This window comes from Lemur catta, chromosome 9 (assembly GCF_020740605.2).
Source record: "Lemur catta isolate mLemCat1 chromosome 9, mLemCat1.pri, whole genome shotgun sequence".
Lineage (NCBI taxonomy): Eukaryota > Metazoa > Chordata > Mammalia > Primates > Lemuridae > Lemur > Lemur catta.
This window is the reverse complement of record NC_059136.1, coordinates 42,730,774-43,307,489: the sequence shown is the minus strand read 5'-3', so window position 1 is coordinate 43,307,489 and position 576,716 is coordinate 42,730,774. Positions and strand designations below refer to the sequence as shown.

The 576,716-nt window shown below is 39.3% G+C and overlaps 1 protein-coding gene and 4 long non-coding RNA genes across 6 annotated transcripts; 4 read left to right on the top strand and 1 right to left on the bottom strand.

The window, feature by feature from the left end:
* Positions 1–181,123: 181,123 nt before the first annotated feature.
* SAMD12 (sterile alpha motif domain containing 12) lies at positions 181,124–388,345 on the bottom strand. 2 transcript variants are annotated; one of them, XM_045560899.1, is made up of 5 exons: positions 388,218–388,345; positions 350,400–350,578; positions 238,541–238,640; positions 184,712–184,852; positions 181,124–181,302 (listed from the first exon to the last, which is right to left on the bottom strand). In XM_045560899.1, exons 1-5 carry the CDS (start codon positions 388,228–388,230, stop codon positions 181,289–181,291), a joined length of 447 nt encoding a protein of 148 aa, XP_045416855.1. In that variant the 5' UTR covers positions 388,231–388,345; the 3' UTR covers positions 181,124–181,288. The 2 variants fall into 2 exon arrangements, with proteins under 2 accessions (XP_045416855.1, XP_045416854.1); XM_045560898.1 differs by having other exon boundaries at positions 181,125–181,302; positions 238,511–238,640.
* Positions 387,922–530,891, top strand: LOC123644661. Its single transcript, XR_006737204.1, has 4 exons — positions 387,922–388,077; positions 507,664–507,847; positions 527,091–527,229; positions 530,354–530,891. It is a non-coding gene; the product is annotated as an uncharacterized LOC123644661 (long non-coding RNA).
* Positions 530,892–551,811: 20,920 nt separating this feature from the next.
* Positions 551,812–559,113, top strand: LOC123644807. The gene is made up of 3 exons (XR_006737286.1): positions 551,812–552,424; positions 558,040–558,071; positions 558,701–559,113. It is a non-coding gene; the product is annotated as an uncharacterized LOC123644807 (long non-coding RNA).
* Positions 559,114–559,922: 809 nt separating this feature from the next.
* LOC123644805 lies at positions 559,923–561,755 on the top strand. Its single transcript, XR_006737284.1, has 2 exons — positions 559,923–560,515; positions 560,822–561,755. It is a non-coding gene; the product is annotated as an uncharacterized LOC123644805 (long non-coding RNA).
* A 2,904-nt stretch (positions 561,756–564,659) lies between these two features.
* Positions 564,660–575,620, top strand: LOC123644806. The gene is made up of 3 exons (XR_006737285.1): positions 564,660–564,813; positions 573,419–573,492; positions 575,171–575,620. It is a non-coding gene; the product is annotated as an uncharacterized LOC123644806 (long non-coding RNA).
* The last annotated feature ends 1,096 nt before the right edge of the window (positions 575,621–576,716 follow it).

The window sequence follows — 576,716 nt, the reverse complement described above, 5'->3', positions numbered from 1 at the left end:
ACAGGTCTTGAATGTGTTAGACTTCATAGTTTTTTTCGGTACAGGTCTTTAAAATGTAAAATACATATTTAATCATTGCATCGGTCCAGCCTAACCCCATATTTTACAGCAGTCAAAGTCTGCATGCCTATTTGAGCATATTGGAGACCATTGTAAATTTGGATGGGAATGTAATTACCCGAGTTGAACCTTGGTCAAGAGGCATTCTACTCTAACTGGAAGGTAGTATTGGATTTTTAAAAACAGCTTTATTTAAGGTGTAATTGATATATCAAAAAAACCTGTGTATATTTAATGTACACAATTTGATGAGTCTGAACAAGGTATTAAACATATCCATCACCTCCAAAAGTCTCCTCCTGCTCCCGCCCCATTTTTTCCGGTAAGAACATTTAATTTGAGAACTACTTAAACTTTTCAGTGTATAATATAGTTCTGTTAACCACAGGCACCATGTTGTACATAGAACTTATTCATCTTGCATAACTGACACTTTATACCCACTGAACAACTCCTATTTCCCCCTCCCTCCAGCTCCTGGGAACCACCATTCTACTCTCTGCTTCCAGGAGTTTGACTGTTCTAGACACCTCATATAAGAAGGATCATACAGTATTTGTCCTTCTATGACTGGCTTATTTTACTTAACATAATGTGTCAGCTCTTAGGATCAGGCTTTCTGTCCCTTACATAACACAGGAAAGATACATTTCTTTTGTTCATTTTTTGAGGCAGATTCTTGCTCTGTCACCCCAGGTAGAGTGCAGTGGCCTCATCATAGTTCACTTCAACCTCAAACTCCTGGGCTCAAGTGATTCTCCTTCCTCAGCCTCCCCAGTAGATAGGACTACGTGTGTGCCCCACAACACTTGGCTAATTTTTCCATTTTTTTTTTTTTTTTTTGTAGAGATGGAGTCTCATTCTTGCTCAGGCTAGTTTCGAACTCCTGAGCTCAAGAAATCCTCGCCTCAGCCTCCCGGGGTGCTAGGATTACAGGCGTGAGCCACCATGCCTGGCCTGGAAAGCAAAGATGCTTTTCAACCAGTGCCCCTTTCCTGCTGGGCAAGTGGTACAGTATCAACTCACGGTTAAGAGTGCAACCTCCTGAGTGAACGACACTATTCCTTGTGGTGCTTGAATTTTCATTTCAGTTCTTTGCCTTCCATCCAAGTATTGATCGAGCCTGGGTTCTGTGTAGCTTACAAGGTGTTAGGTGTTGTCAGACTGTCACGTTAGAGATCCAAGTCCAGCCGCTCTAATGGGCTGACTGTGTGGAGGGGGAGAGCAGAAGGGTAAGCTGGTGGATTAAGGAACAGAAGCACTTGCCTTAAAGGACCCAGAGGCTTAGCGCCAAACCAGTGTCCCTGGAACCTCCATCTTATTGACAAAGTAAGCAGTTGTCATCGTACATTACAAGGCTCTGGCTTTTCGACAAGTAATCTGTTTTCTTTTATGTGATAGGCTATTTTGGACGTGCTCTTGACCACTATATATAGATAGATATCTGTAATTCATTTGGGAATTAAAAATGCTGCCTGTTAATAATCGTAAATAATATTTTTAGACAGTTTGATATACAGTGAAAAGGGCAAATTATTCTAAGTCAGAAAAGTAGGATTCAAATCTTTGCTCTGCCTGTGAAAACTACTAGACTTTGGGAAAGTCCTGTGAGCCCTTTCTGGGCTTTGGCCCCACCTCTGTCAGTAGGGTAATAGTTCCACCTGCCTTGTGGGATTGGTCTGAAGGGTCATTGTGGCATTATTTGCCAAAGTGCTTTTGTTAACATGAAAAGGGCTCTCACAGTCATCTTTGTTGTATGTGGACTTATCTAATGGCTCTGGTGAGACTGAAGGCTCCCTGTGTTTGTAGAGTCATAGGGCTGAGGTGGACCACCCAGATTAGATGTGCTGATGTGTTGGTTGCTTTAAGGGCCCTTTGGTTGTTGGAGGGCAGGAGATATTCAGATATTCAAGGCACCTTTCCCTGACTCATTCCTAAGGAGGCAGGAACATGGCAGGGGTCAGGGGCATCTGGGTGGGCTATTAACTCATTCACTCATTCAACAACTATTCATTGAATGCTACTCGGGTCTAGGTGCTTGGGATAATGTGGTTTACTAGACTGATAAGATTCTACTCCCAGGAGCTTTATGTTCCAGTGGAAGAAGATCCAAATAATCAATGAAATAAATATTAATACATAATTTCAGAGAATTTTAGGTGTGCTGCAGAAAATAAAGCAAGATAAAAGGATAGACAGTGGAGGTGAAAACTTTTTTTTTCCTTTATATTTTAAATAATTTCAAATCTAAAGAAAAGTTGAAATAATAGTACCTAATGAACACCCATTTCCTCATCACCTAAATTCACCAATTAACATAATTCCACATTTGCTTTCTTCTCTCTATGTGTACATGTCTTTATGTACACATTTATATACATGTGTGACTTTTTGTTATTGGGCCATTTAGAATAAGTTATAGACATCATGAAATTTAATCTCTAAGTAGTCCAGCAAATATTTCCCCAGAACAGAATTTTACCTGTGTAATCACAATGTCATTATCACTTTAAAAAAAACCTTATTTTTTGTGGAGAACAGGGGTCTTGCTATATTGTCCAGGCTGGTCTCAAACTCCTGGCCTCAAGCAACCCCTCCTGCCTCAGCTTCCCAAAGTGCTGGGATTACAGGCACTAGCTACTGTGCTTGGCCTCAAAAATTTAATAGTATGCAATAACATTATTTAATATGGAGTGAAATTCAAATTTTCCACACTTGTCCCTTTAAATGTCCTTCATAACTGTTCTCATCATTGTTTATATGGGAAAGTGGTTATTTGGGTGATGACAAAATTTCTCTACAGATGTGGCATTTGAGAAAAGACCAGAAAGTTGAGAAAAAAGTTATGTGGTGATGTGGTGTATGAGTCCTTTAGGCACAGCGAAAACCAAGGTCCCAAGGTGGGAATGAGTGGGTGTGTTTGAGAAGTCACAAAATTGGGTGTGAGCAAGAGGGAGAGCGTCGGTCAGAGGTGACGCTGGGGAGGCAGTTGGTGGCAGAGATGCAGGGCCTTCGGGAGCTGGTGGGGAGTTGAGCTTCATACTAGGTCTAAAGGGGAAGCCCTTGGAGAATTAAAAACTGGGACGCGACATGATCTAATTAATGTTTTAAAACGAGCATTCTCTGCCACGTGGAGAACTGAGCTGGACGACAGTGGGCATGGGAAGGCCCTTTCAGGAGCCCAGGTGGCAGGTGCTCACGCAGGTTTAACTGCCCCCAACAGGTGTGACCATGCTGCCGTGCACTCTGCTCAAAACCTCCCACCCACTGTGCCTATGCTGAACGGAAACTCTCACAAACCTGAACACCTGAAGCCATTACACAGCACCCCAACCCGTCACCCGGCAGTTCAGTTCTGGCCATCCAAGTGTGTCTGGGCAATTCTACAAAGACGGTATTTTCGTATGTCTTTTTAATCTAACTATCTTATAAAAACAAATGGAAAATAAAACAATAAATGTTCTGAGATGGGGGTTAAGAAGTGTAAGCCCCGTAAGTTGTTAATGTAGTTAAGATCCAAATTGAAGTTATTAATCGCTTGGAAGTAGTAAATCTTATTTTAAGCCAAGCAACTCCGTGTTCAGTTGAGAAAGATAAAAAGAAAACTAAAGACCATTTACACACTTATGGAAATACGTAGTAAGAGACCACCCGAAAAAAGTGAGGGGCTGTTAGGAATTATATCCTGTTCGAGCTCTTTTGGAACAAAGTAGCTTATAAAAAGCATAAAAGCCTGTTGCATGACTTTTTAAACACTAGGATTTTTCACACATCTCCCATGTTGCATTAGTCAGGGTAATTAATGCTAACTGGCACAGCAGACAAATCCTCAAATCTCTATGGCTTACACACAAAAATTCTATTTCTCACTCAAGTAAAGTCTAATGTGGTTGGGTCATCTTCTTGTAGCCTCACCATCTGGCATGTGTGGCCTTCAAAATGGCCTTGGATGCTCAGAAGGGAAGGGATGGTCACAGCAACTCGGAGGGAACTGGAGGCCATTATCCCCAAGTGAAGTATCTAGGGACTGGAAAAACAAACACCACATGTTCTCGCTTCCTCTACCAAGTGGAAGCTAAATGATGGGCACACACGGGCACAAAGAGGCATTAAGAGACGTCGGAAACCGAGAATGGGGCAGAGGAGGAAGGGGGGGTAAGGGATAAAAACTCACCTATCAGGTACAATGAACACCATGCTGGTGGCAGTGCACTGGGAGCCCTGACTTCAGTATTGTGTAGTGTATCCATGTAACAAAAACATTTGTACCCCCTTAACGTTTTTGAAATAAATAACAAAAAACCAAACCAAAAAAAAAAAAAATGGAAGGATGCACTCTGCTGCTCCTTGCTTCTACCCAGGGGACTGGGAGGGCACCATCACTTTTGCTCAGCCCAGAGACCCCAGCCAGTCCCATGGCCGGGCAGCGTAGGGGAGAGCTTGGAATTCTTGCTGAGTGTCCGTGATTTCTACACAGATACTAAAAGTAGGGGATTCTCAAGAACGAATTTTTCAGGATACCTAATGTCAACCAGTTACATCCAGTTTTGGTTTAGGCCAGAAGAGGCAAAAAAGGGTGTGTGTTTATGGTTCAGTCTGGTTCATGCAGAAACGGAGCTAGGTTTGGGATCAAAACTGCACGGAATTTTCTGGGTTGTTCCTCATACCTTCAAATATCTAGAACAGCAAAGGCCATCAGGCAGCGTTTGGGGAGTGCGGTGTCTCCTATCGCAACTCACTGTTGTCACTAAAGATGAGAATTCAAACCATGTGAAGAACTAAAAACACCCAGCTTCAAAGTACAATTGCTTTGGAGGGTCAGCGCAGTGTCTGGCAGCCTGAAGCAGGCTGCCCCTGGCTGGACCCGCTGCTCTAGAGACTGCACAGTGACAATCAGTCTCCGTGTCTGTTCCCTTCTGCAGCCCCTGAGGGGGGGAAGGCAAGGTGCCGAAATGACCCAGCTTTGTAAGCCTGCTGTGTTCTGAATCTATTTTCTTTCTCCTGGGATCACTTGAGGAACAGGGATGTCTGCCCCTGTCTCATTCATGGCTGCCAGGGGGAGAGGCCGACCAGAAATTGATTATTCACAATTGCTTCTGTGGCATTTGAAGAATATGTGACTGAGGTACAATAGGTAAGAGGCAAAGGTTTGGAATTACATAGATTTTAAATGCCAGAGACATGTAATAGTCACAAATATCCATGCACCCCTCCACCCCCCAGGTCACTTCCTAACCATCTTGCAGTTAGGTTACAGCCATGTGACTCGTTCTGTCTAGTGGGCTACGCTTGGGCCTGGGAGTGTTTCATGCCACTCCTTTCCTCTGCTTATGGGCCTGGAATCCAAGCCTTCCAGATGCTGGAACCTCCACTGTCAGCCTGGGTCCCTGAGTACTGTGGAGAGTAGGAGACCCCCACCCCCCAAAATGAGTTGAGTATGTAAGGTAAGCAAGAAGTAAAGTTTTGGTGAGCTAAGCTACTCAAAATTCAAGTTTTATTTCTGGTTACCATAGCATAACCTAACTGATTATGACTCATGAGGGATTTACGATCACATCTTGGGGCTGCCACTTGCTATTTTGGCCTCCATTTTCTTACCTGTAAAGTGGAGATAATAATACCTGCTGCCAAGGACTGTCTGATATTTTTGTCTGCCTTGTATTCATTCCTTCCGAGCATTGCTCCCCCCTCCAAATTCCATGAGATTCCTGTGCTGTCAGTCAAGGGAAAGTGGTTTCCCCACGGTAGGCCAGCCAATTAGAGGACCAACATCTTCTTAGATACCCTGACTAGGCTAAAGGCTGGGTACACCAAAATGCCCAGAGTCCACTTTCAGGACTGGCTTGGATGTTGTGAGAGAAGGTCTCATTCTGCGTCAGCCTGGGGCTGTGACATGTAATCTTCCCCACTCATGGAAGAAGCAACATCTGTGGATACTAAGAGACAGAGGCAAAGGCCCATCTAGTCCTAGGTTTTTTCTATTACACTCATCTAGTAAACTTTTTATCTCTGCTTAAGGTAGTTTGAGTTGGACCTTAGTCATTTGCAACTGAAAGAGTATTGACCGATGCCCCTACCTCAGAGTTATAATAAGATTAAATAAAACAATGAAAGTCTGGGCATGATGGCTCACACCTGTAATTCCAGCACTTTGGGGGGCCGAGGTGGGAGGATTGCTTGAGCCCAGGAACTCGAGGTTGCAGTGATGAGCTATGATCCTGCCACTGTACTTTAGCCTGGGTGACAGAGTGATATCTTGTCTCAGAAACAAACAAATAATAAACCAATGCATTCAAGTGCCTGTCAAATTATAAATACTCCAAACAGGGTTGCTATTATAGCTGAGGTTGGTTGCTAGGGGGCTCTAGTTATGAGCATCGTATCTTGCTTATTCTTCGTTCTCAATCCTTTAGGTAACCTTAAAATTTGATGAGCTCATAAACTGAGACCACATTATTTTGGCCACCACAGAATTTTTGCTACCTTAGTCCACATGGTTGCTTTGCTCTTTGCAGCCTTGGAGGGACATCATATTTGAAGACCTTTATTGCATATGCTACAGGGACATTGTTCACCGCTTCACTCAGGGTCCCGCCTCCAAAGACACATTAAGACACTTTCTTCTTAGAATTATGTGGAAAGGAAAACTTGACTTTCCCCCAAGCTGGTGCCTCTCCAACTTCTTCACCCTCTTCGTCAGAGAAGACTGAACTCGTACTCTCAGGGGGGTGGGGAGGTGTAGCCCTAAGCATAGTAGGCACAATTTCTTCTGTTTCATATTAAAAATTCACATGCCTTTTATATTCTTCACTACACATCCATGTTTATTTTTGTGGACATTGTAAATCCTGTATCATATTGCTTTGATGGCCTGCAAGTTTGGCATAAAATTTATGGCTCCTCTTAAATAATGATGGCCAAAATGTATAGGCTACAACCTACATCCTTGTCTTGATATTCTAATTGCTCTACATTTTCTCTGGTCCTGATTTTAGTTTATCTATAGCTTTCTATTTTATGGTATATTTTCTTATAAATTGCCTCAAATACTTTGTGGAAATAAATGGGTTATGAATAAATAAAAGCACTCATATAAACATAAAAAAAAAAGACTTGACAAGCTTGAAATTGTACCTTATGTGGGGACACAGGATATATACTTAGTTTCCTACTAATAGCCATCTTACTCGAACCTGAGCTGCATTGAATAACATATTGAACAAAAACGGTGTTTAAAATTTTAAGAAATGACACAAAAAGGCATAGCTGATATTCTCACTATACATAAGTCCTAATTTGAAGGGAATACATTAATACCAATTTTGGAGGACAGATGTTGGGATGGGCATTTGGAAGAACAGGTCTATTTGCTTTTTACCAAAGGCAATAGGAAAAATTTTTGTTAACAAAAGTGCTCATTATGTTCTCAACTTCACACATTGGACAGAAATTTCACAATAGCAATATCTTTATTATGAACATCCAATATGGGATTAGCTGGTCTTTTGGACACCCTTAGAAGTACCAAGAGCTCAAAAATGCAGAATGAGGGATAAAAATCTAATGCCCATTCACTTACCTAGACAACACTCTCCATGAGGACTGGACGCTGTCTGCAGTTTCCTGTTGTGTTCCCAGGCCCTCCCAGGGGGGGCCCCTCAATAATTACTTGTGGCACGAATCATGACTATCTCCTCCTGTGAGAGGAACTTTGCTGTGTACAGAAGGCCAAGTCATTGCCGGCTACATTTCTTCTATCATCTCTTCACTGGTTGGATTCTGTGCCATTACTTTAAGGCAGTAGTTCTTAAAATGGGGTGGGTTCATAAAGTCTTTGAACCTGCTGAAAATATACGTCAAGACTTGTGTGTTGGGTACATTTTTTTGAAGAGAGCATCCACATCTTTCAGCAGTGTTTCAAAAGTACTTTGTGGGCCGGGCGTGGTGGCTCACGCCTATAATCCTAGCACTCTGGGAGGCCAAGGCGATTGGATCACTCAAGGTTAGGAGTTCGAGACCAGCCTGAGCAACAGCGAGACCCCGTCTCTACTAAAAAATAGGAAGAAATTATCTGGCCAACTAAATATATATATAGAAAAAATTAGCCGGGCATAGTGGCGCATGCCTGTAGTCCCAGCTACTCGGGAGGCTGAGGCAGTGGGATTGCTTAAGCCCGAGAGTTTGAGGTTGCTGTGAGCTAGGCTGATGCCACGGCACTCACTCTAGCCCGGGCAATAGAGCAAGACTCTGTCTCAAAAAAAAAAAAAAAAAAAAAAATTCAAAAGTACTTCGTGATCTTGAAGAGGTCAAAGGGACTCCTGATGTAAGAGACTAATTGTAGGCATAGTGCCTGTGTATAGTAGGTGCTCAGTAAATGGGTCTATCATCTAATAGTTGAGATTTTTGTGTTTCCCAGTCAGAAATAACTGGGTTAGCTGTGTGATCTGGCCTTAGAATTGAATCCCTTTAAACCTTCATTTCTTTACCTGTGAAATGGGCATAATAATATCTAACAGAATATTATAAAGATTAAATGAAGTAATATAAAGAATGTTTGAGCCATAGTGAGCAGTCAGTTAATGGAGCTATTGTCTTTGTTAGAGTAAATTAAATTGTATTTCAGAGACCGATATCACATACATACAAGACTGAGTCTCGTCATTTATTTTGTTCTTCAAAATAAAACTTTTAACAAGGCTTCCATTTTCATGTAGTGGCATCATTCAATGGTTTTGGAATATAATGGAAACAATGCAAAGGGAAAACAAAGGCACAGATCTATCTCTCTTGTCAAGGATAAGAGAGGAAGTGAACTTGACCGAAGGAGAATTGTCTTTGTTTGAAACTCTCCCAGTCTCTCCCTCCTTCCCTCCCATCTCCACCTCCATCACTTTGTGCCCCACACATGCACAAACACCAACACTTTCTGAAGTATCATCTCCTGAGGGTTAGCCAGGGAATCTTTCTCAATCCTTTTTAAAAATATAGTTCTGAATTCACCCTCTCTCTAACTCCTGTAATTTTTGAATAGGATGTCATCAAAGGCAGAATACCCACAGTATCAAATTTGACAACATTTGGGTTTTTTCAGATTTCTTGAAAGACTTCTTTTTCCCTGGTTTCATTTTATCCAAGAATACTTTTAAAAAATCTTGGCTTACCTAGTAAAAGTCAACACCTGTTTGTGTTGACAAATTTATCAACTATGGGCCTATGTGCTTTACGATTGCTCACATTGTGGTCCCGGTTCTTGTTTTCCATGAAAAATTGCTTCTGCAACACCTGTGAGACAAAAATATGTTAAAATAACAAATATTCCTTAGTCTTAAGAAAAGCAAACTACAGTGTACTAGAAGCTTCTAGATTTTCTAAATGTATGCTTAATTTTTAAAAGCAAAGTTGGCGATAAGATTGTACAAAGTTAAAATTGGGCTGAAAAGTTGTGTTCTACAAAGGGCTATTGGAGTCCATCTATTCCAAGCCCCTACTATTCCGGAAGAGAAAACTAAAAGAGGGATGTGAGCCTTGGCCCAAGGTTACACAACTATTCCCCCAGCCAAGTCTGGTGCCAGAGCCCAGGGTATGATAGGCTCACAGGATTGAGCTATAGTAGCTACTCTTTAATTATTTTTATTAACAGGAATTGTGAAGTTTGTATTTAGCCCACTTCTTGGTCCCCAGGTCTCTGTCTCCTGGTCCAGTACCCATCTTTTACACTATTTCCCGAGGTGCATTACATGCCCCTGATTGAGATAACATTGCCATCAAGCTATGACGGGCTTAGAACAGTGTTTCTTAAAAACGTTTATTTTATGGGCTGATAATTGGTATTTTCTGGGGGAAAACAGTTGATGCTTGAATGAAGTTTGAAAATGCTGCACTGAACAAATGTATATGATGATTTCCTGCAAGACTCCTCAGAGCCTTTAATATGCTGAGGTGCGTCCCGGGTCTCTAGAAGGGTAAAGTGCTTGCGTCATGTTTTCAGAGCTTACTTGACTACGGAACATTCCTGCATCTCTCCCCAATCCCAGCATCTGAGAATGAATGGGGCTTAAGTGATTACCCTTCCAGAGATATTTGTATTTTAATAAGGTATACTTAAAGAAGAAATTATTTGTTCAGTTCCTTATTTCTGTTAGGATATAAGATCTTTTCGGTCAGGAAAAATGTCATTCATCTCTGAATCACTAACACCTAGCCTAATGCCATGCACAGTTGCTGGCACATAGGACACAAGGCACAAGATCCACTTGTGTTTGTTAATACATGAAAAGAATGAAAGTGCCATAAGGCTGACTTTCTAGAGGCAGAATTTGAGCCAGTGGCAACCACATTAACCTTCTCTTACTTTCCTTTTTTTTTTTTTTTTTTGTCGATTCTATGGTTCTGGGGCAAGAATTATTAAGAAAAATAGATACAATTATTAAGAAAAATACTATTATAGCCTTTTTTTCTCCCTTATTAAAGAAAATCCAGCCGGGCACAGTGGCTCACACTTGTAATCCTTGCACTCTGGGAGGCTGAAGCAGGAGGATCACTCGAGGTCAGGAGTTCAAGACCAGCCTGAGCAAGAGCCAAGACCCCGTCTCTACTAAAAATACAAAGAAACTAGCTGGACGACTAAAAATACATAGGAAAAAATTAGCCGGGCATGGTGGCGTATGCCTGTAGTCCCAGCTACTTGGGAGGCTGAGGCAGAAGGATTGCTTGAGCCTGGGAGTTTGAGGTTGCTGTGAGCTAGGCTGATGCCACAGCACTCTAGCCTGGGCAACAGAGTGAGACTCTGTCTCAAAGGGGAGAAAAAAAAAAAAAGGGAAAAAATCCATTGTTTCTAGTTTGGTTTACATGCTTTTGAGGCAGAATCGGGGCAATAGGTATAAAAGGCCGAGATGGCAAAGTGAAAATGGGAAAATTCCATGGAAAAGGGCTGAAACTTAGGAGAACTCCTCTTTTAAAGAGAAGGATGGAAAAGGAAGCAACTGCCTTTGGATGGAGCATAATAGTAGTATAGGTGGGAAGAAGGATTTTTAGACATTTTCTGTGTAATACATACCCACACTGACACCCACACATTCTGCTTTGGAAATTTCATGAAGGACAAAGTAAAATCTAGCAATGCGTTCATAGCATTTTTATCCCCTTTTTGGACTTTCCTACAAAGACTGGGCCATGGGGACCTAATAATATTTGGGTTATATACGAGCAAAAGGAGAGAGGTATGAGGAAAAAAAAACCTTGTAAAGTTTTCCATTTCTCAGAAGAAAGGCAACATCTTCACTTGTGAAATAACTATATGCAATTCTTCTTATCCACTCACAACTGAATTTCCCAAGTGCTATACAAAAACAGAAAAATGTGGTTATCTTTATTAAAGCTTATTTTTAGTTTTTCAATATTTGTACAACATTTATGAAAGGTAATGGAAAGCTATTTTGTAATACACCCACATCTATATACCTTAAAAATAGATATAGGAGAAAAAGCATTAAGAATTCTGTGTCATAATCATAGGAAACTGCCTCAGCTAGGGAGGGGACAGCTCTTGGCAAAATAAATCAACAGGAAACTGGAATGAATCTTAGGATTTCTCTAGCGCAAGATACCTAGCACTGCAGGGCACACCTACCAGGTTTCACAAAAAGATTTCCTAAGATTCCGAATAAACTTAGGTCAACAAATTATTTTGGTGGTCTCAGCTGAACTTCTCACAGAGCTCACTGTCCTTGATCCAAATACAGCTACGTGTTTGCCAAGGCAAGCATGAGTTCCCCAAACACTGAGATGGTGGGAAGGCCTTTCTTTCTATTGACAAAATGCCATGTAGGGGAATCTGCCTGCTTCTGGTTTGGAGAGAACCTGCTACCTAAAACCTTCACCTACCTCAGAAAACACATCTGGCGTTCGTCTTTGTTCCTATGAGTTATTTCTTAATGAAGTGTTAGTAGGGATTGCCAGGCTTAGTAGGCAGGGGGAAAGTAAGTTGGAAAAACTTGACACCAAGTTTAATTCAGTTCATTTGACATTTGTCGAGCAACCGTAATACACCAAGAGAGGGGGACACAAATACAGATGAGTTCAGTGATGTACCCTCAAAAGCAAGGAGAAGGGTAAGTGGGTTGGAAGACAGAGAAATTGAGATGGGAAAGAGAAGGAGATAAGACAAAGGGAGAGGAAGGTATGGCAAAGAATGGTTTCCAGATGAGCATACAGAAAGGGAGAAGTTAAAGACAGGACCAATAGAGGAAAGGGAAGAAAATGATATAAGAAAAAGATGAGAAGGAATGGTCAGAAATGATCCAAGAAAGGCCAAGACGAAAACACTGGGTTTTGAGGGCTCTAGTTTTCACATCTTTTAAAGAGGTTAACTGACAAAAAGGTTGCTCTGTTTTCCATGTTCGAGATCTTTATGTAGAGAAAGTGGGAGAAAATTGTGCTTTTAGAGTTACAAGGGTACACAGAAAGATTGAGAAGTTTTATACGTTGATTCAGTAAGCTAACCTAAAACCTTATCACAACTTTTGCTCTTGGAAACCTTTTTCAGAAAAAATAAACAAAAACACTAGATCTACAGTACGCATGTAACAAAAAAGGCAACGAGTGTCTCCCTTCTTTTCTCATGCGATTTCTAAGTGCTTTCTCCTCTCTGGGAAAGAAGTGTTTCCCCTGTACTGGTTGAGGCAATTCATCATATTCAGTAAAGCCAGAGTGTCTATAAGTACTCATCATGATGTCTCCTTGAGAAAAGGAAGGGTGAAAATGGTAGTTTAGAGCAGGAAAATAGTTTGTTGTTGATATTCAGTGCATCATATTATTCAGGGGCTTTTTCTTTAAGTTTGAGAAAAATTTTTGGCACTTTTTAAATATGTGGGTGAGAGTGGAGGGTGTGCAGATGTTTGCTGTGCTAGAGAGGTGGCTATGCCCAATCTGTCTGGGAGCGCTAGTTTCTAGCCCCGGATCTCTGGGGCAGGTGTTATCTGAAGGTCGGTATCTCTATTGATAATATACAGACAGCTTACACCTGGTCTCCACCTGCGAGCGATGGAGGCAGGAGGTGGTGGAAATGCCATCAATCATGCTATCATAGGCACTTAAGACTCTCTGGGGTGAGAGGAAATTGGTGAGCCAAGATGTGTTGTCCCATCTCTTCCTAGTGTGTTACCACGGCTGAGGAGGAAGAGAATTGTGTCTTTGGTCCAGCTGTGCTCAACACTAAAGCATTCAACAGTAACAGCAATTACGCTGGTGGGATTTGGTGCTGGGGGAATTCTGTGTGCTGGGAGCCGGAGGGAGTCCATCAATTCATTTCACATATATTATTTCTCAGGAAACACAGCATAATTGAGGACAATTTTCCACCATGAATTGCATCATTAGCTAACACAGGGAAAGTGAAATGCTGTTAACTTTTCTTTTTCTTCTGCAAAGCTGATGAGCTGAAGAAAATAGAAATGAAAAGTTTAATGTAATTTTTTTTTCCAAGGATATATGTTGAAAATCAGAATCAAAACACTTTTACACGGTAATAGAAATCCCACATTTTAATATATTGCCATGCACATAAGGAGTCAAGTAATGCTGAATACAAAATAGTCAAATATACAAAATGATAAAGCAGATTTTTCAAGCCTGTTAGAGATCATGCTCACAGATACAAGGGGGCGAAAATCTATACAGTTTTATTTTTATCAATTTTAAGAGTCATGCCCCCCTCTCCTCTTTTTTTTTTTTTTTTTTTTGAGGACAACACAAAACAGAAAGAAACATAAGAAAATACAAAGGAGACCCAGAGGGAATTGGCAAGTTGATAGCTGCTTAAGGAATGGAAATCGGTGGTTCAAAATTGTGGTACACAATAATGCTTATGTTTAGAGAAAAAGTTTCTAAACATCTTAGGCCCTGGGAACCCAGGAAACTAAACTGAACATCCAACAGAAAAGGCACTCTTGTTTTTACCACATAACTCGATTGTGTCCTCCGAGGTCTAGAGTTAGGAGTTTTTCTAGGGTGCATAGAGGAAAAAACCCACAGTTTGGGGAAATGAATAAGGGAAATTCTTATTTAATTAACCACTCTTGGGAGACTGACAGAATTCAGACTGCTGGTTTAATGCTCATTGAAGGAAGCTATAAAATGTCTACCATCTATGTCGGCTTCTGTTTTGAGATGTGGTGTTTAGCCATGTTTGTTAGTGTTTGCGAAAGCATGAATAAGGTTTTTCCCATCGGATTTTCTCCCTCACACTGTAGAGAGCGAGCATTGGTTTTATATTCAATTCACATTGTGTGATTTTTCTTCCTCTTTCTTTCCTAGAACAAACATAAATATGCAGTAGTTTATCAAGGAAGTTCAGTGTGGCTCTCTGCTTCCTGGGACCCTCAATTTGTCAACTTCATGCTGTTATTGGTCTTCTCCAACCCGGGACTGGCAGTGTTCACCTGCATTAATGCCAAGTCCAGGGTTCTCTCCCTCGGTAGATCACAGTGCTCTAAGCCTTTGGGAGGTGGAGAAATGGAGGTATATGGACACTTTGGTAGTGGACTCTGCAGGCTGGTCCCCACATATTGGAAAAGTGTGTGTGTGTGTGTGTGTGTGTGAAACACTGATAATTACTTCTTCATCATTCTTTCTCCTTTCCGAAACCCTACAATGGAGGCTCAGTAATAACAGCTTTGAGAAGAAAACCTCAAATATGGGAAAGGGACTGTTGAATAAAGCCCATAACCCAGCTCACCATGACAATGACACATACAGCACATTGGTGGTACAGGACAGCTTCTTCCCTTAGCTCGTTTTAGCCTCCAATAAACCCCATCTGCTAAGGAGGGACACATAGCATCCTAAGCAGACAAGTAGAGGCCCAGAGAGATTGGGCGATTTCTATTCCAGCATTCTTGAATTCAAAACATTTTCTTCCTTTTTATCAGAAAAGTGCCAATCTCTGTAAAGTCCTAAGAATAACTCAAGTATAGAAACCACGAAAGATCAATATTTTCTCTTCTCAGGTGCTTTTTATGGCTAATATGGAATTCTGTTATAATATTGAGCTTTTCTAAAATTTTGTGCAAAGCTATTTAACTTAGTGCTTAATGATATTAAATAATTAGATTTACTGAAACTACAGTAGTGTGATTTAGTGATATAAGAGTTCCAGTGGAATTGGTTTCAAAGCGTGCGTGCCGGCTCGGCTTTTCCCCAGACTAGTTACTTCTGGGCCAGTCGGGACTGACACGGCACAACATCAAGGGCCTGGTGTCACCCAGCTCCTTGCAGTGTGAGCCTCTCGCACCAGCCAAACCATGGTCTTCTCAAGCGTGGCCTTGTAAAGACAGCATTTTGCTATTGGTTGAGAAAAGGGTAGTGGTGGAGAAACCATTCAGAGTCCCCAGAGAAGTCTTAAAATCGCCCATGTGTGAGTTTAAGCAAGTGGCACCCCTCCTGCCCCACAAGGGGCTTGACGCCCAAGGAACAGGGTTCCCTTGCTGGTGATCTGAGGTGGGAGTTGAATAAAAATGAAAAAGATGAAGGTTCCAGCATCCTCCCCCACCCCACATTCTCTTTAAGGTTTCCACCTGTAACCAAAGGCCTTTTTGATGTGGAAAAGAACTAGGCCATGGACTTCAAAACCTCTGCGGCTGGTATGCGGGGAAGCACCCTTGGTCTTCTCTCAAATGCTCTGTGTGGGATCTAGGCAGAGGAATTGTCAAAAAACTGCCACAGAGCCAGCAGGCAGCTGGCAATGCAAACAGACTAAATGCACTTGATTGTGGTTGGAAAAAAAAAATACTGGAAATACATATAAAGACTTAGAATTGATTCAGGGATCATAGAACCAAGGACCACAGCCGTGCTCAAACTCCAAATCATAGTTTTGGAATTATGCCTGGATGGGGAGTCTAGAGAGAGCTTTAAAAAGTGTTTTCGTGGTGTGTGTGCTATTTTAGAGGCCAGGCTAAACCCTGAGGAGAGGGGAGAAGACCACCATCAGTCTGTGAATGGGACAAGCCCAACCCCCAGGTGCTTGAGGCATTTAATGGCAAGCAAATTTTTCTTCAAGGTTATCTTCAAAATCATTTCCCCTACCTCAAGCAAAATAATAAGAGTCTCCTGTTTTGAACTTTTCTAGCGTAAAGTACTCAAATATATTTTTACAGAATTTAGGGGGTGGTGGCGATTAAATGCAACCACACAAATCATATCTGTTTGTTCTCATATCAACCCAGGCTAGAATTCCACATTTGGTAGCTGTGTGTGTGCTAATGTGGTAAAACCATGTGAAAACAACTGCTTATTTCCTTTGATCCAAATGACTGGATTTTAAAAGGCTATAAACAATGTGGAAGGCAACCAGCAGAGTCTTCAGTGTTGTAATTGTTTTAGGTATTAGTATCTCCAGCTTTGGATTAATTTAATAGCCTCCTTGTGGTTCTCCTCCGTAGGGCTGTTTCTAATGCTGCACGCGAGGCAAAACGGCCTGGGTTTAAGAGCCTGTCTTAGGCTCCTGGTTAATATCTGAGGTGTGGAAAACAACAGCAACAAAACAAACCACTCACAAAACTCCCAAATCATCAGCTCCAAAATAGAAGAATTTTCTGTGATCAGAAATAATGTCTAAATATCTACAACACTTAATAATGTGTCAACCAGCCAAAGGCAATTTAACGCAAGTCATGTGGTTATTTTTACATACTATTAGGTGCATGCTGTTGGTGCCTTCTTGTGCTTGATTTAATGAGGGGAGGAAGGCTCTGAAGTGTAAGAATGTTTGGGGTGCTTTAGGGTTTTTAGATAGCCTTACATGGCAAATCAAACTTCAGTTTTACAAAGTCTTTCATAGCCATTTTCTGCTATTTCATAGAAGTCATTTCTGAGTCATTTTGCTGCTGGTCCCATGCCTGATGACACTTCCCCTTTACACTTGTCACTAGTAAGTTCCACCCTAAAAAATCTTAGCTTTTAGAAACAGTGCTTGCCCCCACCCAGAATTTTCCTTGCAGAGCCAAGGTGATGGTGATGGGCAGAGGCCACTGGTACTGACACCATACCTTTAGCCATCTTCCCAAATGAGAAGCATCTATTTTGTTTTTTATTAAGGTGTGGAGGAACCTTCTCGTGCACTTGGCCAGCTTTCCTTCAAACTTTCCATAGCTTTAAAAGACTGTTCCCTGTCTCCCCAAAAGTCACCAGAGCAAAATGAAGAAAACATGGCCCTCTCTTCCCTCGAAGCTATGCAGTGGTACCAGGAATCACATGCACTGATCAACCAGAATTCCTAAGAGAATTCTCTGGCTTCAGGATTAGATGCAGATCTTAAGTAGACTAAGGGGCAGAACCTGCCTATCTTTGAAATATAGTCCCCAGTGGTGCCCTGAGAAGAAAGATCTGCTGGCCTGTCCTCCTTCCTGATCAGAGCTTGGTTTTGATCAGCTGTGCTGACCAGTCATCGCCTGGGATGAAGATCCATGCCCCGCTGCTCTTTGGGCAAGAAGCTTTCACCAAGATCAAGCTTAAGAAGGAATTACTAGTCAGGACTAGGGCAAAAAAGGTGATGACTGTGTTTTTATGTTTGAGTTCTATAAAATACTTGAAATCTACCCACAGCCCTGTGTTAAAAGAAAGAAATGGGGGAGGGGGGGAAGAACCCACACAAAACAAAACAGAAAACAGTGGAGTGGGAGGGGGCTTGTGGGAGAGGTGTATAAAAAAAACAGCCTTTAAGTAATAAAGGAATTGATGTCATTTTCAAAGGTGTTAGGTTTTTTAAAGAGTCTATGGCGGTTGGAAAGACTAGTTGTCAAGTAACAAAATTAAAAGAATGTGGAGGAAAACATTGTAAAGAATGAAGTTGCTAGTGCACTGGGAAGAGGAGGTTTTGGTGAAACTAAAGTGCTAAGGGGATCTTGAAAACTTGACTTCCTTGAGACTTATTGTTCCTACCCCAAAATCAACTGTGTGACATTTTCAGATAAAACACTTGCGAGTAACAAGGGAGAAGCCATTAGAGGTTTTTATGTTTAGTTTAAATGTTCACATACAGTTGATACTCCTTTTCCCCTTGAATATTAAAAATGGCAGAATTTCCTCAGAACTAAGGACTTGTTGGTCTCTGAGCAACTCAGAGGTGACTCTGGAGAGAAATCTGGCACGTTCGCTTGGTTTCTGGAGGTAGAAGTCAAACCTGCGGGTATACACCTCACAGAGCCTGAGCAGGGATTTGAAGGAACGCCACTACCCACAAAGATGGTTGATGGGACCTCTGTCCCCTAGGTTTGTCTCAGACGACTGAAGTGATTTGCTTTTCAAGCTTGCAGAACCGCCAGTGCTCTGCATATTCAGTTCTGGAGCTGGAACAAGCTCTAATCCCCTTGGCACCGTAGAGTCTGATAATTATTCATTTCTGTTCATTCCCAAGAGTGCCTTTCCTGCACAAGTGTGGGTGTCAGCCTTTTAATAAAAGGTGTAGCACAGGTTTAATAAAAGGAAAAGTTAAGCATCAACAGTTGACAGTCCTCAGACATCAAAATATTTATCTTATCTCCCCATCTCTTGCTTCCTACTACACAAAACTCACCACTGCCATTTCTGAATTTCTGGGAGGTAAAATGTCATACACACATCTTGGGAGGAAGGTATATAGCACAGCCAGAAGTAACCATGGGAAATCAGAGGATCACTGTAGTAAAGAAGCCAAAAACTGTGAATAAAGTCATTTCTCCATTTTGCTGGTTTAGCTCCTCACTGCTCAGATTTTATGCCATCATGTTTCTATAAAACTATCCCCCCAAATGATTTCAAACAGAGGTTGACAGTTTGGAAAACAGTAGCAGTTCATATGCAAATATGTGGTATGTGCCAGGCATTAAGGCACTTTTAGAGATGCCATCTTCAACTGGGCTCTTTAATGGTCTTTGTTTTGCTATTTTGCTTTCTCTCATCTCCATCCTCACCCATCATCTTTCAATAATTTTCTCGTACTCCTTTGGCTCAAAGAAAAACCAAAAACCAAAACTAACCTAGGAGACTCTACTCATTTAATTCTTCAGAATATTTTGCAAAGGCCAAAGTAACAACGACCACCATCATTTAGTGAACATTTGCACCATAGAGCATGTCCAGTCTTCCAAGGGAGTTAGCAGTAGTCTCAGAATGTTCCTGGCTAAACCAGTTAATTCCAGTACAATATCTCAGTACCTGGCAGTAGTTCTTTAGGCTTTGTTAGGCTCAATTCTGTGTCCCCAGGAAATAGTTAATAGCATTAGAGCTTTAGAGAATTCAGCATAGTGATGAATGGTCATGCTTGTATAAAGGATGGGAATCTAGGGGCAAGGGTAGATATCAAGGAAGGCAACTGCGAGCTGCTTTGGGAAGCTCTAAGCAGCTCAGCCCTGGAAGGATGGGCCATGCATGAAAGGTATAAATCTGTGGCTTGATACCTCTTCTTCTGCTGCCCACTCCCCGAGGATTTTCCTGGATCACTCTGGCAGAGGGTGAACTCCCCATCTGAATTAAAAATTTCATTGTGGAAAAGGTGGGGTGATAATATTTGGGAAGAGGAGACAGTTTCACCAGGGCAGGGGAGAGTCTGCCGTGTGCACTGTTGTCACCCCAGCACAATGCTTGGCATATTACTGGCAGATGCCTAACACACATTTGCTAAATAAAGGAAGGAAGGAGGAGGAAGCCCTGCTGCTGGAGTTGGATCTCATGAGACAGGCAGTGGAAATTGGAATGTTACATCCAAGGGTGGTGCTGGCAGCCAGGGTTTGGCCTCCTAACTCTAGATATGTAGGAAATTACGGTCTACCGAGGGCCTGGGGTGTCCCAGTGTTGACCTGTTGAAAGGCAGGAGCTTGGTGGTAACTGAACCTCCTCTGAGTTCCCTCTGGGAAAGCCCCCTTCTCTGGCTCTACAGCCTGACAGGCTGTGGTGAGTCACCCTGCAATGACTCACCCGAATCACATTTGGATCTTTCCCCTTCCCTGCCAGGTTTCCAAATCTCAGGCAGAGGTGCTTTCCAACGGGCTGTGCATTTCCTGAGACCCCGAGAGCAGCCAGACAATGAGTATGTACCTGGAGACACCCTAAAAGGCCAAGCTGGCTTGTGCTGGAAATGTTCCAGAAGTTGTTGCGTATATTTTAAAGAAAAGCCTCCAACGCCTTTCAGTCCCAGGCTGGGACAGTGGGCGCACAGAACATACTTTGCTGAGTTTTTGATTCCGCCGACTGTATATTTTCAGGAAAAAAATGCTACAGTGTTATGTAGGGCCAGTCAATATGAACGTTTCCCTAATGCTCAAAGACAAGCAATAAATAATTGAGTTGACAGGTTTCCCAAGGACTGTGCTTTGTTGTAAGACCCAGTAAAAAAATTAGTCATGGGTATAATCTCAGAAAGGATTAAAAGGGAGGTTCTATACTGAGGGAGGAACCTAGTGTGGGACTTTGACAATTTTCCTTCTGTAGCCACACAGTGGGGTCACTCGATATTTTCTCTCTTCAGAGAATTGTGATTTAAACTTGACCTAGAAATTTTTCCCAAGTGTTCGAGTCAGACCACACAAGAAAACTGCATTCTGTTGTCCTTACCATTCACCCACTATGGTCTTTGATGAAAAGAAGGCCACTCCCGTTTTATTTCCTCTAGAAGAACTCTTTTATACAATGAGAGAAATATGTACATTAGCCAAATAGAAGCCTCCTATATTTGAGCATCTGTATGTGGTAAGTTGTATCTAGGTGTAAGGAGCCAAGAGCTAAGATAGTACAATCACCAGGCTTTCTTCTTCCCTTTGGTGCTACAATTAATCCAGTTGTTCAGTAAAGTGTCAAAAGGTCAAGTCTAACAGTATTGTGGCCATATTTACATCAACCTACCACAAACTACTAGGGATATGCTAGTAGTGAACTTTGTCTTGGACAGTCTTAGCCAGGAAAAAAAAAAAAGATATATAAAAAAGAGAAAATACTTATTTTCTCACATGTGCTGAACGTGCTAATGCGTCTTGGCATAGTGTTCTCATATAAAGTGCTTAAGAGTTGGACAGGATACCTTTAGACATAACTAACATAATCGAGACATGGTTACGTTCCTACCAGGGCATAATATTGTGAACACTTCCACTGAGATCGCAGAACTGCTGTAATTTTTTTTTTTCTAAAACATCATGCCATCTGCACACATAATAAAATAATCCAGTAGTTGCCATGCTAAAACAGGACTTCTAGTGAAGGGCACAGACAGCTCCCCAAAGGGAACTTGTGTTATGCACAGTGATGACAACTGGAAGCAATTTTCCAGCTAATGGTCTGCCAATGACCACTTGGAACAAGTTGGCACTGTATAATTATGCACCTCATTTTAAAATCCACAGCAAACTAAGATTTTTCCAAAGCCCATAATCTTGACTGAATTGGGTGTTTTTCCAGTTAATCCAGTTAATCTGTCAATGCTCCAAGGATGTCTTCTGGCAGTGCCATGAGTTAGTCTTTCTGTGAGGAACGGGCCATGTTCATATCAACTGGCAGGACAGCAGCTTGGAAGGCTAACCGTGTTTATGGAGAACCCTCGGCTGAGGCTGCAAGGAGAAAAAGGGGAAAATATGGTTAAGTTCTTTCTTTTATGTTTCCAGACACTGATATGTAGCAATTACCTTACTCAAACTGTAACACCGTTAGATCAAAACGAATGCTCCAGCCAGAATGATGGTTACTCAACTCCAGGACAGATTTATGGTGGCATGTATTCATGGAATAATTTTTCTACATTTGGTAGGGCATGGGAGGTACTCAACTCAAACAGGCAAAGCTGCCTTGAAGGGAGGGCAAAACCAGATCCTGGAACTGGCATCCGGCCCTGTGACCGGGCTGCAATCTGGGAAACCATTTCATGTATTGTGGGGGTTCATGCGTTTACTTGATCCTAATGCAAGATCAGACTGGGGATGGTATGAGGCATTTTTTTTTCTGGTCGGGGGAGGGGAGGGTTTCATTTATCAGGAAGGTTTCCTGGGATATAACCGAGCAGGAAATATTGGAAGCAGTATGGTTGGAGCTCCTGAGTTTACTCTTTGCAAAGTCAGATTGGCTGAGCAGGTTAGGAACTAGATAGTGAAAGTCATTAAAATCTGACCAGAGATTGAATTACTTGAATTGCAACCTAGCTTTTAGCCTTGGGGAATGCTAGTACAGATATAGTTTCCTGATTTTTCTAATTTAAATTCTCTAATTGTCCTGTCATTTTACCTGGGTACTCCCTACAGTTCCTTATATATGGGTCCTCAAGAATTAATTATGAGTGCAATTGAATGGTTTCCTCAGAAAAATATCAGTATTAGTTTTACTTAACACCAAAACTATTGGGCAATGGGAAAAGAAGCACAGCAGGAGTTTCTGATGTAAAAGAAGAAAAATCTATCTAGGTTTTCAAATCTAACTGGCTTCTTAAAACACAAACAAATGTGTAATTTGTAAGCAAATATTTGATTAAAACTTGCTACTTTTGAGAAAATGAAAAAACAAAAGTAAAATAACATCAATAATACACACTTTTGATGAGGTTGGAATGAAAGAATACTAATACATTGCTGGTGGCATTGTAAACTGGGAAGATGTCAATTTATTTAAAAACGATTAAAAATGCATTTTCCTTGACACAGTGATCCCATTCCTAGGAGTATATCCTAAGGAAATAATCTTAAAACATGAAAGATGCTATATGCACAAATACGTAACATGGAGGTTATTTATAATAGAGGAAAAATTGGAAACAACCAGTCTCCTCTTGTTGAAAATTTAGGTTAAGTAAATCATGGTACATTAGCAAGATGGATGATTACATGGCCATTAAAATAATACTAATTACGATTAGGTAGCAACATGGTAAACATGATATACTACAACATAAAACTTACACATACTCATAGAAAAGAACTGTAAGTGAAAATGAAAGTACTAAGATTTTTATTGTCATCATATTTTGCAAAACAACAAAAATTAGGCTCTCAAGGGTGCAGGTCTGACCCATGAGCACTGACTTAAAGCATCATGACTGTTTTCACTCACTAATGCTGCCTCGGAAACAAACACTATATAGTTTCATTAAGAGAAAAACACTACAGTATTATTAAATGGGGGATAAAAACCAATGTGGGTAACAATCTTCTGTCCAGGGCATCCTGCAAGGGAAGCAGTATAGCCAGCCTGGAAAGACAAACCAAAAAATACTGATTTCTAGGAATCTGACACAGTTACACCATCCTTGAGACTTTCACTAAAATCAGACCTTGGAAAAGAATTAAGAATTAACCTATAAAATAAAAAGGGAATAATCATGATAAAGAGTGAGCCTTAATTAATCACTATACTTTGGATCCTGAGTCATGACTTGATAACTAGGTTTATCACAGTTGCTGTTTCTTTAAATAACCATGTTTTCTACAGGGGCCTCTGGTAGCTCATAGAAAGCAGCCGTGTCTAATCTTAGCATGTAACAGCACTTGTAACCATGGATATAAGCTGAGCCCCTTACACTTTAAAGCTCTTTCATCTGTGATTGTCCAATACTATTATTAGGATAGGAAGAATCATTCCCATTTTATGCACGAGGAAATTGAGGCCCAGAGGTGATATGAGCCCAGGGGTCCCACAGCTAGTAGGGACCAAAGTTGAATTCAGACTTGGGTGTGTCCCACTCCAGTGACATACAGGAGTGACAGGGATGAATATAGAAAGTGTAAATATTCTGAGCCTTTCCCATCATATCTGAACAGGATTCTGTGTTTATCCTTAAGCTAAATCAGCACAATGAAGGACCCTGCTGGGTAGGGAAGAAAATCGGTCTACATTAACCTATATCAGAGCAGCGAGATACTCCTGTGAAACATGAATACAGATAGAAGTAAAGGCCACAGAGACAAATTGGGGGTTTAGTTAGTGACCTAGGAGGTTTGGGTTGGTGGTGGCCATAATGACTGGGCCACTGAGACAAGGAATGGCCAGAGCGAGTGTGCTGTGGCATAGTGTCCCCTTTGCCACCTTTCCATGGCATTCAGTGATTCTTCATTGCTCCTCCCTGTTTTTGGAGTTAGCATCGTGTTTCTTTTGAATGGGTCACCATGTTGAGATGGGTTTATGTGGGAACAAGAGGTCCCCATTGACTCAGGTTGTTATGTGCAAGGCAGGTGGCTGAAGTAAAACCTGAGCCTTAGTCTGTCTTCTGCACTTGTATAGTGACGGGCTCTGCTGGCATCACTTTGCTGAAGACTTGTTATCTGCAATAGAAATCATGTCTTCAGGTACATAAAAGCTACAAGAGGTTGAAATGCGAAATGACAGCTCCGGTCTGGAAAGGGGGAAACATGTGGTCTTTATATGGATCAGTTTTTAGGTTCTGTCCCCCATGCTTTAGCCATCCCAGCCTCCTTCCAGCTCTTCATATATGGGGTTGATCATGGTCTTGCTCATTTCCTTCTGCCTAGAATGCCTTCTTTGTATATCCTAGTTCACACTAGCGAGCACCAACCCCTCCACCTTTCAAGACCACCTCAATCAAATGTCATGTTCTTTATGAAGCCTTCTCTCCTCCTAGGTATAGCTAATGACTCCTTCCTGTGTGCTAGTGTGACATCTTAAACTTTTACCACCAAACCCACAATGAACACTTTATTTTAACATATCCATTGTTCCTCCTAAACTTTTTGAGGATGGTGCTGTGTCTTTCTAAATGAATGGGCAGTGTCGGGGGGGAAAAAAGAAAGTACTTAATAAATAGTTGTGAAATTAACAAAGAAATGATGTAGGAGAAGTGTTTTTGGGGGGAGGTGTTTAATGCAGTTACTAACTTTGCATGAGACTCAATCCCACTGCTCAGGTCTTCACATGGAGGGGGGGGGATTGTTCTGGTTTCTTTCTCTACAGCCAACAAGTGATCAAGGAAGATGTACACCCTGGAGCTTTCCATGTATGGATTTTGCAGCTAACAAGTAGAAAAGGGGGCTGTTTCTCAAATCTCTACTGAGCCAACATTACTAGTTTAGGCCTTCCTGGAATCGGTCATCATAATTAGGCCAGTGGTCTGAGTCTGGGATGCGATAGGGAAGCATTAGAGTCCAGTGGGCTAAGAGCATGGGCTCTGGAAGATATGGGTTCCCAGGCTCACCACTTACCATCTATGTGATATTGAAAATTCAAATTTTTCTCAACCTCAATTTCTTTGCCTTTAAAGTAGCAATCATAATCTCCACCTCACTGGGTTGCTGTGATATTAAAATCACAGGAAAAAGCACTTTGTGGTGTTTAATAAACAGTAAATAACTGATAAGTGATAGCTACCATTGTGGTGTTATTACTATCACAAATTCCCAAAATTCCTTTGAGAAAATATGAGATATAAACCTATCAATGTTCTAATGCTGCAACTAGGAGCCAGGAAAAGAAACAACATGCCCAGAGTTCAAGCCTTTGCACCCTCTTCCCACCTGCCAGGGCCACAGACAACACACTTTGGCTTCCACTCTCCCCCAGATTAGTGCAGACATTAACAGACAGTTCCATGATAAGGAGTGTTTGAAACACTTCAAAGGCAGGAAGCCCCTGGCCGGGGAGGCAGTGGCCAGCCTGGCAGAAGGTTCAAGAACAGATCTGGGACTAAGTGTGTCCAGCTCTGCCTTCCCTCACTCCAGCAGCTGGGGCTTGGTGCGTCTGGGGAAGAAGAAAAGACATTGTATCCAGGCAGTCCCACATCTCATGGGCTGAGGGGAGGAAACAGAACTTTACCCTTTAAAAGGGCTGTTTAGTGTTCACCACTAAGAGAGAAGGGGCCATATCGTCTATCTGAAAGTGTCTTTCATGTAACTCGAGTTTGAGGACTTTGGAGGTGAGCCTGATCTGCACTTAAGTGTGGGACAATTTATCAGATGTGAAATGAACACTCCAAAGGAGTGAAGTCCATGGTTGCTTTAGCATAATAGCTTAATAAGCAGAACTAACATTTATCGAGCAGCTACAATGTGCCCACCAAGGTTTTACAGGCAGTCAGTCATTGAATCCTGACTGCCATTTCTGAGGTAGGAATTGATTCCCACTGTAACACACCTGGAGAAAAACCAGGGCAGGTCATGAGCTGTCACAGCCAGACTGTTAGAATGCATAGAGCTGAGACTAGAACCCAAACCTATTCTTCCACAGTGCTTTCCTGACTCAATAAGAAATGAATGTTAGGGAAGCAAATTCTTTAACTTCACCAGGGATGCAGGAGAGAAATCAAGTAACTGTGTTTGTGTAAAAGAATTTCATCAAATATGAATCCTATACGTGGAGTGCCATGTTTGACCTAGAGAAAGTTAGTACACTTTTATTTTTAACAGTCTAAAATCTCTCCTGTTTGCAGCAGGGGTTCTCAACTGGGCACAGTTTTGACCTCTAGAGGAAACTGGCAATGTCTGGAGACACTGGTTGTCACAACGTTGGGGAGACTACTGGCATCTAATTCAGTATGAGGCCAGGGACACTACTAAACAGCTTAGAATGTGCAGGATGGGCCCCCATGACAAAGAATTACCCAGCTGAAAATGTCAATAGTGCTGAGGTTGGTTTGGAAGATACAGATCCTTGTTTCTATTTTCTATTCCTGGTTGTGAGCCAAATATATCACTCCCAGAATAGGCCAAGATATAAAAACCAACATAAGTGTGCCTCTTGTATGTACAGGAAATAAGGCTAATTTCAAACCTCACTCCCCTCTTCTACTCATCATTTGCTCACTTTATTTGATTTTATATTCAATGCAATCAAAATCTCTAATACTAAATCATTTCTAACTTTTAAAACCCTCATAGACATGCCATTATAAGAATCAAGATTGGATGATTTACACAGGTATGCTCAATTAATTAATATGTATGGGAGAAGGTAGAAGATAGAAGGACAAAGGATGATTTATGTGGCAATAAAACTAAACTCTGCTGCCAGCCCATGTGGCAGGAGAAGTCGTGTGCATTCGCAGTGGCGCTGGTCCCAGGTCTGCCACTCCGTGCCCTGCAAGAGTTTGGGGTAGTTGGTTGTTTGCTCACTGAGAGTTTGATGAAGGCATGAACTCTATCCTCTGCCGACATGAAGGTAGAGGTCAGAATCTCTGACAAGATGGGAATCAGGGTGGCAGAGAACTTGGGTTAAGGGTAATAAAACAGCTGATGCATACAAATTAGTCTGAAACTTCTCATAACCCTTAGCAAATTGGAAACCATAATGAGCCTCTGATAGTTAATTTTATGTGTCAACTTGATTGGGCCACGGAGTGTCCAGATACTTGGTTAAACATTATTCTGGGTGTGTCTGTGAAGGTACTTGTGGATGAGATTAATGCTTGAATTGGTATACTGAGTAAAGCAGATGGCCTCCCTTAATGTGAGTGGGAGGCACTGAATCCATGAAGGCCTGAATAGAACAATAGACTGGGTAAGGGATAATTGACTCCTTCTGCCTGAGACTGTCTTTGAGCTGGGACATTGGTCTTCTCCTGCCTTTGGACTCAGACTCAGACTTGAACTGTACCATTGGCTGTCCTGGATCTCCAGTTTGCAGATCTTGGTACATCTCAGCCTCTATAATCATGTAAGCTAATTTTTTTATGGTAAATCTTTCTCTCTCTCTCCATATATGTCCTATTGGGTCTGTTTTTATGAAGAATGCTGAGTAATACAGAGTCCATAGACAATAACCACAGTACTAGGGACTATCATTAACCAAGTACTTGACACATGCCTAGCATCATACTAAGAACCTGTGTTCACTTTGCAGGAACCAGAGTAGGTAGGTACCATGATCCTCAGCCCACAGATGAAGAAAGCCAGACTTGGAGAGAGAAATGACCTAAGACAGGCTGTGGCCTTCAGGCTAGGCTATGACTCTTGATCTGGTTATGGAATGTCAGGGGCCTATTGATTCCAGCCAGATATGTTAAGCAGGAAATATGAGGTCTTAAGTCCCCATGGAAATATTTTCAGACATTCATTTATCCTTAGATGGGGTAGGAAGGTGTTGGCTTCCATCTCCCACCTTCTCTCACCCCTTGGTTTTATTGTTTCCGTTAGAATGTGATTGTCTCTGATACTGTAAGAGTGTAAGAGGAGTGTTTCTGCTGACTGGCTTTGTAGGCCTTGTTGCTTGGGTGACCACCTCTGTCTGGGGAGTTTTGAAGGGCTCTGGTGACAAGAGAAGCTCCCCCCACCAAGAACATCGAGAGTGAGAGGTTAAGAGTGCATTTGTGTGCAAACTGTCTTTTTCCTCAGCCCTAGGGGAAAAAAGCCCAAAGACATTGTATTTGTTCACTTACTGCTCTACTCCAAGTAAAGCTGTCAGTCTACACTATGAGGCTCAAACACCTCTCAGAAATGGACCCTAATTATGGTGAGTTAAACTGATTCTCTGGATCCCCGGGTTTGAGAATGATGACATTGCAACTAGAAGTTCTCAAACTTGGCTGCATCAGACTCATCTGAGGGAGTTTCTTAACATTTTTATTTTGTCTCCCTATTTCTGCTGCTTCAAAATATCCAGGAGGACTGCAAAACTCTAACAAGCAGTTTGGTAATTCTCATGCTGCCAGCTTGGCAAAAGTCCACGGAAACACCTATGTCTTCCCTCCCAGTACTTAAATAGTAGTTATTTGTTCTTCAGACAGAGAAAAGTGGCATAGACTGTAGGAAAATTTGGTTTATAACCTTGTTCTTTTCATATAATAAAATACCAAGAATCCTGGATATAATATAGTGCAGTGATCCACATACTGCACTGCCTTGGGGGTTGCAGGGGTTCAGGGGTTTCAAATCTGCATCATTACACTGCATTAGAATCCGTGTCATTCCCTATTAGAATCCCCTGATGTTGTAACTGTTTCCAGATGAGGGCTTCTCAAATTTTACTGTGCTTAGAAATCCCATGGCGACCTTGCTTAGAACAGTTTTCTGGACCCCAAATGAAGAGAATCTGATTCAGTAGGTCTGGGGTGGGCCCTGTGAATTTGAATTTCTAATAATGTTGTAGGAGACACTGCTATTGCTGGTCTGAAGACTTCTCTTTAGGCACCACAGCGCTAAACCTCAACTTCCTTCAAGGCAAAGAGGGTGGGTCTTATTCTTTTTTTGTAGTATGTGGTAGAAAGTCTGAAATATCAAAGGTGCTCGTGAAATGTTTGTTGAATGAGTGAATGAATGAGTGTATGGAGAAAGCTTAGACGAATGAAGTTAGCAGTTCTTCAAGTATGAGCAGAATTTGTTGGGGGGGGCCATACTATTGTTCTATAATCAGAACTGGTTTAGGAATTTTAGTGTATGCAGGTATCTAAACTCTATAAATTCTGTGATCATTTAAGACATCTATTAACTTCAGTCTCCAGGGATGATTTCCCCAGCACAATGGCAAAACCTCACCCTGCTTACTGGCCATCCTGCACTGGAGGCTTGCTGACAGTAGTAGACGATCACCTTGTACATGAATAGAGATGATGCATTTCTGGGAGAAAGTATCATCAGGCCAGATGCTCTCAGCAGGGATACGTTTGTACAGCCAATTAGTCAGAGGTAACCTCAGTGATTCCGTTTTCTGCACTGGACAGAGGCAAGTTTCTCAAGGCATTACATTCTGACAGCCACTCCAAATGCCCATAGGACCTTCCAGAAGAAAACTCTGTCTACTGGCACAAGCAACAATGAATCTCATGAGAGAGCATAAATACCTTGAAGTTTAATCCAAAGTGCCATTGAAATTCCCCTCCATCTCCGCAATGTCAGACTGGGTGGCAGATTATATCCTGAGGGACTGTTTTCTAATTTCTCCCATTGCTTCTGTGCCCCATCTCACTTGGTCACAGAGCATGGTGCCCTGCATGTTGGTCAAGTGCATGAGTAAAGTTCCCATTCCTTTTCCTTTTTCTTTTTTTTTTTAAATTCATCTAGTCTCTTCTTTGTCTTTCACTCTATTTAATTTTATTTTAATTTCAAGGGCTTCTCTGTTGACTGATCCAACAGCTTCTTCATTGGAACAATGTTCTCTAAGATTCATTACTTTAGAAAAAATATATTCAGAAAAATTCCCCAGATCCTGCAGCTTTACCAAGAGAAAAGCATACTTCTAAAGGAATATACAAGGTCTATGTTTCTCCTTTTGCATGCCAAGCCTCTTTGAATGAGACTTCAAATGGATGCAAGCTAAAAATGTATTAACAAATAATGCTGATAACAATGATAAAATTTCATATAGGATCTCGGGGTGGAAAGGTAGCTTAGAACAGTGCTTCTCAAATTTTCTCATATGTAACACCTGGATATCTTGGTGTAAAACACAGATCACGTAGTTCTACAAGCTCTCAGGTGACAGCAATGCTGTTGGTCTGTGGCCCATCCTTTGATTAGCAAGGCCATAGAGTTCCTTAATCTGTAGCAGTGCTCACTGTCCAGGGAACTTCTTGCAATGATGGAAATGTTCTATTAATACATCTGTTATACTATGGCAGCCATTAGCCACACGTGGCTGTTGGGCACTTGAAAGGCAGCTAAGTTTATGGAGGGAATCACTTTCAAATTTTATTAAATCTTAATGCATTTACATTTAAATGATCTTGTATGACTAGTGGCTACTATATTTGACAGCACCACTCTGTAGAGGACAAAACTGAGACAGATTCAGTAAAGTTTCAGAGAGAAGAAACTTTAAACAGCAAGATGAAATTTCAAATCCTTTCACTCATACTGTAAATTCGTCCTTGTTCCCACTCCCCCCTTCCCTGCTTTTTATGTAGGGATGGCTCAAGACTTCCCCTCTGTTCCCCATCATGTTCCCAGAATCACTCTATATACAAAATAGTAATTAGCAAAGGCTCTATAAACATTCTGAAGGGCAGACGATTATTTCGTTTACATAAACCTCTTTGAGTTGGCAAAATCAAGCAAGAAATCTTATGAGAAATAGTTCCTTTGTTATGAGCCCTTTCCCCCCCGGGTTATGTCTGGAGGATTCTGAAGACAGGATCTGAAGTTCCTTTACTGTGGGTTCTGGCCCTTTTGCCCGGAACACAGGGGCAAATGCAAATAGTCCAGACATTCCAGAAAAGCTTAAAAGAAAAAAGCTCAGTTCAAGTTGAGTTCCCCCAAACGAAAAAAAATGCTGAGAGTGGGAAAAGGATAGGGCTTGGTTTTTGTCTAAACCGGAGCTGTCAGCTCTCAGCAGGTTACAATCTGTATTACAGTTAACGAGGTTTGGAGATCTTCCCTGGGCTGGTAAGTACTAATTTCCATTGAGGAAAAAGTTATGAGGCTTGGATGTCTTAATGATAACAGATAATTTCTCTGTGTGGGCAGAGCTACAAAGTCTGTTGCTATGAAACTGTGTGGATTGGGCTATTTCTTTTGTGTACAGTTTCCCCTTTAAAGAATCCACTTGGTGTGAGTCGCAAACCTGCTTGGGGACCCTTGTGATTAATTGCTTGAACTGGCTGGTGGCCATCAGCAAGATCTTGCAATTTACCAGGTTCTACACAGAATTATGAAGCTGAAGGTTTAATGAGATTTTAGGTAATAGAGCCCAGATGTCCAAGACTATGATGTTTGAAATTACACTGCTTGCAAGGCTGTGGGGCTTAAATCTTATTTCTTGCTTGGTAATTTTCCTGTTCCCATCTTTATGTAATCTTGGACCAGTCAAATGTTGAGACCCTCACCTTGACACACTGTATCTAGAGAATCCATTCACATACACACACCTGTGGCCAACAGCCCAGAGAGCCTGGAGAGACGAGAGCTCTCTACCTTCCAGCCCAGCCTCTTGGGACCACCTTTCAGCCAAGGAGATGGTAATTAACAGCCCTACCACCACCTTGCTGCTATGCAGCACTTAACTTCCAAATTGCTTTCACACATTTAATTGCATTTTATTCTGTCAGGGTCCAGGAGAAATGGGCTGGGACAGGTATTATTATCTCCATTTGGGTGAGGAAACTAAGGTACACAGAAGAGAAGGGATAATGATAGCTAACATTTGTGGAACTCTTACGTGCCAAGAAGTACTGTTCCCATAGGGTTTACGTGCATTGTTTAAGCCTCGTACCAGCTTTGACGTTGATATGATTATCAGTTCCACTTTGAAATGGGAAAAACTGGAGCACAGAGAGGTTGGGTGACACCACTAATAACTGATGGAACCAGGCTGGAACTTGCCCTGGCTTAAGTCATGTGCACTGCCACCTCCCTCAGGAAGGACTGTCAGTATCACAGACAAGACCTGGAGTCTGTTGTTAATGTAGCATTCTTTTTACATTATTTGCAAGGAGCAAGACAACTCCCATGTACATTTTTCTAATGAGAAGCCACCTCTACCCTTGTTCCAAAGCAGTGCAGCTTGGAGGGGGATTCTATTTAATGGTATTCCATTTGAAAAAAATACTTGGCCTAATATTCCACGCTGTTTATGATAGCACCACAACCTCTCCTTCCAGCCCTTTCCACGATGCATTCCAGACACAGCACTTCATGAAATTTGTCCCTTATGGCTCTACCTTTGTTTATATGGTTCCTACTCCCTTCCTCATCCTCCTGCCTAAATTCTTCTTTTTCTACAAGAGCCAGCTTACAGGCTACTTGTTGCAAGAAGGCATCACCTATCCTCTCAAAGCCTATTTCTCCCTGTTCTGAACTTCCTTCCGTATAATTTTGTTGAATGAATGGATGAACAAATGGAATAAACATCATTTCTTGAAGGTTAAACATTGGGGATATAAAGATCAATAAAAAAATTAAACCTTACCCTTGCTTTTGGGAAGCTCCCAGTCTAAGGAGAGACACACAGAAAAAACACTGTCATATGATGTCCTGCAAGCCGTTTTAGAAGGGCAAGATTCCAGCAGTGCAGAGAGGGCGGGAGGAGTTCCCATTGCTGTTTATAGATATGGCTGGGAACTCTGCCCAAGCCTTATCCCCCTTCTAGCTAGGGAAACTTCATGTGGGAAGGGATTATATTTTATGCATCTTTGCATAGCCCCAAGCACTCAGCATAGTCTCCTAAACTAAACAAACATAAGATAAATAACAAGGGACTGCATTAGAAGTGATGAGGTCTCCCTCATGATGGCAGGGGCAGTCTAGAATCCTCCCCTCCCGTCTTTGCAGTGGAAATGAAAAGGAGGGAAGCAGGCCCTTGCTGATGCCCACAGAGGCTCCACAATGGTGCTGGCCTAGGTAGGAAGACAGAAGCAGCTTTGGGAGTTTCCATGGCGTCAGTGAGCAGCAGCAACCTAAAACATGGCTCTTTAGCAAAGTGTCAAGGAATGTATACTGCACTATCTTAAAATGACAGTTTGGGCAAATCTTCCCTAAACCTACTCTTGTCAAGGGTTGGAAAATATTTCTTATTTTAAATTATTCCTATTTCAGAGTAGTGACTGATTCTGTAGAATTATGTGGTCCTTCTGAGAGACTCTGTGCAAGTAGCTACCCTTCTGAACAGTATTACAAGGGAGTCCTGGGCAGTGGCTCAGACCCATGAAAAGCTCTCCCACAAGGTTAGAGTTACAGTTTGGTTTGGGGGGCCTGCAACAGCATTTCATTCATATTTTTGAAGTTTGTTGGAGACAGAAGATGGAATGGCTACCACCACATAGCATTCATATCTTTCTAGAGCCACCAACTTGTATTACCAGACAATTTTAAGGAATCTGTATGGGGTCATGAAAATAACAAATTCTTCAACTTGCTGGTTTTGAGACTGGTCAAGTTATCTAACCACTATGAGCCACAGCTTTCTCATCTGTAAAAAAGGAGGGAATTCATGTGTCCTTTGCAGAAGTTTTTTGTGAGATCTACTGTATTTCATCAGATCCAAGATGCATTTTTTAATGTAGAGATAGGGTGTCTCACTACAATGCCCAGGTTGGAATGCAGTGGCTATTCACAGCATGATCATAGTGTACTATGGCCTTAAACTCCTGGGCTCAAGCCATCTTCCTGCCTCAGCCTCCTGAACAGCTGGGACTACAGGCATGTACCACCATGCCTGGTCCAAGATGCACTTTTTTTTTTTAAATGTGCCATTAAGAAAGAAACAAATGCTAATTAAACTATGATACAATGCTTTTGATAGTCCTGCACAAGGCACGATATTAGCCTTTTGTTGCTTTGAGATTTCTTTGAATCTGTTCTGAAGAACCTGGCAATTTCCCTACCTTTGGGTCCAAGCTTCATGTATGATAGGTAATCGTTTTGCATGTATCTCAATAATAAAACACATCACACTTTCATCTACTTGTGATACCTTTCTATCTTAGTGCAAAGCTCAGAATGCTGGTTTGCAAAAACATATGAAAGGGTGAGAGAATCAACATCCAAGTTTGTCTTACTAATAGTGCTGTTTCCATGACTTTGGGCATACAAAATATCTTCACTTCAATGACGAATCATAGTATAATATTTCTGAAGATATTGTTCAATAGTGATTAACTCAACAAGAGAACTTGAGTAATGAAAATATAACAAAGTCAAATTCATGCATACAAGACTGCCATATGACCTGCAGTGATTATAAAGACTTCCAAGGGCTGGGTGTGGTGGCTCAAGCCTGTAATCCCAGCACTCTGGGAGGCTGAGGTGGGAGGATTGCTTGAAGCCAGGAGTTTGGGACCAGCCTAAGCAAGGGCAAGACCCTTTCTCTACAAAAATAAAAAAAAATTAGCCAGGCATGGTGGCAGGCTTGGAGTCCCAGCTACTGGGGAGGCTAATGCAGGAGGAGGATCACTGGATCCCAGCAGTTCAAGGCTGCAGTGAGTTGTGATGAGGCCACTGCACTTCATCCTGGGTGGCAGAGTGAGACCCTGTGTCAAAAAAAAAAAGACATCCTAGATTGTAAAACGTACAATTCAGAAATGCTAAAATAGGAAAAAATTGGATCTCAGGCAACAAAACACAGGAAATGAAAGAGCATACATTATGGGCCTTACACCCAATAGATACCCCCAAAATCTCAAATCCCTTCCCTTTTAATAAAGAATGGGAATATGATGACACTTGGATGAGTTGGAAGGAGGCTGGACCTCATCTTCTGGCAAAGAGATAAAATAGTGGATTTAAATCTGAATCATGTTGGATAAAACTTACATTTCAGGAACTACAAAACTATGAGTGATCTTCCTATACTATGAGATGGCTGCAAATTCTTTGTCATGGCTTTTCTCCTTACCCCTCATTGAGAGGTGGGGTCTTTTTTTTTTTTTTTCCTACTCCTTTGACCCTGGGCCAGGCCTGGGACTACTTTAACCAATAGAATATTGTGTCATTTCTGGGATTAATCTTCAGGAGGACTGAAAACTTCTGTTTCTTCCTCCTTCTGAACCCAGTAGCCATGCCATGAATAAGCCAAGAAGCTACATAGAGATGCCCACATGGAGAATTGAGGTTCCCAGCCAAGCAAGCAGCCAGCTGCCTGGACTAACATGCAAGCCATCTCAGTGACCCATCTTGGATGTGGATCCTCAGCCCCAGATGATAGCAGGAGGGGAAAAAAATAAAACGTCCCTGCTAAGCCTTACCCAAATTGCAAAATCATGACCAAATAATAACTTGCTGTTTTGAGCCTCTAAAATATCTGGTGGTTTGTTATGAGGCAATAGATCATCAAAATTCACTACCTTGTTAATTTTCACAGATGCTCTGAGCAAGACTTGTTCTAGAATCCCAAAGAGCAGAAGCTGGAAGTGAGCCTAGATCTGCTGACTCTTGCATTGAGGGCCTTGCATAATTATTCGATACACTGGCGTCATTAGGGGCTAAGTATGGCTTACGGAGCTCCTTCAGCTTCACTCCTTAGCTCTTACCAGACCGTATGACGACAGGAGGCTAGGTCAATTCTGGTGGGTTCAGGAAAACAATAGAGAATTAAAAAAAATTCAAGAGGGAAAATATTTCAGCATAATCCCCTTCCCCCAAGATCTTGCCACCTTACTTGGAAATTGAAAGTAGAGTTCATGAATTAGATGCATACATACTTGTGATACCCCCAAGTTTTTTTTAGATTGCTGGTGGTAGCCCCTCAAAATAATATTGTAGTGGAAATAAGCAAGAATTGCTAGGAATTGATTCATCTCAACATAGATCATTCAGAATGGAATACCAAGGAGACACAGAATACCTTGTTGACAGAATAAAACACGGGAACCAGAATCAGTCCTGTCCTTCTGACAGCCAGTTTCCATGCAGAGACAGAAGTCTGGCTGACTACAGTGTCATTTAGGCAGCCACCAAGTATATTTCACATTATTGTCCACCTTCTCTGCCAGCACATCAAGATCTTTTGTTTTAACATGTAGCAGTCTGTGTGCCCAGGTTATGATTTCTACAGCATGTTAAAGTTGACGGTAGCAGTGTGTGCCCTTGGTAGTGTCACCTACTTCTAAAGACGCAACACTATCAAGCTTCTCGTCTTGCAGTGCCATGTTCAGCTAAAGAGGCCCAAGAAGACAAATCTTTGTCTCAGAGCAACTCCAGATATCACTGAAGAAGCAGGAAGCATTTTAATAGGCATGTATGCAAGGTGTGCTGTCTACTATGGGTATAGATGTTAGAAAGTTGGTGTTTAATTTCAAAATCAGGAGGAAGGGGAAAGTAATTTAAGTTAACTTAGTGTTGAATTCAATACAAGTGTTGTTTGTCTTTGCTTTAAAGCTACAGCACTCATGAAATTGTAATTCTTTCCCGTGACTTGCCAGTTGATGGCAAAGCTCTTGTTTCCGAAAGAAATCGGAAGTGTAGGAAACAGTGCCTTATAGCACATGGACATAACAAATTAGGGAGGAGTATAAAGTGCCCTGGAACGATGGCTGGAGGTGAAGATGAAGGTTAGATAAGACCAATTCTCAGATGAGAGGTTAAACAAAGGTGCCAGGCTGTTTCAGCAGTTGTTATATGTTAGGAGAATTTATTTGAAGCACTATTTAAAATTCTGAATAAGAATAATCAAGCTAGAGGAATAGATACATGAAAAAAAATCTTATTTCTCCTATTTCCTTTTTAAACCAAGTTAGTCAAAGCTCTCTATTTCAAAAATTAGGTGCTGGCAATTTTGATAATCTAAAACAGGTATTGGCAAACTATAGCACCTGTAGGACAAATCTGGCCCAACACCTGTTATTGTAAATAAAGTTCTATTGGAATACAGATGCACCCATTTGTTTATGTATTGTCTTATGGCCACTTTCAAATGACAATGGAAGAGTTGACTAGTTATCATGGAGTTCATAAAACTCAAACTCTATTTACTGTTCTGTTCTTTATAAAAAGTTTGCTGACCCCTGATGAAATAATATAATGCTGAAATCTAAATGTTAGTGAGAAGGCTTTGAGACATTTGTCTATTGCAAGGAAGACAGCTGTCACTGAGTGCTTTCTACTCCAGAGATTAAGCATGAGCTACCCTTATCTTCACTCAGAACAAGTTCTGTGAAGTGAGGCAGCAGGATAGAAGCAGCTGGGACCTATAGATAGTATCAATTACTAGTAGTTGGTAGAGAATTGAAGAAATAGAAAAGTACTACATTACAGCAGTCTGGGGCCATTTAGTGTAGACGCCTATGTACTATAGCATAACAAATAACTGATATGCATAATGATAGATTTAAAAAATCTGTTCAGATGCTTAAAAGGGTAAGTTTCAGCAATCTGGAAAACTCTTAGGTATTGGAGGCTATTCTTAACATTTCTTGATAAAGTATTAGCCATGTATGAATGGTGTGAGACTTCAGAAAACTGCTAATATGACTTTGTGTGCGTAACACGTTTATGTAAATGTTCATTCCCTAGACCTACCTTCTACATTAGTTTTTCCTTGCCAGTTTTTGTTCTCAGCATTCATCTCTTAGGCCTTTGCAGAAGTCTGCGTCTAGTCTCTACCCTCTACTTTCTGCTCTAACGTAGTCCAAATACTTTTAAACCAGATCAGTAGCCCTAAAAACTGATCTGTCTTATTCATCAGCACATACCAAATGAACATCACTATGGACAAGAGATTGTGTTAGATTCTGAGAAGTGCAGAACTGGGTAAGGGGTTTCTTGCCCACAAAGTGCTTAAAATATTTGGGTGGAAAGACTATATATTTATAGAAAGATAATTAATAGCATAAGGTTTTATAGTTGATGCAGGAAAGAAAAAAGGTTTATTGGATTTCTTACAAGGGAGTGATTGCTGTTGTACTGATTGGTCCTGGAGAGAATGAAATTTGAACCAGGCCTTGAAAGAAAAAAGAAAAAGGGAAAATGCATTTTCTGAAGTTAGTGATGCCCATCTGTATTCAAAAACCTCCTGTGGCTCCACATTCCTTATAGGGTAAATGCAAATGTATGAGGCTGTATCCGAGGCGCTCTATAACCCATCTGCACCTTCTACAACATCCTTCATAAATAAGCCCTCCACTGATTCTTCTCAGTGTTTCTCTGACTGATTGTTGGGCCTGCTAGTCCTAATACCTAGAAAAAGCTTTCTGTCCTTCTGTGCTGTGCTCAGGGCCACAGACCGATAACCAGTCTGTGATACTGGTCCACACTACCAGTCTGTGGCCCGTTAGGGAACTGGCAGCAGAGCTCTGCCTGCCCCCACCCCCTGCCACCCAAGCAGGAGGTGAGCAGCGGGGAGGAGAGCTCAAAGCTTCATCTGTACTTATAGCTGCTCCCCATAGCTGCATCACCACCTGAGCTCCACCTCCCCCCACCCTGTCCATGGAAAAATTGCCTTCCATGAAACTGGACCCTGGTGTCAAAAAGGTTGGGGACTGCTGCACTTGTGCTTATCCCAACAATATCCATTATTTGAGGTCCAGCTTCTCCCTGGGACCTCACCATGGGGCTCTATCCCCATGGTGCTTGGTCACATGTGATTGTCTTGTGCATGACTAGTACTCAGCTCACACCAAATGCAGCTCATAACCCAAGTTCTGCAACACCCAAGTTGGTCTATATCCAACAAGACAAGTACACCAATGGCAGTCTTGGACATTAAACTGCTATGAGAGCCTAAATGCTTATTCTTAAGTCATTTACTTATCCCACTGTGGATCAGTCCTAAACAGTTCACAGCATGGTACTGGTGGTCAGTCCAACATTTTATTATTCTCAATTTTTATTTTTAATTGATGAATTATATTTATGGGGTAGAATGTATGTTTTGTTGTGTGTATACAGTGTGGGATGATTAAATCAAGCTGATTAACATATCACTGACACACCTTTTTTGTAGTTAGGACATTTAAAATACTCCATTATCTATTTTGAAATCACAATAAATACACTGTTGTTAACTGTAGGCACCATGCTGTGCAACAGAGCTCAAAACTTACTCTGCCTGTCTAAGTTTTTATCCTTTGACATCTCCCACCCCTCATCCTCAGCCCCTGGTAACCACCATTCCAACTCTCTGCTTCAAGGAGTTCAACTTTTTAAAGTTAGACAATGGTATTTGTCTTTCTGTGTCTGGCTTATTTTACTTAGCATGATGTCCTTCAGGTCCATCCATGTTGTTGCAAACAATAGGATCTCTTTTTTATGGCTGCATAGTATTCCATTGTGTGTATATACACCACATTTTCTTTACCCATTCCTCTGTTGGTGGACACGTAGTTGGTTTCCACAGCTTGTTAGCCCACACTGTAAATAAATAGTGCTGCTCTAGTTTACCTTCATCTCCTCATGAATCCTAAAACAATTGTTCATTTTGGGGGCTGAAAACTGGTGGTCAGTAGGCCAAATCTGAATAATTACCAATGTTTCATCATTGGGAGATTTATAGTTCTCCGAAAAATTGGCAGTTGTGGCATCATTGTCTATGGTCCAATGTAATATTTGGAGCTGAGCAAAGCTTCCCCTTTTGATGTGGCAGGAGCTCCCCGGGTCTCCACGGGGCCCATCATCCTTCCTACTGTTTGCAGGGCAGCTCACCTCTTTCTTGTATTTTCCTATACCCTGTAGGCATTTGTGCTGGCCACACTAGTCTATGATGTGCATTTTGCCACTTTAATTATATTATTATGTGCTCTAATTGCTTTTGGGTGTTTGTTTTATGTTCACCTCTAGATGCAAATTCCTGGAGGGGAGAGACTGTCCTGTATTTCTTCTTGGTTTCTCTCAGTAGACAGTGCAATGCTATCACAATAACCATGTGCTTGCAAAATACCTCTTAAATAACTGAATGAACAAATGATTTATTCCATCTAGCTTATACATCTAAATTCCAAATCCTAAATCAAACATACAAGATAATTTTGTTACCAGCCCTGGGTGAATGAAAGGCAGCTATGAATTCTGTGACTCCTCCTCCAAGTGAACGGCGGGGGTCTGCTCTCCCTCCCCTTGGATACAGGGTGGCCTCTGACTGTTTCCACCAGGAGAGTGGTAGAAGGATGCCAGGCTGGTTCTCAGCCTGGCCTGTAAGCGGATTGGCAGCTTCCACTAAATCTGTTGAGAAGTCCAACTACCCTGCTGAAGAGACCACAGGGAAAGGCCCTGAGAATAGAGGGAGATGGGGAGAACCCAGCTGAGCAGTCTTCAACCCTCCCTGCCAAGGCAACAGGAATGTTGAGTAAAGCTGTCTTGGGCTGGCCCTGCCACCAGCATAGTATCACACGGGAACCACATGCAATGACACGTGAAGCTGAAGAGTTGCTCAGCTCAGCCTTCCCCAATTCCTAACCCTCAAAATTGTGAGATATAATAAAATGGTGGTTGTGTTAAGCCACTATGTTTTTGGGCTAGTTTGTTACCCAGTAATGGATAAAATGAGACAGAATTCATCCCCAAGTTCTCACTGTTTACCTGCATGGTATCCTTACTATCAACATTCAAGGACGTATTACACTTTCTAAAGCCATGGCACACGCTGAACAAGATAATACCTGCTGGCATCCTGGGTAAACGGTAGAGGCTGTGCATGCACAGAGGGACGAATGAGGGAGTTCTGTCTCTAAGACTGTGAGAGGGTCAGTTTTTCTTGGCATACACACCAGTGTGAGGGAGCACTTTGGCACGGCCAGTTCCACTCTCATGCCCTTCGTTATTTAGATCTGCATAAATAATCTGGCCATGATTCTGTACTCCAGGACTTCTGTGACTGCTAGGCTGTGAAACATGAAATAGGATAGTTTCTAAGAAATGTGTCATCTCAGTTGCTAAATCCTAGGAATCTATGGGCCCTTAAGATGTGTACATTTTTAATAACACCCTACCTTCTTCCTATGAGTTTGTGTTTAGTTAATCACTACATTTCTTCTACTGTTCTTATGTTATAAAAATCAGTTTCTCAAATAACTATTCTTGCTATACTTATGTGTTTCTTGATTTCTTGCTACAAACCCTGGGAGCCAATTGGTAATCATCATGATTCAAGCTACTTTAGCAGAGAAACAAGATCTAGACTTGGCCAAGGTTGAAAAGGCAACAGAAACAGAGTTGACAGTTGCTTCATTAATTCCTGATGCTTTATTCTCGTTAAAAACAAAAACAAAAATACAAAGAAACCCAGATCAAAGCCTTCCGAAAGAACAAATTTTCCATATTTTGATATGGCCACTCTGTTATCATTTAACCAGTGATTATGCAAATATGCAAAACCTGTCCTTGTGCCAACTGCCTCAGAGGTTTTAAAAGCAGGAGGGGTGGGGAACGTATTGTGCATAGAGAAGAGAGGACACGTGGTGGAATCTGAAGATATTAATACCTCTGGAATTATTTGCACATGATTTCTAAAAAAAAAAATAACTGGAGAGAAAACTTCTTGAAGTTAAATTAGGGTGAAAGGAGTACCTATGAGAAATTAGAAACTCATGGTGAAAAGAAATAAGGATCAAGATACTTTTATCTCCTCTATCATGTATTTATGGTCTGGCTCCATGCAATAAAATAAACATAAATTAAAATCTATATTAATACAATCTCTACTCAAGAGTAGTTCATAATCTAGGGGCTGGGGGTATGGTAGAAATGGAAAGTAACTATATTACAATAAGAGAAGTGCTATATTAGTGGTGTAGAAAATGAGTTGGAGGACACAAGGAATAATTATATCCAGGGAGTAGGAGGAGTAATTCAGCTGAGCCTGAAGCATGAGTAGGACCTTTCCTTGTATTGCTAGAGGAATTGCACTTTTGGAAGTGTTTTGCTAAAGCCAAGATGTGAAAGAATGAAGGAAGGAGCAGAGCTCTTTCTGGAATCGCAAGAAGTAAAAAAAAAAAAAAAAATACATCAGATATGGCTTAGTCATAGGATGAGTTAATTGAGTAAGGGGTGGGGGAGAGATGGCATTGCAGTGGCTTGCAACCTAATCTTAGAGCCAGATCGTGAAGAGACATGTCCACCAAGCTAATCGGTTTGGATTTTATCATGTAGGCAGCAGGCATTTAGAAATGTTTTAATGCCATGAACATATAATTGAGACATCACTCCACACTGGTACTGCACGTAGGGTGATCTTTGTAGCAGTTGTCACAGTGGCCCTTTGACATTTATTGTAGTGATTACTTGATTATTAAAGACCAGAGCACCGTGAAAACAAAGTCCATGTTTTGCTTTTGCTCAGAACAGTCTCCCAAGCACCAAGCACAGTGCTGGGAACAGAAGAGCTTCAATGATTTGGTGAATGAGTCAAACTGCTGAATATTAGTGTGGGCCAGGCATGAGATGATGAAGGCCTGAATCAGGGCAGTGCCAGTGACAACAGGCAAGAGGGAAGAGCTTTGGCTGACATTTCACAGATGAAAATCCTGAGTTGACTCTAGCAAGTGTGGCAGGAGAAAGGGCAGATATTCACGGTGGACCCTGCGGCTTCTAGAGTAGGTGATAGCTGCTAAATAAGTAGGGACAACAGGAGGAGGAGTGGTTTTCTTTGAGAAGGGAACCTAATAATTTGGTGTTGGACATGTATTTGAGATGACTGTAGGACATCCAGGTGGAGATACCACGTGGGCAGGGGGCAGAATGTCACAGAGGATCAGAGAAGCCAGAGGACCCTGGATTTTGGCTTTGTCATTTGCCAGTTATGTGACCTAGGTGGGTCATGAACTTCTCTTAAGTCAAGTTTCTAATTTATAAAATAAATAAGCATCTGTGCCGTAACTAACTCAGGATGATTTTCATAATAATCTAAAATCTAACAGTGCATGAGAAAATGCTTTTTACAGTGTACAGAGCTTTACGTGGACACATAGTTATTACCATAACTGCACTGAATGGCTGCAGTGTGTCCCTCAGCAGAACAGGGGACTGGTCAAGTCAAGGTCATAGGTTTAATGCATAGGAGCCCCCTGACCTGTTAAAACTACAGATAAGTCCCTACGTTTGGCCAGCATCCTTGAAAATGAGTGTGACAGCAGAGTAGTAGGCTTATCACAGAAGTAGAAAAACCTCTCTACCTCCGTCTTCTACTAAGAATGACATATTCCAGTTTAACCAGAGCAAAGAGATATTCATTTGAGGACTGGGAGGTGTGTTCTGCTACTGGTAATGAAAAAACAACTTATGCTCAAATAAATGTATTCTCTTGACAGCCTCTGGAGTCTGTCTTCTTTTCAGAAAGCCAAACGCAAATCAGTTCAGTTTCATGCACCCTTACTTCTAGAATTGTTACTCTTTTTTTCAGCCTCTATGCAAGACTTCACCCCTATCTATCAGGCCCGCAGATTTGATGCTTGACTCACAGTAGCGCTGAGACATCCCCATGCTATTTCCGGTAGCATCTGGGTCTTCCCTAGAAGATACTGACTCACTGAGTATCCAGGAGCCAAAAACATCTTAGCATTTTGCCTTTTGGTCACTGAGGTTCCGTAAGAGTCTGGTGGCTAGGAACAGAAAAAGGTCCTCAATTCAGATGGTTGATTTCAAGATTCCTAAAACCAAGCACTACAGCAACCCTCCCCTGAAGTGGAGGTGGACTTCGTTGGAGGCAATTTCTGTTAGAGACCGGCTCCTGGCCTCAGAACCAGCCTTAAGCAAGGATTCCTTGAGGGACAGAAAAGTGGAGTTTCTGAGAACAATCGATAGCACTATATCTTTTGTTCGTCTCAAGTTCTTCAATGTAATATAAAAGCAATAATGTGCCCAGGAATGAACTCATAAACAGTTACTCGTTTTATAGCATAATAAAAGTGCGGCAAGATAGAGTTGGGGTTTAGGCAAAGAATTGGGCTGGAGGTAAGGAGATCTGTTTTTCCTTGCCAACTTGCCCACTGTGTCATCTTCAGTAAATCACCAGGTGGCTCTTGACCTCTGTGTTTCCACCAGTGAAGCACAGATAGAATCGCATGATACGATAGGTAAACAACTGGAATATACGATGAAGGCTTACTAAGTGCCAGGCTCTGTTCACAAGCTTGGGATACATCAATGAACAGAACAGGAAAAGGAAGAGGAATTCCTGTGTTCATGGAACTCGGATTTGAGATGACAAACAATACACATGATAAACAAGGAGGTTATTTTGTATGTTGGAAGTGGATAGGTTCTATGTTAAAAGAAAACACACAGAACAGGTGAGGTGGATTTGGATCAGGAGAATGGGCGAGGACATGTTGGTTGCAGGCTCCAGAGGTCTGAGTTCTAACCCTGGCTGGTGACTCCTCTCACTCATTACAACAAAATAACGCCTTCAGGTCGTATGGGGGTTGTGATGATTCAATGACATAAGGAAAGAAAAGGCACTTGTCATGCACATGTCACTATCATCCTCACTTTCTAAACGCCAAATACCTTGATTCCAAAAAATCATGAATCTCAGACAGCAGGTGCTAGAACAACAAAGGACAATATTTTAAGTTACGAAGAACACCAAGGATATAGCTTTGGCCATGTGGGTTGTTTAAAGATGTGGCCAGTTATGGGAACAACAGGGATGATTGCTGAAACAGAAGTACTTCTAAGATTCATACACCACAGACATCTTCAGTCTACATTTGTAGTTCCAGGATTTAAAAAATGAAAAAAAAGGATTTATAAATTTTAAAACAAAGCTTTTAAATTTTACATGGTCTAACCAGCCTCCAGAGGCTGGCTCTTTGGAGAATGAGGCACCTGAACAATAATCAGAAAAAGCAAAATTGCCTCCTTCGGGTACTGACATTAACAGATGTGACTTTTTCTTTTTCATGCCAGGAACAGAGTGCTTCTGGCAGAGGTGTGAATTTCAGTGCATCATTTGCAGAACTGCTGACCTCTGTGGGAAATGCTTAAGTCCTTTGATGTAACTTATTGTTGAGCAAACAGTATTTCTGGCACTAAAAACATTTTGGGTTTATATCTGTTTCCATCAATCTTTATTCGATGACATTATCATTGCTCACCTATTACAGATATTTCTCAACTGAGAATTCATGAAAGGGCAGAGGGTTGGAGAGAGTGTTTATTGAAATGACCAGAAGATTTGGTTGCATCCTCCTCTGCCCTATGCTTATATAGGTCATAAAATCACTCATGGGATGAGACTTTTTTTTTTATTAGAAAATAGTAAAAGTAGTTCTCCCTAGTCTTCTTTTATTACTTAAATGCTACACACCTCGAGGCTGATACTACTAAAAAACTATGCCTCATTCATTCACCCATTCATTCACCATATGTGGAGTGTGTGTTATGTGCCAGGTGCTGTGCTAGGTAGACACAGGTGTAAAAAGCAGGATCTCACAACTCCAAGGAGAGCCTTCTACCTCTAAACATGAGCTAGGTTCTCATCTAAAGGAAGGTCACTCTATTAAGAGAGAACCTGGCCTAGCTTCCCAAACGCTGCTGGGAAGGTTTGCTGCCAGGGCTTTCAGAGCCTGGCTCCGGGAAAGATCCTGGAGCAACCTGGGAGGGGTGGGCTTTGCACCATGCTGGGGGCAGCAGGATCATTAAGTTCACTAACTGCTTGCAGGGGAATAGGGGTAATGGGCCAGAACCTTTCTGGAGCTCAGCGTTCAGGAGTTTGATGAAGTCCCCAAAAGAGCATGTTAAGCGATTTAGGGAAGTTTATTTCAACTCAGCAAAACTTTATCAAGGGCCTCCTGAGGAGCAAGTTAGGCCCAATGTGCAAAAGTGAGGATATAAGACAGTCCCCTCCTTCAAGGAGCTTACAGTCCAGTGCATGTGACGGGTCAGGCCAAGTGCAGCAAGCATACTCAGAGTGTGACCTCCAGTTCACTGAAACACAGAGCAGCTCTGCAAGGACAGATGATGAGGGTGAGGCTCAGAGATGGGGAGTAAGCTGTCTGAGGATGCAGTGAATTATAGTGGGTTTAGTTCCCTGAGCAGCTCCATTCACCTCTTCAGGCTTTGCAGGAGTCTCCAGATCCAGGGCTGACTCAGCCAAACCCTCCGGGTCACAGGGATTCATATGTATGCAGTAGGAAGACAAAAGAGCTCACACACATTGAGCACTTAGTCTGTGTCAGGCACTGCGCAAAGTGCTGGAGCGAATCACAAACCATTGGTACAGGAGGTACCAATGTTGTCCCCATTTAACACAAGGGCCACTTGAGAAATGAAGCTGAGTTACTGTTAATAGCAAGAATTCACACACTCAATAACTCAGTATTCAAATCCTCACTCTGGAGACTATGCTATTCTTATTATACTGCCACCTAGGACAAACTGTTTCCCTTTTGGGGGGGCTATTGCAGCTTCATATCAAGTAAATATTTCAGCAATGGAAACTGTAACAGAATATGGGTAGGTAGTTATGGTGGAAGATCTAAACCAAAAGCATTAGATGGGTTCTATCTTTATGAGAAAGTCAAGAAAACCCTCCTTTGACAGCAAGCTGGCTTCTTGGATATTTATTAAAATCTCAATCTTGAAAGAACGTCTATCCATCTGTCTGTCCATCCATCCATCCAACTATTCAACAAACACTTGGAGAATCCACTCTATACTCTGCATAGAGTAATAAGCTGGGAAAGCAAAGATAAGTATATACATAGCCCTGCCCTCAAGAAAGTCATTGGGGCGGGGGGAAGTATTGCAAAACAAGAATCTAGTAAGATCTGTGTTATAACTGGAGTAGGAGCAAAACTCCATGGGTCAAGAACTTCCGGAGGGGTGACGTGACAGCCGAGGATGAGAGCTGCTTAGAGGAACAGGGTAGCTTTGGATATATATGGGGGGGGGGAACCGAAGAAGAGTGAGAGAATGAATGAGTAGAACAGTCCACAAACCTTTGCTAGCACTAGGAGAAGAGGACACTGGACTAGCAATTAGACAACACGGAATTTTCCTCCTCGGCCTGGCACTACATGGGGCATGACGCTGGATAGTTCCCTTTGCTTTTTCAAGACTCTATTTCATCAGTCCTTAGACAAGAATATTGATCTTTCCATCACAGGGATGTGACTGAACATCTTATGGAGCACGAAGAATATTTTACCAACACAAAATAATGGTTATCAATGAATCTATCCTTATTCCCCAGCAGTCCCTTACCATATAAGGACAGGTTTCAACCTTAAGAGACAGAAAAGTGGCCCATGACTTAGAACAAAACCTATCTCCTGTGTGATGTCCAGATGTTTTTCTCCCTGATTTATTTATATGTTCCCTCAAGTCCCTATATACCTCATTATTAACTAGCACTCATCTCGCTTTTTACATTTGGCCTTTTCTCCTCCTCCCTTGTAAGTTCACAATGGACTTTTAGACCTGCTTTCCCCACTTCCCGAGGCACCATTTTCATTATTTTTGCTCCTATGGTGTTGACTATGATGACTAAAGGTTGAAAATCTACAACCCACCCCCAGGAACTTAATTGAGTTAATGTGGGCTGGGCTCTGGCTCTCCATTAAGTATGTCAGGATGAAAAGCATACAGAAACTCCCAGAGCCTCTCTGCGGTCGCTCCCTTCATTACAGACACTCGCACGTAGAGTTCCCCTACGAGGAGACTTCCCTGGAATGAGAGGCTGCACACAGCTGCCCTCTGAGGACCGGTAATGACTGTCATCCGAAGTCCAGGGCTGGAGCCCAATTACCTACATGTATTGCATGAGATGCTTCAACCCCTGTGAGTTCTGGGGTGCAGAAATACTACACCACCTCTTGGGATGTAATCTGTTGGTGAGAGGGGAAATAGGAATCTGCAATGTGGAAAAGGATTTTAAAAAGAAGAAAACTGAGGGTAACTGGCCTGGAAAAGTACTTTGTGATGGTTGCCTTGACATTCCTGAAGAGCTGCCCAGGGGATGGGGAGTAAAAGGAGCAGGGAGGTGACAATAACAATGGCAGCCCATGTTTAATGAGGGCCTACAGTGGGCCAGGCATCATGCTAAATGTTTCACTCAAAATGCTCCCCCAGTGCTCACAATAACCCTACAACACAGATACTATTCTTGTCACAGGTTTAGACATGAGGGTTAAAGGTGCTAAGTGACTTTCCCAGAGTACACAACTGACCAGTGATGAAAGCAGGATTCTAACCCACACAGAAGCATCAGACACGTGCTTGCCTAGATCCGCTGCACATCAGGATCATTTGGGGAGCTATTCGAACTACTGATTTCTGAACAACCTCGAGGATATACTGAATCAGAATGTCTAAGGATATTGGGATGGGACAATGTAGTTTTTTAAAAGCTTCCTTCATGGTTCTGATATACATAGACAGGTTTGAGCACCTTTGGAGGAAACATAATTTGTATGACCTATGGAGGCAGAATGACTGGTTGGAAATGCGGAACAACTGTAAATTCTACAATCAGAGAAGGTTTCACTGAGAAAAATGCATTTGTACTGACAACTGAATGGCAACAAGGAGTGAGTCAGCCAAAGAAAGAATTGGGGGCAGAGGGCTCCAGGCAGAGAAAATAGTATGTGCAAAGGTCCTGAGGTGAGAACAAACTTGTGTTCAAGAGAGGAAAGACAGAGCGTGCCCACAGCACAGTGAGCAAGTGGGAGAGTGGCTGAGATGAGGTCAGGGAGCAGGAAGCAGCGAAATCGAGTGAGCTTTGTAGGTCACAGTAAAGGATTTGGACTTTAGTCCAAGTACAATGGAAAGCCAAGCAGGGAAGTGATGAGTTTTGATTTACAATTTCAAAAGATAATCTTATCTTCAGACTTACCCTGAGAGGGCAAACATGAAAGCAAGGGTGTAGGACTAGGAAGTTAATAATGCAGGAACACAGGGTGGGATGAGTGTGGACTGAACCACATGCAGTTTACTTCCTTCTCTGAGTTGTTATGAAGAATAAATGAGATCATGTAAATGTACCAAGGATAACTCCTGGCACATAGTGGATGTTAAAATACTTGAATTCCCTTCTTTCAACTTTGTACCATAGCAGGCAGCCAGGTTTCAGCTCAATGGAAGGAAGGAGTTTCTAACCATCAAGCATGACCCAAGGTGGCGGGTGCTACTTGGGGAGCGAGTGCACCCCCTAGGAAGGGGGAACTGGAAGGTCACTTGGTAAGCACAATAGAAACATGGTGATGTTTAGGTCACTTCTAATCTCAGTAGTCTATGATTTCCAATAATTCGACCCATATTCACTGAGTATAAACTACATGCTGGGTACCGTACCAGGCACTGCCATTTGACTAGTGAACAAGAAAAACGGCTAAGGCAATCAGGATTTTTATCTGTCTCTCTGACCTGTGGTAGTTTGCAGTTTTCTTTATCTGAAGTAGCTGAGAAGAGAAAGAGGTTGCTTGAGTCCTCCTTGAGCTGAGTCACGTCAGAGGGCGCTGGCTGGCAGGGTGCTGCCGGCCTGCGTGGGGTGGAGGCCGCAGCACTGGGAGACTTGTGCGGTGGGATCACCAGCTTGGGCAGATTTAACAGAAATGAAGAGTACCAGCCCAATTCCAGTTTAAACAGACAATATTGAAACTCTGCCAGGAAGAATTTGAGCAAAATTTTGCAAACTTTAGTAATAGCTCTGAGAAACCGATCAGTGCATTCGGCTTTGCAGTGCATTATTGCCTAGCTGGACCCATGTAACAGCAGAGAGGAATGAATCTATTTTTTTTCCATTCCCAGAAAATATTTTTCTTCCCCCCAAACCGTGAGGAATTGGGTAAAGTTTAAATGTATTTGTCTTGTTTCTTATTTCAACTTCTCTATAAATTGCCCAAAGGGCTTTGGCACCCACTGTTAAGGCAGTCAGTTTCCTGCCTGAAATATCTTCTCTTATTGGAAATTATGTTCCTAGAAACTGTAACTTTCTTTGGTTGAGACCTTAACATGTTGCTTGGATGTCCCACATGCCAGGCACTGACCCAGGAGAATTAGGTAGGTTTTGGGATATGCTCAGCAGTGGAGAGTTCCATATATTATCTCTTTCGGGGACTAGAGAATTTGACAGCTTCCTACACCTCTGTGTAGTGCAAAGAAGACAGAGATGGTTTTGGAACCTGAAATGGGATCAAATCATTTCATAATCTACCACTTATGAACTGGGTGACTTTGAAGAAGTGGTTTAAGCACTCTGGGGCTCAGTTTTCTCTCACCTGTAAAATGAGGACATTCCTGAGCACCTAGGTAGATCCAATAAGGTAAAGGCTGCCATTGCCTGGGACAGTACCTGGCTTTTAGGAGAATCCCATCCAATGGCATTTCCCTACTTTCCCCTCCTCTCTCTAAAGGCTGAGAAGAAGGTGTTTTGACACCCTGGATAGTAGCATAAAGAATGATTTCCAGGTTAGTGTAGGAACTCCTAAGTCCCAGCCTGGTGAATGGGAAAGGTCCCAACACTTTCTCATCAGGGCAAAACAACCAGATTAGGGGGTCACATGGGTTTGTGAGATGGTAAGGCATTTCCCATGGGGACAGGGGTCTCTGCTGAGTCCAGAGGCTAAGGCAGCCCCACTCAGATGGGAGCCTTCAGAAACAGGCTGCCCGCTGTTATTAGTAGAACTGGTCAACACATCAGAGCTGCTCGAATTTGGCTCATGTGCAGGAGAAGTGCAATGCTTTGGCCTCGCTTCAGGAGTAATGTTAAAAAATGGACTGAGATCTTTCTCTTAGAGAAATGTTTTCCAAAGAAAACAGAACTAGGGAAACTGTAAGAGGGGAGGAGGGTAAGAGGAGGTAAGACAATTATTCTCCTTTAGGCAGGACTGGTGGTTTCCTGACTTTTTTTTTTTTTTTTGGTGAGAAGTTTGTACACGAAAGGAATTGGAACACTCTTCCCCATTCATTAGTCTTGGCTGGGATTCTACCTCCTTAAAAGGCCTTTCCTGACTATTCCGCTTTCCAAAGATGGCGTTGTCTACCTCCTAATTTTGTTTTGTGTTCGTAATAACATTTATTATCCAAAATTACACATATTGATTTGGTTTTGTGTTCAGAACTTGTCTCCCCAGTAGAAAGCACCTGTGAAGGCAGGTACGGCATCTCACTTGGGGCTGTCTCTCCAGAGCACAATGCCTGATACAGCATCAAGGAATATTTATTGAATGAAGCAATAAACAAAACAAGCTATATTGTATATAGTTGATTATTTTTGTTTTTCAGAGGTTAGGAGCACAAGTTAAGTCAAAACAAAATTATTGCTATAAAATGAAACATTAAAAATGGGTAATTTCTCAGCAGACAAGACCATTTTTTATTTCTAAATATTTTTAGAAGCAGAATTGATTTTTATCTACTTAAGTGTCCTCAAAAAGTTCATTGTTTGATGAATTCCAAGTTATGTTTAGAAAAATATGCTCACATTTTAGAATTTTTATCCCACTTCTTGGTGATCAGTAGGTGTAATCCAAATACTGTTAATTCTACCATGATTTATCTTGAAATCTGCTCGATTGTCTCAGATGTATAAACCTCAAATTTAGCGTCAGTAAGACGCCACTCTCAGTCTATTAACAAATAACATATACTCTTTAAATAAACTTGGTTAGCATAAATCTATTTTTTCTCAACATGTATACTGGTGTCAGCAGGGTTTAAACATTTTGATGAAACAAGAGTGATTTTTTTTTTTATCATGCAATCAAATGTGAGTCTTACTACAAAGTGAAAGCAATCTTAGCAGTGGGAATTGATATAGCTTCATAAGATACTTTGAACTTCAGAGTAAAATTCATTTTGTTCTTGGTTGTTGGGTCATATTTGAAGAGTGGATGGGGGACAAGAAATGAGGACAAACCTGACTGGCAATTAGTGTCATGACAGTCCACCTGGGAAACAGGCAAATACACATCCGGAATTCACAACTCACTTGAGATTTTCTTCATTCTTCATAAGAACATGTTGAGTCTTCTGTCTCTCTGTCTTTCCTTATGCTCTGCAAAAAGAACTGAAAATAGCTTGTGCTGGGAAGACAATGCAATAGTGGTTGCAAATGGGTGACTCTGGAGCAGGCATTCTCTGCTTTGGACTACGTGACTATAAACTAAGCTCTTTAAGCCACTCTAAATGGATGGTAATAGTACCTACCTCCTAGGGTTGTGGCAAGATTAAATAAGCTGACTGTGCAGTGCCAAGCACTTAGTAGTCCTCACCCAGTGGATGTTAGCGGCTGTGCATAGCTCTATCTGGTGACTACTTCATCCTCTTAAGCGATTCCTCCACAAGTGCCACACTGCAACGATATTTGTTTTCTTAGAATATTGAAGCAGAAAAGGCCCACTGAGCAGCAGCGTCTCATTTGTGAGCGTGTCCCAGCAAAGACGAGAGAAGTCAGCAGCCATGTGCCTTGGTAGCATTAAAGCAATTATGCCCTGCATTATTAAACTCCATGGTATCCAGTTCAACTTGCTAAATAATAAGAATTAAATACAGCCCAAAGAGTAGCACTTTCCCTCATCCGTGAAAGAGTGGCACTCGACAATGAAGCTCTCTAGCTAAATTACCAAGTGCAAGGCCTAAATTTAGGATGGGGCAATTCTGAAACAGTTGATTACTGGATCTAAGATTATGGGTGTTCTTGTGAACTGTTGAAACTGATGAAATAAATATAAAATGGTGGATTATTGCAGACACAATTATGAGAACAACCTTGGCTGGCTGGCTGGAATTTGTTCTTCATCGTTATAAGGAAAGATTACTGAAAAGCAATTGCAACTTGTCCCTGTGAAAGGCACCACAAATGATATCCATCTTCTATAAGAAATTTGATATAAGGACTGAACAGAACAATGTTATTACCAAATTTGGCCTTTAAGAGGAAATGTCATGCTTTAGGAGACTAGAACCCTCCCTTATGCTTCACTAGGATGAAAATAAAACAAAAGCAAAAATAAAAACTCACAGCACTGAACTGTTAAGGAGACCAGGCAAGGTGATGCTGAAAAACAGTCAGAAATATACCTTATTTTCTATTCAGGTGCTGAGACAACCAAAGGGCAGAAGAGGTAATTACTTGTGCTTTGGCACATTCTGACCTCATGGCTCTGCCACTTTTGAGCTGTGTATCTTCAGTCAGTTCCTTGGTTTCCCTAAGCCTTGCTTTTCCCATATGCAAATTGAGGATGGTGGTAGTAGTACTACCTTCGTAGGGTTGGAGTGAGGCTCTAGGTTAAATGATTATGTGTGAGTTATTCTAGTCAATCCTTGCACCAGCCGCATTATAAGTGCTCCATAAATGGTAGCCATTGTCCATGAGTATACTCTGCCTCTGTGTCTTAAAAACTTCACAACCTTGGACAAATCACTTGACCTTTAGGTGTGCCTGTGTCCTCATATGGGAAAAAAAAAGATGACTAATGATTGTACCTACCTTACCAAATTGTTGGAGGGAATGAATGAGTAATGTATAGTGCATTTTTCAGCCCTCTGTGTGTTAGCTGCTGTTATTGTTATTACTATGACCACTGCAGCTATTCTAAGACTGAATCAAGTCTATGAGAGGGGACTGGGAGAACAATCCTTCCGGGTTGTGGTCCTAGTAGCTGCGTCTTGTCAATCTGATGACATGATGTGCATCTTGGACTTGCTGTTCCTCTCTCCAGTTGTAGTGTCCTAGAAACCCTGTCTACGGGCATGCCAAGAGCCAGCTGAGGTCACATTGCAATGCCACCCAGGGCCCCTCACTGTGGAAGGAACTGGAGGGAGGGAAAGAGGAGGCAGAAGGCTGGACATGCTCTCAGGCCTCCCAAACTTGTTGGGCTTTGATCGAAACTTTTGATGTTATTGCCCAATCAGGTATTTTGTTATTATAACCACACAAATATAATAATTTAATGTGAACACTAAAAACACCCAGAAAAATATTGGTAACTGTGTCTTGGCATTTCTTTCTTCTCTCTCTTCTTCCATCCTCTCCTTCCTTCTCTGCCTCTATTTCAACATATTGGGAGCTTCAAAGAATGCAAGAAGACAAGGCCTTTCACAAACTTTAACATTCTCAGTACCATCTTCTCTACCAAAGCTCACATGACCAGGAGTTGAGCTGCCTGTATTTGTTATTTGGTGACTTGTTCAAAACAGCCATCAGAAAACAAGTAGCAAAGCTCAGGAGCTCAGCTCTCTAATGAGACACACATTGATTCAAACCCCAGCTCTGGAAATACTTCATGAAGCTTCCGTTTCCTCATCTTGTAAAATGGGGGTAGTAATAATAATACCTCACTCCTAGGACCACAGTAGAAAAGTATTATATGTGCTAGCTAATATTGTTGGTTTGAAATTTTTGCATTCCAATATTAGAAAGCTAGTATTCTAGCCAGCCAGACTTTCTTCTTTTTTTAAAATTGTGGTAAAATATATATAACATAAAGTTTACCATTTTAATCATTTTTAAGTGTACAGATTAGTGGCAGTAAGTGCATTCCCATTGTTGCTTAACCTCCATTTCCTCTTATTTTGTGGATAAAGACCCCTGAGACTCTAAATCATCTCATGATTTGTCCAAAGTCACACCGAGTCCTGGAACCTACATCTTACATCCCTTCACAGTTCCCTAACATTTGGAAGGATCTTTTCTCATGTTGACTCAGATGTTGGAATGAGTAGTGAAATTGGGGACATAAATTACATCATTGATTTAGTCAACACATTCATTCCATAAACAGTTACTGAACATCTAATATAGAAAAAACACATGCAAAAAATCTGGCAAAAAGAATCTCAGTTATTTCGTACAATAGCCTTATTAATATTTGGTTAGAGTTATTTTTGTCATTTTAGAAATGAGGCCACAGAGATCCAGAGATGTTTGATAACTTATCCAAGGCCACATGGTAGTAGTCAAGAATGGAGATGGGATTCAATACCAGGGGGGAGTGACTCCAAGTGATTTTAGGTGAACCTGATTACAGGGCTTATTAAGGTTTTTCAAGTATATGATTTTTTTCCCCTCAAGCCATAACAACATTATACCAATATGGTAGAGTAGATCTTTTTTTACCATGGGAAAAAGAAACAGATTCTTTTGTGAACTAAAGATGCCTGAAGTAGAAGAAAAAATGAAGTCTCATGGTCATAAACTTGAACACTGTTGAATTACCATACCAGTGTATTCTCATGCTGTGGGGATGGTGATGGTGATGGTGTTGATTATAATGCTGGTAACTATCAACCATGGAGCACCTACTATATACTAGACTCCATGCTATGTATATTCATTCATGTAATATTTGCTGGATATCTTTTCTTTGTTAGGTACTAGAAATATAAGATATCCAAATTCCTCTTCTTATGGAATTTACAGTCTTATGAGTAATAAGGATACTAAAAAAAAAAGTTGCAAATCTTCTCAAAACAGCCATACGAAGTTGGAATGATGACAATAATAACAAAACTACCATTATACTTCTATTTACTAAGCACCTAGTATGTGCCAGGCATGCTTCTAGAACAACAACCAAGTGTGGTGGTCTACAGACTACAGAACCTCAATGAGCACCAGTTTCCTCACAACAAATACAAACACAAAAAGATTCATCTTACACTAAAGACTTTCTGCCATATTCTGCTTTCTTAGGCTATGCCCTGACTTCATTTTCTACCCAGACCATTTGTTACTTCCATCCTGGATTTGGATCCCAACACGTGGGGCTAGAACACCGGAGTTTGGGTGCTCATTTTCTAATAGCCACCAGGTCTCTGTAAGCAAGGACAGCTTTTTCTATACAACATAAAGGCAAGCAGGAATTCCCAGGCAGACCACGAACTATGAACCGTTTAATGGGAGCTCTGTGCAGAAACCAGGTTTCCTCATCTTCTTTACCTTAAGGAGCCCTGGATAAGATATCACCTCCATTACAGTTAGGCTTCATCAGGACATGGAGTTAATTACTCATGATCTTGGTCATTCTCTTGCAGGAGTCAGGAATATCTATGTCTCTGAATATCCTAAGTAAGATGGTGATAAATTCAAATAATAACAATAATATCTAAAATTTGTGCAGCTTATTTCGGCTTACATAGCACTAGCTCGTAGGTTGTCTCAGGTGGTCCTCATAAAAGCCTTGAAGGACATCTTATAGATGAAACGCAGGCAGCCCTGTAGAGAGGCCCACATGATGAGGAGCTAAGGCCTCATGCCAACAGCCACATGAGTGATGTTGGAGCAGATTTCTGGCTCTGGTTGAGTCTTCAGATGACTGCAGCCCTGGTTGACACACTGACTGCAACTATAAGAAAGACTGAGCCAGAAACACCCAATTAAACCATTTCTAGACTTGTGACCCTCAAAAACTGTGAGCAACAACGTTTGTTGTTTTAAGTGGTTAAACTTTGGAGTAATTTGTTAAGCAGCAACAGATAACTCATACAAATCTTGAGAACAGAGGAATTTGTCCTTGGTCAGATAATTCTGGATTTGCATACTGGTTTTACCAGTGATTAGCTTTGTAACCTTGGGCAACTCATTTCACCTCTCTTAGCCTCAATTTCCTCATTTGCAAAATGGAGATAATAATGGTACTTATGCCCTAGAGTTTTTTTTCCTCCAGCGTAAATGAAATGGTGCTTGTTAAACACAATGCTTGGCACACAGTATGCGATCAGTAAATAGAAGCTATAATTATTATTGTTATAATCTTGAGCTCATTTGGCAAATATTTGAAATACTGATTCTTCTGAAAGTACCGACTACAAGACTTGCTCAATTGGATTATGCAAAAAGAATCTTTTTAAGAGGAAGACATGCTCAGTCAGAGAACACAGGTTTCATCTGTTATTGCCTGTGGTGCTGAAGGACATGCCAGGATTAAAGAGCCTTAGCCAACTGAGCTTTTTTCTCCTTGTCCACAAAATGCTGATGAAGAGCATTTTGTAATGTAATTAAGATTGCACTGAAGAGTGCGTCCTCCATCAACCCCATCACTCAATCACCTTTTCCTACCCCAGCAGGAGCGGAGAGTTCGGCTTTACCTTCCTCTACAAACAACCACCTGACCCCCAGCTCATTAGTCCCATCCCTGGCATAGTATTCATTGATTTTAGGGGCCAGAGTCCAATATTTCTCTTGCATCTGTCTCTTTATGGTTTGCACTGAGGTCAAAATTAACTGCATACTCATTTTCTGGGAGGACATTCTCTGATGTGAGAGTGATTAGAAACTACTTCTTACTTCCCATTCTTGATTCTCAAGTTTCTGTTCTTCTTGGCCTAATGGTTTATTCCATCTCTACAATTCGAGGCCAGGTTTAGAAGATAGATGGTTTACCTGGAAAATCATAAATTATTTTCACTGACCACTTTCAGAATAGGACTCATTAGGGAAACTTATTTCCCATAACTGTTCAAAGAGATGAGTGACCACTTTCCACACTAACACCTCTGCCTCTTTTGAGAAGATCGCTGGGCTCACTTCTTGGACCAAAATAGTAAATCAATCTAGACTTATTAAAATATGTTTGGATGTGACTATCTCATCAGGTGTTAAATAACTTTCTCATGGAGAAGTTTAAGATGATTGTAGCTTGCTGGAAATAATCCTGACTCTTGGTAATCTTGGTGAGGATATTGTTGGATAGGGAGTGAGAGACTGGACTGTTGATCCCGGCTTGGCCACTGATTAGCTGTGTGAACTTGGGCAGGTCACTAAATCTGAGTCAAAGTAATTTCCTCAGCCACAAAATGGGGATTATAATACCTACTTCATCTACTTTTCAGGGTTTTCATAAAGATCAGATGAGATTATACAAACAAAAGTACTCTGAAAATAATTTAAATACCTTCAATTTATATAAACATTCCAGTTATAAGAAATTCTGCAGCAAATTAAACAGGTTTAACTAGCACACCTTCCAACATACAAAATAAAACAGTGACATTTGAAAAATATATACCGTAAGTGTAAATAAAGGTGTATGGACAAAAGAAAACTTAAGAATTTATTTTTGGCAAAAGAAAGAAAGTTAACAAAGACAATAGATTGTCAAAATATAGGAAATGTAGAAAGCCTTAAAGTAGGTATTATCTCAAATCTGCAAGGAAGTCAGACAAATACCAGTAATCTACCCCTTATCTGAGGTTTTGTTTTTCATGGTTTCAGTTGCCTTCAGTACAGTACAATAAGATATGTTAAGAGAGGGAGAAATAAATCATATTTATATCACTTTTATTATAGCATATAGTTATAATCGTTCTATTAGTGTTTTTAACTTATAAATTATACTATAATATAGGTATATATGCATAGGAAAAAACATAGTATATATAGGGTTTGGAACTCTCTGTGGTTTCAGGTATCTACTGGGGGTCTCCAAACATATCCCTGAGGATAAATGGAGACGACAGTAAGCAGAAAAGAGAGCCATGAACCCCCTCCCCCAAATCTAAGGATTTGAATAGGCTAATCTTAAGAATGGGAAATTCTTCTTTGTAGGTCTGATAAAATTTGGCTGTGAATCCATCTGGTCTGGGGCTTTTTTTGTTGTTGGGAGATTTTTTTATTGCTGCTTCAATCTCATTGCTTATGTTACCCATATTGTAGAAATTATTCTCTAACATCAAAAAGGACGGAATCCTCCCCAACTCATTCTATGGAGCCAGTATCACCTTGATACCAAAGCCAGGAAAGGATACAACAACAACAAAAAAGAAAACTATAGACCAATATTCCTTATGAATATAGATGCAAAAATCCTAAACAAAATACTAGCAAACTGAATTCAACAGCACTTGAAAAAAATAATCTGCTATGACCAAGTGGGCTTCATCTCAGGGATGCAAGGATTGTTCAACATATGTAAATCAATAAGTGTGATTCACCACATAAACAAAAGCAAAAACATAATAGATGCAGAAAAAACATTCAACAAAATTCAGCACCCTTTCATGATAAAAACCCTCAACAAACTTGGCATAAAAGGAATATATCTAAAAATTATAAAAGCCATATATGACAAACCCATAGCCAACATCATAAGGGAGAAAAGTTGAAAGCATTTCCACTAAGAACTAGAATGACACAAGGATACCCATTGTCACCACTTGTATTCAACATGATGCTCAAAGTCCTAGCCAGAGCAATCAGGCAGGAGAAAGAAATTGAGGGTATACAAGTCAGGAAAGAGGAGATCAAACTATCACTTTTTGCTGACATAGTCTTTTTTTTTTTTTTTGGAGACAGTCTCGCTCTGTTACCTGGGCTAGAGTGAGTGTTGTGGCATCAGCCTAGCTCACAGCAACCTCAAACTCCCGGGCTTAAGCGATCCTCCTGCCCCAGCCTCCCAAGTAGCTGGGACTATAGGCATTCACCACCATGTCCTGGTAACTTTTTCTATATATATTTTTAGTTGGCCAGATAATTTCTTTCTATTTTTAGTAGAGACAGGGTCTCACTCTTGCTCAGGCCGGTCTCGAATTCCTGACTTGGAGCAATCCACCTGCCTCAGCCTCCCAGAGTGCTAGGATTATAGGCGTGAGCCACCACGCCTGGCCTGATATGATCTTATATCTAGAAAATCCCAAAGATTCCACCAAGAGACTCCTGGAATTGATAAATGAATTCAGCAAAGTCTCAGTTATAAAATCAATGTACACAAATCAGTAGCATTCTGTACACCAATAACAGTCAAGCTGAGAGTCATATCAAAGATTCAATACCATTCACAATTGATACAAAGAAAATACCTACGAATATACTTAACTAAGGAGGTGAAAAGTCTCTACAAAGAAAACAATGAAACACTGAGGAAAGAAATCACAGATGATACAAATAAGTAGAAAAACATCATGTTCATGGATTGGTAGAATTAGCATTTCTAAAATAGCCATACTACCCAAAATGATTTATAGATTCAATGCAATCCCCATGAAAATACCAATGTCATATTTCACAGATCTAGAAAAAAATAATTCTAAGCTTTGTGTAGAACCAGAAAAGAGCCTAAATAGCCAAAGCAAAAGGAGCAAATTGGGAGGTAACACATTTCTGGACTTCAAACTATGCTATAAGAATATAGTAACAGAGATAGCATGGTATTGGCACAAAAATAGAGAAAGACCAATGGAAGAGAATAGAAAGCCCAGATAAAATATTATTCACATATAACTAAATGGTCTTCAACAAAGCAGACAACAAAATACACTGGGGAAAAGAATCCCTATTCAGTAAATGGTGCTGGGAAAACTGGATGGCCACATGTAGAAGAATGAAAACAGGACCCGTATCTCTCACCACTTGCCAATATTAATTCAGATGGATAAAGGACTTAAATGTAGAATAAGAAACCATAAGAATTCTAGAATAAAATGTTGGGAAAAACTCTTCTAGATATCACCCTAGGCAAAGAATTTATGAAGAAGACCCCAGTGGCAATCACAGCAACAACAAAAATAAATAAATAAATGGGACTTGATTAAATTAATGCATTGCCAAGAAAATAACAGAGCAAACAGACAACCTACAGAGTGGGAGACAATATTCTCAAGCTATACATCCTATAAATGACTAATAATGAGAATCTACAAAGAACTCGAGCAAATCAAGAAAAAAAAATCGAACAACCCCATTAAAAAGTGGGCAAAAGACATGAACAGAAGCTTCTCAAAAGATCATCAAATGGGGGCCAATAAACATGAAAAAATGCTCAATTTCATTAAGTATCAGGGAAATGCAAATCAAAACCACAATGAGATATCACCTTACCCCAGTCAGAATGGCTTTTATTAAAATATCCAAAAACAATAGATGCTGACATAAATGCAGAGAGAAAGGAATGCTTATATGCTGTTGGTGGCACTGCAAACCAGTACAGCCTCTATGGAAAACAGCATGGACATTCCTCAAAGAACTAAAAGGTGACCTATCATTTGATTCAGCAATCCGACTACTGAGTATTTACCTAAAGGAAAAGAAGTCATTTTCTCAAAAAGACTCGAATGTTCATTGCAGCACAATTCACAATTGCAAAGATGTGAAATCAACCCATATGCCCATCAATTCATGAGTGGATTAACAAAACATGGTATATATATACCATGGAATACTACCATGTAAAAAACTGAGGTCTACAACACAACATCATTTGTGTGGATTACAAATACCTCTACACTCACAACAGTAGTATATACTGAAAACATACCAAATACTTTGGCATTTTCACATGACTAGGTGGGACGGATGTGAAATTTGAAAAAATAGAAAACCTGCATATAATACAATTCCATTTTTGTGGAAACTATATACTCGGGTGTACGTATACACTTAAAAGATCAAAAGCATTTGTAATGGAATATTAACACTTGTTATTTCTGGGTGCTGGCATGGGGTATGACTCTTATTTTCTTCTTTTGTTTATCTGTATATTCCAGACTTTCTACAGTAGATACGCATTCCTTTTATACAAAGGAAAACAACTTTGCTTAAAAATCCTAAAGATATGTGTTACGTTTTTTGTCTCAGTAGTCTGAACACATACCTGTGATGTGATACTTTGAAGAATTATGTTACTGAAAGATGACACAAGCCTTCTCATTGTTCTTCTCATGAAAATGGAGAGGTGTAAAACTTTAAAGAGCTGATCTTTTGGCAGCTGTATTTACCAAAAGAAAGGATTGTGCGTGAAGAGAGAGAAAATGGTACACTGGGACAATGATTTTCTTTCATTGGCTCCCCCAAGTAGCTCAAGAGTGTGTGGCTAAAAACTATTGTCTCTGAGAACTGCCAGGTCTTTTATCCCCTGCTAGAAATCCACTGGCAAGGAACACTTAACATATCTGCCCTTTTTCCACTTGGGTGTCAAATAATGCCATTGGCTTTTGTTTTTTAATCACTGGGATTTTGGAACATTCGTAGTCCTTTCTATGGTGTGGCCCTTTCTGTAAATCTTTGCAAGGAAAAAAATCCATTCACATTTATACATATGAAATGAATGTTATTTATAATTATCACAGCTGAAATTAGAATTCTTCTGAGGGAGGGAACTATCTTTGTTTGATAATTTCTGATGAGCTCCACAAGGTTAGGAGACTAGTAGTCAAAACCATGAAAACTGATGATAAAATGCGCTACATGAGATAGTAAAAGGAATTTTGTGTCCAAAGGGAAAATCAGAACAAAAACTAAGAAAGGGAAGGAAAGAGAATATGCAGAGAAGAACCAAAAAGAGGTATAAAGGTCTGAAAGAATAACCAGGTACTAGTCCTGATTAGAGTTTTAAAAGCAAGGATGTCCAGTGATAAACCTGAAGCTGTTTGAGGTCTACAGACAACTTCTCTTCCCAGATACACATCTTCAGTAAGGTTTATTTTTGGAAATAGGAGATGAGGCTGAATTTTGTATCACAGAGGTAGCGTGGGTGGAAGCCCAAAGTTAAGGGAACCCTGAGAATACTTTTAAGGCTCTTTGGAATCTACAGCAATCCTGACGTTTATACTTACCCGATCTAGGTCTTCATCTTGACCACAGCTGGCAAGCTGTTTATTTTCCACCTCACCAGGCAAACAAAGCCTAGGCATGCCAAGGTAGGCAGATAACTACCTTTTTTGGGACCTGGACAAGATATCACAGATTGTTAAGAAGCTTCAAGTTCCTGTGATTAGACACTGTGGGGCCAGACCAGCTTTCAAAAGTGCTTCTCTAGTAACAGTGATCTTCCTCAACGGTCTGGATCACCTGGAGATGGGAATTATGGAACCCAAAACATTAGGCACACCATTAGGACACCACAGGGAGGGAAGGGGAATGGTATCTATTGGCCATAAACTGTCCCAGCCATGTTACATACTTCATCTTATCTAATTCTTAATATAATCCTGTGAGGTGGATATTATTATCCCCATTTTAAACAGGGAGCTGAGCTCAGAGTTTAAATCACCTGACCAACATTTCAGAGTTAAGAAGTGGTGGTACCAGGATTTGACCTAGACCCGTTTCCAAAGTCTGATCTCTTTCTACTCTGTTACTCTTTCTTGTGCAGGAACAATCAAAAGATATATAACAACTGCCTTCAGGAAATATTTAATAAGAAGGAACTGACTGGAAAACAATTCTCTTTTGATATTCGCATCATTTCTAGTGATACGTTCTTGCATTTATCACAGAATCTTCCAGTTGTAAGACAAGCTTACAGCATCTCTAAACAGACAGATTTTTCTGGGATTGAGGGTGTGGGATGGGGTTTAAGGTGAATTTTGATTAAGAGAAATTTCCCAGTCTAAGGGAAATGGAAACTCATTTTAGGCATAAGGATTCATTTAGTGGAAGGGTGAGAAGTAACTGCAGGAGGCAGCCAGTGTGGGTGTGGAACCTCAGAACTAAAGTAGAGAAGTATGCACGGATATAGACATGTTTTTCAGTTCCAGGCAGGCTCAATTCCCTTCAGCTAAGCAACTGTGTCTTGATTATCTACTATGCAGGTATCAAGCACTGTGCTACAGGCTGGGAATGCGAAGATGACTAGTCGACGCCCCAGACCATTAGGAGCCTAGTCTAACTGGAGAATATGGTGGATATTGTTGGTGGCCTCCAAAGTATCCTTTATTCCTCCCCCATCTTAGGAAAATCTGAACTTTTCAGCTATGGAGTTGCAGCCAATCATCTCACTCTTTTGCATCAGTGATTAGGTTATGAATGGGCACCAGTCTTTATTGGTCCAATGAGAGCTTTTGTCTACTGGTAAGGGGAAGAGAAATCCTTTATTTTTATCAGGATATCAATGAGCAAACTTGTGCTAGGAGCTGTGGGAATCATTTTGATGCCATGAAAAGGATTCATCTGAGTTAGCCAGGAGGGACAGGGTCAAGAGAAACACTGAAAAATGAAGCCCCAATAATCTAGGGACCTTTGGAACAAACTATACTTGATGCCTACATATCTCTTTTCATTTATGTGCCCTCGTATATTCCAGTTTGAATTGGATTTTTCTGTGACAAGCAGAAAAAACATCATAACCATTTCAAGGAGATATAAAAATAGGTTATTCTAATATTATATGGTGAGTACTAAAATATAAACACGAACAAGCAATATGGGATTTTAGAGAAGAGGCATTGACTTCAACTCTGGGATACAAGGAAGTATTTCTAAGGAAGTGATGATTCAGCTGAGCTTTGAAGGATGAGCTAGAGGTAGGTGAGGAAAAAATTCAAGCTAGAGGGAACAGCATGAGTAGAGGCCCAAAGGCAGAAACTACATATTTGTGGGGAACCTAAAGAGTTTGGTGTTACTAAATAGTCAAGTGCAATGCTTGGCTGGCTGGCAACATGGCTGAAGAGAAGCTTGGATTTCTCTCAGGAGGTGAAAAAGAGACAAGGGTGTAGCAGGGGAGGATGTGTCTAGATTTGCATATGGCTGAATACAGAGGATAAGATTAAAGGAAGCAAGAGTGGAGGCAGGCTTTAAAAAGTAAGAAATTCTATTATTTGAGACAACATGGATGGACCTAGAGGACATTATGTTAAGTGACATAAGCCAGGCAGAGACAAATACTGAATGATCTCATTTATGTGTGGAATTTTAAAAAGTCAGACTCATAAAAATAGAGTAGAGTGGTGGTTACCAGAGGCTGGGGAGTGGGGTGGTGGACAGGGAAAGGAGAGATGTTGGTTGAAGGATATGAAGTTTCAGCTAGACAGGAGGAATAGGTTCTGGTGATCTATCACACAGCATGGTGACTACAGTTAATAATGTACTATATATTTCAAAATTGTTAAGGGGATTGTTAAAATCCATTCTTTTAAGAAGTGGGCAAAAGACATGAACAGAAGTTTTTCAAAAGAAGACAGACAAATGGCCAAAAAAAAAAAAAATGAAGAAATGTTCAACATTGCTAATCATCAGAGAAATGAAAATTAAAACCACAATGAGCTGCCACCTTACCCCTGTCAGAATGGCCATTATTAAAGTCAAAAGACAGTAGATGCAGAGAGAAAGGAACACTTACACACTGTTGGTGGAACTGCATATTAGTACAACCTCTATGGAAAACAGCATAGATATTCCTCAAAGAAATAAACGTAGACCTACCATTCGATCCAGCAATCCCATTACTTAGATATCTATGCAAAGGGAAGTAACTTTATCAAAAAGATGCCTGCACTTGAATGTTTATGGCAGCACAATTCACAATCTCAAAGATGTGGAATCAATCTAAGTGCCCATCAATTCTTGAGTAGATTAAGAAAATGTGATATATATGTACTATGGAGTACTATTCAGCCATAAAAAGGAATGAAATAATGTCTTTTGCAGCAATGTGGATGGAACAGGAGACCATTATCCTAAGTGAAGTATCTCAGGAATGGAAAAACACACACCACATGTACTCCCTAATAATTGGGAACTAATCAATGGGCACACACAGGCACAAAGATGTAAAGATCATCGGAAACCAAGGAAAGGGGTGAGGGGTAAAAACTTACCTATCCTTTACAATGACCACTATTCCAGTTATGGGCATACTAGAAACCCCAACTTAAGCATTACAAAAGATATCCATGTAACAAAAACATTTGTACCCTCTTAATATTTTGAAATAAAGAATGGATTTTAAATGTTCTCACTACAAAGAAATGATATGTATTAAATATTTGAGGTGATGGATATGCTAATTGGCCTGATCATTCTACAATGTATGCATGTATGAAAACATCACATTGCACCCCATAAGTATATACAACTATTTGTCAATTAAAAATGAAATCTTGAAGAAAAGATTGGTTTATTAATCTTATAAATTAAGACAAATTAAAATGAGAAAGAAAAAGCCTGGAGGGAGGGAACTCATTAGGAGGATTAATTCATTCACACCCACTGACTATGCCACCTGGGGCTAGGCACTCACATACAATGAGGAGGAAGGAAAACAGACACAGACCCTGCCTTCGAAGAGTCTGCTGTTGATAAAGATTATGTAGGAGTTCGGGAAGAGATGAAGAGGTGGAAAGGGACAGTGTCTCCTAGACATGGACCAGTAGTGACAGTTCACCAGTGGAAAACATGAGATTTATATACTGTAGGAAGTGCATTTTCCTTACCCAAATATAGCCTAATTGCAAATGGTTAATCATTTTCCTAGACTAAAAACGATTATTCCACTTCTCACAATAGAGGGCTCACATGGTGTGATTTTCAGAGAGTATTTCTGTCTTCATTATTCAACATCACACATGGAGTCCTGTCTTTACTCTTGGCTACTATCATACGAACATTGGATCTAACTATGGAGAGACAAAAGGATTGTTAGCCCAGGGGTCACGCTGGTGGCCAACACTGACGGACTGTCGGTGGCTGCATAGAGGATGGTATTGAGAAAAATGTTAACATTGCTCAGACTGATGTTCGATGTCTGCCACGGGCACAGGAAGGATCTGATGGTGATCACGACTGTATATTTGCTCACCCGGCCTTAGCCCACTGTTTGTATTGGCCACTATCTGATAAAACAATTAGTGAGTAGGTAACTTTATTTTTTATCCATCAGAAGACATACACCCTCTTCTGAAAACATAAGTGCAACAAATAGAAGCCCATTAAAATATGATCAGTGCTGACAAAAAGCCCCAGAAAGCATTCTTATTAAAACACTTTTAACTTGTTAACATACACTTTGCTTTGAAATACTCAACTCTCTAAAACAAATCCAGTTTAAGATAAATACAGCTATGAGCACCTCTTTATTCATGAGAATCTGTTCATATTCAAGGACCATCAGCTGAACAGAACTGCTGCTATTGCCAACTTACTACTTGAACTAACAATTATTTTTATTTTTTAAAGTAAATGGCATATACACGCGTAAAGTCATCCCTCCCCCATGAGTACGAAAATCCACAGATGCTCAAGTCCCTGATAGGAAATGGCGTAGAATTTGCATGTAACCTACACACATGCCCCTGTATACTTTAAATCATCTCTAGATTACTTAACACCTAATACAATGGCCACATGTCACTTCCTTCGTATAGATTCAACGTAGTACTTGGCAAAATTCAAGTTTTGCTTTTGGAAACTTTGTGGAATTTTCCCCCCGAATATTTTCAATTCACAGTTGTGGAATCCATGGATATTGGGGGGCTGACCATATATATGTACGTATGTACCTATCACACAATTTTCTTCAGCTGCAGTTTGTTCTCATAAGTCATTGTAGATACCTTATACAACAGTATCTTCTAAAATATTTTGTGTGTTTGAAAGTAAGAAACTTAATTCCAATGACAGGTAGCTTCTCACTCATAAAACGTATGCAGTAATTCCAGGGTTGCCATGTATTAACTGTGAGAAAAGAGGCCTCCTTTGCTTTTGCTCTAAGCAGCAGCCATAGGCTCTCAGAATGATCCTAGCTGCCATGCAAACTGTAAACAGGATTATTTTTCAACAATATCGTGAACTTACAATAGAATCGTGAGTGGATGTTCCTGGGGGTTAGGGATCATTAATAAGGTCCAGCATGCCATTGGCCTCGCCATTAATTGGGTGACCACGAGCAGGTAGCAGACTCTGAATGGGGGGGGAATCCACGCTCCGGGTGACAGTGTGGTGGCATGGACGGGAGGCCAGAGGACAAGCTGAGCAAATCTCCCCTGTGTCTCACCTTAGGCCGAGTTTCTGGCCTTTGGGATGGGAGGCTCAGCCATCAGGCTAACTAGGAATTTCCCTGAGCACGTGAGGAGAGTAGTCTGGGTGGGCAGAGCAAGGCAGGGCATGCCAACACATCGTCCCATTGTCACATCCATGGGATGTGCAGGAGCCCGATAAAATAGCGTGAAGTTAGGACACCCAGTGTTTGAATCCTGGCTGATCAAATACCAGCTTACCATCTTAGGCAAGTTATTTAAACTGAGTCTCACCTTCCTGGCATTTAGAATGGGAAAAATAAGAGGGCGATGTAAGAATGAAACAATATTTTATATAAAGTACCTGAAAGAGTACTTGGCATGCAGTGTGGGCACTCAATAAATGGGACCAATCTTAACTAGTTCAATGTGGTGAACACCCCCAAATACTTGAAGGCTTTAAAGTATAAAATGCCAGGCAGACAAAAAATTGAGATCAAAAGTCAGTCAATAAACTGTTTTGTTTTTGTGTTGTTCCCCCTCTAAGCTGTGAAAACACGCTAGGCACTGAGCTGAGTCCTAAGGAGTCAAGGACAGTCTGTCCTCCACGGGCCTATTTACCCGGGGTAAATAGGTACCTTGTGCCTGTGGTGTTCTAAGCACTTCTCAATCAATCCTTAACACTCTATTATTGCCATTTAAAATACACAAAAATGAAGACGCACAGAGCTAAAGGAACTTGCCCGAGGTTGCAGAGCTTAATGCCAAGGCAACGCTAGCTCTTAGGACAGCTGTAGTCACAGACACGTGCTCAGGGGCTGAGGAGCAAGACATAGGAGGTGTGGCCAAGTTGTCGTGGGTGAGGGGCAGAAATCAGAAAAGGCTTCATGAGGAAAGTGATCTATGATTATTCCTAAAACCCCTTGAGTTTGGTCTTCAAATTAAACTTCATTCAGGTGCATTTTGTAGCAGCGATTAAGGGCGCATTTGTAGCAGTTGGACAGCCAAGCTTCAGTCTGTACATAACACAGAAGCACCAGGAATCTCAGATGACAGCAGGGTCCCTGCTGCTGCAGCCAGGACATCAAAGCCAGCCATGCTTTGGTTATAAATAAGGCGATTATGTGGTTTAAAATGAGGTGGCAAAGGTAATCTTGCATCTGAAGCTTTCTTGTCTGTCCAGTGCTCACTAGATCTTTTTACGCACCCCCACCTCCGCTGTGTGCACCAAAACCCTTCTGCTTTTTGGTTACTTGTGCTTTAGAAGTTCTATCCCCAACTACTTCTCTCTTGGAATGAAAATTTAATCTTTGAAACTGTTCTGCACTGCTGGCCCTGGAATTAAAAGCAAGCACCTTCAATGGGGAAATTAAATTTATTTGATATACCTGTACACGTACAAAATTGGATCCAGCAACCATTTGGTTTGCAGACTTGCACAAAACGCTTGTAGCTATATTCTGTACATAACACCTAATTCGCAGCTGAAAGGGGGCCAAGCTCAAAGACCTTGTCTTGCACTGATCCCCAGCAAGGTGATCATTAGCCAGGAGCCGGCGTCACTTTCCGTGAGAGCTTCTCCCCACGTGCTCAGCGTAATCGACAGCTGAGGCGTCTTCCTTGGGGAGCTAAATATTCAGTGGACTGAATTTTCATTTAAAAAAGAAAGAAAGAAAGAGATACCCGGGGGAAAGACACTTCAATTATAAATATCTATATTTCATTTTACATTCTCCTCTCTGAAGCTTCCTAGGCAGGCTCTGCCCAGGTGCCGCAGAGGGCAGGCCCTAGGGTTTGTGTTTACAGGAATCTCCGCTTTCAGAAGAGGCTAAATGAAATAAGATTTGTCCTTCTAGCATCCTTTCCATGTTCTGCAGTCTTGCTCCCGTGGGAACTGTAGTTGCGTGTTCTTCTCTGTGTTCATTTAGGACACTTGGGTGCCTGGTAAGAAATGGAGACTGGGGACCGTGCAGAGGAACTGGGTCAGTGCTGACTGTGGGCAGCTTTGGCGGGTCCTGGAGGACCCGGATGGAGACAGGGGTGCTCACGTAGAGAGGGATCTGTCCCATGATCTGGCCTGATTCCCTTCTGTCACAAATGGGCCTCACTCCATAGTCTGGAAAGCCTGAGTGACCTGTCCAAGGCTCCACAGGCTGTCACTGGCAGAGCCAAGATTAGTACCTTGTCCTCTTTCTCCTGCCTGGGCAGTGCTCCCTTACCTTGACTCGCGGTCATCTCTTCTCCCCAGCCAGCTCAGCACCCCCTTCTAGCTGCCTTTGTTTCTTTTCCTTGCTCCCTTCTCTCTTGCTTTTCTCAATTCTTTGTTCCTCCTTCTCTCCATTCTCTCTTCCTTCTCTCTTTTCTCCATCTTCTTCCCTCTCCCATTCTTCCTCCCTTGCCCCACCCCACCCACCCACCGTTTCATTTTCTAAACATTGACTGCCTGCCTGTCACAGGCAGTTGAGTGTACAAGGCTCCGGGAACTCACTGGCAGCCCAAGCAGTCTGTCCTGCCTGCAAAGAGCGGGAATCTGAGCCAAACCTTCTGGGGGATAAGGCAAGTCCCACTGTTTTCTCCTCTGTGGGACTCTGGTTGTTCTGCCAGGCACCGCAACAGTCCCAGGCACGTGGACTTTTCTACCAAGTGTGGCAATGGGGTGAGCAGAATGTGGGGCACTGCTGAGGAGTGAAGAGGGATCCCATGTAGAGAGAATCTGAGCCGAGCATGGGTTCATCACAGACAGCATTCACAGGGAGACCCAGAGCCCATTAGGGAGGCAGGAGAATGTCCTGGCCAAATGGCTGCTTTGGTGAGAGATGGTGCACTGCCTCGATATCTTTGTGAACCAGCTAAAGATTGCACACATCCAAATGCACCCGATCTTTGGGTTTGGCACAACTAAGTAGTGTGGGTATGGTTGGTATTTCAACTAAAATAGAAACCCTGTAGACAGACAGTGTGCTATTTGCTCTGTCTCTGTACTGAGGTGAGATCTCGGGCAAGTCAATTTCTAAGTTCTGGGTTATAAAACTCGGTTTTCTCAATGCCAAAATGGGAATAGTGGAAGTGTATACTTTTCATCATTTCTGTGCACACGATTAAATAACTTACCTATAGTAAACTATCGTAAACTATAATGCCATATGCTATATATTACTATTGTTTTTAAATAAAATGCCCTACTTTTTTGTATTTATGAGGCTATACTATAAACTTTTGGTTTTTCAGGGCCTAGCAAGTTGCTTTGTAAACAGTAGGTCATCAATATGCCTTTGCTATCAATGCCAGCAATGGCGGGTATTTTAGGAAACTATGTTCCTGATGTTGTTGTTGCTGAGAAAACATAGTGGTACATTGTCTATGCCTGGCATAATTTCTGGGCATTTAGCACATGTTCAGTTAGTTGTATGAACAAATGAGTTAACCAACTAACATGTCCCCTAACCAAGGCAAGGACCAAGGAAAGGAAGACAATCTGATCAATAGATATAATATTAAAAGGCAACACAGAGGTGATCTCTGTGAAATCAAAACCCACTTATTCTAATTCCAAAGTATTTATTGAGTACCTGCTATATTGCCCAAGAAAAAACATGCCCAGAATGAGAAATACAACACTTGGGTTTGCAGTTTCTAACTATCCCTTCTGTTAAAAAGTTCTTACATTTCAATCTTATTGAAAGGTTCTATTGTATTCAAGAAAATTGTCTCAAACACTCTTTAGACATGTGTGAAGTTTAAATGACAATGGCAACTACCAGCATAACAATAATAATGCTTAAACTATAGGCTCCTGCACGTGGAGTAGATTTCATCCCTGGGAAAATTGGCCACATCTGTTGTAGACAAAAGATGAAAGATGCAGAGGGTGGTGGTGGGAATGGGGCCATTAACCACTTATTTTAGAATATAACTTAGGTTTTGAAAAATCCATTCTAGAGACAATTCCCTATATGTCAAGTATTAGGCTGTGGTGAATGTTACCACCCTGCGGTCTTTCAGGCTGGGGTTGACAGGAGGGTGAAGAACAGCTGCAAAAATGGCAGTGATGTAACACTCCATCTTCCCAATAGCCTTTATCAGTGCTGCAGCCTCCTTGCTTGAAACAAGAAAGTTCCAGAGATTATGATTCATGCTGCATGGAAAGACACAGTGAGAGCTATGTTGGAAGTGAACTTAAGTAATACCTCCTGTGTCATCATCCATCTTGTCACACCAGGCTCTTTGGAGACAACAATTAATAACATGTATCTAAATTGTTTCCATTCCCTGTCTTGGGGCCTTGCTCCTCCTCCCACATAAACCTCCCCCCTTCTCCACCCCCTTTCTACCCATGACAAATGAGTCATGAGAGTCCCTCTGCTTTGTACGTGATCTAACCGCATGACGGGCCATTCAAACACTCCTGTGCCCACTGCGTGACTTTCCACCACACAGCTTGGGACTTGTCCTTACTTGGTTTCCTTGGCTCATGTTTTTCCATCTTTCTCTGGCCCTTCTCATGCGCTGAGATTTGCCCTCTGTTGGGCACGTTGAATTCAGAAGCTGACAGGCACTTCTGTTAGTTTCACTCGCTTTTTGTTCACCCCCCTCCCCCAAATCAATGTCTCCTGCTTGAGAGTTCCACATATCAGATATTTCTATTCCTTATCTTTGGTTTCCCTTATTTCTTTCCCAGTGCCTTCCACCAATATTCCCTCAATCCTAATTACCATGATGTGGCTCAATTCTGTTGAGTCGATACCTTTGGAATGCTGACACCGCCACAGACTTTAAATTAATAAGCTCACAGAATCACCTTCTTCAAATCCACAGCTTAAGCTGCATCACTGGGATGAAACCAGTACAGATGGGGGAGCAGGCTAGAGAAGGGAAAATCAAATACACCTGAATCGAAAAGCCAGATGTGTGCCTTAACCTTTATTTCTTGTTTTTCTAAAAAAGCATAATTTGTACTCCATTCCCACTGTAGAAGAAAAATTTAGATAAACAAGAACAACAACAAAAATAATAAAGTTACCCTACATCCTATCTTCTGGAGATAGCTACTGTTAACATTTCAACATTCCTTCATAATTTTCTCTGGGTATAATGGATTCAGGGTAAATAAATAATCCATATATACATGTCCACGTATATTATTACATACAGAACTTATTCTTTATAACTAGCATAAACATACGTGGTTAGCCTACAGGTTACAAATGGGTTATGTTTTAACAACTCGTTTTCACATTTGCTATGAGAACACATTTCCTCATTGAAACAGGGCTATTCCTGGTATTCAGTTTCCCAGGCTACGCTTCAAAATTAATTTAACTTATGAAGTATAAGAAGAATTTCATCTATGATAAAATGAGCAAAAGAGAACCAGAAAACTCATTCTCCCATTTTCGTTCCACCATTCTCAAATAAAGCCCCGGTATAAGTCAAGTTTCAGTTCAAAGTGTGTAAGACTAATGGGGATGAAGCCCCCATTTTCCCATCTTTATTTTAAAGATAACTCATATCTTAAAGGCTTATAAATAGTTCTCTTAAATCACATATATGTATTAATAAATGACCACCCAGCACTACTCAACAAATAATTACAAAATGCCCAGCAGGACCTCCTTAAATCAATATATCTGCACAAGATATATTTACATATTCTTTTTAGCTACAGAACCCTTGGTTCAATGAGTCCTTTGGATTCAAGCAGGCTGCCAAGAATTCAATCCAGAATTTAGCAACAGTACCATTCCCACTTTTGTTTAGCCCCTCATCCCTTGTTTCCTGCCTGGTTTTACTAATCCTGAGCTCTACCTGAGCCCAATTCACCTCAGAACACTACTGCTTGTTCACACTCCAGAAACGCTGCCCTCAAGACATTGCCCCAGATCCTGTGTAATCATCCTATTAGAAAAGTCATTCAGAACCACTGCCGGCTGCTCTGTTGTGCATGTAGACAAAACAAAGCTAAATAAGCACCGTGTTCCAAAGCCACTCCTTGCAATTCTTGTTCTGTTTGGGGGAAGCTAAATGCCAGAGAAGTGATATCTCTCACCACCAGCAGCCCATGATTTAATCAGACACCTTCTGCTAGAAAGATGGTTAAAAGTCACCATAATAAAAAGAACCATTAACCCAGCCCAATTAACCAGTGACCTATCTAAAATGTTGAGACTGCAGAATCCAAGAGATACACAGTTCTTTTGTGACTAATGTTACCTTTTTGAAAATACAAATACATGGTTACTATAGTCTAAGAATTCTTTATATTTTGAGGTCTATTTCCTTTACACTGGTCAGGTCAGATTGCCTTGATTTCTTTAGCAGGACTCCTCTTTGAAATGACCATATGAAATCTACAGGTACAAGTCGCAGCATCCCTGGGTCCATTCAATTTGGGGGACACTCTCAGGTTAGCCTGGATTCTGGGCCTAGCCCTGAGTGTAATCTGCTAGCAGGAATGTCTCGGGTTTCATACTGCTGGGTGGGTGGAAACTGGTCAGTCTTGACCTCCTTTCTCAAGGGTCTGGCTGGTCCAAAATCACCATCTGGATCCCTGTCACCAATGGGGACTGTTAAGACCAGTCATGACCTTGAAAAAAACGTGGCAAGTCAAATGCTATTCTTCTCCTCGTGTTCAGAGTCATATTAGACATTGATCCCTTTTTTATTATGTACAGAGCCATTTTTAAATAAAATGCTTCCCCTTGACCTTGCTCGCCATTCAGGTAAGAGTTCCACTACAGGTTGCTTTATGCTGGCGGGAGGGATTATTCCTTGCTACCGCAGACAGAAATAGCCTAACAACCTGGTCAAGCGAGCTGTTAGAGATACCGGAGATCCTATTCACCGGTGTCAGGCTGATACTGAGTGTCTTAACCTTTCTATCTGTCCATTGAAAAACACAAGCATTTAGCATGGAGAAAATAAAAGGAGGTGGATTTGCGCTAGGAGCTGGAATGTACTGGGCCATCCCCAACCTGTGAACTTAAAAAAGAACTGCAACAGAACAGGAAACGGGTTGAAGTTCAGTCATTTCGTTTTCCCCCCTCTGGGACTATTACAGTTCTCTCTGTATCCGTAACATAAAAGATCAGCCTGTGCTTTCATTACCAACCACTTTCCTCATCTGGATTTTTGAAGTCCTTGTCTTTGGCTTGCCACACCTTACATAAGTTCTTTTTACATTGGCAATTGGGAAGTTAGATTATGTTTTTGTCGTTCATATATTTCCTTGCACGATTTGTTTTTTGAGTGCCTACTATGTGTCTGGCACCATGCCCCTATGCTAGGTGCTAATACATTGGGCTTATTTTACTTAAAATATCTAAGAATCTCTTATTGGCCTATATTATACCAGGCTCTGTGCAGGCTCATAGACTGTATAAATGATATATCACCCCTCTCATATAATTGCTAAATGGAAGTAGGAGTGAGGAGGGTGGTGAGAAAATAGAAGACTAATTACTCTCTGAAATGTTTGTACACAATGGGCAGGAATGTTTGAACTATTATTAGATACTCCATCCCTCTCTTATCTCCTTCTAAATCAAGGATATGGGGAAGTTGATGTGGGTAACATCATAAAGTGCTATCATCATCATCATGACACCTTCTTTACCTGGCAAATGCCCCTAAGAGGAAAAGAGTTGAGAACTGAAGAATAAGGAAGTCTCTGCACGGGTCACATAAAGCAATTTGATCTGTCAGGCTCCTGCACACCCAGGCACAAACTCGGGGCCTATGGATTCTCATTTTAGATGTGTTCTATGAAAGCTGGCTCACCAATTTTAAATCTTCAGCAGATTGGAAATAGCAAATTAGTACACTCCGATGCTTACAGAGAAATGACAGCTGTCAGCCACACAGGGAGAGTGGGAGGGGAAAAAAAAAAAAAAACATGAAACAGACACAAGGCCTACAAAAATATAGCAGACTAGGTATGCAGCCAAATAGTTCTAACATATCTTAAAGATTTTATGATTGTTACAGCCAGTATTCCAGCATAATAATCCAGGAGTCTGTGTCTAACAGGCCAGAGGGGCGAGCAACATATTTTAGAGAGATTTCCATAGATGGTTAAGATCGAAAAAGAATGTTTAATGCAGTGGTTCTCGACCAGGGAACAATTTTGCCCTCTAGGGACATCTGGTAATGTCTGGAGACATTTTTGGTCATCACAACAGGTAGAGCTAGTGGTGGGAGTGCCAATGGCATCCAGTGGGTGGGGGCTAGTGATGCTGCAAGATTCCTTCCGATGCATGAGAGAGGTCCCCACAACAAGGACGTATCTGGCCCCAAATGTGCATAGTGATGAGATTGAAACACCCTGGTTTAATGGAACACCATTTAATTATTTGGAAAACTCACTCATGTGGCCCATCTCAGTCCCTATTGATGCAGCAGAAGGAGGTGTCACTGCATCTTAACTGTCAAGTACTTTATACTGGTCAAGGCCCCTTTGATCTCATTTGATCTTCATGGCAGGCTTAGGAGATAGCTGAGGGGGGGAGAGCACAATTTTCACTTTAGAAAGAGAAGAGAGCTGAGCAACAGAAGGCTAAATGATGTTTCCAGTGATGAAGAGATGTCCTTCCTCCTCACTTTGTGCTTGCTTTACAAAACTACTGTATTTCAATCTATCTATTTCTAGAACAAAAAGGAAGAATAAACATAGTACCAGTAGCTAATATACATCAAGTTTAATCTTAATAAATTAAAATGAAGATGTAGGACTTTACGTTCAGGTCCAGGAGTTCTTCTGTTTGCTAGTTCATTTATTCTCCAAATAGCTGTTGAGCACCTAACGTGAGCCAAATGCTATTCTAGGTGCTGCGTGCAGGGTAGTGAACAAAACAGACATCTCTCAGGAAGCTGGCAGGACAGAAGTATCTTCTTCTTGGTTACTAAACACATTGTGGTGATTCTGGATAATATTTTCCAACAACCAAAACAAAGCCTCACAAAATCTCAAATCCATTGTCTGTTCCATATACCTTTCGCTCCAAACTTTGTATATTTGTGTGATTTATGTATTTGCCTTTTCCTCTGCCCCTTAAGATATTCCTCCTCCTCCTCCTGTCACCTAAAAAGCTTGTACTTTATTCTGGATCTTTTGAGATCTTTTGAGATCCAGAGTAAAGGCTCCTTAATACTAGAGCTAGCAGTTTTATTATCTGGGCTCCTATGTTGTTATATTTTATAAATATCAGTATAATGTTAATGACTGTGATTATTAAAATTTATCTGCTTGTGTGTCAGTCTTCTACCATTAGATTGAGTATGTTCTGCCTTCCAGGCTAGAGTGCTTTGGCATCATCATTGCTCACTGCAACCTCAAACTCCTGAGCTTGAGCAATCCTCCTGCCTCAGCCTCCCTAGTAGCTGGGACTATAGGTGCATATCACCACGTCCAACTAATTTTTCTTTTTGTTTTTTTGTAGAGACAGGGTCTTGTTCTTGCTCAGGCTTCTCTTGAACTCCTGGCCTCAAGTGATCCTCCCACCTTGGCCTCCCAAAGTGCTAGGGTTATAGGTGTGAACCACTGTGCCGGGCCCAGACTGAGTATCTTGAGGGAGTTCATAGTTGTGCTAGACTCTTCCCTTTGTTCTTTCCAGTTCCATTTTCCACCTTCTCCACCCTGCTCTGTGTGTTGGGAAGACGACCTCTGTGAACTGCACTAGTGGGTGCCCGCCCTGTCTTTCTCTCTGGCTCCCAGTCGAGGTGAGGGGGTGGTGATTGGCCAATAGGCAGTACCAGTGGGAGTTTCAGAAGACAGGAGAAGAGTGACATGGGGACATTGGAGTTGATCCTCTTTGTTTACCTCCCTGGAAGTCTATCCCTGAGTTGTTTGCAACTCCCAGAGGTGACCCTTTTCATACTGGTCTCCCTCCAGGTTACAGTACCCTATCCTTCCCCTGGCTCATTTAGGCCAAAGGGTGGTAACAGCCGCCTGCTGTCATAATCCTTAAGGTACAGCACCATCTCATGTGACTTTACCTAACCCCAGTCTGTACATTTGCAATTAGCCCCTTTCTGAGACCCTCTTCAAATTATAGACTCTAATTGAGCTCCCTGTTCCCTTTTACAATAGTCTCATTCATTTTAGTATTCCGGTGTCTAACAAAGTGGCTGGCCCAAAAAAGATGCTCAGTAAACGTTTATTTAAAGTATAAATGAATGAACACAGATGTTACAATAAAATTTTAGTCAGTCTTAGAATTTTTCATTTCTCCAAAAAGCTGCTTTCATCAAAGACTTCAATTTCCTCAGAAGTAGTGAATTATTTTTTTTGGAACTCAACTAGACACACTACCACTTATTAGCATTGCTGTTCTTTGTCATTTTCAATTTTAGAGAAAACAGAAGTAAGATGACATCTGTACTTTTCCCTAGAGCATCCAATAATTCTCCTGAATTCTTCATTACTAGCCTCAAACACAAAACAAAATCAAAGCATGCAACTTCTGTCCTAACCAAGCCCCAGTCAGAAAACTTCCACCTCTGAGGATACACATGATGACAGTTGAGTAGACAAGAAAGGGAAAGATTAAATTCAACAAGACTCTCATATTTCAGCAAAAGTTTTCACCAGTAAATAAGACACATTAAATGAGCATCAGCCTCAAAGACCTTCTTTTGGAGCCTCGTTGGTAGCTGTGTCTTCCAAGTTAGCAAATCCCTACTGCTAATGTGAAAATTGATTTCAACTTAATTTGGCAACCAAGAAAACACATTTATTTAGTTGGTTGCTTATTTTTGGCTATTACCGTCCACATGCTGTCAGTGACTGGAAGAGTTAATAGTCATGATAGCCACTGACTTTATAAAATTTTAGTGATAGGTGACAGGTCCTATACTGGAAACTTTTCCAAGTTTGTCTTCACAAAAAGAAAACAAGGTAGGTATTAGTCCTGCCGTTTTATGGAGGGCAAAGTTGAGCCTGGCAGAGTCTAGTTGCAGAGGTGGGATTTGTAGTTTCTTTCTTTCTTTTTTTAATTGATACTTTTTTTCACAATAGCCAAGATATGCAATCAACCTAAGTGTCCAACAATGAATGAATGGATAAAGAAAATGTGGTATATACACACAATAGCATACTATTCAATGAAATGCTGTCATTTGCAACAACATGAATGAATCTGGAGAAAGTTAAGTGAAATACGCCAGACACAGACAGAGGGAGAATTTGAATGCAAGTATGCTGACTCAGAAGTCTTAGGTTGGAACTGCCCTTCCTCTGATCAACAGCCACTCACCTCTAGTATCAAAGAGACCCAGGTGTATACGTAGGAACTTTTGAATTTTCTATCCACCAGATACCAGTTCTTTTGGTGTGGAAGTGTTTGACTTTCCAAAGTCTGTCCAGGCAGACCAAGTCACTTAGTTCTGAGAGTGGGTTTGGGATGATGCCAAGAAAGAAGGTGAAAAGGAAAAAAAAAAAAGCAATTTCACAAATGTTCAAAGGTAAAGCGATTTCTACATGGTAACAGAACATTGTTTACATTTCTGTTGATAGTCTAAGAAACCTCCTCATAAAGAGATAGAAAGCTTGAGGCCCATGCTAACTTCACTGTCTCTTTAAATGTTACCCTGCACCTAATATATTACAAAGAAACTACAATGCAGAACAGATGGAACAGCATAAAGCAGATGCAGATCTGAAGTCTAAATAGAGATGAACAATTCTTCAGCTAACAACAAGAAAACGAGGTGTCGGCACAGACAACATGGGAAGAAGCAGTTTACACGGGAGAAAAGTTACTGGAAAATGTACACATTATCACCACTGAGCAGTGCACAGAGATTATTTCATGGCATTTGAAATGACATCCCCTTTTGTCTTCCTGGGGTACAAAATAGGCTTTGGTGGAATACTCAGGAGGAAAGCTGAGAGAAATCTGAAGACTTTAAGGCCATGGTAGGTAGCGAGAGTTGAAAACATACAACCCAAGGTTTTGGTAGAAGTCCAGAATAGAGCTCAGCTATTATGAGTATTTTCTATGTGAGGAGGAGGCCCTCGAATAATTTTAACCAAAGATTAGATGTAGAAGAAATGGTTATTTCTCTGATAATTTTTTTTCATTAATTGTAGTTTTGTAATTTTAAAACGTTTTCTTTATGGACATTTTCCAACATATAGAGACAATAGTGCTATGAACCCATCACCCAGTTTCAGCCATCAACATTGGCTACCCTTGTTTTATCTCTTATCCTCTCTCCTACTTATTTTAATATTTTAAAGCAGGGTTGATAAAAAGCCCTTTCTTAGTTTTCCCATTTGTAAAATGTGCCTACTCCTACAGCTGATGGTTAGAAGGAAAGCTGTAAAGTTTTAAGCACAGTACTCTGCAAAAGGGAAGTATTCAATACATGTTCATTGTAATCTGATGTGTGGACACATAAGAATAGCAGAGGGTATGGAAAGATGAAATTTTCACCGTCAAATGTGGGGTGAAACAAAACTAGCACAGGAAAATCAGGTGCTTTTTAGGGATCTGGGATTGTTTTAAGTATTGGATATTGGGAAATGGGAAACTCTCCAGGCACACATTTTACTGAAGTTAAATAACAGCATTCTGTTCAAAGGCACAGACACATGTATCCCAGAAAAAAAAATCTATTAGTGAGTCAATTCCTATATTTACAGGCTGTCTTTTTAGTCACCGTATTGCCTTAAATGTTACCAAAAGATGGAGGGAAAAAAACACCAAAGACATTACTTCCAGCTTCCAGAAAGTTTAGATTTCCATGGTGAAGGCAGAGCAACTGTGGAACAAAGGTTCTGACAAACAGGAAAAGGAGCATGTGTGAAAATACAGCTGAAGAACTGTATATATAAGTGCTTAAAAGATGCTAAATAATCACTCCTGCTCAGATATAGGTAGTACCAGTGTTGTGGACAGGAGTGGGTCCCGCCTGTCAAGCTCTCAGTCAAGGCACTGACAATAAATGCATAAACAGTCCTTAAAAAGCTTCCACAAACTGCAGATGCATCAATCACTCCTTTCTTAAGCCACGAGAAGATGGTTTTCATCATGTAATTTGAGACTTCCTTTACTTTGTGAAAGCTATAGCCATATTCCGTTGCAAATGAAATAGAGCTACATTCTGTTGTTTCTAAACATAAGTTTCAGTTTTATTTTCAGTCTCTAGTCCAGCTTTCTTACTCTGTTTCTTAAGAGGACCTGCAGAAATCAACACAATCTCCTATCCATACGACAAATGGTTCCCAGGTAACCACTGCTGTAGCTTTTGTTCTATCAGCACTTTTACCACCCTTTGAAGTGCCTAGGTAGTACCAACACAGATAACATCCTTCCCTGCCTTCTGTCCTTCCCAAGTTCCACTAAGGGACAGTCTCAAATTCTGAATTTCTGGCTGTCTTTTACAAAATTTTTCACACTAAAGGCTATTCTTGTATTCCACTTTAATGACATAAATAATCATGTATTGGAGTAGTCTTTTTGTTTTTTAAAGTCAAAAAGGGAAGACGAAATGTTTTTATAGAAAACATTCTGCAAGGCCTGGTGACCCATCACAAGGTGTTTAGGATACTCAGAGGTAGATGTCCTCTAAAGTTGTTTACGACCACTAGGTGAAAAATAATATTGTTACCATATGCACTAGAGTGAAATGGGTGAAGATAGAAGGCCAGAGGAAGACAAAAAATGAAGTGAATGTACTAGCATGAGAATTGGGGTTCCTGGGATTATGATCTGGCACCTGCATTGTCTTCCCCGAGCTCCCAGAAGCCAGGCACACCAAAGTTTACATTTCTCTCAGCTGCTTCTATATGGTTAGAGAATTGATGGAGAAGGGAGTGACAATGAAATTTCATGGACGTGGCAGCATAGCAAGCTGAGGACTTAAAGTGAGACATTAACTGTCCTTTATAAAAAGGAAGGGACCACCAAGAGTAAGATTGATTTAGCAAGTACTTTTCTATGACCTCTGCTCTACTGCTCCTTGAGTGTAGCCACTGTGAAAGTTCTATTATCCTGCACAGGGCAGGGAATGTTGCTTAGTTACTTCCCATGGTGATTACCTGAGGGAGTGGAACTGCACCGAGATGAGGCATTTTCATAATGAGAACATCCTGAATTCAGTCATCCCAGCACTATCATCACTACTAAGCTTGCTAACTATTCCCAACTCTCCTTAGGACTTGTACTTCTTCAAAACATCCACAACTGGCTAATTGATTAGGACTTGGCCAGACAGCTCCAGGTGGCTAATTGGTAAAGCGATATCTCAAAGAGGATTCGTCTTTAATTATGGGCATTTGACATCTTTATGTAGGTTTTATGAGATATTAAATACATTTTCACTAGACATCCATTGAAGCCATATGGCAGCCTTGAATATGTGAGCCTAGAACAAATGAGGCATAATGAAGCATTATTTATTTATTTTAGAATGGCAAGACGTACTGTTGAGGGCATTTTTATTTTTTACAAGTTGAGGCTAAGAATTCAGGAGTTTGGGTAGTAGAGAAGACATTATGTACTGGTTCAGGATGGATGGAGGTGGATACAAGGACAGGCACCATCCAAAGTGCAAAAAGGAAAAAGATCCAGAAGTAAATCTCCCTATTGCAAGAGGAATATCAAAGACATAAAATAGTCCATGTTCATTGCAGCACTACTCACAATAGACAAGATATGGAATATATGTAAGTGTGACATTTGTGACATCATTTCTGACAACATGGATGAACCTGGAGGACATTGTCTTAAGTGAAAATGCTGCATGATTTCTCTTATTTGTGGAATCTAAAAAGGAGAAACTTATAAAAGTAGAGAGTAGAATGGTGGTTGCCAGAGGCTGTAAATGGAGGGGTTGAGGAGATATTAGCCAAAACATACAAAATTTCAGTTAAACAGGAGGAATAAGGCCAAGAGATCCATTGTGCAACATGGTGACTATAGTTAATAACAATATATTATATACTTGAAAATTGCTAAAAAAGTGGATTTTAAGCATTCTCACTACACAAATAAGTATGTGAGGTAATACATATGTTAGCTTGATTTAGCCATTCCACAACATATATCTGTATCAAAATATTCTATCACAAGTATGTACAATTTGTATTTGTCAGATAAAAAACAAGAAACCATAGAGCTCCTTATCCAAGACCATAAGACATCATACAATGTAAGATACTAGGGTACATGAGCAATTGAATCCTCCTTGCTTCACCCACACTTTATAAATAAAAGGCATTTACCCTATTAATTCTGAAGAAGGTAGGTAAGTAGACTCCATAAGCACTCGAGAATTTTTCAAATCTTTTTTGTGATGCCATGATTCTCAGAAACTAATTTTTACTACCTGCAAGATCAAAACGTACCCTAAAGAAATGTAACTAAAATAGAGGATAAACAAAAGCAGTTGAGAACGAGATGCTCCAAGAAGGCGGAGGGCATTTGGTTCCTGCATTCCCAAGTGGAGTACTTTGTCTAATCAGTTCGGGATGAGGGCATCACTTTGAGAGCATGTGGACAGAGTGGGTTGCTAGGAAAGACATGGAGACAGGAGGATGATGTTCTTGGCTCCTCCTCTCCTCTGGCTGTCTTGACAAACTCTCACTAATCTGGCTTTTTGGAACATAGTTCCATTTTTTATTAATCAGCTTGAAAATCTTTATTATATTTTATAATTTGCAAGCATTTACCACTGATTTTATACATATATATATTCAAAGACACACAGGTCTACAAAGAATCAAATTTCTCTACAAGTTTTACTATAAAAAACATCCTACAACACCCCTCCTCCTTCTCCCTAACCTAATTAACTGATTATTTTGGCATGTACCTCCACATCTCTAAATGATACGCTTAGATTGCTACTTTTTAAAAAAGTGATTTTCCAGTATAGAAGCGGAGGACTTAACTGTCTTTCCTTCCACCACTTCCATCACATTTCCCTTCCCATCCCCCCTCATCTCAATACATTAACTTTCATTACATCAATATTCAGTGTTTACTCTTCAGTGTTGACTATTTAAATGCCATCCAAGGCTGAGCATGAAGTAAACTACCCTCACAATTCCTTTCCTGCATAACTATTGTTTTCCTGGGAAGTAATGGTGATCTCGTTCTTTAATTTGTTTGGTTTTCTAAATACTTATCACTAACTCTGCTCCAAACTCTTCACCTGTTGTCTAAATTCCCTCTCAAGATATTCCATATTTCAGACATTCTAGCAATTTCATCTTCCGGGGCAAGTCTCCTTTGGAGCCTAGCTCCCAGCTGTGCCTGGTGTACCCTGTTCCTGGAGACTCTGTTACCCTCTTCAAGATAAAGCTTCAGCCACTGACCACAGTGGGGGTGTGACACTGTCTTGAATATGAGTGGATGATGGGATCTGAGGATCTGATTGTTTCTCAGACTTCTCAATAATCTTTATTTTAGCTCAGATATCATCATCTTGGGTCTGCTAATGTATTTACCATGGATCCATCTCCTTCCAGCTCCCCAAATTTCAATACTGTCTTCTTTTGTTTTCCATGTCTTGATGGATTTATGCCTTTTAACATTTTTCTTTGCTGTTGTTTCTGTTATTTATTTATTTAGTAGGGAACAAATGCAGAAGTGTGCATTCAACCTGCTTAGTGCTTTAGAAATCAATAATAGAGAAACCCAGGCAAATATTTTAAGCAGGCATTTTACCAACAGCTATTTATAAGACAATAACCAACATATGCTTATGTGTAACTTCAGAAAATGAGGAAGAAACGTGAAGAAAATGAGGCCCATTTTGCCTCAAGTAAGTCATTTGCTAGATTAATGTAGCTATTGAACACCTTAGGCCCAGCCCTCTCTCACTTAACCTTTCTAATTTTAGGCTTCCGTAGAGCATTGCCTTCTTGATAGTCTATGGCTGCTCTCAGGTCCCGAGTACCTGAGAATTGCCTCCGTCGATCAATACCTTCTGTCAAGCTCTATTACAGCTGATCAATATGGACAAGGATGCAATGAGGTGGAAGCAAGATGTTTTATTCAATCAAGTTTTTTGTCTCTTTTATTGACCCCAATACTTTGGTAGTGTTTATAAAACTTCTATATTCCTCTCATCTAATTTGCTTTATTCTGCTTAGCAAGAATTGCTTGCATAAAAACACCTGTGCATCCCTTCCTTCATAGCTCCACATGGAATCCATCCTCGAGTTCAGATCTGGATCCTGGACTCATCTCCACCCCACTTGTGCAATCCTGGGTAAAGCACCACCGTCACAGGCATCTCTCATCTGTGCAATGGGAGTTGTTAGGCTGACACACTGGTATTCTATGGGCCAACTGGGGTCAGCAGACATATTTAGTGTGGCTGTCACAATAAAGAATTTTTTTTTTTTGAATGTGATTGCTTTTAGTGGTGGTAGGGAAGAGGAAAGAACCCTGTAGTTTTCTGCAAAAATTGCTATTTCCTATTACAGAATCACAGCCAGGCTGCTTCACAAATTCCTATGAACTGCTTCACAAATTCCTATGAACTGTCTGCTCCCTAAATGTATTTGAATTTTCTTGCACAATGACTAAATGTTCTTTCATATCCCCTTTAGCACTAACCTCCTTTGAGTTTATGGACATTGCAAATTACATTAGCCAAAAGACCTTAGAATCTTGGGGGTGATAGAAGTAGACTAGCTGTGTAACCACCTAATATCAAAAGAAAAATATTATAAAATAAAGTGACCTTTATTTCCTTCTATATGCTTTCGTATGTTTTCTTTGATCAATGCCCAAGCACTAGCTGACTCCTCTTTCTATATATTTCCATTTCCTGAATAGACGTTAGTGCCAGCAATATCATTACCACTCCCTTTCTTTTGTCCTATCTCACTCTGTATGGTCGTCATATTTAAATTGTAAATTCCCAGAGTATGATGGTCTTGAGTTTTCAGGCTTCTCTTCTAAAATGTTTACATGGATTATAATTTTTGCACTGTATACACAGCACATTGAATGGAAACATTTCTCATTTTTATTTGAGCTTTTTGAGGGGAGTTAGGAAGTCACAGAATACACTGTGTGTGCTGACTGTTAGCACTTTTGTGGGCTTGGCAATTAAAGGGAAAATTAATGACACAGTTGTAAGATACTCTTTCCTAGCAATCTCTTCTGCATATCCTTGACCATTTTCCAGATCGTACATTTGATCTTATAATCCAAAAGACAACAACAGTGATGTGTATCCTGAACCACAGAGAGAAAGAATGCATAGCAAATGAACAGAGAATAAACAAGCATAAAGAAGAGATAAGATAAAATATTTATACCATAAGAAGGCCAACGGGTTATTGCATCATTTGAATATAATTATCATGTAAGTGAGGGTCACAGGAGTTTCAAGTTTAAACTCAATGGAGCAAGAGTAAATATTCACATCTCTTATTAGGCTGGGAAGCTGTGATTCATTGTTGGAATTCTGGGAACTGCTTAAATGCAAGAATGTGAGGATGAGAAGGGGTGGAATGAAAATAACTTTTAAAGATCTCTTATAAGCTATCTGTACAGTAGCAGTGTTTATATTAGTTTCCCCACTGAATTTTATTCAAGGGGAAGGACCTGCAATGACTGAGTGGACAAAGTAGTTGGTCAATGAAACAGCCTGTGAAATCAGGGAGGTACATACAGCTCAAAGTTAAGGAGAATTAGGAGCGTGGAACCCTCCATGATGGCCTCGTGATGAATTCTGATAGTAGGTAAGGATTATTGTGAAACACTGTCAACACGTGGCCTTAAGGGAACGGGAGGCGGGGGGGAGGGTAATCCAATCTGGTGAACATTCTGGGCGCCCCTCCCCAACAGTGAACCATATCAGTCAATGCAGATACACAGATGGGAAACCAGAAAACCTGCCTCAAGGAACGTGACCTACACAAATAGGGCCAAGCATCATGGAAATGGGTATAGTCCTAAGGTAGGGACAATTGTCTCCAGGAAGTCATAAGACAAGCAACACAAACAAGGCCTGGATCCATGATACTAAGCATGGCTGTGACGTCTACTTTGTGCCAAAGTTGTGCTGGCACTCCATGTAAGCTATTTCATTTCTTAACAGTCAATAATACTTAACATTTATTTGGTGCCCACTAAATTCCAGGCTGATATCATTTCGTTTAATTTTCACTCCCATAGTATGGAGCAGGTATTACATTTCCAGATGAGGAAGTAGGGAAGTTAAGGAATTTGCCAAGGATTGAGTTGAGCATACAGTGAAGAGTGCTAAATGACAGGGACCTATGGTTCCATTTAAGTAAAAACATGGATTTAGAAGATGTGAAGGGAAATAAAATAAGAGAATTTGGCCATAGACCAACTAAGTACAAAAGGACATTAATTAAATGATTACTTTGTGAAGTTTCTTGCATAAGACATTGGCAATTTTCTAGAAATAATGCCTTTGACAGGCAAACAGGACAGTATATCAAAGAAGAATGTGTATTTTATCCACATTCATTGTGACATTGTTTCGTTTTATAGATTATGAAATAATATATAGACAATATAAAATGTAGGGTCTAATAAGAATAAACACCTGTGTATCTATTACCAGGTTAAGATATGGAAAATTGTATATGGCATTTCCCTGAGCCTTTCTTCAGACGGAACCAAGATTTTGAATTTTATGTTAATGATTGACTCACTTTTTTAATAGTTTACATGTGTATATATACACATTAAAATTTTTCTGTTTGCAAACTTTATATAAACTTCATATAAACAGAATACTACATACGTATTGTGATTAGCAATTTTGTTCAACATTACTCATCCACGTGGACACATACATAAATATGTTCCATTTGCTTTCCTGCTACATAAGAGGCCATTATGAAAAGATATCACAACTGACTTATCTACTTTAAGTCAAAGGATAATTGGGTAACATTCAGTTTTCTGTTATTAAAATAAAAGCTGCAATGAATATTGCTGTGCATGTGTCCTGGTATATAAGACATTTGCTAGCCCGTGTTTCTCTAGGCTAGAACCTCCAAAATTATGTTGTTTTGCTCCTAATTTTAAAGGAGCTTTTAAAAATATTTCGCCATTGAGTGGCTTACCATATTTTTTTGTAGATATACTTTAACAGGTTAAGAAAGTTCCATTCTATTCTTAGTTTACTAAAAAATTTTTTATGAATGGTTATAGAATTTAATGATTTTTTGATCTTTTGAGATGACAGTTTTTCTTCTTTAATCAGTTTATATGATAAGTTATATTAAATAATTTTCTAATTAACTTTGCTTCTAGGGATAACCCCAAATATATGATCTATCATTTAAAAATCCATTGTTAAGTTGATTTGCTAATATTCTATTCACTTGCTAATGTTCTAGGTTTAAATGGTGTGTAATTCCATTTTCTTACACTGTCTGTGTCAATTTTGGGTTCCAAGGTAATTACTGCCCCTGTATTATAGAATAAGTTGGGGAATATTCCCTTTCTTCTATTGTCCAAAAGAATTTATGTATATTGGAATTGAATATTTGGTGGAACTCACATGCAAAATTTTCTGGTGTTTTCCAATAGGAAAAAATTAATTACTGATTTTAATTCTTTCATAGTTATAGGATCATTTAGATTTTCTATTTTTTCTCAAATTAGCTTTGATAATTTATGTTTTTAGATTATTCATTTTATCTAGATTCACACCTTTGCCAATTTTGTTTAGTTTATAACAGTGCTTTCTTATCTGATTAGCTTCTTGTTTATATATAATTATAGACCTTGTTAGTATTAGTTATATATTTTATGTTGTTTGTACAATTCCTTCCTTCCTTCTTTCCTTTCTTCATTCCAGATAGGGTCTCACTTTGTCACCCAGGCTGGAGTGCAGTGGTGTGATCATAGCTCACACCTCAGTTTCCTGAGTAGCTGGGATTACAGGTTCATGTCACCATGCTGGGCAAATTTTAAAATTTTTTTGTAGAGACAGGGTCTTGCTATATTGCCCAGGCTGGTCATGAACTCCTGGCCTCAAGCAATCCTCTCACCTCAGCCTCCCAAAGTGCTAGGATTATAGATGTGAGCCACCAGTTCCAGTCCTTTTTTTTTTTTTTTTTTTTTTGATCAGATCAATCTTGTTAATTTATTCTTCTTTTCATAATAGTTAAACATAAATGGTGAGAATATAAGCAAAATGCTTTTAAAGCAGACCTTTGTTTGGGTTCTAAAATCAACGTCTGGTGTTGTGATCCTCTCTCTATTTTTGCCTTCTGTTTTGTTAGTTTTTGCTGTCTTAATTTTTCTAGTTATTTGTGGATTTATTCTGCTCTTTTTCTAAATTTTTCAGTTGATAATTAACTCATTACACTTATTTTCTTTTATAAGCATTCAAGTCTATAAATTTCTCTTCAAGTACTACTTGAGCTTCATCTCACATGATTTATTCTTTGACTTATGTTATTTAAAAGTAGGCTTTTAAGTTTCCATATGTGTGCATTTATCTTTTTATAACTGATTAGTTTATATTCTGTATAAAATGGATTCTTTAAAATTTGTTCAGACTTGCTTTATGCTTTAGAATGTGATTTTATAAATTTTCTGTGTCTCCCTCAAAGAAATAACTACTCTAGTTGTGGGAACAGTGTTCTATATATGTCCTTGAGGCCAAGTTTATTCATTGCATTGTTCAAGATTTCTATATTCTACTGAAAGCTTTCTATAAGAAATTTCCTTTTAATGTGGAGTTGCAATTTTTCATTATAATTCTGCTAATTTGCCTTTAATATTTGAAGCTATACTATTCAGTACACACAAATTCAAAATTAAGTTTCCTCAAGAATTTTAACTTAAGAAAATGTAGTATACATCTTTATTTCTAATATATTACTTTTTGCCTTTAATTCTACTTTTCAGATATTAAGGAAGGTTTTCTTTATTTGCTGGAATACAAAATTTCTATCCTTTACTTTCAACAATTCTGTCTCTTCTAAACAATATATAGCTGGATTTTGTCTGATGTGTGTGTGTTAATCTAGTTTGACAATTTTTGTCTTCTAATGAGAGAGGATAATAACAGTTGTATTGATTGTGTTGACTTAAGTATCTGGATTTGTTTGTACTATTTTACTTTGTGGTTTTTGTTTCATTTTTCTATATTTCTTCTATTACCACCTTCCATTCTTCTTGAGGATTTTTTTGAAGTTTTTTTTCCCCTCTTTCCCATAAGTTCAGAAATTATAGACTACATGTACCCTCCACCACCTAGAGTCATGAAAAACAAGTATTCTGCGTTTTGTTTTATTTTCCTAATTCACCTATCGAAAATGTCACCCTTTGGACTCCTGTGTTTCTGGGCCCAGGCCAGACTCCTGTCTATCTCTCTGTCACACAGTGCATAGCTGGAAACCTAGACTGCAAAATGTCAGCTCCAGAGTTTGCTTATGTCTGTGAAATGCAGTTTTTCGGATGCTTCTTGCCTTTGTTCTATCATCTATCTATCCATCTACATCTATTAATCATCTATCTATTGTCTGTCTACGATCTAGCATATTCAAGTGCAAACTTAGGAGGGTTTTCTTTAAATATCTGATAGTTCATCTTGCTAGAAACAGAAGATCAGGCTTTGGTTTTGATGCAATCATTTCCTTATATAGTTTTGACAGGTTTATGCAGGCCTGGGGCAAAGGGGAAAAATGTAATATATTTGATTTGTATGTTTCCTGAGTTAAAAAAAAAAAAACAACAACGCAGAATTCCACTCTCAAGTGATATTCTTTAGGAATCAAGGGAAAAAAGTATTAACCCTAAAAAAATACTTTCTGTCCACTGTATATATATTGTTTTCATACATTCACTTTATTTAATCCTTATAACAACTCCATGAAATAATTATTACTCCCATTTTCTACATAAGGTACCTTAGACCATATTTTGAGGTTCTTAAATTGCTGACTTGGGACTCAAACTCTTTCCCCATCCTGATTCCATAGTTCATGATATTTCTCCTAAATCACGTTACCTTTCACCAGGGAGAGAACTCTGAGGGATTCTGTTCTGAAGTAGGAATAACAATCCTGGTTAGTCTTTCACTGGTAATTTCCATAGCAAACAATGCAGTTATTTACCCAGCATCGGTTAGAATTCTGCTAATTGCTAGCGCACATTCTGTTAGCAAACGTGGTATTTATCGATTCCAGGAAGAGTCCAGATTGTGGGAAAACATAAACAGTGATAACATAAACAAATGCTTTCAAAGCAAACCTTTGTTTGGGTTCTAGTGTCAAGCAATTTTTATTTCAAATTGTCAGTTTTACTTTTGACTAAATATCCTATATTTAACACTCTCTAAACCTCTGAGAGTAATTAAGCCTTCCATAAAACCCCCGATGTTGGCTCATACAGTAAAGCTCATGAAATACACGTATCTGTTTATGCAAGAGCCCACAGAGCCTGGCAGGCTAAGCCTAAACTGTTACTGAAAGCCACCACCTTGCTAATTCTCATGGATGACCCACGAGTGCCATAGATAAGCTAATCTTATTTTATCACTGTGCTTTATCATAACTGTGAAACTTATCACAGGCAAAGCATTGAGGAAAAGTTTTTCTATTTGTCTTTCCACACGTCCCCCTTTCCCAGGCTGAATGTGAATGCCTAAAGTGGATTAAGAGAGCTTCAACATCTGGGCAGCCTAGAAACAAACCACAAAGATGGTGCATGGGCTGGTTTTCACTGGTCATTGGCTATCTGCTGTTGTTAAGTCCTCATCGGTGGAACATAACCATTTCTGCTCAAAACCAGGTTGGAAACGGCACACCTAGAGTCAGCCCACTCTCAAGCTGTATGGGAAAGGGCTAGAATTTGGTGCACTATGATTTAAGGGTCAGTGAACACAAATGCAAAATCAAGTTAGGCAAGTTTTCTATTTTGAAGCTTTATACGTGATCAAAGAGACCGGTATGGCAGTATAAAGTGAGGTAAAGGAAAGTAAAGATGCCTTGTTTCCATTATATGTAGCCATGTGTATTTGCAAAGTGGCTCATAACATGTCGTCATACCCGAGGTTATAAAAAGCCCTAAATCCTTTATTGTGCAAAGTTTGCCCCCAAATACAACTTAGAGAAGAAAGTATTAGCATGCTTTACTTAGTGGTCGTCCGCAGCTCTACTGTTAAAAATAAAATGGGTGTGTTTACATAATCTGGGCATTCAGGAAAAAAAAATTACACAATTCAGTATAACTTTCCCAAAAGAGTTGAAGTTGAACAGAAACCAACTGCACATCTGGGTCTGGGGCTGCTTCAGCCTCCGATGCAAAAATGGAGATGAATTCCAAGTGGTCAAAAAGCAAATTGCTCACCCCTGACAATTTTTTCCCCTTGCTGGAATGGAAGGCATAAGGATTGTTTTTCTGAAATATAAATTACAATCAGCTGGTGTTAGCTAGCTATGTTGTTTTAAAAACTTTCTACTGATCAGGAAAATAGTCTTTATTGCTAATTGAGTGCACATGACAAGAAAAATACCCCAACACCTTCCCATGCTTTTAACTGGAATGGAAATCTAGATCAAACTTGGGTGTGCCAGGTGTCTTTTAATGAGGCAATGATCAGATGTTACCATCTTTGCATTAACATTTATGTTTAACATTAAGAAGACATGGTTACATGAGAAGTGATGCAAATGCTGTATCTTTTTAAACTTGATTTGAATCTCCCATTTCTGGTTCACATTTGAATTATGCTTTGAACTGTAGCCAAGACAACAGCTGTCAGACACAGAACTGAAATAGTTAATTTGTCCACCATTTCCTTGTTTTGACATTGTGGGGTGCATTGCCAGTGCTTTCTATGCATAAGAGGGAAGAAGTAAGAAGTTTGTTTTCATGTTGCAATTTGGACATACATATTTGACACATTGTTGCTGATTTCCATGCAACACAATCTTGTTCCCCATGTCTCTGGAATTTAAATGTTTCTTTCCCAGGCAAATCATGGGAGATGAACAGCCTGGCCTTGTGGGATTCACTTCACCAAAGAAGTAGTTGGTTAAACACAAATACATGGATACATGTGGCTTCCGCTGTCAAGTTTCTTGTCTGCACATGATTCCATTTTAAAGAATACTATTGAGATTCAGAGTTGACCATTGCACTTTCTCTCCACTTGCACATGGGACTGAAACATTCTGTCCTTTTGGTGGCGGTGATGGGTGGAGGTTTGGGGGCCAGGGCACAGTAAATGTTTGTATGCTTTATTCTGTTGCAATTGCTCAGATAAACAACATAATCAGTAGCCATAACACTTTCTTTACGAGGAATTCCAAAAGCAAACCCCTGTGTAAATGATGGCACAGTGTCCTTCTTAGTCAAAATTTACTTTTTAGTTCAGTTGTTATGGTGTTACAGTAAATGCAAAACATTCCCTTAGTGCCATTTTGTAGTCAAGCTATTTGGAGAGGAGCACAGTCAGAGTGCATTGAGCTTATCTCCAATCAGCTGCATTGCCCACTCTGTGCTACGTGGGCAGGGCTAAGTTTGAGTCTGAGATAGAATCAAGGGCAAAATTATCATTGCTGATACCTCCAGGGTGATTTTTGTATTGCAGCCTTCAACAGAAATATTGTGAAGGTGGCCTGGATGTTGCTGATAGTATTGAATGACCTGGAGGGAGCTATGACTCTGGACTATCAAACTTAAGAGAAATAAAAAACTGTAGGTCAGCTTCCAAAAGCAAGCTCCAAGCAACAACAAAAGGGGAAGAGAAAAGCATTCTTTAGAAATAAGAAACTGGTTTGAGCCTAGCTTCTAGGGAACACACATAAATGGTGCCAGCAGGTTATTTTCTCATGAGGCAACTGAGTCATATCTCAATTGTATTACTATATATGCACTGTGCCCCAAGCACTTTGGTGGGGGAGGTTCTCTAGATATAAGAGCTCTTAATAATTGCAGGTTATGTCAGCTACCTACACAGGGGCAGGAATCCCCATGCTTTCTGTTTAAGTGGCAGGAGTGTACATTCTGCGTCCCCAAGCAGAAATGGGAAGGTTGCCCTCGTTTGTCCCATGTTAATGATCACATCCTGATTATAGTCTTAGCAGCGCCTTAAGTTTATATGGACACTTTATATTGTTAAAATTCATTCACATGTTACCCGAATTCAGTTTCAGAAACAGCTAGTGGTGCCAGCAAGGTAAATAGTACTTCTCTTTAATAAATATGGAGACTGAGGCATAGATTTTCCTAAAGTCAAAAACTTGTTACCATAAAATTGAAAAGGTCTTTAGAGGACTTACTTTCACAGATTAGGAAATAGAAGGTGAGAACAATCACATGGTGAATTAGTTAAGAAAGAAAGAACTGAGATTCCATGAAGACTCGGAATCCAGCACTCGTTGAAATTGTAGCATCTCGGGTGTGTAGTGGAGAGGAGGTCCCCTTCCTTCAAGAGTTTTTCCATGTGTGGTGGCTGCGAGGGCCTAGAATTGCAGATGCTGTGAGGCAGGCACTGTTCCCACCTTGCTCGCCACTGACCTGTCGCTTCCTATCCAGAGCCTGCTCTGTAACAGGTACCCAATAAATAGTTGGCGCATGAATGGATGTCTTTTAATGGATACTAGGCATTTTTAGGAGTAGATCTGCTGACGTTTGGTATAAAGTGACAATTTCTAGACCAAAGAGAGGAGAGGATGTGTGGTCTACAGGCCGGTCTTCTCTGTAAATGACATGATACATCCAGAAGTAGCTTGAAAATCTGCTTTGGGGTGGGTGTGGGGATGGGCTCTGAACCAGGTCCTGAGACAAGCTGGTAGAGGCCGAGTGGCCTCAGTCACAGTAGCCTTAAATGCAGACCCCCCCACGGAGTATGATTCCAGGGATTATTAAAAGCCCTTTCCCCAACTTCTAAACCTGTATCTCCTCTACCTCCACCCCAAATTTGCTCGTCTATTTTTTTTTTTTTAAACTTTAAAAAGCTCTCGTTCTCACCAGTGGGTCATTTCAAACTATTTCTGTTCTCCCACCAGTTAGGTACAGAAAGCCACTGTTACAGACAGGAGTTGTATCCTGCAGGTGCTTTTGGCAGAAATGAGATCAGTAACCACTGAAAAGAAAGACACAATGCTTTCTGTTTTAAGGAAAATTATTTGGGGAAGAGGGTAAGCCACTGAAACTGAGTGACATTTGATAATAGTGGCTTAATTTGCATTGGTGACAGTTCATCAGGCACTTTCACATTCATTTTCCTATCTGACCACCATGACCTTATGATTTAAGTAAAAATAATTTTCTTTTTTTTTCAAAAGGGAAACCAAGGTTGGGAATGGCTATAACATGTGTTCAAGGTCAAACATCTGGAAGGAACTGGAACTCAGGTCTCCTAGCTCCAAGTCCCTTGTTCCTGCCATTTTCCTAAGGACATGGGGTCCAAGGCAGGTAGAGGCTCTCTCTTCCTCTCAGCTCTCCTCTACAGGCTAGTGGAGGTTGTTTGCTGAAAGCTGGGCTCCAGCAGCTGCCTATTCCCTCTATAGTCCAAAGAAAGAGAGAAGCTTCTGTTAAACCCTACCTGTTGGTCTCCTACAATTTATTTCTTTTGCTTTTCAAATACGCAATATTTTGCTCTAAGCTGCAAGAAATTGTTGAAGTTGAAATTCCAATTAACCTCAGTAGTAAATGCTATAACCATAGGGTTTTTTAAAAAATTCTTTATGAAATGAGAATGAACCTGAAATATTACTGGAATTTGCTGAAACTGGACAGTGATCAGGATGTAGAGATTCTTAAATTGACACCAACAAGTTGTTCACACTGGAAATACAGGGAAGAGGTAGAGATTTTAAAGCAACTATGACTATATTTATTATGCAGACTGTTTTCATTAGTTCTGGTTCCCTGCAATCTTTTCATTTTATTTTTATATCAGCCATATATTTTTATATCAGACATAATGTCTATATGTGTATATATGTGTATATATGTACATGTATACATATATATTTATATTTTATTTTCTCTCAGTCCTTTAAGCATATCATTTAAGCCTAAATTAGACATCAGGTAGAATGAGATGGATAACTGTTCTCATGGATGAAATACAGAAATTAAAAAGAAAATTTCAATGGGCCTAGACGCATCACAAATAAAACCTAGTTCTAAGTACGGCTGCATGTGGAATTTCACACTAACTGGATTTTTGACCAAGTCACATGTAGAAAAATACATAGTATTCCTCTGGTACTTTACTTTTACAGGAAATATCATCTCTAGGCAAAAACAAGATAGTGCTTTCCAGACTCATTTAGATCTTATTCCTGATGTATTAATGGCACCCTTTGGGATATCAATCAATGAATACGGTGTGAGCTCCTACTGTGGGGTCAGAACCATATTAGTCATGCATGGGATATAAAACCCAAAGCAAGAGATTCTTGTTCCCTAGGTACTATGGGCTAGTTTTGGAAGTGCAGATACATAGCCAAAATGTTCCATTCCTTGCTGGCATGCCCATGAGAGATACGGCTAATCCATCACAGCCCTCTTCCCGCAAACTCCGTAAGTGGCCTTGTAATTTCCTCTAATCAGCCATTCACAATCTGAATTGGCACGTAAGATGAAGCCCATGGACCACACTTGAACTTATTTGTGAGGTAAAGCTAAAGACAGGAGTAAGAACAAACAAACATTGAACTCCAGGGAAGGGAGAGCCAGCCTGGGCTCCGGTGATGGGCCGCTCTGTCTCATAGTGTGGTTAGAACTTGGGGAGATGGAGGGGAACAGAATGAGCAAAGACTCCAAAGAACAAACGTGGGAACAGAGGAGACTGAGCAGATGAATATGGAATAAACAGGGGTTGGAGAGAGTAAGGTTCTATTTTCTATTCTCATTATCTGGGAGTTTCATTCAGAAACTTCACCTACTAGGGTATGTTCCCATTCATAAATACTAAGGGTGGAGAAACAATGGTTTCTGGTCTACAGAACCCTGCTGGCAGCCTAAAGTAAGCTGTACCACATTCTAGAAGGTGTGTGAACTCATTTTCAAAGAAGAAAGATGACTGTGAGTCATAACTTTCAGACAATAAAATGGGCAAAATAAAGGTAACTTCCAAAAACTGCCAAAACTTCCTTCTGCCATGCTCGTTAAATGCAGCCCTGCTGCAGATACTTTTGGATTTATTATGAGAAACTCTGATGGCCACTTTCCACCTCCCCCCCCATCCCATGATAAAATGAAGAAAGCTCCAGGTTTCTTGCACTTTTCAAAGACAGATGAAACAATTAGCCAATCTCTTTGTCTTTTACAGTTTGGGTGTGCACCTGCCTTCAGGCAGAACTGGCTGGGATGACCTCATTACTTCCCTTCCAACAATATGATTCTGTAAATGTTCACACTGAGTTGAACAAGAATCAGCATATCCTGTTTTCAATGATTTGCACAATTAGATTGACAACTGAGTGATTCTGTGTGCCTGATATATCCCTGTCCCCTCCAATCTTTATCCATAAGGAATCTGAAATATCTCCTCTTTTTATTTAGACAAAAATGGAACATCAAGACTGACTGGAAATGATGTTTGAAATTCATTAAATTCTCTTGCAATTGCCAGAGGTGACACATATACACTTAGCCCCATTGTTTTCTAGAAAATGGTCTATAGGAAAGTGTTGGAGAAGCAGTGAATCAAAATTTATCTGTTCTTGGAAACTGCATGATCCCAGGATTACAAATGACCTGGCACAAGTTCTCTCTACCTCCTGAGTGGGTGCAGAAGTCTGTGTTATATGGTGCCCTGCCCTGTTACATCCAGGCAGGCTCTTCCTGGTTCCCCACTGTACTCTGTTCTTAACCACGCTTGTTTAGGAATGGTCACAAGAAAGAGCGTGGAATATGAGTTGCATGGTGGGGCTTCAAGGTTGGATCTCCCAACTCTGAGTGGTTTGTAAATCCATTTTACTCACATTGTGCAGTGGGCACTCATGAGTCTTAAATTAACTTTCCATGAGAGATTGAATAGTGCCCATGTTACAGTGAGCATATAAACTTTGGGGAAGATATAAGAATTTTTTTTTTTTTTTTAGAACTAGGTAAACAGAAAAAACTAAATGCATATAGCAGCTTGAAGTTTTGTTGTATTTAATGAAATATGAACGTCATCATTAAAAAATAAGGAACCAATGCTATTTTCTCAGGTCACAGTGGCATCAACAGGCTTCCCTAAAATGTCTTTCCCACCCCACTGCCATCACTCCAGTAAAGACCCACTAATATGGAATGGCATGCTTCAGATAATGTGGCATAGCAGAAATGGACACAGGCTTTGGAAATAACAGGGCTCAGTTTCAACACCAGATCTGCCCCTTTCTAACTGTGTGACTTGGTTTTCTTGTCTGTAAACTGGAAAAAATAATTTATATCTATCTCTTGGAGTTTTTTCAAAGACTGAAGGGGACGCTATATGTCCTGAACCTAGCCCAGTAGGTGGCATACAATAAGTGTACAATAATTGGTGGCTATCATCACTGTAAAAGCCTGACCCTGTGAGAACCCTTGTCTGATACTTGGAGAAAGATCTGAGATGGCTGGCTACCTACCTGCAGTGCTGAGCCTGGTCTGGGAGGAGGGGTGGGCATATGTCAGAAAGCTGTGTTTCGGACCTTTCTGTCTGAGATGAAGTTAGGAATGGCCATGTTCTTGTCTTTGTTGGGGCCTGTTCATCTCTAAGCATGGTTTGTTTCCTGTTTCTCTGCAATCCCTCTTCCTTCCTTCTGAAACCCATCCAATTTCTTTTTCTTTCCAGCATCTTAAAAAAGCTAATAAAGGCTAACACTACCACTCCCTAACCCTATTGAGATGAGAACGTTTTCTTCCGTTACCCCTGAGGCAATGTGTCATAAGCTGGCAGGGTTCTCCATGCTCCTTTTATCTGGGAAGCCAGGGTGGTGGGACTGGGAAGCCATGAGTACCAAGGGGATTGATCAAAGGAGGACGGGAGAAAGAAAGAAAACATGAAAGTTTGCTGGATCTGCATCTCTTGATCAACACCTTTGCCCCAGTAGAACTAGGCAGATTCCACTGAGGATGATAAGGAAGGTTTGGAGGAGTCAGGTTAAGGAAACACAGTTTAAGTGCCCCCCACAGAATCTACATTTAGAATCAAGATTTGGTATCTCCCGTAGGAATTCCATCTGAAAGCACAAATCTGTCCCCACCACGTTGAAGACAGCTAGGAAGGCAGCCTGCTCATGTGCCTGAAAGACCTCACTCGCTCCTGCCCTTGCTATAATTACTACCCCTGTGACTCTACAGATTTTTTTCCATTGTAAAATTGGGTTCTTTTAAGGATTAACTAAGATAACATACATAAAGCACTTTGTGCCTAGAATATGAGAAACAATCGGCAAACTCAGTACCTAGAACCAAGAAACAGACTAAGGAAGAATGTTCTTTAAACCAACAGCAAAATGAAAAAATGAGAAGTCAGAGCAAAGAGCTAAGGAGAGGATAAGGAAATAGTTTATTGATGAAAACAGTTGGGCCTGTGCTGGGAGTTGGAGGGAAACCCCGAAGTTGATAGTCATCATCTCTGCCTCCAGACAGAAACACCTGGTGCCCAGTTTTTCCTCCCCTGTGTGACTTATAATATCAGTGTGCAATAAAGAGCAAAGAATGAGAAGACTGGGAGGAAAGGGATATTTATGAGGCATGTCTCTAGGGGTTTTTCTTGTTGTTTGATGTTTTGGTTTTCTGTGATTGCCCTTTACCTCCTCTTTGTCTTCCCTGTTGTCCTAGGGCGATATTGGCGAAGCGTGTACCTCCATAAATTCATGAGTGGGTGGGCACTCAAGAACTTGCTCTTTCATGGGAAAGCCCCTAATAAATATGTGGCCTGAACAGTCACACTTTCTACCCATGCTGCACCTGATGTCAGCCCATAAGGATAGGAAAATGACATGGAAAACTTCTGCTTTTCTGGATTTTTCAAACTAAATCCAGTGTTTTTTGTAGATACAAACTTGCCATTGGAAAGAACGTTGACACAAGACACCATAGGCTTGTCTCTAAGACCAAGCTTGGGCCTGGAAGCAGTAGTAAATTTTTCTATCTTAAAAATAAAAATGGAAGTGGAAAGAAGTGATGATAATAATAATAGCTACTAACTATGATGATGGACTCTGTGCTAAAAATTTTATAGACACTATCTTTAATCCTCAAAACAATGCTGCAATGTAGGTAGTTATTATCCCCACTTTACAAATGCCAAAACTGAGGCTCAGACACTAATGTGCCAAAGGTCACAGTCTCTAGTATAGCTGGATTGAAATTCAGGTCCCTGTGACAATAAAGATTTTTTTATGCCATCACCCTGCACAGCTGTCTGTGATGGTCATTATAAAAAGTCAGATCTTTTCGAAATCATGAAAATTCTGATTTTGATTTACTTAGACACTCTTTCCTACCAATTTTTTTTCCAAATGGAATTGAAGTTTGCAACCATTGGAGACTAGGACTCTAAAGCAGTGATTTCAGATTTCTTGAAGACCATCATAAACTATAATTAGTTCACAATAATTAGCAAGAAACAAATACTTCTAAAAAAAGTATCCATTAGCTTAAAATGATTTTTAATTTTATAACGACTAGTATATAATTATAACAGAACAGAGCTATTTAGTTAGAAAAAATAACTTCAAAGATGAAAGCCCATTTAGTGTTTATTTGCTCCAGGGTTCTAATTACTTCAAAAACTACCAAAACTTCATATATGATGACTAACAGCACTCAATAGCAGCTTCAAGGGAAGCTGAACCAATCTTTTTTTTTTTAACTGCATTAACATGGGAGAAATATATACTAAATGATGAATACGAGGGGAACATATATACGATGTGATTATTATTCTCCCACTTCGTTGCCAATTCTGGTCTCCCATGCTAGAAAAATGAAAAATAAAATCAAACATGTTTTCCTGGTCATTTTTGAAATGAGACCAACATAACAAGACCAGTGAAGAACAATAAACACAGTATTGTTTTTTTGTAATATATTAGCAAATCCTGGTAGCTTCAATTTGGTTTCATTACATTTCCAATATGTGCATGCATCAATTCATCTTCTTTTCTTCCCATAGTTAAGATTTATGTACTTTATTAATCACCTCGAGACAGTCATCTCAGCAGTTTCATTTAGCAGAGTAAACCAGTCAAACCCTGTCAGACTTCTGGGGATGTCACACAGCAAACTTGGGATTCCTGGCAACTTGAATCACTCTTGCCAATATGAGATTTTTCAGAGTGATCCATCTTAGGGCCATCTAATATATCACATCTGCCTCTGCTCTTTTTCTAATTGAGAGGTTGAAAGAGAGACATCTGCAAATGTCCCCCTGAAGCAGCCTCGGTGTATAGGTTCCTTGGCAGCAGCAGCTCAAAATGGCAGGCAGTTAAATGTTCTGTTTTCCAAATGCAATTTGAATGGTATGAAGGGTCTATGTGGCATTCAGCAGTCCAGTCTCCAAAGGGCTTTGCGAAGCAACAGCAACCACCTATGTGATCACTGCATGCTCAGGTTGTCTAAAAATACGATGCTGCCAGCTGTAATGCACCAGTCATTCATGCTGGCTTCTCAGCCTCCAGTGGCGCTAGCCAGAATTGGGGCTCCTGACACTCTCCTTAAATTGTTATCACCTGCTTATTCTTGGTAACATTGTATTTTTTGTTGACAATTTTCTTATGTCAACTCCACTCTCCCTACAGGTCTGAAAGGAGATGGTCCTAAACTTACTGTGCTCTCAAATAACTTTCAAATACTCTTTTAAGTAAGGCCCCAACAGCACGTCTGAGTTACCTGCTAACTTCTTTTGAGATACAGAGAATTGAGTTGGGTTCCAAATGTAACTATAATCAGAAAGAAGCAAATTTACGAAATTATTCATTTGAGAGGTATTTTCTGAGCTAACATTTAAGGTCTTGCTTGTTTCTATGATCAAATGGAAGGGTTTAGGGGGACACTTTTCACATTAAAGGACTCAAATAAGGAAGATTCAGTGACTTGTGAACTTGCAAAGGATCAGCTAAGTAAAAATGATAGCCTTTATATAACAGCATGGCACATAAGACCAAAAATTAAAAATGACCAGTTTGATATTAAGGAAATTTAATGAGAAACCCAGAGAGGAAAATGGGTTACCACAGTGCTATTTCTACAGTCTTTCAAATGCAGCTAAACTTTCAAAATCTTGGAATTAATGGCATTCAAAACTCCTTAGCTGCATAAGTTTATAAAGCTGAAGTGGAGTTTAACGACAAGAATGCTAGACTAGAAATTGAGAGACCTGTATTCTATCCTTGACCTCTCTAGAGAGCCTTAGTCTGAGCCATTAAACCAGCCATACAATAAGTGGGCTGGAATGGACAAACGCTACCAACTGGTCACCCTCAAATGTGGCAGTGGGTCTCCTCGCAGTATTTTCACTTCTTAAAAAAAGCCTACCAGAAATCATACATTTACCCATAATATGATTACACAGATTAATCAGAACATTACATTTATTTGCTTTTGTTTAAATTATATTAACTGAAAGAAGTAACAGTTGTTATTTCATGCTAAGACAGTGCTCTCATCGGAGGACGTTTTTGTGAGAAATCAAGTTAGTTACCTCTTAATAAGTGCAAATTGTAAGGAGAATCTTTCAAAAAGTGAAACTCATGGGGACAAATAAGTTTTAAACTTAGTGACGGCCAGTTTAAAAATGGTTTTACAAAAATCCCTTCCAGTTTAGGATTTCTATGACTACAAATATATAAATATGAAAAAAAAATTCTTTAGTCTCTTTCCAGTATCTTTTGAGTTTCAGTTTAGAACTGTTTGTATTTACTGAACCCATGCCTTATAACTCCTTTTCCCATTCGTTCAATTCTGTATATACCTGCAGAGAGAGCACTTTAACCAAACTCACAATTTCCTCGGCTTACTCCCGCCTCACTTCACTGGCCTAATTATTTTAATAAGCAGCTTAACTGAAATGCTGGCTTACATTTATATTTTCAATTTAATTGTGCACACAGTTCCTAGTACAATGAAAACCTTAAAGGTCTTTTACTATTTGTGACAGTGTTTCACTATGTTTATTTGTTAGAGATACTAACAAAGTAACTTCACTTTATATATACATCTTTTCTTTTTCTTTCTTTCTTTCTTTTTTTTTTGATTAAGAGCACATAGAAAAAATCCTCAAGTTCTACCATTTGGCTGTTGAGATGAAGAGAAAAGAGAGTTCCCATCCAGGCCTGCATGCTAGAGAGATCTGGCAAGAGGAAAACCAGCAGCCTTCCCTGGGTCAGCCGTACAGCACAAGCTGCCTGGGTGCTCTCGTTGCATTTGTTCCCATCATTTAGTAAACAATTTTCTCCAAGGGGGAAAACAGGAAGTGGAAAAAAGAATGACATGGAAAGTCACTTACTAATCATAGTCCCTGGGGAATGGAAAACAGAATTCCCCTTATGGTCTAATTATTCTTCGGTATCTTTACTGAAACCAAATCAGGCGGGTTTCCAGCGTCTTGCTGATGTCTCAGAGGCCTGGTGTGTCCACAGCTCCGAAAGGAAATATTTACTAACTTCCTGAAGGTTCCCTATTATCATCTAGTATCATTTAGTTCTCAGAAAAATCTTCGTTATTTTTCTAACATGGAAGGAAAAAGCTAGAGGAACATAGAAGAGATGTGTAAACGGTCATGTGTTTTCTTGCTTGAAACCGCAATAGAGTGACTTTGGAAGTTGGCATCAGGTCAACACAGAGCAGCTGACTCTTTGCAGACACCTAAGGCACTCGGCAGTGGGTCCTAAGCATGCTCCGGTTCCACCTGGCGAAAGCCCATATACCTTTCTCTTCTCATCTGTGCTCCTGCACGTGGGTTTATAAGACAGGAAAAATTCTACAGGGTAATTATTTAGAAACTGAATTCTATTGTCTACTATAAACAGCAGCATCCTGGAATTAGCAGATCTTGGCAAATTTAATAAAATACATTTTGGAATCCTTGGATCACAAGCAATATTCACAGATTCACAGAAAAAAAACAATACAATAATAACTACTTCTATTCAGCACTAATACTCAGCCAGGCTAAACTTTAGCCTTTGTTTCATTAAACAACAATAACAGTGACAATAAAAACCTTGCAAATTGAGCATTTCATTTTACTTATGCAGCATTTGAAGCTCAGAAATGTTAAGCAGCGTCCCTAAGACCACACAGGTGCTAATGGCAGAACCCAGCTGAATGTGGTTCAGGTACCTAAAGGGTTATCTACACCTATTTCCCTCATTTTATACAGGAGAGGCTGAAATTTAGAGCAGCAAGATATTTAGACAAGACCGTGTAGTGAGAGTAAAGTGTTAAGGCTATGGATTTTTAATACAAACAACTTTGATGATTCATGCTGACTAAACGGGATGCTGCTTAGACAGTTAGCTTCTTGTGGGCCAGAAGAATGTCTGTTTTGTTCATATGCATGGTGGCACAGGTTAGGCATTCAATATTTGTGAATAAAAATACATAATGAAAGCACAAAATAGACAAATCTATTTACATGTAGTTTTAAAATACATGGTTTTCCTCTGTGATTTATTTTCTTAGGAAATTATATCTCCTTTAGAATTACAACAAGCCAGTTTGTCTATTTTTCTTTTTTAATTTTAACACTATGGTAAGCACTGGAGCCAGATGGATGCTGCTGGAAGCTAGTTGAAGATGCAAAATGCCAAATACCCTCAATGCATGGTCAGATCATAGGTCCCAACGTGATAGTCCTACTCTTGAGATTCAAAGCCCACTCCTTCGGGCAATTCCAACTCCCTTCACAACCACGCTACTGGAGAATTCGGGTTCTCATCCATGTGGTGGGGAGAGGTGAAGGGGATGGGATGTCTTTGGGACAAATGAGGTCCCCCTTACCAGGTCTTCAGACAGAAGTGGACCATCTCCACACTTGATTTCTTAGGCATTAAAGGCACATCATAAGGTTAATAACCCACACCAAAGTAAGAATTAGTGCAACCTACTCAGCTTATCAAAACTAGCCCCAAATTTGGGGTAAACTTGCTTCCCAGTCTGAGGGCAGCCTTCTTTCATGTCAGACACGTCTACCTGTCAGGTTAGGTGGGGAAAACACTTAGCAACGAGGCGTGAGCTGCCACTCTGGGACGTGAGCCGAGAGTCTGCTGTGAAACACTGGAGAGAAAAGCTCTTCCTTCCACACTGACGGCCAGGAATGCCATTTTCTCGTTCGATGAGTGCAGATCTTTTTATTTCTACCCAACAGCTCTGGAGCCCGGCTGTACATCCTGACTCCCCCCAGAGCTGAGCAGGCTGAAAAGACTGACAGGGGTTTCACAAACATGATCAATCTAGCGCGTGCCATCGTCAGCAAATGGAACATAAAGCTAATTGTTTCACCAGCGGAAGAACAGCTTCAGCGGCTTTCTTCACTAGTAGAGTTGAGTGTGCTTCATGCGCCCTGAAGCTCAGTGAAATAACCAGTAGTTACATGTTGGGTGGGTGGTGGCGTTTCTGAAAGGTTTTTTTCAATGTGACGTTAATAATTTATGAATAGGCCAGTGCACAAAACTATATTTGTATGAGGGACCAAGTGATGGGATAAACAGGAACTTAACTTCTTAATAAAAGCAGAAGGATGAAAAAAACAAAAAATTAAAAATAAAATAATTACAAAAAACCCTTGTGGGTAACATGCAGAGTGTTAAATATCATCTCCTACCTACTGGCAATAATCAGAAAACAAAAAAGAAACATGTAGAGTCATGCAATGAAAGGTGATACTTTATACCTTCGTGCTCCTGTTATCTGCTTTCTGGGCACATTAATCTGATTAAAGGGAGTTTCTACAACTGTTTAGGCTCATCTAGTTAAGGAAGACTGGGATGGGTTTCACTCTGTTGCGTGTATTGTCAACAGAATTGTCAGCAAAGTTCAGAGAGCAGGAACTTGATTATATAATTATGTGAGAAAGAAAAGGGAGGACCCAGCTTTAGTCCACAGAGTTGGCAGTTAAGAAGAAGAAAACAAACTTTTTTTTTTTCACTTGAAAATTGGGAAAACAGGACATACAAGCTATCTAGACACAAAAGGAATGGAACTCGTCAATTTTTGGCATACTGATTCACTTAGAATTCTCCATAAATTAGCTGCAACACAACATGAAATAAAGAGACAATTGGTTTCCTCTAATCAGCTGAATTATTAATACAAGGTCAGAGCTCTAAATTAGTGCTTTGTTTGGGCTGCAAATTATTGGTGAAAGGGACATTTTTATTTACATGCATTCATTCAATCTCTGTATTTATATTACTTTTCTCATGGCTATCAGAAAAATGCTGTGATGCAAATATATATTGCAATTCAATATATATAGATTCCATTTTTTTATTCTAAATCTTAGGGATGCTTTGAACCTCTGAACTAACCAATATTCTGCTTATTTAAAAATAAAATCATGTCCAAACTGTACATTCAAACCTGAAATATGAATGGATAATAAAGATGCATAATTCTACATATGAAAGAATCAAATGCTGGAAATTCAATTTAGTATTGTAAACCCACAGTAATATTTATGAAATAAAAATCTAGGTGAGAAAATAAATGTTATATCCCAACATACAGAAGACTTCTTAATAAGCATAATAGTAACCCCAGCTGTTATTGATTGAGACTTTTCTAAGCAGTTCACACTGGGATGGGAACTAAGGAGATCCATTGATATACAAAACCTAAATCTTGCTCTTTATGAACCCAAAATATAGGTAATGGAAGGAAGGAAAGAGTAAAAGGAAATGACCATAACTGAGCATGTCCCATGGGCGTGAGTTTAGCAAGGAAGTACACCTGTACATTTGACACAATAAACCTACCAGGTAGATATGATCACACCCATGTCGCTGGTAAGGATGCTGAGGACCAGTGGGGGCCATCACAAAGCAGAGAACCATGAGAACCTTCTCTCCAGTTTCATCTCACTGCTCTCCATCCCCTCCTCACACTCCTTTTTTCTCGGTTTCTCCAATGCACAGTGCTCTCATTTTTGTGTTTGAACTTGTGTTCAAAATGTTCCCTGTGCCTCCAGATGCAGCTCAAATATCCCCTCCTCAGACAATGAAGCTTTCCTTGAGCTCTCATACCAGGGTAGCCTCTCCTCTTATATGCCCAGCATGTAACAAAATCTGTAATTCTTTATTTGTATTTGTAAACAAAATTGTATTTACCGTCTGTATTTATTTGTATTTGCAATCACTAGATTGCAGATTTCCTAAGGGCATACTTGCATGTGTCATACTCTTCGGGTATCTCCAGCACTTAGCAAAGCATTTAGCACATAGCAGCTACTCAATAAACACAGGTGGAGAGAATCATAACAACTATTCCCTGACAGAGCCAAGGCTGGAACTGAATCTTGCCTGCCTTTCCTCCATCCCATTCTACCTTTATTGTATATTTGTCATTTGTATTATCCAAAAGCATTTGCCATCTTGTATTATACTACGAAATAAGGATGTTATAAGGATAATATAAGGATAAGAACAAAGCTCCAGTCTGGATGCCCAATTGTTAAATGTTGGTTCGTTCATTCACTCACTTGTTCACCATGTATTCAACAAATATTTCTTAACCACCTACTCTGTGCTAGGCACGTCCTAGGTGCATAGAATACAACAGTGCACAAAACAGACACAAATCCTTAGAATGAATGACATTCTAATCTAAAATATGCTCGTTTACAATCTTGATCCAATTTTTAAGTGTCTGATGTGTATGGCTGTGTGTATGAGGCTGAATGGCATATTGACATGCAGACTAATGGACAACTATTAATTAATATAGATGTATTAAATATGAGGTCCGTGCATGAAATAATGAGGCGGATGTAGAGAGAAGCCCTCCAAGATGGATGTATTCAAATGACTGTTTTTCTGGAGCCAGGCATTTATTGCACTGATGCTCTCACGGCTCACCATGTGACTGGAATGCCTTTTTGACAGTTGCTTTCATGGCTGGTTTATGTACCACAGAAGGAACCTGAGGTTATCACCATGCAGTTGCTTTGCATTTTTGTCCCCACCATGATGATGTAACTGATCCTAAGAATATCTAAAAGAATGTCACTAAAGCTCTGACAGTCACACACAAAGAAGAGTTACCCCAATGTTTAAGCAAGGTCATGTCACTGGTGTAAGGACACCACCTTCCAAAAGGATTGATTTCACAGGGATGGCTTACACAGGATGCACAAGCCCTGTTATGTTCCTTTAAGAAGCTCAAAGAAGAAATATAAATGGCCAGTAAATAAGATATGAAAACAATTCAACTTTATCAGTAAAATAAATGCAAATTAATGTTGTATTCCTAATTAGGAAAGATTAGAAATAAAAAAAGTTTTGCAGAACCTTTTACCCTCTCAGGGGGAGGGTAAGTTATTATATTAATAAATTTTCAGTAGAGCAGTTTTTTCATATGGGTACATAATGTGGATTCTTTACAATATGCATATACTTTTTTGAGTATGTAATTGTGCCTTGGGAAAAGATAATTTTAACAAATAATTTTTTGGGGAAAAATCAATTTTTTACAACTTAATAATTACCTTCAATTATAATAATACATAAAAAGTCCAAATGCAGTACTTATAACAGAAAACAGCATTTGTCTGCCCCATTTCTGCCCATCGTAGTGAACTGCTTCCCAGATATCGCCACTTTTAACTATTTTAGTTATTTCTTATAGTATTTACCTTAATTGTTCATACACTTTTATCAAGGAATTCACCTGCTAAGAATCTTACAAAGAACAAGTATGTACACAAAGATTTAAGCATAGAGATGTTCATCCTATTGTGATTTATAATAACAAATTCAGAGCAATACTTGTTTGGCTTGTTTGAACAAATGATGGCCTAAATGTACAATAGGATATTAAGCAGCCAGATATTAATATATTATGTACTCTCTGGGCTTTGGTTTCATGTAAGGTAGTGTAGGTAGTATGCAAGGAAAGGGTTAAAGGGCAAAATATACATTTTTACTCCCCCCAAAGGGTTAAAATATACTTTTTATAAGGTATATTTGGGAAAAACCACTGTCTTTTGTCTAATACTGTGTGTGGGAGCCAATGGGGCAATGATACAGCATTTGCATGACAGCAGGAAGATGGTTTGACTAGAGTCTACTTTAATCCGTAGGATACAATGTGTGGGGAGGTCTGGAGAGAACTGACAAATAAATGGGGTGCCAGAGCCTGGTAGACACCAAGGCGCAAGCTAGGCAATTGATCAGACTCAGGTTGGTATGGTAGGGAAGGGAACATGCACATCTAGGCAGGGTTCAGAGAGAGGTGGTGGCCAGAGAATCAGCAGAAGTGGCACTAGCTATAGGATTAAGGAACAGGGCAGACTCTCTGCTCTTCACAACATATGACAGATGAAAGATGTGTGTCAGTCACTCCAGCCCATTAGCCTTACTTTGAAGATTCCTAAGGGGGGAATTCTGCCCCAATAAGATAGGCTCAGGAATTCCGAGATGACCTTATTAGCAGAACAAGGTAGGAGAGGAACAGAGGGAAGCAAGGCAGAGCTATCAGGTAACGAATGGGCTTTGAAGGAGAGGAAAAGGGCCTTGGTCTCATCCAACTTGAGGCCAGAGACGTGTGAGTGAAACCAACTTGAGAATACAAGAATACAGGAGTCTAAGAAGCAGGCAGCTGGAAAAGTTCAGATAAAAGATCACCCAAAAATGTAGTAAGGTGGATTTAGGAGATTGTTCATAAAGGTTGGGCAAAATCACTTTATGACCAACAGACATATGACTTTAGTCTCTCTAAACCAATTTAAATAGGTTTTGTTTTGATTAGGGGGAATGCATGGGAGATTGATTTAATCTCCTCTCAAATTTACATGGTAAAAGCTTCCTTGGAGCTGGGCATGGTCATCTCACGAAGTCACCTGTATTAGGATTAATAAGGCAATGCTGTCCTCAAACTTTAGTGCCTTGTTATAACAAGGCTTATTCCTTTTTTACATGGCAGCTTTATGTGAACAAGGCAGCTTTCCTCTATGCATGGATTCACAGATCTAGCTGCCTTCCATCTTGACAGGCTGCCATCTTCAATATATGGCCAAGGAGTGGTGTGGAGGACAGTGCGTGGAATTTTAGGGCCAGGCTTGGAAATGGTGGACTCATGCCACTGGCCCAGACCCAGGTATTTGGTGAGGCTGGGAAATGTAGTCTTTCTATGTGCTCAGGAAGAGAAATTGGATGGCTGTGGTTTTCAATGTGTGGTCCCGGATCAACAGCATCAGAATCAACTGTTAAAAATGAAAATTCATAGACTCCACTGCAGACCTACTGAGTCAAGCGCTCAGCAATCAGTGTTTCAACAAGCCCTTCAAGTGATTCTGATGTACATTAGAGTTGGAGAACCACTGGGACAAGTGATTACCCATTCTGTTTTCAGATCTTTTTTTGACTGATAGCTAGTACATGTTCATAAAATTGTGCATGCTTCTGAGCATGTACGCACTTATTCTACTGGGAATTAAAATTATTATACAATTTCTTCATTGTGCAAACATAAACACATTTTACCTATCTTAAACGTAACACAGCGCATAAAGATGTTTATAAGAACTGCATGCATTTTTCAGCATTCACTTATGGAGTCAAATAATTTTATGAACTTGTAAGCATCTTTTTACTTAAAGGTTAAAAGGTTTAAAGATGTCTAACAATGGTTGAACCATTTGCAGAAACTCAAAACAAGCCAGAGTAGCAATGCTAATGACAAACTAGAAGCAGGGTCACATAAGAGTGACATGGAAATAAAATCCCAGAACAAAAATGACATAAACACCTTAAAGGGAAAGAAAAACTTTGGAAATGTCAAAAGTGCAATGTGATGGGGTCTCTGGATGTGAATAATTAGCAAGCTGTAGCCAACTCAGAAGACCCATAGCATGCTAAATGTGTTACAACCGTGAACACTATCAAGAGTAAAAATGTGAAGTAAAAATATGAAAAGCTGTCATGATGAAAGTGGTTCTCTTGACCCACAGACTGACTGAAATACTTTCTATCTTATTAAAATGTTCACTGAGCATGGGTCATTCAAAGCTAAAAACCACAGATACAAAAGCAGCCCTGCCATCAAAAGCCCGTAAGTGGATCCTAGGATGAATCACTGACCAGACTTAATCACAGACACCTATGAGTTGCTTTGAAAGCTGCAGGACTAGGCTCATTAAATAATGTCTCCTAAAACAATGAGCTTGTTCTTTTGTTTATGGTAAACACATGCATAGGCAAACTGCCTTAATATTTCATTGATTACTCTTAAGACCTGCTAGAATGGCATGTGTCATGATGGGTATAGATATTTTATTTTTTAACCAGTTTTTAAGTTATAAAAGTCATACAGACTCCTGGACACACATGATTCATAAAGATGGATACAGAAGGAAAAGCGAACATTCTCCTCTTCTGCATTTCTGCATTTCTCAGACGGGGCCACAGCTCCTATTTCCACATATTACTTTTAGAGAAATTTTCTACAGGTAGAGAGTACATGACCTGTATTTTAGGAACATCTCATTTAAAACATGTATGTTAATAAGCTGTCACAAAGAAGGCAAAGATAAATATACTGAGAAGATGTCAGTGGAAATTGAGAAAATTAAAAAAAAGCTCAGGCTAGGGCCAAGAATAAAATAAGTATATAAATATACAAATGCTGCAATCAGGTAAAATTCTTCACAATATTTTCTAGCACCATATGTTGGAGAGTTCTTTGCTGGTGTGGATTAAAAGGGTAAAGGACCAGAGGGAGAAAAATTAAACCTGTATCTTATTCACGGAAGCCAGGGGAATTTGGATGCCTTCCAGGGAAGAACAGGGAACCTCTTCAGTTGTTCACTCTTCTTTTAAATTTCTCAGGTCACATCTTGTAATGTGAATGGTAGCATCCTGAATCTGAAGCCACATTCATTTATTTCTCTGCTCATAAAGTCACTTATAATATACTTATTGAGTGTCTACTGTGTGACATTAGCTCTGATCTTCAGAGCTTACAACAGAGCTGGGAAAAACAAGACTAGCATACTTGAAACATTTGGAGAATAACAAGAGATGATATATAATAAAGGGCTAAACTGAATATAATTAAGTGTCAGCCTGCATGGTGCCATGAACAGCACTTAATTAAATCCAGGCCACAATCCATGTCCTGGTTCTAAGAAAAGAGCCTCCTACAATCTCTTACTTTCCACTGTAACTAATACCTGGAGTTCAATTCAGTAATATAATTTAGCAATGACAGTATTTCCATGCTCAAAGGGAAATCTGTTTTTCTTAAAATGTGTATGTGTGTTTAAAAATATCTATTTAGTTTTTGGGGGAGGGAAGGTGAATTTGATTGCATTTAATGATGGATTCTTCACATCTAATACTTGTAGGAAAAAGATAACCATAAGCTCATAAAAATCTAGAGAAAAGCTTGAGGATTCAGCAAGGCCAATCCTTTGCCTCTAGGTGGGATGAAACCTCTGACCTATTACCTAGGCAAAAAATGATAGTGAAATTCTCTTGTATCTTTTCTTCCTGCATATACTGGATCAAAGTACAACTGGGCATCTGGTATTTGAGCATTATAAAGCCATATGTGATGCTCACTAATACAAAATGCCTCGGAGGAAACTAAGTTAATACATATGGTTTTAAATTTACAAATGAAGACTCATCCATCATCAAAGACCCTGAATGCTCATTGCCTTGACATTAGAAAGAACTTATGAGGGATATCTGTTTTCATTTGCAAATCATCCCCTTCAACACAGGCAAGCAAGAGAAGGATATGTGTGCATTTCCTGGACTCGATCTGGGGTAGGCAACACATTCTACAAAAGGATTAAAGGGCCTGTGGTCTTTTAGACATGTTATGCTAATTTCATGTCAGAGACAACTAAAGTTGTGGAGTCTTCAAAAGAATGATTCTTATGCATCCTGCCAAAGTCAAAAACACTATTGGAAGTTCTTAAAAAAAAAAAAGAAAAACAACAACTAAACACAAGGGACAAATAGAAGACAGCTCTGCAATGGAATCGTATGGCTATACCCCAAATACTATGTGGTTTCTTTTTCCAGCAGAAAAAACATGCTGTCCATATTCTACCATCTCACATATTTGATGAGAGGAAACATTAACAGGAGGGTTTCTTTTAGAATTTCATGATTGACAAAAATGAAAGAAAAAACAAAATCCTCCCATGTCTTCACCATTGGCAGGACCCTCTCATGATCTCAAAAAGAAAGTTTCTTTCCCTTCCAATTTTGACCTTTTCTATTTGGCACATGTTGATTTTTTTTTTTTTTCCCTCCTGCCTGTGTTTCTAATGGAGCTTGAAATTAACATGGCTTTTTGTTTAGCTCCTAACTTGTGTGCCGCCATCAATGTTGTCAGCATAGTTCTGGGAATAGGGTTTGTTTACTGCTTCTGTTGAGCCAGCAAATGGGGAAATGTTCTGCTCATTCCATTCCAGTTTAGATTCCTCTTCCTTTCACAGAAATGGCCCTCGCTAAGCAGCCAATGACCTTCCACCCCGTTGGCTGTAAAAGCCAACAATCATATTCAAGTGCTTATCCTGGATGACATTTATGGGCTGCCTTTGACGCAGCTGACTATATCCTGACCCCCATCTACTCCCTGTTCACACGGTGCCCAGAAGCGGAGCCTTTTCCTAGTTATCCCCTTGTGGGCCCTCTGGGTTCTCCACTGTTCTCCTGTTCCTTTGTGAGGGTACCTATTTCCAAGTCTTCACATGCTCCCTGCAAAGAGATGACACTCAAAATTAACTGTATTTTTGATTTTGCATTTGCCTTTTCATTTCAAGTTAAACTTATGCCCATAATGGTCATATTGAGTTCAATTTGAGAAAGAGGGAGGTAATATTTCTTCCACCAGAAAGTGTACTGAAACTTCACAACAAATCTCGGAAACTGAAAGAGTTTTGCTTTGGTTTTAAGTCTTCATGGTCTTTTGATCTCACTTGTTTTGTCCATTAGTCAGCATCTATTGCTTCATTACCAACACTCACCTTCTCCATAAAGGGTTTTTCAATCAGTAAATACATTTGGGAAGCATAGGAACTTCTTTACTTTTATGCTTTAACTTTTGAAACTTTAAAAAAGTTACTGTTTTAATTTTTTTTAAATGTACAGTTCAGTGGCATTAAGTATATGCCCAGTGTTGTGCAACCATCACCACTATCCATTTCCAGGACGTTTTCATCATTCCAAATGGAAACTCTGTACCCGTTAAGTAATTACTCACCATTGTCTTTTCCCCCTGGCCCCAGATAAACTCTATTCTACTTTCTTTCTCTATGAATTTGCCTATTTTAGGTACCTCATATAAGTGGAATTATGTAATATTTGTCTTTTTGTGTCTAGCTTATTTCACATAGCATAATGTTTTCAAGATTTATCCATGTAATGCTGTGTATCAGAATTTCATTCCTTTTAATGACTGAATAATATTCCATTGTCTGTATATACCATATATTGTTTATCCATTTGCCTATTGATAGATGTTTGGGTTGTTTCTACCTTTTGGCTATTGTGAATAATGCTGCTGTGAACAGTAGTGTAGAAGTATTTCTTCTAGTTCCTGCTCTCCATAGAAAGACCCTCTTTTGGTTTGCAAATTTCCCAGATCCATCCAGAAATAACGTCTAGGGATGTCTCAATGGTTAGTAATCTATCCAGGTCCATAACTTGGGTTCGGGTGTTGCTCCAGTCACTCACCTGTTGGCTCTCAGATCCATCTTTACTCTTCTTTGCCTACTCTGCTTTTGCCACTCTGGCTTCCAGGTAGTTTCAGCCAATGTGAGACACTGGAAGGAGACTGAGGGGGGCAGAAGGGAAAGGGCCAGTATATTTCTACCTCTATCGCTTTGCTTCTGGCGGCATCTTTGGCAGTGGCTGCATCTCCTCCTGGTTCCAGCTCTCGCTGGAACAGTCCACTGGGTTCCAATTTCTGCCAGGCAGCCTGTACTGCTAGGGTCTGGCTTCACCTTTGTTCCTCCAGCTTCAGGGAAGGGGAAACTTCCTGCTGTTGCTAATGTCTGAGTTGCCTCACTTTTGAAGTTTGGATATTCAGCTTTTTTATCATTTGCGTTACTGATTCCCTGCGTCAAGTTCCCTCCTTTATATATCCTCTTTTTTATTTATGTATTCTTTTTTTCTTCAGATCATCCCATCCCCAAAGTTTCCCTCTTTTAGAAATACCTGGAGTGGTCTCTGTGTTCCTGACTGGAACCTCACTGATAACTGTTCTACTGGAAAAAGAAGGTTCCAACTTTCTTAGGCCTGTGGACTAAGAACTTATGGAAGTGACTTCTATTTGCCCTCAAGATATCATTCATCTAATAGAATATTTAGCTGTGATTTTGATTCTCACACTCTTGTATAGTTTAGCATGGCCATGTGAATAGTGCTGGCTAGAGTAGTATAATCAGATGTGTAGGATGGGAGACCTTCTTTAAAAGTTAGCTGTTCCATACTCTCTACACCTTCCTCCTCTGGGCTTCCTGTGGTTTGGAGCATACATGTGACAAGTGGGGTTCCATCCTGGAACACGAGAACATGGACCATATTCTAGGGAGGGCAGGACCAAGAACTAGGACTCTGAGTTCTTGAGCATTCTGTAGAGCAAAACCACCACCCCAGCCCTACTCTGCAATTTTACATGAGCAGCAAATAAAATTCTCTTTTGTCTAAACTGCTGCTATTTTGAGTCTGTGTTTATTGTGGCCAAATCCTGACCAATTTAGGACCCAAATCATGAGCTCTATGTCTGTACCAGGCTGCTGATGAATTTTCTTGTACCTGTCCTTACTTAATTAAAGCAAGGTCCTTGATCCTCCGATCTGCTCCTAAGTTTTGGCCTTCCTCTGTTTATCCTTGGAATTGATGTAGGCTCATTTACAGAGCTTTCAAAATTTTTATTCCCTTTAGTAACAGCTTCTGCTTTGCCTATTAAGTTTTCTCTGAAAGGGGGGTAAGATCCGGCCACTCACCAAGCAGATAGCCAACCTAGAAAATGATTAAAGCCTGAATGTTAGAGAATTTTTAATTAAAAGCCTGGGAACATTGTTCCTCAGGTATTAATAAAGTCAGTAAAATGGAGAATCAGCGTGACCTAACATCACAAGACAGGTCGTTAGTGTCCTGGTCTGATAGCCCCTCTTCAGGAAGCTGATGGGCTGTAACTGCACCTAATGACTGCCAAGCCCAGATAAATCTCACCTATACTTTACCCAAGTGGACGTCAATTAGAAACATGGACTCCTAAGATAGTGGTTCCCAAACTTTATTGTGTGTGAAAATCATTTGGGGAGACTTGTCTGAAATGAAGATTCACATCCTTCCGCTCATGATTTAGTTGGAGTGGGGTGGGGGGCCACGAACTGTCTGTTAAAAAGGACCCCAGGTGCCTGTAAAGCACATGGTGTATGGACCACATTAGGAGAAACACCACTTCTGGGGAACTTGGAAAGGCTGTAAAGCAGCCACAAGTAGACAGAGCTGTCATCAGCTGGGGGTGGGATTAGAGAATGTTAATTGATGTCTACTCTGTGCCAGGAGCTCTGCTAGGCGTTATCGAGACAACATCTTAGTTTACGCTTACAATAAACCTGCATAACTATTATTGTTACCCCTGTTTTACAGTGAGCAATCTGAGGCTCAGAGAAATTGAGCAGCTTGCCTAAGGTTACAACACAGCTTCAAAGCCTGGGGTATATGTGCTGCATACATTGTTTATCCTTCTAGTTTCACTCTGCACACGTCTTCGTCATGCTCTGTGCTCCTAGACACGGACTGTACGGAAAGCATCATGGGGCCTTTTCGTTGGGTTGGGTTCTGGAGGGAGGGAGGAGAGTGAGGTCAAGGGATTTATTCCCCTAGCCTCCCTTGCTGCAGGTGGGCAAGGCTGCCGCCCTTGACCAAAGGTCACAGCTCTTGTGGGTGGCTCTTTCCACATGACTGTCTCCCTCCAAGTTCCTGTAACTGTTTCCTTCTGTTAGAGAAAATATCAGGCCTGGGGCTGGTCATTAGTAATTTCTCTTTTCCTCTGTAACTAGGATGAGGTAGGTAGTATGCTAACCCTTTTCGTTCTCTACAGCTTGTCCTTGACTTTGTAAACACAGTAGTTTCTTTATTAAATTCTCCAGATCACTCCATTTGAGGGTTCCATCTGTTTCTTGCCAGGCAGCTGACTGATATAGGCTGTTTGGCCCTGAAATCTTTCTCTTTCTGCTGTTCTATACTCCCTCACTTTGCCCTAACCCTGTGACAAAGACAGTGGTGATGACAGTGGCAAGGTGATGACAACCATGACATTGGCCAAGCACTTACTACATGTAAGGTGTGCTGAGTGCTTTACATGAATACTCTCATTTAATTTCCACAACTGCCTTATATATTAGGCACTGCCCCATCTTCATTTTATAGAGGACGAAAATGAGGTTCAGAGAGGTTAAATAATTGACCCTATCGAGCTGGTAAAGGATGGTACAAAGATAAGAGCATCACTTATTCCTACCAGGCGTTGGAGCCATCACACAATATTTCTCAGCTAAATGTGTGGGTAAAACTCTTGAAAATAAAGACGTCCAAAAGTCTATGCCACTTATTTTTCAGATCGGTATTTGAAAAAAATGTATTTCACTTCAAAAAGGAATATGTTGCACACAATATTTTTCCTTCCTACTTCCTCCATCACAGCTCAGTTCAAACCCTTCCTCTGCATGGATGGTGAGTTGCTTAATGTGCTTCCAGTCTCTGCCCATTTTCCTCTGCATCCTGCTTATCTCACCACCTGCTTATCACACCACCACCTAAAATTCTTTGTGATGATGGTCACACTTCTGGAAATTATCCAATAATGCACATACTACTAGAATAAGCCCAAATTATAAGTGACAAAAAGGGTTCAAGGATAAGAACTTCCTTGATTCCCAGATTATTTTTTCCAGCCTTGGATGTGATTACTTTCCTATTTAATCAAAAGCCTAAAAAATCAAACCGTATTCATGTTTGAACCATAATCCATGAATATGTCTTGTGCTTCCAAACTCTAAATCTTTGCTTATGGAGTTCTCTTTGCTGAGAATTCCACTCCCTCTCTTAAGCATTCTGTGAAGGCTTCCCTATCGTCTTCACTGAGCTCCTGGGTCTCTGATGACATTAGTTCCATATTTCCTGTTTTGCCTTATCATAATTTATGCTCATGCTTAAGGACATTAATTCCTCTGTTTTCTACTGAGCCCCTTCTATGCTGTTCTTGGCATATTCCTGCATCTGCAACACAAAACAGACCTGCTCCCTGCACTTGTGAAACATACTCTCTGGTGGCAGGGAACACTTTAAGATAAGTACTAAGGGAAAGAAAATATTTAAAGCTTCTACTGTTTTTAAAGAAAATCAAATTCAGGCAGGGCATGATGGCTCATGCCTGCAACCCCAGCACTTTGGGAGGCTGAAGTGGGAGGAATGCTTAAGGCTAGGAGTTTGAGGCCAGCCTGGGGAACACAGCAAGACCTTGCCTCTTCAAAAAAATAAGAAAAATTGACCAGGCATGGTGGTGCACACCTCTAGTTCCATCTACTCTGGATGCTGAGGCAGGAAAATCACTTGAACCCAGGAGTTTGAAGCTGCAGTGAGCTATGATCATGCCACTGCACTCTGGCCTGGGCAATGGAGCAAGACCATGTCTCTAAAAACAAAAATGAAAGAAAAGTCAAATTTATGCTTATTGTGAGAACAGAAGAGACACTAACATTTTGCCTACATGTTTTCTTCTGCTCAGAATGTTTTTCTTTTATCTATGTGCCTCCTTAGTCTCTATTCATCCTTCAACTCCAGCTGTTGCCTCTCTAGTTAGAAAACAATCACTCTCTCTTTTGTGCTACCTGTTTCCTTTATACTGTCTCCTTTTCCACTTATACTTTAGTCTTAATATTGTCCTATTTGTCTGATTATTTCTCTACCTTGATAAGTTTGTGGTGTTCAATATCTATTCTACTTGGCATCTAGTGTGCTTCATTGTAAGCCAAAGAACTACATTTGCAAGACTCTCCTGCAGCTAGATTGTACGTTGAGCAAATTAGATACTCTTTCATGAGTTTTGGGTAGAGGAAGTGAGGTAGAGGCTGCACATCCACAGCTGTTGGAGAAACAGGGCTTTTCTGTGGCAGAGCTCCAAGGAATAACCAGGACTCCACGAGTGTCCAGAGGCAGTTGCAATGTTGGTGGTTTCCTGATCCCTGAATCACTGCTAAGGTGATATGCCCTTGACTTCAGTAAATTTCCCTGATATTCTCCTGAATCGCTACCTTCCTTATTGAGGCAGAGACAGTCACTGCCCTCACAAGACCAGATGGAGTCATTTCTAGAATGCCAGCTGAGAACTCGGAATTCCTCTAGCCCTTCCAACAATTTTGTAAGTGTTTAACACTTTCTGCTTAAAATAGCTAGAGTGGTTTCTATCTCCTACATTTGAGACTGATATCTCTATTAGATAGAAAGTTTGTTGAGGGATAGGGCCTATATTTTTTAATCTTTGTATCCTCTGTGTCTTGAATAGTGCCTGTTACACAGGAGGAAGATTTTAATGCATGTTGACATGAATAAGCATTTTAAGGGTCCCATCAATGTGCTAAATGTTCTATATTACCTCATTTAATTCTCACAATAGCCCTATGAAGTCAAGATGGTTAGTCTCATTTCACAAATACAAATGTGAGGCTCAGAAAGGTTTAGAAAATTGCTCAAAACTTCGGATACAGGACCTGGTAGCTATTATCAGATTCCAGCCCAAGTTTGCAGTCTTCAGAATCCTTGCTCTATTATTCTATTGCTTCCTTATGCCATCAAGGGACTTCAGAAGAAAAAAATAGAAAAGATATTATTGATTCTTATTGAGTCATTGGAAACATCATCAGAGTTGAAAAAGTTGATTCCTGAGGAGGAGTAGGGCTCGACTTCTTGAAAATAATCAGTTTGCTACAGTAAAATACTGCAGTAAGTGGTCTAGACTCTTCCTTGGAATGTTAACTCATCTTCATGCCTTTGTAATCATAGTCACAAAGCAGTCAACAGGATGTTTGTGGGCAAACTAAGAGGTTGCTGAAGCTCTCCTGACAGGAACTGCCTTAGTGAAAACTAAAGGAATTCAAGGCCTTTCAGGGTCTCCTGGTTCTTAGTGGAAGATACTTGACTTGTGACCAATAAAAATAATTTCTGGGGCATTGACCTGGAGGACCCAAAATGGCATTCTTATAATAATCCTTAGAAATGTTCACTATTTCCCATTTCCACTACAGTAATTGTTACCTAAGCAGATTGAATATATTTATCTATTCTCACTTAAGGTTTGCCACTAGACTAATGTATCAGTATTTTAATATCATATAGCTTTATATTTTGTAAATTAAAGCAGCATAGTATAGTGGCTGGGAATAGAATATTTTACATTTCAAATTACATCTTCATCAACTGTGCTTCAGCTAAGTTCTGAATTTCCTACTACTTCAAGACATCTTTCAGATATATGCCAAGTGCTTGCTTATTATAGGAAGAGACATATCAAGGTATAGTATTGCAAACACGGACAGTACGATCTGGAGAAACTGGATGTGGAGGCTGCTTTGGCACCCTGTGGATTATGGAGGAACCCAGAGGGGATACTGAGAATGTCAGAGGAAAAAAACACCACGTGGGGTGGGGTCACATACACTCTAGAGCAGGGGTCAGCAAACTATGGGTTGTGGACCAAATCAAGCCCACCACCAATTTTTATAAAGTTTTATTAGAACAGAATCAAACATATTAATTTACATATTGTCCATGGCTGCTTTGGTGCTACAATAGCAGGGTTGAGTATTGGCAACAGACATTATCTGGCCACAGAGCACAAAATATTTACTGTCCAGCTCTTTACAGAAAGTTTGCTGATCCTGTTTTAGAGCACTTCTGTAAGATGTCGTTACGCTAAACTCATCCCAAAGTTTCAGATTAATTCTAAAGCAGGTCCAGGTGATTGAAAACAAAACATAAATTCTGAGGTTCATATGCAGAGCCTATACAGATGCCTCAACCCTCATTAAGTCTCCCAGAAGATATACCTCTTTTTGGTTTTCTTATTTGGCTTATTTTGCTCCTTCTGTCTCTGCACTGTAACACTCTCTCTGTGAAACTCTGTTCTCCTCAGCTCTTTATAGTCTCTCTCTTTCAATTGATTTCAACAGTCGCCGCCTGTTCTTGACCCAAAGGCTTTTTCTCGAGTTAATTCGCCTGGACACCTACAGTCATAACCCCAACAGTGCACTAATCACTTTTGGTTTCATATTTTACTATTACCTCAAACTCAATAGGTCCAAAAGGTGAATTAATGATCTGTCTTCTCTTCAGTGTTCTGTCTTTACTAGCATCCCATCCATGATTCTTCTCATATTTGAGCTTGAAATCAGGTGGGCTCCTCTATCTTATTTTGTCTTAGAAATGTGCCTGTGTTTTGCTATTTCTTCTTCATTTCTAGAGTCACTACTCCTTTACAAATTTTCACCATCTCATATCTGGATTATTTTAATAACCATTTGTCTATATACCCTGAAGTACTCTCTTAATCTTCAACAATTGCTACTTTCATCATTTATAGCTACTCAGAATTTGTGGTGGTTTATTTGTTCCTGCATCAAACATAAACACACTTTATCAAAGTCATGGACACCGTGGCTCCACCACACCTCTTCTAATTTCTTCCTGCTCTACATGATGTCTCTCTCTAAGCACTTCAGAATTCCATAGACAAAATCTGGCAGGCCCAGCCTGTAGTGCCCGTTTTTACTTGAATGTCCTTCCTGATCCCTACATGTCTCCAATCCTTACATCCTCCAAGGCCCAGTTCACATCTCACTTCATGAATATTTGCATGACCACTTCATCCTCTCTTTTGTTCTGCTCTGTAAGCTCTTATAGCCTTTACAACATTTAATTAAGTATTGTCTTGGAACATTGTGTGATTCGAGTTAGTCTTTTCTCTTCCTTGTTACATATGTGTATTCCTTCTTTCCTCGATGGCTTCTACCATCTCCCCACCAAGACCGTTTCCAATTATGACTTCTATTAAACCACCTGTAGAGTGACTGTCTGTGTAGGACATGCTGTGTGTATTCCTTATGTATTATATCTAATACAACAACCTTTTTGGTAACAATTTTATCTAAAGTGAACAATTCAGGAAACTGAGGTCCAGAAAGGCTAAATAATGAGTTCAAGGAAGAAACAGTAAGAATCATCCATAAAGAACCAGAGCTAGGTTCAAATGCTGAATTAGCTTCAAAATTCCTGCTCTTTCCAGACTAAATTCACAGATGACACACAGACTGAGCAAGGGAAACTTTGCCTTCATTTAATATTAAATGAAATAACAATATTCCCATAGTTACTCACAAGGAATCTTGTCCTTTCTTAAGACGACTAAACCAAATCATTCAGGAGACAACCATAGAAAGAAAAATTGAGAATTTGCATTCACAAACAGTAAATGATATCAAACAGATCTCAAGGTTGGAGTTTTCCCTCCATCAAGAGCCATTGATACAAAGCCATCAACAAAGATACTTAAGAGAGTCACTCCCTGTCACGTGTCCGTTGTGGGATTTAAGGAAGACATTTTCTATTACAAACACTCACACACACAAACTAGAAATCCATGTAGAATCTAAACCAATTTGTGCCCCTGTTTTGACATGTTAGTTCAAAACACTGATGGCATGCAGGTGTGAGAGCACCAGGGAGGAAAATTAGCTAATCTGGTGACAATTTACTAATTTAAAAGCTGGGAGAAGATGTTCTGGCATTTCTTCACTCCTTTTTCTTCACTTGGCCAGGTAGCAAACAATAGTGGAGGCGGAGGTTTTGGAGTCCCTCTGGGATGTAAATGTGAGACCTGCTGATATTCCTGCCTCCCTCCCTTCCTGCAGGTACCTACCTGCAGCGATTCTATTGGCAACCTGAAAGTGCCAAGGCTTATCAAGAAGTACATGGAAATGAATGAAGAATTCTTCTCTTTTTCTATAGAAAGCATGTTATATTGGGACCGTTAGGTACAGCAGACAGGATGTATAATGAGTGACTTCAAAGAGGAATGTGGTTCTTCCAGGCAGAAGGTGGTGGCTGAAGGCAGAGGCGGAGCAGAGAGAGTTAGCCTACACACCTTTGAAAAGCACATCTCCTGTGACCTCATTTATTGAATTTTTTCCTAAGTCTGAAAACATTCACCCTGGTAAACCTGATTCAGTGGAAAGAACAAATGCTCAAATTTATAAAGGTTTTCACTCCTGATAAGTAATTTAGCAATTATCTAGCTTTTAATGTGGCTCATTGTTTTTTGATGTGTGTGTATGGAGAGGGAAGGAGGAAGGAGCAAGGGAATCCCATGCTGATGAATGTTTCTGAAATTTTACTTCAAAGAGATTAAAGATGAAGGTTTTTGAGGAGGTGATTTTTGCATTTAGTCTTGCTTAACTGTAAAAAAAAAGTATAATTTTAAACATCTTCAAATATCCCTAATTCTACCTCTCACTATCCACATTAATTTAAAATTAAGTGGCAGGAACAAATACAGGCTTGGCATTTTCCATATATTTTTTCTTATATCCTCTAAACTATTTTAATTCATAAAATCTATAGCATGAAATGAAATCTAAATACCATTATTAAATAGAATAATGTGACTTTATTGCCAATGGAAGCCTGAAGATATAAAATATAATAGCTTTCTCCTTTTTTAACTTTTTATTGTGAAATAATTATAGATTGACGGGAAGTTCAGAAAAATGTACAAGGAGATCCTGTGTATATCAAAACTAGGAAAATTGATGTTGGTGTAATCTGTTGATTTTACAAGTGCATGTGTGCATTTCTATGGAATTTTATCACAGTTGTGGCTTTGTGTAACCACTACCACAATCAAGATATAGAGCTGGTCCAACACCAATAGGACTCCCTTGTGCTATACTTTAATAATCACATCCATCACCCACTCCCCATCCCTAACCCTGGCAACCACTAAATCTTTCTCCATCTCTATAATTTTGTTATTTAAAGAATGTTATATAGTACATAATCTTTTGAAATTGGCTTTTTTTCCATCTAGCATAATCTCCTTGAGATCTGCCCAACTTTTTGCCATGTATCATTTGTTCTTGTTTATTGCTAAATAGTGTGCCATGGTATAGATGTACCACAATTTATTTAATCTTACACCCTCTGGGGGATATTTGCATTTGTTTCCAGTCTTTACTTATTACAAATTAAGTGGCTAAGAACATTAGTATACAGGTTTCTTTATGAATACGGGTTTTCATTTCTCTGGGATAAATGCTCCATAGCTTTCTTTTTAAAGAAAAGACACTTCTTAAAAACCGTGGTATGTTTTATTTCTGCTTTATGTACTTAGTAGAACAATAAAACTAGATCAATTTAATGCATATATTTACTCAATGTACCCCTACCTACACTTAACAGCATAAGTATGTTAGTCTTTCAGAAAGATTCTTTTCCTCTATTTTCTGACTAGAAGCTTTAGAAAATTGGCTTAGTGCCTCATTCTTATGGAGATAAGCTCACACAAAACCATTGCTATTTGCTCTTGGTGGATGCTGCTAATTTCCCAACTGTTTTTTGTAGCTCTTTTGAAACAACGTACCAACCAAAAATGTGCAAAGTCCTATTTCTGTCTTCAAGTCTTAAAACTCAGGCACCTAAAAAAAAGACAAACTTAACCACATAATCAAAATATCAGGTCAATATACATTTGCTTAGATACTCAGCCTTGAAATTATAGGCTATTCCTATAATTTACACAAATAGCTTCCCCTAGATCTCCTAAATCTCTGAGTTTGGATTTTCCCAAGAGAAAGTGAGATTTATCATCTTGCCCTTTAGTAAGGCATCTGTGAAGAAGTTTCTCTGAGCCAAGAGAGCTCCTTGGACTTCTGTGATGTGTGGGACACTGGTAGTGGAATTGTAGGAGGCGGGAGGGATATTACATAGACTTGTTGCTCATGTTGGGTCCTAGAGGGCTTTGGGAACGTGTTTTAAAATAGTTATTTTGGAATAAACTTCATGACATCTTAAATGCCATCAGAATGTCAGAAAAAACCTTTCAGGAGCCTCCCATTAGAGATGGCATTGGAAAAGCAAAACTGAACTTCAGGCCCAGCTCTGATGGGGCTGAGGAAGCAAAAACTGCACCTGGCCCAAAATGAGGGTGTGCCACTGTCAGGACTGTTGGAGACTTCAAGGAGGTGCTGGTGGGGGAAACATCTGCTGAGAGGATTTATTATCAGGCTTCACCCTGAGAGCTGTGGTCCCAGCATCAGAATGAAAAGCTCTAACTACTTAGAGATTTCCTGTCCTGGCTTCTTTTCTGTGTGAGTTATCCTTGAAAGGCTGCTGGAGGGCCAGTCAAATTTCAAATATAAAATGAATGGTACTATAATAATATTGCCAACTTATTTTTCTTTCTAATGACATGAGAAACAAGCAAGCATAAATTCTAGAACTATCTCACATGCTGTTAGAATGAAAATTTCCATGAGACTTGAAGGCAACAGATGCCACATAGCAAAATGCAGTAGAAGACGACCAGGCAAGGTTTGCAAGAGAGGTGTGAAAGCCCGTTCCTTTATCTTGAACCTTGGCCACAGCAAGAGCAGATGAAAGTTGGGAGTTCGTATTTACGGAAGATTTATTTAAAATGGAGACAATATCAAGTGTTTGGTGAGGCTGTAGAACGATCAGAGCTCTTGTACACTCCTGGAGGGAGTGTTCACTGGGACAACCACTTGGAGACACTGCAATAATCTACTAAAGCTGAACACACATGTTATGGGCTGAATTGTCTCCCACCCCCCCCAACCAAAATTCATATGTTGATATCCTAAGCTCCAATATCTCAGAACATGACTGTGTTTGGAAATAGGGTCTATATAGAGGTAATTAAATTAAAATTCGGTCATTAAGATGGGCACTAATCCAATATGACTAATATCCTAAGAAGAGAAAAATTAGACATAGATACATACACACGTGAAGACTCAGGGAGAGGATGGCCATCTAAAACCCAAGGAGAGAGGCCCCAGAAGAAACCAACCCTGCAGACACCTTGAACTCAAATTTCTAGCCTCCAGAAGTGTGAGAAAATAAATTTCTATTGTTTGAACCACCCCATATGTGGTACTTTGTTATGGAAGCCCAAGCAAACTAATACAACATATCTACCTTATGGCCCAGCAAATCCATTCCTAGTATGAACCAACAGAGATGCCTAAGTATGTTCATCCAGTTACATTCAGAGTGGCATTTTTCTTTTTACAGAGTAGCCCCAAACTGGAAATGACTATCCATGAACTGTGGAATGCATAAATAAATTGTGGTATGTTCACATGAGGAACAATTTAGAGTAATGAATAAATAACATAAATGACTCTCTCAAAGAAAATGTTGAATGAAAGAAGGCAGACACAAAGAGTACATCATGTATGACTCCATTTACATAAAGTATGAAAACAGAGGAAGCCATTCTTCACTATTAGAATTTAGCACTGTATTTACCCTTCAGGGTTAGCAGGAAGGGAGCACAAAGGGGGCACTGGGTGCTAATTACACAGGTGTATTCAACTTGTGAAAATTCAGTGAACTGTACAATTAATGTAGGTGCACTTTTCTGTGTTATACTTCAATGAAGAAGGTTTTAGAAAGACATTTTCTATCAAGAAATCTGGACACGAGTCTCTTGCACCCTAAACTTCTTTTATTTGCTTGAGGGAGACAGGAAGGGAATTCAGCTTCCTAACCCCAAGTCTGGTGGGGGGCTCCCATGTAACTTGAGAGTAACAAGGTGGCATGGGGTCTCTCAGAGCTTGAGGGACAAAGTGAGAGATCCGAAGGGTCAGAAACTATGGCTTGTTAATTGCTTTTGTGGCACAGGAAATGAGAGATACTGATGCTGGAGACAGTTTTCCCTCAAGTTTGTCAGGGCAAGGACTATGGTGGCATTTCCTGTGGGCCAGATCTGGGCCATCCTGCATGAGAAGGATTGAGTGGAGAAGAGAAGGTCTCCCCAGGGAGGCCCCATAAAAGGAGAAAACACACCTCAGCCAAAAAGCTGGATGCATTGCTGGAGTACTGTGAATTAAAGACAATACAAATGTTAGAAGGACACAGATATATTTGCCACAGGTGCACTTCACCAGTAACGGGGATGGTGGGGAGGTGGTGGTATCTGAAGAACCCATCAAAGAGTAAACAGGTGCCAACCCTCAGGAGCAAGGGCCAGCTTGTGACAGCACCACAAAGTGAGAACTTTCCTGACTCACCTGCCTCCCCTCACCCTGGCCCAATCACGAACAGGTGAGAAACCCCTACTCAGCAAGGGAAGGAGTTCTATGTGACATGGAGCATAGGAAGGTGGCTTGTGTTTGTTTCAACATGCTCCACTCTGGAAAAGAGAAGAAAACCACTAAAATTTAAATTTTAATTTATAACTCAGCCATCAGTCTCCTGGTAGAAGTTGTGCCTAAGGAAAGACAGTTAAAATTCCAGAGCAAATTTCAAGGGGCTATAAATGGATATTATACTCATAAACACTTAGACCTAAAGTGTGTACGTCTTTCCCAGTGCTACACATCATTCTTGGCCTGATCAACCCCACTTCATCAAAGATGTGGACCTGTAGGAGATGCTTGTTCAGGGGTAGGGACAGGGAGCAGTTGAGGGGTAACCCTGAGTGATCGACAATCATGAGTTGAACTTTGGTGTGCTGAGTTTGAGGTGCCTCTGGAGTATGAAAGCAAACATTTTCTTTGGATAGATTAGCATCCAGGAAAGAAGCTTAGAAGAACTAGCTGGGATTAGAATCATCAGTGTACTGGTGCAGTTGATATCTTGGGAGTAGGTGTGGTTTACTAAGAATAATGCTGGGACAATTCACAATCGCAAAGATGTGGAAACAACCCAAGTGCCCATCAATCCACGAATGGATTAGTAAACTGTGGTATATGTATACCATGGAGTACTACTCAGCTATAAGAAATAACGATGATACGACATCTCTTTGGTTCTCCTGGAGAGAGCTGGAACCCATTATATTACGTGAAGTATCCAAAGAATGGAAAAACAAGCATCACATGTACTCACCAGAAAACTGGTTTCCCTGATCATCACCTAAATGCACATCGGGGAAGGATACCAATTGGATATCAGACTGGGATGGGGGTGGGCGGAGGGGATGGGTGTATGCCTACATGATGAGTGCGTTGCACACCCTCTGCGGAATGGTCATGCTTGAAGGTGCAGACTCGGGGGAGGTGGGGGGGGGAGGGCATGGAGGTATGACTACATGATGAGTGCCAGGCGCACTGTCTGGAGAATGAGAATGGACGCGCTTGGGACTCTGACTCGGGGGGATGGGCAGGACATGGACAATGTATATGACCTGAACTTATGTACCCCCATGATGAGCTGAAATAAAAAAAAAAAAAGAATAACGCTGGGACATTAATTTTTAAGCAGTAATTAGTGGAGGGCCATGTAAAAAAAATTGCAAAGTAGGTAAGGAAAAGGGAAGAGTGAGTTTCTTCAAGCTGAAGCAAGAGAAAGTCCCTTGAAGAAAAAAAGTGATCGACTGTGGCAAAATGCTACAGATGTCACAGAATGGAAATACTGAGCAGTATTGATTTAATTTTGGAGGACTACAAGTGATATTAGAATCTCTGTCTTGTGAAAAGAAGTTGGGAGTGAAACTCTAAAAACATGGGCTGCGGAACAAATGGGGCATGAGAAAGGACAATCAATCCATATGGATGATCTAGAAACCCATATGGACGACTCTGGCATTGTGGAGGAGGGCAAAGCTTAAATATAAAAAGCGTTAGGAAAAAGGATCCTCATTTTTTTGGATTTTTTTTTGAAAGTCTGTTGAAGCCTATGGATCCCTTCTCAAGAATGTTTTTAAGTGCAAAAAGGAAAATATATAAGATTACCAAATAAACTAGTTATATTGGAAAACACCAAGATAGTTTTTAAAAGTATGTGATGGAATAATGAATGTGTGTCTTTATCAATACATTAACTAATTGGATTCATTGCCAGGAATGCTACCATAATTTGAAAGGAGTGATGAATGCAAATAATATTTCAAGATATCTTCAACTGTTACAGGATAAAATGACCTGTGATTGATTCTGGTGACAAAGTCATATGTACTGCTAGGAGTGTTCACGTTTTTGTACCTATATTCACAATAGAAAGAAATGTTAACCTTCAATAAAAAGTTGATTAAAATAAAAAAATATATATATATTTCTATACCTCCCACTCCATGCAAATTCACCAGCACTCCTGAATTCTATCCATGGTTTCTTAGCGAAGGAAGGGATCCAGGGATTTCAGATTAAGAATCACTTGCTAAAGGAAGAGAGTTCGTTTTTTTTTTTTTTTAAGGTGAGAAAAATTGTTTATGGATAGAGTGGAAGGTTTTGTATGTTCCTCTGGCAGTATGGCAATATTATGCAGTGGTTAGAGACTGACTTTGGAGCCAGACTCCTTGGATTTAAGTCCTGGCCCTCCTGTTTATTAGCTATGTAACATTAGGCAAGCTATTTAACCACTTAACTTCTTGATGCCTCAGTTCCCTTCTCTGTAAAATGAGGATGATAATAGTAATCCACCTCACAGGTGGTTGTGAGGGTTAAATATGAACACGTTAGCTATTATTATCCCGACCACTTTCCACTCATTCGATATCCCAAGCAACAGGGACACCTTCGGTTCCTTAATGTGCCACATTCTTCCTCCCGCAGAGCTGCTGCTCACACTGTGTTTTTCAATCTGGAAGATTCTCCGCACTGTTTTTCACATGACAAACTCATTCTCACCCTTTGGGCCTCAGCCTAAATACCCCTTCTCAGAAATGCCTTCCAGGGGCCATGCCTGAAATAGGTCTCCACCATTATTCTCTCTCTCGCAGCATCCTTTGTCACAATTTGTGATAGTTTTGTTTGTTGTGTCTGTGGTGAGCTCCATAGTGGCTGGGGTTGTGTCTGTCTTAATCTTCTCCATAACCTTGTGCCTACCCATAATAAGCTCTCTATAAATATTCATTAAATGAACCACTGAATTAGGGAGCAACTGAAGATCTAGGGGAGATCCCTGGCTACATTCATGCCCATGGGCAGGGCGTCAACTTTCCATCTGAGTGTGGGTTTTATTACTCTGTTTTCAGTCATCTTTTGAAGCTGGTGGAAAGCCAAACACATTGCGTACATTAACATGTTTATGAGATAGCATTTAACCTTTCTTCATGTACTCCCTCTATCCTAGGCTGAACCAAGTAAAGCAATACATGAATATAAAATTCTGGGCTGTGGTGTAACAGTTTATATTCATGTAGGCAGTGCACACGATATCCATGAGTAATGTTTCCACCAAGCCAGTATTTTGCTATCAAAGTTATGCAAGAGATATTGATCTAATATTCAAGAGCCAGACATCCAGTTCTGACCATGGTTAACTGGGCAATTTTATGCAAGTCAACCTCTTTGAGCCTTAGTTTTTTTTGTCTTACAAATGGCAATTTAAAAATATTTGCTGTGGTACAGACTGCTAGATATTCACCAAAATCTATTCTTCCCTTCCGAAGAGAAGGCCACAATTCGAAACTTTCCTTAAGGCAGGTGTTTATGTGATTCAGGTCTTGCCAACAGAATGCAAGCACAAGTGATGTTAGTAGCCCCTGTTTACTTGCTCAAGGCTCTCTACTGTCTGTCTGGAATGGTGAGGAGTGGAGAAATCTCAAAAATGGTGTGTTAAAGGTGGCAGCGGTGCCGTCAGACTGGATCCCTAAATGACTGTGTGGAACAGAGTCACCCACTGATCTGCAGCCTTTAGGTAGGACTGTTAAATAAGAGAGAACTAAGCCACTCACTTTTTGGAATATATTTGTTATAGTAGCTAGTGTTTCTCTGACTAATACATATGTCCTATTTACTTTATGGAATTGTGAGAGATAGTAGATCTAATGCATAGGAAACAGCCTTGGGAGGTAACCAGTGCTATAAGAATTTCTCGTTATTATTATTACTTTTAGAGACAGTGTCTCACTCTGTCCCCCAGGCTGGAGTGCAGAGTTCACTGCAACCTCAAATTCCTTGGTTCAAGCAGTCTTCTTGCCTCAGCCTTTCAAGTAGCTAAAATTATAGATTTTTGCCACCATGCCCAGCTAATTTTATTTTTTGTAGAGATGGGGTCTCACTATGTTGCCCAGGATGGTCTTGAACTCTTGGCTTCAAACGGTCCTTTTGCCTCAGCCTCCCCCAAACACTTGGGATTACAGGTGTGAGTCACTGTGCCAGGCCCGCATCATTATTAATACAGAGAACACAAGTGTCAAGTAGAATGTCTGACATGGAATAGATATTTAATATTTATTTGTTGAATGAATGCATGAAGATCTTCCTGAAAAAAAATCCAGAGATTTAAAAAAATTTATGAAACACACAACTGGCAGGATATTTGTTTGCACTGGGAAAATCTTTAATTGATTCACTTAGACTCATACAAGTAAAACAAAAACCTGCTGGATATGTGTTTCTTTCAAGAAGACTCTTGTTTTCTTCTTAATGCTTCTTCTTTGAAAAATAAATTACAAAATACTAAAAAACATTTGGATAAAAGGAAAGTGTACTCTTAACTCTTAATCCTACCACCCAAAGACAGCTCTTTTATTTTTGCCTATTGCCTTCTAATTTTTACCTACTTGTATGCCTATTTTTCAAAGTTATAAATCTGTTTCTTCTCCTTATTTTTTAAATACACTTTAATCTGTACCTCAGTAAGAAAAGTACAGGCTTGGTAATTCTCCAGAAGAGATTGTAACAAAGAACTACCTAATATTTCTAACAGTTCCAATTTAATCTTGCCAAGGGGATCCATTTTTATTAAAAAGCATACTAGGGAGGGAAGGAGATTTTCATAAAAAAGTATATGGGGGGGTGTTAATTCTGACTACAATTAGGGTGATCAAGATTACAAATGTCACAATTTTCCTACTTTCTATTTAAGAACTGTCATGTAGGCCTCATAAGGATTACATGGAGGGCAGAGTGCATATGGAAAGTATTCAGGGGTATAAATGAATTCAATGATTTATTCAACAATTTTTCTTTCTTTTTTAGAGATGAGGTTTCACTTTGTTGCCCACACTGGAGTGCAGTGGTGGGATCATAGCTCACTGCAGCCTTTAACTCCTGGGCTCAAGTGATCCTCCCACCTTGGCCTCCAGAGTAGTTGGGACAACAGGTGCAGGTCACCACATCCAGCTAATTTTTAAAATTTTTTGTAGAGACAGAGTCTCGTTATATTGCCTAGGCTGGTCTCGAACCCATGGCCTTAGGAGATCCTCCTACCTCGGCATCACAGAGTGCTGAGATTACAGGCATGAGCCACTGTGAACAGCCTCAACAAATTTTTTTTGAGTGCCTGCTACACCTCAAGCAGAATGTGGAGTATAATGACTAAGACATCATCTCTATCCTGGGAAAGGTTATAGCAGGGATGAAAAACAAGAAGACATTGCCGTGAGGTCAGAGTAGTGGTGAGGCCACGGGAGGACCCTGGAGGAAGTGAGACCTGATATTTGGCTTGACGTTGGGCAGGCAAAGGGGTAGCAGGGAGATTCCCCAGGCACGTGGGTCAGAGTAAACAGAAGTAAGAAAGATCATGGTGTTCTAGGGACTGTAAGTCATCCTACCTGCCTGGTCGTTAACAGTCCACTGGGGGTGAGCAGATGAGAATGGAGCAGAAAGCAGGGGTGAGATCATAAAGAGTGGATGAGCTTCATCAGAACAGTGATCGTGTTTGCTCAGTGCTGCCTAGGACAGCACCTGGCACCTAGGCATTCAACCTGTGTTTGTGGAATGAATTAACCTACACCATGTTATGCAGTTGACTCATGACTGGTTATAGTGATTGGCCTCTGGTTGCAAAGGAAGAGGACACACAGCTGGGAAGGACAGCTACTCCTCTAGCCACTGCATCGACCGTGGTGCTCATGGCTCTGCTGGGGATGCCACATGACCACTGCTTGCTTCTCAACACAGGGACGCTGCTTTATTCTTGTCCATCCAAGCTGCCTGCTGCTAAACAGCAGGGGTGAGGCACATTGAACCCTAATCTGAGAATTTTGCCTCCTTACCCCAATTTCATTTTCTTTTTTTTTTTTTTTTTGAGATAGAGTCTCGCTTTGTTGCCCGGGCTAGAGTGAGTGCCGTGGCATCAGCCTAGCTCACAGCAATCTCAAACTCCTGGGCTTAAGCAATCCTCCTGCCTCAGCCTCCCGAGTAGCTGGGACTACAGGTATGCGCCACCATGCCCGGCTAATTTTTTCTATGTATATATTTTAGTTGGCCAGATAATTTCTTTCTATTTTAGTAGAGACGGGGTCTTGCTCTTGCTCAGGCTGGTCTCGAACTCCTGAGCTCAAGCAATCCACCCGCCTCGGCCTCCCAGAGTGCTAGGTTTACAGGCGTGAGCCACCGCGCCCGGCCCTCATTTTTTAATAGCATCAAGAATGCTATACATGTAGCCTCTCGGGACATGCTTGCGAAGGAAATGACTAATATTAATGCCATTTCTAACTCCTAGTCCAAGAAGCAGAGTTAGGGTGGCTGTAGAAGAAACAAGGGGATGGAGTGAGAAGGAAGGCTGTGAACTTTTCCTAATTATTTTTTTCCCCAAGCTTTACTGTAATATAATTGACAAATAAAAGTTGTATATATATTTAAGGCATACAATATGGTGTTTTGACATATGTATATATTGTAAAATGTTTGCCACAATCAAACAAATTAGCATATCCATCACTACACATAGTTATCTTTTTTGTGTGTGGTGAGAACATTTAAGAGCTACTCTCTTAGCAAATTTCAAGTACACAGTACGGTATTATTCAGTACAGTCATGATGCTGTACATTTGGTCTCCAGATATTATCCATTTTATGACCGAAAGCTTCTACCTTCTGACCATCATCCCCCCATTTTCCCACCCTCAGACCCCTGGTAACCTAATTCTCTCTTTACCTTTGATTTTAGTCCTATTTTTGAAACTACTTTTAGCTGAAATTGAATATCAATAATGTAAAAGTACTAGAAATCTTACTCTCAAGGGAGATGAATGGATTAATAAACCGAGTCTAGCAATATTGAATAATTTGGAGGCAAAAACCAGATTTGACTCACAAGAGCCCAGCAGGGTGGCTTACTTTGGAAACATTTTGCCAGTGTTCTGCTGGGCACACTAAAAATTCATGGTGCCGGCTGACTCCATGTGGGGAGTGTGTGGATTCGGCTGCTGTAGAGTGATGTGAAATTAAAGAGAGAATGAAATGTGTGATCTTATTTAATCACACCTGGTGCTTCAATTTCTCCATAGCAGCATCCCGCTCCACTGTCAAATTGGATGGATATATGTATATATTTATGAATTATAGCTAGAGGATGGATTAACTTTCTAAAGCCTATCAATCCATTGCAGGGATCTAAAATGCAAATGACAACTGAATTTTCTCATAAAGAACTTGAGAGCAATCATTCCAGGACCTGGATATGCATAAATTTACCATGACTTAGGGGTAAGCAGCGAAACGTCTCTTCCTGAAAGAGGCCAAAACTCAGAATCCCAAGTTGGGGGGTGGCTTGGGGAAGGCTGTCTATTTTTAAACCCAAAGCATATCACAGGTGATACTGTACTTCTGCTCTGATGACTGAGCGAGGGACTTGCATTGCTTCAGATTTCTAGGAAAATGACAAATACCAAGAAGAGGGAAAGAGAACCATTTCAGTCTACTTAGAAAAGTATATTTGTGAGAAATTTAAAAGTTTATAAATCTGAATGTGAATTGATATTTAGTGGAGATCACCAACCCCCTCCCCACCTCACCCCACACCAGACCCTCCCAACTAAGGAGCTGTTGTTACTTTATGGTATCTGGGGATTTATTCTGAGTACCAAACACAGTTTAATCCTGCAGAACCCACGTATGTTTCCCTGGCTAGTCAGATTCTTTATGGCAATTGGGTACAAAAAGACCTAATAAATCACTCTCCATAAAGGACAGCAAGGTGCTTCCTCTAATGTAAAAATGATTATTGTGGTTAAATGTTCCATTTTTTTGAGGTGGGAGGATGCTTTCTGCATGATTCTACTTAGCAGCAGAAAATAAAAGTTTAGGTATAATTAGCTTAACATAGCCAGCTTTACAGCACATTCACAGTGAAGCAAACCAAAGATGAAAATAACGAGAAAATAGCTATTTTGTTCCCTTCTAAAAGTGACCGTGCAGTGGCCTGCAAATGTGCACAAGTGATCCCCCATAGATGCACTGCTAGTTCAGAGCTTTGTTTAAAAAGATTGACTTGGTGAAGGGAGTTATGTAGGGAATATAAGAATGGACTGCCCAGAATTCTAATTTGGTTGATTTTCCAAGAGCATGGGCTTTCAGTTTTTTGTTTTAGATGACCTCCTGAAAAAAATAATTCCCACTGACAGAGATTGAAGCAATTGGAAGTGTTCCTGGTTTCTTCCTTGCTTCTGAAAATCCAGAGTGTGTTCACCATTTCTGTAGCACATCATCACAGTGTTTTATAATCCTCTGATCTCCTCTTCTAAGGCTGGAGGGCCCGCTAAGGGCAGAAAGCCTGACTCCTTCGTCTTTGTCATCCATACCCAAAGCATACGACATAGCACTCCATGCCAGAGACACCCCATACACAGGTGTAAGTTAAACCATTATTTACTACAGGTGGGATTATTCCGGAGAATAATCAGCAGCCCCCTACTGTGTGGAAGAATAATGGACAAATGTCAGAGGAAAGGGGAAAAGATGGCAGGAATTCAAGTGAAGTTTTATCTGTCAATTCTCTGATACTAGAAAAGTACTACGAAGTGGGTCCTTTATGTTCATTGAATGGGGATCTATAATAATATTTTGATTTCAAATAAAGGCCCACACATTTTTCCATGTGATACATTTCTTTGGCTCCTGGAAGAACTTAAGTCATCTTTAGGGTTTGTAGCCCCTACCTTTTCATTGGCAAGAAGGCAAGTCTCACTGCCAAGGATGGGCTGAGGCAAGACTGATAGAGCTCGCACCAAGGTTCTGACATCTCCTATTCAGAAGACGAGTCTTCAACTTGAAAAGTCATGAATGCCAGGGATGTCTTTTAAGGTTTGCCAGATCTATTAATACTTTCAATCTTCAATATGTAGACTGAGCATGACATATTTCCATCCATTTAAAGAGTCTTATTATATATTTATAAGCAAACCTATAATAACGTAACAAATAATATATATTAATCACTCCTGATTATCTTTTGGCTCAGGAATAACACGGTCTGTTCTCTTCACCTTCTCTTAAGTACACAAAGCAATAGAAATGACCATACACTTCTCTTTTTAAACTCCATAGACACTTGCACTTACTTTTAGGATAAAACCAACGTCAGGGTCATGGCTTTACAAGGCCCTGCAAATTGTGCTGCTTCCCATCTTGGGCCTTTCTTTCTGTGCCCTTCTGCTAATTTCTTCCCAAGTTCTTCCCAGTCTCTGGCTCTTCCTACAGGCTGTGCCCTCTATTATATCACTGTTTTCCCTGCTTCTCTGCTTGCCTTGTTTTTCAATGGTGGTCCAGATTATTGAACACTTGGAAAATCCTTTCTGTGACCCTGTAGTCTCAGTTTCTCCCCTTATGTATGACTATACAACAACTTCTTCGCAACTGTCATTGAATAATGGTTTGTGCAATTCTTTCTTTAGTTCTATGTTCCATTTTATATCTAAATGCCACAATAGCAGTGAAAAGATATGTTTTGTTCATTGTTGAGTCCTTAGCACCTAGTCTAGCACATAGAAGGTGCTCAATAAATATTTGTTGAATGACTGAAAGATAGTATCTTTCAACTTTAGTTGACCATAGACTTCAAGCTTCAGGCAGTGTGATGAAGTGCACAGTGGGTGGATTTTGGACTGTGTTTGAATTTAGCTCTGCCCTCAACAGCAAGAGTGACAAATTACTCAGAAACACTGAGCCTTGCTGTTCTCATCTCTAAGCATGATAGCATGAACCCTACTTCTGGGGATAGTGCATACACATGGTGCCCCTTGGGATGATGCTCTTCTTTGTTCGTAGTTATGCTACTAGTAACGTCACCCTGTGTGAACTCTAGTCATCCGTTTTTGTGTTTCTGAGGGTGAGTCTCACGTCAAAGCAAGCTTCCAACCTTCCTCCTTTCAGAAATCCAAAGAGAACCAGGAAGAAGGAAAAGCTTCTCCTCAGTGCTAAACTAGGTTGCCTAACAATGCCATTTGCAATACTTTATTATAAAGCATCATGGATATAAAGGAGTTATTAAACATATTGTGATTAAAATCATTATAATAGAAATTAAGTTAAAACTTTAAGTGCACACTTATTAAAAATTTTTAAAATTAATATTCCTATTAAAAACAATAAAAGAAATACTTATGCCTCAGCATCAGAAGTAGAATATTAGCACTACCTTCTAAGGTCTGGAGTGCCTCTCCCCGTTCCCGTCCCCCACCCTCCACCTGTGCTAACCATCATGCTGCACTTGCGTTCATCACTCACTTGCTTTTAAAAACAAAACAAAACAAAAAAACACTTCTACCACATATGTATATCTCTCTAGTGTAAACAATCTACTTTTTAGCTTCATCTGTCTGTGAAACTTATGTGAAGGGATCATGACTGACTCCTTTCCATGATTTGACTCTTGCTTAACTTTGTTTTTAACGTTTGTCCTTATTGATGCATGTGGCTAATTAGGGTTTGTATCCCATTGTGCACATTTAGCACCATGTATTTAACTATCACTGCAGATGAATGACGGGTTTATTTATAGTTTCTGCTATTATTTGCCTTTTTTGTGCACTTACTCTGACATCTGTGGGAGAGGTTCTTAATGCTGAGGGCTGAGATCTGGGGGTGAGGGCAGTGCGTAGGAGGAAGAAGGATTCACTTCTGTGGAACATGCCCTGCAGGGAGAAAACACACATGGCTCAACCACACAGAATTCCTGTGAAAATGGGGATTTTTCTCTAACACAATTGTCACTAGTGTAGCCATTCCTAACGAGAGAGAGAAAAACATTCTGGGACTAGACAGGATAACTGTCCCAACTCCTGTAAGTTCTATTGAATTCACATGGATAGATGTTCTGTGTGAGCTACTAGATGTAACTACCTTGGGAACAAAGAGAAGTGGGCAGGGTGAAGTATTCACAAGGTACACAGAGCTGGGTCTTGATGCAAGAGTTCCCAGATGTGTAGAAAAACGCAAAAGCAAAGTTCTACTTCTCCTGAACTCAGCTTCTCTCCAAGATCCTCAGACTGCTGAATGACAAAACTTACTATGTAAATACACATCGGATAGCCCCCAACTTAATAGTGCCTGGAAATGCAGGGAGTCACCTAAAGTGCCACTGAAGAGTGAGTTATTAGGTCCCCAACGAGGAATAAAAAAAGTTTCTCAACACAAGAGAAGGAAATAAACATAACATACAAAAGATTGGAGAACCATATACTTTGGAAAAGATTTACCACAAGAGAAAGACAAAAGTTTAATGCATCCTCAAGGTAATTACTCAAAACACAAGCTTGCTGAAAGGCGGGTAATGAGGCAACAGATTGAGATAAAAAGGGATCTTATAAAAAGAATAAGCAAGCAAATAATTCCATTGCCGAATGTAAAACTGCAAGAAAAGCAGTAAAAGGGAGAATCGTCCCTGAATTAAACAGATTGGACCAGTACAGTAAGACAGTGGTTCCCTAATCGACATGATCGTTAAAAATAGGAAGGAGAGGAGAGATGCTTACAGTATACATTCCTAGGGTCAAATGTTGGAGATTTTGATTCAGTAGGTCTTGGGTGAAACTAAGAAATATGTATTTATAAAAATTCCCTGAGATGATTCTGAAAATCAGTCTTGTTTAGAAACTATTAAGGTGAGCACGAACTTGAGACAATCACCAGAGATCACAGGGAGAAAAAAGGCAAGTGAAAAGGATGAAAGACAAACCACAAACTGGGTACATGGGCACCAGCATGAGTGGAGAAAATGACAACATAGTCAGAATCGAGGCAGCAGAAACAATTTCAAAAATGTATGTGGGAGAAAATCTCCCTGAAATGAAAAAGTATCTCTAGTTTAAAAGGTTTTACTGTGGACTTAATGAAAATGGATAAACATTTAGATCCACTGAATATTAAGTCGACAGAAAGATAACTTCTCAAAATCTTGGAAAAAGAAACAGGTGTCCTACAAAATAAAAGATGCCAATGACATTTGTCTATGTGGTGTTTAGGGAGAATGGCTGTTCTATGATTCCGCAACTCTATTATCTGCCCAAGCTGTCAGTAATACGTGAAGGCAGCAAGACGACACTTTCAGCCCGGAAAGGACTCTAGAATATTTGTGTTCTTTACGGTAACCGAGATTAATGCAGAATGTGGAAATTGAGGAAAGCAAACATTTTTAAATAACACTTTCTAAGGAGAATGTATTAATAAATAATGTTCTTGAAACAAGAGGTCTGACTATATGAGAATCAACAATTCAACTATTACAGACTGTATAAATCTTGAAGCAGAGTAACAAAAACTGGGAGGTTGGTGTGGTGTGTGTGGGATGCTAGAGAAAGTATGGTCCATTCTTATTTGTACATAGGGTGACCAATGGATTGTTTCATTGATATTAATAATTTGAGAAGCATAGGTTTAGAACACAGATTTTAAACATGCATCATTATTTAAAAATTTGCTAGTAGCTATCAGAGAAACTTAAAACAGGTACTGTGCCTTCCAAATTCCTCAGGTGAGGAGAAAGGAATTGAAGAAAAACTCAGATCATATGGCAAAAAGAGCCCCCCCTTCAAAAAAAGAGGGAACAAAGGGGAAAAAAACCTAAAACGTCAAATGTAAACTAACAGACGAAATAAGAAAATAGCCAGTTTTTGTAAATATATGTATTTACGAAAGCCGAAAAGTATATATACCAAAATGTTGACAGTCATTTTTGTATGTTAGGTTTAGAGTAACTTTAGGTTTTTTTATTTTTGCAAAACTAAATTTTTTATTTTATGACAGTGATTACATATTACATGTATAACTGAAAATAAAACATAAACTTCAAATTCTTCTCCATTCATCTCAATGAACACTGATCACCAAGCCGCTCGTTAAAACTAGAAATGACCAGCGTAGCTGCAATGGCTGAGACTGGCATTGGTTGTGATTATTCAACTTGTTTCACTAATTTGACTCATTTCGCAAAACAGGATGTGCAGGTGTTGTTCGTTATTTAGTCACAACACTAATTACTCGGTGCAAGTTACAATTGTGCTTGTCCCTGCTTTGCTCAGCAGCAGCACTGCAGGGATGGGAAGGAGGCCTGGGATGATTCCTGGGAACGTGTGCGGAAGGTGCAGGCCCTGGGTTTCCAGCTGCAGGGGACCGGTTGCTCTGCCACGGAGACAGCCCCTGCAGGGCTAGGAAGGTTTACTGTTGACATTCCAATACAGTAGCAACACACACTTTTATCTCTCCGTCAGTCTCCGCTCTCATAATTGCTCCCATCACAAACCTCAGACTCCAACCATACCAAGCAAGTCACTTCTTGAATCTTGCTGTCATGCCTGGGATGCTTTCCCTTGTTCAGTCTCTGTTCCAGAGTCCCCTGCTTCCTGACCTCTGGACCTTCCCCCTTCCAAGAGAAGTTAGGGGCCCTTTATAGTGTCCTCATATTTACCTCACATGTTATTGTGACTGCTTAGTAATCTGTCTCCCTGAGGAAATGTCTGTCTCACGGAGGAAAACACAGGATTCTTGCTGGCAGGGAATGTGTGGTATTTGCCTTCCAGCATTAGCACAGTGTCTGAAAAATAGAAGGTACTGGACAGGTAGTTATTGCATGGAGGCTTCTCTGAGCTGATTCACTCCAGCTCTGAGCCCCTCCTTCCCTTGCTCATGTTTCTTTTTCTGGTGGGAGAGACCCTAGGATCTAAGAGACAGCATTTCCCAAAAGCTTGTTCTCTGAGCTTCTGATTTCCAACAGAGCCACCCTCTCCCTGTGCACACTTGAGATGTTTGTGTGACAAAATAAGTTGGCAAAGGTTCAATGACAAGTGTGCTGTGCTCTGGGACTCCAACCTTATTGAAGATCCTTCTCTTCCACCTCCTACATGGAGTCCCGCCACTCTCTGGGTAGAAGCTAACACTGAGCTTGTTCAGCTTCCTGTATCATGATCCCAAATGTGTCACTTCTGAAAGAGAAGGGATGTTCACAAATAGCTGATGTTGATGTAGACTATTCCCAAGGTGACGAATTTCCTGACCCATGCCTATCTTTTAGAATATAAGTAAGTAATGATTCTTTTGTTTTTCAAATTCACAAATGAGGGCCAAGATGGAATGTCCTATTTTCATGACAGGTCAAAAGAGTGTTAAATACAGTAGGAGTTGCTTTATTTGCTAAAGCATTCATCGCTGGGAGCTCCAGAGACATTTTGAAGAATGAAGGTGATATGGTTTGGATGGTTGGCTTCTCCAAATCCCATGTTGAAATGCGATCCCCAGTGTTGAATGTGGGGACTGGTGAGAAGTGTTTGGGTCATCAGCGGGCAGATCCCTCGTGAAAGGATTGGTGTCTTCCCCAAGATGATTTCTCACTTGATTAGTTCACACAAGAGCTGGTTGTTTAAAAGAGCCTGGCACCTCCTCCCTCTGTTGCTCCCTCTGTCACCATGTGACACACCTGTACCCTCTTCGTCTTCTGCCTTGATTGGAAGCTCCCTGAGGCTCTCACCAGAAAGAGATGCTGGCATGATGTTTCTTGTACAGTCTGCAGAACTGTGAACCCGATAAACCTCTTTTCTTTATAAATTACCCAGCCTCAGGTGTTTCCTTTACAGCAATAAAAAAGAGTAGCACAGGGTTTATGTACTTCATTCTCCTCTAGCCTCCTCACTGATCACTGGCCTTCTCAACCTCTACTGTATAACCTCCACTCCAATCACACTGTACCCAGTGTCAGACAGCCCGGGAACTATGCCTCTGGGTGTGAGTGTGTATCCCACCCTTCAATACCCATCCTGCCAATCAATAATCTTCTTTTAAGCTATAGCCCAAATGCCACGTCTTCTGCAAAGCACTCCCATAGTTAGAAATATAAACATAGTACTATAATGGAAGCTATTAGTACTTATGTCACTGTATTATAATCTATCTGTTTATACAACCCCATTTATGTACTTACTCGACAACTAGCTATTGAGCATCAGGCAGGAGTCAGTGAGTTCTTTGGGGACCTGGCCTGTGTCTGTCATCCCCATCCCCCTAGACCTCACCACTGCACCTGGCATAGGTTATGCACACAATATCTCTTTGGTGCATGAAAAAATGATGGAAAGATAAACCCAGCTCTTTGATATTCAGGAATGACTATGCTCATTTTATAGCAGAGAGATGCCTACCTTTGTATCCAAAATATGTAGGAAAGTCACCACACAGTTTCTTCTTCTCCTTGACCTCTCCCTTTTCCCTTCCCTCTTCTCCCCTGCCCTTCTTCTTTTTAATAAATTTTACTGTCAGGAAATTCTTTGCAAATCTATTAGGAATCATATCTCCCATAATTCAAACATCATCTGGAATCTCCCTTTGAGATTGCAAATGTTGGTCTTCATAATTCTTCATATATTTGGAAATTATTCTAACATTTTAGCCAGTCCCACTTTCAAAAACTGTGGTGTGAGAATCTCCATGAACTTTATTCTGCTCATGGAGACCAGTTTTCAAGTCCATCTCTTTTTAAAATATTTTCTCCTGTGTAATGTCTCCTGTCTTTGCATCATACTATAGTTGTGGGTCCAGAAACTTCCTAGCCCTAGTGAAGGCCCAGCCCCACCAGTAAAGGCAGAGGAGCTTCCCACATCTGTTGAGACTACACATCCACTGACTCACATGTCCCTAATTGTGCCACATTCCTGATGTGGCCCATCTGGGACCACTATTGTCTTGCCCGCCCACCCAGGCTTTCTCCTCTCTTCCATCTGGCTCAAGCCTCTCCACTATGACCATGTTTCCCCATCACCCTTACACTGCAAAGTGTTTGAGGTTGGTTTTCCAAGGAATTATCTTCCATCACTATTTAGGGGGCTGGCCACAAAGCTATTATACTTTGTCCTAAGTTCCAAGTACAGTGTCAGATAGTACCCGGTAAAGGATTTTCAGGAAATACTAATTCTCCCACAACCTAGTGTGACATACTAAATGCTCTCCCTTTATCTCACTATTCTGTGGGTGGCAAGCCAGCTTCCTTTTAAAGTTTGTGCCAAACCTTCCAGTTATACCATACTGTCTACCACCTTAGGGAATGATCAGACATTTGGCATTCTTCCTCCAGCACTAGGAATGCAATATGAGACTGTCAGGTTAGGTAAAAGAGGAACAGGGAAGTAACATGTATTAAGGGTCTTCAAAACAACCTCATGATGCAAAGAGACTGTTTATTCCCATGTTGCAAGTTAGTTAAGTTTGGGCAAGATCAGTAACCTGACAGTCCCATGGTCAGTGAATGATAGAACAGACATTTGAACTCAGCTCTGTGTAACCCTGAAACAATACCAGGATTTTCCCTATGCAGAAAGTAAAGAAACATCAGACTAGCTTAGGATCATTTTCCTGAAGACTTAAAAGCAGGCATATTGTTATCTTTTATGGATTGGTTACATATGGTTTTCACCTGAAGTCAGGAGCACGGACAATATAATCTTTTAAAGTTCCTTTTTGGTCTATGATTTTTTTGATGGTAGAATTTTGTTTATGAATTGAGGAAGAAAGAACCTTATGCTTCAGGAATTCTTTCCATGCCAGCCCCATTTGAAATTTTCAGAGGTCTAGACTAAGGGACAAGACTATGCAACCAGGTGGGTCCCTAGTAATTGCTGGCTTGGGACCAGTAAACCATGTCACACGCCAGCTTTGCTTTTGCTCATCAGTGTCTGTGTACATGCCCTGGGTTTCAAGGTATTGATCGATTCAGACCCTTTAGAAGCAGGGAGACCAAGCGTGCTGTCTTGACATGCTTTCCTTAACTTTATTTCACCTTCTAGTCATGTCCTACATAGTAGGCAATACAGTAGTTCCCCTTTACCATGATTTTGCTTTCTGCAATTTCAGTTACCCAGGGTCAACTTCAGGCTGAAGATATTAAACAGAAAATTCCAGAAATAATTCATAAGTTTTAAATTGCACGCCATTCTGAAGAATGTGATGAAATCTCACACCACCCCATTGCATCTTGCCCAGGAAGTGAATCCCTCCTTTGTCCAGGGTGTATTCACACTATAGACACTCCCTGCCCATTAGTCCCTTAGTAGCCTTCTTGGTTCTCAGATGGATTGTCCTGGTATCACAGTGCTTATGCTAACGTAACTCTTATTTTACTTAATAATGGCTCCAAAGTGCAAGAGTAGCAATGCTGGCCGTTAGAGAACCTGTAAAGTGATTCCTTTAGGTGAAAGTTCTCAATAAGGAAAGAAAAAAAAATTGTATGCTGAGGTTGCTAAAATCTACAGTAAGAACAAATTACCTAAAGACAGAAATCTTAGACCATGAGATTCTACATTTAAGTGTACTGAAATAACCAGGATAGCAGATCACACAGCTAAGAGCAATGCACAACCAACCTACAGATCAAAGAAAGGTTGTGAAACTTAAAAGAACAGAAACGAAAATTAGCAAGTTATGTTTTCACAAAGACATAAAGTTCTTCCTTTGTTTCAAAGTAGATCTCTTCAGCGACAATGAGATGAGGCATGTAGTCAGTGTCACGTTATGTGCAAGTTAGTAACTACTTACCATTGATAGTTTCTATATAGTTGCTATTTCATTTTAGTAATATTTTAAATGAATTTTTATCATTTTACCTAATTACCAAGACAGTTTGTTTACTTTGGATTCCAATGTTGAAATGGGATAAAATGCTATTTTTTAAAGAAGAACATAACCTTGATAAAGATGACATTTTCTCCTCAAAATGTTAAGATGCTGACAAACTTTTAGACAGTGAGGAAGAGAGGAATTTTGTTGCCATTGTTGTTTTACTTTTTCCTACGGGATTTCTACTTGAAGGAGCTCAGAGTGTTTTGAACAAAGGCAACAAATTAACCACTGGTTAAGTATTTCACCAGGTTCTACTTTGCAAACAGAAAGTCATTTCCCCCTGCAGCTTAGTCTCCCTGGGCTAGAGCACAGCCCTGCTGCTTTGGAAATTGGCAAGACAGAGAAGTCATCCCTCCTTAACAATTTCCTGAGCACCTCATGATCTCCTTATTTAACATAAACAAGAAGAAATCCTTCAAAACCCAGATGAATTTTAATCAATACTTTAGACGATGTTGATCACATCAATATATTGACACCGATATTCTATCTCACTGGGAGAACAAAGAACGGGAAGCCACTTATCTCTAAGATGAAACAAAGGTCTTTGCTTCCTCTCTGTCACACTTCACTATAAAGTCCTCATAAGGAAAGAAAGAGGAAAATGTGCACAAGCTGACACTTTGCCAAACTTACTTGAGAAGGAGAAAAGATAATTCCTGGGATCCCACAGGGGTGGGGTGTGGGGGGGAAGGCTGATTTACAATCGGGGACTTCCTCATGTCTCTTTTAAAAGACTAAACAAGACTCTGGTGTCTGCCCTGAATCTCGAGCCGCAGCTTTGAGGAGTGGTGTTGATGGAGTGGCTGGCTTCGCTGCGCTGCTGCAGTCTGTGCAAGCAGAGCCTGATGGAATGATGCGTCAGTGATTTTGTTCTTGCTTTTCTGATGGGTCCCTGAGGGTGACTCTGAGGAATTGTGCCTCGGCTCCCGCAGCTCTGATGGGGCGTTGCTTTCTTCCTCACTCCCATGCACTCACTTTAGGACAGGGAGGCTGCCTCTTCAGAGCAGGTGGTTTGCAGCCCCCTGCCCCATTCCCAGTTCCTTTGAGGCACATCGTCACACATCTTGTCCTTTCATCCGCGTATGGGTATGAACAGCAGCTAGGCACTGATGAAACAGTGTTTCTGAATAAAAGAATGTGCTTCCCAGGAGACACGACCAGTATTTAATTTGCTGCGTGTGTTCAATAGACTGTGAGCTCCTCAAGGGCAGGAACCGAGTCTCATTTGTCTTTGTACTCTCGGTGACTAACACACATTCATTTGTACATTCATTTGTTCATTCATTTTTTTCCCAACAAATATTTACTGAGAGCTGGAGGTACAAGATGAATAAGGCACATGCTTTAACAAAGAAGTAAGACATTTCGTTTGCCCCACAGGCTGGAAAGCCATGGAATAAATAAATTTCTAATACAAAACATACAAATATACACTCAAAATAAAAAATACAAAAGCTGAGCTATCTTACTCATAGATGCATCGATGTCAAAGATGAATGGGATGTGCTTTTGTATAGATATGGAAACAAATTCTCAGAGCTGACCAATCCTTGACTTTGCGTTCTTTTCACCTTGAGCAAGGTGGTTCATGGAGATAAAGTACTTCAAGTGGAAATTTCCATTGCTCTCAGTATTGTTCCTGCCCTCACAGCCTACAGTTTCATCATACATACATACACACATACATATATGTGTATATATTTATAAATTTCTATTTTTAATATTTTAATTTTCAAAAGTTTACATAATTAAAGGGTCTCTAGGCCATGGTTTAAATAAATCCAAATTCCTATAGGAGCCTGGATGTGAAACAATTTTTAAAAAGCCAGGGGAGAGAATAAGGCTCAGGGCAGAGCACAGTAGAAACACATTCTCTTGTTTCAGTTATCTATTCCAAACTTGTGGCTTAAAACAACCATTTTATTTGGTTTACACTCCTGTGGGTCAGGAATCCATGGAGAGGACTCAGCTGAGTGGTTCCTCGCTGATCCTTGTGACGTCCCCTCCAAGGACGGAGGATCCATTTCCAAGATGACTTCTTCATTCATGCGTCTGGTGCCCTGGTGATCCTTGGCTTTCCTTTCTTTCTCCAATGGTGTCTCTTCCTCCAGGGCCTCTTCATGTGGCGTGGCCTTCTCACAGCGTGGTAGTCTCAGGGTAGCTGCACTGGCAACAGAGGCTCATTTCCCTGAACACATGTTCCAACAGCTAGAAAGTGAGCACTGCTAGTTTCTCCGGGCCCAGGCCCAGAAACTTGCTTAGCATCACCTGTGCCATTTTTTACTGATCAGAGCACTAAGCCTTCCCAGGTTCAAGGGGAGGGCACCTAGACCCCACCGCTCAAATGGAGGAATGTCAGAGAACTTACAAACACCTTTAAAGCACCACAGTTTACTTAAGAGAGCAGCCTCTGTGCACAAGATGGTTGCACTGTGGCACTATGTCTTAGTCTGTCAGGGTTGCTATAACAAAGTACCATAGACTGGGTGGCATATAAACAACAAAATCTTATTTCTCACAATTCTAGAGGCTGGAAGCCTGAGATCAGGGTGCCAGCATGGTTCTGGGGAGGACTCTCTTCTGGGCTGCAGACTGCCCATTCCTCATTTTATGCTCACATGGTAGAAAAAGAGTGAAAGAGCTCTTTGGGGGTCCCTTTTCTAAGGGTCCTGATCTCATTCATGAGGGTTCTACCTTTAGAACCTAATTATCTCCCCCAAAACCCACCTCCAAATACCTTAGCAGTGGGATTAGTGTTTCCTCATATGCATTTGTGGTGGTGGCAGGGGAGGACACAAACAAACAATAGGCCCATTTTGACAATATTTTTAATTTTTAAGATAGAAGATGAAAATTTACATTTTAAAATGTTGAAATATTCTGGTTTTTAAATGTCAGCAACTAATTCAAATTTTCCAAAACCCTCTGTGTGCCAGACATGTACATCTGAAGAAACTGCCCATGCTCACCAGTACGTACCCTCTGCTTCAAGCACTAAACCAATCTCATAAAGGAGTTTTAAGAAAATACTGACATGTATTGGGAAATATTTTGCCTACAACTTAAAATGAAAATCTTGAGTGTTTCATCATCTTTGACAAGAGATTTTTATTGAAAATACACCAGTCGTAGATGAGAGCGCTTTCTATATTAACTCTACCATGACCCACAAGAGAAAACTGAATGTCGACTACTCTGAGAATTCCCTCCTCCATTTCTATGCTGGCCAAATCAAAGTTTGATGAAAAATAGAGTGATTTTCATTTCTTGTTGAATTTGACTGAGAACTAGAAATACAAGATAATGATAGAGGTATTGACTGATGCCCCAAAGGAAAGAAACACAAAGGGAAGCCTAGAAACTAAATAAGAAAGTCACTGATATAAATAGCCCCAAATCCAGAGGAGTAGTTCTCAAACTCTAGTGACAGAATCACCTTCTGATTCAGAAGAACAAGAAAATGTCCCAAGGATCTGCATTTTAAGTTAATACTGTAGATGATTCTGGTGTAAGTGGTCTACGAACTACCTTGCTGATATTCAATTACACGAACAGGCTTTTGAGAGAGAACCAAACTGGGCACAGCTATAGTATGGACAGGGCCACCTTTTATGAGTTGGTGGTAGGGGTGACAGAGAGTCAAGAGAAGAATATATGTGGTGGGCTCCATTTCTCTGACTCATCGTGGTAAATGTGCTAGGAGTAGGAAATAGGGTTTTTAGCCTGAATTTTGTATTAGCTAAGTGAGCTCAGGGAAGTCATTTCCCCTCCCACAGCCTCCATTTCCTCAACTGTAAAATGAGGAGAGCTGGCCTGGGCTCCAACAATGCAAGTGCAACTCCCCACAGCCCATGCTGGGGTGGCTCCTGCTCACCTGGTGCACTCATGTTTCCACTAAGCCCTGGCCTCACAATTCTCGTCTACTCAGCCACTTCCAGCAGACTGGAGTTAGCACATGGGTTGAAACCAGTTTTTTAGCATTAGTGGAAGATCTCTGTGGTCTCTTTCTCTTCTCACTTGTGTGACTTTATTATGGTTTTAGAAGAAAAATCAGGAGGGAAAAAATCATGAAAGGTAGTTTTGGAAAGGGGGAAATAGTTTTGGTGGCAGAAGTCATCCAGAAATGGCAACATGCCGGCTAGGAAACATAGGGGCACCAGTCTGCCAGCAAGTCTCAGCCCTGTCCTGGCCATCACGGGAATGGAGAAGCCCAGCCCCCACAGCCCAGGACAGTCAACGGGGGCAGGGCTGGGATGAGGGTGAACAAAACTGTGGGTCTCCATGTGCATGAACTTGAGAGTGGGCAACTCCTCACTTGCATCACCCTAGTCCCAGGCCTGAAGAGGGGTGTTAGGACAACGGGGTTGTAAGCTTGCTGTGAAGTCTCTGTCTCTACCATAGACCTCCTGGGCTGAGTGGCAGTGGGTTGTGGAGAGGGGGAAATGTAAACAGATCAGGCCAGACTAGGCTAGGACTTCCATGGATTTGATTTACTGAAGAGCATTTCATGTAAAGCGCAAAGGTTTTGGATATGCATTGGGTTAGCCATGCAACTTAGGTCAAGTTGCTTAACCTCTTTAAGTCTTGGTTTTCCTGTCTGTAAAGTGGGAATAAGAACACTTGTCTGGCAGGGATGTGGTAAAGACTGAGAACATATGTATGCATGGCACCTGGCAGATAGTATGTGGTCATTACAAGGAAATCCTTCCCTTCCCGTCTCCAATCTGCCTCTAGCGGCTGCCAGGAAATGAAGCAAGACAGGGACAGCGAACTTCAAGCCAAAAATGGATATGGAAATCCATGCCCTTGTGCAGAGGAAGCACTGCAGGTCTTTATATGCATTGTTGAAGTCTGACTCACAATTGCACTCTTCTAACTCCTCTTATCCTGTTCAATTTGAACCTAATGAGGGAAGGTTGATAGTATAACGCTGGGACCTTGCTCACCAGGAAAAATCTCCCAGTGCTGCTCTAAGGACAAAGTTCCAAGAAAAATACCACAAGCTCTTGTGTAATAGGCCGGTTTAGTAAGAATGACAGCTATCATTTACTTCTGTGATCAGTATGTGCTTGGCCCAGTGTTGGGCACTTTATAAACATTATCTAAGTAAGCCCTTGCAAGACTGTAAGAAGCAGATATGACTATTCCCAGTTTACAGATGAGGAGATGGAGGCTAACATGGCTAGTAAACTGCAGAAGTGGGATACAAACTGGGTCTGTTCCTGAATTCTTACCCATTATTTACCATTGATCATTCATCACTCTGGAAACACAAGAGGTGTAAGAAGAATAGCACTAGCACATGACAAAGCATAGTATAACACAGTGTGTCACAGCTCAATTAGACAGTAAACACCTTGAGGACAGGGACTTTGTTTCATTCTCTTTTGTATCCCCATTTGCTAGTGCAATGAATGGCTCTTAGTAGGAGCTCAATCACTGCATGTTGGATGTGCAGTCACATGCTGCATAATGATGTTTTGGTCAACTATGGACCACATATACCATGGTGGTCCCATTAGATAATAATGGAATTGAAAAATTTCTATCACCTTGTGACGTTGTAGCTGTCATTAACATTGTAACACAATTGTCTTTCTAAAATTAATTTAGCCTAAGTGCACAGTGTTTATAAAGTCCACAGTAGTGCTCAGTAATGTCCTAGGCCTTCACATTCACTCACCACCACTCCCTCACTGGCTCACCCAGAGCAGTTTCCAGTCCTGCAAGCTCCATTCATGGTAAGTGCCCTATACAGGTGTGATATTTTTAATCTTTTATAATATATTTTCACTGTACCTTTTCTATGTTTACATATGTGTACATACCCAAATACTTACCATTGTTCTCTTAATACACTCACCTATGGTATTCAGTACAGTAACATGCTGTAGAGGTTTGTAGCCTAGGAGCAACAGGCTATACCATATAGCTCAGGTGTGTAGTAGGCTGTACCATCTGGGTTTGTGTAAGTACACTCTATGATGTTTACACAATGACAAAATTGTCTAATGATGCATTTCTTAGAACGTATCCTTGTTGTTAAGTGACACGTGACTGTATAAGCAAATAAAATGGTGCTAAGGTGTACGCTACAGACTGAGAATTCAAAGGTCCAGGGAAGCCTGTTGGGTACAATGGAGAAGTCCAGCTTTGTGGACAGAGTGAAACCTGAGCTGAGACTTGGAGAGGTCAAAAAAGGGCAAAGAGGTTGAAGAAACACCTAAGTGGAGGCATGACGCAGCATAAGTGTGGGGTGTTGAGTCAGTGAAGATGAACTGCCTAGAGAATTATCCACCCAACTAGTCGGCATGGCAAGGAGCCAGTTAAACCAATTAGTAACCGGTGGGTTCTTGGAGTAAGACTGTCCGTCATCTGGAAACAGGTCAGCAAGGGCAGTGAGAGCAAGGTCAAAGGAAAACAGGGTAGGCTGGTCTAGACAGTGCAGGGGAGTAAACTGGAGCAGCCTGTATTGCAGGAGACACGGTTCCCACTCATGATAGAGGATGTGCAAATATAACTTTTGGCAGCTGTGAAGAACATAAAAGGAAGGCAAGCCAGCCATGCACACCGTGGAGGAGCAATAGTACCAAGAAAAGTGCTTAGAGGAACACACAGTGAGGCCAGTCGCCCTGTTTGCTTTTTCATGCACCACAGTGGCCCACTTGCTCTCAGGAAACCCTTGGTGCATCTCTTTATTCTGTAAAATGAACTCAGGGAAATCATATTTACTGACGGATAGCATGGGCTTGGCCATGAGGCTCAAAATGTGGTATAATCCTTTTAGTGGGGTTTCTGATTAGAGACAGTAAAAACATTTCATAAAAATATAATTTTAATATGTTTCATATAAATGCTAATATAAATTTATATAATTTTAATCTGGGCTAAAGAGCTAAGTCTAAGAGTGGAAGAACATCAATGATGGTTTATATCTTGAGAATATTAGTTCCATCCTTATCCTTCCCACCCAATTATTCCAAAAGGGTGAGGAAACTGTACCAGTCAGTGGTATTCTCTCAAGTGTCTATCTATCTGGTATCCCAGCCAGGAAGAAAGTGTTACTTGGTGTAATGACCCCCACATGAGCCTTAAGAACCCTAACATTTTCCACCTAAGCCCAGAATCGTGACGTGGGTGACCTCTGCCTCTAACTTGTGGGGTTGAACAGCCCATCATGGCCCACATTGGACCCTGCAGAACCCCCATGACCATGAGACGTTTAAAGGCACTGTGAGGGAAAGGGCTTTCTGGATGTGATGAGGGGGTCCCCAAGAGCACCCCTAGGTTCTGTGATGCACTAGGAGGACTGACAGGACTGGGCACACAGTTGTCCTCATGGCTAAGATGTCTTACAGCAAGGGGGGGATACAAAGCAAAATCAGCAAAGGGAAAAGGCACATGGGGCAGATTCCAGAGGAAACTAGGCACTGGCCTCCAGGAGTCCCCTCCCAGTGGAGTCACACAAGATGCACTGAATTCCTCCAACAAGGAGTGTGACCACATATGTGAAATGTCTGCCAGGAAAGCTCATTAGAGACCCAGTCTGCAGTGTTTTTATTGGGGATGCTCTGCCTAGTATGTACCAAAATTCCAGGCTCCCAGAAGGAAAGTGGGTATTCGGCTAGTTGTGGGCTGGTGGGAACTCCCCTGAACCCCAATTTCTAGACACCAGCAAGGATCAACCTTGCAATCAGGACCTTCTCAGGAAAGCAGTCTCAGGCCTGCTATGTTAACTTTTTTCTCCATGGTGTTCTAATAAGTAAAAAAGTGGGGGGAAAGTGGGAAAACCCTGTATACAATGGCTACCGATTGAAGATTTATAGTAATGCACACTAGCATATTTAAAGGCTTCGTGAAGTACTGTAGTATAAAAGACTGTGTTTTAAATATTTTCCGAACCTATTTGACCATGATCATTTTTTAAAAAATAGAACACTTTTAACATCCTGTTGATACCAGTATTCTACAGAATATAATTTAGGAAATTCTGGACTAAATGTATGAACTTCCGCCACTTCTCTGGCCTCAGCTTCCACCATCGTTAAACACCCTAATAGTAACAGCTAGCACTTACATAGCTCTTACTGCATGTTAAGAGCTTTTTATGCAATAATTCATTTAATAAAATAAGAGGTTGAACAAGGTAATCACTAAGCGTAGCAAAGCAGTGCAGTCTGGGTTAATAGTGCAGACCCTGGATCTGACTGCCTGAGTTAGTTTTCCAGCTTTGCCAGTGATCAGCTGTATGACAAGTATTTTAACCTCAGTGTGCCTCAGTTTTTTAATCTGTAAAATGAGAACAGTCCCTAGTATACACTAAGTGCTACAAATGTGCTTATTTTTTTTTTAAAGTTTCAATTCCCAGAGATGCAGGGATGGTTTAACTCAAGCAGTTTTGATTCTTGGCTTACACCACATATCACAGTAAACCACAGACAACACTCTGGTGGCCTCAGAGACTATGGGACGGGTTGATCAGATGAGGGTGGCCTGAGGGTACCAGAATAGCCCCAGGTGGAGCTGGCCTTAGGTTCAAGGAAGCCCTGACACCGAAGGCCAGTTAAAGCCAGGGGCCAGCTCCAGGGAGTAAACACAGACTGTCGCAGGCCAAGAGGCACCATTAGTTTCCTGGGAGTCTAGGACCGAAGCCAAGAATAGAAGTGATCTGCTTTTGACTGTAAATAGAGCAAGACTCTAAACAGCCTTCAATTAAACCTGGCACTTTTATCCATATGCTTGAAGAAAGGTATCTCACCAAAAAAAAAAAAAAAAAAAAATCCCCTCTGAATCAAGACTCATACAGATCTTCATGGCAGAAGAAAGAACAGGGAAAGATGCCACATTGAAAAAAGACAAACCACCACTAGGAATAAGCCAATTTTTAATATGACTTAACACTTTTTCTTTATTCCTTCTCAAGCTATCTACAGTTGAGGAATGTTCTAGATGACTGAATAATCCTTAATCAGGATATATGAAGAGTCAGCAGGGTCATTCTGGAAAACGATGGACAGTGACACATTTTGTAGTGTGCAGATACAGGTGGCTGTAAAAAGTGTGGGGGTGGGGACTCCTTAGTGCACAGGGCATGATAAAACAGTTGCTTGAATAAAGAATTTTGAAAGGGTTTGGTGAAGAAATTTGCTTGCTATATCTCCTTGATACAATGTTAGGTTTGTCATGCCCATAATTATTCTCACAGATATTTCCTTATGGCTGTTTGTCTATGATTCTTCTGTTGAAGGCAGAATCTAGAACATTCCATATACTTTAACAGTGCTGTACCTATCTACCCCTAACTAACATTGAGCTCAGTGCTTGGCACATAGTATACATTCAATAAATCTGCATTGAATAAACGAAGGGTCTTTGTTCATAGATCCTTCTGCATTAAATGTCCAATATTTGCCTTCTCACCTGCAACACCAGATGCGTCAAAGCCTGTTTCTTCCCTGAATCCTGCCTGATTCTTCCGGGCAGTACCAATTCTCACAGCACAGAGCACTTTGTGGATAATAATAAAAGCTACCATTGTGGGAGCCCTTCCTTCATTCCAAGCACTGCTCTGGGATCTTGCCACTTATCAGCTCTTTCCCTCCACACAATTACCCATAAGGCAGGTCCTTCACTCCTTTTATATTACACGTCAATGAGGCCCAGAGAAGAAAGGAACTTGCTGGAGGTCCCACAGCTAGGGAGTGGCAGTCTCCTCTCTAGCTGCCTCAGTCATGCATTTATCACATCATGCTGTGGCTTATCGTAGTTTAACCGTGCACTGGTGTATGTCCATGCTAACCTGATAGCGATGCTAACTAAATAAATAAAACCAATGGTTTTGTGGTCAGACAGATCTTCTGTCAAACTCCAGGCCCTCTCACCCCTGTGTGACCTTGACCATGTTATTTCAGTCTCTTGGCACTTTGGTTTCTTCTCTATAAAATGGGAATTACAGAAGAATCTACTTCATGGTACATGTTATGAGAATAATGAGTTAAAGAATGTGAAGTGCATACTCAAGTGCCTACCATGGAGCTTAATTAATACTAATGCTCACTTAAAGGTCTGTTTGATAACCATAGTGCCTAGGATTTGCCTGAGGTACAGTGGTCTTTGACAACTGCCTATTAAATGCATGAATACATACATGTCTTTATATGGGGGATCTGAAGCAGTAAGACCCACACAGAAAAGCTAACTGTATTTTGGCTGCTTCAAAACAGACCTTTCTTATTTCCAGGATGCAAGCTTCATAAAATATGTGCATCTAGACCACAGCATAGTGGATTCCTAATAAATGTGGTACCCAAATAGCCATATTAGCCATGGGAAACCACCACCTAGAGATACCACTCTTACAAGCTAGTCCTTCTCTGTTTTACTTTTCTCTCTGTCATTCCTAGTTCTGACATTTTACTTCAGTTCTTTTTATCACATCGCATCATCCTACTGAAATATCTCTGTGACAATCTCTTACGTCAAGAACATAAGAAAACTGTTCTTTCTGGCCAGGTGGGATACAAGTCTTCAAAATTTACTTTTTCCATGGCTCCATCTTTATGAGCTATATGCTTCTTTCTGTAAATGTTAATGCCAAAAAAAAAAGATGCTTAATTTGGTAAATTTATATCTCTGTAATTTGTTAAGTACAATGATGGCATCTACTACATAGTAACTCTGCTCAATACCTCTTAAGGAGTCTGAGCACCTCACAATGATCACAGGGTACAGAGGAAGTCTCCAGGCAGCGAGAGAGACAGACATCTCAGCCCTGCCTCTGGCTGTTGCTGATTAGATCAGAGCTGGGTCAATTGAGTTCTCGTCCCAGGAATTTAGAAGTGGGATGGGGAGGGGCAGAATATAATTGGGAACAGAAAGTTGAGAAACTGAAAGAGAACTTGAGGGAGTTTGGTGGGCTCCAGCTATAGCCTTGCAACTTTAATTGAGTGGGAAGTCATCTTTCAGCTTCTGTCGTTGTGGGAATTGACTTGCAGAGATACTGTGTCTAAAGAATGAAGAAAGAAGCAGATAGAGAGGAAAGCACTAACAAGAGAAAACTATTGTTTGGATTCTTGTTGGTTTTTTAGTTCACAGTTCTAATTCTTCTGGAGGTCTTGCTGCCTCTTTGTCCTGAAGCCTGGTCAAAGACTGCTTCTGTATGTGTATTAGGACTACCCCATCAAGGCTCATGGTTTTGCTGAACTCACTTTGAGTTGATTTTTGTTCCTCGCAACCACAAAAATCTTACAAATGGCAAATCTATGATTACAATTAGGGTTATCAACAATAATTTTTATATGCATTTAACACTGTGCACAGGTACAAACTGCTTAGTATTATTAATATCTACTACAAGCAAGGACTACAGTAATGCTGCAGAAGCAGTCATCCAAGAACTAATAATTGGGTAGCAGCTGGAGGTTAAAAAGCAAGCCAGGGAGAGGGAATGGATTTACTGAAATGATACGTAATATGAGAAGTCATCAAATCACTGGAGATAATTCCATTTACAAGAGGCCATCATGGTCAGATGATTGTAGATCAGAAAGACAGTAAGGAGAAATTCTTTCTATTAAGAAAGAATAAAACAATGAAACAGATGGATTGTTGTTGTTAAGATTAAAATAAGAGCATACAAAAGTGGCTATGCTTAGGTGGTTCAGGAAAAAAAAAAGGCTATCATCGCCATGGTTCCTAAGAAATATGTTCCATTCTTACAGAAGCCAATAAAGCATTATGCAACTGTCAATTTAGTAATGGAAGTGCCACCAAAGATTCATATTTAACAGAGACCAAATGTAATAGATGACAGGGAAAGGTGGGTGACGGGGATTTGAATTAACTAACCATGTTTGAGGAAATAATTGCGGCAATAAAAAGATCAATAGGAAATCGGGCCATTCTCCAGGACCTCAGGGTTTCTTAGTGGAATATTTTAAAAGAAGAGCATTTTATTGACTTGTCTAATTTTTAATGCACTAAGAAATGCAGCTCAGGTGCCTGGTCACTGCAGAAATGGGTACACAATGACCCTTAAGCTAACTGTAGAGCCAGTGAATGATAAAAAGGAACTTGGCTACATATCTCTCTACAGTCAATATAGCCCTGAAGATACATAAAAAACAACAGAAACATTGTTCCAGATCATAAAAATACAGTAATTATGCTGCTTTAGAAAATTTGGAAATCCCAGGAGAATGTAAAGAAAATAAAAATCACACTAAACCACCATCCAGAGATACCACTGTTCAAATGTTGCTGTATTTCATTCTAGTTTTTGTGTGTGTGCGTGTGTGAGAATAACACCATACACGTATATTTATTGCGTATATACTACTAAAATATTTTGATCTTCCTGAATATGCTGTTTTCATATTCTTTTCACTTACTACCTACTGAAAATTTCCTCTTGTCACTACATGTAATTTCAATTCTGCTTCCCATTCCAGTATATGATTTTGTCATAATTTAATCAACATATTAGATATTTAAATGGTTTCCATTTTACTATTTGCTATGGACTTAGTGTTTGTGTTTCTCCCAAAATTCCTATGTTGAAACCTTAATCCCCAATGTGTTAGCGTTTAGAGATGGGGCCTTTGGGAGGTAATGAAGTCATGAGGGCTCCACCCTCATGATGGGATTAGTGCCCTTGTGAGAATACATGGGAGAGAGAGTCCTTCCCCTTTGCCTCCTTGTCAGAATATAGCAAGAAAACCTGCAAACCAGGAAGACAGCCCTCACCAGGCACGGAATCTGCCAGCACCTTGATGTTGGACTTCCCAACCTCCAGAATTATAAGAAATAAATTTTTGTTGGTTAAGCCACCTAGTCAATAGTGTTTTCGTTATAGCAGCCCAAATTAAGATACTTTTTTAAACATTACCATAAAAAAAAGAGTACTGTTTATTTCCATATCCTTTCCCTGCCCCTCCCCCTTGACCCATTCTCACCTCCTCTGTCCAGCTCTGTGCCAGGGGAGGCGACCCCTGTGGGCTGTGCTGCAGGCCATCACCTGCCCTGTAGCTCTGGCTGCATTCAGACCATGAGAGAGGCATAGGTGGGGGGCAGGAGGTGAGAGGTTAGGCCAGCCTTCCCTCCTCCCACCCTGCCTGGTTCCTCCCTCTGGTCCTCTGAGCCTTTCTCCAGAGCTCTAGCTCTCCCCTGACTTCTTTAACACACTTTGTCCCCTTGGGCTTTTGCTGTTGCTAGTTCCTGTTGACTCAACAACCCTTGTGAGTTCCTTTAACTTCTGCTAAGTATTCACTTCTTTAGAGTCTCTTTAGATTCCCATCTGTGTGGTACTGAAAATTTCAATGAACAACTTGTACATTGCATGGGACTGTGGAAATCAATTACTTAAAAAAAGTATAAAAGTCAACATTATGTAACCCCTATTTCAGATAATGGAAGGCTTGATGCTGGTAAAATACTCATAACAAACTCATAAAATAGAGGAAGGGTCTAGATTCTAGAATCTTCTTTCCTAATATTTTTCAGAAAGTCTCTCTCATCTTATTTCCCTCAATTCCCTTCCCTCCATAATTTCCACAAACCACCTACTTTCCCCTTCCTCCCTGCTTTGGTGTGTGCTATTACGCTAGATGGAGTGTGCTCCAGTTTCCTTCTCATTTCTAAGTGCAGGCTGAAGCCCTTCTACCTTCCCTGATCCTAGGAGGCCACAACCATCTCCCCTCACAATTACTGTAGCTGCGCTGTTCAATATGGTCCCTGGTTGCCACATGTGGTTATCTAAATTTAAACTAATTGCAATCAAATTATAAAGTTAGTTCCACAGTTACACCACCCACAATCTAAGTACTCAATAGCCACAGGTGACTAGTGGTCACTGTACTGAACAGTGCAGATCTAGAACGCTTCTCTCTTTTCAGAAGTTCTATTGGCCAGAGGTATTCTAGAGCACCAATTACATATGACTCAAATGAGTACTAAATCATAAATATTCTTATATTGTTCTCCAGTTAAATGATATTTGCAGAGTCAAGAGACAACAAGAAGGAGTCTGCCTTCTTTTGAGTACAAACAGTGCTAGGCACACAGGAGATGCTTAGTAAAAATACTTGCTGACTTGGGTAATAACCATGAATATTTCTCAGTAGAACATTCAAAAACAAGGAACAATTCATAATTGAAGCAAAGGTATATAGCAAGGATATAGACCGGGCAGTTTGGAGGTAGTGGTGGTAGGGATTCTTCTAGTTCCACAAAAACACCGGAAAAACCTCTGCATCCTATGAGATGTCCTTCTTGTGTATTCAGAAAAAATGTTTCTAAAACATTAGAAGTAATTCCTTAATAACGTATATACTCAGATCAAATAAAATCATCAAAAAACTCAAATGCACAGCTTTATATAGAAGCTTCTATAGCATCCTCTAGACTTGTTTCCAAACAATGAAAAACTATCTTTAGATATTGGTGCACCTCTGACTATGACTCTGGTTGACAAAAAAACTGGCTTGTGTCTGAAGCAATTTAATGGAAGTGATAAAGTTATATCTCCTATACAGTGCTCTCTCTCACCTTGCTGGCTTGAGATGATTGCAGAATTTTACCAAAAATTCAGTGTCTGATTTATTGGAATAGCCTTATAAAATACATATTTCATCCTTACACTAATCTCTGGAAAGAATGTGTTCTTAGAAGTAGATCCATTTGCTATCTACCATTTATTGAGATCTGTGTTAATAATCACTTTGCAAAAATACCTCTTTTAATCTTCCTAGTAACTCCGTGAGCTCTAGGTATTTTTGTTCTCATTTTGCGGTAGAGAAAACTTAACTTTCAGAAAGGATATGTCATTTGCCTAAGGTTATCCAGGTAGTAAGGGCCAGAGCTGGGAGAACAATTTTGACTCCAAAGACCATGCTTTGAGCCACTGTGTGATAGTTTATTCCAACTTTGACAAAAGTGACTCTGGGGATGGGGAGCTGGCGCAGGGCACTGCACGGCCCCACGACGCTGGTTTGTGATTGCAGCTTCTTGTCCCTCTCAAGGCCTTTTTTGATATTCATTTGAACAAAACTTCATCAGAAGAGACTTGTGCACAAACGCTGACCTGCGGCTCTTGAAGGAAGCGCACATAGGATGCTTGGAGCCTGCACTTCCAGCTCTTATGCTACAAAAACAAAAGCTAATGTGGTAAAGGGCAGGGGTGCTTAGCGGTCAAGTGACTGCACCACCCCATGGCATACTTGATGCAGATATTCTAAGATTCCCAAGTTCACATTTTCAGTACAGACTCCTCAGACATTAAACTGCTTTCCAAGGGACTGCAGACTTCACATGTCCCAGGCCACCCTTGGTCTCGTGCCACTCCTTCTAGGCTCCTCCTCAGCACAGGTCCCTGCTCCCCTGCGGCAGCTCAGGCCAGGCCCCCGGACTCACTCTTGATTCCCTCCCTCCCTTTCCACACCCACTCCTGCTGGTCCTACCTGCAAACAGGTCCATCCTCGTTCAGCTCTGGCCACCACCTGAGTTCTAATCATTACCTGTGCTCACCTGGATTTCTGCAAAATTGGACTATCTTCCCCCCACCCCCAGTATCATTCCTGCCCTCCTCCAATCCATTCTCCACACAGCTGCCTGCACAATCTTTTAAAAACATCAATGAGATCTCTCCCCTGCTTAAAATTGACAGCGGAAATATTAGTCAAAGGGTACAAAGTTTCTGTTAGAAGGAATAAGTTGTAGAGATCTGTTGCACAGCATGATAACTATCGTTAATAACAATATATATTTCCAAATTGCTAAAAGAATAGATTTTAAATGTTCTTGTCGCAAACAATTAGCATGTGAGGTGATGGATATGTTAATTAGCCTGATTTAATCATTCCACAATGGATGCATGGATTATAACATCACATTGTACTCCATAAATATACATAATTATTTGTCACTTAAAAATAAAATAAAATGATAAATTAAAAAAAAATCCTGTAATGGCCTTTCATTGCACTCCTTGAGATTGTCTTCCAAATCCTTAACGTAGCCTCCAAGCCCGGCAGGATCTAGCTTTTGCCTGTGTCCATCCCAGCCCCATGACTCTCCTTTGAGCCTTGTGGTCCAACCTGTGGCCTTTGTTCAGTTCCTAGAAATGCTCTTGAGCCTGAGAGTTTGGCACATGCTTTTCTACCTGTGCATTTTCTCTTCCCTTATTCTTCATTTGGTCCAGGCTCATTTCTCCTTACTACCACTTACATGTTACTATTACTGCCCAGCCTCTCGTTGCATTTTATATTTTTCCTTCATTGCCCTTAACACAATGTAACTGTGTGCGCGTGTGTGTGTGTGTGTGTGTGTGTGTGTGTGTGTGTGTGCATATGTCATCTCCTGTGGGCAGGATCTCAAAAAGGGATGTGCTAACTGAACAATGTTAGGGAGCAGTGCAGTACAGCTCCAACAGAAAAACCTTCCTGGCATTCAACAACGATTAGCACTCCTTCAAATCCCATTAAGTCTCGCACACCTCTCATGACAAATTTTTCCAGCAACCAGTGGCCAATTTCAGACAGGAGTGTTATTCAGGTTGACTTTTATTAAGTCTAGATTATTCCTAATTTCCTACTTATCATTATCTTCTGCATCTTTGTTCATTACCTTAAAAGCAAATTTGAGTCTAAAACTTGAATTTTAACATCCCATTATTTTTTATATACACACATACATACACTCACACACATATACATATATATTTTGTGTCTTTGCTGAAGTTTCAGCATTATCCTTTGCATGCCTTTTCTTTCTGCCATTATGAGTCGAAACTGGTCACCAGATGACAGAGTAAATGGTAGGAAGAGAGGCCAAAGCAGAAAAAAATATAACCTGGGAGAACATTTTAGTTAGAATATTAAGAAAGGCTGCTGACTGGCTGAGCATGTTTATAGTAATATATGGATACTCACGGGTTGAAAGTATATTAGACCAACTCATTGCTTGAGAGAGTATGGGAGTCTTCAGAAAATGGAAAAAAAATATGTTAACATATCCTATGTTGGACAGTTATAGATATAAAGCAAATTTTTAAAGAAAACACTTAAGAAAAAAGTAGTTAACTGGCTAGGCATGGTGGCTCGTGCCTATAATCCTAGTACTTTGGGAGGCCAGGTGGGAGGATAGCTTGAGACAGGAGTTTCAGACCAGCCTGAGCAACACAGCAAGACCCCATCTCTCTTAAAAATAAATAGAAAAATTAACCAGGCATGGTAGCATGAGCCTGTAGTCCCAGCTACTCAGAAGGTTGAGGCAGGAGGATCGCTTGAACCCAGAAGTTTGAGGTTGCAGTGAGCTATGAAGATGCCACTGCACTCTAGCCCGGGCTACAGAGTGAGACCCTGCTTTGAAGAAAAAAAAAAAAAAGAAAGTAGTAGTTATAATCGATCAGTGATGTAGAAAGTAGGGTATAGCATTAAATTATATATGTGTGTGTTTGTATATATATATATATATATATATAATATATATATTTTTCTTTTTCTTCTTTAACATCTATCTTTGTTATGGGCTGAATTATTCCCTCCTCCTCAAATGTATATGTTGCAGTTTTAACTCTAGTACCTTAAAATGTATTCAGAAATAGGGTCTTTAAAGAGGTAATTAAGTTAAAATGAGTTCATCAGGGTGGACTCTAACCCAAAATGACTGGTGTCCTTAGAAGAAGAGATTAGGACACAGACAACACACAGAACGAAAACCGTGTGAAGACACAGGGAGAAGCCAGCCATCTACAAGCCAAGGAGGAGACCTCAGAAGAAACCAATCCTGCCGACATCTTGACCTTAGACTTCTAGCCTCCAGGACAGCGAAGAAATTAATTTCTGTTGTTTAAGTCACCCAGTCTGTGGTACTTTGTCACGGCAGCCCTAGCAAACTAATATAATCGCTCACCAGTTTCCAAAACCAGCTAGGACAGGGACCATTTACATTGTGTTCCCAGCTATAACTCTAGCACCTGGCACAAGGCAATGATGAAATATTATATTCCTAGTGTATCTAAAGTTATAACAATCGTAGCATGGCATCTATGAGCATCATGCTCCTGGAGAGAGCCTATATTTCAAATCCTTAGTTTATCACTTCTTAGACTGTGTGACCTGTTTCAAATCACTTACCTTCTCTGTGCTTCAATTTCTTGATCTACAGGATAGGAATAATAATAGCTCCTATTTCACAGAGTTGCTCTAAGGATAAAATGACAATGCAAATAGAGTGCTTAGAACTGTGCTGATATGTAATAAGCACATAATAAATGATAGTGATTATTGCTGATGTTGCTGTTCACCCTGGCCGCATGTGTAGCCAAGTATCCTGGGTCTATGGACCAATTCTGATTAAACTTAGGGAAGTTAAAGGTCTAAGTTTTTGGAATACTCATTGGGCTGAAAGATCCTTGGAGGTAGGGACTGTCTTGGGCCTAGTAAGTATATAGCATGTCAGTGCTCAATAAATGTTTATCCAGTTAAATACTCTGAGCTGCCCTTCTAGGGTCTGAGATAAAGCTCTGAGGTTGAAACCGTTTTCCTACCCTGCTCAGGAGACACCTGATCACCTTTTCCTCTCTACCTGGACACCAGGATTTCAGCCAGAGTGAAGACCCTCAACATCCATATCAATGAACAAAGAAGTCAATTCTTTCTCAACCTTTTCTTTCTAAGTCCAGAGCTTGAATAGGATGGACACCCTGGAGTCTAAGTAAGAATTATTTCATCTTAACTGTTACAGCACTGAGCATCTACCAGGAGCTATTTTAAGGATGAGGAAACAAAAGTACTGGCAGTGGCTGACCTCAATGCCTGGTTAACCCAAGGGACCAACTGACTCCCAGTATAACTGCCTCTCACAATAGAAACTGCCAAGCCACTATAACTTTAGCTCTCTTATTATACAGAGTAGAAAACAAAAGGAAGATGTAAAGATTAAGATTGTTCCTATTTTATGGAGCAACCCCTTAAGTTGCTGGAAACTCAACTTTCCAGGCCTTTAAACCCAGTTTTGTCTCCAGACTGGTTAAGGTAGGAAAAAAAAAAAAAAAGTGGAATCAAAAGTATGCTTGTTCTGCTTGTTCCACAGGAGGGAAAACGGCAATGTGTGTATGAGGGAGCTGCTCTCAGAGCTGCTCTGTGTTCCCATAGGGATTCTGCCACACAGGGTGGATGACTAAGGAGTTCATATCTGTGGTTGTGAGATGACCAGAAAGTCTAAATCAAAGTCTGTGCATGCCAGGTGGGCATCAGTGCCCATTTCTAAGCTCCAGACCCTGTGCATATGTTAGGTTATGTGGCGAGGGGGAAATCAAAGTTGCAGATGGAATTAAGGCGGCCAATCAGTTTATCTAGAGATGGGGAAACTAGCCTGGACTATTTAGGTGGCTCAATCTATTTTATGCACCGGGTTCATAAAAGCAGCAGGAGGAGACAGAAGAGGAAGAACCAGAGGGATGGCAGCCCGAGAAGGAGTTGGCTTGACTTTGCTGGCTTTGACAGGGGCCACTAGCCAAGGAATATGGGTGGCCTCTAGAATCTGGGGAGAACAACAAAACAGATTCTCCTCTAGAGCCCCCTGAAAGGAAGATAGCCCTGTTGACATCTTGGATTTAGCTCAAGGGAGATCCATGTCAGACTTTTAACCTCCAGAGCTGTAAGAGAATAAATTTGTGTTGTTTTAAGCCACCAAGTTGTTGGCGATTTGTTACAGTAGGCATAGAAAAATAACATGAGCTTCCTCTCCCCTAATATGTCATATATTCTCCACTGAGAAGTCAGAGTTATCATCTCAAAATGAAACCTGATCATGTCACTTCACTGCTTAAAACTGTTCAGTAAGTGTCTAAAGTTCTTAGGATTAACGTCAACATGTTTAATGTGGCCTAAATTGTTCTGGTGGTCTAGCTTTGGCATATTTCTCTAGTATCACCTGATAACAACCACTTGCCACCACTTCTGTCTGCTGTGGCAAAATAGCGTAGCACCAATGTTCCTTCTTTGGGAATGCATTCCCTGACCTCTGCTCTCCAACCCTTGACTTTGCTGGTCCCCACTATGCAAACTCATAAGCCCTATATTCTCTCCTGAGGACTTAGGGCAATTAATAACTTAATGATTATTAGTTTACTGTCTATCTCTCTTGCAATATTAATTCACTTATTTATTTGCTCTTTCAGCTTGCCAAGTACCTACTATGTGCTAGGTGCTATACATTCCATAAGAGCATAGACTCAGACTGCATGTTTATCACTGATTTGCAGTAGTTCACCTGACACATAGTAGGTACTCAATAAAAGTTGGTAAAAGAGTAAATAAGTATGTTTATTCCATTTTAATCTCTTAAATCATTTATTACAATGTTAGATACATAGATCATACTCAATAAGTAATCCTTTACAAATTTTGAAGGGAAAAATTGGATAGAATTTAAGCCTTGCACCAATTAGCATTTTGAAGAGGCAAATAAAAACACAGGTGGTTAAAATATTACCTTTGATACTTTCTTAAAGTCCTAAGGGACTGCAGTGATGGGTATTACTCACTTCTCTGCTTTAGCACACACAGGTGCACGTGGGTGCCCAAACATAATCAAATATGTATCCTTATATGCGCCAAGATAACATCTACAGTAGAAAACAACCATTCACACATTTGTTAATCACAGCTTTGTTTATGCAGCATTTCTACCAGGTGGAGTAATCATGTGTGAGTCTTTTAAACTGATGTAAGCGGTATTTTTCAGTTCATTCTGCGAGCAAATGAGAAGAGCCCAAGTCCCTACTAAGAAATTCAAGCCTGGAGAACTGGATAAATAAATATAAATGAATTCATTTGACTAAGTGACATTTTCATTTAATTAAGGCAGAAAATCAGCTCTAAAATATATGATTATTCCTGACAGAGAAGCAGAAACTAGTCTTTAATTAATAAATTTCTAATAGCTCTTCCCCGGGCTGAGGAAAGTCTTTAGTGAGGGAGTACATGGCACAGGGATGGGTGGGGGAGGCGGGTGAAGGGAGGGAGAGAGAAGTCAGAGAGAAAAGGAGAGAAAAAGGAAGAGGAAACACAAAAGGCAATGCATATTTAAACTTTTAAAAATAGAAAGAAAATTAGAGATCATTTATTTATGCTTTAAAACATGTCAAATCCTGCTAGACCAAAATTTATTATAATAGAACTTTTTATGGAACAAAACAAATATCCAAGTCTCAGGAGAGTATTAATTTTTTAAAAAAAATAACAGAATTTTAGGTCAGTAAAATTTGTTCTATTTCATCTCATCTTCCTGTCTGTGGCATTGTCTGAATTTTAGGGACACAAATGACAAAAGAAAAATCAAATTTCCTGATACATAAACATAAGGATGAATACTCACATAGGCAGTTTACAGTAAACATGAATAATTACAACCAACTGCATGATAGAAATGGGATGAACTGAAAGGCACAAGTACTTCTTATATATTTTGAGAATCTCCATATATGACCCTCAACAATGTTTAATAGTTTTTAGTGCTAAACGTCAGTTTTGTTTCTCTGATATAACGTGGACAGAGTAAGTCTTCAGATATATAAATCAAAGCCACATCACCTATTACAGAGCAGATACTTGAAACCCTTGAGGTCACTGTTAATAATTTTCTGTGCACTCATTTATGCCAAATCAATTTCAATTAAATCAATTAAAATGGCAACTAACAAAATTTCACATCATTGATCTAACAAGATTAAGATGACTCAGGATATTGGGGGCATCAGGAAATGCAAGGCTGACATCTCTGCTTCATTATGATGTCAAGTTGGAAAATAAACAGATTTGATTTCTTAATGCCCCAGCAGGTTAGGTATGCAGGAGGCATCTCAGCAAAACCACACATCACCCATTCCTAGCAGCCCGAAAATGGAAAATGGGGGTGATAACTATGTTTTGATAAGTAAGCTATTAAATCTTTTATTTGAATAGCCTCAACTGTTAATTTTTAAAAGTATATCACAACTAAGAGGTTTTTTGTAAAAGAAGAAAACATTACTTCACATCAGGTAGGTAGGTAGAGAGGAAAGATCATTGGTTTTGGAGGTAACTTGACATCTTACCCACTGTGACAGTTAATTTTATGTGTCAACTTGACTGGGCCACAGGGTGCCCAGATATGTGGTCAAACATTATTCTGGGTGTATCTGTGAGCATGTTTTTGGATGATATTAACATTTGAATTGGTAGCCAGATAAAGCAGATTGTCCCCCCAATGTGGGTGGGACTCATCCAATCGTTGAAGGTCTGAATAAAACAAAAAGGCTGACCCACCTGTGAGTAAGAGGGAATTCCTCCAGCCTGACTGTGTTGAGCTGGGACACTGTTTTTGTCCTGCCTTCAGACCTGAACTGAAATATCAGATCTTCTTGAGTTTTGAGCATGCCTGCTTTTGCAATGGAACTCGCACCATCTGTTCTCCCGGTTCTCAGGCCTTTGTGTTTGGACTGGAACTACACCATCAGCTTTCCTGGGTCTCCAGCTTCCTGACAGCAGATCTTGGGACTTCTCTACCTCCATAACTGTTTGAGCTGATTCTTTATAATAAATCTCTCTTGCTACACACACACACACACACACACACACACACACACACACACACACCCCTTATTGGTTCTGTTTCTCTGAGGAATCCTGACTAATACAACCACTTTTTATCTGTGTGATCTTGGGCAGGCATTGCAGCTCTCTGGGCCTCAGTTTCTTTATCTGTAGAAGGGGGTTCATGGTATCTATTTTGCAAAATGATTGTGGGGACTAAACATGGAATTTAAAATGCCAAATCTATAAATAGGTACACAATCGATATTAGCTCCAGACTTCCATTGCGTTAGGTAGATAGTAAGGGATTCTGGGTCTCCTAGGGACCAAAGTGGCTGCTGTTGCCTTGGTGCATTGCCCCACCTGGGAAGAAGGATGGGGGTGGGCCCCAGGCCCCTATCTTGGTCCTGCCCCACCCTAATCCTCTCCCGAGTGACTGCCATATCTGGGGAGGAGGGAACACCCTACAAACCCACCAATCAGAACCTAGCACACCAGCTGCAAAAGAATGCAGAGGACTCTCTAGCCCATGGGCCAAGAAGCTTAGGTACCACAGAGTCTGGAAATAGACCTAGAACATCCCACATACATCGTAATGCAACTCCCAACTGTCCATTCAAAGTGGTTCTGCGGTGACATCTGAGCCATGAGGGAGGTCCTAATCTGGGCACTATAAAACAAGATGCAGAACACAACTAGCCCCTTTTTGCACCCTTCCTTTTGCTCACCCTTTGCTGCGACAATGGGTCCAGTCGTCATCTGTGGCATATGTATCATGCTCTGTAACCCTGTATCTTGCTCTTGCTCTAAAATCCTATCTTTCTCTCCTCAATAGACCTCATTTTCATGCTTGCTTTACTTTGGTACATCTGGTCATTCTTCTGCCATGAATGCACAAAGAACCAATGTTTCAGACTAAAACCTGACAATTGGTGATAAACTGGATATTTGGTAACCTGTACTTTTGTACAGATTTAAAAACCAGTTTCTAATGTTAATATTATACATTAATGAGTTTGAAAACTGCTTCCTAACCATGTGAGACTTTGATGCTTTCAAATATGAATCCCCAAACTGTTCTTTGTAGAAGTGAAGGAACTTAATTCTTTCTCTTCTTCCCCTTTTCTACATTTATGGGTGCTACCATGACAACTTTGCCAAGCACAGGAAATGGTAGAGTCTCTGTGTAAAGTACCTTGTTTATTGCCCTTTGCGGCTGCCCAGAACTTGTTTCATATTGCCTGGGGAAATAGAAGGTGGGATTTCAGCAGCATTGTTTCCTGAGAACTACAGAGGGTTATCATGTATGGAGAGTGGGCCACTTTCATAGATCTTGAAGGCATCACCTGCAAGTGTAGGTGAGAGTGTTAGATAGGCTCCATCCTAGTTTGTGCTTTAACATAAATTTCATGCACCCCCAGAGCTGGAGCCTTCCTCTGAATTCACTTGGTTATGACAATCAAACTCATTAAGGCCAAAGGGAGTTTTACTCTGACACTATTGAAGGGCTGGGTCATGTGCCTGGTGACTCTATATACACTGAATTTGCACAGGGCGGGGCAGTGACCCTCACACTTTCATGTGCACAAGAGTCATCTATGGTGAAGCCATGAAAAACACCAATGCCTGGCCCTGAGAGTCTAATGCAGCAGGTCTAGGGCAAGGTCCAGGAATCTACATTTTAAAGAAGTATAACCAGAAAATTCTGCTGCAAGGAGGTCTTGGATTTGGGGGAGAAAAATGTGGTGAAGAGGAGTGAATGATGAAACTTGACAACCCTCTTCCTTACAGTTGCTTAATCTATCACCACAGGTTGCCCAGTATTCTGAGCTGAGCTTCCTCCATCTCTATTTGCCACCACTCTCATCCAGGCTGTGATAATCTCCTGCGTGGATTAATGCAACAGCCTCCTACCTGGATGTCTGGCCTCTTGTCTCTCCTTTTGCAGCACAATCTCTCATCTTTTGTTATATAAATATGATTAGGATAGTCTGTAATTCAAAACCCTTTAGTAGTTCCCACTGTCTTCAGAATAAATTCTAGATCCCTTAAGAAGAACAAACAAATAAGGCATTCACACTTCATCACCTGGTCCCTTCCTTACCTTTCCAGCCTCACTCCCTGCCATCTCCCCTCCCTTCTCACTAACTCCTGATCCTCTAGCTATGCTAGCCTTCCTCATATTCCTGGAGGGCATTAACTTCCTCTTCAACCTTGGCCAAATAGCTGATAGAATATTATTTCTAGGTGTGCCTGCCAGGATGTTTCCAGAACAGCTTAGCATTTGAATCAATATATTGGGTAAAGATCTGCCCTCACCTATGTAAGTGGACTTCATCCTATCTGTTGAGGGCAACAATAGAACAAAGAGATGGAGGAAGGACAAGTTCTCTTTCTCTTCTTGACCTGGGACATTCATCTCCTTTTATCCTTGAGCATTGGAGCTACTAGTTCTTGGGCCTCTGGATGTTGGACTTATACCAGCAGTTCCCGCTATTCTCAGGCCTTCAGATTTGGACTGCTTTATACCACCAGATTTCCTGGTTCTTTGGCTTATAGATGGCAGATCGTGAGACTTCTCAGGCTCCATAATCTGTGAGCCAATTCCCATAATAAATCTCCTCTTATATATCTATATATAAGCTTTGGGTTCTGTTTCTCTGAAGAACCCTAATACTGCCTCAGAGCAGTCTGTTCCTTCCACCTGGGACATTTTTCTTCCTATAGTTCCCAAGCGCCACCCATCCTTACTAACTCCTCCTCCTCTTTTGGATCTCAACCCTCTGAGGGAGATTTTCCTGATTCCTTGGAGCTGGAGAAGTCCCTCTGCTTCCTCTCTTCCCAAAGCATAATTAACGGACCCTTTCATATCACTTACGTTACTATGATTCCTTGTGGATGAGTGTCTTCCCCATTAAAATGTAAAAGCCATGTATATGAGAACCACATCTACCCTGTTATTATATTTCACCAAATCCAGTAAAGGCCTGACACATAGCAGGCACTCAGTAAATATATGGTTTAACAGTAAATATACTTTTATAACATGTTGTACCTCTCTAACGCTCTTATCACCTTGGCAATTATACATTTGTTTCATGACTAAAGAAGAAATAAACACACCTTGCTAACTATAATAGCTGGCTCAGTTCAGAGGTCTTTTTCTCTTAGAACTCTTCCTGACAGTTCTTCTGGATTGGATGCACTTACTACATGATTCTACAGAGATTTACACTGTCACTCCACACATCTTTCTGTGCTATAACATTTTACATATGTGTCTCCTTCACTTGACTTCAAGGGAAAGCTCTGTCCTATTCACCCCTATATCCCTAACACATAGCATAAAGAGGGTGGTTGGCATGGGACAGTTTCTTAATAAATTTTTTTTTAAAAATAACTTAATGAATGTGTAATTGATACTACAGCAATATAAACAAAATGAAAAGCAGACACTAAGAAAGGAGAAATTATTTCAGAAAAGGATAGAAGACTTTCTTTTTGGCTGTGGCCCAAGGCTGGACCAATGGCTATACAAATTTAGCGTCCACTCATAGTGTAGTCTATGCATGTGGTGCCCTCTGGAATTGGCATTGTAGAACTTTGACGCAGTGGGAGACCTGAACACCTATGCTATATGAAGCTTTAATCTAGACAGTGGGAATTGGTGGCCACAAAGAAAAAGGCCACAGAGAAATTAGTTGAAATATATTACCAGGGACAGCAATTCTAAAGGACATAGATGGTGTATTTCTCTTTCTCCCTAGAAAAGCCGGAGCAACTTGTTGCATCTCTGAAAATGGCTTTAATTTCTTCTCATCTAATCCATGTCATTGTCCTAACACAACTGTCTTTCTAAAGAGCCCATAGGACATTTGAATACCACAGAGACCGGATTGCAGGGTCTAGACTTACCCTAAGAAAGAAACCAATGTCAATTGTGTAAAACCCATAATTCATCTTTCTTCAATGTGACATCAGTCATTTAAGACCCTTCAAATCCATAGTTAAACCTCAAAGTTAAGGTAACATAACAATGCAACCCCATGACCATCTGAAACTGTCCAAACAAGAGACATCGAATATATTGTTTCCTCTAGGATACTTAAATGCAATGGTCAATGTATGTGAGGTTGGTGACCTCTGCAGAGGTAGACATGTAGCATTTGAAGTCTTTGGGTTTCCCTAAATGTTACTCATCACCATGCAAAGAATGACATAGAACATTGAGTTGTGCAGAAGTAATGACAAGGATAATTTCTGATAGAAAAAATCCAAATTACATGATGTGTGGACACTTCTCCCATATGCTAGTTAGAGAGACCATGAGGCAGATATTTTTCTACCACGAAGAAAATTACTTCAAACAAAACACCTTCTTGAGTTAACTGACCACGGTGGATTCTCAGAATGAAAATGAATTAGGCGTGCATGTTAACTAAGATATATGTAATAATTCTAACCCCTACTGAGAAACTGACATATGATTTTAATAATTCCCCAAGGAGGTCTGTGTTTAGGTCTTAAAATATACCTAAAGCTCATACCAAAGAGAATTTTTCTGATGGCTTAAAGACTTGATAAAATTAGAAATATTCCTGGCCACATTTCTGTAAAGGTGTGAAGATTTTGAAATATGTCGGGGGGAAAGCTTGAGGATGTAGCAGTTTGAGGAAATGCTCTCTTGGAGGAAATTAGGAAGAGACATGTGGTTGGCAGATCATAATCAAATAAAGAAGTAGTAATGAAAGACCCCATCACAGAAGAATAGTCTGCACAAGATCCTAGGAGATTACTAATCCAACATCCTTCTCCATGATAAGCTCTAAGCTCATGGATCGTAGCAGAAAATTCACTTTACAGTCACTTGAGAGTGTCACTCAGGAGAACACTTCAGGATTGAAAATACTAAACAAAACAACTCAAAGCAGGTGAATGGTTTATATATTTAGGATCCTATGACATTGTCATTATTGGTCAAGTCAATAAAAAAGGATCACAAGGGAATGTAGAGATTCTTTAAAAAAAGAGAAAAAATAAGAGATTCTGGGTGATGTTGCTCATGGAAAAAGATGATCCAAGATGGCTTTGTAGCTATGCTTATTTTCTTATGAATTCATAAAATAATTGATAATCTTCTCAAAGCAGTGAATGCAATAAGTGGAAGATGAAACAGAGTTAAGAAAATCACAACAATGAAATGAGAGAAAGCAACAATTATTTATATCAGCAAAAACATACAGAGAATCCACTTTCTGTGGAGCACTATTCTGGAAGTAGGAGTGTAAGGCAAAATTAGATCACTGAGGTGATCATCTTCTACAGGGGACACAGAGCATTGCCACAACTTTATAGGATCCTCCTCCTGTCTCATGCCAGCTTTTGTGCACCTGTCAAGCTGTTATCCTCCAAAACTATTAAAATAGTTCATGTATTATAACATTGGCAAGTCTTCCTTATCCCACCTATTCCCTGGTGAGGCTAAGTTCCAGCTCTGTGCCATTATGCTTCTGTGCATCTCCCTAATGGGATACAGCCGGTGGGTGCTCCTTTCTATCCCTCGTACCTAACACAGAGCCTGGAGCTCACTGGATGGAAGAACAAATGGATAATGTGTGATGAATACAACGTTATTCGTCTGAGCAAAGTACTTAGTAATGTGAAGGGGGAATGATTGGTTCTGCCTGAAAGATGAGGTCAGGCTTCTCAGAAGAGGTGATATCTCAGCAAGGCTAGGTCCTTTCATGAGTTTTGTTATGTCATATTCATAACAATTCTGTGAAGGTAGATCCTTTTCCCATTTTTACAATTAAGGAATCTTAATTTCTGACAAACAACTCGCCCAAAGTTAATACATCTATGGAAGGACTAGATTGGCTTTCTATGGGATGCTTAGGAGTTTGGAGTAATTAGGAGCCATGAAATGTTTTAAAGATGGAAATAATGTTATCAGAAATGTGTTTAACTCTGGCAATAGAAGTAGGAAATTAACTGAGAAAGAATTGAAGGAGTTGGGCAGAGACCCCAGGTCAGATGGTAGCTAGAGGTTATCCAAACGGCCTGGGAAGGAGCTGGAGAGGGATGGATTAGCACCATGGCCAGGGTGAGTACTGAGGCCAGGAAAGGCCAGAAACCCACGTTATAAGCAGGACTCAGAAGATTTGGTCAGGGATTACATGCAAGTGGCCAGGAAAATGGAGTGCTCACAAGTGACTCTGATCCTTCTATGTCAGGTGATGGAGAGTAATGGTGGTGTTAACCTTGAGAAGAAATACAGCAGGAAGACAGGCCAGGGGGATGGTGGGAATGACAATGAGGTTAAATCTGGATGTTCTAAATTTGAAGGCTGGGTGTGGTGGCTAACTCCCGTAATCCCATCACTTTGGGAGGATCACTTGAGTCCAGGAGTTTGAGACTAGCTTGGGCAACAGCACTATCTCATCTCTACAAAAAATAAAAATAAAAAATTATCCAGGCATGGTGGCACATGGCTCTAGTCACAGCGGTTCTGGAGGCTGAGCCTGGGAAGATCGCTTAAGCCCAGGAGTTCCAGGCTGCTGTAATTATGCCACTGCACTCCAGTTTGGGTGACAGGGTGAGACCTTGTTTCAGAAAGAAAGAAAAAAAAGAAAAAGAAAAAAATAAGAAAGATGTTAGTAGAATATGCAGGGGCTCACATCTTTTAGGGAGATTAAAATAGGGATCTGAAGCTTCAGAGACATCTAAAGAGTAAATCTGAGAGTCACCATGAAGGAGCTAAAGCAATAGAGTGCATAAGATTCTCCAAAGAGCATGAAAGATAGGAACTACTAAGAGGCCCCATTGCCAGGAGGCATCAACATTTGGAAAGTGGTAGAAGGTGGCTTTGCCACCAACCTGGAGGATCCATTAGAAAGAGGAGAGGAGAATCCAGAGAGCCATGATCATGTGCATAGAGACAGGTAAGCACCAGTGGGAGGTGAGGAAAAGCTCACATCTTCCCATATTAAGGCAGAAAAGAGCTGTGCATGAAGAGAACTGTTATGTAAATGCCAGATTTGTAACACCACAGCCACAACTAAATAAAAGACATGGAGGAGCCTGGATATTCAAATAGTGTAATTTGGGACACACTAGCCAAGCAGCCATCAGATGCACTTCACTTATGCATAAAAGGGAATTTGAATGGCTCATATTTTCTTTCTCAGGAGCAAGAACTATTAGATTTTCTTCCTCAGAACAGAGACAAAAGGAAGCATTTCTCAATGACACTGTACAAAGACATATACTATTGCCTGGCAAAGAGATGCTGAGAAAATTTTCACTGAATAAACGAGTTAACAGTAAATATAAGTTTGACCTGAACTTACTTTGAGACAGTTTACAAGAGACTCTCAGGAAATCGGGGTCCCCTTAAGATAGTGGTGGCTCCAGGAAGTGCTAGGTAGGACTTCTACAAAGATGTAGTGATTTTTCAGAAAACCTTTCAATATTTCTATATGTATTAAATAAAGCCAGTCTCCAATCCCGTTTGTCTGCTTTTATCCTCTTAAGAATACAGACCTGGCAGTTTCTTATGAGGTCAAACATATATTTAAGATACAAATCAGCAATTCCACTTCTCAATATTTTCTCAATGAAACAAAAACCAGAGTTTATACAAAAACCTGTACGTGAGTGCTTAGAGTAGCTTTATTAGCATTCAACAGAACTGCAAACAACACACATGTCCCTCACCTAAGGAACAAATAAACAAACTGTGGTTTACACATTTGATGGGAAACTCAGCAATGAGAGTGAGTGGATCAGTGATACACACTGCAGCTTTGTAAGTCTCAATGTGTTTCAGTAAGTGAAAGCAGCCAGACCCTATGATCCCGTTTATGTGGTATTTTGGAAAAGATACAACTGTAGGGACAGAAAACACCAGTGGTTGCAAGAGGCTGGTCATAATAAGAGGATCTGACAACCAAGAGGCACCAGGGGCATATTTTTTGGAGCAACGGAACCTTTTCTTTTATTCTTGATTGTGGTGGTAGTTACACAACTGTGTGCATTCATCAACACTTGCAGAACTAGGCAAGTGTTGATGAATTTTACTGTATGTAAATTATACCTTAATAAAAAAATGGGGAAAAAAGAATACTGGTGTGGAAATTAGGAAAACTGGGATCTGGTTTTGGTTATGCTGCTAACTAGCTGGGCAACCATGGACAATCCTCTAACCCTCTGTAGGTCCTGGTGCTGAAATCTGTAAAATGAGGCTGGACAATTTCTCAAAAAGTCTATTGCTCTGTTCTACAAAGACTTCTCCTTTAAGCAAGGTAGTGGACCAGATGGCCTATTTCGCTTCTGATGGCCTACTTGAGCTGCTCAAGTATCACTGCGGAGGTGACTGGACTAAAATAGCCAGTCTGCACACATAGTTCTGAAGAGTCTTGGATTAGAAAGCAGTGTTTCTAATTTTTGTCATTCCAAAAGCTAGAGCTTCAGGAAAGCCCATCTGGTCCATTGCAATTCCCAAATAAAATTTGACACATATATTTTGACAATATGGAAAAAGTTCTTCAGCAAATACTAATGTTTAATGAGCTATAACTGGACCTAGTAAACAGTCATACTCTTCTTTTTTCATCTTGTAAGCACTAGTTATAAAGGCATTTGAAGATGGTAGCATTTACTACCATCCTACTACCTTATCCTCCAGTTGGGACACTATTTTCTACTGCCTGAATTTACTCAGCCCTCATCGTTGCTGATCCATTTTTATACTGTCCATGTATTTGTAGCTAAGAAAGTCACTGAAAGGAACATCCTAGGAATGGTTCCAAACTAGCATCGCTGGGGCTGAGGGAAGGAAATTTTATAGCTCAAAATTGAAAATACTATGAGTAAAAATAATAATCTTGATGATGATGTCAAAAGCTTACACTTTTTACTTTGTAAAGGAGGGGTTCACAAACTATAGCCCAGAATTCTTTTTATTGTGGTAAAAAACACATAACATTACATTTACTATCTTAAGCTTTTTAAAGGGGATGGTTTAGTAGTAAGTATATTTAAGTTGTTGTGTGATAGAACTCTGTAAGGTTTCATCTCTCAAAATTGAAACTCTGTACCCATTAAACACTAATTCTTCCTCTCCCCAGCCCATGGCAGCCACCTCTCTACTTTGTTTCTATGATTTTGACTACTTTAGATACTCCATATAAATGGAATCATACATTCTTGGTCCTTTTATGACTGGTTTATTTCATGTAGCATAATGCCCTTGAGGTTTATCCATGTTGTAGCATGTGCCAGGATTTCTTTCTTTTTAAAGGCTGAATAATATTCCATTGCATTATATATACCATATTTTCTTTGCCCATTCATTTGTTGATGGACATTTGGGTTGGTTCTACCTCTTGGATATTGTGCATAATGCTGCAATAAACATGCTTGTACAAAGATTTCAAGGACCCTCTTTGAATTATTTTAGATGCAGACTTAGAAGTGGAATTGTTGGATAACATAATTCCATTTCTAATTTGTTAAGGAAACTTAATACTGTTTTCCATAATGGCTGCACAATTTTTCATTCCCACTAATAGGACACAAAGTTTCCAATTTCTCTACATTCTTACCAACTTTAGTTATTTTCTGTGATTTTGGCAGTGGCCATTCTAAAGAGCATGAGACGATATCTCCTTGTGGTTTTGATCTGCATTTCTCTAATGATTAGTGATGTTGAGCATGGTTTCATATGCCTGTTGGCCATTTGTATACCTTTTTTGAAAAAACTGTCTATATGAGTCCTTTGTGTACATTTTTAATTAGATTATTTGTGGGTTTTTGTTGTTGAGTTGTAGAAGTTCCTTATATATTCTGGATATTATCCCTTTATCAGATATATGATTTACACATATTTTCTCTCATTCTGTAGGTTGCCTTTTCACTGTGTTGACTATTTCCTTTGATGTGTACCAGCAATTGTTTTTGTGAATGAAATTTTATGGGAACACTGTTATGCCCAATTCATTCAAATATTATCTGTGGTTGTATTTGCATGATGGGGTAGTTGCAACAGACACCATTTGGCCCGCAAAGACTAAAATGCTAACTGGCTCCTTACAGAAAAAGTTTGTGAGCCCCTTTCATAAAATATGTCATGAACTATGCTATATGGCCTTTATATAAAATCTCTTTTAATACCACCATAAAATGGAAATTATCAGCCCATTTGACAGATCAGAGGCCTAATGAGTAAGAGCTTGCTGTGAAGTCAGACCTGTGCTATGCTTTTGACCAGTTGTCTGAACTTGGGTATGTTACTTGGCTATGTTACTTAAGCTCTTCATCTTCATTTTCCCCCACATGTAAATTGGGGCTAATGAACAGTACCGGCCATAGTAGTGTAAATGTCAGAGTTGATACAACAAATTAATGCATACCTTGTATACAATAAACATTCATTACTCGTTAGCTATATGAGAAACAGCATTCCTGGGGAGTTTTTCTTTCTAGAAATACTGTTCACTATTAAAAAACTGAGGATGCCTCTCATATCCTCGATTATGGATTGATTTGGAGGATCCCAAAATAATTGGTACTATTGCTGTGTATTACACAAGGCACCTTTCTCCCCATCTCTCATGAATCAAGCAGAAGGAAAGTCTAATAATGATATTTCCAGCTCCATACTGTCTTTCCCAAGAGACAATTGCACGTACCCTGACATGGCTAAGTTTCCAGCAGGAACATGCAAGCAAGCAAGACTACCAGATCGACATCTTGGCTGCTCCTACCAAGAACACCAAACGGCTACAGAGAGGAGAGAACCACTTTAAAGGCACCAAAGGGAAGACATGAGAGCAAGGTCAAACATTGATTATGTTACTTGCAAATGTCAGGTAGTTACAGAGCCATTGTGAATAAGAGCAGGAGAATCAGAGGCCAGGATTTCAGCTGAAGGACCATTATGGCTTTAGATGATGAGCTGTTTCAGGAATTTTTGTTATGATTCATTGCTAGTGTTTATAAACTGATATATGTACTATGCATTTGCCATACAAAATTTTTAAATGCTGTACAGTTTTTGTCTTTTGGTCAGCATCCACAGGGAGGAGAGCAAGAAAAAGGAGGGGAAAGAATTTCTTTTCCCTGTGTTGAGATAACCCCCAGTGGCTGAGTAGAGCTTATCTAGTCCGTTTGTGACCATCTTGGCCACTGTCATGGGGTTCCTGGCCACCTATGTAAAAACAACTAGTGTTGAATCAAAAGGTTCATTTTAAAACAGCAATTGAAAGATGGAAAAGTAGGTTTAATTATCTATTATTTGATCTTCTAGAAAGACTGCAGAGTGAGCTTTCAGATGGGTCTATATAATTTGGAAGTCTGATTACAGACTGATGTAACTAATTTGATATATGTGTGTGTGTGTATTTATTTTCTACATCCAAAAGGGTGTTAGTTCCTTGAGAGAAAATCTTTAGAGTGCATTCATTTGTTTCATTTTGGAATTGATTTTCAAGCTTGGGTCTGGTTCCTTTGAATGTCTTCAGTATGGGAAAGACTTCATCCTTTAAGAACTGAGTTCCTCTTTGGAAATGGGAGCCACATACTTAACTCCAGATCTTGTATATAAGGTGGGCAATCAAGCACGGTGAAACATTCTGGGTCAAAAATAAATCCTGGGTAAAAAGTCCAATTAAAAAAATATGCAAAGAATCTGAATAGACATTTTTCCAAAGAAGATATACATAGGCCCAATAAGCACAACAAAGGTGTGCAACATCATTAGCCATTAGGGAAATGCAAATCAAAACCACAAGATACCACTTCACACATACTAGCATAACTATAATCAAAAAGACAGACAATAACAAGTATTGGCGAGGATGTGGAGAAATTGGAATTATTATACACTGATGGTGGGAATGTAAAATGGTAAAGCCATTTTGGCTTTCATTACACGTGAAGTTATGATATGACCCAGAAATTCCACTCCTAGGTATATACCCAAGAGAGATGAAAACACATGTCCACACAAAAAATTGCACAAAATGTTCAAGGAAGCATTATAAATAACTAAAATTCAGAAACAATCCATCAACTGATAGATAAATAAAATGTGATATATTCATACAATGGAATATTATTCCACAATGACAATATTGACACATGCTTACGACATGGATGAACTTCAAAAACAGTATCCTAAGTGAAAGTAGCAAATCCTAAAAGACCACATATTACATGATTCTATTTGCAGGAAATTTCCAGAATAGGCAAACAGAAAGTAGATTGCAGTTACGCACCACAGAATGATGTTTCAGCCAATGACAAACTGCATATACGATGGTAGTCCCATGAGATTATTATACCATATTTTTACTGTACCTTTTCTATGCTTAGATATATTTCATTACACAAATACTTACCATTGTATTACAACTGGCTGCAGTATTCAGTACAGTAACATGCTTTACAGGTTCATAGCCTAAGAGCAAAAGGCTATACCATACTGCCTAGGTGTTTAGTAGACTATACCATCTAGGTTTGTGGAAGTGCACTCTATGATGTTTCACAATGACAAAATTGCATAACAATGCATTTCTGAGAACATTGTTGAGCAATGTGTGACTGTAGTACCAGGGGCTGGTGTTGGGGGTGTTGGAAGGAAATGGGAAGTTACTGTTAATGAATAAAGGGTTTCTTTTTGGGTTGATGAAAATGTTTTAAAATTGATTCTTGTGATGGTTGCACACTCTTTTTATATACTAAAAATCATTGCATTTTACACTTTAAGTGGATAAATTGTATGTTATATGAATTATATCTCCATAAATATATCAATATAAGTCTTGTTATAAATTTATGACATTGATTTAATTGTGTGGCTTCTGTTACTGATAGCTAACAATATTTTATATTTATTGTCATACTGCACTGAGTGATTTATATATTTTAGCTCCTTTAATTCTTGGAACATCCTTATTTGGTGAGCAAATTTATTTATTTATTTATTTATCTATCTATTTATTTTTATTTTTATTTTTTTTTTGAGACAGAGTCTCACTTTGTTGCCCGGGCTAGAGTGAGTGCCGTGGCGTCAGCCTAGCTCATAGCAACCTCAAACTCCTGGGCTCAAGCGATCCTACTGCCTCAGCCTCCTGAGTAGCTGGGACTATAGGCATGCGCCACCATGCCCGGCTAATTTTTTCTATATATATTTTTAGTTGGCTAGATAATTTCTTTCTATTTTTAGTAGATACGGGGTCTCGCTCAGGCTGGTCTCGAATTCCTGACCTCGAGCAATCCACCCGCCTCGGCCTCCCAGAGGGCTAGGATTACAGGCGTGAGCCACCGCGTCCAGCCCAGTGAGCAAATTTATTGATCCTCATTTCAGAGATTAGAAAATTGGTGCAAAGAGATTAAGTAATTTCCCACAAGTTGCACAGCTATACATGTTAGGGCCAGCCAGTATTTAAAATTCAGGCCTATCTGATGCTAAAATTCACTTTCTCCTTCTTGTTTCTGTTTAAACATTTTATTAATTTAAATAGTTAATACATTCATATATTTCAAAAAACAAAGTGACATAAGAGGCATACACCCTTTCTCCATCCACCATCTTCCCTGTCTCACAGGTGCAGCTTGTATTAGCTTCTTGTGCATCATTCAGCATTTCCTTAAAACAAAGCACATATGGATATACATTTTTATTTCTCCCTCTTTGGCAAACGTAGCATACTATACACATTGTTTTGCACCTTGCTTTTTCACTTCTCATGGCATCTGGATCCTTCCATATTAATATTCTTCATTCTCGTGTTTATAGCTTCAGAGTACTCCAGTGCCTGGATATACTATAATTTAATTAGCTTGTCCCCTAAAGATGGACATAAGTTCTTCTCAAGAACTTATATTTTTAAACTGTCTCCAAAGGAAAGGAGGAAACCCTTAAAAAATTCAATAATTTTTGAAATAAATCCCTTTCCTCAAAATTGGACTACTTTGAAGATGGTAATCCTCTTTTAAATGTGTTAGTTGATAAATATTTGTTAAACACCAATCCAATAGACTGAATTTGGGGGGGATAACATTCATTTATTGAAATTCTAACCACCAAGGTGATGATTTTAGAAGGCTATGTATGAGGAAGCGGGCCCTCACCAGACACTGAAGTGTTGGTGCCTTGATCTTGGACTTCCCAGCCTCCAGAACTGTGAGAAATAAATTTATTGTTTATTAGCTACTCAGTTTGTTATAGCACCCCAAAAGGACATGACAGCCACATGTGGGCTATGGAAGGATATTTCACCTCTGTAGATGAAGTATGATTCATACTCTTCAAAAGGGAAGCCTAGGAATTTCCAAAAACTAAGTAACATCCTGAAATCTATGCATATGTATATATATTTTTAGAGACACAGTCTCATTCTGTTATCCAAGTTGGAGTGCAGTGGCATGATTATTGCTCACTATAACCTTGAACTCCTAGGCTCAAGTGATATTTCTGCCTTGGCCTCCTGAGTAGCTGGGATTACAGGCACACACCACCTTGCCTGGCTAATATCTAATTTTTTTTTTTTTATAAAGATGGAGTCTATATTGCCCAAGCTGGTCTTGAACTCCTGGCCTCAAGTGATCCTCTCACGTTGGTCTCCCAAACTGCTAGGATTATAGGCATAAGCCACCATACTCAGCCAATATTCAATATTGAATTGCTATCGTCCCAATGGTAAATTTCCATATATGAAACTAATCAGTTCACTTGAGTGGAATGGAATTCCACTTCCTATTATAGAAAACCTAGACATAAAATATTTTAAGGCTCCCCAATTGTCTTTAGAATTTCTATTATCAGTCAAAACAAACTTGTGAATTTTCTAGTTTTCTTTTTTTTCTTTAAAGAAACTATCACTTCAATAAGGCTATGGATTTTCTAAAGGACGCCTAACATAAAATGAATTTGACCATTAACATGTAAATAATAAACAAGCAATAAAAAAGGTAACTTAAGTGCAGACAAAATATCCAAGAGCTAAAGAACAGTGATCTCTTCTAAAGGGAATGCAATGGAAGAATTCAGCTTTTCAAAGCTAAAGAAAGTGACAACAACTGAATTGAAAAGGCTGAACTGAGCATTACCTTCCCAGAACACAAACATATATTTAGCTTAATAGACTTGAGTACTACCTCAGGAAAAATCCTACATATTATGCATCTAGGGCAATGAAAGCTGTAGAAGATGATTTTGCAGAGCAAACACTGCAGGTTGACACTAGTGGAGGAAAAGCAGCAAAGGCACATGTGATAAGTTTAGGTGTCATTCTATATATCATCACAGGAGGAAACAAAAGCTCTGAGAAAACCTCAGACGCTAAATAGAACCTGGGCAGAACTATGGTAGTTGGTGAAGCTTAAAAAAAAATGTGTGTAGTTGTATTTTCTGATTATAACTTTAATATGAATTTGTAGAAAAAGATTTTGAAAATATAGGAAAAAAGAAAACAAAATCACTCACAATCCTGCCACCCAGAGAAAACCATTACTAAAATATCGGCATATCCATTTGCAGTCCTTTTTCTATGTGTATATATAAGAATATATGGTTTTTATAAAATTGGGCTCATATTATAAATTTTATACGTAGTTTTTTCCCTTACTTTGTATTACCTCTTGAGTACCTTCTCATGTTTTCATATATTCTTTGAAGATGTAATTTTGATAACTGCATTATATTATATCTTATGAATCTAGGCAGAATTATTGGACTCTTTCCAAATTGCCAGACCTCTAGGTTGTTTCTAAATTTTCCATTTTATAAATAGCCCTGTGATGGATTTTCATAATTTTCATATCCCTATTTACTTCTTAAAAGAAACTTAAAAGTATATCAGTGTGTCACATTCAAACTTAAATCACTCAGTGTACCAGTACCTATAAATTCACCACTGGAAGTCTCTGGGGACAAACTGCAAATAATGCATATAAAATTAACAATACTATTTTCGTTTCACTTGAGGGCTATATTTATCCTTCTAGAGCAGTCATCTTTCAGTCAGCACGTTACTTCCTCTAGGCAAATGGACTATTACTGGGTTAATCTAAATGCAATAACATAAAACTTGGCTGACCTAGATTTTCCCAATATCAGTATGCATGCAATTACAATATTTTGCAGATTGAAAAATACCTAAGGCTCTCAAAACATGTATTTTATCATCCTTTCATTTAAAATGATACACAATGGGCACTAAAATAAAATAAAGGTTATAGCCAACGGAGGTTGATAGCAACCAAATCTTATGTAGACATGTATGTTACATATAGTGTAATTTAAGGTTTTCTTTAACTTCTAGCTTTATTCTGTCACTTCCATAGCTATAGGGGATCTTAAGTGCTCTCATCATACTGAAGTTATTAATAATTCTTGTTAAGAATTATATGGTCATAATAGTCCAGTCTTCAATTCACTATAGTCTATTTTTTATTCTATTTTCAAGAAGATAACTGGGGTTCTTACAATTTCTAAAGTGTATGTGTACAAATACATTTACATATAGACATATACAGCTAAAATGTTTTTCTTCCACTAGCCAGTGAAAAACAAAGTAAAAACCCAACAAAAACTCTATTTATATCCCTGGTAATCGTAACTACTGAATCACTCAAATTCTAAGGTCCTCTCACAATTGGTGTCAGGTAAAGATAGCTGTGGTTGCACTGTACAATTGTACAGAATGCACACTGTACAACTCAAGTGAATGCAATGATACCCTGATCTGTATGATTGGTACTCCCTGGGGTTGTGTGGTGCACGATCTATGCAGCTATATGCAATGACTTTGAAGTTAGCACAGATAATTCTGTTTGCTCATCCATCACATATTTGTGCATCCTTCTCTCTAGTGAGCTATGAAAAAGAAACATTTTGGGAGGAAAGTGGTCTTTAAATCTACACACTTTTTAAATGAAGGACATCCTGCAAACAAACAATAACAGATACTCCCTGGCTCCCCTCTGTCATGATGGCGAGGTTTTCTTTCTTCCCATCTCCCCTTCCATCCTCCCACTAGAAAGCAACAGGATACCTTGTGTGAGCAACTGTAGATTTCTGACTTCTTCCCGCACCTTCAGCTGGAGCACCTGTTGTAAGATGTGCTGCCGGAGGTTCTCCTGGGCAATCCCCATTCTCTCAAGCTTTTTGTCAGTAAGTCTCAGCAGGGCTCGCCCTGCAGAGTTTTAAGAAATAAAAGGAAAAGCAAATGAACAATTTGCTGGAGAAGGATTTCTGTCTTGCTCTTGGCTAATCCTGCCATAACGGAAGATTTCATCTAAACACAGACATTTTGGAAGAGGTTTCTCCATTATCCTTGCTGACAGAAATGGATAATCTGTGTGAAGAAAATAAGCATATTTAAAAGAGAACCCTGATTTGTATTTAATATTGACAATCCTCAACTGACTCACACATGAAGTTAGATAAAATAGCAAAATTTTAACCTGGACATTTGGGTCACAGATTGCAGGTTTCCATAGAAACAATGGTCTTCATTGGGGGATGGGTTTTCAGGCTGGCCCACTGGAGCCCAAGTCACTGACAATCCAGCTGGAGAACTGGATGTTCTAACTATGGTTATACAGGGCAACGTTTAAGCCAGAGTATGATAACATGTCTGTGAAACATGAATTTCAAGTCCACTCTTCATCTGCAAGCATCCGACTGTCCCACTGCATCCCTGACAATGGGCTGGACTTCCATCACTAGCTGGTGGGAGCTATTCCTCAGTCCCAATCACTGGTCTAAGGTGAGGATTCCAGCAGGAATGAGGGCGAAGAGTGAGATAAGCACAGGCATCTAAAGAGTACAAAAACAATGTGCAGACACCCTGTGATGTGCAGACACCCTGGGCTCAGCCCCACATGGCCTCCTTCCAACCCATTTCTTTCCCTGTAGACTTCCCTTCCTACTGTGATTTCTATCAAATTCCCAAATTCTCCCTGACTCTGGCTTGCCCTAAGATAAGCATATTTCCATTTTGAAGGTTTACACAAGAAATAAAGAGAACGATCATTGTTAAATGCCCACAGCACTCCCTTTCCTCTCCCCGACATCTCTAGTCATCACACCTGTAGATCTTTCTCATTCCCACAGAGGAAGTAGAGACAGAGTCAACTATATGCGAAAAATGATAAGTCTGTGGGTATATTATCATATACATTTCAAAAACTAAATGCTCTACCTCCCTGAAAAAACAAATAACCAACAACCAGAAGGTTGGGCATTTGCATCAAAGAAATAGAAAAGCCTATGTGGCCTGTGAATAGAGACAGGTGAATGGAGGGAGCAGTTAGGAGCAGTCGGTGTTGTTTGTGTTTCTTGTTTCCTTCCCTTTAGCCCTTGCAAAGTGCATCTGTCAGGATAAGTTAGGTTATGTGCTGCTGTAACAAACTATGCCAAGATATCAGCAGTGGCAACAAAGTTTTCTTAGAGCTTATTCTGCATGTTGACTGCAAGTCTACCCATCTTGAACACTGCTGATCATTGTACCAGAGGGAGAAGAAAAGGTACTAGAAGATCTTCATACCATCAGTGAAATGTTCAGCTTAGGGCCATTTATAAATCATTGGCCAGAACTAATCACATGAACCTTTCCACCCACGAAAAGGCCATAAATTGTATTTCTGACTTGTGCCCAGAAGCAGGGTGGGGAACAGAAATATTTAATGGGCAGCAATGACAAGAACTATAATAATACAGATGTGGCCCAGGACCAGTGCCTGGCAGGGGAGTGAGTTCTGGAATGTACACGTGTTGTTGGTGGTGGGTGGTGGTCTCAAGCTTCAGTAGCTCGTACATCTGGAAAGGGGAATCCTAGGTAGCTGCAGCTCAGGCTTGGCCACACCTGGGCAGGTCTTGGCAGTTCCCCAAATCAGACTTGAGTATTTCCCACTGCCTCCCACAATAGGTGGAATAATGATCTCCTAAAGATGTCCATGTTCTCATCTCTGGAACCTGTGAATTTGTTACCTTACATGATAAAAGGGACTTTGCAAATGTGATTAAGGTAAGGATCTTGAGATGGGAGAGCGTCCTACATCCTTCAGGTAAGTCCAACCTAATTACAGAGATCCTCATATGATAAAGAGGGAGAAGGGAGAGCTAGAGAGAGAGAGAGAGATGTGACAATGGAAGCAGAAGGCAGAGTGAGGTGGCCAAGAGGCAAGAATTCAGGCAGCCTGCAAGAGGCAGAGAAGACAAGGAAATGAATTTCCTCCCACACACTCCAGAATGCAGCTCTACCAACACCTTGAATTCAGCCCCAGAAAACCCATTTGGGACTTCTGATCTCCAGAACTATAAAGATAATAAATTTGTGTTGTTTTAAGCCACTAAGTTTGTGATAATTTGTTGCAGCAGCAATTGGCCTTGTGACTAGAATTTACATATTTTTAAGAAGTCAAACAGATGGCTTTAGATGTCCTTTCCCAATTTCTGGGTATTGGCAAACTCAAGGGTAGAGAGCAGGCCGGGCATGGTGGCTCACACTTATAATCCTAGCACTCTGGGAGGCCCGAGGCGGGCAGATCGTTTGAGCTCAGGAGTTTGAGACCAGTCTCTACTAAAATAGAAAGAAATGAGCTGGACCACTAAAAATATATAGAAAAAATTAGCTGGGCACGGTGGTGCACGCCTGTAGTCCCAGCTACTCGGGAGGCTGAGGCAGGAGGATTGCTTGAGCCCAGGAGTCTGAGGTTTCTGTGAGCTAGGCTGATGCCACAACGCTCTAGTCCAGGCAACAGAGTGAGACTGTCTCAAAAAAAAAAAAAAAAAGAAAGAAAGGGTAGAGAGCAGAGGAGAGCTAAACAACGAGGGGCCCGAGTTCTAGGCTTCTGGAACAGCCCTGCCTTCCCATGTTCTGCTACTGCCAGACCTTGTCCTGAAGTTTTATTCAGAAAAAAAAAAAAGAATAAGAATGGGGCTTAAATATCACTTATGTGTATAATTGGTCTCCAAATAACAGACATCTAACTCTTTATACATGCCATAAACTCACAAATAACTGCATAAAACACTCCTTGATGTTCAGAATATCAAAATCTCTCCCAACATCAAAATGCGGATCACCCTCCCTCCTTTGTGTTCCCAATTATTTGGGCTGAGGTTTCACAAGCTGTGACATTTCATAACAAGAACTGCTGAGGCGTTGGTAAGACACATAGCTGCTTCACTCTTGAGCAGTTGTCTGGTCTGTCATTAGAACAAGTCAGAGGGAAGGTTTTATTACAGTGGGCGTAACTCAACTTTTGTCTGTTAGATGCTCCCTTGTAAACCTCTAGTCTCAGCCTTTCCCTAAATGCATCTGATTGGTCAAAGTAGGGATATAGAAGCCCAACTAGAATATTATTTTCTACTAATACTTTGGTGGGTTAATAGCATCAGTTTTGAATATATGAGTTACAAAATCCCATCAGTTGTAAAAAGTCTGTGCATTTTTTGACTGTGTGAGACAAACATTTCTATGAACATTTCACATATTAAACGCCCAGCTGTTCAAATTATTTTCTCCAACTCCTGAGACTATAGATGTTGTTGTTATTATCTCCATTTTGCAGAAAGGGAAATTGAGAAGTTAGTGAATATTTAAACCATGACAGCTTTTCCTAAATTCTTCCCCTATACCCTCAGTTGTGCTTTATCTTCCTTGGTAGGGAAATAAAAGTTTAGACTTAAAGAAATAGGTAAAGGGTAAAGTATGTAGAAGAACGTCCCTGATAAAACTATTTTTAATAAAGATCATGATCTGAATGCCAATAAAGACCATATGATACTCTCAATAGATGCAGTAAAAAGCATTCGACAAAATTCAGCACCATTTTATGATAAGAACACTTAACAAAATAGGCATAGATGGAGCTTACCTAAAAATGATAAAAGCCATATATGACAAACCCACAGCCAACATCACACTGAATGGGGAAAAACTGAAAGCATTCCCACTTAGAACTGGAACCAGACAAGGTTGCCCTCTATCACCACTTCTATTCAACATAGTGCTGGAAGTCCTAATCAGAGCAATCAGACAAGAGAAGGAAATCAAGGGCATCCAAATGGGGGCAGAAGAGGTCAGACTATCACTCTTTGTTGACAATATGATCTTATATCTAGAAAACCCCAAAGATTCTTCCATGAGACTACTGGAATTGATAAACAAATTCAGCAAAGTTTCAGGTTACAAAATCAATGTACAGAAATCAGTAGCATTTCATTTTGAACAAAATCTGATCACTATCTTCCTTCAATGGTTTCAACAGTGCCATCCAAGTTGGTGATTCTGGAAAATTTTTATAATAATTAAATCACTTTTAGGAGCAAAAGGCTCATCCATCTCCTATCCCACCATCTCCTCCTGACCAAAAATAAAAAAATGTCCAAATAAGTGTGCAGCTTTAGATGCAGGTATTATGGAAGTGATAAGTAATCAATCATTAATCTCATCTTTTTATGCAATTTATATTGTTAATTTTTATTGCTTATCATAAAAAATCAATTGTTACTTCAACACTCACTGAGCACTTACTATGTTCCTGTCACTTTGCTACTCCCTCTGGGTATAATGATGACCAGGGCAGACAGGGTCCCTCTTGAAGCTTTCAGGCTGACAAGGAAGGTGGGTCATGACAAATGTCTACAGGTGTGTGATGAATGCTAAGAAGGGGCAAACATGGGAACTCATAACGAGGGGACCTAGCCTAGTCTGGGCATCGGGAAGCTGTCATTGAGTAAAGCACATGTACCCTAGGACTCAGGGAGTAGGCAAGAGTTAGTCAGTCAAGAACTACTGATAAAGCAAATATTTTTTACAAAGTTCAGTAGACACAGGGAGGAAGAGGGAGGTTGCAATCATACACAGACAACAAAGGAGCATGGTCATGGCTCTGACGTGCCCTGCCTCTTCTCGGAGTACCTTGGGCACCTTGTTCTGCAGTCAGCTGCCCACACAGAGAGGGATCGAGGAGTCAAAAATCAACTTGATCTCAAATAAGAAGCACCAGCTGAGTTTCATGAGACCCTCAAACTGGTTATCAGTGGTGTTTAGGTGACCCAGGCTACTGGCCCCTTCACAGGCTCTTGGGGTTAGAAGAAGCTTAAAGACCTTCATTTTGATCTCTCTCCTCATCTTTTCTTCTTTCCTTTATCAAGTATTTCTTGAGCACCATCATATACCTGCCACTATCTGGGTTTGCTAGGGATGTGGAGGTGAGTAGTGTCTGTGGCTTGCACAGAGCTCACCATTTAGTGGGAGAGGAGGAGACACAAATAAACCAATATCTGATCTAGATCTAGAGATACTGATGTGGTGTCAGTAATGAGTGCTCAGAAGAAAAAGCAGAGTGGAGAGGCGGTGAAGACAGGGACTTTATAAAAAGATGGGGCTATCATGGTTAGGGCAGTTAGGAAAGGCCTCTCTGAAGAATGACACTGGAACCAGAAAGAAGAAGGAGGGAATAGAAGGGTCAAGGCAGAGAAGGCAAGATCATAGCGGGAAATGAGGTCTCAGAGAGGGCAGGGCCAGAATACAGAAGCCCTGCAGAGGACTTTGGGTTTTATTCCATGTGTGGAAAGTTTTGAGCAAGGATAACTTGGGCATGATATGAGGTATTAAAAGAATCTCTCTAGTCACCATGCGGAGAATGGATTTGGGGTTGGGGAGGTCAGTGTAGCAATAAGGAGGAGTCAACAAACTAGCAAGGCAGTCTCAACAGGAACTGATGGTGCCTTCAGACTGGGGTGGAGAGGAAGTAGTTATAGAATTCTGGATATATTTTTAATGACTTTACAATTCCCAGAAGTGGAGTTTGAAGGAAAGGCAGACATCAGAGATGACTCATGTTTTCAATCTGAGCCACCAACGACTGGTGGCACCATTTCTAGGCAAGCAATTAAGTCACTGCTCTAAGAGAGGATGTGTTGGAAGGAGGAAATCCTGGTAGCATTACTGTTTTTCCTTTTGAGAGTACTTGGAATTTGGAGAGGTAATAAAAAGGATAGAATTAAACCAAAAAGAACAATTAAAATATTTTCCTTTCTTCCTCTTAATGCTCTCATTCCTCAAGATTCTCCTCTAATCCCAAAGCTCAGATTTGACTGGATATAAGGTAAGCCTAGGCATATCCTGATGAAATTTAGAGAAATAAGAGGGACCTCTTAGAACCCAAGCTCTGTACTGATTAGCTCCATCAGCTGCCTTTAGTGTCAAAAATATTCCCCAGGACTCCTTGTAGAGGCTTAGGCCATGGAATATTCAGTGAGGATGTTCACCCAGCAGAAAGACGATGCTCTGGTAGCAAATTTGGAAAATCAAAGTTTTGCTGCAATCTGAAGGTTGAGCGTATACATAAAAGTATTGCTGTGTGTGGCCCCACTAGAATGCCAGCTCCTTAAAAGTAAGTATGATGGTTAATTTCTTATGGCAACTTGACTGGGTCATGAGGTGCCTAGATATTTAGCCAAACATATTCTGGGTGTATCTGTCAGGGTGTTTTGGGATGAAGATTAGTATTTTAATTAGGAGACTGGGTAAAGCAGATTGTTCTCCATCATGTGGGTGGGCCTCATGTAAGCAGCTAAAGGTCTGAATAGAACAAAAGGTTGACCCTCTGCTGAGTAAGAAAGAATTCTGCCTGACAGCCTTTGAACTGGGACATTGGCTTTTCTTAGTTTTGCAGCAGCCCAAACTAAGTCTCAAACTAAGACATTAGCTCTTCCTGGTTCTACAGCAGCTTCTGGCCTTTGAACTTGAACTGGGATATTGGCTCTGCAGATTTTGGACTTGCCAGCCTCTATAACTGCATGAGCCACTTTCTTATAATGAGTCAATCTCTATGCATATATGTGCACACATATACTGTACATATACCCTATTGGTTTTGGTTTTCTGGAGAACCCTAACATGATAGGGTCAAGTCTCCTATCACGTGCCTCTGTGGTGGCACATAGTACTGCTCATAAATATTTATTGAACACATACTTAGTGTTGCTAAATTAGTGTAAATGTTGTCTTCTTTACCCACATATTGATGATCTCAAGGTCATTATATTACTATCTTTTCTGATGTAAGAGAACTGATTGGAAACCGGCTGTCACGTAAAACAACACTGCAATGAGAAACTGAATTTAGTTGAGGGAGGAGTCTACATTTTGTTGGTGGTAACCACAAAAACACATGCCAAGTTGAAAAAAAATAGGGAACATGAGACTAAATGGGTATTTTGCCTTCCCCCACAGACTTCAAGACAGACAAGTGCCTTGTTCTGTCTTTGAATTCACACCAAGTGAGACAACAAGCCTTGCTAAGCTGTAGTGCAGCAAGAACAGGTGAGGGATAACCGAATCATAGAGCAGTTTATTAGTTTCCTATGGTTGCCATAACAAATTGCCACAAACATGGGGGCTTAAGACAGCAGAAATTTACTCTTCGTGGTTCTGGAAGCCAGTTCACAGCATCGGTTTCACTGGGCTGAAATCAAGGTGTCGGGAAGGACACACTCCCTGTGGAATCTGCAGGGGGAGAATCAATCTCGTGATACTTCTGGCTTCTGCTGGCTGCCAGCTTTCCTGCGCTTGTTCGGCCTCATCACTCTAATCTCTGCCTCCATTTTCACATCATCTTCTCCTCTTGTGTGTATATCATCCCACTCTGTGTCTCTCTTCCAAGGACACTTGCGACTGGATCCAGGGCCCGCCTGAATAATCGAGGGTACTCTCCCCATGTGAAGATCCCTAATATATCTGCAAAGACCTTTTTCTTTCCTTTTAAGGTAACATTTACAGCTTCTAGGGCTTAGGCCTTGATATCTTTGGGTGGTTATTCTTCAGTGTACTATAAGCCAAAAGGAACCTTTGCATCTTCTGAGTACAGCACAGGATTGAGTTCCACATGGAGAAGGGAGACTCTGAGAAAGTGACTTGCCTGAAACAGCACAGGGGATGAGGTGAAGACTTAGGTCTAGAGATGTGTCTCCAACCTTCAAGCCCAGCCTGCCTTCTGGTCTCTACGCCAGGAGCCTTCCATCTTCTGCTCAGACAATTGTAACAGATTGCCCAGCATAGCTGTCAAGATAAATGATCATATGCCGTATGGCACAACTGGAAATGACAGAGTGAGCTGGAGGTGGTTACAGAGCAGTTTCAGACCCTATCTTGGTGCCACTTTTCCCAGAAAATAGGTGAACTATAAGAACTCTTTTCTGCTTGAAATAGATATCACTAGACAGTTTCTCAAACAAATGAGCATCTGTGTACTGTGTTAGCTCCAAACCTGCGCTCGGGTAAAGGTTCACATCCACCCCAAGCAGATGCCCCTGGCTCTACCCCAGTCCTGGCTGGGCCAGAGCAACAGAGTGAGAGGTGCCGGGCATACAACCAGTGTCCCACAGTCTGAGCCTGTATTTCTTCAATCACATCATTTCCAAGATTGGAATCTCTAGAACAAAGAAATAATGAGGGGGCCAAAATCACAGAAGTGTGGGACCATAGGTAAAAGATGTAGACAAATGCCCAGGAAAGTACAATCTGAGTCTGGATGCAAATTAACTACTTCAAAAATGACTATGAGGATCAAATGAAAAAATACATACACATGCCTTTTGCAACTTGGAACCATGATAATGATGCAATTTAGATACTAATGTTTTTTGTGACCACCATGATTTCATAATCTTCCTCCTCCTCCTAACAATGTTGATAATAGCAAACATCTATTAAGTGGTTATTATGAGTTAAAGATCCCGTCTTAAGAGCTTTACATGGATTATATCATTTTCAGCAATTCTCTGAAGGTACTATTACAATCTATAATTGATTAAGAGCTATGAAAACATCTAAAAGCCGTACATCTAATAACCTGCAGATCTGGGATACAAACATAGGTAGAAGTCATGCTCTTAACCACCTCCCTAAATTGCCATCCAGGAATTCTTTGCATAGACTTACGTACTCCCCAAGGCCACTTTGGCCAATTCTCAAATAGGAAACACTACTCATGGGCAGGTGAGAGGCTGAGCATCAGGAAAGGTTACCATTTCTGTGGACTTAATTGGCAAAACATCGCTATGCACAAGGGTGTGATGGTCTTCAATGCAGGGTAGAATGGCAGGAGACTGAGAGGTCTTTGAAAGCAGCTATTAAACAGACCCACCCACTCCTTTATCACAGACTATCTGTGTGTGTACCATGGACTGAACCTATCATACTTTTAAGAACTAGGAAGATGAATAAAATAATATCCCTGAAGAGGGACAACATAGGACCTTTGAGAACACATAGGAGGAGCACCTAACTCATTTAGGGACCCTGAAAAAAAATCAAAAGTCAAGAAGGTTAGAAGAAGGAGGAAGGGCATTCAAGGCACAGGGAACAGCACAGGCAAAGACAAAGAATCAGAAGGTATGTTACGGGAACTCCAAGAAGTTCTACATGGCTGGGTATGAAGCATGTGGCAGGGAGTAGAAGGAGCAGGGACATATGTGCCATTTCATGACACTTGGTCTTCACCTTACAGGCAAGCTGGTATTGGTCTTTTCTTCTTTTTCTCCTCCCACCCCAAAGAAGCATATACGAGACACAAGTGATGATGTTCATAGTAGTAAAACACTACTAGAACACTGTAGAACTAATATTATGGACACCGCATTTTTGCCTATACTGAATCCCTGCTCATTTCCGGTAAAAAGAAAAGCTCTTTTGTCTTTTCGCAGTTGCTCTTTTCACCTGGTGGGGGTTTTAACAAAATTAAACTTTTAATAATATTTTACAATTTTTTAATTAAAAAAAAAATTCCCTGTGGTACTTTTTACTTCTAAGGTACTATATATTTTTCTTGCATATGATGTTTATTTTTTATTTTCTGCTTCCCTCTCAACAGCTCTCTTAATGTAAGCTCTATGAGAGGAGGGCTTCCTTGAGGTTTTCAAGCACCTAAGTAGAGTCTGATTCAATGTAGGCACTAAAAACATATTTTTAAAATTGATGAGAGGTGTGTGACCCAGACAAAGTTCTTTAGTGGAATTGCCATGGTTGCTAAGGGCAAAGTTCTCTTTTATCAGTGATGCCTCAAGGGACAATATAATGCTAGACTTGCTGTTAGTGGCTGTCTTTGCTACCGAATGGAGAGAATTTGCTAGAGAATAAAGCCAGCAGGAACAGAGCTGAAAATGAGAAAGAGAAAAGTAGGCTGAGAGGGGGAAGGCAGAGAAGGAAGGGAAAAGATAACATTATTTGATTTCCTGAATACAGCCTCACTGGAAGTCAGGTACCCCTGCATTCTCAGTTATGTAAGTCAAGCTACAGTGGGGAAGGGCGATGAGCTAGTTGAGCTCATTTGTACCACTTGCGCCAAGAGAATCTTGACTTACAGATCCTAGTGTATGTGGAATTCTCAGACAAGTCACTGTACAGCCACACCATTCCCATTTCAAGAAATCCCATCATGATATAAGTGAGTAAGAATGATAGGAACATACTGTAATTTGTTTTCTAAAGTTAATCATTGGCAAATATTGGTATTTTAGTTATTATTCCTTACAAATTATTCGGAATCCACCTTGAATCTGACTGCATACTTCTGTTCACTTTGATGCATTTGGGCAACCTCCTTATCCAATTACACCAGAGGTCACAAGCTCAAGTGCTGTGGTTAAGATAACATCACTGAGGCCGGGCACCGTGGCTCATGCCTGTAATCCTAGCACTCTGGGAGGCCGAGGCGGGCGGATTGTTTGAGCTCAGGGGTTCGAGACCAGCAAGACCGAGACCTCGTCTCTGCTAAAAATAGAAAGAAATTAGGCAAACAACTAAAATATAAACAAAAAAATTAGCCGGGCATGGAGGTGCATGCCTGTAGTCTCAGGTACTCAGGAGGCTGAGGCAGAAGGATCACCTGAGCCCAGGAGTTTAAGGTTGCTGTGAGCTAGGCTGACACCGCGGTACTCTAGTCTGGGGTACAGAGTGAGACTCTGTCTCAAAAAAAAAAAAAAAAAAAGATAACATCACTGTATGAAGAGAACTGCTCTGAGGGATTACTGGGAATAGGTGGATTGCAGTAGCCTGGACAGTTTGTTTTTTTACCCTAAAATGGGCAATTCCAACCCATCCTGGCTGTGCTAGAATACAGACTGTATTGCTACTTCTTCTATGTTTAAATTAAGGACAACTGAAAATCTAAAAGTCCTGTAAAATCTCCCAATTTAAAATTTGCTACCATATATGCACATCGGTGTTGACCAATTAGTTCCAATTTAATAGTGAGTACACGTGGTGTTTGTTTTTCCATTCTTGTCATACTTCACTTAGAAGAATGGTTTCTAGTTCCATCCAGATTGTTACAAAAGGTATTAGTTCACCATTTTTTTATGGATGTGGGTAGTAAAACTCAGCAGAAGCCAAGTAGGTGGGAGGGGGCAGGAGGGGAAGGGTGAATTTACACCTAACAGGTACAATGCATGCTACTGTAGTGATGGGCACACTTATAACTTTGACTCAAACTGCACAAAAGCAAAACATGTAATCAAACCATTTGTACTCCCATAATATTCTGAAACAAATAAACAAAGAGGCCACACAATGGTCAGCATCAAAAGTACACAAAATAAAAAATATATGTGTCTGTGTGTGTGTAGATCATCTACATGTGTGTGTATAGAGACAATTTATACATATCTCTGCATGTGTATACATATATGAAAAAGGATAATAAAATAAGAAATATTAAATATGAACCATTAAAAAAATTTGCTCATTTTTTTCCATACTATGAGAACCAAACAAATCATGTATATAGGTCATATTAGGCTCACAACTTGCCACTTTCAACATCTGACTTTTAACCCTCCTTCTCCCACGTCCCTCCTACATTCAATAGAAAGGAATTTAGGCAGCTTTGTCTTCAGAGTTTCAAGTGACTTTAGGAATGGACTCCAAGTTCTGTGAGTCCATTCTGTACAGCCTATTTTAAATCAACAGACAACAGAGACTAAGGGTAATTAACTAGTCTGAACTAGCCCTCCGCTTTTTATAACCTAAAGATGCATTGCAAATCCAACTTCCTTAGCAACCCCCAGCCCAATGCCTGATTTCCTGAAGGTGATTACGAATCACTCAAGACCAGAGCTAGCAAGAACTCAAAGGTCAGCCAATCCATTGCCTCATTTCCTGGAAAGAGTGCACACAAAACCTTCCAAGACCAATAAGTCTCCTGTCACCTCTACCTGAGAGCACAGCCCACTGCCAAAGCTGGTCACTTACTTGGTTAGATTTAGAATGATTAGCAGTTAATTGAAGGCCCTTTCTCTGGGCCAAGGGAAAGAAGGGTTAATGGAAATTTGCACTGTGGTTACTGTAAGTAATTCACCATACTGATGGGAACTACATAATTGATTTTTTTTTAAACCAGGTCTTGAGTAAAAAGACTATTTTACACAGTCTACTTTTTTGGCTGAATGTATTCAGGTGCTGATGATGTTAATAGGAGAAAATTGAAATAACATTAATTCCCACCTGAAATATAAATTCAGAAAGAAATCATATTGTGGTGCTTTTCAAACAGTGAAACTGTGGCCCTGCGTTATTTTTAGCCCTTCAAGAAGGAAGACGTAGCTCCCAAATAGTGAATTAAAGATTAAATATTTTTATGTTGTTGATAGTACATATAGTTACCAAATCCAGTTCACAAATTAATTTTTAAAAACCCTAAAAGATTTTGTTTGGGGATTTTGTAGACTCAGTAATAACTCCTCTTGTACCTCAGAGTAGATTTTTCAAGCAAAGAAGTCTAGTGCCAACGCAACAAAGCTATGGCTGAAGATTTATGATGTAATAAACAACCTTCAAGGTCTTTTCTGTTTTTGATAGGTAGACAGGACCTCGTGGTGCATTTGCTTTTATTTGTCAGCATTTGTATGCATCGTTTTGGGATTCTCTGTTAATCGAGTGTCACTAGGTGAGCAATCCACTGTACATTAATTTTAAAATTAATTACCAAGAAGCATGTAAGATGTCTATTGACAAACATCCTCCTACCCCTCAATATTCTACTTATGGCCATAACAGCCAAACTTATATATATAACATTAATATGCCAAAGAGAATGTGTGCCTGGAGTGCTGGCTCCTACATGTGAATTAATTTGAGCTAGTACCCATAGTCGAAGTAATGTTTTAAATGTACTTTGACATCCTTTTCTTAATACTGAGGGATTTGCTTTTCCTTAAATGTTTAACTTTATTAGTATCAGGGATTTCTCCGGTAGAAATACTAACAAGTGAGCATTGTCCCAGCTTCAGATACATTCACTAGAAGAGAAGGAAATAGTACTCTTGCCTTCATGCAGCTTATAAATTACCTGCAGACGTAAGACCAGCAGGAATCAAACAGCTAAAAAAATCAGTTATCTGATAAAACCCTATAGCTATGATCATGAAATCTATTAGGAAGGTTTTGGTAAAAAGAGGTCTTAGGTTTCGAGTTAAGAGCTCAGGGCTGGATCAACCAGTTATTAGTTACTTGGTTACTGTTGTGATAATTCACCTCTCTATGCTTCAGTTTCTTCACTTGCAAAATGGGGATGATATGATACCCTCTATCCCCCTGTTGTGCTGATTAAGTACTCACTGCTGTAAGCAGAATAAAAAGTATCATTGCCTCCTTTAGAAAACAGCCCTAAAGATAGTTAAGACCCTATGAGAAGATGTGTAGCTCACTCCAAAACTATCATGGGGACACTTTAAAGGACACTTTATCCTGATGGTGACCCTGCGGAAACCTTTCTCAGAAGGGAGAGGTAACAAAAAAAAGGAAATTCAATTTATTGCATGCCAAATTGCAAAAGTCATCAGCATGATATGCAAGTAGGCTTGAAAAGAAAGCAAAGCAATGCCCACTTGGGTTTTCTCTGACAACCACACTAAGGCCAGTGTTCTGGGACCAAAACGTCATGTACAACTGTGGTCCCCAACTACAGGAGGTGAGCGGTGGGCAAGCAAGGGAAGCCCCACCTGCACCCCCAGCCGCTCCTCATCACTCGCATCACTGCCCAGGCCTTGCCCCCATGTCAGATCAGTGGTGGCATCAGACCGTCATAGGAGCATGAACCCCACTGCAAACTGCACATGCAAGGGATCCAGGTTGCTGCTCCCCATGACAATCCAACGCCTGATGATCTGAGGTGGAGCCAAAGCAGTAACACCCCCCTTCACCCACCCCTGTCTGTGGAAAAACTGTCTTCCACAAAACTGGTCCCTGGTGTCAAAAAGGTTGGGGACCGTTGATATACAAGGGTCTCCTGCTTCAAAGAGTTTCAAACTATTGTTCTAAGTAACACTTTGTTCACTGTGGGTTCAAATAAATTCAAACTATGATCAATAATGAACTCTTTCTATAATTGATCATAAATGGTAATAAAAATGGACCCAAAGTAAGTTAGAGAAAAGGAGGAAGTTGAAGAAAACAAGAAAGACTCTTTGGTCTAATTTTCTCTTATGGGTTGGATTTCGCTATAAAATGTCTATTTCAATGTGAATTCATTAATTCTTCTCACAATAATGTAATTATTAATAACTTACATTTTAATTATGCTTTTTTTGGTAGAGACCTGAACTTGGACTATAAAGCCTGGGTTTGCAGCTTGGTGCCTCCACATGCTAGCTCTTTGAGTTTGAATAACTTATTTAGTGCCACTGAGTCACAGTTTCCTCATCTGTAAAATGGGAATGATTTTAATTACTTAGAGTTTTCTATATGAAAGTTAAATTAGGTAGTAAATTAAAAAGTGTCGAGCATAGTACCTGTCTTGATACATTTGTTTTAAATTAAACATTACATAAAGGTATACCTTGTATGGCTTCTGTTGTACTTACTATAATTGTGAATGTATTCACATGCCTGTTTTCCCTTCTAAACTCTCACTCTCTGTGAAGAGGGGTTGCATTTTACTCAGTCACTCTATTACTCAGCAGTTGATAGATGTTCATTAAAGTTTTGCTGAATGAATAAATGGTTCTGTTAGAAAGGGAGAAGAAATGGTATCATCTCCATTTTACAGACAAGAAATAGGCCCAGAAAAGTGAAGGGACTTGTCCAAAGTCATAAGACTAGTAATTGTCAGAGCAAAGATTAGAACTATGCTACCTCTATTTAGGAAGGCTGTGCCTGCTTTAGTTCAGCATTCATTTAATAAACAATGAATGTCCTACTATGTACCAGTTGAGAATCTAGCGCATGTGATATTTTGAAGCAAAGAAACTAGTTAGGAATCTCGAGTTTTTGTTGAGCCTACAGATGATAGCAGCTTCTACTAGAAAGGTGGTGACACAATTGCAAAGATGTGGAAACAACCCAAGTGCCCATCAATACATGAGTGGATTAATAAAATGTGGTTATATGTATACCATGGAGTACTATTCAGCTATAGGAAACAATGGTGATATAGCTAGCACCTCTTGTATTTTCCTGGATAGAGCTGGAACCCATTCTACTAAGTGAAGTATCCCAAGAATGGAAAAATAAGCACCACATGTACTCACCATCAAATTGGTTTCACTGATCATCACCTAAGAGCACATTTAGGAATAACACTAATCGGATGTTGGGGAGATGTGAGGAAGGGAGGGGATGGGTGTATATCTACATAATGAGTGCAATGTGCACTGTCTAGGGGATGAACACGCTTGAAGCTCTGATTCAGGGTGGGGAGGGGGAACAAGGGCAATATACGTAACCTAAACTTTCGCACCCCCATAATATGCTGAAATTAAAAAAAAAAGTGAAAGAGAAATACTTTCTCAGACAAAAAAAAAAAAAGAAAGAAAGGTGATGACAGATGCACAGAGGGGAGAAATCTCATAGAATCAAAAGGACTTGAGGAGATATTAGGTATTTGAGGCAAGATGGAAGAAGCTGTCAAGGGTGAGCCATATGTTTATGGTTTGGGCAATAAAATAAAAGGAAGTGCAATTGATGATATGGGGGATACTGAGGGAGCAAGTAGAAGGAAAAGAGCAACATTTCTGGTTTGAACATGTAATAAATCTGAACTGCCTGTGTCCATGAGTGAGTCAACAGAAATGCAAAGTGGGTATGTAGATGTACCAGCTGGAGCTCCAAGGAGAAGTCAGGTCTGGAGTTTTAGCTTGGGAGCCACCATGGTAGAGTTGACATTCAAACCCATGGGTAAGAAGAATGCAAGTGTGAGCACAAGTCTTAGGACTGACCGCTTGAGGAAGGGGTGGATAGATCTAGTACTGAGTGGATAGGTCAGTGAGATGGGCCAACAAGGACACTCCCAAGGATCGGCTGGGGACATGGGAAGGAATGTGTGACAATGAGGTGTCAGAAGGAGCATGGATCAAAAAAAAGCAAGCAGACATCTGTTAGATGTTGATAAAATTAGCAAGGTGGAGTCATTAGAACATACCTTGCAGCGTAAGGTCCTTGAAGCATAGAAACTCTGACTCTACAGATTGCGTGAAGAGTGAAGCATCTAACATGTCTAGATCACTCAATAACTCAACTTTTCCCTAGGTCAGATATTTTTTGTTTGACTCAACAGGCTCAAAGGTGAAGGAGTTACATGGAAATGAATCCATAAACCTTTGACATCAACATTATTATTATAATAAATATATCATCAACAGCAATTTATTGGGCAATTAGGATGGGCTGGGTATAACTGCGAACAATTTCTCATTCCTTAATGTAACCTTTGTGACAATTCTCTGGATAGGCTCAATTATTAATATTATCCTCACTTTATATTTTATTACAGCATATTACAGGGATATAAATGTTTAGGTTACATATATTGCTTTGCCCCACCTGAGTTAGAGCTTCAAGCATGTCCATCCCCCAGATGATGCGCATTGCACCCATTAGGTGTGAATATACCCATCTCCTCCTCTCCACTCCCATCTTCCTGACACCCAATGAATGTTATTGCTATAATTACTATATGTGCACATAGGTGTTGATCAGTTAATACCAATTTGATGGTGAGTACATGTGGTGCTTTTTTTCCCATTTTTGTGATACTTAGTAGAATGGGCCCCAGCTCTAACCAGGATAATATAAGAGATGCTAGATCACCATTGTTTTTTGTGGCTGAGTAGAATTCCATGGTATCCATATACCACATTTTATTAATCAACTCATGTATTGATGGGGACTTGGGTTGTTTCCACATCTTTGTAATTGTGAATTGTGCTGCCATAAACATTCTAGTGCAGATGTCTTTTTTATAGAATGTGTTTTTTTCCTTTGAGTACATGCCCAGTAATGAGATTGCTGCATCAAATGGTAGTTCCACTTATAGTTCTTTGACGTATCTCCGTATTGCTTTCCACAGAGGTTGTACTAGTTTGCAGTCCCACCAGCAATGTATGAGTGTTCCTATCTATCCACATCCATGCCAACATTTATTGTTTTGGGACTTTTTGATAAAAGCCATTCTCACAGGAGATAAGTAATATCTCATTGTGCTTTTGATTTGCATTCCCACAATGAGGCAAATGGGACTTGAGAATTTAAATACTATATGACTATGATCACATAGGTAGCAAGGGACAGAAGAATTCCGAATTACTATTTTTCCAAATACAAAGCTCATCTTCTTCACCCCTCCTGCTGCTTGGCCTTTCTCTCCATAGATGAAAAGAGCTTTTGAGAAGGAAGAGAATCTATCCTTGTCTTTTTATTTCTAGCCCTCATTAAAGCACTGTCAATTCCATTTATACACAATTCTAGAAAATCCAAAGTTAACTACTGACAAAGTAAATCAGTGGCACTGGGGGAGAAAAGTTTTGAAAAGAGGGATGGCTCAAAAAGGAAATGAGGACAGTTTTTGAAGTGACAAACATGTTCATTTACTGGCTTCTGGTGCTGGTTTCACAGGTGTATTCATAGGTCAGAACTCATGAAGTTGTACACTTTTAATATGTGCAGTTTATTATACTTTATTAGTTATACTTCAATAAAGCTGTGAATGAAATAAGAAAGAGAAATGGTTGATGGAAGGGTAGAACAGAAGGGTGAGAGGACAAAGACCAGAGAAAAGTAGAGTTCAGACAACTTAGTCTGAATCAAACCCCAATTCCCAAGAATATTAGTTCCAAAGATTGGTATGGACTTCATGCTGGGCCACTTAGATCCCCCTTAAGAAGTAGAGAACCCCCCGTTGCTTTCTGCTGACAGCTGTCAGCCCTTCTGGGAATTTCCCTGGGCTAAGAAGAGCCACCTTGCCCACGGTCCTGCCCCTCTTCCTGAGAGCAGCCTGTATCCAGTGACTGGTAGGGGCGGGGAAGGAGAAGGTATAAAGGTCCTGCCCTTCCAGGAACCCTACTCTCAACTTGGCACAACTTAAAAGGGCAATCCCAGCTCCAGAGATCCCTGTAGGGTAGAGGTCTTGCGGCTAAATCACAGGCTGGCTTCTCCCTCTGCCCTTTCCTGCTTTTGTTCACTTCCCTCACAGGCGCTGAACATGAGGACACCACCCAGCAACTCTTCCCACAGGCAGTTCTCCTTCTCTGAGCCTGCATCCTGGGGAACCCAGACAGGGTTTCGCTGGGGAAAGGGGTACCTGACTGAGTCTCTGACACAAACATTACATGTTGGCTGTGGTGATTTTAAACCAGCCCAAGTGGCTTCACTGTATCATCCAGCATGCTTCTAGGTCACCTATCTCTATAGTTAGTAGTTGTGTGTGCAGGGAATAAAAATGAATTTGAATAGTGGCCTCTGCAATACATAATTAGTAAGATAAATCTGCTGCTAAAAATTCTGTGTACGTCATCTATTGATTTTATAAGTGTGGCTCATTTTCCATAAAACGCTATGAGCACTATATAATCACAGTACCTGATGTACTTGAGTACTATGTAAATCGTAAATACACATACATGCATACTCATGCATATATTTTCACACACACATAAACATTTACATATACGCTATTTTACTGAGGACTTGTTCTATGTCAGGCACTGTGATAAGTGCTTGACACAAATTATCCCATCAGATACTCACATGCAGGAATAATTACTTTCCTCTCCTTTTTTCAGATGAGAAAACTGAAACCCAGAGAGGTCAAGGATCCTGACAGACTTCCCAGCTTGAAGAGGCAATGCCTCAGTGAAATCTAGGACCACCGGATTTCAAACCCTATACTTGGAATCACTATACCATATTGAACATTATTTTGAAGAAATTTCTGACAAAAATGGGTGAATTTGACAAGAGGGTAACAAGAAGTAATTTACTTATCCCTCACTTTGTAAATTTAGGTTTTGTATAATGAGTTTCAGGAGACACTTGGATATATAAGTGAAAATTATAGACAACAAAGCCACTGGGAAATGTAGCGTTGTCTTCTGGCCCTTGCAGGAGCTGCATCTTCTCGACAATGGAAGTGAGCCCATGAAATGTATTCTTTTGTATGCAGAGTAATGAAGCACAGCAGAATACATGCCTTCAACTACAAAAATCTGTAAATCAACACACCCTCCACCACGTTGTGCTTGTGAGAACACACACTCTCACAAGCTGGGAGACAGCCTTTGTCAAAGGAAGGGCTGACTCCAATGAATACTGATCAGCCACTAAAAACAGAACTGAGATTGAAAAAACATCTCATAACTGATAAATGTATTGCTATCATCGCATCAACAGCTTGAATTCAACGAAAACTATATTGGTTAAATTAAGTCTTCTACATAAAGATGTCAAATGTTACAACTTCACTATTATGGTGAAGAATAGCTTCAAAATGTGCCTAAACTGAAGAATTAGATGGCACCATCCTTGAAATGACTTTATAGAATTGTTAGATTTAAAATCATAAATCTCGAATTGAACATCAAATTTCTTTTAGTTTGGGCTGCATTTTCCAGTGGCACATCACCCCAATCCAAGGCATCATGATCATTTTTGTATCTTCTAAAACACACACACACACAAAGTGCTTTTAGCAGATATTCCTAGTGCTATGCAAACTAGACATGGCTGAAAATTTGCATTTATAACATTTCTTTCGGATTTTGATAGTAAAGCAATAGTCTTACTAGCTCCTTTTTTTGCCTCGGGTCTTGTACATTTCTGGATTGGATTATTACAGCTTTGGGCTTTATTTAAAATATCAAAACATGAAAAACTCATGAAGAGTTTTTAGATCTATGAGAATGCACCTTTTAAATGAGCTAAGTCATGGGATTCACTGCCGGGATCTCTCACTTTCTCTCTCTCTCTCTCTCTCTCATTCACACACACAACTTTTGAAGACATTGGGATTGCTCAAATATCTACTAAATGTGCTTCTAACATTTAACCTTGAGATTTAATTTTCAGAATGTCTTTTCTTCACTTGCAAAGTCTAGATGACTTTCAATCCAACTTTTAAGATGAAAGTGAGCCTTTTTTGAATGTGATTTACATTTCCTTTGTTTGTTCCTTATAAATTGTATTTTAAGCTTAACATTCTGATTTATAGAGCTCCACTTCTTTGTCTTTCCTAAGAAAAAAGGCACATGTTTCCAAGATTTGATTCTAAACAATCTACTGCACTTAATTATGAAAACCTACTGAACATAAGGAAGTTAGAGGAGAAGAAGAAAATCATATGCTACAAAGGAAATAATTCAGTATTACAAAATCATTGAAATTAGACATAGGAAAGGCCTATTAGCTCATCTGTCAAAGAAAGTACATGCATTTGACACCCATTTTAATATGCCAGAGATGGTGGGTCATCCAAGGCACCTCTAATCTTTAACTAAAATAGAGAAACTAAAGAAGAACATTTAAGGAGCAGAGCCCTTAATAAAAGGCAAGACCAAAGTATCAGAGAGAAATCTGTAAGAAGCAGAGGAAAGGCAAATGGAGAAATAACACTGAAACATCAAGAAGATAAAATTTATCTATTCTAAAGTTTTCTGGATAGAATGCAAGTCATATATGGTAACCACACTGACAAAGTCTCCAAGGATTGGGGTTTATGGGGGAACTGTTACAGCCAGAAAAGCCAGAGGGGTCAAAGGCTGAAGGATGTTATTATATGTGTAAAACCCCAACCTTTCATCTTAACCCTTAGAAATGTCCAGCTCGGTTTTCCTTAAAGAACAACAGGTAGCGGAAATATTCTTCTGAGCATGTGTTGGGGAGAAGGCGAGGGTGGAGGCATGGGAGGAGATGGCTCTGGTCTGACAGAGCAGAAAGCATACAGGAGCAGATGCTGGCATTTACTGAGATAATCCGAGCTGAATTACCCAAAAACATTAAGCATCTTCAGATCTCACCATATGACCTTTGATAATGCAAATCTTTGGTGAAGCATGGTCTTGTTGGTCTTTTCTTGTTTGTATTCATTAAAAAAAAAAAAAAAAAACTCTGACACTAGTAACTAGTTGCTACAAGTCAGTTAAAACAGAGAAGCCTGCCAGGATACATAGTGAAATGGGGTAAAAACTTGCTGGTAAGCAATCACTAAAGCTTATCCAAATCCCTGTCAAGAGTCCCCCCACACACTCTGCACTGTGAATTGGGTACTAAGCTGCTCTTGTGATTTATCACATCTCCACACAAACATTGAGGCTAGCATCTGCCCATGTAGGGAATGCTGCATCTTCATGACAGCCTGCTGGTTTCTTTAATGTAACTCTTAAGAATACAAGATTATTTGTTAAAATTCAACCAGGTCACTGTTGCAACTGGGCTAATGGAAACAAAGGGAAAGGGATAAAATGTGCCCTAACTTGTTGAGCAAATTGGGCTAATTCTCAGTGGAAATGGGGGATACAGTCTGCTATACTTTTATAAATGTTACATATAGGGTCTGTGTGTGTAATGTATTTTTTTTTTTTAAATGAGAGGCAGTATAGCAGAATGGGCAAGGGCAGGATTCTAGGGTAAGATGCCCTGGATTTAAATTCTAGCTGTTTCACTTACTAGTTTGGTAAATTTGAACAATGCTTTAATCTCCTTTATCCTTGGTTTCTACATCTGTTAAAAAAAAAAAACAAAAAACCAAAAAGGATAATACTAGTATTTATTTAATAAGATAGTCATTGAAGATGAGGATTAAATGAGATGATCATATATACTTTATTACCTGCCATACAGGAAGGCCCTAGTAATAGCTGCCATTATTAAACTAAAAACAAAAATGAGTTTCTTAAAATAAATTGTGATTATTTGGAAAAAATGACTTTAAAAGGTCAACTTTACAGAATGGGATTTGACAAGTCTATCATGATGTAATACAATGAAGTACACCAGAGAAAGAAATCAGAGGGAGGAGAAAGTCCGGGGAGGTGGAGAAACGACAGTGTCATCCTCTTACAAAGACTAACTGTTAACTTGAATTCAGAAGGCCAAAGGGTTCTTGAGGACAGAAAGATTTCCCCATCTTTGGAATAGAGACAATATATTGCCTCTGGACTTTAGCAATGTAAGACTAAACATCATGTGTTTTTTTTTGTTTGTTTGATTGATTTTTGATATTTATCCTGCTTGGTATTCTTTGAGTTTCCTGGATCTGTACTTTGGTTTCTGTACTAATTTTGCAAAATTCTTGGCCTCCTGAAGAAAATTCAAATATTTCCTCAGCCTCATTCTCTCTCTTTTCCAACTGGAATTCCAATTACCCATATGCTAGACCATTTGATATGAAGGGTAGCTGAGGTTTTTTTAAAATAGTACTGATATTGAAGTGTCTCTATTGTTTGTCTGAAAATACAGTCATCATAGATTTAACCCAAAATTTTCTTAGCTGAAATTTGGAATTTCTATTATCAAAAAATTTAAGTAGTGGTGTACATACAAACTTTTATGCCATAAGAGTTATCAAAGGTATTTACTATATATGCAGATTTCCTGGACAGGAATTCTGACTCAATAGGGTGAGACCTGGGAGAGTGTGTCCTCTACAGGCTCCATGGATGAGGCTGAGATGGGTCACCTGGGGATTACACTCAAAGAAATATCAACTCAACAAATCCATTACTTTTTTCTATTTATATTCTTATAAGCTTTCCCTGAGCCTACACTTTCTTTCATTTATCTTAAATTTGTCTTATTTTAGTCCATGAATGAACTGTTCTTACAACTCCACCAGAATGGCTAAAATTAAAAGCACTGACAATACACGGGGCTGACAAGGATGTGGAGAGATTGAGCTATCATGAACTGCTGGTCAAAGTGTAAATGAAAATAATCACCTTTGAAAACTCTAGGGTTTCTATTAAGCTAAATATATGTAAGACTCGGCAATTTCATTTCTAGGCATAAAAAGGAGTGTTTGTTTCCACCAAAAGACATGTACAAGAATGCTCATGGCAGCTTTATTGGAAATAACCCAATGTCCCTCAGCAATAGGATGGAATAATTAGGATATAGTGCCATGATGAAATATTGTTCAACAATGAAAAAACCACAAACTACACCTATACTCAACGTCAATGAATTTCACAGAGAAAATGTCGAGTGAAAAAAGACCGACAGAAAAAAAGTTAATAAATAAACAAAATTAATCTATGATAGCAGAGGTTAGAATAGTGGTTAACTCAGAAGACAATAACTGGGAGGAAGCACAGGGAAGATGGCGGGTCCTAGAAACAGTCTATGTCTTGATCTAAGTGAGGTTTACATTAAGTGTATGCCCATATGTAAAACATTTATTAAGCTGAATGCTTAAGATCTGTATACTTTACTGTATGTAAGTTATACCAGAAAAAGAAAAAAAGAAAGAAAATAGAAAGGGAGGAAGGGAGAAAGAAAGGAAAGAGGAAGAAAGGAAGGAAAGAGAAGCCATTTTGTCCTAGAATTTGACAGTTTTAAAAACAAATTTAAAACCCCTTTGGGCCTTTGCCACTAATGACTTCATAGACTTTATCATGCCCCTTCTCAGCCATCGTATTTCCAGACTATAAAGAAAGCCAAGGTGGAGATAACATTTTCTGTAAATAAATATTAACAGCAGATGGAAATAATATGCGCAAATAGATAACAAGAAAAAGCTTGACTTATTTTTGGTTTTCTCTCCATGGTCATAAAAAATATATTCCATAGAGCAATACAACAAGGTTCAATGACATCAGGAGGCTGGGGAATGTTGGCTTAACTAGGTTATATAAACTGGATTGAATCAAATCTAAGTATTTTCCTCTGACAACAAAAGAGAAGAGTATTACATAGGAAAAATACACAAGACCTTTCCTGACATGCTGGTCTCCAATATTTCTTATGGGGAAATGAGGTTAACACAAACACTGTGCGTTCTTTCTTTTAAATTGTGGTGAAAAATATAAAACATACACTTTATCATATCCACCATTTTTAAGTGTACAACTCATTAGTGTTAACTATATTTACATTGATGAAAATCCAGAATTTTTTCATCTTGCAAACCTGAAATTCTATACCCATAACAACTTTCCATTTTCTCTCTCCCCAACCCTGGCAACCACAAGGGTTTGTTTCCATAAGTTTAATTACACTCAATGCCTCATATAAGTGAAATCATACCATATTTATCTTTTTGTGACTGGCTAATTTGATTTAGCATAACATCCTCACGGTTCATCCATGTTGTAGCATGTAACAGAACTTCCTTCTTTTTAAAGCTAAATAATACTCCATTGTATGTGTGTGTACACACACACTCCCCACATTTTCTTTATTCAGTCATCTGCCGATGGACATTTGGGTTGCTTTTGTATCTTGGTTATTGTGAATAATGCTGTCATAAACATGGGTGTGCAAATTCTCTCTTCAAGATCCTGGTTTTACTTCTTTCAGATATGTACCCAGGAATGGGATTGCTAAATCATATGGTAATTCTTAATTTTTCTGAGGAACTTCCATAGTGTTCCATAGTCGCTGTACCATTTTACATTCTCATCAATAGTGCACAGGGGTTCCAATTTCTCCACATCCTTGCCAACATTTGTTATTTTCTTTTTCTTTTTTTTTTTTTTTGATAGCGGCCATCCTAATGGCTATGAGGTTATATCTCAATGTGGTTTTGATTTGCATTTCTCTAATGATTAGTGATATTGAGAATCTTTTCATATGCTTTTAACACTATGCATTCTTAAGGAAAACAAATCACAAAATAAACACAGAGTGGAAAATGTTGATGGTAGAAGAAAGAGACTAGTCCTACATTTATGCTTTCATTAAGTTAGGAAGAACAATGTATGGACAAATGCTTCAAGTTAAAACAGGAATCTCCTCCTCCTTGCCAAATGTCATTGGAAAGACAGACAATGAAGTGGGCCCAGAGTGATTTCTGGTGACAGCTTCATTGCTGCTTCCAGATTATTATAACTCCATTTTCAAAAAAGGCATCCTTTTCTTTCTTTCTTTTTCTTTTTTTTTTTTTTTTGAGACAGAGTCTCACTGTGTTGCCCAGGCTAGAGTGAGTGCCATGGCATCAGCCTAGCTCACAGCAACCTCAAACTCCTGGGCTTAAGCAATCCTACTGCCTCAGCCTTCCCAGTAGCTGGGACTACAGGCATGTGCCACCATGCCCAGCTAATTTTTTCTATATATATATTTTAGTTGGCCAGATAATTTCTGTGTATTTTTAGTAGAGATGGGGTCTCGCTCTTGCTGAGGCTGGTCTCGAACTCCTGACCTCGAGCAATCCACCCGCCTTGGCCTCCCAGAGTGCTAGGATTACAGGCGTGAGCCACCGCGCCCGGACCATCCTTTTCCTTTGGTGTTTATGCCATCCAATGGCATCTTTATCCCTTTTTTCATTGTCTACTTTTGCAGTCCAGTCACTCACATCCCTTGAGGAACATGTATGGATCACAGACTCAATTTTTACATCAAATCCTTCTATCATACAAATGACTCTATTATCTTACTATAACCCTACTTCAACCCTCCACCCTCATAGCCATATTCTCGACTTTGTTATCACTGTGAATTATTCAAGCTTACAGTTTGAACTTCATTACAGCCTCCGACGTACCCCAACTGTTCTCTCACTCCAGCTTATCTGGTCCTTTAAACTTATCCATGCTCAAGTTCCTTGTACCTCCTTCCCCCTCCAAATCTCTAAGTTCTCATCTGTGTTCACTTTCTCACCCCAATCTTACACTCACTTGCATACCAGACTCCCTTGATAGTATCCTCAAATCCAGTGTCCCTTGCAGTTATGCTACAAAAAACCAGCTAAAACTCAATCAAAAGTTACACCAATCATCTGTCTTCTCAATCTACACATCCTGGAGAGAAGTTGCACCAGTATGTGGACTATTGCCAGTACAAGTTAAGTCATGGTCTTCATCCTCACCTAGACCTCAGAACTGCCTAGCAATTCTTGCTGTGAATCTCTTCTCAACTCTACACCACTGTTTTTTTCAGATTTTCCAGGACCATCAACCTTTCTCTCCAACCATTACCTGCCATCACTATCAGAAAGAAGTGTTCTGTTCCAGAAATAGATGGACAGCATAGTCATTTTCACCTTCCTAAGGGGGATTCTGGAAGAACCAAGGTAGTTTGTTATCTTGGTTCTTCCAACTTAATAAGCTGTTTTGTAGCAACTCTATTCCATAAAATATCATTCTTATTAAATTTGCTAACTGCTTTTAGTTTTGAAAGCCCTATTATTTGCTGATGTAAAAGAAAGTTCACTCAGTTAATCATCAAGGATTCTTTTATTTCAAGCAAAGATCAAAAGCCATAATGGCTCAAAGGAACATAGGTAAAACCTCTGAGACAGAATTTTCAAATTTAATCCCAGCATGGTTATGGGTTTTCTATGTAGCCTTAAGCAAGAAATTTCAACTCACTTTTCCTTAGCTCTTCCATTAAAAAGAACAAAACAGATATTAATCCTGCTAACTCAACTGAGCTAATTGTTGAAGAAAATTAAATCACTTATGAGGCTGTTATGAAATGTAAAACCCAACATATTGAGAAGAAGTTACAAATGGGATGGGTGTGGAAGGGAAGAAAATTAACTTTCACTGATACAGAAAGTTAATTTTTCAAAGCAGCCTCCAGTGGGAATGCATTTTATAGGAAAATAAGTTCTAATCTTCCACAATGTTTTGACTAGATCATTGAGGAGATGAGTTGTGGAGAATGACTGAGATTTCTGCAATTTGCTTTTTGCTGCAGACAGAGCAATTTCATTGTTCACTTAACAAATATTGAGTACCTATTTTGTGTCATTGTTTTTTTTAATTAACTCAATATATTTATTGAATGTCCCCTATGTCAATTGCTTTCACAATAGCGTGTTTGCACCCAGAGGGAAGTGCCAGATGATTCATTAGGGTGTGACAAGAAAATGTTAGATTGTATATTCATATTTTTTATCTAAAAAAAATAAGAACCTATTAGTTGGAAGGCCATGATGTAACTAAAGTATTTCCAAGAGAATGGTGAGAATTCCACAGGCTTGAGAAGATAGTGTTCCCCACACTCACTGGCTCCTGGCCAGTGTACTGGAATATACTATTCACATGTGTCTGGTTAAATGGATTTGTAACTTATAATAACTAATTTCAACTAAGCTGCCTCACATAAAATAGATAAGAAAGCTAAGACGGTTATTGAAAACCAATAAAATAATGAAGCTGGCACTTTGTACTCCCAAGAAAAGTATTTAATTAGCTGAACTATGGGGTAAAAGCAACAATAATGTTCCATTCTGACAGGATAGCCCCGAATGTAAAATTATCAAGACTAATTCAGATATGTATTTATATTCACTATTGTTAATGGCAAATGTCATCTTAAAGTATATCTTTTTGAGACATTAGCTAGTGATAATATAATACAAAGCCATCACAATTAGCAGGATATTGAATATTTTATATCTTTATCAGATCCATTTTAGCTTGCTGTTTAGAAATGTTTTATAATGAACATAATCATGAGTTTATTTATAAAGCATATATCTAAGGGTATTTATGCATATTGGGGACACATATTCAAAAGTGTTTACTCATTGGGGTGTGTAACAAAAAACAAATTGAAAATACATAAGAGACTTTGAGAATGAAGGTTGAAAGGGAGAGAGTTGTACTATATCTCACCGAATACAAAGGAATATAAACAGTCTCATCTCAAGTCCAAATATTTCTGCAAGGCTTTGAAAAATTTCTCATAAAAAATAGTATCTGCATTAATGGTCCATATGGAGGTTTTAAAACATAGACTTAAATACTTTGACATGCCTTTTATTAAGAGTTGGAGACTATGTCTCCTCCTCCTTGGATCTGAGTGGGTTTGTGTCTGTTTTGACTATTAGACTTTGTTGTCAATAAAAGTCATTCATCATTTTATTGGTACTTTCAGGAGGTTTGCTATGCTATGGACAAAGCTACCTGTTATGTAAGAAGTTCAGTTACCCTAAGACAGCCATGCACAAGAAGCCATATGCAGGTGGATTGTTCCAGATGAGACAAATTTTCCTAGCCACATATGTTATGTGAGGCCACCTTGAGCCTTCTATGCTAGCCTGGTCAGGTGACTAACAGTGAATGACCTCAGTTGACATTACAAGGTGCAGAATTACCTAGAAGAACTTTGCTAAAGTCCCTTACCCATAAAATTCTGAGATATGATAATATGACTCTTTATATAGGCTACAACATTTTGGGATTCTTTGTCATGTAACTACTAATAACCTTCAACAGAATCTGTTACCAGAAGTGAGGTGCTAATATAACAAAAAACTAAACAGGTGGCATTGACTTTGAGACTAGGTGGTAGGCAAAAGATGGAGAGAACTTGAGAAGCTTTTCAGTGAGAAAAATAAGGAAAATGTTACCAGAACATAAGGAAAATATTATTGGAAGTGGGAGGAAAAGAGATTTGTACCATATATTGGTAGAAATTTTAGAAACACTCTTAAGTGTATTACTGTGGAAAACATAAAATGTACTAATATTTTGAAGAATCTAAGAGATTCTTTTAATAGAGTGAATCCCAATAAGATTCCTAGAATACCTACAAAGTTTTTAAGAGAATTGTATTGGCAGAATATACTGACAGCTTGGAGTAAAAGGGTCAGATACAGAATAAAATAAAAGACGGCTTTGAGCTCCCAAAATTCTGTGGGTTAGAAACATGCTGGGACAGGCTATAAACATAGGCTATTTCTTGTGGAAAAGGAAAAATGACCCAAATGGTAGAACCACAAGTCTATAACAGGGGTTGGTAAATATAGCTTATGGGCCAAATTTGGGCAGTGGCCTGGTTTTACATGTCCAGTGAGCTAAGAATGTTTCTACATTTTTTAAATGCTTAAAAGCAAAATAGAATTCAATAAAGACCATATGTGACAAATAAAGCCTAAATATTGACTCTGTGGCACTTCATAGAAAAAGTTTACTGACCTTCTCCTAGAGGGTAAAGCGAAGAAACAGAGAATCATTCCTAGGGAGCAGTAATGAGCCTGGCTAGATTTCAGAATTGATACAGATTTGTGTCTAATGTGGTTAACCTATGCCTATTCCATCATTTTATATTGAAGGGCAGACAACTAGCCTCTTTAGTTCACTGATAGTCAGATCAAGGGGAACTGTACCCAAGGAATGGCACCTTAGTAGGGATCTCATCTGAGCCTTCACGTGATTTATTGATAACAAGATCCTAGACCTTGTGCCTGAACCTGATATCATAATGGGATGGGTCTTTCAGTGGGTGGGTCTTATGAGGGGCTGAGTAATTCATACACAAAATTTAAATAATTTGTGGCTTGAGAAATGACCATGGTGATTTCAAAACATGTCTGAAAATTCTTTTATAGTCCTTCAGTAGAGAGGTGGTATCTGTGTCCCCTATACTGAGATCTAGGAGGATTTTTGTTCCAACCTACAAAGTACAGCAGAAGGTGCTACATAAGTTCTAAGACTAGGTCAGAAAACACTATGTGATTTCTGTCTGATTCTTTTAGGATGTTTGTTCTAGGGAAAAGTCTCTTCTATGTAAGGATTTTTATTGTCCTCATACCTCACCATGCTAGAGTGGAGTGCAACCACTCTTGACAATCCAGCTGGGGCCAGACTCCTATCCAAGACACCAAACCTATGAGTGAAGCTGTCTTGGACCACCCAGAACAATCCATTTACCAGCTGAGTACCACTGACATTCTGAGGATCAGAAAAATTGCCCAGCCAAGCCCTTCCTGAATTCTTGACCCACAGAATCTATGCAATATGATAAAATGGTTGTTGTTTTAAGCTACCAAGTTTTGGAGTATTTTGTTAGCAGGAGTAGGTAACTGGAACAGTTTACTATGCATATGCAGGATATACTCTATGTTGGGGTGGTGCTAGGGCACTGGCCACATGACTTGCTTTGGTCAATGGAACATCAGTAAATGTGACACAAGTAGAGGCTTGAAAAGCACCTGCAGGATTGGCTTTCTCTTCTCTTGCACCTCTACCATTGCTATGAGAAGATTTCCTGGGCCAGCATGCTGGGGGGAAGAGACACTGCAGCAAGGCAGAGGCCTTCGGTTGTTCCCGCCATACTAGCTGAGTCTGTCCTACATAAATAAACAGCCAACTGCCTCACAGACAAGTGAATGAACCCAGCCAAGACCAGAAGGACCACATTCACCAGAATGTGAACATGTGTGCTAACTTAATATTTATTGCTTTAAGCCACTCAGTTTGGAGGGTGTGTATGTGTTATGTACTATTTCAATAGCAATAGATAATCAATACAATGAAGATATTTATTGCAAGGCACTTCCCTGATAAAAATGACTTCTAATCATATAGTTATGTGCACTGTCCCTAATACACTTGGCGTATTTAATCTACTATTTTGTCTTAGGATGCTCTTTCTTTCCAGAATGACCTTTACCTTCATCTTGCCTCTCCTAATCCTACACATTCTTAATAGCCTATCTTAAAAATTATGTCACCTTCGTATCAACCTAGATCACTACAACCTCCAGATTACCTTTAGATTCCTGTAGAATTCATTTTATGTATCATCCTCTTGACAATTAAATGTAGATTTGAGATGCTACTTAATTACGTTTGGGTTTCATTTCTCCCTACCTATATTTTGAGATCTCTGAAGGCTGGTATCTTATGTCACACTACTTCTCAGCCCTTTTCCCAGGCCTTACAGAACTTAGCTCAATTGAAAGTACACAATAGGAGTTCGATAAATGTAGGAAGAAGGCAAAGAATGAGCTGTAGCTTTTGAAAGGGTCTTAGACAGGTAGAGACAACAGAATACACATTTTATAACATTGCTTACAGTCGTTTTCTATTACTTCAAATTTGAAAGAATAATAGAACTCTTTATGGAAGATAATTGAGCAATTTGGTGCAGGGTCAGGGGGTGGGAAGAAAATCTGCTGAAATTCAAATGTTTTCAGTGAATCAGAGTCTTTATGGGTAAAAAGGTATTAAACAATTGCTGTCAGGCTTGACTATCTGCCAAATGACTGATCATAATGGCATAGCTGTATTTCCCAACTTGGAGATTTTGCAAGTCATTAATAAACTGTTCAACATTTACCAGGTGTTTGGTTAAAGCATGCTTTCATAAAGAGTTTGCAAATATTTATAGTCCACAGAAATACTCCCACTGTATTTAGACATTTGCAAAAGAAAAATCATTTTCCTTTAAATGATTGTATTTCTTATGGAAAGGCATCGTGTTTCCAAGAACCATGAAGAGAAGTGTTACCCTGCATGTTTGTCTCATTCCCCCCTCCCAAGGAAATTATCTCTGAGGATAATGGGGAGACTGAATTAGAGCAAACAGTCACTTGCCAAGTTTAACGTTTTAGCGACAATGTACCATATCTACATTTTTTTTTTTACACTTGATCTTAGCCAAAAAGCTGAGAAACAACATGAAAATTTTTTTTAAAGGAGAAATAGCAAATAACTTTTTAGCATCTGCTGGGGAAAAATAAAGTTTTCTTCATACTCAATCTACTTCAACTTCATTTGCAAAGAGAAGTAAGCACATTTATTAATTCATCTTTCCTCTTACTTTTAAAAAAGGAGTCTTAGAGTAGGATATAATTAGTCTTTTCATCCAGAAATCTAAAATGAGACCGAATAGGTACTTATTCCATCATTGAAATACATTTGTGTTGAAGAGGCAGGGTTTGGTGGTAGGGCAGGGAATACTTTCTGAGGCTTATTAAAAAATGGTAGTAATGTCTTTCATATTAGCCACACAAAACTGGCATTGCTTGTGTGGCAGGATGAGATGGTAGGTTTGAATAACTCCATGCACAAAAAACGTTCTAACTAAAAGTAGATGTCTAAGGCCTGGCTACTGGTGCTTTCTTGACCGAGTGGAGACACTGACCAGAGAGACCTTTTCCATATCGTGGGACACTTAACACCACAGCTGATTAATTTACATCCACGTACAACCTGATAGGACTTTTTAAAAAAAGTTTGTGACAGAGGGCTACTCTGTCAGCTCCCTTCCCATCAAAATGGCAAAGCTTGTCTATCAAAGGGAGAATTCTCCCAGGACTAACTGGATGGATAAGAGGTACCCACTGAAAGCCCAAGTTGCACCTTCAAGGTGGGTATCCTCTATTTTGCTTGTGTGAAAGCTCCCCCTTGAGGCGCTCAAAACAACTGCAAGACACAACTGAAAAGTTCATCCTCAGCTTCTATTCTTCAGAAGAAAAGGCTAAACACTCCTTTAGGACAAAGAGAAGAAAAATCCCTCACCAACATTTCTGCCAAAAACGATTTTACAAAAGCATTTTTTTTGCCTCTATCTAACATCTTTTATTATTTAATTGGCACCTCTAACAAGAGCCATACCACCATGCTGGCCTTGTCACAGCCAAGTCTCACCTCCTTCAACCAACTTCAGGAAATACTACCCTAAAAAAATAAAAGATAACCCTGTTCTAAGTTATGTACGTGTGTGTGTGTGTGTGTGTGTGTGTGTGTGTGTGTGTGTATATGTGTGTAGTCTGCTATGAATAATTAGTTGCTTTATATTTTAAAAATGATATGGGGGGAAGATACTTCTTGACGAAAGGTTGTAATTAATCGAAAAAAAAAGTATTGGACTAAATGAGAATTTGGAGATTCTACTTGTTGAAGATGAGCATACCATAAAGCTGACTCTTATGGAGGCTTTGAAAGAATTAGGAGATTTCCGTCTAGTCTATGGTCTTAAGTAACCATTCTCCTCCAGGATACACAGGCTCCTTTTCCAAGTATGTTTCAAGAATGAGCTATCTAATCTGCCCACAGAAGTCAAATAAGCAAACCTCCGGGGCACATTCCACATGCAGAAGTGGCGTCTCACACGTTGGGATCTGCCTGTCATGTGCCTGACCAGAGAGGGCTTCAGCAGACTAACAGTGCCTGCGGCCTCAGATGACTCAAATGGATCTTCCATTAAAATTGTCTCAAAAAAAAAAAAAAGAGTCTCAATGTTCTCATTTATCTAGTGTGGCTTTCCTCTTTTTTTCTTTAAAAATTTGGAGACATTTCTCACAGCACATTGAAGAACACACGTCGATGACCAGTGTTATAAAAGCAGAAGAGGGTTTTCTATCAGATTAGGGAAGGTCAGTTTCTGTAGCAGTTTAATGGTTACTGCTGAAGTGGAACCAAGGAAGCAGTTCGCAGTACGTACTATCCATCTAAATCACAGTATGACGACATCCGATGCTGGATGTAGAGGAAAACAGAGATAAAATGTTATAGAAGTGATGTTATAACATCACTTATAGTTATTATAAGTGTTATATTATTAAAACACTTAGTTATATGTATACAAAACACATAGTTATATTATTATTAACTATGTTAACTATTGTTATTATTATTAACCATAATTATAGTAAGTTAATCAGACAAGGGAAAGAATTTAGGCCAAGAGGCATTATTAATTGTTGTTTTTTTTCAGGGCATATTACTCAAATTCTGGCAAAGGATAATCAATGGCACTACATTTTTCTTTAGTATGTTTCTAACATGTCTAGGGAGTTAGCTGGAATCAAAGAAATCCTTAAACTTGGCCAGAATCAAATAACAAGACTGGTTTCATTTCTAAAATAACATATAATTTGTTGAACTAAATGCTGCAGTTGACAAAATTCCAGATCAATGGAATAATCCTATGTGAAAATCAAACCCTCTAGTGGTGTATAATTTCATTTACTTGGGCTTAATTAGCCTGACCAGTACTACCCCTGATAACCAGCACAGTGGAATCACAGGATAATTCCTAACCCCCATCTAACCCCATTTAACACGTTCATGCTTGTTTTTCCCCAATATGTCTATCCAGCTCTCCTCTTCCACCTCTGGGCTACTTAGCATCTACATGTATTTGAAGAATAATTAATCTACTGTAGGTATGTCATTTGTGATTATGTAATATAAGAATCTAATTTTGATGATTCAGTTAATGTTTTGCATTTTCATTTTTCAAAGTGTTTCCAGATTTTCAAACGGTTCCCCAACCTCCCATTGGACTAAACATGGAAAAAACTGTAGCAGATAAACATTTTTAAATATCATCCTTTTCTGGACTTTTTTTTAAATGGAGCTAAGTGAAACTGGGTTAATGGAGTGATGTTGTGAACATATGTGTTTGCACTAAAGAATATTCAGTTTCCCAGAAGAACAGAGAGTTTCTTCTTGAAAGAAGGAGCCCAACCTCCTCCTCAGGCTCCTCCATGTCTCCATTCTACTCGAGCAGGCCATCTAGTAACAGCTCAGCAAATGTTTATTGAGTAAATTAATGAGCACTAATTTAAAGATAATTGAACAATTAGTAAGTAATGAATGATTTGTAAATTAGCAATTTATAATAAATTACAATTATTTAATCAGTAAATAATTAAACTTCAACAGAGATAATGATGAAATATTCAGTAAGTACACAAACGGCCAGAATAAAAAAAGAAAATCCTCCCCAAATTAAAGGCCCAAACCATGGAAAATTTGAATGGTAAGAAATATTATTTCCAAACACCAGAAGATATGAGTATTGAAACAAAATTAGATAAATTAGTGAGCAGTGCAATTCACCATGCTATCTCGCATAAAAACCTATTGTCAACAAAGATTTCTTTAATATTCAACCGCTAAATGTTCAATTTAGAATCTCACCATTAAGACATACTTGAGAGGTTTTCTATTTAAACTCTATTGTTTCTGCAGGAGGCATTTGAGGCACAGTTCAGATGTATGGCCTGCCCACATATTCTTGGCTGGTGCAGAGCTGGTTTTCCTTCTAGTTGGTTCATTCTTTCTTTTCTTCTATTCCTTCTGCCCACCACTAACTCAATCCCTATTTCCTCAGTGCCTACTAAGTGTCATTTCTATGCAGTAGGCTGATTTTTGTGAAATCTGAGTTAATGGGTTCCATATAAATGAGGGCATATGTGTAACACTTACCTTTTCAAACTGTGAAGTTTCAAAGTACTGTACTATCAATTACTTTCAAATCCTGGCCTGGTTTCACTCTTAGTGGTTTACGCTATAATCATTTCTACTGACACCACTTACAAGAAGCAGAGTAGACCTGTTTGCAGATTCAATTTATTTCCCAGCCTTTCTTTTCAGATGTACTAAAAAAATCCAACTCAAATGTGTGCAGCTAGAGGTGATAAAAAGGGAGGGATACAGATTGCAAAAGTTTCCAAAAAGAAAAGCCAGCCAGTTTCTTAAATAAAAAGCAGAAGAAATGACAAATATAATTTTTCCAACCAGGAAATGCTTTTGCCACGATAGCATCCAATACATGATCAAAGGGATACATCAGTACCACATATATTTTCCATTGTTTCCAGGCCATCTGTCCCAGACATTTTGCTAATTATCTCAAAAAAGGATCTTGGTATAATTTTCCTTTCCTTACGATTTCTAATTAAAGGTTACAATTTCTCTTGGTGATTAATATCTTCAGTATTAAATAATCTTGAATGACTACAGCTGGGATATATACATCATTCTAGAGTTCTGAATCTCCTAAGACTGTCGTCTTGGCATCAAAAATCTTCCCCTGTAGTTTGCATGTTAAAAGAATAGAAAGCTCTCTACTAGCCAAATATGACTGTTCTGAGTATTTAATTAACAAAAGCAAAATGGTGGAAGAAGTGAGGAATTTTCCTTGGATTGGAGGGGGAAAAAAAAAGCCTTAGGTATCAGAGGAGCTGAGTACTGCCATCTTCTGGCAATGTGGTCTGGGTCAATTTTTTTTTTTTTTTTTAAACATCTCTGAGCTCTGAGTTTTAGAGTCCTCATCTGAAAACAGTTTCACACTTATTTTATCAACAGGGTTCTGAAGTTAGATAATGTGTGTGAAATATCACTTTATAAATTTCAAGTGTGATACAAATATCAGTGAGAAATTTCGTATGAGTTAATAAAACCTATAAGATTCTAGGGACATACTCAGAATAGTTAACTGAACATGTTTGGGAAATTATTTAGGGAAACGAAGTGGCCTCCCTTTATATTCTACAGCAGCACTTTTTGTCGGTGCCTAGATATCACTTCATTCTTTACTCTGTAGCTGTCTTCACTTGTCAGGAGAGAGGCTAGTCTTTGACTTGGACTTAGTGGGAGCATATTTTGCAAAGGTAAGTATATCTTGGCCCCCTTCTATGTGCTCTGCTGATTATCACTGTGGATATATTACTAAGTAGAAGATTTGGAGTTAAGATCCTTCTGGAATGACTACAGCAGTCCCATTGTTTCCCCTCCCCCCAACCCCCAGATACACGCCTCATCACCCTCTGAAAGATTTATAAAGGAGGACACTGTGGCAACATGTGACCTTTTGAAACTGCTCCCCTGGAAGGAATTCTAATGTCCTCCTGTCTATGTTACCTGCTGTGTACCAACCACTGGGGAAAGATGCTGAAAATTTAATGAATTGAAGAAAAGCTGTGCAAGCTTCTCTTTTGGAGGAGGCTTGGGGAAGAGGGAAGCAGATAGAAAAAAAGCTTTCAAAGAAATTACACTGCCCCCAAGGGTGGCATCTACAGATGACAATGACAGGGACTTGGAGATGCATGATTCCTTCTGGTGCTCATTTACCTACAGGGCTGGTTTCACTACTGTGACTGGCTATAACTGTAGCAAAGGTGAAGAAATCTGATCAACATTAGAGGTACAAATGCTAGAGAAAGAAGACTGTGACTCTCACAATTAAGGGCAATTGACATGGTGGTTGAGAGTTTGGGATATTGTATTTTGCACATGCCTCTATGTGTTTCTGCGTATATGGCTATTTGTGTGTGTGTGTCTGTGTATACAAGGTAGAAGAATTCGGAATACAACCTAAGAATCTAGGACATGGGCATACCCAATTCACCTGGAAAGTAGACATATATACAACATCCATAGAATAACTACAGTCAAAGAAAATATTTTGCATTCAGAAAATATTTTGTTTCAACAACTGACATAGAAATGCATTCACAATATATTTCTAAGTGGAAAAGAGAAGTCTATGCCACCTATTAAGGTGTGATGCCATTCTTAGAAATAAATGTGTGCAGAGAAAATGATCTGATAGGATGAATACAAAGTGCTTGTATAAGAGATTATTTCTGAATGTTGGAATTTTACTTTTTTTTCCTTTTTTCTGTATGTATAGTTTCTAATTTTCTACATTTAGTATAGAAAAAGGAAAAATGTAGCATGTTTTAAAAAACTATGAATTCTAAATTTTCTTCACAAATATTACTGAGAAAACAGACTTGGGCACAAGAAGGAAAAGGTTAGAACACGGGTTCGCCAACTATAGCCTGTGTGCCAATCTGGCCAGCCAGCCACCTGGTTTTTGTAAATAAAGTTTTATGAGAACACAGACACCTCATCTGTTTACATAGTACAAACGCAGAGTTCAGTAGTTGTGACCAAGACCATATGACCTACAAAGCCACATAGCTTCCCTATATAGCCCTTTACAAAAAAGGTTTGCCAAAACCTGGTTTAGAAGAATCTTACCCCTAATATTAGGTTATTCGTGGCATCTTACTATCTGTGTGTGCTTGGGGAAGTCAACCCCCACATCTCAATTTTCTCATATGTGAAGAGAAGGATAATATGTATTAGAGTTCTTATAAAGATTAAACGAGTTAATGCATAAAAAGTTCTAAACAATGTGCTTGGCACATAGTAAATGCTTAATATATGCTACATTTTTATTATCTACTTCCTTTAAATAAGATGTATTACTTCACTATTATGTTAAAACTAATAAAATCGCCACTTTTGTTAGTCAAAATTGTTCAATATTGACAATTTTATATGGCTTAACATAACAATACTTTAGTCATTCACTGTTCTCAGTTTTCCTGTTTAAGTTCTAATCACTGAGATAGTATCAATCTATGCCATCAAGGTAGTTTGGAGTTAGCTATATTGCCATGAAGGGCTGCAAACCAAAACCTAGCATTAATAGTTGTACCCACATTTGGACATTTAGATGTCTGAAACAAAATACTATATTTATAATGCACTTTGTTAGTTGTGAAACACAGGTAAATTGGCACTTAATACACCTATGGTGTATATTCTGTGCCCCTACTGGCCTGCCCTAAACAGAAGCTTTTCAGATAAAGGACATTCATTTCCATCCTACAAAACAGCACTTGACTCAAATTTCAGCAGACCCGGTGAGCTTCCATGACACTGTGACAATCACTCTTGGCATTGAGTTCTAGACACAATCACCAGAACATGCTAGAAAGACTACCTGAAGGGAATATGGGACCCAGGATGCTACAGAATTTGGAGTCTGCCATTCCAGCACACTTCAGGATGGCATCTTGGGGCTTAGTACAGGTTCAAAAGAGAAGTTCTTTAAAGAAGTGAAACAGGGATTCTCCTAGAATGAAACAGGAAAATAGACTTGAACATCAATGGAGTGTAATTATGAGAAGCTGCAGATCAGAAAGTATAGGATGAGCATCATGAAAAGGAGGCAAATCAGGAAACCGAAGGACTAACCAAAGTATTCTTATCAACAGAAACGAAGAAAGGCTTTAAAGTTCAGTGCTAAGACTATCAAAGGAAGAACAAACTCAATTTAATCCAATCAACACTTAATAAATGCCTATTTTATGCCAGCACTGGGTCAACACAGCTAGAGATAGTAAGATAAATCGGACTCTTTTCTATCCTAGAGGAACTTCTGGGCTGTCGAGAGGGAGATAAACTGGTAACCAAATAATTTTAAAATCATGTAATGTCTTATAATATTAACAATAATAGCTGTCATTTATTTATTGCATAAAATGTAAAGAAAACACAGAATGGAAAAATTAATTCACTTTGGAGAGGCCCAGGGAAGGTAGGGTTGAGGGGAATAATTAGAGTTAAGTGCTGAAAATGACTAAAAATTCATTAGGTGAATATTGAGGCAAGAATGAGAGTGATCTGCTTGCAGTTTCAGGATAGGATGGAAAGGAAGAATTCTTATGAAGGGCCTCATAGGCCAGGCTTAAGAATTTGGACTTTATTCATTAGGTATTAAGTCTCTATTAGTAGGCAGTGATCTGGTTAACTCTGGCTTAAAAAAAAAAAGGATAGATACTCCCTTAGGGAGCCATAAGGCAGGATCATAGGAAGAAGAGAATGTGTTATTCAATCTGTGAAAACCTAGAACAGAAAAATGGCAGTAAGAATAGAGAGGAGAGGATGTACACAGGATGCAGCATATTTTCAAACTGAAATGCAAAAGTGGAGACAGATCGTCTGAAGATCCAGAAGAAAGAGAAAAACAGGTAAGCACAATTCTGGTGTGGGAGGAGGGGAGGACAGATGGAGGAAGAAGAATACAGGTTATGTTCCTGGCCTTGGGAGAGAGGACATGTTTCTTTAAACACAGAGGAAGCAGGTAAGGAAGGGTACGAATACAGATAATCTTGCGGGAAAGGATGTTAGGGAAATTCATTGCTAGTGGTCTCTAACTCTTAGAATAATGAATGAGGGGTGGGATGGAGGTTTTGTAGAAAGGTGGTTAGATATGAAACCACCTTGAAGACTGGGAAAGGGACCAAACTAGAGAAAGGTAAAATAATTGGCTGAGCACCTTGGCTCATGCCTATAATCATAGCACTTTGAGAGGCTGAGGTGGGAGGATTGCATGAGACCAGGAGTTGGAGACCAGCCTGAATAAGAACGAGACCCTATCTCTACAAAAATCTAGAAAAAATTAGCCAGGCATGGTGGTATGTGCCTATAGTCCCAGCTACTCAGGAGGCTGAGGCAGGAGGATTGCTTGAGCCCAGGAGTTTGAGGTTGCAGTGAGCTATTACGATGCTACTGCACTCTAGCCAGGGTGACAGAGTGACACCCTGCCTCAAAAAAAAAAAAAAAATTATCCAATAGCTTTGGGATCCACTTGGACCAACAACTTATACATTGGTGATATCTCTCATCAGCTCATTTATTTTATTTTTACCAATCAATAATGTGTTGAGCTTGTCACTTCACTTATCATTAGTCAAGTCATACCATTAATGGGTATTGAATAACAACCAAGAGAGGAAAATCTAATTTCCTCATCCTGCCCATCAAAGCCTTCTGTAACGTACTTTACAATCTATTCCTCTGCTCTGACTTCACCTCCTTCACTCTCCCTTCCCTAGGCTTCAGAAACCCAGATGCCTCTAACACTCAAGGGTGTGAAGAGGCAGGGTCCGGGGCCACTGGAAAGTGGTGAGTCCATGGCTCAAATGCTGTTATATTTTCTTTTTAAATTCTCTGAGAGCCAAACAAAATACATACACAAAACTTCACATTTTAGGGGCTTTACTTGTATCTAGAGAGGCTTTATCTTCTAAAATTTTATGCAGGATAAATGCAGCCTCCTCTAAGCAGACTCCCCAGTCAACCAGGCTCATAGATATGTTCTTTCTCACATCTCCTTCAATACTTACCCCCATGACTAATTTCTCTTACTTGCACTTATAAGATGATGCTGTCTTTCACAGTGTACTGGTCAAAACATAAGCTTTGCTTATATGAGGTACCTAGAGTAGTCAAAATTCCAGAGATAGAAGAATGGTGGCGGCCAGAGGCTGGGGGAAGGAGGAAGTTGGGGAGTTAGTGTTTAATTGGGGATGGAATTTCAGTTTTGCTAGATAAAGAGTTCTATAGATGGATGGTGGTGATGGTTGTACAACAATGAATGTGCTTAGTGCCACTTAAAAATGGTTAAGATGGCAAATTTTATGTGTACTTTGCCACAATTAAAAAATAAATTTAATAAAATAAAAAAAAAACACATAAGCTTGGAATTCAGATAGTCCTGAGTTAAAATCCTGACTTTGTCACCTCTGTGCTTACACGACATAAGGAAAGCTACCTAAGTTCTCTGAGCCTCATGTTCCTCATTTGTAAAAGGCAATAGTATTAATACCTACTTTGCAGGGTTATTGGAAAGATAAAATTAAATGTTATATGTAAAATATTTACTGGAGTGCCTGGCATGCAAGCACTCAATAAATATTTTTTAAGGTACATGGTTTTCTCCAACATGATAATTTAAGGAAGGGCAAGAATCACATCTTCTGAATTCTGAATATCCCAAGTTACTAGAAAAATATCTTGGGAGTATTTGATGCTGAGTATGTGTTGGGAGATGGGTTGATATTTACAACAATCATTATTACTAAAAAATGCACTGGGCAAGGTAAAATTTTGGTGGGCTGGAAAAAATTCAAGCTGACTGGTAGGTTTTAGGGCCTTCATTAGATAACTGAGATATTCTTAATGAAAAGAAAACTATATGCATATGCCTACATATGTGTTATTTATACACAGACATATGTTTATATAATTCTATACCACTTGCAAAGTGCTTTGCTTCTCATTAACTTTTGTATGGCATTCATACAACTGCAGGTCAATCATAGTACTAGTTAATCCCAACTCTGTAAGGTACCCATTATCATAAGTATATTTAGAGAAAGGAAAACTGAGGCTCAGAGAGGTTAAATGGGCTCGGCCAAGGTCAATCTTTCTCCAATCTTGCATAGCTATCAAAGACATGAAGCTTATCAAGGGTATTCTAAACACTAACAGTAAGATTGCCCTAAAGTTTGTGTGGGAATTGAAAAGTATCTCTAATGAGACTTTCAACAGGCAACACAGGAGTTCAAACACAATGTCCTAAAAATGCTGGCCAAGATCTTGTGAAGACAGTCATACTTCATCAAAACAGTGCCCCAGGATCTTAAATATTATCAATCCCACATGCGTGGGCTTCCGTTTCTTCTATCAATAACATATGGCATCAGGCTCCTCCCCGTAAATGATGCCATCTGAAGGAAGAGAGTCAGTGGTCCACTTAACTGATTGCCTCTAAAAGGCCTAATTTCTAATCTCCCAGGAAAGTGCAGTCACAGAGGTTCTGCCCATGCAACTCAGGGCTTTTTAAGGATGGGAACTCCGACTTGAGAGGAAGGGAGCATATGGTACATTAATTTTCAAATAGGAAATGGGAACAAAACCAGAGAGCAGGGGTCTCCAATTTTGTAATCTGATGCTAGTATTTTCCAAAAACAAAAGAAACTGACAGAATAATTTAAAAAGTCATCAATAAAACAGAAATAAAATGCAAACAGGAGATAGAAAGCAAATAGGGACTTAAAACAGATCATGCTTAATTGACTTAATTTTACTGATAGGTTAAAAAGCTCAGCATTCAAAATATAAGCAAAGGCTGTAGTCATATTTGACTTAGTATCATGTGACATTCCCATAGGGGACTAGAGAATAAAATAAAGACAGGAAAAGAAGAAAAAAAAAGAAAAAACTGGATTTGGTTGAAGGTGAGGAAGTAGATCAAGTCCATTGCTATAAAGCCTTCATTCTGCTCCTCGAATTTGAGTGGAAAAACACACTCAAGTAAAAGGGTGTCTTGTCCATTTCAGAACCCTACTCTGGTTACTTCGAAGTAAGACAACCTACTGGACTTTTCATAATGGGTCTCCTGTTCTCCCATAGCAATGTGACCTAGCTTTGAACATTTTCTGGTAATACAAAAGTTGTGTGCCCTTGTACAAATCACTTTAGCCTCTGGGCCTCTGTTTATTCATGGGAAAAATAGGAGACAGGAGGAGGTCCCTTCCAGTCTGACACCGCAGAACCAATGATGCCCTGCTTTTCTATCTCACTGCAACGGAATAATATAATGTGTCTCTATTACCAGTGTTTGGTGCATGTAGTGGTGCTCATCAAATGCTTATCAATTCACTAATTATAGACCAATAATGATGAGAGGTGATATTTATTGACATCCTATAATATGCCAGGCACTGTTCTAAGAATTTTCCAGGTTTCAGTTCCCTAATCCTCCCAATAAGCCAATGTGACAGGTCTTGGTGATGGTAAATGTTCAGCTTCTCTGATTACCTCGAGTCTCCCACTGCACTCTGAGTATCATGTTCCTCACCTAAAATAGCTTGCAAGATTATCGAAAGCTACTAATTCTTTAACATTGAACTGTCTCAGGCATTTCTAGGTACTTGATAGGCATACACTCATAACGTACACATAGTTCTCAGCTGAACATCTGGAATGTAAAAAGAAAAATCCCAAGAAACAGTAAACATTATTAAAGATGTCAGGGGTTTTCTGAAGCAGGACTGCTTCATAGTAAGAATATTCTTTCTGTTCTAGTTCTCTGATATATGAAACAAACAGTTTATCTGGTAACAACTTTCACTCTTATCCTGTCAAGTATTATCACTAGGATTAAATAAATTCTTCATTTATAATATTGATAAATGTGCCCTTGGAGCAGTGGCTGCCTTATGCTAGCCTACAAATTGGTGCTGTTCTCTGATGAAAATGGGAGAAATAAAAATAATGTATGCTTTTCTTAAAGCAAAATTTATTCCATTTTTTAAATCATGAGTTTTTTGGTGCTAAAATTCATTTGGTTCATAAAATGGTGGTGAGAGTAGATTTTAGTCAAAAAATATTAATGGGTTACTCTGGCCAGGACTTCCAGCACTATGCTGAATAGCAGTGGGGACAGTAGGCAACCTTGTCTGGTTCCAGTTCTAAGCAGGCATGTTTTCAATTTTTCCCCATTCAGTATGATGTTGGCTGTGGGTTTGTTATATATGGCTTGTATCATTTTTAGATAAGTCCCATCTATGGATATTTTGTTAAGCATTCTTATCATAAAAGGGTGCTGAATTTTGTGACATGCTTTTTCTGTGTCTATTGAGAGGATCATATGGTCTTTGTTTTTGCTTCTATTTATGTGGTGAATTACATTTGTAGGTTTGTGTATGTTGAACCATCTCTGCATCTCTGGGATGAAACCTACTTGGTCATGATGGATTATTTTTTTGATAAGCACCTGAATTCAGTTTGCTAGCATTTTGCTGAGAATTTTTGCATCTATATTCATAAGGGATATTGGTCTGTAGTTTTCTTTTTTTGTTGCGTCCTTTCCTGGTTTTGGTATCAGGGTGATGTTGGCTTCATAAAACGTGTTGAGGAGGACTCTTTCCTTCTCTATGTTGTGGAATATTTTCTGCAGGATAGGCACCAATTCTTCTTTGTAGGTCTGGTAAAATTCAGGTGTGAAACCATCTGGTCTGGGACTTCTTTTTAGGAAGGTTTTTTATTGCTGCTTCAATTTCAGTACTTGATATTGGTCTGTTCAGGAATTCTATTTCTTCCTTACTGAGCCTAGGGAGGCTGTATGTTTCTAAGAATTTGTCCATTTCCTCCACATTTTCAAGTTTATGTGCATAAAATATTTTATAGTATTCATAGAGGATATGTTGTATTTCCATGGTATCATTTGTAATTTCTTTTTCATTCCTGATGGAGCTTATTAGAGCCCTTTCTTTTCTGCTTCTCGTTAATCTAGCAAGAGGAGTGCCAATTTTATTTTTTCAAAGAACCAGCTTTTTGTTTTATTAATCTTCCATATAGTTTTTTTTTTATTACAGATTTCATTTAGTTCTGCTCTGATCTTTGTTGTTTCTTTTCTTCTGCTTGGTTTAGGGTTGGTTTGCTCATCCTTTTCCAGTTCTTTGAGATGATTCATTAGATTGTTGATTTGTGATGTTTCTGTTTTTTGGATGTAGGGATTTATGGATATAAATTTTCCTCTCAGGACTGCTTTAGCTGTGTCCCACAGATTTTTATAACTTGTGTCTCCTTTATCATTTAGTTCAAAGAATCTTTTGATTTACATCTTAATTTCTTCCTTAACCCAATAATTGTTCAGCATGAGGTTGTTTAGTTTCCATGACTTTGTGTAGAGATGAGAGTTTCTGTTGGAGTTGATTTCTAATTTTATTCCATTATGGTCTGAGAAGATGCATGGTATAATTTCTACTGTTTTAAATTTGTTGAGATGTGCTTTGTGGCCTAGGATATGGTCAATCTTAGAGAATGTCCCATGAGCTAATGAGAAAAGTGTATATTCAGTGGTTTTTGGGTAGCATGTCCTGTAAATGTCAGTCAGGCCCTTTTATCTTCTCATCTCAACATATCATTTACATTTCCTTTATAAAAAGCTTTTTAGTGGTTGCCCTAGAGTTAATAATATACATTTTAAATAATCTACGTCCACCTTCAAATATAATAACATTACTCTTCACATGTAGTACAGGTAGTTTATAATAGAGCATTTTCATTTCCTCCCTTCCAACTCTTGTGACACTGTTGTTATTCATTTTACTTATCTATATGCTATAAAACCCAGTATACTATTATTACTGCTTTAAACAGTTATCTTTTAGATAAATTAATAAGAAAAATAAAGAAATTTATTTTACCTTCTCTTATTTCTTTTCTGATGTTCTTCCTTTCTTTAGGTTAGTCCAAGTCTGACCCATATCATTTTCCTTCTGCCTGAAGAATTTCTTTTAATATTTCCTATAGGACAGTTTGCTGGCACTGAATTGCTTCAGTTTTTGTTTGAGCAAGTCTTTACTTCTCCTTTATTTTTGAAGAATAATTTTCCTGGATATAGAATTGGCCATTTTTTTTTCCTTTTAACCCTTTTAAGTTTCCACCTACTCTCTTCCTGCTTGAGAGGTTTCTGATGAAAAGACTCCTAGAATTCTTATCCTTTTTCCTTTATATGTAAGGTGTTTGTGTGTGTTTGCTTGTTTTTTAAATCTAGCTTCTTTCAAGATTTTACCTTTATTCTGTGTGTGTGTGTGTGTGTGTGTGTGTGTGTGTGTGTGTGTGTGATGGGGGTGTGTAGTTTAACTATAACGTACCTAGGTGTAGTTGTTTTGGTATTTATCCTGCTTTGTGTTCTCTGAACTTTTTGGATCTGTGGTCTGATGTCTGTCATTAATTTTGGAAAGTTCTCAGTCATTATAACTTGAACTATCTCTTCTGTCCTCTTCTCCTCCTAGTATTCCAATAACGCATGTTATATATTTTAATATCGCTCTGTAATTCTGAGATGTTCTGCTTTGTTATTTTCATTCTTTTTCCTCTTTGCGTATCAGTTTGGATATTTTCTATTTTTCTATGTTCCAGTTCACTGATTCTTTCCATGTCTGTGTTGAATCTACTGATGATCCCATTGAAGGCATTCTTTATCTCTGTTAAAGTGTTGCTTTTTTTAATTTCTAGCATTTACTTTTGATCCTTTATTAGAGTTTCCATTTCTCTGCTTACATTACTTACATCTAATATTACATTACCTTCTCAGTGTAGCAGAAATAAGGATGTCTACTGAGATGAAGAAGGAACCTGGGAGGAAGCATTTTGGGGTATCCATTTGACAGTCCACTGAAATGAAGGAGAGGACTGGGAGACAGCATCATGGTGTCACTGAGGCCTGGCATCAAGAATGTGTAATTGGGGGGCGGGTGTCATGCAGGACTTTCTTCAGCAAGGGTTTCTAACCTGGGAACCTGAACAGGACCTAGGGGTGTATTTCAGTTAAACCTCAGCACAAACTTTCTAATAATTCAACTTTTAAACTATTAACTAAATGTGACAAGTCTTACCATGCAGCCTTATCTTGGGAGCTACAGGATGGGATACTTAACTCAGGCGAGGAGAACTAAGGAAGGCTTTCTGTAGGAGGAAAATTGGAATTATCCAGGTGAATGGGTAGGTTTGAGGATGGTAGAGCATAGCATTTGAGAACTCTTCAAAGTGGTTCAGCAGGCCTGCAGCTTAGGATAGAAAGGAGTAAGCAAAAGCAAAAACTATAACCACCACCACCAGCAGCACAATCCAACATCTGGAACAGAAACAGGCTTTTTAAAATTACAAAATGCTGTCCCTGGAGGTGTTCAAGCAAAGGCTGGCTGGCCATCTAGCAGGGGTGTTGGGAAGGATATGGAGGGAGACATGTGGTTGGACTCTTGAGAGACTTCCCAGCTGAAGTACCTGGCCTCCCTCCTGCCTCCATGTACTGCTTGCTCAGCCCGGTTCCATGTTCTGTGCTCTCCTATGACCCACGTGCCTGATGTAGTCTGTTTTCTGCCACGTGCTAAAAGGGGCAGTGCCCAGTTGTGCAGTTACTGGGGTGCTTAATTCAGAGAGAAAAATTCTTAGCAAATCAATTTGTCTAAAGATCTAAATGACATTCTCCAAAAATCCTTATCAGGGATAAAGCTGATATTCTGATGTCTATTTACCTAACTCCTGTGTGTATTTCTCATTGAAAGGAGTATTTTTTGCTGACCCCATAAATCCTTGGATGACTTTTAAACTCCTTTCCAGCACTCAGAAGTCTATTACTCTGAATCATCAACAAAACCAAGTTAAGTAACCTTGATTTAAGAATGCTGAGGAATATTTTTCTTTAAAGTTGGTAAGTTAATAAGTTAGAAACTTGTAAGCTTCCCATAAAAGGGGGTTAACATAAAGAATAAATGCTATTATTGGAAAATTAACTTATGAGAAAAACTCATGCCCTAATGATGTCAGGAACTTTACTACATAGATTTAAAATTATGCTCAAGGTTCAATAAAAAGTATAGAGCAGTTCACACAAAAGAGAAATATAACAAAATACAAAGATATAGAAAAGTAGAACACAATATCCAGAGGGGAAAGCAATAGAGACAAGAAAATGTGCAGATGAGGCACTGGGTAGTTAAATATGTCCACATTTTATTTTGTTCTACTGGATTCTTCTAAGCCGTATTCTCATAGGTAAATCACATAAAGTAATTATTCCACTTCTTCTGACACTTGTTAACTACAGACCCATTGGTCTCTACAGGGAACTCTAACCATAATAAAAGATTCAGAAGACAATAGCAGAAGGATAAAGGGGTGGAACAGCTCAGAAAAATCAGCACCGAAGGGAACAATGTTAGCAAATGCACAGAGCCACATTCCGAAGGTCTGAAAAAGACAAAGTGGTCTCCTCTTTATTCAATAGCATAAGCAGAATTTCCAAATTTCAAGGTGCTACATCTCAGTGGGATATCTTTTTAAAGGGAAAAGAGGCACAAATGGGTAATAGTTGAAGCACAAAAAAGGACCAGAGGTACCATCTATTTTGTAGATCATTTAGACATAGGACAAATCAATATGGACCACTTGTAGGGGATACTCATATAGGAACTATTCCTGCAGACATCTAAAGTATACCCATGGTTGTTCCAGGAAGTAGACCCAAGGAAACCCTTTATACATTCAAAGTAGCTTTCAAAAATTTTTTCTGTTCCTGCAGAGCTCTGAGTGCTTCAACTCATGAAAATAAGTCTTTAAAAACTGGCAGGGGAAGAAGCCCTTTACAGATGGAGGATTTGAAGCCGAATGAGGTGAGGCAATGTTAGCAACCACCAGAGGAAGAATACCCGGCCGAGCCAGGGCCTGAGATCTCCTCAAACCTGAAAAGTTTCTTAACTGTGCATAAAACAGAATCTGAAAGTTGCCTGTGAACTTAGGCCTGGCCCCAGTAGGACCTCCTCATCAGTATTCCAAGCCAGGCTTCAGAAAGCTAGGGAAAGAATCTTGCAAAAACAGGAAAATAGACACATTTCTTTCTTTCAAGCCTAATCTGATGACTTAAATCTATATATCCTAGTGCCTCTCCCATGTTCTAACCATCTTATTCCTTTTTAAGAGTGCTTCTGTTGGGAGTTAACCCTAGTATAGTGGTCCCCCCCCACCCCCGGCCACAGTTTCGCTTCCTGAGGTTTTAGCTACCTGTCATCAACTGTGGTCTGAAAATAGGTGAGTAGAGCATAAGAAGATATTTTGAGAGAGACAGAGAGAGACACCACATTCACATAGCTCTTATTACAGTATATTGTTATAACTAGTTCTTTGATTAATTATTGTTATTAATCTCTTACTATGTTTAATTTATAAATTAAACTTTATAATAGGTATGTGTTTATAGGAAAAAACAGTACATATAGGGTTTGGTATTATGCACATTTTCGGGCATCCTCTGGGGGTCTTAGAAAATATCCCCTTCAGCATCTGTCACAAAGTAGCAGGTGTCTTCTAGGCACAATGAAATTATCACAAATTCGAATAGGAAGTTTGCAAAAGGTTTTGAGCACTGGTATATTAAAATATATCTAAAATTTTCTTAGACTTTGGAGCAACTTGGGGAAAATCTGTTTAGAATTTAATGTCCTTCAAACAAACACATAAGCAAAATGTTAATATAATAGAACTGTTTGTAAAAAAGTGAATATGGAAAATGTGAACAACTACCCAGGTTAAAAGGTAATTTTCAAGTCCTAGCGCCTCAGGAGGTGGAGGCAGGACGACAGCTTGAGCCCAGGAGTTGGAGGCTGTAGTGAGCTATTATGACGCCACCACATTCCAGCCTGGGTGACAAAGAGAGACCCTGTCTCTGAATAAATAAATAAAAATAAAAAAGGGTAATTTTCAAAAAAGGTTAAAATTGTGACTCATGACTCTCATACAAATACAAAAATGAACGTGTCTTTAAGATTAATGATGAAACTAGTCAGATGTTACGATCAGCTCAAAGGAGAATCCAAACAGCAGATACAATTAAAGATCATGAAGACTGAAATGAATGTGTATGTGGGAGGCGAAACTCACCTTTTCCCCAGTGGCTAGAGAAGCAACCTCCGTGGGACAGAATTTACATGTCAATAGACAAAAATTATGTTGTATTACTATCAGTTATCTACAACTCAGAGTTAGAAAATAGCTCCCAAGAATTGGATTTAGATAGCCCAAAATGTTGAGCCATAGAGGATGATGTATAGTTTTCCACGGAAGCACACATTTTTCCCCACATGGGTCACTGACTCTGTTATTTACTGCTATAGTCTCCAAACCTGGTACATGGTAGATGGTCCATAAATATTTGCTAAATGGATGAATGAATGTCTACTATGTGTCAGGCATTAAGCTAGACCTTTACATGGATCATCTCATTTAATCTTTCCAACAACCCTTTAAGATAAATATTCTCATTTTACTGACAAGAAACTAACTTGGGTGACATTATGTTGCTATTACACGTCAAAGGTTGAGGTGGAGGACAGCGGTGAAGGTTTGACTCAGACCTATGATCGGAAAACCTGTCTCTCTTTTCTTCTTCTTTCCATTTAATATATTTCCTTTTTATTTACAATCACTGGATCATCTGCCTCTAAATCAAGGGTCTATTTATATACATAACGTTGATACAACATGCTTCCTTAATGAGGATGATATTGGAGAGCCTTGCTTTAAGAAAAATAAAAGAACAGTAGCACTTGAGAGAATCCAAGCAAAAATAAGAGACACGTGAACAATTTATTTTTTTTTTTTTGCAGCCTTGCAGATTAGCACAGGATATTTACCAGTCCAGGCTGTTTGGTTTCCCTTTAGCTGCTCATTTCCCAGTTCTCAGAATAAAGCCAGAATTCAATATTGTTTACGTGTGTTGTTTTGTCATTTCAGAAATTAGGGCGGCACTTAGGAAAATGGCAGCAGTTCACATTCATCTTACCTTCACTGTGACCGTGAATGACCTTCACAGCAACACCATGAGGTAAGTACTATCATCATCTCCTTTTTACAGGTGAAGAAAGCTGAAGTTCACCTAGCAACCTCCACGAAATCACACAGCTGTTTTGCAGCTCTGGGCTTCAGCCTGCACTTCTAACCACCCCCCTTCCCTTTCCTAAGTCACTCTACTATCTGCGCAGCCTGTCGAGGTTTGCTCTGGCATCACGTCTTGGTGTTTTACAAACCTCTTTGCCTAATTTATCACAGGCTCCAAGGGTACTGGGATTCCCACAGCTTCCAGCATCACAGGGCTGGTAATCATAGGCTGGCTGAAGTCCTGAAAGCTATTTTCTGGCCACTTGGCACCTGCCATCATTTGAATGCTTTACATTCACCCTTAGAGAGGCAGGGGCCAGAGAACAGGGGAAGAGAGTGGTCTTCTGAGGCTTCAAATAGATGAATGTCAAAAAGATGTGGACCAAATGTTAATCTGAAATCATTCTCTCTGTTCCCTAAGTCCCCAAATAATTCCCTGCTTTCTTTTCTTGCCAGAAAATAGGCTGCCCTTAGAGTGAAGTAACAATATGGTTTTCGACACCTCCAGGTGAGTCTTGACATGAATAATGACACAATAATGGCATGCAGAAGGTGTTGATAAATGGTTAACTTCGTGGTTTTTCTACATTATTTCATTTAATCTTCACAATGCCTCTCTGAGACAGGTATTATTATCTTTATTCTGGAGAGGAGGAAGTGAGGTTAAACAATTTGCTCAAGTTAAGCAGCTCGCCCAAGATCCCAAGAAGGTTGTGACTTACCAATACCAGAGGTGTTTCGTGGAGACCAAGAGTGCCACCCAAAGCATATGACAACTGTTCAAAACACATATCTCACTCCCATGTCCCTGTCCTCATGTCACTTAGCAGAAAACCTTGCGAAGTGGTACCATTTACTCCATAAGCATTGGAGCATTGATCTTTATTTCTGAGGAGTGTAAGCCTCATCCTCTTCAAACCATTATAAATGCTTATCCTTCCCTCAAGGGTACCTCATAATTCTCACCCCTAATAAAAGATAACACCGCTTTCAAATAAGATCATGAAAAAGGCTTCACCATTACTATAACACAGACATTAAGAAACATTAAGCAGCCATTATCTGATGAAGGCTATCATAATCAGGGAAATGGTTACTAACTGATTGATTACTTTTGGGTGGGGGAGGAATAACTGACCTCATATGAGCTTTTCTTACATTCTTAAGGGAGGAACTAAAAAAATAAAATCTAGGTACTTGGAATCTAAGCTAAGTGTCCACACTGCCTTCAGAATTTCAGAAATTTCATCCAAAAGAACCATTACCTCTAGTTGGGGGGAGAAAGAAGTGCACAAAAGACCACTTCTATACTTAAGTTAGGAGGATTTCACTCTCTTATTGGTTAATTCTGCTTGAGCTATGATTGAGTATGTTTCTGATATATTTAGACGTTACCAACTTGGTGAGCAGGAATCTATGATCATATAGCTCAGCATTTTTTAAACATTTAGTGCCAGAACTCTTTTTAAAACCAAATCAAATTTTCTACATGATTTGACTATATAAAGCAGACAGGGAGCTGATTTGGTTGACACACTCACTTCTACCCAAAGCACACCCATGTCCCTTTGGCAGCCAAAGGCTCCATGGAACACACTCTGAAAACCACCAAATCCTGCTCTTGGAAGGTGAAGTAGATACACCCCACATCTTATAGCTACAGGGTAAGAACTGAACTGCAAAAAGAAATTGTTTCTGCTTACCGAGTCCCTTTTCAAAGTCATAGGCGTGAACAGAATGAGAGAGGTTAGGATTTCTTAAGATAGAAGTATGGGTTTGGAAAGAGATTTGGCATCTAGGATGTTGAGCTCTTCCATGGCAAGTCATCTTCCCACCAGTGTCAGTATCCCTCAGAAAAAAAGGAAGGATCTGGACTAGAATGAGAACTTCTTAACACTGTTTCCCCCTGAAGCCACACAGTGTTGGTGCAGAGTGGGTCCTCACTCCTACCTTTCACAGAGCTCTTTGGGACGGGGTGGGGGAGGAGTGTCACTTGCATACAGTCAGCACTTAGGGTGGGAGGGCAGGCTAGGTCTGCACAAGTCCTGCTTATTCTGATGTGCTGCAATGAAGAGCATATTTGCTCTGTCTTGCCCACCCCAACCCCCAATTGAGAGACTTGATCTGAAGAGCCTTTATGGTTCATTTTACTGTCCTGTTTTCTGCTTCCCAGTACTTCCTGACCTCCACCTGTAACAGTCAAATACCTTTGATCTCAATAGAGTCTTAATTGGCACCTTGAAGGTATTCATCTCAAGGGAAGTGGGTTAGTATCTTTGTATTTCATTTCAGAAGCTTGGACCATCTCTGGGAGCAGACACAAGCAAGTGATCATTGGATGGAATCCAGCCACCATGTTGGGAAGGACAGGGAAACTGACTTTCCACCAGGACTCTTTCGCATCATTGGATATATGTATATAGCTTACCAAGTCTGAAAAGTCAACAAACCTTATCTTAAACATGAAAAAGACAATTTCCCTATTTAGAAACCTTCCCTACTTAGAAGATCTACATACTGATCCTGTAATCACATTCATCTGAATAACATCCTTTTCTTTCCTTCTCTCCAGGATTGGTGTGATCCTATTTTCTCTAGGATACCTCAGCCCCTCTTCCTGATTCCCATACACTTTTACACTGTACACTCAAAATCCACAGTTTTCTATAATAACTGTGTATGCTTGTTGAGTAGCAAGGCTCACGTGGATCTGGAATTTATCACCCCTTTTAAAGTAAACTCACGTCAGAAAATTTCAGCAGGAAGATGCCCTTTCATTGCCAGGGTATGGGAAAGGCCATCTGGACAGGGTGGGGGAGTGGGAGTGAAATATCTTGGATACTGCATACTTTACCAGTTATGTCATGCTGTTTGAATGACTCACTGTAGATCTGATACTGATTCGGACAATGTTTCTTCAGCCACTTGCAGACATCCTGCTGGGTCCATAGAGCCACTGGTTTAGACAGCTTCACCGTAGCTGACTATAAATAAAGAAGGAAAAGAAGATCTGTGAATGCTGGCCCCATGCCTAGGAAGACACGGCTGCTGTTAACAGTCTTAGAGTGTGGTAAAGGCTACAAACTGGGTTCCCTGAAAATAAATATCTAGCTCTTGTCCTCCTCTTAACCTCTGCAGACCTTCTCGATACTGCTGAAAACCACAAAGAAAAGGTCTGGGTGAAGAAGCCATGAAAATTATCTCAAGTTATCATCTCTGCTGGGAAAAATCCCCAGAAATCCTTAGGAAGTAGTGTTTTCTAATGAATAACAACAAGAATATGGGGTTGCTAAGGAATTAATTAAATTTTAGGGGCAAAATAGCTACCCCCCTAAGTGCTTTTCTCTGTATTCTAAGAAGATGAGTGACATCTCTGGGGCCTAGTAAAATTGTGGCTCCAGCAAGTGCTAATAATTATTTTAGGAATGAATGTTATAGAATTTAGATACCTACAGAATAAGAAGGACAAGTCTGCCTGGGGGCTCTGGACTTAGGGTGGCCCTGTAAAGCCTAGGAACATTAGTTACACCACAGTGGGGAAGCAAAAAGTCATTTCCACCTGCATGTGGGCAATGGCAATAAGATAATAGAGGTAGTTAGGCTTTATATAGAAGATAACTAGTCAAAGCCTTTTATTGCTCACTGGACATTTCAGAGAAGTATTTATGAGGGGAAAAACCCAAAAACCAAAAACACACAGAGGTGCCAAGAGCCTAGCCTTTGACAAATGACAGATTACAAATACATTTATTAGTTAATAAGCATCAACTCTGTCCCAGATGCTGGTCTCCCTCATGAGTCTCAGGAACTTGGTTTAGACTAGATTAAAGCTTCACTATTAACAATTTTTATCACTCTGGATCAGTGTTTGCCAAAAAAGCAGGGCTACAATACTGACAGTTCTTTAGAGAATCTTGGGTAGGACATAGACCTGGCCTCAAATATCACTGCCCTTCTCACTAGGCATCATTTTCTTTCACTTCTCTATCAGTCTTTCAGATTAAGGTAAGGGAAGAGACTTAATTTGGTAGGAGTGTGATTTGACATCTTTCTAACACCCACTAACATGCTTTTTTGACACAGAGAGGGCCCACTTGAGTCCCAAAACCTTCAGCAGAATGCAGTGTATCTAGTATCTAACAACTCTTCTGTTTTACTTTTATTATATTTAAGGCTACCTTTAAGTTATGGGCAAAAATAAATTTTATTTCCTATAGTAATATCTAGTTTGCTTTTAACAAAAAAATTGAGTTTTTTTTTTTTTTTTTTTTTTAAAAAAAAAAAAACACTCAGGCCAATTTAGAGAAAACAATTAAGGAAACAATGGTACAGATGGTGAGCAGACAGTAGTAAAAATAGTGGACATAATATACAAGTGATTCAAGTTTGGAAAGCATAATACTCAGTTGTTATATTTTACTAGTATGTTTCCAGCCATGCATCCTTGGGCCATCAGTTATAAAATAACCACAAACAATGCTTATCTTGATTTATATATGTACATATATTCATACACACTCATACATACATACATATATATCTGCTTTTCATTCTATGTGACCAGGATTTCTTCCACCGATATTTGAGGTTGATGTTCCCTCCCCTGGAATTTTGGAAGTGTATGTGACCATCCTGAGTAATGGAGTAAGTGGAATTGATGCTATGTGACTGCTGAAGCTATGTCATAAAAAAGATACAGCTTCTGCCTGGCTCGTGCTCTTTAGCACTCACCTTTGGAATCTAGCCGCCATGCTGTGAGGAAGCCCAGGCCACATGAGGAGACCATGTTTTGGAGTTTTGGCCAATCCCCCAGCTAAAGTCTCAGCTAATAGCCACCACTAACCGCCAGACAAACACCTAAACAAGCTTCAGACAATTCCAGCCACCAGCCTTCAAATCTTCCAGCTGAGGCCCCCAGACACCGTGATAAAGAGATAAGCCATCCTTGTTGTGCCCTGAGTTCCTGACCCACATAACCTGTTAGCATCATAAATACTTATCTTATACCACTAAGTTCTGGGGTAATTTGTTCAGCAACCCTAGTAACTGGAGCACACGGTGAGAATGGGAGGATGAGAGCTGTTTTAACTGTGCTCCTTCGAGTGTGTTGTACACCCACAATGAATAAGTGAATGAACGAATGAATGAAATGAAACAATTTTCATGGAGTCAGTGTTCACGGACACACCTTACTAGTTAATCAGCGGTGACTTTCAAGCCCAGCCCTTGCTGCTCTATGCCATTGTGTGCTGTGCTTACTTGGCTCCTAACCAAATAAATGTATCTGCTCCTGCCTGCCACCCCTCCTCCCAGAGTCCTGGGCTGCCAGCCATGTTCCCTCTAACCTCTGTGTGAAACCAAATTGACTGTTCCCTAATTTTGATGAGAGAGGAGGACCTCAGGCATGGAAGGTGTAATTTTTTTGTTGTGGTGGTGGTAATGTTTGTTTTTTTTCTTTTAGCCCATCATGATTTCCTTTCCTTTGTATGATTAGGAAACCAGAATTTTAAATCTTCTAGCTAGAAACGCACTTACCACCATGTTTCACAAGTCAGCACCTCTGCATCTGGTTCTTTTCCTGCTCAAAAATTTTTCCTTCAGATTAGCTGAATGAGTTTGTAGCTGACAAATCATTACCCTGAAACTCTTGCAAGTTTTTTGCAAGTAAAGCTAATCACATCATTGGAACCCCCCACAGAAGGCTATAAATTAGGAAGGGCAAGGCAGAAGGATGAAGTTGCTTGTACATCAATACACTAAACTTCTTTCTTCCTGGAAGGTTATTCTTTAACATCCATTTCCTAGGAAACAGAGGACTCTCAGCATCAACTGGGCTTCAGGTATAGATTTTACTCAACATGCAGAGTCAACTCAGAATACATCCTCACTAGCCCAGCATGAATGCTTTCGTTATAATTTCATTTTATCATAATTTCAGGGAATCTGAGGCTAACATTCAAGGAGCTGCTTTGCTTTTCCTTCAGAAAGTATTCTAAGCAGTAATTTGGTACCACTCAAAGTTTTAGGCATGGATTATTTAAGATTATATGAACCTACAGAGATGCCTCCATGTAAACAAGTATTACAAATAAAACAAAATAACTAGGAGATAAAGGTTTCTACCATTAATAATCACTGTCTCTTCTTAATCAGGTAATAACAGAAGTATTGATCCCATTTATAAGCTGATTCTTAGCCTTGGCCTTTTAATGAAATTGTTATTAATATCAGCTTGCTACATATTAAGAGCCATAATGACTCCAGCTCCCCTAGTCTGCTGCTTTTTTCTAGATTCTTACAACTGACTTTCATTTGTTCTGCCTGAGTTTCTCTTTTTGTAGTGCCCTGGGTTAACACCTCCCAACAGCAACCAAGTTTTGGGAGTGAATGCCATAACGTGATTCCTTTGAAGAGCTTAAACTTCACTTCTGTGTGCAACTTGGAACAATCAGAAGCACATGTTAAACCCACATGAATCAAATTTTAACATATTGCCCCACTGAAGGCAGGAACAGGAGGGCCAGAGCTATCAAAGCCTCCAACTGCCCTCCTTTCCTCCTTATCCAACACACACTCTTGCCACATCCATTTCTAGATGGTAACTTTCTTTGATATGCTGCTGAGTGTTTTTCCCCCACAGTAGGAGCCTAAACCTAAATAATAATAGTTCATAAAGCAAATAAATAAAACATTTCATATTTACTAGGAACAGTCAACTAGTAAGGAAAAAAACATCCTGCCCAAAGGCAAACATTAAAAAAACATTTGCCCCAGTTCTCTTTCTGTGTTCATGTCTACCACTTCATTCTCTGGATTTACAACCCTGGAGACAATTTTGGTTTATTTTGTTGCCCTGAAAGAGGCCCGAGGCACTTTGTTATCTTAACCCCCATGCAATGTGACACCAAATAGAATTCCAGACATTTCCTTTCTGAATTGGTCCTAGCCTTTCTGGTGACAAACTGAAAATACATTTCAGATACTTTTACTTTCTGTTCCACAGGGAGACCACACTTTATGCAAAATACACATTCCTGAGGGAAACGTTGTTTGCAAATTATTTTTGCAAATGATTTCTATTTAATTTTTACACACTGATTTCAACTGTGTTTTGCAATAATTTCAGATTTGTGTTTAAATGGAAGGAATTCTTAAATATTAAGTTTTAAGTTCTCCAAGGTAAACCTGAAGCTGTTCTGCTAAGGACTAGAATAATTAAGTACTTTAAAGAAGTTTGATCACACCTTTACATTTTATTTTGTAATTTAATTATCCCTTAACTTGCGTGTTTTGCAATGTAAATTCTCTTTTAGTTTACTGGGTTTTTATAAGGGAACTCTGAAATTTAAGCTCTTAATAGCTGTACAAACACTTACCCAGGTGAGCTTATATGAAGTCCGGTTGGTTTATTATTAAAAAAATATAGAACGCATAGACTGCTTACATCCATTGGTGGGACAAACTGAGCTTTATGGCCAAATATCAGAAAGCAATAAACATAGTTTCAGTATCTCATTATAAGCAAGTGTTTGCAAACTCTAAGGACTGCCTCTTTCTTCCCTTACTATCTTGCAGTGTTATTTCTTTAGTTCCTAGTCCTCTATTTACTAACTTTTAGTTTGTTATCTTACTCAAGATTGCAGAAAGAAGAAGGAGGAGAGAGGAGGAGAGGAGAAGACACACACCCCAAACCATTAATGTCTACTTTAGCAGCTTTTAATGCTTACTCACCCAAAAAGGGGTTTCTAAATATCAGGAAGGATTGGTACGTTCAGAGAATACTTGACACTTGAATTAATTAATTTTATGTTTTTGATTTTGATTTTGGTTTATTGCAGACAATTATTGAGGTACAAATATTTTGGTTACACGAATTGCCTTTGAGTGGTCTTTATGCCTCCCAAAGAGATGGCATCTCACTGCCAGAAAGCTTCCAGGTAAAAGACAAATACATTTCCTCTTGGGTGAATGAAAGATAACTGTATGTAGTGTTGTTTCACATTCTTTCATCTTTAACCACTGCTTTAATGTCACCGGGGTCATTTCATGCTTCCTAAATTGTGATGCTTATCTCTTCAGAGTAGTGTAAGAGCCCCTGAGTGCATTAATGGGTAAGCAACTTTGGTAACTTTTCCAAATATATAGTGAGATACGATTAGTTTTTTCAACTGTTTTTCACAGGGCATCTGTTTTAGACCTTTCACCTCCTAGTTTTCTTCACTGGGAATTGTAGCTTGTTCATATTTTCTTCAAAAGGCAGTATCCTAAATGTGCTGACTACAAAAATGAAATATAGTATTGAAGCCTAAATCTTTATTATTAACAAGTCACATCATTGGCTCATACTTAGAGGAAACAGAAAACTTTGAGTCTTCCTTAAATGAACTGTTATCAAACTAGGACTCTCTTCTCTTGCAGGTAGATTTTACTGAGCCCCAACTTTATTTTGCATGTTTCATTTCATCATCTGAAACCCTATTCACCAGTGTATTGGTTATTTTCCCACATCTGCATCATCTACATAAACAAAAGATCTTTCAGGTCCTCAATAACTTTTAAGAGCCCAACAGAGTCCTGGGAGTTTGAGAACAACTGTTTTAAGACATCATTGTCATAGTGTTATTAGGAGAAAAAAAAAGGAGATAAGGTTGGCCTGAGACAACTTTTTTCCTTAATTTTCCTATATCAAATTTTATTTGATGGCCCTTTTAATTACTAAATGCTGAGAACCACAGACTCAAATTTCCAAGGAATCTCAGTAGTAAGTTGGTTCAAGTTTAAACTAAATACAAGGATCCAATCCATTTTAAGACATTTAAGTAGGTGGTTAGTAAAACCTGGACTATGATGAATATATTAAGAGTGTGTGTGTGTGTGTGTGTGTGTGTGTGTGTGTGTGTGTGTGTGTGTATGTGTGTGTATGTATGTGTATAGGCTTTATTTGGATAAAAACCAAACGTCCCTAATTGAAAATAATGATTTTTTCTTTACTTTTTTTTTTAACTACACAAAATTTGGGGAAACATTAATCTAAATTCAAGACTTTCTCTGAAAATTCATGACATCAGAAAATGTATCCTGTAAAATAGGCCATACTATTCCTAATAAGCACTAATGGTTTAAAATGTTCCTTTATATGGAAGTCAAAGTTGGACCTTCATCATCTTTTTCACTGATTCTTGAATCCTACCTTTGGAAAAATGTAAGACAAATCTCTGTACCACCCACTGCCCTAATTTCCATTTCACATATCACACAGGTGTTCTCCATTAGATTTCATGGCCTTTTTTTCCCTTACCATTATATAGGCTGATGAATCCCAAATTGTATTTCCTGTCCAATCTTCCTGAACTACAGAATCACATATGCAACTGATGACTTCAGTTTCATTTGCATATCTAGTAAACACCTGACACTCAATATGTCCAAAATGGACCTCCTGTTCTTCCCACCCCAAAAATGCCCTATCTGTAGCCTTATATATTTCATATGATAGAAATGCTGTACTTCCCATTGATGAGACCCCAAATCTTGGATTTAACATATATTCCTTCCATTCTTTTCCTTGTATTCCCTCTAATATATTGGAAAATTTGAAGGATTCTACTTTCAAATGTATCCAGACTCCAATCTCTTCATCACTGACATTGCTACAATCCCTGTTGGAAACACTATCATGCCACACCTAGATACTGCATCTAGGTACCTGATGCATCTAATAAGTCATCCTGTTCTTCCCTTGACCTTAATTTAAATCTTTTAAATGGCTTACAGTGCCTCATGCATTCTGGCCACCTGGGTTTTTGATGTCATCTTTACTATTCTTTCCCTAATACATTCTGCTTCTGTTATATCTGCCTATTTTTTACTGCTCAAAAATGCCAACTATGCCCACTTCTTACTTTGCTTGGAATGTTCTTTTCCCAGATACCTACATGACTAATTCCCTCACTTCCTTCAGGCCTTTGCTCAAACGCTACCTTCTCAATAAGTCCTATACCGACCTCCCTATTTAAAAATGCAACATTCCTTCTGCTGTTTCCAATACTCATGACCTTTGTCCACTGTTTCTTTCTTCATAGCGTGTATCATCTAACACACTACATAATACACTTGTTTTGTCTGTTGTCGATTATCTGTCTTACAACTGGCTTGCAACCTGCACAAGGGCAGGGGTCTTTCTTATTTTGTGAAGAATCCCAAACTTTAGAACAGTACCTGGCACAAAGCAGGGAGACACTCAATACTTATCTGTTGAACAAATGAAAGAACTGTCTGGTCCGTCATCATATATCATAGCTCCTATATCCTTTGAGTATCAGAAAACTGGTTCAAGCCCCAGCTGCACTCTTGACATTCCCAGGTTGGGACTCAAACAGCCTTTCCTCTGATTAGATTTCTCTTATATTGAGCCAAAAATGCAGAGGCAGTCTAGCACTATAATTCTTAGCAAGACAGCTGACATCTCTGATCCTCAATTTTTTTCTTTCTTGACTGACACAGAGAGTGATATGATGAAACAAGCTTGGCATTTGGAATCTTGCAGACCTAGATTGGAGACTCTGGTATTCACTAGCACTGTGGACGTTGGGCCAGTCACTGAGCCATCCTATCACATTTCTGCATACCCTGCAACTAATACCTATCTTGTAGTTTGTGGAAGGATTAGAAATGGTTTATCTAAAACACTTAAACACTGCCTGCCACATGTGTCCAGAAAGTCTATCTCAGTATTTCCTGAATGGCACTAGCATGCTCTTCAACTGGACTATCCATCCTGATCTGGGGAAGCAGCTGTGCAGCACAGTGGAACAGGCAGACTCTTCTGAGTCCAGTTGACTTGAGTTGTAGGCATTGTGAGATGGTGCTGGATGCAATCAGCTAAGATTGAAAGAAATACAGTTGATAAGAAAGGAAGAAGATGAAAACGCACCAGTGGAAAAGGCAGGCATAGGAATAAGAAAGTGAGACAATATAGAAAAGGGGAAGGAAAAAAAATGGAAAAATGAAGATGTCAAATTAAAAGAGGCAAAAGGATGCTCCTTATTCAGGCTGGGCCTTGCTGCCATGTGCCTTGTGTCTTCCAGTTATAAGTCCTGCCATTTGTTTCCCTCTGAGACTCAGAGTCAGCCCCCTTCTATCTCCAGGGACAGTCATGTACAAAGTGTCCTAATTCCGTGCCAAAGATACAGCCCAGATTCCCCAGGCACTTGAGGAGCTATTTATGAAGGCGCTCTCCAGATGTGTAGCTGCTACTGCTCATAAGCTGTGAAGTGGAGGCTCACATGCAATGCTGGTAAGATCTGCTGGCCCCCAAGCACACGCTGCTGGGCATCAGGGTTTCTAACGATAAACTCTCATGAGGAATAAACAGATGTGCGCAGGCAGTCAACGGGAAACGAGATGTCTCTGGCAGCCTGGATGGCTCTGGTTATCAAGGCCTGTTCTTCCTATCAGCCCAGATTGTGCAGCCTGTCAAAAGAAATACAGAGGGAGAGGATCACACTGTACTTTGTGTCTGCTCTGTCTTAGTACAGCAGGAAAAGCCATCATTCATCACACAGATGAGCACAGCCTAGGGAGGTGCCGTGAGTGCAAGGCACAAAGGCACACACACTCTCTGAGCACGTATCTCATGGGCAAACCCCTGTGTGAATGTTGGATGAATGAAAGCATGACAAAAGAAAAAATGAAAACAAATATGAACCATAAAAATGGTTATTGATCATCATTACCTCATTTCTACAACAATTCCTTTGGAATAACAACGTAGCAGATTGACAACAAAAATGCCCTCAAGTGCAAAAATGGCCCTGTGCAATATGACTGGAGGTCCTCTGCCACAGATGGCATCTGTTTCCCCACCTGTTGACTGCAGGGGTCAGGGGGAGCCATGTGGTTTGCTTTGACCAAAAGAACATGGCAGAGGCAATGATGCGCCAGGTCGGAGCTGAGTTCTTGAGGGGTTTTGCGTGCTTGTGCACAATTCCTTGCTTTTCCAATTCCTGTGAGAACACGTGTGGTCAAGCTTGAACAAATTGGGCTTGGGAATGTGGCCAAAGAATGTACTAATGCCATTTTAGGCATAATGTTATATATCATTTTGTAACACAGAATACAGGAAGAATTAAAAACTGTAGATAAATCATCTTGAATTTTCCCACCACCTACAAGGTAGGTATTAGTTTTAGTAGAGGAACAGGCTTAGAGAGTTGAAGGAACTAATCCAAGGTCACACTGCTAATGGATTTCAGAGCTGCCTGCAGTCCAGGTCTGCAATAATTTCAAACTTCATGCTTACTTCATGATATCACTCAAGTTTGATGGATATAGGAGGAAAAAATGAGGATAAGAGATGTGAGCTTCTTACTGAGGTTTCCAGTGCTAGATTGCTTCCTTAATTAATTTGATTAAGATAAATCCGATCAAAGACAACTCTGCCTTTGCCCTAATCTGGGTATGCCCAAGGCAGAGTTGAGTTCAGAATCAGTCATGTGACTCCTACACCAGGTCTCTTTCCACTATCCTTATTGTAGCAGGAGAAACATTTTCTGCACTATACAATAGGACAGTGCTAATCTCTCTGCCACTCAATTATGTCACCAGTAAAATGAAAATGAAAACACCTACTCTGCCCATTTTACAAAATTGTTGTGAAGATCAAACAAAATCATCAAAAGGCTGAGTGTTTAATTTGGATGATTTTATAGAAAAGAGAGGGGTAATGGGTCCTAGGGAAGCTGGGGCCACCATGCTGTTGGCACTCCAGGGAAAACAGAAGCCCTACAAAAGTGCTGTAACTGTATCTAGTAGAATAGGGCTGGGGGACTCTGGAGTTTGGAGAGCCTAAAATCTCTGGAATCCTTTTAGACAGGGGTTGGTCTGTGCAAAGATTCCAATGCAAGTGTTCTGGGGCTTTAAAAGCTAGCCAGCCCCCAGCTTCATGACTTCTTGGTGGCAAAACAATTTGTCCATCTGTTCAATTCAGCCAAATGATGAATGAATTCAATAGGGCTGGTATGGACTGAATGTATGTTTCTCCCCAAATTCATATGTTGGAGACTTAAATCCCAACTTATATTTTAAGATAGGGCCTTTAGGGAAGTAATTAAGGTTAAATGAGTTCCCAAGGGTAGGTCCCTGATGGATAGGATTAGTGTTCTTATAGGAAGCGTCATCAGAGAGCTCTCTCTCTCTCTCTCTCCCTCCCTCCCTCCCTTCCTCTCTCTCTCTCTCCCTCCCTCCCTCCCTTCCTCTCTCTCTCTCTCTCTCCCTCCCTCCCTCTCTCTCTCCTCCACATAGTGAGAGAGTGTCCACCTGCAAGCCCAGAAGAGAGCCCTCATCCAAACTCAACCATGATGGCACCCTGATCTCAGACTTCCAGCCTCTTGAACTGTGTGAGAAAATAATTTTTTATTGTTTAAGCCACTCAATCTGTGGTATTTTTTATTATGGCAGCCTGAGCGACTAATGCAGAGGCAAACTCCAGTTCAGACAGACTGATCAATTCAGACAAAATAGTCTGGCAATCTAAGATTGATAGAGCTTTGAAGATCTCACTACAAACACATATTAATAATTAGGAAGAAGATAAACTAGATGTGAGATGAATTATAAGATAATACCAAAAACAAATTTTTCTTATACATCTGCATTTACTTTTTAAATATTGAGTTTTATACAATCAAAAAAAATTTTTTACTGAGGATTTACGTCACTAACATAATTGCTTTTATTTTTAAAAATGGTTTTTCTAGAATCCATGTCCACATACATTACTTTTATGGCCACATTCCCCACTGATCAAATAATTAGGTATCCTTATTTGAGTAATAATTTAAGTAATTTTAATGCTTCTGTAATCATCCTATTTTTAATCTTCTTATTGTGATCAAAGAAAATAATGCATATAGTTTTTTTAAAAAATAAGTTATACAAAAGGACTTATTGTGAAAAAATACCAGTCCCTTATCAGATCTCTTCTCACTGGCAATTATTTTGTCTTCAAAGTAGAACCCAAACATGGTCCTAACTCAAAAACGTCCTTTCTCAGACTTCAGTTGCAATTTCTAGGTGCAACCTCTTAATGGTTTCTCTTTTCAGTCTGTAATTTGTGAGACGAAGAGAATTTATCCACTGATACCTTAATGAAAAATAACCAGGAATTGGTACACATATGCTAGCTTCCTCCTCTCATCTGTTCTTCTGAATGTTTTCACTTAGTATTATTAATTTTAGTTCTTTTATTCTTTTTATAATCTTAAATAATATATTTAAATCTACATGATTTTCTAAAGAAGGATTCCTTCTTTTCCTATAGTTGTCCCTTTCCTTCAAAGTTCCACCTCTGTCATTTGCAGTATTACTTTTATATTGTCAAGGTTAATAGCGTATATTTTCTGTCCCAGAACCTTTGGTCTGCAATGCTAAGCATGATTGTAGATTGATTCACAGTTAAAAAAAAAAATCAATAAGCAGCATTTACCTTATTATGACTGTATAAATACTGTTCCAATTCTGGGTCAATTAGTCTGGTTTAGATTATTTTTCTTCTATCACATTCTCAGCAGTCCAATGTCATAACCACAGAGAATCTCAAAAAAGTTTCCCAGCGTGAAAAGCAAATAGACTTTCTTATATGCAGCAGTTGCTTAAATTCATGCCACAGTTTGGTCTATGTCATCCCTGGAGCAAATATTCTTACACAGTTTTATGGTCTTCAGGGTATTTAATTTCCTTTATTTTTCTCCCATTTTGTTGGTATCAATTTTTTCAAAGACTTTTAATCATATTCTCTATTTACCAAATTCCCTGTTTTTCTCAAAGATCTACCTCATGGAGTCTTCCTTGGTCCAGATTAAACTGGCTGCTCCCAGATCTGCTACATAGGGGCCATTCAGGATTTGCCTCCATTGCTCTCCTGGATGGATGGATGGATGGATGGGAAAATTGTTTCCTGGATCCCCATCTTCCTCTTTCTGAGTTTATATCTTTTCTTTTTGCTGGAATATGCATAAGAAATTTCCTAAGAAAGGGCTTTGGGAGGTAAACATTCTCAGTTCTTGTATGTCAGAAAAAGTCTTTATTCTACCTTCATATTTGATTGATAACATGGCTAGATATAGAGTCCTAAGTTGAAAAAAATTTCCTCACAATTTTGAAGGCATTGCTCCACAGCTTTCTCATTCCTTTTTGGATATCTTATATTTTTCTCCACAGGATGCATTAAGGACCTTCGTTTCATTCTTGATATTCTGAAATTTCATGAGAATGTGCTTAGATATAGGTCTTCTTTCACTCTTTCTGACAGGCAGTCAGTGGTCCCTTTCAATTTAAAGATAAAGCCCTGGTGAATCTTGTATTATTATTTTAAAAGTATATCCTCCACTGTTTATTCTGTTCTTTTATCTAGAACTCCTTTTATTAAATATTGGACCTTCCAGATTGAATATCTACATTTTTTAAAGTTTTAAAAAATTATTTATTTTTAATTGTGGTAGGATACACATAAAAATGTACCCTGTTAATCATTTTTAAGTGTACAATTCAGCAGTACTAAGTGCATTCACATTGTTGTGCTGACATCACTACTGCTCATCCCCAGAAATCTCTTCATCTTGTAAAACTGAGACTCTGTAGCCATTAAACAATTACTCCCCTTCCCCCTCCTCCCAGCCCCTCTGTGGCAATTTCCATTCTACTTTCTGCTTCTGTGAGTTTGACTACTCCAGGGATCTCAGATAAATGGGATCCTACAGTATTTGCCTTTTTGTGACTGGCTTATTTTACTTACTGTAATATCCTCAAGGTTCATTCACATTATGGCAAGTGTCAGAATTTCCTTCCTTTTTGAGACTGAACAATATTGTCTGGTTTCCTCATAGAAAAACATCTTGAAAGGGTTGTCTGAGGTAATTGAATCTGCTCCAGCTCCTTGCACTGTCTTGCCACACTCTAGCTGGGCTTCCTTCTCCATCCTTCCACGGAACACGCTCTTGTCATGACCACTGAGGCACACAGGTTGCTAATTCCAGTGTTACTTCTTCCAGTACCACACTTTCTTTCATGGGGCCTCTTGGTAGCATCTTACACAATGGAATACACTTTCTTTCCTGGCTTCCATCTCTCTCTCTCTGATGGTTTTCTCTCCGCCACACTAGTTACACCTTCTCTCTTTGCCATGTCCCCCTCCTCTGACTTAAATGGTGTGCTCCGGGGTTTGGTCTTAGAACTCCTTCTGCTTTCTATCTACACTCTCTTCAGGAGTAATGTTAAACCTCACTGGCTTTAAATAATGTCAATAAGTCAATGACTCTCAAGTTTATACTTCCTTCTCAATACCACTCCACAACATCTTATTCATCTATATAAGCTGTCTACTTGGTATCTCACTTGGATGCCCAATAGAACTTCAAAAAAGCCCAGTAATCATCCTTTCATTCCTTAGCTTTCCCTTGCTCCATCCCTACCACACAAATGCACATACACAGGACTGTGGAGTCTACCTAGAAAACAGCTCCAGAATCCACACACTTACATACACCTCTACCCCTTCCACCCCCAGTATAAAAGAAAACTATTTTTCACCCAGACTCCTGCAATAACCTCTTATCTCCCAATTTCCACACTTGCCACCTACACTCTATTGTCCACAGCACAACCACAGTAAACTTTAAACTTTTAGATATGTAAATCTGATTGGGTCCTTCAGTGGTGTCCCCTTGCAGTCATAATAAAATCCAAACTCCATCCTCCAAGCTGCAAGGCTTTCTCTCCTAATGCATCGCCTTCTCTTCTTTGCCTTGGTCTTGATGTTCCAAGACTAAGATAGTCTTCTCTCTTTCTGTTCCTCCAACACATAAAGCACATCCTTACTTTAGAGTGAGTAATAAAAGTTGGCTCTTTTCTCAGATGTTTGCATAGCTGGCTTTGGCTTATTGTTCAGATTCTCAGTTTTAAATCATCTCTTCAAGGCTGTCTTCCTTGACCATGTGATCTTAAGTAATTCCCGAAATATTTTAACATGTCATATTTTTATCATAACCACTATCTGATAATTTACTATACCTATTTACAACATTCCCTGCACCTAGCACCTAGGCACTCAAATACTATTTAGACGAATGAACTATACAATAAATATGGAGCTCTCTCTATTGTCTATACTATTTCTTAATGATATATAAATTCTGAAAGTGAGAATGCAGAACTTTTCTCCTTGTGTCTTCTCCTGTCTCAATGTGACAGTAGAGCAAGGTTTTGATGTTAAGACAAGGGGAAGCAACCTCCAAAGTCCAGACGTGGCCTTGTGCATCTGCATTTGAAAATAACGATGGTTCTGCCCTGTCTCTTTCATTCATTCATTTATTTATTCAAATGCATTTACTGGCTACTTGTTCAATGACTAGAATTGTATTATTAGGTGTGGAGTATTAAGCACTGAATAACACAGCAGAGGTCTTTCCTTCATTATATACTTTATATTCACAAGTATGAGCCCAACAGACAGAGAAATCTAGTAATCAAGGCTCATGGAACTGTGAACAAGCACTCAGCCTGACTCTGCTCAAATGGAATCCCAAGGAACTGGGTTTGCATCTTGGTTTCTCCATTTATGAGCTGTGCAGTCACAAGCAGGTGGTTTAATTTCCCTAATCCTCTGTTTCACCATAAAGGTAAAGGGGATACATATATTTATCTCACAGGTTTGTTATAAGTATTCAGTTAGAAAACATAAAACATGCTATTTAGTCCCTGGTACTAATGAAAATTAATAAACAACATTCTCTGCCATTATTATTACTACTATTATTGCTAGGACAGCTGGCAGTCCCACTACTGCTACTACCATTCCTTTTGTTATTGAAGATATGAGACAAGTGGAAATCAGAATTAAAATATGTTTTTATTATACTTGTTGACAGCTACATAAGGAGTCAGATACATTATTTGCCAGTGTCATAATTTACCTAGACCCCATAGAAAGGCAAAAATGCAAAGGATTTGATGGTTCCCAATTACAGCTCTTTTCCAGAAAATAGCCAGAAAAGATAAGAAACATTGTACCATATCCTGGTCATTTCTTAGATCTAAACGTGAATTTGCTTTGATTATTAGAAGGAGAAATTTCAGCATTCTCACTGATGGGCCACAAATATCCAATTAAACATGAATCCCAGCTTCCTGTTGGTGTACACACACCGTGGCCAAGAGGAAGATTTTCGTTTGCCCAGACTTTCTTTTACAATATGACTTATCCTCTGGGTCTTTGAGGCTGACTGACCTTCTCCAGGCAGGATCATTTGGGGCCTTAAAAAGAAATCTGGAATCTCACTGAGCAATCTCCCTCCGCTCATGAATGGTATCTGTGGAAATGAAATCTTGGGTCCTACGGAAGAAGTGCTTAACAAATGCAAAAGAAGAAAAACTCTCCCACTTGACAAGCATCACCCAGAGTCCATGTGAATGAACAATGACACTAATAGATACACCACAAATGCAGTTTCCCTACTTAACTAAATCACATTCCTCCACAAAATGTCATCTAAAATCCTCTTTCATGTTTTCATCCTTTCTATCTCGCATTTTACCTTTGAATAAGCTTCTCTTTTCATTTTTAAATTCCATTTCCATTTTTCCCTTGATTATAGCCAGGTTGTTAAATTAAAAACCTTCATCCTCTGTCTTTGCATGCACATTATTTTCCATTTCTATTCTGGGGCCTAATTCTGATCCTTTAGCCATTTAGCATTCAGAGCAGGTGCAAAAGGAGGCTGGAAGTTCAAAGGTATCACCTGCATTTCTTGACCTCTTTGATTTGAAAGCACATTACCTTAATAATAAAAATACCTGGGTTACACATTTGATATACAGACCAGAGAAAATCAAGTGTGGGGACATTTTTCTGATGCTTTAAAGAAATGCCCAGAAAAGCATTCCAAACTAATTTTCCACTGATTCTCTGTTCCTCCATTACATTACTTTTCTGTATCTTTTATACATCAGCAAAGTCATTTGGGATTTCAGAGTCGTTTGGGATTATTGATTATGAAGCAGCAAAAATCTTTCACACTGCAAGCAGGGTGATGTCAACCTCTCTCTTAGATAGCTTTTCAATCATATTATTTCTACTCATCAAATGTATTTTAGGCCATAATTCTTTTTAGAGTCAAACTAGTTTTCAAGTTACTGTTACTTGCTCAAAAGTGACCATATAAAAAGTTTAAAATCTGTAGATTTAATGTGCTCGACACTTAATTTCATGCTCTGTCTGCCCCATTGTTCAAAGCAAATAGTAGTTAAGTCTTCAGCTATGTATGAGAGACAGAGTGTGTGTGTGTCAGTGGGTGTATTTAGTTCATGACTTCAATTTTTACAATGTTAATATATTGCTTTTGAAAAAATCTGCTACACAGGAAAGGTGTCAAACAATAATTTATAATCTATCACATTAACTTTACAGTTCCTATTTGCAAAGCGTTCTGATATCTAGGGTTAACATATTCAGTAGCACTTCCCCTTTTTTTCTTTCTTTTCTACTTTAAACAGGACTACATCCAAATGATGAAGGACTGGACAGAGGTCAGCACTAAAAGCAAGGAAAATGTCTCTGCATATTAGAATTCTAATTATTTAAAAGCCACTTAAAATAAGCAAATAATTATTAATAACTGTGGATGACTATTTTGGGTCAGGTGCATGCAAAGATTTTTAAATCTGCCAAATAAGTGGCCCCTACTAACTCCTAGAAGTTTAAAAGAAGAAAACTTGTATATGATGAATATTTAACATCCTGCAGGAGACGAATGGCTAGGTAGCTTTTTCTACAGAAGAACTGGAAGAGTCATTCACTCATAAAATATTTAATCAAGTATCCACTACATGCAAGGCACTTTGGGAGGCACTGGTGAGGAACAGTGGCAAGACACTTGTCCACACATGATTAATGTTCCAACACAAGAAACGGACACCACAGAGGCCAATAGCCCAGCGGTGGCGAGTGCCATGGAAGACAGTTAGGCTGGGTGAGGAGAGAGCCCAGGACCAAGACCAAGGCGCAGGGGCGCTGTGAGCAGGTGTCTATTTCAGATGGGGCGTTCAGGTTCATTTTCTATCACAACTACTCACTGAAATAAAAGCTGTGATACGAGTCAGAAGTATTTTGCATACAAGTAACATATATAAACCTCAGCATGAAAAAAATTATAATTAAAAATTGTTACAAAATTGATTTTATTGAAAAGTTTCTACTGTCAACAGAAATGTGTTTTTCAGTAACAATAACTTAGCCTCCCATCTACTGTGGATTCTGATATATTGCCCCTTTCAAATGCTCTACCTCATTATTCTTTTTTTTTTCCGTGAAATATAATTTATGTGGTCTTATAACCACATCATTTCAATGTCCTATCACCATACATGGCATTATGCCATTTGATGGGCTAGGTATAAAAACACAAACCAATGGTCAACAACCCACCATTAACTGAAGGGAAGATTCATTTATTCAATTTAATACATTTATTCAACATTTATCACTTACTATTTGCCAGAAAGTATGCTATTTGCTGGGGACACAAATATGAAAAATCAGGGCTTGAGGCCAAGGGTCTCAAAAGAGGCAGAAGGAAAGAGAGAAACATACTTAGGTAGAAGTGCAAAGACAGAGAAAAGCAGCAGATGCTTTGAGTACTCTTAGGAATGCACCCGTTCTGCTGCCCACACAAGTGAATGTTAAGTACAGACATGGAGTCAGGAAGGAGGTAGAACAAACAGAGGGTGTTCTCAGGACAGACATGCATGAGAGTATCTATGCAGTGAAAAGCAGCAGCCAGAAAATTGAGAGTTGGAAGATTCTGAGAAGGGAACTCTACTGGACGGAGAGGTGTAGAGGAGGATGGGAGAAGCACTGGGGAAAAGCAGGGGTGAAGAGGCCGTGAACAGCGAGATGGTCCGGCTCCCACATACAAAAGGGCTGTCTGCACACACATGCACGTGTTCTTACCCGTGCTAGGCTGGGCACTGGTGAGGCAGGGGTGAAAGAGACCCATCCCTATGGTCCCATCTGGCAACCCTGATGTGCCTGGTTCCTACCTAGCTTCCCAGGTTCCTGACCCATCCCTTCCCCTGAAGCCTCTCTCTAGCCACATAAATGCCTGCCTCTCTTCTGCATCTGTGCCTTTGCACACAATGTTTTCTCTGACTAGCATGTCACTTCCACCTTCTTTACCTGGAGAATTCCTGCACATCTTTCAAGCCCTAAATTGAATATAACCTCTATTATAGGATTTCCCCAGCTTCCCCTGCCTTGTTCTCATAGTTCTTGGTAATATTCTCCAATTAGAGTCCCTTTGCTGGTGAGGTTTAATTATCTGTCTAAATGTCTGCTCCCACACAGAACCATGAGCATTTCAAGGGTACTGACAGTTCTATCCATCATTTCTACCCTTCACAGCACCAACACATGGTCTGCCACATAGTAGTTGCTGATTATATAAATGTTTGCTTTATATAATTTGCTATTCCAGTAGTCATTTAACAAAGGCTCAAATACCCAAGACAGAGGACACTATACTATGGGTGTTTGAACTAACTGAAAAAAATTACGCATGGTAATTCTTGAATGTATTCTCACTGTAACAATCTCAACAACAAAGATGTATCAGGAATTTCAACACTCTTTTCACAGTATTCTCCTAATTCCTCAGAGGTAGCAACTATCACCCCTTTGAGGTACAGCTCTATGCACATTTTCTTTCCTTTGCATTTTATACATGTACGTATCTAAAATGGGAATGCATAGGCTTCTGAGTCTGACCCCCCCCCCTTCAAATGCAACAGTGCCACATTCACTGCTTTTCAACTTGCTTTTACCTAACAATAGGTTTTTGAGATATTTTCTACTCTGGAACATATAGATTCACCTCATTATTTTCAAGTGCCGCATAGTATTCACTAGTAAACAGAGACATGCAAAGGAAAACAACGAATGACTTTTCACCCAAGAAAAATGCAAGCATTGAGAAGACTGATAATACCCAGCGGGGAAATGTGCTCTCTCTTAAACTAGTCTTGCCTTTTTAAAGTGTGAGTTAGTGTTTTCTAAAGGTTCCCAATGTGCAGTTCCACTTCAAGGTCTCTATCCTGTAGAAACACAGGCATCTATGTTTATAAGGGCACACATGGGTGTGCATTGCTATGGAATTCACCACAGTGGAAACTTGGAAACATCTTAAATGTCCCTAAGGGTGTAATTAATTTTGGAATAGCTATATTTGATTTTTGTCAGTCTCGGGTATGTGCCGTTAAATGATCTAATTTCACTACAGTCCCATGTCTGACCCTTCCTACGGTTGCTTTATTTCAAGTCTCTCTCATTTCTAACACTTTCAAATACTGCAAAGCACGATTACATGTACATCTGATAGTGTGATTCCGTCAGAGACATCACATATTTCCAGAGATTTTTAATAACGATGTCTTGCTTATCTTCCTACACAAAGTGAAGAATATGGTTATTCTGGTAAACATGCACAAATCTCTCTTTTATTCTAACACCAAACTTGAATTTGACAAAACAATAGTTTTTGCCTTATTATTAAGAATAGGCACGTGCTGAATGCTAACTATATGTGGAGGGGACAGTGATAAAACACAAAGATACACCACTCAGCTTTACACAGACCGATACTCTAACTCTGGCAACCATGGATCATTAAAAAGGAAATAAACCGAATTATTTGGATGTTTGTTTGTTTATCCGCCCGTCCATACATTCATCGATCGGCTGGCTAGATCAATACAGCGAAAGAGGGATCAAACAGAATCCTCCACAATATCAAACTAGAAAAAAAAAAGCAGGCAGGCAGGCAAGCAACACTGACACACCATGGCTGAAAGTAAGAACAATGAGAAATGAGGACCACTTACAAAATCCAAAGCACAGAGGCCAAACACCACTTGGGAAGACAAAAGGCAATTGCTGGTTACCCCCCAGATGCCAGGATAAAAGGTTAAGTCCCCTAAGAAAGAAATGAAAAGGGGAGGAAAGTGCTGAGTCCACACAGAATCTTCAACTGGTGTGGGGAATGAGTAGCTCCTTTCCAGACCAAGAAACTGAACTTCACAGGTGGTGGGTTGAGGTTAGAACCTCGAAACCTAGACTGACTGGGCAGGGTAGGGCTGGCCCAGCTATAGACAACAGGGAGAAGTACAGGCAGGCAGGGGCAGCAGAGGTACGAGGTGTGCGGTGGGACAGGGTGGCACAGGCAGGCATTAACAGGTTGGGAGGTCTAGGATAAAGACAAGGATTCATCCGGGAATCCCAGGGAGCACAGCAATGGTACACGTGAAAGCCAGCATCATGTGGGAAGGCGAGCAGTGGTGAGTGGGCAGAAGAAGGCAGGGCTCCCACTACTTGGCAAAGGCATAGAGGAAGGACACAGGCCCTGGGAAGGTGGGCCAGGCACCTAAGGCAGGCAGTCCCAGTCTTGTAGGAACGGGAGGATGAATGGGAGAACCCAGATGAGGGGGAACAGAAATGCAATCTGGTTGCAAAATGGGGCTCTTCTACTCCCACCCAGGCCAAGCCCAAAGAGTCCTAGGTAGCAAGACCTGACTCTTGATGAGGGTCCCTTAAATTCTCTCTGATTAACAACCAACATTCCATACCCCTGGCCTGGGGTGGAACCTTTAACTGTGGTCAAATGGCTTCAGCTGTGGGGATCAGCGGGCTTCCAGGGCAGGGGGCCAGGCAGGTCATCATCCTCAATTACTGAGGTTGGCAGGAGGAGGAGGGAAAAGTGTGGTTTTGGCAACACTGCTGGAATTATAAGGCCTTAATTAGATTACTGGATCAACCTCTGACTAGCAATGAATGTCCTTGGGGAGGTCGTTTAATCTCTCTGTGAGACTATGTCTGAGTTTCCACTACTAAAAAATGAAAATAATATTTCAGAGGCAGCTCACAGGAGAAGCCCATAAGAGCAACAATACTGCTAAAAGGATTAGGATTTCCGCTGATGGTTCAATTATATACTGTCCTTCACCCTCTGGCCTTGTGGAAAACAAAGGAGAGCTGGGAGAAGTCCCCGCAAATAACCATTGCAAAGAAATGCACTTCCTTTATATCTATGATAGGTGACGGTGATGAAGCTAACTTTGCTGAACTTAAACTGGTTGTGTTGCGAAGTGGTGTGATATGACTGAGTCCTTCACCTGTAAGAATCTTGTAAACAAGAAAGAGGAGAGACAGAGTGACTCTGTATTTCCACTGGCCCATGAGAGCTGGGCCACCACAGGGAACACTTCAGTGAAAAGAGGGGTCCAGAAAAAGGGTCTTCAAGGTTGAACTGTAGTTCGAACTAAGGAAAGAATTAGATTAAGTAAGGAGAGCTATTTATACTTGGGAAAACGGTTATTAATTTGAATCTAATCAATAGAATACTGACTACTTAGCTAAAAAGAAAAGGCTTTTCCCAAAAAGTTGCCAAAGGCAAGTCAAGAAGGTACAAAGTCTTTTGAAAGTGGCATAAAGGGTGCAGAGAAACAATTCTATTTGCTGTTACTTGGTTTATTGCAAACAAATATAGTTCCTGACTGTTAAAACCTCGCAGTGGGCTGCTCTTCAAGCTTTGGGGGCAAGATCTAAAATTAGAGCTAATAGGAATCAATTATATGTGGAGGATATTAGCCACTCAAAGATTTATCCCAACCAGAAGAAATAGTTTGAAACTACTACTCCTCCCTCCCCCCACCAAGTTCTGTGGAGATGGTCTGGGTTATTCTCAGGAAATTGGAAACAGAAAGTAACAGATGCTGTACTTTTCCGTGCTTTCTTAACAGAATGGTTTTATGAAGTTAAAGCAGAGACAAAGTGCATGGTTTTCTGTGTGTCTGGTCCAGTGGAGAAGGTTTCACATGCCAGCAAGGCGAGTGATCCCTAACATCCTTAACTGCAACCCTGGCTGAAAATTAGGATAATCTGAAGGGTTTCTTAACAGAAATGCCTGAGATCTACCCCAAATCAAATTAAATCAGGTGCAGACCTGGGATCAGCGATTATCCTTCACAGCCAAGGTCGGGAACCTCTGCACTGGTATGTTCCTTCAGACGGGGGAGTCGAACTCATAAAACTTGATGGCTTTCTGATATGATTACTTAAACTTCCTTTGCTGTGGTCCCATGATTATCAAGCAACCTTTCTCATTTGATTTTCTACTCTTTTCATAAGGGCTGAAAGAAGGTGATGAGCTAATCCAAGACATTTGTCTGCTTGCCAGTACGGTTCTCATTTTAAATCAATAAAAGGGACTTCCCATTTGTCAATTGTTGTCTTGTTATTCTCTACAGTCCTATAGAACATCCAGATCTGTTTAACTACATATGGCTTCAGACATATACAAAGTAGAGGGTAAGACCTGGATTATTCATGACACTCTCAAATGCTGCCCCCCTTAGGAGAAGTTGTGGAACAGCCTCATCTCTCCTATAGAACTTTAAAGGCAGTCATTGTGTTTTAAAGGGAATTAGACTTTTTATTATGGAAAAATAATTCCATACAAACAAGATGTGTGGGGCATATTCTTGACAGCCTTGGTCTTCTATGCCTAGGGTGACCAACCAACCTGGTTTGCCTGGGACCAAGGAGGTTCCCAGAACTTGGGACTTTGAGTTTTAAAAGTAAGACAATCCTGGGGAAACCATACCTTATGGGATTTCTGGGACTCAAGATGTTCAATTCTAAATCCATCTTGGACGAGTTGGTCCTGGTCACCCTATACATACTCTAGTTTCTAAGATGGATCCGTGTTTTTAAAAGAGGCTTCACTGATCACCTAGTGGTAACTAAAGGAAAACAAGCATATTAGAGGAGGAGTTAAAAATGTTCTCCATCTCACATCTCAGTGCCTCAACACCAAGCATGAGAAGCCAGCACTCTATTGCACTCACACTTAACACCTAGCACGGCGTTTTTATGGATGAAATCTCAATACAGGATTGAAAACCGCCACAGTGCAGCCATGAGTGATGTAAAAGCATAAACAGCAGTCTCAAGGCAGATTGAGGAGCCTGCAGAGCAAGGGGAGACCTTGAACCAGGGCAGGCAGCTGATTCCAGTTCACAGGTTCCAGTGCCAAGATGATCTTGACGCCATGTGGCCAGAGCTAAAATCTGCTGAGTATTTAAATATGCACTAGACGGAGACATACAAATATTATATAATTTAACTGGAACTCTATGAAATAAATCTAATTATCATATTCATTTTATAATTATATGTAATTATTATATTCATCTGATTATTATACTCATTTTACATAGGAGAAAACCTGAAGCTGTAGTTATGGGTTTTATTCACCCTTGTTCACTTCCTCCACTCCAGCCCATAGTAGACACACAATAAATAACACAAAAACATTAACTACAAAAAAAAAATATCCAAATGTGGTAAGTATATTAAAAGACAACTTAATAAAAACCTTTTGCTTTTTCAGGTATTCTACAAAATGGATGACATCTATTTAAGCAGGTCCGTAACTGACCATTCTTTACAAATTACTTAGAGATAAAAAAGGAGAAGGACTCATATTAATATTAGTAACCTAACACTCAAGTAAAGTGAAAGTACAAATGATATGTTCTGCCTAGCAGTAATAGGGAGAGGGAGGAAGAAAAAAAGTGGGGTGGTGTGTGTTAAGAAGGAAAATTAAACTGAAAATTAGAATCCCTGCCCACAAATTTTGACAAAACTTAAAGGAAATTAATAAACCACTTTACACTTGCTTTGCTGATCACAGAAAGCCTCTGACTCCACTTGACATAAGCAAATAAAGATGGTAACACTTGACATGTAATTCTTGCCTCACTTAATTGGATTGCTTCACAAAACATTTTAGGTAATCAATGATTCCTAGCAGCAGTCACAAAAGAGGATACCAGGCGGTTGGGAACAGAAAATGACAGGACTGCATTCTGTTAAGTATCTATTCAGAGAAAGTGGTCCAACCATCACCTAATTCTGACCTTGCCTAAATGTCTTAGTTCATATGACAACTTCTGGGCCCCCTTGAACCCTCATGACCAATTATAGCTTGGGGATCCTAAAGCCAGGCTTAAAGCCCCACTTGATAGCTACATGACCCAAAGTAAATAATCTTAGTATGCATCTGTTTCCTTGTCTGTAAAACAGGAACAACTCATAGGGTTGAAGGAGTAAGTGGTATAATTCATGTACAGTGCTTAGAATGATGTCTACTATGTACAACAACTTATATGAATGTTTATTATTTTTATTATTGTTTTTGTTGTTTTATATATCAAAAGCTGTGCTACCTCTACTTTAAAGTTAAGATCTCTGATCCATGTTCAGTTAGAAACATGGTAGAGCCATCTTATGTGCTCCTCTGCAGAAGATGTGGCCACAATCTTTGCTGCAACATAGGCTCAGTGTAAAGTAGATAACAGCAAGATGTCTAGACTACAGTCCTTTACTTTACAGGCTTATTGGTTACTCACTCTAGGACAGCCTTAGGCTCCGCAGCTCCTAACCAGTTTTGAGCTTGGCACAGGCCAAACATGCTAGTTGGTAAGGATCTGTTTGAATCCTGCTCCATCAATTACGGTCTAAGACAAAAATGCAAAGCAGATGGTCCCCAATCTGTTTATGATGGGGCAATCTATTTATGACTCATGGTTGCTCCTTAGACTACACATTGAAATTGCCAAGACACTCTTCCAATTCAAGAGCCCCAAAGGCCTTAGCAAGGTCATGAGACTGAATCATGGCTTTCTGAGCCCCACCAGCGTGTAAAGATAGGGACCAAAGTGGCACCATGCCACAGATCAATTTATCCATCCAGTGGGAGACTGAGACCTGCTGCAAGCCACCATCTCTTTCTCCTTCAGTACTCTCATTCCTGTAAACCACAAATCTTACTTTTTAGCAAGGAACAAGATAGTCTGTCAACACTACAAATGTGGAAATGCATAAACAACAATATATAGCAGAGTATCCTAGCATAGGAAGTACACACACACACACACATCCCAGGCCTGCCTCCCAACAATATGAAATGGTTGTGGATGGTGGGCAAACAGCTGCAACAAGCAGACCAAAAAGTATATCATGATCTTTGGCAGATTCACCAGGCGGTAACATGAACTAGCAAGGAGGGATGGGTTTTTGCCAACTGCCCCTGGAAAACAACCAGTCTTCTCATGTTCACAAAAATCCCACTCCTCTTGGCAGCAGCATCCTGAAAGACATGCCAAAATGTCTTTCAATCACCCTACTATTATTTCCATTGGCTCAGAAGTGCCTTTAGAAAATAACTCACAGCAAAGGGAGAGCCAATGAGGCTCTTGGTACTTCACAGAGCTCTGTTGATATGAAACTGTAGCCTATTTTTAATATGGAAGTTTTTAGTGGGCTGGGAATTGGTCTTATAATCTTCTCATCCCCTTCGCTCTTTTCTCTCCTTGACTCAGAGGAGCCTGGAAGAATGCTGGGTACACAAAGGTTCAGGTTCAGATGAGTTCAACTGAAATGCGGCTTCATTATGGCAACAGACCAGATTTTCCCACTCCAGTTTCAACTCTGACACTGACCTTTTGATGAACGTTATGCCCTGCTAGAGGAATGCACAGGACTTTTGGTATTTTATCCATGGGTGTATAATTCTCGTTACTGTGCAGAGAAGGGAAGTATGAAAAGCAATGGCCGGCTGAGGAGACAAAGCACAGTGGCTTATTTTGCTGCATGACTAATGAGATGCAAAGTAAAGGTTTTAATGAAAAAGTTTTAAGTTACAATTAGAGGCTACAACTTTATCATATAGAATTCTGCTGGATTTCAATATTTTCCCATCACATACATCTCCTCTCTTTGCCTGGTCCATGCTATTCTCTCTGCCTGGAGTGCTGCAGCCCAGCACATTTCTTCCCATCCTCCAGGCAGGTCAGGGTTCAGTCTTCTGCACTTCCTCCACATAGCAGCAGCCCCAAGTCTTCTAGTTTTCCCCTGACCTTTTAAAATTACACGTGCCATTCAGATGCCCCTTAGCATTTAGCGCCTTGTTGTGTACTTTTTTGTGGCTCTGTCTTATCTGTGGAAGAGGATGAAAGCCTGCGGGGTGGCTATCATTACTCTGCAGGGTTTTCAGTAGAACTCTGTGTTATTTCCTCTATTTTATAAATGGAGTTCACAGAGATTCAGTTTGCCTATCTGACACACTATTGGTTCAGCTTCCTTTGTGGATAGTTAGGCAAAAGCAACAAAATTTAAGCACACCTGTCTTTTAACTTCTCCCATCGAGGGATCTAGCCTGCAAGTATACACATTTGCACAGATGGGCATGTACTATAATTTCTACATTGTTATTGCACCATTAATTGTAATTGAAATTACATTTAAAACAAGCCACATGTCCAGTGGCTAGGAAATGCTTTCATAAATTTCGATATATATCAAAATTATATACACGCACGTGTGTGTGTATGTGTATATATAGAGAGAGAAAGAGAGTGAGAGAGAGAGAGAGAATGGAATATTCTTCATCTGTTAGAGAGCAAAAGAGACAACTGCATATGAGGATTTCTCAGTGCTAAGAACAGTAAATATTTGTTGAACGAATGAATAAATCACCAAGATATAATGTGAGAAAAGCAAATCACAAAATACTATATATAGTATGACTCCACTTATGCTTAAAAGCTATTTACACACAAACACACTGTGTTTTTCACTACATATTTTACTTTTTTTAAAAAAACACTGGGCTTATGTTCATATATTTCCTAATCAATGAAGAAAAATTAACATGGGAAAAGTCAGATGATATGGCCTGGGTGATTTATATATTAGGTTGCAAAGTAGGAGTTGTACTAGACCTAGGTGCTCTGAAAGCCCCTTCTTTTTCACTTAGACTTTTCTCTCTTTTCATAGTGGAAAGAGTGGATTTTGAGTTGAAAGACCCTGGTTTTGGTTCTGACTGTCAATACTTTCCTGGGCAACTTTTGCTGAGTCACCCGACCTTCAGAAGGTTTGCCACTGATTCTTTAGCCAGACAGTAAGAATAATATCTATCTTCCAAGGTAACGCTGAGAATAAATAAAATGATGCATGTAATAGCCCCTGATAAACTATAAAGCACTATCCAAATGCTGCAGGAGATATTATTTATCATTGTGATTATTACTCCCATAAAGTACTAACACAGTGTCTCACATAGATAAGGCACATAATATAAATTAAAGAAATGAATGACTGGTTTAGAATATGTGAATTTAGTCTTCTGCATTCATTCAGCATTAGCTCCCTCCAAAGAGTTCTTTTAGTCTTTTAGGAATATCTCATTGGGAAAAAAAATAAAAAGAGCTGAATCCCTTTTTTCATCTGATATAAGATGCCACTGATTTTAAGACATACATTAATGTTATATACAACTAAGGCTGGAAAAGAAAGATGCTAAATAAACTATGTCACACAATGTTTTCTGATTCTGGAAAACAAGCTGTTATGGGAAACAAGCCTGGCATAAGTTTCTGACTCAGAACAGCAAGGTGATTTAAAAAATTCCACAAATTCCAATCTTATCCATAGCTATTGCCTTGGTGAAGAAGGTGAAAGAAAGTGTGAAAGTGTGAAAGAAAATGTACATTTAAGAATCTATGAAATATAGTATTTAAATGAAAGGCTTCAGGCAAATTAGCTGATCAATTATACATTGTGACTCTCAAATGAAATTACTAATTTAATAATAAAGCATGATTTTCTCATACCAGTGATGTTTTACAGTGCCTTTTCCCCTTTGAATGTGCTGGCCAAAGCATTTTTTTTTTCATGTTTTAAAAATTATAGAGAATAGATAATTACTAGTGAATGCTGACCTTTTCCTTATTATGAGTAATTACGCTATTAAAAGCATCATTTGGACTTAATTTGATATACAAATTATTCAATTACCTAGTCTGCAGTTGTAAGGACTTTCAGCACCCACCATTATTTGGTGAGAAGGGAAGGACAGCACTGAGCATGAAGCAATTTCATCTTGCACTCTGCTACAGAAATTTTGGTTATATCAAAATAGCATTAAAATAGTAACTAAACCAATAATTCCACTGAAATGCTTCATGCACCAAATTATAACCAATATGTCACCACTGAAAACAATTGCAAAAAGACTGGGTCAAAGAAACCCCATAAAAATCCCTTTGCAAAGCCCACATTGAAGCATGTCATCAAAAAATAAAACTACAGTTAAGCAAAAATAACTTATCATCATGATGCTTGGGGAGTGTCCATAAAACTTGCCTCTGTTCCTAGGTGTCTATTTATCGGTTTTGTTTTGGTGGTGGTGATGGTGATGACAGTGGAGATTCAGGTACCCAGTACCTGCCACAAAGCAGGGTGGTAGATCTACTTAAAGAATCTCTATTGCCTAATGGAAGTGCAGTATACACAAAAACCAAAACTACATTTGAATCCCAGTTTCATTACTTACTAGCCATGCATGGCATCATTGGAAAATCACTGTCTCAATTTCCTCACCTGTAAAAGGTAAATAAGAACACCAAGCACCTTTCAGATTGTTGTAAAGATGGGTGATTAGTCTCAAAAGCCAATCACACAGCTGAGTTTCAATAAACGGGAACAAGAGGAAGAGAAATTATTGTACTTATTATTCTGTGGTTTTCCATTACGATGCTCTAATAGAAGAAAGTGGCTGGTTATGGGAAACAAGCCTGGCATAAGTTTCTGACTCAGAACAGCAAGGTGATTTAAAAAATTCCACAAATTCCAATCTTATCCATAGCTATTGCCTTACTGTAGATTTTGATGGGGGTGGGGGGTGGTTTGAGGGGGAGGAAGACTTAAGATTGTCTCAAAATGATCTGTCCCTAAGAGGAGTGCTGGGCTTTTTCCCATTTGCTCCTCTGATGTATTTTTAGTCCCTCTCTGGAAATAAGAGGCTGACCTCTACACAGTGCTCTCCTGCTTCCCATGGGCCAACCAACAGGAATTGCTAGCAGAAGATAAGATGGTGGGGAAAAGAGAGAAGCCAGGGTGCCTTACCCCCTGCCCTCTTCAAAGCAGTCCTGGCAGTGGCTGGTCCCTCCAGCTTCTGTCCTCCATCAGGCGGCCCCTCCTCCACAGCTTCAGCTCTGAATCAGGCTCTGTCACTCTGTGCCCTCCTCCTACCACTTCATGCTCCTTCTATAGCTACCCCCTGGGTCTCTCACCATGCCCTGGTAGTTTTCTAACCCTTCCCCATACCTCTAAGTAGTCCCTTTCTTAACATTTAGTTTCAAAAACCCTAGTGAGTATGCCATCTGTTTCGTGCCTTATTAACAGAGAATTCAGAAAGAGAATATTCTGTCCACTCCTTCTGGACTTAAAAGCACTGCAGGTATTGTGACCCTACAGTCCCACAACCACATCTTTATAAATGAGGGAAAGCCAAGTGCTTGAGGAGTCACTGGTGTTTGCACCAATCTTCATTTCTCTGATTTGTAGCTGCCCTGGCTCTGTCATTGCCCCACTTCAGACCTTCCAGACAAAACCCAAATTGCCCATTAAGGCATATGAGACCCTTCGTGCTCCTTCTTCTCCAATTCAATCCCTTGCCCCTCCCTCACTTGCACTCTGCATGCCAACTAATTGTGACTCTCCAACTCATCATGGGCCTTTGCAGGCAGGTCTTTATACAGGCCGTTTTCTCAGCCTGGGCAGGCACTGAGCCCCCTGCTCTGTCTAGCTAACCTGCTTATTATGTGAGACATGGCTGGACATCACACCCTCCAGAACTCTTCCCACCACCCCACACCAAATCTTCTCTATCCTCTTATAAGTACTACTGCATACATCTATTCAGACACATCACAGATCTGTGATGAAATTTTTCACTGACTTGATTATATCCCTACCCAATTTTACTGGCCACTTGATAAAAAGCTATATTTTTATTCAAGGCCCAACAACAACATAATCATCTTTAACCTCTTAAGCAGTGCTTATTATGTGCCAAACATTGTTCTAAGTGCTTTTGCACATATTCACTTCCTATTTCCAACAACCCAATAAGCAGACACTAATATTACCCCCATTTTACAGATGTTGAAACTGAGGCATAGTATGCTTAAATAGATTGACTAGATCATAAAGCTAGTAAATTGCAAAGCCAGGATTGAAATCTAAGAGTCTAGCTCTAGAGTCTGTACTCCATAGTCTACTGCCTCTTAAAGGGACTTAAATAACATTTGTTGGATTATTTAATAAATGTTAGTGAGACTTACTACACACAAAATTGGATATTAGGGAAGCAAAAAACAGAAAAGTATGGCTAAATCCAGTTACAGAGGACTTTTGGGAAAATCTTTTGGACTTGAGATCCATTAACATCACCATGTAATTTTTTCCCCATTCTTATGAGAGGCAGGTGGAGTACCAGATTAACAAATTATTCCAAGTTCTCAAGCAAGGCACTGCTAGGATCTATATTTCCCTTCCCAGGGGACTGTACCTGCAAAGAGGTAGGTAGGCGTAATGTCATGTTTGTAAATTTCCTGGGAAACATTCTACCCCTTCCTAGAAACCATTCCTTTAAGTATAAAACATCTGCTACTTGGTATCCCAAATGGTATGCAAAGGCTGTGCTTGTGTGTCACTACTAAACCTGCTCCCAAAGCATCCAGAGTGTTGTGGCTTGTCGCCAGTAGGACACAGTTCCTGACCTGAGGAAAGTGAAAAGAGGAGTGAAAACATCTGCCCTCACTGGAGTGATCCCCTAGTGGGAAAGGCCTAGTCTTAGCTGTACATTAAAGGTGTGCCCTCTGCCATCCTCTCCAAAGCCTGGCAAAACGGAGCCAGTCCTCACATCCTGGACCATGCAAATAAGGGAAGATTCTCATCTTGAGACACAGGACAGGGGCACCATGGGCAGTTTCTGGGTTTAACTAGGCATCCCATTTTTTAGGGAAGGAAAGGATAGTGAATTCATTTTGTATAGTTTTTGTCCTTTGGAGCCTGAAATTTTCATCTTACAGTGATAAAGAATCAAAGTAGAGTCTAGCCCTGAAAGATGAGCCATCTTTAATTCTGCCAAACCCTGTAACAGTTCCAAAGCTCCCAGGTTCCAGTTCAGAAATATTACATGGCTGACGTTATCATAACAAGAATATACAAGAAACAATGGAAATCGTGTGGAGGGGTGTACAAGTGACAGAGAGGAAGACTAAAGATGGCTGGCACTGCTATCACCTCGATTCAACAGATCTGAACAGGTGGCTCTAGGAACAAGATAATATTAGGTATGTTCTTAAAATTACTAAAATTATTTCAAGCCCTCATTCACATTCTGGTAGCCCTGGATATCAAAGCTTTAGGCCAAGTAACCTTAGTGCTCAGAAAATGACATTTGTTCCTTTAGCTCTAGTGGCTCTCTGCCACCTCGTAAGCACTGTTCAATGCCTCTTCCCAATTGCCAGCAATAGTACAAATGCAAGTCCTCTAGAACCTGTCATCAACTGGTTCCAACCCAGACACATCACTTCCTGTCCCTGCACACCTCAGCAGGCCTCTCTAGTCTCCTGGATGAGTTATAGTCCCGAGATGGAGTGTGCTCTGCTTCTGTGGCCTGTTTGATGATCCGTTCAGGATGGCAGCTTCACAGATCCTCAAACAGCAACTCCTGCTTGTTCTCCGAGACACAGCTACCCAGAGTTAGCTGAAGATAAAAGATCCTTTGTTGTAACGCAGCCCAGAGATATTTAACTATTTAACTAAAGTAAAACATATGTACTTTTCCATTTTCCTATTTTGAGCTAATGACTCTCCCATTTTTCTAAGTTTTCACATTTATATGAATGGCTCAGATGCAGCTTCAGTTTGAATACCAGTTGAAGGTTCGTGAGTCCCAAAGGACACTTGAGAACAGGATATGCACAGGGACTCATTTCCAAGCCGATTCTACAATATTGGCCACAGGGACCTAAAATTCTGACAGGGAGGCACTAATGTCGCCCAGCAGATGGAACAGAGCAAGTCCTTTGACTTATAATGCCTGGCACTGACCTACGAAGGGAGGCAGGAGAGTACAGTGGAAAAATGGGGTCTTGGGAAGCAGACGTAGAAAGTTATGACTATTAGCCCCACCATCCTAGCTGGATGGCCTTGTAGCTTCAGTGTCCTCAAACTGTGAGTTGGAAGTGATACTATCTACCTCACTGAGTGAGGCTTAATTAAGATTTTTAAAAGGTACTTGGAATAGGAAAGTACTCAATAACTTGGTCAGAATACCTCTCTATAATTATCTGATTCTAGAATCAGATTTAAAAAAAAAAAGACACTATTCTAAGCATAGTGTCACATAGAAGCCCATTTATCAAAAACCAAAGAACCTATGATGAATTAATATATGTTCAATAATATTGCCTGCCTAACCCTGTACCTCTAGTTCTCAATATGCCTTCATTCTTATTCTAGTCACCATCCAATTACTTAACTATAAATCCCTTTATATCACATTAATTTAATAAACTATTTATAAAGAGGCAGTGAGTTCAACAACTACCAGAAAATTAATTCCTTTGAGCCTTAGATAATTAGCATGATGGCTTGGCCAAAATATTTTCTTCCAACAGGGCATTCCCATTAAGGGAAAGCTGCTGTTCACTTTTCGATCAAAACTGGAGGAGAGACGTGAATTGCCAGGCACAATGGCAGTGCCACTGACCATCCAAAGACAAACAGGAAAATAGAGGGAACAGGGAAGAGCCAACAGGGCTTTGTGGAGAGCCATCTCATTTCCTTAAGCCACAAAGTAATGAACCTGCTCCATTAACCCAAGGAAAGGGAGGGAGTATGTGTAGATTTTATTTAAAACATTTATGAAGCACTTTAGCCTCATGACAACTCTAAAAGGTACCATAATCATTCCCATTTCATGGTTGTGGCAAGTGGGGCACAAAGAAGTTAACTTAGCTAACATCACACAGCTTACAAATAGCAGACCTGGCCAGGTAGTCTGGCCCAAGAACCCCTGCTACTAACCACTACTCTGGGCTGCCTCTCCACTTCAGTTATGTCTAAGTCTCTTCCTAAAGACCAGCTGCTTGGGGCAGTTTCTGTCATTGCAGTTTCCACGGCATTGATCTACTTTTCATGATCCTGGCTGTCTCTCCCCAGCAGTAAGTGGGAGCTCCAGGAGCTCATTAGAGAAGAGCTGACACTCCATTATTTGACATTAAGCTACCCAACCAATGAAAATATGTCATAGTCACTCAAGGCCAGTGTCAGCAAATTCCTATTCCACACCTGCGACACCATTTTCAAGATAGACGGATTTGATAGGTTGTTTTCCCTGTCACCTGATACACCATTAGCAGTCTGTAATTCCTTTGTGCAAAACTCTGTATTGACTCCCCACTTCCCTCATAGTAAAAGTCAAGTTCTTACAGGGGACAGCAAGGTCTTTCCCAATATGTCCCTCTATTATTATCTCTATAATCACATCTACCAATCTCCCTTAGTTCACTTCCCTCTAGCCACACTGCCTTCTCTGCCCTTTCTTTAACTTGTCAGGCACACTGCCTCAGGACCTTTGCACTGGCTACTCTCCTCATCTGGACTACTCTTTCCCAATATCTTCACAGCTCATTCTTTTTCAAGTGTTTGCTAAAATGTTTCCTTCTCAATGAAGCCTTCTATGACCAGGACCTTACCCACCAGCAATCCCTTCCCTACCCTTTCCCCTCATAATACTCATTATTTCCTTATATAATTGCTTCTAGAAAGTAAACTGTGCAAAACAGGTATTTTTGCCAGTCATATTCACTGCTACATCTCTACATACTGTCACAGTGCCTCTTAGTCCACAATTGTGCAAATTATCTCCTGAAAATAGTATAAGAAGGAAGGAGGGTCATAGGAGAAAAGCATAAACCAAATACCAGAGTCATATTTGAATTCAATAGGCAAGGTCCTTGGAGAACCTGAAAACCACCAAAAAGAAAAGAAAAAAAAAAAAAACACCTTATAAAATGAAGACGAAATTTGGTATGTACTTTTGAAAATCTTCAGCATTAGGTAACGTAATGATTTTCCAGACAAGGAGAAGCAAATGGTTTTCTCTCCCATGCCAGCTTCAGTAGGAGGAACGTTGTACTTGATTACTGATGTCTGTGGAGTGAGGCAGCATGCATGCCACATGTCCCAAATAGGAGACAGCAGCAGGCGACCACAGCATGGTGAGCAAATTAGAAGGTTACAGAAAGAGAAGCAATCCTCCTGAACCGTGTGAAGGGCAGCCTTTAACTCAGGCATTCATCTCCCCAACACTTTCTAACATATGTCAAGCACTGTGTTAAGATCCAGTGATGCAAATGTAGAGTTAAGTAAATTAATCATTAAATAACTCAATGTGTTAAATAGGATAATATAGGATGAGCTGTTACAATAGCCTCCTAACTAACTGGTCCTCCTTTGTTGACCTGGGCCCCCTCCAAAGCACTGTCCACACAAATTACCGGAATAATTTAAAAATGCAAATCAGCCTCACTGGCTTCACATAACACTTCAAATCTGGCCCCCTGACCTAGTCTGCAAGGCTGGGCGTGACGACCACCACCTTTGGATTTGGCTCCAGGAAGACTGGGCTCTTCGGTTCTGTGAAGGCCCCTTTCATGCTTAAAGTCCATACAGTTGCCTCCATTAGGGCCTTCCTCAATCTTTTTCCCTCCCCATTAATCTTGGCACAGTACTTTCGTCTTACTTTTTCAAGTCTCAGTTTAAATATCACTTCCTCAGAGCAGTCTTCCTTAACTACGCATTTTAAGGAGGTTCCCATCGTTATTCATTAAGGACACTCTGTTCTTTCCCATCCTAGAGTCTACAGCAACTTACAATTAATTTTTAAACTATTTGTTTACAACATACGATAAGTTCCATGAAAACATGGGTGATCTTTATTTGCTTGATGGTTTATATACTTAACACCTAACAGTGTTTTCAACATATAGAAGGAGCTAAAAAAATCTTTGCTGAATAGGTGGTTGGCCATTGTACTGGTAGAAGGAAGGAAAGAAGGAAAAGAGGGAGGAGAGGAATTTATGGGATAAAGGAACACTAGGAAAGAACCAATTAAATTCTCCATAAGGATAAGAAAGTAAGACCCTAACAGGCTTTGCAGAGGATATTTCTGCATTTCATATATTTTTACCAAACATTTGAAGTCAAAGACTTAACCAGCCCTGTGCTAGATGGTATCAGGGCAGAGGAAGGAATTCAGAATGGTTGATCACAATTCCTGCCCTCAATGATCCTATAAATGTGTGAGCAAGACTGACTTACGTGAATGAAGGAAAAATAGCAGAGGCACAATAAAGAATTTCAGTAAATATAATAAAGCTCCAGACTACAGGGATTGGACAATAAATCACATGGGGGGGCGGAGACACAAGAAGGTTCCATAGAGGAAGCAGGACCTGCAGTTTGCCTTGGAAAACACATACAGAAGCACTTACTCTGAGCCTGGCAGAGTTCCAAGAGCCTTTCAAATATTAAAGCATTTATTTTCCCCAACAGCCCCCATGAAGTACATTCCAATTATTATCTCCATTTTACAAATTAGGCAAAAATCACATGGCTACTTAATGGAAGAGTAGGGATTCAAGTCCAGGCAGTCTTACCCCTCAAAGAAAGATGCCCAATGACACTTGTTAAATGAGCATTATTTTCATTCCCCAAAAATGTCATGAGTATCTCTTTAATTGAATAGGTGCAGAATCCCAAAATTTCAAATACATAAAATGAGCACTTCGTGCAGCAGGTCAGACCTTTGGTACAAGATGACACTTACCCTCCAAAAGCAGACATTATCAGTCATTTCAGTCTTTTCCCTGGCATAATGGAGACTTTTTGAGGGAAAGACCACTTTAACTCATCACAACTCACTTCACTTCATACACTTTTAACTCTTTTACAAAGAAAGGTGAGGAAAATGGGTACAGTCAGCTCTTTGTATCTGTGGGTTCCACACCCATGAGTTCAACCAACCTTAGATTGAAAATATTTGGAAAGAAATTTGTGTCTGTGCTGAACACGTACAAACTTTTATCATCTTTCTCTAAACAGTACAGTATAGCAACCATTTAGATAGCATTTACATTGTATTAGGTATCATAAATAATCTTTGCAGTGATTTAAAGTATACAGGAGGATTGTACGTAGGTTATATGCAAATATTATACCATTTTATATCAGGAACGTGAACATCTGCAGATTTTGGTCCTAGTACCAATCCTCTATGGATACAGAGGGACAATGGTCCATGTTTTATGGCTTGCTTTAAAGTTTGTCCAAGGATCAGTAATTCAGGGCACCCACAGAGGTCACTTCAGCCCATAATAAGGACATTCTGATGCTTTTGTGATGAAACTCCAAAAAGGACATACGTGGAAGGCTCCTCTGTACTGAAGGGGTTTTCATTGGCTTTTTGAGAATTATTCCCAAGGAAGCCACAAAGAAGAGAAAGTAAATATATTTTATATTCAGTAAAATTAGCAATTAAAGGGCAGTGCAGCAAAGTATTTTTAAAGTATCTGATCTTTGCCATCCATCTCAATATGAAAAAAATTTCAGGTGCAAATATAATCATGCTAGCTTTATGGAGAATATGATGAGCCTCATGAATAAATTATTAGAGAGACATGGAAGAGGTATAAGGGCATTAAACAAAATTATTTAATAAAGCAATAATCATATCAGAAAGCATATCTACTATTTGTAATAATCAAGACAATAACTGGGAGTGTTTGAGGTTAAAACACAAACCATCAGCAGCATCTTAGTAATTCACCGCACTTGACATTTTAAGGAGACACTATTTTCATTAACATGTACATTTTATGGAGAAACATACCACTTAGATTTGTAAATCGAAAAAGACTGACATTATAAGAACCTAGTCTGAAATCACTTTGTACATTTATTGCCCTGCTTGTGTCATCTAATGTGGTCATTTACAATTTTCTTTAACAAATAAGAACTTCTGTCAATCACTCAAGTCTTGCCATATTGAGACCAAGGTTGCCATCTAGTGAATTTCATTATAACATTTTATTCAATGGTCAGTGGCCAACGTTGATTTTCTATCTCAAAGAAGAAATTTAATTATTATCATTCATATCTAGTTCATTAATATTAACAGATTTCCTAAATACCTAATACCTTTATATAATCAAAAAATTCTTATACTCCTAAAGAATGTACACAATTAAAATAGAAAGCATTAAAGAAACTCACATGTGGTAGACCAACTAAGGGCCAGATGCTGTGCCACGATCTTTTGCATACTATTTCTAATTGAATTTTTAAAATAACGGCATGTTGTAATTCTTACCCCCATTTCATAGATGAGAAAACTGAGGCTCAGAGAGATTGGCTTGTAGGAAGTCACCCAGATAAATTCAAAGCCAGATTCAGTCATTCAGCAAATACATACTGAGCGCCAACTCTGCCTCAAGTATTGTTCTCAGTACTAGGGACACAACAGGAAACTAAACAGAAGGCCCGGCCATATGGAATTCATTCTAGTGGAGATAGATAATTAAAAACTATCATGTAATAGAATGTCATACAGTCATAAGTGCTACAAGGAAAAATGGAGTAGGGTAAGGTGAAATAGTGCCAGCGGCATGGAAGATCTTTTCTGAGAAGGGAACATGGGAGCAGAGACGTCAATGAAGTCAGTCACATGGATGAAGTACTCATGTGAATATCTGAAGAATGGGCTCAGGTGTGTTAGCCAGGTAGAATTTCTAACCAATTTATGATATCCTATTACAAGTAAGTTACATATGTGTTATCAATACAGCTTTGTGGTTCAAAATACCACTGTCCCCAAAGTTTCAGTTATACAAGATGAATGTCTTAAAGATCTACTATACAGCAAAATACCTATAATTAACAATACTATATTGTATCCTTTAAAATTTCCTAAGACGGTAGATCTTATGTTAAGTGTTCTTATAAAAATAATAATAAATAAAGAGGGCTGGGGGAAACTAGGAGATTATATTCTTACCTCCAAACCCATGAAGTTGTATATATTAAATACATACAGCTTTTTGTATGTCAATCATACCTCAATAAAATGAGTTTTTAAAATACCACTGTCTCCTTATAAAGTAGAGCAACACATTAGTTGAGATTCTCTCACAAAGCCAATAGCTAAAATCTCCTAGGGAGCCTCACCTCTTTCCACTGTCAACACACGTCTATCAACTCTTATGTGCTCCACTCTTAGAGGGGCAGAAGGCCAGAGAGAAAGTTTGTCTGTGTCTTTGGAGGGGTGATTACAAACTCTGAAATGTCACTTCTTTCTCTCCTTCCTTTCTTTAATTTCTTCATTTAACAAATATTTATGGAACATTCTAGGCATTGGGAATATGGAGGTCAAGGAACCCAGACACTGATCCCTGGTCTTTTATAGCTTTCATGGTAATGGATCAACCAGAAGATGCTTGTAGGAGGTCCCCTGCCACCCCTTTCTTGGAATCTGTTCCCTGATTGTCTACAATTGCACCATCATAGTCTGCAGACCCATGCCCTGGCTTCGCACTTAGACTGTTCCTCTTCCTTGTGGCTCCTTTACCAGTGTGATTTCTATATTATATTCGTATTAATTAACCTAGCACACAGGATCAATAAGGAGACAGATGGGGTGGTTCCCTATCTGATAGGATTGAAAACCCTCTGGGCCAAGGATATCTACTGCTATTCAGTCAGTAAACCAGATGGCATGGCTTGCCAAGACCCCACCCTCCACATCCCACCCCCAGGAGGTATTGCTTTCCTCTTTCACCACCTTGGTGCTCCTGGAAGTAACATATTAAAACAATTCATGCCAAAGCTGTAATGACCTTCAGATCTAAGGTTCTTCAATTTAAAAAATGCTTTAATGACTTATTAAATACACTTTTCTGCTGCATATGGCAGAGGTGGAGGAGAGGAGAAGACATCTAAGTAGGCTGATTTGATGGTGAGAGAAGGCAGAGAGGATAAAGGAACCAGAACAAAGTTTAACCTACATCATCCTATAGCCTCCCCAAATTGAAAGTTTTCAATATAAATTTTCTCTTTCCTCCTAATCCATTTCTTTTTTAAACTTCATTCTGGGTTATCATCTTTGTGTTATAGAAGTCAGTAGGTGATATGCACATGTAATATATGGTTGACGTATACATACCATGAACCAAATAATTTTGCCATGGGCTAGCAATATTTATGGAATTTTACAGGCAATTCTGGCAGCTGGAAGGCATACATAATTTTGGATTTTCTGCTTTGTTTAAAAAGACAACTATATTATTAAAATTGCTCAATACTGGTATGGTAAATCCCAACTCAGCTAACTGGTTTCTGTCCTCAATTTCCTTGCGGAAACAACATCTATTTTAAAGAGTCACTATGGGATAGAATTATGCAATGTTGTGTCAAACAGAGTCCTGGTAGAGGCAGATGGCACAAAGGGTAAATGAGAATTTAATGAAGGTAGCTGCGGTAGGCAGACTAATGGCCCCCAAATATGTCCACTTCCTTATCCCTGGAACCTATGACTGTTACCTTACATGGCAAAAGGAAATTTTCTGGTATGATTAAAGCTAAGGACCTTGAGAAGAAGAAATTCTCCTAAATTATCTAAGTGGGCCCAACCTTAAAAGTAGAAGAGGGTGGCAGAAGAGGAAGCCAGGGAGATGTGACATGAGGGCTTAACGTGCTTTTACTGGCTTTGAAGGTGGAGGGAGGGGCCCCAAGACAAGGATGGCAGGCAATCTTTAGAAGTCAGAAACGACAAGGAAACAAATTCTTCCCCAGAGCCTCTAGACAGGAAAAGAGCCATGCTGTCACCTCGATTTTAGCCTAGTGACACCCATATTGGATGTCTGGCATACAGAACCATAAGATGATAAATCTGTGTTGTTTTAAGGCACAAAATGTGTGGTAATTTGTTATGGCAACATAGAAAACTGACACAGTAAGTAGCATTGGCAAAGGTACAGGAAGGTTTAATGGAGGCAACATGGGGAGGTGAAGGACCCCTGTTCCACCATTGTGGGAGACAAACAGCCCCTCTCAGCCTGGAGAGTGAGGGGAGGTAGGTGTGGCCAGAGCAGAGATATCCCTGATAGAAGCCGTGGCCTCAGGTAGCAGAACACAGCCCTGTCAACCCCCAGCCCAGCAGAGATGACATTGGTGACACCACCTGCCCTTCGGTCTCCCACTGGTGTTTCCCTTTTGGAAGGCAGAGGTCAAGGGAGCTTGGGTGACAGGGCCCTCCCAGGGTCTGCACGATGGATTATGGGGGCAAACAGAATCCCCAGCAGGAGTGTACACAAGGACCTAGTACAGAGCTTGAAGCTGGGTGGCTTTCCCACTTCCTCTCTTGGCGACTCATCCCACCGCCTTAGGGAGTTAGTGGCTCTAGGCTTCTTTGCTGTTGTTTTCCAGCTACTTTATCCAATTGTGCTATGTACAGCACATAATATGAGACTTGAGCACCAATATCCTTTGGGAAATGTATTCAATTTAAAAGACTACAAGCTTTGTGAAAGGAGGTTAGGGGAAGGCACACTAAGTTTAATGAACAGGCAAAGACCAGCACCAAGAGGGGTTGGAAGATAATCCAGGCCACATTTAATGTGCATAAAGGATTCCTTTGCCTATTTCAAAGTTGCCCTAGTCACATGAGGTTTAAAGCAGTCCGAGCTTCTGCTTTCAGGATAGGAGTGGCCAACAATGTGGTGGTTTAGCAAAAGAAGACCTCTACATCTGGATGCCTCATGTGGCTTCTGAGAGGACTGAAAGGAAAGACTGCAGTTTTATTGTGCCTTTAACCTAACGAGGATTATGCTTTGTGCTAACCACTTTCACAAATATTCTTTTGTTCTCGTTTCCCAAATGGCCTTTTGAGTTAGGCATTATTGGTCCCCCTGTGGAGAAGAGGAAAATGAAACTCGGGGATGAAAAGTAACTTGCTCAGAGGCAGTGTGTGACAGAACTGCGATCTGACCCTGACCTGTCCTGCTTTAGGTCCCCTGCCTGTCCCCTACAGCGTGGTCCACCATGGCCCCAAATCATGGCTCCATCACTTGAAAGACAGACCTACCAAATGCACCATGGTTTTCTATTCCTGCAATTTGATTAATTTCAACAATGGGCTATGCTTAATATAATCCCTTGCTACCCCACAACACCAAGATATTCACTGTGGTGTTGAACAGAGCAGCTGATGAATGAAAACACAAGTACACTGACTCCATAAGTAGGAATGGTGAAAGTGGGTCTGTGGTATCAAAAGCATTCAGTCAGCATGGAAGTAAAAAATGTCAAGATTATCAAATGTGGGTTTATAACCACTATCAATAATGATGAGCCTTACCTCAAACACATTGTGTTCCTTGGGACACAGTTAAGGTATATGTTGTGTACATTCCATTCATTCATTTTACTGTTATTTTAAACGACCAGTTACATCATCTAAAGTGCTTGAAGACAGGAGTTTTACATCACGTGTCTAATGGAAATGCTGGACAACACTTTGAGGAGATTCAGAACCACAATATAGAATTATTATTTTTACTTTTTTATTGAGGTATACAAACAGTAAAGTGTACTAATCTTTAAAGGTACAATGCAATAAGATTTTGCCTATGTATACACCATGTAATCACAACCTTCAACAAGACCTTGGGAATCTCCATCACCCCAGACGATTTCCTCTCATGTTTCTTGCTCAACTCTAGCCTGATATTGGCAGTTGTTTCAAGTGTAGACATTCTGGTGAGAGGTTGTGGTAACTCATTTTATTATTAATTTGCATTTCTGTGATAAGTAATGACAAACATGTTTTCATGTGTTTATAGGCCATTTCAATACCCCTTTTGTGAAGTGCCTGTTTAAATCTTTTGACCATTCTTATTAATAATAAATAATTGGGGTGTTTTTTTTCTCACTGATTTATACAACTTTATATATGTCCCTTACTAAATTTATGTATTACAAATATCTTCACCTAGTTTAGAGCTTGCTTTTTCATTCTGCTATGTTCTTTGATGATCAGAAGTTCTTAATTTTAATGACATCTAGTTTATCATTTTTATTACGGTTAGTGCTTTTTGTGTCTTGTTTCAGAAATCTTTGCCTACCCTGAGGTCATGAAGATACTCCCTTTACATAGAACTTTTAAAGTACTCCAGGGGAAGAAATCTTCAAATGCCAGCAATTTCAGCCTCTCACCTCCTACCAAGTTTCCCCTAAACCAACTAAAATAGATGAGCTTCTTCCCCTTTAAAGATATCTACAGAAACCACCTTGACACATTTATTTCAGTAATCTGTTCCAGTGTTTTGAAACCCTATCCGGATGTTTTTCTTCATGTCGACTAGAAATTACAATCCTGTTTATGTGATGGATTTATAATGTTTCTGATTTTCACATTAAAAACTAATTTAAAACATTTTAAGCTCGTAATGTTCTTCTGTTCTAAGTACTGTTGTAATGGCTCCTGTTTTATTGCATTTCTTATGTTGGCATTTCCTTTTGTTTAAAACTCTGAAAGGAAGCAACATGATTTAATTGTTCAAAACAGCTACACAATTGTTGGTTATTATTAGGATATTGAGATCCTGGTGACACTGGGGTGAGGGGATGGGAAAAAAGGAGGCGACTCAGCTCTCCAGAAACATCCTAGAAAATTCAGATTAGTATAAGGGAAGGAACATTTCTTTTGCATACCACCTCTCTGCCTATACTTCCACTTTGTAAATAGAAAAAGTCTTTATTGAGTAAAATGTGTTAAGTCTTTACTATCAGGGTGTTTTAAAATAAGAAGTCTGATATTCTCAATGTAGCAACACATTATCACATGTTAACATTTTACAGTTACTCAGATAATGAGAGCAGTGTAACTTTCCTATTTAATATCCTAATCAATTTTTATTAAATATAAGCTAGAAGGGGGGAAGCCATTTATTCAGATTTGGTTCCTATATTCTTGGCAATTAGTTTATAATTGTGGATCATGGTTATCATTTTCCTATACCACTTAAACCATCCACTAGCAGAAATTGAAAGTAAAAACCATGAAACATTATTCTGTTGATGAAGGATTGCTTCATTTTCATCATCTTCATCCTTAAGGGACAAAGAAACAAAAGAGAAAGCAAAATATCATAGGAAAGTGAATAAAACTTTGTGTTCAGGGATCATAATTGAAACCAGGATAGTCTTTTAAAAATGAAAATATGACTCTGCTAGTTAGAATTAGGTTTAACTAACAAGAACAACACACACACAAAAAAAACCAAAAATACTTTCTATTCTCTCTTCCCTTTCTTCCTCTCCCAACTCGGGGATGCCATGTAAACTCTTCTCCATGAAGTCTCAAGGATCTGACCTTAAGGCATGGCCACAATCTTCAAAGTCCAAGGCCACATTTAAGTTTCTGGAGGCAGGAAGGAGCAGGAAATGAAGAGGGGCACACTCCAGCTCCCTCCCAGAGAAGGTCCCCCCAAACTGCCAAAAAACACTTCCTTTGGCATCCTCCTGGGCAGAGCTTAGTCACATGGTTACACAGAGCTGCAAGTCAGGCTAGCAAGTAAAGCCTTTACTTTGGTCAACCATGCCCAGAAAAAAACTCTGTGCACATTAAAGAAGGGAACACTGATAGAAGGCTGGGAGGCTCTGCTCCACCAATTATGTAATTCTAAAAAGGAAAACCAAGCACTGTCTTCCCATTGCCCTGGGATTTGGTGTCAACACGGTTTTCCCAGGCTGGCTCCTGTCCACTCGTCCAGTGCATCCTTGCTATCACTCTCCCCAGCCTTCTCTGTGTTCCAGTCACCCCAGACTTCTTCAGCTCCTTGACAAAATGAGTTCTTTCTCATTTGCCAAATTCTTAGGAAACTTTCTCCTTCTTTGCCTCTTCATCCGAGTCCTTCTGCCTTGTCCTTAAAGAGTCTGCTTAAATACCATTTTTCTCGGGTGCCTAACATCCCTCAGATGTTTCCCCTTGCTTTATGCTAGTATGGCACCAAATCATAAGGCTCATCCCAAAAGTCATTTCTTATTTAATGTCTATCTCACCCATTCAACTGCAAAATCCATGAAGGCAGGGACTTTATCTATTGTGTTCATCATTGCATTCCTGGTCATCTAGCACAATATTTTTATTTTTAGGTAAAATTTACTCGTAGTGAGATGAATAGATCTTAAGAATACAATTTGATGAGTTTTAAGAAGTGTCTTCACTTGTGTAACCAATACCTCAATCCAATATATAATAAAACATCCATCCCCCCCAAGAGGTTCCCTTACGTCCTCTTGCAATTAATTCCTGCACCTTATAGTAATGCCGATTTTATTTTCTATCACTACAGATTGTTTTGCCTGCTTTTGTACTCCATATTAAATGGATCACACAGTAAATACACTTCTGAGTCTGGCATCTTTCACTCAATACGATATCATTGGATTCAATCACGTTGCTGAGTGCATCTGTTCTCCTTTAACGCTGTAGAGAATCCACTTGTGTGTATATATATCACAATTTGTTGATCCATTCTCTTGTTGATAGGTGTTTGAGTTGTTTACATTTTGGGTATATTATGAAGAAAGCTGTTATGAATATTCATGTACATGTCCTTGTGTGGATATATGTTTTCCTTTCTCTTGGAAATACCTAGGGGCAGAATTGCTTAGTCACTGGGCAAGTATATATTTAACTTTATATTTACTGTATGTTTAAGTTTGAGGAATTGCCAACAGTTTCCAAAAGTGGTTATATCATTTTACATTACCACTCACAACATATGAAGTTCTAGTTCTTCCACATCCTTACTGATATTTGGTGTTGTAAATATTTTATTTTTTTAAGTTTTAAGCCATTCTTGTAAGTATCAAGTAGTATCTTGTTGTGGTTCTGATTTGTATTTCCCTAGGAAGTAATGATATTGAACACATTTTCATATACTTATTGGCCATTTCAATACTTGCTTTTGTGAAATGTCTGTTCAAGTCTTTACCAACTTAAAAAATTGGATTGTTTCTCCTCTTTTATTGATTTGTATCACTTCTTCATGTATTCTGAATACAAATCATTCATCAGATATATGCATTGCACATATTCATCTCAGTCTCTGCAAACACAGTATTTGGCAGTACAAATTTAATAAATATATTTTAAAATAAGTTGGGAGAAAGTTACTTGACTAGGTGGTGATGGGGGGATTCATTCACTTGAACAAGCCCATGCCTTGACTCACACCATCTCCATTCGCTGCCAAGTCTCTATTTTGACATCTGTTCATGGGTGACTAATGCTTTTTGTATATGTCTTCAGCTCTTTCACTTGCATTATTACAGTGTGCCCAATGCATCCGCATTCCTAAGTTACGGGAGAGGAGAAACATATACTACTTCCTCGCCTTACAAAATTATGTAACATGATACTTGACATAAAGAGGGAACTTAAAAATTTTGAATTAATCAGTTCTGATGAGTTCTTCAGACACTAGTATGTTCAAATTACGCTGTATAAACCACATATGAAAGCTAATATTCTACCTTTAGTAGATTATACAAGTTGATATATTCACCTAAAACAAATACTTATAAAAATTTCTTTTCTACATGTATCAAGAGCCAAAAGAAAGTGATGTGTCAAGCATTATCACACCTTAAAATCTATAATCAAAAATATAACACTAAAATGAAATTTAGTGGAGAAGACATCTCTGTCCTCCACGTGTACCCAGCATATTAAATAGCCTACAACAGAGGGGAAAAATACAGAAAGTGGAAGACATGAGTAATCAGCTGAATGGCCTAATATGAGCAATTGTTAGAAGTCAATACAACTAATGTACTGACCTGAATATTTATGCTGACACCAAAATAGTAAAAAACATATTTTAAGCCAAAAATTAAGAATATTTTTTTACCCAGTTGATCAAGTGAGAAACTTTGGGGTCATCCTTGAAATTCTCTCTCCTTCATCCACTTATCCCATTAATCACCAAGTGCCACACATACTAAATTTCTCTCAAGTGGATTATCCTTCTCCGCTCCCACTGACACTGCCTTATTTCGGACCTCATCAGCTCTCACCAGCAGAAACCTCTATACATTCTTGCTCTTTTCTGGCCTCTTTTTGCTTCTGCTTATTTCCCATGATTCCATTAAACAAAACCCAGGTCCTCGTAAGTCAAAGGAAGCTGTTCATAATCTGGCTCTACCCTGCTTTATAGGCAGAACAATAGGTTTCCAAAGATGTCCGCATTCTCTCTCTCAAAACCTGTCAATGCATTACCTTCCGCAGCAAAAAGGACTTTGCAAATGTGATTAAGGTGAAAGGAAGATTATCCCGGATTATCTGCATTTGCCCAGTGCCATCACAAGTGTCAGAGTAGGAGAGATTTGAAGATGCTATGCTGCCAGCTTTGAAGATGTAGAAGGAGCCACACGTCAAACAATGCGTCCTTTAAAAACTGGAAAACACAAAGAATGAATTCTTTCCTCTAGAAGGAATGCAGCCCTGTCAATACCTTGATTTTAGCCAGTAAGACCCACTTTGGCCTTCTGACATCCAGAACTGTAAGATAATAAGTTTGTGTTGTTTTAAGCCACTATGTGTGCATGGTAGTTTGTTACAGCAGCAACAGGAAAATAATACAATAGCTTCACTCCCCTTCACTTTATAAATACCAGCAGTGGCTGTGTGCTAAATGTGTCATAAACTTTCAAGGAACTGCATTCCATGATGTTGTATGTCTAGAGCATAAGGTCCATGAGGGGTTTCCCCAGTGTCATCACTGAAGTATGGACTCAAAAACATTTGCTGAATTAATCAATGAAGGGCTCTCACAGTCTTCAATGCCTTTCCCTTATTCACTTACTTAATTACTGCTGAATCATCAAACGTCTTGACTCCATTTCCAGTGTTTGCCAAGGAGTTGGTCAATCCTTCTGTTGTGTTTCCCTAGCACCCTTCATGTCTTTATCTTCCAATTCTTTGTGCACATGTCTGTCTATTCTACTAGTTTGTGAGGACAAAAACCATTTCCTTTCTCCTAGTGCTCGGCATAATGTCTCACACAAAACGTGGTGTAATAGACGTCTTACAAATGAAAGTCTTCTATTTACTCCAAATAACGCATGGTGAGAACAGGGGTTACCCAGTTCTGCATCTCTCACCTGTGTCATCATAAGCAGGTTACACACACTTCCCTAAGCTCAGCTTCCCTGTCTATAGGCTGAGGATATGATGGTCTGTACATTATGTAGTACTTATAACAATCATATGAAAAATGCCTGTAAAGCACATGGCACAAGTATATAACACACAGTAAGTTTGCAGTAAATGTTAGGTGTAGTCATTACTGTCACTAGTGGAAGATGTTAAAGAATACAATGTGAGCTTAGGCAATAAACGTATTAAATCGAAAGAGAATCAAGTTTGTCAACTGGGATCCTCAGATTGTCATGGGATGTATGCTCCCGTTAAAATAGGACTGATCTGAATCTTGGACATTAAGCAAGCCACAGTACATGAGTCTCAGAAGCCCAAATTCCAAAGCTTTGGGAAAGTGTGACATCATGACATTCGCTTTCTCTCCTAGTCTGAAAAGCAGTTCCAAGTATGTTGACTCTGTCAAATACTTTTCTTCCAAGTTCAGCTGGGTATGATTTTTTACATGGTCACTTCAGCTAATAAATAAATATGGATGTGATGACTAGTTGAAAACTAGTTAATAAATTTTGACACTGCAGGAAGATAATCTTCAAAGATGTGTGTTTCTGACCAGTTATTTAACTAATTCTTTTAATTTCTGTCTTTTTAATTTATGGTTAAGAAAATGGGGACCTGGAGCTAGCTGCTTGGGTAGACTTCACAGTTACTGATACTTCTCTGTGCCACAGTTTCATCTGTAAAATGAGCATAATAATAGTACCCATCTTCTTAGGGTTTTAGTAATGATTAAATGATATAATATATGCAAAGCAGTTAAGAAAGTGTGTGATACATTTAAGTGCTCATGTGAGGTTGGCTGTTACTAACATTAATCTTTTTGAAATTATGTTTTGAAATAATACAATTTATAATAATATCAAGGAGATCACACCAGCCATCTACTTTAGACTTAAAAGTATAGAAAATGTTTCTAAGAATCACAAGCATTTGGGGACATTTACAAAAAAATGCCTTTCTGAGGATATATATACTTAATCAAGAATTTAGAAGTTTTCAGACATGTAAAAATGGCTAAACTGAAGGTAACAAATCTGATAAGAAATGCTAATGAAATCTGAAATGTCAGAGGAGACATCAATTAAGCTTAAAAACCAAAATGAAATTTTCAAAGACAGAAACAGATGGAGATTATGAAAGAAAGGAGGAAAGTCAGGAAATGAAGAGACTGAAGCAACACGGGAGTGATTAAACAGAAGACTAGGAAGCAGATGAGTAATGGACTGAAACAAGGTGGAGAATGTGCTGTAACAGGGTACACTGCGGTGGGCACAGATGCCATTCTCAGGCCCAGCTCGCTTCTGATTATAGCCGAGACAAATTTACCTTCATTTTTAAAGAAGGCATTTCACAATCCATTTAATCTTTTCAATGATCACCTACTCACAGAAACAATCTCTGTTTAAGGACCCTGTTTACACAACTATATGCTGTTTCCTAGAAGACAGGCCCATTAGTATGCTATATAAGGGATAGAGAAGAAGAATGAGATTGTGTTTGCAATGAAATATAAAATAAAAAACTTAATATACACTAATATATTTTATTTAAGATCTGCTAGCTTGGCATGTTATGCCTGTAACATTTATTACCTTGACACTGCTAGAGGTACACGGATCGCTCTAGGCATATCACCAAATCAGGCTGGGGAATCCTTGCTCTGAATTTCTAATAACATCACTACTACATCCCTTTTTACTTCCTCTAAAACCTGTGATGCCAGCTGTTTAGTAGTGATGCAGAGATACCTTACCCAAACCAAACTCCTGCGAAAAGGTCAGTGTTCACACCTAGAATTCCCACAGCTTCTGGTGTGTGGCATAAAAATATGAAAATTAATATACATGGTATTGCCAAGATATGTCTTGATAGAAAGAACATATTCATAGAGTTCACTTTAAAATAGAAGTATATGTTTATTCATTCATTTAATAAATATAGACAAGGCACCTATTAAATGGGAGGTATATAGTAGAAATGGTAGATATGGCAGATATAACTAGAGGATAGACCAACTCTGCCTTCCCTCAGAGAGTGCAAAGTTTTGTACTATGAAGCATTTTAGACACGTGTTTTGTTACTCTACTAAGTTCATTTTATACCCCCCTCCTGTGAATATATGTTGACTTATCCAGATAGGATCTGATGGAGGCTGTTATCTGTCAGGACAGGCTAGGTTATGCTGCAGTAGCAAACAACCCCCACATCTGAGGGACCTAACAGAAGTTTATTTCCTGCCTACATACATGTCCACTACAGAGGCCCAACTTATCACAGTTACTCAGGGACTTACACTGGCAGAGGCTCATCCTAACATGGGCTTCCATGATGACCACAAACGTGAGAAGGGGGTTCTTGGTCTCAAACTGGTAACTGAATGCTCCAGTCTGAAAGTGATACACACCACTGCCACTCATATCGCATATGCCAGAACCACCCAACCAGTAGGAAACCAGAAAGTTCAGTATCCCACAGGCCTAGAAGGAGATGAGGACCAAATAGTGATACCTAGAGCTAATGATTACCACAATGGTTTTCAGTAAGGAATAAGATGAAGTGAGACCTTATGGAAAGATCAATTAACTCAACCTATTCCCAGCACCAAGATTTATTAGCCACATGCCCACAAAGTCACTTAACCTCCTGAAGCCAAAATTATATGGCAATAATACCTCTCTTGCCTACCTCAGATGATGGATCTGCAGCTTTAATGAAGCAATGATACACGAAACTGTTCTGAAAGCCTAACATGCTCTAGAAATATAAAATAATACTGAATATGAGTTGCATATGTTCAGGGAAGACATAGTTAGCCAGGGCTAGAGAAAAATTGTAAAAACTGGAGACTGCTAAAAGATCCACATGGCTAAAAGCACAAATAATGTAAATCTTGACCACGGAATTCAAGACTCCCAAGTTAAAGACCAAGGGCTTCAAGGATCTCTCTCTTTGAATAATAATAATAAAAAATAATAATAAAGATGCTGATTTCCTTGACCTCTGAGTTCTCAAGAGAATCAACAGGGCTGTCAGGGATATCCAGCACCTAGAGAAGACTGTCCGTACTATGGCTTCATGGTTCTCCATGCTGAGACAACAAACCCTTTCATGCCATCTTGCTCCACATCAGAGTAGATGCTGATCTGTCCCCAGGATACCTTCCATGCCCTCTGAGCTTTGTTTTTGTCCTTGAAACTCCTCCTCCATCTTTTCTTTCCATATCAATTGCTCTCAAATGTGATGACAATGACGATGGATGCCTAGATCACAGACATGTAAGTGCCTTTCTGTGAAGTCATCCCTGAATCTTAATTAAAAGCAATTGTTCCTTCCTATATGGTCAAAATACAATTATTTTACCTTGTTTCTTATTTATTGGATTAGAGTTGATACTCTTGTCTCTCCCAGGAAATTAGAGAGTGCTAGAGGGCAGAGAGAATGTCTAGTTTTTCTTGTCCAGCAATGCCTGGCATGGTGGTCTGTATAGAACAGACCACCCCATAGATGTGGGGAGGAGGAAATGCCTCTCTGGCCACTTTTTCTGCCATTTCCACTTCCTATTGTTCTTCTTAAATGGCTCCTCACAGATTAGGATTGGATAGAGCAGATCTATCATGAGCTCTTTTTCTCAGTGTGAACCTTCCCTTTACCCATTCTCTCTTCAACCAAACTTTAAAAAAACTTTCAGTTTTATATGCCATTCTCCCAATGCCTTGCTTTCTACAAAACTAGGTGTTCTTCACAATTGGCTGGGAAGCTGTCTTAATCTGTTTGTGTTGCAATAAAGGAATACCTAGACTGTGTAATTTATAAAGAAAAGAGGTTTATTTGGCTCATGGTTCCACTGGCTGGAAGACTGGGCATGTGGTGAAAGCCTCAGGCTGCTTCCACTCATGGCAGAAGGTGAAGGGGAACCAACATGTGCAGACATCACATGGCTAAAGAGAGAGCAAGAAAGAGAGGAGGTGCCAGGTTCTTTTAAACAACCAGCTCTTGTGGGAACTAAAGAAGTGAGAACTCACTCATTACCGTGAGGACAATACCAAGCCATCCATAAAGGATCCACCCCCAACCCAAACACCACCCATGTGGCGCCACCTCCAACACTGGGAATAAATTTCAACATGAAATTTGGAGGGGTCAAACAAACCACATCCAAACTATAGCAAAAGCTTAGATACATAGATTCAAGCAAATTTTAAGTGTTCTCACCACAGAAAATAAGTGTGTAATGTAACACATTAATTACCTTGATTAAAAAAATTACCTTGATTCAACTATACTACAATATATATGTGCTTCAAAAATCATATTGTACATCACAAACATACCCAATCTTCGTCAATTAATTAAAAAGTTTAAAAACATATATACAGATTTCCCATCTCCATGAGACCTAGTAAGTCATCATTTTGTGGATGAGGTCTAGGAATCTATCTAGCTTGGTCCTCTGAGCAGCATTTGGAAAGCTCTTTCATCATGTGTGATAATAGGTTACACATATAGACTACAAGTGCATCAGCAAAGACTTTTATTGTTCAGTTCGCTGTAGAGCTTCTCAAACTTTACCAGACACACAAATCACCTGGTGATCCTATTAAAATGCAGATTCTGATTCAGAAGGTCTGGAGCAGGGACCAAGCTTACGAGTTTCTATTAATAACAAGCTTCCAAACTGCTGGTATATGGACATCACTTTGAGCTGCATGACCACACTTTTAACTGTTCTGTTAGTTTGTTCATGAGGAGGCTATTTTAAAACTGTATTTTCCAGTGACTCTATTATAATAGAAAAAAGCAATCTTTTAGCTTGAATATATAAATAGAAATTTAAATATGTAACATCTCTTTATAATAAAATCAGTCAAAGTGAGACTTCTGATGAATACAAAATTTGAAATCATGGGTTACATTAGACAAATACATCTTATTAGCATTAGTACTTTATTTTTACATGTTGTTTCCCTAATGAATGTCCTGATTTCATAGAGACAAAAAAATAACCATTTGCAACTATTTGCCAGCTTGTCTTACAATCTTAGGTTGGGTGTTAATGAAATAGAAATGACAGAAAAAGCTTTTTTCTAATAACTGTGTAAAAGTCAGGACAAGTTAAAGCACTTATAGTCTCCAGTGTATTTAAATCTGGAATATATTTAAGGGCATATTTTCATTGTAGTCTTCAGTGAATAAAAATGTAAAATTAAATTCAAAATGAATATCTGTTGAACACCTCAGCCATCTCTACAATTTTGAGGAAAACACCTTAAAAGCTACACCTCAATCCTAGTAAGTAGATTTTTGTAGGTTTCAGCAGCATTGAGTTATGGCCTATGCAGAAGATAATTTTGAAAATGAGAGGAATAGCTAAGTGTAGCAAGGGTCTCAAATTATAAAATGAGAGTAATACCTTTTCCCAATTCTTTATGGCAAACCAAGTACATAGGTTTGGTTTCCAGGAAGTTTCAGGACAAGGATTTACTTCCCTCTCTTACTGAAGTTCATGCCAAAACAAAACATTTGCCAGAATAAGGCACTAATGTGACAAGCACAAGAATGCCCCTGTGTGTGCATGTCTGTGTGTGTGTGTGTGTGTGAGAGAGAGAGGCAGAGATATTAAAAGCATCAAGGTAACAATTTTTTATGTTCAGTGGTTGATTCTGCCTCAATATTAAAGAGCTTGGTGGCTTTTAATGATGAAAAAATTATGCAAACATTAAAAAACAATTTTATATAATTATTTGGAGTTTGCTTTCATTTTACAAACAGCAATTCAAAATAAATCCATTAATGCCGTCTGTGGGGATTTCTTGCAAGTAAAAGGAAATGTATCATGTACTGCAGTTGGGTTTAATACTTAGAAAATAATCTCTCCTACCAGTAGTGCATTATGAAAGGGAAATTAAGAAACTTAAGTGATTATTTCTGTGGCTGGGAATGGATCTTTAACGGGGCAGGTTCTTTAACAGAAAGGTATTAGAATCATCCATTCATTTAACAAACATTCACGAAGAATGGAACTGTGCTCAGGGCTCTCCCTTCTCACCAGCCAACAGCACTTCCAAGGCTCATCCTGCCAAGCACTTCTCCTGACCCTCTAGAAAACGTTGAATACAGCTGAAATTCATCCTCAGGAGATAAAGAATCCACAGGCAGTTGGCCTCTTCTTTCAAAATGTGTTGCCTTTCATCATTTCTGAGGCTAAACGTTAGTCAGAAACCAAGCGCCACCTCGAGGCAGGATGGGGAACCACAACACTGCCACAATGTCCCCTCTCCTGGCTCTTCTTCCACCTCTCATTCTCTATGTCAACTTCTTTTTTAACCACTACCAGGTGAAAATACCAATTAAAATATTTTACTAATTAAAATAAACACCTAAAACAGAAACTGAAAGAAAATCCTATCACAAAATGGTGGCCTGAGGTAATTTTGGAGAGTCTGAGAGGCACAGTAACACCAATTGTGCAAGTAGGCCATATTGGGTGGAAGTCATATCTCAAATATGCTTATATAATGATCTTTTTGGGATGTCTCAAAGGCCAATCTTGCTGTTTCTTAGATCGTCTCCACCCCCGCTACCATTTAAATCAGCCATTTCCTAGTCTCTCTTTCTCTACTCTTTCCCTGCCAGTGTATTATGAAGTTCACATTCACTAATGCCTATATCCTGAAGCCATAGTTGAATGGGAAGAAAAGTTCAACACCCACAAACCACTTCTGTACTAGCCTCTTCAGCCCATAGCAAAACAACATACTCCTCTTTGTGACCTCCTTCTCCTAGACAAGGCGTTATAGAGAAGCCCAGAGAAGAACAACATAGTAATAATGGATAGATCCTCTTTACTGAATATATAATGTGCCAGGTCTGTCTAGTGCTCAGAACAATCCTACAAAGTCCATCCACAAAGGGGACCCAGCTGTTAATCACTTTCTCACAGCTGGTGAGATGGCCTGGTGGATACGCCTTTGACTTGCTATTTCTAAAAGGCTTAGGGTGACCTGGCCAAAGTCAGTGCTTAGCAGAGGGCATAGGAGGGTATAGTGGATTGAATGGTAGCCTGGGAAGCTATTTCTGGTTCTAACTTTTGCCGATTCTGGCACTAACTGGAATAGAGTGGCACTCTGATGCAATCTGAGATTGGGGTTTGGTGAGCAGTGACAGAGGCTGAGCAAGTCTCAGGGCTCCACTTTGTTCTGATGTTACTCAGACTTAACTAACATTGGCAATTGGCGATACTGGCTTCTCTAATATTCATTCTCTCCTTTCTCATGAACAGAACTCATTTTTTTTCAAGGCAACATCGTGGAAAATACACATCCCAGGCTCCTCTGCAACTAGCCATGTGATTGAGTTCTCATCTGAGAGATAGAAATGGCAGTTTTTAGGTGGGCCCCCGGGAAAACCATTTTTAAAGGGGGCAGACTCTTCTGGCACTCACCCTTGGGTCTTACCCTCTCCCAACATGGCATGCAAATACGATGCATTGACCTGAAACTATGAAAAGGAAGAAGCCTCATGCTAAGGCAGGCAGGGGAGAAAGCAGCAGCCTGTGACACTGAAGACTGGGTTTCATATAATGTGAGCCATTTAAGGCACGGTTTAATGGGGTTTTCTGCAACTCACAACCAGATGTAATATGTCCTAATATGTCCACCAGCTTAGAAAAACAGAATATTCTTCGTGAACTCACTCAGTTACTAGAGCTCTCCAAGTCAGGATTTGCGGTGAAGCCACAGCCAAAAATGATACGTTATTTTGCCTCCCATTTTCCAGTTACCGGAATATCTTCTTCAGGCCTATGAACAGGATTTGGGTATCCCTTGATGCCCTGGGCATAATGTCTATTAGCACCCCAATCTTATTGCCAGCCCTAAAAAGAACCTTTTAGTAAATGTTAACTCTCTTGCTTACTGCTCTAGTCACTACCAGAACTCAGTACACAGACCTGTGGTCACATCTATTGTCTAGGTCAATTGATAAGAGGACACTGGTCCCTACACATGAGCAGGATGGATCAGAGGAGGCACCAACATGAGAGAGACCAAGCTTCAGCTTTGGAGGTTGGCACCTTGTTTTTCCTAGAGACTTCCAGAACTCCTAACTTTTTTTTTTAATCTACTCTTGATATATCTACCCACTAATCAATGGGTTTGCTTTATAACTTTAGCTTTTTAGTATCTTGATTATTCATGAAACCTAATAACTTACTCATTTTTCTATACTCGAGTATTTAAGAGCTTTGAGCTTCTACTTGGCTTTGGTCTTTAGTGAGTAAAACATCTCCTGAAGCCCAATTTGGGTAAAACTATGCACCATTTTGAAAACTATGCACCACTATGCCCATTCTCTCCTCTGTTTGCCTGATATTCCAGATCTTCCATGTATTAGCATTACTTCTCAATTTTCTATGGGGAAAAGGGATATTGGGATAGATTTACCTTGCCATATGTTAACAATGTTTATAAGAACTAGAAAAAGCTACACAATTTCTTAGTCTGGGTTTCCCAAACCATAAATGGACACAAAAAAGCACTTGCTAATGACTTGATACATGAAGAGTCATATGTATTTGATGTCGTCACCAAGCCTGGCTGACAGGCATTAGAGACACATTCCTCTGATAGTTTCCTAGGCCAACTCTATTTACAAAAAAATCAGCCACAGTCAATTTAGAAAATGTTAGCCTTTAACTTGGACAACGTAAAAAAAAAAAAAAAAAGGCTCCTAAGACTAGATGACTACATTGGTGCGGTGGAATGTGTGGCCAGATGCATAATACAGAAGTCCAGAGCTGATCAGGAATCTTCCACCACTGGATTGTTGGCACATATCATCTGCCAGCATGATGCTGTATAGGGGCAGGCTCTCAGGTGTGGGTGAGTATGGTGGTTATAAATAAACTGGCTATGCATCCCTCAATGATTAGAGTGAAAATCCATTTGCCATGGCTTAGAGACCAAACTTTGTAACCTAAGTCATTCCAGGTCTAATATAATCAGCGTAACTACAAAGCTACTTCATTTTCTTCCCCAGTGTCAGCTTAACTTGCTGCATTTCACAAATTCTACAATGCAGTTATGCTGAGCACCTCATTGGTGTCTTGTATTTTTCCACTCTTCCAGCTCTGAATATGTAATTCCTTCCCCTTAGAAAGGCTTCCCTGCTTGTACAAATATTACTGATTTTATTCAAAGCTCAGATCAAATGACACATCCTCATCAGAGTCTTCTGGGTAAGAGGTGATATCTCCCTCCACTGAACTGTACCTTGCATTAAATTATAACCACATGACTACATGTCCCATATTAACTACTAGATTGCAAACTGCTTCAAAGTGTATGTAAAACAGACATCTACCTCAAAGCCCATACTGAGGGTTAATTATGTACCAAGCCTGATGCCAAGCATGATATAATCATATCTTCCTATTATTCCTAATTTATAGATTAAAAAAAGAATAACTGAGACTTAGAAAGGCTAAGTAATTTGTCCAAGATCCCAGGGCTAATTGGGATTTGAATTTTGAGCCACAATACCAAAAATAGATTAGCTATTGTATAGAGTATAGACCTACATCTAGAAATAAATGGAAAACAACCTAAACTTCTCTCCAATTTATGAGAAGCACAGTTGATCCTCGAATAACATGGGCTTGAACTGCATGAATCTCCTTATATGAATATTTTTTCAACCAAACATAGATCAAAAAAATAGTATTCAAGGGATACAAACCTGCAGATACGGAGGGCTGACGCTGACTTTTCATGCACGCAGGTTCTGCAGGGCCAACTGAGGGACTTGAATATGCATGGGTTTTGTTGTGTCTGGGGGTTCTGGAGCCACTCCTCGTGTGTACTGTGTACATAGTCACGGCTAGTTCTTACTTGCTCTCAAAAGGAAGGTAATGACTGCTTGGTTGAACAAACTCCTAGATAGTTCAAGTTTCTTCCTTTTCTTAAGGGTGTTTTCGTTTTGTTTTGTTTTGGTCTTCTAGCAAGTCACCATTTTCACAATTAATGACAAACTTGTTAATGCCATTTTGATTTACCTGTGATTTCTGCTGTCTGAGAAGATACAGCAAAAAAGATATCTTCATGTCATCTTACAATCTCACCTCGTCACTTGCATAATTGTTGCTTATTTGTATTGGTTTTTCTTATTTTAGCAGGCAGGGCTTATTTCCATAATTGTCAAGTATGGGGGCAGTTTTGAGCACACAGCAAGTGCTCAGTAAATATGCACTTTTATTTTCAACCAAATTCTTGTGAGCAGTCAAAAAGGGAGGCAGATGATGACAGAGGTGGAGATATGCAAGGGATGAATGCATTTTCCCCAGACTCATTGTATTCTTCAACTTTGAACATAATTCCAGGCCAAGGCAACTTTAGAAGTGGAACTTTAATGTTACAACATGATTGAAAGTCTAGTACCCTACCAAAGTGATGGGTCAAATTTCTTACAAAATCTGCTCTATAATAACATTTCATATTCTTAGTAACACTCTGGTCTAAACATTGACAGTAAGTTGGCACTTGGGAGGCAAGAGGAGGATGAAAATATATACGGAGAATATTAGACCTTTGCCCCTTAAGGTTCAATAATTGTCTGGCAAAAGAAAAGTATCACTTTCTTGGGTGATTCCAAATTGATCTTTAGCAAAGAGGCAAAAAGATCACAAGTCTACTGAAATGTGTATCTGTGTGTTTGTTTCCCATAAGTGCCAAATAATTGCATTAAAACTTTAAAAGTTCTTGGGTGAATAGATTTGGCCAACTCTCCAAAGTTTAATACGACTTAACCCTCAAGGACTGACTCATAGCCCAAACAGTCACCATGTCTATCTTGACTAAACCCACAGGCCAGACCAGGTAAGGGTGGGCCCAATTGTCTGGCACCAGAACTGCAGCAAAATTGCCTGAGGGTTTCAGAAACCATTTCTCCAAGAAACACAAATTGCCTTGTGTCTTTGTGAAACAGGCTTTGACTCTGAGGACAGGAACGGACATATCTGCCCATGTTCTGTTTCTAAAATGGTACTATTTCTGAAATGTAGAAGTATCTGATTTGGTAAAATCCTACACACAACTTCCCCAAAACTCAAAATTGAGCATCACATATATAACACCCCTTCCCTCATTCCTTTTCTATGGTGAAGTCTAGATTATGGTTAGTTTATTATTTTAAATTAAAATTTAACATCACTAATAGCTTTAAGTTGTCTCCATATTTACACAAAATTTAAATACGTAATTCTATTTATTTTTGTCCTTAATGTGTGTCCTAAATAGCCAACATTGACTATTGCCTATCTTAGATTATAAATTTTGATGGACAGGTGATATCTGTGTAATAATGCATCATTGTACTATAAAGCATAACATTAATAATTTCAAAAGTGAATAATATTGCCATTGATATTTAAAGATGGTATAATAATACTGAAGGTGAAAGTTGTGTAAGCTACAGTAGTCACACACACACTCTCTCCTCTTCAAACTCCCTTCATTTTAGTGGAGAAGCCATCTTCTAACTGTGTGTTGGGCTAGTACTTTTTAATCATCAGTATTATTTTATTTTTAAAAATTTATTTTGATAGATTTAGATGGTACAAGTATTTTCTATTACATACATGAACTGTATAGTGAAGAAGTCAGGGTTTTTAGTATACCCATCACCCGAATAGTGTACCTTGTAGCCGATATCACTAGTCTTTTATAACAGTTGTTTTCACTTTCACTTTGCAAAAGAATCTCCTGAGAAACTTGGTAGTCACCATTCTCCTCACCAAAAAAAAAAAAAAAAAAACTCCGCCTAAGGAGGCTTAGGGTAGGGCCCAGAAACCTTCACTAACAAGCACTTCATGTGATTCTGATGCTGATCATACTCTCAGAAATGAGAAGCTATTTCACTGAGTTATTCAGTATGAAAAACAGGAAAGGGAACTGCACAGATTTTATGGAGCTTTCTTTTATAATATTCTATTACTGCCTATGAAGTAGAGTGATAATTTCATTTATATGACTTGATCTTGAACTCTGAGGACAAGGTTGGGAAACGTTATTTCAGGAGGGGCCACTCATATTGTAAATTAAGTAAATTCACTCCTCCCCCCACCCCCGGTTATGCAATGTACACTTTGCAAGGCCACTGCCAGGAGCATCATATGTTGGAGAGTGGCACCTACTGGTCAGGTTAAGATATTACAGCCTAGTTCTACTAGGCACCCAATGCCTAAAATCTCTCCAACTACCCCAAAAATGCTGGGACAGAGGAGCACTGTTTATTCATTTAATAATTCTTCACTGAGTTCCTATCAAGAGCTTGGGTCAACAGTTAAAAGTGCTAATGACTCACAATATTAAGTAGATAGAATGCATTTCCTCTAGGCAAAGAAATTGTGAATGGGGTCACTTTACTCCCTAGTTTAACGAGATTATAGCTTGAAGTTTCTTAAGAAATTCAAGTTAAAAGGTGTAACAACACTGTTGTCATTTAAAAGTAAACTAACTGTGACAGTTTGGGATATTATACTTTTTTTTACAAAGAGCCTCCTGGAATTCAAATATTACTTTGCTTATCATTGACAACTCATCTAGAACAGTAGAAGGAAATTGAACTGTTAACAAAAGGGATGTCTAAGTGTGATAGATTCACCAAGTTAGAAAAGAACAAATAAATAAATACAAAAACTCAAAGCTGCAGAGATTAATTTAATTTGGTTACTTCCCTGGAAAGCACTCAGAATGATGGGAATAGGAAGGGAAAAAAGATCGATTCTTATTTAGAGGAACTGACAGCAATTGAAATTGAAATGTTCATATGAAAGAGAAAGCCATTAAAAACTGTAGGTGATTTGACAATTCCACTTTTTCACAGTTTACAGTGTTATTTTAGGCAACATAATATGCAGCGTCTAGCAGGTCAATTGACAAATTTAGAAATCTCTCGATGTTTAAAAAAAAAGTACGTGAATAGACTTTTATGGATTGGAAAATCTGGGTAGATTTGATAATGCAAACTTTAGAGCAATGTTCGCTGAACCTGTGCTGTGTCAATTATCATGGCGGGGCCCCAGGAACTCTATAGTTCCCACTGAAGAGACACTTTCTTTCTTAAAGCCCTACATTCAAGCTTCTATAACAAGTTCTAAAGTAAAGAGAAAAAAAGACAATTTAAAACATTTCTCCACGCTATGCAACACAAAATCCACAATGGAATGAAGGTTTGCAATGGGCTTTACAATGGCATATAGATCATTTAATAGGAAATTAAAGAGACACAATTTGGTTGTAGTTAAATCATTTCCCATTGTGATGACTTTAAAGGCATCTCTTTATTTTGTAAAAGCACACAACAGGGACACATACAAATCTGTACTGAACAAAGAGCCAGCCTTTACCAAACACCTGTTCCTAATTTTAGAATGGACAAATCAAACTTGCCCTTTCTGTTTAAACAATGAAATCTGAGCCTCCAATCCTAAATAATAAGTAAATTAATCAGCAAATCAGTAGTTGGACCTTTCTTAGAGAGAACAGAGCACTATGGTGGCCGTTTTTTTACTTTCCCACTGTTTCCATTCTCCTTTATCTGGAAACAGGATCTATATTGACTTTGGAGCACCTATCTAGCACTCCTAGGTCCCCATAACAATTGGGAAAGTGAATACAATCAAAGTGGTTCCTTAACTCTGAAGACTTTGGCAGAAGTTCCAGGAAAGAGACCTTTCTGTACCAGTCTTGAGGCTGGGGATTGCCATATGCAGAGATCATGCCAGAGAGTAAAGCAAAGAAAGACAAAACAGACCTAGTAGATGGGATTTGTAACACTGTGTGAGCCCTGGATCCAGCCATTCCTGAGCTCTGATTGGCTTTTTCAGTTTTGTGAGCCAATAAATACCTACTCTATTGTTTAGTCGATTAATTGCACAAAATAGTCTGAGTCACTTTTATGTCACTTACAATTGAGCAAATTCTGGAGAATTTAAACAAATATCAGTTTGCACTGAAATAGAGTTATCCTAGATATCTACTCAATATTTTTATGAGACCACAACAAAGAAAAATAAAAGCACCAGACTATTGTTAGAAACACTGAGTTTTCCATTTTAGTGCTTAAATCCTTAGCATGGTATTGGAAGTTCTCCAAGATCTAGTCTCACTCAGTTATTTTTCCAATAGTATCACCCAAAACATTATTCCCTGCCTTCTAAGATCCATTCATACTGATCTACTGACTATACCCAAACATACCTTGCTCTTCGGTACCTCTGTGACATAACGCATATCATTCTTTTGGGTTGAAATGTGCCCTCTAACCTGTTCTCCACTCTTCAGCCTACAGACTATCTTTCAAAGCCAAGTTTAAATATCATTTTCTCCATGAAGCTTTTTCCAATCTTCCAGTCAGTTATAATTATTCCTCCTCTGCAAAGCTCTTGCTTGTATCAAGTAACACATGTGGAAAACATTTTGAGCAATATTGGGAGCTATACAAAGGTGAGTTATTTTTTAATATTAAGGCGCACTTATATCAGTTTTTCTTGTTATTAATATATGTGTGTATCTTCTTCACTAGACTGGGAACATTTTGAGGGCAGGAACCACCTTTTATTTTCCTACAGGCTAGTAAATTGTCTTGGCAAAATAAATACTGAATAGTTGATGCATTTCAGACAAGTACTAATCACTTGATTTTTCTCTTGCAAAACCAGAGACCATAAAAATTAGATAATCTGCCCATCCTAATTTAACTTGCCCAAGAAGAGAGATTTAAGATATTTCAGAAATAAAATATTAAAAAAACCCAGTAAAGATGAATAGACTTGAAAACTTTTTAAAAGTAAAAGGTGTTTGAACACACCAATCATGAAATATTAAAAATTAGAGGATGCAGGAAAGGCTGTACGAATTGCAAAGGGCAACATGGCTAACAGGGTGCATATTAAGCTGCAAAATTATAAGCATCCTGTTAGCAAGGATGTTTTCAAAACACTCCTCCCTCAACAAAAGACAACAATTGACAAACCATCATATATACAAACACACACACAAACACGCACACACACATTCCTATACATGTGTTAAAGTCAAACACAGAGGAGAGCCTTTATAGCAGAATTTTTCTGCTATAAAAAGGATAGGATTTGGTTACTCCATAGAGAAAAGAAAACGGTTCCTCTAAGGCAAACAATACAGGTACAAGCAGTTGCAGGTGAGGAGATATGGGGTGGGGTGGAGTAGCACTGACAGAGCTGGTTGGCAGAGGTCACAAACCAACTTTCTGTGGGGGCTAGACAGGTAACGTGAATGAGCAGAGAGGGCTGAAGGAGAGAAAACAAAGCTCTGATATCAACAGCAAATGACTTGCTCTCAGTTTTGGAGGGAAAATGGGCAGTAACGGGGATCATAGCTAACCAAAAAGGAACACCCCTTCTGCAGGGAGCCATCACTATTTTATTCCAGCCTATTATTTCTATGTGAGAATTCAGGTCCAAGTTTCCAGAAAATATGATTTTCTAAGCAACACTTAAAATTCATATTTTAAATGAATTTTTCCATCATTAAATGCTGGCAAATAATTTATATAAAACTTTTAAAGCATGGGGCAGGCCAAACTTCAAATTTGTAGCCTCTGCTATATAAAGTATCTGAAGCCAGCAACCCTCCCCCGTCACATGGCATTTAAAACTATTTTTTAGGTTCCCATGCTACTCTCTAATGGGCTGACCATCAAGTACCCCAAGCTGAGTGGAGGGACCACAGCAGAAATAGTAACATTTATATAGTGCCACAGGTTTACAAAGTGCTTTCTCATACATTCTCTCAGTTCATCCTCAGAGCAGTTTTGAAAGAAAGGTAGTATTATTCTCATTTTCAGATTAGCTTCACAGAAGGCTCTAGAGAAGGCAAAAGGGAGTCCCATGGGTCATTCATATCCCTACTGCCATTCATTCACAGTAAATATTTATTGAGCACTGTCTATGAGCCAGACATCCTCATTCCATTACTCTCTTCACTGCTATAGAATGGGGAAGGCTAACAAATTGTAAAAGATCATTCATTATCCCTTTATCTATAATGTATTTAAAATAGATCACAAATTGTTGAGGTTGTGTACCATCTGTGAATCATTATGCTCTTTGCACATGAAATACTGATTTAGTCAATATAAGACAATTAAATAGAGACAATTATGGGTTATATTAGATGCCTACCTTGAACTAGCTTGCAGTATGGACAAGTGGTGATTGATAACAAAGATTCAGACAAGTTTATGAGAAAAAAACCTTAACACTTGGAAATAGCATTATCAAATTAGTTTGTATTTCTGCACTGAGAAAAGGGTGCCCATATTTAGGGTCAGCTGCTTATACCGGCTCACAGAACAGCAAAATATTAATATTATGGATACAAAACTCAAAAGCCCCAGAGTCAGACATACTCAAGCTGCACTCAGCAGAGATCAGTGAATGGGTCTGGTGATGGGGCACTGTTTATTGGGCCCCCCTTCTGGACACCTTTCTCCTGGATGAGCCTCTTTTCCAACCCCACTTTTCCCATCTCCCACATTCTGGCGTATGAAACCTCCACCATTTTTCATTCATCCACAGGTGACTCTAGTCAGCCATCACCAACTAGCAAATCTTAAGTCCTGCCCACTGGAGGTTTTGTTTAACTGGCATGGTGCTTTGATTGCCTTCACACAAGATTTGGACTCTAGCAAATCACAGCCCCCAGCCCCCCTGCAGCGGACATTCCCATGATCTGCTAAGCCCTGAAGCTATTTAAATAGCGAATCCTGCTCTGGGTGTTGTCCTGAGAAAGGATTAGCAGTTTCAAAGTCTGGCTTTTGTAAAGGGTAAGCCATGGAGACATAGGAGAGAACTGTGGCTCCCAGTGGCCTCTCCCAGTTCCCCATTCACACTTGGACCAGTGAATTTTCTAGGAAAGCTCTCTAGGGCCCTGAAAAAAAGCTCAAATACAGAGCAACCCACACCTCCACAGCCATCTCCTCCTTGATCTTTAGTGTCCCACTGACTCCTCCAACCTTTCCTTGTCTCTATCGCATACTTTTGGCTCTTGCCCTCTATCCTGAGGGTATTACTTACATAACCTAAACACTGCTTTACAATAGTTTTCTAGTTGTTTCATTTATGATGCTGTTGGCTACTGGGATGACACCTCAAATGTATGTTTTAGTCAGATGTTTTATATTGTTTACAACATGCTGTTCACATTAAATGTGTGTAGTTGCTCAGTGTAGGGGACATAGAATGCTGTCCTTGGTACAGCAGGGCAGCTTGGTTCTTAAGAGGATTCAAAAGTTTCTCTTTATCTTTTCTTGGACTATAAATGTAGTTATCTTTTCCCGTTGACTCATTTTTCCTTAAATCTAACCTGTGGCTCTTTCCTAGTGTTGACATTTTTCTTTGTTTCAGACAAATCTATTGACATTTTAATAGGATTTGTGCAGAAGCTATATTTCTATAAGTTCCACATTCCAAGACAGCTCCAAGAAAATCTAGAACCTTCTTTTTTAGGTTGACTCTTATTTTCTTTACGTGGGTAAATACCCCTCCCTACAAATAATCAGTGGAGAAGAAATAATTTTAATTTCTGAATGGTTCCTAGCTCAAAGGAGGTACTGGACGTATTAGTTACCAGGGAGAACAATGTAGCTGAGAAGAAAAGGGTAAGATTCTTTGAAGGGATTCCAAATAAGGAAAAACCAATATCACTTTGTGTGCATGGACAGATGCCATTGCACAGTGGTTACAGAAGTGCTCTGGAGTCAGGTTCAAGGGTCAATCTCAGTTATAGCACTAACCTGCTCAACTGGGAAAATTTCTGTTCTATACCTCAATTTCCTCATTTGAAAAGTGAGGATAATAACAGTACCATCCTCCATGGAGTTAGAGAGCAGGTAAAGGTTATAATATTAATGGCTAACAATAGTTCTTGGTAGATGGTAAGTGACTGGGAAATGTTTAAAACAACAAATAGAAATATGTATATCACATCCATAAGGGCAATCTGTAGGAATTTTAGACTATGTATCATCCAAGAATTTACAGAACATGGGATTATTAACAAAACCACAAGGGCCCATGTAATAATCTGCTGGCACTGCCCACAGGGAGGATGTGAACTGTCATTCCAAAGATCAGAAGCAACCACACACATATGGGGTGGTTTCCAAAGGCAATATGGCCTGGAGACTTGTAGAGTGTTATAAAATCAACCAGCATTTACCAACAATGCCTTATATTTTGAATGGGTGAGTTTGTAAGAAATATTTTGGTTGCAATTCAACCAACTCTAAAGTAACTCATACGTACCAACCCCAGAATGGGTTAGGGAAAAAAGGTGTCGACTCATAACACATAACTAGAAACATTGTCTTTGTTCATGATTAAATCTGGGACCTTAAACAACATCATTCAGGTTGTTTCTCTCCTCCTCTTTAACAGGTGAGTAAGACGGCCAACAGCAGCCTCAAATTTCTTCTCTATCAACTTAGCAACACCAAGGAAAAAGGGGCAATTGCCTTTCAATAGTTTTGGCAAAAAGTCCTGAACAGATTTCTAATTGGCTCAGCCTGGATCTGGTGTCCACTTCGGAACTAATCACTGTGGCCAAAGGGATGGTGGTCTTTGAAGGATCAGGCATAAGTTATATGCCACACACTTGGCTCCACTAAGCACATGGAACAGGTCCCCTACAGGGTTGAAGGCTGTGTTACTAAAGGAATGGAGGAAGGGTGGCAGACAGATAAGCCAAGAGAGGTCCCTTTCCATGGGTAACACAGGCAAAAATCTGCAAAGCAAGAACTTTGATGGGAAGTAACAAAACAGATCCCTTCGTAGTTAAACATCTACACCCAGCTCTCCATGAGGCCAGTATTTGTATCTTGATACATGAGATAATAGCCTCTTTTATATGACTCCTTCTTCCAATATTCCCCCCATACCCTATGCCCAAAAGGTTATAAAATTATAAAGACTGTTATTTAGCTCTGTTTCAAGGATCGAGCACAGTGCCTGCCTAAGATTTTCAATGTTATCAATAAAATTTTATTGTGTTATATTGGGAGTAAAGGGTAATCCCCCAGCAATGCACCCTCCTCAGCCCTTACTACATAATACATTCCTTGGGATAAGTTTTCTCACAGCCTACCACACCACCAACATGCCGAGTACCTGTGACCTCCTGAAGAACGCATAAGGAAGTTTGTTTCAAGCATCATTAAGTACCACTAGGTCCTCCTAAGGCTTCCAAGCTGAGACACATGTTCCTGGAATGCACAGCTGTCTTTACCTCAGTACCCACAATGTCAGGCACAAAGGACTGGTACACAGCATGCATTTGAGAAATACTTGTGAAAAGAAAATTATGGGCTCTTAAAGATGATGCATAAACCAAGGGCCTGAGATGGCATTGTTGCACAACAGAGCAAGATTTACGAGGCAGGAAACACAGAAATGCAGATAACTATCACCAAAGTGGGGAAAAAAAGTCAACAGTTGTTAGGGACCAAGGATCAGCCTGATTTATACTAACAGACAGGCAAGCCTGTCATGTGGGAATGAAAGAAACACAACAGCAGGGTAGTACTGGCCTCTTTCTCCTCAATTACACCTCTGTGGATAAACACCCTCCTGGATTCGGGGAATATCTGTGTTTCTGCTACACACCCCTAAGTTGTATTTCTGCTCTCCACCTAGGAGGAACTCCGCCAGCAACACTCAACACATAATACGAGCTACCATTTACTGAGCACCTTTTATATCCCAGGCATGTTGCCAGGCACTGAGCATCTTAAATTACATTAATAGTTAATAAAGAAAACTCTAAAATGGCTACAGCTTAAGAATGAGTGAGCCTAAATTACACCAGAGTTTCAAAGCAGGTCTGGCTGACATTCTTGCATTCTTTCCCTTGCAAATGCAAAGTCCCCTGGGGCTACTTTTCTAATGAATGTAGTGAAATACATCTATGCCCATTCTAAAGTACGTGGAGCACAGTTTTACCCATTTTGATAATTCATGGAGGTGCAATGGCTGTACCTTTGCTTTTAAGTGACATACAATATTGGATAATTGTATCTCTGAGTTGAGGGACGCTGATGCACAATCATGTATGTGTCCCTGACAATAACACAGTTCACAGTTCTGTCTAAAGATGATCTGCTTTTATGGTATGGCCTTCAGAAACATGCTAATAATTATTAAAAAAAAAAAAAAAAGAGGTCCATAGATTTCCTAAAGTTGTATACTTTCAAAATTGGGACTTGCTTTTACTGGTCACAACTAAATAACATGATTTAACATCTAGTCAGTGTATTCTAGATAATTTGGCTAATAAAGCCACAACGTTGTTTGTAATCAAGCTATTAGAGTACATTTAAGTTCAGAGTATTGAAAAAAATGTAATAATTATGTTGGTGTTTCCATAAGTTATAATTGCCTCTTGCATGATTACTGATAATTTCAGGTAATTGTCATCAATACGAAAGAGCTCTTTGTGGTCCCACATGAGATAATACTCTAGGGAAGGCATTACAGAGCCAAGAGAGGAACTGATGAAGGGAAGAGTGAGTTCATTCCTACTGTAACTTGCCTGGTTTATTCTCTAAAATAAATGTTACTAAAATATAATTATTTAATTACCCCATGAAAACCCTATGCTGAAATACAACATCAACTTTTAAGTGAAGAAGAAAAAATTTATATAAAACTATCTTTCCATATTCAAATTCCTGACTTTTCAGAAAATGTAGTCAATTTAAATCATTTAGATTCCTACCTGAACAATCTAACACCTGGAATGTCTGAACTGGCAGGCATGGCAAATCATGCCGCATATGTGTGAGATACTTCAAAACATGGCCATTACTACTGTCAGGGAAAGAAAAAGCACTCTCACAGAAGTCTATTTTTCTCCACACTATTAGGATGAGGATAGAGGAGGGGAAACAAAAGATAATTTTAAAATATAAGTGCTTAGTGGAATCTAGATATTGATACATTTGGCCCAAGGAATGTACATGAATTAACTGTTTCTGAAAACATATAACCCATTTATCAAGATACAGGATCTCAATGGTAAAATGTTAAGAGAAAAAGGATTAAATACCCAGGAAAAGTAATCAGAAAACCATGTGACTTATGTTTCTTCTCTGGGAGACTCATCAATAAGCTAGATGTCTAAAGACAATCACTTACCTTTTTGCTTTATCCAAATATCAAAAGGTCAGAGTGGCTCAATTTACTGTTTCTTATACAAACTTTTTTTCATTGATTTAGAAAGGAGAAGAGCAAAAAGATAGTAAAACTCCAATCAGCCTGAGAGAAAGGTTAAAGCCATTCTTTTTTATATCCATTCTGGGTAGTGATCCATAAAAAATAATTAGGACAAGGGTAAACCTATTACATAGCACGGATTTGCCATCAGTCTTGTCAATCTGTATTTGCTCAGGCACTAAAGATTTGGACTGTGTAGATTTATAATTAAAACGTATGTTAAATGTATAAGTTTCTCTTCCTTCATGCCACCTAGCCTGTGCTTGTGAGAATACCCGTCTGACTCTTCTCCTTTAGTCTAAACTAGCATCCTTGTACATGCTGATGTAAAAATTGTAGTGCTCCCCCCATTCTATTTGTTGCATTGACCAATTTTTCACACATTTCTAAACATCCATCATGCAGCTGTTATCTCTACCCAGCACTCACTGTCTGTCACATTTCCCTTGATCCTCCCTTTAAGCTAAGCTCCTTTAACACCAGCTGCCATGTCTATTTCCTTCATCCCTGTGCTGAGCAGAGGTGGCTGAGCACGAGGTCTCTCGCTCACAGGTGCTGTGTTATATGCAGGATTTCGTATTAAAGACCTGTCAGAGCTGGCCTGAAGGAGGGTACATTTGAAATCATTTCTCTTATTGAGAGATAAGTGCTCACTGTCATTTATTCTTCCATTCTCGCTTTTACCTTTCACACTACTTCCATATTTATCCTCCAGCCGCCTGCATATTTGACAATGCCATTGCTGATAGCGTTATACTACCAGATATGCGCACGTACGGCGGAAGTGAATGATGCGTGACCTTCAGCGCTTTCCTATGCTTAATACACACATTCGGGCTTCATCTAAGACTGTTTGGGCTGTGCTGACAATCGCTATGCAGGTCCTTATTTTCCTTAATGGTAATAATAATGCTAACTGATAAGGCCAAGAATTTATTAAGCTTCTTTTTTCCCAGGTAATTAAATGTCATATCCCTGTAGCCACCTCATTTTGTGGGCATTCAGCCACACTCAGAAGCTATAGAGCAAATGCAAAAGCGAAGCTTCATTGTGTAGGGGTGTATTTTTTGCCTAGCTTTTCAAATTCACATTGGATTACTCACTAGGGAATCTTACAGTGAGTTAGTATACATATTTGTCAACCAAAAATATGATGTGCCAAGGAAGTAGTGGTTAACTAACAAGGTCTCTAGCTTATATTATGATCAACGTACCACAATTTAACCAGCTCTCCCCAAATCATGAGCTCTTAGGGATGAGAATCATCTCTCCATAGCTTTGCACTGCTTACGGTGTCCAGCGCAGTGGTGACTGCTTAGTAACCCATTACTGGTTGTCTGAGTCACACACACACGGGCACAGAGGGGTAGAAAGAAAGAAAGATAGAATGAGAGCAAGAAAGAGAATGAGCTAGAGAGAATCCAAGCACATCATCCAACTTGCAAAGTTCAGTACTAAATAATCATATGCTGTCAGCAAACCTGAGCTTTAATGAAGTTTCCATCAAAGAGAAACAGAAAAGAATCATCTCACAACAGACACTTTTTCACAAAGTTGCTGGGAACTTTTAATCTATTTGTGACAATTCCAGATTAAAGAATTTAATATCCAGTTTAATTATAAACCTTGTCAGCAGGTCTTTCCAGATTTGTTACATCAAGAAACAAACGTGTCATCTGATATGAAAAGCATCTGAACAAACCCAACACAGCTTAAGGGAACAAGCAGTTTTTAAAGGTTTCTTTATTTACACAAATTAAAAAAACAGAAAAGAAGACATCTTGTGTTGTTCCTCAGGACACAAACAAGTAGCCATGAGAAGGTCAGTCATCCCAAGAGAAAACTATAAGATAGATTATTCTGGTGTAAAGACATTTTATATGTACCCACACAATGGATTTTGTTTAGATCTCTCTACTTAATAAAATACACAATGTTCCAGGCTGTTTTGGTCCTTGGAGGTCATTCCAACAGTTGATATTTCTCTAGCTGAAAATGTAATTTTATCGGGCTTTACACAATGTACTTTCTAGATATATATCTAACTCATAAAATATATTTTGTACCTGAAAATAGCACAGCTAAACCAAACGGGTGGCACAACATGTGTGCCCAGTGATTCACAAAACGTTTGAAAATTAGCTCTGGGAGCCACAAACCTTTCAGAGACTGCTGACTAGGCACATGGTTTATTGAAGAGTACGGGGAGGAGGGAGCCAGAGGGTGCTCCCTCAACCTCCTGTGGAAACAGAAGTTATTATTTGCTTGTGGACAAAAAGATACAAGTCTATGGATAGGTCTAGACTTGGAATAGTAGTCCATGAAATTAAAAGCCGGCTCCAACGTCAGAGTGGCTAAAACAGACACAATTATGAATAAGTTCTTGTCATCTAGCCTAATACTGTTCCTCCTTTTCACTGTTATCCCATATATAATAAGAGGTGACTCCTGGTGCTTAGAGAATAAAGCTAAACCTCTTACATGGCATACTTTGCTTCTCTCATTTTGTTGACATTCTCACCTGGCAAAACTCCAACCTTCCATAAATTCAGCTCTCTCTCCTCAATGACTTCCAGCTGCCCAGCTGAAAGAGGCCAGAGAATAACATACAACCCTGGTCTCCCTTGAAATTTAGGGCAAGTCAAGAGGACCTTAGTGTTCCAGGTATTTCCACTATTTGTCCCTAATCCGATCACTCACCCTCTTCCCTCCAGCATCTGCTCTGAGTATTCTCACCGTTGAATGGAAACTCTAACTCTTATTTCTCTCTCAGAGACTAATTCTTATTTCTCTCTGCCACCCACTTCTCTTGTCTCCGGGCCTATTTATTTTGCCTCTTGTAACTATGGGCACTCTTTTAAGTCAAACTGTCCAGCATGTGTCCACTCTTTCCCCACATCCTCACTTTCTCCCTCTCTGAGATCATCCCTTGCTCTTGTTCTCCAAGCCCATCAGCACATTCTCTAGTAAGCCCATTCCCATCAGCCTTTTCACCCACAACAGCTCAGCTGAGACAGCTCTTCCTGATCACCAAGGACTCCACAATGCCAAATCCTGAGGATAATTCTCTATAACCACTCTTGACATATCAGGAACATTGGATTCTTCCATCTCCTGCTAGAAGCAATTTATTTTAGCATCCAGGACATAGCTCACCTCCTTCCCCTCCTACCTCACTGGTTGCCTCTTCTCTGGCTCCTCACTGTTTCCTTCTCATCTGCCCTGCAGCTCTGCTCTTCTGTCTCCCTAGAGAGCTCACCCAGGCTCTGCCAATTTATACTGGCAACCTGACTTCTCCCTTGAACGTCAGACGTACCTGCCTAGCCACCTGCTCAACATTTCTAACTAAAAGTGTCTAAAAGAGAATCCCTGATTTCTATTCTCACACAATAACCCTATTCCTCCTGCAGTTCTTTGATTTAGTTAATAATTGTGACCTTTCAATTGCTCAGCTCCAAAACTCTGGGTCAATCTTTACTTCTCCTCATCGCTTGTGTATATACCCTCCATGTGAGCCATCAAAATAGCAAATATCTGGCCACTCCTCCCTGCCACACGGGTCCACCATTCTCTTTCCCTCGGCTGATTACAATAGCCTCCTGAGTGGGATTCCTCACACCCCCCAGCAGTCTATTCTCAACATAGCAACCAGAGTGAACTTTTGTAAATGCTAAATCAGATTATATCAAAACCCAAAGATACTTTACTACCTCAGAGAAAAAGCAACGATGCTCACAATAGCCTCCCAGGCTTTCCATGCATTACATTCTCTTCTCATGTTCTTTCTCCTTGCTGTTTCCCCAGCACATCAAACATGCTCTTTGCATCGTTTTCCTCTGTTGGAATGATTTCCCCCAGATAGCCACTTGCTACCTCCTGCATTTCCTTCAGGTCTCTGATTAAATGTTAGCTTGTTAACTAGGTCTCCCTGAGCCCCCATCCTTCCACCCTGCCCCACACACCCTTTTCCCCTTACCCTGTTTTATAGTACTTTTGCATGGCAATCATCATCATTTCACATTATACATTTACTTGTTTGTTTATTGACTAAAGCTCCTACTAGAATGTAAGCACTATCAGGATAGACACTGACTATATTGCCCTCAGCTGTGTCCCCCTGCACCCAGAAAAGTGCCTGGCTCCATAGTAGAAGCTCAACAAAAATTAGTTGAAGGAAAAAATGGCCCAAAAGTTCATCAGGCACTTCTCACGTTGTGTTGTGTTGTGTTCTCATCAAACCAAACTACCCATTCCCAGTGACTGCATGTTTTCACATTCTGTGGACTCCATATGTTATTCCCTGTGACTGAATCACTTCCCCTGCCTCCTTTTCCAATGGGTGGACAAGCTTGAAATGTCTTTGACATTTCACAAATGGCTCTATAACCTGCCCTGATTCTCCCAACCTCTTCTGTGCTCCTAAAATAGTTGATAAGAAAGTATCTCTATCAAGTTAGGTTCATAAGTCCATTAGTTTATGTGTTCAAAGCAACATCGTACACATCGTACCGGTAACCCTACCCCACAGATGGAGGACAGAGCTTACACACATCTGTCACTCAACTTTGTTAACATCAATGGAAGTTCATAAATTTGAAGTCTACAAATATTGAAATATCTAATTGCATTTTACTGCAATTGTTTTACTTCTGTGTCCTTCACAAGACTGATTACTGGGACTAAGTCTTATTTGCCCTAAAACTGGTAAAATTTGAGTGTGTGAAGATTAAATGTGTACTATCACTAGATAAAAAATAACACCTACTAGAAGCTTATTAGCATCCTGCTGTTCTAAATGAGGATTACCTCATTTAAACCTCCGAATAACAGTATGAGGTAGAAATTATTAACTCTCTTTACATTTATGGAACCCAAGGTTTGAACAGGTAAATAATTATGCCAAAGGTCACACAATGGCAAATGACAGAGCTCCTGAACCTCAACCGTCTGGCCTAAATATTACAGAATTTTAGAAGGGTCACTAAGAAAACCAGGAAAGGATTCCTAACCTGGCTACAGATGAGAACCACCTGAGATGTGTGTTAAATTGCAGAGTCTTTGTTTTTACCCCTAGAAATTCTGCTTTGGTAGCTCTCAGATGGAGCCCAGAGATCTGTATTTTTAATAGGCTCCACAGGTGATTATGTTGCAGCCAATTCACTGGCCAGGTGTAGCAAGCAGGACACCACACATCAAATGGGGTGAGTAGGAGGAATTTAATGAAAAGACTATTTAGAAAGGTGCTGGCAGGGATAAGGTAAAGTAAAGCACCAGCAGAGAGCTGTTCACACCCTAGGTGGAAAAGGACAAGGCAAGGGAGCAGTTAAAGCAAGGTGCAGAGTAGCTATGGCTACAGGAAAAGACAGCCTGGCAGGATCTTGAATGTTCAGTCAAGGTCAAAGGCAATCAGAGTGGGCAAGGGAGCCTTGATATAGTCAATACAGGACAACCTTCTTAGGCACAGAGTGGGGGAAAAAAGAGGGGGGAGAGGTATAACAATCTGAAGGGCTAAATGAAAAACATCCCACACATCAGGCATTTGAGAATCAGTTTCCTATGGAAAGAAACACTGGGTCCAATCATATATAATCACCTGCTTGCTGAATACCTATGTGTCTTGCTTATGAGATAAGCCCAAACTAAACATATTTCCTGCACCCCTGCACACACGGAACCTGTGTGTCATCCTGCACCCCTGTTCAATGGACAGCAACCTTTTCACCTAGGGTCCTGGCCAGAGTGTGGGCACTCATCTGTAACTCTTTCCTCTCCCTCTTTTCCATAAGTTAATTGTGAATCCTCCTTTATTCTTGCTACTTGATATCTTGGATGCTTCCCCTCTCTCCATTTTCATTTCCACTGCTATGACTTGAGGCCACATCTTCTCTGCCTGGATCATTGCAAGAGCCTTGTAATTGGTCTCCATTTTTCCAGTATCAACCCTCCAAACTATTCTCCTTGGGGCTGCCAAGACTTTTCTTTTTCTCCCAAAGATGTAAACCTGATGATATTTCTCCCAGGGTTAGTACCCACGGGAGCTCCCCACAGAATACAGGTAAAGTGCAGACACCACCTGTGAATGCAACCTGATTCCTCATTTCCATTTCTATACCATTTTGCTAAGAGAGAAGAACTATTGCTTTTTATATATTTGCCATGGGCCAAGTGTTTGTTAATTCTAGTACTTAATAGCCTATCTTGAGTTTTCCAGCCATGCACTTTTATAATCAGCAAAGATGATAAAATTGTATTCTATTGTTTACTATTTATACCAACTACATTTCCTTTCCTTACTACATTATAATCTCCAAAACAATGCCGAATAACACTGGTGATAGTAGCTATCCATGCCTACCTCTTGATTTTAGCTGAAATGATTTGAGTGTTTTGCCATTTAAATATTAGTCATTTTTGTTTTGTTGTCTTGTTTTTGAGATAAGCAGCCTTTATTTATGAAATGCGCACTGTGGCAGCCCCAGCCAGGGACGAGAGAGGAGAAAACCAAGAACCTACCACACTGTACCAGTACTTCTTCAAGTTTTGACTTCCCTCCCAATTTATCTATTCTATTTACCTTTCAGAGGCCTCAGATGTTTTTTTAAATTCTTTCCAGAACTTTTAGTTGTAAGCAGTGGGAGATATCGCCTTGGTAGCCTTCTGTGTCTTGGCCAGCACCAGAAATGACTCATAATTTGGATCCTAAACATGTCCTCTGGGCTTTCAAATTTATCGTCACAAGGTTTTACGCTGCATTGTCTCAGAATTCTTTTAATTTGTTCTCTAAGAATTTTATCTCCTTTCTTGTTTCTAATTATACACATTTTTTGCTGTCTCTTTCTCATTTATAATCAAGAAGAGTTTATCAGTTTCATTGATCTTTTCAAAGAACCAAATTTCAGGCTCATTTAACTGTTCTACAAGTCATTGTTTTCAATTTCAACAATTTCAGTTCTTTAATCATTTTCTACATGTTTTATGTTCCTTTTCAAAATTCTTAAGATACATTTTATCTGATCATGCTGAACTTAACAAAGGAAAAAAAAGAAAAAAGAAAAGGTACATTTTAAATTCTTTTCTTTTACTTTTTAAATATTGATGTTTATAGGCAATACATTTTCCTGAGTTCAGCTTTTGATATATCCCATAGGTTTTGGTATGAAGTGTTCTTTTAATTGCTTTTAGATAATTTATCATTGAAGCTTTAATTTCTATTTTGATCCAAAAATAATTAAGAATTTTATTAACACATAATTAAGACTTTTGCGGTCATCACCATATCATTGGTTTCTTTTTCAAAATTGTTTTTAATTATTAGATTATAATTAGAAAACATGGCTTATGAAAATTTAGGGCTAAGAACATAATCAATTCTTGAAACTATTCCCAGAAATACAAAAATATACATACTTTTCCCTTCATAGAAGTCAAAGTTACATATATTCAATTTTGTATATTATAACACATATTTTGCTGGATCTGGGTGATTCTGAAGGACATATACCAAGATTCCACACTAAAGTTTTACTAATACCAAGCTCCTTTACATTTTAAATAGGTTTTGCTTTATATTTTCACTCGTTTGGTGCATTTATGCATATGACTAACATGTCTTTTACCCTGTGCCTATTATAATTAAGTAATGTCCCTATTTATCTTGTTCAGTGTTTTTAACTGTAAATTCCCATAAGTTTGATATTAGAACTCTATTTTTCTTGGTATCTCTTTGTACCTTCCTTAATTTAAACCATTTTTCATCTCTCTGATTTAAAAGTGCTTCATGTTACTGGACTTTGTTTACTGAATTTGTATAAAATAATAAGGAACTTGGCATGTTCATAATAATGAAGCAACTGATATACTTAAATTTATTCTATCTTCCATTGTTTTCTATTGATTTTACTTTGTTGTTTCCTTTTCTTTCTTTTTCCTGGATTGATCAAGTTACCTTTTACTGCCTTCCCTAGCTGTTGACTTCTAAGTTTTATTTTTCTTTTGTTTTTTTCATTCCACCAGTGATTATGTCTTCCCTTTCCTGATGATCATGGTATGTTTCTATTAAATGAAAATAGGGTAACAAATGTGATCTCCACAGCCCCTCCGTCAGTGTCCCCCCACCCTGCTGCTTCCTTCTCTCCCAATAGAAGACGAAATCTTCAAAATGCTTTTCTTGTCCTTCTCTGTAGCTTTGATTTTACTGATATTATTATTTTTAGTTGCCCCTATAATAAAGTAAACATATCTGGTATTATATTACAACATTCCTATCACTTTATTATCTGTTTAGACTTAGCTATATAAACTGATATACATATAAAAGCAGACTTTATGTGCCTCCTGATGTGATACAGGAGTACCCAGAATTACCTACGAAGAAATCATTCTGAAAATAAAATCTGACCATAATTAAGCCTCTGGCTTTGACTGTCAGTTTACAGGAAACACAGGGAGAGTGGAACACATTAAATGAAACTATGAGAATACAACAGGCCAAAATAATGAATATGCAAAATTCTACAAAATTCTATAAGATTAATAACTGTTTTGGTTTTTTCTCTAACACTTTTTTTAAGTGGAGAGGAATAGCTATTACAAATTTAAAAATAAACCACAGTGTAAAAGAACATTTTTGAGAATATTAGGGAAAATGTAACACAGACTTGGTATTAATATTAGATATCCTTAAGGTATTGTTATTAATCTTGTGAGATATGATAATAACTTTATGACTATGCACAAAAAAAAAACCCCAAAAAACAAATCCTCCTCCTCTGTTATAGATACATACTGGAATATTTTCAAATGAAATGTTAGGATGTTTTGTTTATAATACCCCAGAATGTGGATATTACACAGCTGGGGCAAGATATGAAATAGGTATTTGTTGAAACTGGGTGTTGGCTCCCTGCAGGTGCATCTTACCACTCTTTACTATTTCATGTGTGTTTGAAATTTTCATAATGAAAGTCAGGGGAAAATTATATTTTTTATTTACACAAAAGTTTTTCATGTTGTTACTTAACCTCCTAAATGTGAACATTTTCATTACTGATGGTCTCCCCCAGAACTCTCAGAGCACAGTTCAGGGGTCAGTAAACTTTTTCTGTAAAGAGCCAGATAGTAAGTATTTCAGGTTTGTGGACCAAGAGGCAAAATTAAGAATATTATATAGGTACATACGTAATAAAAGAAAAAACAAATTTTCATAAATTCTTTTTTGGCTAAATTAAAAAATAGTAAAAATTGAGTATTGTTTTTGTAATACAGGTCTAAGGTCTACTAATGAGAAGAATGGAATTGGATGGAGGAATTTTGCTTAATAGGGTCTCAAAGTTAGTGTTCCCCACAATCCTGGTAAAAATGTGGCTCATTTTCCCATAAGGCCTTTCCTTGGTTCTCTGAAACACAGTGATCATCACTTCTGGCAACTCTCCAGAATGTGTTGCCCTCTTTGGGGTCAGGAAGGCCTTTAAGTCTTCCAAGAGCCACTTTTGGGACTGGTGCCGTCTTTAGTCCCAGGGCCCACAGCACTCTGCGGATCAAGCTCTGTCCAGGAAGTGAGGTTCCCCAAGGTCTCTGCATCACTATGCCCCAGGCCTGAGCCTGGCTCCTCACTTGGCCCTCTGGTTCTGGATTCCAGTAGATTCGCAGGTCCTCCCTGCATAGCCCGTAACTGCCTCACTCAGGACACACAGAAGGCAACTGGCCTGCAATTAGGTAGGAGGAGGGCAAGAACCTGATTCTGTGCCACCATTTGCCCAGGCAAATTCCAGAGTCTTTCTAATTTGGCTCCTGCCTTCTCTAACATCATCTCTCCCAACTTTCCATTTATTTCATTCCGAGCTTTTGACATAGTTTGCCATGCATTTGCTTTGTCTTCCTGAGTCTAGCAATGCTGTTTTGCTTACTCTTTATACCTTATTCACCTCAGCCTCTCACTCAAATCTATCAGCAGCATTATTGGTTTCATGTCCTTCCTGAATACTCCCATACTACTGTGTGCTTTCAACATGTGGACGTTCATGCCATGCAGAAACCATTCATTTTGTAGCCTCTGGACCTAGCATGGTATCTAGACTATGAATAAACATACAGCATCACTGATCCCTCTGGAACTCCGATATCTGCCTATGAATATACAGGTAAATAAAATATGCTCTCACAGATAATTATGTAGAAAGTAGGAAAGGACATGCATAAAGGATGGGTTTGTTCTACTTGGGGAGGGAAGAAAAAAATGATTTGAAATGAAGCTAATTAAAGAAAATCAACAATTTAATTGTAACATGTCCAACAGAAAGCAATGTAGTAATGGGAGAAGTTTGTGGTGACTCATAGGCAATAAACATTTATTTATCATACACTTGTCTACTAAAAAAAGGAGTCAAGGAAGCTTAAAACAAAAGATACAGGTATAATAAAATTTTAAAATAGAGGTAAAAAGACAAGAGCCAATTCATAAAAGGGAGTGGGGAGATAAAAGAGACTAATTGTACCAGAAACCCTTAGGTAAGTTGTAAGAATACTGTAACAAAAGTGAGTTGGACTGTGAAGAATTTTAGTCTGCATCAAACCCTGATACAGAAGTGGGGAAAAAATTCTTGGTTCTAAGAAATGGTACAAGAGTTGAGGCAAACTCCACATGCCTGGAGTGGATAAACCAATCCAAATTGCTGTTGGAAATATCTCACAAGATGGCAGGTTCCTTTGGCCCCCATTCTGTCCTCATCAATAGTCATCTGGTTGGCTGCCAATTCTCTGGGCCAATCTATGACACTCACTCTTGTTCCAGTTGCATCTACCCTGGTAAATTAATGATTTTGCATTCGGGTTCATGATCATGAGCTTGATTAGTGTAAATCAACAACCCAGAACTTGTTCAAACCAAGAATATGTGGTTTTTCAAAATTTTGAAACTTTAAGAGTCCAGACTATACCTTTATTATCCTGACAACTACAGAAGCCACAAAGGAAGTGAACCTGGGAACAAAAGCAAACACACGTGGAAACAACAAGCACAAGCCATGCTGGTCTGGCAGGGTTCTTTGCTCTGAACATGCCCTTCCCAAGCCTTTGCTTCTCCCACTCCCACCATTAGGAATATCACACTGCTACATCTCTTCCCACTCAAGTTTTTCCTATTTCCAGTCATTGATTTAAATCACAACTTTCCCATGGGTTATTCTTTGAACAGAGCCCACACTGGTAATCTACAACCTCACCCGACAGCAGCTTGCATGTGGTTAAGCAAAGAAGCAGCACACACTTCCAGGAGGTGCCATTCACTTTGTTGCCTGCAGCTGTGCATTGCCCAACCCACACAGCCAGTCACAGCAGCCCTGCCAGTTGCCAAGTAATTTTTATTTGTAACTAGTCACTTAAATAAATAATCATTTTCTTTTTCAAATTCACATTTCAAGTGTATCTGTCATCTTCATAGGTAGATTGAAAGGTCCTTACAAACCGGTTCTCCCCAGGGCATACAGTAGGTACTAACTGAACATTTTCTAATTCATATAATTCTTATGCATTCTACCATAGGCTTTAAAGAAGAAAAACCACTTACATATATCAAGGACCTATTTGTCTTTCATTTTATACTTTACCCTCATATTAATCCCACTTAAAAAATAATTTATTAGTTTTTTTTTTAATTTATTAGTTTATGTTTCAGAAGTAACAAATTGACATAGCTTCACCTTAAATAATATAATAATATAGGAAACTGATTCTCATCCTTCTTCTACACATCTATTCATTCCACAAAGGCCAGTACTGTCAAATTGTGTATGTACCATTGCTGTCCTTTTCCTATATATTTAGATATATGTGCATAAATATGAGTGCCTTTTATATAAATTTAATCACACTATTTTTATTTTACAATTCAATGTTTTTCCAAAAAAAGGTCTTTGAAAGGTTTCCATAATATTTGTGTGTCTACTTTATTCTTCTAAATCTCTGCATAATATTCCACTGAACGGATATACCATGATTGATTTAGCTACCCCCTTACTGATGGGCATTGTTTCCAATTTTTCACCCTAATGGATATATCATAACTTAACTACTCTCCTATTGACATAAGTTGCTTTTCTTTCTTTCTCTACAACAAAATGTGCTGAAATAAGAATCTTTGTATGTACATCTGCACACAATTGAAGAACTCTTGATGGATTTTAGAAGTCGAATTGCTGGGCAAAAGGGTATACACATTTTACATCTCAAAATTAATGCCAAAATAATTTATACAGAAGCTTTAATAAAGAATACTCCCATTAATAGTGTATGAAAGTGCTCATTGTTTCACACTACTTGTCAGTACCATTTATTTTAATGCTTTTTAATTTTTGCTAATCTTATGCAAAAAAAATCTCAATTAAAAAATTAATTTCTTAGGTTAACAATGAGTTTGAATCTTTCTATAAGTTTATTGTCACATAAAAATTTCTTCTCTGGATTGCCTATTCATTCCTTTAGCCTATTTATATATTTGATAGTTTGTTTCACTGATTTGTTATGGGTATTTGTTTTACTTAACATGTTATGGATATTAATTCCATGTCTGCTAAAATATGTCACAAATATCTTCTTTCACACTGTCATCTATGTTTAACTGTATTCATTGTGATTTTATATTTAGAAATATTTAATTTTACAATGCTTGTCTTTCTTCTATGTTGCCTTCTGAAAGTTTTAAAGGTTTGTTTTATCTTTCTAGATCTTTAACCCAACTGCAATTTATTTTTGTGGATGGCATAAAGTAAGGTACCTCTTTCTATTCTTCCCCCCCCCAATAATAAAACTCAGAAAGGTTGAGAAATTTGCCTGCTATTTCAGAGGTAGCAAGTGACCTAACTAGGATATTAAATCTGTTGACCCTTTCTACCAAACTAAGACACCTCCCACAAGTAATGCATGATACATTCCACATTAAAACATTATTACATTTAGCACAAACAGCCTAAAAATGTCACTCACGTCTGCTGCACTGCTTTAGCAGCAAGAAGTGCCTTGGCAATGCTGATCATATATAGATACACCTGCCAAGATCTTCTTTGCATTTGCTCAGAGATGGAATCACAAAGTCCAGGAATAGAATTCCATTATTATTCATCACCAACTAGCTGCTATCATGAAAATGAGGATGCCTCAGATTGACACTTTCCCAAAAGACAATTCTATGTTCTCTTGGCTGGCATGGAAGCTGAGTGATAATAACCATAGAAAAAGAGCAAGACTGACATTTTTCCCAAGACCAGGAGGCTGAACTATTCTGAGTTCTGCCTCAACTACCAATCCCCAGCAAACACTGTCCTGCTCTAAGGTATGCGAAGAATTGGCTTTATTATTTTTTAGAATCTCTTCTATCTAGTGGGGCCCATAGTGAATACTACTGGGAGTGTCTTCCTAGTTTATAATGAATTTCTTTGCATCTGGGAATGCACCCCATCCCCCTAGCCCAGAGCCATGCCATAGGGTTCTGGGGAAGAACTGCCAGTCACCACGTTTGTGTCACAGGTGATTGCCCAAGTGTGGACCACTAACTCGCCTTCAGCCATCAGATTCTCTCTCCCTCCAGAATTTAGATTTGGGAATGAGGGAGTCAGGTCCACCTCATCACACAGCTAAAACTGGACAGTGTAAACTCAGGAGCTGTGGGTAGCCATGTGCTGTCATGTGGACTGGGAAGCAGAGAAATCAGCTGCAGGTAAGAAAACGGAAAAGGGATGTGTGCACAGAGAAGCAGAGAAAAGAGCTGGTGACAGAACATTGTCTGCGTTTATAATGACTTTCTACTTGGGATCATTCACTTATTCAACAAATATTTACTATGCACCTAGTATGTGCAAGTCATTATTTTAGATGATGGAGTACTGTAAGATACCACTCCATCCTTAAAATAAGTTTTTTTTTTTTTTTGATTAAGCTAACTGGCAGGGGTTTCTACTTCTTATAACCAGAGACCTATAACTAATATAGGCCTACAAATATAAGAATCTTCTATCTGAGGGATGTGTCACACTTTCAACTGTTCCCGATGCCAGCTTCATTTAGTACGCACTCAACCTTGTATTGTCACTCATTTTATAAGTCTCTCCATCATCCTAAGGTGACTCCAAGTTCTTCCAGGGTAGTGATTCTCAAATGCCATGACAGAGGTCCCCGGTGTATTATGATCAGTGATGAGGTATGTCATTATTAATTTTTTAATTATAATAAAGTGCTAAAGTTGGCTAGCGTTTTATTATTGTTTTTTCCTGAGCAGATTCAAGGTCATCCATAAAAATGTCAGTCTCGCTTGCATTCCCATATGCTTTCTCAATGGAAGAGAAATCTAATATACCAGCATGCAGAGAATTGTGCATAACCCTGGGTGTGTACATAGGGGCATGCTCGCTATGTGAAAATTATCCCTGCTGTTTGTCAAGGTTGATGGAAAGTTAAGAATCTCAGAGAGTGAGTGTGTTTTTCACAGAATTCTAAACATACCACAGGAACTCAATAAACTGCTGCAATTGCTACTGTTGATGCTGCAGAAAGGAACCTTTCTGCTCCTTAAGCCTGCAATTGGCCATATAAAAAGTGCTTACAACATGTTCTCTAGGCCTTAGCCCTTGAAGCATTTTATCTCAAGTTGAAACATATGTATGCAAAGATTGGGTAAAAGTCAAATGATGAGACCAAACAAAGGTAAGAACAGTACTATGTACATGTCACTTTTGGGCTGCATTCCTCTGTGATGGGAAATATCCCTCCATCAGGCTATAGGATCCTGGTAGGACAGTGACTGGTCCAGAGGTGGGCATGTGACCTGAGCAGGGCAAATCAGAATCCTTTTCCAGAACTTGAATTGATGCTGGGAGAGAGAACAAGATCTACTTAAATCTCCCCTGGCAGAACTGCATAAACTTGGAGCTACAAGGACCTGTCTTTCCCAGAGAATGAAGCAAACCTAGAGAAACTACCATGTAGTGGTATGTTTAGGTACTAAATATGTATTATTTTATTAAATCCTTATGACCCAGAATATAGATAGCTATGAAGTCCACTTTTCCAACAAGGACACTAGGGCTCTGAGTTTAAGTCACTGTCCAGGGTCATTTAATCAGCAAAAAGAAGAGCAGAGATTTCAACCTATGTCTTTCTGGCTCTAAGGCTTGCCCTCCTCCAGGTAGGCACAAAATGTTTTACGTGAATTTGTAGCTAACCTGAAACTGCCTATCTGCAAGACCTTGGGCAAGTATTTGGGCATCAGTTGACTTATCCTTCAGTGCTTTTAAGCTAAGGGTCAAGAGCAAACTTTGTCTATGAAAAGCCAAAATACTCAAGTCTGCTGTTGTAGCATGAAAATAATTATACATAGTATGTAAGTGAATGTGTGTGACTGTTCCAACAAAACTTTATTTATAAAATAGGCAACAGGAAGAGGCAGGATTTGGCCTTTCAGTAATAATTTGCTGTTCTAAGCTATTACTTGCTATGCAATTAGGTTGTAAACCCCTTAGACAAATTCCGTATGTTAAAACATTTTATATTATTTTATAATCTACCCATGAGCAAGCACACATTTATTTCATTAACTGACAAAATACAGAAAGGTACTAATTGATCAAAGTGGTAAATGTGTTAACTCATGGTGATTTTAAGTATTTTGATTCTTGAAGAGGACTGTACCAAATACCTTACTGAGGATAAGCCCAAGAAAGTTGAGATGAACAGGCAATCCTAGAGGTAGGTGTATGTTCTTTAAAAAGGGCAGTCCATTTCACTTCATGCAAGGATGAAAGAACTATTAAGCCAGTGAGAAACAGGCTACCCTGGCTGCGTGCAGAATAAGTGTCAGGGACTTCCAGACAGTAGCAGGATAAGGAAGCCAAATAGCAAGATAAGAGTACCAAAAAGATGGTTTCCTTCTTTGAGATCTGTAAAGACGATTAGATCATTTCATTCTCAGTGAGAAAATAGATACATCCATTTTGATTAATTTTCCAAATAGTAGTGATTTTTTAAAAAACAAAATCACTTAATGAATAATTAAATTTGCTTTAGGTATGAATTAAAATATCCATGAGATTACAGTATTTGCTACAAATGAGCATTTAAAATATTGCACTAAAGAAATAGTACAATCTTAGATATGTCTTTTAAAGTTTGGTTTATAAGGGAATCTTGTTCTAAGGGCATTTGAGGACGAAGAGAACATTCTGATTCAACTCCCAGCATCACGATATAGGAATATGAGGGAGTTGTCCCAGGTCTTCCAGAACTAAGAAATTAGAGAACAAGGAAAGGCAATTTTATGACAGTCACTTTTATGAGATTACTTATAAACTAGATCCAAGTGAAAGTTAATTTCCAAGCCTACACACATCAAGGTAATGATAAGCTGACTGTAAATACCATTTAACAAAATGCATTTTATTTCTATTATGAGGAATTATTTTCCCTTGAGGGACAAAGTAGCCTTGTATTTAATATAAAAAACAGAAGCATGAACTTCCCAAGGTTGTCTGGATTTTCCTTTCTACCTAAATTCCCTTCTAACATCCAAGGATGTCCCTAGCCTACAGCTAAATACTCAGGCATCTTAGCATTAGGGTAGGGAAAAGGAAGCCAAGACAAGATAGAAAAATAAAGGAATAGAAGGAGGAAGGAAGAGGACAAAGGAAAGAAGGAAAAATGATAAAAGAAAGAAAAAGGTAAGAAAAAAAAGAATTAAATCGTAGGAAGGAAGGAAAAAAGGGCTATCCTTGTAGGTCTAGTTCTCCCCTGCCCCCCTAAAAAATTGCTAAGAGGACAGGGACCCTTGAAAGGTCTATTCCTTGCCTAGGGCCCTGTGGACTTGCTGCTTTGCCTCTACCTATTCACTCTGGGCATTCCCCAGAATCCATGCACTTAGTCCTAAACTCACCTTTTCATGCTCATAATGCCTGTTATACCTCTTTGTATACAACTTCCAATTCTCTCATCTCTGCCACTGATCTATTTCCTGTTCTCTCATTCTGAGTCTCTAACTGTTGACAAGTATTTCCCTTGAGAAGAGCTACCTTCATTTCAAATTCTAATGTGATCAAACAAAAATTCACCTTCTTTTCAAGCCAGCCTCCCTCTCCCACATCCCTAGTTCAGTTCACAGTGGAAACCTCAGGGACCTTGACTCCACATCCTTCAGCAATAAATACTCTTCCTTCAGAACAGACTTCTGCATCCATCCCTCCCCCCTTTCTATCCCTTCTGACACCATTTAAAATATTAGGCATTCCTGAATTTCTAGAATAGGCTTTATATTCATCTTTCATCATTTTATCTCCAGCATCTCTCCATGCTCTTGGGTCTGGTGTCCTGGGTCTTTCACCATTTATTCCCGACCTGCCTTTCCCATCTCCCCCACATTGAAATCCTTGCTTAGGTGAGTCCACCAGTTCTTCTCCAAACGACAATACTCATTCTCACAGTTTCCTGGTCATGTATTCAACTAGATATCACAAAATTCAATACTTATATGCTACACATGTGGGAGCACAAAAATAGGTCCTATTTCATTTTCACAATATATAATAGTTTAAGTACAAAATATTATATTAGCGATATGGGATTTAGAAGTATATATAAAGAGGTATATTTGACCAAAGACTGGGTAGAAAGACCCATGAGAAGCCAGAAACAAAGAGGAATCAATTCCTCCCTCTGGGGCCTTGGTAGAGGAAAGCAGCCCTCCATGAAAATCTTCAGAAAGGTGCTCTGAAGGATGCCCAGTAAGGCCAAACAGAAGCAGCAGCTTGGGAGTTAGGAAGCGAACACAAGAGGTGTCTGTCTCCAGGGTCTGAGGGGTAGGAGTCACTTACCTATAACCAAGAACAGGAAAATCACAAGGACTTCCTACAGTTTGGGTTTTCTGAGCACATGATGTTTAGACTGGTGAGGACTGAGAGTGAAAGAGGGTAGAGAGTTGCTCCAGGGATTTCAGCCCAGGCTAGATGCCTTGAAAAAAAAATCAGATGGAAACTGAAGTACTTGATGCACATTATAGAGAACTGAGAGAACAAAAACTGCATGATACAGAGAAGGCCAACAATCACACAAGCAGAGGTTTTCCAGCTTTCTTCCTTCTCCCAACCTTCATTCCCTGCTAACTGTTTGGAGAAAGTTCAGTCAGTAGCTCTCATCTCACTACACCACGGCTTCCCAAGCACATCCTCCAACTCTGCCTCCCTACAACTGTCAAAATATTAAGGGGAAAGAATGAAGAAAGAAGGCAGATTTATTGAGAACATGCTATTTGCCAGGTATTATGCTAGGTGCTTCCACATATAAAGAAGGGAAGAAAGGAAGAAGCTAAGTAGAAAAAGGCAAAGTAGTGGCCAGAAGTAGATTAAATCCAACAGCAAATGCGTGAGGGCACTGGTTCTCAAATTGTTTCATGCTAGCTGTGACAGAACTCTCTAGAGCAACTGAAAAATGAGATGCCCAGACCTTACTCATATAACTATAAATCAGTAGACCTGAAATGAGGCCCAAAGTTGTTAATATATAAATACATATAAAATATATGTGTGCATGTATTTATGTATATATACATACACACAGACATAAGCATGCACATACACACATTTTTAAACAAGCAGCCCAGGTGATCCTAAATACCACATTCCTGAATTAGGTTATTTACCACTTCCTCTAGACCCCATACTCTTTGTCCAAAGGGGAGTCAAGGGTGAGAAATACTGTACTTCAGGGAATCTTGATGCATCCAAGATGCACCATTATTTTGTGTATACTAAGAAAGAAAAAAAGTACACTGCCAATTAAATCACGATATGCAAGCAATTCTAAGATCCCTCCCAATTTCACAAATGTTAAAAGGTTTTAAAATGTGCATCTCTGAATTGATGAAATACAGTTAACATATGTCAAGGTCCCACTCCAGTCAGGGTTCATCTGTGGTTTCATGCCTGGCAACCGAGATTAAATTCCCCAAGTTACACAGCTAGTAAGACACTGAGCTAACCAAGATTGTTCCCAACTCCAGAGCCCACTGCCTTCAGTCACCCCGCAGAGTTTACACGAGCAGCTGAGCTCCAAGACTGGGATGCTTAACCTCTGTTGTGCGCTTCTCCATGGAGCACACGTAAAACGTTTAGATTGGCGTTTGGCACAAAGTAAGCTCTCAACAAATGCCATCATGCCCACCTTCACACAGCTTGCAGTGCGGTGAGGGAGCCGAGTGTGATGAGAGGGAAAACACAAGGTACTTTCAGAAATAGAATAAAAGGACTAAACCAAGCCTTGTGTCAGAGAAGGCTCCTGGAACAATTAACGTTTAAGCTGAGACCTGAACAGTGTTGCATAGCATTTATTAATAGCATCAAATCAAGGGGTGGAATGGGAGAGGTTTCTGCAAACCCCAGCTCTGGGAAGAAGAGCTCTGCACTCTTCTGTTCTCCACCAGAGACAACGCTGAATCAAACAATTCTACCTGGCGCCCCCCCCCCCTCCCCTTGCCCCCACTTTGTCCATAGGATTCTCACCAGCTCCCAAGGTCCAGATGGGGCTCCCCGGGAGGGGAAGCAAACATGAATCCCACTAGCTGTCAAGGAAACAGATGAACAGATCTGCTTGCAGGGCAGACGGCAACGGAACAATAAATTAGCCCTATAAAATACTTCAAATTTAAATGTGTAATCTCTCTTAATTACAATGAGACATTTCTACAGAAGAAGAGATTTTGTTAAAGCAGGCCAAAAAAATTTACAATGTTGAACTCACTGGCAAGCCTCTCTGCACCTCCCCAAACTTCCATTTGTGCAGCTCTACTTGTAACACTTGGGAATAGCTTTATTATTCAAGGTGATGATGTCAGCCTCCGCAGATCTGCAATATGGGGTGGGACAGAAGGAATGCATTACACAGACTCAGTGGGAACCGAGCCCAGCAAGCTCTTGGCGCCTGGAACAGAACAGAAGGCCACATCAGTTTGCTTTACAGTAGGCTCCCAGCAAACACAAAACCAAACTCAGGCATTTAATTAAGGATACAAAGTTCTCCCTTATCCAAGATCATTGAAAACCATTTTTCTTCTTTCTCCTCTTTTTTTTTTTTTAAATGACAAAAGCCATATTGAAAAAGAATGTTTACACAATATGCAGACTTTTGTTTGAAACTCCTTCAGGAGCAAAGAAATAGAAGCCCCAAGCCAGGTTACAGATAAGCTCATAGATGGCAAATATTCCAGAATCTAATCTGTGAATATTGAAAGATCAGCTCAGGCTTCTCACCTGGGAGCAGGGAGAAAGCTTGAAAACATCATCTTCCCCAGGTACTGACATATAGTTCCTTTAAGAAAATATGTATCAGCAAACACCTGCGTCTGCTGAAGCCCTCTGGATATCCTATCCCCCATTCCTTGAACCTGAACGCCTATCCCTAATTTGTTAGCCAGGTCAAGAATGATTTCAACCAGGCTTTTTATGATGTCCCCAAAGTAGGGCTAGTCTCTCCCCTCTGTGTTATCCCCAGCCTGGTCCCTGGAACATACTTCTTACTGCAGATAGGATACTAGATAATTAACCATTTACACATTTACACGTCTAGTGATGCCCTACTGGACTGTAAGCAAGAGCCAAATCCACATCCTATTTACCCAAAGACTCTTGCACTTGGCACAGTATTCAGCATATGGATGTACACAGTACAGGTTGAGCCAACTATTGACCAAATAACAATCCACACTGTTTTCTGCTAAGAGATCTGTGATCTTCATGGGTTTCTCGACAAGCAGCATGAGAGCACACTGAGTTGGAGTCATAGATTAATACAGTGTATGTCCCAAGCTTTAGTCATTTCCAATATTTTCCCTATCAATCTATACATGTATTTTCTTCAAAATGATTCCCTTTATTAGTTTTCACCTTCTCCTAAGCAATAATAGCCAGAAAACCATGATATTAAGCGCTAATTATATTTTGTTCAAATATACAGTAAATATTATATTATTAAATCAAACATTGTTCCGCTGTATACCACCTCCAATTTTCTGGCACACAGTAATAGAGTGGCATATGTAACCCACTCAAAGAAATCCTGCAATAATAAAATATTTAAGCTGAAAAGGTCATTTGAGTTTACCAAGCCCAAACTGTTCATGAATAGATAAGAAAAGCATAGCTCAGGAAGATCCCATTTCTTTCTCAACTGAAGGAATTAGTGAGTGGTAGAGACTGGACAAACATCCAGCGCCTCGAGTTCCCATTGTAGTGTTTCTGCTCTGGCAACTGGGACAAATATGAGCAAGACGTAAATGCTTTCAAATATCTAAAGTATTAGTGCGAATATGTTCAAAATACTTTAAAATACATATACCCTTTTATTAAAAAGACTGGGAGAAAATAAAACAATCTCTGATGGGGTAATGGATATACTGATCTTTCTTCCTAATTTCCTAATAACTTGCAAGGTGGTCACAGTAACTTTATAATAAAAAAAAATACACTATATGTGATGGATAATTTAATGTGTTGACTTGGCTAGGTTATGGTGTCTAGTCTGGTCACACGCTTGTCTAGATGTTACGGTCAAGGTATTTGTTAACATGCACGATCAGTTGACTGTAAGTAAAGCAGATTACCCTCCACGGTAGGGGTGGGTCTCACCTAATCAGTTGAAGGCCTTAAAAGCAAAGACACGTTTCCCAAAGAAGGAGGAATTCTGCCTCGGGACTGGACTACAATACAGAAATCCTGCCTGAGTTTCCAGTCCACAGTCCTGCTTTATGAATTTCAGACGTGCCAGCCTCCATAATCACATGGGCCACTTCCTTAATCAGTCTCTCAATAGATGGATCTAGATTTAGATCTCTAATTGGTTCTGTTTCTCTGCAGAGCCCTGAGTAATATACCATATTTTTCCATGCTTGTGCATTTGGGGGAGGGCGGTTTGTAAAGATGACCAATTAGGGGTTTGGAAAGGAAATAAAGGAAAATAATAATTCAACAACTGCAAAAGAGCTAACATTCATCTGTTGTTTGTTAACACAGCAAATGTGAAAACTAAGCAAAGTAAGCCACACACAGAGTACCTCCTCAAATCCATGAATTACAAATTAGTTTTTGTCAAAACTTTTTCCAGGGCACATACTGAAGAATTTCTTTCCTGATGTTGTTTATCTTTACACTTGGTTTCCATTCTTTGTTTTGTTAAATCACTAATAAAAAACAACTAAAACACTCCTACCCAAGTTTCACAGTTTGCTTATGGTATTTTTCCCTCTTTTTGAATGGATGCCAGAAAAAAGATACTAAATTTATTTCTCTCAAACAAGAGTATTCCTCCTTTTCATTCCCCCCACCCCCAACAATGAAGCCAGTAGAATTTCTTCTAGCGTATGGCTTTGTAGCTCTGATACGTAACAACAAGCTTATCTTCCTCTACACTATTCCAGGGACACTACATAGAAAGCCTTTTGTTAATGAATCAAAGAAGTGAATGAATTTTATAGCCCACAGTGGCAACCAAATCAATATTTTAAAATATTATATTATAAAATTTAAATAAGAGGTCCCTTCTACTCTGCAAATCAGCACATCCTAAATTTCTGTTTCCATTAAATAACCTATAGTGCCAATGAAGTACAGACCAGCTCTGACTCTACTGTATGTTTATTATTATACTTTCTGAACAGAGAAACAAACCATAGGAAAGTATTTATTATGCAGTAGGTGGCCCAACCACAACCAACGAAACCCCTTTCTCACTGCAACATGAAATTGGGTAATGAGTGGGATTGGATCCTTGAGCAGCGTGTCAGTTTACACTTAGTAAAATGATTTTTAGCACAATTACCAATCCCTGGTATTTGATGCTTTCCAGTGAGCATCCTAAGTGATGTTCTACTAAACTGGCTTAGAAAAAAGAAGAGGAAGAAGTCACATCCTGAGAACTGGGAACTAGAAAATGTCAGGTCAAAATGCTCACAGACAGAGCACTAAGCAAACGCATGAAATTTAGATTTGGAGTCCTCACTCTTGGGCTCTACCTATATTCTCGTTGTTAAAATGTAGGCAACAAAAATCTATCTACCAGTCATCTTATGGAGGTGTTAAAGATTTAAATGGAAACAATCCCACTTAGGGTATGATCTTTGATATTCTCAAAGATCCAACATTCGTCATTTTACATTCTAGAACTGAAAATGCCACCCCTATACTCTCAGCACGGTCTTCTAGAATTGCTGATACAGGCATGGTGTATTGAAGGAAAAGCTTCAGAATTCTATGTGGCATTCTTCAGGACTCATGTAAGGGAACTGACCAATACCCCCTAGCAACTATCACTCATGAGTCACAACATTTTAGGTATCTCAATGACCTACTTTTGCCAACTGATGAATGACATGTATACATAAGTCCCTAGGGCTGTCACCAAATAATTTTTGGACTCCGAGATTCTCTAAACAGCACTTGTCCATATCATTTGTTAATGTCATTTTTAGAATTAAGTGTAAATATGGTGATAGCTAGAGATGACAAAGACACACAGAGTTTGTCCTCAAGAAACTCACATTCTAGTGACAGAAACAGACGTGGGCCCAGATACTTATGATGTGAGGGCCATACGAGAGGAATAAGCCAAGAGCAAGGGAACACTTCGGAAGCTTAATTTTGATTGGGGTTGAGGTAGATCAGAGCAGCTTTCATGGAGAAAGGGAACATCTGGAATGAGTCTTTAAGGATGATCATAACCACGGTAGGTAGGAAAGGGCAAGAAGGGTGCGATAGTCCAACGACACATCATGAGAAAAACTACTGAATATGTGAACACATGGCCTGAGTTCTGGGGGTATGCAGACTTACACATAGCTGGTATGTGTATATCCACCTTTGTGGTTTCACTTAATTTTGTCAAATCTTGAAATGACACCTAATTGAACTCAAGCTCTTTTAAAAACAGAAACAAAACATTCCAAACACAAAGGATCTTTGCAAAGCTTGTTCTTACTTGCTCCATTTAACCCCACCTCTAGAAATAATATTCTAATATTATTGTTTATAAACTCTAATATGTTCTTATGACTCTTATTAATATATATGTACCCATAAACAATATTTTTATATTTTTAAACTTAACATAAATACCATGCTGAATATATTATTCTACAACTTGATTATGTCACTCACCATCATGAGACCAACTCATTTTGAGTCACTCTAGTTCAATCATTTTAATATTTAGTATTCCTTGTATGAATTTAACGTGAGGTTCTTTCTCATTTTTGCCATTACAAACAATTCTACAACTAACATTTCTGTGAATGTCTTCTTCCTTATGTAAATGGGATCTCTAGGTTATAGCATGTGCATCTTTAATTTTGTCACCTGTATCTTATCGGCTTATAAGCACAAAAAGAATGTATATTTTTTAGTTGTTAGTCCAAGGTTCTAACTTTGCCCACTAGATCAAGAGTCTTTATTGTGCTGTTCATATTTTCTATATCTGTTCTAACTCTGGTCCACATAGGGTCACAAATACTAAAAAAAGAAATTTAAAACTTTCTTCTATGATTCTTAATTTGTCAATTTCTCCATTCAATTTATTCATATGTTTTGAGGCTATTTTATTAGGTGCATGCAACTTTAGAATTGTTACATCTTTCTATAGGATTTACATCTTGATAACATGTATCATTATTCATTGACGTTGATGACTGCTAGACCATGTGCAGTCTTTGGGGGATTGCTGGCAATGGCCTATCCCACGTGGGTGTCCTGCGACGGTGGTGCTGAGCTAAGATGCAACAAAGAAGCTGATCAGGTTTGAGGGTAAAGTGCTAGCAAGTTCAAACTGCACATTGTCCAAACAGATTTGTCAGAAACAGAAATTCTGATTCATATTTGCCTGACTCGATACTTCACACTTTAGTTGGGTCACAATTAAAGTGAGAAGAAAGGAGAGTTATTTACTGATTCCCCAATATCTCAAGAGGACTCCCTCCACAGTGGATTTTGGTTCTGACACCTGTGTGAAGGCTATCAGTAACACAAAAATAATTTTGGAATTATTTTTTTCAGCTTTTAGCTATTGGAATACATTGGAAGTATTTATAGATCCCAAACTCACAGGAATGAAGGTACATGAACACAAGTTTTTCTGGAAAAATATTTTCCCCCCACCTAGAACCCAGATTAAGACAAATAAGTTTCCTTTTCCTTCCCTGTCCTAGTGGGAAGACTCTCTAGATCACCCTTTCCCACAGAATACAGCCTTTGAAGGGTTCCCATTTTATGCACAGGTGGTAGTTCCAACTCTCCCATCTCTAAATGCAGTGTTAAAACCCAATGTCAGCCCTCTAGCAAGGGCACCACAGGGCCCTCCCACATACTTAGCTCTCTGGTTTGCAGTTCCTTTTTTGCATCTGGCATCTAGTGATTTGCTTTACTTCCTTACAAAGCCTGACATACATTTACTAGGATTTTTGTTTTATTTTATCTAGCATTTCGTGAGATTGTAGTGGGAGGGCTTTCTGCTTATCTACTGTGCAGTTCTGCCAGAAGGAGAGGTGGTGACATGAATGACATGCACTTGGAGCAGCACCTGGCCTGTGATAACTGCTACAAGTGTTTGCTGTAATTAAAAACATTCTCTCCTCTTCTCCTTTTTGTGTAGAAGTCAGGTAACACGCATGGAAAGTCTAGTGTGCTGCACTTAGCAAATGATGGCACAAAACTATGCATATTAAAATTAAAGTCCCTTTCTATGTAGAGCTCTAGTGGGTTTTATAAAAATTCAGGTTGAAATTAATTATATGATCTTTGTGGAGGGGAGTGGTTCCAATAAAGAATAGACTTAAAAATACAAATTTTAAAATCTCAAAAAGAGATAAGGTAAAACTACAAATGGATCATAAACTGATTCAGAAATCTAATGTTTTTAGGAAACATTATAAACATTTAGGCTACATAAGGGCGAATATACTGGGGGAGCTTAAGTTTTATCAGGGCCAGGAAAGGGCCTTAACAATGCATTTGCATGATCATATATTGTGGTAAAATTTGTGATATTTGCAAAAGTGAGATATTTCATCCATACTCAGTTAAGATAATTGCTTCTTAATTCTTCCTCCCCTCTGTCACACTTTCCTCTTCTCAGATAGTCCTAGAGTATCCACAGACGTTTTTGGGATCCAGCTAAGAGGGAGTTGAGGTAGAATAACATTTAGTTTGGGTTTAGTAAGATTACTAAGGATTTGTTCTATAAAATCTGGATTCACTCAAGGATCCAGAAGGCCCACATGTGGCCCGGAGGCTGCAGGCTCCCCACCCCTGGATATGGTTTATGTAGTCAACCAACTTCCATGTGCAGTTATCATGAGCGGCCTCAGTGTAGGCAGGACTTCCACAAATACTTCCACACCACCATCCCACCTATGTGGACTCACGCAGAGTAAGGAGGCAGTGGCATTAGGCTCTGGAAGCATATGTGTAGTGGAAGAAGCAAGCTTTGAAATGTAATGAAGCAGGAGCTGAGAGCCTTTGAGAAACGCTTCCAATATTTAGACATGGAAAATTGAAAGCAGAAAACCTAGTTTTCATAGATGTCAAGTCAAAAGAGAAGTATGGAAGAGACTTGACAATATAGTATGTAAAATTATAAACACACCTTATTGTTTTCCTTTTATAGGAATAGTAGGAAGTAGAATGTATAAATAATTCCTTTTTGAGGGCCCAAATCTATAGTATTAGTACAACCAGTGACTATGTGTGTGTGATGTCACATGATATAAAGCCAAATATCAATAATACCAAGAAATTTTGGTCAAACACACTAAGAGAATATTGAATTGTCTATTCTTGCTATAGGAAAATTACAAAATCACTGTTTTAGAAAAAGGCAATCAATGAACAAACAGACAAAATATGAAGGAAAAAAGTATTAGAGGTATGCCAATCAGTTAATAAAAATTTATTTTTCTGTATTTTGTGATATTTTTCAGCTCTTTAAAATTTATATTTTTGTTATTAATTATGCTAAAATGACACTCCTATACTAATTTTTATATTTCAAATTTTGTAGCAAAATTTTCAAAACTATATAAGCTTTAGATTCCACAAAACCTGGATCTCCTCAGAGTATAAAAACAAAAACAGAAGGAACCAGAGTAAAAATGAACACATTTAATGAATTAATAATGTTATTTTGACTATCACATTATAAAAATTTGAACTTTCCATAATGCATACCAAATAAATTTATTTGGTAAGAACAAATTTTTAAGAAAAGCACCTCTATGTAACTTCTGTTACACCTACATTGTTCTTCTGCAGGATTAATTTAAAATAGGAATTAAAACCATTTATAAATATCCAAAACTTTAAATTTTATTGTTGTCTTAAAACTGCTCTTCAATAAGAGAAATCAAATGTTAAATTACAACTCTCAACCTGACTAGAGGAAAAATAAATTAGTGTATTAAAGTTTATGGTTCACAGGACTATCTAATTAATACATGTTGTTCAGAAAGCTATAAGATACAAGAATAAATTTATATTCAGTCCAACAATATAGAAATCAATACCCAGTAATTAAGGATAAAAGAAAAAATTTAGAAAAGTAATGTTAATCAAATAATTTAGGTGTGCAGCATGTCTCAAAAGAAATATCTTCCTGGAAAATGACAAGATGAATGAGAAATGAGCTTGACTGCCATCTAATTTAATGCAAGTTAGATTTTCCTCCTTTATTTATTTATTTATTTGGGGGGGGTCAAAGGCTTAAGAGTTCCTAAAGAAGGGATGCAGGTTTTCCTCTGTTACGTTCCTTTGCTTTTGCCCTTTGGCATAACTGCAGTACACCCAAGTGGAAATGCCCACCAGGAGCTCAACGTGGGGGAGGAGGACTCAGGAGAGGTCAGGCTGGACGAGAAGGATCTGGTACCATCTGCATCAGGCTGCCAAGGAGGGGAATGTTAAGAAAGGCCAGAAAAGGGCTAATGGCAAGCTCAGAAATCACTATATGGGGAATAAAGAAAAACAAGAGGCCATTAAAAAAGAAGGGAAAGCCAGAGAAATAGGCAGAGAACACAATTACAGCAGCAGCTTGTAGAGCAAGTTGGGAGGAGTGCATTTCCAGAAACAAACAAAACAGGAATTGAACAATGATGACATAAAACTCTTCAGAAAAGCGACTAAGAATAAGCACCGAGGAGAGGGGCCCAATGGTGGGAAAATACAACTCACTGTGGACTTTATTAACTATAGTTTCAGCAATGTAGCCACAGATCAAATCTCAAGAGGAAGTGTGCATGATATAATAAATGCAGGGAGTGCATATAAGTGGGATTTATTTAGGATTAAAAATAATTAGGATGGTGGCCAAAGGAGAGAGACGATTTCTTTTGCTCCTTTTGATGTTGTCCTTTGATATAACTGCAGGACATTCAAGTGGAACTGTCCGCCAAGGACTCAGGAGAGAAGTCAGATCTGGAGATAAGGATTAGGGAAATAGTGACAAACACTAGAGAAGGGCTGAGGACAGTCTTAGAACTCACTATATTTGAGGAACGATGTTAAAAAAAAAATGGGGTTGTTGTAATTATGGCTGTTTTAAAGACAGAGGACATTTGTACATATGTTTAGGTAGTAACATTTTATAGAAGGATAAAATGCAACAATGAAAAGAATGTTAAGAGAGCCAGTCACCTCCAGAGAACACAAGAGAAGATGAATTGAAGAGTGAACAGACTAGTTCATAAGTTTGGTGATGGGTTCACCAATTTAATTTTACTATCAGTCATACAAACATTTTATATTGTATATGTATCAAATATCATATATTTTTAAAAGGAGTGAATGGAAATAAATGCATGACCCTGAGAATCACTTTCGACAGCAGTCAGAGATGGCAGTCCCTTTTCATTCCATTCTCAGCAGGAGCCGTCCCCATCCCTACCCAGAACATAAAGCTAAAACAACCTCTTCTGCCCTAACCTGGTGATGGCTCTAAGGAGAGCTCCAAGAGGAAGGGTGAGAAGCCCTTAGAACATTGAAAATAACTAATCCAAGCACAACTTGAATTTTCTCATACTTTTCTTCCCTGAAAGAAAACCTAAGAAAAGATCTAGGAACAAAGAAAATGTTTCCCCCATAAGTATCCTGGATAAAGCATTGAATAAAGTCCCAAGAAAGAAAAGACACAGTGCAGTGATAGACTGAGAAACAAAAACTCTAATGTGATTTACTTCTTGCAGGCTTCTCCAAGTCATTTCACTTCTTTGTCCATCAATATTCTCACAAGTAAAATAAGCAGGTCGGATTAGATATTTCTAATGTCCATTCCAAGCATAACCATTTCTTTTCCCTATATTATCTGTGATTTTTCATCAACACACACCAGGAAGCCCCTGCTTCCTGAGAAATGGCTGCAAATCCTGGGGCTCCACTGGGTGTCACCCTCAACAAAATGGCAGAGTTGGCTAGAAACGGCCATGACTCACAGAAGTGCACTAATAAGCACTGCTGTAAATAACTTCATTACGCTAGAGCCCAGATGTTGCCAATAAATATTAGCCAAGTAAGCCCGAGAGGAGGAGGGGTCATTCAAGGAGAAGCACTTGTGTCTCAGAAAGTTGATGTGTAAATGGTAAATGATCCATGCCAGATTTGTATGCAGTAGGTAAAAATAAGTCAGCTTCTGCAAAACAAAATAATTGCTTAAGCAGATTAAACCACGCACGCACACACACACACACACACACACACACACACTCATGACACACACACAAATGACATTATAAAAGCAACATTTATCTCTAACTCTCACACCCAGCAACTAAGACCAGCTACAGGTGCTGAACCCTCAGTGATACATGACAGAAAAAAGTACAAGCCACATGAAAGGAAAATCATAGCGTCAGAATGAAATGGAGCAGCAGCTAATTGCTGTCACTTACATACAAACACAAAATGGGGCACTAGGGAGATGCATGCCCCAGAATGTCCTGACATTGGTAACAATTGCTGGCACCCAGGAGGAAAGTTTAAAATCTTCAAATGGCAATTTAATTTCAGTTCAGTAGTTCAGGGTAAAAAGAGCACTGATATCTTCATCTCTTAAAAAGAAAGTCCTGATTAATACTGACTTTAGAGCAAGAGTTAAGCATATACATCTTTGTTGAAAGTTGCACTTGGCCTGAGGTTTAGCAAGATCCCTGCCTACAAAGAGCTGACAATCTAAAAGCATGCATATTGCATTGTTTGCAGATGCCACTTGGATTAATCTAATTAGGCTAGGCTGATGCTGCAGTAACAAACATTCTTTAAAATCTAGAGACGTGATGAAAGTTTATTTCTTGCTTATACAAAGGTTGCTATAAGTCAGCTCCTGGGCAGCTGTCCTCCATGCAGTGACTTGGTGATCAAAGTTCCTTTGCCTTCGGGCTCTGCTGTCTTAACATGCAGCCACCACACTCCCCAAAGGAAAGAGGGAGTTGGAGGCTACATTGGGATTTTTGCTGCCCTAGCCTGTTAGTGCAGCATGCCACTTTCTCTCTAGAACTAGTCATTCTGGGAGATTGGGAAATGCAGTCTCTCAAGAACCCAGGAGGAGGGAAGAAGTGGCTATTGGTGAACTCTAGTAACGTCTACCGTCACAGCACTGGTGAGACGCAGATACACCCTCCTATCCCTACAGTAAGTTAGGAAGCCCTAAAGCCAAAAACCTATGTCAGCTCATCCCCAACAACCCTAGCCTTCCTCTTTCCAACTGCCCATGAAACACATGGGTTTCCTTTCACTAGAGGCATAAAACAGTTAACAGTAGGTAAATACAGTTGGGGAGTGGGATCAAAAATTAGACTGAAAAGAGAAAGGCGAGGATGAGCTATTTCTATCCAAGCCCTTTCAAGCCATTACCTTTCATACTGAACAGCCAGAGCCCTTAGGCCCACCACAGTCCGAGGATGACAGAGCAAGGATAACAGTCATCAAACAGGCAGAAACAGGGACATGGAAGGAACACCACCTCCTAGAGGAAGGACAATGGAAGCCCCTTGGCTCCTACACACTTTATCACACACACACATATACACACACCCCCATGTGACAAATATGACCCCTAATCCATATCTTTAGCTGAGACCTCTCCTGGAATCCTGGATTCACAAGTTCAACAGCCTACTTGACATCTTCTCTTTGATATAACTCAGAAGCTGCAAAATGAACACAGTCAAAATGAAATTTCAATTCCCCCCACTCCAAAGCTTCCCCTTAGCCACACTCTGCCTTGCCAATTTTCCCTATCTCACTATATAATGGCAGCATCCAGTTAGCTTCTCACACGGAAAACTCATGAGTCATCCTTAACTCCTCCCTCTTCCTCACAGTTTACACCTAATCATGTCTTACCAATTCTGTCTTCAAAATAAATCTCTCCATTTCTGTTGACACCATCCTGGCCCAAGACACCATCATCTCTCAACTGTATGAACTACAATGATCCTCTACTCTCTCCATTTACACTCTGGCTAGATTTTAATCAGTTCTCTGAGGAGCAGCTTGGGTCTTCTAAGTCCCTTCCTATGAAAACCCTTTCACTGATTTTCCATCGCACTAAGATTCAGATGAAACCACATGTTCTCTCCAATATCACCCTGAGCCATTTGAAAACCTGCCACAGTGGCTTTCTTTCTATTCAGAGTAGGATATATTCTTTCCTACTGAGGGTCTCTACACAGGAGGATCTAGGCCCATGGAATGTTCTTGCTCCCCCCATCTTTCGGCATGGCTGCTCCTTTCAAAACATTTAGATTTCATCTCAGAAAACATCCTTCCCTTCTCTTCCTTCCCTCATTCCCCTGTCCTCTACTCCATCTTTATCTTCTATCTCAGCTTCTCAGACCTCAGTTGGTTTCCTTCTAAATACATATTAGAATTTGTATGGTAGTACTTGTTTGCAATACAGTTACCCAAATAGAATAGAAACTCCATGAATGTAGGGACCACTTCTGTCTTGCTCAATACAGTATCACCAGAGACGGAGCCTAACATGCACTTTCGAATGCAGAATGATGTGTGTATTTTTGAGGATATAAGAGCTGCTCTTACTATATAAAAGAGGGATAATGATACCTTTTATACTATGTCAGGATCCTAACACCAAGGGTCATAAATTAAACTTCCCATAGCAGCTTAGAAAGAAACATGAATGAAGAAAGCCAGATATGGACAGAACCAAACTAAAACCATCTAAAAGGGGCAGTTTCTAGACTACTCCAAATTTAGGCTTATCATTTCCAGATCTGTTAATTTTTTAAGAGAAGTGAGAAATCTGGAGCTTTTAAATGAAAAAATTTTGGGGTGTCTCCACTGTTGAAAAATAATTTAAACTTTAAGTTTGTGTGGGCAAACAAAACTTGCTGGTGTATTCAATATGGCTACAGGCAGTCAGTTTGGATCCTCTGCTAATTATATACACACATAATTCCCAATCCACTTGCCAAAATGTTTCATGAGGAAAATGATGATAATAGGAATAAGAATAGTAGTAAAACTTACATAGTGCTTATGATATGCCAGGTGCCATTCTAAGCACTTTATATACAAATACCAATGATCCTAACAACTACCACACAAGGTAGATGCTCTTATTATTCCTACTGGACAGATGATGAGGTCAAGAAATTGGCCTCAGGTGATGCAGCTAGTAAGTGGCAGGGCAGAAATCAGACTCCAGGCCCCAGACCCTGTGTTCTTTACTATCATTTGAAAATAAATTAAAAAATAGCAAAATCACATCTCCTCTACATGAACTTTCTGCTTGATAACAAATTCAGGCTTTGGTGTTTTTCTGTCTTCTGTTTGTTTTAGTTCTGGCCTGTTACTGACAAACGCTAAGAGGTTACTACCACCCAGGCATGTGTAGGGTTAACCCCTCTTTGTATATTTAGTACAAAAGGAGAAGAGGTTGGTATTATTCCCCTCAAAATAGGTTAGTGATACAGTACACGAGTTAGACGTGTGAATATTTAGGAACTAAACTGCTCAATTATATAAAGAAGTGTTGAAGTTCAGCTTTAATTGTGTCATTTGGCCAAAACATGCTGTTAGGATTTGGCTTCAGCCTTGGTTTTTGGCAGGCCAAGTAGCCAAATGCCATTTCAACTACATTTTTGGCAACCCCAAACTGTATGCAATGAATGATCATTTGATCATACAGGTTGACATATTTAACTCATTGTAACATTATCAATAACATAAATAAGGATGTCCTTTGTTCTTTGCTTGCTTGTTTGTTTAAAAAGAGAGGGAGTCTACTTATGTTGCCAGGCTGGCCTCAAATTCCTGGGCTCAAGTGAGCCTTTCGCCTCCCAAGTGGCTGGGACCACAGGTTCAAGCTACCATGCTCGGCAGTCCTTTGGTTTCATTGCTGCTTTATGAAAATTCCCTTTCTAATAAAAGTAGATATTCCAGATGTAACTTATAGAGTAAAATTCTTCTGGTTTTATGTATATAAGCCTACCAGCCAGGGGAAGACTAAATGCACACTAATCATTACAAGAATTTATTCAAACAACAAATAGCTGAGCCCCTTCCAGGTACCAGGCAGGGTTGTGAGTCTTAAGGATATGTCATTAAACAAAAGGGGTCCCTGCCTCACAGAGGTTACACTCAAGTAGATGGTGACATAAAATAAGCATAATAAATAAGAATATTACATATTGTTTCAAAAAGTGATAAGTGTCAATGGAGAAAAAAATTACAGCAAAGAGTCAGGGGAGCAGGGGCCTTGGGAAAGAGGTTGATATTGAAACAGAACTGCCTGTTGCAGCCTCACTGAGAGGATTATGCCAGAGCACAGATTTGAAGGAGATGAAGGAACATGGCTTGCGTTCCCTGAGTAAAGAGGATCGAGGCAGAGAGAACAGCTGGTACACAGGCACTGGGACGGGGAGGAGATGGGTTTGAACCAGGAGCAGCCTGAGCATGGAAGAACACAGCAGCACATGACACCAGGGACTCACCAGGGGACAGATCACACAGGGCCTGGCAAGGCACTGAAAGGACTTTGGCTCTAATTTGAGAAAAATGGGGCACGGTTAGAGGATTTTGAGAAGAATGACATGATCTGACTCACACATTAAGAAGATCATTCTGGTTGCTGGGTTGAGAGTGTTGTTTTACATGAATATTGTGAGAACATTGCTTAGGAATTAAAAAAACACAAGGCATAGCAGCAAAATTAAGTTTGATTTTGAGAATTTTAACAAATCACCTTCTTCATGTACAGCCCAAAGCTTTAATTTATGAGACTATTTCAATGAAACTGCAACACAGCCATCAACAAGATGGCAAGTCCAGGAGTGAAGTCTTTATCTTTAGTCAGTTATTGTTGGAGAGGAGGAATGAACTGGGGGGAATATCACCAATAGCACCATCACTGTCATGGCAGAGCTTGACAAAAGCATATTTTGCTCCTTCACTAACCTCCGTTGAAAAAGAGCATGTTTTCAAAATCACAAATGTGCAATATAAAAACCACAGGAGCTGACGGCTCTGAGAAATTATTACCGCTGCTCTCCTATGCCAATTTCTAAAAAATATGCTGGTATAATTTTAATTAAGTTGTAATAAATAGGTATTCTTATTAATATTTCAGATTTATTCTTGTATGCCAAACATTCATTTTATGATAGTGATACTCAACTTCAGCCAAATAGCGATTTAATACTCAGCCATTTGGCATTTGGCCAAAACACATATTTGATACAGGTTGAACATCCTTAGTCTGAAAATCTAAAATCTGAAATGTTCCCAAATCTGAAACTTTGAGCACAGACATGACACCACAAGTGGAGAAAATTCCACCTGACCTCATATGTCAGGTTGCAGTCAAGGCAGAGTCAAAACTGTTTCATGCACAAAAATATTAAAAATATTGTATAAAATTACCTTCAACCTATGTAAATATGGAATATATGAAACATAAAAGAATTTCATGCTTAGACTTGGATCCCATCTCCAAGATATCTCACTGTATATAAGCAAATATTCCCAAATCCAAAAAGAAAAAAGAAAATCCAAAATCCAAAACACTTCTGGTCCCAAGCATTTTGGATAAGGGATACTCAATGTGTAGATGTCATGAACTGAATGTGTGTGCTCCCTGAAATTCATAGGTTGAAGCCCTATCCCCTAGTGGGATGGTATTTGGAAGTGGGGCCTTTGAAAGGTAATTCGGTTTAGATGAGATCATGTGGATGGGGCCGTCATGATGGGATTAGCATCTATGTAAGAGGAAAAGAGACCTGAGCACTCTCTGCTATGTGAGGACACAGCGAGAAGGTGGCCGTCTGCAAGCCAGGAAGAGGACCCTCACTAGAACTGAATCAGCCTGGGAATTTCCAGCCTTCAGACCTGTGAGAGATAAATGTCTATTGCTTAAGCCACTTGGTCTATGGTACTTTGTTATAGCAGCTCAAGCTAAGATAGTATATATCTACGGCCAGGTGTGAAAGCAACATCTGAAAACTATTTCTATTTCATACAGCACTGGAAATAATGTGTCAGGTTTTACCTGGTGACTGATTTTTCCCTTTAAGTCAGGAGTTCCTAATAATTTAAAGAGAAGAAGCTGCTTTCCATTTCCTTCAAATTTTGACTAGATCAGGGAGATGGGGTAGAAATCAGGGGAGTGAGCTGATGCTTACACTAAGGCCTGTGAACAGAGCTACAGAGAGGGTGAAGGAGCCTTGCCATCTGGAGTCTTGGCCAACCCTAGAGGGTAGCAGAGATCACAGAGCCCTAACCTGGAGGGTGGACCTAAGTGAAATTTGGAATGACTGCCACAGACTGTAATTAGATATCTGCCTGGTCTTAGGGACAACCTAGACTTTTTGAGGATGAAGGGTGATAGAGTAGTTATGGAAGTATCCCTCATTCACCCTGTGGATGACATACCACTTGTACCCACCAGTGCAGAAAAGCATTCCCCTGATATGGTCAACCATTAGAGGACCCAGCAGGATTTATCCTTCTGCTTATAGAGAAGCTAAAGATAATGAAATAACGATGAGACAAAAAAGAAGAAAACCCATAGGCAATCACATGAACTGACTTATTCATTCATTTGTCAAAAATTTAATCTTTATTATGTGCTAGACACAGTAGCAGGCATTGATGTTAGAGCAATGAACATGATAGACAAGATCACTGCTCTCAACAAGTTGAAATTCCAGTGGAGACAGAAAACAAACAAGATGATTTCAGACCAGAATAAGTTCTATGGAGGACATCAAAACAACTGATGTCAGAAAGTGTGACTGGGTACTAATTTAGTTAGGGTGGTCAGAAAAGGACTCTTGAAGAGGCACATTTGAGTTGGGACCTAAATGACAAGGAACCAGCTGCACAATGATCAAGGGGAGGAACCTTATAGGCAGAAGGGATAGCAAGTACCAACAATCTCCAGAGAGAATTACCTTAAAGATTTACTAGTTGAAGTGGGCAAACTCAGATGAATCTGGTAGGCTCTGATCCACCTCCCCGAATCCCACCCTCCAATTTGCATCCTAAAATGGCATACGCAAAGGTCTCAGTCCACCAGAAAAGCACCATTAACGAAATGGCTCCAAGCTCTTGTGATTGCATATAGATTGGACAGCACAAAAGAGTGAAAAGGATGGATCACGTAACAGAAGAGCTATGTTTCAGGCTGGACTGTGACACTACTGGCCTCAAGATCTTGGAGAAGTCATTTAATTTTATCTGAGTCTCATCTCTCTTACCTGTAAAATAAATTAGATAGTCAGATGTTCCCTAGGTTTTCTTCTTTGCTGATTACACAAGGAATCTATGACTTAAATATACCCTGTTTTTCAGAGTTTAACATGTTAATAAGAAACGTTTACCTCTCCAAATATAAATTTACTGTAGCTTCTTCTGAGATCTATCCAAGTACCCAATGTCAATGTCCTGGGGCCCTGGAACTCACATAGCATGAAGTCACTCTTGCTGGACTCTCTCGTTCTGACCCTTATGAGAATTCTTAACAAAGTATGTGCTCATTATGTTTCTCATGCAGTATGTCCTTCCCTATCATTGGTGACATTATCCTGGGTTGGCAGCTTTATCTGGAGACACTTTTGCTCCTCGAGCCAAGAAACAGAGATAGCCAAGAATTAGATCATTCTATCCCCAAATTGCCACAGACCTTCTCAGAGGCAGCTGAGCAATGTAATTTGATCAAGGTTAAGTACAATCCACCCTTCATCTTTTAACCTAAGTCTAAGTCCTTTTAGCTTTCTGTTTTAATCCCAGATTAATGGTTCCTGCACATTGTTACAGACATCTACCAGTCACCCTGCAGTCAACTCTCATTTATCCGCCTGTGGCTTATCCAAATCTCCCAGCTTTCTCCTCCTCCTGCCTCCAGCACCAAGTTCCAAGCCAGCTCCTTTAACTCTGTGCCAAAGAAATACAAACTAAATCTAATATTAGCCTAATGAGAAAAGGCTATCTGCTGCCAAAGATTCACATAATGCATCCCAAAGCCAAGTGCAGGCAATTATTCACTGTTTCAGATGCTGGCATTGCTTCGCCATTATATAATGCAGCAATCAAGATTTGCTGTGTTTCTCCCTGAGGGGTAAAGAATACATGCAGCATTTTAACCTCTTCTTTTTTGCCTAGTTGGCCAGATTCTCAATGTGACAGACTATATTTTCTTCTCAAATAAATAGATCATTTATACATTTCATGTTAGGGGAATAAAAACCCTGAATTTAGAGCCATCAGATTAGAGTTACATCTCCTCCAGCTATTAACCGGAAACTAAGTTTTGGTGAGTCACTTAAATTCTCAGGTTTCTCAGCTATAAAACGGGAAAACAGATTTTTTAAAGGAGAGGTATGGGGCAGCCATGCAAATGTAAGAGACACCCAAAGATCTCTGACTCCAGGAATTAGCATGATGGCAGGGAAAAAGTAAGGACTATCAACCTTATGAAACCCTTATTTAACAGGCAAAAAACACAGGAAGGAGAAGTTTCCCTGTGAGCGCCTAGAAAAATCAAGTCTAGAAGTGTTTCTAATTTCCCAATGTTGTGTTTAGGCTCCTGTGAGGACACATCCCAGAATTCCAAGATAGGAATCAGCCAGGATATTGCAGATTGATGGCATGATATTATTCCATAGCCAGAGTTGCCATGGAAACCCAAATTTCAACCATCAGAGCATTTGGGAACATCACTTTCAAAACACATTCCCGGGACATTTCGATTTTTTTTTTTTTAAAATGACTGAAGCACATGTCCACCCAAGCCCACGGGCAAGGATCAGAGACAATGTCAACACAATTTCATTTTCCATCTTATTCCCGTACCAGAGAATGTCAATGGTTTCCCCCAGATTAGAGCTGTGCCATCCAATAGAACTTTCTGCCATGTCAGCCGCGTTCTATGTCCACGCTATCCAAAACAGTAGTCCCTAGACACATGTGGTGATTGAGTACTTGAAATGTGGCTGCTATGACCAAAGTAGTATTTTCATTTTGTTCAGTTTTAATAAATTTAAATTTAAATAGCCTTATGTGATATTGAACAATGTGGGTAGAAAGTAAATCCATGCTACTTATCCCAGCATTCAAACTCGATATAGCTTGGCCCTAACCTACTGTTCTGGCCTCAATTTCCACAACAGAAACCTCGACTCTAAGAGACTGATGTTGAACATGCCTGAACATCTCTGCTACTCTGGTTTGGCTCAAGTAGACTTCATTGCTAAGGGTACCCTCCATTCTTAGTGCTATATAATGGAATTTTCCCCATACTTCACAGCACAGGTCAAGTTCTACTCATGCTGGAGTTGCCTCTCTCGCCATCTTGTCCTGACTGCTCTGTGAGTAAAGGGTTCGTTAAGCTCAGGGCTGGGCCTGTCTGAGAAGAACCTCAGTCTCTCACAGGGCTGTTGCTTTGGAAGCTGCTATGTGAAACTACACCTGCCCTATAGGAGCTGTGACTTGGCCTTGGGCCTACTTGACTAGAGTGGTAGAGAAGATTGGTGAGAACAAGAGGCTGTACCTCCTCTGTGTCAAAGAGACCCATCCTCACCTCGACTCTTGTCTGTGGCAGCTGTACATGCCCCTGTGTGGGTGATGAGTACAAAGAAGCTGTGTGCTTGGATAACTTCTGGGCCTCCAGTGGGATGGAAGTGAGTGGTGCCTACTATATCTCTTGCCTTGTACTCCCCTGTAAAGCTAAGTAAACAGTTCTTGCATCTGAACTTGTAACTACAGCTGTGGCATGGCGTGTGTATTCTCTCCCTGGACTTCCGAGCACTCACAGGCATTTAGGACTCATGTTGGTAAAAATCTTTTGCAGACCCACGTTTCAAATGGATTCATTTTTTTTTTTTGAACTAGACTGAATGCTCCCCAATAATAAGACTTAAAAGAGCTAGAGGCAACTGGTGGCAGAGACAACCTCTTTCTGGAATTAGGGTTCTGAGTCTTTTGAGAAACTGGGGATAATGGTCCCAAAATATCACTTTCTAAGACAGGGAAGCAAGAAGAATTATTTTTCCTAGAATGGATATGGATATACACACACATTTTGTAATCCTGAAAGCACACAAATTTCAGGGTCAACATGGCAGATTAAGCACATGATACAGTCATGCCTCGGGCTCTCTTATTGCTTAAAGATACAAGAAAGTATTGAATGTTTTTAAATTTATATAAGACCAAACTTGAAATCAAGGAAAAGAAATCATGAGATGTCAGAAATCCACAGCAGCGAGGAGGCACAAAGCTGCCTCTGCCTGTTGGGGATCTGGAACAGGTGGTGTGCTGAGGGATTGGTTTCAAAGCCCAACATGGCCAGGCTGAAAGTGGCAAGGCCCAAAGGCACAACAAGGAGCTGGCACCAGGTTTCCTGTGTGAAGTCTGCACACAGGAAAGTGCAACTGGGGGGACTTGATTTGCATAATCAGTCAGAAGTAAACAGGCAGAATGTCGAATTGAAACATTAAAGTAACACCTGGTAGGAGCTATTGAATCCCAGAGTTCAGGTAGGGATAAATGCAAAAGCACCACATCAGATAGCTCCCACCACCCAAGGCACACTCTGGCAAAAAAGACCCCTGGATAATTCATTCCTTTGGCAAATAAACTCCACAGCAAGAATAAGAAGTCATGAAAGGAAATTCAGCACCTTAAAAGGCATCACACTAACCCAGTAAACAGGAAAAGTCGTGGTTAAGCTACTAAAGTTAATAGGGCAATCTAAAGCCCTAAAAGGGGCTTTAAAGTCAATATACTTAAAAAATGCAAATCTCTTTAAAAAGTCAAACAAAACAGAAGTTCAGAAAGTGAAAGTTTTCCCTGTAATCTCAACTCCAGATATAAACTGTTGCTCAAATTGTAGAGTAAACCCTCCTAGACTCAGTGATGCCTTTATATTGAGAACGAAATTTTTACATAAATGAGAACATACTATGCACACTGTGCCATAACCTGACCTCCTCCTCCCCTCACTACTTTAAAATATTATTACCTAGTTTTCCCACATACATACATATAGGTCTCATGCATCCTTACAAAGAAAGAATTCTATTCCATTGCATTAACACACCCTGTTTCTTTGGCCAGTGTGCTATGAATGGACATTTGGGCTATTTCCAATGTTTTTCTCTTGCAGCCATCTTTGTACATCTGGATGGATTATTTCCTTAAGACAAGTTTCTAGAGAGGGAATTATTGGCCCCCAAATTACACACACTTAAAATTTTGATAACTACTATCAAACAGTCCTCCCCCAAAGCTGTACCAATTTACATTACTGAATGGCTTTAAATGCATCCATTTCCAGCCAGAGAGGTTTTCTTTTTTAGGTAAGTTTAGAGTAGATGAAGTTACCCAAGGTTCAATTATATATCCAAGAGGCAGGGGAAAGGTGGCTCACAAGTCCACTAGCCCTCTAAATAAATGCAACAGAAGAGAAAATGTAAATGTAAATGTAAATGTGTTTGTACATGCAAAAAACAAGTTCATATTGTCTGTGGTACACAAATGTCAGGGTCTGTGATGCTTCTGGCATCCATAGTAATCACAATACAGTACTTTTAACCCTGTTCCCCATAGCAACCACCATTGTCACCTAGTCCTCTGTGGCAAAGTGGATGAATACTTTGTCTAAGCTTTACTAAAGCTTCTAGGTCCATTCACCCCTGAATATGATGGCAGTGTGAAAAACCCCAGAATCTCCCCTTTCAACCTCATTTGCTTGGGGTGGAGGGCTCACTGTAGATGATTTAGATAAACTCAAATGAATATGATTTCCAATATGCGATCTATTACTGAAGAAAGGCTCATTATTCTCAGTGAAGTATGTTTTCAGTAAAACAACTATAAAGTGATTCAAAGGCCAAGGCAAAGTACAACTGACATAAAACTTCAGGATTTACTACAATATCACATATTCAAAATAATTCAGAAGTAATGAAATCATATCAGATTTGAATCAAATTGTTGATATTACCAATCTATTTGAAAAGGGATATAATCTAGAGATATTTAATTAAAGTTGAATTAAAAATCAGAAATATGCCAATTTTTACTTTCTCTCTACTATAATTTTTAATATTTGAAGCACCCTTTTGAAAATAGCTTACTCTGAGAAACTATTTATCTTCCTAAAGAAGACCTTTAAGATGTTTTTCCTGGCTCATTCAAGATGCCTGTGTGGTAGCACAGATTGACCAGGTTTAGATATCTTAACAGGGTTCACTTGTTTCCCACTTTTCTCACAAACCAAACTTCGACAATCATCAAACAATTTCCTATGAAGAGCAATTTCTCTCAGGTAAAATATCTAGTGCAAAATACTTACAATATCCTCCTTGGCAATCATTCCCACTGCCTACCACACACACACACACACACACACACACACACACACTTAATGTCAACAATTTTTAGTTATTCACACTAAAGAAGAGAAGCAATCATGGTAATTATTCAAAACTGTAGATAAAGCAAAAAAAATTCACATTTGATTTTGGAAGACATTACTTGGAGGAGAAGAGAGGTTGTTATTGTACAACAGCAAAGTGACCTTTTCCCTTAAAATTTTTCTTAAGTGCTTACATTTGCTTTCCAAGGCATGCATATATTCATTCACTCATCAAACATTTGAAAAGAGATTCTCTTGCAGGGAATACACAAAGGAGGAGAAACCAAATGTCACGTGAAGTTTCATTTCCTTAATTTCCAAGGGGAAAATTAATATAAACATCTTCACCACTGTGCCCCCAACATGAACATCTTCACCGATTTCAGACAAAAATCTATATAATGCCAATTCCATTGTAGAAAGCCTTTATAAGAGGCTGTCCTCACTAATGAGTTACCTACCCCCCAAAACCCATGCTTCAGTGTATCTTTACCAGTGTTCTGTCAGTTTCATGGTATCTACATTTAGGCTAAAGACTAAAGAGAACTAAATATCCTACAGCAAAATAGAACAATTTTATCTTCCATTAATCAGGGTCCCACTTACTATTTTCTGCTTCATAGGATTGTTACAGGGACACAAAAAGCCAGAATATCAAGAGTCCTTCAAACAGGAACTGGAATATACATATTTCATAAAATATCAGCTATTCTTAATTAGCAGTGTCCATAAGCAAAAGCCTCTCACAGTCATGCAGTATTTGGGCTTTTATAAAATGCTTCCTTCCACATGCATGAAATCATTTGATTTGCTCAACAATGGAGAGGTTGTTTTTATGATTCCCATTCTGTAGATGAAAAATCTGAAACTCAGTTACATGACCTGCCCAACATCATAAAGTGGTAAATCTGAGCCTGGCAGATGACTCTTTTACCTTTAAGTCCAAGGCGTTCTCTATTACCCATAGCTCAAAGCCTCATGCCATAAGACTGGCCACAAATGTGTTTCAGTTCCGTGCCAAAGGGAATGCAGTTAATATTTTCATTTATTCTAACTTATCTTCAAGAGGCAGCATTCACTTAACCCAAGATACATGGTAATTAGTGAAAGCACTATTAGTTCTTCTCTGTGGCTGGACCACAGCGTATCAAAGCTGTAGCTTTAGAAATTCCTTAATTAACTGGAATATTACCCACCTTTGCCGTCTCAGCTTCTGCCTGCAGTCGCTTGGGGGTTCCTTTGGGGTCAGGCACCTTCTGGAAATTTTTGTTTTTAATGGATTGAGATTCCACACCTTCACCTTCAATCTGCAGTTTAATACCTTCGGCCCGGGCAGGGTGATCAATACCCCGTGGATTCAAACCGCAGTGGAGAGCTAGGAAAAGAGGAACAAACAGAACTCAGAAAACAAATCATAGAAAGAAAGTGTCCATGACAGAAAATATTTCATCAGGCCTAAGTGGGAAGAAACAAGGCATCTGCGAGTGGAGAGGTGGTGTGATAACCACAGGAAATAATACGGCGAGGAGGGACCATGGTATAGTGGGAAACCCTGCGCTCAGAAATCAGAAGGACTTCAGTGCAAATCCAGAAACCATCAATTCCGAGTTGCTTGACTCTGAGCAAGTTACGAATCCCCACATTACAGATGAGAATACCAAATCAGGCAACTCCGTTACTGCCTCCCACACACGCAATTATTTCAACCCCTGCAGTTTAGCCGGTATCTCTGCCTCCATCTGAAAAGCGCTCCCTTTTCCCTCCTCTGAATATTCTCCATTCTGTACGCTCTCACATTCATTCAACCAATATTTACTGAGCACTTACTACGTGCCATCCCTGGATCAGATTCTGGAAACATGTATTTACATATGTCAGATTTACCCTTCAAAAAATTCATAATCTAATAGAAGAGGAAGACACAAGAACTAATGATTTTAAAACCGAGTTCACTTCTACATGGAAAAGAAGGAAAAACCACAGTGGATAGCTCTCCCTTGTTCATGACACTCTGGCCACACATTTCCTTTTCTCTTCCTTGAACACACCAAGTTCCTTCCCACCTACTGAACTTTGTACATGTCTCTTTGCCTGCAATGTTCTTTCCCATTCTTCACCTAACACCTCACTTTCAGGTTTTGGTTTAAACACCAGTTCTTCAAATATGGTTTTCCTTTCCCTTTCTGATCCCCACCCTGTACCTATCTCCCATCAGATCTTGTGCCTGGAATAGTGAGCGTCCAAAAAATATTGAATGATCTATACACACTGATTGTACAAAGGCCCACACGCATGTGATCTTATTTCTGACATTTTATCTGGACATGGTACATTTCTAGTCTCTAAATTTCCTAAAACCAAGGACCAACCTATTTCATGGTTCACAGTAAGCACTCAACAGGTATTCATTAGCTCATGTCTCCTGCCTCAGGCTTTGTTCTGGATCTCAAATAATCTTCATGAAAAACTGAGGCATAATTATACTCATTTCACAGGTAAGGGAAATGAGGCTCAAAGAGGTTATAATTGCAAAACGCCATACAGGCGTCTGCAGAAGGTCACAAAAATCATGCATCACTCAGGATGTACCTGATTTCAGGTTACAGACAGATAAATCCACACTGGATTCAACAGTAAGGAAAATTATTCACTTTCACAACAGGAAATACTGTAATGGGACAAGTTCAGGTTTAGCTGATTTCACAGCTCAATAATGTCATTAAGTACGCTGATTTTTTAAATCTTTCCATTCTGCTATCTATAATATCACCTTTATCCTAAACCTGGGTCTCTTTGTAGCATCTAGAGCTACAGGCTTCTGGTTCTCATCTTGCAGCAGAAAGATGGGGGACTGGCATGGGATGGATTCATTAATGAGGAAAAGATAAACATGTACCTTTGATCTTTCTCTCCAGCATTACCCCTGCTGCTTTCTGACTTGGAATTCATGGCCTGGGAAGGCCACTGAACTGCTGGTAGCTGCCAAGACCTTGTACTCTCTTCCCCTGTCACCTCCCTACCAAATCAGACTCTCATTCTTCCTTTGCTTTTGCTCAGGCTGGTCCCTCAACCTAGAAAGAAGTTCTACTACACCCAGTCCTGCCCTCTGCTCTTTGGGAAGCTGACTTCTACTCACCCTGTGTCAGCCCAGACCTCTTCTGCAGAAAGCTTTCTAGGAATCTCTGGCTACCAGAGCAAGAACCCCTTGGCTATGCCCCCTCGTGCACCCAGTCCTCTGGTGCTTCGTCTTCCTCATGGTATTGAGGATGATGAGCTAATTGATCTGTCTGCCTCACCTAGCCCCACTGTAAGCTCCTGGAGGGCAGGTACCATCCCTTTTTCATCTCCATGACCTCCACTCCTGAGTCTAGACATTGGCACATAATAGACATTTCAGAAACACTTGTTCAGCTGCAGAATGAACCAGAAATCCCCTCTTTTTACCTGATCTTACCTTAAACCAGAAGGAAGCTAAAACCAGAAGGAAGCTTTATCTATGCTAGTAAATACTTGGCTTTCAAAATGTAGGATATCTATAAACAGCTGACATCGTCCAGGTTTTTGACTTTCTACACACGTAGCCTTATTCTTCACACAAATATTTTAATCCTCCATAGCTGTTCCCTCCTTCAACTGCAAAGCCAGTAGTTGATTTAGGTTTTTGTGCCTGGGCTTATTTATTTAAAACCATTTCTGACAGGCTTTGCTTTGTTTTCCCTGAAATTTCATGTCCCTAATATTTACAAATCAAGCCACTTTCCAGTGGCCTCTTACAAGGTGTGACCTCCATCTCTTTGCTCATCATGTAAAAGGTGGCCCTGTTTGTTGTCGCTTTTCTATCCTCATCACTACCCCTCCCTGTTTTCACTGACGTTATTTACTCAAGTTAATGGGCTCAGCAGCTCATGGGTCAGCTTCAAGACCCTCTTCTTGTTTCCCTGATCTTCCCAACCATTCCCGTGCCTGACAGATTTCTAGTTATTGAATTGACACTGCAAGCAGCTTGTGGTCTTTACTGAAGTGCCATGTTTATTTAATTTGAATGTCACCAATATTGAATTTTTTGAAACAAAGAGTTAAAAACCAAAATGGATTTCACAAACATTGCTCTTAAAAATGTAACAGAAATTGTTCTTTGCAAATGTACAATTTCAGCATTGTTTTGAGATGCCCTTTTGAAGGCATCATCTTTTTTTATGTGCAAAACCCCACCCTCCCAGAAATTGGAAAACAGGTGCATTGCTGATGGGAATGCAAAGTGATATACCCCCTGTGGAAAAGTACATGGTGGGTTCTTAAAAAATTAAACACAGAATTACCATTTGATCCAACAATTCAACTTCTAGGTATATATACACAAAAGAACTGAAAGCAGGGACTCAAGTAGATATTTGTATACTCATGTACATACCAGCATAATTTATAATAGTCAAAAAGTAGAAACAACCCAAATGCCCATGGATGGATGAATGGATAAACAAAATGAGATACATACAATATCTTTCAGCCTGTAAAAGGAATGAAATTCCGATACATGCTACAACATGGACAAGCCTTGAAAACATTATGCTAAGTGAAATAAGCCAGATAGAAAAGGACAAATATTGTATGATTCTACTTATACGAGGTAGTTAGAGCAATCAAATCCATAGAGACAGAAAATAGAACAGTGGTTATCCAGCGCTGGGAGAGAGAAAATGGGGAGTTATTGGTGAGTTCTGGGTGTAGTGTTTCAGTTTGGAATAATGAAAATGAACTAAGAGGGATCGTGGTGATGGTTACAGTGTGAATGTACTTAATGCCACTGAACTGAGCACTTAAAGATGGTTAAAATAATAAATTTTATATAGAGATTTTACCACAATCAAAAATAAAATTAAAAAAACAAAAACAAAAGCCTCCCACTCCCTCTCATTTCAACTCCCTACCGCCTCCATAAATAGAAAGAGTAGTTCAAAAGATATTTTTATTTAAAGATCTGAGAGTTTCTTCCTCTATTTTACTTGGCGGTTAAAAAAAAAAAGATAAAGGCTTGAGAGTTTCTCAATAATCTCATCATAATTTTCAGTTAGAATGTGTTTTCTTTTTTTTCTAAAGGGATAATAATGATAGCTCAACAGTATCAGCTTACTTCAGAATTTTCCTGGAAAGGAAATGTTCTCTAAAACAGGTCCCAGCCTGACCGGCAGAAGCAGGGTGCTGGGTGCTGGGTGCTGGAAGTGAGCCCTGCTCTCCTGGGCCTGGCCTCTGGGGGCCTGCCATTCTCATGTGAGTTAGGTTACCGTAACAGACTATCAGGAACAAAGTGTCACGCCTTATTTTGTCTCTTCACCATGATGCCAAAAGACCTGAGCAATGCACTGGCATCACCGCATTCATTCCAAAGAACAAGCGGGTCTTACTCACCAGGAAGTCATCCAACTTTCCAGTCCTGCCAATCCCCGCCCACACCACACTCTGTCGTGAAACAAGGGACGGAGGCTTGTTCAAGTTGAATGATCCTTTATTCTGAGCTTTGCCTTGAATAGAGATACAGTGCAAACACTTCCAATAGCCCCTTAGGATGAACTGGCTTCTGCAATGTGGCACCTCCACTGCCATCATGTAGAAATATCTAGCAGCTCCCTGAAGTGTTTTGTGCTTCATTGTTATGACAGAACGCATCTTTTTACATAATATACCTTTCCCTTCCCTTATTTGCATGGATAACCCCTTCAGGAATATTAATTCTCTCTTTTTTTCCCCACCATGAAGCTTTAACTAATCTTATGCCCAATATATCCTCCTAAGCACTGTTGACAATTCACCTCTTTTTCTTATTAGATCTGTATGCATGTGTATGTGTGTGTCTATACCACACATTGCAAATATTTATTAACACATCTTCCTAGTAGATGATTAGGAGCCCCAGGAAGTAAGTGACTACTTCTTATTGAGCTTTACAAAACTAGTGTGTAGCCAAGTAACTAACTCACAGTAGGTGCTCAATCACTGTTTATAGAATAAGTATAGATATGATGGAAAGACACTGAGATTCAGTCCTACTCACTGCCATTCCCTTCTTGTGAGTAACATATTTTCCTAAAGAGCAAATAAAAGTTGCTTCCAATCTAATATGTAATTCACCGAAAATATGTTAAATCACAGAACCATAGAGCTTTCCTGTAACTACTGATTTACTTGACTGCCATGTGCAGAGACTGTCCTATTCATCTGAATACCTGCAAAGCCTAAATAGTTGTACATATTCAACACCTAATAAATGTTGCTAAAAGAATTAATGACCTTAGAAACAAATATACTTCAATCCTCATTGTTAGTTATTAGAACTGAGACAGGTTGTTTAAAATTTCATGTATGTGTCTTGCTTCTAGCTAGAGACAAAGTTCCTGGAGGACATGCCTTTCTTTCAAACCTCCCTCACATAATATATGCATAGCAGATACTTTCCAAATATCTGCTTAATTAATGGAGGTACTCAATCATTATATTCTGGATTCAAATTCAGCAGAGACTACCCTCCAGAAGTCATCTAAGCATTACAAAAGCCCTGCAACTCTTTGTAGGAGACACTTCTGATTGGCTACACACTGCCAATACTCTCCTCCTTGCCACCTCCTGCAATATGGCTACAAAGCCAAATACTCGATTTTATAGCCTCCCTTGCAGCTACCAGTGGCCGTGGACAGATTCTTCCCTAGAGGACATAAACAGAAGTTTGATGGGAAAGAAATAGTTCTGGAACTGAAAAAGAGGAGGACAGATCTTGATACCACCTTTCTCTTTTCTCTCTGCCTTAAATGCAGAAGGGACATCTAGAGCTGCTACAGACATGTTGTCACTACAGAGCTGCAAACATGAGAGAAAGGCAAGAGGCTAACACTGGCTCTGACATCACTGGGCTACACAAACCATGTCCTTAATTGCTCACCTCTGGGTTTGATACTATGTGAGAAAAATAATTTCCTGTTTATTAAGCCACTGTTAGGTCTTCTATAACTTTCAGGTGAACCACTGCAAAATGACACGATTCCATTTTAACCAATAACATGATTGCTTAGCTCTTCTTAAGGGAGAAAAATAGCCTTGAAATCCTAGCAACATATTCTGCTCTAGGTTTCATAACGCCCATTATGACTTAGAAAGCTAAATAAGGAAAGCAATAGAGTAGCAAGGAAGATGTGCATTAGGAATACATGTTGTTACAAAAAAATACTTATCAAAGGTAGAATTAATCCAAATGACACTGTGAAGAACTGAGGAAAAAACTCCCTTTTTCAGCTGGGGACCCTACGTGCCCAGAAAAGTGCCTAGATCATTTACAAAAAGTTTCACATCAATGAATGGGAATGTGTTGATGAGTATTAGATCATTGATGACTCAACATGAAAATACTACAAATGTACTATAAATGTATGTCTCGGGAACACAGGCTCGGGTTTAGCTAATGCAAGGGAGCAAGATCTCCTTGGACAAAGGAGCCTGCCCAGCAGGCATCTGCTAAGACACGGGTCAGAAATCCAAATCCACCCTACTGCCTGTTTTCATATGGCTTATGACCAAAAAATAGTTTTTACATTTCAAAATGCTTGGAAGAAAACAGAATATTTTGTGACACATGAGAAATACATGAAATTCAAGTTTCAATGTCCATAAAAAAGTATTGTTGGAACACAGGCATGCTCATTTATTCACATATTGTCTGCACCTGCCTTTGTGCTACAACGGCAGAGGTGAGTAGTTGTGACAGAGACTGTGTGGTCTGAAGAGACTAAAATATTAATATTTAGTAGCTGGTCCTTTACAGGAAAGGTTTGCTGACCCTTGTTCTAGGGTAGAGTACAACCATGTTCTGAAGGACACTGGGATCAGAGAACCCCCACCCCCTGCCCCCAGCCACGTCTAGGAAGAACTCACAGGTCCTCTAACTTATTCTGTACTCCCCCACTCCCAGGCAATTTAAGTGAGCTAAATTGTGTTCAATTTTATCATTTTGGTCAGGTTTTTGAAGAGATAGAATATGATTTCCAAACATCTAAGTGAGCTAAATTTTGTTTTTCATATACATGCTGGAGCTTAAAATTTCTAAATACAGGTACAAGTCCTTTTCTCACTATCAAAAACAGGGGCAAAATACAAATTTCCAGTTGGGCAATTCAGCAGCATTAAAAGATGAGCATGTCTGTTCCCAGCAAGCCTAAGTGACCAGTAATAGAGACTCCCCTATTCCATGAAGGAAGAGACGGGGAGAAGGAAGTCACCACAACAAGAGAAGAGAGGGAACAGCATGGAAAGTAAAGGATTGGACCCACAAAACACTCTATTGTCCTCACAAATTTGCCCGATGATAGCCCTGACAACTATGGTGTGGTTGCCCAAGCTAGGCCCAGATGGCTGTGCATCCCAGCCAGATGTTCAGACCACGTGCAGCTGTGTCAGGACACAGGATCCTCCGAGCCACATGATGCACACTCGCTGTGCTTTACTTGTCTACAGAGACAGTTTCATCTTTGTAAAACAGTGTGCTATAAGGGAATATCATTTTCCAACTACTTAAGTTTAATCACCATATCAAATATCACATCAAATATTTACTCATCCTACCCTTGATATCTAGACAATTAAATATATTGGAAATTAAAATAGTGCTTAACTTACATATTTCAACATCAGTAGAGTGGGGCAAGGGTTTGGATGATCCCAAGGCATCAACATTAACCGTTTTCATTTCTGAAGAGAATACAAGGGCAGGTTCTATGAAGCTTTAGATGAGGGATTCAGGTATCAGGTTGAGAGATTGGTAAGTGGTCCACACTGGTGATTTTAAAATATTTTTAACCATGATACCATAAGAAACAGATTTCATATTGTAAACCAGTGCCCAAGCACATCAATGTGTATATGAACTGAAGCAAATTTTTATGAAACATTATTTTCCTTTACTACATGTGATCTACTCTGATATTTTTATTTATTTGTTGTAAATAAAGTAATGCCTCTTTGATCCTTCTGAGAAGAAACAGACATACTTAATTCATCCCACTAAGTAAAAATAAAAATTATGGACATTATATATAAGATAAAAATAAGAAGACTGAATGGTAGAGAGACAGCAGACCATCTAAGGACCTTGAAACTTGAGGAATGACATGGTGGTGAGCTCCTTAGGCTCCATTTTTGCTTCATATATCCCAAACTTAGAGCTGAAGAAGCCCACAGCCTGGAAACACCAAAGGGCACAGAAAAAAAAAAAAAAGACACAACAAAAGCCTGCTCTGTCTAGCCAAAGGACCAGGAAAGGGGTAGCCTAACAAGGTAGAAAATGTTTAGATAATAACTGCTTTACTCAAACATAACAGGAAAAATTATGAGCCAACCATCACACCAGTGAAAGCTGGGTGGAAAGTCTACACTTTCACCAGGCTGTACATAGGGACCCCAATGCCCTCAACAGGACAGTGTCATAGGAGGCCAAGTAGGGAGCTGAGACTTTCATCATCTCCTTACCGCCACAGTATCAGTTGAGATGATGTACCAAGGCTGGATTTTTACCTCCATCAGGTAATAAGAGGTGAGCACTCGTTCCTGGGGTGGTGTCAGAGGACATCTGGTGGGGAGTCAGAACTTTCTTCATTATCCAGCCATAGTAGAGGCCCTAGCTCTCAGGTATCAACCGAAGTTGAGTGGGGATCTTGAATTTCTAATTCCACCTAGCAGTAACTAAGTGATATCCTCTCATTTCCCTAGCCAGTGTGGCATTAGAAAAAGCCAGCTGAAGCAGAAAGTGTCAATAAAATCCAGAGTCTCCTAACATACAATGACAATATCCAAGTTTCAATAGAAAATCAGTCATAACCAAGAACCAGGAGGATCTCAAACTGAATGAAAAAAGCCAATCAATAGATGCGAATCCCAAGATAACAGAAATGTCAGAATTACCCCTCAAATATTTTAAAGCAGCTATGCTAAAAATGCTTGAAGGAGCAATTACACCTGACACAGATGGAAAATACAAAAAGCTTTAGCCAAAAATAGAAAGTCTCTGCAAAGAAGTAAAAGACATAAAGAACAACCAAATAAAAACATTAGAACTGAAAAATGTGATAACCAAAATAAAAAGCTCAGTGAATGGGCTCAATAGCAAAATGGAGAAAGCAAAGGAAGATTTCATTGGAAAGGGTAGAGAGCACTTTCTGGCTTTTGGTTACAGGATACTATGTAATTATGAAAACTCATTGAACTGAACATTTAAAATATGTGTTTTATTATAGATAAAATAATGTCAAAATATAATAAAAAGAATGCAGACACTAGATATACTTTATTTTCAAAAAAGTATACCGATTACTTTTTACTTATGCTTTCCTTCATATCCCTTTCCTTTACCCAGTACACACCAATTTAAGTCTAAGCTTTGCCACTTTATTGTGATAACAGATTCAAGCATGGGCAAGTTATATCACCTTTCTGTAATACGGAAATACTAATATTACCTTATTTTTTACCCTCATGCTATTATTGTGTTGTTAATGAGAGATGATACATAAAACATTTGACACCTACCATGTGTTCAATAAACATAAATCCTCTATTTTTACCCCACTTCCTCCCACCCCCATCACTGTGGAGGGACATTAGGCATTAACAATCTTAACTGCTAGATAAAATAGTAACCATGCACTTTTAAAAGATAAACATAGCATAGACTTGAAAAGGTCAATCCTAAGTGGAAAAGACAAACTAAAGTGAAATTCAGTAGAAAAGCAAGATATAAAAAAGAACAGCCTTTTAAACATATAAACAGCCTGGGTGGGAATTGGGGAATGAGGTTATAAATAAAGATAAAAGCAAGTATCTGCACATTGTAAGATAGTTTCTACTGACAAGTTGACTGTATTTTCTGTCAAACAAAACTAATGAAAAAAAGATGACCCTAATCGTTTAGGAAGACTTTACATATTACAGTCTGGTATCTTGGGAAGGGAGAGGGAAGAAGTACAGCACTAACATATACGAAGGTCTAAGCAACATGTTTAAAGTCACCATGAAAATGTCAAAGGGGAAATGAAAATCAGACTGTTTCATATCACATAGTTCCTACCACACTATGCTACTCTGGGGAACAAGATTTTCTTCTACTTTCTAATCATTGCTTAGTAGGTAAACTCATGGGCTTTGGAGTCAGACAAATCTGGCTCTACCAATGACTAATTGTGTGGCCTTGGGCAAATGACTTCCCTTTAGATTAGGGTTATCTCACCTATAAAATTGGAATAATCATAACTTCTTTATGATATTTTAGAAGAATTAAATGAAAACATATTTAGAGTGTTCAGTCAATGCCTGACACATGGTAAGTGCTCAACAAATTGTAACCACGGCTATAATTATTACTTCCTTTGTCTTGTTAATATCATCTTAATGGTAGTGACTTCCCCAAAATCAAATACCTGGATCTTTGGACACACATCTGCATGCACCTATATATACAACTCCACTAAAAAAGAAAGAGGCAACTGGTCAGTGTTGTTAGGGAAGTAGAGGAGTACAAAAGGTCAGGTAAAGGCTTCAGAGAAGAGAGAACAAAGTTTTCTTAACGGTTTTATCTTAGAAACAATAAAAAAAATATTCCTGGCAGAAACATAAATACCTATAAAACCATAAAAACATGAAAAAAGCATGAGAGGTTCTGGTTTGACTTAATGAATGTGAGCATTTCTCTCCCAGAGGGGGTTGAGCAAGATAATCTTAGCAGGAAATTTTGTTTGCTCATTCTATTCATAGTAACATTCAGACTAAAGGAACGTTCAAGTTTAACAAACTCCATCCCTTGTTTCACTTGGTCTTCACAAATGTGTATATATGCCTAGGTAATATGTAAAGATCATATTACCTAAAATAAGAGGCAAAACAATGAAGGAGGTGGACAGATCCTAGTTCATGCATTGAGAATCAGTACTTTAAAAACTTGGGGTGATCCAACTGCTAAAAGCAGCTCAAAGTTCAATGGTGCCTTTGATAGGTATACAACTTGTTCGAGCCTCCTCAGTTGAAAAAAAAAATGCTCCTTTTCACATATCTCAAATTAACTTAGAAAACTAATAAGATGCCATCAAAGTTGCCATTACAAATCATAGCACAATATTTTTCAATGTACCTTGGTCAATCTTTTAAAATCACACTGTCCAATACAAGAGCCAATAGTCACAGGTAGATATTTTAAATTATGTTTAAAAACAATTTAAAATTTAGTTCCTCAGATGGACTAGCCACATTTCAGTAGCCACACATGGGTGTGGCTATCATATTAGACAGTGCAGATTACTGAACATTTCCATTATCATAGCAAGTGCTATTAGATAATGCAAATTCAAAAAAAAAAAATCAGTGTCTTTCTTCCCAGTATTAAAGTCATTTTATTCTGTAAATGTTTAAAAAGAACTTAGAAAACAGGTCAGAAATTACTTTAGGAAACCATTTTATTTTCTATAGTTAATTGCTTTTGATGATCTAAGTAACCATATCTACACTTTAGGAATAAGGGAAAAAAATGAACAATGTCATAATTAGGGATTTTATAAAATTTTTAGCTCTTTGAGAATAAACAGCCTTTGTAACTTGTCCATTGCTCTTTCACACACATTCCAGTCATGATTTTGTAAAAGTAAGTGACTTCCTGCTTTTTTAGACAACTGTCAGATCTTTGAATAATCTATTCCCCAACCTGGTTGCTTCTGTGTCACAAATCACAGTTATTTTCTTGTTACAAGCTTTTAGAGACCCCAGATTATCTGGGAGGGAGATAGAGATAAATTGGGATTCAGAGATAAATCAGCTCTGGTAAAGCTCACAGTCTACTAAAATAGTGGCTCCCAAATGCCTTTCCAGAGAGAAGAGAAATATGTGAGGAAGCTCTCATTGGTCCTCAGCAAAATGGAAAAACAGATAGCCTCATGAGTTTTCCATTGCCCAAATGTTCTCAGTGTAAAAGCCTTTCCTTTATTCTAATACTATTTTCCCTGCAATTTTTCTTTTATTTTTTTTTTAACTGGCTCTTTTATGAAATTAGGTATGAGATGGTGAGTATATATGTATCTGTGCACATAAATTTTAATGTTAGCAAAATTTAAAAAACCACAAAAACTATGTAAGTGTCCCCCATTACAAAATTATCTATGAAAACTAAAAGTTTAAGTACTTCTACACTATTGACCAAAAATAAGCTAGCCAATAGTTATGTTGCAGATGATACAGGCATAAGGGATGGTGAGAATAAAAGCTGCAAAGAAAGTAATGATAAGAGGCTACAAAATTGAGAAAAGAAATTATTACTTCCAAGCCAAGAATATCAGGAAAGACTTTCTAGAAGCCTGGTGTTTTGGAAAAGAAGTCAAGTTTCCATCCCTAGGTCAGAAAAAGGTTTCTAAGTAGAAGGACCAATTTAAAAGAAGGCACAGATTGAAAGGCTGGAGCATGTACAAGGAAGAGCAAGTCACTTGAAGTCGAAAGCACAAGAAATAAAATAATCTGGATGTCATTACAATGAGTGCATAGGGCCTTGGGTATTAGGATGAGAAGTTTGGACTCTTTTCTTCTACTAAACAATCGGAAAGTCAATACATGTTTCAAGCAGGGAGAGACTTAGCCTATGTTGTTTCAGTAATATGGGTGAATAAACACAATGAACATATTTACGTGTTGGTACATGAGCATCCTTCAAGACGCAGTTTGTCTTATTAAAAACCTTCTCCTCTATTCCAATACATACCTTTATTTCTTAATATGAACTCTCAAAGCATTTATCTACACTAACTAGGGTAGTGCATCACCACTTCAATTCACTACCACAAAGTTAGGCATTCAATAAGTCACGTTGTTGTTGTTAATCAACATCCTTGTCTGTGTCCCTTTAACTATTGGGCCCATGATGAGGCTAAATAATGATTGCTGGTTCAAGCCAACACGCATTCCACAGCCCTTATGTTCCCACCCACGCATTCTACAGCTGAGCACTGTGGGCGTGCATCCCATGTACATCTTAATCACATACGTGCACACTACTCTGAGAGACAACTAAAGAAACAGAACCACAAGCAAATGGCAGCGTGCGTAACTATATATTTAAGATAGGATTTATATTCCTACTTAGCTTTTCAAATCAGACAATGCTTCTAAAATATTTTACCAGTTTCCTCATTGTTTTTTACATACCAGTCAATAAGATCTAGACCAAACAAAAAAAGTCTAAAGAATCCACTCTGAAAGATGAGCAATTCATTTTATGGTGGTGTAAATTAATTCTAAAGACGCTTCTAGTCAGTTCTCAATATGACAGCCATTAAAACATTGTAAACACCAACTGTTACAATCTAAGTCTCTCTTTAAGATTAGGGAGCAGGGGGGGAAATCAAGTGCATGAAGCTCAGATCAGAGAAAGTCTATCCATGCAACCATTTGCCTCCTTGGCTGCTGCTGCTATCAAAAGCCATAAGGAAAACAGCACCACTCTAAGTTCATGTTTTCAAACCTCGACTGAGTTCTCATGCTTTGCTCTTTTATCTTCAACCAGCCCACAGACTCCTTCTCATAAGTCTGTTAACATGCTGAAGTCTTGCCCTATATATAATAATCTTCCCTTGAATCTGCTGTCCATTTAAAACCTACTCCCTTCTTTCCCTCCTTCCCCACAGTATGATTGTTGAAAACACATTATTATTTATAGCACAGACAGACCTATATGGACACTATTTGCAACATTTTTTACATGCTAGGGTACATTGAATTACTGTTTGACAAATATTCACTCCCTTCCCCTTGGGGCAGAGTGTGTGTCCCCATACAAATAAATGACTTTGGCCTTGGCCATGTGAGTTAATTTTGCCAATGGATGTGAGTGCACAAGACATGAGCAGGAGAGTTAAACATGCTTATGCAGTTTGGTTTAGCCTCTTAGGCACTTGTGATAACCAAAGGAAAAGCATGCCCAGTGTGGTTCTTAAAAAACTTTCCTGTAAACCTGGACCTCAGAATGGAACACACGACGTAAAGCAGACCCCAACCAGCAGCCAAGCCCAGCCAACCAGAAGACGATGAATGAGAAAGTAAGTGTCCTCATTAGCTGGTCAGACTCAAGGTGATCTGTCACACAGCAGTAGCCAACACACATGCAAAGAACACTTAAATTCTAGGAACTAGATAAATTAGGATCCCATTTTACAGATGAACAGACTGAAGCAAGGAAGTTAAAGTAATTTCCAACTCACATGCTAATAAGTGGCAGAGGCAGCATCCGAAATAAGCAGTCCAACAACAAGCTTGTACTGGTGAGCACTCCATCCTTCCCTTCCCAAGAACACTAACCACCTCTTATATCCAATTCCCACCTCCCACCCAGGTCTCAATCCACTATCATCTGGCTTTTCCACCTGCGGCTGATTCCACTAATGACCCCATAATTGCTAACCCTAGAGGAAGCTTTCAGCCTTCAGCCTTCCCGGCAACTCCGCCACTTTAGGAATTGTTGTTCACAGGCAACCTCCACACTCTCCCTCCCTTGGCATCCAACACTTTACCTTTCTAGGTTGTCCTCCTCCTTCTCTATTTACCTCCCTGACTCTTTTTTTTTTTTTATTTCAGCTCATCATGGGGGTACATAAGTTCAGGTTATATACATTGTCCATGTCCTGCCCATCCCCCTGAGTCAGAGCCTCAAGCGTGTCCATTCTCCAGACAGTGTGCCTGGCACTCCCTGACTCTTATTTATTATGTCTGCCTGTAATTCTCAGCCTCTCCTTCTCTACTCTCCTTTCCTTTTCTCAGAGAACTTTCTGCTCTTTCCCTCCTTTCCTTACTATGCAACTTTTACCCATCAAGAACTTTGCTAGACACTAGAGAGTGATTAGCGAGTCAATCTGACGTGGTCCATTTCTGTGAACCCAGCAGAGAAGACAGACATCACACAAATAGAACATCAGAAATGGGTTCAGGTTCTATGGACTGTAAAAGTGCGCAGAGCACTGACAGGTTTGTGTGTCGAAGGTGGGGAGAGGTTAGTGGTTGAGAAGGGGAAAAACCTCACCTAGTCTAGGGGTCTAGAAAAGCTTTCCTAGAATGTGCAGAAATCCACTGGGCAAAGAGTAAGCTAGAAGGGTGGAATCACATGTGCAAAGCCCCTGAAGCTAGAGGGACAGTGGCACAGTCATGCTCTGAGCATGCATGGGGCACAGAGGGTGTGGGAGGTGATGCTAGATGAGGCTATAGAGGGTAGTAGGCTGTAGATATCCAGGAGCCTGCCCACCACGGAATGGTTTTGCTATTTATCGTAAGGCCAATCGGGGCTCCTTAGGACTCAGCTTCTAGAAGTCCTCCTGTCTTATCAGATGCTGTTTGGGGTCCTTCTAGATCCTTCAGAGCCCCAGAACACCCTTATAGAATATACTGCAGTGAAATTATTGTTTTTGCATTTGCCACAACATCAGTGCTGGACTCCTCCCATATGATTGCTCTAATTCTAAAGACAATAGTAACTAAACTCTGGTAATGTGAGAATTCAAAAAGACAGATGCTTGAATTGATGGGTCTTGCTCCTTTGAACACATGACCTAGACATTTCAAAGACAGGATAAAAGAAAAACATCCAAAGCTAGGGAAGCAATCCACAATAGCCACGCCTATCACAGCAAATCCTGAAGTCTCTTCTGCAAGACTGAATCTGGGAAGCAGCTAGTGGGAGAGGAGGTGGCTTTGCCAAGTGATACTAAAATAAACCAGAGAATACCAGGAATTTCGTCAGCCACAAGCACTATGACTCCATTTGCATGGCTGACTCCTTGTCAATCAAGCCTCCACCTCAGCATGGTCTCCTCAGTGAGGATATATTCCAGACCACACAATCTAAGTTGCTTCCCAGGCAAACAGCACCCCATCATGCTGTTTTGATTCTCTACATGGCAGTTGGTACTCTCTGCTACTGAATGGCATATGTGTTTGTTTGCCATCTATCTCCCCCAACAAAAATTGTCAGTCGTAAGAGCAGGGGCCTTGCCAGTTTGATAACCGCAACGCAGTGGCTGCCACATGGGCAGTACTCTGTCAATTGCAGAATGAAGGAATAAATTAGAATGGGATGCCCCTCCTCTTTTATACACATTCTCCTTATCCCTCTCTCTGATATCTGTTTCCCTCTGCAAGGCTGTTTCAGGTATTCCTGTTTAACCAGGTTCTTTAAAGCCATATAAATATATGCAAGGTTTTATAGTCACATGTGTGGCTGCATTTTTCTGATTAAAGGAAACTTAGCTTTCATCACAGTATCAAAGGACTCTCTGTTATCTGTTATGGACAGAATTCTGCATCCCCCCAATTCATATGCTGAAGCCCTAATCCCCAATGTGACCATAACTGGAGATAGGGCCTTTAAAGAGATAATTAAGGTTAAATGAAGTCATAAGGGTGGGGTCTTAATCCAATATGAGTGATGTCTTTACAACAAGAAGAGACATCAGGGATGTATTAATACAAGAAGAGAAAAAAGGCCAACTGTAAGCCAAGTAGAGAGGTTTCAGGAGAAAATGCTGACACCTTGATCTTGGACTCCAGAACTGTGAGAAAATAAATTTCTGTCGTTTAAGACAACCATTCTGTGGTATTTTGTTATGGCAGCTCTAGCAGACTAACACACTATCCCTATAAAGTTAAGAACCACTGATAAGAAACTACCATTTATTTGAGGACCTAGCTAGTCTATATACCTTACACACATCATTTCATCTATTCCTCTCAACAATCCTTCTGGGTGAGTACAACTGTTCCCATTTCACAGATGAGGAAATTGAAGCTCCAAAGCATTAAATTATTTACCCAAGTTCATTGAACCAGTAGATTAACTGCAAAATTCCCCTTACCTGGTCAATCACGAGAGATCCCAAGTTAATTGGGCCTCATATACCCCAGGCATCAGGTGATTCCAATGAGCAGCAAAAATTAAGAACCACTGAGTAAGGCACCCACAGTCCCAAAACTGTGACCTTCGTTGTGTCTGAAACTGCCACCCATCCTTCATTTAAGTCTCATTTCCTTGGGATAAAATGTCAGTGAAGAAAAGGAGATCATACTTGGTAATTTTACCTTTCTTTTAATTACCCTGGGCAAGACCCTACTGAGCACCCATGAAGAACAAGGTTCTAACTTCCAGACTGAGCTTCAAATTCCTGGCCAGTAGAAGCACCCACCTGATTCTATTTTGAATTGAAAATGGATGGCATGAACTAAGGAGTCTGGCATGATGTCCACACCTTGCAATGGAGATGCAACGCGTCTAGGTTCCCACTTCCAGAGGACAGGATTTACAGGGGTAGCCCCTTCCCTTCTGTGCACCACATGTTCTTTTATTGTAAAATGGAGGAGATAGATTCGATACCCTGTGAACTTCCTTTCCGTTCTACCAGTCTGAGTTTAAAGTTCTTTCACATGGGCAGAAGAACCAGGTGATGACCGTGTGCATATGAGAGAACCATCATCAAGACGGTGGTGGGCGGCAGCAAATACCCTGATTGCTGTCCTACTATTACTGCTTCTGACTGCCAAAGCATTCCCACTTTTGTATGCATGGTGAAGTGAATACTGGTAGTTTTTTCCCAATCCACTTCCATTCCTCCTGCTTCCACAGCAGCTCAATGCATAAAGTTCTTATGGTGCAGGTGGGATCTCCCCCCTAACTCCAGGGCTACAGCATGTGGACTGGCCCTAAGCCGATCAGCACATTCTGTTACCTGATCACATGACGTGCACAGTCCAATCAGAGAGACTCCTGAACTTATGTGGGAATTGGTGGGAAAAGATTTGTTCTCTCTCCTACTGTGTGTGAACCCAGAGGTATATGAGGCAGGAAGCTGCTATAGCAGTCTTGACCTCTCAAGATGAAAGCCTCCATGAAAATATTACCAAAAGAGCAGAAGAAGAGCCAAGAGAAAGAAAAAGAGTCCAGGCAACTCAACTAGAAACCTGGATCAAGACTTTCCCAAGGCTAGATCTACTCATAGATCTCTCAGGTAGGGGAGAGAACATATTGCCCCTTTGTACATAGGCCTGGTACGGTTTTCTGAAACTTGCAATTAATATAGCATATATCATGTGAAACAATACCTAATTTCTTATAATTGGGTCTTCAGAAATCAGTAAAATGTGGTGGTTTTCTAGCCTTGTGTGTTAGGTAAGGAACTTGGTCTTTATCATGAGTGCAGCAGGGTACCCTGAAGGGTTTTAAGTGAAGAAAATGGTGTTTCAAGATTTTTAAAAATGCTACTGTCTCTGTACAAAATATATTTGAGAGGCTAAAACTGGAGTTAGAAAAACTAAGTTTAGAGTCTCTTGGGTTCTCTAGGTGAGCAGAGATGAAGGCCTAAAGACACAGGTAGTGAGGATGAGAGGAGGAGATTGGGGTTTTGGATCATTTAGATCAAGGGTTGGCTGTTTCTGTAAAGGGTCAGATAACAAATATTTTAGACTTTGCAGACCATATTGTTTTGTTGCAAATATACAACTCTGCCATCATAGCACAAAGGTAGCCATAAACAATAAACTAATGAGCATAACTATGTTCCAATAAAACTTTATAAAAACAGGCAATCATTTGCCAACCGCTAACTTAGTAAAAATGGGTCAAACTTGATAATTGATGGGATGTGAGAGATGAGGGAAAAAAGAGTCAAGATAACTGCTAGGTTTTTGAATCTTTATGTTCTTAGCATTATGGTCCCAGAATCATAAATTCATCAAGTCAGTGAATGTCAAAGCAGGAATGAAACTCATTAAAACTATATAGTTCAACAGCCTCATTTTATTCGTGATGATATTGAGGGCAGCTGTCTCTGAGGTGGCAGGTAGTTAGTAGTGCAGACAGGACCAGAATTTCTAGCTCTGGCATCAGCAGTGCCTCTGGTTTCAGTAGCAACTCTATTGTACTATAGTCCTCTCTTTCATGCCTCTAGATGAAAAGATTTTTCTCCCTTAGCCTTGAGACCACCATGTTACATGTAATAATAATTATTGTACATTTAATAAATATTACTCGACATCAATAATGTGTCCTAGGACCAGTGAGAGAGACTATTTCCCATCTCAAGAACCTTAAAGTCTTATCTTTGTTACACACATTTCCCTCAAGCCATTTTGGTGGATTTTTTAGATCTGATATTTTTTAAAGTGGTTGTGAAACATACATCACACTTCTTTGCTCTAAGGATTATGTGCTTTTTAATCTGAACAATGTTTTATGTTAAAAGCATATAGAAAATTTATTCAAGCCAAGAACTAACGCATTGGTTATTCAGTCTCATGACAAGAAAAGAATAAATCACAGACATGCATTATCAGAACATAACCACAGTCAACTCCAATTGAAGACGAAAAAAAATCCCACTAAAAGGCAAGTAAAATGCCTTATGACTGCTATGCAAAACCAAAAACTATACAGAGAGAAAAAGGCTAGAAGAAAATATGCCAAATACTAACAGTGGCTGTCTTTTGAATGTGAACTCATGGATAATTTTTTTGTACTTTCCAAAGGATATATATAATAAGCATGTAATTATCATTATCTCAAAAGGTTAATTTAAAAGGTAGGGAAATGTTACTATGTTGCATATTTTTTAAAATTCTTAAATTTCTAATAGTGTCTTGCTCTAGGATACTACTAGAATATATTAAATTAGTTTTAAAGTACTTTAGATTTACAAACTATGGTTTCAGGTCTAAATATCTGGTATAGCTTAAAATGGGACAAATCATTTTTCTCTTCATGCCTAGTGAATGGCTCTTCTTCATTTAAATATTTCCAGATACCATACCCTCCTCACTATTGTTTTATTTTCTAGTACAACACCTTTTTCTCACCTATTGACAAACAAACCCAACTTGGCTGGTGGACTGAGTATTGTAAGTTCAAGTTTCTTTTGACAATTATCTTTAAATATGGTTGCTCATTCTCATCAGGAACAAAATCTTAGAAACATTGTGGTCTTGCTCTCTTCTTGCTTCTTTCAGAGAAGCTTTACCCTACTCATCCCTCACTGAGAATGGAAGCCCAATGTCAAAAGCAATATGACAGAGCAAATGGCCCTGCCAATAGTGAGCGCATTTGGTTTGACAGTCGGCTCTTTCAAAAAGGCCAGGTCAGCATTAACAAGCTCTTGCCCCCATTCCTTCTCCAATGATGAAGAACTGGTGAGTAGAAGAAGAGGGAAAGACGACAGAAAGCTAATGGGGAAGGAAAGAGACATCTGTGGAGCAGCCCTCAGGGACATCTCTCCGTTCTAAGTTTAAAAAGACCCATTCAGCAGAAAGGAACAGATGAGAAGGTCTCTGGGAAGCAGTCAGCAGATTGTATGTGTAAATCAAGATCCAAAATGTTGCAATCTGAATGCACAAGCACACCCAGAGTTCCTAAGTGCAGTAGTTCTGTATCCAATAGTCTTTTTCCACTAGGTGCCACATCAATAATACCTCCTAATCCCAAATATAAAGAAAAACACCATTGCCCCAAGAAGTTCCATAAACAAGAAACCTCTCTTTGGTGTTCATGACTGCCTTTATCAAGTCTGAGTGTTTACACATGCACTACAGCACTATTAATAGAATGGGAGTTAGGAAACGGGCTTTCTTCTACACCAGGGGTGGGGAACCTGTGGCCTTCTAGGTCCTTAAGTGTGTGGCCTTTTGACTGAATCCAAATTTTACAGAACAAATCCTTTTATTTTTATTAATACATTTTGTTCATCTTTTATATTTTTATATTTTTAAAATGAATGTATTTAAAATGCCAAAGAATAAGTTTCAATGAAATAATCCTCCCAGACTGACCAGCACAATTAGAACATTAGTAAGCCATAAAGGCTAAATTGACGGCTGCTATACTCATTATTTAGTTCTAACTTCCCCAGCCCGACTGGAGCCACTACTGCACAAGGCTGGTTGGCAAGAGTTTATGGAGGGTCAAGTACACCAGTCTGTTATCAACTTTTGACAATGGTGCACTGTGTTTCTGTTTGAAGTGGAATTTTTGAATAGTTGCACAACTTGATAGTATTTTTTAATTCTGTCTGCTTCATAGCCAATCATGTCAAAGAAGACCAAGAGAATGCTGAAAGAAGAAAACAGATTTTTTAATGAAGTTTGGGAATTGCAATAATATCTTATTTTAGCTAAAGATAAGATGATTTGCTTGCTTTGTGATACTACAATATCAACATTAAAAAAATTCAGTGCTCCATCAGTCTTATAACACTCATAAGGGCCACAAATATTTTAAATTATAGGGAGAGGCAAGAAAGGTTGTATTGCAGAAATACAAGGCCAGGCAGTGGCTCACACTTATAATCCTTGCACTCTCAGAGGCTGAGGTGGAAGGATCGCTTGAGCTCAGGAGTTTAAGACCAGCCTGTGCAAGAGCAAGACCAGTACAAACTGCCCCTTTCAAGGAGAACCATAACTGACTGGCAGCATGAATTAGCCTTCACCTTAACAGAACAACTTCATGCAATACTTCAAAGGGAAAATACATATTACTCAATTGCTTTGGATGAATCAACTGATACTACTGACTTGGCACAAGTTTTATACTTCATTCAGGTCATAACAGAAGATTTTCTTTACTTAGAAGAGTTATTTGCTTTGGGTACTCTTGTGAACAGAACACAAGGAATAGATATCTTCAATAACTTTCAAGATAAATGTCATGAAGTTGGACTGAATTTGGTAAATTTTGTGAGTATATGTACAGAGACAGTGTACCTTCCATGACAGGAAAACATGAAGAGTTTATTGCACAGATAAAAAAACATATTAGCAGATCCACATGCTCTCATTTCTTTTCATTGTATCTTGCATCAGTAAAATCTCTGTGCTAAAGCTACTATTTTAAGTGACACTTTGCAACAAGTATTAACTATATTCATGCAAATGCAACATGGCATCGTCAGTTTTGTAACAAGCTAACGTTGAACCATTAGATATTCAGAGTGGATTTGCTGTATCATTCCAAAGTGAGTTGGCTATCACAGGGACAGGTGCTAGTCAACATTTTATCTCTGCAAGAACAGATAATTAAATTTTATGAAGAACAGAATCAGCAATGTGGGTTATCGAAAGAAGATTTCTATGGGAGCACGACATTTCTGTGTGATATCATGTCAAATCAAAATGACTTGAATATTTCTTTGCAAGATAAAACTAAGTCTATATATGATATGTGGCAAAAAAAATCCAAGCATTTCAAAAAAAGCTATCTTTTTTCAAAATACTTCTTCTTCAAAAGCAAACTTTGAATGAACATTTTCTCCACTTAGCAAAAGTCACTGATGAGCAGGATGATATATGAGAATCATTTGAATATGCAGCTGTTATAGAACTATTAATTGGAGAATACACTGAAGGGTTCATTGACTTTGAGAATCATGACATCACACTTAAACTAGCATTTCAGCCTCATCTAGTTGATATCACCAAGGCACCTAAAGAACTACAGATGGAATTGATCGGGCTCTCAGCAGATGACATTTTAAAGTCATTGTTTGATGCTAAGAAAGATCCAACTGCAATACGGAAAAATGCAGTAGAATACCCGTGCCTTTGGCAACATCCCTGAAAAAATACTTTCTTGCTTTTCAACCACTTATTGCTTGAATCTACATTCTCTTACTTAACCAAAATCAAGACGTCTTTAAGGTCATAAATGACTGATACCCATCTAGGGGACCAACTGAAACTGTGGACCTCCATGCTGCAACCAAATATTCAAATGATTTTCAACAAAAAAGCAGACACAACAAAGTCATTAAAAGGTTAACTTTAAAATTAAATAGTTTTCATTTTTTGAAATTCTTAAGTACGTAGATTTTTGTCAAATAATGTACATTTTTAAACATATATAAGTTTCTTGAACATGGCCTTATTTTATTACAGCTAAATTAACGCGGCCTTCCAGCATGAAAAGGTTCCTCACCCCTGTTCTATACCCTATCACATATTATTCAGAAAGTCTGATGCTGTGTGCAAGATCTGAATTCATGCAACAATTATTTCTGAGCACCTCCTGTGTACTAGGTATTCTTCTAAGTGCTAAAATACAAGAGTGAAAAAAATACAGATTACAATTGTAGTGGAAGGAAATTTCTGATTAAAGAAATCATTTTCAGAGATGAGAATGCCTATGCAAATCTACATTTAGATTTTTGACTTTCTTAGAAATAACAATAAAATATACACAGATATTGAACCTTATCCGAAAGCTAATAAAATGGGTGGATAAAGACACAGACTCTGGGACCAGATATTGGAGTTCAAATACAGACTCTTCTCTAGGAAATTATCCAGCCCAATAAAAAAGATCTAAACATTTGAACGTAAGAAGACCCCCTCCCTTACTCTAAATATACTTAGCCAATGAAGACCGTGATCAACAATCCCTGTTCATACCTAGAGAGCTTTCAATTTCTTTTAAAGTGGGCCACTCAAATATGAGCAGAGAATCTAACATTATCAAACATTTGAAGAAAACATTTAACATGAAAGAAGACCAGAACGATTAAATAGAAAGTAAAAAAAAAAAAAACTAACAAAAAAATCTTGGAAGAAAGAAATATGGGGAGAGATGCCTGGCACCTCTAGAGAGCCACACAACCTTTGGCCCCACTCTGGCTCCCTTCATCCATAATTTCAGAAGAATTCTGGATCCCTTTTAGAATATCCATTTGCAAAACCCTTCAAAGTAGGCCCTGTGCCATCCCTTCCAATTATAGCAGTAATGATAGAAGTCACAATAAAAGGACCCAAGACATCAAGCTCTAAATCTAAGCTTTGCCACTAATGAATTATGTGACCTTGGATAAGGGAGTCTTCACATCTTTATTTGTGAAATGGGGATAAGAGCACCTGTTTCAGCTGCCGGTGGATCAGCTGTGGCTCAAAGGAGCAATGGTACTTTGGAAAGCACAGAGTGCTGTGAAAAGCCAGGGCGCTATGATTTCAAAGATGATGGCCTTGGAGTGAGTTCCAGCAAACACACGGGTGCCAAAGCTACCAGCTATTGAGGTTCAATTAAGAAACTGTGGCCAGGCAAAGCAGGTCAGAAAGAGGCAGGAGCGTCGTAAGGTTGTATAGTGGTACTTAGCAAGCAATAGACCCGAGCACCAGCCAGGGAAAATCACTCTCCCTTACCACTAGAATTGGGGACAATGGCCTGAACACCCTGGAAGTCCTTAAGAGCAGGAAGGAGGCAAGAGATAAAAGAAGAAAATGGTGATCATGTTTGTGTCTTGGCAAAATTGTGAAGTTGACCAAGTTCATTTTCAGCATCTTTTTCACCTTTCCTTTCTGATGCTACCCTTACTTTCTGTTGTTTCCCTAAAACCCCAACCCCAACCTATAGAATTAGAGCACCTAATGGTATCTCCTGGCTGGCCGGTACTCAACCCCTATTCCACACGCAAGCACCCACCAAGGCTTAACCTCTCCAGAAATGACTCATGCTCTGAAAATTATACCCTTCCCTAACATTTGAGAATTAGAATTTCTCCTATTTCATTTCTGTCCTACCTGTAGTTACTACAAAATAAACTAATTTGCAAGAAATTGTCAAAGACCTACATGTTCTTATAGATCATCCTTCAATAGTCTAATTTGTAAAGAAAATTCTGAAGAGGATAATGTCTTGATCCAGTACTCCCCAAAGTGTCATAACTAGGAAATCGGATGAACATCTTTTTAGGGAACATCTTTATCAAATTCCAGCTCTACTGCTTCTAACTGTGGGACCATGAGCAAGTTCCTTAACCTGTCTGTGTCCCTTTTGTTATTTGTAAATAGGGATGATAACGATACTTCATAGAACTGATGTGAAGATTAATGATTAGTACATGACAAGCATTTAGAAGCCTATCATGTAGCACAGGAATTAATATTTTTTTAGTAGTTCTGTATTTATTTTATAGTAATAACATTCCTTATGTGTCCCACCCACCACCTACACCTTCCAGAAAAAACAGTGCCTTCTCTAAGGGCTAACAGATCTAAACTCTTGATGGTTCTTGCTTTATTAGTTATCCCTTCTATCCTTTGTATCTTCAAAATCTCCCTTTCCACTAAGTCAATTCACATAGTATATGAACAGTCTTTGTCCTAGCTTTAAAAAAAAAAGCTTTCTTTGAACTTGTCTCCAGTCTAAGTATACAGACTTTGTCTTCCTTCTTCCAACTTCTCACCACGTTTACAAACCCTTGGACCTTTATCTCTTTTTGCTATTTCTCCCTCCTTTCCATTTCCATACATTTGCATCTCCCATTTAATCCTTAAACCATTATAATATGGATCTGCCCCTCTGTTTCATCAGAATGCCTCTTCCCACTTGCCAAGCCCAGTGGGTACTTCTCAGCACACACCTTGCTGGCTGTCTGTGCATCAGGCAATACTGACAGGCTCCACTTGGAAATGGTACACCTACTACCACTGGCTGCATTACCTTGAACACTGCATTACCTGTGAGTCGGGCTCTTCTAGCACCAGAGAATCTCCTGCTCTTGCCACCTTTTCTCTTGCCTTAGATGTGCACGTTTAAGAATGTGAGGAGCACTGTGTGTGAGCAGGTGTGAGGAAGGCACTTGAGGAGAAACACAAGGTAAATCCTCAACATCCTCCACAGGTTCTTGGAAACTGTGACTTTAAGTGAAACAACTATAATGAAACCAATTTTACCATAGACGGATATAAAACAAGAGTTACATTTCTACAGCACATTCCCAGTCACAAAAACATCACCAAAGTTCTAAATAAAGACCCCAAACACTAATTATTATTAAACTTTGAAATACATGTGAACTCTACATACATTTAAGAAAGATGAATAAAAACAAACAAGATAACAATTTAGCCAATTTTTGGTGAATCAGTGAGTGAGAGCAGTCACAGTGGCAGTGGGTGACATCAAGTAATAAATGTTTTCCATGTGAAAGTTATCAGACGCACCTCTTCGTACTACACAGTTCAAAAGCAAATAGGGCGGGCTTGCTGAGAGCTCTCATTCTGCATCGTTTTCATTTGTACTCATTCAGTTGTCCCTTTTCCAACCTGGTTATCCCAGTTAAAGGTCACAGGTGGCCAGAGCCTGTCCCAGCAGCTCAGGGCACAAGGCAGAACAACCTGGGCAGGATGCGACCCCATCTCAGGGTGCACTCACACCCACATGCACTCACAGTAGGATCACGTAGACAGGACAGTTCACCTAAGGGGCATATCTTTGGGATGTGGGAGGAAACTGGAGAAAACCCATGCAGACCCGGGGAGAACGTACAGACTCCACAGACAGTGGCCTCAGCCAGGAATCAATTTTCTATTCTGTTATAAAGAAACAATGTTGAATGAAAGGACATTATTCAGGTACATTGAGAGCCCAGGAAACAGCTGATAGCCAAGCTCAGTCGAATATCAAAGAAGATTCTTACAGGGAAGGAGTGGAGCACAAGCCCGGAGCAGGAAGGCCTGGCGATCCGGGAAGGGCCCCGAATGCGGTGGGGTTTGGACTTTATTCCATTGGCAGTGGAGAGCCCTGGAAGAGTTGGGAGCAATTATGTATCTGCCACTCCCTGTAAATAAACAATCCCAAATCCTATATTTGTTTCCCTATGAAACATTTCTAACATCTGCTCTTTGTTCCTTTCTTTTCCCTTATCACCCTATGATTACATTACTTCAGCTTCTCCCTTGTTTTCTCAGTCTTTCCAGACTATGACCAAACTTTCCATCGCAGTTAATTTGCTCTATTTAAAAACAAAACAAAACAAAACCCTATAATGACTTCTCAAGGGAAGTCCAGGGCAGCGTGAGGACTGTTGCTGTGGGTGTGGCAGCTCCCCGCTGATACAGAGAGAGCAGGGCCCCTGCACAGCCTTCCCTGCCCACCTGCCCTGCCCACGTCTGAACCCTTTTTGCTGTGAAACATTTATGATATGAGTCTTGAATCTTGGACTGGACCCTAAGTTCCTGGAACAGTAGGTTCAACAGCCTCAGAATCTTTCTGGACTCCCCAGGCCATCACAGTGCTGCTGAGCTTATAGCAAGTGTGCAATGAATACTTATTGTCCAAATAAAATAGCAGTTTACACTAATTGCACGCTGGGGACACAGGTGATTTTGGAAGGCAGCATGAGAAAGCCACCACCAAAACCCAAAGGCCTGGGGCTCCCTACAAAGAAAGCAAGCAAAAGTGTAGAAAGCTAATACCAAGATAAACACTTTACTGGAGATTTGGTCCAAAAACTTGAAGGAATTTTCCCCATTGCAGAGCCCAATTAAGAAATGTTTTGTTTTTGTTATAATGCTGTTTTTCTTAAGTTACCAAAGTTTCCAAAAGAAAACTAGTTAATCAGAACCAAACTGGGACAAACCAGAAAACAAGATAGTGTGTTAAAAACAACAACAAATAAAAACCAAGGACTCTGGACTATGGCAAACTTGGCTAAAAGGCCCAGTTCCACCACAAATCAGCTGTGTAGCCTTGGGAAATTTACTTATCTTCTACAGATCTAAATTCTCCCAACTATTAGAGGGGGGAAAAAACCCACCTATTTCACTATTTTATGAAAACTAATTTTTAGAAAGCAAGTATAAGGATCCTGGCCCAGAAGAGGCACAAAATAACATTAGTTCTTTTGTTTACTTAACAAATAGTTGAGTGTCTTCTATGAGCCAGCCATGGCTGTAGGCACTGGAGATACGTATCAGAGAATAAAAATGTCAAATGCACATTCTCATGGTCCTGAGATTACTCATCTTTAGCCCCTGTGAGAATAGGATGAAAGCTCCAGTTCCCCTCCCCATGAAAAACACACATAATGTCCACATACAAGTTGCACCTATAGTGGTAAGGGGGTCAAGTATCCCATGAAATCCTTCAGTCCCCTCTTGTGACCTTAGATTAAGAATCCTACCTCTAGATCAGAGTCTCCCAAACTGTTTAGTAAGAATGACTCATGGCGCATGTTAAATTCAGGGATCCATTTATGATTTACCAAAAAAGACAACCCAATACAGGGAAGTAGGACTCTGGATGTTATCAAGTGCCCCAAGAGAACATTATCAGACAACAAAACACTGCCTAAAATCTCACAGTCCTAAACACACCTGGTTTTCCTAAGCTTACCCACCATATTACATAAGCCAAGCTCTTCTAAATCCCAGCACATAATAGGTACTCAACAAATATTTGTGAAAAAGGAAAAATATTCTGCTTCTAAGTGACAGGAAATGAATTCTATACCCACATATACTTCCCGGATGACTAACACAAAATATCAATCCCAGTTTACAGTTTATTCAGGTAAAAATATCTACCAGATGAGCACAATGTTAAAAAGCTATGTTTTCTCAGAAAGTAGAAAAGAAACAGAAGGCAAGAGCTAAGGCATCACAAAACACTGAGGTGCACCCGGTGCTACTCTTACAGAGGCAAGCGGAAGTTAAAGTTGATGATGACGTGGCTGAGGCCAGGAGGTAGATGCCCATTTCCTCTTCTTGGTCACTGGTAGCTTCCTGTCCTCCACCAATAAACCACCAGCCATCAAGGGGCAAAAAAATCAAGACAAAATCAAGCACAAGGTACACCTCCTGAAGCCTGGTCAATAATATCGTATTTTTACCTCTGTGGAATGGCACAGGCACCCTCTCCAAAAACAAAAAACAAAACCCTCAACTGAAATGTTTACACTTCATGACCTAAAACAGCAGTATTAGACCATACGTTTAGGAATTCTGTAGCAACCCCAAGTTCAAATATTGCATCTCATGGTCCCAGAGATCAGTGCAAAGTCCTGGAAATCCCTATACGTTAGCATCTCCAAGACTATTTTTTGCACTTAGAAGCAGTGGCACAGTCAGGTTCCATACCCAATTTTTGGCTGAGTAAAATGTGGTCTCTGCAAGTGAATCAAGCATTGGTCACACTGTTTAAAGTGACATCTGATGAAAGACCCAATGCTAAATTAGAATCACACAGGGCTACAAAATGTGTACACCTGGACCCTGCCAGCTTCAAAATTTAACTATACTAGAAACAGTCAACGAACCTCTATCTTAGGCTTCACAGATGGAGTCCATAACCAATCTGGACAGGCAAAACCAATTCCCTTCAGGGACAGGTAAGTTTTTCACACTCTAGCTAAACTCATCTTTTATGTCCTCTCAAACCTCGTCTTCTCTTTCCTGCCTTTGTGTTCTTGCAAAATTTTCCCCAAAAGTAAGCCCTGTGTGGCCTGTTTTCCTTATCTGATTGTTTTTTCCACAACAATATAATCATTATATAGAACTTAATGACAAACTCTCATGCTACTTATTAATAAAATGAAATTTAGAAGCTTTCTTTTGTGTTCTCAAACCAGTGGCATTTCTAGGTTATGTCCATGCTTGCAGTCTAGACTGACCTGGAAATCAGGGTTGTATATTTGCAATAGCTATACTGCATAATCTTGTATAATGCAGCTCAAGGAACTCACCTCTAGAAGCTATTTCCCTCTAATCCCATCCAACTACCTGCATAGGTCCATTAATCTTCCCCCTAATCCCATCCAACTACCTGCATAAGTCCATTAATCTAAATTTCTTATTCTTGTGAGGTCCTCATTATCAGCAGATGATTAACACAGAGAAAATAAAGGAGAATACACATGAGGCACAGTCACTCTGGAAAACAGTTCAGCAGTTTCTTATAAAGATAAAACACACTTACTATATAACTTGAAAATCCCACTCTTAGCAATTTACACAAGAGAAATAAACTTAGGTTCACACAACAACTTGTAAGCAACTGTTTATGGTGATTTATTCGTAATCACTAATTACTGGAAATAATCCAAATATACTTCAATTGGTGAATGGATAAACTTTGGTATAGCCATTCAATGGAATATTACCCAGCAATTAAAAGGGCCGAACTATTGCTACATGCAACAACCTGGATGAATTTCAATGTGTTACATTAAGTGAAAGAAGCCAGATTCAAATGGCTACATAGCATGTGATACCGTTTATGTGACATTCTACAAAAGGCAAAGGATAGGGATAATTCAGAGCAGTTTTCAGGGGCAGTGGGTGGGGGGAGTGGATGGGGGGACGGGCTGACAACAAAAGTGGATGAGGGAACTTTTGAGGGTGTTGGAATTGTCCTACATCTTGACTGTGGTTACAAGACGGTATATGTTTGCCAAAACTCAAAAAGCTACAAAAGGTGATTTTATTATATGTAAACTATATCTAAATAACTCCAATTTTAAATTTTTTTAGATAATATAAAACCATGAAAGATAGAGTGAGAGAGGAAGAGAAAAGGAAAAACAGTACACTTGAAATGAGGACTGGAATTTCAAACTTAATATTGAAACAGTTTGAATGATACTTTATCTTGAAAAGCGAATCTGAGAAGTTTATCTTCTGTTTAACCAAATTTAGGTTGTCATTGAACATATATGTTAATTCTTCAAACATAAAAAGGAATCCACTTTTTATTTGTTATGTAACTTCTAAAACAGGATTTATGTCAGCAGAACAAAATAGCTTTCACTTCACACTTGACTTTCCATAGCCCAACTGTCAAGGAGACCATCTTTTCCCCTAAAATATTTAGGGCATCTCTTTTCACCAAAGACTTCTCTTAATCTTACTAAGGTCTGAATACTTCTCTTTGGTGTCTATCAAGTCAAAATCTTAACCAATTTTTCTCTTCTTTAATGTTTATCTGGCCTAACTCAGTCAGATGTTAATTGGGCCATGGCTGTATGATCCAGCAGTTTTCCAATGTCATTTTCATACAGTCCATGAACTTTTTCCTCTTTGCAAGATCTGAAATTTCTCTTGGTAATCCACTTACTTTGCATACATATTATATGGTTGAATGATTATCAGATAATCATAGAGACTAGCCTACAAAATTTTTGGTGTTTAAGTGGCAAGTTTTTGGTAGCAAAAAATTATGTAAGTAATGAGTGTTTAGTGAATATACTCTTGTGATGATAACTTTTATTTTCCTCTGTTGCCTTATAACTGCATGGAGTCAGATAATTAATACATCAAATAATGCATTTCAAGCTGAGGATGCCTTATATTTTATCAATTATATTTTGTTGATCTGCCAACTCCGAGAACCTACATTCCTTCATTGAGCACCAACTATTATGCCAGATTCTATCACAGAGCCATAAAATGTTATATAAATGGCTCAGATGCTTTTTTAATGTGGCAGAAAGGGAGAAACAGGATCATCACTATCATCCTGTTTGCATTTTACTGAGTGTTTACTGAGCACCTATCAGACCAGGTCTTAAGAGCTCCCTTGATACTAACGAATTTAACCTTCTTGACATGCCTATGAGGTCATTACCATGAACATTCCCATTCGATAGATGGGCAAAGCAGTCACAGACCTGCTCAGTGAAGGACCCAGGCACACCCAGCAGCTCCTGGACAGAGCTAGGGTTCACACCTAGTCTGGCTGCAGGACTTGCATATTTAAAGACAACACTGTGAGCACCATAAGCCTCAAGTGGGGAGCTCCACATCGTGGAGGAAACGATAAACCATAAGCAGGCCTGTGCCCATTCCATACCCCAGGTCTCGAGGGCAGCTGTATTCCTGAGGGCCACACCCCACAGCCAGTCCACAAATATCTGCCACAAAAATCACTTGAGACTTGGGGTTTGCTGAATACCAGAACCACCTTCTACAGCAGCAAGGGCAGTCAAGAAGCTGGGAGCAGCAAAGGAACTGAACTTGCCAAATGGTTCCTCCCTGCCTGGCACTCTGTGGGAAGGTGGCTGCTGAACACACTGAGGCGGCCACCCTGTCACCCGACAGCTGCCACCCGTCCTGCTCCTGCTTTTCATGCAGGGAGGCAAGCGGTACAAGCAGCTTCTTGCACCCACACTTCAGAAAAATCAGACTAAATATAGCCACGTTTGCTCTCAGGAGCCAGCTCGGAGTGGGTGGTGCTGCTACACTGCACTTCAGAAAATTGGGGAGGAATCAGCTTGATTTACAAGAGAGCAACTCGCCTCCCTTGCTCTTGGGGTTTCGAAAGGACCATCTGCAAGATCCAACTGGGCCGTGGGGAGTGTTGCAGGTTTGGCCAAGAGATAATAGAGCCCTTAGGAAATGAACTGTACCAGACATGACTTAGAAACCTCCTCCTTCACTTTCCTGCCCATAAAGGGCTAAACCACCACAACACCAGGATTTGGAGGAAATCCACTGGGAAGTGCACATTATCCATGCACTACTCTGTTTCATCCTTTTCCCCCACTCCCCACCCATCAAAATCCTACTCAAAAGCTCACTCACATCCTACCCCTTTCGTGAGGCTGTCCCCATCCGGCTAGAACTAAATGCTCCATTTGTTCTCAGACCTCCCACCTCCCACGTCATGTTGCTTGTACTTTTATTTAGCACTTATATCATTCAGCCTAATCTGCTTCTCTCTGTCTCCTCCACTGAAGTGGAAGCTGGGGGGGGGGGGGTGGTTTGGCAAGGGGGACAGAGTGGGCTAAGCTCCCTTCTTCATCGTACTCCCCACCAAATCTACTACAGTTCCTCGTACACGGGCAGCACTCTGTTGCTTATCAACAGAAAATGCAAAACCTGCTTGAGTGCCAGTGAATGAGCATTTGCAACATCCCCTCTTTCTCCTAATTAAATATACAACATCTGACACTCCCCGGAGTTCAAGCACAGGCTTTGGATCCCCAGGTGCCCCTCTTTTAACATGTCAGCACGGCATCTACTGTGACTCAGCATTAGAGAACACAGCTAACCCAGCAAGGTTTTCACACAATCTCCCCTTCTTAGCACCACCCTTGCTGCTTCTGGCATAAGAGAACAGGACAGATGAGAAAGAAAGGGTGGGATGAAAGGAATTAGGAAGGGCCGGGCTAGGCAATGCAGTAGGATTGGAGCGAAGCCCTGTCTGAACTGGCTAAGAGGGCTGTGGAAGAGGTGGGAGTGGCAGGAGCCACTGCCACAGCGAGTTTAAAGCCAGGATTTGAGGCCCCGATTCCTGTTCATGCACAGTCACTGGACAGGAATTTTCAGTGATGGGCTTCTAGTCACCATTCTCCTGTCCTAAAACAGTGACCAACAGAAGCTGCTAGTGCAGTAGAGCCAGATCTGATGGGCTAGAGAACAGAAAATATGAAAAAAAATCCCTTGAGGATAAGTGAAATGGAAGAGAATGGGGAGCAGTTAATTGAATAATAACACCGTGAAGCTGCTGTAGAGATAAGTACGTATTAGGGAAACCTGTCCCTAGTCCTGCTGCTCTCACATCTACTCTGCAGATGAACACAGGTGGGAGTTCTCAGTAAGTGCGTATGGTGGCTACTGAGGAAGTCAAAAGCACCCACAATCCTACCCATTAATTCATCTTCCATTCGTTCAAACTTCATGGGCCAGGCATAAGACATAGTCCTTGTCCTTCGAAGCGCCACCAAGTAGAAGAGGTGCATTCAAATGATGTTCTCAACAGAAAGGGTAGTTAGAAAAGCACTGGAGTGCAAGCCATCTTCCCTTTGCTTCACGTGTCCTGTGAGGGAAAATTCATCAGAATGGCCCTTGCGTGCTCTCTCTCTGGATCCTTCTCAGGAGAGAAGCCAGTTTGCAAGTTTGTGAAAAGGCAACGGAGCATAGGTGGCTTGGCCCTACCCTCCGTCCCTGTGGGCAGACCTACCTGCTGCAGGAGCCCATGCTCTCTGGGCTCTCAGGCGTGCAGAGGCAGGCTCTGCTAGGAGGAGTAAGCTCACTGCTGGGGTGATATCAGCAAGGCTGCTTTACCATCCAACCCCCAGAAGAAATAACCCATTGTGGGGTTATTAAACATGATGTTTGTGTCTCCCTTTGTGACTTCTTTGACTCTCTGTGACTCAGTTCTGAATTTGAGTTGGGTACAGTGTCATCATTTACTAGACCCCCAAAGCCAAGCGTTTACTGCAACTGCTTCTCTTTGCTACAAGTATTTGACTCTGTCTCATCTCCCCCCGTTTTCTCCAGCCAATGTTATTATCATTTAGCTTTACAATATTTTAGTGATGGGCAGTTTTTTCCCTCTTTTATAGGAGGAAAACTATAGAACCTGAGCATTCAATGACTTATCAGAAGTTATTTGATAAGCCAATTTGTTCAGTTAGGAAAGAAAATTGATACCCCTTAACAGAGATGTTATTCAGAGCACATAGTTTTCCATTTGAAATCTTTTTTCGGGGCAGGTGCTGAATATTAGAAATCATTTTTCTGCCATGTAAGAGGTGCTAGCCTATCAGACCTGGAATAGAAACACTATGTACAATGTTCATCTATCCGACTTTTCTTATAAAGTTCTGAGGATGAAGCAAGAAGGAGAGGAATTGGGGATAAGGAGTAGAAAACCATTCTCTAGCTCTGGGGAGCTGTGCGTTTATACTTCATTCATGAAACAATTACTGTGGGCCCAAGTGCCAGGCACCATCCAGGGAATACAGAGATGAATATAACAGTGTCCCTGATGAATCCACTTTTTTTTTCTCCCTCAATAGTACTGCAACAAATTTCTGTTGAAAAATATCACATCAATAGGCACAACCATTGACACAGTCTGTCCACAGAGAACAGATTACAGTTCCTGCTACCTCCTTTCTAACGGTTCTAGTTCTCCAGCTGTTTGAAGTAATTTATTACACTACAATGTTATTTAAAAAAGACAATGGATGCCAATATAATCCTAATGCAAATGCAGATCATAAGGTAGTGCCCTGTCCTATGACTGGAAAGCACACCTCTAAGCTTTCCAGGTGCCCGTAAATGCAAAACACCGGTCCCAACCAGGCTAGGAACATAAATAGGATGTTGTATTTAAATTAAGAGAAGAAAACGTAACCGAGGGTAACCAAAAAACAATAAACAAAGGGCACCTCTTTTTCATCTTAAATACAAGGTTGAAGGTTCAACAAAGTGAATGAGTGAAGAAGTACTTGCTATTAACACTTTTACAAGTTCAAGTTTACTTAAGAAAAATGTTACACATAGTAAAAACCTTCTAATTTGTTACTAATTAGAAAGACTGGTTGGCAGGAATAAATGAAAATTCAGGACAGAAAATACATGCCACATAGTATGGCTTCTTAAAAGGAAAGCAATGATTGGGAGTACAAGTAACATTTACCAAGGATACGGGTTCCAGGAATGCTTCTATAAGCCCTTCCTTTATTTATTTAGTCTTCACAATATTCCCAGGAAGTAAACATTAGTGAGCCCACTTTTTTCCAGATGTGTAAACTAAAGCTCAGATGTTAAGTAACACGAACTGTATTTCCTATTTCAATTTTTCTGGAAAATTTCCTTATTGTCCAAATCAGCGTTTCTCAAGGAGCTTGGGTAAACCGGTTATCACTTGGTGTTGGCTTGGAAACATTGTATGAGATGGCCGTGCACTGCCATACATTTAGCATCTCTGGATGTGGACACAAAATACCAGTAGCAGTTCCTACATATTCCAGATGTGCCCAAGGAAGACAATGTCACTCAGCAGTAGATGAAAACTACTGCTCTAAAAGATGCTTTGAGCATCAGGACAAAAGACTAGAGAGGGGTGCTTCGTTTAAAAGTCTCCCCCACCTTCAAATCTTTCAGAAGTCACTTATTTTATGGCATTAGTCACTTGAGAAAACGCCATGCATCCTTCTGAAAGCAGTTACAAAAGCTCCATGAATATATCTGCCATGCAATTCAAGAGCATTTACTCAGTGTCTATTAGGGAACAAGTACTGTGCTATGGGCTGGGAATACAAAATCAAAGAGTGCATGGTCCCAACCCCCAAGGAGCGAGAGGCAGATGAAGTATGCCTAGTGTTAGGATAGATATAAGCAGGGGTGCTAGGGAAGCTCAGTACAGGAGGCACCTCCCATAGACTGGGCAGAGCGCTGGGAGGGCAGAGGAAAAGGGAGAGTCGGGACAGGTTCCCAGAGGAAGTGAAGTTTTCCCTGAGACTTGAAAGACCCAGTGGGAGTAACCAGGGAGGGTCCCGGTCCAGCATGAGGCATTTGCAAGGACCGGAGAGAGGAATCATACTTGCAGCAAAAGTTTTAAATACTTCCTCCATTCTTCAAGTTGAGATCTCATTGTGAGTCATACTCGAGGTCTCCTGTTTACCAGACAGGTACTTTAAGTGAATAAGAAAATAAAATAAACTCTCCACAGTTCACATGTATTTCCTTCAAAAGCCTTTGTTTTTGTAAGCTCTGGCTTTGCAGGTATAATCACCCATCCGACAAGAAATATGGCAAATCCTGTATTTCTTGCAGGGAACAGGAAACTGTTTTCAAGAACATTGTAGACTGGCAACAAGTAGGAGTGTCCCTTACTTGGGGACACAGAAAAGTGGTAAAGAGAAGAGATCATAATCAAGGTCATATGATGGGTGAGATAGAAGGGACAGCGGTAGGTCAACTTGACTTGGTCTTAAGCTCAAGATAAACTTTATCTTGGGGTTTTTTGTTTGTTTTGTTTTGGTATTCAAAGTCTTGTCAGCTGTAAAAATACAAAAAGTCAGATTCTCAGCCTATCAGCATTTCCACAGAAAAGAAAACCTAAAAAAGTCTTTAATTATTTGTTTGGTTCGTTTGCCTTAAATGACAAAGAGAAAGAAGAGAAGAGGAGAGAAGAGTGGAATTCATTTTTGTTAATACAGTTGGGAAAACTGGAAGTGGCTGGGGATCTCTGAACCTGAGACAGCCCAAAAGCACTAGTTTATGAGTTTATGGGTGCTAAGTGTAGGAGCTAGGTTGTTAAGACAGTAATCATAAGGAGAGCAAGAGTTGGATTAGTTCAGTTTCTCACTCCTGGGGCAGGGAAGGGAGGGAGAAACAAGTAAGCCCTTGTGGTTCCTTCTTGTCTCCAGCCTACAAGGAACAGGCTCATTTCCCCTTGGCAAGGAGCCTGGTGCAGTGGGCAGGCATGCCCGCTTGCTCCTACCTCAGTTCCCCTCTGCCCTGAACCGCACTCGAACCATAATTCTGTAGGCGAATGGAGGCTCCCATTTAGTCCCCCGATCATTTTATTTTACCATCCAGGCACAGTTTGACCTCTTAATCTGACATCACAAACATTTCTGGTCCACATCCCCCCATCCCCCCACCCCCAGAAACTACCCTCAGCAAGAAAGCCTGTGTTACAAGGTAAGAGAAACTGAAATGAAAAACTCGGATCTCTCACAACCCTCTCGACCCGGCTTTCAACCAGGAAGTTCAAAGGAGGCAGGATTGCACAGTCCAAACTGGAATGCCAACACGCAGAATTGTAAGAGCAAAGAGGAAGGTGGTCTTCAAAGAAAAGGAGTAACTCCATAGAAGAGTCTGTTGAACTTTTTCCCCCTGGCTGATGCCATTTCATGCCTGTAAACTTGGCTGAGCCCGGGAGGGCTGCATAAGCAGAAACAGGTGTAGGGACACCTCCGCCCTTTGGGTACATCTGCTGCCGCCACTGCTGGGTGCACGCGACGCGGGGCCTCGACCCAATCGCCATCCAAGCTTCCCGATGACGCACCTAGACAGGGTCCTCTCCCACGTGTCTGGGGCGAACCGAGCATCCCCGCCCCGTGGCCACCCCGCATGACCTGCGGGAGGGGGGCGGGAGGGGGCAGAGAAAAGGGGCACGTCGGGGCTGAGACCTCATGCAGGATTCCCCAGCTTTCCCCACATTTGCAGGATATCGTTTCCCACTGGAGACACTTTCTTCACCTCCTACCCCAAAGTGCCGCGCACCTTGCACGTCTTTCCAAAGCAACTGAATAAAGCGGCTACCGGCCTTCCGCGGCTCAGGTGAGTGCCGAGAGGTGCAGGAGAAAGGGGCCCGCTCTCCGCCACCCTCTCCTCCCCACGATCGCCCAGCTCCATCAGGGATGTGTGGATTGGGGTGCGCGGGTTAAGACGGAGCTGAAAACGCCCCAAGCGTCCCTTACCTTCCACAGCCATTCTTTCAGCGCTTCCCTAATGCATGCATAATTTTCTCGGCCGAGGTACTCCTCCTGCCCCGCGCTCCCCCCCTCCTCTCGCTTTCGCCTAAATAGTCTGCGCTCATCTGCTCCAGGACCAACCTGCCGCGGTCACGCAAAGCGAGGCAGCCGGGGGGGCTGGGCGCGGGGCGGCCTGGGAAGCGTAGTTCCCTCGGCTCGCGGAGACGCGGGAGCGCACCGCAGCCCTGCCCCGGGCGCCGCTCCGCACCCACGCTCTCAGCAGCCCAGACCCAGCAATCTCCCCCGGGGGTCTCGTGAGGGGCCCCGGGGTCTCCGGGGGACGGAGTTACGGTTGTCCCGGAGGGGGCAGGGACTACATCTCCCAGGAAGCCGTGCGCGGGGTTTCTGCGGGCGCGAGGAGTGGGGACCCGTGATTGAGACTTTCCCTGTCAATTAGAAGGGGTTAGGCACCTAGCTCCGGCGGTGAGGGAGGCGGGAGGCTGCCGGGGTGGCGATGGGCTCTCGTGGGCTTGTCCGCTGGCTTCAGCCACCTGCACCGACCTCTGGCCTCCTGAGCCACCGGTCGCCTGTGGTTCACCTGGGCCAGAGACTCGCTGCACAGGTGAAACTTGTTCCTTTGCACCCCGGGATGTGTGGGGTTTGTTGGGAGTCCTGCCATTTGATACAGCTGTCTTCTGATCCTGCAGGGTGGGTCTGGTGGCTAACTACTCGGCATGGGATGGAGTGGTGGGGTGGTAAGGGTGGCTTAAAATTCCCCAACAGGCAACACCCCAACGGGTTATTAGGAGCAAATCCAGGAACCAGAATTCCACCGGAGGTTGTCAGATGTCTGTCTGTCCTCCAGGGTTGGAAGTTTTCAGCTTGCCTCGCCCGGAGCCTGCTGACGGCCTGTGATAGGGCCTGATAATTAACAGTGCCTAAGAATCAGTGTTCTTCAACTTCTGAACCTATGCCCTGACTCCGGGTGCTGGAGGTGCTGTAAGCAGGCAGATAAGGGGAATCAGGTGGACGATAGAATCCCAGAGCGGGTCAATACTGGTGAAAATTAAGGTTCCAAACATTTTTTTTCCTGCATGTGGAAATACGGATACAATTATGGCTGCTAGGGGTAAGGGAATGGCCTTGGGGACAAATCTGTCTCAGCATTGGATTAAGACTTTTTAAGGCCTTGAGCTTAGAAATGCATGTGGTGCCACATTCACCCAGCATCTCTCTGCCCCCATATATAATTTTTTTTAACTACTCTGTAAAATAACTCTAAAGAAGTACAAAAATCTGATGCTTCCCATGATAACTACTTAGTCATTTCTTTGTCTTGGCCGCTGGAATTTTTTTTTTTTTCCAGAACAACTTTGTTTCTGAGTGTATATGTGCTCACCTGTTTTTCTGGGCAATAAGTATGTGTTTAGTCTTCCTATTGAGTAATATGACTGTGTATAGGTACTTTTAAAAATGCCTGTGTGTAACCATTAAATGCTTTTGGTAATACCTTAGTTCTGAGTCCATGGAGCTGTGTGCAAATCAAACCTACCCCTCCCATCCCAGATACAGTAGAGAGAGACCTGTTTCTTATAATTTCTACGGGGAAAAAAAAAATTCCAACTTAATATGCAGCCAAGCATTCTAAGATCTGGAAAGAACTGAAATCCAGGTGCCTCCTTGTTCCCTCAGGTATAAAAATCATTAAAGCATTTTAGCCTTTTCTGAAATTTAATAAATGGAAAAGGAAGCCATAGGACAGACGTATCAATGTTGCTCAACCTTGGTTGTGCATCAGCCTTTAACAAACGCATATTCCTAAATCTTACCTTAGTCTTATAGAATTAGGATTTCTGGCCATTTGGGTAGGAATGGTTATGTTTGAAAAATCCACAGGTGATTCTAATCTTCAATGAACATGAAAACCATTGGTCCATTTTCAAGCTTTTAAAGATATGGATGATATTAAAATATCACTGAGAACCATTGTTAATTCAAAAACTTTATTTTAGCTCAAATATTTAATATCTTTCCCAAGTGATGTGTATTCTAGTTGAGTTTCATTTTTTCACATAAATATAAATAAGGTATATAAAGGAAATATTAGTTTCAACCACATGAAATAGCCAATGTTATTGGAACATTTTGTTAAACCTATAAATAGATCAGTATCATGTGGTTCAACTTAATTAAAAAACACAACAGTTGAGCAGAGGGTTTCAAGTCTGGCTGAATATGAGAATCACCTGGGAAGCTTTGAAGAAAAAACCACCACCAGTATGTATGGCCCAAAGAAAAAGACACAAAATACCAATTCTTAACAAAATTGTGAAGCAGTAAGAACTCATATATTGCTGGTGGTATGCAAATGAATACAACCACTTCGGAAAACCATTTGACATATTAAGCTGAATATATGCTTATCCTGTGACCTATCCCTAGGTGTATAACATACACATACACACATACATACACATACATACATGTTCTTCAAAAGACACATACAAGAATATTTGTGGCTGCCTTATTTTAATAGCCTCGGGTGGAAAGCAACCCAAATATTCATCAACAATAGATTGGCTAAATGGATTGTGGTATAACTAATCTTATATAGCAGGGATCAACAAACTACGGCAAATGGGCAAAATATGGTTCACCACTTATTTTTTTATGGCTTACCATCTAAGTATGATTTTTACATTTTTAAATAGTTGGGGAAAAAACAAAATAGAATACTTTGTGACACAAGGAAATTACACAGAAGTACTTACATAATCTTCTCAATTTTGCCTCTTGGTCTGAAAAACCTGAAATATTTCCTACCTAGCCCTATGCAGAAAAAAAGTTTGCCAAACCTTGCTATAAAATAATGAGAATGAATGAATTACAGCTGTATACAACAACATGGATGAAACACATGCATTAGTTATCTATTGTTGGTAACAGATTACCCCAAAATTTAGTGGCTTGAAACAATACCTATTTATTACTTCAGTTTCTGTGGGTCAGTAATTGGGGTACATCTTAGCTGGGACTCTTCAGCTTCAGTATCTTTCACAGACTGCAATCATATATTGTTTAAATGACTGTTACTTTTGGTATCTGTCATCAGCAGGCAAGAATAGTTCCTAATTGATACACCCTATTTTAATAAGGAACAAAGTCCAGCTTTCTTCCCATGGCTCTCATAAGCCAAATTCTGTATCCATTGTTATGCTATTGTTTGTTACTTGTGGTATGGAAGCACTTCAAGTGCTGGGACTGAGCCGTATGCCTCATATCTTCCACATTAAATATTTTATTACTTGTATTGCCATTATTGTTATTGTTATTATCAGTAGTGTTGATTGAGTGGTTACAAGCACCAAGCTTTGTACTGAGCACTTTCACATACATTATCTCCTTTAAATCACTGTAATATTGTCAGATATCACCCTTTTCTGGATGAGGAAATTGAGGCTCAGTGAGGTTAAGTAATTTGCTCAATGTCTGAAAAATATGAAGAGTAGCAAGGGGATTGAGGTTTAAGTGCAGAACTTTGTAATGTCACTCTATCTCGATTCCAATACTGATTACATGATTACAAATCTGATTTAATGAGCACTTGGCTAACTAGAAATTATCAATAATAATAAAATGAAGGGTTTTAAATATGTTAATGTCAGAAAACATAATATCTACAATGGTTCAATAATTTCTGAATACATCAGAAGGCACAGAAAGCATGAAAGCCCCTTACCTTATAGTGATTTAAATGAAAAAAAGAAATATTAAGACAAGACTACAGATTTCACCTGATCCTAAGATTTAAAATAGTATAAGTACTTTACTGTATTTAGCGTTCTAACTAGGTTGTTATATTCACAAATCTCCATATGAAACATTCATAAATCTCAAAAGTAAATATATCGGTCATATTTCTATTCTGTCCAAGGATATCTTATAAATCTAACCAGAAAGATTCAAACGTTCAAGACTAAAACTTTTGACATGATGGAACTTAGAGAAAAAAATAATTTTCTATTATTAAAATAGAAAATAATAACTCTTTCTAATCCTTGAGTCATGAACAGAAGAGCTAACCATTCAAGTTATATCAGGCTTCTGTTGGAGGAAGTAAGGGTATTTCAGGAAACATGGTTTAAGCAAAAGCATAGTTATTTTTGCTTAACTCACATTATGTGTGATTAAATCATATTGTGTGTTGTCTGTATAGGTTGGTGAGATTCTATAGCATCCTTGTTTTAAACTGTACTTTCAAAATCAAAGACTCAAATTATGTTTCCAAAATGTGAACACAATCTACTTGTTTGTTAACTGTGATTGCCTTAATATCTGGCGTAAGTGTTCAAGCTTCATAGATATACAGAAGAAGGTTGTAGTCCTGACTGATATTTACTGGCTGTTGGTGATTAGTAAAGTTCTTTGACATTTCTGTGCCTTGGTTTCCCCACACTGGAATCCTATTAAATGTATGATATATATGTCAACTAACTCATAGTTTGGTCCTGGCACATAATGGACACCTAGTAGGTGTTTGCCCTTACCATCATCATTCAAGGAAGCCTCAGAAACCATTCCCCAAGGACATAGATATACCTTAGTTAAGTGGTCACAAAGGCCTCCAAGCTAGTTGTGGGGGCTGAAGCAAGTCTGCCAGTCTGACGTGTAGCTAAGTCACAGAATGAACTTAAGCTGGTCAGTGCAAAGCCTTCCAGACGGTCAGGAAAACATGGCTATGTTGTGGGAAAGCAGTGTACTGGACACTGGCCCATTCTTTTGATAGATTCTGTTGATAGAAAAGAGTGTGGGATTATCGTGGGCTGTAATGGCTGATTACAGACAAACTTTTTGTGCTCTGCAGTTCCCAGCCTGAAGTAAATCTGCTGTGGCTCTTCTTAGCAGAGTTGTTTCCCAACCAGTGGAAATTGTAAACAGTCTTTAATAGCATCAGGGAAGCTATCTGGGATTACTTGTCATCTGTGCACATCAGCAAAAACACTAGAAAGGATGCAACTGACTTTCACAACTAAACTATTCTATGTTAGGGAGTGAATAATCAAGGTTTGATGGACTTTCTTTTGCCACTACCGAAGGGACCACAAATCTTTGCTAGACAGAGATGCTGAAGCTAACAAGTTACTGTTATTATTTTCTTAGTCCTCTCCCTTCCCTTCTGTTCCTTTGTTAATAATTATCTAATCTTTTACACTTTTAATCCTCACATAGGGTTGCATGTTATCCTTACATTGACTGTGAGTGAATATTATTTACTTCATTTTATAGGCATGAAACAGAGGTTGGGAAAGGATAGATGATTTGCCCAAATTTATACAACCAGAAAGAGCTGGAGTTCAACATTTGAGACTTCCAAATCCATCTCAATGCATTATCGCTTCAGGTATAAAAGTGCGCCTTACTCTACTGGTCTTTAAAAATATATAAAAATGCATTTTGAGATGAATAATCCCATCTGGTGTTGAATATTTCAATAAAACCCTACCTTAATTGTGCAAAATAATTCACTAAGAGTGAAACTTTCCTTGAATAAGCTTAAAGTACAGTGGTCTTAATAGAAGATTTCAGTTGTAAGGTGTTCGCCTTCAACATTCTTCAAGACTAAGTTATGATTTTCTCTCCCTGAGACTATTGCAATAGTTTACTAATTGCCCATCTGCCATACAATTCTTTCCCTATGCAGCCCCTTCTCTGCTAACAAACAGATATTACCCAAATCTAATCATCTCACTCCATTTTGCTGATTGCATCCTTTGCTCTTTGGTTAAGGTCTGGAAGCCCCACCAAAGCTTTCCTTGGCCTTCCATTCTAGGTTGGTTTTCTCTGTTCTTATGGAGCTATGAGTATTTCCTATATAGCACTCACATCAGCTCATAAGGAATATATTTATTGGTGTTTTCATTTAAAATATATTTATTGTTGTTATATTAAGGAATATATTTATTGTTGTATCAGTGCCTTCATTGGTTCCCTGGGAGCAATGATGGACTCTGATTTTGCTCACCTCTGACATTCCAGCCACTAACACTGTATTTGGCCCATAATAAATACTTAATACATGTACTATGTATTTATAAATAATGGCTGGCTGAAAAAGTACATGAGTAAACTACCTAATCATGAATAAGTCTTTATTTTTCCCAATGAAACTACAAGTTAATATTTGGTTTTATTTGTTTTAATGTTTCACACTCTTAGAAGTAGACTTTCTTTTAAACCTGGAATCAGTTCGGAAATGACTTAGAGACAAGTTGGTCTAAGCCCTCTCATTTCACAGTCAAGGCAGAAAACTGAAAAACTTTGCCCAGATCACACCATGGCAGAAAAGTATCTGAAATCCAGGTGTAGGCCAAGACTTTTTGTTGTTGGTTTTGTTTTTCCTTCAGGGATTGGGGTGGTGGGGGAGGTTTCCACTGGTGTAGGCTCAGCTTGGTTTGGTGGCTGAGCTTTAGGTCAAGGAGGCTGGAGCAGCTCTGCTCCTCACTGCTGGTTTGTAGGTTGGGTAACTCTGCTCCAGGCTGAAAGGGAAGTAGCTACCTGGGGGAGCCATTCTCATAGTAATGGCAGAGGAGCAAGAGGGCAAAAGGAAACATCCAAGCCTTTACGAGGCACGGCTCAGAACTGGGGCACTTTCACATCTTTCCCTACATCATTTGTTAAAGCAAGTTACATGCCAGTCCCAAAGTCAGGGCAGTAGAAATACACTCTGCCTGTGAGGAAGCCATGGCAAGAATGTGAATTCAGGGAATAATGAAGAATTGGGCTAATCATTCAAGCTCCACAGTGACTGTGTATGAATTTCTTGTGGCTGCTGTAACAAAGTACCATAAGCTGGATGGTTTAAAACAACAGAAATTTATTCTGCCACACTTCCAAAGGCCAGAACTCTGAAATCAAGGTGTGGCAGGTCTATACTTCTCATTAGGGCTCTAAGAAAGAATCCTCCCATGCCTGTACAGCTTTAGCGGTTCCTGGCAATCCTTGGTGTTCCTTGGCTTGCAGCTGTATCACCCCAATCCCTGCCTTCATCATCACATGGGCTCCCTTCCCGTGGGTGTGTCTCGTCTATGAATCTGTCTTCCTTATGAGAACAGGAGTCATTGGATTTAGGGCCCTTTCTAACCCAGCATGACCTTACCTCCATTTAATTACATCTGCAAAAACTCTGCTTCCAAATAAGGTTTCATTCACAGGTGCTGGAGGTTAGTAACACAACGTGTCTATTTGCAGGACACAATTCAATCCACAGCAGACCAGAATACTATACCATCTCTTATAAACTGGTGCAGTTGTTCTCAAAGTCTGGGTCCTAAGCTCATAGCATAAGCATGACCTGGGAGCTGGTTAGAAATTAAAATTCTTGGGTCCCACCCCAGACCTACCTAATCAGAAACTCTGGGAGCTAGAACCCAGTGATATGTGAAGTAACAAGCCTTCTAGGTGGTTTTAATTCATGCTAAGTTCAAGAACCACCAAAGAAGACAGAACTTAGCTTTTGCAAAGATGTAAATTTAGCCATTGTTCTTAAGAAGTGAGAAGTAGGATGTGTGTATATGTGTTTCTGGGCATTAAGGGAGGGATGTTGGAGTAAGAATTGGAGGCATCTAGTTTGGCAGCAAAAAAGCAGGGGAAGGGAATTACTCACAAGGGGGCAGGTGCTAGAAATAGAGTGGGTTTAACCAATTCATTGAGTAACAGGAATAAGCCAGGTCCTGCTTGCTTCATGGATCAGTGGAGTTGCTAAAGCACTGGTCTTACACCCAAAAGTCATCATGATGAGTTTTTATTTTCTATGGGGGTGAAGAAGACAGGAGGGGCCATCAAGGCTGGCTCTTGAGTCTGGCATGAGCTACACTGGGTAGAATCAATGAGAAAAAGCAGGTAAGGTGCTTTGCACAGTGTTCAGTACATTGGTGGAAATGATTATTACCACGGACTTATTGCTGACTCCACAGTTCTGTCTTCAACCAGTTTTGGAAAAGAATGACTCTGAGGCACCCCCTTCACCCCCTGCCTGGCTGTATGTGTAGAGCTAAGAGAGGAAAGTTGCCATAACTGAATACAACACTCCAGCCATGGGACACAGGAAGTGAATTTACTAGTAAAGTCACATCTAATGCACAACTAAGTTTAACAAAGGGGAGTCAGAGCTTAGATAAGGTTAGGTTCTCAAGTAAAAGTGTACAGTGAAAATCAGGAATGGCCAGATTTGCAATTGAAAATGCCTTATATTGAAATATGGGGCAGGATGTACATATACAATCCCGTAGACCCATGCCCTAGCACACCAGAATTAGAGAACATAAGAGGACAGATTACAAGAAAGGCTTTTTGCAAATGTATGCATATTAAAAGCATTCTGTCTTTAAAATAACCAAATTCCTAATTCTGAATCGGGGCAGATAGTTCCAAGTTTTTTCTTCTGGACTCAATAAGATGTTTGGTTTTATGAAGATTAAATAAGAACATTAAAGCTGCATCTTAGAGTTGAGGTAGGTTTTTAAGTAAATGGGAGTTGGTTCAATAAATTTAACCTACCTGTATGTATCAAATACATATGAAGTGGTTATGATTTGCCAGAAATTCTTCTAAGTGCTTTACAAATGTCTAGGCATTCTGACTCTGGAGGCCAAGTGTTTAACCACCATGCTATGCTGCCTTTCTTCACATACAGTTGACCTTGAACAATGCAGGGACTACGGGTGCCAACCCCCTGCACAGTTGAAAATCCATGTTTAACTTTTGACTCCCCCAAAACTTAACTACTAGTAGCCTACTGTTGACTGGAAACTTTACTGATAACATAAACTGTCAATTAACACATATTTTCTACGTTGTATGTATTATATACTTAATTTCTTCAATAACATAAGCTTGAGAAAATAAAATGTTATTAAGAATATCATAAGGACCAGCCTGAGCAAAAGTGAGACCCTGTCTCTACGAAAAATAGAAAGAAATTATATGGCCAACTAAAAATCTATATAGAAAAAATTAGCCGGGCATAGTGGCGCATGCCTGTAGTCCCAGCTACTCGGGAGGCTGAGGCAGTAGGATCACTTAAGCTGAGGAGTCTGAGGTTGCTGTGAGCTAGGCTAACGCCATGGCACTCATTCTAGCCTGGGCAACAAAGCGAGACTCTGTCTCAAAAAAAACAAAACAAAACAAAACAAAAAGAATATCATAATGAAGAGAAAATATATTTACTATTCATTAAGTGGAAGTGATCATCATAAAGGTCTTCATCCTTACCATCTTCACATTGAGTAGGCTGAAGAGTGGAAGAAGAGGAAGGGTTGGTCTTGCTGTCTCAGGGGTGGCAGAGGTGGAAGAAAATCCATTTATAAGTGGATGCTCACAGTTCAAACATGTTGTTCAAAGGTCAACCATATTGTGTTTCTACCATATGCAATTTTGGAAACTGGCAGAACAAATTCAAAACACGGAGCTGGACATGTTGATATCAGGTGTGGGCACAAAGATGTCCATCCTTATGCCTTTCTTCCTAAAGTGTGGGCAAGTAATACGGATAAAACTTCAGCAGCCTTTTCTTTTTTAGGAGGCCATATGCTTTCTTGTTCTCCCTGGGGCAGGAAAAAAAAAAAACCCTGCATACTGTGTTGTTGCAAAAGGGAAGAATGGAGTTGGGCTTTTGTGGTTAGAGATGAGAAAAGTCCATCAGCTGTCAGAAAGTAAGAGTCTGGAGGAATTCTTGCAGTCAGAGCCAGGCGAAAAGCTCCACAGGAGCTGATGACAGATTACTGTCCTCATAAACCTGAAGGCATGATCTAGGGCTCAATCCTAATGTCTGCAAACTCAAAGAAGTAAAAGAAAAATGGGACATAGGAGATGATTTAGATTGCACCTGGGAGAGAAAGAATGTAGTGCACCCAATATGTGCCTTGCGAGATAAGGCAAGCATTAGCATAGTGCAGCCTGTGTTTTGCCTTCTACTTGCCTTTTCTAGCCTGTGTAACTCTTGGCAAAAAAATGTAGCATTTGAAAGGTATTTCTGTGAGCTGTCTTTATTTAAGGATCCTAAAATCTGGAAATGTGAATCTTATGGGGGCGGGGGAAATTATTGGCTAATTTTTGCCCCACTGTTTTAAATGCTAATTGAGTAGCATGTTAGGTGTCTTAAGTGATGCAGTGGCATATTTGTTAAGGTTATCTCTGCCTTTCTCATACAACCCTTCTATGGATGCTTGAGAGTCCTTCATTCTTTACCCCTGGGCTGGTATCAAGGAAAAAAAAAACACAGATATCTTCCCCAGAGCCCTGGCTCCTCATGGGCGCTGCCTTCCATGTGCCGTATGCAGTGTTGACTCCACCTTCAGAGGCACTGTGATGGAGTAGAAACACCCTGGACCCTGGAAACCTATAGATTGGAGTTCAAAGTCTGCTTATCTCTCGCCATATACCAGCTGGGTGACAGCAAAATAATTAACATATCTGGCCTTGGTTTTCTCATCTATAAAATGGACAATAATCTATGCCTCACAGGATATTTTGGAGTATAAGCTGTGTATCTACCTAACAAATTAACCCAAAACTTAGTGGCTGTGACAATTGATTTTGAGTGTCAACTTGACTCGATTAGGAGATACCCAAATAGCTGGTAAAGCATTGTTTATTCTTAATGCTTCAGTAGACACTGAGCCCATCCCTCTTCCACTGAAAGGGAAACCCAAGTGGTTTGGCATTTGATGAGAATGATTAGGCTGCCCCAGCTGTGTCTGTGAAGGTGTTTCCAGAGGACATTGGCATGTGAGACTGTGGACTGAGGGGGAAGATCTGCTCCCACTGTGGATGGGTACTACCCAATCGGTCGGGGCCCAGATAGAACAAAAGGGTAGAGGAAGGGAAAATTTGCTCTCTCTCTTCCAGAGCTGGGATGCCTTTCTTTTTTTGCCCTTGGGTATTAGAACTCCAGGCTCTCCAGGTATTGGATGCCAGAACTCACACCAGTGGCCCTCTGCGCTCTGGGCCTTTGACCTCAAACTGAGAATGACACGATCAGCTTCCCTGGTTCTGAGGCCTTCGGACTTGGACTGAGCCACGCTATTGGCTTTCCTGGTTCTCCAGCTTGCAGATGGTCTATCATGGGACTTCTCAACTCCCATAATCCAGTGAGCCAATTCCCCTAATAAATGTATTTTCATAGATCTCCCTATATACCCTGTCACTTTTGTCTTTCTGGAGTACCCTGACTAAAACTGTAGTTTAAAATAATAAATATTTGTAAGTTCACAAAATTTCTGTCGTTCAAGGAATCTGAGAGCAGCTTAGCTGGGTAGTTCCAGCTCAGGGTCTTTCATAAGGTCACAGTCAAGATGTCAACCAGAGTTGCATTCATCTGAGGGCGTGGCTAGGGCTGGAGGATCCACTCCAAGTTGGCTCCCTCACACACGAGGCAGGTTAGTGCTGGCAGTTGGCAAGAGGGCCGAATGCCTTGCAGTGTGAACCTTCCTCGTGGGACTGATAACTTGTCCTCACAAAATGACAGCTGGCTTCCCCCAGAGAGAGTGATCCAAAAGACAGCAAGGAGGAAGCCACAATCCCTTTTGTGACCCGACCTTGGAAATCATATGTTGTTACTTCCAGCACTCTACTTGCTAGAAGCAAGCCAAGTCCTGCCCACAAATGGCTGGGGATTAGGCTCCAGTCTTCGAAGAGAGTGTCTAAGAATTTGTGGACATATTTTGAGCTACCAGAAGAGGTCACATAATTAGAATTCTTGTAATAAAATACATGTTTAGTAAATGAAAGCAATTATTACTTGAAAGCTTAAATAGTGTTTTGTTCTACCCCACCTCCCCAGTGTGTAGCACAAGGCTTGGTGTATAATATCCTTCTTAAATAATGAGCTAAATGTATTTCTTGCATTTTGTCAGGTGTTGTGCTAAGTATTTTAGATGGAGAAGCTCATTTCATCTTTACAATGACCCTGGGAAATGGATGCCAGTCTATTAGTACCCCAATTTTATAGCTGGGGCAACTGAAGTATGCTCAGAGAAGTTAAGCAATTTGTTGGTTATTAACGTATGGAAGGACTTGACAGAGCCAGGAGTTGCTCTCAAGCAGTCAACTCTAGCATGCAGCTTTTACAGGTGTTTTCTCCAATCAAGGCTTCCAAAATTATTCATGTGATGTGGTCCTGACCCTGAAACTTACTGGGTAATATTTTGGGGGTGAGAGAAATGATACCCAAATTGTGAAGTTATTATCTTGAGGCCCTTCTTTTCGATCTTGACTACCCTAAAAATTTTCAGACAAAATTTCACAATGTAAATAACAGGAATTTTTCCTTCATACTCTTCCATTTTCCCACTATTTGTTAAACTTCCCCACAGCCCTTCTTCTTTCTTCTGTTCTATACTTTATTTCTCCTTGAAACTTTGGTTTTTGAAAGTCCTATGGCTACATGAAAGTTTGAAAACTGCTGAATGAGATGATCTCAGAGGTCATTTCCTGCTTTAGAGTCTGATGAGTAGACCTGAGTCCCATCATTACAGAAGTTAGTGACCAAGTCCAGTCAATTCCATCCTCAACAATTGCTCTCTTGACTCTCCCTTTCTCGTTTCTCAGCCACTGTCCTCGTTCTACATCTGATAAGGACTGGAATTGAAACACTGTAGCTGTCCCTTAGCAGAGCCCACATCTCCAGTACTCTCACTTCCAAATCATCTTGTGTCCAACAGCCTCATAAATCCCCAAGAATGTCTTCCTTGGTTATGCCACTCTATGGTTAAAACAGAACCCTTCAACTGGCTATGCCCCATTCCACATATGGGGTCCCCCAGATGTTAGTACTTACCCATAGATAGTTTTTGGAGAATGCAGTCTAAAAGAAGTTACGTCCTTTTGTTTACTAGTAGAATGTCCTGAAGACTTTGATATGCTAATATGCAATGTGAATCTTCCCAAGGGAGAGATAATATGACCAAGAGATTTTCTCTCTTAGGCTTATTGGGGCAAGCACAGGTTTCAGGTCATGAAATTCTCTTGGGTTATCCGCTGCTCAGAAGCTGTTTTTTATCACTGTGCCTCATCGCTGACACTTCTCACTTGGTGATGAGCTCTCTACTCACCGTATTGCACCTTGGCATGTGAAAGTCCAGAAAGTCATTCCTCAATAGGCTGCTGTTCTGTCTCTGCTGTCCAACACTCAGCCTCCGCAGAACCACCACTTCAGAGTGTCAAGATCTGCTGTGTGTATATACATATACATAGCTTTCTTTGCTGAGGGATTGGGTAATTTTAAAAGGTTGTTTCCCTACAGGATGAAAAATTTTAAAACCACATACTAAATATGTAACTCCCGTGGGGTCCAAAAATTGTGTGTATGTGTGTGTGCGTGTGTGTGTGTGTGTGTGTGTGTGTGTGTTGACTAAGAAGTCAACCCTTCTGTAGCTGGGTCCTCTTTGAGCACATTCACAATTTCTGACCCCACTTCCCATTCACTGGTTTTGCCCCTCTATCCAAGAGAGCCTTACCTTCCAGACTTCCCCAATGAAACTCCATCCATCTTCTGGAAAACTCTAACACCTACATATTGGGTCACTCTGGGGCCCATAGTGATTTCCAGCATTAAGACATTCCTCTAAGTAATTGAGTCCTGGGTAGCACCCTGCAGTTTTTATTTAAACAATCAGTGATTTCTTTTGATAATCCAAGAGCTGCAGAATGGTACAGGAGCGGGGGTTTCGGTGTTCCAGGTCTTGCAGCATCATCCAGGTAGGCGTGTATCCCACAAGGCAGATTTTTTTGAAGATTTTCCTGAAGATATACCTAAAAAAAACCCCAAAACACTCAACTATTAGATCTGTTAGAACAGCACATAGCTTGCTGAAAACTTATTTTAATCCTCAGGGAGAGCACAGTCCCTCTAAATGCTAATGAAAAGCAAGGTATTTTCTAACTACTTTGTAATTTGCAACATTACTTTTTCTTCCTTTGAAGGCAGTAAATTTCATTATTATGCAGAATAATATTACATTCCTTCAATGCTTTCAGCTTGTGTCACTTTGGGACTGATGGAAAAAGAGAGGAGCCATATGCCTCCTAAAGATTGCTTCCTTAGTCATCTAAAGAGAACATTTGAAGGACCATTCAGGCAAGTGAGCAGCCAGGCACTATGCTGGGCACTGGAAATGGAAACATGAATAATGTAAATATCCTGCTCTGATAGCTGCCCTTAAAAGGCATTTATCCATTCATTTGTTCATATGTCACATATATTCTGAGCACCTACCATGTGCTATAGACTATGTTGGGTGGTGGTCTTAGATTGGGTTTCCTGGAAATAGACTCTGGTGGTCTTAGATTGGGTTCCCTGGAAATAGACTCTGAGATTAAGATTTATGACTTGTGTGCAGAAGTTTATTGGGGAATATTCTTGGGAGACACACTTGAAAGAGGAAGACAGGATTGGGCAGGAAGAGAACTGATACATAATGCATTTGCAACTGAGGCCTAGTCTAGTCCTATCAGGAGTTCTGGCACAAAATGTGCCAAGAGCATGCAAGAGGCATGAATGCCAGGCCTTTGTGTGCTCCTGCCATCCACTCATTAGTTGTCTGTATTCCTTGAAAAGAGCTATAACCTTGAGCAAGGCAGTTTTTTGCAGCCCAGGCAATGCTGAGTGAAGGACATGGCTTTGAGCCATTAGCAATCAAGATCTCTTAGCAGCTGAGAGAATGGGAGACATCTGTTTGAGCGAACAACCTCCCCTGCTATTGGGCTATAATAGGGAGGAGGATCCATGCATGCCCTTATGGAGCTGATGGTCTAGTTGAGCAGCCACAGCAGCACATAGGCAAATCCAAATGGGAATAGATAAGTGCAAGGGTGTGATAAGTGCTCTGAAGACACAGAGCAAGGGCACCTAGTCCAGTCTTAGGGGTCCTGAGAAGGATTCTCAGAGGAGGCAATGGCAAGGATGAGATGCAAGGAGGGATTGGGGAGGTGAAGGGAGTGGGTGGGTGTGTAAAATATTAAAGACAAAGAAAGAATCTTCCTGGAAAAGGGAACAGCATGTGCACAAGGCAGGCAGTGTGGGAGCACAGCACGGGGGCACCTGACAGAGTTAGAGATAGCTGGAGTGGAAAGTGCGATGGAAGAAGTGGTGCCAGGGGAGGTGAGGGAGCTGAGCAAGGGCCCACTCGAACCTGAAGGACAGCTATGAGGGAGCAGACTTGCAGGCCCGGCAGTGGGGGATTTTATCCAGGTTATCCTGACAGTCACAGTTTCCAGCAGGAAATTGCATGGTACAATTTGCACTTCAAGAAGATCATATTGGCTGCAGCCTGGAGAAACAATTGCAGGTAAAAGAACAACACACGGGGCTCCTATGGGTGACCATGTAGGAGGCTGGTTCATTAGTTTCAGTTGAGAAATGATAGTGATTTAGAATGGAGGCATATCAGGTGGGATGGAGAAAAATGGATGGATTTGAGCGATATGAAGGGGGCAGAATCCATAAGACTTGACTGATTGGATATGGGTCATTAGGGAAAAAGAGGAGTCAACCTCAGATTTGTCTTTGAGCCACAGCAGGCTGCAGCTGTGTGCAGCACGGAGCTCAGAGTGTCAGACTGAAATAAGGGACCCAATTAGAGCCATGACAAACTACATCTTTTTGTGCAGGGACCCATTCAGAAAAAAAAAAAAAAAAAAAGAGTTTATGGACCACACTCTTTTAATACAAGTGAAAATTACATTATAGAGTTCTATGAAAATTATGTACATATAATATGTATTCTTACAACTTAAATTACCTTTTTAAGAAGAATGTCAGTGAGAAAATTGGTCCTGCTTTTGGCCACTGACATTACTATCTGGTCCACATTTAGACATAGCAACAGAGAGGCAGCTTTCAGTGTTTTTGGTACCCCTTTGTGTAGTACTTAGATCTCCCAAAGACCCATTCTAGAGCATGTTCTTTTTATGCTTGATCCAACCCTGCAGGTAGGAATTATTACATCTTCAACTTACAGAAGCAGAAATGGAGGCACAGAGAAGTGAAATGCCTTAGCTACTTCTGGAGTCCCATGATAGTGTCTCTGAAGTGGCCTTAAAATTGAGCAAGGAACTGCATCATAAATACTGTTATATGGAGTCACAGAATGCCTCTAATTTTAATTGGAATAATAATAAAAACAGCTACCATTTATTGAACACTTACTATAAACCAAACTCTGTGCTAAGTGCTTTACACACTTGACTCAGTGTGCTGGGATTAAATTATATTACAATACAAAGGTTTTAAAACTTTTGTGGCAATAATTTAGTCATTGTCAAGCCTTTTCTTTTTTCACTGCCTTTATCTGGTCTCTGAATTACACACTCTATGCAGGACACAAAATGCTGATTTTGTACCATGACCTACACCCTCTGCGAAGTGGGGAATATGCCTCTTCTCACACTTTGGTGTGTTGCCTTCAGGTCCCTATCTCTTTTGTTTCTTTCCCATGCTGCTTCTGTTCTTGAAGATCTCTCTCCCTAAAATCTTTCCCAAGGACATGTCTCAGTCCAAGCAGTCTTCCAAAGGCAACAATTCTCAATGCTTTTGTCTCTCTGACACATTCCTATAGTTATGGGCACATTTTGACAAAAGCCCCAACTACGAATCTGTCTCATACGGCTGTCAAAGAGTGAAGCCAGGCTACAGATTATGCACAGTTCCCAGCATAGCCCTCATGATATCTCTCCTACTCTGCTCTATAGACATATGCAGCTCTGTAACAGGAATAATCTTAAGTACATTCTCATTTGTTTAATTTAAAATTAGGAGGTTGCTATGAATCTTATTCCACAAACACACAAGTACAAAAAATGTCACACCTATATGCAGAAAATCCTAAGGAATATGTGTAAGAAAAAAACTGCCGGAAATAATAGGTTAGTTCACAAGGTCACAGTATATAAGATCAATATACCATCAATTGTAATTTTATATACTAGCAATGAACAATCTGAAAATGAAATTTAGAGAACAATGCCATTTATTATAGCTCAAAAAATAATAAAATGCTGAGGTATAAATTTAACAAAAGAAGTGTAGGATTTGCTCACTGAAAATTATAAAACATTGGTGACAGAAATGAGAGATGATCTAAATAAATGGAGAGAGATTCCATATTCATGAATTGAAAAGTGTTAATTATCTTCATTTTTATTTATTTATTTATTTTTTTTGAGACAGAGTCTCACTCTGTTGCCCGGGCTAGAGTGAATGCCGTGGCGTCAGCCTAGCTCACAGCAACCTCAAACTCCTGGGCTTAAGCGATCCTACTGCCTCAGCCTCCCGAGTAGCTGGGACTACAGGCATGCGCCACCATGCCCGGCTAATTTTTCCTATATATATATTTTAGTTGGCCAGATAATTTGTTTCTATTTTTAGTAGAGATGAGGTCTCACTCTTGTTCAGACTGGTCTCGAACTCCTGACCTCGAGCGATCCACCCGCCTCAGCCTCCCAGAGTGCTAGGATTACAGGCCTGAGCCACCGCACCCGGCCAATTCTCTTCAAATTGATCTACAGATTCAACTCAAGTGCTATCAAAATAATAGCAGGTGTCCCCCTGAAACACTTTTCTGCCCTCATGAAAGGCCCCATTCTCCTCTGTCCTGGGCCATCATATTAGTCAGTAGCTGGACCAGAGTTGGTTTTTCCAGATGCAGATCTTTTTGCTTTGTAGTGGTTGAGAAGTTTCAGTTAAAATTGGTTTCCTGGTCATTTGTTATAACCAAATGAACTAAATATAGCTAAATGAGACCCTTACATATCCTGACTGAGTAGATATTGTAACTATCCATGGGTCAGAGAAGTTCAAAAGACATCATTAAGAAAAAAGAAAGGAGAAATAACCATTATTGCTATATATCCCATAAAGAACTTATATCTAGAATATATAAAGAACACTTGCACCTCAATAATAAGAAGACAAATAATCCAATTAATATATGGGGCAATATTTATTTATTTATTTCAGCATATCATGAGAGTAAAAATGTTTAGGTTACATATATTGCCTTTGCCCTGCCCGAGTCAAAGCTTGAAGCATGTCCATCCCCCAGATAGCACGCACGGCACCCATTAGGTGTGAATTTACCCATTCCCTCCTCCCCACTCCCACCTACCACAAACCTGATGAATGTTACTACTATATGTGCATATAAGTGTTGATCAGTTAATACCAATTTGATGGTGACTATATGAGATGCTCGTTTTTCCATTCTTATGATACTTCCCTTAGCAGAATGGGCTCCAGCTCTATCCAGAATAACACAAGAGGTGCTAGATCACCATTGTTTTTTTGTTTTTTTTTGTTTTTTTTTTTTGTGGCTGTGTAGAACTCCTTAGTATACATATACCACATTTTATTAATCCACTCATGTATTGATGAGCATTTAGGTTGTTTCCAAATCTTTGCAATTGTTAATTGTGGTGCTATAAACATTCAAGTGCAGATGTCTTTTTTATAAAATGTCTTTTTCCTTTGGGTAGATGCCCAGTAATGGTATTACTGGATCAGATGGTAGTTCTACTTGCAGGTCTTTCAGGTCTCTCCATATTACTTTTTACAGGGGTTGCATTAGTTTGCAGTCCCACCAGCAGTGTATGAGTGTTCCTGTCTCCCCGCAACCATGCCAACATTTATTATTTTTGGACTTTTTGATAAAAGCCATTCTCACTGGAGTTAAGTGATATCTCAAGTGGTTTTGATTTGCATTTCCCTGATGATTAGAGATGTTGAGCTTTTTTTTCATATGTTTTTTTGCCTTTCATTTATCTTCTTTTGAAAAGTTTCTGTTCATGTCCTTTGCCCACTTTTTGATGGGGTTGTTTGATTTTTTCTTGGTGATTTTCCTTAGTTCTGTATAGATTCTAGTTATCAGCCCTGTATTGGATATAGCATGCAAATATTTTCTCCCATTATGTAGGTTGTCTGTTTGCTCTCATGACAGTTTCCTTGGCTGTGCAGAAGCTTTTCAATTTGATCAGGCCTCATTTATTTATTTTTGAAGTTGCTGTGATTGCCTTTGGGGTCTGATTCATAAATTCTTTACCTAGGCCAATGTCTATAAAAGTTTTTCCAACATTTTCTTCTAGAATTCTTATAGTTTCCTGCCTTAGGTTTAAGTCTGTTATCCACCATGAGTTGATTTTTGTGAGAGGTGAAATGTGTGGATCCTGTTTCAGTCTTCTACATGTGGCTATCCAATTTTCCCAGCACCATTTATTGAATGAGGATTCTTTTCCCCAGTGTATGTTTTTGTCTGCTTTGTCAAAGATTAGATGGCTATATGAGGATGGTTTTATATATGGGTTCTCAGTTCTGTTCCATTGGTCTATGTCTCTGTTCTTGTGACAGTACCATACTGTGTTAGTTACTATAGCCTTGTAGCATAGCTTGAAGACTGGTAAATTGATGCCTCCCAGTTTGTTCTTTTTGCTTAAGATTGCTTTTGCTATATAAGGTCTTCTCTGGTTCCATATAAAGTGCAGAATTATTTTTTCTAGATCTGCAAAAAATGATGTTGGTATTTTGATGGGGATTGCATTGAATCTGTAGATCACTTTGGGTAGTATAGACATTTTAACAATGTTGATTCTGCTGACCCATGAGCATGGTATGGTTTTCCATCTGTTTATGTCCTCTGCTATTTCCTTCCTCAGTGTTTCACAGTTCTCCCTATATAGGTCTTTTACCTCCTTATTTAAATATATTCCTAGGTATTTTGTTTTCTTTGTTGCTATTGTGAAGGGTTTTGAGTCTTTGATTTGGTTCTCAGTTTGACTGTTGTTGGCGTATAGGAATGCTACTGATTTCTGTACATTGATTTGGTAACCTGAACCTTTGCTGAAATCGTTTATCAATTACAGTAGTCTCATGGCAGAATCTTTGGGGTTTTCTAGATATAAGATCATATCATCAGCGAAGAGTGATAGTTTGACCTCTTTTGCCCCCATTTGGATGCCCTTGATTTCCTTCTCTTGTCTGATTGCTCTGGCTACAACTTCTAGCACTATGTTGAATAGAAGTGGTGATAAAGGGCAACCTTGTCTGGTTTCAGTTCTAAGCAGGAATGCTTTCAATTTTTCGGCATTCAGTGTGATGTGGGCTGTGGGTTTGTCATATATGGCTTGTATCATTTTAGGTAAGTCCCATCTATGCCTATTTTGTTAAGTGCTCTTATCATAAAAGGGTACTGAATTTTGTCGAATGCTTTTTCTGCATCTATTGAGAGGATCATATGGTCTTTGTTTTTGTTTCTATTTATGTGCTGAATTACATTTACAGATTTGTGTACGTTGAACCATCCCTGCATCTCTGGGATGAAGCCCACTTGGTCATGATGGATTATTTTTTTGATAAGCACCTGAATTCTGTTTGCTAGCATTTTGCTGAGAAGTTTTGCATCTATGTTCATAAGGGATATTGGTCTGTAGTTTTCTTTTTTTATTGCATTCTTTCCTGATTTTGGTATCAGGGTGATGTTGGCTTAATAAAACATGTTGGGGAGGATTTCTTCTTTCTTGATGTTGTGGAATAATTTCTGAAGGATAGGCACCAGTTATTCTTTGTAAGTGTGGTAAAGTTTGGGTGTGAAACCATCTCGTCTGGGACTTTTCTTTTTAGAAAGGTTTTTTATTGCTGCTTCAATTTCGGTACTTGATATTGGTCTGCTCAGGAATTCTATTTATTCCTGATTGAGCCTAGGGAGGCTGTGTGTTTCTAAGAATTTATCCATTTCCTTCACATTTTAAAGTTTATGTGCATAGAGGTTTTTATAGTATGCATAGATGATATTTTGTATTTGTGTGGTATCAGTTGTAATTTCTCCTTTTTCATTCCTGATGGAGCTTATTAGAGAAATATTTAAATAGACTTTTCACCAGAGAAGACATATGAAAGGCTAATAAGCACAAGAAAAAATGCTCAACATCATTAGTCATTAGGGATATGCAAATTAAAAGTACACTGTGATACTACTTGGTATGCACTAGAATGGCTATAATAAAAAAGAGATGAAAGCAAGTGTCCAGAAGGATGTGAAGAAACTGGAACTCTCATGTTGCTGGTGGAAAGGTTTAATTGTGCAACCACTTTGATGAACAGATTTTCAGTTTCTTAAAAAGCTACCCATATGACCTGGCAATTCCACACCTAGGTATCTACCCAAGAAAAATAAAAACATGTACAAAAAAACCTTGTCAATGAATGTTCATAACATTATTATAATATAAAAGCTCCAAACTGGAAACAATCCATCTGTCTATCAACTGTAGACTGCATAAACAAAATGTAGTATATTCATATAATGAAATATTATTCAGCAATAAATATGCTACTTATATATGCTACAACATGGATAAACCTTGAGAACAGTATGCTAAGTGAAAAAATCCAGAAACAAAAGACTACATATTGTATAATTCTTTATATATGGAATATCCAGAAGAAACAAATCTTGTGGAGACATAAAGCAAATCAGTTATGTCTGGGATTGGGGATGGAAGAAGGAATTGACTGCAAATAGATGCAGGGAGACTTGGGGTGATGAAAATAAATATTTTAAAACTGAATTGTGCTGATATTTGCACATCTGTATAAATTTACTAAAAAATCATTGAATTGTACTCTTACAAAGGGTGAATTTTATAAATTTTATGCCTCAATAAAATTTATAATAAAATTTGCTAAATAAAAATAATTAACATAGAATGGAGAGTGGGAAGTATAGATGAAACAAATTTGATGATATATTGATAATTCTTGAGGATGGTTGATGGGGCATGAGGGTTCATTGTAATTTTCCTTTTTGCCCTTTGTGTATATTTAAAATTTTCATAATAAATATTTAAAAGAAATTTTAAAAAAGAAAATGTCAGAATGCTTTATTTTCTTTATAAGAAATTAAATCTGACTTGCCATCTTTGTATCTGAAGCTACAGTAAAATTTAATCTCAGTCATTATAATGCTGTCCTTGCTAGGGTCATTCAACAATCTAGGAAGCTTATGTGGCACCCCCAAAAATCTTCAGACCATCTGGATCAAGGTGATATGATCTATGTGGTATGAATGAGTCTTGGAAATAAGTTAGTAATTTATGCCAAGGCTGGACCCAGGAACCTTTAGTGAGGTCTGTGGTACTCAGGGTGGTTTAGGGCCACTCTCTGCAGGTCCCCTGATGCTCAGGTTCCTGGCCATTCCCCTCCAAGTTCTGGTCCATTTGTTCACAAGGATGGGTGTGACTTCCCGACACTGGTGTGAACCACAGACCTCTATTCTTTTCTCAGTCCTGGGAGTAACTTCTCCTGTCTCGTTCCAGAGTTCTTATCTTAACCTCTTCCCTGGATTTATGCTCTCACAATGTCCAGGAAAGAAGTTCAACTTGCAGCCACATTTTGAGGTTGTGCTAATGAACATGAGGTATGAATTACAAAAACCATTCTTTGATTTAAATGTATGTGTGTGCGTAAAATACTGAGAATAATACACAAGTAATTCCCCTCTTCAAATTTCTCTTAGCATGGAGATCTTAGTGCATTTTCTTATTTAATCATTCACTAAATAAATATTTATTGAGCCCCTCCAAGTAATGCCAAGCACTGTTTGAGGCACTGGAAATACAACACTAAACAAAACCCACAAAGGACTCTGCTTTTGTGAACTTAGACTCTAGGGCTTATGTTTCTAGACTTTAATGTGCACAAGAATCATGCAGAGATATTGTTAAAATTCAGATTCTTATTTCATAAGGTCTTGAGATTCTGCATTTCTAACAAGCTCCCATGGGGTCCCTATGCTGCTGGTACACAAAACATACTTTACAATGCAAGGTTCTAGGGGATAAAGTGGGGAAATTTTGGAAAACATAAAAGCTTATCATTTACAAGTTTCTATATTGAATTATTTGTAACTTGCTCCTCACTTGTGCTGAGTGATGGTCACTGACACACTCTGTCCTCTGTGGCCCCACACTTGTCACTTTTTCCACCAGTAAGTTGTTGCTTTCTCTTGTCATGGAGACCACCTAGGCCAGGCAGCATACACTAACCACACCCTTTACCATCTGCACTGACTGTTCATACCCGGTGGCTTCTCTGATTCATTCACAGGTCAGGACTTGAGTGTCAGCCTTCCCTTAGGCATATGATCTTGTTTTGCACTTCAAAGGCCCACCTGGCAGGTATCAAAGGTGTGTCTCCATCTTTGGAGCTGAATTTGAGCCTTTTCCGTTCTTCTATTTTAACTCTTTCCTGACTACCACTTCTAGGTTATGATGTTAAAAAGGAAAAAATTGGAAAGAAAAAAAAGGTGTTAAAATGCCGTTGTGTTTTTACCTATTTCTTTTAATATGTCTTATTTCCTCTGGAAAGCAATCTGTTTGTGTTTGTGTGAGCTTGCTGCACAAACTGGGTCAATTCTATGCATGCTTTGTGGCTGTGGTTCAAAATGGCAAACTCTTCTAAACCTCCTGGTTGCTCAGCACTTGCCCCCGTCACCACTGGGGATGTTGTAAGAGGGTGCAAAATTACAGGAATTCTGCTTCTAGGAATTCATTCTTATGAAATCATTGCAAGAGGCAGACAAAAGTATCTAAGACAAAGTTCATCACGACATCATCATCATAACAAACATTTAGGAGAAGTAAAAACCCTAGGGATCTGTGTTAGTTTCCTGTTGCTGCTGTAACAAATTAAAACTAGCAGCTTTAAATAACACAAATTTATCCTCTTACAGTTCTGTAAATCAGAACACTGATTCAGTTTCTCTGGGTTAAAGTCAAAGTGTCAGGGCTGGATCCTTCTAGGGGCTCTAAGGGGATAATTTTTTCCCTGCTATTTTTAGCTGTTTCGGCTGCCCATATTTCTTCGCTGTGACTCCTCGTGTCTTCAAGAGCATCACTTCAGTCTCTTCTGTCATCACATTGCCTTCTCTAATTCTGCCTCCTCCTGTGTATCTTTCATAAGGACTGTGATGATTACTTGGGGCCCATGTGGATAGTCCAGAATGAATAGTCCCCATTTTCTAGACTTAATCTTTTAAGACCCTTACCTTTTAAGACCCATAACTGCAAAATTCCTCTCACCATGTAAGATAGCATTTACAGGTTCTTGGGATTAGCATGTGGACATATCTGGGGCACCATTCTTAAAGCTGTATCACAATATTGAAGCAAAGGAAGTGGTTAATTATGCTCCATTTCTTCAATGGAATATTATACAGCTGTTAAATCTCTTCAGTGATAATTAATGAAAACATAAGATTATCATGATCTATTCAACATTTATACATCAACTTTAACACTAGGATCTAGGCCCTGGGGGATCTGGTCAGGGGTAAAGGCCTGGCTCTCTTGTATCTTATATCCTATTCGAGGAGCTAGATGGTAAACAAGTAAACAAATGAACAAACAGAATGAGTTCAACTAGTGATAAATCCTGTAAAACAAATGATGGGGGAGGAGAGGGAGTGACGTTGTGAATGAAGTAAGGCTCTACAGGGAAGTTACATTTCAACTAAGATCTAATGAGGAGAAGGAGCTGACCATGTGCAGACCACAGGGCAGAACTTTCCAGGCAGAAGGGGAAACAAAAGCAATGACTTTCTTGGAGCAGGCAGGACCTTGCTGTGTCCTAGGGACCAAGGCCAGCGTGGCTGGGCATAGTGTGCCAGGAGATGGGTTGGCCAGGTAGGCAGGAGGAAGGATGTTGTAGCCCACAGACACTGATGCTAGGTGCTCACCTTTATTCCCCATACCTTTTATTTCCTACAGAGGCAACCCCGGCTTAGTGTGCAGCCCTGAAATACTGGTTTTCGTGGTGTCTCTTGCAGCTGGGGCAGGGGAATTGTGACACCGTCCACATTGACAAGGATGTACTCTGAAATCAGTGTGTGGAGGGAGGCTTCAGGAAGACTCTTGCAAAGGGGACAGACTATGCCATATATCTCCTTTTTTGACTTTTGCCCTTCACCCTTCTCTTTTTCTCTGAAACTTGGATAAGATTCCAGAAATGGAGCAGTGTCTTGCAACCATGAGGTTGAAAACTTTAGGCTAAATATTTTATAGTAGGAAGATAGAAGGAGGCTGGGACCCTGAAGGTATCATGCAACTCTTGTACCCATTCTGGAACACCTGCCTTCAGGTTCCCGTTTGCTGGGGCTACTCTAACCAAGATTCTGTGATGTGAATTGGAATACAATCTCTAAATTATAAATATGGTAAAAAATTTATATTTTGTTCTGTGTGTCATTGGAAATCACTGGATGGCTTTATGCAACAGAGCAATATGGTCTGATTTGTTTGTGACAAATCACCCTATCTGTTCTATGGAGGCTAGACTGCAGGTCCTAGTGAGAACAATAAATAATCTTTAAACTATCTCTGTGATGTAGGCATTATTTTTATTTGCATTTTACAAATAAGAAACCTAAGGAGTAAAGAAGTTAAGTGATTTTCTACAATGTAATGGAGGACAACATCCTCTGCAACTGCTGGTGGGTTCTGTGTGTGGTGTGGGTGTGTAGACAGGGAGATAGAGAGAGAGACATCATAGAAAAAAATTACAAGGAAATATGTCAAAGATGTTAGAAATTTTATCTCTGAGCAATAGGATTACATGCAATTTTTTATCTTTACATTTTACTCACTTTCCAATATTTCTACTGTGAACACATGACACTTTTATATGCAGGGGAATACCTAAAAAATAAAAGAAAATTGTGTTTTAGCATTGTGGAGTTTAGCAGTAGACTTAATGTCATCTCAGCTGTGCTTTAGTAAAGAGAAAGGGTCATATACAGTTCTCATAGTCGAGACAGAGATCACATCAAGCTCAGCTGTGCAAATTAAGCCATGGAGTAGGCTAAGTTCCTAGACCTCTAGGGCACAATAATGGCTTTCTCATCCTAGCCTAGTCATTTTTCCACAAATCAATGTTGTGTTCTGGGAATATTCCTATTCCAATAACCAAACTTTTCAGTTTTTCCAAATGTTGGCATGGTAGAGAAACAGCTTTTCAGACACACAGTCTGTCTATTTGTTCAAATTTGCTGCCCCATGTCTGGACTCTGTGTGCCAAGTTGGCTTTCTTTGAAGAATTCCCCTTGTCTGATTTGCCATCATTTAGTTTATTTATGTTGGAGAACCCTCAGGGAAATACTACACCTGTGTTATATATTTGTAGGAGTGGGTGTGAAACCCAGAAGAACAAATCATTAGGAGGTGAATTTACTAACCAAATTCGTAGTCCTCAGAGCTGTTCTAACATCACCACATTAACTACCCCCATGTATACTTTGCTAGAGTCAGCAAATGAGGAGAAGGCAAGCGAATCCCCTTAGAGGGGTAGGGGGCCCTAAACAACCATTTAGACTCCAAATCCTGGAAATGCTAGGAACTAATTATTAAAATTTAGACTTTTAACCTCCCTGCAGTCAGTGCACATGATTTTATTTCTTAGAATAGCTCAATATCCCTTCTAGTTTCTTCACATCTTTACCATTTGCCCAGATCTTAGCATTAATCCTTGCCTATCTATACCATAAATATATCAAAAGGGGGGAAAAAAAGAATGTAACCTTTAATATATCAAAAATAATGAATAAGAGATGGTAAAGTGCTGGACTCAGAGAGTGAGCAAAATGCTACTATTGTGCATTGATACACATATATCTTTTTCTTAAAGATTTGAGAACATTAGATTATGCACTCCCCTATTTCTACATGGGAAATTTGAAGGATATGAAATTCACGATACATTAAAAAGCTTATATAAAAACTGAAGACAAAAGTCTAAATAAGCCATAACTTTATTCATTAAAAATAGCTCTCTGTTCCATTACATTTTCTGCCATCTCTAAGTTTTGACCAATTTGTAAGTGAAGGCAGCCATTAGATTATATAGTAAAATTAGACAGAATGTCAGTGGTGGAAGAGAAAATGATGATGAAGAAATAGTGTTCATTAACAACTGAGAGGCATGAGAAAGGTTAGAATAGAGAGGCTCTAGGGTAAGAATTGGCTAAGGATCAGAGAGATGTTGTTGTTTTACTTTAAAATAGACACGAAAGCTTAGTGTAAGCTTCATGACAATACCAGTGTTTGGGTAAAACAAAAAGAAAAGATTTCAGTTGAGCAAGGCACTACTTCCTAAATGAACTAATTCTGATAAATCACCAAGACATGTGGCTGCTAGATTCCACACAATGAATTTATACAAAAGGAAACAAAGCCCCACAGACATTTTTATTGTAGATGTTCTCACTATATCAGTACCAAGCTATAAAACAAGGAAAGAACTGAGCATAATTACAGCCTCTCTCAACAGAGCGAGGAGAATTGGTTTGAGAAAAGCCCCATTGTAACTCATTGCACTGGGGTGTTCTTTCAGCAAGACCATAAATCAGGTTCCAGCACAAGAACCACATCTATGCCGTGAGGAGCTTTCGATCTGATTCGTAGATGTTAAGTTGGGTTATCTCATGGGTATGCAATAGAAGAATGGTTCTAAGTTCTGAGACCAATGCTTTGGGAGTTTATGTTAGCTCTCACACAATGCTGGGTTGCCTTGGGAAAGCTAATCGCCTTCTCTGAGCTGGTTTTCTCATTCATAAAATATGGTGTTTTTTACACATAATTCACACAAGAGCCTTTCCAAATAGAACATTCTGATTATTTCTCTTTCCTCTAAAATGCTAACTTATATTCTTTTCTCCAACTGCAGAGAAGTATTGTAAAGTTTAGTTTTGACAAATGGAAAGGGAAAGTCCAAATATTCAGAATAGAGGTTTGCAGCCTGCTGGTTTTTGATGTGATGGATTATATTACTGTTTCTCAGAAATTCACTTTCCTTTCCTGAAGAATCCCTTCCTGTGTGAAGATCATGTGTCTCTGTCCTGTTGAACTCAGGAGTGGTCATGTGAACTTGCTTTAGTCAGTGGAATGTGGATGGAAGTAATATGTGCTACTTCAGAGACAGACATCTAGATTTGTCATGTCTCTTCTCTCTGTTATCATGGCCATTGATATGTCTGAGATAGAGGATATTCTATCAGCCTGAGTCCTAGAATGATAAATACTTAGAGCAGTTAATGGCCATGTATTATGGGAAAGAAATATACCTTTGTTTTAAGCCACTGCAATTTTGGGAATTATTTGTTACTGAAGCAAAAGCTAACCTGTCCTGCCTTCTAGAAATGGCCAGTTATGAAAAGTAGTTCTGATTTCTTGAGTATGATTCCAAAAAAAAATCAGAATTATAAACTTTTGTTTTAAGAAATGTCTCTCTTTAATCTTCATTTAAGCACTATCAAGCCATATATAAAAATTCTCTGCTAATGTTTTTTCTTTTATTTTTAATTGACATGTAATAATTGTATATATTTATGAGGTACAGAGTGATATTTCAATACACATATATAATATGTAATGATCAAATCAGGGTAAATTAGCACATCCAGCACCTCAAACATTTAACATGTTTTTATATTGGGAACATTCAACATCCTTTCTTCTAGCTTTTTGGAAATATACAATAAATTATTGTTAACTATATTTACCCTATAGTGCTATACAGTATTGAGAACTTATTCCTCCTATCTAACTGTAATTTTATAGCCATTAGCCAACCTCTCTCTATACTTCCCTCCTTGCTACCCTTCCCATCCTGTAATACCCACAATTCTACTCTATAATTCCATGAGTTCAACTGTTTCTAGCTCCCACATATGAGTAAAAGTGCTTGTATTAGGGCCCCAGTGCAGGTACTAGGCTCTGGAATACTTGAGCAATTTAGTTTCTGTTGAGTCTATGATGCATTTAATTTTCTTCCAGTGTGCACAGATAAGAGATTACCTCTATGTCTTTTGTCTAGGTACCCAATGAATATTTTTGGAGTACCTAGTAAGTAACATCAGCACTGGAGGTGGAAGAGTGAAAAGACAGGCTTAGTGGCTTTACCTCAGCTATGCTGAATCTCCCAGAAGCTTCAAGAAGACAGGTACAAGACAGTGTGATAAATACTATGCTAGGGAATGTATAGAATGTTATGGGGGCATTTGGGATGAGCATTTTAAATCAGAGCTTTGGCATTGAGGAAGGCTTTCTAGAGGAAGTGATGTCTAACCTAAGACCTGAAGAGTAAATAGTCAGTAGACAGGAGAATTATCAGTGTGTGTGTGTGTGTGTGTGTGTGTGCACGTGTGTGCATGTTGTGTGTGGCTATGGAATTAAGTGTGGCAGCAGTATATTGGTAAAAATATTCTAGGCAAAGGAAGTCACACATGTGAAGGGCAAGTGGAGACTCCAGATGGTGGGTATTAAGGTGGCATTGTCTTCAAAAGAGGGAGAAGCCAGATCATGTAGGAACTTCTAAGTGATACTCAGGACTCTGGATTCTGTCTTAAGAGAATAGGTAATCACATGGGTTTTAAGGACTGTGTTTCCTCTGACTCTAATGCCCTCCTCTCCCAAACCACTCCGTAAATACTCTCCCCTAATCCACTCAACAACCTCTTGCTCTTTTAAGAGTCAGATTGAACTCTATAGAATCTCCCCAGACCTTTCCAGGCAAATATAACTTTTTCTTCTCTAGCCTGTGTGTGTGTGTGTGTGTGTGTGTGTGTGTATCCCTGAACATATTTTTTCACTTTCATGCATTTCCCGCAGCTTAGCCCTAAAGCTCTCGAGGGCAGGGCCTTGTCTTTCCATCTGTGTGCTCTCGGTGACTCTCAGAGTTCCTGGCTCATAGCAGGCACTCTTGACGTGAGGCAGAAAGGGTGAGCAGAAGGAAAGACAGAGCCTTGATGTGATCTGCTATGCAAGGAAATTCAGCCACTGATGCAGGGCAACCAGATTCCTTCTGATAGACTAGGGACCTTGCAACTGGGAAACGTTCATTTTTGAGGAATTTCAGAATGATCCCATTCAGAGGTGACACTTGTCAGGAAAACTTAGGAACTAGAACTTACCACCACTCCTCCGCCTGAGTAATCTCAGCCAAGTGAGTCTTTATCCATCCCTTCTAATTAATTCTCTGGACCAGTAGCTACATTTGGAATCCCTGTCTGGGCTTCTGCTTTGACCCAGGCTGGCTGAGGTGTGCAGGCAGCACCATGTCTTTGGAGGTGAAGAGATCCGGAGTCCTGCTGTAGCTGTGCCATTCACGGGCTGTGCATGGGCGGCAGAATTCTAAAATGACCTCCGAGTCCCATGCTCCGTATAAGCTCCTCCCCTTGTGGGTGTGTGGAACCTGTCAATCTACCTGGATATCTGTCCTGTGATTAGGTGGCTAATCAGTTGGCTTTGAGTTAACCAAAGGGAAGATGATCCTGGGTGGGTCTGACTTAATCGGAGAAGCCTTTAAAAGGAAGTGAAACATCAGAAAGAGATGATCCCACTGGCTTGTGAGCAAATAGCCATGTTGTGAACTGTGCATGTGAATTACATGACAGGGAGTACCTGTGACCTCTACTAGCCAAGGAGGGTCCCTGGCTGAGAGCGTGCAAGAAACTTCAGTAACAAATGCAAGGAAATAAATTATGCCAATAACCAGTAAGCTTGGAAGAGGACTGCAAACTTCAGAAAAGAATTACAGCCAGCCCAGATAACACCATAACTCCAGCTAGGTGAGATCCTGAAGAGAGGACCCAGATAATTTTTACCTGGACTCCTGACCCTCAGAAACTGTGAGAAAATAAATTTCTGTTGTTTTAAAGTGCTGAGATTGTGCTACTGTGTTATGCAGCAAGAATACAGCACTAGAAATGCAATACACTGTGTGACTTCAGGGATGTTACCTACCTTCTCTGAACAGCATTTTCCTTCTCTGTGAAACAAGCAAGATAATCAGATCCCCTCATGGGCTACTGAAATCCACTGTGATAATCTATGTAGGGTACCTAGTAGTTCTTCAACATGTAATAAGCACCGCTTTCCATTCACCAGTCTGTCAGCACCATCTATGCAATAGCTTTTCTGGAATATTCTGCCCTGGTTGCTCCTTCAAGAGCTGGCACAGGAATTCAGGCTGCCTTAGGTGGGTGGCATTTGCCCAGCAGTCTGTCCTAGGGTCAGTGTTCTGATGAAAATTCCTATTGTAATGCATAACCATGAGGAGACCAGAGCGAAATTGCTTTGGGAGCCTTTGTGTGATTAACATTTCAGCTGTTTATGGAGTCTTTGCCCTATCATTTCCTGTTTTAAAAATTAATGCACTGGTTTCTTTATTATTAAAAACCGAGAAGGGGAAGTTTAGCTGCAACACAGGAAATAGGTCTGTGTGATCCAAATAGAAGTTTCTGAGTAGGGAAGACATTTGGAAGACCTCGTTTTACTCAGATGATCTGTGAATCCCCATGATTTTTTTCTTTTGAAAAAGTCCTATCACTCCTCCCTGGCTCCCAGCTCCCTGCCCTCTGCCCATCCCACTCCTAAATTTGAATGAGAGAAAGACATTTGAATAAAAAGCATTATGACTTTTAAACAATGTCAATGCTCTTGTATATGACAGAATTGTAAAAACCCACTTGATCAGTTTTAGAGTCAGAAGGGACTTTGTAGGGCATGTAACTTGACTGTCATTTTACAGATGAGAAACTGAGAGCTGGAAGTTTAATTGCCCAAGAAGACTCAGTTAATCAGTGACTAAGTTTTCTATGCAAGAACCAGATCTCCTGACACTTTTCTCCAATCGTCTAAATCTATTACTTTTATTTTATATGTGTAGATATTTAAAAACTCTTGAGATGTAAGGATGAAATGCTTTCCTTTTAGGGGTACACCTCAGTGTAAATGCCATCATAGATCCTGTTGACCTGTAATGCTGTCACCAACAGAGTTTCCACAGGGAATAGAAAGACCCAGTTCAATAAGAAGTAAAGAGAAAGATTTAGGTTAATATTTTTTTTTCTTGAGGTAAGGTCTTACTCTGTCACCCAGGCTGGAGTGTTGTAGTGCAGTGGTGTGATCACAGCTCACTGTAATGTTGAACTTCTGGGCTCAAGTGATCCTCTTGCCTCAGCCTCCCAAGTGGCTAGGACTACAGGTATGCACCATCACACTCAGCTAATTTAAAAGATTTTTTTATAGACATGGGGTCTCGCTATGTTGCCCAGGCTAGCCTCGAACTCCCGGCCTCAAGTGATCCTCTTGCCTTGGCCTGCCACTGCACCCAGCCCTAGGTTAGACTTCAGGGGCAAAAATATCTCAGTTGTAAGCAATAACTCATGTGGGATTGGAAAATAACATTCATTAAGGATCTTTGAGGAAACCATACATTTGTGCATCCATCACATAGATTTACTCATTAATTACTTGCTTTCACTCATTTTCCTCTATCTACTGTCCCAACATATTTTTGATGACTAGTATTTATATGTTAGGACAGTCTGGGTTCCCTTCCACCAAGAGTAAAAAAGAAATTCTGTCCTAGGTCCTAATCAACCCAAGATTATAGTGAAGCTTTTGGCTTGATAGAACATTTACTGCGTGTGCAGAAATGTTGTTAATAACACAGCAGGCCCGAAACTGCTATCCTTAGGAAGTCCTACCTGAAGGATTGGCGCCCGCCTGGCATCTGGGAACTTGAAGGGTAAATATTCCCTTGCAGTGAAATAAAGTTGCCCTAACCTGATAAGAATGGTGCACTGTGCCTAAACTATTTATACAACATTTTTCATGCTAAACAAATGCTTTCTTTCTGGGATTCTAGAATTTTGGTATATGCTAGGCAGACGAACCCCAATAAAAACCTTGGGCACTGAGTCTCTAATGAGGTTCCCTGGTAGACAGCATTTCCCACGTGTTGTAACAACTCCTTGCTGGAGGAATCAAGCACATCCTGTGTGATTCCACTGGCACAGACTCCTTCAAAGCTTGCGTCCGGTTTCCTCCAGACTTTGTCCCATGCACCTTTTTCCTTTTGTTGACTTTGCTTTATATCCTTTCACTGTAATATTAATAACTCTTAGCTATGAGTGCAACCATATCCTAAGTCATGTAAATCCTCCTAGCAAATCATCAGACCTGAGGCGGGTTTCGAGACTCTTTCTATTCCTTCCGGGGAATATACGTATTTTCTGAGGGGCCTCCCTGGTCCCACTGAAGCAGCAGGCTCTTGCTTTAGGGAGCACCAGTTCAAGAACCAATAGGAAGAAAGATAATCCCCTATAAAATATTCAAATAAAATGTCATACCTCTTTTATACCCATCATTTCTCTCTGTTTTGTCCGTCTGCCCCTCTTCAGATCCCATATGCTTTCTCTTTTAACTTTCTACTTAACTTCTTTCTTCTTATTCTCTATTTTCTGTAGTTCTATCTATCCTATCTTATCTCTTGGATTGTGAACTTTATGCCAGCGGAGACTATATACCTAGCAGGTTAACAGCAAAATAAAAGATTAGTATATGGAGACTCCATTTGTGTGCTCAGAAATTTTGTCTTCTAATTAAAGGGAAATCAGTAATATTTTTGTCCCTCAGTTTTCTAATCTAATAAATGGGGGCTAATATTATCTGCCCCCTTGCAGAGTTCTAGAGATTATCAAAGGAGATAATTTTTATGCAAGAATTTCAAAGATTTGAGCCACATAGAAATGTTGAGACTTACTATCCTCTTGGAGCTCTGCCTAAGTGGGTTGCAGGAAAAATATATGCTCTTGAGATGTGGACATCTCTCTCCTTATTCAGAAAATGACAGACAAGGGAATGAGAACGTACAGATTCTTGATGAAGAAGGGCCACAGAAATAGTGAGACCTGAGAAAAAGAAGATAAAAGAAAATTGTAATTATTGTCTTCAAAACCAGGAAGGACAGATATGAAAAAGAAGCAATGAAATAATTCTGTCTGACTCCACCAGATCATCAGGACTAATGGGAAAACACGAGGAGGAAGATGAGGAAAGACCTGGCTGAGAGGCACAGGGAGAAGGAAAGCACGAGAACCTGGTTGTCGGAGCTGTTTGAGATTAGGCTGAACCACTGCCTAACCCCACTGCCTGTCTTCCACATTGCACGCTGATCACACATTGGATTTATGAATGAACTTCTTTTGTGAACTGCCCCCACAATGTTTGCTGTGGTGCTCTCTGACTTTTATTTATTGAATCTTTTTCTTTAAATGATTCACTCATTTTTTATTAGATAAATTCATTTTGCAGGTTTGATGTTTCAGTTGTTTTTTTGTAATGCACATTAAAATAAAAACATAACTGTAAGAGAACTTACATTTGTTGATAAACCCGAAACTTAATGCCTTTGAAACCTGATATTCCATGGAAATTCTTAAGCCAAATGAAAGACAAAAAACAAAAACAAAACTGTGGCCCTGGTGCCCTGACTCCTAGTCCTGTGAACCCTTGGGCCCCTTGGCTTCACACAGTCTTTCTCGAAGAAAAGGATGATTCCCATTTGTGGAGCTGAGAGTGTCACCCTGTGTCTGCTTAGGGGAGGCCATGAGGCACTCCTCCATTCATGAATTTGCTCATCACTTCCCAACAACACACCAGGATAACGAGAAAACCAGGACTAAGGCAAGTGGGGCATGTGGTAGCCCTGCCTTTTATTCACCTTCGCTGCCCTGGTATCTGCACCTCCCAAATAAAGCATCCGTGCTTCATTCTTTCTTCCTGCTCCACTTTCTAGGGATCAGGCAAAGACATCTTTTTCTCTCATCTATACACTTGGCCTGCAGAAGTTATATTCCTGCCCCCATGAGACCACAGTTGATTGGAGCAGAGATGAGCACCTGACCCAAGACATAGCGGTTTTCTTCTTGCTGGAATTTGGAATTTCAACCAAGATATCATGTGCTAGTTTGAGGGGACTCCCTCAGCAAAGTACCGCAATCTGGGTGGCTTCTGGGGAAGAGCAGTGAATGATTTATTCCAGAGTCTGAGCAAAAAGTAGCTGCAACTAAATATTCAATGAAGAATAAGCAGTGGCTAAAGTAGAGGAAACCATCATGCAAACATCGCCAATAACACAGTCAGCAGAAGCAAATGCCTGAAGCAACTGACCTTTATTAATTCAGGTTGTAGATAGATGTAGAAATTTTATGTTACCTGTTGATATTAACATCTTAAGTGTACCTTAGGTATATTATATATGTTACTAAATGGAGAAATGAAAGCCGTGCTTAATAAAGCAATGTTTGAAAATAGATTAATCCAACAGAATTACCTCCTTAAACTCGGGACCAATTTAAGATCGTCGCAAGTCTTCAGCTCTATTACTTCTGGAGGCCCACATCCTATCAAGTACAATTTTAAAAAAATTATATTTTATTTGTATATTTTCATAGGGTATAAGTACAATTTTCCTACACTGATGTATTGCATTGTGGTCAGGGCCTTCAGTGCATCCATTGCTGGAGCAACATACATTGTACCTACCAAGCAACCTCCCATTACCCACCTCCTCCCGCTCCGAGTCTCCAGTGTCCATCATTCCACACTCTGCTTCCTTGTGTTCACATTGTCAGATACATTTTAATGAGAGAGGTGGAATATTTTAACTTAGATATAACTGTCTTAAGATTTAATTGTCATTAAATAGTTAACACGATGAGACCCTCTGTAGATATATTTGCATTTATTAATTTTTATTTTGTAATTTTTTTTATTTTAGAGCAAATACATTTTTGTTGCTTTTGTGTGTGTGTGTGTGTGTGTGTGTGTGTGTGTGTGTGAGTTCTGAAAATTTTGTAGGCCCTAGGCATTGTGATTTTTGGTGCCAAGTGGAAGAAATGGACTTGTTTGTGTCTTAATTTTAAAAAATGTTTAATCATTCTATAATTACATTTTTCTTAGAAGCTTCAAAACATAATTTATAAGTAGTAAAGCATTTAAATCACTGAAATATTTGCTCTTAAGAAAAGTGTCTAATAATCTCATGTTTCCACAAACATGAGAATTAATTCTGTATTTAAAATGCTGCTGTTAGTAGTCTCTGCAATAAAAAATAATCTCTCATTTCAAAGAACACTTTATTGTAAGGACAACTAAAAAAGCCACATTTCATAATTAGCTGACTTACATGAGCATCAGCGTATCTTATTCCAACTCAAAATGTGTTCCAAAACACAACATATAATCAGATACTATAATTCAGGTTACTTATATAGTTTCTACATTTTTGATATAAAATAAAATAAAACAATGATAGTGAAATAAAAAGAAAATGACTAGATACCATTGTAGATATTGCATTTCCCAGCTTAAAAATAAAAGACAATTAAAAATACTGCCTATTGCCATTTGCAAATATTTCTACTTTTCCTGAATTAGATTTCATCCAAAAGAGTGGCCTCACCATTGCGCAGAAGGATGTGCTCCACTAATTCAATACCATTACACAAGACTGATCTCACAGCATTTGTTGGGGAGCTTCTCTCCTCTCAGCTCTACTATAACATTTCTGTTTCACTTAGCTCATGACTGGATACCATTTGTATTATTTGCTAATTGTTTTCTGATGCCCCTTCAGAAATGGTAAGCATCTTGGGGGAGCATCTATCAGCTTGTGTCTGAGTTAGAAAATGAATCCCCCCCTCAGAAGCATGGCTGCTATTAGTTTTCCTGAATATACTAACAGATATTTGCCTTGCCTTGAATAGTTCAGGTGGACATACTGTTCTCTCAGGCCTGCTCTTCTATATTCAGATAGACTGAATCAGTACTTACTGATCTAACTTGAATTAATTGTTCTCTTTTCTTGATCCATTAATCAATCTAATCAACCAACTAACAATATTGGTTGAACACCAATGATATTCAAAGTACTATTTTCTCATAGAGCCAAAAACATCTCTATAATTCAGAATAAAGAGGCTGCATCTAATACATGCAAATTTAAAATCTACAATTTTGGGACAGACATTAAAAACAATAATGTTCTTAATTGGTGAATATAAGGTGATATAAGTAAAATAAGTACTTTCACATGTATGGTATATAATCTTAATAAAATTTGTCAATATTTATCAAAAGCCTTGCAACTTTCCCCAAGAGGCAGCTTGGAATACTGATTAGGAGTATTTAGTTGAATTCAAATCTCAATTCCATCACATCCTGACTGTGTGACATTGGAAAGTTACCCAATGTCACTGCCTTGGTTTTCTCATCTGTAAAATAACCTACAATAAGCTGTAGTTGTACCTATCCTTTATAAAGATAAATAAAGCCAATATTACTAAAATTAAGAACAGTATCTGCTGCACAGTATGTGCTACATAGGCTTCTCAAATACCTTTTGACACAATATTTGGGCTTGTGGAAACTTAAAGGAAATAATCACAGGTAAGAGCAAGGACCTGGGTATAAACAGGAAAAATTAAATACATCTTAAATGTAAAACATGATAGAAATGGTTAAATTTATTATGGTATATGCATATAAGAGAGTACCATTCCACCATTAAAAAATTAGATTTTCAAAGAACATAGGAATGAAGAAATTCTCAGATATGTTTAAAAATGATGTTACATTTTTAAAAGCAGTGTGTAAGGTTACCTATATATATCATAATGCTAATGCTGTTAGAAGTCACATAGAAAAGTGCTAGAAGGACATACTAAAATTTTAATAGTGATTATCTCAGGGTACTGAAATTATGAATGATTTTTAATTATATTTTTTATCCTTTTTTAGTTTTAAAATTTGCCACAAACATGTTCTCTATTCTTACGTTTAGAAAAAAGAAGGGAAATGTATATATCAAAGACCTAACACAGAGAAAGGAAAAGTGGTGATCAATGGATTATATTTCTGAGTTGCTGGGTAAACATGGAGAGTGGGAATCTTGAATATCTTCAAAGAGTAGTAACTTTTAAATCAAGAAAATGTTTTAAAGCCTAATTAATTAAAGAGTACCCTTTAATAAACAACATTAAGTGTGTGTATATGTGTGTGTATGTGTGTGTGTGTGTGTGTGTGTGTGTGTGTGTGTGTGTGTGTGTGTGTGTATTTTCCCTTTAAAAGAGGAAGTTAAATGAATTATGCCCTGGCAAGGAGGTGAGGAAGCAAACCCTGAAGAGTTTTGGATAAACTCAGCAATAACTCAAGTCAGTAGACCAGTAAGAAGCAAAGCCAAGTTTCAGGGGAAAAAAAAATACAGACATAATCTTGGGAGTTGGTAATTTACAAAGGCTAAATATGATTGCAAATCTGACAACTGGCAGTACTGAAACTCAGGACATCACCTGCCAGCTAGGTGATAGAAGCCCCTTGCAGCCTGAGGGGTCACTTATTCCACTCAACAAACCTTCTTTCCTGGAGGTATGAGTTATGAGCTCAAATCCCCAAGTTTCTTAATGAAAATGTACCTTCAAATGCTTTGAAAATTTTTCTCCTCTCATTTCCTAGCTTGAAGGAAAATGAAGTATGCCTTCACAGTGGGTGTCCAAGGAATATTTACTGCCTAGGCAAGTCCTTCCTGGATTTTCTTAAAATAATAGGAAAAAAAAAAGAAATGTGCTCTGAACACTTATAAGCCTGCCCACTGAATCAAAGAATAGGTCAAAGCAGCTTGGTAACTAACATAATAATTACCGATTGTAACAGCCGAGGTGTATTTCTTTCTCATTTTCATAGTAGCTTTGTGCCTGTAATCCAGGGACCCTAGAGAAAGTTACATAGTAAAATATTAAGGTTAAGGACCTCTCCTTTAAATAGGAGATAGGCACGGGCTACATACTCAGCCACTTTAAGAAAGAAAGTGATAATTGTAATTCATTTGAAAGGAAGCAGTCTTAATTTATAACCTTTAAAAGAAACTGTCTTTATTATACTGCAGAGTATTCTAAGTGTGTATCATAGCTAATATTTTATGCATACATTTTTTCAGTTTGAAGGCATTTGCCATAATTCAGCTTTAACAAACTCTGTTCTCAGCTGTATCTCAGAGCATGACATATATCTGTTGTCCGGCTATAAATCTGCAGTTGTTATTATACTTTTATGAATCTGATTCATGCAGAAAGCATTATTCCTGCAACTTTAATTAAGGAGTTAGGAATTTCCCCGTTTGAATTCCGGGCATTCTGTGCACTTTATTGCATCTTCCCCCATGAGCCTCAAATGAGATATTTGGATTACAGATCCTTAGAAGAATAAAATCCATAAGCTCTAAATCAGGAACAGTTAAGTGGATTTGATCCAGCTTTAGACCTGACTTTGATGGTCCAAATTGCACTGAGTCTCTTAGGATTGGATCAATCATTAATATCTAACTTTTTAAAGCTTTAATTTTAGGTATTTATTGGTATCAGGATATTAAGATGCAGACTTTTGTTGTTTGATTTTTTATTTCTGAAAAGCACTCCAGTCTCTTACTTGGGTTCTATTAAAGCCAAGATTCTGTTTGACTCAAGACCAATAAGACAAAATTGGGCAGAAGGCAGACAGAATGCTATGTATAAACTGTTACATTAGATTGTTACTTTTAATATAATGAGCTCATGAATATACATTTGTACATTTGCATAGGTGATTTTACACAAATCCATAGAAATTATACATTTCTATGTCATCATATCATTAGGTAGGCTGCATCTTTAGACATCTCTCAGTCCCACCTCATTCCTGATTTCCTGTTCTAATACTTGCTACAAATACAAACAACATAATAATAATATTCGCTCTTATATACCAATCCTGGCCTAAAGGCTTTATATAAGTTAACTTATTGAATGCTCATAACAAACCAGTGAGGTCATTACTATGATAATCTCCATTTTATAGACAAGAAAACTGAGACAATGGGAGGTTAAACAACTTTACTGAGATCATGGAGTCAGAAAATGGCAGAGCTATATATGTGTGCCCAGGAAGATCTGGCTCCAGATCATAGTATAGTGAGTGCTTAAGTCATGAACAAACTCTGACTTAAGCACTATGCTATGCTGCTTGAACTAATATAACTGTAAGCCCATATTTATTGAGCATCTTTGAACCAGCACTGCTCTGTCGTATCAGGGAAGAAAAAATGCTTAAGACCATGCCCTTGACCTCAAGGAGTTTGTAATCTACTCACAAGTGCACACAGGAAAAACTTGGGTAGGAGTACGTCATGTTAATAACATTTATTGAATGATTGCCTTGTGCCAACCACTATACTATTAACCAAATCTGAGCAACCATCTATAAGAAAGGGACTGTTTTTATCTCTGTTTCACAAGACGGGAAACTGGAGAACAGTAACTGAAGTCCCACTGCTAATTAGTAGCAGAGCTAGGACTTGAACTTAGGCAGTCTGAAGTAGGAGCCCTTGCTCTTAACCACTGTAGTATACCAGATGTGAATAAGTTTTCAAATGGATGAGGAAGATAGCAGAAAAGTGCTATAAGAGTAGGAAGGGCGGAAAATCCAGTTAATCAATTAATTAATGTAATATTTATTGGTTATCTTTATTGTCATTATCATCACTGAAGTGCTTTTGGTCCTCTGAACTTAGTATGCTCCTTTTTGTTTCCAGATCTCTGTACATTCCCTGCTAAAATTGTCCCTCATGCCCTGCCTCCCCTGGCAGCATCCCACCCACTAACTTTATCACCTCTACCTTCTCTACTACCTCTATCAGCAACTTTATATGGCTAATTCCCATTCACTCTTCAGGTCACAGCTTGAATCCCAAAGCCTCTAGGAAGCCTTTCTGCCCCTCTAAGAAGACAGTGGGTGCACTCACATGTAACCCCACCTCATCATAGTGCCTAATACACTGTATCATGATTGCAACATTCCTTGTCTAATCATGCACATCACACCCTGCTCTGTCTCACCTCTCCCCCAACCAGTACTCTCCAACCTACCCCAACAACAGTCTCTGAGCTTCTTGAGTGCTGGAACTTGGTCTTACTTCCTCTATTGAATTGCAAGCTCCTAACACAATGCCTGACACATAACAAATTCTTAACAAATATTTCTGGAATGAATGTCTGAGTTCTATGTGTCAGAAACTGGGCATATAAAACACTTAGTATGTGACAGGCATTGGCTACACATTAATTTCCATGATCTAATGATACTCTGATAATAATTCTCTGAGATAATGTTATTTTTATTTTATAGACAAGGGAACGGAGATTCAAGGACATTACATAATATCCTCAAGGTCATATAGTGAGTAAATGAGGAGTTGGAATTGGACATTATGTCTGTCTGACTCTAATCCTTTGCTACATATGAGCCAGTAGTTGCAACACAGGTTCTAAAAGGCATAATGTAGTTCTAATAAGGCACACAGATGATGCAAAGAAATCAGAAATGATCTTCTCATGGTTGGTGAGGGAAGACAGTAGGATCTTCACAGGCAGGTGATTCTGAAGGATAAGTCTGAATTGGTTTGGGTGAGAACAAAGAGGGATTAGCAGCATATATTAGGAGCGGTGAGATGTCCAGTCTCTTTCTTCAGGGAGTGGCGAGGAGTTTTCTATAACCGGAACACAGGGCGCAGAGGAGAAGCAGCCGAGAGTACTTGGAACGGAGTGTGAGGGGTAGTGTCAATCCAGTGCCAGGGAGGAACTGGCAGGATTGGAGGAATGACAACAGGACGGGCCACTTTAATTCTAAGAGATCATGTTTGAGTTCCCAGGGGGAACAATGGAGTTAACGAGCCCTGGGAGGGATGGTAAGTTTAGTGTGGAGTCAGGTGGGAAATCATTTGGTAAATAGAGGAAAATAATCCCCCCTCCTTACTGCATGAGAAAGAAGAATCCAAAGCCTGTTACTTTGTTAGCAACTCTTCAAATCACAGGCCACAGACAGCTGAGTAGAAACCTGAACAAGGGAAAGAGTAATCACCACGTACCTTAGACATTCCCTCTGTTTCTTCTCATTCTCTTTCTGAAACACGTGCTGTTTATCTATGGTTAATGTTATATTTGTTATTATTTACAAGCCAGATGCCACACTACATACATTTTAAATTTATTTTGCTTAATCCTTTTACTGTGGAGGGTATTATTGTCTCTACTTTCTAGATAAAGAGAATGGTAGATCAGAGAGGCTAAGGAACCGATCAAGTCCCACAGCTAACAAGTAACAACAGCCCAGATTTAACCCACATATGTGACGCCAAAGTCTATGATCTTAACCAACATCATAGAGATTAAAAAAAATAATAACTAGCAAATACTCAGTGCCTCCTCAGAGTCGAACATTTTATTTAGATAACACATAATAAATGGGACAAGTAGTTTGCTCTGCCTAAAATCTTTTAGTCCATTAATTCTTAAGACATAAAGATTTGTCTAAAATTTACTTGCTATATTCTCTGCAGCAGTTTCTTCCCTCTGTTTTTCCCTACCTCACTTTCTAATTCCACATTTAGAAGGCATCGGATATTTTGATTATTTGCCCAGATATTAGAAATTCTCTTTTAGAATCTTGTATTTCTCTTTGAAGTCCACAGCTAGAGTCTAAGAGAACAACTTCATGAAAGAGCTTTAAAAATAAATGCGTGGTGCCATTTGCACTCTCCGTCCCCTTTTAATGAGAAATGGACAGCTTATTGTGCTATTCTGTGGTGCACCCTATTTCTGGAAGCCATCTGCAGCTGTTCAGGATAATGTATCTCTACACTGCATCAGCCTCTTTGTTCCATAGATGCTATTTTTTTTCAGAGTTTTATGAACAGCAAATGGCTCCTTAGGAGAACATAGTAATCGCTCAATCTGGATTTTCCAGCAGTCTTGGTATAAGGGATGATAAAATGCCCATAGGGCAGTGCCAATTCAAAAAGGATGATTAACTCCAGATTTCACACTCTTGGGACATGGTGAATGCCTGGATCAAGGTCTGATGTGTTCCAGATGATATGCTAGGATGAACAAATACTCAGGCTTCCATTAGGAGGAAGACGAGGAACAAAACAGTACATTATTTATTCATTTGGTCCACCAACAAATATTCATAGAGAGTGACTACTCTGTATCAGGCACTGTTCAAGGTGCTGAGAATGCAAAGTCCTAACTCTCGAGGCACTTACATTCTCTGAAAGAAGACAGGCAATACACAAATACATATATTAAATTCTATCAGAAAAAAAACAAACTGGGATAAGGGAATAAGAGGTAAGGGGGCAAGACATGCTATTTTATAGAATGAGCAGGAGAGGCCTCTCTAATGTTACGTCTCAGCAGAAATCTCAAAAAAATGATGGAGGAGGACAAGCAGATGTCAGGGAAAGAGTGTTTCTGGCAATCATGGCAAAGCCCCTGAAATAGGAGTGTGTTTAAGGAACAGCATGAACGTCCCTGTGGCTAGAACAGAGCAAGTAGGGAGAGTAGTAGGAGATGCCAGCAGGAAGATGCAGGCAAGAGGCAGGGGAAATTTGGGGTAAAGACCATCAAGCCTCATATAAACCCAGGTAAAGAATTTAGATTTTATGCTGTGTGGATTGGGAAACCACTGCAGGGGGTCGAGCCGAGGAGTGATGTGATCTGACTTACCTTTTTCAAAGACCCCTCTCCCTGCTCTGTGTAGAATCAGTGCAGGAGCGGATGCGGAAGCTGGAAGCCACAAGTAGGAGGCTGTGTCAGTTCAGGCAAAAGATGCTGCTGCTTCGACCAGGGTTGTAGTGGTAGAGATGGCAAGTGGTGGTGAAATTCTGAATATTCAGAAGGAAGAGCTGACAAAATTTGCTAATAAGTTGGAAGTGAAAAAGAGGAATCAAGATGTTTTATCTGTACGCCGGGAAAAATGGAAGTGTTATTTAGTGAGACAGTAACAATTTCAGGAGGAACAGACTGAGAGTAGGGGGGCATTCTCTCAGTTTTGGACACATTCAGTGTGAGACGCCTGGTGGACACCCATGTGGAGTTGTAGAGGAGGCATTTAGTGAATCTGGAGGTTAGCAAAGAGGTCTGGGCTGAAGATTTAAATTTGAGATTCACGAGCCTGTAGTTAGTTCACGAGACTAGAAAAAAACATCTAGGCTACTGTTGGTAAGAAAATAAGTTCTTGACTGATCTCTTCAAGCGGTTCAGTTATACTATCCACTTGGTATGAAATCCCCCACGTTTTACTTTCATACCGTTCCTTCAGAGGGTGCAATGCTCCTATGCTTTTCCTAAAGCAATTTACGGTTAAGTGCCACTCAAGCCAACTACAAATCTTGCTTCTGGAATTCTAATAGCCTTAACAGAGAACAGCAAAGCAGATGGAATACTTTGTACAGTAACAGAACAATTCTGAGCAGCTTTTCTGCTTTACCTGTTATGAAATGAATCAGTGTTGCCCAACCACATGGTGGTGCATTCAGAATGCCCATTCCTCCCAAATACCTACCAGTATAATCAGTATTAAGAGTATGTTCCTGGGTTCTTCTCAGTGGTGATGGTAGCTACTGGTCAAGGCCCCAGAGCCATTTTGCCTTTATATGACTTCATCCTAAATGTACATTTAGTAAAGCATAGGCTTGAAAGAAGGAGAGCTGTGGGTACCCCATACTAGGAGAGGCAAGTCAGGGAATGCACAGTAAACCACACTTCTGAAATTGAATGGTGGCCACATGCATATTCCATTGTAAATTTTATGCACAAAGAAAAGATGTAACAGTGATTATGAAACGGAACATATGAACTATTTCTACACCAAGCTCCAAAAATAGAATCTATTGTGACATGGATGAGATTCAAAGTGTTAGATTCAGTAGGATAGGAAAAAAAGAGAAGATATATCTACTGGGCTGGAGTAGGTCCATGCAGTGCAAAGAGCTGCCAGAGGCTACAGAAGGTCTAGCCAGGCAGGAATATAAAAGACTTGTGGAAAAATAATAGTAGTTGGTCATGAGGTTGATGGATGGCATCAGGTTATAGAGGTAAACTGACTGTACCAAAGCCTGATAAAGGAGGCACCAGGAGCACAAAGCTTGACGAAGTCAAAACTGGGAGTTCTAGCAGTTCACAGCACAGAAGTAACTAGCCACAAACTAGGTCAGAGCCAGGACACTAGTTTTAGGATATGAGGTATGGAAATCCAGGGCCATCAGAAAGAATCAGAAGAGTAATTTGACCTTGAACTTACACTGAAATAGAAGTATGTTTAAGAACCTTAAGTTTAAAATGTTTACTTTATTTCCTGTATCAGTCAGAGTTGCAGTAGGAAATAGATGGCATTGTCAAATTGGATAATTTTTGGATAGCCTAAGGAAGGGACTATTACGAAAGTGTTGGCCACATGTGGAGAAAGCACAAGGAATAGTGCAGCACCCTGGATCTAGTAACAGGGGAGCTGTTACCATCCCTGGATCTGAAGGAGTACAGAGGGGAGCTATGAGAAAAACTTAGAGACAGAGACTATGTGGAGAAGACAACCTTATATGATTGTAGGTGTAGAGAGGCAGCAAGCCCATGGTGACCCAGCTAGGTTGGAGCTGGGGGTATATATTTCTGACCCCATCTCATCATCTCTCCAACCTCCTGCTCTCCACTGAAAAACTCAGCAGGAAGCCAAGGGCAGGGGAGCATGTTTAGTTGTTTGTACAAGCCAGCCTCAATACCAAACAGGATAGAAGGGTGAAGACAGATTTTCAGGGACTAAGGAACATCATCCAGCCCAAATCCTGATAAGGACACACACAGGTACAATGATTGGACTGCAGATTGGCGATATCATTTTATATCAGAGTACTATTCCTGCTACCTTTCTTGTAATGCATTTTGAATTGATTTTAGAAATTAATTCTATATATTTTTGTGACTATCATAGGTATGTTAGATTGAATTTTTTGTATGTTAAAAGCATCGGTTTGTTCAAAGTAAACATTTAAAGAATATCACAATTTAAAAGGCTCTTTTGGAATTTGGGTGTGTGTGCGTGTGTGTGTGTGTATTATTTTTTGAGTATCTGAAAGTCTCGACCTCTATCAAGCACAAGGACAAAGTTGAGTCCCAGCTGCAGAGAGATTGGTTTCCCAGCCATGCATCCAAGCAGATGATGAGGTGCAGGAAAAAAAGACAGGAATCATTTGTCAGAACAGAGATGAAAGATGGAGGTCATGATTGAAAGACCACACACCAGAACTGGGGCAAAAGACCAAAGACAGGCTAGAGTTAAGCTGACTCAGTGTTTATTATCAAGTCCTAAATGGGACTCTTTAAATGCTCTCTGACAAAGGATCAATTAGTCATAGAACCTGAAGAATATTGCTGAGTCTGCATGAGGGCACCAGGTGGCCCCAGGTACAGATGAGAGAAAGAATATGGCTCTAGAGCAACGATCCCCAATCTTTTTGGCATCAGGGACTGGTTTCATGGAAGACAATTTTTCCATGGACCTAGGGGAGGGGGTGTTGGAGGCAGAGCTCAGGTAGTGATGTGAGTGATGGGGAGTGGCTATAAATATAGATGAAGCTTCTCTGGCTCACCTGCTGCTTACCTCCTGCTGTGCGGCCTGGTGCCTAACAGGCTATGGATGGGTGCCAGTCTGCAGCCCTGAGGTTGGGGACCGCAGCTGTAGAGAACCAAGCAAGTGGTTGCAGAACCATTTGGCAATTACCACCATTTCCCCAAAGGTGACTGGTTCTAGCTGTTTGCCTACCTATGTGTACGGTGTTAGCCTGGAGGAAGGACAATCAGATTTTTCTTAATGGCATGCTATTTTATTTGGCCTGATGCCAAAATTGCACTTCCTAGAACAATGAATTGAATCACACACTAGGGGAGGCAGATAGAAACTAGAAATTTTATTTAAAAGTTGAGTTACCTCATACATTGATTTCTAGAAGTTTCAAATAATCTTGAACGTGTGGAATCCAAATCTCATTCTAATGCCTTCTGTGATGCCTTTAACCTTTGGTCATAGCATTTAAATGAAGGCAACTGTGATTTTAAAATGGTGCATGTAGGTGGTAGTTACACAGCAAATATGAATTTTTCTATTGCATGATACCAGCAGGCAGAAGCTGAATAAACCATGTATTTTCCCTGAATTTAGACCATGTGGGTTGTTGCCTTGATTTTGATTACAATGCTATAATTTGATAAAAAATGCTGAATATTGCCAGAATTAATTCTTGGTACTTTTTCTTCTCCCATAATTGATATAGTTATTGAGATTATAACACTAAATAATTATCAATGATAATTTAATTTTAAACTAAAATATTATAAAATTTAAAATATTCCTCAGAACACAATTATATTATGAGAAATACAATGCTCTCACTTTCAGTAAATTTTTTTTTTTTTTTTTTTTTTTTTTTTTAGAGATGGTGTCTTGCTATGTTGCCCAAGCTGGTCTCAAACTCCTGGCCTCAAGTGATCCTCCCACTTCAGACTCCCAAAGTGCTAGGATTACAAGCATGAGCCACCTCACCCAGCCAAGCTTTCAGTAAAATTTGTCCAGAATGCTATATTTTATGAATTTCTGTGAGCTTCTAGATAGTGGAATACATGGGCAGTTTTGCACTGAGAAATTAAAGGACAACTTGAGATAATTATTGTTTAGGTTCTTAAACATTTTTTTATCATAGCCAGACAATTGCGGTCAAAGAGAGGTTGATAAAGAGTTATTTAACGTTTTAACTTTCTTCTGTGAATGTACACATATGTCAAAATATATTTCCAATAGTTTACTAAAATTATCTCTCAATTAACCATGCCCCTTTTTAGAAAACAAACATAATAACACAAGCAAAAATGAAAAAAAAATCCATAACCACACAATCTAGAGATAACAACTATAAGCATGTAAATATATGACTCTACATTTTTCAATATGAAATATCAAAAAAGACCATACTTGAACAGATTTTCAAAAATTGTGAAAAGTAAGAAAAATATGACCATACTTGTACTTATTTTTAATAGAGAATATTTTGAATTATGACAATTTGTGTGTCTCCCAGTGGCTATGCCTTGGGTTAAAAGTTTTGTTTTAGACTGAGTCTGATTTTTGATATTTTAAATGGTTTATTTTAAACTAAATTTCTTGGTTTTTGATAAGCCCCAATTAACTGCAATGAATCTCAGAAAATTCTAGGATCTCAGGGTATAAACTGACTTTTAAAATAATCCAGTTGACTCCTAATTCTAATGCCAGATGTCTTCTTCCATATTCTTGCTTGTAGTTAAGTCCGGGGTTGATTGCCTTTGTTAATGAAAGGCTCATTTCCTTTTGGGGATTACCCATCTTGAAATAATTTTGACTACTCAAAAATATTTCCTCATGTTGTTTTACAGTCTATCTCCGTATGGTCTCTAGCTCTCAGAAACATCATGGAAAGTCTAATCCTTCTCTTACAAGACAGCAGCCCACCCCCAAAATTAAGCACAGCCATAAATTTCCCCTGTCCTCTTGGCTTCTTTCCCTGTGTTTTCTTTTCTTTAGCATAAATGCTAGCCATTCCCTTAGGCCCTCTTTATATTTCAAAGTTTCCAAATACCTGAAAATTTGTGTCATAAATAACAGACATCATTATTTCATTGTTACAGAAACTATCAGTTTTATGAAGGAGCATCATTTAAGTTAGATACAAACTTGTTATGAAAAATCATTGTAACATTTATTTTTCCTGGAGAAAGAAAATTCAATGAATTTTTATATTGAAATTGGGTGATGTAATTTGCAATATTTTTCTTTCAGTGATGTTTTATTGGGCTATTAAAACTCATACTTAATTCAATAAATTGAATTTTATAAGGTCTTCTTAGATTCCTTTGGTGTATAATCACTAGTTATTGGGGAAGTTCTTAGTTCCTTGACTAGCCCAGCACATTAACAATTTCACAAATTATCTAGTACCAAGATCTGGCTCTTTTAATACACTGCATTTAAAGGCAAAAAGCTCCAAATCTGCATATTTAATTATACAGTATTATCATTTCTATCCCTAATTCCTTAATCAAAACAGTCATTAGCAATGCAAATAATAAAGGAAATTGGATTACAAAGGAAGTAAAGATTAGTGACTCCAAAATCAGATAGCTGGTTTTAGAAAGTCAGGTTGAAATTGGGCTCTATTTTATAATTCAAATAAACAATGCAACTACCTTGTCATAAGCCTTTTCAATAATAAGGATAAAGCACTAAGTATTTTTGTTTGTTTTGATGAGAATTTTATATGAAATTCGTGGGTAGCAAAGAATTAAGTTATTACTTATTTTAACGGAGGACCTATGTCAAATCACCCCAAATCAGGAACACTGCATTTTGAGGTGTCACTCAAAAAATTAGTTTTTGGTTGATTCAATCAATGCTATTTCTTTTCTAGGCCCTGAGATTTTGAGACTCGTGGGGTCTCTGGAGTTCAAGTATTTTTATTTGAACTATTCAACTGAAAGCGGTGCTTTGCAATGGAACATGAGCTCCAAAAAATTCATTGAGAAGAAGCAAAGCAGTACTTGGGAGAAATATTAACAAAGTTAATTAAAGCTCCTACTGAAGCAAAGATTGGCAAAAGAGCCTGTGTCAGCTCCCACCTCCAAGATAGTCTTACTCTGTGCCTGGGAGGCTGGTTAGATGCACTGGGCTTATGTTTGCATAATGCAAAAAGTATCTCTACTATTTAGATTTCTAGATTGTACATATTAGGTATATAAATATTAATAAAAAATTTCTGCCCTTAAATATTACATGTCACAGTTAATATTCTGCACTCTCTGTTTAGATATCTGCTTTCCAATATTTGCTGCTAGAACTTTATTAATAAATTTGAAGCTTGTTTTTTCCCTATGTGTGAATTTTATCTGGAACGCTATGTTCAAACAACTAAGGGAAAAAAATATTGGCCATTTACTTATCGATGGAAGATAGGAATGTAGCATGTGCCCTACAGTTTTAACAATATAAGATATTACTGGGATAAATGGAATTTTAGATATAAAGTGCTTCATTTTGTGTTAAACATTGCAGAGAATGTTTTGCCATCTCATGGGGACACCACGGTTCTCCATTATTGAAGAGCTAGCACAACAAAGTATCAAGAATGCTGAAGAAGAGCTTCCAGCATTGGTAGGAGACTTGATGGCAGTGGTTCTCAAGGAGGCTGCCCATTGCATTCCCTTTAGGAGCTTTAAAAAGTACTTATGTCTGTGGTCTGTGTCCTAGCTCTATGCATTCTGATTTAATTGGTCTGAGGTGTGGCTCAGGCATTGGGATTTTAAAAGTTTCTCAGTTGATTCTATTGTACAGTCACGATTGAGAACAGCTGTTCTAAGATCTCCTCTGTGATTAGAAATCTCTTCTAATCTACGTTGATGATTTTTAAATCTATGCTCCTTAAAACAACAACAACAATAACAAAAAAAAAAAAAAACTAGACCTGAAAATTTTTTTCTGGGAAAAGAAAATTTATTGTCAAATAGACTCAAAAAGTATTAGATATCTTACCATGTGCTTGGAGAAATTTAATTCACCTTGACATGTTACAGACAATAGTAAAGAAACATCTCTAATTTAGGGTTTCCCAGAATTTTTAACCAGGATCCTCATTTTTTATAACAACTATTATGATCCCATAAAACTAGCATTCTGTGGTCACACACTGGTTATGCCACTTTAGGTTTTGGGGAGTGATTTCTGACCTCTGTGTTTAAAAAAAAAAATTCCCACTTTTGTTGCTATAGATTAAACACAAAAGTGGACCAAGCTCTTCTTTGTCATGTGGTGTTACATTGGTAGTTTTTATATCTGTGTAGCAGTTTAATAAAGTGCATATTGGTATGAACCCCACTGGAGATGAGATTCTGCTCTGGGCTACTCCGTTTGGACCTGGAGTTTATTAATGCAAAGGACTGGGCATTAAGGCCATCCATCTCTAGGGCCCAATTTGGCAAGAAGTAGAAGAGGGCTGCCAGTCTTGTTTGAAAGTTACCATCTTACCAGTTGCTTAAACCCATTTGAATTGACCCTGTCTGCAGCTTATGTTATAAATTCTCTGTCTTTAAATACTTTTCCCTCTCTTACAATCCTGAAAGCATCATGGGATGTGTTTCTTTGCCTGGAGAGAGAGCTGGGAGATGCAGGATGTGGAAAGAGAAGAGAATGGAGTGATGGAGGTTGTGAAGGTACAACCAAAGGGTCAGATTGAAGGGATGGTGAATTGGCCTTGGGGCTGGAGGAGGCAGTTGACATGTCATGTGTTACTTCTTTTTGGGTAGAGATGAAGATGTGACTAGAATATATACTCAAGAAAGCTACCTATGCAAAGCTACCCATGCTCTCTGTTGACTTCACATCTCAGGTGTAGTCTGATTCCATTTTTTGCCAGCGTGATATCTTGGCCTCCACCTACTCTCATTCCTGTCCCTTGGTTTCTGTAACCCTTTGTGCTTCACGTTTTTCTCTTATGGCTTTGACTACTCCTTCTGGTCCCCCTGGGTTGGGGAATGTACTCCCACTCTTCACTCCCGTGGTGACCTGTTCCCAGTTGCTTCCACTGTGGTAGTGGCTCCAGCTCCTCAAAAATTTCTTTAGTTTTATTTTCACTGTATTATCTCTATATTAAATATATAACACATATGATATCACTTTATATTAACTGCAATATCTTTAAAGTAGGATGTGTACTGTTTATTCGTGTTTCCCCAGACCAAAGCAGACACCTAATGGGGCATGAACAAATGTTTGTTAAACTAAATTAATTGATTGATCCCATAAACACTCATGAGATCCAATAGAGAAATGAAGGCCAGCAAGAAACATCACCAAAAGGAACTATGAGTTATGTGAGCTATGTTTTTAATGTGTGAATTCTTTTGTCACTTAAAAATATCACTTTTCTAATTGTAGCACTGATGAATATTTATCAAAGAAGACCTGAAAAAGAAAGAAAGAAACAAAGAACATAAAAACAATGCACAAAGAAACCATCCAAAGATAATCATGTAAATAATTCTGTGTATTTTCTTTCAGGCCTTTTTCTATTTATAAGTAGGAGTATGTGTGTGTATTTTTTTTAATAAGAGAATTTGGATCATACTGAAAAATGAATCTGTAGCCTTTTCTATTCAATATTATATTCTTTCATTTGACAAATATTTGTTGAGGGCTTAATATACTAGGCACCATTTTAGGTTGTATTATAATACTTTATAAACCCCAATTCCCTTTAGTGTATGAGAGAACCCACCCTGCCACCCTCACTGGTATTAACTTGTATTTTCATAGTTAAATATATTTGTCTGCCTATATATTGCCTCATATTAGAATGTATTTTATTCTAACAAGTATCCTAACATCTACATTCTTATGTAAATATCTAATTTTTCCCATTAATTTTTGTTAATTCTCACTGGATGTGCTCATTTAGGAAATATAGACATTAAAGGAAACCCCTAAAAATCCATATTTAAGGGTTTTTTTTTTTTTGAGGATTTAAGTTGGATTTTAGCCTGCTGTCAGAGGTCCTGGGGTTTTCAAAATGGCTTTTTGTTCATTGCTTTCCTAGGTTAACATATTCAGTTCAGGTGCTCATGTTTAGTAGGAGTACGTTAAGCAAGGCAGATGTTTGGTAAAAGTCCAGTGTCCTTCAAAGAATAATAACAGCATCCCAGGGGTTCCCATAGAGTGTGAAACCTTCCCTAAGACTCAGCATAATAATTTGTTGGGGAATCCTACCTACACATGAGTCTCTTCTTGAGTTTAACCCAGATCAACCTATCTGATGGTACTGTTCATTATGGAATGCTGTCTCTGTTTCTGGACGTACTAATAAAAAAAGGTCCAGGTGTCATTACAAAGAACAGCTTAAATCCCAATCACTAATTAATAAAATGCTCCCATTTCTGAAGGCAAATTATCAACTTAAAGAAAGGAAGACACTTGTCAGGACAAGATATGCCATTTGTAAAGGATTTCTAAGTGTTACCACAAAGTAATCTAAATGATTCCATTTAGATTTATTTAATTAAAGGAAAATAAAAAAATAGCTGCATATTCTCTATCTATTAGTGTCACCATATTGAGGATGCAATAAAAAATTAAAGGGAGTTCAGCTGGTCTCCAGAGTGAGGCATCTTTGCTCTTGGTACAAGAGGTGATGCTAGTGGATGCCTCCATGTTTAGAGTGATTCTAAGTCTAGCTTTACGGCTTCCTTTGCTCTTTTCTTTCCATAGTTTGCTTCTTTGCTTCCTATAAACACACTGCTAAGAATTTATTTAACATTTTTTGGTTGCTCCTATCATGTAGCCCAGAAACCAAAGAGCAGATCTGTGTAGAGTAAATCAAACTTTCTCAACATTGGCACAATGAGTGGGTGTGCATCGTAGGAGGTTTCGCAGCATCTGTGGCCTCTGCCCACTAGATGCCAGTAGCACTCCTCTCCCCTAGCTGTGACAACACCAAATGGTTCCAAGTATTGCCAAACGTCCTTTGGGAGGCAAAATCGCCCCTGATTGAGAATCACTGCAGTAAATGTGTCTCAGTCTTCCTGAAGGATCCTCTGCTTCACCTCTTGGCAGTCCATTCCATTGTCTATCCAGCAGCCAGAGTGGTCTCTCCTAAAAATAAGATCTTGTCACTTCCCTGCTTATAACAGTCCAATGGCTTCTTGTAAAATCTGAACTCCCTGTGGCCTCCCACGTAGCTCTCCATGATATCACCGCATCCTGTCCTCTGCCTCATTGGCCACTCTTCTTCTCTCCTTCGCTCTTCTAAATTGATGCTGATGGAAGGTACCCCCAAGATGTCTTTCCTGCCCACCTATTAATGCAGTCTTTCCCTTTTTCCACTGCTCTATTATAGCATATGGCTTACTTTCTTTATAAGTACTTATTACTACCAGATATCACCTAGTACCTTTATTTGTTTGCTAGTGCATTGTCTTTTCCCGAGCACAGCCGAATGTAAGTTCCATGGGTGCAAAGGACATTTCTGTTTTGTACACTGATCGTTGTCCACTGTCTAGCATAAAGCCTAGCACTTCACAGGCGTTCAAAAAATTATACAGTGAATAAATAAATAAATGAGACAAATAGGCAGAGGCAGTGACTCAGTATATATGTGTGTGTGTGTGTGTGTGTGTGTGTGTGTATTCACTTTTTCCATATTCACACTTAAATATTCAGCGATATTTCAGCTAGTCAGAAAGGTACAGAGAACAAAGTAATGCATCCTTATGTGGCTACTATCCAGATAATGAGATCTTGAGTTGCAAAGGATGAAGTGTGCCGTTATGTATTTGTCAGAATCAGAGTGCTTCTGTGCACAATAGTTTACAAACAGATCATCAAGACTTTTTCATTCATATAAATCAACATTTATGTGTTAAGTATTCATTTAGAATGAACGGCTGAAAATAGCAAGATTTGTTTCCTTCCATCAAGGGCCTCATCTTCTGGTGGGTGGGCGGGCAGGCCCGGAAAAGGAGACCATTAGAGATAGTCTGATGAGTGTGTCAATGTGAAATGAAGCACTAGGAGCTGGGAGAGCACATGAGAAACTCTGGAACAGACCGGAGCTGGAGTGTATGTGTTGAAACTCAGGGGGAGCCTGGCTAGAGTGCAAACTCTAAAGGAGTCCTCTGATGTATTTTTGTGGAGCAACGCTCCACCTGGGTGGTAAGAGGAGTGTGCCTACATATCCCTGCCTCACCGAGTGAGGAGGAGCTGCTGGCAAGGGCTGAGCTCCACGCCCCAGGAGCCTCCAGATTTGGAAGGCCTTCGGTTTCCTCACTTCTTTTGCTTTCTATTTTTGCCTTGAAATATGTGCACTCCTAGAGTTCCCTACTTCCAAAAAGCCTTCTGAGCCAGTAGGGGAAAAAAAAATTTTTGCTTTGGGGAATTTCCAAACATTTGTGGATTGCCATTGATTACTTTTTCACTGCAGCAGTGAGGCAAACCTATACCATTAAGTGGTAATATAATATTGATATTCTACCCTCAGTGATGGGTCCAGTTTGAATGTCATGCTCAAGCATTCCTTTTCATTTTTGAGTATGGCACTATCAAAGTAGGGATAGTGGATTTTCAGATATTTTCCATAATTCCAAAAATGTGAGTAGGGTATTGAGGTGTGTGGTTAAATAATGGGAATCCCATAACAGTGTTTTTTCAAAAAACATTGTAGGAAGAGTTTATGACCTAGTGAGTCCAGCACATTAGTTCTTCAGTTGAGTGGCTCAGTGGTTTAATCAGTTGGGTTCTTCATGGAACATCAACCAGCAGGACAGTGAAGATTCCTGTATTTATTGTGTTGCAGTACGACACAAGAACTCAAAGGGCAAATATCTCTCAGATTAATTTAATATCTGAGAGACAATTCCATGTTCTTCTTGATTTGGGGGTGGGCAAGAAGCAATGAACTCTTTTCCCAGTTACATTTTCCATGTGATTTCAAATACATCAGAGTCATGCAGATATTGTTCATTTGGGGGGACAGACACAGAGAGGAGCTCAAACAGAAGGTACTTGGGAGTTTTCTCTTCCTCATTCGAAGATGACTGAGTAATCATTCTGAGAATAGACTCTTTCCTTTCCCCTTGCTCTGCTTAGAATTTTAACTATCCAAAGTGGAGTGTGAGAGCAATTTGGTTCATTACTTCCTGGTGGAGAGGAAACCCCTTTCCCCACTTTTTTGGGCAACATATGTGTTTCTAAATGGTGTACTGAGATGGGTTTTTTTGCTTTCGTTGTTAGTTGAATTTATATGGGATTTTCTTAAACTGCTTTCATGATACCATGCCTCCCCTACAGGCAAAACGGTCACACACCCTCAGCAAGGCTGGAGCCAGAACTCGCCAATAAGCAACTTCTCTTCTCCTCCAAGGATTAAAGATATCCACTTTCTCATCCGTTCCTGTCCCCATAGACACAAATATCAAAATCAGTATTGCTGGTGGCATTTGAAATGGTATACGCACAGTTCAGGAAGCATGACTGTTTACTCATTAATCACTCTGGGAGGTGGGAAGATGGCGGAGGGGAGGTGACCTCCTGGAATTGTGCTCCCAGAGAGGAAGGCGTGGATCTCCACCTGCCACAACGCTAGAGGATTGCTTCTCCACAGGAACGGCGGTGTGAACCCACGGAGAATCACCGTGGGACACGGGGAACAGGAAAAAACAGAGGCGAGTGAGAAATCAGACCGAGATAATTTGGAGAGTGCGGGACGGAAAACAGACAGCGGAGTGCGGGACGGCCGTGCCTGCCTCACCGGCGAGTGGGGCGGGTTCGGCCCCACAGCAGAGCGGCTTGATCTCCCCACTGACCCCCACATCCACTCGGTCAGGGATCTGGCTGAAATTGGTGCAGAATCACCGCGGGAGACGTGGAGCTCCGAGGACAGGTGACATAGGCGGGAGAGAGCTTGGACTCGGGCGGGTCTCCGTGGTGCCCTATCTCTGACAGGGACAGACGCGGACCTGCACCGAGGCGAGGGGCCGCGAGCGTGAAATATTAAAGCGGGACATTTTTGCTTTTTTTTTTTTTTTTTTTTTTTTTTTTTTCTTTCCCGTACGGCAGCTCTCCGGCTGGGGAGCCGCTGCGGGCCCTGGCGCCTGCCGAGCTCTGAACGCTCTCGCGTGGTCGCCATCTTGGTTCCCACAGCTAAGCGGAAAGGACCTTGGACTCTGGCAGGCCTCTGCGGTGCCAGTACCCTATCTCTTAAAGGGACAGACACGGACCGGCACCGAGGCGAGGGGCCGCGAGCGTGAAATATTAAAGCGGGACATTTTTGCTTTCCTCTTCCCGTACGGCAGCTCTCCGGCTGGGGAGCCGCTGTGGGCCCTGGCGCCTGCCGAGCTCTGAACGCTTTCCCCTGGCGCCTGCGACCGACAGACGCGCGGTGGCCATCTCGGTTCCCACAGCTAAGCGGAAAGGACCTTGAACTCTGGCAGGCCTCCGCGGTGCCGGAGCCCTATCTCTTAAAGGGACAGACGCGGACCTGCACCGAGGCGAGGGGCCCCGAGCCTGAAATATTAAAGTGGGATTTTTTTTTTTTTTCTTTTTTTTCTTTTTATCTCTCTCTTTCTTTCTTTCTTTCTTTCTCTTTTCTTTCTTGTTTTCTCTTTCTTCTTCTTGTTATTCATATTGTTTCTCTCCTTTTTTTTTTTTTTCTTTTCTTTTTTCCTTTCTTTTTCTTTTCTTCTTTCCGGTGTCCCTCCAGCCCAGGAGCTACTGTAAACTCCTGAGTGCTCCAGACCCCCAGCTGTGATTCCTATCGGACCCTGAAAATTACCCCCCAGTGCCAGTGATCTGCGGGTGGGCAGGAACAATTGTGCGGGCCAAGGTCTAATTGCTGCAGAGCCATAGGGTGCCAGGCGACTCCTCAGGAGGCTCCATCCCCTGATCCATAGACCCTCTCCAGGTCCCCTTCCCAGGTGTGAACACTGAGTGCTTCCCTAAACGCAAGAGCGTGGAGCCCGGACCTTGGGAACACTGGGACAGTGTAGACCTTTGCCCGTGGGAGCTGCAGCAGCTGGGGCACTGAGGGAGTGAGGGCACTGCCTCCTCCGCCGAGCCAGTGTCTTTCCTGCTGAAGGAGACAGAAACCACACATCCAGAGGAAGAACCAAAAAGCCAGGGGGAGGGAAAAAAAAAAAAAAAAAAAAGAGAGAGGGAGAAGAGGCTTTCTGCTTGCAAATCGTGTGAATCCTGCCTACTAACTGAAAGTCCGCAACACAATGATTTAACTTGCCAAACTGGTCTTAGGTCAAGCCAACCCTCTGGGGGTGGACCCATCAGAAGCAGTCCCCCAACTGAGATAGAAAAAAGAAACTCTAAACAGCACACAACAGTCTCCCCCTATAGATAAAGGAAGCAACATTCCTAGACTGTTCCATAGCCTAAGAACAGAGTACAAGACGTGCTGTTAACTAGACTAAAGCTGTGAGAAAAGATCTAACGATAGAGCCAGATGGGAAGGGCTCAGCGGAAAAATATGGGGAGCACAAAAAACCAAACGGAAACCTCGCCCCCAAAGAGAAATACCAACTCTCCTCCAATTGGCACAAGCCAGTTTCAGAATACCAATATGTTACCAGAAGAATTTCAGTCTTGGGTTATGAATAAGCTGAATGATATACAAGAAAAAATTGATATCCACCGCAAAGAAACCGCAAAAAAATTCCAGGATTTGGAAGAAAAATTCACTAAAGAAATAGACGTATTGAAAAAAAACCAAACTGAACTCCTAGAAATGAGGGATTTATTCAGGGAGCTACAAAACACAGTGGAAAGTCTCAAGAACAGGGTAGATCAAATAGAAGACAGAATCTCAGAAATCGAAGATAACTCTTTCCAATTAAATAAGACAGTCACAGAGATAGAGCAAAGAAATAAGAAAAAAGACCAGAGTCTTCAAGAAATGTGGGATTATGTGAAGAAACCTAACGTGAGAGTTATAGGCATCCCTGAAGGTGAAGAAGATAATAAGCAAGGGCTGGATAAACTATTTGAAGACATAATAGAAGAAAATTTCCCAGGCCTTGCTAAAACTTTAGATATACAGGTTCAAGAAGCTCAAAGAACCCCTGGTAGATTCATAGCAAATAGGAAAACACCACGCCACGTAGTCGTCAGACTGACCAAAATATCCACTAAAGAGACCCTTCTTCGAGCTGTAAGGAGAAAGAAACAAGTAACATACAAAGGGAGGCCCATTAGAATTACGCCAGATTTCTCAACTGAAACTTTACAAGCAAGAAGAAGTTGGGGCCCCATTCTCACTCTTCTGAAACAGAATAATGCCCAGCCTAGAATCTTGTACCCAGCTAAGCTAAGCTTTCTATATGAAGGAGAAATTAAGACATTCTCAGATAAACAAGGACTGAGGGAATTCACCAAGACAAGGCCACCCCTCCAAGAAGTACTCAAAAGAGAGTTACACATGGATCATCACAACAAAGACCCACGAATGTAAAACCACCCAAGAGCTAAAGATCAAATTCTAGCCACCACAATGGCTCAAGAGAGAAAACATAGCAATGAAGTTCTACCCAATAAGATAAACAGAAATCTATCCCAATTATCAGTTCTCTCACTAAATGTCAATGGCCTGAATTCCCCACTCAAGAGACATAGACTGGGCCAATGGATAAAAAAACACAAACCAAGTGTCTGCTGCCTTCAGGAAACTCACTTAACCGGCAAAGATGCATTTAGACTGAAAATAAAAGGATGGAACCTGATATTTCAAGCAAATGGTAGCCAAAAGAAAGCTGGTGTGGCAGTTTTAATTTCCAATAACTTAGTCTTCAAACCAACAAAAGTAATAAAAGACAAAGACGGTTACTACATACTGGTGAAAGGCACAATTCAACAAGAAGACATAACCATACTTAATATATATGCACCCAATCTAGGTGCACCCAGATTCATAAAGCAAATCCTACTCGATCTAAATCAAATCATAGGCAACAACACTTTAATAGTTGGAGATTTTAATACCCCACTGACAGCACAGGACAGATCCTCCAAGCAGAAAATAAGTAAAGACATAGTAGACTTAAACAGAATGCTAGAACAAATGGGCCTGACTGACATCTACAGGACATTCTACCCGAAAACCACTGAATATACATTCTTCTCATCAGCTCACGGGACATTCTCTAAGATTGACCATATCCTAGGTCATAAAGCAAGTCTTAAAAAAATTAAAAAAATAGAAATCATACCCTGCATCTTCTCAGATCACAATGGAATAAAAATAATAATGAACCTTAACAGGAACTCTCATTCCTACGCAAAGTCATGGAAGCTAAACAACCTTCTCCTGAATAACAATTTTGTAAAGGAAGAAATTAAGTCAGAAATCAAAACATTCTTTGAATTAAATGACAAAGGTGACACAACTTATCAAAATCTATGGGATGCAGCTAAAGCAGTCCTGAGAGGAAAATTCATTTCCATAAATGCCTATTTCAAAAAGACAGACAATTTACAACTAGACAACTTAATGAATAGACTCAAAGAGCTGGAGAAAGAAGAACAGACTGACCCCAAACCCAGCAGAAGGCGAGAAATTATTAAGATCAAATCAGAATTAAATGAAAAAGACAACAAAAATACTATAAGGGAAATTAATAAAACAAAAAGTTGGTTCTTTGAAAAGATAAATAAAATAGACACACCACTGGCTAGACTAACCAAGAGCAGAAAAGAAAAATCTTTAATAACTTCCATCAGGAACATGAAAGGAGAAATCACAACCGAAGCCACAGAGATACGTGACATTATCTATGAATATTACAAAAATCTTTATGCACACAAATTGGAGAATGAGGAGGAAATGGACAAATTTTTAGAATCACACAGCCTTCCCAAGCTCAATCAGGAAGAAATAGAATTCCTGAATAGACCAATATCAACAACTGAAATTGAAACAGCAATAAAAAACCTTCCCAAAAAGAAAAGCCCTGGTCCAGATGGGTTCACACCTGAATTTTACCATACATACAAAGATGAACTGGTGCCCATCCTACATAAACTATTCTTCAATATTGAGAAGGATGGAATTCTCCCCAACACATTCTACCACGCCAATATTACATTAATACCAAAACCAGGAAAGGATGCAACAAAAAAAGAAAACTACAGACCAATTTCTCTCATGAACGTAGACGCAAAAATCCTCAATAAAATCCTAGCAAATCGTATCCAAGTGCTGATTAAAAAAATAATTCATCATGACCAAGTAGGCTTCATCCCAGAGATGCAGGGGTGGTTTAACATACGAAAATCTATAAATGTAATTAACCACGTAAATAGAAGCAAAAATAAAGACCATATGATCCTCTCAATAGATGCAGAAAAAGCATTTGACAAAATTCAACACCCTTTTATGATAAAAACACTTAACAACATAGGCATAAATGGGACCTACCTAAAAATAATACAAGCCATATATGACAAACCCACAGCCAACATCATACTGAATGGGGAAAAACTGAAAGCATTCCCACTCAGAACTGGAACCAGACAAGGCTGCCCACTGTCCCCATTACTTTTCAACATAGTATTGGAAGTCCTTGCGAGAGCTATCAGACAAGAGAGCAGAATCAAAGGTGTCCAAATAGGGACAGAAGAGATCAAACTCTCACTCTTTGCTGATGACATGATGTTGTATCTGGAAAACCCCAAGGACTCAACCAAGAGACTCCTGGAATTAATTAACGAATTCAGTAATGTCTCAGGTTACAAAGTCAATACACACAAATCAGAGGCATTCATATATGCCAATACCATTCAATCGGAGAACCAAATTAAGGACTCAATACCTTTCAAAATAGCAACAAAGAAAATAAAATATCTAGGAATATATTTAACTAAAGAGGTAAAGGACCTCTATAAAGAGAACTATGAAACGCTAAGGAAGGAAATTGCAGAGCACGTAAATAAGTGGAAATCCATACCATGCTCATGGATTGGAAGAATTAACATCGTTAAAATGTCTATACTACCCAAAGTAATCTATAGATTCAATGCAATTCCTATTAAAATACCAACATCATTTTTCACAGATTTAGAAAAAATAATTATACACTTTGTATGGAATCAGAGAAGACCCCGTATAGCAAAAGCAATCTTAAGCAATAAAAACAAAATGGGAGGTATTGATTTGCCAGACTTCAAACTATACTACAAAGCTGTGGTTCTTAAAACTGCTTGGTATTGGCACAAGGGCAGGGACACAGACCAGTGGAACAGAACAGAAAACCCAAATATAAAATCATCCTCATATAACTATCTAATCTTTGACAAAATAGACAAAAACATACTCTGGGGACAAGAGTCCCTATTCAATAAATGGTGCTGGGAAAACTGGATAGCCACATGTAGAAGACTGAAACAGGACCCACAGATTTCACCTCTCACAAAAATTAAATCACGGTGGATAACAGATTTAAACCTTAAATGGGAAACAATTAGAATTCTAGAAGAAAATGTAGGAAAGACTCTTACAGACATTGGTCTAGGCAAAGAATTTATGAAGAAAACCCCTAAGGCAATCGCAGCAACAACAAAAATAAACGACTGGGACCTGATTAAATTAAAAAGCTTCTGCACAGCCAAAGAAATAGTCATGAAAATAAACAGACAGCCTACAGAATGGGAAAAAATTTTCGCATACTACACATCAGATAAAAGACTGATAACAAGAATCTATTTAGAACTCAGGAAAATCAGCAGGAAAAAATCAAACAATCCTATCAAAAAATGGGCAAAGGACATGAATAGAAATTTTTCAAAAGAAGACATAAGAATGGCCAAAAAACATATCAAAAAATGCTCAACATCCCTAATCATCAGGGAAATGCAAATCAAAACCACAATGAGATACCACTTAACTCCGGTGAGAATGGCCTTTATCAAAAAATCCCAAAACAACACATGTTGGCGTGGATGCGGAGAGACAGGAACACTCATACACTGCTGGTGGGAATGCAAACTAGTGCAACCCCTATGGAAAGCAATATGGAGATACCTTAAACAGATTCAAGTAGACCTACCATTTGATCCAGCAATCCCATTATTGGGCATATACCCAGAAGAACAAAAGTCATTCTTTAACAAAAACACCTGTACCCGAATGTTTATAGCAGCACAATTTACAATCGCAAGGATGTGGAAACAACCCAAGTGCCCATCAATCCACGAATGGATTAGTAAACTGTGGTATATGTATACCATGGAGTACTACTCAGCTATAAGAAATAACAATGATACGACATCTCTTTGGTTCTCCTGGAGAGAGCTGGAACCCATTATACTAAGTGAAGTATCCAAAGAATGGAAAAACAAGCATCACATGTACTCACCAGAAAACTGGTTTCCCTGATCATCACCTAAATGTACATCAGGGAAGGATACCAATTGGATATCAGACTGGGATGGGGGGTGGGGGGAGGGGATGGGTGTATGCCTACATGATGAGTGCGTTGCACACCCTCTGGGGAATGGTCATGCTTGAAGGTGCAGACCCGGGGAGGTGGGGGGGGGAGGGGATGGAGGTATGACTACATGATGAGTGCCAGGTGCACTGTCGGGAGAATGAGAACGGACGCGCTTGGGACTCTGACTCGGGGGGATGGGTGGGACATGGAAAATGTATATAACCTAAACTTATGTACCCCCATGATGAGCTGAAATAAAAAAAATATATAAAAAAATAAAAATAAAAAAAAAAAAAAAAAAAAAAAAAAAAAAATAATCACTCTGGGCCACCAGTCAAAATATTTTCTCTGCAAAAATGCCTTTCCTATTTTGTACCAATTAATATTGGATGGAACTCAAGAGTCACAGTTAATCTGTGGCAAAGCTTTTATTTGCTGTCAGGCATGCAGACATGAAAAATGCTCAATGTAATATTTTAATTAATAAAAATATGCTGAGAAGTGTATTTTTCTGAAGTAGATTTTTATTGCACTTCATTACATTTCCAAATTTAATGGACACATATATTATGTCCTGTCACCATGGGAACCACATCAAGACAGGCTTTTTATAGGCTGTTGGATATAGTTATAAAACTCTCACAAAGACAAAATTGTTTCTTATAGGTTTAAAAGAAGCTGTGCTCATTTACAGTATGTATAATTTACTGCAGAGCTCAAGGCAATAGAGAGGGTCTTTTCGTGATTTAGAGACTAACACTTCTTTTTATGAAGCTCTTAAGTGTTAATTATTTCAGGTCTGTGTTCATGAAGATATACCTTGGCTTATTGTGAAAGCAAATTAAAAAACATGCAAACTTTGTATAACAGATGAAAACGATGAAATTCTTTTTTGTAACTATTTAGAAAACAAAGCACTTTTAAAAGTAAAAATTTCCAAGCATACATAAAAGTAGGAACTTAAATGAACCCCAATAGCCAGCTTCCATAACCATCAAAGTTTTACTGTAACTAATCTATCCCCTGGAAAACACCACTTTTTATGGTCGAAGTATTTTAAAGTAAACCCTAGACATTATATCATTTTACTATCAAACACTTTAGTATGCATTGTATAAAATGGAGAGGACAAGAAAAGGACCACATGGTGAACAACTTTCTATATTCAATAAAAGATACCATAAAACATTATGACAGTACAGAGACCAAACATAGATCGTATCAACAAATGTAAACAGGCTTACTTCACATATTACAAAGAAAAAAGGGATTTTCAGATTGCCCCCCAAAAGCAAATTCTTGCTCTACAATGTTTAAAAGGGACATACCTAAAATTAAATGATTTTTGAAGGTTAAACATAAAAGAATAGGCATTGCAAATTAAAAAAAAAACAGGGGTCTTAATATATGTAAGATAGGATTATAGCCAAAACACATTAAAACAGATAAAGAAGGATATTTTATATTCCTAAAGGCAGAAAATCACAAAGACAATGCATACGTTATCTTTCCATCCAATAACGCAACAAGTTTCAAAACACAGAAACTACTAGAGATGAGAAATAGATAAAGACAAACTAATAAGAGGCATTTTTAACACATTTCTCTCAAGTCTAGAGAAGTCAGAGGAAAAACCACTAGCAAGGCTAGAGAAGGCTCAAATAACATAACCAACAAGGTAAAGCTAATATCGCTGAAATTTGAACCTGATAATAGAGGTTGTGCCTTCCTTTTATGTAAGAGTCTTTGAAAGTGAAATTAGTGAAAGCTGATAGAGGGAAAAAAAAATCACAGAGTTTTGAACCCTGGCTTAACATTCTGCAGCACTTTGCAAGTTAGTAAATGTGTTCACATTTTCTATTCAAAATTATTTATGCATTTTCCATGTTCCATTCACACGGCTTGCCCCATCCCAACCAGAGATCTATTCTGGCTATTTATGACTTTCCATATTAAAAGTGAGCATTGGTGCTGACTTTTAGATCAGACAGAGCTTGGAATATTTTTCCCCAAAAGTTTCCAACTTTAACTTCCAAGGAACTATTGAGTTTAGCCTCATGTGAGCTTTCTGCCTTTTTTAAATGCCAGCAGAGAAATGTGAGATTTCACAAACAGGGAGATTGCTTTTCCATCCATCACAGCCCATGACTGACATGTGCAAGGAGCTTCTTAAACAGACAGGTAACTTGCAGGCCTTTTTTTTTTTTTTTTTTTTTAAACAAGATGAAGGATTACCCTGTTTCTTAGGGGGACTAATTCCTTTTTTGTTCAAAGACTCTCCCTCCCCTAAAAGAATTGACATTTACAATGGAGCTTTTGGAGCCTAATTTTCCTAGGAACGCAACATTTGTTTAAATGTACTATCTTTAGGATTTTTTGGGTCCCTGAGGTGTAACGTTCTTTTTTCCTCCAAGTTTTCATAAGATGAATATGAGTGAGTGATCAGGAGCATAGATTACATCACAGCAGCCAATGCTGGTTGTAATGGGATTACATTTGGGGACTAGCAATCTATGAAATGGCACAAAACCGCCGTGGGAAATGCACAGGAACTCAAAGTCACTTTACTTAAGTGACTGGCTGCTCTGCTACCTTAGCATTTATTTATTTGTTTACTCTTGTGTTTTTTCTAATTTGTTTTTTGTTTTGTTTTAATACCTTAGGGCTGTGAACTGCTGCAAGTGAAATTTGCAAATATAACAAAGTAGGTGTGAATGTGGAGTTTTGGAGTCAGATTGTTTTGAGAATTAGAACCACTTTCTAGCAATGTGACCACAGCAATTTACTTCAGTTCCCTGAGCTTCATAGTTACCTCCTATAACATGGAAAACATGGTAATATAATGGAGTTGGAGTGAAGATTCAATTGAAGAGTTTTTGTGAAATACTTAGCATAGTGCCTACATACATTAAGCATTCTATTGCTACTAGAAGCTACACTAATAATAATCTTATAATAATTAATATTTAATTAAAGGTAATTGAGGAAACTGAGAAGCTGCTATGTGGTTGAAAGTGAAAATGAGGCTTTTAAAAATAAATTTTTGATTTTTAATTTTGGTCAAAAAAAATAACTTAAAATTTAGCATCTCTATGTCTCTTCAGGTTCCTCATGACTGTGACAGTTTCTTAGACTCCTTGTTTTTGGTGAATTTGACAGTTTTGAGAAGTACTGGCCAGGTATTTTGTAGAATGTTCCTCATTTGGGATTTACTTGATGTTTTCTCCTGATTAGATTTAGGATTGCATGAGCACATGCTATCATGACATCATTGCTGATGCTGACTTTGATTACTCTCAGCAAAGGTAGTGTTTGTCAGGTTTCTCCACTGTAAAGTTACAAATGTTTTGCAATTTCCTAACAAAATGATGTTGAGAATCTTTTCATATGCTTACTTGCCTTCTATATATCTTCATTGGTGAGGTGTTGGTTCAGATCTTTTGCCCATTTTTAAAAATTGAGTTGTTTGTTTCCTTATTGTTTTTAAGAATTCCTTGTATAGTTTGGATGCAAATCCTGCATCAGATATGTTTTACAAACATTTCCTCCCAATCTGTAGCTTGTCCATTCATTCATTCAACAATGTCTTCCAGAGATCAGAATCTTTTAATTTTAATAAAGTATTAATACAGTTAATCCATTTTTTTCTTTAATGGATTATGCTTTTAGTGTTGTATCTAAAAACTCACCATCAAACACAACTTCATAAAGATTTTCTGCTTTGCTCTGTTCTAGGAGTTTTATGGTTTTGTACTTTACATGTAGCATGTAGGTCTACAATCTGTTTTTAGTTAATTTTTGTAAAGGTGTAAGCTTGGTATCTAGGTGTTTCAGCTTTTTTTTTGGTTTTGGTTTTGGTTTTCTAGGGACATCCAATTTCTCCAGTACCATTTGTTGAAGCGACTGCCTTTTTCTCCATTGTATTTCCATTGCTCCATTTTCAAAGATTAGTTGATGATATTTGTGTGAACCTATTTCTGAGCTATTTTGTTTCAGTGATTTATGAGTCAATTCTTTAGTCTAAATACCATATTGCTTTGATTATTATAGCTTTATAGCAAGACTTGAAATCAGATAAGTGTAAGTCCTTCAGCTTTGTTCTTCAATACTGTGTTGGCTATTCTCAGTCTTTTGCATTTCCATATAAATGTTAGAATCAGTTTGTTAATATCCCACAAAATAGTGAATTTTAATAGGGATTTCATTAAATCTATAGATTGTTTTGTGAGATACTGCCATATTAACAATATTAAGCTTTCCAATCCATAAACATGGAAAATTCCATTTATTTAGATTTTTTTTCTCTTTCTTTCATCAGAATTTTTAAATTCTGTGTAACTCTATTTGCAAGTGTAATTATAACACTTGTAAACAAGTGTTGGTAAGGATGTGAAGAAAAGGAAACTTGTATGCTATTAGGGGAAATGTAAATTAGTACAGCCATTATGGGAAGCACTATGGAGTTTCCCCACAAAATTAAAAATGGAACTACATGGTCTATTTTTTTTTTTTTTGGTTAGGATATTTTTTAATTTTTATTTTTAAATTTTTTATTGATACATAATAATTGTACATATTCATGGAGTACATGTTATATTTTGATTCAAGCATATAACATATAATGATCAAATCAGGGTAATTGGGACCTGATCCACCTGAAACATTTATCATTGCTTTATGTTGGGAAAATTTGAAAACTTTTACCTATTCTGAAATATAATAAATTATTATTAACTATAGTTGCCCTATTGCACTATAGAACATTAGAACTTTTTCCTTCTATTTAACAGAATTACCCCTTCACCAACCCCTCTTCATTACCCCTTCCCACCACCCTTACCAATCTCTAGTAGCCACCATTCTATTCACTACCTCCTTGAGGTCATTTTTTTTAGGTCCCATATATGAGTGTGAAAATGCTGTATTTGTCTTTCTGTGCCTGGTTTATTTCACTTAAATTAATGTCCTCCAGATCCATCCATGTTTCTGCAAATGACAAAATTTCCTTCTTTTTCATGGCTAAACAATATTCCATTGTGTGCATACACCACATCTTTTTTATCCATTCATCCTTTGATAAACACTTAAGCTGATTCCACATTTTAGCCATTGTGAATAATGCTGCAACAAACACTGGAGTGCAAATATCTTCTGGTTACATTTTAGGTCTTTGCCTCACCCAAGCGAGGTTTAGAGGCATGCACTTCCCCTCTACAATGCTCACTATGTCTGTGACCATTAGTTGTGAGTTTATCCCCCCCAATCCCCTAATCCCTGGAGAACATTACTACCGTGTGAGCACCATAGTGTTGATCAGTTAGTACCAATTTGATGGCAAGTACATGTGGAGGCTATTCCTCCGATCATGTGATACCTCACTGTGGATAATGGATCCCTGCCATTATTTGCAGATAACATGTTCATATACACCAAAATACAAACAAATCTATAAATAAAATATGAAATTAAAAAACTATATAGAAAGTATACTGTATATATGAACATTGTACAAAAATAATATTTCTATATTTTGACAATAAACAATTAGAAAATACACATAATGATCAAGTGTGGTGGCTTACACCTGTAATTTCATTATTTTGAGAGGTCAAGGCTGGAGGATTGCTTGAGGCCAGAAGTTCAAGACCAGCCTGAGCAACACAGTGAGACCCCATCTCCACAATAAGAAATTAAATTAGCCAGGTGTGGTGGCATGCACCAGCTACTCTGGAGGCTGATGTATAAGGATCACTTGAGACCTGGAGTTTGAGATTGCAGTGAGCTATAATCACACCACTGCATTCCAGCCTTGGAAATAGAGTGAGACCTTGTCTGAAAAAAAAAAAAAGCACTTAAAATCTTACATTATCATTAAAAAGTCATCTATCTAGGGAAATTCTAATAAAATATGTGAGGCATTTGAAAATAGGAATTGCAGGACCATTCTGTAAATATGTCACATCTTTACTTTGTTGTATATGTTCAGTTTCATCTTAATCTAAAAATTATTATTAAGGAAAATTTAATGATAGGTGAAATTAAGATTACTAAAGGGGATTTTTTTTTCAACCAAATGCAGATCAGTACTCATGGGAATTAGAAACCTGGGTATGTGGAGGGCTGACTGTATACTTGGGTTCTGCACGCCCCAAGCAGGACTTGAGTATATGCAGATTTGGGTATTTGGATTTCTGCTGAGGTTCCTGGAACCAATCTTCTGCATACACCGAGGACGAATGTATTTCATTTTCTTGGTGCTATTGTAAATGGTATTTTTAAAATTTAAGTTCCAATCGTTCACTGCTGATATATAGGAAAGCAATGAACTTTTATATATTAACCTTGTATCCTGTGATCTTGCTAAACTTGAGTATTAGTTTGAGGAGTCTTTCTGTGGATTCTTTGGAATTAACTACATAGACAATCATGTTTTCTGAGAATAAAGGCAGTTTTATTTCTTCCTTTAAAACTTGTATACTGTCTATCTCCTTTTCTTGTATTATTGCACTAACTAGTACTTCCAGTAGGATGTAAAATAGGACTGATGAGAGAGGATGGCATTGCTTTGTCTTCTTTTTAGGGTGAAAAGCATCTATGTTCTCACCATTAAGTATAATGTTAACTATAGGGTTTTTGTAGATTTTCTTTATCAAGATGAGAAAATTCCTGTTATTCCTGAGGAATCTTATCATGAATGGGTGTTGAACTTTGCCAAATTCTTTGTTTGCACATAATGATACGATTACATGATTGTTCTACTTTTTCTTATTGTGGTGAATTACATTGATATTTGAATGTTGAACCAGCCTTGCATATTTACACTTGGTCATGGTATAATTATTTTTATACATCATTAGATTTTATTTGCCAATATTTTGTTGAGGATTTTTGTACCTATTCATGAGCGATGTTGGTTTTTAGTTTTCTTTTCTTGTAATGTTCCTTTCTTTATCTGGTTTTGGTATTGGAGTTAATGCCAGCCTCACAGAATTAGTTGGAAAATGTTCTATCCACTTCTATTTTCTGAAAGATATTGTGCAGAAATGGTATCATATCTTCATTTAATGTTTGGTAGGATTCAAAAGCAAAATCATCTGGGTCTGGTGCTTTCTTTTTTTGGAAAGTTATTAATTATTGATTTAATTTATTTAATGGATAGAGTAAAAGGTGGCCTTACTAATAACCTATCTAACAGAGGAAAATAATCTATCTAACAGAAAGTAAAGGAAATAAACTCACAGCACAACTACCCTTTGTTTAATTAAAACACCTGTGGCCTAACTTGTTACCTCTAAGAGTTCTTTCTCAGCCTTGAAGAGCCCTAAGCAGGCAGTAGGAGTATGAACTCCCTGCTCTAGCTTTCTGCCTCAGTTCCTGCCAAGAAAAAAAAAAAGATTCCAAGGACTCAGATAAGCTGGTCTCACAGAGAAAAGAGAAAAATAAAGAATTCCGTGACATCTCACAGCTGCTTCTGTTATCAGTCTGCTGATGCAGAGAAGAAAAAAGCCATTTTTAACATGGAAAAGCACTAAGCAACTTTCCCTCAGCTGCTCAGCATTTTCACTCCTTCCTCTGTGTGCTGTGTCCTCTCTCTCTCTCTCTTTCTTTCTTTCTCAGGAACATAAATAAACTTTATTTCTATATATCCTAATCATTATGTGAGAAATCTTTCTTCAACCGTGCCATGAGCTCCTGGTGAGGTCCCCACCCTAACATAGAGGCCTATTCAGATTACCTATTTCTTCTTGAGTTTTGATAGTTTACATTTTTCATCTGTTCTCAAATTTGTGAACACAAAGTTGGTCATAATATTCTTTTAATATCCATAGTATCAATAGTGATGCCCTTCTTTCATTTCTGCTATGGGTAAATTTGTACCTTCCCTCTTTTTTTTCCTGGTTAACTTGGCTAGAGGCTTATTAATTTTATTGATCTCAGAGAACCAGCTTTTGATTTTATTGGTGTTCTGTATTGTTTTTCTGTTTTCAATTTCATTGGTTCCTGATTTTTATTATTTCTTTTCTTCTGCTTGCTTTGGGCTTCCTTTATTCTTTCCCTAGTCTTCTAAAGTGTAAGCTCAGATTATTAATTTTAGATCTTTTTTCCATTCTAATATATGCATTTAATGCTATTTATTTCCCTCCAGGCACTGCCTTCACTGCATTGATGTTTATGTTTGATGAGTTGGGTTGTCATTTTCTTTTAGTTCCAAATATTTTTTTAAATTTCTCTTATTTTTTATCCATGTGTCATTTAGAAGTGTGTTGCCTAATTCCCAAAAATTTGGGCAATTTTTACCTTTCTGCTATTGACTTTAAAACATACAAAAACAAGTGTAAAATTATGTAATGTAACAATGTATGACATTGATTGGACTTGATGTGTTGTAAAGAGGAAATGATTCACCTTTTCTTTTTTGCCTTTAAACACATTTTGATGAATTACCTTTCTTATCCAAAGAAGGTATCTTTGGCTTATCCCATATGTCTTTAATTGAAATTTTTATTGAGAATATTTTAGATTTACATATAGTTTTAAGAAATAATACAGAGAGAGCCTGTATACACTTTATCCATTTCCCCCCAGGGGTAACATTTTACAAAACTACAGTACAATATCACAACCAGGATACTGATATTGATAAAATCCACTGATCTTATTCATATTTTACAAATTTTACTTATTTCATTTGTGGGAGCATGTATGTATATGTGTGTGCTTATGTCTTTAGTTCTATATAATTTTATCACATGTATAGTTTCATGTATCCACCGCTGTAGTTAAGATACTTAAACAGTTTTATCACCATGACATTCTTTGAGTCACCCTTTTATAACAATATCTACCTCCCTGTCTGTTTCCCCCCTCCATACTATCCCTTGAAACCACTAATCTGTTCTCCATTTCTAAAAATTTTGTCATTTCAAAAATGTCATAAAAGTATAATCATATATGTAACATTTTGATATTGGCTTTTTCATTCAGTATCACTTTATGAAAATTTATCCAAGTTCTTCTTTACCAATAGTTTGTTCCTTTTTATTGCTGAGTAGTACTACACAGTTTGGATATACCACAGACTGTTTAATCATTTTTAACCATTCACCTGCCGAAGACATGTCACCTGTTTTCAGTTTTTGTCCCTTACAAATGGAAGTGGAATAAACAATTGTGTACTGGTTTTGGGGTGAACATAGTTTTCATTTCTCTGAGATAACTACCCAAGAGTACAGTTGCTGAGTTGTTTGGTAAATACATGTTGAGATTTTTAAGAAGCTGCTCTACAGTTTCTAAAGTGGCTGTACCATTTTACATTCCTACCAGCAAAGTATGAGTGATTTTGTTTCTCCTCATCCTTGTTAGCATTTAGTGCTATCACTATTTTTTATTTTGGCCATTTAGCCACCACACATTTTAGGTGTGTAATGATATCTCATGTGGTCTTAATTTCCATTTTTCTGATGCCTAATGATGTTGAGCATCTTTCATATGCTTAGTTTCTGTCTATATAGCCTCTTCCTAGATACTTCTGCTCGTGTCTTTTGCCAATTTGTGAATTGAATTGTTTAGTTTTTTTAATGTTAAGTTTTAAGAGTTTATATGTTCTAGATACTAGTTTTTTGTTGGATGAGTGGTTTGCAAATATTTTCTCCCAGTCTGTATCTTTTCTTTTCATCCTCTTCATATAGGCTTTCTTGGAGAAAATTTTCAAAATTTTGATGAAGTCCAATTTATCAATTTTTCTTTTTATGGATTGTACTTTTGTTGTCAACCACACTATCTGGATTACTATAGTGATATAGTCAGCCTTAGTATTCTGAATATTAGGTAGAATGATTCCTCTGACTTTAGTCTTTTTTTAAATCAAGATTGTTTTAGCTGTTCTATGGCATGTGCCTTGACATATAATTTTAGATTAAGATTGTCTACGCCTACAAAAAAACTTGCTGGGGTTTTGATAGGAATTACACTAAACCTATTTGGGGAGAATTGACATCTTTACTATGTTGTGAGTCTTTCAATCCATGAACACAGTATGTCTCTCCATTTATTTAGGTCATTGATTTCTTTAATCAGAATTTTATAATTTTTAGCTTATAGATTCTACATGTTTTGTTAAGTATATGTCTAAGAATTTAATTTTCATTAGCACATTTGTAAATGCTATTGTTTTTAATTTCAGTTTCTACATTTTCCTTGTTAGTATATTGAAATACAAATGATTTCTGTGTAATGTTGTTTCTTGCAATTTGCTTAACTTGTGTATTAATTCTAACAGATTTTCTTAGATGTCCTGGAATTTTCTATGGAAACAATCATGTCATATACAAATAGGGGTGGCTTGGTTTTTCCTTTCTAATCTATTTGACTTTGCTTCATTTTCTTGTCTTACTGCTCATAACATTTTGTATAATATCTAGACATTTAAAAAATTCTGTTTTCAGGTATGAAGAAGTCCATACCAATCTCCATAAAAGTTTTAACCTTTTACTCAGTTAAAAGTTTTTTTTCTCTTTACCCAGCTTGAACCAGACCTATGACTCTCCAGACCAGCAGTGGGGAAGGGAGATGCTCTTTCATTCTCCTTGCTCCCTTTTCTCCTCTCCTCTATCTTGTAATTGGCAGCATTTACCTTATAATTCTTTCCCTCTCTAGTAGACTGCTGTCTAGCATCTGGTCTCTAGTAGACTTCCTGTTGGGTTCCCATGGCTCAGTAGGTAGCCCTGTGGAGCAAGTTCTTTTAAAAGCATTCTAGCCTAGTTACTTCAACCACATTCATTTGACCCTTGGGAAAATAATGCACATCCTTGCCCTTCCAAATTCTAGACATGCAGGCATCTTCTGTTGCTGCCTTATCATTTTGTTCCCAGGGAAAGCTCCAGCCAACTTCTCATCTCCAGACTTTTCCAGAAGAATCAGGCTCAGGTCTTTATGCCCCCTTCTTTGACTTCAGGGAACATATGTAAGATTTTCTCAAGAATTCATAAGCTTCATTTAAGTGGCAGCATGGAGCAAGGTCTACTTTCTACTGCCAAGCAAGCAACTAACCAGGGAGCTGGCTGGTAGTGTCATCTATTTAAACAATCCCCAATCTCTATGAAAGGTCCTCAGGGACCTTTAACCTGGCCAGAGACAGAGAGGAAGGACAAGAATAGGATAGGCACAACGTCCCACATTCTCTACATCTGTAATTCCTGTCAAATAAATGTTTGTCCTCTTCTAGATGACTACCATGGCTTCATTTAAATAGGCAGGCATTGGATGGACTAAGTTTCATCATTCTTAGCATGTCCTTAGGTTATGTGTCTAGCACTTTGCTTTACAACGTGTAGGTCAGTCATCATTTATTGTTAAGAATCAGGGCCTCATCTGCATTTTGCAGACATGAGGAAAATTCTATTCAGCATCCTATTGCATTGTGATTGATACTATAATCTAAAGCCACACTATGGTGGAGAGGCGGGTTTTATGCTTGTGGGGGGAAGCCTCTGGAAGTCTTTTCTGAGGAAATGATGCTTGAGTTGAGAACTTAAGAATAAGTAAGTATTAACTTGGCAAGGAGGGCAGAGGAATACTCTAGAGGGAAGGGACATGTGGCCAGGAACATGATACTTCCAAAAAATGGAAACAAAGCCAGTGTGACTAGAGTTCAGAAAGTGAAGGTGTTTCATGTGAAGGATATGAGATTTTATTCTATTTGCACACAAACAGTGACCTGTCACCATTTCAAGGAGGCTGGCAGAAGACACGAGACTCCAAGGTCAAAGACAAAGTACTCTATTACTCATGACACAGCAAGTAGCAGGAGCTGCATGTTTGCATCAGTTCCCCCTCACCCCCACCCCAAGTCCCACAGAGGTGATGAGGAAGGGTGCAGGTGGAGCTGCACACACAGTGACTTTGCATCACCACTGAGGAATCCTGAGCTTTGGGAATCTAGATCTTTTAAAATGGGAGGTAGGCCTGCCTGACCTTTGATCTGGAGGGAAATGTCTTTATTACACTGCACATAAAGCAAACTTGCCCTCTGCTCCAGAGAGAGACTCTAACTTCCAGGACAGTTCCCTATACTCCTGAAAAGGTAACCTAGGATAAAAGGGCAGTTGTTTTCTCTTCTCATAAGAAGTGCAGAAATGTGAGAGACACATGGAGAACTGGCTCAGATAGGATGCAGCAAGGTGAAACTGGAGAGTTAGATATGGGCCAGACCAGGTCTTGTAGGCCATAACAGGATATTCTCCCATTATCCTAAGCATGACAGAGGACTGATAAAGGCTTTGCGCTGTGGTAGCATGGTGAGCATTGGGTGTGTTGTCATTCTAACACCAAATTGCCAGCAGCTGCTCTGAATCTCAGTGTGCACATTGTTCCTGTGCCTTGGCATGTAAAGTTTCCTCTTCCTGGGACATCCTTTCCACTTCTTGTCTTTTCTAAATCCCAATGGCCTTCTGCTTATTCTTGAAGACAGTGCAAGCCTCCCTCTCTGCCATTTTGCTTATCCATTTCCCCGGTCTCTTCTACCTGCTGGATCGGTTTAGGTGACCCAGCCTTTAGCCATCTTACCAAATCCTCCTATCTGTTCATTGCTTTTGTGGACCAGTGAGCAAAATTTCCTCCAGTTTAGATTCTAAGATATTTCCAGAGAAAATGTGTTCCTCATCCAGCAGATGAAAGAGAATCATCAACTCCTAGGCTCTAATTTTCATCTGGTTTGTGTGAGCAGAGCTTTACCTTAATTGTCATACAAAGTGCCTCTTTGAGAAGCTTCCTGACAATTTTTTCCCAACTTTTGCAGGTGGAAAAGGTAGCTGATAAATAAAAGAGAAGAAATCATTCGAGGGTTAAATTCTCAGACTACAGCTTTTATAAATCCAGATTTTGTACAGATAATAACTCAACCAAAGTTAAGCAAAACCCCAAACAAAACCATGTTTCCATTTGTTTACATAGACATTATCAGAAACAGCCAACATTTTGTACTTTATGCCTATATCAGACATATTTCATTTATTCTGTTCCTTCATTTCCTTCTACATCTGCATTCTTCAAATGGATGCCCTGCCGTTTAGGTGGCTAAAGATAAATATAGAATTGAATATCTGCATATGGGTAGTGCCTAGATTTGCAACTCTATCCTCATTTTCATCAAGACTTTGAAAGGAAGAAGTAAAACCTGGGAGCATGAAAATGCATAAATACTCATCCTTGTCGAGCCTTCTGAGCATATTCCTTCAACAAGGCAAACAATTTTTGGTCCAGGTGACTATATTCATCTCTAAGCCAATTCAAACCAATTTAGCAAATAAAATTTTATGAGATTTTGTCACAAGCTTCACCAAAGGCCAATTATGAAACATCTACTTCATTTCCTTCAGCCATTGATTTTCTAATTTGTTGGCAAAAATCTATGGCTTCAGTCTAAAGTGATATTTTCTTTATAAGGCCATCTTTTCTTTTGCTTACGATCCCATTGTGTTCTAACTGTTTAAAGATTTTTCATTTTATTATATTTGTTTCATTATTTTACTAAGGTGGAATTCTGAATTATAACAGCTAGCTCAGCCAATCTTACCTGCTCTGTGGAATGAGACCACATCTGTTTTCCTCTAATCATATGGTGTGCCTTGAGTATTTTGTTTAAAGACAATTATAAGCAATTCAATAGATGTTTGCTAATTTTCTTATTATGTTAGGCTGCATATCATCCAGACCAAATGTTTATGTTCACATTTACTTGGAGTTCTCCCCACCTGAATTTTGCCAATGCTTATTTTGCATTGTCACCATTTTTCTTATTGCGCAAGTTTATTTTTCTAATTTGACTTGGTAAACAGGAGTTGAAAAATGGCTATAATCACTTAGCTAAGTTTAGAGTCATAATAATTTGGTACTCTATCTTTTTATTATCAGACCTGTCTTCTGTAGAGTTTATATTTCTCCCCTGGTATGTTTGTTTAATGTTTTTTTTTTCCTTCTATTTCCTTTTCTTTGCCTCCTAGTAGCATTGATTTTATTCTGGATTTTCACTCACATGCTCAATTCTGGCCACACTCTCTAACATAGCAGGTATTTTTCCTCTTTCCTTGGCTGTCCCTCTCTGTGGGACCATAAAGTAAATTATAGACATTAATTTTTATGAGTTGGAGTCTAAAGTTAAAGAAAACTGTCAACAAGAATTACGCAAATGACTATAATCATTTGCCTTGATAAGAACTTAAGCTTTTAAATGTTGGCACTTTTAAATCCTATCTGCAAGTATAAAAACAATCTTCACTTGGCACAAATTGGGCATTATAGAAAATTGCAGTGGTATTTAATATGTTACATAAGGCAAGTGAGAGAAAATGGAAGGGAGGAAATCAATCCACATGTAGATATCATGACTGACACAGTTACACCTTGTGATCTAAAAGTTAGAAAGTACACTGTGTAATGCAGGCCTTGAGGACTGGTTCATAATAAAAATAGTAATTAAGACAGACTCAGTGAATAGACTCTTTCTTTGAAAAATATCGTACCAGTTGCACACATGATCCCATGATTTTTAAAATGAGGTTGATAAGGCGGATAATTACTCAAGATGACCACAAATACCACCATACAAACAAGGAAACCAAAGCTAGCTGGGCAAGATTGGCCAGGGTCTTTCATCTGGGTGGGGACAAAACTGAGACTGTGACCTGGGCCTTATTCCCAGACCACTGCATGTTGCACATGTGGATATGGCTGTCCGGTCAGAGACATTCCAGCAGTCCAGTTTGGCTGCAGTGCAGGGTACAAATGTAGGCTCAGGGACCTGAAACACCGAGACCAAGAGCTCATACTTAGTTGGGGGTCCATTGACGACCCTTCAAAATATTGAATGGGGATAGCATATGGTCAGACATGTGTTGCCAAACCTTTCTTGACCCATATGCCCATCTCCTAAACAAGAAGGGTTTTGAGTTCCTGTATCAGTCTGAGTTTAATCTGGAAAGCAGAATCACTAGTTTGTGTACACACACACATACACACACACACGCAGGGATTTGGCTCCATGCAAGTATGGGAGCTGGTTAAGTAGTTTCTGAAAGGTTGTCATCTTTGCACCTGTTACTGGAGCTCAAAGTCTACAGGGCAGGCAGTCCTGAAGGGAAGACAGGCATAAGGTGGGGGAGAGCGAGATCAAGCTATAACCCACAAGCAAAAGCTGAAGCCCATCAGGACAAACTGAAACCTGTGTCAGTTCTCACTGCCTCTGATGTGGGTGGTGTGAGTGCTCTACAAAAGCCAAGGCACTTTGTCTTACAGCTAAACATACACACCTGGTGCAGGAGTCAAAGATGCTTGTAATAAAGTGATTGACTCCGTTTTCGTAGTTTGCGAAAGTGTTCAAGCACCACCACTCCTCCTTCTTCTTCTGTCCCACATCTGGGCAGGCTGATAAGAAAGCCTGGACGCCCCTCCTCTAGCAGGAAGTTCAAACCATGTCAGCCCTAGCCCCACACTCGGACCACTCAAGCCAGTCTCTTTTTCCTGTTCTCTCTTAAGCCATTTTCTAACCTGCTTGAGGGCCTGCCTAGCTTTCCCCAGAAAACTTCATTATGTGAGTAATAGACCTGTTCATACCCTCTTAGTGCATGTTTTGTGTCATCCATCTCAACATCTGAATCAAATTTTAGGTTTGTGTGGGTGCATCCCACCTCTGTGGGGTAACTACTGCAGAGCTGGGGGATGCAGCGGAAGTGGAGCAGTTGTCCGCCCAGCCAGCGTCTCATGCCAGCCAGATGAGTCACAGGTTGGCAACAAGGTACATGAGCTACCAGAGGACTGATGCTGTGCTACTGTCCCCCAAATCTCTCCTAAGACTCTCCCTTGGTACCTAGTCTAACCTGAAACATACAAGAAAGGGAATTTGGGGAAATGCCAAACCAAGTGAACGCATTGCAAAGCCACTATAGTTCATCTTTGATTTCTTCCTTTTATGTGATATCCATAACCATTTAGTAACTGACATAACCCAATACATGACTTATAGTTTTCAGCATCTCCTCTTTTTTCCTGTTAAAAGAGATATTATTAAAGCACTTAGCACTGTGCCTTGCACATACTTAAAAGTTACCAATTTTTCTCTTATCACAGAATATGATATGGTTTCATTACCACTTTGCAGACAGACCTTTCCTGTTGATCACTAAAGATTCTTTTGATTTCTCTTCATCCTTTGAGAGTGGAGTGAGGAAGTGTGGAGAGAATTTGCACCCATAACAAATCTGGTGTTCTCATATGGTGCTGCCATAGAGGAAAAAGGATTCTGATTCCTAAAGGAAGTGAATTTCCAATGCAAGAAGTCCATGCGGCCAGGCCTCTACCTTCCATTTTCACTGTGTTTTGCACTGGATATGTAAACATGTTTCTTACACTGTTGTTCATCCCTTTTAAACTTGGACCTGGAGTCTCCTTTTTGCCCTCTGCTCTGGTTTTCTGATATAAGGCTTAGTGTGTCTGGCGTTTTATTTTAAAGGGTCCAGATTTATTACTTTTCTCAAGTACATTTCAAGAGCAAAACTAAAACCTTGGAAAAGGGAAACTAATGTGTAGAGAGTTTAATGAAATACTGGCAGGAAAATAATCCCTTTGTTTTGTTGTTTTACAATAGGCGGCATTTTGAACAACACAGAGAAATTTGTTAGGAGCTCTCGGCAATATAGGTTGGGTTCCAGGAAAGCACACTCTGAGACAAAGATCAGCATGGAGGGATTTTATTGGGAGTACTCTGGCCATCCGCCTGCATGTGAAAAGGAAGAGAAAGGAGCAGGATTGGGCAAGAAAGGTCAGGCTGAGACACAGTCTCAAGGAAAGCCTCAGCCATCTCTCTGGGGAGTTCTGAAGATGGCATGATCCTCAGGGTCAGAGGGCTGTTCTTTAGGCCCTTGTTAATCAGTCATTGGTGTGGGTTGTTTGAGGTTTGGGAGCAGGTGCGTGACCTTGAGTGAGTGGCTCTCTTCAAGCTGAGGCAATCCCTGGAGAAAGAAGCCAGCTGAGAACTGTTTGCAAACTGTACTCGCCACACCTGGGACTAATACCTTCATTCCTGATGAGGAATCTGGATGTTGCATCGCTGTGTCCTACATATCCTGAACAGAGTGCTTACGGTTGGATGATTTTCTAGAAGTGCTGTTTTGCTATCCTATTACAGAATGTTCTCTGCTAACGCAATATCCAATATCTACATTATTAGGGGCTAAGGGAATAAAACCATAATAAAATGCATCCTTAATACTTTTTTATGACTCTCATGGTCAGCTTCACATTTTTCCTATAATGCCTTTATATTATAGTGTTATAGCCATGTCAGTATGTTGTTACCTTGAAAATTGTTGGAAAAAACCATGACTTTTGTAGACTGCTCAGGGGGAGTGACCATTTTCTGCTCTCCTAGCCATACTTCTGATCCCTGTCAGGTTCAGATGAGCTAAGTGGATCTCCAGAGGCTGAAATAGAGGAGATAAAAATAGCTAACATCATCTTCCGTCTGCCCATCCACCTTGAACTGGTACTACTCTCTGCTCTGTGTCCTACAGAGCTGATCCTTGAGGATTCCATTTCCTCACCTTTGTTTCTGGCTGGTTTCTCATTGGATTCAACCGACGGGAAACAAGAAGAAAGAAATGAACACATGGAAGGAGAAAAAGGTTGGGGATTTCTTCCCTGCTGTCTCTGTGTGTCAGCGCCACTTTTTTGGCCATAGCAGTGTCCTTATGCAATCGTAACCCCGGCCAAGCAGTGCCTCTTCCAGGTTCCCAGCTCTCGCTGGGCTCCAGTTACACTAGTTCAACTCTTCTTGTGCAGACCTAAGGTGGGAATCATTGGAACCTGTGCCAGGATAGTACATGGCCAGAGTGGAAATTTGTTTCCTCCATTTTTTTTTTTAAACCATCAATAGCTTTGTTACCATACACAGTTTCCAGGAGATCTGCCCCTAGAAATTCAATTAGATTTGGATGTCACTCAGGATCAAAACAACACCTGTGAGTTTCTGTATTATACCACATACTCATCTTCCCTTAATGGCTGTCTATTGTTCAAATGTGATAGCAATAAACCCATGTGCAGTGCAAAAGGATGGCTCTGAGGCAACCGTTTATCATCATTAGCAGAGTTGGTAAGGCAGGTACCAAGAAAACTTGGAAGGCCTCCTGCAAAATTAGCAAGGATGCCTGCCAAGCTCAGGAACTCTGACTTCCGCACACTTTTCTCTAGGCTGCGTGTGGCCAATTCTTCCCTGGTTTGTGTGGGTCATATGCTCTTTCCCCCCAGGCAGTTTTCTTCACCACTGTTTGTCTCATTACAACAGTTTTCACAACAGCTGTTATTATTTAGTGACAGGGTGAATTGTTAGGAAGAACATATTTTATAAGTGATGTTCATGATTCCTTTCTCTCTTCCTAACCTGTAACAGCCAGCACTTTATTTCTAAATTTCTGAATTCTCTTGACCTGGAAGAGTCAGGAGCTCTTAAGAGTTGGGTCCATTCAAGAGGATTAACCTGAATGAGTTTCTCAGTAGAGAAGGAGGAGGAGGTCAGTGTTTGGATGGGCAGCATTAGAAGTGGAATTAGGGTGAACGCTGAGAGTGAGAACAAGGTCAAGGCGGCAGAGACCAGGCCATGCTGTGCCCAAGGGGAGGGAAGTTGTCCAGTGTCTGGGGGCATAAATCCTGTGAGATGCATCCCAGGGCTTGTCCAGGGCAGCTGTGCTTGGGAGAATGGACTGAAATATCAAATAAGCCAAAAATGTTTAGCAGGGATCACAGTATGGGATGATTTTAGGCAAACATACATTTATTTATTTTAATGTATATAGGAAATACATACACTTGACATATTAAAACCGTGGCTGAATGGCTATTCCTTTTTTTCCTACTAATTAAATTGATTTGAAGAACATATCAAGAAAATGATAACACGGTATAGATAGTCCCTAGATGTATAAATGCCTAAAGTAGGGAAATATCAAGTAGCCCAAGGGGCAAAGTTATAGGTGGCAACAACCACCAAGACCTGGCCCTTCTCCTGGTATTTCTGCCACAGATTTCTGGGACTCTTCTATTATCCCAGGGAGGAGATGAATGGGAGCCAGACATTTAATGAAGTTGAATTTCTGTCCAACCAGGTAGAGGGAGACTTAGAGAAAATACAGTTTGATTTAGAAAAATAAAGGCAAGTGTGTTGGGATTGCTACATGTCCTTCTATGCATTTATTCTCCACTTTCTCAGACCTGCTCTGTGCCTTGCAAAACATCTGTAGGCTACCTTGCCCTCTGGCTTTAATTGGGTTTCCCCAGGGCCAGGATTAGGGTGAAGGAAATGAGGTCCCAGGGCACTGCGAGGGCCTCTGTAGATTGTGTGCCTCGCCCTGGCCCTGTATTCATCAACAGGAGACAGGACAGAAGAGAGGGAGGTTGGGGAATAATTCCCTAACCTCCCTACTGGGTTGCGGAGGGTCGGTGGCATTCTTCCACTGAGGCAATGGCTTCTCTCAGCAGACCACTCCATACAGTTATTCCCTAACCTTGGCCGTATTACTCCTTTGTGTGTATGTGTTGGGAGTCGAGGGTTGGAGAAAATGGGAAAAGGAGGGGAGGAACATGGTGGTTATAGCTGGCTCTGTGCTGTTATTAAACCTAGGGTACTGTACCATTTCTTGTTATTGCCCTTAGGGACTTTACTATTCCTTGTTACTACCCTGAGTACTATATTGTTACTTTTAGGAGACTAAAGCCTGCCCACACCTATATAATAGTCCCTTTATTAAAGCCTCCCATTCAGCCATTTGAGTGTCATCTGCTTCTTGCTGGGACCCAGAGTGCTACAGCATATAACATGCCTTGATCCCTAGAGCTGTGATCTAAAATTCAACTCTTTTAGATTTAATAAATGAAGTAATTTTCTTAATACTTTCTACTAGTCTGCTGACTCCATAGCAGACAGGGCCACTATCTGTTGTCACCAGTGTGTCTGCAGGACCTACATGCTTAGCATATAATAGATGCTTAATAAGTGCTTGTTGACTGATTTACTATCAAGAAAATCTAGGTCACAATTTCCCTATATAAGAAAAAAAAACAAGGATTATTAGATACTTGTCTGTTAGAGTAAAAATCTTGCAACAGTGGAATAGGCTGAGAAAAAAAGAGGTAAATTTGTCTTCTGTCCCTGCCTCTATAATATATCATGGATTTCCCTAAGTCCTTTAATTTCTTCTCTGTCACTTTTTGGCTCTAAACACCACTATGTGGTGGATATGGAAAAACAGGTTTCAGTAAGCAAACTTCAGGGGGGAAAAGACACAATAAGTACAGCACATGCTCGTTCTTCTTAATTGTTTGATCTTCCATCTGTTGGTCTGTGATAATATTGATAAAGGAATTAAAAACACCACGCCATGCCCTGACTCAAATGAGAACAGTCACTCTCAAGTTACAGAGTATGACATTTATATGTATTGCAACATGAAGAGGAAAGAGCATTTACTTTATTTTAGTGTGGTTAATTTGAAGCTAGATTAGATCATCTAGTTAACCCAAAGGTTCTTGACTTTCAAGGCCAAACGTTTTAAAGTGTCTCATTTTCACAGTGGCAGTTGCTGCAGTTAATAGTCGCTTACATCTAATCAGCTAGGAAGTTAACCTTGAATACCAAACACAAAATCTATAAACTAAACGCTAGAACTAACATGATTTTGAGAATAGAGCCACTCTTGAATAAGAGGCAGCTTTGTGTTGCTTCAAAATAAACATAGCTTTGATGCTTGAATATTTTGATTTATTTTAATATATGGATAAGGGTTGTTATGTTAAAACCTTGTTACTTTCTCATAGTAAAGAGCAGATAGAATGTAAAAAAATTCACAAGTAAATAAAAGCAACACTGGGAGTCAGCAGTATCTGAGATCATTTCTACAGAAGCTGGGACAATGGAACAGGGTCTCAGGATGAGACAGGGAGACACTTTCAGTTGAGTGTAGATCAGTTCTTGGGTGGAAGGTCTTAGCCTCTCCAGGAAGGGGATTCTTGGAAACACTAACCCAGATTTGCGGTTGGTAATAAGCAGTAATAAGCAATTGCAGTTTGCCACCATAATTCAGACTACATGATCAGGAATGAAATTGGGCAAATAAAATGTATCAGTGGCTTATAATTTTGAGAATCCTGAAGACTTTGGTATTGCAAGCCCAGGGTAGTGAGGTGAATTTCAATTTTATTTTTACATGACTATAGAAACTCAAACAAAAAAAAATACACAGCCACTGAGTAGACATTAGACTTGAAATTTACACACAACCACAATTCTGTATACCAAACTCAGGTTGGGTTTCAACTCAAATATTGGCAGATAGTCTTCAGAAGGTCACCATGTCCCGCATAGGTCTGGGCTCTGCGTACTCTCCCAGTTAATTTTCACCTCCTTTCATCTTGCCCCTCATCAGAGCTATCAATGTCACTCTGGCATTATCTGTTTTCCCCCGACTAAAATTGCAAAGGGTATCATTTAAAGGGTATCAATTAGCCCAGACATTTTAGTTCAACCTTTCTATCCTTTAGGTCAGGGGTCCCCATCCTATGGTGAGTTGTATAATTATTTCATCATATAGTACAATGTAATAATAATAGAAATAAAGTGTACAATAAATGTGATGCACTTGAATCATCCCAAAACCATCCCCCCTCTCCCTGGTCTGCAGAAAAAATTGTCTTCCATGAAAATGCTCCCTGGGGCCAGAAAGGTTGGGGACCACCGTTCTAGGTATCTTAGGAAGATTGTTCTTAATTATTTGTGCTTCCTGCAGGTTAGTTTTATGTACCTTTTGAGGATATTTTGATTATTGCCTATTATTATATACTTATAAAATGCACTGAAATATGTCTTTATTTAGCTCATCTCTAGTTCTTTATAGATTTTTTTTTTTAAACTACGTTCTTTAACAACTTCTTCAGTTTCAAGTCTAATCATCTGAAAGATCCACCTTTCGAAGACTGGAAAAATGGAATTTTAAACTTGTGTCTGTAGCCCACCCATACTAGGACAAAACACAGTTAACGGGTTTAAGTGTGGAAGGCCTTTTCAGCTGAGTAGCTCAAGTCTGAATGTGAACATCAGTATTTGTGCTTTAAATATATCAGGTTGTGCTGCTTTACGTGGCTTTGGGAGCAGGGGGACAGTTTTGAAAAGATGAACCAGATAAGATCATATAGGAAGACTTTTATTCTGTAGAGAAAGTATCTGTGTATTATATTTCGCCCAGAAGCTCTTTTTTCTTGCTAAAAACTGTGGAATCAAAATCAACAACAATTCCCACTGTGTTCACAGAAGAAACCAGAATTTCAGTGACATCTTAGGATCAAGACAGGCTGATGCCATCCCTGGGTCCCAAAAGTCACAAGATATTGATAAAACGGTAGATTCTGTTATGTTGGAATGGTGTGCGTGTAAGTGAGTGTGGCTCCTCGTCTCATAGAAGATCCCCAACACGTATGAGTAAACCCACAGGGAAGAGATACCAGTGAGCTTCCTGGCTGGTGGTTATGTAGTCAGCGGTATAGTTCCCTGGAGAATCATGAAGCCTAAAACCTTCCTCGAGGAAAAATGGTGAAAGAGAAAGCCCAGACTTAAAAATTAGAAGGGAATTAATTGACACAAAAGGATACACGGTGAAAGTACAATGAAAGAAACTTAGCCTAGTGGAAACCAATGAATTTCCAAGAATATTAAATTAAAAAGGTCTGCAGAGGTTTGCCTTACAAAGAGAAAAAGTAGCCTTTACTTGGCAAAAACACACAACAGATATTAGGAAGGAAAAAGCAACAGGCCTAGGTTTGGGGGATGGGAATTGTGTTTGTCTTAACAAGAGTCAAGAGAACCAGGAGAAAACAGACAAACAGCAACCAACCTGGTGTTGGTGACAGCTCTCCCAGTAAGAGAGAGAACAGGAGCAGTGAGGACAGGGACAGGGTGTACAGGCAAGCGGAAGGGCATTACTCATTTCTGGCAGGGAGAGAGTCAACAAAAAAATCAAATGGTGGGAGGTGGGGGTGGGAATGGCGTAGGGACCCCTAAAACGGAGATTGTCAGCGGGCAGCCTGTGGTCTATATCGGGACCCCAGGTAGCTTCTATTTGTCCTGCTCTGTATTTAAAAATGTATTCATTAGTCAGTGACACATTAAAACCAAAAGATTTCATACAGGCCAAGATTTCTAGCCCCTGAAAAGCCAGAGGATCTGGCAAATCTGTATGCAAGTTCCTGCATGGCAAGAATTATGTGGAGCTGAGTAGCAGCTGCCCTCTTTAGATAAAGCACACCCCTCAGGAATTCGCCAGATAAATGCCCCGTCCCAGGCTTACTTCGCTCACTTACCATAGCTGCTTGGCTTCTGAGCCATTAGAACTGGTGAAGAAGACCATGGTTTAGGGTGAATATGTCAAAGGCTGTATGTCCTTTGTCTAGAATGATTTGTGTGTGTGTGCATGCATTCGTGTTTGTATATCTTGCAAGCATTTAGCAAGCACCTGTTATGAGCTAAACACAATAAGAAACTCAAAGACAGCAGACCTTGGTTTTGCTTTCAAGGAACTTAGGCTCTGGTAGGAACTATACATGAGCAAGCTGTAGTGCAATGTAAACTCAGGCACATATAGATAGAGGGCCATGAGAACTCAGAGCTAAGCAAGATCACTTCAATCTGAGTGAACACCAAAGAAAAGATATTTTTATAAATTAGTGACTTTATTTTGAAATTCCCTGGGGTTTTCAGAACTTCATGCAGGTGATGGTTAATATAGAAACAGCTGATCCTGGGTAAACTCCAGGGACATAATTATGACACTTAGGCAAGACCATTCTTGATTGAGTCGGTCAGAATTCTAGTCACAAAGTGGCTCAATTCACCCCGACTTCAGCAAACACATCCTCACACACTAAGTAAATGTATCCAGGGTTACTGAGTGTCTCTTGCTCTATTGCATGCTTTTAATGAACTGCTTTTTAAAATTTTGTTTAGGGCTCATTTGCAACCTAGTGAGACAATCTCACTTTGAGCATGGCAACTTGGTTCCTTTCCTGATTGCTAGCTCATGTTCTTTCACGATGATGATAGTAGCCAATAAAAGGCTCCACACTAGGTTTAATTCAAAGCTATACCAACATCACTTTCTCTAGTCACATTTAGGCTCATCTCTAACTCAGTATTTTCTTTTGCTCTTCTCCTTTTTTAATAATCAGGTATGGGTTTGAGAAATATGCCTGATATGGTAGGAGAAATGATGTCTATAATCCAAAATCTCAGATAATCCTACATCCTTTCACTATATTTTAAAATCATGTGGTGGTAACAGAGCTGTTTTCCTGCTTTTATTTGCATTGGGACAATTTTAAAGTGAGTATGCACTTCTGAAAATACCTGGGTTTAGGAAGGGCAAATAACTACTCCACCCTTTCCTCCCATGTCTGTGGCAGAGTTTTCATGTTGAACCTAGACTCGTTCTCAGATCCTTCAGAACACAGCACTTCAGCTATGAACAGAGTGGACACTCAGGTGTAGGTAAAGCTGTTTGTCTTTCCTGCCCAGGTGACACAGAGAAATGTAGCCAGAGGAGGAGTGGTTACTCTGAGTAGGGTCATTTATAAAATACACCATGTGCCAGGTCCTTGTGGGCTTTCCACCCAAACTCTCCGTTTAATCCCTATGCACCCCATCATTCTCACTTTAGAGATCACGAGCTGGTTGCTAAGCCAGGCTAAGTTACTGGAGTCTGGATTCCAGTCTAAGTCTGTCTGCCTTCAGCGTTGAGAACATTTTATTTGAAAAGGCAGTATCACATATGTACAAGGCTGTTTCCCCATGGATTATGAACAGCTAGGGGGCAGGGAAAAGCATTTATCTCATTCCTAGCTAGCAGGCATTAACAAAAAATCATTGAATTGATGAGAACACCAAAGCCCCTCCTCCCCCTTTAACCTTCTCAGTGCTGGTGGGGAGCTTCCTGCCCCACTGGTTCCGTTCTGTCATTTATTGCGAGCTGACTCTGAGTCAGCCCTTAGATGGCGGCAAAGGAGATGAGACGTGCTTACATGCAGTAAGTGCTGCCCTGTCTCCCCAGTGCCCACCACAGTGCCTGACACATGGCAGGTCCTCAGTGGTTGTCTGGTGCAAAACGGAATGAAGGACAGCGTCTCCCTCTCCCATCACACGGTGAAGGGACGCTTGCCAGCAATTGCCCTCTCCCTTTCTTTAGTGCAGAAGGGGCTCCTTCATTTCTTTAAAAAATGTGTATAATTTTTTCTGACCCTAAAAGTAATACATGCTCATTATAGAATTATTGAACATTTGGGAAAAAACAAAATTATGGAAGACTAAAGAAATTTAAAAAATAGTCAAATAAGTGGATTTAGTTTGGTGTTAAAAATAATCAAGACTAGGCCAGGTGCACTGGCTCATGCCTGTAATCCCAGTACTTGGGGGGGCTGAGCTGGGAGGATTGCTTGAGGCCAGGAGTTCGAGACCAGCCTGGACAACAGAGCAAGGCTCCGTCTCTACAAAATAAAAACATAAACAAGGATACCCACCTGTATGCATGTACATGGGAGATATCTATAACATATTTTTAAATGATAAGAATAAAGCATACCAAATACGTTCTGAATGTGACTCTGATGTGAATTCATTTTCCTGAAATAAATAAATGCGAATCTGCCTTGAAAAACATCTAAAAGGACATATACAAATTCAGTCATAGGTTCGAGAGTCAGCGATGAAGAGTAGAACGTGTGCAGGGCTTTGGTTGTTGCTTTATATGCTCCTAGGTTGCTTTAATTTTAACTATCATGTTCTACTTTTATAATTACAAAATAATTTTTTAACTATAATTTTATAATTAAATAAAGTGACATTAATCTCTTGAATCAGAGATTACCAATGTTAATATTTTATCTTCTGGCCTTTCTTATTTTTAAATCTGGATCAAAGCATAGAAAGAGTTTTGTTTCAACTTTTTTCACTTCCTATATCTTGAGTACTTTCAAAAATCATTACACATTTCTTAAAAGTATTATTTTTGATTATTTGGTGTTTCATCATTTGAGTTTTCCATAATTTAGCTATACCTCAGGTATAGAACATTTAGGTTATTTTCAGATTTTCTTAACAATAAAAAATGCTTCCATAAATATTCTTGGACAGACTCCTTTGTTTGCATCTCTATTTCATTAGATCATATTTCTAGTGAAATGACTGAGTCAAAGAATATGAAGACTTGCATGCACTGCTGTGGACCTTCGTGGCTGGGCCTCCCAAGCTTGGTAACCCCAGATTTGGTGTCACAGTAGACACATGGGATGGAGTGCCTACAGCATGGCCATCATGATAAACTTCCCACAGGACTGGGTGCTTGTAAAGGCCAACCCTTACTACACCATCTGGCCTTAGGCAGCAATGCTACACTGCAGGTAGAGGAATAGGTCCCATCAAGAACCCGGAAGTATGTCCTTCCCAGCAGTGTGTTAATGATGTTGGCATTCCAGACTAGCTCTGTTGAGTGCACAAAGAGAAAGTCTCTGCTTTGGACTTCCCATGACCTGGCAGGACCCATTTTTTCCCATCCATAACTAGTCTTCTGTTAGACTATAAATTGTCCAATTTATTCAAAAACGATTCCTTACCATTTACATTTTTCATTACAAGTTTTTCAAAAGCTTCATCAGCATGGATTTTGTCATTTAAAAACAACTTTTCCATTTGGTGAGAATATTATTTATTATTTCAATACTTGGACTCTTTATGAGATGAAGTTTTTGTTCATATGCTTATTGATAATTTGTATTTTTAAGAGTTGAGTATTTATGGCCTCTGTCCATTTTTTCCACTGGAGGTTTTTCTTATTGATTTATAAGAACTAATTATACTCATAGATATTTATCTTTTGTCTATCTTATACATTGCAAATATTTTCTCTGTTAGTTATTTGCCTATCAATTTTATTTACAATGTTTCAGGATATATAGACATTTAGATTTTTATATAACAATTTCTATTATAATTTTCCTTTGTGTTTTCTGCTTTTATACTTACAAAATCTTTCCATAACAATATCCATTAAATAGTCTATAATCTTTTATTTTTTTATATTTCACTCTTTAATCTACTTGGATTTCATTCTGATGTGTGTGTGAAACTAGTATCTAACTTGATATATTTTTCCCAAAATAATCCAGCTTCTCACTTACACCCCCTACCCTCTATTGCCCAGGGAGTTGGATCACAAGTGGAGATAATTCATTGAAAAGGAAGAAGCAATCAAGGAAGACCACCTCTCTTAGTGCCCACCATGCTAGAGAAGGGGTATCCACTCTGCTTTTGTCATTCAGAGAGGGACTGAAAACACCAGTGAGTTTTCTAAAAGGAAAGCTTTTCAGGCTGCCTGGAGTCCTCATTAATTCTAGACCATAAATAGTGGTACTTATCTCCTTTATGCCACTGACTATTATTTTTCCCGGTATAGGATGGGAATTTTTTTTTTCTTTTGTTTTAATTCCCATGGTCACCCATGATACTCTTTTCAAAAGAGGTGGGTGAAATTGACTTCCAGCTTCCCCTCTGCCCTGGAATAGAAGCCATCCTTTCATGATAAATTGCACAGGAAAAAAGGCAGCAGGAGTTGCTCGTACCAAAATGAGAGTGGCTTTTGGCTCTGCTTCAGTGACTTTATTCTACATTTCTTTCTGAACTCTCAGAGAAAAGTGATAATGAGAGTTTAATCTCTAGACTTGTGCCATCAGCTTTTTATTTTCCTTGGAATGTTTTAAATCCTACAGGGCCTCAATTTCAGCCACTAGACACGGCACTTTCATGGTAGTTCTTCCCTGGGGTGGAAATAATCAGAGGGTAAAAATCCGAGGTTTGCCATATTTTCCAGCTGCGATCGGTTGTATTTTCATTATTTTGAAAAGACTTGGGGTGCAAAAAAAGGCTTAGTGGGGAGTGACATGAAGGATGGAAAGAAGCTATTCTACTATTTACTGGAACTCAGCTACCCTTGTGGTGCAATAATATTCAACATCCTTAGGGATGCTGCTCCTCTGATCTTTCCATTTCTCTGGATTTTCCTCTCTTCTTCACTGTAGAGACTTGGCATGTGCATCATGGAACATGCCCTTAGACTTTAGCAGAGTTGTGAGTGTGTTGCCCTAAGATGTGGAATCACAAGAATTAAGGATTCCTTCAGTGGAATCCTTCCCAGAGTAGGTAAAGTATAGTGTGTCTCGAGGGAGCGGTGAGTTCTGACAATAGTGCTTTTCTAACATTTTTTAAAGCAGTAAAACAAATTTTTTAAAAAAGTCTTATGAAAATAACACTTTCATTTATTTATGAAAGTAACATGACACTTGGGATACAGATAATGTCATATGTATTATATTTGTTTGAACCCAATTAAATCCAGCTCCAGGCCTTTCCTTGCCAATATTAATGGAAGTGCACCTGCTCCCCTACTTCCACGGGCTCTCTTGTACCTGGGCAGGCTCTGTTAATCAGTCTACAATGGGCACGTGGAACTCCTGGCTTCACGATCCATCAGGGGAAGACGGTTTCTGGCTGCTCAGCCACAAAGCATCTTTGCTGGGGTTACCGAGGCCCTGTGCTTGACACCAAGTCCTGGTAAGTACCCATGTTGCCAGCCCCCGATGAGAGGGCTTGCCCTGGAGGGATTGTGTTTTATGAAGGGCATCTAGTGTCATCATTTTATTTAAGTTCAGGGGATTTAATCACTCGGAAACCTGGGAGCTTCCTTTGCCAGTCTTCAGGACCCAAAGTCTCCATATTTTTCCTCTGTAGGTGATTCAACTTCGTTTCGGCCTGCGCCTAAGAGCTTTGAACCGCCAGTGTCTCTTTAGGAGTTATCATTAGGGTGTTCTGCTCCTGGCTCTCAGGGAGGTGGAAGGAGAACGGGACAGCAAAAGGCCTTTTTGTCCTGAACCCTGGAGGACAGGGGAGTGTAGACCCAGGGATTAGGGCCTGGCTGCTCTCTCAAGGTATGGGACTAAGACATTTTTGGTTCTCTTATATGAGATTAGCTAGGAGGAAAAAACAGTAGCACTATTTAATCTCATTTAGTAAGTAATATTATTACATTTTCAACAAAGCACTGTGGTATATGTAGACTATCGCGATATGCAGAGTAGACAGAACTGCAGGTGCCGTCGTGGAAGTGGGGTGGGGGCAAGAAGCTCCGCCCCTTGTACATTTTCCTAAATTCTCAATTTTGAAACCTCTGGGCATTTCGGATGACCTCTCTTCATATCCACACACATTTATTATGGCATTTTGACCTTAGAATGTAAGAATGGCTGAAGAGGGACTGATCCAATACCCATCTAGCCGCCTTGGGTGCCCTTTGTAACATGGTACTGTGGGATATTGGAGAGAGGAGGATTCATTTGAGGCATCCACTTTCTAAATGACGCCCTCAAAGAATAAGGATGTCCTCTTAAGCATTTTAGTTTTGCTTAACAGAGGCATATAACTTCTGTAATGTACTTACTATGCATCAGGCTGAGTCTATGCTCAAGAAATGAAATTTAAAGAGTACATATTATATATTGGGCACTTTTTCAAGCACATCACATATAGCATTTATTTATTTTTATTCACAAGTACTTAAATGTACCAGAAATTGTTCTAAGAATTCAGTGAACAATTAACTCATTTACTCTTTGTAAGAACCTTCAAATAAGTGCCATTCTTATCACCCCCACTTTCCAGGCAGAGGATATTGAGGCAGAGAAAGTTAAAGAGAATTGTCCAGAGTCGCACAGCTAGCCAGTGTCAGGCCTGAAGTTTGAACAGTGACAGTCTGGTTCCAGAGCTAAGGTTCCTAACTTCGACGTTATGTTATCCCAGGACACAATGCAGCTTATTTAGCCGTCCCTAGGAGAGAGGAAATATAATTCCATTTTATAGATGATGAGAGTGAGAGCTGCACTCAGGGTCTGCACCTGTGAGGTCAGGGGCCTTCAGTGAGGATCCTGTACTAAGTGTCTCCACCTGTGAGGACAGAGCCTTCGCTGTACAGCTTCTACTGAAGTTTTGCAACTGTGAGGCAGGACCCTTCAGTGTGGGGCCTGTACTGAGTGTCTGCACCAGTGAGGACATGGCCCTTCCATTTGGGGCCTATAATAAATGTCTCCATCTGTTAGGGCAGAAGCCATCAAGGTGGGCCTGTACTGAGTGTCTGCACTTGTGAGGGCAGGGACCATCAGTGAGGGTCCTGTACTCAGTGTCAGCACCTGTGAGGTCAGTGGGGTTCACTGAGGGTCCTGTGCTCAGTGTCTGCAGGTGTGAGATCAGGGCCCTTCAGTGAGGGGTACCTTATGCAAATAGAGAGTAGATTGGTGATTACCAGAGGCTGGGAAGAGGAAGAGTGGAATGAAGGGCAGAAAAAGGATATAAACGTATATACTACCACTGAACTGTACACTTAAAAATGATAAAGATGGTAAATTTTATATGTATATATAATTTTTGCCTCAATAAAAATAAATCTAAAAAACCCAACACCATAATGACAACAACAACAAAAATAGTTATACCACACCAGCCTTTCTCTAAAAGAGAAAACAGTTCCTATGTGGCACAGAGGAGGGTTACCGGGGGTATGTCATGCAATAGTAGTCTAGCTAGCACTAAGTTCACCATATAGGGAGTCATTCATTTCTTCAATGCTTAAAGTATATCCCAATGATTGGGCAGAAGTACTTTGGCTTTCCAGGGTTGATGGTGTCACTGTATCTTCCATGGGCACGTTCACATCATTGTCCCACTGTCTTGCTCATGGACAAGAGCAGCGACAACATAAGACAACCACAGCTGACATCCATCAACTGTCTGCCACACGCCAGATGATTTGCACCCATTTCTTCTAATCCTTACAAACCCTCTGAGATATGGCTTTCTGCATTTAAGCAAGTGAGAAAACAGCCTGGGAGAGATAAAGTAACCTTCCCAAAGTCACAGTTAGAAAGTAGCATTGCTAATACTTTAATCCCAGTCTGACTCTAAGGCTGGACTTCTCACCATCGTGTTAGGGTTTCCTGCCTGTGGACATGGACTCAATACTGGTCACTGTAGATGCTGGTGCAGCACAAATATTCATACCATTAGTTCCTGACAACTACAAGTTTGTATTAAATGGCAACTTTTTTGTGGTATATACCCACACATGCGTATTTCATGTTTCATAATTATTTCTTAAAGTTCTACTCAAAATTACAATTTGAGGAGTCAGACTGGAAAAAGGTAATGTATATTTCAATTTACAGACCAAAATTGTCCTATTTTTTTCTCCTGATTGCAAATAAGAAGGTGAAGTCTTGCTGACTAGGTGTAGGTTTCAGAGAATGAATGTATTAATATTTTGGCCATATACACCATGGTTTAATAAAACAAGCCTAGAAAATTGTTTGGATTTTTACCGTTGCTGAAACTCTGCTGAAATCAGATAAAGGACTGAAGCCATTTATAATTAGATCCCCAATCCTCTCACTGGATCTTGGCAAAGTTAGGTGAGGCAGTGAAAAATAATCTTTCATTTTTGATGTAACCACCTTTGCGGAAATGGGAAGAGGATCCTGATTAAACGAAAGCTGGGAGCATTGCAAAGGGGGTCAGCAGCGAGGAGTTGGGGCTGTGGTAGTATACACCTTTCTACTTGGCAATATATATTTGTTTCATTCCACACACAAAGCAACAAATATTGTCGCACTGTCTTGCTCATGGACAAGAACAGCAACAACATGAGACAACCGCAGCTGACATCCATTAACTCTCTGCCACACACTGGATAATTTGCACCCATTTCTTCTAATTGAAGCTCGGCCTGCTGCCTGAGTCATGTTTTCAGAGACCATGACCACTGTTTTAGTGACCAGCCATCCTCATCCTGAAAATCAAGGCACAGGTTATGTGAATATCATACCTGAGAAAGACCAGAACAGGGGCTTCTTCCATCATCTCTTCTTTGTCCTCACAACCCAAATTAATCCACCTCTTTCCTTATTTTTACTGACTGGTTTAAATGTTCTTAATTTCATGGAAACATTTGAATGAGTTACAGAGAATAAAAATATATATTAATGATGACTATTGACCTAGACATTCCATAATATTTTCCCATAAAACTGTAATAAACCTTATTCCAAAATTTTAGCCTGGAGCTATGAAGTGGAGAGGTGGTAGGAATAAGATTAAGTTCTACCTGATTCCTGACGTTTTGCTTTCTTTTTCTTACTGGGGTGGCCTTGAATGTGAGCTGCTTTTTGTTACTGTAAGTACTTCTTGCCACTTAGGTACAAGGCATTTCAAACCAATGAGACCAAAACAAACTGAGCTATTTGCGTTCCAACACTAATAATGATGGACATTAGGTTATTGTAGCTATGACTTTTTATTCAGTTCCTTGAGATCTTGGAAATCAACTTACTCTTCAGAAAGTGCGGCTTTAGGAAACGGGAACATTCAACTCTTTCCAGAAGCACAAGTGAAAGACAGACCAGAGCTAACCAATACAACTTTCTGCCTTGGTGGGAATGTGTAATGTCTGTGCTGTTCCAATACAGTAGCCACTAGCTACATGTGCCTATTGAGCACTCATGATGTGGACAGTGTGACTGAGGAACTCAACTTTTAATTTAATTTAACTTTTTATTTATGTTTAAGTTAAAATAGCCACATTTGTGGCTAGTGGCTACTGTTAGTCCAGACTTAAACTGTTACCATTCCCATGAGCACGTATGTTCCAAGACACAGTATATGTTAGGAATCTTACATGTAAATTAAGAGAAATGGTCAAATTAATTTTTTTGCTAATTAAGAAGCATCATCATGGAGGCAGTTTGTTGACAACCTCTTTGCAGGACTCTTGGAAAGGTCTATTTCTCCACGTTGTCTTTATTTTGTTCTTGACTGGGGTGAGGGATGGGGAGAGCGTGAGTATGTAATAGTCCATGTGAGTGTGATTTCTAGGATACTGTGGCAATTTGCTGTTAAAAACTCTCCTAGATGAAATTTACTTGCATCTGAGGTTTTTAATCAATATGCTACACACTTATCTGATTTTGGAATCCTTTCATGTCATGATTATATTCTGTGACTTAGCACTACAAGTTTTTCACAGAAAATAAGTCAATAACCTTCTCAAGGTTATAGTTCTTTTTTTTTAAAGATGCTGTTTGGAATCCTAGAAATTCTATGTGTTAGTCATTAGGGCACTTAGGTATTTCTGGTTTATTCTCTTCTGGTTAAGTTGTACTTTTAAGCCCTGTTGTAGGTGGATGGTAACATGTGACCATTCTAGCCAATGATGTATGAGAAAAGGCTATTTCAGCTACTTCATGCCATTTGCAGGTCAAGCATTTAAGAGCTGGTGCAGGACACTGTGGAGCTCCCTTTTTCTTCTAGCACAGCAACTGGCGATGTTGGAGATGGTGCCTGCTCTGTCTACCTGGGACCCTGGATGACTAAGATGAACAGAGACCTCTTGACCACTTGCAATGGACATAGACATGAAAAAGAAATAAATCTATGGTATTTCAAGCCAGTATACTGATATACTATCTAACTAAAATAGATAGAAGACAGGAGGAGTAGGTCACAATAGCAATGGAACTTGGAGAGAGATAAATTATCTGATGTTGAATTTAACTGACCTTAGATTTGTCAGCAACCTGCATTGCACTGGATGAGGACATCAGGAAAGCTTGGAACCTTTGTGAATCAGGCAATTTGTAGAGCCTTGGATGAAATGCTTTCTAAATAAATATCAGTGCAGCTTCTATTTGTATAGTGAAAAAGGTGCTGAGTGTCTATGATGGGGCCCAACGCCTTCAGAATAAATTGTTCCCATGTTAAAGGGCCATGCAGAGAGTGCCCTGGTCTGTGGCCAAGAGCATTTGAAGAGAGGCTACTGGATCAGCAGAGTTATGTTTTGATGAGCATTTCCTAATTTTGAAAAGAAAACTGAACAATTGAGAGAAGAAAAATGGCTAGAGGTAGGAAGTTGGCAAAGATATACACTTCATTTCATACAATTCCTATTCCTCATCCTGAGCCTAGGCTTGACATTTGTGTAAAAATTCTCATACTGAGAGATCTAATAGACCCTGAGGCATATGATGATAAAATCAGGTTCTTTTTATATTAAACCCTATTTTTATTAATATGACCTCTTAAAGGAATCACATACATTTTTCTTTTCAATAAGAAAACTCATTAATATACTTTGGCATTACATTCAGTGCTTTAGGTCCAATATAATCATAGTGATTAATTAGTATCAATAATCCTAATTAATAATAATTAATTAACACTAATTACTATAACACTATTACCAGCGGTGCCAATTATAATAACAACAATAATAATGGTAATTATTAATGCCTCCCATGTTTTTGCTCTTTCCATTCCCGTGGCACTGTCATAAATGTTACATATGAATTATCTTATTTAATCCTAAAAGCAGTCTGATTTCTATTTTAAAGAAAAGGAAATAATCTCTGAAAGTTTGGGGAACTTGCTGCAGGCCCAATAACTAGCAAGTAGTAGAGCTCATATTTGAAATTGGGGCATTATGAATCCATTGACTTTGTTCTTAATGTTATGCAATACAACACTTTTTTAGAGCTAAGGTTTAGAATATCAACTTTAATATAACCTATACCTTAATTGTATTTAGTTAAACTTTCTACATAAGGGCATCACAAATTAAAATAATTGAGAAACTAATCTTAAAGAAAAATTTTAATTTTTGTGCCTTATTGTCAGATGAATTCTCTAATGACCCATTATCATGAAAATGTACAATGTTGAAGGAAAATGCTAAGGCCAAAATAAAAATTATGAACACAGGTTATGAAATATTTTTTTAAATGAGAGGGAATGCCAAGGCCACAAGTTCATTACGTGTTCATATATACAGCTTCAAGGAAGCTGGAATGCATCTGATCAGGGATAGGCTTACCTGGGAATTTCTACTTTTTCACATGTCTTTCTGGATTTACAGATGATGTATTAGCTGACAGGTAAACTGCATTCTTGTATTGTGTCTGGGCAATTGTGAGACCTGGGGCAAGTTCCTATACCTTCCTGGATCTCAGTTCAACTCATTTATAAAATGCGGGGTGGGCTGACTCTAAGGTCATTCCACTGTTAATATTCTCTTGTGTCTCTCCCTTACATCCTGATGTCACAAAACTGCTGTTCAACTGATAGCTGGATTTGTGGATGGGCCAATGAAAAATTTCCTGGCATACCAATTTATAGAGAAATGTGATGGATTTATATTGTGTCAATTGAGCTAATCTGGAACTGCTATCCCTAGAATTCCCTTCTATGTATTGCTCCAGGCTGGGGTGAGCCATAAAAGATGTTTTGCACAAGATTAGGAAGGTAGAATTGAAGCAGCAGCAGTATTCCTTTTATGTCCAGAAGGTCAATGCCAGATGTGAAGTGCACTTGCAGCTCATGCATGTGGTCTTTCTTTTCTTTGCTGGCTCACCTTGTGGGCAGGTGGCCTCTCCAGCCAGACTCCCCTGCTTCAGGTTTTCTGACTCCTGGGTCAGGTGTATATTTAGCAGGACCCATTCCTCCTTCATTACACTTCCACCATCAAAGTTGAGGGCTCAGAAGCAGGGAGAGTCTGATGCAGATTCTCATGCATTCCCATGGGATCCATTCCATCCCTGCAGGGTTCCTTTTGAGCTGGCTGTTCCCATTTCACATCCTTCCATTTCCACCTGCTAGACCCAGCTGACTTCCCCAGCTGCAGAAGCCTTAGCTCAATAGATGCTTTTAGCTCACAATTGCCTAAGATCAAATACCTATAATAAATCCCTTATTATATAAATCTCCTAGTGATTCTGCTTCTCTGATCTAACCCTGACTAATACAGGTTGCTAAAACAGCTCGAAGAAGAGAATCAGATGGAGAAAATAGAATCTTGCAGAATTCTTGTCAGGGAAATTAATGTGTGAGATTGGAAAGAATTTTTGTGAATCCATTTAGGGGGAATGGGAAAACTGGGGTAACAAGTTAGTTGTATTTAACTAAGTTACCTTTTAAGAAGGGGAGTCTTGTTCAGTTCAGGGATTTTATTTTTCTTCTGAATGGGGAGGCAGGTTAGGGGGTCAGAACTAAATTGATTGGGGTGTTCCCATGACCTCCTTTCCTCATGCAGAGCTCAGAATCTTCTCCAGACACATAGTTAAACCTATTTTAGGACTATTGCCTTGAAGGGCTTCCAAATTATTAGGCTGCCTGAGGTAACATCATGTCTTGATGTGGCTCTGAAAGCTACACGTTATTTCTACTCAACCAGTGCCATAAACTCTGGGATGGCTTTTCAAAAATGGCACCCTTTGCAACCATTAACAAAGAGAATTTTCCTCTGCTTTTGGAGTGTTAGAATGAGCAGTCGGCCCTACACTCCAGTAAACCACCCTAAAGCACATTCTATCATTTCAGACAAATAATAAAAGTTTCTTTACTAGTTCATTAAGGTACACTTGGGACTTCCTGTACAAGCAATAGTTCGCTTCTTGGTTTGAGGAAGTCTTCAAAAGTTTCAAATTCCCAGAAAATAATGTAGGAATTGTGAGGCTCAGGCAACCCTAATTGCATGGTGCTGTCTAATTCAATTAGTTCTTTTGTTCTGCCACAGATGGAGTATAAAAGAAGTTTCGAAAGATTGTGGAGGAGGAAAATTCACAAATTTAACCTTAATAGCGTACATTAAAAATAAACATAATGATGGTGAATCATGATAGAAATTTGGGCACTCGTTTTTTGTGTTTGACTTAAGGAGCTGTTCACCTTCAGGGATGCATGGCAATCAAAGACATGGAGGGTAATCTTGCAACACTGTGCAAATGTTATTCAGGGGCATGAATTGTCTTTTGCCTTAAAAGTTGCAGTGACCTCTCTTTTCTCTGTCTCATGTTTCTTCGAGTCCTCCTTGTTAATAGGCTAAGGGGACCTTCATAAGCAGCTCCGTCAGCTCACCCATCAAAGGTGGACAAAAACATAGAAGGGATTGAAAAACAAGGCATACTGTGCTGGCATTATTAAGCATGTTGTTTAATAATAATAACACATTTTTTTTTTGTCCAGTATTTGGTACTTTTTTTTTTACATCACTTTTGCATCTGTTGTCTCATGTGATAGTTAATTTTTATGTGTCAAATTGGCCAGGCTATGGTGCCTGGTTGTTTGGTCAAACAGCAGTCTAGATGTTGCTGTGAAGGTATTGTTTAGATGTGATTAACATTTAAATCAGTAGACTTTGAGCAAAGCAGATTACCCTCATAATGTGAGTGGGCCTCAGTGAATCAGTTGAAGACCTTAAGCTCAAAGACTGATGTCCCTCAAAGAAAAGGGAATTCTGTGTCCAGATTGCCTTTGGCCTCAAGGCTGCAACATCAGCTTTTGCTAGAATTTCCAGCCTACCATCCTGCCCTGCAGATTTTGGATTTATCAGCCCTCACAATTTTCGAGCCAGTTCCTTAAAATAAATCTACCCATATCTGTATCTATATCACCTATACCTATCCCTCCATCTGCATCTCTACCTCTATCTATGCCTCCATCTCTATCTCTAATTTTGTTTGTATCTGCCATCTATCTCCCATTGGTTCTGTTTCTCTGGAGAGCCCTGACTCATACAGCTCACTTAAAACCACTTTGTCCAAGAGATGGCAAAAGCATGACCTTTGGAGTCGAAAGGTTAGGTTCTACAAGTTGAATTCTAGCTTCGCAATTTATTAACTTTCTGACCTCTGAGATTTATAAATACTTCTCTAATCCTTATTTTTTAATAGCCATAATATAGGAATAATAATAACATCCATTGGCCTTGTACTGCATGCTGGACACTGTGTTAAAAGCCTCACATTGATTATTTAATATTCACAACAATCCTATTAGGCAAAGAGGGAAGCTGTGGAGATAAAGATATTTGCATCTTATCAAGTCACTCTGTCTTCCCTGCAGAACTGATGGGGGAGGAGAAACACTGCCGCATGTGCGCAGGTGCGAACAGCAGGCTGGGGCTTTGCAGTGGGCGAATCAGCCTCTTGCCTTTCGGTGTGCGCACCTCTGCAGCAGCTTGGGGTTGGGTGGCTTCTCCTGACCTATCCTAGATCCAAATTCTAGCATTTACTCAAAGATTTACCTGAGCTTATTAAACAATCTCACCAGTCACCGATGCACAAACAGCAAATAAACCTCTCTCCCTTCTCTCTGAAGCCAGTTTCAGACTGCAGAATTCTCCTAAATTATCCAATAGACGGGTTCTGATCACCTCTGGGATTGAAGATGCTCCAGCTGATTTTCTTTCTAAAATCAAAGTTATTTTTTGACAACGCACGCTGACAAATCCAAAACGATGCCCATAACTGTTTATAGTTTCTCTGAATTCAAACATAAATATTTTAGAGACTGCATCCATTTCCTATCATTGTGGCAGAACCCATTTCTCTTGTCAAGGGAGTGAAAATGATTAGACCCCTTATATCCTACATGTCCAGGAAGCTGAGCTTCTTTTTTTTCTGACGATATTCCCACACCCTAAGTGGCCTCAATAGAAATTTTGCAGATATACTTGTAAGAGTGAGCATCATGTCATCATATTGATGTAATGTGGCTTGTTTTGTTTTCTTGCATCTACTATCCACTTTTTCTCCCTACATTCTCCACTTCTAGTTTCAATTTTTCATACACAGGGCTGGTTGCTATACCAAAGGTGGTGTTCGGTTTATATTCTTAAGTAAGAACTTAACTTCTTAGGTGTTCTTTCTAGCCTTCAAATTGCTTTAAAAATCAGATCATAAATAATAGCTATTTGTCAACTTGTCTTATATGCATTATCTCATTTGATACACAAAATTTCCCTGGGATAAAATTACTCATAAATTCATGCTTAGAAATGTTATTCCACAAACCCCAGGTCAGACTGCTATGGAGTGGTGGAGCTGGGTGCTGCTAGAGTAGCATTGCCCACAAGGAGGGCCTGGGAGTTTGTGGCCCCCACCCTGGTGGCCCTTAGCCAATGCCTGCCAGGACTGGATGATGAAATCCCAGCTCTGTTGGCTCAGACTGGGATGGTTTTGAGGGGCAACTTCCACTCCAGAGCTCCCCTTTGGGACTGGACTCCATCTTTTCTCTTCAGGCCTTTTGCATGAAGTCACACCCTTGCTTGCCTTCTTCTCCTCCATGTCCTCTGTTTCTTTTTGGAACACTCATGAGATTTTTGGGGGGTGACTTCATTCTTAATTAATGAGTTTCACATGAATCCTTTCTCAGGGTTTGATACTAGGTATCCTGGCCTAAGATACCAACCAACAGTTGTTAATATCAGAGCTCAAGCTCATATGTACTAAGCAATTTGCGATTCATTCCGAAAAGGTGCCAGTTATTCTTCTTTATAAGAGAAAACTCTGATTATAGGATAATGTAGTTATATGCATAGTGTGTACACACATTCATTCATTCATCATATATTTATTAAGCACACTTGATATGTACCAGTTCTGATTTAGGTACTGGTGATACAATGTCAAATGAGATAGCAAGGTCCCCGTTCTCATGGATCTGCATTTTAATACCAGACTAGAGATAATAAATAAAAAAGAAAAAAAAGGAACAAGATAATTGCTGATATGGTAGGTAGTATGAAGCAAGTAAAAACGGGTTGTGATGTAGCAGAAGGGAAGGGTGGTTGGAAAGGTACCCTGAGGTGAGGCAGTGATCCTTGCTGTGACTAGGGATTGAAAAGAAGGAGCTGGGTGTGCAAAATCTGGTGCCCTGCAAAGGAATGAACAAATCCATACTCCTAAGTGGGAGAAACCTGGGAGAGTTGGAAGAACAGAGAGAAGGCCAGGGTGTCCACAGTCTAATGAGTGAGGGCAAGAAAGGATGATGAGAGTGAAGAATAGGTGGAGGCCAGATCATGGGAAGGGCTTGCAAACCACACGATGGAGTTTGAGTTTTATTCTCTGGCTCACCCCTAGAGGTTTGTATTTCAGAAATATCACTCCAACTGTGCTGCTGAAAATTGAAGATGAAGGGGCCAAAGTGGATGCAAGGACCTTTTAGCAGGTTATTGCTGTAGTTTACAAGGAAAAATAATAGTGGACTGGACTACACTGGTCCCTGTGGCTACAGAGAGACGTAGGCAGCTGTGGATTTTGAGGAAGGGCTGCTAAGACACGGAGATGAATGAGATGTGGTGAGTATGGGCGCAGAGCTTGCAAGGATGGTTTTGTGCATTTGGGGTTCGAGCAACTGAGCAGATGTGCAGCCATTTACTAAGCTGGGGAAGGCTGGGGGAGAAATGGGCTTTGGGGATGGGACAAATCATATTAGTATAGGAATAAAATATACTATTTGTTATATACCCTTGGTTTTATAAAATTTAAAATTTGTTTCAGTTCCCACAGCCTTTAATGAAGAAATTTGTGTTAACAGCGGACAGTGGCTTCAGTGTTGAATTTGTTGCTTCAACAATGAATAAAATCCTTTCAAGAAGTTTAGTTTTGTTCTACCATCTGTGGTGTTCTCTCTATGGGAAATTTTTCCCTGTTGTTGTCTATTCACAGTTATACAAGGTCCCATTCTTTGACATGGAAATAAGCGGCAACACCCACTGAGGTCAGCAATAGGAACTTGGCTTTCATTGCCATGAATTGTGCCTTCCATGAATCCTGAAGATAAGAGTTGGAAAGAATGTCAAGACTGAGCAAAAGTGCCTGGCTCTTATTTCAAGGGCAAGCTTGTGCAAACATTTCTTACGCACAATTCTTATTCTTAAACCTTGAGGTAAACCTTTTATAATGAGGAAAAAAAAAGTACCTCAGCCCCCAAATGCCAATGCTTATGTTTTGGTCATTTGGGTTAAAACAAAACAAAACAAAAAACAAACAAACAAAAAAAGAAAACAATCTTTTCTTCTAAAGAGAAAGAGATTACAGTCATTGTCAGTGTCTTAAGGAAAGTCCCTCAACCTGCCACTGGTTTTCATGTCTGCACACAGCAGGCTTCACAAGGTAAGAACTCCTTGTTGGAGTCAATGAGGTTTGACTTCCCAGCTTAGGATAATGGGTTCTGCTGTGGAAATGAGGTTAGTAGCTGATAACCCCATTTCCTCACTGTATTTAGCAGTTGGAAGTCTGCCATAAACGAATTTTCTACTTTTTTTAGCTTTTCCAGAGTAAATTTTTTTTTTGGTGTTGAAGATGGACAAAGTTTATAAAGAAACTTGTTCTTCATTTCTCCAGAGAAAGCTTTTATTTTCCAAACTAGTGCTTCGTGATTGTTTTGCCACGGAGTGCACGGTGGTCCATCCTGTAATGTCAGCCCCACGCCAGCAGATGGCAGTCACACCACACTGCGCTGGGGTAGCAGGCTAAGCTTTAGAAATCCAGGAATTTGTCCTCTTCACTGAGGAAGGGTCAGATGTGTTCTGGGCTATGGCAGGAGGGGTAACTAGCATGGAGACCAATTCCAGGCAACTCACTATGTAAACCTAAGAATTTGGCCTTGAAGTTAAAGATATTCTTAGTTGGAAAAGGAAACAAAACTGAGTTAAAAGAAAAAAAAAAACCACCCGAATAAATCTGTCAAAATGAGCTATGAGGTGAACATCTCAAGGTCTTGGGCTTATTCTGAGCTTTGTTTCACGGATACATGGATCAATATAATCATAGTCGGGGAGCTGGCATGAAAACATAATGGTTGAGAGGATAAGGCTGAAAACAACTAACAAAAGTATTTTATTTTCAGGAGGATTAACTGAGCTTGGGGTGGCTAGGTGGGTAGCAGTCTTAGAAGAGTTTTTATTTCTTCCATAAAGATGACACAGTATTTCTAAAGGAATTCTTTAAAATAAGAATAAGGATTTTCGCCAGATAGAAAGTAGACATCGTATGTACTGCAGTCGTTCCAGCTTCTACTTCATCAAGCTTTCCTGAATTTCATCCACCATGACCCAGCTGGTTTTGGTTACTCTGCCCCTCCCACTAGTTAAGTGATCGCTTTGCTTTTTTGGTGAAGGTGTGCTGGCTTTGGGATAAGGGTAGGGGTTAAATGGCATCAAGACGATGTTCCTATTTCTTGACTTAAAAGATGGGTTCTGTCGGAGCAAAAGGCATATTTTCTCTCTGTCTGTGTTTGAGTTGGTCTTTTAAGACCAGCAAAGGTGTGGGAATAGGGGTCTGTTTAAGGAAGATGGCCACAATCCATGCTTAGAAAGATGCCTTAAATATCATGGAAATGGACCACACAGGTCAGGGATTTCTGGAACTGTTTCTTTTCCCAGGGAAATATTGGAACCAGGACTATTGTGGAATTACACACTTACAGAACTATCTGCAAAATTGTGATGAAAAAGCCTAAAGAAATCAATAAAGGCATTAGCAGTGTCCTGTTCTTATGCCCCTTTCTATGTCTGTTGAGGGCTGAAGGTTTGCTTATTGTCCATTGCAGCAACGGGATAGTTACATGAGCCTCCATCCATTCTACTTGAGCAGGGGTTGGATATACTTGTCCTCAGTGTCTCAGTCAAGGACTGGGCAGTAGAAACAGTCTGCCTGGGGTGCAGTCAGTCAAGGGGTGCATTACCCACAGAGAATTTAAAAACATAATGAACCCGGCTAAAATTTGATCTGCTTTTAAATTGTCACCATGCCCAGAAATTCTTAAGTACTGTTAGTGGAAAAATCTTTCTCTGGTCTAATTTCCAAACAATTTCTTCTATTGCAGTTGAGTTTTGATAATATATATATATATATATTAGCACATTATATCACTTATTTAATAATATTGAATTTTCTGTGTAATTTAATTGAGAAAACTCCCAGCTATGCAGTTGGCCTTCAACACCTGTGGACTCAACGACCATGTTCATTTTGAGAGAAAGTTCTTTGTGGTTCAGAATTCTTCAAGCTTGATTTCAGTACAGTTCTTATTTCCAACTCCCACTGTAGTATATATGCATTTAAACAATGAACTTGAAATGAACAAAGATGGCTGTATGTAATTTTAGTTTTCTGAGTTGTATTTTTTCTGGTGTAAAGTTGTAGGCAATGTTAACCAAACACAAAAATCTTTGTAAACAGCCAGAATTGGTTTAATTATGGACTAGAAACAAACTTCTAACTTGTTTGAAGACTGGTACATAGAAATAGTGGAAAATGCTATCAACTGTTAAGAATGTAAGAAATTGGACATTACATAGAAAAAGGAATCAAATTAGAAAAAAAATTCCCAGAGAAATAAAAAAATGATGCTGGTTTTACATTGTAAAAAGAAATAAGAAGGTAATATTTCAATATCCTGATCATTTTCACCAAGATCTGGACACTATTTCTGAAGCAGAAGAAAAACCTTAGAAATTTTTACTAAATGTAATTGAAATTTATGATGAATTTCTGGTGAAAGTATTTTAGTGGAACTTTGTTGACTGTGAAAACATTTGAGAGTGACTGTAATTAATACCAAAGAAACAAAAATATTGACAGTGTGTGATTTCTGGAATTTATTATGAAATGGACATTTGATGAAACTTTGCCAGGCTTAGATTTATGTTTAATAATTTTCTTAGCTGTTTGTATATCTATTGCTTTATGTGAAAGAAATTTTATGACATTAAAATTAATAAAACATGTTCCTCCATCAACTATCAAAGAACAGATTGACAAAAAAGCCTATATTGCCTATTGAACATGAATATGTGAAGAAAATTAATTTTGAAAAAATCAAATTTTGCATAAAGTTAAGGCTAGAAAGCAGGAACTGCAATTTTATTGTTTACCATCACAATAGGCCAATATGTAGGTATGTTTTTTTCCCTTTAAAAAATACAGCAGTGCAATAAACACAATATTAATCCATTACTTTTTTCTTATATTGTCATATTTATTTTAGTTTTATTTAAACACAAATTAAGGCATTATATATGAAAAGTTGTATAAAAGGAAAAAATCACCATGTTTCTATTTTCTGACCATTTTTTTTTTCTTGTTAGAAGCGTTACTTAACATAATTTTTTCCTACTGTGGAAGGGGATGTTCAAATGATCCTCCAGATGTCAGTTATGCTGGGTGGAATATGCTGGTCCTTCACTGTATTTATTGATCATAGTGGGTTAGGCTATGTTAACCCAATTAAAATTTGTGACTTGCTAGTAAGAAGTCAAATATGGAAGTTCCTGATTGGATGGCAGTCCTGAGTGGTTTTCTGCAAGTGGAGACTCGGGGACTCACCCTCTTGAGCCTCCACCATGTTGTCACCTCAAAGTGACAACTAGCAGGTAGGGAAGGAGAAATGGGGGATGAGAAATATTGAAGAATAGACAAAATATTTTATGGACAGGCCTGCAAATAGCATACCTCACTCCTAACTATGTTCAGTCGGTGAACTCCAGCCACATGGTACTAACGAAACTGCAAAGAAAGCTGGGAAATGTAGTATTTCTGTGTGTTGAGGAGGAGGGAACAGGATTGGGGGCATCTAGCCCACTCCTCATCTGTCACTTCATCTGTGTTCAAGCTACTGGCCTCACATTTTTCTACCGTTGACATAGGTTGTTAAATGGTGTCTGCAGTCTCTCCCTGTTACTAACCACACAATAGAATGCTACTAAACAGTCAATAGTCTTCAAATCAAGCAAGTGAACTGCTTTTGTTCAAATGAGATATTCTATGCAAATAAGTGCATTAAAAATTGATAAATATTTGCTGTTGTGGGTGGAATAGGAGTGAGCAGTCAGAAATATACACAGTCTTTTCATTAGTTCATGCTCACTTCCCCTCCCTTCCCATTCCAACCATTCCTGAAAACTTAAATTACCTTTCTGCAAGTCCTGGGCTCTGATTTACATATGTTGAAAACCATTGCAATAGGTAATGCTGGGCCATGGAAGCTTTTTGAACAGGGAGTGTTGTTTAAAGAGATTAAAGTTTAAACTCTGGCATTTAAGGCTGCCACACCCAGTGCAATACTTTCCGGCTTCATCTTATTCAACTTTACTTAATTTCCCTTAAAAGTCTCCTACTCATTTCAATCTTTATGTTCATATATTTAACATAAAGATCGAAAGCCTTTTTAACATTGTTCCTAATATTGAACTTGTATTTATTCATTCCACTTTGAGTGCCAGACATCAGAACACTATGATTGAGACTCTAACCTCAAAGGAAATAATATCATATAATAATATTAAATTAAATCATAATATCAAATGAAATTTTAAAATTTAAATTCAAAGTCTAATGTACAATGTGATATTGATAATGTAGAAAGAACCACTTTCTCTATATCTAAAAATGTATGTTGAGTCTTTTGTTTATTTATCCTAAACCCTTAGGTGGGCTCAAGTCCTACCAAGAGCAATCAACCCAAGATGCTGTCTTAATTGCAAGGAACCCAAACCAATCTGCAAAAGCCCCCATACCAGGGAAAGGAACTTTCCACAAGTTTTGAGATTTCCTTCCATGCAAGAAAGGCCACTGGGAATAGCAAGCATGACAGCATGGGTATTAGCAGGTTTAGTTTATTTGGACCAAGGAAGTCCTCTATACTGAGCATGAAAGCTGGAAATCTGTCTTATTTATAACTCCAGACTAAAGCCCTGTGAGATTACACTTGTAGTCTCCCATTACTGCTCTCAAACCTATGAACTAAGAAGAACCAGCTAAAGCACAGTCTGTTCACCCAATTTACTATTTACTTCATTTGCATGGGGCTTTTTTCTTTATAATAGTATTGACATGAGTCAGAGGTTTATAACCATGATGCTGGTTTTCAGAGCAAGCACATTGTCTTTTTAGAGAATTTTTCCCTGTTTTGCTCAGACCAAACCATTCCTATCTTAACACATTCTTGTGATTCCAGAAATGTAAACATAATTCCCCAAAGGATTTAGACACATCACAGCTAAACTATTTCCAAATTTGCATGTTTATTTACTTGAAATTATTTTTACATGGAAGGAATCTAAAATTGCAAATTCAATTATTACATATATTTCTGATCACTTAACACACACTGTTGTCAGAACAAGGTATGGGCAAAACATCCTTGTGTAAACATGAATTTGGTCACATACTTTTTTCCTACATATAATAAAATCATATAATATTTTCCTTTATTGTGTTAATGTGGTGAATAATATTGACTGATTTCAAAATGTTCAACTAACCTTTCATTCCTAGAATAAACCCAATTTTGTTGTGTTGTTGAATTTTTATGGATCATGTATCTTTTGTACTACTTTAATAAGTGAAATTGAGCAGATTTATTTCTTCTCTTGTAATGTTCTGTCTGGCTTGTTATCAAGCTTATGCTGGTGGCATAAAATGAATTGGGAAGCAATTGCTTGCTTTCCTGTTCTCTATAAGATTTTCATGTAAAAATGGTATAATTTCTGTCTTAAATGTTTGATATAATAATTCTCAATGATTCCATCTAGACCTGGAGCATTTTTAGTTTGGTGTAGAAAGATTTTTAATTATGGTTTTAATTTCTATATAAAATATAAAATTATTCTGATCTATACCCGATAAATAATATTTGGGACATATTTATCCTAAAAATTATTTGTTGTTTATCTACAATTAAATTTAACTGCACATTGTGCCTTTTATCTGGCATCCATATAATGTCCTTATAATATTTTGAATGTCTGAAGCAGTAATGATTGCTCCCTTTCCTCCGTATTGTAGTTTTTTGTGCCATTTCTCTCTTTTTTCACTAGAGGTTTATCAATTCAATTAACCTTTCCAAAGAATTAGCCTTTGGGTTGTTCATTGTCTTCACTGTATGCTTTCATTGTTATTAATTTCTATCTCATTTATTTTCTTTGTCTTTATCATCTGTTTGGCATTTAGTCTATACTTCTAACTTCTTGAAATGGATCTTTGATTTTTAGCTTTTCTTGTTTTTTAAAATATATAAATATAAATTTCCCTCTAAGCATGGTTTTAACCAGTTCATAGAGACTGGATTTAGACTCTGTCCAGGGACTTGGATTTTGTCTTGTGGGTGATAAGGAGCCATTAATTTTATACTGAGGAGTGACACCTTTATAAATGTATATTTTCATATATGCTATTTGTTGTGTTGTGAGAAAGGTAATTTAGGGAGTGCTGTGGTCTGAATGTTTGTATCCCTCCAAAATTCACATGTTGAAATCTTAACCTCCAAAGCGACGGTAGTAGAAAGTGGGGCTTTTGGGAGGTAATTAGGTCTTGAGAGTGGTGAGAGTGGAGCCCTTAAGAATGGGATTAGTATCCTAGTGAAAGAGGCCCCAGAGAGCTGCCTCGTCCCTTTTGCCATCTGAGGACACAGTGACAAGGCACCACATTTGCAGAGCAGGCCCTCTCCAGACCCTGAATCTGCTGGCGCCTTGATCTTGGACTTCCCAGCCTCCAGAACTGTGAGAAATAAAATTCTGTTGCTTGTAAGCCACCCAGGCTATGGTATTTTGTTATAACAGCCTGAACAGACTAAGACAGGGAGACAGGAAGACTAGAAGTAGAAGCGCACTTGGTTGATGACAGAATTTTGAGGGGCAGGCTTCAGGAAATGGGCAGTCAAAAATGCAGTCATCATTACTGGAGAGAAGGGATTCCCAGAGAAGAACAAAATCTCTGGTTCCCTCTGATTCACAGAGTTGAGGCCTCAGGGGCTAGGTGACAGAAGCTTCTTCAAGTTGCACATTTTGCAGTTGTGTTTCTGTTTAGGATATTTCACATATTATAACATATATAACATACATAGCATATTAGAACAGATAGCAAGCCTCTAAAACAAAGACTATGTTAAAAACTGTTTTTTTTCATGGCTACACAGCATGCCAGCACTTTGGCCTCCCAGGCATAGCTAAGCTCCACCAGTGACCTTCAGGCCAAAGATTACATTGACCCAGATTGTCAAGGGTAGAGCTCAGCCCCCAAGCATTGGCCATCCTGAATCTTCCTAGATTGACACATCGGGATAAGACATAGATTTGAAACTGCTCCACTCCCTGGCCAATCCCTTTGCCTATTTTGTTTATCTGATTTAGTGAGGTAGATGCTATCCAAATATTTTTTTAGTAACTTGGTAAAAGATAGCTTAAAAGTAAAAGTCAGTTTTCATTTCAGTTGTAGATAATAAAGGATAAAGTATCTTACCTATTTTAAGGGAGAAATGTTGTATTTAACTCATAATATGTCAAAATCTGTAATGATTTTTTTTTCATTGAAAGAGAAAAAGATTGCCCAGGAATAAATTTTAGTGGTTTGTTCATGGATAAGGGACTCCATCTTTATCTGTGGTAGAGTAAATTTTTTTTCACACAAAGTGAGTAAGACTGGATGTATTCTTTTTGAATTGCCATCTTTAGAAACCAGCAAAGTTTCAGATATTAAGAGGAATAGAACCTAGTATTTCTTTAAGAATAGATTGAGATTTATAAATGGACTATTGTCCTGACAAATTCTAGTGTTCTAAACATCTCCCCACTGTCTCTTTCCTGGCATGTTGGGAAGGAGACCGGTGTTTGTTTCCTTTTTCTCATTGGTTCTCTAGGCTTACCATGTCTAGCAAGCACTGCTCAGCTGATGTCTGTGGGAAGATAAAAATGTCTTCTGCAAAGCAATCAAGTTTTGTGGCTACAAATTTTGGTGTTTGGGTAGGTATTGGCCAATCCTTCTGAAAGTTGAAAACATTTTTGAAGTCCCCACCATCATGCTAATTCATAGGAACTTGACATCTTTGAAAACTCTGTGGTCAAACAAAATCACTTTTAAAACCACATAGCGCTGTACATGATATGTCCACGCCATATGATATGTCATGGTTTATGTTTTAATGACAGGGGATAGCTTCATGACATTTAATGCTAGATGTGATTATAGGATAAAGAACTAGATTTTTTCCTTGTCCATACTCAATTGCAACTCGTTATCATGTTTAAAATCAACACAGACAAATAATAAACTTGTGTTCCATTTGACTACACCTTGTCAATTACTTGGTAGAGAAAATCAAATGAGAAGACTGTGGTGGTATCAATGTGCTGATTTGCTTTTCCATTTTTTCATCCATCTGTCTCTCTGTCCACAGGTGGCTGAGATGAAACCTTAGAGATTTGTTTATCAGTAAGCCATCCTGATGACTGGGGGAGATATACAACTATCTATCCATTTATCTAAAATGTACTGATGTTCAGATGGAAATAGAGATGAATAAGATGAAATACTTTCCCTTATGAAGCTGCTCACAAGTAAGCTGTTAGGGAATAATGTCTTCTGTGCTAATAAAGGAGCCAGGTACAGAGTGCAGTGGGCTCAGTGGGAATAGAGAAGAAGGAGGCAAATAGTGCAGGGAGAAATAATGAGGGTTTGGACCAGGGTGGTAGCAGTGGTAATGAAGAGGGAGAGGCAGACTCAAGTGCTTTGAGGGGAGGGAAAATCACAAAAGTCAAAGTTTGGTTTTGAGTGCTACCACTTTCCAGCTTAACTGGTTGGGTCATTCATGCAAGGCAAGTTGTAAAATTCTCTGAATCTTTGTTTCCTCATTTGTAAAAGTGGATAATAGTACCTACTTCATAGGGTTGCTGGGTGGATTAAATAGAATCATTTGTGAAAAGTTCTTAGTATCTGATGGTTTGATACACGTTGGCTATTATAATTGCTATCAGTACAGGGACTTGAGTGAGAAGCCGCTTGGTGGTGCAGGTGAAAAAGCACAGGTTTTTAAGTCAGATAGTCTTCCGTTATATTACCTTACTGCTTTGTACTATCTGGATGACTTTGGGCAAGTAGCTTAGTATCCCTTAGCCTCAGTTCTATCATCTGTGAAATGGAGATCAGAGCTGCTATTTTGTGAGACTCTTTTTAATGAAATGGATAGAAGTATGAAAATAATGTGGCTCCACATCAAAATGCAATAAATGACTGCTACCATTACCGGACAGGGAGAGAGAAGGAGATATTTAGGATGATGTTCTCAGACTTGTGATATGAGTGCCAGCTGGATAGTCATGATATGCAGAGAACATGGAGGAAGAGCAGGCTTGTTTAAGGGGCAAAAAAAGGTGAGTTTTGTTCTAATCATAGTTGAGTACCTCTGGTGCCTCTGCTCAGTAGTTGAAGATAAAGATTTGGTGCTCAGAAGAGATTCAGGCCTGGAGTTTTAGTTTTGTATATTGGAAGCCTATAAATTGTAATTGGTTTCATGGATATGGATTGGATTTTCCAGCGAGGGATGAAATATTTAAATTTAGAATCTTGGGAAACATCAGCCTTTAAGGGGAATGACGGGAAAACAGAAAGGAGGAATGGAGGGGTACCAAGAAAGAGGGTTAACATGGTTAATATTCATGCTAAGAGAGGTGGAAGTTTTGTTCACAAAGGTTATTGGTGGCCAAATGTAAAAGGAAAGAAAACAGAAGACAGTGCTTATTGGATTTGGCCACCTGGTGAATTTTTCCTTAGCAGTTTCTGTGGAGCAATGTGGTTGGGAAACAGATTATAGGGGATCGAGAAGAGAATGGGGGCAGCAAGGTAGAGATGTAGGCAGAATGGGCCAAACTCAAACATAATTCCCAACAGTCCATACCATCAGGGCATTTATGTGGCTTGGACCAAGTCGACATCCTGAGAAGACGCAGTTTGTGGGTGTTGGTGATATAGTGGACAGTGGTATCAAGGGACTTGAACTTGAAACTTAGAAGAGCACCTGACTCATTGCAAGCACTCAGTCAACGTTAGCTACTGCTACTGTTTCCATCACTGTTATTAACCACACACTCTATTGCCCCTTACGTGTACTCTGAGCTACTGCAGGGAACAAGTGGCTGCACAGATTGACAGTAAAGAAAAATAAAGAAACTGGCCAAATTATTCATCTACATACATCAAATCAGAGCAATTTTCTTGAGGGTTTCTTGGCAAGAACACTATCGTCCCTCTTTCCACACCCCTCCTAAAAGCTACATTCATGTTTTCTAAAATGTCCCACCTCTACCTTCACACTCCAAGAAGGGTCATAGAAGCTATTTATAACCAGCTTTAGCCTGTACAAAAAAGTTAGGATACATCTTTACACGTGGCTCCGAACCCACTGTTTCTGTTCCTGCCACCTCAAGTGCCCTCATTTTAAAGGTCTCACTGTATAAGACACAAGCCCATAGACACACATTGTATGTACGTACACACAATAAGATTTTTATGAATTTTTAAAATCATATTGTAAGTCTGCTAAGCATATAGACACTCTCAGATGTTGTTAATGAGAGTGTGAATTGCTCTAAGCACCCATTTTCAAGAAAATAATGCACATATTCTTTGACCTGGGTAATCCCAATTTGAGAAATACTTCTTACAGTTTGAAAAGCCACTAAAATGCAAAGCTATATTCAGTGATATTTCCTGTATTTTTATTTATAGTGGCAATAGAACTGGAAATAGCCTGAATATCTCTCAATAGAGGAAAAGTAGACTAAATTATTGTACTCTATAACATAGAATATAATGACCAGAGGGTTGTCCATGATATGTTATTAAGAACAAATAAATGCAAGCAAAAGATCTATATGCATAAAATGATCCTGTGTTTGGAACACAATAGTATACTTTATTTATACATGTGTATATCTTTGTGTGAAAATATGTATTTATTTTGAATATAACTTTTTGGATCATAGAGAATGGGTTGGAAGAATACATACTAAACTATAACATTGGTTATTCAGAATTAATGGGGTAGAAATGGGATGGAGTAAGATTGTTAATTTTTTCTTTGATTTGATTGGTAAAACTAGCTTGCATTGCTTTTTAAATTAAGAATAAATCCTATCAATAAAGGATAAATAAAGTATTCACTGTCATCTAATGAAATTACAAACCATATATTTAGGAACAAGTAATGTAATGATCACAATGAGGAATAAAGCAGTAATTAACAAGACTTGGATGAATAAACTTAACTTTGAAGGTCAAGGATGCCAACAGTGATTGGTTTGCATTAAGGGAGTTGAAGACCCTGTATTGCTACCTGTCTTTAAATGTACTCTCTCCTAGAGAGCGTCTTCTGTACACATGTGCTTTTGAGTTTGATTACTGCTCCATTCCTCTGTAGGGGCTGGGTTGAAAGGTATTGAAAGGTCATGGGTGCTCTCAGCATATAGAAAGGGGTAGTGGAAAAGAAGGAAAAGAACAATAGAAATCCCAAGACCTCGAGTGAGATCATCTAGCTTAGGAAATGAGAATTCAGGGGAAGGAAGAAGAGACTGAGTGATGAAGTAGAAAAGGAGGTTGGTAAAATTTATGCTTGGGCAGCCAAATTAGTGACAAACTATGGACAGGTGGTAGATAAGCAGGGAAGAAGATGAATGCCGGGAGACAAGGAAAGGACAAAGGAGCATGGGAGGTCATTCCAAAAAAAAAAAAACAGGCACAATTTGAAGTTTGGGTAGTATGGCCTTGCTGGTATTTAGTATCATCCACAAGCTGAGTGAATTCCTATGGGTAACTTATAGTGAGAAAGTATGAATCAACATCCTGCATTTACACAATCATCTTTCATAACCAAGATGCTTCAAGCATCTGAAAGGTTTAGTTTATCCAGTGTGAGTATAATAGCTTCAAATAATATATGGTGTAGAATATGTATAATATACAAAATATGTGTTAATCAATTGGCTACCAGTCAATAGTAGGTCATTAGTAGTTAAGTTTTTGGGGAGTCAAATGTTATACATGTATTTTCACCTCTGTTGGGAATTGGTATCCCTAACACCTGTGTGGTTCAAGGGTCAGGTAAATTTGGATCTCTCCTCTGAGATGTTTCCTTTGCCAAAATAGAGCTGCTTCTCTGAAGGAAAGAAATACTGCTCATCAAAAAATCATAGTAAAACTATAAGGGGCATAGAGTAACGGGTAAAAGAACAGCAGGAGGACAAGAAAAACCTAGTTTTGATTTGAGATGGCATAAAGTGTCTTTGACATCTTATATAAGTCATTTAACTTCCTTCGGCTTTAGTTATGTCATCGGTGAGATAAGAAGTCCTGTGATTCCTGTGATCTTGTGTGACACACAATTCTATTAGACAAGAATTCTTTTGAAATTGATGAACATGGTCAGAATTGGAGAGAGCAAAGGGAAATGAAAATACAGACCTCAGTTATAGAAGATTAGTAGCAAAGAGTAAAAGTTTGGAATCTCACTGACCTAGGTTCAAATTCTGGCTTTACCATGTATTGGCAGATGACTTTGGGAAAGTTTCTCTGTGTTTCCTCATAAATAAAACTGAAGATAAAAACAGGTACCTACGCTGTCAATGTGAGGAGTATTAAATGCAATGATATGTGTTAAGTGCTTAACGAAGCCTGGTAAGCTGGAAGGGCTCAAAATGTGGTAGAAAATAGAATGGAATATGTCTGTTCATATAAGAGCCATGCTTTTCTTTTTACTTTTTTAAAGTTATGGTTCCCCCAACCCCCCAGATAGGGGGGAAGGGTTTTGAGCATGTTAGCAGTAAAAAACACAAGAAATATGACAGTGATTTAGCAATACACAGTAAATATACCATTTAACATCAGGAAGAAAGGAAGGAAGAATCAAAATTGAGCATGCAAAAGAGGAATATTACTCAGACAGAAAACTGGTCAGCCCAATGACTAAAAATACTGTGGGACTGTCAAAAAATTAGGCTGGTCCTGGGCCAGGAACTCTGCAATCTATAAAAGACAGTACATGTCCCTTCCATATCTGTCCTGTGTGACTCTATGGTCTCTACACTTCCAGGACTACTCCGATTTTCTAGTTCCACTGGGGCTACTGCTTGAGCTTTGCAGACATTTTCCTGCAAGCATCCTGAGTGAGAAATGACCTAGATCACATCACCACTGCTGCCCTAAATTCAAAATCATGTTCAGCATTAACACCTGCACATTTGTAGCTGTCTCATGGGTTGACACCAAGACGATAATAAAAATCCATCTTCAGGGTTTAACTTAATGTGAGAAAATGAAGGCTTCAAAAAGGGGCAGTGTTATACTTGAGTACAAAACTCTGGACATGGTAATATGTGATCAACTAACATTTTGACGAAATTAGACAAGCAACCAAATGTATGCATTGTCTTCTATGTGCTGAAATACAGTATGCACACCCTGGGTATATTGAGTTTATAGCCTAGCAGTGAGGTACAGGAAGTAGTATTTAGAAGAAAGGAGTCACCTGAGGGTGAAAAATTGAGATAATTGAGACAAATACCTATCTTCCAGAAGTTCACAAGATGATGAGAGAGACAGAAGTAGAAGAGGAATGATTCTATGTTGTGATGGTTCTAAGTACTGGTACAACTGGGTAGACTGGAGGAGCTGAGTGTGTGGAAGAAACCTACTGGAAAGTTACATTGTGTATCCATGGAAAGCAGGTAGAGAATGTCTGGATAAGTTTGGAAACCTTATTGGAACATTAGGAGAAAAGATTGGGTGCCATGATGGAGTCAAATCTTTTTCTCTCATTTCAATAACTAATTTTTTTTTATTTGCAATTGATAGGATAGGCCATGTGCTTTTCCCAATTCTGTCTAATTCTCCTGGTAAAGTTTTGATTAAATTAGTTAGCATGAGTGAAATCGTAATGGAATGGTACAAAAACATGCAAAATATTGTCTTGGCTCAAAGGATATACAGAAAAATTATGTTCAAAGTGGTGTTTTTCATGGTTGTATTATTCTATCATCATTTACTGTCTAGTAGGTCTGATGTTCCACCTTGACCTCATGTCCTCTCATTCCATACATAAGGTAATAAGCACAGACTGGAGGTGGCCCCATGTCAGGCCCCAGGAGTGTCCCTGTATGAGCCACCACATGTGGGTATACATAGCGGAGCAGGGAGGAGAGAAAAGTTCTGCCTTTTCGGTAAAAGGCACATTTGATCTTTTCCAACCACAGCAGAGGACAAGGCAGGTTTCCTGGAAGAAGCCCACGGGAGGGAAAAGGAAAATTAGAAGGCTTCATCTGAAAAGTTGGGGCTAAGCTTGAATTCCTAATTGCCAGAGGTCTTTTCCAAGAAGCGTGTCTGTCTGTGGTGTACCAGCTTTCAGCTGGGTGGCTCCTGGATCATGTCTCCTTCGTCAGCCAGGCTGATGGCACCAGCACCGGCAGCTTCCTTCCAGGAATGCAGTGCCCATCCTCTCTGGTTTTCTGTTGAGTTGGTCTGGCCCTACTTAAGAGAAAAATAATTGGTATTCTTTACTCCTGTGTTGGGCAGTAATTTCCTTTTGAGCCACCCTTTACATCAGGGCCAGCCCTCTGAAAAATTATGCAGTAGACTGTTTTTAAGCATTTCTTTTTTTGTTCCTTGTGCCCATCAGTCACATTAGCCTTCTCATCTTGGCCCAAATTTGGGGGGCCATTATGCTTTCTTGGGACTGTTGGGATATCTTCATAGATATCACTGTGGTACCTGTACCTAGCCAGCAAACACCACTTCCATTTGAAATTGTCAACTTGCTTTATAAGTTACCAGTCTTTTGCCTCATTCTACCATGTGCCAGATACTATGTCAGGTATCATGGCTACAACAATAAATAAGACATGGTCCCTACATTTATGGAACACACAAGTTTTATGAAACACATAGGCAAGAATAGTATCACAACAAAGCTACAAAAGCTTGCAACAGCTTGAAACATTGGAAGAAATGGTACTGAGCATGTAAAGCCCCTAAAGACATGAGAGGATTTGTTCTGGAAAGGCCACTAAGGAAGAGTACTGTACAAATGGGGATAGCTGTGAGCTTTAGCCTGAGGGCCATGGGAGGCCACAAAAAAAGGTACACAAGAAAGTAACATGATCAGATTTGCAATTTAGAAAAGTCTCTCTTTTAAGTAGAGTCAGAAAATAAGATCACTTGGTTTACATCAGAAATAAGGGACTGAATGGCCTGGATAGAAGCAGTGGTAGTGTGGAAAGAGAGAAGGGGACAGATCTGAGAGATACTTAGCAAATAGACATTGCCTATTTTGGTGATTGCTTATGACAAAGTTTGGAGAGATAGTGAGAGAGATGAAGGAATCTAGAATGAATGTAAGGATTATGACAAAAGCTAAAGTATAGTGGTGTCTTCCCAGAGATGTGGAATTTACAACATGGAATTGATTGAAGACTCTAAATTTGATGGTGGTGGGTGTAGATCAGGCTTAACCCAAGCTCAAAAATTTATGAATCGGCTCATATATTACTTTCTTAGGCAATACGGCATCAAATTGGTTTCATTAAGTTAAAATACATATCTCTTTTAATACACTTTTAAAGAATGTTGATAATGCTGGCAGTTTTAGAGACCATGAGAAACAGTTGAAGAAATGTCCTTTCATTGACTGGGTTTGGAGGTGGAGCAGAGTGTGGAGCTGCCTGGAATCAATTTGCATAATCTGGGCCCCTGACCATTTTGTTTACATGTAACACCAACCTCCCTGCATACTTAATTTTTCTGTCAAGTTTTTTCTCTAATTTCTTTCCCTTCCAGCCTTTAATTTATTCTTTTATTCCTTTCCATTCCAGTCTTGCCAAACCCTCCTCTCTGTACAAAGTTCACTGGCTACAGCACGAGAGACCTTCCAGCTCTGTGCATTTGTAACCTAAAAGGAAAGGAATGAGCACTCCTTTTTTATGGACTCAAGATTCACAGAGAATCTCTACTGCTACCACAGAAGACATTTTGTAGAAGAGGTGACTGCTGAACCAAGTAAGAATTCCCAAATCCTTGCTATTTCCAAGGCAGGTAACCCAATGATGCCCATAGAGATTTGGGAAACAAGATACTTAGGAAATGAAAAAGCTTTTTTAATGTTAAAATAACTCTATGCCCCCTGGTCCCTTTGTTTCTATCAATGCAACCCTTAAATACTCATTTTGTTTCTCCTTTATTTCTTGATCCGTGAGTGTTATGTAAAAGTCTTAGATTCCCAATTCTTCTACTCCCAGAAGAGTTATATTTTGTTAGGATGTGAGGGAAGAGAGATAGCAACAGACTCTTCCCAGGAATTAAAGGAGGAATAGCAATGAATGGGAACAGAAAAATGTTCAATAAACAGCATGGAACCTGAAATCTTTGTAGCTTAAACATAATAGCCAGACAAATACTTTCACATTCATCTGATGAGGCATCCAGCTACGTAGTGCCCTTCATGATGTGGTGAGAAAGAACATATCCACTTGTTATGCAATGGACCTAGGAAGTGGTTTTGGATTGGTTTTGGCATCTTTGAGATGGTTTTGGATAAGATTCTGTTATGAAAGCTAAATACAAGTTATGATTGCATGCTATAAGAATGTCTCGTATTCATTGGCTATTCAATCTCCTAAACCCACACTGAAATCCTGCAGGGCAATTGATGTCAGAGACAATTTAGAAAGAAAAGGATAACAGTTAGCTACTGAAAAATACGAAAATGGCTTTGGGTCTTGATTCTGCAGATGAGCAACACAATTGCTATGATAACGGGCAATGCTCAGTTCAGCTTGGCCGAGGCACAGACCTTGAATGACTTTATCCAAATGGCATGCCAGGACCCCAACTAATTAAATGACATAATAGGAGGAAAGTATAGAAGGGAGAGGTCACAAGACACTTATTCTAATGGAGTTAAAAGTAGGAGAGAGATGTCATATTTGCTTACTCCATTTTTCCAGCCGAGATTAAAAAACCAGTGAATCTATCAGCTGTTATATAAAAAATAAAATCCAATAACCAATAATAGCTGGCAATTGAGTGAAAGAGGAGAGCATAGTCATGTAAAGGAAAATTTCATAGAAATCCTTTGTTTTTCTTAAATTCTATCAAAATTATGACTATAATAAAATAATAAAACTGTGATTTTCTTGAGAGCAATGACTAGTACTTTCAACTTTGTATCCTCAGCACTCAGGACAGTGTATGGTATAGAGTAGGTGCTCAATAAATATCTGTGAGGTGAATGAATATGTGATCAAATGACTTCACATATACAAAGACATCAACATATCACATTCATAATATTTACATGATGATAACTATAGTAATATAAACTTTGTCTACCCATTATTCTCCTACTCCACAAGAGTTACAGTTTGTTAGGATGTGAGGGAAGAGAGATAGCAATAGACTCTTGTTATGTAATTGACCTTGGAAGCGGTTTTGGATTGAGTCAAAAAAGCTTGCAAAGATTTTCTGTAAAAATCCAAACAGCAAATATTTTAACCTTCTAAGGCTAAATGGTAAAACTGAGAATATTATGTATGTGATTATGTAACAAGGGAAGAAATAATTTCCAAAGATTTTTTATTGATTAAATTCAAAACATAAGAATAATAACCAAGTACACATTTTTATAATGGAATGAGAAGAATGGAATTCTTTCTGGGGAATAACATTTTATTTAATTGAGGTTTAAAGTGTTCTAAGTTATTTCATTTAGAATTTGAATTTTATATAATTTTTGCATGCCATGTAATATTATTAGTCTTTTCAATTTTTCTATCATTTAAAAATATGAAAGCCATCCTTGGCTCTTGGGCCACACAAATGTAGGTGGCAGCCTGAACCTAGTTGGTTATCTGCACTTTTTTGATCCCTCTTTTATGTCTACTTGGTTTTGGAAAGCATTCTGTCTGTCTGTCTATCTATCTATCTTTGAACCTGCCATGGAAAGAAATAGAATTAGAAACATTGCATTTTAGTTATACTATTTGTAATATCTCACATGCAGAAAAGTCCCTAAATTTGAGAGTTTTCTTTGGGGTGGTGGGATGGGGTAATGAAGAGATGTTAGTGAAGGGGTAATTCTGTTTAATAGAAAGAAGTTCTGATGTTCAGTGGTACAATGGGGCAACTATAGTTGATGATAGTATGCTGTATTTAGAATACCCAGAAGTTTTCAAATGCTCCCAACATAAAGCAATGATGAATGTTTCAGGCAAATCTTGTCCCAGTTACCCTGATTTGATCACTGTATGTTGTGTGCTTGTTTCAAGATGTAACATGGAATCCATGAATATGTACAATTATGTATCAATAAAAATAAAATAAAATAAAATAAAAGCCTACAGAAAAGGTTCCTCAATTTGAAAGCAAAAAAATAAAAAAATAAATAAAATAAAATAATAGTTGCATGTGGAAATTGGTCTGAGGGTCACCAAAAATAAAACATCATCTTGGTATCCCATTGGTTAACTTGATAGCTTCACCCCTAAACTGAGTATGATTCTTAGCAAGACTGGGCTAAAGGACAGGGCTTCACAAGAACTTCCGCTCCCTGGGATAAAAATACAATGACAAGGACAGAATTCTAAGGAACTGCCAAGTTTACTAGATGCCCAAATTTGAAGTTATTTTTTCATGTTGTCCTTTGGTCGGAAATGCTTGAAATGCTTCTGTGTGTTGTAAACCTTGTTCCCCACTGTCACTTCCAGGCTGTCTCTCCTCCTTCCTCCCTCAAAACCCCAGATTCTTTGACATACAAGTCATGGACTTCATTATCCGTTACCCTTCCTTGTTGCTCTCATATCTCTACTACCAATGTCTTCTCATTCCTCGTGTCTTCTCCTCACTCACTGTGAGGAGAATGAATGTCTTCTCATTCATTGCATCCTCGCCACCTGACCTCACCTCTTCCCTGTCAATCACTGCATAGGATGCTGGTTAAGGGCAGAGAATACGGAACCAGGCTGGCTTGGTTCAAAGCCTGTCTCTGTCATTTACTGGATGTACTCTGTCTTGTAAACTGTGAAATGAGTATAACAATAGTACCTACCTCATAAGGACATTTTTAAATGAGATCAACAAAAAAAAGATAAGTGTTTAGAACAGTGCCTATCATAGAATGAGCACTCAATATATTCAGAACCTTCACCATCATTTGATAAAAAAGAAATACATAATACAAATGCAAATAGTACTAACTGCTAACACTTGCTGAATGCTTGCTATGTGCTAGGCACAGTTGAAAACGCTTTACTTATGTGAACTTATTCGGGTTTCCCAGCAGCTCTATGAAGTGGCTTATATTATTATCCTCCTTTTTTAGGTGAAGTACTCAGGAATACTGACATAAGTGCCTGGTCAGATGTAACCAGCAAATAAGTGGAGGAGACAGGGACTGCAGGGTCCATCCCACTCCCTGGTATCCTAGTTCCTGGACCGTGTTAGTTCCAACTGTGTTTTTCTCCTCCCTAGTTGAGCTATCTTGCCATCATCACAGCTTATAGCACCCTGAAAATTTTACTTCCAAACCTCCTCTTCTCTGACCATCTTCTTCTCACCTTTAACCTTTTAGTTTACTTCCTTTGTATTCTCACAGCAAACATTCTCTGACCTTATTCAAACTTTAAACCCACGGACCTGACTGATTCCTTTCCACCATCTACCACCTCTATTCAGTTCTTACTTCCCCTTCTACTCAGCCTATATGTTTCACAAGCTAGTGCTAGAACACTCCTTTAAGAATACTCTTAATCCCTTTTCTCCACTCTCCCTCCACAATACTAGTTATCTGGCAAAATCCCAAACCCAGGCAAACCCAATTATCCACTTATTCTGTGTAATTCTATAACAGCAAAAATCTGAAAATCTGAACTTTGCTAGGCAAAGTTCTTGAGAAAATGCATTTCTTTGCTCTCAGAGACCTTCAAACATTCTCTCTTCTCATATTTCAAATATCCTCTCTCCATCTGTGTATTCTCTGTTCATAAAATTGAAGCTTACTTTAGAAAGAGAATAAATATGATTGAATGTGAATTATCTTATCTTTCTGCTAACAATTCAACCAACTTCAGCATTTGTACTCAATTACTGAATTACCCATCGTATGAAAAGTTTAGACTTATTTCTGTTGCTAAGACCAAGCCCTCTACCAGTGTCTTTAAACCTTTCTATCTCCTTTTCTCTAGGAGTTGGATCCCACAATTGTCTCATTTCTTACATCAATTTCTTTCCCTTTTTAGGATTATTCTTATTGGCATACAAAAATGCCGCAACATCACCTATCTTCAAAACAAAACTAAAACCAACCCAAACTTCTTTGATCCAATAGCCTTTTCTAGAAACTATTGCAAGTGAGATCATACAGTATTTATCTTTCTATGCCTGGCTTATTTTATTTAATGTAATGTCTTCTAGGCTCATCCATGTTGCCATGAATGATAGGATTTCATTCTTTTTTTATGGCCATATAGTAATTCTACTGTGCATATATAACATATTTTCTGTATCCATTCATCTGTTGACCAACACTTAGGTTGATTCCATATCTTTGTTATTGTGAATAGTGCTGTAGTAAACATGGAGATGCAGGTATTCCTTTGGTATACTGATTTCCTATCCTTTGGATAACTATCCAGTAGTGGGGTTGCTGGACCATATGGTAGTTCTGTTTTTAGTTTTTTGAGAAATCTCCATACCGTTTTCCATAATGTCTATGCTAATTGTAATAATTTATTTTGATGCATGTACACTGATATACCTTGGCATTAAGAGCATCTCAAGGTCATGTGTAAACATCATTGCTCCACCATCTAGCTGCGATTCTATAGACAACAATTGTCTGTGGGCCAACCCATGCAAGTCAGACCATCCCTCAGCTATATCACTATGTTCTTCATTCAATGTCGTTACCAAAATTAGAGTAGGTAGAAATATTCTCATGATGAAATGCAATACAGCCTTAAATGATGTCAAATAAGACTAAGTTCTAGCACTTGTCTTTTTAATCTTTATCAACATCGTACAAATATGAAATGAATTTACTTCATCTCATCGTGATACAACAAAGGGAAATACAAGTGTATTCCTTTATGCTGATAACCTTGTCATATTGTCTTGGAGTGAACTTTAGAAGCAGTATGGGTATATTAGCATCTTACTTCCATAAGGAACAACTCAGCATAAAATTCTGCAAACCAAAAAAATCATTGTATTTGGTAGACATTCAATCTTAAATATCCTCAGGCAACAAGTCAATTTATTATGTCTTTTGCAGGGATTCAGTTACTCTCAGCCCACAAGTGGATTTATTCTGTTATTCAGGCATGCATGCATTTTGCTCTTAATTCATTCTGATGGCTTCTCAGGATCCAGTTTTTAAAACGAGATGTTTGCTAGTTTATGTAGTGATGTTCTTTTATAGATGACACCAACAACTGGCCACGCACACACACACACACACACACACACACACGACTATATGATAAAACTTATGTGAGACTAAATCCTTTTATTTCGTGTTGCCTTGTGCTGAACTGTGGGGTTTCAAACAAATATGCTTGAAAAGATCCAAGCTCTGTTCTGAGAAAAAAAATCCTAACTTTCCCTCTAGGCCTTCCTGCTGCTCTGTCTGCACTAACGACCATAATTAATTTCTAATGCGTGGCATGTTTCCATTTTTGCCTCAGCTGCCAGGAAACCAAATACCATTCATCGCCTGTGATAGAAATTGGTTATTTTACTTGACCCTCACATCTGGACAGCCACAGTTGCCTCTATGCCCTTTGGATAATTTTGTTTTTTATTGCTTTTTATCCTATTTAGCAGTGTGTTTAGTTTTCAAGCAATTTAAGTGATTTTTGATGAAGCTCAAAAATATTTCCATAACTTATTTCAAAAAAAATGTATTGAGTATTGTGAAAATTATTAAATATTGTCTCTTAGCTGCGAACGCACCCTTCTAAACTCAGCTTTGTGGGGCTGGGGCTACGACTGTGCAAACCACATTTTGGTTTGGCCAGTGGGCTCCATGGTATGGGGCAAGAGAGGGGGACTGAAAGTCTGGAAAATGAAGAAAAGACATTCTCCTTCCTCCCAGGTGCTCATGGGATTCTGTTTTGCTTTCTGTTCCCGGTAGTATCTCCCAAGCAATCCTGCTTTACCCGGCAGCAGTAGTTCCTTCCTGCAGCTATAGCTGGCTCCAGTGTGCCATGCTTAATACCAACAGAGCCAGTTTCATCACTGGCCATCTTGAAAGCCCCAGCCTGCTGGCAGTCCCTCTTCAAAGACCTGGGTCCCAATCCCACCAGGCCACTTCTCTGAGTTCAGAGATGCCAGCTGTGGAGAGCCCCTTCCTCAAATTCTGAGTTTCAACCCCTCTAGCTTTCTAAGACTTAATGATTCCAATGTTTTCCTTGTTCCTCCAGCACAAGAGGTAGAAGTTGCTTCCCACAGTTGCTACTTCTGGGATACTTGAAGAGTTCTCTTTGTATTCTTTCAGGTAGTGAGTTAACAACTTTAGGAGCAGTTAACACATCCTTATATTAAATTATCTCTCTTGAAATAACTGATGTGGTTTCTGGTGCCCAGCTGGCTCCTCAGTGATACAGGTATTTAGCACATATCAGGCATAACAGACATAATTCTAAATGCCAGGGAATAGTCATGGCCCAAACAAAACTCCTCTCTTCATAGAGTTGATCTTCTTGTAGGGTTAGACAGGTAACACACATAAATGTGCAACACAATTAGCAGTACTTTTCCGTATTTTTTTCTGAACTATGAAAACAAAACAAAAACAAAGCCAAGAAAGGAGGAAAATAGTAATTAGAGTGTCAGAAAAGGGATGCTATTATATGAGGATGGTAGAGAAAGGCCTCTCTGGGCAGGAGACATTTGAGTAGATTTGAAGGAAGTATAGAACCAAATGGTGTGGAGCAAGAGTGCTTCAGGCAGAAGGAACAGGAAGTACAAAGGCCCTGTGGGTGGAGTGAGCTTGCTATGTCCAAGGAATGGATAGACCAGTGTGTCTCTAGTAGAGGGAGCAAGAGGAAAAGCAGCGGAAAATGAGGGCAGAGAGGTTGCTGGAAGATGCTACAAGGCCCTGGGAGCCATACTAAGGATTCTGAAATTTCATCCAAGTGAGATGTAAGCCATGGGAGGGTTTTGAATAGAGGAAGAACAAGCAAATCCTCAATGACCAAAACTTCACTGAGCGTCTACGCTGTGCCAGACACTCTTCTAAAAGCAAATAATATAGCAGTGAAGAAAACCAGTTCATTCTTGCCCTTCTGTTGGAGAAGACAGATGAAAAACTTCTGAGTCAATATAGAATATGTCAGATGGTAAGTGCTATGGGAAACAATAGAGTAGAACCAAGGTGTAGGGAGGACCAGGAGAAGAGCCTGAGAGGAACTAAGGAAGGTAGGAAAGCCAGTTAGGAGGCTATTGCAATATTCCAGGCAGAAGCTGATAGTCGCTTTGACCATGATGGGGGTAAAGGTATTTAAAAAACATGGTCAGAATCTGGATATGTCTCATATATAGCATTTTCTGAAGATTTAGATGGCTCTCCATTGCTCTTAGAATAAAGGTTCAGATCCCGATCATGGCCTACAAGATTTTGCATGATCTTGTCCATGTTGCCATTTCTAACCTCCTCTCCCTGCACTTCACCACTATGCACTCTGTTCTTTCACTCTTCTAGGCACTTACCAGTTCCCCAAAAGAGCCATACTCCCACAGGTTGCTGGTCATTTGCATCTGCCAGTGTCACTCAAGACCTTATGTACTTGAATAGCTCTTTCTCCTTTTCTTTTATGTCAGGCTCACATGTCCTCTGTTCAAAAAAGCCTCTCTTGTTTTCTGGAGATGAAGTTAGGTGTCTGTCCTATGAGCCTAATCCCAGGGCTGACTTCTACAACTAATCACCCAGAAAGCTGTTCACATTCCTCTTAAACTCAAATCTCTCTGTTTAGGCATGTCATTAACTCTGTTTTGAATTCAGAGCACTTGGTTGGGGAAAGGTTTCAGAAGGGTCCCTTAAAACCACAAACCCAAAGGCACAGCACCCAAAGCAATAGGCACCATAGCATCCAAATGAATACTTGCTATGTAAACTCCCCAGTGTGTTCATATTTAGAGACAACTTTATACTAATGAACAATGGGGTGAATCATTGAATTTTTTGTTTTAGAACTGAATGTTTTGACATCATGGCCTTAAAATACTTCATTTTTTCTCAAGATTTGAATTTACTAATATAGTCATTTATTTTTAATCCTTTGTTTTTACTTTGTTGTGAACATACGACAGTTTTTAATCAGCTGCTCAGAGTGCCTTGTAGAAAGATCTATTGCTTCTTCTATTAAAACAACATGTAAAAAATGTCATATGTTCATTTCCCAAAATATGGAGTGAATTTCCTCAAACCTTGGAAACACTCCATTTACATGAAATAAAGACTGGTAAATTCCCTGAGATGATCATAGCAGACATGTTAAGTTGAACTGAGAAGGGGTTTCTATTTTGAGAGAACACTGCTTTTGGCAGCCAGTAGCGCCTTCTGCAGACATCTTTTCGAGAATACGGTAATTCATCTGAATTCATCATAGCCAGAAATAAAGATTCTCAGTGCCTGATGTAGGTACATTACCGGAAGGATGGTAAGTCTGGCTTAGTATTGCTTGCAAAAATTATTTATGGTTGGCAGTCCTAATGTTTTTGAAAAGGCTCTTTTCACGTTTGGTTAAATGTTTCTGTCTTGCTTTTCATAATTTATTTGAAGTCCACCTTTAAAATGCTCAAAATAAGGTTGTTGTTGGACAGGCCTCTATCTGAAATCCAGGAAATAGTTTTCATTTTGGCCCCCATTAGAACCCACATCATGTATATTAATGCAATTTTCTTGTTCTAAACTACTTTTTGTTTCTCAGTTGTGGCCAGGCTTTTATTAACATGCTTAAAGCAACAAGTCATCATTTTTATTAGAGTGAGCTGATTGTATCTTATAATGAAGAGCTCTAAACTTAATTTGTCAAATTTATGTTTGTACACAGGCCACTCTACTGAAAGTAGACCAGCTTAAAAAGGAATACCTTTTCAAAGAGCTATGTTGAATGAGCTCTTTAAAAATCTTTCCTCACTCATGACATTTTAAACAACTTACTTTCGTAAATGTTATTTTTGCTGGAGGTATGCAAGATCTTCCTATTAATGTTTACAAAATCTATTTCATCATATGTCATTTTCTATTGGTTAGAATGTTCATCTTACTGACAACACTCTCTCTTAGGTGAAAAAATTATAGTCATCCACTTGTTTTATTTCGTCCCCTTAGAATGATCTCTCTGTCCTCTTTGCCTAGCTAAATCTTCTGCTTCCTTTCAATCCAGCTTAAATCTCACCATTTTCCACCCTTACCTAATCATTTTGACAGAACATTGTATAAATCACGGAGGTTCCACTAGTGCATGTAATGTGTGCTCTACTGGAGTCAATACTGGCAAATATCTCCTGGATGTCAAGGATTTGTCCAGCAATAAGAATTACTTTTATTTGTGATTTATCTTAATGAAAATTATAAGCACTGGGATAAGTTTTGTTTGTTTGTTTGTTTGTTTGTTTCCAGCAACCTTGGGATATGTGTTATTGTAGGGGGCATTAATTGCTTTTGCCTTTCCTGAAGCCATTTACCTTTATCCAGGCAATAGCATGTAATTCCTTCTAGTGCTGCCTCCAGGTATGAGCATAGCACTGATCAGAGTAAATGAGGTTCAATTCCCAAATGGAACTTTTGGTAAAGAGAAGTCTTTATTCTATTAGACTAGGGGCTGTGAGGATATTATCCTTGAGTTCTGGGAGCCACTATCATGGGAAAACATGCTTCAAATTTAAGCCCTTTCAGAAGATAGCAGACTTATGGAAAATATCACATCTTGACAATATTGAGTACCTAAATCCAGGTATGCTAGAAGCTAGAAGAGCCTAGTTTTTTCAGGTACATAGTTAATATATTTCTTTCACGTTTATTTAAGTATTTGTTTTGCTTGAGCAAGTTTGGGTTAAGTTTTGGATATTTGCAATCGAAAAATCTCTAAATATGTGTAATTATTAGTCCTAAGCCTATAGATAAGGAAATGAAGCTGAGAGAAGTTTAGAAAACTACAAAACTAATAACAAATGAAACTAGAATTAGCAATCAAATATATCTATTTCCAAGGTCCATTCTCTCTGTTCTACCATACTGCATTATAATTTTTTGGTATGTTTTGGTTGGTATGTTTTGGCTTCTATGCTGACATGTTTTGGCTCCTCCAAAGTTATTTATTTATTTATTTATGGGGGATAAAGCCCATGACTTATAGTTTTTTCTTTTCTATTAGTATTTTAGAGGAAGAGAATAAGAGAATATGAGAGACACAGAAGCATTTGTGTGCTGAGGACTTATAGAAGAAGCTCCGTTAATTTTTCTTGCACTTTCCAGTGATTAACATTCATCTTCTGTGGTCTTTCTCTAGGTTGAGACTTGGTTGAAGTCAAAGTCAGTCTTATCATAGAGACCTATTAGTCTTTGAGTCTGTGTTACTTGTGTCCCATATTTGCAATGCCAATCACCATCAATTTGGGTTATTTTCAGAAACAGAAAGAAAGGTTGAGTTAGACCATCACAAGTACACTTATATTGAGAATACTGGGAAAATTATGACTTCCTCTAGGCTGAGTCAGAGACATGGCTGCAAGAAATGTCTGAATTTTATCCCTGGAATTGTCATTGCATTTCAGGGTGGCCTTGGACAAAATTTCTTTTCTAGATTTTGCCAAAGGGAAGGTAAATAGGGGTATGAGAGGAATAACTAAACAGCTCCAAATGAATAAATTTACTCTTTGCAGTGTTAAATATTGTATTCCCATTTTCCTGAAATGACTGCAAACTCACAAGCTAGATCTCAGAGCCTTTTGAAATTTTCAAAACAACTTCTTTAACTTATAGCTAGAAAAACAAAAATAAAACTAAACAAATAAAAAAACAGGTGTGGTGCACACACAAAGGCAGATGGACCATTCTAGTCAGTCAGTGTCACTTACTAAGACGACCTAATTAGCTAGGCTGCCTTGGTGGCATTTTAAGAAAGGAAACTGGAATCCTTTGCCTGTAAATGTCTCCATTAGCTCAGCGTGTGTGTTTTCATTGGCCTTTGGCGAAGGCTCTAGGTCTATTATGGTTTTGTTGATGGCTAACAGTGTTCTTGGCGCTGAGCGAGATATAGAAGAAGGCACAGGATCCGCCCAAGGCGCTTGCAACCTAAGTTAGTAAAACAAATAACTCGCTATTAGTCTTGACCTTGCTGGAAATTGAGCTTAAGTATCAGTGGTGCTAAATTCCAGAATATTTCTATTTCTGCCCCTTTGGGATGGGCAGGAAAGACATTGGTGGAGCAAGTGCATTGCCTGGTATGCTTCCTTTCTTCCATTTTTAGCGTGTCCGACTTTCTTCCATATTCCAGGGTTTTTTTCCATGGCTGAGTTAAACCAAATACATCATTTCTCAGCATTCACTTGTTTTGATGTAATATTAGCCCTCACTTTAGTTCACTATAGTCAAATTTCTTTTATCTCCATCTACATCGGGTGGTAGAAAAAAGCATCAGTCCAGATAAACCCTAAATGTTTTTTTTTTTTAATGTGGGAACAAATGTTTGTTCTGATATCCAATTGTGTGAATATTCATGGAACTTCAAATAAAATAATGAACCTTCAGTGAGAGGACCCACCTAAGCTGGAGCTGAAAAATTGTCTAACATTCTCTGCCCATATTGTTATTTTTCCATATTGATAAGGGAAGAAAAGTATTACTCTTCAAACTCTCTGATGTTAGTACTTTCGGGAAGGTTGAGGAAGTAACAGCGGTGGTGGAGGAAGTGAGGGAGGTATCGGATGACGGTCGGGCAGAGCTCGCTAAACAGAGGCAAGAAATACATAATTTGAAAGTCCATTTTCATGGCTGGGCTAGGGCTACTGCCGAGTAGAAGACTGTTTAAGGAAGAATAAATAGTGCTGTTTAAAAGTGAAGCAAATTGCTGATCTTGCCTCTAATACATACATAGCTTCTGCTTTTAATCACTCAGAAGCGTGCTAGGTTTGAGATATAAAGCTAATTGAAATAGGCTGATGAGAACTAATCTCCATCAATGAAAACAAATGAACTTTTGCTACATGCAGCAGCATGAATGAATCTTACCATCATATGTTGAACAGAAGAAGCCCAACACATGAGATTAGAGACTAATTAATTTCATTTAAGTAAAGTTCAAAAACAGGCTAGCCAGGCTATGATGTTAGAACCATAGATAGCGCTAACCTGGGAGGGGCTGCAGCTGGAAGAGAGGGTGAAGAAGGTGCTCTGGGATGTTAGGAACATTCTATTTCTTGGTCAGGGTGATGGTTATATGGGTGTTATCCCTTTGTAGAAATCCATCAAGCTGTATGCCTGTCATTTTTGTATTTTTCTGTATATGTTTTATATTTCATTTTAAAAGATTATTTAAAAATTCCTAATGTTAATTAAAAAAATGTTTGCATGTGTATATGTTGTCATGCAGCCATTAAATACTTCTGCTAAATAACTGAATCTGCTTTTTTTTTTTAATTTCAAATTAGTAGCTGAGTGATATTTGATTTCTAGGAGATATTTATTAAGTAAATAATTTCTGGTTATACAAAAAAGAGCTAGTATGTTTTAGCCAGTAGCCTGATGGATATGTTGGTGTTATGGGTTTGTGTTACCCTCATCACAATCAAAGGCAGTTAAACTAAGAACTGAGTCATCTTAGGGAACTGCACGTGAGTTGGAAAAGAGATTGATTGGAGAAGAGATCCTTGCAATTTCATGGTAGCTACAAAAATATGACCAGTACTCCATTGTTCCTCAGATCGTGAGATGTGTGGCAGCTCCTATCACCAGAGGTTGTCACCTTTCTTCACTCCAGGGGCCACTTCTAACCAGCATATCCAGGAGGAGAACCTGCACCCCCTTTTCCAGCAGGGGCATTGTTCTCTCTCCCCACTTCCCTCTCCCTCCTATAGGAGAGGAGTAGGGATTTGAAAGACTATGGTAAACCTGGTAAAAAAGAAGTCAGAGAGAGAGAGTGAAAAAATAGGAGGGAGGAATGAGAAGAGAAGAGGGGTGGGAAAGAGAAGGGAAGAGTGGAATAAGGCAAGAAAGACATGTTGAGGTAGTTTGTAGGTTATCAACTTCAAAGAAAATCCAGCTAATAATGACAAAATGGTGGGGTTGTCACACTGCCCCATTAAAAAAATTTCACATATACTTACTATAAGCTAGGAACTTTCTACATGCCATATACCGTATATAATTCTATGTAATTTTTATTTTATACACGATAAGATTGAGGGATCAGGAGGACTTTGAATACAGTACCTCAGTCTGTAGTCTCAACTCTTTTATTCAGAGCCCACTGATAAGAATAACTCAGTGGGTTGAGTGCCTACGCCATCCCAAGCACCTTATATTGTCTTAAAGAAATTGTTTTTGTTCCTGCTGATCAATAAATGCAGATGGCTGAGGCTTGTCACCTGTGCCCATTTGTATATGCTTCTTATTATTGTCCATGACTTTATTGTTTGAGGTTCCAGCCAAGGGATGGCCTGGAGCTGGGCTGACCTCATGGAGCCACTCCAGGCCACATGGACCCTCTGGCCACTCTGGTCTGGACTTGTTCCTCCCCAACATCCACCCTCCCCACCAGGGCATATCTGGAACTGAACCAGCCCCAAAGGTTAAAGATAGGTCACTGGGCAGATAACCATGGCCTCTAACTGCTGACCTTGATTTGTGTGTACTGGCTTTGAGGGAGGATTCTTGTGGCTTCCTTTTACCCTGAATTCATATTCAAGGGAAGATTAGATTTGCTACGCTCCTCTCACTCACTAACACATGAAAGGTTGGGCACGCATCATTGGATAGTATCATAGTATCCCGCAAACCAATGGGTGATAGAAGCCAATGGTGCCCATGTATAAATGACCAACTTGGGCATTCACTTAATGCTTTTGTCCCCACAGAAAAATGACAAAAAAGCTTTGTGTAAACCAGTTACTGAATAATTACCAGTATTTTTGTATCCATAGCATGCAGGTATTATGCCATGTAATTTTGGGTATACAGAAGTGTGATATTAATGACTATAATGAGGAAAACACTGAGATCAGGCCATCAACAGTGTGCTAAAAATCAAGCCTGTGCTGAAGGAAGGTAATTAGGAAAAGGGGCTGCTAATGGGCACATGCTAGGGTGAATGAGATGGTTACTGCACAGTACAGGTAAAATGATCTTTCCATAGGTCTGTGGGAGTGGTCATTTCTACACCTCTACAAACCAGATACAGGATAATTGGTAGTTTGTGTACAGTGTGTGTATGTTTATTCATTGGTCCAATAAGTTATAAAATGTCAGTTTAAGAAAATGTATACAGGTATCTTTGTAGTAGGACTTCCCTAGCATTTTTTAATGCTAATTTTGAAGCTTTAAGAAAGACACTAATTTTCTAGGTTCTCATGTTTTTGGCAACTTCAAAGCATTTTTTATATGCAACTTCTTCTGGAATAGTCTCTAGAAAGGCTGGGAATAATAGTTTAATGTTTTCTAAGTAATCTGCCTTTTATTTTAATGTTCTCCTTCTTTTTAGGTCTCAAGGAGAAAATCTAGGTGGCATAATATAGTAGAAAAGTGACCAGAAAGTGACCCAACACCTGGACTCATCATTCAAGGCAGTGCTGGTTTTACCTTCTATGAAAATAAATTGCCCCCACTGTCCTCAACAAAGTGAGACAACTTGAGACTCATTGATCCAGAGACTGCATTGGCCAAAATAATTCAGGTCTCCTAAAAGCCAGAGAACAAATCTGGCCTTAAGCCCTTCAAATGCATTCCCATTATCAATTTCCCTTCTCTTTTCTCAGACTAGTCAGCTCTGAGCCCTTATCTTGTGGTTCAGTTTTGTGTTGGCCTAGAGTAACCCAAAGAAATGGAGTATACTAGCACTAGAGAGATGCTAAAGGGACGTGTCAATTCACCTCTTCCGACTTTCCCTTCTGTTTGAGTACTAGTTAGCGTGAGGAACAATAAGGGAATTAAGGTCACCTGATTCAGAGTCTATGCCACTGCTCATGGTGACATACAGAGACCCTAGGGGCACTCTGACGTTTGAGTCCCTGGAATCCAGTCTAACCTTTGGGGGGAAACCCAGGGGAAATCCCCCAGTTTCACCCAGATCCTCTTATGTTCCCAAGCATATTAATAGTAATACTCAAATATAGCTCCCATCATCTCTTGGGGAGAAATAGTCACACAGCAATTAGGGTGCAAAAACTCCACTGGTCTGTTAGGGATTTACCTCTGTCCCAGAACTAAAAGCAAAACAAAACAGAATAAAAAAAGAAACCCTATTAACGGATCATAGATGCTATTATATCAAGGGTCCCAGGAAATGATTGAGTTTAACACTTGAGGGTTTCAGAATAAGACCTAGGGAAAATGCATGGTGTCTCTAACCTCAGGCAATTTACTGTGGCCGCCGAGGCCTCCACAGAGAGCGTTTTTCATTGGTATATTTATGCTTTCTTTACTTAGTATTGATTCTAAATAAGGATAAAACCCATCCTTGATGGGAAGCCTATGAGTAAGAACAGATGAATTAAAGTTTGTTTTATCTTCCCACTTTCCTTTTGCTGTAGCCAAAAAAAGCCTTCCTTTTAGAGGCAAACGGGATGTATTCTAGAGGCAGCAGCCACTGCTTTTAGAACAATTAAATGATGAAGTGGTTGGAGAGTGTAGGGCAACAAGAGCTTTGGGTTCAGTACAGGTTTAGGGCTTCCTAAACCTTTCATATGCAAACCTGGGGAAAATGGCCCATCTTTAAGGTCTGCAGGTCTATGAACTTCCCTGCTCCACGCTGGGTATTGATGCCCAGGCTTGCCATTTTCTAAACTCTATCTTTCTCTTAAAACACCTGCTTTTGAGCCACTAATATAGCTCCCCCTCCCCTTCCCTCTCCCTCTCCCACCCCTCTCCCTCTGACTTCACCATAAACATTTGCTGATTGGCTATTTGTAGGATTAAGAATGATTTCGGGGTAATTTGCCTTATAGGAGAAACTGGGTGAAGATATGTCATTGTCTATACATCAGCTACTCATTGTCATGTGTGTGTGTGTGCGTGTGTGTGTGTGCGCGCGCTATGGACAAACATCATTAAGTCTGACCTGCTCAGATAGAAATTTTGATTTTTTTTCAACATCAAGGTAGGGCTTAAGCTTATCTTTGCTTCAGGTATTCAAGAAGGTTTGCAAAGATATAGGGAAATTGTGCCCATACTTTAAAGAGCGATTTTATTCAACACTCTGGAAATTCTACCCCTACCTGAACTTTTGTCCCTACATGCAGCCTATTTTCTCTGTCTCAGCGCACAGCTGCTTTCCTCTGCAAGGTGACACTGTCTTCAATACTATGTTTTCCTTCCTGAAGTCCCCTTCTTCCTCCTGCTCTTTCCCCTCTGTAATTCCACTTATCATACACAGTTCAGTTTAAATGCCCTGAACAAAGCCTTTCCAAATCCTTCACCATCCACATTCACTGTTCTCCCCCCGAGTTCTGCAATAATTTATTTGTACCTCCAATAGAGAGCTTATTTCATTCTACCTGACATTACAGTGAGTTGTTGAAAGAGGCATAGTAAGACTGTGGAAAGAATAGAGGCTTTGCAAATAGAGAGGGGGTTTCAGCTCTTGAAAATTCTAGCTGGAAAACGTTAGGCAAGCTACTGAGTTTTTTTCAGTCTCAGTTTTCTTCTCTTTAAAATGGACATAACAATTACCTTGCTGTTTTTTGTCACAGTGAAATGAGATAGTACATATAAAGAGCCTAATAAAATGCCTATTGTGTGGTGAGTAATAAATGTAAGTTGTTATTTTTAATAAAAATTATCCAGGGATTTTATCTTTGTATAATTTTCTTGGTGTTTTCATAGTGCTTTGAAAACTGTATCTGCTTCAGAAGTGTTTGTTGAACAAAGAAATAATTCCCCTGACATACTTTAAGTTTCTGTTATCCCTATATAGCTGCCACAAATATTTCATAAAATGCTACTAAATGAATAAAAATAGAATTGTTTGATAAGGTAACCAGGGGTAGGATGATATGACTATAACAATTGTTCCAGGGCATTTAATTTATACATCAAAGTAGCTGTTCCATGGGACAACACTTGGGAGTTATTTATTAAATTTTGTCTATCTTGAGAATGTTCTATGCACTGGGCACTGTACTTGGAGGGCAGCAATGATCAGCAGTAGCAGTTGATAATTATTGAATGCTAATATGTGCCTTGTCCTGTGTGGAGAGTTTTAGATGGGCGATTTAATATAAGCAATAACAACAATAATCTTACAGGGTAGATGGTATCCTCATCTTCATTTTGCAAAAATGGAAATGAAATCCACATAGATGGAATAACCAACCCAAGATCATAGAGGTATAAGTGGCAGAAGCCATACTCAAACTTAGGTAGTCTGATCTACCAAATCCACTGTTGCTGTTATGCCATGTGAGATTTTCTTCCTAGGGGTTTATGCTCTGATCCAATAAAGGCAATCAATGCAGTGTAACACATGCTCCAATCCAGGGAACTCTTGGGCAATTTTGGGCACATAGTAGGTGCTACCTGAAAAGCAATTGATTTGCTAGGCTTTCTGCTTCATTTTTTTCCAATTACTTCCTCAGTTATACTTGAAAATTTCTTAACTAGTCATTCGTGGGTTTTCCCCTCGCTTTCACATAGAGCTATTATGATTCATTTAGCAGAAAGTTTCAACTGAGAGGGAGAGTACCAGCCTTTGATTATGTTTACTCATTGGCTATCTATAGGGGTTACATGTGGTCATCCAAAGAAATCAAACATCTGATTGTATTTGGAACAAGGGCTGCTGCTAGCCTCTGAAGAGGAACTAGATAACTTTCTGCTATCTCTAGTTTCTCTGAAACCATTCTGCAAACAATGCAGTGGCTGTTCTCACAATGCCTCCTGGATGGACTTTGATTCTTTCAAGAGTGGCTCTGGAAGAATCAAAGAGAGAAGATAGAATTAGTATAGCAGTAACCCACTGACCAGACTTATTACAATCTTATGTGTACAACAGCATTTCTCTGAAGTCACTTAAAGGGACCATCAGGATTCCAGGGAGAAAGAATGATCATATAGATGTCTTTCTCTCACCTGCCTGATATAGATCTTGACATTGCCCCATTATAGTGACCTACATTAGATTCTTTGCAGACAAGAGTTTTCCCTGGATTAAGGTTGTTAGCTTTCTGTTATATTGATTTATTAGCACCTTGTCTTAAGGGCTACTAACCTGATTAATTAATGTATTCACACTTGATTGCCACTTGGCAGAAAGAGAAAGTAGGATTCTGATACGGAGACATGGGGAAAAGGAGTCCAAAGCATGGGATGGAGAAAAGCTGAGGTACACTAGAGAGCATTGCTAACAGGGGGAAGAACATAGTGTACAGGTGGGAACCAAGGCTCCCATAAAGAGTTGGGAAATAGCAAGGCAAATGCCCTTTCACTTTAGATTGGTCCAATTGACTTGCTTACAAATATTGCTACCATTCATTCTTTCATTCTTTATTTAGCATTAATTCTTTTCCAGATGTATTGCAAGGCAAATCACTAAATAAATACAAAGAAGAAGGAAACTTGCTCCCTCCTTTAAGTTTGCAATCTAGCAAAGGAGACGTGCATACAATTAGAAGTACAGAGGACTTGGTTTTAGATGGGAGGTATATAAAAAGTGGCATGGACACATGGAACTTGTGTCCTTTTCATCTGGATCCTAAGAGAGTGAAATGGATGATAGAGGGGTAGGCAGAGCTGGGACTCAGGGTAGAACTTCCCTCATTCACCTGCTTGTTGAGAGGGTTTTCTTCGATGTGGCATGCTTGCCTGGGGAACCCTGCAAGTAGTATGCTGGCCTGCCAGGAATTTGTGTAAACTGTTTTGCTGAGTACATCTGGTCAACACACGGGTGTGCATGTGCAGATAGATAAAGAGAAATGCTAGCAGTTAGAGCTAACATTTTTTTTGTACTTTCTATGTGCCAGACCACATACTAGCCCGTTTAGTGATCACAGTGACCCTATAGTAAGCACTGTCATTATTCTTGTTTTACAGAAAAGGAAGGAGGTCAAGTAACACGCTGAAGGACACACAAGTGGCAGAGCTGGCATTTCCTCCAGTAGTCCAATTTAGTTTAACATCCTAAACCTTAATAATCATTATGCTCCTGGATACTTGGTATGTCATAAAAGAGGTAAGTGCACGTAGTTTGGAGAGCATACCAGGCTAGGAACCAAGGCAGGTCTACAGGAATGCTATTAGAATCATGTGTCATCCTGAGACAGACATGGTCATTTGGTTTTGGGGGAAAGGAGAAACCAAACAAGACAGACCTCAGTGATGCTAAGTGGTCGTTGGGAGCAGGTGTGTGATTAGAAGGACTGGGAATGTTGTCTTCTCAGTGATCCAAGAACTGAGTTTTGTATCCTTCTGAGGGGACATAGTATCCTTTGAAGAGGGACATAGTGATGTTCTCTGAGTCTAAGATTCTCTTACTCTCTGTTCACCTGGACAGCTATCACTCTCATCATTTTAATGTTCAAATCCAACACTGATATCAATTGAATTAAAAATTGCAGTCATTTTTGTTCAATGCATAAGTTTAAACAAATATTTTTGGTTTTGTTTCAAGGGAAACTATAGTAAAATGACACTAGCCTTCCAAATGCAGGTTTCACTATATAATTGGGTGAATAAACATGGCCATAGAAGTTAGAACTTCATGAATCTTTGAGAAACAGTAGAGAAATGAATATTATAGTCATGTATGAGTGGGAATATAATATTAACCATGGTGAATTTCCTTGTTTCCTTGACAATAGCTTTACCCTCATGCTTTAGTAAATATGGGACTTTGTATACTACCCTACAAGAGTGTGTTTTCAGTGGATGATAGTATTCGTTTTGATTTTGACATCAGTACTAAAAGGCACTGATGTGAAACCTTTTATTAAGTTTTCTAAAGTATCACTCTGATTTTAGGCGGAAAAGAAACACACATTAGGGTACAAGATAGAAGAGTGACTCTGCATGTTCTCTGCACATAGGGTTTGGGTATTTCTTCCAAATGATGCAGTGTCTAAAAAATATGGTCCCTTTCCATGCTGTATGTCCTCCAGCCTTTTCCATGAAGTGAGTAAACGAGAGTCCACTCAAGCCAGGTTTCTCCAAGATATTTTTTCCCTCCTTTGAACCCTCTAGTCATATTGTCAATCATTTTATGTGTTTTCAATAGTTGGCCTATGTTACAAGGCAACTGCCTTTTATAGGCAGGAAGGTCTTTAAGTGTGTGGGAGCAAATCTGGAAAATTATAAAAGTTAGTAATGCATTTCCTGGATGTAAGATGAATGTAAAACATCAGATTATAGAAGATATACAGTCATAAATATTATTTTTAACTGCTTGGTCCTTAAATATCCTACCAAATAGAGATCTAATGTACTTTACTGTTAAAAATATTTCCTTACAAACTTGACACCTGCTGATTATAACAAATGAGCAGTACAGAATTATATGAGGTAAAAATGAAAGTTATCCTCATCCCTCAATCCCTAATCCCACTCCTTTTCTGAGAGTACAATGTGTATTATTTTAGACTATTTTCTTGCATTAACAGACACATACCTAGATTATTTTTAAAGTAAAATGTAACAACACTAAACATACTGTTTTGTTAGTTAATAGTTTTGAGGCTTATCTTTTTCATTTTTTAGAAAAAAAACACAGCTGCATGGTATTTATATTTGTTAGTTATCAGAAACTTAGTAGCTTAAAACAACACACATTTATAATCTCACAGTTATGGGTCAGGAGTCCGGGAGGCTTGGATGTGTTCTTTGCTTAGCACCTCACAAGGCCAAAGTGGAGCTATTTACCATACTGGGCTCTCATCTGCAGGATCTCAGGAAGACTATGCTTCTCATTCAGGTTGTCAGCAGAGCCCAGCTCGTTAGTTCCCAAATGACTGTCAGCCAGGGGCTGTTGTCAGCTTCTAGAGGCCACCTGCACTCCTGTCACACGGCCTTCTTCATTTTCAAGCTAATAGTAAAGCTTTGAACCCTTCTTAGGTTTGAGTCTCTCTGGCTTCTCCTTCAGTTGAAGAAAGCTCCCTACTTTTGAGATTTCATGTGTTTAATGTGTTGCTTAGAAAGACTTTTCCTGCCAAATACATGTATCTTATGGTTTCTACCAGTGCTTTATGTTCACACTTTAAGTCATAATTTATTAATAATCTTATTAGCATCTGGTTTCTAATAATTTTTAAAGCCTTTTGATATATTTGATTTTTTAAATTTATGGTTAGAATGAAATATATAGCTTATTTTTTCCAAACAGATATCTAATTTTTCTAGGTACATTTTGAATGGTACATTATTTTACATCCAAATTAAAGTGTCACCTTTATAACATTATATTTTGATTTGATACATTATTCTTTTGATGCAGATCTTCTTGGCTATTGTTGGGCAGATACTCTTTTGATTAACTTTATGACTGGCAAATAAATATCCATTTGAAAAATCTCATTGAAGTTTTAATTGAAAACATATAGTATATGTATGTATACCCACTACAGAAAAGAGAATCGTCTTTGCAACCAAGGATATCTGCTCAAATAATGTCTGCCAGCATATAATATTATCAAGAACTAGTACCTCTAAAATGTTTGGGTGGTTCAACCTACTCCCAAAGTTAATACTGAACCCTAATGAAAGTCAAGTCCAAGGCCTGCCCCATTGCATCTACAAAATGGACCTATGATACTGAGATGTCTTCCTGGTTCAATCCCAGACATACCATTTGAGAAGCCTTGCTATCTCACGGAAAGACTTGCTATGACCCAAGGAAAAGTGAAGTAGGAAAAAGTTGTATTTAAGCTCTTAAATTAATTTCCCCTTTCTGCCTGCCTTTGACCTTTACTTACGCTATCCCAAATGCTTTTTCAGATACCATATAGAGAGGGAAAGCTAAGATAAAATCACTGGACAATAAAGAGAAGGTTTGCCAGAATGAGTTTCATCATATATTTTTAAATAAAACCTCCCACTTATGTACATTCAACTGGAAATCAGCTGCATTGGAGAACCCATGGCCAATTTATACAAATATCCTTTAAAAGCAAGAGGAGTTTATAAAATCGAAAGAAAACTCATTAGACAATAGTCTTCCACTGATTACAAAGAAATTCAGCATGCTAACCTCCTAGTTTCTGTCCTTTGAAAAATGGCTTATTGTTTTTAATGTTTGCATAGCATAGACCTGGTTTGGGACCTTAATATCTCTATAAGACTTTATGAAATTTCATCTATCTTCCCAGGAACTGTGCCAATTTAAATCAACTTCCAGTAGAATCTGAGAGCCTGAAGACTGAGAATATCTTCTGGGTTTCCAACATGATGCCTGGCCTTACTAAGATCCCCCTCCAGGCACGCGGCTTGAAGGCTCTATTCAGGTTGAAGCTATTTATCACATTATCAAAGTGGAACTCTCGCCCAGAGATACTCGTGCCAGTGGGAAAAACCCAGGACAGCTGCAACACCTTAAGCAATACTAAAGATTGGCTAACTTCAGAAACATTTTAAAGGAAAGAAACAACCAGATGACCAGCTGTTTCTTCTTGTATTCAGAGATGGAGCCTCTTTTTTTCTAACCCAGATACTGAAGTATCAACTGGATTAATTACTTTTAAAAGGCAAAGGGCTCTTACAAAATGGATGTGGGGGTAAACTGAGGGATTCTGAAAGAAACTTGTCTCTTCTTCTCTCCTTGTATATGTACTGAGACACCTGAGCCCAATGAAGTCTCCACAAAATAGTAGAAATAGTTAATTAAAATGTATAATGAGGAGAAAAAGAACTTGGAGAGAAAAGGAGATAAAATATCTTATGAAGAATATATGTGAAGTTTCCTATTAATTCTAAGATAGTTTGATTCATGAAAGCTAGAGATGTTTATGAGATATTTCATTAGAATCACAGCTGACATTTAACTTGGAGATTTAGAAAATAATACCTTTTGGTTGAAAGAAGCCAGCTCTGTGGATTGATACTGTTGGCTCTTTAAAATAATACTCATACTCTACCCAAATATGTGAAAAAAATTGGCTTTGATATCTCAAATTAAAATTACAAATACATTTCCAGGTAGCTTTATGACAAGATAATTGACAAAATTATGTTGGCTTTATTATTATGTCAGTGTAGTCTTTGTGTTTAACCCATCTGTTACCTGCAGAATTATATCCATTAGAAAGGTAGGTTTGATCAGGAGGAGCTAGTTTAGAAGGTCTGAATTCAAACCTTGATTCTGTTATTAACTTGTGTGATCTTAGATAAAGCATTTAAATTTTGGATCCTTTAATTCTTCATTGGTAAAACGGAGTAATAACCTATCAATCTTATAGAATTTCTTTCTCAATCAGGTGAGAAAATAATATTTTAAAAGAACCCTTCCACATATTTTTAAAAACCTACCTATAGATACAAGGTAGTGTTAACGTAGTGGGGTTTTCTTGGATGTCAATATATCAGTGATATGAAGTTGCTCAATTCAACCAATATTAATTTATCATTTATGATATCTTGGTCACTGGATCAGTTCTAGGCTAGTATAAAGGTTTAAACAGATTATTCTGTCCTTTATGGACTAGGTAGGGGTATCATCATTGAAATGCCTTACCTTGAAATGTAGAAGGGGTATCTCTATTTACTAATGAGTTTCAGGTTTCAACGTATTCCAGCCCCACGGCTGAAGAAACTCCATGTCATTCACTGCTTCACTTACTCTACAAATATTTATCATCTGTTTTATGCCAGTTATCATGCTAGGCACTGGAAACATGAATATGAATTTACCTAACAACAGGTCAGAAGAGGACTTAGTAAAATAATTTAATCCAATACAAACAGGTATTTTTAAAAACTCCTCACTTTCCAATTCTTTCTTTGGATCCATGCACAAAAAATGTGTTGGTCTTTCCAAAGTCACCAAAGCCTTTTGCTGTCCCTCCCACTCCTTTTAATGACTTCTAGATATTTAGGCAGGGGCAATGTCTACCCAAAAATAATAATGTGATAAGTCATTCCATTTAGCCATTTGATTTACACTCACCCAGCATCACTTTGAATAACTAGACAAGTTTTGGGCTATGTAAAGATATAGAATCATATGTGACTTTTAATTCTTCCACATATTTTGGCTCAAAAGAAAATCAAACATAATAATAAGAGAGGGGAAGGAGACCTTTTTAGTTCCCTGTAACACAAAACATGTATTCCTTTTAGATCTACTGTCTCATTTCCATTGAAAAAAAAAAGTAATATTATCGTTTAGTTCTTGAAGAGTCTGAACTCATTGGCCATAATTTGCTGTGGCTATTGATTTAGTCATTCATATTTCCAAAGACATTTGCCTCAATGGGGACAAACTCTATTAAATAATGCCTCAGAGAAAAGCCTCGTCTTCCCTCTACAGTCTGATGAACCTCAGCATGTTAGACACATTTCTCATGTTGCAATTTCAGTCCTTTTTCATTCCCCTTTACTATGAAAAGTGCTTGGTCTTTGAAATGTGATGTGTCCTAATCCTAGCACTGACACTCCGGTGATAACTCTGACGTGCAACTGGTACCTCTTTGAGCCTTGGCATCATCTCCAGTTTACAAATGAAAAACTGATCAACTTTGAAGAGTTAGTGTAAGTATTATGTGTTAATTTACATAAACACCTGCCAGAGTTCCTGATTCATGATAGATATCTATTTAGTATAATTTAAAAATTATTTTAAATACTCTTGAATATGTGTTCTGGGTCCCTTCTGTGATAACTATTAACTTCTTAGTCCACTCATCATCATGAGAAGTTCCTTTTTTCTTTATCATGATTCAGAGTTGACTTTTAAAAAATTAAAAAAGAAAATTTCAAAAGGGTAAGATTTCTATTACCATCATAACCTTGCCAAATTATGGAACATTTAGAAAAAGTATAATAACCTTGTGAAACTGGCTATTACATTATGCTTTATTCATCTTCAAATTCCAACTACTTACCTACCATGAACTTGAGCATCAATAACTTTTTTGAAAGAGTTCTATTCATCATGAGAAGAAACTTCGAACACTTTCTCAACTCACTTCTTTCCAACCTACCCCCCTTTTATGAAGTGACTTGCACAAGGTCTCTTGCTTTCATAGTTGTAGAGCTGAAGCTAGAAGCAAGCTCTAGTGGACCATCCTTTCATCTTCATTCAAGCAATCAAAACCTAGCATTGTTGGAACAACATTTTATTTAATGCCCAAAAGTGCTTTAGGATCATGGATATCCGAGATGACAAACCAGATCTTAAGTTTGGAAGTTCATGAGAATAAAAATTCAAGTATGGCACTATATTTTAGTAGTTGAGAGCTTAGAATTTAGTATTTTTGTATTGACTTCCTTATATTAACTGGATTTCCATGACTCTGTCCCCTTGGATTGCAGTTGTAATTATGTTGCAGTTAACATCTTCTCTGGGCCCAGCATATCCCATAATTAGCTGTGTTCTCTCCACAGCATATGACTCAACCCCATGTGGTTCTTCTATATCAAAGGCAGGGTGGCCAGATTTTTTTAACCACAATACTTGAGCATGTAGTGGCAGATGGCTGCACAACCCAAGTGCATCGGGTCCTTTTGAAGAGCAACCTCACCAAAAACAAGCAAACAAACAAACAAAACCAGACATTGAGGTTTATTTCTGAAAAAAGGAAAGAGACTTTTTGGAGATGTTTCCAAACACTGCATCATTTTAAAAGAAAAGCATGTCCTTTTTTTTACTTGGAAAAACTAAAATAGAAATAAATGAGTTAGAACTTTGAGGTCAGCCTTGATCAGGAAGGACGGTGCTTCTTGGTCTCTAATCAGAGGTCTGCAGAGGTTTATTTGGTTGAGCTAGGACACTGGATATAATGTAGTGTGTGGTGAAAAAAATAAAAAAAAAAAACCAGGACTAGGGCTTAGGAGTCCCAATTTCTTGTCTTTGCTGAGCTGATAATCAGGTATCTACAGCTTTCTAAGCTTTGCCGAATCCAACTCCTATCTGAGGTCATTTATGCAGAACTCCTATTATAAATACAAAATCTTGTATTAGTAGACCAGTTCAAGAGTAGAGAAATTCAAGCTCCTTTCTCCACATAAGCATAAATCAATATCTACTTTTGAAGAACCCCTAGAGAAAGAAAAGATTCAGTAGCTGCCCTGGTAAACTTATTGCAGGCTTAGTGAAACTCGCCATCAGGGAGTTCTTTATTATATCAGCATTAACTTGCAAGAATAGAGAATGTTTTATTCACCAGAATTCCATCGAGTAAAACAACTGATTTTGGGGTCGAATGGGGAAGTGCTTAGAATGGAAGGCTGGGCCCAGTGTGCATAAATATGAGCTTTACTGCTCTGCACTTTGTAAGGGAACAGATTTTCTTCTTGCTCCTCAGAGGAGGGTAGAGGGAAAGGAAGAGGCGATGGAGCCAGCATGATGGTGAGGTTGGTACATAATCTGCAAGATGATCTTCCCCCCTAAACCTCAAAAATCAAATTGTCCATAACATGCATAAATGCTGGTGTGTGGTGTGTATACGTGGGAAGTAGCAGTTAGGGGACCCTGCTTTACACTCACATTAATTCCGAATGGTAGCAAGCTTGGATACAGAAATGAGGAGGGAGAAAGAGACAAGGGAAAACCAATATTGGCAACTGGCAGGAATATTAAGTGAGTTCTGGATTCGCAGTCTACAGAATTGGACTTCAGATCAAAATCAACAGACCTTAAAAAATTATCTATAACATTGACACACCTACTAACACCTCTGATTTGTGTACTTTCCACATTCCAGTTACTATGCCAAATGCTTGATGTGTGTTTCATATATATACACATACCTGTGGCAAAGAGGATTCTTATTAATCCTTACACTAGTCCCATGAAGTGGGCATTATTATCTTAATTTCACACATGGATATAAAAAAGACCCAGAGAGGTGACAGAAATTGTCCAAGGGCACACAGTTGTGAAGTGTAATCCAGATTACAAACATGCTCTAATGTTAAATTATTAATTATTCATTAATATAAAAATGTATTAAGCATTTTACTAGACATCCAAGGGTATACAAAGATGATTCTGAGGCAAATCTTGCCATAGGTATTTATTTTCTCATCCAACAGGAGCCATAGGGTGAGGATAGAGCCATGTTATCAAGATACTATAAGGCATGAGCCATTTGAGAGGTTTAAATGCTGGCAATTTCAGAGGAATCAAAGACCTAACTCCCCTGACCCTCTTCCCCTCAAGTAGTCTGAGTTGTTTTCTCTTGTGGTACTGAAGGATAGCTAATTTATATTCTGAATATGACCTAAAGTCAGATGTTCTCTTGCCCAGTCACATCAACCATGACAAAGATTCCTCCTCTTGGTTTGCATCAATACTTCTGACAGTCTTTATTGAAAATCCTTGAGGTCACTGGCTGTGGTCACCTCAGACAGCATGCTGCATTTCACCTCGGCCATTCTCCATATTCCATATCTCCTCTCCTAGAGCTCCCTTCCTAGGTTCTCCTTTTTCTCTATCTTATTACATTTTTCTTCCTTATCTCTTGGGTAGCATCTTTTCCTCCTCTGGCTACCACCTCTATACTTTCCTTTCTAATCCTGCTGTTGAGCAATCTTAAGGAACTATTTACCCATGAAGCCTGTCTCCTTAAGGGAGGGGATTTCTTTTTATGTTGCTAAGAAAATAAATTTGTCTTGATGAGGAAACCTCGTTCATGAATGTTTAGACCCATATGAACCTTCCATTCCTCAATAATCCCTATTTTCTGAAACTTCTCCAAGATCTCCTCTATTCAGCCCCCTTCCTTGATCTCGATCATCTTGATACTCCACTGCTCAGCAGCTCAGCATTTTCCCTAAGTATTATTTTGAGGTGTAAGGAAAGTATGGGAAACTCAAATCAACCAAATATTTTTCACGTGCAGCTTTCATAAAAGATTTGGAGGGAGAGCTGGAGTGGCAATTAAAGGTAGCCTAGAGGTTGTCATTTATTTGTTTTTTTTTTTCTAGTTCATTAATTCTAAATTGAAGTTTTCTTTCCAAAGGAAAAGGGGGCACTTTCTTAATACATTGGCATGATATTATAAAAACCGTTTCATATGTTGAAACTTGTCCTGGATCTAAAAGTCAGAGACACTATATAAACCCCAGCTCTGCTACTTCACAGTTCACTGACTTGAGCAAGACTTTATGTGACCACTCTGAATTTCAATTTCTTTATCTTTAAATTGGGAAGATAACAGTGTGTTTATTTGATAAAGTTATTGTAAGGCTCAAATAAGATAAATACGTATCCAGAATACAGTAGGTGATCGATAAATGGAGGTAATTGGTTATACTGGGAATCCAAAGCATGTCCATCAAGGAAAACAACTCTTGCAAAAACATAAAAATTCTCTAATTTCCACATTCTCTTTGACTTCTTCACACCAACATAGAAGTTATGCATGGGTTGGCTAACTTTGTTTATCCAGTTGCAATCCTGTAGTTATATAACAGGAATGTTTATAATTGAATTACAAACTCTGCCAACTTAGAGAAACCTAGGGTTGGCATTCATAGATGAAAAAAATCCCACCCCTTAAATCTGAATTGAATGCCTACAATTAATTTCCTGAAAAGCCTTCCAGCTATGTGATTTTCCATAGCTTCAGGACCCTGTTGGGCTTATCACCAGTTCCGGCAGCTCCCGGCACAGATGACTGTACGTAGTTAGGGAGGGGACAGAATGGGGGTGGGCTTTCCAACACCATGGGAGAAGATTCTTAGTAGCACCAAAGTGGCTTTATAGCTTATCTGGGATATAAGATCTCTGTGAGGAGGTAAGTAGGGCTCCATAAATGGAATGTGCTGAAAAAACTAAAGAGTAATAATCGAAGTTAATAAAGCTTCAATATACAGTAAAGCTTCACATTTATCTTTATGTTTTCCATGGGAGGCTGCAAGGTAAAAACCCTCTGAATCAATTATTCTAACTTTTCCTGGCTTTACATACCTGATATGTTACTTAAAAGCGGTAGGGGAAAATGATTAAGGAATGATGAGTAACTGCCATCATATATTGAGCAATTATTATGTTCTCTTTAAAATTATATATATTAGGTATGCTTAACTTTATTTTACAAATGAGGACAGTGAGGTTTAGTGATATTAAATGATTTGCCCAAAGTTCAAGAATTAAGAAGTTACTTCCAAGAATCCATCAGTTCAATAATTTCCTTGTGTCCAAACAATATATACTATGATATGTTTAGTAATATCATTTGCCCTTTTTTCCTACTAGTTTCAAAGACATTTACCAGTCACTTATATTTAGGACTGCATAAATATAGAAGAATACAGTTTGGAAGGCATGAAGATTACTTAACCTCTTTCATACAACAGAGCAGCTGTTCAAGACAGATTTTAAAATCAATGTCTGTGGAAAAAATTCTTTGATTCTACAAAACCGAATGCTTCTTAAAAGAAAAAGGACAATACTAATGAAAGATATTCAGTCCCAGAATTCTAGGAAGTCTTAATTAAGACTTAATTAAACAGATTCAAGACGAGGATCACACTATCCAAACAAGATGTGATCTGCTCCTTTCTAGAATTTAACTTCCTTCAGGGCGTAAAAACTTGTCTTTGAAGACTTCAAAGTGCCCATTATAGTTTTAGCAAAGGATGTGCCTTAAATTAAATTTTATTGAATGAATAGCATAGAAGTATTTCAGACATCTCAGAAAGTCTTGTTTCCATGTTTCTTTATGATAGTGTCACAAAATTAAAAAAAAATAAACAAAAAACAAAACAAGGATAATTTCCTCCAAATGTATAAAATTGGCCAGTTAATTAGAGAAAGTGAGATTATGGTTAATTGAAATTTTACTGTATTAAAAGATGGGAACTCACTTTATTGACTGGTTACCACGCAGCAAGATATTCTATAGATTAACTCCTTTTCCACGAGTTAATAATAATTCCAATATTATTGCCAAAGAAATGGAGGCTGAGTGATATGTAATAGATACCCTAAAGGTATATATCAGGTTGAATGAATGGGCAATCTACTTAACCAACTAGATCAACTCTGAAGTCTGTTTCTTTCACTATATTTTACTCTCTCTCAGTACTGAAAATCAGTCCTTAAGTTTGGGAAAACTTCATCTTAACAGAGATTGTTCATAGACTTAAAAAATATAGTCCCCTAGAGGTCTCTGGAACAGCAGCATCGGCTGCATACAGGAGATGTTTAGAAATTCAGAATCCCAGAACTTACTCCCTGCCAACTGCACAGAGTCTACTTTTAACATGATCTGCTGATTTGTACGCATGTTAGTATTTTGGAAGTGCTGCCCTGGGTGTTACGCCCCTACAACACCACACAAGGTTTGTTTTAGTGGGTAAAATAGGATTGTGCCATTTCTAATAGGCCTCTTTGCTTTCTTGATAGTAAAAAATATTTGACTGTTATGATTTCTGTCAGGAATATGGCAGATGATCAAAAATTTGTGCTTTGGAATCATACACTAATTTACTCTGCCAGATCGCTTTTACGTTATCAGTACTGAGGAAATTAAGCCTCAACAGGACAGTTTCTCACTGGAGGCTCTGACATTCACCATCTTTCCTGTAGGAGGGGAAGCAGATGGGCCTGGACATAGATGTTACGCATTCAGATAGCAAAGCGGCAATCTTTCATGAGCTGCCCTGGGGCAAAGTGGGAAGAGTTCTGTGTTAATTTTTTAATGTCTTTTTAATTAAAAGTGTCAAGCTGTAGTCCCTGAGTTCCACTGAGAGGGCTGAATTCTTCTCTGTTATCATCTTTGAAGTGAGAGCCAATTTAAGCAGCCTTTTATTTTTCTTAGTCTTTGTTTCTGGTTTCCTGGTTTCTAGTTTTCCTATTTTTGGTACATTTCAGTGTGAAATCCAGTTGTTATTATTATTGGTTAACTGTTATGTTTGCATTTGAAGTCAACTTGGAACAAAGAATGAACACCCATCTGTATTACCCAAACACGGCCACAGTAATGCTACAAAATAGTGTAAAATGTCCAGGGCATTCAACAATAAGATTTATTTTTCACACCACATCTGTGAATTGGTAGGGGCTTGGCTCACCTAGAAGGAGCTTAGTCAGGACAGCTCCTTGTTGCGAATCTGATCCGTGGGTCTCTTATCCTTCTCCTGGTACCTGTAGGCTGGGCATGCCCTTGGTATAGAGATGGCAGAGGTCAAGAGAACAAGCAGAACCATACAAAGCCTCTTGTCACTTAGGCTCAGAATTGACACACTGTTACTACTGCTTATTCTACTGAAGTGGCAAAACCCAAAGTCAGATAGCAAGAAAATGTATTCTCCTTCTTTCATGATAAGAGGAACTACAAGGTCACATTGCAAAGGGTAGATGGGGGGAGAGGTTAATAAATGGGGACGTTAATACAATTTATGTAGCCTATGATGCTGCCTGTTTGTTTTCTTGGATTTTCTGTAATTCAAAGATTTCTAGCCTCCTATTTCTCATAACAACAGGCATTCTGACATAAATAGGGTGATGGCTACTGCCTGGTTTGTTTCAGATATGGTGAAAAGAGATCTGCTTAATTAACACCTTGAGCTCAGATTTATTCCCAATCTTTTTTCATGCTCACAGTTAATGTCACATTATAGAAAACCATGTCATGCTAGTTATAAAATCACTTAGGTTGCCCAATATTATAGATTTTTCCCTTTCATGATAATATAGCCTTTCAGAGGAGGTCAGATAATGTTGAGGAAAATTGCTGAATATAAGTAGTGGTGAATAATTCAAACACTAGTCATGAATCTATTGAGAGGTAAGTTCAGAATAGAGAATCCAAGAAACTCTTCCGTGGATTAGTAGTGTTAAAATCCTGCTTTTCAATAACTCTTTCAGATTAGAAAACAACCTTCTTTAATTTTCTGCTTGAAGTACCATATGAAGAAAATATTTTTCAGAGTTTTGGGAAATGACATGAAGATTTTTCCCTAAAGGCAAAGCAGGCTGAATATCTTAGGAACTATGATTTGAAGGTCCCTTGTTTCATTATCTCCCTCCTTACTCCCAGCGTCTCAATTTTTACCTTTAGAGAGTCATTCTTTGAGCTAAAGTTTTATTGATTTTTAAGACCTTTCCCATGTATCAGTTTATTCTGCCCTGCCCCCTGCCCAGTTCTCCCATGGGAGATGAAAAAATCAATTATCAAAGCATTGACTTCTAAGAAGGCCAAAAGTTTGCATTCATTCTTCACTTTACCTCTATTTTATCTTCCTCATCCCAGACTGGGCTATTGTCTTGCCTTTTAAAAGCAAAAGTCTAATTAATAATTATGGTCAAACAAAAGGGCAATTTTTCCTCAGGATGAATTCTGTTTCTTTCTAGAACCATAACTCATGGGATTCCTGTGAGGATCAAATGAATTAACACATGCAAACAAACCACTTAGAAGAGGGCCAGCCACTCTATGTATTGTTTACTTTCCCCCTAATATCTGTACCACTTTATTGCATTTATTTTTGAGGTTGTCTGTCTTTTCTTGTTAGATAGATAACTTTTTGAGATATCTAGAAAAATCCATGGCGGATATGTCTTGAGTAAAGATTTATCAATGGAATGAATTTTTTGAGCACTCATGATGTGCCCAAACCAGCACAAGGCATTGAGTATGCAAAAATAATGATTACCTAATACCTACCTGGTAGGAGGGCCTAGCCTGTGAAAAGAAACATATTTCAGGTCATAAAACGTGATATGCAATGGGTAGAATGGAGGAAGATAAAGAGGAGGTTGGGGCCTAGAAGCAAGAAAGACACTCAAATGATCTCGTAGCTTGGGTTGGACATCAGGAATGTTGTCTGGGCAAATTAAGGAAATGAGTTAGAGCATTAGTTCCCAAATTTAGCATGAATCAGAATCACTTGGAAGGACAGTTAAAACACAGATTGCTGAGCCCCATACCTAGAGTTTCTAATTCAGTTGATTTGGAACGGGCCTGAGGATATGCATTTCTGACGAGTGCCCAGCTGATGCAGGTGCTGCTGGTCTAGGAAACACACTTCGAGAACCACAAGAGAATGGGGAGGTAACACTATAAACAGAGGCAGTTCTCTAAAGTCTGTCACCTTGCAGGGAATAGAGACCTGCAGGTATTGAAAGAGGTGGGAAAGGCCCCTATTACATAAGGTGATTCACACTTATTTCCATGTATTCCTCCAATGATGTTATGGCATAGGTTTATTAGGCAGGGCAGTTTAGGCTACAAATTAACCATAAAATCTCAGGGTTTAGCACAAATACACACATATGCATGCAGTTAATTCTTACTTATGTGTCTGTGCAGGTAGATGGGGGCTCTGCTCCACATAGTCACTCAGGGACTCTAATGGATGCTGTAGTACGTTATTCACAGGGCTGAGATACTCAATCCCCTCAGCTGCTGGGACTTGTTCCCAGCTGACAAGTGCTGCCATGCCCAAGGGCACGTTCATTTCCTAGGGCCAGCCTACATCCAACGACCTGGCAGTGTGGTAGATAAAGGCCTGGCCCACTTACCAAAGACAACTTTGAAGAGCTATTTTAGCTCTAGAACTTGATTGGATTAAACTTATTTCAACCTGGATCCCTGCGGGTCCCTGTCTTAGACCAGAAATAGACTTTGTTAATTTTTGTTCAGGGAATTTACTGGTGAATACTGTCAGTATCAGTATTTGGGAGGAGTGAAGAAAGTAGGACTGAGAAGAAGGTGTGAGACTGGAGCAGAGATGAGACCCAGCAGGGCTGCTTAGCTCAGAAGCAGTGGTGTGGTCTCAGCAGTGCAGGCTCATCACCATCACGCGAGGAAGACGGCACCAGTGGGTGAGAATGCTGGGTTCTGCTTTGGTTGGTTGAATCTTTGGAGAGCCACACTGGCAGTCTCCACGGATTCTCACTGTCCTCTTCACTGATCAGACACCTTGCAGCGGTTCCCACATTAATCAGAGTACCAGCATCATCCAGAGGAAGATTTTTAAAGTATATGATCCAGGCTCTGCCAAATCATTCAATCTCTCTGTCTTAGTATCACCAGACTTGAGTATATTATGTTTGAATTTAGGCAACACAGGACTCAGATGACCACTGAGAAACAGAATCCCACATAGAATAGGCTGACAGGGACAGTGAAGGGGTCTATAAAATGCTACAGATAGAGGCAGTTAAGATACATAGCCTAGAAAGGAGACAGAACTTGAGGGAACCTGATCATCATCTCAACTGCTGAGGCTGTCCTGTGAAAGAGGGTATCAACTCACTCTGGCTCACTTCACGAATAGCCCTGAGCTAGACGTATAATCTCTAAGAGGTTAGGGATACGAACTATATGTCACTGTATCCCCAGGGCCTAGCATAGTACCTACCACAAAGTAGTTGCTCACTAAATATTTGATTAAATAAAAGAAATGAGTAAATGTAACAAGGGTTCATATTTTAACTCAATGGAAAAAGGTCTGCACACTTAGGACTGTCTAACAATAGTCTGCTTTACAGGCTAGCATAAGATCTCATCACTGAGAGGGCCCAGACATCAAAGGGATGATGTTTTCTGAGCAAGGGATATTGCAAAGTCAAATTTCTCCTCTGGATAGAAAGCTGGATTTCTAACGCTTCTTTCAACTTTAAGATTCTTTTGCAAGATAGAAAGTAATTATTCCTTGTAAAAACAATTACCAGAAGGCATGGTGGCTGCTGTACACAGGAAGTTTTGAATTTTCTACTTTTACTAAATTCCCACAGAGATTCCAAAACCACCTTGAAGGAAGACATATTTACTCTGTGTCATTCAACTTAAAACATCAATTATTAAATTCTAATTGTTTCTCTGCACAAGAGATGGCTGCTTGGTGAAAACTATGGGATCTCAGAATCTCTGGACATGGTAGTGATAGAGGTTTGTAGATCCAAGCTTGCCTTCCGTCCTTACACACCCAGGACCCCAAGCTAGCATTAAGGGGTGACATCCTTTGCATTGTAATACAGGAAGATGAGATAGGAGCAGAAATTATGGTGCAAGGTCTATGGGGTAGGGGAGTGTGATTTTTAAATTCAGGAATCATAGTTACCTTGGAGGATTCAAAGAACTATTGCATCAGGTATATGAAGAAAAATGCATACATGTATAAAATTTTGCAAAGACGTGCCTTTTAAAACCCACTGATGAATTAATAGCCCATGGGATAAAAGTAGAAATTTTTAGAGGCTTCTATACCTTCTGGGTATTCCCCTTTGATCACAGAAAGCTACTCTCATCCCTAATATAAGGAAATAATGTTTTGAGATGTGACTCATTGTATTTATGAAGTCCAAAGAGACATGAGTGACCTGACTCGAGGTCAAAGAAGATGGGTAGGGAGCTGATTTATATTACTGTATCTATTAAGGTAAGCCAGGCTTCAGCTTGTGATTACAGTACTTTACTGTAAATGGTATTGATTAGCACTTTGGTCTCAGGAATGCTCATCTGCTTGAATTACACTTCAAAGTCCTCCTAGGTGTGATACTCCACAGAGGTGGACTGAATGTCATGCCCACTCGGTGTGATTAATGAGCAATAATGGACCTGTCCATTGGAAGATGTGTCACACCAAAATGGATGTATGTCTGAAATTACCACCAAGGTGGTGAGCTGTAAATGAATTTCTTGATGTCTTGCATCAAGAAATTTACTAGAGGGAAGGCAAAATGTGACCTGGAAAGCTGTGTGGTAAAATGCAAAGGTCATGATTTTGGGAACAGAAAGATCTGGTTTGAATTCAGGTTCACTACTTGTGAACTCTATGATGTTCGGCCAACTGCTTAGTTATACTGAGCCTCAGATAGTTCATCTGTAAAATAGGGCTGAGAGTACCTGTTTCACAGTTTTTCACAGTTTTTTTGTGATAGTTCATGTAAAGCACTTAGCTTAAGGTTTGGTATGAAGAAGATCTCCCGTTTAGTTCACTCTCCGTTTTCACACAGAACACATTCTGAGTATTATCCATTAATGGATTAGTATATTTGATTGCAATAGCATCGAGAAGATACATATTAGACAACTTCTGCAAGAGGAATGAGCCTGCAGGGAATACTAAGAGTGTGAGATGCCAGGCAAAGAAAGTAGCAGGACTAAAAGAATTGCGGTCAGTGGGAGGAAGCAGGGAGACAAACTTTTCCTTCCTAATGATTTTTTTTTCCCTAGAGCCAGTCCTGAGTTCTCCCTACATCCATTCAAGATCTATTTCTAGCTTTCCCATCTGGATTCTTCATATTGGCTCAGAAGCAATGAAGCTGAAATGACTGTTTGCCCCCACCTCCCACACTGTCCACCTTATCTGCAGCAGTCCCTGCCACAACCCGGAAAAAAGCACAAAAGAAGCTGGAGGTGGAGAGTGGGTATGCAGAGTTAGTTACACTCAGAGGAGAGGTCTGTAAGTGTCTCTTCGGGGGAGTTTCGGAGAACTGGGGAGATGATGGTAAGAAGGAATTTTACATCTAGGCTGGGATTTCTCAGGCTCAGCAGTATTGACAATTTGAGCTGGGTAATTCTTTGAGGCTGACCTGTGAATCCTATGGGAGGATGTCAAGCCTCATCTCTGTCCACATCCACTGCTCTTAACCACTTCTCTTTACTGCATATGTCAAGATACAGAGCATCTTGGAAGCCAATATAGAATCAACATGGGGGTCAAAGGCCCAGGATGTCCAGGGTCAATACCAACAAACAGGTGTCATGGAAATACTCACTGGGGGATTGGTGGAAAGTCATTTCTGAGGAAACCAAAGGCAAGTGGTGTTTTCATGCTGCTCTATGAAATAATGTGGGAACTCTGTATTTCTCAAGAGTGGTGGAATGGACAAAGGCATTTTCTGTTTTCTATAGAAACATGTCTAGGGGCTTGATATTGTAAAATTTAGCAAATCTGGTTTGTGTAGAATAATATTTAATACCAGGTTCAAATACACCTGTGATAGAAATGCTTGGTGGCTGTTTCCTCCATGTCTAAATATACCTATTTTTCCTCACATCTTATATCTGGAGCTGTGAGAATGGTTAGTAGAATCATGTTGGTAAGAAATCCTTTGATTTGCTTTGGGAAAATTATGCAAATACATAATATAATAATCTGATTTATGCTACCTACAGAGAGTTAACCGAAGAGGAAAATTAAATGATTATGAGCCTAAGTAGATGATTTATGAGTAAGGTCTACAAAAAGGAAAAGCTCTAATGGCAACAACAAAATCCCTATACAGAGTGAGATGGGAGAAAAATTATGTGGGTTGCCAAAAAGGCTTCTAGGTAAGATTAACAGACTGAAATTGAAAAGAAAACAATCTTGTCCCTTATGACAAGTATTAAAACATTCAGATTAAGGATATACTGAGTATTTTTATAGAGAACTTTATACCCTCCAATCCTAGAGGGTCTGAAAACAAAATATGGCAACATACAACATATTTGGAGGTGAGGAGGGTGGAAGGTGGTAAAACACAATGATTAATAATGCTTTGGGGACCTTCAGAGATGAGGTCCTTGACTTCTAAGGTTAATGGCAAATGCAATTTCTGTGATTCTATTGCTCAGACTTACAATATAGTAAACTATACATTAAGAGTTATAATGCCTCTGTCAGACCACCTATGATTTATAGATTCACATGTTAATACATAATCTTAGACAAATGAGTAAAATATTTCCATAATACAAACTGTACTGAGTGTTGGGAAATTCTATACCAGTATTCAGAGAAGGTATAAACTCTCTTCAGGGAAACATAAACCAACACTAGACAGAAACTCTTGGGCAGGGTCATGTTCTAGCAAGTAAGTCTGATGTAAACCCACCCAGTGCCCAGTGTGTTGAACAGTATTTCTGCTCTACCTGTGATTTGATAGAAAACTTGCAGGGAATTATGACTTTAGAAAAAAAGTGAGTGTTGAATACAGAAGCAGTAGGTTATCATCACGCCAAGGTGAAAGGGACGGTCATAAAATAAATAAAATCAAGTAACGGTTCTTTATGGTCAAGACCTGAGATGATGCATTTCAATGCAACAAGTACCAATTGAGAAGCAATGCCATGCAGAGCACTGTTCTAGGCACTGGAAAGTGAGCAAGATGAATATCGCCTGGATACTCACAGTCTAGTGAAAAAGATACAAATTGACATAAAAAATGATTTTTGAGTAAAAGACAAAGGGGAGGTATAAATAGGATAAAGGGATGAGAAGAAATTCATATGAAATGAGATAATTTAGTAGCCTTTAAATTCCTCAGGTTGTGAGGTGTAGCAAGCAAAAAAGGGATTTATGATGAAAATTTGTCCCAAATTACTTTGCAAGATAAGTAGAGCTGCTTTAGTTTAGCAATTATCATGAGAGAAATACTCTTTCTATAACTTACTTTTGGTTGTGCTCAGCACAGGTGTAAGACACAAATGCACAAATTTATATAGATATATGCAATATTTTTCATGCTAGCATAGTAGGTGGTTTTAAGCATGCTATTATATATATTATGCACATGTATATATGGATTTGGGGGTTAACAAGACCTGATTTTGAGCTCCAGATCTGCTGCTTTCTAGCTGTGTAATTTTGGTCATTTAATGTCTCTAAATCTCAATTTTTAATTCTGTGAAATAGAGAGAGTCACGAAGTATGTGAAATACTTGGGCACAATGCTAGATAAGGCATTGTGTAAAAGGAATAATTGGGTAAGATTCCATGTGATGAAACCAGGACTGGGGTGTTAACAGTGGTATGTTGGTAAAGGTTTGACAATTAGCTCTTTGGGGAGAAAAGCCCTGGTCTGTAATTTTTGTTAAATCTTGTGTTGTAAATATCTACCATGGTTCATTTCAAACTAACAATATCGTGTCACCAAACATAGAGTTGGAAATTGCTGTGCATAATTGACTCTCATTCACTGGTGTACACCAGGTTCAGCAAACTGTTGGGGGTCAGTGTTCCGATGTAATGGCATTTAACCTAAAATAAGGCTGATAGAAAAGAAACTGTCGACTGTTGAGATTGTCTTGTTTAGATCACTGTGCCAGAATATACCCAGAAGGAACTATTAGCCCTGGGAAGAGATTAATCCAGTAAAAGGAAATAAGTTAGGGCAGGTACCCCGGGAAAGAAGAACTTCCTCTCTGGAGTTTGTTAGCAGGTAGACTTAGGATCTAATCTGAGAAGTTGCATGGAACATTCTAGATGGTATAGTAAGCTGGTCCTTGCACTATGGAGGCAGGCTGGCACGAGGCAGGGGATTATGCCAGTTGATCATGTGTCTCTGAGACTGGTTTGTACCCATGAGCTTTTAATAGTAGAGAGTTTCCAGAATCAGCTTTAAGTTACTCTGTTACATTTATGGTTTTTGCCCTGGTAAATTATAGTGTGAAGTTATAATTGGGTGACAGTTGTGAAATGAGGAGTTAGGAAGACTCAGGTCTCCTTTCTAAAGACAGAGTAGCACTTGCTGCTGAACACTTCCACAGCAAATGTAATTCTTGATTACAGAATCCATTTTATCCTATGTTCAAGATATAACGGTCTCCTCTTCCTCCCCTCCCCAAATATCAGAATCTCTGAACCTGGGTCCATGGCTTTCATTTGCTTCTCAAAGGAAGTCCCAAAAGACTAAGAACCACTTATGTTTATACTATATTCCTGGGTTTATTTTTACTTTATTAATTTTTAAAGATAATTTGACTGCTTATTTTTACTTTATTAATTTTTAAGATAATTTTATTTTACTTTTTTTATCATGAACCATCTCAAATTCTCTTTGGCGAGAAGGCTATAAATGATGCATAAAAATGAACAATTAGTGCTGAATGAGGATTATTTAATTGACTTAATATTACATGCTAGTTCCTCAAAAGTTAAACATAGAACTACTGGATGACCCCATAATTCCACTTTTAGGTACATACTCAAGAGAATTGAAAACATGTTCAAACAAAAATCCGCATGAAAATATTCACAGCTGTATTATCCATATTATCCTGAAAGTGGGAACAACTTGATGCCCATTAGGGGCTGACTGAACAAACAAAATGTGGCATATACACAATGGAATATTATTCAGCCATAAAAAGGAATGAAGCATTGAAACACGCTACAAATTGGATGAAGCTAGAAATCGTTATGCCATGTGAAGGAAGCCTTTCATATAAAAGGCTTCCACTTATATGAAATGTCCAGAATAAGCAAATCCATAGACAGAAAGTAGATTAGTGGTTGCCAGGGGAAGGGGGGAATTGGCCTAGGTTAATAGGTATGGAATTTCTTTCTGGGGTGATAGAAATATTCTGGAATTAGAGACGGGTGCATAATATAATAAATATACTAAGAACCACTGAAGTGTACATTTTTAAATTATAAATTTTTTGTTAGTTATATCTCAATAAAAAATTACATGCTGACTTAAAAAAAAGCCCTCACACATATGGGCACATGTCAGAGAAACACAGGAACCAACTGAAAGAGTTTTGGCTGGCCAAAGCAGGAACAAATTGAGGGGGAAATAATTTATTTGGATTAAATTAGACTCTTATTTTGGTTTATAACCCAAAGAATACAATAAATATCCATAAGACTATAATGATATAAATAAATGATTGAATTATAAATAAATGGGGAGTATGAACAAATCTACAGTGTGGAAGGATTCTAAATAATTTATTCAGATACTCAACCCTTAGGGAGGGGAGAATAACTTTTCACTCAGATCTGAGCTGTGCATAATGATTTCCTTCCAAAGAGTACAGGATGGAAAGGGGAGAGGAGAGTAACTTTGCAGTGGAGAAATATGACAAACACCACTCAGCCAAGTGCTCGAGGTCAGGGTCAGCAGCGAGGTCACACCGATAGTATGTAGCATCGATATTATGTGATGAAAATGGCACTTTACTTCTGTGATCGTCCTCCCCAAAGCCCATAATCTCTGACAATGAGATAAACATCAAGCTAATTCCAATACAGGGACATCATCCGAAGTACCTGACCAATACTCCTGAGAGCTGTCAGGGTCATCAAAAACAAGGAAAGTGTGAGAAATTGTCACATGGCTAAGGAGACATGACAAGTAATGTAATGTGGTGTCCTGGATGGGATGTTGCAACAGAAAAAGGTTAAAAACTAAATAAACTGAAGATTTAAAAACTAGGTAACCATGATCAGATTTTAGTTTGGGCTTTAGTCTATAATAATGTATCAATATTGGTTCATTAACTGTAACAAATATACCATACTAAACAGGGTTTGTGGTATATGGGAACTCTCTGTACTACCTTCTCAATTTTTCTGTAAATTTAAAACTGTTCTAAAAAATAAACTGTTCTATTTTTTAAATTGCATGTTAACACTTAGAAAACCAATTAGTTATATTTAAGTATATGAATGTATAATTATAGAAAAAATCAATATAAGGTTATATGGGCTGAGCTCTAAGCAGTGATTTATTTTTTTCAGTGTGTTTTTTATATGTAAAAGAAAAAAAACAACATTCATTTCTGAATTTCTTTCAGCTTGATCCCCCAGGCATTTAACCCACCTATTAAGACCATAAGAGTTGGATACACAAATCTTCTCATGCTGTCAATATCATCTGGAGATTTATCCTCAGGACGATCCATGCAGACCTGAGCAATGAACATCAATAAATTAAAAATGTCTCAACATGCTTACATTGGGATGCAGCCACAAACCAACCCAACCACACTCCTGGACCAGGCTCTCAGCTCTAGTAATATAGAACTATGTGTGTTCCGTGTGTGGCTCAACCATGTATCCTGGCCACATACGAGATGCTCAATGTCATCAGTCAAATGAATGCATCAGCCTAATAAAGGAAAAGAAGGGGGCTCTATAATTCACAATTCCCTGTAGCTTTTAAAAGTTACAAAGCCAACCTAATTGTCACCTTGGTCTCCATCATGGGAAAATAGGAAAAACAAAGTAGGATTGAAGGAAATAAATATAGATTTGACTTCCTTCTAACACTGAATAGTATTTCTCTTGTATTCCTAATAGAATAAAATTCTTCTTTGAGGAAGGCCAAGTTAATTTAACTTTAATTTGATCAATGAGGACCTTGCCAAACAAAGACTTAGACGTTTGGTTTCTTAACCAACTGTTGAGGAGCTAGTGAGAAACTTGTTGATCATTCTTATTTCAGACAGGTATTTGCTATTTTTTAGAGGACATATCAGTAAGAGATAGAGATAATATTTAAAAAATCAATAAAATATTTATTTTGCTGAGTGAAGTATGGTCTTTAAATATTGAAACCGAAGGGTTTTTTTCTATTTCTAGAATGCTCTTCTTGAAAGTTATATTTTGTTAAACTCCCACTTAGTTCGATATTTCTGAGAAAAGTTATTGTTTATTTTCCACTTTCAGCACGTATGTCTTCTTAATTTATTTATCTGTTTAAAATTTGTATTTTTTACTCCTAAATTGAGTGTTTATTTTTAAGGTCTAATTTAAATTTTCCTAAATAATATGCTTATAATACTATTTCTTGACATCAAATTTAGACATTGATTCCCTAGCATGAAAGATAAGGATGTAAATTTATATAGTATTTGGGTTCAAATTATAGGTAAGTACAGCATTTTAAAAAATATAGCTGAATATAAAATCTTTCTTATAACTATATTGCTATTTTTTTTTCTGATTACAGAAGCCATGCATACTATAATGAACCTTCTTGGTTTCCACCCAGATTTCTTTTATTCAGTCATTGCATCTGCCCTCCAGCTGCTGTGAGTGCTGGTTGCTAATGGCTCCTGCCCTGTTCAGAGATTATCTTCATCCTCACATCCTGGGCGGCTTCCATACAATGAATGACATTGCCTAGACCAAGGGACCAACTGTGTAGCAAAGTAAGTGTAGCATGGATATATAACCCCCAGATCACTAGTGCTACCACGTTAACACATGATCCAGTTGCTGCTAGCCTGATAAAGTGGTGGAACAGACAATTGAAGCTTGGAGGTAACTCCTGTATATCTTAAAACAATGGCTATCACATGATTTTGATAGGTAGTATAACATGGCGGCAGAACTAAGAGGTAGAAATAGAAGTGATCACATTCACTATTACTCTCAATGTTCACTAGGGCAGTCTGGGCTTCTGTCCTGGCTACTTAAGGCTCTGTGGGTCTCAGAAAGCAGACACTTCTGCCAGGAGCACAGCAGAGTCCCACTACACTTAAAACTGTGGATGCTATTGGTTACTTTAGGATTTTTATGCCAGCAGGCTAGCAGTCAAAGAAAAAAGTCACCATAAAAGTAAAGCTATCAACTCTGATCATTCTGGGGAAGTTGGGCTGCTGCTACATAAAGAAGGATAGGAAGGAATATGTTTGGCAGCCAGATGAACAAGTAAGACATCTCCTGGTGGTTTTAACTGTCGCGCCCGCCTCGCCAGCAAGGAAGGTGCGGCAACAGGAGTTCTTCTACAGTGCTTTATTGGGGATCCCTCTAAGCTTCAAGATGCGGAAGACCCTGAGCACAAGCTTTCACACAGTAATATACCCTCAGGGAAAGAGGAAGTAACAGAGATAGGTCAAAGTCAATCACAAGCGGTCACCAATAGGCCGAGTCAGAAAACCTCATATGCATACTTATGTAACAGACCTACAGATGTACTACGCATGCGCCACACTTGTTTACCTCAGCCAAGCCACCGGAAATCGGCGCCATCTTGTAATGGCGTCCGCGCTCCCCACATCTAACTATGAGAAAGAGAATAACTTTGGCCCTGATAAAGGTATACAAACCAGGGTATCAGACTCTTTGGGAGTAGGTAAGACCCCAAGTAATACACCTGCACCACCAGAAGTTGAGCAGAGGAAGAGGAAAATCAAATACAGATGATACATGAGGGAGATGTTTAATATCAGTTATGGTCTTGAGGTCAACTGCAGCAGGGGTGTGTGCAGTCCTCATGAATGAGTTCTTATGACCAATCAGAATTCCAGAGGAGCTGTATTAGATGGAGTGGATTTAACATGAGAAGCGAGTAGTTCTGAGTAGCGCAAAGTATAGACTGTAGAAGATAGTGCTGGTTTCCCACCCAGATCTCCTTTTCAGGCTCGTACACGTACACCCCAGCTCTCATAAGTGTTGGGTCCTAATGTCTCACAGTTGCTCTCTTCTCCAGGGAAATGTCCTCAGCCCATAGGAGCCACCTTGCATGGGAATATACACTTTTGGGGGTGGCTTATAGCCAAGGACTTAACTCTCTGAGTGTACAAAGGTCATCCCCTCACATCGAGGTAGGTCTTTGCTCTGTGTGGCAATGCATGTTCTGAAGCTCCCTACAGAATGAAGTGGAGGCTAGACATTCATACTTAGCTGCTTCCTCTTTCCTAAGAGCTTTCCCTCAATTAAAAGTATTTGCACAAGAATGCCTGTGTTAGACTCTGCTTCTAGGAAGTTCAAAACAAGACACACACTGCAAAACATTCAGTGATGCAGAAAAATATTTTTAAATCATTCACAGTCCTACTTTATAATGTTTACCATCAATGATAATACATAGGCTTCCAGATGTTTCTTTACTTATTGAAACATTTATACAAAATGAAATTATGTGGGTTTATCATTTGCATTAAATGAGATATATAGGTTTCTGTGTATATGTACACTTATATGTGTACATATGTGCATGTATAGACACATACTATGTGGTAGATATATATTGAAATCAATAAATAGAATTATATCATTTTATAGATATCTTATGTTTAAATGTACAATTATTTAACCAATTCCCTATTAGTCCTAATAGTCATATTAAGTGCTGTGATAAAAGTATTTATATAGTCAGCTGTCCATATCCATGGGTCTGTATCCATGGATTCAACAAACCACAGATCAAAAATATTAGAAAAAAATAACAATACACCAATAAAACTATAAACAAAAATACAGCATAACAACTACAAACATAGCATTTACTTTGTATGAGGTATTATAAGTAACATAGAGATGATTTAAAGTATATGGGAGGGTGTGAGTAGGTGATATGAAAATACTATGCCATTTCACAAAAGGCTTGAGCATCTGCCAATTTTGGTATTCACAGGGGTCCTGGAACCAATGCCCCTCAGATACCAATGATGACTCTACATACGTCTTTGCATAATTAGCCAATTATTTTTCTGAGATAAAGTTTTAGAAGTGTAACTTCTAGGTTAAGGTGCACATAATTTAAAGATTTTATTTCCTTCTGGCAAATTGCCTTTAAATGCAATCTGTATGAGACTGCCAGTTTCCCCACATCTTTGCCAACTCCTGGTTTGGTGCTCTGTTAACCTAAATACTAGAACTGACAATTTAGAGCATAAGTTTTAGAATGGCCAATTGAATTGAATAATAAAATTATTGACTTAATTTAATATTTTGAACAAACGCTTAAAATACAAGGAAAAACATCAAAAAAAAAAAAAAACTATTAAGTGCCTACATGCCCAGTGCTTAAGATAATGTCACTGAATTTTTATCATTTTAAGGGGTAAGTTTCATCCTTACCCATTATAACAATGAAGAAACTCTCAGTGAGACAGGCTAACTTGCATATATTTACAGAGCTAGTTTGATATTTAACACAACTTGATGTGCATGACTCCTAAGCCCTGACTTTTCTTCATAACCCACTGTTTCCCACAGGCTGGAGCTCAGGTCAATGACTGCCTGCACTGCCACAGCTAAATGGTCACAGCCAAACCAGATAGATCATATACCTGGATTTGAAAGAGGGGGAAAAAAAAGATATAAAAGTTCTCAGAACAATAAAACAAAAGTTCACTTTAGATGAAGCCTCTGGGGATTATTCATAAAAGGCTTTAGAAATCCAGAGGATTTTTAGACACAAACGGAGGCTTAAAGGGCATCTGGACTGTCCTCTTTCCATTTTCTTCGACTGACGTCTCCATTTATAAATGGAAAATTGTAAAGAGGCAGATGTCAGTGAGATTGTCAGGCAATAACCAGTTTATTCACCATTTCAAGGCTCCAAAGGGAATTGCTAAAACTTGAGCCATCTTTTCATTCAGGTAGAAAATTTTAAGAATAAAATGGAAGATCAAAACTCTATTTGAAGAAATTAGCTTTGAGGATTGAAAGTAAAAATGGACTAGCTATTTCGTAGAGCCGAAAGAATGGCTTATGGTTAGTATGCTGTGACTGTGGCCTGGGCACCAGGGAGAACTTGGTCTGATATCCACGGCCCCATGGGCAGGGGACTGGCTGTCACCCCAGCTACTTTTATACATACTGACCTCATCAGTTCTGAACTGAGAGAAAGCCCGGGCAGGATGAAGGAAGCAGGATGAACTTTAGGCCTTTACTGTGTGTCATCCTCCCTACTTTGGTTGAACATGGCTCCATCTCTTTGGTCCTGTATCTTGACACATTTAGAATCACGGAGATGACTTTTAAAAATCCTAATGTTGCACTCTAGACCTATAAATCTCTAGCTCTGGGAAACAGACATCAGGCTGGGTAACTCCAAGGTGACACCACAATTGAAACCAAATATAATTCCAACTCATCCCTTCTTTCTCCAATATCATCATCGATCATCCCAGGCCAGAATGCCTGCTAACTTTTCAAATGAAAGTTTTGGTAGGTATCAATATTGTGATTTTTAAAATAATAAGAGAAAAAAGATAGATAAAAAGATACAGTGTATCATTGGGGGGTTGGAGAGGGTAGGTGGGAATTCTGTATTTTCTGCTAAATTTTGCTGTGAAACTAAAACTGCTCTAAAAAATAAAGTCCATTAAATACGCTTATTAAAAAAAGCTTGAAAACCAAAAAAAGAAAGAAATAGTAGTAGATGGGCTTACTAATATTAATCTTGCCAGGGAGTGCGTTGGCTGTGCAGCTCGAGGGAAACTAAGTATATGTCCACTAACAGCTCAGTTGCATCTCTCTGTCCTTATCACTTTACTTTTATTTTATTTACTAGCTGGCTCAGATTAGAGAACTATTGATGAGACTCAGTTCCCCCAGAACCCAAATGATATAGCCTGTATGTGCCTTTTAAAACCTAGTAACAGAGTTCTTCTTTTTTTTCCACACTTGAAAGCCTGTCCTGGGCCACTTCTTAAGTCCCTCCCTCTTGTCTGAATCAGTTCCCAAGCCATAGGCTCTTTTGCTGAGCTGTGATGACTTGTCTACTCTAAGGCCAAAGGGCTGATCACATCACCTGGACCAGGTGACTAGCTCTACCCACTGCCAGGTACTTAGGTGCTCCAAAAGACTATTTCTGTCACCACCCACAACAGGTATGAGATGGGCTAGTGAAATAAGAAATTCTGCCCATGTTTGGGACATCAAGAGGAGCTATTTATGGGATTTGATTTATGGGATATACTTTGCATATTCAACTGTGTGGCAACCAGCATCTGAATGTCAGAGTATATCAGTAGGAAAACTTGGCTTTGGATTTTTGTTTTGTTTTGTTTTGCTTTTCCTTTGATGCATTAGAAAGATGGGAAAAGCATTTCTCTTCACCTTCAGAGAAAGGTTAAACTTTAAGCAGTTCCTGCCCTCAAGGAAAGAAGGAACCCAGATTTTTCAGTTGCTAATGATTCTGGCTTTGGGTTTAATGGGCCTTAAAGGTTTAATGAGGAAAACAACAATCACAACAAACTAAGGAGAATGGATGGGGCAAGAAGGGCAGAGAGGAAGTGCCTCTTGAGAAACTTGAAAAGAGAAAGGACTTTTCCCCAGATTGAAATATTTTGAAGGACTAAGGACAAGTAGAGAAGGGGATAGGGTCAGGCTATCTGAAGGGCCTCTGTCTGAAGATTTGTGACACTCAGGAGCCCCTAAATGAAAAAGGCCCTGTACCCTGGGGGCAACTGGTGGGGTTGGTGAATACAGGCACTCCTTGGTAACCTCAGGGGATTGGGTCCAAGGACCCCTCTGGGTACCAAAATTAAAGGATGCTCAAGTCCCTGATACAAAATAGCATGTATTTGCATATAACCTACCTCTCCTATGCTTTAAATCACTCCTAGATGATACATAATACCTAACACAATGTACAGTTGATCCTTGAAGAATGAGGAGGTTAGGGACTCCAACTCCTGCTCCAACAGTCAAAAATCAATATATAACTTTTGACTCCCCTAAAATGTGACTACTAATAACCTACTGCTGACCAGAAGCCTTACTCATAACATAAACAGAGGATTAGCACATATTTGGTATGTTACATGTATTATGTACTGTATTCTTACAAAAGTAACCTAGAAAAAAGAAAATGTTATTAAGAAAATCACAAGGAAGAGAAAACGTATTTACTATTCATTAAGTGGATAGTAAGTTAATCATCATAAAAATCTTCTTCCTGGTGATCTTCACATTGAGTAGGCTAAGGGGAAGGAGGAGGAGGAAGGGTTAGTTTTGTTGTCTTAGAGGTGAAAGGAAATCTGTGTGTAAGTGGACCTGTGGAGTTCAAAAGTTGAAACCCACGTGTTCAAGGGTCAACTGTAAATGTCATGTAAAAAGTTATTATACTGCATTTTTAAATTGGTATCATTCTTTATTGCTGTATTGTTATTTTTTATTGTTAGTGGTTTTTTTTTGTTTTTTAGTATTTTCAATATGTGGTTGGTTGAATCCATGCATTTGTTGATACAAAGTATCAACTGTAAATCCTACATTTATACTTTGCCAAGTGGAAGCACAACTGAAGAAAGCCCTGAGTTAGGCCAGTGGTTTATGACACAGAATCTGGCAGTTCACATTTGTCAGTCATTTTGGTAAACAGTAGCGTTTGGTGACTGGAAGTAGATAGAGGCCTAGATCTTCTCTGACCCCCAGCCCCTTGTTTGGCACCAAGTGTTGTAATGAAAACAAGACTTAGCAACAAGGCACACAAACTGTCACTGTGCATCAGCGATTTAATCCAAGATTGACAAACGTGATCCTGATGGCTCACCTTCCTGTCAGGTTAGGCACAGAGTCCTTTGTTAAGTAAGGGGACAAATGGGGTCCCATATCTTATTTCCGGAGGAGGGATTCTCGATAGGGAACTTAATACTTTTTAAATTGTTACACACAGGCAGAGGTTACCTTATAAGCAGGTACATCACTTTTTATCATGAAGTGCTTGTAAATAACTTCCCCGGCAACATAACATCATATATTAATTCTCATGCAGTCCCGCTATGTCAAGCTAACCTTCCTGGTAATAGGGTTACATCAATACTAATACAAGAATCTTGATAACTCCAAACCACTAGCTATTAAATAAAGACAAATGCTATCAGTAACCCCTTCTCACCGTCTCCCCTTGTGCATTACTAGCCTGTTCTAGCATCATTATCTTGCCTGGGCTACTGCAGGCCTCTTCAACTGAATTACTTGTTATTTTTTAGCCTTTCATAGCCACAGTGAGATTTTAATAATCTGATCATCTCATTTCCATTTTTTAAACACTGGAATGGCTTCTAATTATTATTGAAAGGAGATAAAATCTCATAGTTGTGGTTCTATATGATCTGGCCCCTGCTTCCCTAATCCTTGTCTTCTTTTTGCTTTCCATCCACACTGTTCCTGTTTTATTTCCTTAAACACGACAAAAGTGGTTGCTGATTTTTTTCCTTTTCCCAGGACATTTACTCTGGTATTTTCTCTGCTTGGAATGCTGTTTCTTCAGATTTCCACATGGCAATCTCCCTTTTATGATTTTAAATTTCAACTCAAAAGTCACTTCCATAAACACAATAGCAAAACTAGCCTTCATCCCATGCTCATTTCTCTGTTATTTTCTTTGTAGTACATAGCTCTGTCTAAAATTAATTTTTTTGCTTAGCTGATTTTATGTCTTCCTCAAGTAGAATGTCAACTTTCTTTTTCATTCACCCTTAAGTCCCTAGGACCTACAACAGCACTTGGCATACAGTAAGTGTTCAGTTAACATCTACAAAATTTTACAAATGGAAGATGTGCATTGGTACTACCGCCTGCAATTTCTTCCCAGCCAATTATATTTTTGAAAAGTAAGAAGGAAAATATTCCCCCCCTCTTTGTGACAGACTCAACTGTTGGAAGGGTAGGAGAGCTGGAAAAATCTCAACAGCAGGCTTGCCTGGACCCCAGCCTGATGGAGTTCAGTATGGCTGCTCTTTTGCTCTTTGAGCTGCTGCAATCCTGCTGCAGCCTCATCCGTTGGTTGCCAAATTGCCTGAAAGAGTCACAACCACCATACAAGATTCTCTTCCCTATTGTACTAATAGTCTTCAATGAAATGCTCTGAGAGCATGACCATCTTATTAGAAGACAAAAAAAAAAAAAAAAAAACACCTTTTCTCTCTTTGTGTTAAACTCACTTGGAACAGAGCTCCCATGACTAGACTGTTTAGGTTATTGTTATGGGCTAAATTGTGTACCCCCAAAATTCACATATTGAAGTCAATCCCCTAGTATCTCAGAATATGACTATATTTGGAGATAGGGTTTTTAAACAGATAACTAAGGTTAAATTAGGTCATTAGGGGTGGGTCCTAATCCAGTATGACTTGTCTTTATAGGAAGAAATTAGGACACAGGCACACACAGTGAAAAGACCATGGGTAGGCACAGAGAGAAGACGGTTCTTATGCACAGAATTGTACTCCTCCAAAATTCGTAATGCTATAGCCCTACTCCCAGTACTCAGAATGTGACAGTATTTGGAGATACAGCAATTAAAAGGATAATTAAGTTGAAGTGAGACCATTAGCATGGGTCCTAATCCAATCTGACTGATGTTCCTACGAGAAGAGGAGGGTAGGACATACAGAGAAGCACTGGGGCGTGTACACCCTGGGGAAAGGCCATGTGAGGATGAAACAAGAAGGCAGCCATCTGCAAGTCACAGAGAGATGCCTCAGGACCAACCCACCCTGAAGTCACCTTGATCTTGGACTTCTAGCCTCCAGAACTGTAAGGAAATAAATTTCTGTTATTTAAGCCACTCAGTCAATAGTATTTTGTTATGGCAGCCCTGGCAAACTAATACAATTATGAAATTCTACAGGCAGCTTTTTCAACTCACAGTGAGTTCCTTTTCTTGACTCGCATATATCCAAGTGTGGGTCTTACAGCAAGTACAACATTACTCAGAACTACCACTCCTCCTAAAGTTTGATGGATACAACTTGCTGGGCCAGAATTCTTTTTCTTTTTGTTATCAGGGACCCTTGATGATGAAATATTTCTTTTCTACCCATTCCTTTACATTTTCCCCTCAAAATTCCTGGCTTAATAGGGTCCCTGCCCCCTTTATCTTACTCTATGTTAAGTACTTTAATTTGACATTTTTTCCCCTCCTTTTTTATATTGGTAGCTCACTTACAAGTACAACTCCTTATTAATTTGGGACCTTACTGTACTTTGCTAGTGCACTAATGGTTCCCTTCCCTTTCCAGGCAATTATAATAAAGCCCATTATTTCTCTACTTATATGAATTTTATTTGCAAAAATCCTTACCCAGAGCTTTATTCATCTACTACTTCTTTCTGTAGCCCATGCACCTCTTAGAATGAGATCTTTCAATTGCTCACATTTTTCATTCTTCTTATCTGCAACCACCTCTCAAACACCCCACTCTTATCTCGGTTCTGATTTATTTGTTAATTGTGGCTCATTCTCCATAGTTTTTCTCCTATAAAGTACTTGGATGATGTATACTTTGAATTATTGCATATCTGTACATATTTTTCTGTCTTTATGTTAGTGGAATGGCACGTTGGCTGCTTACAGGGTTCATGGGTTCTACTTCTTTTCTCTAAAGAGTCCATGGACGTTATCCTACGGTTGGTTAGTTCCTGGTTCTGCAGATGAGAAATTCAATGCTAACCTGAATCCAAGAGTTAACTTTTGAAATAACTTGTTGTTTCTACCTGGAAAGCTATAAAATTTTTCCTCTATTTTTGGAGTTTAGGAATTCTATCAGGACTTGCCTCAGTGTACCTCTTTGTCTACTCCAGTCTTCAGTTTAGAAAACTTTTCTTCTAAAAAGTCCAGAGAAACTTGGCAAAACAGCTTATAAATCCAGCATTTCAAAGAACAGAACAAAAGGGAGGCAGGGAACGTGGGAGGGCTTATGTCTGTGTTTCTGGGGGTGAGTGACCAGGGGGTGGGTGTTCATGTAGGATAAGTATATGGCGGAGGTGAAAGGAAATTGACTTGGCTCAGGGAAATCTAATTGGCTTGGAGGTGAGAATCGTGGGTGACTCAAAAACTGCAGTGGCCTCCAACTAGTAATTTGTATTTCATTCTACCTTTATTGCTTGTCCAAAAGGCCTTGAAGAATGGGAGTAGGAGGGAGAAGAAAGGACAGCTGGTGGGAGGTTAAGCCAAGGTTGGTTTCCTTCCTGACTTCACCCACATTCTCCCACTCTTCCTGTCTGTGCTCAGCTGCTGCCCAGGCAGAGGCTTCTAATGAGAGCTGGGTTTCAAGGAGGCTTTGTAGGAAAACGGAGCCTTAAGGTGAAGCATGAGCTCCAAGGTGACTCTCAGAGACCCAGGGCCTGGGATTTCCTGGGAAGCAGTTTTGCAATCCTATTGAATTATAGGGGCAGCAACAAGAGCCTCCTCTGTAGTGGGTATCCCTTAAAGTGAATGAATGAGTAACAGTATGACCATAATCTTTTCTTTTGTTTTGCAGGATATGGATGTTTGTGACTGCAATTCTCCGATTTTCCAAACACTGAGTGGGTGTCCATCAATTCAGTTCCATGCTGATACTAATTCCCCAGAGTTAGCATCAGACTCTACAGATGTAAATGCTCAGTCCCACAAGACTACCCTCCCTTCCTATACCATCCCAAGTACTGTGTCTCCGGATTACCTGCACTTCTGTTTGACTTGGCTACAAATTTGAGGGTGCCCACAACCCCTTGCTCAGGTTCAATAGTTCACTAGAATAACTCACAAAACTCAGGAATGTGCTTTTATTTTTATTTTTTTTACTGTTAGCAGTTAATTATAAAGGTTACAGGTTAGGAACAGTCACGCGGAAGAGATGCACAGGTAGAGGAGCCCCCGATCTCTTGTGCCCACTCTGGGTGCACCAACCTCCCAGCACCTCAATATGGTCACCAACCAGGAAGCTCTCTGAACCCTGTTGTTTAGTTATTTTTTATGGAGGTTTCATTACACAGAAGTGATTGATTAAACCATTGGCCTTTGGTGAATGAACTCAGTTTCCAGCCCTACATGGACACACCAGTCTGCCTTGTTATACCCTATACTGTATATACCCCTTTTATATTCTCTACCCCTTTCATTCAACCTGCACACTTTGAGACTGAATCTTCCCACACCACACCCCTGTTATTCACAGACATTGATTCGGCCCTGGTGGTTTTCATCAGTCCCACATTTTCAGGATATATTGGAACAGAGGAATCCTCACATTCTGACATTTTCCAATCTGTAACACAGACTTCTGTTCTATTTCTCCATTCTGTTTAGGAACAATGGTCTATTTCTAGTCAATGCTCAAGCCACATTTCAGGCTCATCAAATTAGAATTTCTGAGGGTGGGACCTGACTTTTTAAGCTCCTCAGTTCATTCTACAACATGCCAGAGTTAAGAATCACTGATCTAGAAAAGTAGCAAGAAGAATGGCAAGATGGGAGATGGCTTTGGCACTCTGAGGACAAGATGCATATACATTTCCCAGAAGCAAACATTGTCTCAGAGATGGTATAAATGAAATACATACCATGACAAAGAAATATTTTCCCAATTGCAAAATAATTTAAACAGTTGTGTCTGCCCGCAGTAAATGTAACAGCTTATCGCTTACAAAGAGAAGTTCTGGTTTGTTTGTTAATTGGATTTCAGATTTCTGACTGTACCTTGGTAGCTTTGGTACATAAAAAACAAGGAAATAAACAATTAAAAAAAAAAACAGGTTCAAAATGAGAATTCATCTCCCCTTACCTGCATAAAAAGTTTGTTGAAGTTTTAAAATAAAAATATTTTTATTACTTTTTAATCAAATTATATATTCACATTATTTAAAGGGTTAAATTGTTTTAGAATTATTTATTAGGAGCACAGCTTCTTCCTACCCCTCACCTTATTTCCTTTTCTCACGGTGAAACCTTTTCATAGTTTCTGCTTCATTTACTGAATGCTGCTACAAATATTTCAGCTCCTTTTGTCATCTTGCCTTCTCCTAACTAAGCCCTGGGCTCTCTACATTTGTTCATGTTTGTGAGGTGATGGATTCTCTAAGTTGAGTAACTTGGTGCTAAATTTTGATCATAGTTTTTATTTGTTGTTGTGAGGCTTTGTTTCCTTGTAGGTGTTCTTATGTGCATTTTTGTTTTTCCTTTTATCTTCCTATTTTTCTCCTAGTTTCTTTGCTTAGGTCTTGCACCGCTTCTTTTTAAAAATTATTGAGGTAAAGTTGACAGAACATAAAATAAACCACTTTGGAGTTTACAATTCAATGGCATTTAGTACATTTACGATGTCATGGAACTAGAACCTTTATCTTGTTCCAAAACATCTTCATCATCATAAAGGGATCCCCTTACCCAGTAAGCAGTCTCTTTACCCTTGGTAAGACCAAACACTTACTGTGTTAGTTATCTATTGCTGTGTAGCAAATGACTGAAATATAGCAGCTTCCACCAGCAATCATTTACTGTCTTATAATTTCTGAGGGTCAGCAATCTGGGCGTGGCTTAGACTTCAAATGAGGGTTTTTCACGAGGCTGTGTTCAAGGTGTCAGGTCAAGGCTTAACCAGGGAAGGGTCCGTTTCTAAGCCCACTCATGTGGTTTCATTGCCTTGCAGGCTGTTGGACTGAGGGCCTCAGTTGCTTGCTGGTTTTTGGCCAGATATGGTCCTCAATTTTTTCCCACATGTACCTTTCCAAAGGGAAGCTCACTTCAGGACATCTGGTTCCATCAGAGTATGCACATGACAGAACAAGAGAGAGGGAGAGAGACAGAAACAGAGAAAACCAGAAAGATAGAAGTCAGTCTTTTTGTAACCAATCCTGGAAGTGACATTCCATCACTTTTGCCATATTCTGTTTGTTAGAAGCAATCACTAGGTCCAGCCCACACTCAGACGGAAAGGATTTTATGCAAGGTGTGAGTCACCAGGATGCCAAGAACTGGAGACCGCTATGGGCCATCTCAGAGGCTGCCTACAAGGCTTGACTTGGCATTCTCCAGATATTTTCTGTTTGGAAATGGGTGGCAATTTGAGAACCTATTATCCAGTTTTGAATAATTGTGGGTAATTAAAGGGTGGTTCTGTTTTTTCCATTACACGTCTCAAAGAATTTACATTAATTTAGGGGATAAAAAATTTACACAGGCAAAACTCATAACAATTAAGACAAAACAAAATAAAGCTTTGAATATATGTGCCTTGCACATTAAAAAGGCAGTCAGATAGAATTGAAGAATTATCGTAATCCTATGCCCAAATGTTTGTCTCTAGAGCTGTTGTCAGAAAGATGTTTGGAGAAAATTGAGGCCTGGGCCATCTCTCATGTCTTGATACTCGATTAGTCCATATTTGATGGCAAAGTGTTGGAGAGCCAGTGTTGGTAATGGTGAAAGGATAAAGGCAAAAATGAAGCCTATCTTCCTGCTAATAGTAAGAAAAATAACTTAAGAAAAGAGATACTGGCCTGAATTTATTTAGATTTTTATCCTGGTAGATGGCACTAAGACATACTAAACAAAAATTTATTGAGCATCTATGTGCAAGGCATTGCATATATATTATCATTTAATCCTTATAAAATACTGTGGGGTATCAATTATTATCATAATAGTAATTGACTACAATAACAGGAAAATCCATGTATTATGAGATAGCTACTATTATTAATATTATCCCCATCTTACAAATAGGAAAATGAGGCTTAGAAGTATTAACGAATGTGTCTAAAGTCAAGTAAGTGAGTAACAGGTTCTGACTCAAGCCTTGGCCTGCCTACTCCGAAGCCCATGCTCTTACCCACCACGGTGTTCAACACACAGTACCTTCTCTTTGAGGCAATTATGAGCAATGTGAATATCGCTGGTCCAAAACCTCCCCTCCCTCCTCCTAATAATAATAGAAAATCCAGTTGTCTCATTTTACATTTTACAAACAGAAATTTTACATGTTTTTTCCCACTTGGAACTATTATTGGAAGGAGTAGGGTACCTTACACATTATGTTCTCTGAGTGCACATAACAAGGGAATTTTTTAATGTTTATTTGTGTTATCTAGCACTATGTACCTAGGGAAATGGATTGGTATGAAATCCAACATTTTCCCCTGCTTTACTTGGCCAAAGAGCAATGGTTTTCAGGTCTCCAGGCAAGTATAATGAATATTTTAAAAAGAAAATATTATCCTGGAGCTACCTGAATCTATTATGAGTGGTAAGATTCCATGTTCCCTCCCATCTGTTCTTCTACTTCTCCAAGAATTTGAGTCTTCTGCATTTTTTAATTTTTTGTTACTCAGAAGAAAATATCTGTCTGTCTTTATTTTACTCACCTTAAAAATCATCAAGGTGTAAAGAAGTTGGGTACCGCCGTGTGTGCTAGGGACGATTGTTGATTCTTCTAAAAAGATGACTACTCCAGGACCATCATGTGTACAACAGTGAAAATGACCCCAGCACAAGGTGTGTATATAGCAATGACTTTTCCTTTTTTTATTTTCCGTAACCACAAAATGTGGATTTGGCTAAAGAATAGAAAAATTCGTGGTTAGGGGTGAAGTTCATGCAGTGAGATTGAGATGAAGGTGATTTTTTTTCCCAAGGGTTGGTGGTGGAAGTGGACAGAGTGGAAGGCTGATGCTTCTCTAGTAGTGGATGCAACCCTACATATTCCCCATGGGTTTGGAATAAACTGGATCTAAGCAGTCAAGGAGGGTTGTATTTGATCCCAAATCTACTAGGTAAACTCATTGAAAGAGACTATAAAGATGTTGAGTTGTTCCAAAGGTGGCCCTGAGAAGAGGCTATCCTTTAGTTTCAGTTAGGACTGGGTTTATGGGTTCTTGTCTTGGATTGAGGATGGGGAAGGCCTTAAATGATAGAGCAAGCAAGACTATAGAAAATGAAGGAAGTTGAAGTACTTGAATTTCTCCAAGGAAGAGGGTACCCTGCACAGCCAAGAAACCACACAAGTCCTAAAGCAAGCATTGGTCACCATTGTTTAATTTTATCAGTAATTCTTATCCTAGCCTAGGCTAGGACATATCTTATTATTTATATTTATTTATTTATTTTAAATAACAGATTTCTACCTCACAGTCCTCCTGATGTGTTTGTGTGTACCTTGCCTATAAGGGACGGTGACACTCTCTTGTGATTCAATGCAATGTTTTCTACATGTATATGCATTGAGGAGATAATATCTGCTGTGGCAACCAAAAATAGAAAATGAATAAAGAAGATTACAATCCAATATATCCTCAAGTATTAAAAAATGTGTGAATTTATTAAGTGTGAATGAAGATTTTGAGAGAGATGAGATCTGAGTGAAAGATCAGCCCTAGAAATTGTGGGAAGGAGAAGTTTTGCTACAACGAATTCTTCTGATTTCACCGCCTTTACTTCTAATCCCATATATTCTGTGGTCTTGCCTAAATGACAATTCATTTAGCAGACTATTGCTGATTTGCTTAAAGTGTCTCAAGGTGTCTTCTCAACATATGTATTTTCTCTTTCTCACGTGTTCTTCATTTCTCTTTCCCTAGACCACTTTGCTTTCCTAATGTATTTTAATTTATTAATACAAAAACCTGGTACCACCTCTACTGAATCTCTCTCAGCCTTCTCAGTTTGGGATAATTGTGTTTCTTCTGATATCCAAACGCTCCATGCAAATATCTCTCATTGCATTTACCATGTGTTATTATAATTTCTCATTTATACATTTACCGCTTGAGTTAAACAACTATTCTGTGGTTTATTCTTCTTTGGGCAGAGAAAAAAGAATGATTTTGAAAGGCCACAGAAAAATCCCTTTTCTGAACAGGACTAGTTTCAGATAAACTAGCACATGATCACATAACTGATTCATGTTAAATTATCTAAGAAGCTAGACACAAAAGGTCACATATTGTATAATTGCATCGATATGAAATGTCCACGCAAAGCCATAGAGACAAAAAACAAATTATTGGTTGCCAAGGGCTTGAGGAAGGAGAAAATGGGGAGTGATTGCTTAATGAGTATGGGGTTCCCATTTAAGGTGATGAAAAATTCTGGAACTAGGTAGTGGTGATGACGCTACAAAACTGTAAATGTGCTTAATGTTACTGTATGGTACACTTGAAAATGGTTACAAAGTAAATTTTATGTTACGCATATTTTACCACAATAAAAAATTTAAAAAGAAAAGTAAATGAAAATACAAACACCACCACTAAAAATTCTGACTAGAATATCCCACCTTCCTTTGCTTCCCTGGATCCCGAATCCTTGACTTTTTAGGATATTCTGTGGTGAGTCTGCAGCCTACAAACTCACTGCTGTAATTTTCTTCTCCATCAAATTCCTCATTATGGGGGGAGGGGGAGAATTTTTGTACAAGGAAAATGGAATTAAATATTATCATAACCAAGTAACTTATCAAGTGCAACCAGGAATTTTTTTCCTCTCTTACTATTCATAACTATTTTCACTTACAAAGCCATAACAGTCATTTGGGCAAAATAAGAACAAATACATAAAGTAAAAAATAAGTAATTAAAAAGTTCCTCTCAGACTAAGAAAAAACTATGTAAAACCAAACTGGGGTTTTGTTACTCTTTTTTTGTGTGCAGAAACTGCATTCTCTTACTTCTCTTGCAGTTAGGGGAGGTATCGTGTAATTGTGTTCTGGCCAAAGAGGTGTTAGTGGAACCCACTTCCAAGGCTGGCTGTAAAATCTCTGTGCAGACGTCATGTTCTCTTTTTCTTTTGCAATGATTTTGAAGGCAATGTATGATAGTAGGGTCACAAGTTAGAAAGAACCTGGAGAAGGGAGGGGCTAAGGAGGTCTGGGAAACTTACATAAGGCTGTTGAATGAATGAAAGAAAACCTATATTGTTATTGCATTAGTCTTCTGAAATTCAGGGTCTATTTGCTATCACACAATAATCTCTCCTATTTTGATTCATTTACCTCTCAATTATACTCATCACAGGTAACTGTATGTCCATTTTATTTTCTCATCAAAGGCTCGAATTTCTCAATGTCATGTCTATTCTCCCTCTTCCTTTCAGGTAGATCCCAGGTCTAGTTGGAGTAACCCACTTAGTCCTATTAGGCCATGTTCTTCTGTAAATCAAGTAAGGGAATCCCATTGCTCTTGCTTGGCATTTGTGTAGGAATATGAGTGTGATATGACTCTGGCCGAAGGGAAAAGCAAGGAATTCTAATAGAAAGTTTTTTGGAAAGATGTTTCCACAGATTTAAAAAAAATTCTTCATTTGCCCAACATTTTTGGTACCATATGTTGATGAATGGAGTTATTGTGAGAACGAAATTCACACACCAAGCAGAGCAAAATAATGATAGTGAACATCATTCTTTATGAATCATTGAGCCAATAAATTAACTAACACTTGAGACATTTTTCTCATGAAATTTTTGACACATGCGATAATAAAATTTTCTTATTTTTTAGCCACTTTGAAATGTTTTTGTTACTTGCAGTTCAAAGCATCCTAAGAAATAATGATACTTAATCTCTTTCCAATTATTTTAATATTTCGATATTAAATAGAAGCAAATATCATTGTATATTTATTATTGATTATGTCCATAATTCTTTCTGTAGTTGTATTTCTGGGTCATAGAGCATAAGCATTTAAGTTTTTTTTTTAGACACTACCATATTTTTCTCGAGAAATATAGACTCCCTTTGGCTTTTAAGTTTGCCACTCTGGATAGTATGAATATATTTAATTTTGCCACTCTGATGGGCAAATTAATATCTGCTTATTTTACTTCGTATTTCTTTTGATATTAATAGAGTTGAACATCTTTTTATATGCTTAGTGACTATTTGTGGAGCTTTTGTTAGCTGCTCATTCAAGTCTTTGACTATTTTTCTATTAACTTTTTTTTTGCTTGATTAATAAGAGCTCTTAATAAAATAGAACTATTAACCTTTTTGCTGCAAATATTTTCTTCCCGTCTGTTGTTAATCTTTGACTTTGCTTACAATACCCATTCCCCCTAGGAATTAAACATTTTTATCTCATCACTTTTATCACTCTTAATTTGAATGCTTTCTAATTTTTATATCTTAAACTCTAGATATTATTCCTTTGAATTCAGGGGTATTTTCAAGGACCAAGAAATCATTAAGGTATAAACAACCCACATTTTAAATAACTGAGATGATTTTTAGAGGGTTAGAATACATGGACAAATACTTCTTAAATTACTTTATACTGATAATTGATTTTCCTGTGAGGGCACCTGATGGAAAAGGAATATATTTTTATTGAATGCTTATTGTGTGCTGGACATTATACAAGAAGCTTTACATGTCATTTTTACCCCAATTTTAATCCTTGTGACAATCCTATAAGTTGGTTTTTGCTACTGCTATTTCAAGAGAAGCGAGGTTAATAGCTTCCCCATGGTCACATTAGCCAATAAACTGTAGATCTGTGTGGTGGCCGTATCTCCTTAGCTTGTTAACACTGGCCTCAACCAAGGAGCTTACTGTCTGTGAAAGATACAGACACTGGGTAAATATGTAAAACAAAGAAAATTTACATTTTGTCCTTTCACAAACTCTTTCTGATACCCTTTCTTTTATATTAAAGCTAGGAATAAAAAAAAACAGATCTATATGACTCAAACACTATTTTTTGTTCTCTGTACTATGTTGTCTTCCCTTGAGCTTAAAAAAAAATGGGACTTTTTAAATATTTTTAGCTGTTTATATTGTGCACTTTTCTTCTGCCAAACTGAATCACCAACATTATCAGGAAAACTTTTCATGATGTTTGTCAGCTGGATCCATAAGTTTTTGGAGATGTTGATCAATTCAGTGATGGCTTTGTCCCATTTATCACCAGGGCTTATTTGTTAGGGACTTACCTTGTTGAATCCCTCCCTGTTTGAACAGTCACTTCCTCCTGTCTCGGCTGCATGGCTTTGATGTCTAGTACTGTCTGGTATTATTTTTAAGATGAGTGTGGGAAGAAAAGAGGAAATGTGTCTGCATATTGCACCAACCTCTGATCCAGGAGGACTTTTCTACTTCTGAATTTTAAGATGTACCCTACCAGGGGTTTAAGTTTCTTTTCATTCTAATCCCAATTTGAGCCTTGTCTAATGGCCTTTTCTTAAATAAACACTCATAATAGCCAAAATAAAAGAACGTTTAATTTAAAGTCTAAAGGCCTTGAAAAAAGAATCAGGAAGAATGCTAACCAAACAAACTTGAGAGCCCTCACCTTGTTTTTGTTTTTTAATTTAGCAAAGCAGATGGAGAATTGGGAGTCCAGATGTCTAATCTTTATTCTGCCACTTACTTGCTGAGTGTACCTGGGCAAGTCACTTAAATGCCCAGGAAAATAGTTTCTCTATATGTAAAGAGGAGAAATTAAAGCAGGGTATCCCCAAGTTCCCTTCTGGCTGTTCAGTTTCATTCTGCAGTACCAGAGCAGCCCTAGAGAAAATTGGCAAATTTCTCTTACATGCTCTCATCTTTCCTTCACCTCCTCTCCATGTGTTCTTGTCTTGTCCCATGAATGTTTTATGTTTTCTGATGCTGGGTCCTTTTGTTCCAGTTTTCTAAAACATTATCTCTTAATCCAAAACTTTTCATATCTTCAGTCTCCTAAGGCCTTCCTCCTTGGAATGAGAATGATATATTAATTCACGGTAATCAGTTGACGGTTTACTTCTTAATAACTTGCTTACATTTTAACAAGGGCTTTTAGTAAACATAATATATTTATTACAAAGAATTGACCCAAAAAGTGGAAATTACAAGCACTTTAGTTGGGCCAGTGAGATGGAGATGGGTCAGGGTCCTCTCAGAAATCTCTAGAAAGCAGCCCTTTGGCTTGCCTTGTGGAAAAGAACATAAATAGGTGTGGGTATTCCTAATTTCCTTGAGGAGACTAAATGAACTTGGCATCCTTTATCTACTTTTAAAATATGATGTGATTTTTTTTTTTTTTTAAAAAAAGGAATTTGTATGCCTTGAAGGGAGAAATCAGGACCACGGCTTCGTATTCAGAGAAGCCTAAAGCCTGGTCAGATGTTAGCTGATTCTGGGCCCTGTTAGGGAGTTGTGCCCAAGGGACCTGGCAACATCACTGTGGCCTTTCTTTTAATTTTAAGCACCTTAAACTCTCGTGTTGCTTATGGACAAGTACGTTCTGTTCCTGAACAGAACTATGAGTTCTGTGTGGTCAGAGCCTGGGCATTTTGCTTCTTTTTATGCTCCATGGTGCCTCACACAGGCTGGGAACATGAAATGGCTTAAGAGTACTGCTGGCATATCATCTTTCTAGAAAAGAGACCCAAACAGCTATACATTTGTTACCTCATGTTTCTAGCATAAATCAGCCTCTAAAAGTATCAATAACATCAGTATCTTCATTTTGCAGATAGAGGAAAACAAAGATGTCTAAACTAGAAAGTGTGACAGAGCTTGATTCGAACTAAATTTTGTAGTTCTAGCCAAAGCAGAGATCTCATGGAGGATGATGTCTTCTGTGATCACTCTGCTGGCCCTTGTGCTCCCATCAGCAGGTTTTGAGCAAAAGGAGAGAAAAGCGAAATGCCTGAGAACATGGTTTTGTAGGAGGGTTAGAGCCGGATAGAGTCTAGTGATCCTGGATACCAGTGTAGTCAAGGAGAAAAAATGGTGGAGCTTGGTCATGGTGATTAAAGTTGCCACCCAGATCCTTATCTGTTTACCTAAGAAACTTTTTTTTTAATTTCAGCTTATTATGGGGGTACAAAAGTTCAGGTTATGTATCTTGCCCATGCCCCCCTACCCCGCCGAGTCAGAGCTTCAAACTTTCTTTATGTGACATCATCTCAGATTTTGAATTTGAAGATGCAAAGTCATGCACCAGACCTGCCACTTATCAGCTAAGAGCTTGTATTGCCGAAGCATGCAGGAAAGACTCCAAAGCTTTTCCAGTTGCCCACGAGGCCCTACACTGTGGGGCTCCTAACTCTTTCTGCTCCAGCCCCATGGGCCACTTTGCCATGACCTCTCCTTACCAAGCATGCTGCTATCTCAGACTTTCGCACTTACAGCTCCCTCTCCCTGGAATGTTCTTCTTTCAGAGCTGCGTGGCTGATCCTTCACACAGGTCTCTGCTCATGCCGTCTTATCTGTGAGGCCTTTCCAGATAACCCAATTAAAATAGCTCATCATCAGACCATAGCTCCTAAGTCTGATAAAATGTAATAGAACGTACAATCTCTGAGGAAGATGAATAGATTTTTAATGTTCTCACCACCAAAAAATCATGAGTTGGTAAGGTGATGGATATGCTAATTAGCTTGATTGAATCTTTCTACAATATATACATAGATCAAAACTTCATATTGTACCCCATAAATATGCACAATTATAATTTGTCAATTAAAAATAAATAAATAAAATATATATGGGGGAAAAAGATTTATGAGGGAGAGACTCTATCTGCTTTGTTCATTGCTGTAGTCCCAGTATCTAAAAGTGTCCCTGTACATAATTATTTAATAAATCTTTCTAATGAGAAAATGAAGTCTTCCAACTTGCTTGTGTCTGTGTTATTATATGTAAAGCAAGAATAATAACCCTACTTTCTTTTTTTTTGAAGAGTTAATATATGTAAAATATCTTGGTAAACTTTAAGGTAGTACACAAATATCGGGGATTTGAGTAGTTTTTATAATTTTAAGTAGCCTGCAAGAAATTTACTAAGGGTTTTAAATTTAAATATTCATTATTTTTTTTCTTTTCTAAATTGGATTGTCCTTTTGCAAAAATGTTTGCTGATTTTTTCTTCACATTTTAAAGATTACAGTCATGTTATATAGAATGATAAATTGTGATTACCAGATATATTTATCTATTTATATAGGTATAGAGGTATAAATAGATAAATAGAGAGATAGATATGTATGTGCAGTTATACAGATAAATCTATCTGGAGAAGCACAATGCCCTATTTATTGGTTCTGTTTTCCAATTTCCTTAGTCTTTAACAAGATCAAGTCAAATTCATGATTCTAACTATCTTTGAAATCAAGGAAATTTTTCCAGTTTAACAGTAGTCAGTGAGTCAGGAGGAAGAACTCTTGCTGGCTGAATGAAGATTAACTTGACTTCAGACACAGAAACTGTGATGTGCTGGTGGAACTTCCACATGAAAATCCCTAGTGGATTGTGGAATATTAGCAACTGGTGGGGCTGAAAGAGTATTATGTATTTGAGTTTCGTCTGAATGGAGATAATAGGGTTAAATGTGAAAACTGGCCATTCCGCTGTGCAAGTTTGATATTAAAACAGCAACTTCAAATGATATAGTAGTGCTAAGTGCTTGGCATATGCTAGACATCATGCTTTTGTGTTTTTCATGCATTATTTCATTTAGTTTTCATAATAACCTTATGAATAGGGCTAATATCATCCCCATTTTTAGTTGAGGCAGCCAAGATTTAATGAAATAAATTAATTTGCAAAAGCCCATGGAGCTACTAGAACAGGAGCTGAAATTCAAACCAGGTTTTCTAATTTGAAAGCCAAAGCTTTTAATCACTATATCAGATTGTGTAGTGTGTAATTTATGCAATAAAAATTAAACACATATTCTTATCAAGAAGATAAAAAAAGGCTCTCCCCTTATAATGCATTACATGAAAATCCTAGGAAGACAATGAAATGATTCCAGTTTTTTGGTGACTCAACTCTTTCCAAGTATAGTCCAACATGAAACCCAAAGGGTGATTCCATATTTCCTGTTTAGACATTGGATATTCATAACATGTCCCTTAGGAACACACTACTTTTTCAAAGTGCCAGTGCAATTGCATGTGACACAGGCTTTTGTGTAAGGTTCACTTTTATCTTCGTAAGTATCGGGATATGAGCTATATGAGTTTTCACTTCACATTGAAATAAATATAATGTGCACATTATAACTAAACTGAAACATTTTCTGGCATGAAGGCAAAGAATGATGAAACTAGTGTGATTTGCCTATAATTGTGCCCCTCTGTGTCTGCCTTATGTCCTTTGCTTTATTTCATTCCACACAGGTTTAACACAGAACAAGCAGCTATGCTAAATCATACTAAATAATTCAATACAGCACTTGGCGGATGTTTGCGAGGTATGTACATTAAAGATGACAGTAATCTTAGCAGGCAAGAGAAAGGCCAGAGAGCTCCCACATATTCCAGAAATGTGTTTAGACATGCATTTATTTTCTTGGCTTTGTTGCTTTTAAAGATTTAGTTTCTTTCAAGCTTTTGTGAGTATATTATAGGAGAGCTGGAAGATGACCCTTTTTCATTTTCTTTATTAGATATTTAGGGGACAGAAAGCACACCAAAGGGCTTAGCAATAGAGGGGGTAGCATGGGTAGGCAGCAACAGTGGAGGTTGAAAACACACACACACACACACACACACACACACACACACACACACACACAGACATGCACACCAGAAGGTAACTAGAGGGAAGAGGAATTCAAGAGTGGTGCTAGAACTCCAGACAGGCCAACAGCAATAGGCAAGCAGTCCGCTGACAGCTGCCCTTGCACTTGGCTGTGATTTATGGTCGTCTCCAGTTCTTGGCAGCTTGGACCGGGAAAAATGGAGACAAATACTCTGAGAATAGCAAAAAGAAGTGCAATTTTCAGAACCAGGAGAAAAGGGCAGGGCTAAGGCCATGCAAGAGCTAAATTCCTAGTATTTGACTAGGGAAGTTTAAGTATCTCCTATCCTTTGTTGGAACTAATGCAAGAGATGAAAAATGAGATCATTTCTGTATGTGGGATCAAATAGATCCAGGCACAAAGCACCATCCTTTACTCCGTGGCATTTTGTGGTATCTATAGTGACTATGCCACAATGATGTTGAATGGGACTAGCAATGCAATTGATTAATGCTGGGCAAACCAACTCTATGAGAGTTGCCAAATTCATAAATATATACAAATGAACAAATGTTTAATTAACTCATAATTATCTTTATCAGCGAGGGTCCCAATAAGAAACAGATGGCATATTCAAATGGAGTAATTGAAAAGAGTTTGGAAAAGAGATTACCTTCAAGGGTGTAGGTAGGGTGAAGGAAAACCACCTACTGATGATGGAGCACCGTGGAGCTAGTACCAGTGGGGAGCTAGGACCATCCTGGGGCCTTAAAGGTTTGAAACTAAAAACAGAAACCACCTACACAGCCTACATTAACATGACTGCTATTTCAGATAACTCTTGTCCAGGAAGATGAAGTTTCAAATAACTTTATGGCTTGATTTAGAAACTTTCTACAAGTCCATTTATCTCTTAACCATGCTACTTATCCTCATTTGAGTAAATTTCCCCTGCTCAAGATAACAGATGGCTCAACAGAGCTTATCAAGCAATCGTTTCTTCTTTAACTCACCTGAAAACTCTCATCTTGCTGGATCCATGAGCTTTGCCCAATTCCAAGCAAACCCCGCACATTGAAAAATTTACCTTAAAACAGACCCCCAAAACATATATATCCTGAGTTTTCTCTCTCACCTGCAAGATGCTGCTAAGACTCTGTCAGTATAGAGATCTGTCTTCCTAGGATAAACAAATAACTCAGCTTTACCCGGTCAACTGATTATTTTGGAAATATTTTGCAGAGCAGTTCCTGAAAACTGAGACAAATGCTGTAGGTGTAGGAAATGGCCACCCAGCTAGAGCTGTGGCCTCCATGGAAGAATGCAGCCTCTATTTGCCAGGTAGGGGTAGGCCTGGAAATAGATATACCCCTGTGTCTCTCAGCTCCCAACCTCTGGTCTCCTGCAGGTGTCTTCCCTCGTCCACATTTCCCTGAAAACCGAAGGCACAGAAGCACTGGACGCAGCTGCTAGAGGAGGGAAAAAGAATATCTAGTACACAGTGACCATAAGAAGAGATCATCACAACCCCCAACGTGGTGCAGACTGCATCCTTAAAAATTTAGTTCTACAAATGTTGACCTAGCAAAAGTGGACTTTATAGAAATACACTGAAGTAACATTTTCAAAATTGTTTTTAAGTTCTAAAGTTGAAAGTCACGTGTAGTAAAAATTACCCTGGAAAATCCCTAAATTTCCCATAAATATAGAGTACAAGATTCTTGGTAGACAGCCCTGTACACTAATAGGTATGTAGAACTGGATAATATATACAACATGTAATTCTACAGAAAGACCATAATCAGCTAGTAAATAATTTGAGGGGTTTTGCAACACTTCCACAGTTTTGTAGAAAGTCCAAATTCTAGCATTATTATAATTTTCTACATTAGGTTTTAGCAATTTTCCCAATTTTGGTCAAGTGTTTCTCTAGGACCTTCCAATAATTCCTTTGTAAGACAATTTTGATCTTGAAATAAGTTTCAATGCAAAATTTCCTAAAATTAGAAATAACTGTATATTCTTTAGACAAATTTACTAATTTTGAAATTTTCCCACGTTTTCTTTTTTATTCTCTCATTGTGCATGTGCATGCACCTATGACTTTTTGCTGAACCATCTGAGAGTAGATTGCACACATCGTTATTTTACCCTTTAATGCTTTAGTGTGTATTTCCCAAGAATATTTTCTTACAAAACCACATCTAGTTATCAAATTCAGAAAACTTAATATTGCTATACTGATTTCACAAAATATATAGTCCATGTTCCAGTTTCATCAATTATCCCAATATTATCATTCATTGTAGTTTTTCTTCCAGTAGAGAATGTAGCCCAGGATCACATACTGCACTTAGTTATCACGTTCTTATGTCTTTTTAATTCAATCTTTAGGCTAATTTCCTTAGCCTTTTTTTGTCTTTCCTAAGCTTGGTATTTTGGAAGATTATAGGCCAGTTGTTTTATAGACTGTTCTTCAATTTGTTCACCTGATGTTTCCTTATCATATGATGCAGGAAAAGTATTCATTGGCTGGATTGCCAAATAAGTGATGGTACGCCCTGCTTGGGCTGCCACAGGTATAGGTACATCATGCGTGTTTGCCCTTTATTCATGATACCAACTTTCATCACTTGGTTAAGGTTTTGTTTGGTTTCTCTGTTGCATGGTGAATTGTAATTTTTGTAAATTATAATTTATAGGTATATATTTTGTGATTATTTTAATAAACGGTTTCTCATCAACACCTTTCACCCCAGCTCCCTTAATTCCTTCATTTCTTCCTGGAGAACTCACAACCCAATTATCTCCTAATCGTGTATAAAACCTTTTAATGTTTGATAATCCTTTGGCAATGGGTTTGAGAAATCACTGAGACTCTTAGATTTATTTTAATTTTTGGCCAAGCTAACTGAATTTATGCAAATTAAACATGTATCTGCTGAAGCTTTATT

What these genes read in the sequence shown, in the direction of transcription:
- SAMD12 (XM_045560898.1), bottom strand. An exon ending in CAGAAGCTGAGACGGCAAAG is followed by an intron (nt 238,641 to 350,399) that starts GTGGGTAATATT and finishes CTTTATTTATAG; the next exon opens with TCAGCTACGGTGAAGCTGTC. An exon ending in CAAACAGCATGACATAACTG is followed by an intron (nt 184,853 to 238,510) that starts GTAAAGTATGCA and finishes AAAACTCTGCAG; the next exon opens with GGCGAGCCCTGCTGAGACTT.